A 576,716-nucleotide genomic window follows, 5' to 3' on the forward strand; every position below is an offset into this window, starting at 1 on the left:
GCATGATTCCGTTTTATGAAGTTCATTGGTTCTTAAATTAATATCACATCTTTTTGACATCTCATTGGTGGCTTCTTCCTTCCCCGTATGCTTTGTTATTGTCTGACTTCTGAATTTCAATTCTTCAAATATTAAAGAGATACAAAAGAACTTGGCTCTAATTACTGTCATGATTATGTTATAATGAGAATCAAATCTAACTTTCTGAACATCTATTCTTATAGATGAAGTTTGGTCTGTTATTTCTTTTAATACTGGGGTTCAAATCTGAAGCCCTGTATGTTTTTGTTGTTGTTTTTAATATATCTTGATTTCAGAGAGAGGAAGGGAGAGGGAGAGAGAGAGTTGAAACACCAATGATGAGAGAGTCGTCATTGATGGGCTGCCTCCTGCACGCCCCCGACTGGGGATCAAGCCCTCAGTCCGGGCATGTGCCCTGATCAGGAATCCAGCCGCAATCTCCTGGATCCTAGGTCAATGCTCAAGCACTGAGCCACACCTGGCGGGCCCTGTATGTTTTAAATTCACATCACTAGATGAACAACAGTCATATTTCTGAGGAAGCCAATTATAAACACTGAATGAATAAGTGTGTTCTAGCCGCTGGAACATCTAATCAAATTTGCTTTGCTCCTGGCAAATGCCAACTTTCTTTTCCTGCACATGTGTGATTCTACAAGATCATGAATCATAAATACAAAACAGCTTTTCTCAAAGAACAATTAGGGTGGATTCATTTTTATAACAAAATTTCCCTTGCCAGTTTGCTGATAACAAACATTGTAGATTGCTCAGATCTTCTGTAACTAACATAGGGATTAAGCAAGAGTAGTGTCTGAATTTTTTTTTTTTACATTGAAGGTACACCTTCAGTGTTTGGGTTTCAAAATAAATCTAATATTGCAAAAATCATTGGTATTTGGTTTAAATAAAAATTGCATTCTCATTTGTGTAGTGGAGATAGAATGGTTCTGCATTTAGAAATTAAAATTTTCAGATGCTCATATTCATAAAGTAAGTGCTCACTGTAAATCATGCATTTGTCAATGGCTTTGTCTCATATTCATGTCTTAGTTCCTCAAGAACTTCCCCTTCTAAAATAGGCCCTCCCTCTCAGTCCCCGGCTACCACATCCTCGGGCTGCCTTCCTAGCACTTAGCACTATCTGAAACTACCTTGTTCATTTATTTGTTTACTTGTTGGTGGTCTATCTCCCTCAACAACAACAACAACAACACACACACATTATAATGTAAGCTCCATGAGAGAAGGAACATTGTGTTTTGTGTTTACAGCAAAACCACAGTGCCCAACACATCATGGATACTTAATAAATAGATATTGAGCAAATGAGTGAAAGTATAAAAAAGTTCATAGTATACATAGCATTTTGTTTAGACCTGGAAGTGCCAAAGCTTTAGCATAATGGGTTTTTTTAAAACAGAGAAAACCGGTAATAATGAGGGAGATTAAAGAACACAAATTACATAAAATCTAAAAAATAAATACTATTTTTCTTAGGGTAATGTGTCAGGAAGACTGACTATTTTAATACCTACTCATTTTTCAGAATTACAAAAGAGCTTAGAGGTCCCTCAGTGACCCAGAGAGGACTAACTCACATCTCTGGGAGAGGTTTAAATGCTGGGGGAAACTCATCATTTAGTGTAGGCTGAAATCCTCCCTCAAGAACATCCCTGTTCTAGGAATTTGCAGCTGGGTAAACATTTATTTTGCCTTGTTTATCAAGCATCTGTTCGCTTTTTCACATATATATATACAAACTTTTCAATCATCTTACTATTTATTTTTACTGTACACTTTAAATTAACCTCATTTTTTCACATGAGGAAAGTGAGACCCAGAGAAGAGAAAAGACACACGAAGTCTAACTTTGACAATATGAGACTTAAGAGTGGAGCGCTGAGGATTTAGAAGCACGAATACCTAAGCAACCTGCAGCCGAGGCTGCTCATTGCCACCTGCTGTCCATTCTCCCTTCTCCTTAGTAAGAGAGCCTGATTTCACCCTGGGCAGCACGATGCTCACCGAAAAGATTACGTTCTCAAGGACTCCTTTACAGCTAGGGATGGCCCACGTAACTAAATTCTGGCCAATAAAATAAATTACAGTTGCCCGGCCGGGGGTGGCTCAGCGGTTGAGCGTCGACCTAGGATCCAGGCGATCGGGGTTCGCTTCCCGGTCAGGGCACATGCCTGGGGTGCGGGCTCGATCAATGACTCTCTCATCACTGATGTTTCTATCTCTCTCTCCCTCTCCCTTCCTCTCTCTGAAATCAATAAAGATTTTTTTTTTTTAAATAAATAAATTACAGTTGACTTTCAAGAAGTCTATTTAAAGGGAAGTGACCCCACACGTGCCCTTTTGCCTTCCGCCTCTCCTTCCCACAGCCTGAATCAGACGTGGTGGTCGGAACTCCTGCCACCCTAATGAAGTAATACCTTGAGGTTGGAACCCACAAAGTAGAATCTTGGCATAAAAAAGACAGAAGGAGTCTGGATTCCTGATAACGTGGGGCTACCCGACGTGTACTTGACTACCAACCTCAGATTTTCTATTGCACGAATGATAAATCAATAACTGTCTTTGTTCAGGTCACCATTATATTGAGATTTCAGTTATACGCTAACAAACATAAATCTAAATGTCTACATAAGTAATTCAGTGTTCTTAGATGTTCTGGCTTCCAAATACCTTCCCACTCGCTCCAGCCAAAGCATTCAGGACTTCTGGTCAGTGCTGAATTGGCATAGCTGATGTGGAGCGGTTTTGCAACCCTCGTACACAACCTTTGCACACCTTCCCTCCTGAGGGCACTTCCCCCCAGCCCTCTTTCTCCGGGTTCCTTTGTACCTTCTTTCCTGGCATGTTTCCTCTCAAATGGCCTTGTCCTGTAAGTCCAAATAGTCTCCCCCTTCTGAAGAATACTAGCATCTTTTTTAAAATGACATTCTCATTGTATTTCATGAATACTTTTTTTTTTAAGTCCTCACAAGAGGATATGTTTATTGACTTTTAACAATTTTTTTTTAAAATATATCTTTATTGATTTCAGAGAGAGGAAAGGAGACGGAGAGAAGGAGATAGAAACATCAATGATGAGAGTCATTGATCGGCTGCAGCCCGCAACCCGGGCATGTGCCCTGACCGGGAATCGAACCCAGATCGCGTGGATCCTAGGTCGACGCTCAACCGCTGAGCCACGCCCGGCCGGGCTGTCTATTGACTTTTAGAGAGAGGAAATGAGAGAGTGAGAGAGAGAAATACACATCAATGGGTTGCCTCTTGCACACTCCCCAAACAGGGACCAAACCCGCAACCTAGGCATGTGCCCTGACCAGGAATTGAACCCTCCACCTTTCCACGTCCGAAACTATGCTTCAACCAACTGAACCACACCAACCAGGGTGTGAATACTTTTAGGAAACCGATAATTATCTTTGGCCACCTTCAGCAATTCTAGTCTCATAGCCTCTTTTTGGCCTAGTATTTCCACTTCTGATTGGGCACTCTGGGTGTATATCAGGCAGTTCCTACACTCACCTAAAGAAGGAGATACAAACCTGTCCCTAAAACCTACACATATAGTACCATCTACATTGTAAAATCACTTTGACTTGGCTACAATGATTAGCTCTAAGTGTCTCTAAAGCAATGGTTCTCAGACTTGAGCATGCATCAAAATCACCTACAGAGGTTGCAAAAACAGATTGTTGGCCCTGACCCTCAGAGTTTCTGATTAGATAGGTCTGGGATGGGGCCTGCTTGTGCCATTGTTACTGCTGCTAATTCAAGAACCATGCCTTGAGAACCTCTGCTCTAAATCGTGGTAAGCAACTTGAGTCCCTGGGACACAAGCAGCCTACCTGCCAGATTTAGCCCAGCTAAGAGTTCAGGAGGAAAAACTAGAAAAGTGCTCTTGGGTTGCGATTTAGCACACAACATCTAGCATTGACATTCCATCCGAATGAAAATCTGTGACCGTTGGCTCCCTGACATTCTTCCGACAACAATCTAAGAGGTAAGAACATATCTTTATTTTCCATGTGACTCAATAAAATAATTTCATTTTCAATCATTTTTATTTTTGCCTTGTGGACCAATGTAAAAATAAAAAAAGGTGCTTCCTCACTGCTCCAAGGGAGCCTGACTCTGGCACAGACACTGGACTACCCGTAACAAAGCCTCATCTCCTAGCTCCTAGAGACCTGGAATTGTGGCCTCGAACAATTCACTTCAATGCTTTCAGCTTCTTTTGTGTTAGTGCATGTCAAATATAGAATGGGGGTTGGATTTAAGTATATAACTCTCCATATCTATAAGGCTGCAATACTGGGATCCTAATAGTTGAACTAAACAAAGCTCTCCTTGACTTGTAGTTATGACTAAGAGTGGGTGTGGTGACTGGAAGTAGCCAAGTAGATGATTTTACATGTCCCAAAATTACCAGGTATCTCAAGTGATTTCCCCAAAAATGTATATTAGCTAATGTGTTGGGCAGGAGGACTTTTAAAGTGAAATAATTTATGCTATTCTATCTACTTTATACTATCTATATACTGTCACCTCTTTCTGATGTTTCCAGCTGACTTGGAATTCCCCATTAGTTTCCCAACAGAAAGCTTTATCTGGAAACATTTAAATATTGAAAAAATAGGCAGCAAGGCGATGGCCCTTAGGAGCAGTCTGGGAACCTCTGATCCTGCCCAGTAGTCATGCCCACGTCCAAGACAGCACAGTATGATTTCTGTATGTCTGAGCCATTTCGTTGTCTCCTAAGTACTTTCACAATAACCCTGTGAGCTAGGCAGGGTTTATTTCTTACAGATGAGGAAACCAAGCTTCAGAGATGTTAAATGACTTGCCCAAATTCATTAATCAGTGGGAATAAATCACACATTAAGGCCCTTTCCTGAAAGGTATTTTTATAAACGATATAACTAGACAATGTTTTTTAGAGAGATTAAGAAAGGCTTAAATACCCTAAATCTGCCTCAGTACAAAAAACATACCCCCGAAACCTGTGAGTTCCCCTACCACTCACTCCCTACCCCACTGGATGTTTGTTATGTTATCATCAGGCAATTCCAAGGCCTTTAGAGACATGGTCCCTTGGTGAAAAGGGTCTCACTGTTCATGCACAAGGGATCTATAAAAATCATAGATATCAAACTGTGAAGAACGTGAAATAAGTCCAGAGAAGACCCAACTGCAGATAAAAACTTTCAACCAAAAAAACCAAGGAGCAAACAAAAAACGCTACCCAAAGGCACTGAGGAGAGACCCATTGAAGGTAGACTGGGAAGGCGTTTGGGGTCTGGTGCCTGAGAGAAGTCCTCTGAGACTTTCTTTTCTCAGTGCCATCAGCCTGAGGATAGCCTGTGCCGTTTCATTGATTGGAAGAACCCGAGGCCAGAGTTAAGGGCAACCACAGCAGCTGGAGATTGAGAAGAGATACCCAGGCCAGGGGAGGGGGAGGGGGAGGAGGGCTTCACTGCCGTCTATGGGTATTAGCTCTCCCCACATCTCTGACTGACCCTGACACATGCACATGTGAGGCTGATTCAGATCAGTCCAGTGAACACTGACGGAGCAGAACTGAAACTTCAGCAGCCACTCAGCACAAGAGAAAAGGTGTTTGCTGTTGGTGTTCAGCCGAGTTAACTGATTAAATAATAATAATAATTCAATACTCTTCAGAAAACCTAAAAGAATCTAACTCAAACTCTGGCATATCTGATTCCAAAAATGATTTTCCTAGCCACTGCACTTTACTTCTTCACACTCTTTTTAAGTAATTTCTTTTCAAGCATTGTAGGTGGGAATGAGAAAATTAGCACATCTTTCTTGAAAAGTTTGGCAACAAGGATCAGGAGTTTTACTTTTTTATTGAATTTATTGGGGTGACATCGGTTAATAAAACCAGGCGGGTTTCAAGTGTACAATTCAACAAAACATCATAACTTTTGATCCAATAATTCTAGGATCCCCTCTAGCATCTCATCTTTAGAGATAAGCAAATAATGTGCAAAAATATATGTAAAAACTTTTTAGTTATAGCACTGTTTTTAATTTTTTAAATTGCATATTAACTATCTAATAGGCAAAGATCCAAAAGTTTCGTAAAATGCTATGTTGGAAATAATTTTTACCAAAATAGTAACACTCATGTTTTTCTGAGTGGTGGAATTTAGAGTATTTTTTTACTTTCTTCTTCATGCATTCCTCTGTCGTTTACATTATTTTGCAACGAACTTGTATCGCTTTTAAAACTAGAAAAAATAATAATACAGTTTATTCTTATTAGTTATGTCCTATAAAGTTGCCACAAACACTGAATTAGCAAATAGGGGAAATAAAGGGTTAGTTTCCTGTGAGCTTCTGGTCACATTTTATAAAAATACATTTTTATTTAAATTTTTTTAGAGAGAGAGAAAGGGAGAGGGGAAGAGGGGGAAAAAAAACATAGATCAGCTGCCTCCTGCACACCCTGCTACAGAGGATTGAGCCCACAAGCCCAGCATGTGCCCTGATCAGGAATCAAACCAGTGACCTCTCTCATTTTTACCTGGCTGGTTTGCAGACTGGATGGGTCATAAGAAGGTACGTAGTTCTTCAGAGTATCCTGAGGATTCAGGTGGGGAGGATATCTGATTGTTGGATGTAAAAAGTAGCTCGATGGGGCTGGAGGAAGAATAGTTTGTGTTGGAAATGGCAACGGTGAGGGTGGAGGTGGAGTTCGAGTTGAGATGACTGCAGAAGATACAAGAGGAGAGAGAGACTCGTTAGCTGTTTTCTTTAATGCTCCATTCTGATCCTAAAGTATGCTGTGAAACTATAAAAACAATAGCTACTCATTTTCCCCCATGATTTAACCAAACTCTCCTAAAACAGCAGTTGGTCTTTTACTCTTACTCTCAATGCCAGTACTGCTAAGCACACACAGACACAAACACACAACCCTCACTATAGGGAGTTAACAGTCTTGCTTTCTAGATCTAAGAATGATTAAGAAAGAAGTTTCTCTTTCATAGGATTAAAGTTCCTCTTTCAATGACTAACAGAGAAGTTTCGATTTTACCACACCAGCCAGGGCCTGGTCACATTTTTTTGTCAACTGATCAATACATAGCCTTGTCTTCTGTGTGTTTCTATTTAAAGACATATTTTTAATGAACATGTACTGTCAGCTCATTAACACTGAATTCATAACAGCACTGTAACTCATGCCCAAACAAAGTTTATCTATACGCGTACTTTTTTCTGTAAGGCCCATCAGAGCCTTCCTGCACTCAGAAACGAGACAGCACTTCCACACTGCGCTTGAGGGCCATTTCAGGCAGTAAATTCACCAACAAAAAGCACAGAAATGTGAAAAGCATGGCACTCAATAGACTAAGAAAGGACACTGGTTACAGCGTAACAGTGGAACAAGAAGGCAGAGCATTGCCTGGTTTGACCTCAGCTGGGAACGTAAGTGACGGATGACTCAAATTTTCCACTACATCATACACTATGATTTAGATCATACAACATTAAAATTCTAAAATTGTAATTTTAGAATGTCAGAAAGTTAAAAACATGACTCTAATGCGAATATATCATGAACACATGCTAAAAATCTATTTAATTCTCTAATAAGGGAACCAGCAGAATAGTGATGCTGGCTCCAAGGAGCACAGGAGAAACCTTGAAAGCCACAAGTATTGATTTGGGGGTGACAATAAATTTTAGCAAGTAGGTGAAGTCAAAAGACTAAATCCATAAATAATGAGGATTGACTGTATAGCTATTTTCACCATTTGAAACTGTGAAACTGTAATACAAAAACTTTTGAAATCACCTATGTAAATTTTGCCTCAGGTATTGGCCTCTGAGCTCTAGAAGACGGATGATTTCTCCTTCACCACTAGACAGACACCCAATAGCTAGCTACGTGCCTGCAGTAAGTGCTCAATAAATGTCTTTTTCTCACTGTCACCCATTTCTCTGAATGACAAACTTCAAGGCATACAAAGATTTATCTTCAATCCCGTAATGAAGCTCTGCAATTTGGAGATCACCAGGTGAAGGCATGAGTCACTAGAGGGGATGTCTGTCATTGTTTTTAGCTACCCAGCATCTAAAACTCTGACTGTATTCAGAGAACTCCCATCTATAAGGCAAAATTTACCTCCCGCTTGAAAAGCTGAACATGCCAGGCTTGCTTCCTCCGACTCCCTTGTAGCTGGAATGCAAACTATGACCTAGGCCCCACCAATGAATTCAAAGCTTGTACACGAACCAGCAGGCTGCAGGCCATTTCCAGAAGCAGCTGTAGCAACAGTCCTCGTGATGGTGGTCGGTGTCCATCCAGCGGCACGGGCATTGGCCACCCCGGCTGCAGTGCCTGTCGCAATGGGACAGCCTGTGTCATGACAACGGGCATTGTTTCTGGTGGTGAAGTCTCTGAGTTGGTTCTCTGAGCCCTCTGGAAAACCTAGTGATTTGCCCTAATGCATGTAAGATTTCCTGAAATAGACGGACCAGCAGACACCAAAAGTTCTACTTATATGGGGACAAAGGAATTTCTATTTGGCTTAAGCAAAATAGGTTGGTTTAAGCAAAATAGGAAATTTATTAACCTCCATAAATTAAAACTCCAAGGGTGGAGCAAGCACTATGCATGCTAGATACAGAGGCTTAAGCTAAGTATCAAGAACTCAGCCTTTAAAAACAGAAGAAAAAAGGAACTCAGGCTTGCTCTTTCCATGGCTCAGCTCTTTTTCGTGTTTCTGTTTTTTAAGTGTGTGTGTGTATGTGTGTATAATAACAATGTTTTCGGGCAAAGCCTGCTCTTTTATTGGAAAAATGGCTGCCAGCAGTTCCAGGACCACACTGTTTTCTCTCAGCAACCTCAGCATAAAGAGTGATTCTCTACCAATGGTTCTGGCGAAAGTCCTGGCTTTCACTCTAATTGGACCAAATGGAGTCACATACCTACCACAGAACCGGCACGGTGACCAGGGGAATACAATATTCTAATTGGCTGCTCTGGGTCATGTGCTGAGCCCTGATTTTGGGGGTGGGGGTGGGGGAGGGCGGCTCATGGAGTTTCCCTGGGAAAATCAGGTACTGCTACCAGAAGAAGACTTAATGGGCACAGGATAGGTAAATAATACATGTTATACACATGAATAGAATCCATATGGATTTGCAATTGTCACCAAATATGTAGCCAATTAAGGAATCTTGTCAAAAGTCCCAATGATAAGATAAAAAATCTACTAGGCTTGCCTTACCATGAAAGGACCATCTTCCTTCTGAGTGCCTGGTAAGGTTCAAAACAGTAAGCTTTTAGCTATACACTACTCCCATGACCCTTCATGCCCGTGTGTAGTAGGCTTCTAAAACTAGCCAAAGCTTTGTGACTCTGCATTACTTTTACATTATTAGCAAAATGTTACCGAATGTGAAATCTAAAAGGAAACAAGTTCAACAATATATGTGGTTTTCTTGCCTTTCCTGTTGCTGGGCTGTGCATGTGCGTGTGCACACAAATGTGCATGTTTATATTTTCTTTTAGTCTTTTGCTCCATGCGTCAAAGCCTTGGAGACTCGCTATCTTCAAGAGGGTGCGAGGCCCCCCATCAGCTGTTCTACCTTCTCCTCTCCCAGGGAGCTGCTCCTCTGGGGGTTCTGGCTTCAGCGACTAGAGTGAAGCAGGAAAAGGCACAAAGGAATGTGTGAAGAGTCAACGCCTGCAGATTGAGTCTGTTTCTTGCTGCGACAGGCCCTCAGGAGAAATTGAAATAGGACACAGTTTTGCAGAATAAAGGGATTTATTGAAAAGCCGTCTCCTACACCAGGTTCTGAGGGCTTCTGGGGCTTAGGCTGCATGACACTGATGTCTGTCTCCACAGCACCCAGCAGTGTGAGGGGCTAACGGATGGCGGACCCTGACCCCAAGGTGTTCAAATCGAATGGAAACATAAAGCTGGTATATGAATAACCTAAATGTAACAGAGAGATGGAAACAAAAGGGCTCAGAGGGGGTTTCCAAGAAGGAAGCAATTTCGTCCAGCTGAAAGGACAAGAAATCTTTACCAAGGAAGTAGCTTTAGGAGAAGAAGAGGGAGGGGCAGAGAGGGGGTCAGGAAGTGCCAGGCAGGGAAACTATGAGAAAAGAAGACCCCCAAAAAGGGTGACTTTTTTTTTCATTTTAATTACTGACACTAGAATTGGAGAGAACATTCTTTGTTTGGGAAAATACTTTGGTAAGCTACTAGAATTAAGGGTGAGAACTTCAAGTTCATGGGTAACTACATGGCCCAAACACACACCGTGGTCCCCTACACTGTACTCGGTGACACAAGTGAAAGAATCTGACACACAGCCAAGGTGGGGGACCAGTGCCCTGAGCCATACACCCTCCCAATTACACTGGAATACACTAAGCATTTTGGAAAATGGCAAGGAGTTCAAAGGGACTGCAGTGCTGGGATTGCCTAGGTATGTCATGGAAGTCTGCCTAAAAATATAAGTCAGGTCCATTCATAGAGTGCAAAATGCTGTAATATAAAATTTGGAGTTTTTTTCTGATACTAATAGCCTCAGACCATGGCTCTTTCCAGTAATGTTCTCACTATCCACTCCTTTTTATTTAAAATGGAGATCTTATGTACACTTTACCCAGCTTCCCTCAATGGTAACATTTTACAAAACTATAGTATTAAATCACATCCAGGTATTGGCATTTGTACAATTCATTTCTCTTATTCTGATTTTTTGTTTTATTTGTGTGTGTGTGTTTTGTTCTATGCAAGGTTATCACATGTGTAGGTTTGTGGATCTATCACCACAGTCGAGGTATTGAACAGTTCTGGCACTACAAGGATACCTCATGTTGCCATTTTATAACTACACCCACCTTCCCCCCATGCCACATTGCCCCAGCCCTCCCTCATCCCTAACCCCTGACAACCGTGCATCTGTCTTCCATTTCTAAAATCTTCTCATTTCAAAAATGTTATATAAGTGAGATTATACAGTATGTAATTTTAGAGGATTGATTTTTTTCATTCAACATAAGGATGGATTTTTTCCCCTCATGATTCAACCAAGTTATGGTATGTGTCAATCCATTGTTCTGTTGTTGTTAAATAGTATTCCAGGGAATATGTGCAACACAGTTTGTTTAGCCACTCATCTGTTGAAGGATATCTGGGTTGTGTCCAGTTCTGGTTGTGACAGATAAAGCTACTCTGAACATTTGTGTACAGGTTTTGTATAAACATAGTTTATCATTTATCTGGGTCAAATGCCCAAGGGTGCAATGGCTGAGTCCTGTGGTAATTGGATGTTTAGTTTTATAAGAAATTATATCTGTGTCACTTTATATTTCCACTTTATAGGTCCTCCACACCCTCGCCAGCATTGGAATGACATTTTTTATTTTAGCCATTCTGACAGATATACAGTCATAACTCATTGCAATTTTTATTTGCATTCTGCTGATGGCTAATGATGTTGAACATCTTTTCATGGGCTTATTTGCCCCATATATTTCCTATTTGGTGAAATATCCAATCATGCCTTTCCCCATTTTCTAATTGAGTTGTTTGTATCTTTACTTTTGGGCTCTGAGGACGTTCTAGATACGTGTCCTTTGTTGGATATGAGGTTTGCATACAATATTTCCTATTCTACGGCTTGTCTCTTTATTCTCTTCTCATGAGCTTACACAGAACATTAATTTTTTAAAATATGTCTTTATTGATTTCAGAAAGAGAAAAGGGGAGGGAAAGAGACAGAAACATCAATGATGAGAGAGTCATTGATCGGCTGCCTCCTGCACACCCTCTACTGGTGATCGAGTCTGCAACCCGGCATGTGCCCTGACCAGGAATCAAACTGCGATTTCCTGGATCCTAGGTGGATGCTCAACCGCTGTGCCATGCTGGCCGGGCAGAACATGAATTTTGATGAGTTCAAATTGATCAATGTTCCTATCATGGATCATCTGGGAAAACTTTTCCTAGCCCTGGATCCTGAAGACTTTTTCCCCCCAAAGAGTTTTGTAGTTTTAAAGTCTTACTGAACATCACATTTACCTAATCAGAGAACAATAATTCATTTAAGAGAATGGGGGTAGAGAGAGCAAATGCTTATTAAGTACATATTGCATACAACCAAAAAATAATTTTTATGTGCTGTGTCATGTAATTTTATCTTCCTTCGGAGAGTTTGCTCAATCACCACAGTCAAGGATGTCTGCTGTTAACTTAATTGATAAAAGATTTATTAAATAGCAAGGTCAATTCATCTGTGGGTGGTAGGATTTAAAATAATTTTCCTTTTCTTCTTTATTTTCAGTTAGCTATTAGGAAGAATGTCACTGCTCCACCTGGGAGCCCACTGTGACTTGTGACAAACTTCCACGTTGCCCTGGTTGCCTTATCTTTACACTGAAATCCTTTATGCTACCATTTCTATGGCTCCAACTCAAACTACATTAAAATGATTCATAGGCCGTATCCATACCCCAAGCACACGTTTAGGGGAGAGTCCACTGGGCCTTCCCCCTTCCTCTCCTGCCTCTTAGATTTTACAAGGGCCTTTAGGTGAAGGACTGAGCTTCACTCCTTCACCTGCCACCATACCTGCCACATTAGCTACTACACCTGGCCAGACGTGTGTGTAAAAATGATAGCTGCTTCTACTGGGATTCTGGCAGGGGGCTTAGGTTTTCTCCATGCAGACAAAATGTACTGCCTTGCCATTTATAATGAGCACTGAGCCCTTTGTTCAGGCAGGGTGACTGAATCTGAATCAGCAGCCAAACTCCTACTCCTTTAGGGTGGTGATTGTACGTATTTTTTCTTTTTTTCAAGAGATTGCTCAGAGCAATGCTTCTTCTGCAATCACTACAAACTCTACCCACAAGGCTATGTGGAAATCAGAACAGCAAAATGAAGGAGGAATGTGTAAATGTATGTAGTGCGTGTATGGCATTCATGTTTCCTGGCTACGATTTTGCAAATATGTTGGTATTTTGTGAGTGTGTTGGTCAGAGGGATGATCAAAATTCTTAATTGGAGCTAATCTTCTGGTCATACCTTATTCATTTCAAACCTTACTTAGGAATATAAATTGGAGTGGCAGTAAACATTACAAATAATGTTCAGGGATTATTTTTTCTAAAACCAGGTTGGTTTTTTCCTGATATATTAAGGGATGATTCCTCTAGATGTACGAATACACAATATGTTCCTTTCTAAGCTACCCTTGGATAGTTTTTGTCATTTCTGGCCCAGGGAGTCTCTACTTCTGTTCCTAACATGTTCTTAGAAATGTGTTTCTAAGTTGAGTGCTTGAAAGTCAAGTACCAGGCTCACATGTTATAAAGAGCATGACATTCCCAGAGACCTAAAAAATATGAAGTTGATGTAGGGGCTTCTTTCCTTGGAAACAGGCAACTGGGCATGAGGTAGAGGCTTCAGGGGCACCTATGAGGGTGGGAAAGGCAGGACGCTGAAGTGGAGACATTGGCTCAGCCAAATGATGCTGGATGGACTTCCCAGAGCATGGCAAGGTTGGGGAGAGGAAGCTCAGGGCTCCAGATATCAAGCACTGTAGGGCCTGTGGTTCTTCAGGCAAAAGGTAGGGATGGGAATGTGATCATGACAAAACCTGGAGGGGGGGTTTTCTATGTTGACATCATAAGTGAAGGCAAGAAAGTTTCTCCAACACCTGCCTAAGACTGACACTCCACAGTGACAGTAACTTCTAGATGATTTTACGTAATAGTTTGAAATCATTGGCCAGCTGAAGTAGGAAGACTAAATCCAGGCAGATGCTTTAGCAGTGTGAAAGAATTAAAGTCAAAGATACCCAAAGGCTGCTGTCTTACTAGTCTGTTCAGGCTGCTATAACAAAATACTGTGGACAGGTGGCTTATAAACAACAGAAGTTTATTTCCCGCAGTTATAGAGGCTGGAAGTCTGAGATCAGGGTGCCAGCACAGTTAGGTGAGGGCCTTCTTTAGGGTTGCAAATTTCTCTTCACTAAGAGCACTAATCCCATTGTGAGGGCTCCACCTTTATGACTTAAGCACCTCCCAAAGGGCACCTCCAAATACCATCACATTGGGCAATAGGATTTCAACATACGAATGTGGAGGTGACACTAACATTCAGACCATAGCAGCTGCCTAGAGTTCTTCACATAATAACTGTTTTAATGTCCTTGCTTATTAAAATCATATATGTAATTTCTGGCTCTGTTTTTATTAATTGATTTTTTTTCTTCTCATTTTTTCCCAGTTCTTTGCATGCCTGATAATTTTCGTTTGAATGCCAGATGCTGTGTATTTAATCTTGAGCGCTATATACTTTAGTACTCCTATAAATATCGTTGAACTTTGTCCAGGGACAGAATTATGTTATTTGGAAACGTTGGTATGCTATGGTCTTTCTTTTAAATTTTGTTCAGCAGGACCAGAGCAGCATTTAGTGAAGGGCAAATTTTGCCCCACTTCCGAGGCAATTCCCTCCTGAGTACCCTGCTTGATGTCCTATGAGTTATGAGATCTTCTGCTCTGCCTGGTGTAACATGAACTATTACCACCACCGTGTGATCGCCCAGAATGTTCCTTCTAATTACTAATGTGCTAATGATTAATTAGCTGAGGACTGGAGGTTCTTCTGCAGATGTCCAGATTTCTCTCTTTCTGTAAGTCTCTCCTCGCCAGTAGTCTGTCCCATAAGCTCTAGTTACCTTGGCCTCCCTATGCTTTAGCCTGTCTCCTCAATTCAGGGAGACCATTGGGCTTCATCTCATTTCCCTCACCCTGTTGCAGCCTGGAAGTTCTTTCCTGGTAGTAAGCTTGGGCAGTGACAGGGCTTGGTTTGTTTCCTGGCTCTTAGGGACCACTATCTTGCACTGCTTGCTGGACAATGTCTGAAGACCATTGGTTTCACACACAGTTGTTACACACACTACTTTTTAGTCATTTCAGGTAGATGGATAAATCTGAGACCTGTTACTCTGTCTTGTAGAGAAGCAAAAGTCACTTATATTTTTGAAGTTGGCATATATAATGAAACTTCCATCTGAGCTGCCACGTTTGTGTGTTTTTGTGTTTGTTGATGAATATGTGTGACAAGGGAAAGGGGTGAGGAAGGTCACTAACTGTGGGTTAGGGGTTTGGGGTGGTGGTGGGAGCTGACTGGTTGGAGGTGATGTAAGGGTCATAAATCATTTCTTCAGGTCTGAGGACAGTTCTGAAATCTGTTCCAGTGTCCCTCTGTCTGATTTCATGGGAAAGCAGCCAGAGGGTGGTTCCACCTTAGGGCTCAGGAGCTGAAATATACTTCTGTAGATGTTATCTTTAGCCTACCAGAGGTCCCGACTGCGTGACCATTAGTCAGGTCCAGGCTACTGACTTTGTTGCCTCAAGGAGTTGCTGATAATCCAGGGGAAAGGCCAGATCTCTAAGGGAAGGAGAGAGAGAGAGATGATTGCTAGAGCTAGGATTTAAAACTCAATTTAATCTGCCCTAGCTGGTTTGTCTCAGTAGTTAGAGCATTGGCCCCCAGACTGAAGGGTCCCAGGTTCGATAGCAGCCAAGGGCATGTACCTCGGTTGCAGGCTAATCCCCAGCACATGCAGGAGGCAACCAGTGTGTATGTGTGTGTGTGTGTGTCTCCCTTCTACTCTCTCTGAAAAAGCAATGGAAAAAATATCCTCAGGTGAGGATTAAAAAATAATAAAGCTCAATTTAATTAAGTCATAAGGATCCTTGGTTTTAAACAAAGGTTCCAAGGGAGACAGGGCAAGGAAGGAGGGGATCAGACATTTACAACAGCAGGCCTTCTCTCTTTCTCTTTTTGACAGGAGGTGGGAGAGAACTGCTGGAAAAGCTTGATCAAACACTATCTAGAGGCCTTGCTGTGTGAGAGCCTAGCACTCCAGTTATTTTACAGCACAGACCTCAGCCATGGCTAAACCTTGAGGACAGGTGATGGCAGTCAGCCTCTTCTCCTTCAGTTTCTCAGTCATGTCTGTCATCACTAAGATCAAGTTTACTTCCCACTAGGATGATAGGAGCGTTGGGACAATGGTGTTGCACTTCAGGTACCACTTTGCATGCACATTTTCAAAAGATTCAGGACTTGCAAAAGAAAAGCAAACTAAGAACATATCTGTTTGCAGATAGGATGGGGGTGTAATCTGTCACCATCTTTGAAGGGGTTTAGAACACACCTCCCCAAGATGTGCCACTTCGGCATGTGAATTATTTTGACCTAAAGGCAATTCAGATCCTGGGGGCTCACAAGAAACTTTTACCTCTCCCTTAAAGAATTTAAATTTTAGGCCTTGCCCAAAATAAGAGTGATTACCAGAGAAAACTTTTCTTTTTATTTTGTTTTTAAATAAAATATGTTTTTATTTATTTCAGAGAGAGGAAAGGAGAGGGAGAGATAGAAACATCCATTGGCTGCCTCCTACATGCCCCCCACTGAGGATCCAGCCCACAATCCAGGTACGTGCCCTGACCGGGAATCAAACCGTGAGCTGCTGGTGCACTGGACAACACCCAGCCAACCGAGCCACACCAGCTTTTTATCGCCTTAAATAGGGCAGCTCAAGCACCTAATTACTGAACATCTGCTCCTCTTTTCTCTTACAGTGACCCTCCTTCCCTCGGAAGCCTCAGGCACCTTACCTCATCCTTAGCTCAGAACGCCTTAAATACATCATTTGAACTTTCTGTTTCTAATCTTTCATGTATGTAGGGCCTCTGACTCTCCTGTGTGGGTAAAAAAGGGCCTCAAGCTTGTAATAAATCTAACTTAAAGTAACCTCACAGGGTGATCTGATAATAAATTCCTAACTGGGCCTGTCACGGTGAATAGTCTTGCCCCAGGCCCATAAAAAGATTTATCTTTTCCTTAAGCAAGTCCTAACTACTGTTCTTGAGCATCTAGGTTAACACACCTTTGAAATGCCAGAATAATTCTCTTTTTTGAGATCCCCTCGGAGGCATAACCACCCTCAAGGGAACACATAATCTTGCTAATTCTCCTGTACCTTGTTTTCTCCCACCTTCACCTCTTCTTCTTCACATTCCCTCCTTACTTCCAAATGTATAAAAGAAGCTGCTAAGCTGTCATTCTCTGGAGCGGTTGAGATCTTGCTTCCCAGAATATCATCAGTTTGGCTCAAATAAACTCTTAAAAAAATTCTCTACAGGTTTGAAGTTTTCACAGACAGATGTGGGGGGGGGGTTCCCATACATACATAATAATTAAATTTGCTTTTTTCTCTTGTTAATCTGTCTCATTGAGACAGGCCAGTAAGAAAAGACAAGCAGAATAGGAAAACTGTGACAAATAGTTAAAGAGCAATTTTCAGCCACCTAGTAAATCCTATCTTCCCTAAACCAGGGACACTTAAGAGTAAATGGTTTGCACTTCTCCCCAGCCACAGAGTAAATATCTTAAATCACCTACTCAGGGAGACAGGTAGCAGAAATCCATTTAGTGCCATTTGCCAACCACACCAAGGATAGATGAAAGTAAGAGAATAAATCTCATTTTGGTTACTCAACATAAAGCTGATGAATATTTTATTGAGAGCCTCCCCTAAAACCTCCCCTAAACATCCAGCCTTTAAAAATCCTCAAAAAGAAGGTCCAGTCTGGCCGGCATGCCTTAGTGGTTGAGCGTCGACCCATGAACCAGGAGGTCATAGATCCATTCCCAGTCAAGGCCCAAGCAGGGGTTTTGAGCTCCATCTTCCAGTAGGGGACATGCAGGAAGCAGCCGATCAATGATTCTCTCTCATCATTGATGTATCTTTCTCTCTCTTTCCCTCTCCCTTCCTCTCTCTGAAATCAAGAGAAACGTATTTTAAAATTTTAAAAATAAGGCAAGGCCCACCAAAAAAAGGAAGGTCCAGAGTGTACTCACCTTCGCCCTCCTCCTTCTGCCCCCACAGGGCTGCATCTCCTAAACTCTAAGGGACCTCACAAGTCTTGCAACCAGGGCAGCAATGGGCAGCAGCAGTTCATCCTGGGCAAACCCCCTGAACCTGTCTACAAGGCCCCCTTTTCTTTGACTTCTGAGAGAGCCAAAGCAGAGCAGCCTAGGTTCATTTTCCCAGCCCTTCCTTTGTTTCACTGTCCCCAGATTTAATAAGCTTCCTCTAAAAGTCACCTGGACTTGTGTTGTGAAACTTTTCCTGCACAAAGTCAAGAACCCACACACTGCCGGCTGGCCCTAGGCAGACCCACTCAGGGGCAGGTCTCCTTTCCGGTAACATCATATTTGATTATTAGACTAGCTGAAAGGAACTAGAAGGGAAAAAGAAAGTCTTCCCCCCGACATCTTCTTGTCCAGCTGTATCCATAAGCCCAGATTCACTGGTTTTCGTTCTGCCATAACATTGGAAGAATAGTTGTCAAAGAAAGTGGGGATTTCTTCTTCAGAAAATGCATTGGTTTGTGTCACTAAGAAGGCAAGTTTTACCTACAGCTCCGTCTCCCACCCCCACATACTTAATGGCCTGAATCTGGGTCTCCGAGGGGGGGGGGTGCTGGGTTCTAGGAAGCCCTGCAGGACCTCATCCTCCACAGACCAGAAGCCAAAGCCCAGCAGTGGCCACCACCCAAACCTCCAGGTTTTTAATTTCTACATTCTGTGCCCCACACTCAATGGCTTCTTTCCCTGAGTATGAATGTGCAGATCTCATGCTCTTTCCTCTGCCTCCCTTTGATACGTCATATGTGTTACATCTCTCTACTGCAACTCCACATGGCAGTTTCATGGTGTTATTCTTAAATCCCCACGTGGGCTGCAAGGCAGAGAGGAAAGTGCATGGGTTCTGGAATCAGATGGCCTTGGGTTCTAATCCTATCTCTCTTGCCACTTGCTAGTGTTGAGACATTAAGCAATAACAATAATTGTTAACATTTATTGAGTTCTTAGTATGTTCCAGTGACGCTAAAAGCTTAATATGTATTAACTCATTTAATCTTCAAGAAAGGAGATAAAAATAATTGATGTTCTGGTTTTGTGGAATAAGGAATTAAGAGAATCTGTTTTCTTAGGTGTACAGTGATAATAGTCACATCTAATTTACCAGGTAATCATGAAATGACAGAGAAAATACCTAGCATTATGCCTAGGGCATAGGAATACCTTTGCTAGCATTCATCTGCTCCCCTTTGCCTTTCCTCCCTGAGCACAAAGACCACATCTCTACTGCTTCTTTTCCCTCAGAGTCGCAGGCAGTGGTGAGCATGTAGCAGGAACATGAAAATATTATCAGTGGTCAATTCGATAGATTGAAACTCTCCTCTAATTTCAGCTTAACTTCTTTTATTTTTTCACTTAACTTTATTGCTGAAAGTATTACAGATGTCCCCTTTTCCCCCCACTGATCCCTTCCACCATGCACCTCACCCCCCCAAGCCTACCGCACTATTGTCTGTGTCCATGGGTTGTGCATATATGCATATAAATTCTTTGGTTAATCTCTCAGCTTAACTTCTTTTTCACGGAAGATACCAAACATACAGATGCTGACCTTCGTCATTTTCTCTTATTGCTATGAGGCAATCACAGCTGGTGAAGCAGCTAAATTTCATTGGTAACAAGAGCTCCTTGATGTGCTCCACTGTTGAAAGGTTAAGGTCCATTGTGCATGGGCAGGCTAAATAGACATCTCAGATGGTGAATAAAGAAAAATTGAATTTACTTAATGAAAAGGGAATGGGGGTGGGGATATCCAAAGGGAAGGGCTACACAGCACTGAGTTAAAGGGTATTGGGTCCATGAAGGCAGCAAAAATATACTTGGGACAGTGAAACAAGGAAGGTGCATGGAGGAAGTAACAGGAGAGCCTAGGCTGGGTTGTTTTGACTCACTGAAAAGTCAGAGAGAGAGAAGAGGGCCTTGAAGACAGGTTCAGAGGGTAATCCTGGGATGAGCTGCTGCTGCCCATTGCTCCTGTGGCTGCAAGTCTCATGGGATCCCCTTGGAGGGAAGAAGGGGGAAGGAGATGGTGCTGGTGTGCTCCCCTAGCGGGGAGCATGTGCTAGGTCCTTCGTCCTGAGCATATTTATCTCTTTCTTGCAGGTGGAAGTCTTAGGGGAGGTCGCAGGGAAGGGTCTCAATAGAATACTCATCAGCTTTCCAGATGTGCTCTCTCAGGGTCATGGTGTCCACTGATTGGCTGGGGCCAGGGCAGGGCGTCATTAGTCAATGTAGCTGATCCTTGTCTGGTTTTGCCACTTTTCTGGGTCTGCAGCTGAAATACAAGTGAGGTCTAGATGTTATCTTTAGGGAGGAAAGGCTCAGGGTGTTGAAACTGCATGACCAGTGATAGGCTACAGGACGATAGGTTATCCTGAGGGCAAGGTTCTTGTTTTCCCAGTTTTGCCCCTTGCTAGGCATCTGGGGCTTTTTGCCCTGGAAGTCTCTATCCCCGGCCCATCATCCTTGCTCTGCTCATGTCTAACAACTATCATGTCTTGGATGCAACTGACTAAGAAAAACTACTTCTGCACTGGATAATGACAAGATGCAAACAGGATGTAACTCAGTGCTTTGCTTCCCTGGCCACAAAAAGAATCGCCTGGGAAGTGCTTTTAAAATACAGTGGTACCTCAGTTTTCAAATTTAATCCACTCCAGAAGACCATTCGAGTTCTGAAACATTCGAAAACCGAGGGATCAACAGCCAACAGCTAGGCCTTGGGATCTTGCACTCAGCAGAAGCCCTGTGGCATGTTCGACTTCCCAGGCATGTTCAAAAACCAAAGCATTTAGTTTCAGGTTTATGGCGTTAGTAAACCGAAATTTTCGTCAACGGAGATGTTCAAAAACTGAGATACCACTGTACAGATGTCTGGCTCCACTCCAGAGATTCTGGTCTGAAGTGAGGTCCAGACAATTAGAAATGCTTAAGTTCTACAGATGACTCTAATGTGCAGCCAGAGCTTCAAATAACTGATTTACATATATATATGGAAAATCCCTATTAGCCAGTCAAATTATTTAGGATGGAAAATCTGTGTCCCTGCATGTGATATCATTTAGATTAGAACCAAATATTATAACATTATGCAGTAACTTCAAAGGGAAACTGAAAAATATATATATGATACAGACTAGGATCAGCAAATACATGGCTGCCCCTCCCTGTGCCCACAATCACAGCACTCATCCCCACTCTGTCATGCTCTTTTTTTTTTTTTTAATTTTTATTTTTGTTTAAAGTATTACAGATGTCCCTTTTTCTCCCCAATGACCCATTCCCCCCAGTTCCTTCCCCCTCCCCAGTCACTCTCCCCACCATTGTCCGTGTCCTTGGGTTGCTCTTGCATTCCTTCCCAAGAAAGCGGCTTGGTTATCACATGAGATGGAGCATAATATAAACCCACTTTTAAAGAGCTACTATAAAGACAGTATTGGATAATGATGAAGGACACTTTTTCCTCACAAGAAAGAAAGGAAAGGTAAGTTATAGAGAAGTTGTCCCCAAATAGCCAACATTGTTTTACACCCTTCGACAAACCAAGTTAAGGATTCATGAGTCACTTTTATTAGGGAAAGTCCCAAATTGACTAAGCATACATTTGTGAAGCCATCAGTCAAATTCCTTTTGACCTGTTTTAAATTATAAGCAAGATGAGTGCAATGCTTACTCCATTATTAGCACTCAGCAAATATTTAATCTTGCATTTGGGAAACCTCCAGTTAATAATTGCTGAATGAATGAAGAAAAACCTTTTAGGTTGACGTAGGGATGTGGACACTAATGGCAGGAAGTCAACAAACATTTTCAAGTTTAATAGATTTACTTCAACCAATTCCCCATGTTTACTGTTCTCATGATAACCCCTAAAAGCTGAGCTGGCACCAGAGGTTTATTAACTTACTAAAAGTTTGAGCAGCCATTTAAATTTTAACAGGATTAATCCTTAGGTATTAGTAGATTATTTTTAATTTACATAAACGAATCAAGAACAAGATGCAATAGAAACACCCCCAATAACATTCTGTTACTCTTTTCACTTGGACAAAGGGATTTTTAAACAAAATTTATTCTGCTTTTCTTTGATTATGTTTTCTTTGGATACTCACTCCGGTTTGGTTCCAGTTCTTCTGCCCTTGGTCTCAAGCAGCCAACTGGGGCAAGAACTTAATCTACAAGATAATAAGAGTGCATATTCAACAGAAAAGTCAACCCACCTGTTCTCCGCTGCTGCAGGTGCTACTATGGAGACAAGTAAACCCACAGATACAAACAAAGGATTGTGTTCTGCTCAGTAACAAGAACTCCCTTCACAACACCTCTCATTGGGCACTTTGCTGTTTTAATGTCTTTAAATGTCACTGTCGAGTGAATTAAACATTGCTCTTCTCTCATCAGGTTTTTAAAAACTAAAATGACTATTTTTTCTTATAACAAAAGCCATGTTTTGCATTGTAGAAAAATCTGAAAATGCAGATGAGTAAAAAAGAAAATTACTCTTGAGGTAATTGGACTTCCTGCTAATAGGTCTGTTGGGAATTGGGTGATTAAATAAAAAATTGAGAAAAACATTTAGCAATAACACTTTTTTTGTTGTTGTTAATCTTCACCCAAGAATATTTTTTCCAGATTTTTTTAGAGAGAATGGAAGGGAGGGGAAGAGACAGAGGCACCAACCAGGGCCGGGATTGAGCCTGCAACTGACGTACGTGCCCTTAACTGGGAATCTAACCTGAATCCTTTAGTCCCCAGGCAGCTCTCCAACCACTGAGCAAACTGTCTAGAGCTAGCAATAACTACTTCCAATCTCACAGTATATATCAGTGATTAGCAAATTATTGAAATTTGCAAAACCTTTTTTTCAAATGAATCTTATATAGGGTATTAGAATGTAAAACAGATTAAAAAAAAATTTTTTTTTTAAAGATGGTGGCCTGAAGCCCAAGGCTTTGGCCCTCAACCCCCAAACTGAATCCTGAAGTACCTCTTGGCACCTTAGAGTTCTTCAGAGAGAAGTTAAAAATTCGTTGGAATTTACCATTCCAGACCTTTATCCTATGAAAATAAAAAATAAAGTAATAAAAATTAATATTTATATATATCAACCTATAAAAAGAGGGTCCTACAAAGAATGCATTTTTATAATCTGTTTTTGTTGCCAATGGATGTGGTGTTCTTGATGTGTCTTAAGGAAAAGCGTTTCCAGAGACCTGCAAGGGAGGATGAGGTCTGTTGGTAATCTTTATTTGTGATGCTGTGAGGACCCACCAAGACAGAGGCAGGCCCCTAGGCCCCGGGGCAGGACAAAAGGCATACATGAGTGACTCAGTAAACTGCAGAGGGTGGAGGCAGTTCCAGGAATTAACTTAAACCGGTGGGTTTGACAAATACCAGGTGCACTCAAGCCTCAGGCGCCTGTAGTTGAGAAACATCCTGAACCCACCCTTCCTGGAGAATTTACAACCCTTGCAAGGACAATGATCGTTTGCTTACTGCAACCCTATATAAGCTTGTTGTAAATTTAGATCAGGGTTCGAGTCAGAATTCCACTGTGTTGGATGCGACCGAACCCTAGCTAGCTGGAATAAAAGTCCCTTTTGCTGTTACATTATCAGCTCTGGAGTGATTGTCTTTCCGCCGCATAGGGGATCTGATTCTCGGACATAACAATGCAAAATCAAAAAAATGCCCCTCTAATGTCCCCAGTGTTCCATCTCTGTCTGTCTCGCCATGGAAAATCAGGGTCAGAAACAGAGCAAATGTCCAGAGATTCTGTACCATATTAAAGCTTAATTCAGTCCAGCATTTGGTAAGCTTAGCTTGTGTTCCCGGCTGCAACTCGTTGCCTTGCTGCTGTACCAGGCTCCCCGCCTGGAGCCTGCGTTTGGAGTTCGTGTGGCAGTTGGCTGCCACATGGCTTTGTAGAAAGAACAGGCAAGGACACGTGGTGAGGCGAGTCAGAGAGAGGAGAGAAAGAGGAAGATTCTTTGTTCACCCAGAATTATGTATTCTCAGGCTTGGGAGGAACCAGAAGCTTTTTCAAAGCAACGAATCAACTTCCCAAACTTTTGTAGGCTTGCACTGGGGTCCAATGATCTGTTTCCCAGGTTAGACTAACAGGCTTCTGTGGTCCAGCACCTCCCCCTGTGCCACTGTGACTTTACTGTGCGTGTGCTTATCTTTTTTTTTTTTTTTAAATATATCTTTATTGATTTCAGAGAGAGGAAAGGAGAGGGAGAGAGAGACAGAAACATCTATAAGAGAGAAACATCGATTGGCTGCCTCCTGCATGCCCCATACTGGGGATGGAGCCAGCAACCCAGGCATGTGCCCAGACTAAGAATTGAACAGGCAACCTCTCAGTACATGGAATGATACTCAGCCAACTGAGCCACACCGGCCAGGGCAAGGTTCACATTTTAACATGCTTTTTAAAGTACATAAGCCTTTTTGAATCATGCACATTGGCAAACATTGTTTTGATGAACCTGTAAGTGTGACCTGGATTACTGTTCCTGCCCACAGAGAGCACAGATTGATGAGATAGAGATGGAGAAGTATTGCTGACTGGCAGAAACAAGACATGTTTGCCTAGAAACACTGGAGATAAAGATCCAGGAGTGAGTGTGCGCCTGAAACATCCTGGCTCACCCATCAAGGCACATACTAGTGGTTAAGATATATCCAAATGAGTGTTCATCTCTTCTAGAACTTTGCAATTTGTGAACACTCAATAAATATTCAAAGAATATTAGTCAATGTGTTTGTTTGAGGAGACAATACACTATTTCTCATAATGGTATCACTGCTCCACATACACTACAAATAATAATTCTTCCTCAAGCCCGGCCGGGCGTGGCTCAGGGGTTGAGCATCTACCTAGGATCCAGGAGATTGCCGTTCAAATCCCGGTGAGGGAATATGCGGGGCTGCAGGCTTCATCCCTAGTGGGGGGGGTGTAGGACGCCCCCCATCAATGATTCTCTCATCATTGATGTTTCTATCTCTCCCTCTCCCTTCCTCTCTCTCTGAAATCAATAAATATATATATTTTTAAATAATAATAATAATTCTTCCTCAAAATAACTACCCTCAGATTTTGTCTTTTATTTTATTTCATAGCTTCAATTCATTTGAAAAAAGCCAAGAGTCACAGGTGATTTTAGAAAATCCTGGAAGGGTGCAAAATAGTCTCAGAGAAGCCACACTGTGAGTCCAGAAAGTTACAGTTACTTTTTTGGGTTGTTTGTTGGTTTGTTTTCTTGGGTGTTTGTTTTTTATATTACTGGCTTCAACTCAAAAAATCATTGAGTTGATCAGATAAGATGGCCTGACTGATCACTTGTGCTCACACAATGAATTCCTGTTTGTCAAAGAAGCTCTTCAACATGAACTCTGCCTGTGATTTTGACAACTTGGGGGTTTAGGGCAGTGTTCTGCCACAGACTTCAATGTAGTTTTTTTACAGAACATGGCAGAAAACCCAAGCTTACTTCCAACTGTTGAAAAAAAACAAAAACTTTTTTACAATTTCTTTAAAATAAGTAAAGAATAGTCTTGACTTCTTTGTTCATCACTTAGCTGCGTGGTCAAATTTTCACAGAAATATTTTCCCATTCAACTTTTCTTTTTAGAAAATAAAGTTTCTTTAGATAAATTTAGCCCTTTCGGTTCATTTAAAAATATAATTATTCAGTGCTTACTCTTGTAGGAAAAAAGCCTTTTCCCCTTATCCTTTTAGGTCAACCGGGCCCTGCAAACTAGACTGAAAAAAAAGATTAACAGGAGGAAAAGGTTCATTACATATGCATATGGAGGGACTTACAGAAATGAAATGAAAACCCAAAGAGGTGGTCAGTCCTGGACATGCATTTTAACAAAGGGCAATAAATTTGTGGAAAAGTGACAAGACCAAGGAAAAGGGTTGTTAGCTTCTAGGGGCAGTAAATTGTGAAAAAATAAATATATGGGGAAACTAATAGAAGATAAGGGTTATTTTAGTGAGGACTGTTTGTGCAGATTCATCTTGGTGCCTACTTTCCATCATGTTATGGCCATAAAACTCCCCTGGGTAAGGGGATTTATGACAGTCTTCATTTCTCAGTTTTTTCATTTAGTCAGAAAAGAGAAGCTCTAAGAAGGTTTCTTTGATTCTCAGCTATCTTCAGCTCAAAATAAAAATGCCAGAGTGACATATTTTGAGGTCGCATACTCTGACCCTCTTCACTCTCATAACTAAAAATCTATTTAAGGACACTAAATCTCTAGAGAACGGCTTACTACACTATCATAGACATCTTTCCCATGATCCTTTCACCAAGAAGTTCCCTATATTCTTTCAATCACTTATGTTGGTTACAAATCTTTGCTTTTTATTTATTTTTCTTTATTTTTTTATTGATTTCAGGGAGAGAAAGAGAGAGGGAGAAAGAGGAAGGGAGAGGGAGAGAGAGAGAGGAAGATCAATCGGCTGCCTCCTGCAAGCCCCCTACTGGGGATGGAGCTGGCAGTGCCCCACCTCCTGATGAATGGGACAACAGTCAACCAACTGAGCCACACCAGCCGGGCTGCTTTGTACCTTAATTTTCTTCTTTTAATGTCAAATGTCCCACTTGAGGTTAATTTTACACAGAATTATTTACTGTTTAATTCAAGTATCAATTACTCATATCAATTATGCATGTCCGCTCACCACAGGAGCTAGAACAACTCCAAGCAACCCACATGACAACCCCCTTGATTTCCACAAACCAGGTAGGAAGCTTGTTTGTTTAGAAATATACCTTGAGTTAGGAAACTCCAAGCTTTGTCAACACTACTTAATAGCCTTTATTTACTTTCAAAATATCTTTATTCAACTTCATTCCTACTACATAACATTATGGGACAAAAATAATTATGAAAGATAAAATAACAAGTCTAGCCTTGGGTGAATTTGCATAAAGCAATTCAGTTTGAAAGCAAAGTTTAGTAGAAGCAACAGCTCCTGATTACAATTATCATGTGTCCAGGAACTTTACTGAGCATAGGGAAGTAACTATACAGCTGCTCTTTAGTTGTAATTAATTAGTAGTTAATAGCTGTGTTTGGAAGGTGGTGAGAAACAGAACAAGATTTGTAAGTCAGACTTCTGTCAAAAGGCCTACAAAAATCTTTTTTTTTAAATCTGGAAAAAAAAATTCAGGATAGTTGTTGCCTCTGTAGGGAAGGAGGGTCGCATAATGAGCTTCAGATGCCTTATTCTCAAGCTTCATGAGGCGAAAGAGGAAGAAGAGAGAGGAGTTTGTTATGAGGGTTTACAACAAAAGCCTAAATAGACCCCCAAAAAGATTCTGACTCAGCCTACTTTGGAGCTGGAGCCTCTAAAAAACAAAAGCAGCCCTGGCTGGTGTGCTCAGTTGGCTGAACACTGTTCCATGCACCGAAAGGTTGCTGGTTCAATTCCCTCAGGGCACAGGCCGAGGTTGTGGGTTTGATCCCCGTTTGGGGTGTATATAGGAGGCAACCAATCAGTGTTTCTCTCTCTCTCCCCCCCCTCCCTTCCTCTCTCCCAAAATCAATAAAAAAATATTTTTTTAAAGTAATACTTTTAAAAAGTTAAAACTAAAAATAGAAAACAAGGGCAGCCCGAGTTGAAATAGCTCACTCACAGAAAAGCTGTTCACTTACAACAGAAAAAAATCAGTTAATTGTGCCACTATTTAAGTCATTTTAACCAACTGTCATTTTTGCAAAACCAAAAGCAATCCATATTATTTTCCCCAGTACTATTTTAAATTAAGTGGCATGTCAGCACATAGACAACTCCCTAATTACTTTTCCATTTCATTTTATGTTTGTGTGTTGTGTGTGTGTGTATATAAGTATGTATTTAGCATATCTGCCATTAAAATACCTTTGTTTTTTACCCTTTACATTCACCAATGATGCAACAATGAATCTTGTACAGATATCTTTTTTTTTTAAGAACATCTGTAGCATAAACTTCTAGAAGTTGACATGCTGGGTCAGAGTCTGCATGTGGCTGTACATGTTAGTTATTCCGTCAGGTGTTACCAAATCCCGCCCACACGCATTGCACCACCTTACACTCCCACCAGCAGTGTAGGAGAACGCCGCGTCCGCACAGCCGCACCCACAGAATACATGATCAAACTGGGCCTTTTGCTAATCTTTCAGGTGTTCACATTCTTTGCTCATTTTTCGGTTGGATTACTAGCCTTTGTCTTCTTCACCTCTAGGAGCTCTTTATATATTAGGAAGACCAGCCCATTGTGGACGAAATGGGGCCACATGCTAAACCTGACAAGTTCAGGGAAGGCCTGCATGGTGGCCTTGCAAACTCAGAGACCTAAAATAACCACAAAGGATGGTCTGAAATTAAAACTTTTTAACTAAAAGCAGTCTATGGTGGGTAGTCACGCCCGAAGGCAGTATTTTTCCTTCACAGAGGTTAATTTTCACCTTAACTAAGCCTGTTGCTTGTCTTTTGCACCTGAGATAACATGCTTGATTAACACATGCTTTGGAAAACAAAGTAATTTTCTCCTTTTTCCGGCCTTCAATGCAGCAGCGCAGAGACCAGGAATCCTCTCATTGTTATTGATATTTTGTTAACGTTTGACTGTTAACTGTCCTGTACCCACCGATGTAAAAGAAGTATGTGTCTATCATTTTACTGTTTATCCAATCCCAGAGGTTTCCCCCACTTTGCTTTTTCCCACCTTCCTAATCTATCACCAATGGATTTCATGTAACCCACTTACATCTCCCCCTTTGATTATAATCTATAAAGCAAGGTGCAAAACTGCCATTCTCCAGAGCATTATCTCAATCCGTTGAGGTTTTGGCTTCCTGGCAATTGTCGACAATTTGGCTCAAATAAACTCACAAAAAATCTTCACTGGTTTGAATGATTTCTTACATTAACACCACTGTCTATAACACGAGTTGCAAATGTTATTCCCCAGTTGTCTTTTTATTTTATGTATTTTCTTTTCTTTGTTTTTTTGCTTTTGGCTTTATTTCCATGCAAACTTTGTTTTTATGTAATCTATTTATCAAACTTTTATTTTATGGCCTCTTATTTCAAGTCATAGTTGAAAAGGCCTGGCTCACTCCAAGGTTTTAAAGGAATCCCTTCTGTTTATTTCTAGAACTGTCAGGGTTTTTATTTTTCACATTTAAGTCTTTGATTCATTTGGAATTATTCTGGGATAAGATGTGATGTATAGAGGTAACTTGATATTTTCCAGACACCAGTATTAAGATGCTTTGTAATATGTTTGTTGTTTTTTGTGAATCCTTACCCAAAGATATTTTTTCCATTGATCTTTCAGAGAGAATGGAAGGGAGGGAGAGACACAGAGAGACACTGATGTAGAAGACTCACTGATTGGTTGCCTCCCACATGTGCCTCAACTGGGGCGGCCCGGGGCAAGCCTGCAACTGGGGTAGGTGCCCTTGACTGGCGTTGGATCCTGGACCCTTCAGTCCACTGAACCCAACTGGCTAGGCCATAACATGCTTTCATATCCAGTTCTGTGCCCTGGTCAGTGCTGCTCAATTGGCTGGAGAGTCAACCCATGCACTGAAGGGTCGTAGGTTACCGATCAGGGGACATACCCAGGTTATGAGTTCGATCCCTGGTTGCTCAATCCCTAATTGGAGCGTGTACAGGAAGCAACCTATCCATGTTTCTCTCTCACATTGATGTTTTTCTCTCTCTCTCTCTCCCTCTCTGTTCCTCTTTCTCTAAAATAAATAAAACCATATTCTCACATGAGGATTAAAAAACACATTTAATATCCGGTTTTGCTATCTTCCTCTATCATTGTTCTTATTTTCAGGTTTTCCTAGCTATTTTTTAATATACAATTTAGGATCAAGTTTTCAAAACTAAAACATTTGCAATAAATTAAAATAATGGAAATTGTGGGGGAAGCCGACTTAAATTTGTAAACTACCTTAGGGAGAATTAAGATATTTAGAATGCTGAGTTTTCCCATCCAAGAACATTATCTGTCCTGCTATTCATTCAAATCTTGTTTTTGTCATGGGTCTTGCACATTTTTTGTTTAGTTTATTCCTAGGTATCTTAATTTTATTGTTGTTGTTGTCATTTCTATTGTAAATGGGGGTTTTCTTCCTTTTGTCTGACTGTGATTTGTAAATGTATGTAAAGCTGTTAAGTCTACAATCATAACATCTGCAAATAGCAATAATTTTACTTTCTCCTTCCTAATTTTTACACATTTAAGTTCTTTCTCTTGTCTAGTTGCATTGGCTAAAATCTCCAGCACCCTGTTAAATAATAGTAGCAACAATGACATCTCTTATCTTGTTTCTGACTTTATTGGAAATGCTTTTAAGTTCTGCCATTAAGTATGATGTTGGGTTTTGAGATGAGATTGGCCTATTTTAAGGAAATATCTATATCTATGTTAGGCAGTATTTTTATCAAGCATAGTTGTTGAATTTGATCAAATATATTTTCAGTATTTTGGAGATAATTATACGATTTTTCTCCTTGAATCTATTATGATGAAATATATTAATATATTTCCAGTAATGAAATTTCTATACTACATCCCAGCCCACATCTTATTTCCTTCTGCTCTCTGGTCATGTCTTTCCTTTTCTCGCCATCACCTCCATCAGTTCTTGAAGTTCTGCTTTTGGGTCTCCTTTTAAAGTGGCAAATTTTGAAATTCATAGCAAAATGTTTGGTTACTGTTTTCATTACTATTTTCTGTTGCCTCTTCTCTGATGAGTTTTGCTGCTCTTTTCACCTTTTATATTTCAGCATCTTGGTATTGGTGTCACACCAGCTCCCTTTTTATTACTCATTATAGAATGACTTGAGTTTTCCTGCCTGGGTTACTTGCAGTACTTACTTTTAAAGAGTACAGTTTTGCTAGCATTTTCTGAAATTGGCTGTCATTAGGCCATTGTGCTACTTCCCACATGTCTTTGTTGTATGCCATGAAAATTTGCACCCCTCTCCAACTTTTTCCTTTAGTGTTGTATATTTCATATTTATAAAGACTAAAATATGAATTATCTATGTTTACATAAATTAAGCTATTTTTTCATTGACAGAATACCCATATAATTATTTTCATTTTTTAATGATTTGATGATGGGTGGAGGAATAATACACAAAGATTGTTTTCTTTTATAAAGCAGAAATCAGTTGTTTTTGGTTGTTCTAGGTTTCTAAGTTTTTTCTAAATATGCTCACAAATATAGGGACATATACAGGCATTTTTAAAAAATGAAATTATAGCGTATATTCTGTTTTTCAGTCTGTTTTTTACTTAACACATCATGGCCCTCTTCTTGTGTTAATAAATATAGACCTATAGCTTTTTGATGGATATAACATCACTTATATCACCAATCTTTTATTGATGGTAAATAGATTATTTCCCATTTTTCTCTTCTATAAACAATACTTCCAGGAATGTCCTATGCTCTTATCTAATTGCTTTCTTACAGTACACTAAGTAAAAAATCATTAGGTGAAAGGATATAGCTATTTCAAAAGAAAACTATCATTTATTAAATTTAACTTCAATTAAGCTTAAATATAATCTAACATTTATGTGTTGATTTTTCCACTACATTAAATATTTACAATACATTCCTATTCTAAAATAACGTGTAAATAAATCTCAAGTAAATTAGATTTGTAGTTCACAGAAAACTTCTGTCACCCCAGAAAAAAATTTTTTGTTTTATGTTATAGTTCATCAAGTACTTCTGTCTCCCTGAAAGAAACAATGACTTATTAGAATTAATTTCTTTACACATGTTTTCCAACAGGATAAAAGATTACAAGAATGACCATAAAATGACTATTCTTTTAAAGATCAGGTTCATTGAGGTTTAATTTGTCTACAATAAAACTACCCTATTTAGTGTACAGAGTCATGAGTTTTGACAAATGCGTATAGTCATGTAAGCACAGTCAAGGTGTAGGAAAGCGCCATCACTCTAACAAATTTCCTCATGCTTCTTGGTTGGCAATCCCATTTCTAACTCCAGGTCCTGGCACTAGTAATGTCTTTTCTACCCATACATTTTTCCTTTCCCGGAGTTTTATTTTAAAATTCTCATATAGACTTTTGATACTGGCTTCTTTCACTCAGCATGATGCTTCTGAGATTGTGCATACTAATAGTCTTTTCCTTTTTATTGCTGACTAATATTCCATTGCATGGATGAACCACAGTTTGTATCTTCATTCAACAAATGAAAAGCATTTGATTTCCATTCTTGGCAATTATGAACAAAGCTGATAGAAACACTCACATACAGGTCTTAATGTGGCCATAATTTTTTATTTCTCATGGGTAAAAACCTAGGGTTCGGATTGATGAATTACATAGACATTATTCAGTGTTCTCCAGAAAACAGAACCAATAGGAAATTATATCTATCCATCCTTCTATCTAGAGGGGCAGGGTTAAAAGTTGACATTGCAGTCTTGAGTCCAAAATTGGAAGGCAGGCGGGCAGGCAAGAGCTTCAGGGAGGGGTTCTATGTTGCAGTCTTGAGGCATAATTACATCTTTGGGAAACCTCAGCTTTTGCTCTTGGAGCCTTCAACTGATCAGATAAGACCCACCCAAACTAAAGAGAGTAATCAGCTTTACTCAAAGGCTGCTGATTATAAATATTAATCATATAAAAAAAATCTTCACAGCTATATCTAGACTAGTATTTGACTAAACAACTGAGCAGCATAACCTAGCCAAATTGACACAGAAAATTACCCATCACATATGATAAATATATGTTTAACTGCCAAACTATTTTCCAATACCCTACCCTCAGGAATGTGTCAACAAACATCTAAAGGAATGTTCTCTACTTTCTCTTCTTCCAAGTATCCACCTTAAAAGGAATCACATGTATTCTAACACAGGTTTAGATGGGTAAGTTAGTATATCGCACTCTTCAAAATTTGGCTGGCATTTTAAAATTCAACCACTTTATATATTCCCTCGGCAGAGATCAATATCTTAATTAAAAGCATAAAACCAGAAAGCCTAAATGGTGTCGGTGAATCACCAGCCTCGTCCCACCTTAACCATTGTTCTTACTTTTCTCCCTAGTAGGAGTTACCGGCTTTGAAAGAAGAATGGTTATGTAAATCAGCGATGACTCACCAGGGAAGAGAGTAAGAAACCACTTCTTTCTGTTCTACAGAGGTGCTTAGCTCAATGCTCAGCCAGTCATCTCATCACCATGGTAACACTGTCCCTCCTTTCTTGTCTAGGGATCCCTGCCTGCCTCAGATGATGGAAGGGCATTGCTGTATTTGCATCAGAAATCAAATAATGCTTTCCACCTAAAACCTCAGAGACTAACTCATGCACAGTGACTGGGGGCACAGGGATCACAGGCAGTGGCCTTGATGGAAATGAGAATTAGCCCAATGTTTATAGGATTTATCTTTAGCATCATTTCATGCTTTAGCAGCCTGGGAAATCAATGACTCAGAACACAGCCAGCTCAGAGATGAGCAGGGGTTAGTACAAAGTGGAAGAATTTCCTTTTCTTTGAAGAGCTGGAGTTTTCCACAGCAAGCCCGCCAGGCTTTAGGGACTGATCCCAGCTGGTGCTCCTCAGCTCCTCAGGGCCTGGCCCCACACTGCCCCAGTGCTTGTTCAGGATCTCCCTCCCTCTCTCTCTCCTTTCTCCCCTCTCTCTCTTCTTAATTCTCTCCTGTTTGTTGCAGTTTCCTTTCAGGCTCAATTTGGAGTGACTGCTTGCCTGGATGATCCGTCCACCCCCTCACTGCCCTTCCTCGCCCACCAATCACTGGCAGTGGGCACTGAGTGTCTGGAAAGGGGCCTGCTTATCCCTCATCCCAGCACTGGTCCGCCCGGCCTGTCCTTGCCTCTGCCCTTACTCTATTACCTACTCCCACGCTTCCTTTCTTATTTTTCTCTCTTGCTTTTCCTTTGCTGCTCTTCTCCCCAGCCTAAACCTTAGCACCCTCATAAAGGCGGCCACACACGTTTCACCCCACTGGAGACACTCAGGGCTGTGGCGGATGGCCAGCCACCACCCTCCATGCTTACAGCAAAGGCCCCAGTATCAACCCTGGGAAACAGATATCCACAGTCAAATGATGTACATTCTTCACAGACATGAGCCATGGCTTACAGAGCCATGCTAGGATGTGGCCATGAATGAGGTCGCATCAACTTCAATACCTTGTCTGGCTAGATCGTTCATATGCCCATTCCCCCCTTCTTTACCAGCCAAAACTCAAGTTTAGTACGTACAGCAATGTGTTGAGCTGTAAAAAACTACATTTCCCACTTCTTTACAAAAGATGAGTAGTGAGATGCACATGGTTGTGGGTTGGGGCTTCAGGGAAAGCCCATTAAAAAGAGGGCTGAGCAGCAGAGACATACCCTTTGCTTTTCCTCTTTGCTCTGGGCTGAATTGCTTCTCCCTCCAAAACCCATATGTTGAAGTCCTAAGCCCTAGAATATGATTCTATTTGGACATAAGCCATTTAAAACAGTAATGGTTGCCTGGACAGGTGTGGCTCAGTGGTTGAGCATTGACTTAGGATCCAAGAGATGGCGGGTGCATTCCTGGTCAGGGCACATGCAGGCTCCATCCCCAGTCAGGGGCATGCAGGAGGCAGCCGATCAATGATGACTCCCTCATCATTGACGTTTCTATCTCTCTCTCCCTCTCCCTACCTCTTTCTGAAATCAATAAAGATATATTTTTTTAAAAAACAACATTAATGGTTATTAGGTTGGAGCCTAATCCAATGTGACTGGTATCCTTTTGTTTGTTTGTTTGTTTTTACTGATTGATTTTAGAGAAAGAGAGAGAAACATCGATTTGTTGTTCCATTTATACATTCATTGGTTCATTCTTGTATGTACCCTGACCAGGGATCGAACCTGCAACCGTTATCCTTGACACTCTAAACAACTGGGCTACCAGGCCAGGATGACTGCTATTTTTTATAAGAAGAGAAGATTAGGACACAGACAAAGAGGGTCAAAGAGAAAGACCATGTGAGAACACAGGGAGAAGGTGGCCATCTACAAGCCACAGAAAGAGGCCTCAGAAGAATCTAACCCTGCCACCACCATGATCTCCGACTTCCAGCCTCCAGAGCTGTGACAAAATAAACTTCTCTTGTTTAAGCCACCCAGTCCATGATACTTTGTCATGGCAGCCCTAGTAAACTAATACATCCTGCTTCGTCTTCCCACCTCAAAGTGGGTGTGATAGTAGAAGCTGCCATAGCCGCCAGGAAACTGTGAGAACCATGGTGCTCCTGGTGAAGGGTGTGGAACGGGAAGTTTGACTGGACCCAGGACATGGACAACGCTATGAAGCCACGCTAGCCTACACTGTTTAAGCCTCTGTCGTTTCAGATCTCTGTACTAGAAACCCAACGCAGTTCCTAAGGAATATGCCTGCTTACTGATTTTGCACTTTGTACTCAGACAGGATCTCTAACTTTCCTGGCAAAATCCTCCCTCTACCTCCTTTCTGATGTTTCTGGGACTCTTCGAAAGGAAGGCACATGTGGAGCAATTTGCTGGCTCCAGGTTCTTCACCTCTGTCTTCCACTTGTAGACAGCCCCTGCCTACTGTGTCACTCAGAGGCTCTTTCCCATTGCCACTGCTGAGGGCATCTTTGGGAGATCTCCAAAGACAACCCTGTGTGCTGTCTCCCAAATCTAACCCCGGTGCCAGAGCAAACCGGCCTGTGCCTCTCCTCCAGGCCAGCACCTGCCCTAGGGCCTCACAACCCTGAAGTCTCTTGACAAATCAGCTCCCGCAGCTTGACCCAGCGCTTGGAGCTGGGCAGGAGGACACCACACCATCTTCCACTCTTGTGTTCCTCTCTTCAATTACTTCAAAACTCCCCTCTTCAATTACAAAGCAAAATCATCTTTTATTCACTTTTTACTTCCCATAATGTTTGTAACCAGTAAAAACATTCATGGAAATCAGTTGCACTTAAGTCAAAATTATCCCCCAAACCCCCTTAAATTCCAAATTCTACTTTAATATTCAGGAGAATGCCCACTTGTTAAAAGATCAGATGAAGTTGACCTTGGGCTAGTACTGCTAATTAATGTAGGAACTCTAGTGAAAAGGTTGTGTCTAGGAGAGCCTGTAAGCGGTGTGGGGCAATCTTACAGTTCACACTGTCCTCTGTTACTCAGAAATGAATATATCAGAGCAAGGGTCGAAAGCTTTAAAAGATTTCCCAGCCAGTTTGTCTTTCTCCCTTTAATTCTGAACAATCATGTCACTGACCTAGTTATTTTGAAGCAGGATTCTTTACATGTGAGAAGGAAAAAAAACCTCTTTTCCAGACTGGAGGTAAACATAGACTATCAGGTTTACAGTGTCTCTCTCATGGAGGAGGGAGTTTAAATTGTTATTTCTTCTTCATACTTTCCGTAATTTCCAAAGTTTCCATCATGGGACAGCATGGATGCTATAAATAGAAAAGGATGCTGTCTTTCAAAGGAAGAAAAAAATCTGTTTTCCTTTCAGATTTATCTTTATAAACACCCATTTTAAACTATTAGACTTTTCTATTATTTCCTTCCTGAATGGAAAAAAAAATGGATGTGCCAGCAGCTTGCATTTTTTTAGCACCACTAATGTGATTATTAGATTCTAACCTTAGTGCAGAAAAGTTTTCCCCCCATTATGGGCCCCCGTTAAATTGGATTTTTAAAAAAATATATCTTTATTGATTTCAGAGAGAGGAAGGGAGAGGGAGAGAGAGAGAGATAGAAACATCAGTGATGAGAGAGTCACTGATCGGCTGCCTCCTGCATGCCCCCCACTGGGGATCGAGCCCGCAACCCAGGCATGTGCCCTGACCGAGAATCGAACCCCGATCGCCCGGATCCCAGGTTGACGCTCAACTGCTGAGCCACGCCCAGCCGGGCTTTTTTGTTTTGTCTTTTTTTAGAGAGAGTGGGAACATAACCTCAATCCTCTAAATTATACAATTAAAAATTCTAAGGGCAGAAGAAGCAGTTGGCAGCTACAATAGGAAAGTTGATCTGAAAAGTACTTGTGGCACGGTATTTGGAGAAGACGAGCATGTAACAACATGAGGCAGAGAATGTTTTGGTAGCACTGCCCAGGAAGTCATTTTTTATTACAAGAGACTTTTGGAAATCAACAGAAGAAATGTGGTGAAAGCCAGCTGCACAGCATTTTCTACAACTGGTGGGAAATATCATTTGACTTCATTTGGGATCATTTTAGAAAAATCGTCTAATCTCCCTTCAGTTCCTCCTCTGCAAAGTAGAAATGGTAATAAACAAAGATGTCATGAGAATTAAATGAGATGTTCATCCATCTATTCAGCCAGTAGTAATTTAATTCTGATGTGACTGATGGAGGAGCTGATTAAAAGTTTAAATATTTCCCCACCCTTTTCTCATCTTTTCCTGCTACTGTCTGGTTTTGTTAAGTTCACTCCTCCCCTATCCATGTGTGCGGACAGGGGTAGAATAGGAGAAAAGTTGGTCCATTTTGCTTCTACATCAGCACCTTCGTATTAGGCAGGGCTATTGAAGGAACAGGACTTTTATCTACTAGCTCCTGGTTTTATTTACGCCTGCTCTCTTAGTCTTTCCACTCTAGGATTCCTTTACTCAGTGCATTGAGCCAGGATATTTGCTGGGGAAAGCCGCAGGATTGCTAGAGAGGGCTCCTCCAACTGGAGCCCAGAGCTGGAGCTGGCCTCGCTGCCCACTGCCTGCCCCCAGGCAGAATTAAATGCTTTAGGGCAGCCTTTGGGCAGCGAGGTGACTCCAGCCCAAGCCCAAGTCTGGTGATGAAGATGACAGCCAGCAGTTACTGATCACCTACAATGTACCCACATCCCATTTACCTCTCACTTAACATCTAACCTGTTTGGCTGAATCATATGAAATTGCCATTTCCACAAACCCAAAATGGTTGAATGTTAGTCATTTCATATGACTCAACCTAATATTTTTCATTATTACTATGGCCATTTTATGGATGAGGAAACTTGTTCCTGATAAAGCCCTGGATCTTTTCATCTCTTGCCTCCTAAGCCGCTCGAAGGAAAGAGCCCAGCCTGGGAAATAGCATCTTATAAGGAGAGACTTGGTCCGGGCAGTGCCTTGTCTAATCTCTAACCACTAGACCTCAGTCCCACTGCTCCCTGTATTCTGCTGGCTTCACAACTGCATCCAAACCTGGAGATGACACTCTTGAATTAACCATTTCAATCTGTGCAAAGAACTACTTCAAAGCATTCTTGTTTGCTTCTTAAAGTGTTTTTGTTGGTGCCATAGCAATTAATGGTAAAATAAAGAAATATTTTTTAAAGTATGTACTTTTAAAAATTTTTATACTCACCCAATGCATGTTTATTGATTTTTAGAGAGAGAGAGAAATAGATAAATAAGAACTGAGGGAGGCAGAGCTTGGGTTGAGTTAGAGGCCTGGAGAAGAATGGTGAGAATTTCTAACTCTAATATTAGGAGGGCAGCTGACCATCATCAGGTAGAGAAATTATTTTAAAATGAGCACAGTTAAAATTGAAGATTATAAATTTCATATGGTTTCAATCTGTTTAATGATTGTTTTTCCCTCAGCAAAACTCAGCTACCCAAGTGTGGAAACAGAAGTCGATGCTGGTCTGGCTTTGTGAAGGGCGGGCCAGAGGACAATAGGACGGGAGCCTTGCCCTGCCTGGTAAGGAGCCCCTCACGTGATAGGAATGGAATAGGCTATGGAATAGGAAGGAAATGTGGCCAGGAGGGGGCAGATAGAAGGATTAAGGTATTTCAAAGTTCCTCTGAGGTTGAGGGTTAGGAGCTGTGGAAGTGGAGAATTGAGAGCTGGAAGGGTGGGAGTTTGTGGTCAGAGTACAGGCTTTCAGAGTTTTAGATTAGAGGTGGAGCTGGTCAGGTCCAACCTGTGACCACTAAAAAGTAATAACCTTTGATATGAGGTCCAGAGGATAGAAACAATTTAGAGAAACATCAATGGAAAGATAACTATCTGTCCCTCTGTTTGGAAGCCTGAAACTAAGAGGAAGTGTTGTGCCCAACAAGAACCAGTCCTAGACAGCATGGATGGACCTAGAGGGCATGATGCTAAGTGACATCGCAAATTCCATATGATTTCAGGTATATGTGGAATCTAAAAAACAAAACAGAAGCAGACTCATAGATACAGAGAACAAACAGACTGATAGTTGCCAGGTGGGAGTGGGGTGGGGAGCTGGGGGAAGTATAAGTTGGTAGTTACAAATAGTCATGGGGATGTAAAGTACAGCACAGGGAATATAGTCAATAATGTTGTAATAACTATGTATGGGGCCAGGTGGGGACTAGACTTATGGGGGCATCACCTTGTAAGTTATGTAAATGTCTAACAACTATGTTGTACACCTGAAATTAATATAATATTGAATGTCAACTATAATTGAAAATTAAAAGAAAAAATTTTAATTCTATACCAAAAAAAAAAAAAGTAGTCCTAGAGATCATGGATTCCCATCTGGTAGCCATAGGTGGCAGACATGACCCAAAATGAGTATTCCCTAAAAAGTCGGAGATAAAGGAAAAAAATCTGCCCTCTGGCCTAGCCAGGCATGGCTCAGCAGTTGAGCATCCATCCATCTAGGATCCAGGAGATTATGGTTCAATTCCCGGTCAGGGTACATGCCCAGGTTGCGGGCTCGATCCCCAGTAGGGGATCAATGACTCTCTCATCATTGATGTTTCTCTCTCTCTGTCCCTCTTCCTTCCTCTCTCTGAAATCAATAAAGATATATTTAAAGAAAAAAAAAAAATCTGCCCTCTGGTAGCTGGATTATATAAACAAAGAAATAATTCTATCAGAGGTAGTCAAAGTGACGGTAAAGAGACAGATGGCAAGATTCCCAGGCCAGTAAAAGATAACTGCAACCTGAAGTATTTTAGTTACATATCTAAAAGAGATTATGTCTTTCAAGTTGTGGTTGGGTTGTTAAGTGAAGCATGAATGAGAGTCAGAGACAAAGACACTGACTCTGCCTCTAGCACAGGGCCAGGCAGTGAGCACCCTGGCTCATGGGCCAGGATAGCCTGATAAAGCCAGATTTCTCATACCTAGATGAAGAACCATTAAGGTCCAAACACCTCTGGATGCCCTAACAAATTTCAGAGCCTAAAAAGCTAAACATCACCCCCTGAAAAGTGGCACAAAGTAGCGCCACTATATGGAGTTGAGTTAGGGTGACAGCAGTCCTTCCCTGGGTAGTGCTTCTCTGACCCACTGCCCTCTTACAAATCCACCACTGATTTCTGTGAGCAATCAAAGCAGGAACAGCACTCATCTTCTCTTTCTACTAACCAGAGAGGACAGATCAGATCAATAGTTAAACTCATGAAACTGGGGTGGTTTGTTATGTGGTGTCATATAAGAGTGTAACCATACTGCGAGTCGGTGCAACAGTTGTAAAAATTATACTAAGGCCAAGAAATAGGAGGTAAACTATTCCGGTGGCCAAACAACAAGGAAATGAACAGGTTCGTTGCCACCCCAGCATGACTAGGTTGATGATTTGCTAACAAGGCTAGAGTGGCGAAGGCATGCGGCCAAATCCCAGCTGGGCCTGCCTGAGTGACCTACACTGTACGAGTGAGTCTTCCTAGAGCTGTCGCTACTACTCAGACCACTGAAGCTATGTGAGCACTATATTGAACAGCAGGACTCGATATGTAAGAATAAAGAAAATTTACCTCCCACTCTCCCTTTAAATATATTTATTGGGACTGGTTTTTCCTGCTCCCCTGGATAAAAACGGAAACCGTCCCTATGACTTTTCTAATTATTCTCAGGTCAATATTTAATATATTAGACTCCTGTAATAGTTCCAGCTTTGAAATTCATGTTAACCTGGGGCCTCTCCTTCCGTTGCCCCAGCTCTGACCTGTTGTCAGCTTGTTTCAGCCTCTCTCTCCTACTTAGGGCTTTTATTATTCCACCTCTATCTTACTACCTTATGAAAGTTACTACTTGCACTGTTATGATTAACTAGTTGGCTCTCTTTGGAGCTGCCAGATTAAAGTTTTATCTTTCTCTGATCAGTATGCTTGTGAGATCCTTAGAGACCCCTGATCAGACAAGGTCCTAGCAAAAAAATATCATTTGCCCTAGATGGTTCAAAGACTCTGATGAAGGGCCTGTTTAGAGAGGTGTGAACAGGTTTAATGGGGCACAGAAGGAATGATGTCACCTACAGATTTGTGACAGTGGAAAGCCATTGTCATCCAGGTGTGAGAGGACAAGGGAAGGGAAGAATAGCACCAAAGTCCAGTGAGGGCTGAGCTTGTGCAAGAGGAGCGGCCTGACCATAGTGTAGTTCTGGAAGGATGAAAACGCTGCCAAAGACACAATGCCAATGCAGGGAGGGAGCAGAAGAAACATACCTGGAACACCCTTCACTTACTCAGTGATTTCCTGCCAGTGCCTCGCATTGTCCAAACCCAGCCTGTGGCTAGCCAGCAAGGGAGCTCAAATAATAGCGTTCTCGGGAGATAGCCTCCTGGGGAGAATAATGGGTCTAGGGTGACAAACAGACTAACCACGACACCCCCATCGCTGGGATCTCTCACCTCCATGTCCCCTGATGAAGGCAAGTGCATCTCTGCTGTGACTAGCTGCTTATGCTTTCCTAACCCTCTGGCAATTGACCTGCAATGTTATCACTTCCCTATGTAAAGGGCCACAGAAAATACTCACACGTCCTTTACATATAATATTTGCTATTTCATATTCAATATATGATATTTAACATTCTGTTACATATAGTATTTACTACATCACTGAGCTGCTAAGAGCTAGGCATTGTGCTAAGATCCCCTGCATGTGTTTTCTTTAAACCTCACAATAGCTCATCCAGCCAGATAATATTATCTTTTTTAAAAAATTTATCCTTATTGCCTGGCCAGGTGTAGGTCAGCGGTTGAGTATCAACCTAGGATCCAGGGAATCGCCGTTTGATCCCCGGTCAGGGCACATGCCTGGATTGCAGGCTCGATTCCCAGTGAGGAGCATGCAGGAGGCAACTGATCAACGATGACTCTCCCATCATTGATGTTTTTGTCTCTCTCCCTCTCCCTTCCTCTGTCTGAAATCAATAAAGACATATTTAAGAAGGGGGGGAGGCAATCCTTCCTTCAGAGGGCTATTTTGAAGATGTTTAAAAATGTATTAATGCACATGAGATCTCTGTCACTATGTCTAGAATGTACGTAGCAGGTACAAAATCAAAGATAGCATCAGCCCTTCTCCCAGTCACATTAGCACGCAAGTTAGATTCAAAGCCAAATAACATCAACTAGAAAAATTAATGAGTACCAATAGTTGAGAGTGGATGAGCTATGTGAGCATTTTTGTTGGTACACTTCATTGGGATTAAGGCAGCTCAGCATGTTCCTCATTGTGTCAGTTGGCCAATGAGTGAGGAGAAATCTGTTCCAAGTTCTGCTTCAAAGAATGGTGCACGCCAGGTCCGGCCTGGTTTCCAGCCTGCACACCCTTTCTGCTGGCTCCCCACTCCTTCCCAAGGGCAGGCTCAGTCATCTTCCAGTTCCCAGAGCCAATCTTGACCTGGGGCCAGATGTGCTCAGATGACTCCCACTCCACATTTGGCCGCCAATGTAATCCTGACCTATTGCCCAAGTCTTGATGGCTGGGCTTCTGCTTGCTCTCCTACCTGATTCCCTGCCCCACTGACCTGCTTTCTACTCTTCACTGGCTTCCTTGTCATTCTGCCACGCACATCTGACAGGAAGCCCACTACCTTGTCACGCTGGTCTTTCTTGTAGTCAAAAATTACTATGGCTTCCTGGCGCATAATGTTTTCTCAAAAGGCATACCTATGTTACCTATCCTGTTCTTAGCTATGCTGACCTATCAGGTTCTTTCCTGGAACTTTGAGAACTTAACCAGGTAGTGGTAAGAGCTAAGTCACCTCTGACAATGTTCAGATGACAATGTTCAAATGAGAAGTCCACCAGCTCTTCCTGTTTCTGAAGGACAGACCCTGTTACCACCCTTCCTGAGACTTGGCTGTTCAGCTCTGCTTCTATGTGAGCTACCACAATAAATCTAATTTTTGCTGAGCAATAGATCTGTTTCTGGTTCCTGCACCCATATGAACCTTATCCAGTAAAGATCTCAATTGTGGACTACTTATCTGAACTCAATATGTCTCGCTTCCAGTCCAAGACCTCTCTTTCAGTCAACCGACGTCGCCAGGCCAAACCTTAAAGCATAACAATGTATACTGGTATGTAACATCTGATATTTGTCCCAGGTTCTCCAAAGGATCATAATTTTGGAACTTACTCCAGTAACAGTAAGTTCTTTGGTCATATTTATTTATTCATCCAGCCATCCAGACATCCATATTGAACATCCACCGCACACTTAGCACTGTCCACGGTGCTCAGGCTACAGAAGTAGAGCAGACAGCATCCCTGTTTTTCAACCTCATAGACGAGTGAAGTTAACTGCCATACTAATAAACAACCAGTACATAGAGGCACAAATACAGGTCAATGAGAGCACAGAGCTGGGAACAAATGACTGTCTTCAGAAGGGGATCAGGAAGGCTTCACAGAGTGGCTAATGTTTAAAATGATTATTGGAGAATGAGGATCAGTTCACCATGAGAATAAGGGTAGCCCTGACTGACTGGTGTGGCTCAGTGGTTGAGGGTCGTCCCATGCACCAAAAAGATCACGGGTTCAAGTTCCAGTCAGGGCATGTGTCCGGGTTTCGGGCTTGATTCCCAGTAGAAGGTGTGTGGGAGGCAGTCAATCTATATTTCTCTCTCACATGGATGTTTCTCTCTCTATATCCCTTCCTCTCTCTCTCTAAAATCAATAAAAACATTTTTTTAAAAAGAGAATAAGGGTAGTACTGCTTTAAGAAAACACTGCAGGAATAGCAAATTTGTTAACTATTCAACCTTGCAATCCCATGTTATGTGGGCATGTAACAAATGACTTATGTGTAAGGTTAATCATCGCAGCATTGTTTGCTAGGGTAAGAGATGGAAAACAATCCATGTGTAAATTAACGAGCACTGGTAAATAAATATGGCATATCCACCTGATGGAAGACTTTACAACTGTAAAAAGAAGAGGAATCTCTATTTACCAATATTAAAGATCTTTAAGACACAATGCTAAGTTTAAAGAAGCAGCATTTAGAACAATACCGCCTTTTGTTTTAAATGGGGTAAAATGAGGATATATATTCATATCTGTTCACATTTATATTAAAAAGCTAAAGTTATAAACATCTGATAAAAGTGGTTACTGTTGGGTATGGAGTGGTGAGAACTGAAAAGACAGTGAAAGGGGTGAGAGTTGGACTTTTCACCAAAAACGTGTATTTTATATTTTTAATTAAAATGTTATCTATTGTTTAATGTAAATAAGTTTTCAAAGAATACATTGCAAGGAAGTGGCAAAGGTAGATACAGGGCTCAAAAGACAGCACTTTCTGTAACTGTTCTGTGAGTCAGAAACTTGCTGGCCGCAGAAAGTAAGGAGGGCGTGTTTGGCCTCACCCCCTCTCCTGCGGGGAGCAAAGCCGGGGCAGAGAACTGCCCGCTACAATTTCAAAATGTGAGAACAGGCACCTTGAAAAACGCGGATACCAGGGGAGATTTACGGCTGGTGCAAAAGCAAAACATCCTCTGCAGGGAAACCTACCTCACAGACTTGGAAGCAGAATTTTTATTCCTCCTTATGTGGGTGTATTTCATTCAGCTTAAACAACATTCCTTCAGCCTTATTTGTGAAAGGGTGTGAAGTCTTCTCACATAAAACACTACGAAAGAAAACAAATAAAACAGCATACCCTTAAGTCATCTTATAATAAAAAAAAATCCACTGTAACTTTGAACTTCAGAAGCCTCCCCTGTGGAAAACATACGATACAAGGCTGGAAAGTCTTGACTTCCCCAGGCAATGGGCCAATGACAGGATTTTTGCATTGTGGGGTTTTTTCATCCTTCCAAGCTTCAGTGTACTCCTCTTTAAAAGTAGGAGAGCCTTGGCCGGTTTGGCTCAGTGGTTAGAGTGTCAGCCCACAGACTGAAGGGTCCCAGGTTCGATTCCGGCCAAAGGTCATGTACCTCGGTTGCAGGCTTGATCCCCGGCCCTGGTCAGGGCTCATGCAGGAGGCAATCAATCGATGTATCTCTCTCACATCGGTGTTTCTCTCCCTCTCTCTTCTCTCTCCCTTCCACTCTCTCTGAAAAGCAATGGAAAAAAATCCTTGGGGGAAGGATTAAAAAAATAAAATTAAAATTAAAATAGGAGAAATTTGTCCCCCCTTAGACGTTCCATGCCATCTGATTATTATAAAATCCCTTCAGACACTCAAATGAAAGAAGAGAATTTATAATTAAGTAAAATCAGTATCATTCAAACGTGTCCTCTAATATTTATCATTACCTCAGAGTTCAGTCCTCAGTGTAATGGTTTCAAAACTTTTTGTTTTCAATTCACCAAAGGATGACCAGCTTTGGGGGGATTGGGTTATTCTACCCAAACTCAGAAGAATCTTGGTTTTTGTGGACAGCTGTTATTTGTCCATTACTGCCTCCCTTCCTTTGGAGGACTGTTCTCCCATCCACTTGGCAGCTTTGATTTTGATCCTGATGGAGTTGTCCATCACAGTATCTGATCACGTGGCCACAGGGTGATCTAGATCTGGCCAAATATAGCAGCTTATTCCTCTAGCTACAGTCATTGGTTCAAAGGAACGGAACATTATGTGACGGGCATGTGTTCCAAGCTGGATTAAACATTCTCTTGGGTTGTTGCTATTTGGAGCTAGATGAGAAGGGGCCTTGCCTCTCAGATCACAAAAGCTGGGAAGGCATGAATATGAGACAGCCAGTAGTCATATAAAGCGTATGTGCATATTATAAAATTTGGAAGGCTGCTCAAAACTTTTAAAAACTTATTTTATTGTGTTGGCATTTTGAGTGATCTTCTAAAATCACTATAATTTAATGCTATCATTTTCATTTTCAACTTAAAAAAAAACAACCACAAAGAAACAGGTCGATTAAACTTTTGAGGTAATAAAATACGCAGGACAACTTATAAGGTTTGCACAGAATGGTACAGATTGAAGTGGGAAAATTTTCACAGCACGGAGGGAAGTTGAACCTTAAATGATTTGGATGAACAGAGAAATACAGCGACCACATTTTGTGCAGAAAAGGAGGCAGGTAAGAAGGTCAACTTGACAGGAGCAAGAGATAAGCGTCAGCAGACAATTAAGTGGGCCCAAAACAGAAGATTCATATCTGTCTTGAGACTAAGGGAGGAGCTCGACCAGGATTGAGTTGAGGTAAAGGGTGCTAGAAAAGGAGCCCCCCTGACGTAGAGAAGGGGGAGCAGGAGGACTGGAGTGAAGGAGCCTTGCAGCAGACATATGTGCACTAGATGTATTTATATGTCGCACTGGCTTCTGTCTACGTAAACAAACTCTGTATGTGCCCCTACACCCCAGCACCTGGTTAGGCCTGAGATGGGGATAGGACAGGGCCATTTGAATGCTGACCAATGGCTTGCATGGCCTGGTATGTAGGGCCTTTCCCAAACAAGGAATACTGGGCCGATCCTTGCCTCTCTTTTTCTGCCTCTCAGGAGATCCAGAGGGAAGTTGCTTGTAGCTCCATGAGCTGATCTAAACGTTACCAATAAAAGTTACCAAGTAGGCTGTAGGTCAAGGTTGCCAAATAAAATACAAGACAGTCAAATTTTGAATTTCAGGTAAATGACCATTTTTTAGTATAAGTATATCCCGGGTAGTGAATGGGATATACTTACACTGAAAAGTTATTTGTTCATTATTACCTCTGGGATTCACATTTAACTGGATGTCCTGTGTTTTTCATTTGCCAAATCTGGAAACCCTGTCAAGAGCCCTTTGGCAGCATGTGGAAATGAAGTATGCGGGGCAAAGCAGTGCAGACGTCTCCTTCTCCGCCCTGAAGAGAAGACAGGCCAAACCATTTCTGGTGCTGGGAGACTGTGCTGCAGGTGTGTCTCCTGTCCTCTCTTCGCTGGAGCCCTACTAAGCTACTGGACAGCACTTATGGTTCCTTTGGGGGAATCTTGGCTGTTCAGCCTTCCCGACCAGACATACATTATAAATGAGTAAGTACAGAGGTTCATCTTCAGAGTTCAGACTGTGACTATGTTAGACTTTAATACACACCAGGGAAGCCTTGCAGACTAGATCTTCAGAAGGAGGGAGCCTAACGTCAGTGCTCCCTCTCTCCCTCCTCCTTCGACCCTTCTCCAGCTAATGTAGCCTCTTTTTGAAGCCCAGGGTGAGATGCCCCCATGCCACCCACTCCCTCAGGAGCCCCTTGCCCTCCCTGAAGGACAAGAACATTCTCCCCCTTTGTCTTTGGCAGGGACTTGAAAGCTAGAGCACCCAAGAGGCTGTACTTTGCTTAGTCACAGCTGACTCTGGGAGAGTGACATAATCCCTAGTGTTAGATGCACTTGATATCCTCAGATATGTACCCCAAAAGCAAGGCACACCTCCAAGGCGAGTAGTTCTTTCTCAACCACAATGTCTGATCACATACAAGGAAAGAATATTCTTCCTGAAAATGGCATTAACTCGACAAGTTGCAAAAGAGTAATTGTGTTGAGAAGGAATTTCTTTTCTTTTTTCTGGACCTAGCTTACACGACCAGAGGTGTGCTTGTGTCTCTTTACCATCCTTTACCATTATTTGAGTGAGGAGCATCTTGCAGTGCCAGGAAGTAAGGGAGTGCTCAAAAACAAGAGGACAGGGAGCATGCAGAGGGGACAGAGAAGCCAACCTGAGAGAGCTCCCAAAAGGCAAAGCTGGAACAATTTGAGCAACAAAATAAGTAGTAATTGTTTTAAAGAGTAGGCTGTTCAAGTATGGTGAAGGCTAACAGATCAGGAGTCAACTGCCACTGAAAATATAGTGTTACAGTTCCTAAGAGGAGGGGTAGCCCATGCCACAGGGGGCCACATGAGGAATCACTGGGGTTGATCAGGAGGCAAAAAGCAGCAATGGGAAAATGTGGGCAAGAGCCTTTATTGTGGTTTCTGTAGGAAGGAACAGTCAAAGCATAGGCAGGTTTAGGATTGGCTGGTATGATTCATTTCAGCAGTTCTGGGTCACAGGTGCTGTCCCTAGTTGTCTGGTACCTGGACCTGGCTAATTAGGGCAAGGGATTAGTAGTCCTGAGTGTGAGCACCCCATAGAGGAGGAGTGGGGATGCAGGCCTTGGATTGGTTGGTTGACATTTGAAAGGCACACTCAGAGGACAGTCCTTTACTGTCTCCAGGAATTGGCTAGCCCTGGGAGGGGCCGTCTCTCCAGAGTCAGCAGGACCCAGATGCCAAAGAATCAGAAACACATGGCTGATACGGTAGTATTGGGTGATATAACCCAAAACATAAAATAAATATCCACAAGTCCATACTGTATAAATAAAAGATTGAGTATTTAAATAAATGGAGGGGACCCGGCCGGGCATGGCTCAGTGGTTGAGCATCGACCTAGGATCCAGAAGATCGAGGTTCGCTTCCCAGTCAGGGCACATGCCCGGGTTGTGGGCTCGATCTCCAGTAGGGGGCGTGCAGGAGGCAGCCGCTCGATGACTCTCTCATCATTGGTGCTTCTCTCTCTATCTCTCCCTCTCTCTTCCTCTCTCTGAAATCAATAAAGATATACTTAAATAAATAAATAAGTAAGTAACAAATAAATGGAGGGGAAGAGACAAACCTCCCTTATAGAATTCCAAATAATTATGTAACTACTCCCCATTCTGTGGTAGGCAGTTAGACAGATATGAGCAGAGCAAGGACGATAGGCCAGGTACAGAAGGTCACCAGGGTGGAAAGCTCCAGGTGCCTAGTGACGGGCTAAACTGGAAAAACAAGGCCCTCATCCCCAGGGTGACCTTTCCTCCCCTAGCATTATCGCTGGTCATGCAGTTCAGACCCTCCCCTGACCTTTCCTCCCCTGGCATGTTGCTGGTCATGCAAGTTAGACTCTCTTAAAGAAGAAAAGAACAAGGGGGCCTGAGAATAGCCCTTAAGCATTAAGCCCTCAGGATAATGAAGTTCTGACCAGTTGTAGGCAGTTAGACAGACATGAACAGAGCAAGGACGATGGGCCAGGCACAGAAGGTCACCGGGGCAGAAAACCCTGGGTGCCTAGCGAAGGACAATTGTAGGGTGACCTTTCTTCCCTAGAGATAACATCTAGGCCTCAGTTGTATTTCAGCACCAGGCCCAGAAAAAAAACAAAACCCGACAAGTGACACCACAACTGACCACCTTTCTCTGAGTTCACAGTCCCTGTAACAAAAAAGGGCCAAAACATTTTCTGATATTTCCCCCCCTGATTCTGTATTTCCTGCCAGTAAACGTTCTCACTCTCTTTGCTAACCCAAGATTTAAAACGCCTTACAATAAATTTGGCATAGTCCTTGGAAAAAACTAATTACCTAATTTTTACATATCAGTGGAACTGAGATGACGGTGATGGGAGAAAAGGGGCAGTAGAGGTTTCCTAAAGCAAATGGTTGGGGGCAATTTAGAGAATTAAAAGAAAGTCATTATGCAAATATAGACCTATTAACAGTTACTCAGCCTTGAAAAGGATCATTGCTTAGGATGGAAGCGGACACTAGATTCAAGTCTTCCACTACAGTTGTTAAAATTCTTTTTAATTAATGTAAGCCCTTGGAGTGGTTATAAATCTCACTCCTCACTAAATGCTTATTACTCTGCCAACCGCCGTTGTGACTTAGAGCACCCCAGCTGTCTTTCCTGTCCACACTATTCCCTCTCTGCCCCTCTCTACTCCTTTCTTTGGCAGAGAGAAAGCCCATGTAGTCAGTCGCCTGGCTTCTGGAAAGCAACTCTCCACCTGAACAAGCAATCAGTGGAAACAGAGAATCCAGGAACAATACTAAGCAAAAAAAATGTCTCCTTGAATCTTCAAAGAGGAGTCCCCAACCATTTTGCTGAGAAGAGCTGGCTAGTACTTATTTTCCTAAAGCCTCGCAGTGCGTAAGGCGAGAGTGAGGATTAGGCATTTGCCCAACTCCCTTCTGGCTAGAAGGGCCAGAGTTGGCTGTGGCAGCAGCTGTTTTTCTGTTGGCTTCCGTAGGGCCTTTCTTTGAACCTGGCGGAAATGCCTGTCCCTCAGAGCTTAAAGAGAGCTGGGAAACCAATAGCCAGATAACAATTCATAATCTTGGTTTGGGTCACTACTCAGAATCCCTACTGTAAATTTATGCCACCACCTCAATCCCCGTGTCACCAGAAAGGGACCTGGCCCAAGTGGGTCTGTGTTGGGCTGGCCTGGAGTGTGTGCGCTTTTGACTTTGTGCAGGAAAGATTTCACAGTGTGAGTCCAGGTGATTTTGAAAGTACGTTTACTAAAGCTTGCTTCTGCTATCCTAAGCCCTTCTTTGTTTCACTGTCCCCAGCTTTAATGAATGTACTCCCGAAATCATTCCTTCACAAAGTAAAAAACCCACACAGATACCATTGCCTTGAATTCTGGCCTCCTCTGAGCGACCTGGTGGATTTCTGTTATCTATCTCCCTGAGCCGGGGTGGGGTGGGGGGGGGTGGGTGGGATTTAAACTGTTTACCTCTGGTTGGAGAGAAGTGTAAACCATTTACTCTTAAGTGTACTTGGTTAGGGAAGATAGGATTTTGTGATTTCCTAGACGGCTGTAAACTGCTTTGTCATTTAACTGTCTCAGCTTTCCTATTCCACTTGTCCTGGTTTACTAACCTGTCTCACACAATTGGGAAACATTAGGATTTTTTTCTTCCTCAAAAATCGTACAAAGTTCACCTAGAATCACAGGGACTATACCTACGCTGGGACTTTGGAATCTTTCTACCTCCTTTCTGCTGCTGTTTGGTTCTACTGCCAGGTCTAGCAATACTTTGATCTGCCAAATTTGCCACAGAGCCAGAAGCTGCCTTTGCCATGGTCTTGATGGGGAGGAAAAACTTTCCCTCCACCCTCTTAGGTTCAGTCACTGGGGGCCTATGAATTAAACTAACAAAAGATAGTTTAACAACAGAAAAGACAGATTTTTACTCATATATGTATGATATACGGAAGAGTTCACAGAAAAATGTGACTCCAGAAGGCCCTTAGAATTTGAGCTTATTTACCATCTTAATAGGAGGTGGGGAGGGGAAAAGGGCAGTTACAGGAAAACAAATGACTTCTTAATAGGGAAGAGGCAAGAAAGGACCCTTAGGAGAAAACAAATTACTTCTGGGAAAGATAAACGGGCCCTTAAGAGAATAAATGTGAGTTTTGCAACAAAGTCTGTTTGAGTGTGGTGCCCACTTCTACTCAATCTTCCCTGGTTTCAGAGAGGGACTTTACCATCAAGACCAGTTCTTTTGGGAGGTTCACCATTTAGGTAGGTAAGGAAGTTTGGGGCGTGGACGGGGAACCTATTCTCAAATGCCTTCAGCTCAAAATAACTTGTACGCCGCAGTGGCTATTCTGGACCCCTACAGGCTTATTCCAAGGATTAGCTGTTGATGATAAGACCCTACTGAGTGCTGCGTGTGATTGCTGCTGGCACTCACTACAAATCCTTCTTACCTACTAATGCCTCAACCTGCTGTTACCCAGCGCCACACCTTCCCCTGCGGAGCTCATTCTGGTCCTGCCCCTACCCTCTGCTGTTCAGGAACCATCTGGTCACCACTCCTGAAACCAATATTATTAAATCTCCAGATATATGTTGAGTTCTTGCCATCTGAAGTGTGGCTTCATTCTCTGGAGTGAGAGCTCCCTCTGTGGAGAGATTTGGACCAAGTCTTACAGGCCCAGAGGAAGACCATTAGTCTTAAGGTTGAGATTCCAACTCAAACTAGCTTAACATTATACTGGCGTACAAAATGTCAAGTCTAGAGAGGAAGATGACCTCAGCCACAGTCATTCCAAGCGACATGAATTCTCTCTTTACCCATCTTCTGCATTTGCTTATTTAAATTCTTGGCTTTCTTCCTTCTAACTCTTCCACTGGTCAACATTGGCTGCTTCTAGGGCACTTCCTTAGGTCCTCAGAAGGGAGGGAGAGTTTCTAGTTATAAATAAAACCCAAGGAGGAGTCACTTGCTCATCCTTGAGCCAATTACTGTGGCCAGAGTAGGAAGGGTTCTAGGGCAGCCCCAGAAGGGTATAAAGGAGTAAGGAAGGCAAGTTCTAAGAATCAGAATGTTAGGCAGAAAAGAACAACAAATGTCTAGCTACCAGGGCTCTTATAAAAATATACATAACCTTATTTTGAAATGGGCGATGGACTTGAATAGACATTTCTCCAAAGAAGATATACAAATGATCAATAAGCAAAAGATGCTCAAGTCATTAATCATCATGGAAATGCAAGTCAAACCCACAAGATACCATTTCAAAACCACTAGGATGACTATAATGAAAATGTCAGACAAGTGTTGGCAAGGATGTGGAGAAATCAGAATCCTTATATAATGTTGGTAGGACTGTAAAATGAGGCACAGCTACTGTAGAAAACAGTCTGGTAGTTGTTATTCAAATTATTTAACATAGAGTTACCATGTAACCCAGAAATTTCACTCCTAGATATATAGATACAGATACAGATATAGACATATCAAAGAGAAGTGAAAATATAGCTCTGCACAAAAATTGTACACAAACATTCACAGCAGTATTATTCATAATAGCTAAAAGGTGGAAACAACTTTTTGATGAATGGAAAGACAAAATACAGTACCTATATCACACAATTTTATTCAGGCATAAAAAAATGAAGTACTAATACATGCCGCAATATGGATAAACACTGAAAATATTATGCTAAGTGAAAGAAGTTAGTCACAAAATTCACACATAGGATTCCATTTATATATAATACCCAGAATACATAAATCTAAAGAGACAGAAAGATTAGTGGTTGGCTAGGGCAGGAGGAGTTGGGAGGATTGACAGTGATAGCTAAAAGGTACAGGGTTTCTTTTGGGAGTGGTGCACCTATTCCCAAATCGATTGTGATTGTTGCACAATTCTGTAAATATACTAAAAACCATGGAACGAACAGTTTAAATGAGTGACGTACATAATATGTAATTATACCCCAATAACTAAACAATCGGGGCTTGCTCTGTGTGTCTTGCTCCTTCCTTTGAGGTCTCTGAGAGGTGGCATAAACTCATTGTGAAGCGAGACAGATTAAGTTCCAGTCCTGCCTCTATATCCTAGGAGGTATCTCCGTGATCAAGAGCAGCATAGGGGTCCCGGGAACATTGCGTAGTGCACGATACACAGACGCTCAATAAACTCTATTGTTTGTGTGTGCAACACTGCATGCCCATATACACACGCGACCACGGGGCCTTTGCAGAGGTTCTGGAGGAACCTGATCTGGAGGGCCGACCTCTGCCCCCAGCCCTGAGGCAGCAGCGCCCGCAGCCCCACTCTGGAGAGAAGGAAAAGTCTCGCAGGGGGGTGGAAGAAAAAGGTAAAGAGCCAGGCCCTGCCCAGCCTGCCCGGGGCGCAGCAGTTGCGCATGGACCCAAGATGCAGGAGATCCCTGCTCCATCCCGGTCAGGGCACGTGCGGGGGTTGCGGGCTCGATCCCCAGCAGGGGGCGTGCAGGAGGCAGCCGACCAATGACTCTCATCATTGATGTTTCTGTCTCTCTCTCCCTCTCCCTTCTTCTCCCTGAAATCAATAATTAAAAAAAATTTTTTTTAAAGAGCCTTACCCAAGGGCTTGTGGAGGCCGCCCCACCCAGCAGGGAGTGATGCTACGTCCCTGTGAGGGCCGGGAACCAAAGCTGACAGGCTGCGGGGGACGGAGAGCCACAATAGCTCCCGCCCCGGCGGAGAACAATGCGCTCTGCCCCGCACGCGGGGGCTCGCGGCGCCGCTGCCCCGGGGCCTGCGGGGAAATGTAGTGTCTGAAGCCCGGGCGGCGCGGCCCCGCTGCTCGCAGGCCGGGGCCACGTGCAACTACAAGTCCCATCGCGCTCTGCGAGGCCTTGGGCCTCCGGCTTTCGCTGGGAAGGGAGCGGGGCGAACATGGCTGAAAGCGAGCTGGGTTCCCCAACGTGCAGCGGGCTCGGCGGCGGGCAGGACCCGGCCCCCGGCAGGGGCGGCTGCAACTTTCCAGAGTACGAGCTTCCGGAGCTAAACACGCGTGCTTTCCACGTGGGCGCCTTCGGGGAGCTGTGGCGTGGCCGGCTGCGCGGGCAAGGGGATTTGTCGCTGAAGGAGTCGGCGGCGTCCGCGCCGCCTGGGCAAGGAGGGGTCGCCGCCTCGGGCTGGGAGGATGCCGCCGTGGCCCGCGATCTGGGCTGCAGCCTGGAGGCGGCGACCGAGCTGAGAGCCGTTTGCGGGTGAGTGCGGGGCCGGTCCGGGGGCAGCCTCGCTCCCGCGCTCCCCGGGACCCTCCCTTGGGAGGAACTGGGTTCCCTCCCGGGGGCCGAAGGGCCGCCCTTGCAAAGCGTTCAGCCTGCTGGAGCTTCCCCGCAACACCCGGCCAGCCCCCGGGACCCGAGGGCGTACGTTGTGCGAGCTGGAGTGGAGGGACGAGGGAGCTGCATAAAAGATTAATTTTTCTATTCGCTGCTCGTTCAAGTGCTTGTTAATGCAGAAAAGCAATCGGAGGAACAGCGACGGTGTACCTGCCGTTGACAGATGCTCTGACAGTGGGAGAACCTTGGTACCGTAAGGCTGGAAGACTTGGCCAGAGTGTTAAAACCTTGACCAGCTGGGGTCCCTTTGGGGGCCACCCGGGTTATGCTATCACTGACATTTTCTCCCCAAGTGCCTTATTTGGGGTGAAAATACAAAAATAACTTAAAAAAAATATTTTCGTTCCTCCATTTAACACAGTATGGGCCTCCTTCAATCGGCAGTGTGTGCTTTTATTTATGGAATATTTACACAGATATCATTGCCTAGAATTCTGGCCTCCTCTGAGCCGCCTGCTGGATTTTTATCTCACTTCTTAATTATTTGGTGATGTATTTAGGACACCACCCCGACTCACCAGGGACGAGATGCATGATTGCTTTTCCTTTGTTTTGTTTTAGCCTTGATAAACTGAAGTGCCGGGAGGAAGATGAGGACCCAGAAGTCATCCCAGAGGACACCGACCTAGTGACTTTGGGGTATGGAGGACCTTGCCTTTATTATGTGCTATTAATTTAAATATTTTTCAACATCATGTTATTCGAAAGGTGATTGTTGTCATCCCACCCCCTAGCTTCAACCATCGTTAACATTTAGTCATATTTGCTTCAAATGTATGTTTTTGAGATACCTGCTGTGTGTCTTTTTCCATTTCTGAACCCTTTCAGTAAGTTGCAGACAGCGTACATAGAGCTCCTAAAAGTATCGTTCTCCTACATAATCTTATAACAACTAAGAAAATTAACAGTAAATACATATCTTCTAATACTTAGTCCATATTCAGATTTGTGTTTATTTTTAAATGTGTGTTTACAAAGGTACAGTAATCTACTTAGATTTCAGGTGCAAGCTACATACTCTGGTAGTGCCTCTCAAACTGTCCGGTAAAGGACCAGTTTTGTTTTGTTTTTAATTTTTGACAGATTAATACTTTTTAAAAATAGGTTAAAAATGAATTACTAGAAAAATGGTATTAAAAGATAAACATAATAAAAGTCCAAAAACTCAGGCGTACATTTTTAACTCTGCCTTGTTTTTTTTTTTTATTGTCATAGCTGCCAAATCAGTTTCCCTTCCCTACTGCTAATATTTACATTAGCAACATTTGGAGCACTATGCAGGGCTCCTGTCTTTCTGGGTCCCATGTTTTCTCCTGATGTATTCATCATGCTATCATCTGAACATGCTCATTTGCTAAGGCATTGTCAGTGGCTCTATCCTCTTTGGATTTATTTCAGACCCCTTATTTTGACATTTGAAGTCTTCCACATATAGCTCAAATTTGCTTTTCTAGATTCATTTTCAACCACTTTCTCTTTCAAATGGCTCAGGATGCTCATGGCCCCTCTCCCATCTGAAAATTACTCCATCTTTGAGGCTCTAAGATTTCTTTCCACATTACTAAAACCCATCTCTCTCCCTTCAGGAATGTCTAGAACTCTTCTAACATTTCTGATGTCAGACTCTTTCATCTGTGTTTTGCCATTAAGCCTGTTATACTGCTTTGCTCCAATTGGTGCTCTTTATTGTTGATTGATGTGTTGAATTTTTCTAAACTGCACATCTGATTGTGTCACTTTCCCCAGAAACCTTTCAGTGGCTCTTAGGCAGAAGTCCTGAGTTCTTAAGTGGCTTACAAGGGCCTCTATAGAATGGATCTTGCTGATCTCTTCAGCCACCTTGGCAGTGTTCCAGCCACACTGCAGTTCTTTCTCAGTTCCTGGAATGTGCTCTCACTCCAGGCCTTTGCCTACAGCACTTACTATTCCTTGTCCCCCTGGTCTTGCTGGCTTCTACTTATCCTTCAAGTCTTAGTTGAGGGGGTAAGGACTTCATTTATAACCCCTTTTATGCTTATGTGACCCTCATACTTCTCTAATCAAGATTCTCATCACATTTACAATATACATGTTTAATTTTCTGTGTTTCTAGTTAGACTTAAAAGTTCCTTAAGTTATATCTGCCACATACACTGCTATATCCCCAGTTCCTAGAACTTTGGTGCATAATTGGAGATTCAGTAGATATTTGTGGAATGAGTGGAATAAATGAAATTTTCATAAACCTGGGAAAGTGGATTTTAGAGATTGGCTGATGATAATGATAAAGCATACTATTCTTTGTTATAGTTAATAACATACTGATTGGCTTATAATGATTTTATTAAGCCATGTTAAATAGTAATTTTCAGACCACTTTACGAATTGCTTCCCTGGCTGTTTTTTCTTACTAGATTAACTGGATCTTCTTGGTTATTTTCCATAGGAAATGTGGGTAGAATTATATATATAATCTAATGTAAAAGGAGTGAGTACAGCATTCCTCAGCTGAGATTATTTTGATGTAGTACTTTGAAACTATTATATTTAAAATATAACTAATATTAATTTTAACAGAGCTGCAAATAAATTACACTTGAGCCAAAAGCCAAAATTTATATCTCTACGCTTTCTTTTTCTCTAAACCTTCCTTCTCCCCACTAATAACTTAAAAACGTAAACATAAAAAAACCCCTAAGTACACGACCCATTTAATATGGTATAAAATAAATAAATTTCTGGCACTTACTTTTTTCCTTGTCTAACAAAGGAGCTACTGGAATAATTTTATGCATGTAAAGGAGAAAAATATCAGTAAAGATATATTTGACAAAAGAAAAAAAAAGACGAAATACTGCAAATAACACTCTCTGATTGCAGATGTAATAAAATTAGAATTTACTAACAAAAACAAAAAAATCAGGCCGTTCCATCCGGAAACTTTAAGACTTATTAAATAACATGTGGTCAGAAAGGGAAGAACACATTGAAATGACAGAATTTTTAAGAAATAATGACATTGAAAACACCACATATCACGATATAAGGAATACATTTAAAGCAGGGATTAAAGGAAAATTTACCACCCTAAACAATCTATTAAAAGGGAAAGAATAAAATAAATGAATTAAATTTCTAGCTCAGAAAACTAAAAAAAGAACAGCAAAGTAAACCAAAAGAAACTATAAGGAAGGAAGGAATAGTGGTAAAAGCAGGAATTAATGAGAAAAATAGAAAAAGGATGAGTCTAATCGAAATCTTTGCTTTTAAAAATAATTAACAATAGATAAACCATTAGATAACTTGATTAAGAAAAAAATGGAAGAAAGCACAAACATATTGAAACAAATTTTTTAAATTATAAGAGACTTCTTTGCAGAGGTTGGCAACCCACTGACTGCCCACCTGTTTTTTGGCTGCTTTTGTGCTACAGTGGCAAGTTGGGTAGCTGTGAAACAGACCAGATGGCTCACAACCTAAAATATTTACTTTTTGGCCTTTTAAGGAAAGGTTTACTGGTCCCTGCTCTACGGAAATAAATTCGAAAACCTAGATGAAATAGATCATTTCTTAGGGAAATACAGATTATTGAAATTAACCATATTAGAGTTAGAAACATAAGTAGACCAATTTTCATAGAAAAACAGAGAACATTATTTAAGGAAATATTCCACAAAAATTCCAGGTCCAGATAGTTTCACAGGAGAATTCAACCAAACATTCAAAGACCAGATAGTCCCAATGCTCCAGGACCTTGAAACGGAGGAAAAAAGTCTTAATTCTTTTTATGAAGCAAACGTAACACTGATACTTAAACTAGATAAAGATATTACAGAGAAAGAAAACTTGAGACCAGTATCATTCAACACTCAGAAAATATTAGCAAAGAATCCAGCACCATATTAAGAAAACAGTACACCAGGACCAAGTGGGATTTATTACAGGAATGCAAGGTTAGTTCAGTCTTAGGACATCTACTAATACCATACTGTATCAATGAATCTAAAGGTAAAAGTCATTTGATTATTCCCAGAGATGCTAAAAAAGCCTTTAACAAAATTCAGTTACCCATTCAAGATAAAAACTCAAGGAAATGGAAATTATAGGGTTACTGCTCTGACATGGTAAAATATATATCCTTTAGTTGTAAAGTTAGTGTCTTGTTTAGTAGAGAAGTGGACAGGCATTTCTACTCAGATCTGGAACAGGGCAGGCATGCCTGTTATCTCCACTACTTTGCAACATTTTGCTATAGGTATTAACTCTGCAGTTTGGCAAGAGAACTCAATTAGAGGCATAAGAATAGATGAAAAAAATTAGCTCTCTTTGCAAATGATAAAATAGTATATCTGGAAAATCCTGAAGGAATCAATGCTAAAACAGATGTGAAACATGAAAAACCAGTTTAGTGTTGCCCTGGCCGGGTAGCTTAGTTGGTTAGACCGCCCTCTTAATACGCCAAGGTTGAGGGTTCCGTCTCCAGTTAGGGCACATATAAGAAGCAACCTGTGAATGCATAAATAATTGGAACAACAAATCAATGTTTTTGTTTGTTTTTCTTTCTCCCCTCCCCCCATCCCTCTAAAATCAATAAATTTTTTTAAAAAATTAAATTAAAAAAAAAAATTTAGTGTAATAGCAGGATACAAAATTGATACATGAAAAACAATAGCCTTCATATATACAAACAGCAATTAGGACATAATGGTAGGGAAAATCCCATTTACAGTAGTCAAAAGGAAGGTTAAATACTTAGGAATAAATTTAACAAGAAATGTGTAAAATTTGGTAATGTCTAACAAAATTACACGGGCACATACCTTTTGACCCAATAGTGTCACTTGTAGCAATCTCTACTGAAGATATACCTCCGACATTATGAAAATACATTACATATGAGGTTATTAATTCCAGTGTCGTTTATAATAGCAAAATTATTACTTGAAATGTTGTAAATATACATACATAGGAGAGTGTTGAACAGACTGTGGGACATCCACACAGTGGGGGATTACTGGGCAGCTACACTAAAGGATGAGAATGGGTGATCCTGTGGAGTGATTTCTAGGAAATACTGTTAGATGAAAAAAGCAGAGGCCAAAAGCATATGCTACCCTTCCACGTACAAAAGAGTATTTGCCAGGTGTCAATTTAATGGCTCTCATCTACAAATTTACCTTTTTGTCTGCTCTCTAAAAATGGGTCTTGGCCCTTTAAAGTTTTTTCTTTGCCAACTGGCACAGTGTTAAGCTTTGTCATTAAAGGGCACAGGAGAGACTTTGCAGGAAGAGTTGTGCTGGCTCAGCAGGATCCAGCAGTGCACACAGCTTCCCCAGCGCCCAGCTCTTGAAGTGCCTACCAGTCATAGCACTCACCACCAGCAGCTTTCCCTGCCATTCCCCTTAACACCTCCCCTCAACAGCCTTCTCTGGCACTCTTGAAGGTAGATTTCCAGCAGAGCCCAGTGATGGTGCACCTTAGCAACTTTTCTGCCATTCAGTGAGTACAGCTGTGCCCTTTCCAACAAGGTCTGGATCTCAGTCTTGGAGGCGAAAGGGGAGACTTTTTGAGCACTCTTTCTCAGAAAGACTAAGGGAGAGGGTACTCCATATATCTGCTGTTTCTATGTTCTCTAGAGTCCTTTACTTCTTACTTGCCAGACCCCCATTACTCCAATCCTCCATTAAAGTTAACAATTCTTTAGATTAAACTTTGTTCAAATTACTGTTTAGTTTTTTTTCTCCTAATTGAACTCAGACTGATGCAGAAAGGAATATAAGAAAATACGTAGGTATCAGCTTATTTGAACAGAAGAAATGGAAAGGATACCCCTGGCCGGTGTGGCTCAGTTGGAGTGTCGTCCCCTGTGCTGTAAGGTCGCAGGTTTAATCCCTGATCAGGGCACATGCGGGAAGCAGCCGATGGATGTTTCATTCACATTGATGTTTCTTTCTCTCCATCCCCCTCTCCCTCCCCCTCCCTCTTTCTCTCTTCCTCCCTCCCCCCTCCCCCTCCCCCTTTCCCTTCCTCTCTCTCAGATCAGTTAAAAAAGAAAGAAATGGAAAAGATAAACCAAACTATAGAGATTGGTTGCCTACAGGAGTAGAAAGTAAGGAGGGAATGGGAACAGGTTAGTAGGGACAGAGAGGGAATGACGCTTCTCTTACTATATTTTTTATAACTCTGACTCTTAGAACCACAGTGATGTTTCACATGCCTTTCACATACCCCAAAAGTAATCGCACAAAACCAACCAGGATGTGGGTTGGACAACCGAAAATAGAATATAAAACCAACAAGTGAGCCTGTGTCACAAATGAGTTACATAATTACACTGAGGAGAATGGGGGAAAAAGAACTAACCTGAGCTCTGTACGCATCTTGATTGAATTTTGTAAGGCTAAAGCCAAAAAGAACTGTTCATGAGTTAGTGTTTCTCACAGGGGTGTAGGTTAGCAATTTTGAAAGTATGTATTTTCTAGAATTAAGTTAATGGATTAAATTATGGGAGTTGCGTTTCTCACTTGTGGAGAAAAGCCATAAACAAGGAAAGGATGAAGGCTTAAGTGAATCCTGTGATTTTAGTTTGGGATTGAAAGTGTCAGTATTAACTCATGGTTTTGAATATGTAACAGAAAAATACAGAAATACAAATAAATTTTACGTGCATGGGTTAGTATACATATATATTTCCCACCTCTCTGCTGGGAAGCCTAGAAGCAGTGACTTCAGTAACAATGAGAATGCCTAGCGCCCAGATACTGCTCTCTAAACATCTCTCTCCAATAAAGGAATTAGGGCTCCTAGGAGAAGCAGTTGATTCCAGCGCTGAGACAAGGAAATAGAGAATGAGCCTTGAGCCTCTTATGGTACCAGAAAGTAGGGACATACTACAAAAAAGAAGAAAAAAAAAAGATGGCTTGTTGAAAGAACAGGAGTCAACTTGAAGAAGCTCCTAATGGTCAAAGCTAGAACAGTTTGAGCAACAAAATAATGATAGTGTTAGATTTTAACCTATAGAATAAAATAAATATCTGTGAGTTTATAGTAATATAAATGATCAAGTAAATAAATGGGAGGAGAGAGACAGGTCTTCATAATATCAATGAATAAATGTAGAATGCGGGAAATAGAGAATCACCATTAGACATAAACTACAGTAAAAAATGTTGCAGGCAAAATCTACTGTGAATGCTAAAATTTCTACGTGAAAGTTTGAGGAGAAACAAGATGCATAAAGTATCTCCCCCAAGTACTTATCAAGTACAAAGGAAAAGTATCTTTCAAGTGTAGCAACCTGGCAGACAAGGTAAACATCTCCAGTAATTAGACATACAGGGTGGGACAAAAGTAAGTTTACAGTTGTGAGTACGTAAAACAGAGTAATTATATTCTTCTATTATTATTTATTAATTATTGTATTTTCCATATGAAGAACTGTAAACCTACTTTTGCCCCACCCTGTACTACTGTTGTTAACATCATGAACCTCGTGGTCATACAGTGAAGGACATCGTCATTCTTGTGGTATTCTTGCCAGAAATGTATATAGGCTTCCTCCAGTCATGAGGGAACAGTACTCAAATCTGAATTGTAGGACACTCTACAAAAGAACTGATTAAAGCTCCTCAGAAGCGTCAAGATGGTAAAAGACAAAGGAGGACTGCAGAATTGTAAAAGACCAGAGGAAAAAGCAGAAGCAAGAAATGCAGTGTGGTGTCCTGTTCAGGGACACTGGGGCAGAAAAAGGCATTGAATTTAAATATTTGTGAAGTTCCAGAAAGGTCTGTAGTTAACAATACCGTATTAATGTTAATTTCCTGGTGTTGATAATTATTCTGTGATCCTGTAAGATGTTAACATAGGGGAAGCCCAGTGAAAGATATAAGGGAATTTTTTGTACTATTTTTACAGCTTTTCTTGAATCTAAAATTAGTTTAAAAAAAAAAAGATGTGTCTGAAGCCTCAATGAAGACTGCTGAAGTTGGATTGTTCTTGTATCTATAACAGGGTTAGAAAGAGGCTTTTGGAACATCGGGAAGAAACAATAACGATAGATCGGGTGTGCAGACAAGAAACATTTGCTTACGAGATGGTAAGAGTCTCATCTTTTTCACTTTTTCCCATGAAACGATAAGCTGTCACTGGGTGAGTGTGTGTGATGACGGTATGGTGGCTTTATACTGGATATACTCAGTTGAAAGCAAACTAGTGAAACTTTATTGGGACTGGGAAATAGAAGAAAAAGACCCTCAGAATTCAAGTGATGACATTTTACTCTCAAATGTCTGTATTTTTTCTTTTTGTTTGGTCTTGCTCTCTGTGTTAGGCTAAATTCATGCCTATTCACCACCCTATTCCTGGTATTTTTATTCTGTTCCTGATCTTGGTTTACCCACTTTTTCCCCTAATCCATCATCTCTTATATAAAACCTTCAGAAAAATTTAGGATGGTGGGTAATAAGAAATCAAGTGTTAATAGAGATCATGGGTTTATTCATTACATATTCTTGAAAACCTACTATGTGCCACATATGGTGTTGGGCACTAAGTGGTGTATAGGGGCATTTATTGTCTCTCCCACTTATTTTTTTATTGTTAAAATTTATATGACAAAGTTTACTGTTTTAACTACTTTTAAATGTTCATTTAAGTGGCATATATATTCATAGTGCTTTGTAACCATCACCAGAACCTTTCATCATCCCAAACAGAAATTCTATATCTGTTAAACAGTAATTCCCCATTTTCCCTTCTCCTAGCCCCTGTTCCCTAGCCCCTGGTAACCTCTGTTCTAATTTCTTTCTCTATGAATTTGCTTATTATAACAACCTAGTTTTGATAATACCAACTTTGTTTTAGTAATGTCCAGAAGCATCAATACACTGCTTCTCTACATCTCCATTCCTCTCCCTTTATATTATTATTGTCACAGATTACATCTTTACATATTGTATGTCTGTTAACATAAATTTATAAATATTGTTTTGTGCATTCGCTTTTGGAAAAAAAGTTATAAATCAAAAGTACAGTAATACTGGCTTTCATATTTGCCTGTATAGTTTTATCTGAAAAATGTCTTAATTTCTCCCTCATTACTGAAGGATAGTTTTTCCAGGTATAGAATTCTTGGCTGACAGGGTTTTCTTCGTGACTTTTAATATGTAGTCCCACTGCCTTCTTATCTACATGGTTTCTGGTGAGAAATTGACTGTTAATCTTATTAAGGAACCTCATTTCCTTTAGCTCTCTGTATGTAGTTTTCTTTAGGTCACTGAGTACATTTAAGAGAGTTGATTTAAGTCCTAGCCAGTTTGGCTCAGTGGTTAGAGTGTCAGCCTGTGGACTGAAGGGTCCTGGTTTCATTTCTGGCCAAGTGCACATACCTCAGTTGCAGGTTTGATCTCCAGCTCTGGTCGGGGTGTGTGAGGGAGGCAACCATTCGATGTGTCGCTCTCACATCGATGTTTCTCTCTCTTTTGCTTTTTCTCTCCCTTCCACTCTCTCTGAAAAGCAATGGAAAAAAATATATCCTCAGGTAAGGATTTAAAAAAAAAGTTGATTTAAGATCACTGACTAGTAATTTCAACATCTGGGCGCCCTTAAGGGTGGTTTCTGTCAAATTCTTTTTTTCTCGTAAATGGGCTATATTTTCATGTTTTTTGTGTGTGTTTTATAAGTTTTTTTGTTGATAACTGAACATTTTGAGTATATTTATTACTTGTTGAGGGCTGTAGCTGTCTATTTGTGACTTTTCCAAACTATTTTTCCAATGTGTGTTTTCTGTGTTGTGTATTATCACTGATGTTTCTCTTTCATCATCTCTGTAGTCAGCCAGGGTCATAAGATTTCTTTTAATGTCTTCCTCCACAAATGAGAACAGGCCCTGTCCCTTTAACGTTTCCAGTAGCTGCTGTTGGGGGAAGCCACAGCTGGCAAGAGGGCCAAAACCAAGGCAGGTGTCTGCACCAGGCCTTCAGGGCATCACTAGACCAACCAAAAGACACAACCCCCAATTTTCGGAGAACAGGGTCCCCCCTGCCTGTCCTGGCATCGGCCATCATTTCTGGGACGGTGGGCTGCTGTTCCCATGTCTGCAGCAGGACTGAAGAATGGAGGAGTGGTGGGTGGTTTGTACCCTCTGCTCATCCATGAAAAATCAGCAGTGCGTCCCTTCATTAAGCAGCCCCCTGGTTGATGTGAATTCTGATCAGGTCCAAAGTTCAAAAATAGTTTATTCCAATCTCCCTTCCCATCTTATTGGTTGATTTGGTGGAGGGACTGATTCTCCGAGCTTCCTACTTCACCATCTTGTGTTTGACATCACTCCCACTTATTTTTATTCTAACTTTTTTTTTTTTTAAATATATCTTTATTGATTTCAGAGAGAGGAAAGGAGAGGGAGAGAGAGAGACAGAAACATCAATGATGAGAGAGTCATTGATCGAGCCCACAACCTGTGCATGTGCCCTGACCGGGAATCGAACCCCGATCGCCTGGGTCCCAGGTCAACGCTCACCCGCTGAGCCATGCCCGGCCGGGCCCACTTATTTTTAAAATGTCTTTTACTTAACCAGTCCACACTGGTGGCCCCCATTTTATAGTTATTAAGCAGATATAAAAGAGTGTGGTGTATTAAAGATGTGACAGTGTTGTAAAAAAATGAGTTCTAAAGCCAAACAGGTGTGTATTTGCATCTTGTCTTGCTGGTTTACCTTGGGTAAATCCAAACCTTTGAACTTCATCTGTCAAATGGCTCTCATAATAATATGAGAGCAGGTATGTAAAAGATTAGTAACTGTAAATGCCAATATGATATCAACGTTAATTTATATTCCTATTATTCCTGTTTTATTATCAATTGGCTAAGCATTTAGTGTCAGACATCTTACTAGGTGCTTTATGTACACATTCCCAGCAACAGTTCTGTAAAATAAATATTTTCTGTTTTTTTTACAGAAGATGAAACTAAAGCTTAAAGAGGTTTTAATATTTTCTTGAAGTAGAATTAGGAGTCAAAATTAGGAGTCAGGGCTGTTTGACTGAGTTCTTGCTCATAGGCATTGTTGCACACCGCCCCTTCTCTGAGTCAGTGTCAGGTTTTCATGTCTCTTATTCATTTGTTTTCCTCCTTCAGGAGTCACATGCCATAGGGAAAAAGCCTGGAAATCCAGCGGACATGATTGAGGAAGGGGAGCTTATCCTGTCTGTGAATATCCTGTACCCTGTTATATTTCATAAGGTCAGTAGTAAATCCTTTTGCATTCCACAGATGAGTGACTTTTGTCACATGGTTTAGTTATTTGAAGAGTTATATTCCTGAGGGTTCAGAGTAAATGCAAGCAAATGCTATTTTATCTGGCACCCTGCTTATGTTCTTGGGTTCTTTGTTTTAATAAGGAATATTGTAGCCCAGCCAGGCATGGCTCAGCAGTTGAGCGTCGACCTAGGATCCAAGCGATCGGGGTTCAGTTCCCGGTGAGGGCACATGCCCCGGTTGTGGGCTCCATCCCCAGTGGGGCATGTGCAGGAGGTGGCTGATCAATGACTCTCTCATCATTGATGTTTTTATCTCTCTCTCTCTCCCCCTCTCCTTTCCTCTCTCAGAAATCAATAAAGATATATTTTTTAAAAAATTTAAAAATACAGAATATTGTAAATAAGATCAAGTTTCAAATAATCTCTTGATTAATAGGATGACAGTTTTAGTGTTGGAATGCATACTGTAGTTCCTGCACTGGAAGCAACTGCAAGTATATAGAAAGCCACAATGATTCTAATGATATGATGTCTTAAGGGTTGTTTTTTCCCCCCCCAGAAGGAGTGAAGTGACGTTTGTTCACCAGTTTTGAATACTTGGGAAGATGTTTAACTAAAGACAGGTCTACTTTAATGAAAATGCAGAAAGGTAACAGGTCAGGGGTATCTAGGAATTCCTTAGGAGCCTCTAATAAAAAGAACTGTCCCATACCAGACCTCATGTATTCTTGATTCCTCAAATAGATGTCATAAACTTTGAAAAGGCTTAATTGAAATGTTACTATACATAAACTTGTGAATAAATAAGCTTTGATGAAGCATCTGGAATATAGTTAGTACTTATTATTTTGTTTGATGAAGATTTCAAATTACCAGTCAAATAAAACAAAACCAATAAAACAGCCTCTGGGCTTATAACATTAGAGTAGTGAATAGATGGCTTGACTTCAGGTGGTAACTTCCAGGAAATTTTATTTATTTATTTTTAATATATCTTTATTGATTTCAGAGAGAGGGAAGGAGAGGGAGAGAGAGAGATAGAAACATCAATGATGAGAGAGTCATTGATCAGCTGCAGCCCGAAACCCGGGCATGTGATTCCCTCGACCGGGAATCGAACCCCTATCGCCTGGATCCTAGGTCGATGCTTAACCACTGAGCCACGCCCGGCCGGGCCTTCCAGGAAATTTTAAAAGACAGTGATGCTAGATGAAATTATAGTCCACAGGCTTTTCATGCTAATGTCATTTAGTCACATCTTGATTGTAAACTTTAGTTTAAACTAAAAAGTTCTCTTATCAAGTATCTTAGTCCATACTCACTTCTATAACAAAATGTCACCGACTGGGTGGCTTATAAACAACAGAAATTTATTTTTGACAGTTCTGGAGGCTGGAAATCCAAGATCAGAGTGCTGCCATGGTCAGGTTGGGGCTCTTCTGGGCTGAAGGCTTCTCACATGGCAGAAGGGGCTAGGGAGCTCTATGGGATCTCATTTATTTGTTTATTTATTTATTTATTTAAAAGAATTTTACTGATTTTTAGAGAGAGGAAGGGAGAGGGGGAGAGAGAAACATCAATGTGTGAGAGCAAAACATCTTTTGGCTGCCTCCTGTACTCCCTCAACCAGTGATTGAGCCCACAACCCGGGCATGTGCACTGACTTGGAATCGGACCAGTATCCTATTGGTATACAGAATGATGCCCAACCAACTGAGCCACACCAGCCAGGGAGGGCTCTCTTTTCTTTCTTTTTAATTTTTTTAAATTTTTTTAATTTTTAAATTTTTTTTAAATATATCTTTATTGATTTCAGAGAGAGGAAGGGAGAGGGAGAGAGCGATAGAAACATCAATGATGAGAGAGTCATTGATCAGCTGCAGCCCGCAACCCGGGCATGTGCCCTGACCAGGAATCGAACCCTGATCGCCTGGATCCTAGGTCAACGCTCAACCGCTGAGCCACGCCCGGCCAGGCTCTTTTCTTTCTTTTTTAATAAGAGAAAGTCTATTTAGAAAGTTACAAAGGTGGTAGAAGCTCCCTTGGAGCTTAGGAGAGAGAGAGGCAGAGGTAACGCGCCTGGGGACAAGGAGGGGGGGGAGAGGGAGGCATGGGCATGCTCCCTCGGAGCGTGGAGCGTGCGCCTTGAGTAAGAACACTAATCCCATTCATGAGAACACCCTCATAACCGAGTTACCTCCCAGAGGCCCCACTTCCTAACACCATGACTTTGGGTGTTAGGATTCCAACATGCAAATTTGGGGCAGACATAAACATTCAGACCATTACACCAAGTGTCTCAGTTATACTCATGGATTTTAATTTATGAAGGTGAACAAGTGACATCACTAGAGGCTAATGCCATTGACAGAAGACTTTATTACTTACACTTCCTGAGAGGCGGGGGTATGCCATGCTATGTAGGGCCACAGGGGGAAGCACCAGTGTGAATGAGGCTGCAGAAAAGAGGGAGAGGAAAGCATAGGCCACAGCCTTTGTTAGGGTTTCTGTGAGAAAGGCGAGGCAGGGCAGAGTAAACAGTTTAGAGTTGGCTGGTTTGAATAATTCTAGTAGGCTCTGAGGCACATGGTTGTCCCTAGTTGTCTGTACCTGGAAGTTGATTTAGGACAGGCAAGATGTAGGCGAGATGTTGGATAGGAGAGATAAAGGAGGTGGTTTCAGAGTATAGGCTTTGTATCACAGGGGAGATGTAAACAGCTTTGGCCATTAGTTTGGACCTGTAAATAATGAATGCCAAATAGACAATTAGAGAATTTAAGAAAACAACGCCAAGTTAGGGGAAAACTTAAATCAAGAAAACCAGTAACTTAATTCAGATCTGATTATGACAGGATTTATAGTTTAGTTGATTATCTCTGAGTGGACACTTATTTATGTACTTTTTGACTTTTAGCACAAAGAACACAAACCATACCAGACGATGCTGGTACTGGGCAGTCAAAAGCTCACGGAGCTAAGGGATTCAATTTGCTGTGTCAGTGACCTCCAGATTGGTGGGGAATTCAGCAATACTCCTGACCAAGCTCCCGAGCACATCAGCAAAGTAAGGTGATTTTTTCCCCCCCATAAAGCAATAGGAAATAATAGTAATAAGCTAAAGAAATAATGTTTACTCTTGCAAGATCGTAAATATTCCAGTAAATGCCTTTTTGTTCTAAGCCGTCCTGTTCTACTTGTCCTGTTCATTTTCATCCATTCTTTGTATGCTCTTCCTTCAGAGGTCACAGTAACTACCTGTTTAACCAATTGATCTCTTTTCCTTGTTGATACAACTTATTTCACTGTAGCATTTGAATTTGCTGTTCACTCTCTCTCTATAAGTTTGTCATAACTGCCCCAGCAAAGGGTTCGAGTCTACACAAGAACCTCACTGCCCGTAGAAGGACCCATCAGTTCAAGGACCAATACCAAACAAAGACATAGCATGTGATGCTTGTCATTGCTGGTGGTACCCAGGGCGATGCTCTCAGGACAGAAACGCTGCATACTCACTGGATAATTATGGAAAGGAGCAGAATGGTAGCCTGGCTACCCGAGAAGTTTTCAGAAGGGATCCCTTGCTCAGTAGGGAGTAGGGCCTTGATGCTCATGAATTTTATGGTGGGCAAGCTTGAACTAACTCTGTTGCCTGGTACAACTAGCAGAGGACCTCAGATTTACTGGCCCACTTAAGAGAGGCAGCACCTCCTGCAGAATAGTAAAAAGATATCTGGATCAACTAGAATGGAGATAGAGTATGGACAAGAGCCATCACAATCTCTATTTTTGCTGGTTCCTATGCCACCAGCCACCTAAATGTTATAACTTAGATTTTATCTTAGTTTTTCATATTCTAATTCTTCTCCTGATCTTTCCCCCAGTTTTCATGGTTTTAGTGTGCTCCAATCTTTGTTAATCTCCGTCTATAGCCACATTCTCTCCTGATTGTCAAACCATTGTTTTTAGTTCCTGCTGGACATTTCTGCTTAGCCACAGTGCTGCCTGGCATTTTTACTGCATTTCTGTAATCGATTAACTCTGCCCCTTTTCAAAGCAGCTGGTGTCTTCTTTCTGAAACTGAACATTTTCCCCTCATGGCTTACCTTCAGCTGAAAACCTTGCTGTTTATTTCACTGAGAAAATAAAGTTATCAAAAAAGAATTTTCCAGCCCTGGCAGGGTAGCTCAATTGGTTAGAATGTCATCCCTGAAACATCAAGGTTGCAGGTTCGATCCCCAGTCAAGGCACTTATAAGAAGCAACCAGTAAATGCGTAAATAAGTGGAACAACAAATTGATGTTTCTCCCCCTGCCCCCATCCATCCCTTCTTCCCCTGCCTGCCCTCTCTCTAAAGTAAGTAAATAAATAGAAAAGAATTTTCCATCATCTTGCCCACATTTACCCATCTGCCTATGCACCCTGCCTTCCTACCTTTTGGCAGTGGATGGATTAAGCCAGCTTCTATCTAAGGCCAGTCTATGTCCCCTGGATTCCACCCCTGATTGCATAATCGAGGACTTGGTTCTTTAATTATCCCCTCATCCCTGCATCATCAGGGTTTTTTTTTACATTCTGTCAGCTCTCCCACTGTTGTAAGGATGTGCTGTAATATATCTCCCACCCCAACCCCTCTTCTTGACAGTGTGTCTTCCCCTGGCTGTGGTGTTCCCCACCGTTCCACCGCAATCACTTCATTGATGCCACCGCCAGGGACTCAGTTCTCCTCTTACTTGACTTCTCATCAGCATGCGACACAGTTGAACATTCCTTTATCCTTGAAACACTTTCTTTACTTGGCTTTTAGGACATTACACCCATTGATTTTCTTCCTCCCTGACTGACTTAATTCCTTTGCTGGGTGCGTCTCACCGTTCTGACTTATAAATGCTGGTAAGCCCTGTGAAGCAGTTTTCACACTTCTTTGTGTGTGCCCACCTCTCCTCTGTGTGTACTCCCGAGGCACTCGTCCAGATTCATAGCTCTAAATACCAGGATTCCCAGGTGAGCGTATCGAATCCCAACATCTCTGAATTTACATATCCAGCAGCCTCCTTGACAGTTTCTATCAGATGTCTGTCATCTCAAACTTAATTTGTTCAAAAGCAAACTCTAGCTGTCTCTTCCTCCTCAAATCTGTACCTTCCTCAGTGTTCCCATCTCAGTGAATCTGCCCATTCTGCACCTGGTTACTTGCTGCTAAAAACCTTGGAGTGAGTCATGCTGGCCTCCTTCCCACACTGCAGGCATCAGGAAGTCCTTAGGGCTGAGCCTTCGTGGGCACCATCATCTCCTGCCTGTACTGCTCCAGTGCCCTCCTGAGTCTCACTGCACCCCTCCACACTTCTGTTTGTCCTCTATGCCAGCTAGTGTGTTTTTGTTTTTTTGTTTTTTAATATATCTTTATTGATTTCAGAGAGAGGAAAGGAGAGGGAGAGAGAGATAGAAACATCAATGATGAGTCAGTCATTGATCGGCTTCCTCCTGCACGCCCCTGACTGGGGATCGAGCCCGCAACCCAGGCATGTGCTCTGATCGGGAATCGAACCCCAATCACCTGGATCCCAGGTCGACCCTCAACTGCTGAGCCACGCCCGGCCGGGCCAGAATGATATTTTTATTTTTTTAAAAAATATATCTTTTTTGATTTCAGAGAGAGGGAAGGCGAGGGAAAAAGACAGATAGAAACATCAATGATGAGAGAGTCATTGATCGAGCCCGCAACCTGGGCGTGTGCCCTGACCGGGAATTGAACCCTGATCGCCTAGATCCCAGGTCGACGCTCAACCGCTGAGCCATGCCCGGCCGGGCCAGAATGATCTTTTTAAAGTGTCAGATCTGCAGAGGATTCCTCTTACATCTAGAATAAAATACAAAGTTCTTATTGTGGTCTACAAGTGATCCATTATCTGACCCTTTCTGCCTTCCCACTTCATATCCTAACACTCTTTCCATCAATTGTTGCCTTCAAACCACACTGCCATTCTTGCTGTTTCTCACTGTACTAAGTAAGCTCTTCCTCTTCAGAGCCTTTCTGTCTTCTGTTTCCTCACCCTAGAATGCTCGTCACCCAGGCATTCAGATGGCTCACTCCTTTATTTCTTCCTGGTCTCAGATGTCACCTTGACAGAGAGGTCTTTCCCTTACAGCATCCAGAGTAGTGTTCTCTTCCCCTGTCATGCTGTATTTTTCTTTCTTTTTTATTTTATTTATTTTTTTAAATTCATTATCATGTATTACATTTGTCATACCTCTTTATTTTTTATTCCGGAAGTCCTCTTTCCCATTGACCCCTTCTTCCCCGCACACCCTGCACCCTGCCCTATTTTATTTTTTTATTGCATTTTGCATTCAACACTATTTTGTATTAGTTTCAGATGTATAGCATAGCAGATAGACATTCATATAGGTTGCAAAGTGTGCCCTCTGGTAATTCAAGTGCCCACCTGGCCCCATACATAGTTATTACAGTATTATTGACTATATTCCCTATGCTGTACTTTACATGCCTATGACTATTTTGTAACTACCAATTTGTACTTAATTCCATCACCTTATTTCACCCTGCCTCTGGCATCTGTCAGTTTGTTCCCTGTCTCTATGAATCTGTTTCAATTTTTAATTCTTAGAGCAATTTTATAATTCCTTTTTCTTAATGCCATTTGTTTTCTTATAGGACCTATACAAATCAGCCTTCTTTTATTTTGAAGGAACATTTTACAATGATAAAAGATACCCTGAGTGCAGAGATTTGAGCAGGTACCGTTTCCAAAAATCTTCTCGAAGTCGTTCCCATTTCTGGTTCTCAGAATGGTATTGTCTCCACAAATCCTCTAGTCTGTTAAGGATATTTGCCAAGGAATTATTTTTTTAGGTTGTTTTAGTTTGATTTGGGGTAAGAAATTCTCAATTTTTAAAACATTTTCAAGGTTGGTCTAGATACTAGTAAGTTAATAAACATTTTTATTCCAAGAAGAAAATTTTCCTACCAAAAGGGCATGTCAGCCATTCCAGGATCTTTGCCTGCTGTCCAGAATTGTTTTTTAAATGTACTATCTACTATTTTAGAAATTATACTAAATCTCGTTTGAGCCTTTGATACATCTAAAAAATATAGTAAATCCACCTTAAACACTTTATTAATGTCTGTTCCTCATATTAGATGATAGCCATAAATCTTTCACGATTTTCCTCCTTATTTAGTGTGTATAGTTGTTGGCCTTACAGGCTATGTATGGTTGCTTAAGTACAAAACATGAAAAATCTATATCTAATTATTGTGTGAATTAGACCATACTTTTATCATCAGTGTCTTGGCAAGTAGAGTATATATGTATATTTTTTCTGACTGTTTATATAAATTCTTTCATTATAACCACTTGTATTTATATTCTAACAGTTCGCAATCTTGTTGGCCTCAGCACTTCTTTATACTGTAAATAATTGAGGACTCCAAAGAGCTTTTATGTGGGTTATAGCTATCAATATTTACTACATTAGCAATGCAGACTGAGATATTTTAAATATTGACTGATTTAAATAATCCTGTTAAACATTAACATTAATAACATTTTTGTGAAAAATAACCTCTTCAGAACAAAATAAAATACGAGTGACATTGTCACACCTTTTCCATTCAGTCTGAAGTGATAACCCATGTCATGCAGCCTCCAGGGAAATACATTTATGAGAGAATAAGAGTTGGAAAGGCAGCAAGTAACATTTTAGGATTATTGTAAAGATAATTTTGACTTCACAAACCCCTGTGCAGTCTCAGGAACCACACTTTGAGAACTGCTGCTATTATGAAGAAAAATTCAGAATTCCTAATTCCAGCATCCATCATTTCAGGATGGTAACTGTCCGGTTCATTGGGTCAGCCAGGTTTTGTGAAGTGCTGCAAACTGTTGTCTTGTCTGTCATTTTTAGTTTTTGTGGAGCAATGATATATATCCTTGCCTTCCCCCACCTCAGAACTATCATTGAGTGGTCAGAGTCCCATGATAGAGGCTATGGAAAGTTCCAGACTGCTAAAATGGAAGATTTCACCTTCAATGACTTATATATTAAACTGGGTTTTCCGTACTTATACTGTCACCAGGGAGACTGTGAACATGTTGTTGTCATTACTGACATAAGGTAAGTGGCAGTACTCGGAACATTTTATTTGTTCCCCTTTCCTTTTATTTCGTAGTATAAAAGCAGTTGTGTTTTTTTTTTTAGTAAGAGTTATCTGTGCAGCTTGGCTTGGAAACAGCAGAAATAAGTGCTTTCCATTCATGGACCAACTTTGCATCCTCTATTATTTTGGGGGGGAACTATATAAGAAATCCTTTACTGTTTATTAAAGGTTTAAAATTTTATAAATACTTTTAAAAGTATCTCCATTTGTATACTAGAAAGCTATTATTCAGGTAGTAGTCATCCACTTTGTATACCATATAGGCACTTTGCAAACTTGCAGGTATATTTCTCCGTTTCTTGTCTTTTTGCCAAAATTTGTAGGAGATAAAAGGGAACTGGGGGAAGAGAAGAAGAATTCTAATATTTGACCAATATGAAATCTTAATGCTTTCATAAAGATTTTAAGTGGGAAGGACTAGTTTAAAAATGAGGTTTTAAGATGAGTTATAAATTTTATATAGCTGGTGGCTTTTCTTTTCCTTACTTAGGACATCGCAATATATGAAAAACAATGTATAGGAATAAGCCCTGCTCTATCCCGTTGGATTCCTTCAGAGAGACTAAGTTTTCTTGTGGAGCAATAACATGCCCATGTATTAACACCGGTCATAGGAACCGATGCATCAGAAAGTCCCTGCTTCCTTTTCTCTGGATCTCAGTTAACAGTCTCCAAAACTTTTACCTCCCATTCACTGATGCTCAGGAAGCTACCTGAGGTAGTTCTTCACACAGACTTAACCTTAGAAAAGGAAAACATGGAATGCAAAGCAGAATAAGACAGAAAAGGAGCTCTCGGTGTGATGGGAAAGGGAAACCCTGGAATGACAGCTGGCAGGCAGAGCGGAGACTGGAGCAGGATGGAGGACTTGGGAAGGGTGTCTGGAGCTGCTAGGCCTCCTGTTGGTGCACCAGATGGAGAATATGTTTACTCTTCTATCAGAAAAGAGGGAACTGAATTAGTGACAGGAACACTGAAAGCTCAGCACATGCAAATATGGGAGAATTAGTAGCTAGAAAACAAAGTGTTACATGGTGAAAGGAACCTGTAGTCTGTTACGTAGCTTAGGTGGTGGTAGTATTAATTAGTCATAATTTAAACATTAAGCATCTATTTAACCAAAGTTAACAGTGGTTCTGTACAGACATGTTGAGCTAAAAGAAAAAGAAACAGTTAATATATAACACTTGCCCCTTGGGAAGAATTTTTGAAGCAAGAGCCAGGAAAGCTCATAAACCTCATAGATTTATGAGACTTTCAAAATTATGTATGTTTATTTCTTGAATATGTGTACTTTGAATTTTAAGTAATCTGTTCTGGCTGCTCTTACTTTCATTTCTTACAGCGTAGGCATATTGCTGCACATGGTGTCATTCCTTAAACTCGGCAACTGGAACATAATTTACACTAAAAGTCATTTTCATCTTACAGGTGGATTTAAACATTCCATGCCATTCCATAGTTAAACAGTTAAAAGTTTATTCGTCAGTTTATGATGGTGAAGTTGATATATTGCTACCCTTTTTTACTTAAAAAAATCAATTTTAGAATTGTCAGAGACCAGGAACCAGTAGAATACTTCTTGAGCAGCCCCTTCATTTTTCAGATGAAGAATCTGGGGTCCAGCATGGTTAAGGGATTTACCCAAACCCATTCAGCTGATGAGTAGAATAGTGGAGATTAATTTTCACTCACAATTTCTTAATTCTCACACCTAAAACTAAAGTCCTACCAGTTCACATTATACCAGAAGTCGGATTTGGATTTTAATAAAGGGGCCAGTAATCAAAAGCCCTATTATAACATAATCAGTTATTCTAGGTAGAATAACTAGCTAAAATACTTAGAGAGTCACAGTGCATGTTACCGTGAAGGGATTTGGGAAGTTTCATAGAAAGCATTGTTTGATCCAAAATGCCTTTGGAGAAGGTGTTTTGTGGAACACAATTTGGTGAAACCTGGTGTACAAGTGAGCAAAAAATTGAAAAATATACTTACGTTAATATTGAGGTACAGGTATGTTTGATTATACATCACAAACATTTGTAATTTAATAGCTTCATTTATTTTCTCCTGTACAAAAGGCTTGTGCATCGCGATGACTGTTTGGATAGGACCCTTTATCCCCTTCTTATCAAGAAGCATTGGCTGTGGACCAGGAAATGTTTTGTTTGTAAAATGTACACAGCCAGGTAAGTGGTATCTTTTTTTTGAAGTGTTTACTTTCAACAGTCGAGTATTTTTTACTTTTGGTATTTCAGTTTTTTTCTATGTTGAGTCTGAAGGCTTATACTTTGGGGTATAAATAATATAAAGGGTTTTTTGTGTAGTAGAGAAGTGCTGCAGAACAGTTCAGTAGATTACTACATTTTTAAACTGTAAGGAGATGCAGTATCATGTACAGCGGAAGTGCAGGGACAGGTCAGACTTTAGTCTGGTTGATACGGCACTCGGCGTTATCAGGGAACCGTGTTCTGTCTCCTCTCTGCACTCTACAAAATCAGTCTCATCTACAGTTTCTCTTCAGTGAAAATGTAACACAGCATCTCATGTATAATGAGGTCAAAATATGGTTTTATAAAATTTCTGCTTTATGTGATTCTGCATGTGTAGATTGTTTCTTTAACTATGGATCAGTCAACAAACCATTCAGAGGAAAAGGGAAGGATTTAGTATCAACTTGTTTTGGGTTCTCCACAATGTGCTTTTCCAAGTGATAAATAGGAAGACAGTTACTAGATCAAAGTGGAAATCAGGGAATGTTAAAACATTCCATGAGATGCAGAATTTAGATCAACTGAAAAATAGCATTTTCATCTGAGACTAGTAACATCTCCTGTCAAAAGACAAAGTTTCAGTTGAATAATGGTGTCCATATTTCCCATTTGTATACACTGTGTAACATTCTATCCTGAATTCTAAGTAAAACAGCTGGAATTTCCAAATTAACCAGTACTAATTTACCAGTTAGAAAGATAAATTAAGCAAAAGTTTATCAGCTCTGTAGCATCTGATTTGCTTTTCAAGATGGCCTATTAGAAGGAAAGGATTATGTTCATATCGGCAGTTTCTCGGATAGGTATGCCGTGGGCAAGTGCCCAGTGCTTTCAGTTACGGGTGTTTCTCCTGACCGTAAGCAGCCTTTCAGGGAAGCAGCGTTCTGCGGTTTCTGTGACTGCCCTTTTGCCTTGTAGAGTACTGATAGTGATATGCCTGTATACATGTCCAGGAAATCCTATGGAGGATTATAATTATGAATAAGATAGGATGAGAAGTCAATAGTGGGAATGTTACTTACATATTATTACAAGTCATACCTACAGCATGAGAAAGTTGGTTGTAATTATGTACTTTTGTGTGTGTGTTTTTTAACTACAGATGGGTGACGAACAATGACAGTTTCGCACCAGATGACCCATGTTTCTTTTGTGATGTTTGCTTCCGAATGCTTCACTATGATTCAGAAGGCAACAAACTAGGGGAATTCCTCGCTTACCCTTATGTTGATCCTGGAACCTTTAATTAATAACCAACAAAAAGTGTGCACTTGTAGGAACATGATCAACCTGAAACATCAGCTCTAGTTACCTCCCCCCCCCGTGAAAAAAACAAATTACATTTTTATAAACTTGATTGTATTTAAATGCTCAAAAATATAGTATTTATTACAAAGTATAGTTCTTATTCAGTGTTTCTTGCCCATTTTAAGTGTGTTTATCTTACTGAGCTGTAGGAGTGCTTTATATATCCTGTCATATACATGTATTCTGATTTTCTCCCAGTCTGTCGCTTGCCTATTCATTGTGTCTTAAATGCTTTTTGCTAATCATTAGCAAAATTCAATTAATGATACATCAAGTGGTGGAATTATTTTGAAAATTCTTTGAAGAATGAACTGCACTGTATACCATGATATACCATGAGGCTTCCAAGGTAAAGATTTTTCAAGTATCTAATAAAAATGAGGGAGAATAAAAGTAGATTATTTAATAAATACACTATTAATAGCTATTGTGTAATCTCACAGTGGGCTTTTGTAATGTTTTGGTAGAAACTAGGTAAACATTTTAATAGATTCCCTACATGAATAATGAATATAAAAAGATCTTGAGTATATACGCAGAGCTCTACAGAAGTAGCATTTGAATTGAAGCTTCATTTCCTGACAACTTTTTGTGAATCACAATGCTGAGTTTAAAATGTATGTCAATTTAATATTTTTATGATTAAAGGATTTCATGTAATATGACTGCTGGGACATGGGCAATCAAGAGCGTATGGATTGCTAGCTCTCTCTTCTTGGGCAGTATACCCAGTATTCTGTATGCAGAAAGAAAACACAAGTTTTTCTGGCTCAGCTCTTCATTCTCTTGGTCCCCTTACTGTGGTAATTCTAGTTATTCTCTTGTCTCATTCTGAACCAAAGAGCACCTGTGATAAATTCCAAGCTCTAAATCATCAGGGAGAATTGTAGGTATCTCTTTGAAACGTTTTCTGGAAACCTTTTTTTCTGATGGGAAATTAAATTCTGTCGTTTAAAACTTCACTTTCTTTTAGGTTATATTTATAAATTCAACTGAATTCCATACTTCCTGGATGGGTAAGAATAAACATTTACCATATACATCAAAAACTGATGAAGCCTCTAAGCCTATGTGTTTAAAAGGTTTATAGTAAAATGTTTTATGGCCTTAAATGCAGCATGTCCAGTTAAGTCTATTGGTGTGAAGACCACAAGCACCTGTTTCTGGTATGTCTAGTGGTGTTAATACACCAAAGAATCAATATAAATAACACAGTTGGCGTATGCTATTGCCTAAGTTTTTACTTTCATGTTTCTGATGATGCTAAATTGTACTGATTTGAATTCTGCTGGAAAACTAGATTTACCCAATTTCTCAGAGTTCCAAAGGTAAAAATGAATTTATTTTTAAAGTGCATTCCTTATAGGTTTTACATTAGTATGCAAGGGTCTTTTTTTTTATTTTTTTATTCATTTTTTATTTTTTATTCATTTACATTACTTTATATTCTTAAAAATTCCAGAAATTATCATAACAGAAGCATTAATCCATGTGTGGTGCCAGTTTATTTTAATGGGTAAAGAAGGCTGTCAGTTAAAACAATACTACTGCTGAAATTCTTGTTTTATCATTTATTTAGAATATTATCCTGCTGGTTCTTAAGGTTTTTTCACCAACGTTACAAAGGCTTAGGTATCTATTACCATTTCCTGGTAAAATCTAAAACGCTAACCTAACCAGGTTACTCCCAGAGTTTGCCAATGTATTACACAGGTCTCCCACCTTTCAAACAGGGATAAAACATACCTGTGTCAGGGATTTTGCAGGTGGAAATTTCAATATTAAACACAACATAACTGAAGTTAAATATTTTATCTAATGAAAACATGAAAGTGTCATGAACTTGAATTAACCAACATTCTCTGTATTTAGAAATGAGTTAGATTTATATATAATAGTGGATAGAATCATACACAAAATCACTGTCTAGAAAAGCAATGCCCATTTCCTTAAACATCTTTTTCAGGCTTCAGGATAATTCGACTGTTCTCCCCATCACCTCACAATGTCTTTATCGCCTCTAAGGCTGGAGAATTATGCAACACAAATTTGAACACATTTCTGCCTATGTAGTAGGTCTTTTTAAGGTGTAATTCTGGATTTGCTATTTCCAATAGATCATCCTTTCTCTGACCAGTGGGACAAAATTGTTAGTGAAGAAGCCTTGGAAGCCCTGTAAAAGCCTTTGCTCTTGTGTAGGCCACCTCATCTTGACCTGGCATCTTCAACCAGGTAAGTGTGTGGGTACACTGCGATCAATTTTAGTATCCTACTATTTGAAACCATGTGACATAATAGTATAAGGCTGAAGGGATTCCAGTCAAGCTGTTTACACACATAACATCTGATTCAGATGGCACTTCTGAAATTTTTCCAAAGCAACCGAAAAAACCAACAATTGATTCTGCTGAGTCATGCAGAACTTACTCTGTTAAAACATTATCCAAAAACATACCAAAAAGTGGATGTGGGGTGGGGAGGTCTAGCGTTCTCATTTAAATTATCTTCTAAGTGACTTGTCCAATTGTGGAGTTTTGACCAAGTACAGAATTTAAATTGAGCCAATGCTCCTGAAAGTTATTACTTGTATGACTTTTTCTTAAGAGTTCTGAGAATTTGTGAATCGTTGACAGAAAAATTTCTGAAATGAGGATTGAGAGAGAGAAGGCACCTGTGTTTTAACACCATATAAATCAGAACTGGTTAGATAGAGCAAGGGAAATGGAAGATTCTGTCATTCTTGGTAAGCTACGTCGATCTGTTAGGTCACAGAAAAAAAGGGGTGAACCAAAAATAACATTTGCTTTATTTTTGTCATTTTGAGCTTATTGGTTTCCCTGTCTCACCAAACACAATCTCTATGATAAGTTAACTAAGATATTATTCCCTTGGAAACAAACCCAGAATTCCAACACATTTTTGTAAATAGTAAAGAAGTAATTTACTAGTACAGTTTGATAAAAAATTTTTTTAATCAAAACAAGTTTACATGTTGACACTTATGGCTTAACTAGAATAATCTGTCCAAATTTTAATTGTACTAAGGATCAAACAGATATAATAGCAAGAGTTCCCTCAAAACACTGGGATCTAGGTTCCATTGTAAGACCTCTTGAAATTAAAATTCCAACTACTGAAATAATTTAACTTTTCATCAATTGATGAAAACAAAATTATCCGAGCGGTCAAAACATGTAATGTGTGCCACATGCAAACACTTAAGTATTAAAAGCCTTCTTCTCCCCGTTTTCATAGTTTCAAAACAGTGTCTTTTAGCTACTGAAAAACACCAACTGACCTCATCAAATGATCTTAGAAATACTATTTGTTAAAAGTTAGCCTTAAATCTTTTGGGTTATTGGTTCACCCTGATTTAGTCCATATAAGTGAATGTATAGACTATCAAAAAACCACTCCTTTATTTTGTCTACTGCCTCAGAGCAACTAATGTTTCCACTTTTTTGCAGTCCTGTCACATGTAATTCCCTTCTGTTATAGCCATGTTTTCAAATAGGTTAGTTTCCTTATATATTACCTACTTTTATTTACTGCATAAGCATCATGGATTGTTTTCCAATTAAAAAAATACTCCTTAGTGACTTTCTTAATGAGTGTGACTTTTTAAAAAATTCAGAAATGTCTCAAAAATAAACTTTTATCATTTAGTTTTCAGTTTCAGCTACCAGTACCTGTAAAGGCTCTTAGATGGCTGAACCCTACAGTCAGATTCATTCCTATATACACCCACTCTGCTCCCTGTAGGAAGGTCATGTGACTTTGCTGAATTCTGAACCACAAAATTAAATTACCTTCTAAAGTTAACATGACTTTTGTACCTTGTGGAATTGTCAGTTGGATATCTAGTTGTCATACAAAAAGGCATACAGACCACACATTGTTACAAAGCAGCAGGATAATGTAGCACAATGTAGACAGATTAATTTTAGGTAGAAGGGAGTAATTATATAGTACTAACATTTTATCTACCATAAAAATGTATAACTTCTACAAAAACCACAAACAGTGAAAAGACAGTCTGGTAAATCCAAGATTTGTAAAAACTATGCACAAAACCCACAGTATCTGGGAAAAGAGGAAAGGTTTTATACAAGTAGCAGTTTCAAAAATTTAACTTTTTTCTACTATCCATTACACATTAACATACACACACAAATTGAAAATATGCTAAAACCAATGTCTTGAAAAGCAGTTCAATATTTCGTAAGTGAATTTTCCCTCACATTTACTGTATAATGTGGCTGTTAATACTGCACAAGTACAATTAAGCAATGTTTAATTACTTTTAAACAAAGATAAAGGGATTTTTCTCCCTAAAACAAGTTTTACACATCAAAACCTATGCTTATAAAAATTTAAAACTTTCAGCAGTCTAAATATTTCTAATGAAAACCATTACAAACTTCTCAAATGTTCTTTATATTCCAGGTATGTCAACCTAGTTATCTAGCGTAGAATCCTTCAGAGATATTTCAGTCTCTCTCTCTTCACTGGATGGCCTAAAGAAAGTGGGGAAAAAAGGTGCGACAACTAGGATTAGGGGATTTTAAAAAAAATTACCAAAGATTTAGAGTTACTATTTTTGGTTAAAACTATTATTTTACCATGTTCTATCTTCCCAAAAATATTCAGATCAAGCATAATATCTCAGGGAAGGATCATGGCCCAGGCCCTTTCCAGCTTTAAAATGAATTCTCGAAAGAACGTGAAAATGTTCTGCTTATGATACTAGCATATTACCATCCTTAATGAAAAGAGGGGATGATACACACACACGGACAGGTTTCCCTGAATTTCAGAATTAGAAGGGATGCTTGACTCCTAGTCCTGATACACAGTGGAACAAAGCAAGACTTGAGTCACTGGTTCCTTATCTAGAGTGGGTATCATAATACAAAATAGTGAGATTCTAGATCTAATTTATTACCCTGTCACAAATCAAGTATGAACATAATAAGTCATTATTAAAGGTATAGTTAGTGAAATTAGTCCAAGAAAGAATATTTTTTAAAAACTGGATTCTTGCCTAGCTATTTATTCCCTTGTATACAGTGGCAAATTCACTGTAAATAGTTTTTTATGATTTTGCCTTTTTGATTTACATCTTGTTTCCTCAATCCAGGAACTGAATGATCAAAATATAATCTCCTATACAAATAACCTTGGAACAACGTGATTTAAAAATTAAACACACACATTACGACCCATTAAAACATGTCCTCACTTTTTCTTACTGCTGGCCTCATCTTTGCTTTCTTCATTGCTATCTCCATTATGTTGTGGTTGATTACTGTCTTGAGTGTCAGATCCTCCATTTAGAGTCTTTGAACCTTTAGAAGGATTCCAATGGAAAAAACCGTTACGTTCCTAATACTTTAAGATGTCCTCTAAAGATCAAAATAAAAATTAAAACATGGCCTGAAAATTCTAATACTTAATGTATTTTATCTGTAATCCTTAGGGTAGCTGAGTCACACAGTAAGAAGCAGGGTTGCTACACATATTTATGGGAACAGGAAGTAGATCATTTATCTGATTATTCTATTTGTCACTGTTATCAGGAACAGAGTGGTACAGCTCTTTGGAGGGTTATGCTTCATTCTATTTCTCAGGAAAAAAATGTGAAGCACAGTAAAATCTCATACATCATATTGGTGTTTTAGAACAAAAAAATGTCAAAAATAGTACTTCCTAATTATTTTGTGTCCTATTACTAAGTAAACAGTAAGGGCTTCCATGTAAATCTTATTAACAAATCTCTGAGGACACCTATATAACATTCCCTAATAAATTGTGTAAAAAAAATCCAACTCCGTTTGAATGCTGGTTTCTACATTAAGCAGCTGCTGCTAAGATGTTTAATAACACGGAATTGCAGGAACTGGTAAATGGTACTGATTCTGTTTTAAGAAGTCCATCACAGTTAACATCCTAAAATATTTATGGTTCAAATTGCATTATCTGGAATTTGCTTTAAAATAATCTTCAGGAGTGTCACAGAAAAACTTGATGGGGGTATACGACAGCAATGGTCACTTATTGATAGCTGCTGAAGTTCGGTGATGGGAAGTTCATTTCTCTACTTTTGTGTAGGAAAGAAATTTTTCCTAATTTCAGTGAAGGGAATAACTACTAGTGCTGATCTTTGAACAACATGGGTTTGAACTGCAGTGTTTCAATAAATAGCTGTAAATATATTTTCTGTTTTAACAACATTTTCTTTCCTTCAGCTTACTTTATTATAAGATGGTATATACTACATATACACATTTTATGTTAGTTGACTGTTATCGTTAAGGCTTCCAGTCAGCAGTCAAAAGTTCTATGTAGATCTGAGAGCAAAGGGGGTCAGCCCCCCTAATGCCCACATTGTTCAAGAGTCATCTCTAATAGTCAACACTAGTATTTACTACTAATTTAAACTTGAAAAACAGAATCTAAAGTTGAGTATGTCACTATATTTTGCTAGGGGCAGAAGAGACCTTTTTGTAATTTAATGTAGATAAGGTATTAATGATACTTATCAAAGCCATTTTATTAAAACCAGTCCCAACAAAGAATTTATTATTGCCACATACATACCTGTTTGTTCCTTTTCTAACTTTTTGTTTGGCCCTTTCTTCCCTTGATCTTTGGTTTTATTTGCTTCCTCATGCTGTCTTTGTTCGGCAAGGGATTTATTCAGCACTTGTGTGATTACAGAATCTCCTTCACCAACCAAAAACATATTCTTAAACTTGTTATACAACATTGTAGACTTTTCCATGATAATCTGACTCACTTTGAATCGCCGTATCTGGGAAAACAAAATACACATTCAAATTATTTTCCTACTTGACTTTTAAATGTTACTTTTTAATGAAGTGGTTTTGAGGAAATTTAAAAAATCTGCATGACTTAAGATCACTTACTTTTTTTAGTGTTGTAATCATCTCTGTGTGTTTCTGAGCTTGCTGCATTGTGACCTGAAGTGAAGCGAGTTCATCCAAAGCCTCAATACATCTGTCCACATCCTTCACAAAACAGTAATTTTATAACTGTTAATTACCACAACCATTATAGTCTATTTTTAAAGATTACTTTTACAATTTCAAATAGCAAGGCAGTACAAAATAACCAGTGATAGTCCCTTTTATCTTAAGTTTATATACTTATAAAATCATGAGAAAATACGAAGCTACAAAAGCAGCACTGTATTTTTAAATGAGGTAAACACTTACAAGATTATCAATTTTGAGTGAATTTTTTATTTCAGCATGTATCCTTTGAAGTCGAGAATCCATTGATGTTTCTATAAATTAAAATGTGAAACAGTAAATAGTTTTCCCAAAACCAGTATTTCTGTATAACAAAGTATAATGGAAAGATTTAAATTTTTTTAAAATGTTCTTAGTAATCTGCCTACATCACTAAGAAGTTGTCCTGCCATTTTTAGTATTTGGTTTGGGAAAGGAACATTCATTATATAAGGGAAAAATCACCATAACTTCGTATTTCTAAAATAAGCAGTCTGCACCCAATAGACTCCTAATAAACACCTGCTTCACCTTTTCATATTTAATGGAAAAATATCTAGCTTTTGGCAATGTTACAAAAATTTGACTTAATCAGACAATGTGCTTTAAAATAATAAACGGGACTCCTAAGCAAGTTCACCGGATTATACTTACAGTACAGTGCAATGTATACAGAATCCATCAGGGATTTGAAAAAATTTATTTGTAGGACTTAAGAACATGAAATGACATTTCAAAACCTACATATAAAAAATTGTGTAACTTCCTATTGTAACTTGATACATCATAGAAAGTGAAATAACTAACCTCGCTTCTTCTCCACTTTCTTAACTTCTGGCTTCTTTCCTTCATCTTTATTCTGCCTATCAAATGTTAACACAGATATTTGAAAACATTGGAACTTTGTGACTGCATACCAAATGCTCACAATCCCTTATGTAAAAGTTAAATTTTTTTCCCTTTAAGATAGTAAATCAATAGCCTAGATCACAAGTAACTAATTCTTAGAACTCCACAATGCCACAGCATTAATTACTATAAATATAAGCAAAACTCAAAACTTGTAAAAACAATCTAATGTTTAATTTGGCATCACAAATAAAATTTCAATAGTCGCCATGGTGAAATTTTTTTCCGACAATAAATTGTGTATTGTTACAAGACCAGTATCAGGGCCAATGGACAAACAGGCCGTAATGAGAAGAGAATGTCTATAATTGTTTCATAAATTCCACATCACACTTACTTTAAAAAGTAACAAGTCATAAGACTGATTTAGTTGTTCCCACATCTCCATAGGGTAATTTCAGGGGTTTGAAGTTCATTTCCACATTAATAGGCTGTTTTAAAGATAGTACTATTTTATAAAGATGTTTTTGCCAATATATCAAGTTTAGATGATATTCACTAACATTTACATATTTCACAAATGAAAAGGTACCATGTTACTGTAAATAACCATTTAAAAATCAATAATTATTAATTTCTAGTACCTTGGCTTGGAGTTTGAGCCTTATTATAAACCAATTAAAATAGACAAGAACAAAAAATGTCTAAAAATCAGGGTTATTTTTTTTAAAAAAAACTTTATTTTAAAATTTTGGTTACAGTTTCATTTTTATGTTCTTAACAAGGCTATGTTTAATCTCTCAGGATTAAAAAACAATTAAGATTCTAAAGAATTAAACAACAAAGGAATGTCAAGGGAAGGGCACAACTGCCCCATTATCTGGGGTATAATAGCTAATCCAGTTTAACACCTAACTTCAAAACAAAATTAATTTTTATATTTTCTAAATGAAATAATGTACAACCACCATCTTTTCAGCTTATTCTAATTTTCATACACAAAGCTTCATTTTAAGCTTGGAAAAAAACTTTTGCCAACCTTAGTATGTAGTGTGTACCTTACAGGAAATTTAACAATCATAACACAGTATTAATGCCATTAATGAAGTCCTCAATTTAGAATCTGGAACATTCTTCCATCAAAGGGGGGGAGGGGGAAATTCAGTCCAATGAGTCTGTCTCAAGATCTTCATCTCTTGTTTGCTCCACTTGTATTTTCTTTTCAGTAACTGGATTAATGCTTTGAGCCCAAAATGAGATATATTTTTTATTACTGTAGATTACATGTTGTTTGGCTGGGAATACAATACAATAAACTTTATTTTGCATAATGCATTTCACACAAGCTGCATCTGAAATGCTTTACAGAGCAAAACTGTCCAAGTACAAAGTTTTGTAATAACAGGAGAAGGAAAGAAAACACAAATATTAGAATTTGAGAAAGTTACATTCGGAGGACATTCAAAAAGAAACTGAAACACAAAGATAACTTTGGATTATTAAGGAAGGATTGGGCTAGATTTTTTACTAAGGAATGGCTAATTCTGTACCTTAATTTGGAGAGCACAATAAAGTTAAAAACAAACAATGCAACAACTTCTCAGTGAAAAGATTGAAAAAGACAGGAAGAAAAAAATAACTAATATTAACAGAAATGGTCAAAGTCTAGTCTAACAGGTAAGAGGGAGTAACACTTCTGAGCTTTACATCAGTTTTTATTACTCCCTCAAGCAGCTGAAACTGCTTATGTAGCCTCAAAACTAAGAAAGCAAATAGTCAAATGCTATACTTGTAAAGAAAAACTTGGCTTACAAATGTATAAAGAAAAGGTACAAAATTGTTTAAGAGTACTTTAAAGAAGTTCACTGCTTATCACTGTCTGTCTTAGTGACCTAGAGCATGTTTTTAAAATCACCTCGTTAAAAAAAAGTTGTCAGAATAATGCCAAAGAAATGTTTTTCAGAGAAAGAACTCAGAAGTGACAGTCTAACGATAACTAGGAAAACAAATGTAACACATGAAGCCTAATTATCATTGCCATTGCTATTTTCCTTCCAATAAAATTATTTCATAGAATAAAATTAAAGGGGGGGAATTCCCTGTGTTAAGGATATAGTTTATCTTCAAGGATGGAAACTTCAAGAGAAATCAGCTTTGAACTTGATTTATATTACGTCTAATGCAAACCCGGTCAGCCTTTAGATTTACTTTTACTGGCTTTTGGGTTTCAAATTGTGCTTCTGTTATTTTTGCTGGTCTTTTGAGGGAGGCTTGCTGGTGGTATGACAAGGATATTTTTTCATTCCACTCTTTCTGTATTTAACATTATAAAATAGAGGATGAAGGCATTTTCTACAAAGCCACTAACAGTTCTTATTTGCACTTTGAGTTTAAATTAAAAATAATTCACAGGGTGATTACCCTCAGTGAACTTCATCCTCTTACTCAGAGAAGAGGGAGCCTGAAACATGATTGTCATCATATACTGAAGATGTTTTCCTATGACATGGGAAAAGGTATTTCTTTAAAAGGCTTCTTACGGTCTGGAAAATGAGACTCTATTGTTTAAAAATGTCATGCTAGCTTTAGAAAGAAATAAAAATTTAGAATAAAAAAGATACTTACTGCTCCGTTTCCATTTGTTCCTCTTGCTTGCGTTTTCTATCTGCTGCTTCTTTCTCATGCTGGCCTTTCAGCATATTCCTTCTATGAGCAGTCTGAAAGTTTCTTCCACCTTTTCTCTTCTGTTTTGATAAGTAGGATGGATTTAATCTCAGAATTACATATGTTGTTGCTAAATTTAACTTTTCCTTGATGATTTTGGGAATTAAAATCTATTTTCTGCACTGCTATAAGAGTGATGTCCTTTGCTCAAAATCAAGTGTGTATGTCAAGCTATTTGCCTCTACATTGATTTTGACTTCAGTACCTGCTGACAACTACACTGTTCAACCTATCCAATTTGAAATTCTTGGCTTCTAAAGTATTAATCATATGAAAATAGAAGATCTATACAACCTGGGTCTACAGACCTCCAAAACTATACACAGAAAAGGATGCATAGCTTAATGAAATTCCTAAGCAACTATGACACCCAAATAAAAGTACTACTGATAAATCTATATATAAATGTACACCTTTACATCTGCCTTCACTGATTACAGCCCATTTGGCTTAAACTCTACTTTCCTAGCTCTTCTACATACGTGGGGTTATTAGACAGATCATGTATCTTAGAAATGTATACCTGAAATCTACACGATCCTATTAACCAATGTCAGCCTGCTAAATTTAATTTTAAAAGAAGTTTATAACACAATATCCATATCATAATGTTGAAAAGGTAAGATAAATTTAGAATGTACAATAAATTATTAAGTTTAAAATACGCTTGCAGCTAATTCAAGTTTATTCAGAAAGGTAAAGAAATTCAGTTTAACTTTTAATCACATTTATAGGCCTTCTCAAAGATACTGAGTTTAATAAGAGCTGTATATTAAACTAAAAACCAGCATTTGACAGTTAAAATATTCTACCTTTTCACCTTCTTGATCATCTCCTTCATCTTCAGAATCAGAGGTTGATGTAACCCCTGTTTTAGCCAAATTTTTCCTTTTAGATTCAACTTCTTTCTTCCCCTCTTTTTTGTCTGGCTCTTTTCTTGGCTTATCTTCTTCCTTCTGGCCCTCTTCATCCTTTTTAAGCTGCTTTTTAGGTTGTTTTTCCTCTTGCCCCTTTTTCTTACTTTTGTCTTCTTCAGTTACCCTATTTTAGAGAATTCAACAGTGGAAAATGAACTTTTATGTATCATTAATACTCATCATTCAACCAAATTCTCCCAGTCCAATCAGTATTTTAGAAAACAATAACCTATACTTTTCATTTAAAAACATTTAAAATATTTGTAAGCAAAATTTACTGGAAAGTCTCTCATCCAATCCCAAAAGGAAAAAGATACAAAAATTATAGTGGCATTGGGGTAACAGAAAAGTGAGCCCTGCCCCCCCCCCTTTTTTTTAATATAAATTTTTTATAATGTGACTCATTCACTGAAAAAAAAAATAAAAATCAAGTATTATCTTACTTGCCGAGTTACCATTTTCTTGACTCTGGGGATATAGCAGTGTGTAAGATGGGTGAGATACCTAGATCTTTTGAACTTAATATATGTTTAAAAAGTAGACACACTGGGGAAAATACAGTTGCAGAACTGAGTTGCATATGATCAAATACGGTCGTTTTAGAATTAAAAGTAGTCTCTGCAAGGTAAAAGGCTCCCCACTTAAACATAAAAACTATATGGCCAGTTAAGTGTAATATCAAACAGTGCTGAACTCCCTATCCCTAGCAATATCAGCATTCCCATCAGCACTGGATTTCACAGACATCACTAAAACAAGTCAAACTACTGAAATTGCTCAATAATCCTAACATACCATTGGATGGTATTTATGCTAATTAGAACAACAGAAAAAGATGAGTATGGTCTAACAGGTTCTAGAAGAATCAAATGATACCAACGCTAACCACAAAATTTATGGTGTGTATGTATATATAGATATTCAACTAAAGTACAAAGAAATACAACTTGAAGTGTGGGTGAGCTGTTTAAAGACAAACCTTTTTACTGTTTAAGGAATTTTATTGAAATTTTCACATTACACAATTACATCAATGAATCTAAAAGCTGGAAGGGACCTCAGATCATCTAGTGCAACCCATCCCATTTGACAGATGAAAAAAATGATGATGCAAAAGGTCAATAATTAGCCCAATAACCTACCAGACAGCTGCTTCCTTGAACCCTTGAGATTAGTAAATTGGAAAAGAAAAAAATTACTCTCTCTTTAGAAATTTTTGTCACAGAACTATCATTAGGTATGCTTATTTTCAAATGTCAAATGGATTTCTTCCTTTTAATCATTGGAAGAAAAAGCATGAAATAAAGTTATTTAACTTCAGTATTTCCACGAATGTGAATATTTTGATAATAATCAATTTCATTGAGATGGAAAGAGTAAAATATAAAAAGCATTTTCATGTCTCTTCCACTCTCTCTTAAAAATCACTGCGAAAAACATCCTCAGATGAGGATTAACCAGAAAAGGGAGTATCTGTAAATGGGATGGATCCTAGGAATCTTAACATGCAGTGGAATACCTACAGCTGTTTTTAAAGAAAAAAGGATTAGAAGTGTATCATAAAACCGTAAGAAATAGATTATTTCAAGGTTTTATGAACAGTATCAGAGCAGAGAATTCCCATAAATGTAATGATCACTGCTTTATGTTACCAAAACGTAAAATATGTGACCTGGCTTTGAGGCTGGGAAACTGAACTCTAATATATTATTATACAATGGGTAAAACTGGTAAGAAAATATATTCAGTGCACTTCTGGCTTTGGGTAAAGAGGTTTCAAGATAGAATGCTGGGATCTTGTGTTGTTACCAAGATAAAATCAATAGGGTACTTCAGGAAATAAATGAATTCAAAAAAATAGGAAGACGAAGGAGAACTTAAAAATTCCATGCATTTCAGTGTTGAAAGTCACCTCCATCCTGTAAAAGATTTTCAAATTCAAAGACTCGGTCAAAGATGCAATCAAAGATAAGCTGCCAGCCTTTCCTTAAGAATTCAAATTTGAAGCCCGGCCAGACGTGGCTCAGTGGTTGAGCGTCGACCTAGGATCCAGGCGATCGGGGTTTGATTCCCAATCAGGGCACATGCCCGGGTTGTGGGCTCGATCCCTAGTCGGGGGCGTGGAGGCAGCCGATCATGACTCTCATCATTGATGTTTCTATCTCTCTCTCCCTCTCCTTTCCTCTCTGAAATCAATAAAGACATTAAAAAAAAAAAAAAAAAGCAAATTTGGCTACCTTAATCCTTCAGGTGGACAAATGGTTTTAGGAAAAAGAAAGCAAGGTATGGGTTCTCAGGAAAACCTTTAAACTCAAAGTGCCTGTAATTAAAGTATAAAGAGATAAGCATGTCTGGGAAGTCTTGAGGGAGACCGCACTGCACATAAAACTGACTAGAATGCAACAAAGACATACACACTAACAAAGTATAACTATTAAAAATGACACCAGCCTACATCAAAATAAAGTAATTGAGATCTAAAAAGGAACCCTGGGCCCCTAATTTCTCATAGTCTGAAAGCAGACAGAAGTTCTCAACTGGAAAGGAGGGTAACATTCTCCAATGACCATTTCAGATGCAACTCAGAATAATGAGGAAAAAAAAACAAAAACAAAAAAAAAACACAGAACTCTCAGGGGAATCAGTCAAAAAGCCATGGAGAGAAATTGACTAGGAAGATACTCTCAGGGGAAAAGGGGGCCTAATCAAGGGAACATTTCTTATATCTAAAATAGGGGGATCTCACAGTATGTTCCCAGCATAATTTCAGATTTCCTACGAACAATGCTGTGTACCTCTTAAAACCTTTCCTTTCCAAATGGGAGTATTTATTGTGGTTCCCTATCACAGATCTACATGGGTGTCTAAAGGAGAGAGGGGAGCAGATAACTTGTGTTTTCAGTTCCTAAGTCTCCAGAGCAAGGCCTTATGTTGATCATGAAAAGCTAGATTTTGTACACAGATCTAAGGGTGGGGATGAATGAGTTTTGGTATGTTTTAAAACAAAAACTCACCTGCATATGTACCTAACTTAATTTCACTACAGTAGTTAAAACTATGTTGTAATTTTGTGCCACTATTTTTGAGAATAACAGCTTAGCATTAAAATGAAACACCTTAAATATATTTTGGTTGAAAAGTCCCAACTCTCCAGTCTTCTATAACTAAAATTCATTCAAAACATTGAAAATCTATTCTTAAGTGATATATTACTCACTTGAGCATTCTCTATAAAATCCTAGCTTTGCGCAGTGGCAGTATCGTAGCCAATGAGGTTTATCCGAGGCATGATTATTGCTAAAATCTTTAAACACAATAGGTACAAAAAGTCTTGTCCTCTTTGTCTTCATATACATTGCAAATTCCTTCAAAAACACTTTGTCTAAAATTTCCTTAAACATACCATTTTGCCCAAATCCCCTATTACAGACTTTATCCTGCATTATCTATCTTTGTATCAGTTTTTAATTTTTATGTAATGAAAAACTACAACAGTTTTCCTCATAATTTTTAGAAAAATAGAACAAATATCCTATAAAACTGGTAAAAATGCAGAGAGTTTTGCTTAAAGTCAAATATCTAATTTATTATATAACTATTTATACATTAAAAATGAACTCACATGTCACTTTCTGAAGGACAGGTCTGTTTTACCATTTTGGGTCTGCCTCTTGGTTTTGGAATCTTGACTTCTGTAGCTAACATTCACAGGAAAAAAAAAAACTGTGACTACCAGCTTTCCCTTCAAATGTAAATCTCACATATCAAGATTACAAATGATATACAGGGGTGGGCAAAAGTAGGTTTATTGATGGCAATAAAGAACTCTGTGCCTGCCCAGCTGGTGTGGCTCAGAGGTTGAACATCAACCTATGAACCCGGAGGTCACGGTTTGATTCCCAGTCAGGGCACATGCCAGGGTTTCGGCTCAATCCACAGTGGGGGCGTGCAGGAGGCAGCCGATCAATGACTTTCTCATCATTGATGTTTCTAGTTCTCCTTCCCTCTCTCTGAAATGAATAAAAACATTAAAAAAAGAATTCTGTGCCAGAGTGCTTGAATATAGCAAGTAGACTACAAGAATATGTAAATAATGATGGCTGGCAATTGGAGCATTTATGAAACTACACCTAAGTGCACTGTGACATACTTTTCAGTTAATAAAGCTATTATAATAATCATAACCATACAAACAACTATAAACCTACTTTTGCCCACCCCTGTTAGAGTATTAGTGGTTTATTAGAGATACAAATATTTTAAGTTTTAAAGATAATATACCCCAGTGGTAAAAAGGAGCAATGGCTGAAAATTTGGAGAGATTAAAGTAATTTTCAATTTGTCCTTAGTATGGCTGAGAGGGCTTAAAAGAACATCCTTCACTGTTGTTTTAACAGAGTATCGCAAAATTATGATAGTTGTATTTCTATCCAATATTCATATACATACTACAATATCATATATATGATGCACACCTTTAAAAATTGTATTGGAATTTAGTGCTGATGACAGCTGCATAATGTAAAGGTTCTAAACAAAGAATGCAATAATTTAAAATATTAATAACGACTCAAATGCTTTTTCTCTTGCTTCCATTATGACTCCATTTGAAGCTTATGCTCTAAATATGCTCTAAAGTAAGAGATAAAATAAACCCATCACCATGTAATTTAAACCCCACCACCGCCTCATTTGCCACTATTAGGGAAAATATAATAGGGATAAAACAGAAAATGAAAAGTCCCAAGCAATCATTTCAAATTTAAATACTTCATTAACAGAGCAGAAACTAAGCTGATCTCCTAATACTTGTATATTATACATAACCAGTTACCTGTCCAACTATTCCAAAGTATCTGAGGCACAACACTTAAATGATCTGTAACATTAATCATAAGCCAAAGTTTTAAACATTAATAATCCTACCTGCAGGTCGTCCTCTTTTAGGACTCACTTTTAGATTAGCAGATGCTGTTGCTGTTGTCACTACTCCTGCCTCCTCGGGTTCTACTTGCTTTTCTGCCTGAATCACAAAGATTTAATTAACTTATTTAGCAAATAGTAGGCATTCCAAGTTCTAGTCAATGGCCAAAATATACCACTGTAAGATAACAAATTCAAGTATAAGCATAATTTCCATATGCTATTTTTCAACAGCTGACTCATCAAACGAGATCCTCAAACTTAGCTTATAATTCTACTGAAAAATTCTGAGAAACAAAAACTTCACTTTTTAGATATTCTCAACCTAAAAGTCATTTGGAAAAATACAGGTAATACTCTCAGCACAACAGTGACCACAGTATAATGTAATTACACTGTAACAGCCCATGCGTTGTTTATAAATGTACTTTAAATATCTAAAAATGCTAACACTTGCCCTAGCTGGTTTGGCTCAGTAGTTAAGTGTTAGCTAGCGGACAAAAGGGTCCCGGGTTCAATTTCAGTCATTTTCGACCTCGGTTGCAGGCTCAATCCCTGACAACCAATCCACGTGTCTCTCACATCGATGTCTCTCTCTCTCTCTCTCTCTGTAAAGCAATGGAAAAAATATCCTCAGGTGAGAATTAAAAAAAAAAAAAAATGCTAACACCTTACACTATGTACTTATAACAAAGAACCCCAGTTAATAGTCTAACATTAGAAAAGGCAAGAAATTAAACACTGATATTTATTTTTAACTTTCTTAATATGTGCATTTTATTTTTGAGCTGAGATCTGTTATTCTTTTTTTTTTTTTAAATCCTAACTTGAGGACATGCTTAGAGAAAGAGGGAGAGAGAAACATCCACCAATTGCCCTCCTTATGAGCCCTGACCAGGAATGGAACCCACAACCCCTTGGTGTACATGATGACGCTCAACAAACTGAGCCACTCAGCCGGGCTGAGATCTGTTATTCTTATTTTCCATAAAGGGGGATTTACTACCATATAGAAAATAAGAAATCCCAATGACTCTTTGCAAACTATAGTGCCCCCAGGAAACAACAGCCCCAAATGAGAATCAATTTAATTGATTCAAGTATTTGAGTAGAACAAAGGTTAGGAACCATTAATTAGAAAGGAAGTACAATCTTGATCATAACAGAAAAGGGAAGAAACAGTGAAGAGAACAGAGAAGGATGGGAGAAACAAACACTATGAGCTGCTTCCCCACCTCCGATTACTTAGAATTCAACATTAACTAGATCAACAAAAATAAAGGCAATAAAGCAAAAACAAGCACAATCCAATCTTATTGATGAAAAAATTAAAAAAAAAAATCTTTTAATCAACAATCTGATTTGCAAACATTTATGATATAATGCTCAATACTGGTAAGGTTGTGGAGAATCATTCATATATTGATCACTGATGATCAATAAACTGGTAACACCTTTCTGAAAGAATATCTTTATGAATGAACACTGGCAATAAAAAATATGCAAATCTGACTCAGCAATACCACTTCTAAGAGTTTATCCATTTCTTGTTAGTTTTTTAAACATTAATTTTGCTTTTATAATTGGAATATAATGCAAATAATAAGCATTATTAAAAGTCAATAAACTCATCTAACATAACCCTTGAATTGTTTTCAAGGAAACAGTTCCTAATAAACATTAGCTCAGATTGCATTTCTAGAATTTTAAGCATTTACAAACCACATACCCCTATACCCCAATCCTGATTCAGTAACTCTGGGGTAGGGAGTCAGGCTGCTGTGTTTTCACCAAGCTCCTCAGATATCAAAGACTGAGATCTCAAGACTATGAGAGCTCTTTTCGTTTTTACTGAGGCATTAAGAGGGCAAAAGTTCTCAAAAATTCATTTCAAACTGATAAGTCTTCTGTTCAAAATAAAACCTCTTCACTTACACTTTCTTCATTTGCAAATACATCAAGACATAAGAATTTACAGGTAGAATGGTTCTTTTGAGGAGATACTAATAAGAGGTAACAAGTTCATCAATAACTAATACCATAAATAAAAATAACACTAATCCTAAGCAAAAAAACAGCTCTACCATGGACATGTTTTTTAAGTTATGGCAAAACTGTTCAAGTAAAATCCATTCCTCATGACAATAAAATCAAAGAATAAGAAATATTTCACCCAGAGAAAAGACTATTATTCCACATACACATATATTTTTATTTTAAATGCTAATATCCTAATTTCTCCTGTATTTTACTTGATCTCACTGAAACCTATAACCCTTTGACACATTTTCTCTCCATTTATTACCGCACTTTCTAGCTTTACTCTATCATCTACTACTCCTCCCACCCCCCATGGGACCAATATTTCTAGGTATTCTCCAGTCTGTTTTGCTGCACCTGTCCCACAAATCTCCAACAGAGGATTACTATAAAACTCTACTTTCCCTGCTCTATTATTCTTTGCTGCTGAGCCCTCCTGAAAAAAATTACACAAACATGCATTCACTTTATACAATCTCAGTTGGGATCTCAAAGCCACCTATTAATCCTTTACCCTGTCTTTTTGTGTCCCTTTCCCTCTAGCTTTATGGTCTGGTAATCTGAAATGCAGTATTTAAAATGCTTGAAATGAAATCTCTATGCCTCTGTATATATTATTCTAATTGCCTCACATGCCCTTCCTGTTCATCTGCCCGACAAAACTGTATCTTTGGCATATAACAGCCTGGGACAAAAATAGGTCAGAAAAGGTGTGAAGAAAAACTTCATATAGGGAAGAAACTCACATTAGTTAAAAGCATACAATGTACCTATTCCTAAACTGTCAGTCTCATTTCATGCAACAATTTTCTGAGAACGACATAATGGACAACTTTTATTAGCACTTGCTATGTACCATGATTTATTACGAATATTACATGTGTTAATTCACTGAATTCTCTCAACAACCTCAGGAGTGTATATATTATCCATTTTACATATAAACTTGAAACAGCATTATTAAAAGGAATAAAAATTGGTTCACTTTATTTTCTTTACCGTTCAACTTATTTTAAGGATGCTGTATCTATGAAAAGAAAAGAGTTTTGCCCTGGCCAATGTACCTCAGTTGTTTGGAGCATGCGTCCAATGCACCAAAGGGTTGCAAGTTCAATTCCTAGTCAGGGCACATACCTAGGTTTCAGGTTTGATCGCAGGTTGAGGCATATATGGGAGGCAACCAATCAATGTTTCTCTCTCTCACATTGACCTTTCCCTCTAAAATCAATGAAAACATATCCTCAGGTGAAGATTAAAATTCAAAAAGAAAAAGGAAACAGTTGTTAAGTAAATAAAGCCTACCCTTTAAAAAATTAAAGGATTTAGCGTAAAAGGGAAAATTTAAAGGTAAGGTTTCATTATATATATCTACTTTTCCTTAAACCAACTAAAAAATTGTTTTCATATCCCTGTGGTTAAGCAGTAAAATTACCTTTCTCTTTCTTCCTCTTCTGGCAGCTTTTGGAGTGGTTATGTCAATTGCTTTAGTCACATCCTAGAAAAAAATACAAATGAAAGAAAATAAATTTTGCCAAGATTGAAAGAAGAAGATTTTTTAAAAATTTATTGTTCAAAGTATTACAGATGCCCCCCTTTTTCCCACTGAACCTGCCACCCTGCCCTGCCTGTGCCTCCCCCCTGGCCTTCATTACACTGAAAGGAAATTTCTTAAACTAAAAGTCACAAGCACATTTCACTAAAACTACTAGGGAAATTTGTTTTGCTTCTCCAACCTTTGAAATTACAAACATTAAAAGTCTTAACATTATCGTTGTAATGTCAAAGTAACAGCCAGTATGCTTGTCAAAAAGAAAAAATTCTTTCCTTAGATCAAATCTAAAAGGCACACCTGTTAGTACATCAGTAAGTTTATATATTTAAATTTATAAAACTACTTTTTCTATAGTAGAGTTCTGAATTTTAAGAGGTGACTGGGACTTTGGAGATCATCTAATAACCATATTTCATGAGGCCTAGAAGAGCTAAATGAATCTCCTCACTCAAAGATTATCAAATACAGTTAGAAATAAACCTAGGTTTTTAAAAATGAGCCTTGACCTATGATCAAGGAGACTGCAGCTGATACCCAGTCATGGCATATGCCCAAGTTTTGTGCTTCATCCCCGGAGGGGGCCTGCAGGAGGCAGCCAAGCAATGACCCTCATCATTGATACCCCCCCCACCACCGCTCCCTTCTTCTCTCTGAAATCTCTCTCTGAAATCAATAAAGATATATTTTAAAAAATTAAAATAAAATAAAAATCCAGTTCAATGCCCTTTCCAGCACATCCATCACACAATACCTTACTTTAAAAATATTTCTAACAAATAGTAACCCACTCTCCGATAGTTGGACCTCATATTTTGCACAGCAAAATAACTTCAAATAAAAACATCTAGCCCAGCCGGGCGTGGCTCAGCGGTTCACCATCGACCTAGGATCCAGGAGATCGGGGTTCGATTCCCAGTCAGGGCACATGCCCGGGTTGCGGGCTCGATCAATGACTCTCTCATCATTGATGTTTCTATCTCTCTCTCTCCCTCTACCTTCATCTCTCTGAAATCAATAAAGATAAAAAAAAACACACCAAAACAACAACAAAAAAATCTACATATCTTCAAGATGCAAAAATTATTTTACAATACAGTATTTAATAATTACACACAGAAATAAGTCTTAAATATTCATTCATTATCCAACTACTTTAAAGATTACTTTCTACTTTGCGATCAAGTAATCGTCTCATTTTACAATTTCTTCCTTGCAACAAAATGGGTTTAGAATACAAGAGAAATTAAACATACCTCATTGCTGGCTTTTTCTTCATGGTCAGTATCTTCCTTTGAAACACTAGTTTCTTTTTCTTCAACTTCAACATCAGATGATGCATTTGATTGTTTAGCTGATGCCTATGAACAATTACTCAATTGTATTAATTTCACAAAATAAGATGTTTACCAACCTTAAATTTACCAATGAGAAATCAAAAGCCTCTCTGTAAGAAAGTTAGAAAAGTACCCTCAATTTCTGTTCCACAGAGCACTTTTAATATATACAATTTTAAAACAGTTTTAGTGCTATAATTTCTTTAGAAATGTCCTACAAGGTATTACATTCCTGCAACTGAATATATACAAGTGCAGAGAATAAAATATTGAGGCTGAAATACCATTCTGATATTCTAACTAACAAATACCCAACAAGACAAAATATATTTTGATTTAGAATAGCACAGACCTACACTGTATTCAATTACTGTAATATTCTGGAGAGAAGCTTAACTATGTACTCTAAGACATACCATCTTACCTTTATTTAAACTCTGATTGATCTATAACTCAAAATTAGTTTACATAAAATGCAGACTCCCAATATTCAAACTTAAGTGATTCTGATTTAACAGGTACTGAGTGAGAGTCCAGTAATCACCATTAAATTGTAAAAGTAACCTCAGGTGATAGATACTTAAGCAGGTGATCTAGAGGCCTAGACTTTAATACCAACTAAAAAGATGAATAACAGAGGCAACACAGTCCACACTGGGAGATGAGGGTAAGCACAGATCTACAGGATGATGGATAGCATTATAAACCAAACTGTGCCCCTTTCCAGCTCTGTTCCCTTTGGCAAGTCTTTTAAGTTGTAAACCCATTTCCTCTTCTGTAAGAAAAGGCAATGCTCATAAACCTCAAAATTATTATAAAGTTATAACAACAACAAAAAGTGAAAATGCCCCCAAATTACTTACAGCACTAGAGAAATTTTTATAAATGATGATGGCCAATTTTTTTGCTTGTTTGTTATTTAAATTTGGGTATCACTGCCTTCCCTACACTCTAGAAATGTGCCACTGGGGATGTATTTGGGCCAGGAACACAGTACATCACACCAGCACAATCATTCATACTTTTGGGTTTTGTGCATACAACCAACCAGAACTTTCACTGTGAAACGGGAAATTCCAAGTATATATGGTGGAAACTATTTGAAGATTAAGTAGGTAGATAGGAACAGAGGGTAGGGTGACCATGCTGGGCAATTTTGAGGATGAGAAAGACCATGAAGGTACAGTCACGGACACAGGGTTCAAGTGAAGTTATAAAATGTTAGTTTTAGGAAACAATTCAATCTCTTTGGATTCCCTTTACACAGCCAAGGCAATAATGATGGGAAGCCACTCATCTATTCTTACATTTATGCAACAAATATTTAGTGAATACCTATTCTGCCCATGACATGTAACAATGGACATATAACTTCTTTGTTCATGGAGTTGACAGTCTATGGCAATAAAGTACAGAAGCAATTATGATATGATATAATGAGTTTTTAACAAATAAGTTTTGGATGGTAAATTAAAGCACTAAGGACTATCTAATAGAACCCTGGAGCATCAATGAAATATTTAAATGTTCCAGATGGAACAGCACCTGAAAAAGCTTTCAAAGTGAAGAACAAGCATGGCACATGCAAAGAACCAAAAAGAATACAGATTTAAAAGTAGAAAGTTGCAAATTTTTCAGTTTGTTGCTATCTTCTTCTTTAGGTTTACTTATACTCTTCCTAGTGTTTACTACCCTCAAGTCCAATATAAATGAACAAAAACTGGTCACATGAAAAACAGAAAAAAAAAGGTTTAAGGCTAAAGAATAACCTGCATAGTGCTATAAGTACTTTTGTCACGTATTTAACCCATCTGAGAATCATATTCTAATATAATTTTATGGATAAAGAAATTAAAATGAATTAAGAAAACATACACCCTTCAAATTATAAACCTAAATTTAAGAGAACAGTACATATGGCTTTAAATTCAATAATATATTAAACTCTCAATTAGACAGAGTTAAATAAAAATATACCCAAGCTTCCTGAGATCTATTTAACCATATAGGCAATACTTTCATCAGTTCATCTAGATATAAAAGGTCAACATTCAACCTCACAAATAAGAACAATTTAATCTGAAACTAACATGGTTCTTAAATTAATATTTTCCTACCACTAGAATAATGATTATTCCCCAACACCGTATACAAAATACTAAACTAAATATCATGTAATATGACGCACCTGTTGACTTGAAAATTTCACTTTCGGATTGTTATCTATCTCCCATAAACCTTCATTAAAGCCTTTTCGTTTATTTGGTTTTCCATACTTTTCCTTATTTTCTGAGTAAGGAAATATATCCTTTGGGCCTAAAAAAGCACTAAAAAAGGAGAGGGGGGGAAAATTGTGAGTGCAAAGCAATCTCAAAATGTAAGTTATTAAATAGCACTACCATATGATGCAATTATAAAAATTCTTAATCTAATATGCATTAAAAACCTTACATAAAAGGGTTGACACTAATAATTATATTTAATTCTGAATACTTTCATTAAATTCAGTCACAAGCTTCTACATCCATAATCCTATTTATAAAAATAAGGAAGTTGGGGGGCTGAGGGGTGAATGGAGGTGGAAGAGGGCATAGAGGGGATAAATGGTGATGGGAAAAATAAAATAGACAAGCAAGTTGCACAACAATGAGAATGTACGTAAGGGCACAGAGCTGTACACTTAAAAACTGTTAAAAATGGGAAATTGTTATATATATTGTACAATATAAAAATGCACAAAAACTAAAACTGTGACATGCCTGCATTAATAAATACATTTAAATGCACTCCAAATAAGTTTTATTTCGAAGTAATTTGGTATATTGCGCAACTCATAAAACACTGCCAATAAAGTATATTACTATATGTATTTATGTTTTATATTTATACAAGTAAATTTTTATTAAAAAATACGTTAAGGATTTTACTTTTTCAATAAGGGAATGAAATATTCTAACTGGTTCGTTGGTTCATTCATACACACAGCAAGTCAAAAAATTTTTTAATGTATATTTTTATGGATTTCAGAAAGAGGGAGGGGGAGAGAGAGAGAGAGAGAGAGAGAGAGAGAAACATCAATGATGAGACAGTCATTGATCAGCTGCCTCTTGCACACCCCCTACTGAGGATCAAGCCCACAAACCCAGGCATGTGCCCTGACTGGGAATCAAACCGAGATCTCCTGGATCATAGGTCGATGCTCAACCGCTGAGCCACGCAGGCTGGGCTCAACTCTTGTATTTGTGGTAACTATGTCCTATAAAGTCGTCACGAATACTGAATTAGTAAATACAGCACCACTCCTCCAGAAAAACTACAAGGTAGGTTCCTGTGAGCCTCTGGTCACCTTTTCATCCACAAATCAAAATATATAACCTGTTTTATATGTGTTTCTGTTTAAAGACAACTTATTTAATAAGTATTGGTAATTCATTAACACTGAACTCACAGCCAACAGATTATATAACACATACTTTCTACAAAAGGCACAGCACAGCCTTCTTGCACTCAGGAACACTAAACAGCACTTCAACACTACGTTTGGGGGCCATTATAAAAGGCAAAACTACTAAAAAAGGCACAAATATGCAAAAAACATGGCACTATGTAAAATACAAGGACACTTGTTTACAGTATGAGCGCTTAAACAAAAAGGCAAAAGCACTGCCCTGTTTAGCCTCATCTAGGAATGTGTGTGCCACATTACTCTACTTTTTGCCATTTTGTACACTGAAATGACCATGAAGGCACCACAAGTATTGATTTGGAATTACAAATAAATTTTAATGAGAATTCACAAATATGGACTTCGCCAATGAAGAGATTGTGTTGTTTTTGTGTGTGTATACATACAGATGTACTTACCCCTTATATATCACAAATTCCTTATCTGCTGAAATTCTTTATGAATTGAGGACCTGCCCTGGCCAGGTGGCTCAGTTAGTTGGAGGACACCAAAAGGCTGCAGATTCAATTCCCGGCCAGGGCACATGCCTAGGTTGCTGGTTTGATCCCCGCAGGGTAAACACAGGAAGGCAACCAATTAACATTTCTCTCACACTGATCTCTCTCATTCTCTCTCCCTCCCTTCCCTCTCTTTAGTTTCAATAAGCATGTCTTTGGGTGAGGATTAAAAAAAACACACAAAAAAACCTGAGGAACTAATGACTAGTTAACATTCCAGTTAGAATATTTTAAAAGCCTTTAAGATAAAAATTTCAATTATAATGAGACTTAGAGCTCTATTTTAATATAATCAGTGCATATAAAAGTGAGCTTTATTACTTAAATTCTGTAATTGAGGAATATTCATTGTATCCATGTATTTTAACTGCACATCAATTAAGACACACTTAAGTCATCTTATTTGATCTAGAAACTCAGACTTTTAATAAGCATCATTCATTCCTATCTAGTCTCAAATTAGAAAAATTAACACATTTAGTTAAAACAGTAAAACAATCCCTCCTAGATAATCAGTTTCAAATTCCAAGTAAATGACTTGAGTTAAACCTCCATCAAAAATAAAATATACTTTCAGTTAGAACAAAGCAAGTCAACACAAATTCTCTCTTAAAACCCTTTAAGAAGAAACTCATAAGGCCAAAGACAAGAGAGACATATATCAACAGAGATTTGGAAGCTGGAAAGAAGACTGAGAAAGTTGGATACCAAGCAGCAATGCAGAAAGCCAGACACCACCCTCATTTATAGTGCAAAATCCTCAAAAGGCTCAAAACTGGTGGCATCAGTAAGTTCAAGAAGTAGAAGGTACCTGAAATACTTAATAAAATTACAGAAAAATGTTTTAAATCCTCATACATGAGGCATTTTTAGATATGACTCTAAACCTAAAAGCTATTCAAAGAGAAGACTAATTCTTACTACCATGTTATTTAGTAGTTTATAGGTCTGACAAGTTAAATTTATACGGATTTTTCTTTTCTCAAAACAGGCAGGCCTCACTTTGCATGATGAGATCATAAAAATGACTGTACAAGGTAGTATTAACAATGGAAAAAATGATGATTGCTCCGTAACCTTTAAATATTGTCAAAAGCCCAGCTGGCATGGCTCAGCCACTGAGCATTGACCTATGATACAGAAGATCTCGATTCGATTCCTGGTCAGGGCACATGCCTGGGTGTGGGCACAATCCCCAGTAGAGGAGTGCAGGAGGCAGCTGATCAATGACTGATTGATTCATCACTGATGTTTCTATCTCTCCCTCTCCCCCTCCCCCCCGTTCTTCCCTCTGAAATCAATAGACATTTTATATATATATATATATATATATATATTCAAAACTTTGAACTCTATTACTGACAGTGTGCAAGGAAATGAAAAAATAGCAAAACTAATAGTACACTGTAACTTAAAATATTAGAAACATTGAGATTTAAAGTGTTTCTTTTCTTTGTAAAACTTATCAGGAGTGGTTTGAACATTGCTTGCCCCCTTCTCATAACCTATGATATGGAGTGAGCATATTTTCTATGCTTTGGCAAACTGTCACACTCCTTTCTAAATATGATCAGCTTCCAACATTTCATCCTTTGCACTACACCTTCAGTGTTGTAATATATCTTTAATGTTTTTGTTGGCATCACTTGCTCTGAGACATCTTCATGTTATATACAGAAGGTTAAAAAAATATTCACACATAAAAAGGTGCACAATATCATTAGCTATCAGTGAAATGTAAATCAAAACCACAATGAGACACTATCTTTACACCCACTTGGATAGCTTTAAGCTTGATCCCCAGAAGGGGTTGTGCAGGAGGAGGCCAATCAATGACTCATCATCGATGTTTCTGTCTCACTCTCCCGCTCCCTTCTTCTCTCTAATCAATAAAAATATATTTAAAAAAACAGAAACAAAAAAAACCTAAGTCTTGGGGAAGATATGGAAAAACTGGAACCTTCATACCCTGCTGATAGGAATGTAAAATGGTGTCAGCTGATTTTTTAAAAGTCTGGCAATTCCTCAAAAGATTCAAGTTACCCTTTCACCCAGGAATTTCACTCCTACAGGAAAGCAAACATGTTCACACAAAAACTTGTATACAAATGTTCATAGCAGCATTATTTATAATAGCAGAAAGTAAAAACAATCCAGACATCTAGCAACTGATGAATGGACAAATATGGTACATCAACACAATGGAATATTTGGCAATAAAAAGAAATTAAATACTATCACATGCCACTATGTAAATGATCCTTGAAACATGCTAAGTAAAAAACAGCCAGTCATTAAAGATCACATGTTGTACAGTTCCATTTACTTAGAATGTCCAAAGAAGCCCGGCCGGTGTGGCTCAGCAGTTGAGCATCGTCCAGGAGATGATGGTTCAGTTATGGTCAGGGCACATGACCGGGGTTGTGGGCTCCATCCCCAGTGAGGGGTGTGTAGGAGGCAGTTGATCAATGTCTCTTTCATCATTGATGTTTCTATCTCTCTCTCTCCCTTCCTCTCTCTGAAATCAATAAAGACATACTTAAAAAAACAACAAAAAAAACAAAAAACCACAAAAAATGTCCAAAGACAAAAAGACTAGTGGTTGCCTAGGGCAAGACAGGAGGGAAAATTAGGGAGCAATGGGGAGCATCTGCTAATGGGTACAGGGTTTCCTTTTGGGTGCTAAAAATGTTCCAGGAGTGTGCAAATGGCTGCACTACTATCTGGATATACAAAGATTTATTGACCTGTACACTTTAAATGGATGAATTTTTGGGACATTAATTATATCTCAATAAAGCTGTCAAAATATTTTTCAGTGAATACCACATCCTAGCAAAGAAAATAAAAATGATCCATAATTTTATCAACTACAGATAGCCACTGTTTTCAGCCACTTTAGTTGTCTATATACACATAAATATGGAATTTTAATTTATATGATACTCATTCAGTATTTCTCAAATTAAAACAAATGTTCTCATATCAGCAATTACTTAAGAGCTACACACTATTTCACTGAATGGCTACCCAAAATTAATTTGTCTATTGTTGGACCACTTTCTTTATCAAATTTTCTATTAAACAATAACTCAGCTATATTAAACAAACATATTGCTCAATCTTTGTACATATTTTGATAATAAGTTCTAAGTAGAACTGTTGGGTGAAAGGATATGCTTAAAACAAAACAAAAAAACCCATGGTGGATGAAAAAAGAATCCTCCCATGTGCTCGCCATGAAAAAGAAATAATAATTATGGGACATGATGGAAATACTAGCTAACACTATGATGGTAATCATATTGCAATATATAAATGTATCAAATCACTTACACCTCAAACTTACAAATTATATGTCAATTACATTTCAGTAAAAAATACTAACAACACATAGAATCCTCCCGGGGGGTGAAATCACAAAGATCTCATGAATAGTACCCAAATTAGTTTTTAGATAGCCACTGCTGGTCCCCAAGGGCACAACCTTATGTGGCTGTGGCTGATTCATCCCTCAAAGCACTCGGTTTTAAAATGACATACAAATCTCAAAGAAAACATTAAAACATTAACAGGTTTAGGGGTTGTCTCTAAAAATATGAGTAAAAATGTTTCCTTTGTAGAGAACTCTTAAATCCTCATTTTAAAGATCAGGAAACTGATGGCTAGAAAGATGAACTAACTCAGGCAACGGTCATCTACTGAGTTTTTAAACAGCAGAGACTCCTCTCTTTACAATGTTTCTTAAAAAGGCTTCAGGGTTTCCTTTATCCACTGTAGTCATTGAAACATCTACTAATACTGTCGCCATATCCTTACATGTAAATAAGAACTCAGACTTCAAATATCAATGTCAAAGCCCACAAGAACCAAGGCTAATATAAAATATCCTAAGAAAATAACAAATCATTAATATGGTACTAATTTTATAATCCTGAAGGAACTTAAATCCTGCAAGCGTGTTGTTACCTGGCATACTCCTAAAAGCCATAAAAGTGTTTTCCTGTGTATTCTAATTTTCAAAAATTTAAGTACACAGGAAAACAGAAATTTCTCTAAATTCACTTCTTTGTAAACAATGTGTATACCCATAAGTACACATATATCCCTCACAAAAGCCGTTATCACACCTAGAACTTTTCCTTTAAGGCAAACCCTAAGTCACATAAAAAAATGGGAAAGCTTGTCAGAGCTAAAGATACCGAACTCAAAACTGCTAAATATTCCTAAATAGCAAGTTCAATTTTTGAAACACTGATTCTAACTTGCTGTTTCTTTTCTCATTAAATCACAAAATATGACACATGCTGTTTTATAACTAGGCTTTGTATTTACAACAGCATGCATTCTTTTATAATAGAATATGCTTCAACTGAAAACTGAATAGACATCCACTATGTGCCATGAACCTGCAGGTACAGAGATGAATAAACAGTTCCTCTCCTCATTATTTGGTATTAGGTTTATTTGAAACTACACAAAAACCCAACACCAACACATGCAGCTTTGGCTAGAGTATAGAAGGTGTACGGAAGAACGAGTGCAGAAGAAAATAAAATCCTATTCTCTAATTCACTCCTTTATGCCTTTCTTGTGGACAGGTTATACAAAAAATTTGGACACCACCAGTACCTCCCATTCACCTTCCCTCCTAAAACTGTATATTAGGCAAGTTTTAAAACAGCCGGTGGGGGGAAAAATATTAAATAAATAAATAAATAAATAAATAATAAATAAATAAATAAATCAGCCTATGATGGAAAATTTTAAAGCACCTAGAACTGAGCATCCAACCTCTTCATATTTAAAAAAAATCAACACAGCCCGGCCGGGCCTGGCTCAGCGGTTGAGCGTCGACCTAGGATCCAGGCGATCGGGGTTCGATTCCCGGTCCGGGCACATGCCCGGGTTGCGGGCTCGATCAATGACTCTCTCATCATTGATGCTTCTATCTCTCTCTCCCTCTCTCCCTTCCTCTCTATGAAATCAATAAAGATGTATTTAAAAAAAATAAAAATAAAAAAATAAAATAAAATAAATCAACACAGAGTAGTAGGGAAATAAAAGCAGCAATCTTCATTTAAATTTTCTAGACTTTAGAGAAATAGAACTAGGTGAGAGTATTCCCTCAACTAACAATGACAGTAATTAGTCAGCAAAACACACTGCATGTCAAACAATTTAATAACACTTAGCAAATAATATGTAACATTATCTTTTATTAACAGCTGACATTTATTAATACATGTGATCACTGTTCCAAGAATTTATTTAGTCTTTATTTTTTTAATACTCACCCAAGGATATTAATCCACTGATTTTTAGAGAGAATGGAAGGGAGGGGAGAGAGGGAAAGAGAGAGACACATCGACTGGTGGCCTCTTGCCCCTGACCGGGCTGGGAATCAAACCCGAAACCCTTCAGTCCCCAGGCCAACACTAACCACTGAGCCAAACCTGCCAGGGCTGTTACAAGCATTTTTCATGTAATATCCTACCCCCAAATTGTTCCCATTTTACAAATAATAAAAGGACACAAGGTTAAGTAACCTGCCCAAGGTCATATAGCAGGTTAAATGGCAGTCAGGATTTAAAGGCAGCCTTCTGATCTAATTGGCTTAAACACCATATAAACGTTGGTTAATGGACAGCAAATTCATAACCAACAAATGATTTTATCTAGGGCATAGAGTTTTCAATCTAAAACCAAGTATTTAACAGCTACTATGCTCTAGGAACTTAAATCAATGATGACAAACAAAAAAACCACAAAGTCCCTGCTCTCCACAACTGTTCACTTGTGGGTGAAAGGCAGAAGAAAAAAAATTCAATCTTCATTGCAATAGAGAAAATAAGCATAAAAAGGAGGATTTGAACTAAGATCCAGACTTTAAAAATCTGAAGGCATTTTCCAACAAAGGAAAAACAAGCAAGAAGAACCTGAGATAAAGTATACTTATGAAAAAAATGAAAATGAAAAAAATGTGATGAGGTTGGAGAGGTAATAAGCATAGGCTAGTTCACATAGGGTCTCATAAACTGCATTTGTAGACAAAATTTGGAGGTTTTGTTTGTTAACATTCATAAAGGAGCCACTGAAGGTTTATAGACAGGGAAATGACATGATCTGACTGAAATATAAAGATCACTTTGACTACATATGCAGAGTAGAAACTGAGACCAAGATAGGGTTAGGACACTATCTGCAAGAGTAACTATGGCATGGACTTGAGCTATAGCAGAGGATATGAAGAGTGGACAAAGCAGAATGCACTTTAAGGAAAAGAGTAAGACTTGCTCACTACATATGGGGAGGAAGGGGGAAGATGGTAATATGTAACCACTGGGTCCATGTCAGTCTCACTAAGAATCTGTTTTGTTTCTTGGGTTTTGTTGTTGTTATTTTTTGTTTGTAATCCTCACCCAAGGATACTTTTCCATTGCTTTTCAGAGTGGAAGGGAGAGACAGAGAGAGAAACATCGATGTGAAAGAGACACATCAATTGGTTGTCTCCTGCACGCACCCTGACCAGGGCTGGGGATGGAGTCTGCAACTGAGGTATGTACCCTTGGCCAGAATTGAACCGGGACCCTTCAGACTGTAGTCAGATGCTCTAACCACTGAGCCAAACCAGCTAGGGCTAAGAATCTGTTTTGAAGATGTTAGTTTTAAGATACCTAGTATATGGTCAGAGTTGTATACACTTATTGTTGTCTAATATTCAAAACTTGTTGGATGAAATTTACTGTAAATGTCATAAAACACTAATTCAGACATTTTCATTAAAAAGTTACAAAAGGATTCTGCTCTAAACTCACAATAAAAATACCTTAATTTATACAATGTAAAAACACTCACTGTTAAATACTGGGAAAGGTATGATCATTTGTCATCTAAATTTAACATATGAATTATGTGTTCTATTAAAACTATAAGGATATATATAAAAGTTATAAATAAGCAGTTTCCAAATTGCCGTTTTATCTTCTATGTTCCTCCTTTCTCATCTCCCTAACTACACACCATTAGAATAAACTCCCGTTTATGCAAAATCCAAAATGAAAGGTGCAAATAACCACCCTCTCGACTTTGAGTGGGGAGGAGGGGAAAGCAAATCACCAGACATCTAGTTTCTAAACACTAACCTGAAGTACAAAAAAAGTTAGGTCGCCAAACCAACAGACACAGCAGCATGGCCTTTCCAAAGATAAACGGTATACTTACAAGAACACTAAGGCACAAAACACTCTGAGTGCATTTTGAAATGAAAATATATTATCATTAGCTTAATTTTAAAATTACATTCTAATTACTTGAATATATTCTAATTTCTTAAATATTAGTAATTCATTGTCTACATTAACCAAACTATGCTTATGGAAGTTTAGCTATTTGGTGTAGTTCGATTTAAAACTTACAGATACAATGTAAAAATCTTCAATTTTAAGTGTTGGTGAAGGTACGATCACTTTTCATCTAAATTTAACATAAGAATGAACTATGTGTTCTATGAAACTGTAAGGATATATGTAAGAGCATAAAACTTACTTCATTTCAGAAAAAGTAGATTTAAAGAATTCTAAACTTGTAAAACTGAAAAATTCTAAAAAATGTCTATTCGCATTATTCTAGTACTGTTTCCAAATTTCACATGCATCAAAATCATCTAGAAGGCTTATTAAACAGATTGCGGGCCCCCACACCTCAGTTTCTGACTCAGTAGGTCAAAGGTGGGGGCCCAAGAATTGGCATGTCTAACTATAAGTTCCCACTTGATGCTGGCATAGCTTGACCTGGTACCACACTTTGAAAACTCCTGCTCCAATAAACAGTACACAAATATTTCATTAAAAGATACCTTTCCCTAATACATTTATGGAAGAGTTTTTAAATGGTGTATTATCCCATGGAATCAGAAATTCATCATTTCTTTTTTTTTAAAAATATATCTTTATTGATTTTAGAGAGAGGAAAGGAGAGGGAGAGAGATAGAAACATCAATGATGAGAGAGTCATTGATGGAGCCCGCAACTGAGCATGTGCCCTGACCAGGAATCAAATCCCGATCGCCTGGATCCTAGGTCCACGCTCAACCGCTGAGCCACGCCCGGCTGGGCAGAAATTCATCATTTCTTACAAAATTAAATATTTATTTAGAGGATATACCTGAACCCAACTCAAAGTAATTATGGTGAAGGCCAATACAATTCTAGACTCAAAACTATAAAGAAAAAAATTATGTGGCATTGTATGATACCATTAATATGGAATGTCCAGAATTGTCAAATCTAAAAAGACAGTGAAACAGTGGTTGTCTAGGGTTGGGGAGGGAATGAAGAATGACCACTAATAAGTATGGAAGTAAATATACTAAAACCCACTGAATTATATACTTTAAGCAAGTAAAATTTATGACACAAATTATATCTTAATAAAGCTGTAAAAAGAAATTACAGGAAAGTTCATATAGTAGCTAAGCAACATTAAACCAAATGTTGCCATTGTAGACTCCTAGGAATACATAATTCTAATTAGATTATCAGTACCTTTGTTTTTCCTAGTCCCAGATAAACAAGCATACTTTACCAAAATTACGGCAAATTCTAAACTTCAGGTCCAAAACAAGTGAGATTATATATATTTGTAAGTCCATTAAATTAAAGGTATACAGGATATTATTTTCTGAAATTAATGAGATAGCCCCTAGAGTAATCCTATGCACCTGGAAGTAACAGTTCACTATTCAGTTGTAATTTTTAAAATTAATTTGTTTCACCAAATTGGGTTCTCTGTCCACTTATCCACCAGGGGCAGCAGAGCAGTCACAGTGTCTCTCAGGACCACGTAAATACACACAGAGGGAACTATCCATCCAGATTTCTTCTCACCTTTCCCACAGTATACCATTTGGATGGCTAATATACCAAGCCTAAAACAAAGTGCCAGGTTGTCCTTATAAAAAGCACTTACACTAAATATGAATGCTAAATGCCTCAAAACTTAACACTTTCATCCATCGAGTCTTCTAGTTGCTTAGAGGATTCATATATAGCTTTCTTTTTTGATTAAGGAAACATCTCCAATAAAAGTTAAAACCTGTAATTTCTAATTTTTCTACCCTAAAAATAAATTTTAAAAGGGAGACTTGAAGCCTGGCTGGGCGTGGCTCAGTGGTTGAGCATTGACCTAGGATCCAGGAGATCATGGTTTGACTCCTGGCCAAGGCACATGCCCGGGTTGTGGGCTTGATTCCCAGTTGGGGGCATGCAAGAGGCAGCCGATCAATGACTCTCATTAATGATGTTTCTATCTCTCTCTCTGAAATCAATAAAGATATTTTTTTTTTTTAAAAAGGGGAGACTTGAAGACTTCTTCCAAAGTTTAAAGATGATTTTAAGTTTTCTATTCCTTTACTATTTTCCCTTTAAACTAATCTCTACTTGTTTTTCATTTTATGTCCAATGATCCTGGCTAAATTCCAATTTGCCTGTAGAGCTAAAAGGACTTACGTCTCATGAGTTCCAAAAAAGAAAATGGGTAGTTTGTTTGTTGGTGGTTTTACAGCTCCATCAGGAACTTCATCTACCTAAAAGAAAAATCAGAAAAATTAAAATATTTTAAATCATACACACCTCAGTACAACAGAATAAACCAGGAACAAAACATCCAAATGGGAACTGACATAATGTGAACTAGTTCTACGGGTCCATAATCCCTTATCCCTAGTTTTGAAACCCAAGCAGCTCTAATAACCAAGATATTTCTAAAAATTAATTTGGTGGCAAAACCTTATCTGACAGTGAAGCTATTCCATCATTTCTTTTATCTATCTTGTGTTTCTACAGATGCTTCTCTGCAGAAATATTACGTTAGATTATTATGTGCCATCACAGACCCTATCAGGAGCAAAATATGTGGTATTTATGTACCATCATTATCTTTCCAAAATCCCCAAATTCTGAATTTTTAAACATATCTGACCCTAAGCCTTTTATAATAGTGGAGTATAAACCTGTTCAAAAATCCTAAATGATATTTCTGCAGGTGTTGTTATGTCTAAAATATCTGTAATACTTGTTACTTTCCCTTATTAATAAAGGGAAAGCAGATCTCATAGTTAAACCCATCAGGCAGTAGTATCTAGTCAGAATTTAACAACATTTATATTGTATTTCATTATTTATTTAAACTTTGTAATAACATTTTCCCCCTAATTTCAAAGATGCTTTAATTTAAAAATCAGCTGACTTTGTTAAGAAGCAAACATCAGAGGGCCTACTACGCTCAGCATGTATTAGTAACATGTTGAAGAGAAGACCATGGGGATGATTTGACTGACAGTCTGAAGGTTTCAGGCATCAATAGGATCATTACCACCCAACACTCTTAGGGATTTTCCTCATGTATACAACAAATAATTATTTCACCTGTCATTTCAACTTTATGAGAAGATCTCAAGAATTGTGAAAATCTTTATATTCTCTTAAGATTAGGGATATTTATGCCCGGCCGGGCGTGGCTCAGCAGTTGAGCATCGACCTAGGATCCAGGAGACTGGGGTTCGATTCCCGGTCAGGGCACATGCCCGGGTTGCAGGCTCAATCAATGACTCTCTCATCATTGATGTTTCTGTCTCTCTCCCCCTCTCCTTTCCTCTCTCTGAAATCAATAAAGATATATGAAAAAAAAAAAAAAAAAAAAAGATTAGGGCTATTTTGTCAAACCAGTTCATAAGCCTGTTTCAGCTAGCAAACAGCTTTAAAAGTGTGCAAGTGTCTAATACCCACAGAGTTTAATAAATGTTAGGTAATTTTTTTAAGTTGACTTTAAAGATGATTAGGATTGGTACAGGATTACAAGAATGTGCAAGACATAAAAATTAAGTTTGGGATATGTAAACAGAAAATGTTAAAATCAAAATAGGAACAGATGATTGTCACTGTCACTGCTGAGACCTTAAGTACATATTCTAAAGTCTCTAAAGCAAAGACTTCAAATTTGTAAGATTGGAAAGACAACAGAAAAAGGAATGTAATTCTTGGACATAGATATTACATCAAAACGAAATTCATTTGCTTCTAACAAAAAGAGGAGAACAGGAAAGACAAATGTCCCATTCGATACAAATGAACTTATTAAATATTGAACTTATTAAATAAGGAAGAAAAATAGTCTGGCCCTCCTCAGGCTACTTTATTTTGCTTTTATCAGTACTAACTCTTACTTATCTAATATATTGAAGCATGTGGGGAAGATGATTTGGAAGAGATTATTTTTAAAACATTTTCATTTGGCTTTTAACTGTATTGTGGCATAGAAATAGAAAATAGATGTACCCCATCATCTCAGATTTTTTAACACCTCAAAATAAATAAGGGTGCTAAAACTATGAGAAAAGTATCTTGGAGGGGCCTTAAACCTGCCAAGTTTCCCTCTGCTCTTTTAAAACATGAAATAACGTATTTTGTAAGTGTATGACTATGGACTAAGAACCGTGGGGGTATAAAGAAATTCAGTTTATGTCTATTGCCCTCAAGACGCTTGCAATCTATTTGGAAGTTAAGAGGTTATCAGAAAGGAAATAAGAGTGTGAAATATATAGACAAGAAATATGATTGAGGATTGTTCAAGTAAGACTCCACTGAAAAGGTAGCCTTGATAGATGGGGGGGGGGGGGGATTTTTTCAGATTGGGGAAAGAAATTGTAAACCTGGGTCTTTAAAGAGCTAGATAGGAAAAATCAAGAAACAGTAACATTTTATATTTGGAATAGCACTCAGCAACTTCATGATCCTCTGTAACCAATGGGTATGTTTCCTCCGGCTGCCACAATTTTAATTATCTTTAAGATACAACACCACTCCTCAAAGAAGAGTAAATTAGTGGAAATTACAACTTTAGCGTATCAAATTTATAAGTTTTTGAGCTTACTAATCTAATGGATCCTCCACATTTTTTTAGGTTCCATCATTACCTTATAACCCAAGTCCTAACATAAACTAACAAAAATATCTCTTTTTCTGAAAATGGCGCTTATTTAGACAATCTCAATTCCTAAATCTCACAAAAAACACCCTGGGTCCTTAATCACCTGTACCACTAGATGTGCACCCAGGAGTCTCTGTCTACTCCTCCGTTTGCCCCTACGAAACAATCATAGACGTAAAACAACTTTTTCAAGGTCATAAGGCAAACTTCATGGAAAAAAACAAACATGAAAATAAATTTTCTACACTCTCCTTCGTGCTAACTTACTGTACAATATTCATGAATATCTAGTCCTAACCTCTTTATCAAACAAGCAAATCATCAATTACAAAACATGAAAAAGACCTGTATATCCAATTTAAACAAGCAAATCATCAATTACAAAACATGAAAAAGACCTGTATATCACATATCTTTTTTGACATCCAAGAGTTTGTATAGTTTCCTTTGACATTATACATTTTACTCAAAAATTTAAAAATGTCAATGTTTCATTGATTTTTAAACATAAAATCCGTACTTATTTTCACCTACAATGAAACATTAACTGGCACCATATTTAAATATTTCCTACTAAGAAAACCTGCCCAAGTGTGTCCAAAAACAAGCCATAGGGAAATACATTAAGTATGTAGAAACACCTGGATTTTTATAACTACATGGGAGATTACAGGGCAAAAAATAAAATGAAAGGTCGGCTTCCAAATGCGACTACGGGAAAGCCAGAGGGAGAAAGGACACGAGAAAAAAAAAAAATTAAGAGAAAGGGTAGGATGTAGGCCTCTAAGGAAGGCAGCACAGCTAAACGCGAAGGCTAAAAATCACTTACTCGAGCTGGCCAATGAGGATAACCTTTCATCTTCGCGAAGATGAGGTCTCCAGGTTTGAAATCGCGAGTCATGTTTCGTGAGGCGCGACGCGGGGGATCCGGCGCCGAAGACCAGCGAAGAGGCGCGGCGGCGTGGACGGCGGAGGGATGCGGGGTGGTCGGCGGGAACGGAGGTTCCGGGGCCGCGGGAGCCGCAGGATGCCTCGGGGTGTTCCAACGCGCCTGCAAGGGGAAGCGCGGAGGGCGGTTAAAGCTAAGAAACCCGAAGGGAGGGGCCTCCGGCGGGGCCGGGGGAGGGGGAGCACCGGGGAGGGGGGCCGAGGAGTGGGGGTGGGAGAGTGAGGGGAGGGCCGCCTCCCGCTCCTCCCTCGCGAGTGCGCGGCCTCCGCAGCCCCCGAGCCACCCCTCCAGCTTCCGCAGGTCCGCCGTTCCAGGGCCGAAAGACGCCACCACCTGAGGCAGAGATGCTTCTCAGCCCCAATTTCCCCTTCCTCCCACCCCATCTTCCCTCTAGCTTTTCCCCCGGTGTATAAGCCCCAAGAGGGAGGGGTCTGAGGGGAAAAAATGGCAAAAGAAAGGAGAACCTTCCCTTTCCATCCACACACGACTCCCCCCCCCCCACGACCTGCCTCCAGACGGTCGCAGCCCAGGGCCACCTCGGCTCCGCGGCGGGCCGCGGCCGCTTCCCCGCTACAGCCAGCAGCGAGGCCACCGAGGGGGGGCGGGGCGAGTCTCCGCCGCCCGCTCACCTGCCGGGGCTGCGGGCGCTGAGGCTACGGTGGCGGGCCGGCCGCCACTGCCCGCGTCCACGCAAGCCACCTGCGCCACCAGCTGCCGCAGAGGCGTCTCAACCGCTCAGAATCGCAACCGCCGCCGCCGCCGCTGCCGCCACCGTCGTTGCGCTGCTCCCGCGCGGCTCCCGCTCGGCGCCCGCTAGCACTGGGGCGGGACCAACTGCTCGCCGAGGGAGGGGGGACATCACAGCACCCGCCTAAGGTGTGTGGCTCGGAAGCGGAACTACAGAAGGCCTTAAATCCCCAAGTTCTATTTTTTCGTAATAGTTACGGCCAAGTGGAGGGAGAGACAGGTTCGAAGGGAAAAGATACGGGAGAAAATCGATCGGCCGCCGTGGCCCCCCCCCGGGCTTTGTAGAGTGGTAGGGCCCGGCCCTCCCCTGCTGGCTGCTCTGCGTGTGTGTATTTGTATGTGTACTGTATGTAAAAGGCCGGGAGGGAGGGGACGATTGTTGTGGACGAGGTTTTGGAGCTGGTATCCGGGCCTCTAGCTCTTGGCTGTGTTAGGGGGAACCTGGCAACCTAAGCTGCATGTTCTTGCATCGTTTCCCAGGGTGTGGAGCCTTTAATGCTGCACTTGCGCGGTTTGCACCATCCAAAAAAGAACTGTGCAAAAACCCGTAGATGAAATCCGAGCATGAGGCGGCGGCAGGGCGTGCGGCTTGTAGGCCGCTTACACCTCGCTGAATGGGCCTTGCAGTCTCCTTTTTCTTGAAATTGTAATGTGAGAAAGCCCATTTCTTTTAAGTTTAAAGCACCAAGAACTGTCAAGAAAATGCAGTCCTAACGAATGCAGAATGTGATGAGTAGAAAACAATGACAGGAAAGCATAAGCCTTATTAGATAGGATGTGGATTTGGGCTCTAAGTACATTTTAGTTGCGTCTCAATTTTAATCCCCTAACAGAATGACAGTTTGTAAGTGGTAGTGCAGAAGTGTTACTAAACCTAAAATGTCTTATTTCTTAAAATACTCTTCAGGGGATTTCTAAAATTATTTTATTTTTTGATCCTTTAGCCAATTACTTACTTACAAATACAGTAAATTAATTTTGAAAATTAATAAAAATTAATCTTAAGTTTTTGTTTCATCTTCCATTGACTCCCCTAAAAACCGTGAACAAGCAGCACAAATACTTCCCATCTAAAACAATGAAAATGAAAAAAGCGTAAGAATACTAAATATATAATGGTATGTAGCTCATACTCTTTTAAATGAAGGACTCATAACTAGGAATAAATCAGGAAAAGCTTTAAGTTGAGTAAACATTCATTGAGAAGAATTTTTTGAAAGTGATACACATGCCCTTAAAAGGAATGAAAGAAGACATTCCCAATGCAAAATGTTCTGCAAGTAGTTTCAAGAAACCAAGTCATACCTCAGCAACATGCAGAGGATTCCAAGTGGTGCAAAAAGAACTGACTGGCAAGGGAGTGGTTAGGATTGGAGAAATGTCCTGAAGCTTCTTATCCTGATTTTGATATAATGTATACTAGCTACTATACATTGCTGAGCAAGAAAGGGTAAAGATGATTCTTTAAAAAGTGACTCTTGCTTGCTACAAAGTACATGACAGTAGAAAAAACCTGGAGGTTACTGTTGTGCACCCTAAGTGACCCATTTCTGGGTGAGACTGGTAACTATGAAAAAGGCAAGAAAGAGCACAGCTAAGTACACAAAGGAATAATTGTCAGGTGTTAGTCATAAGTCGTGCATGGGGAAAAAGTGAAGAAAGATGTATTGAAGAAAACTCTAAGACTGTGTAGGAGAGACGAAGGCATCATCCAGCAACCATTTCTTGTGCACCTCCTTTGTTCTAACCCCTATAAGGCTTAACTCCAAGCATGGTCTAGGGCCCAGCAGCATTGCTTCACCAGGGAGCTTGTTAGAAGAAACTCAGCCCCTCCCCAGACCTGCTCAATCAGAATCTGCATTTTAACAAGATCCCCAGGTGATTCCTACGCATATTCAATTTTGAGAAACAACCTACAGATATTGAGGATACTACAAAGTTGGGAAGACAGACATATTATATATAAATTATAATTATATTAAAAGATAACTGTTTATTACTGTTAAATGATAGTACAACAAGAAAGAATGGTTACTGCAATGGGAGGTCCTCAGAAGAGAAATGAAAGGTAGAGGGAAAATGGAAAAGCATTGATGTTTTAGTGTTTGTGTTTAAAAAAAAGAAAAAGAAACTTAGCTCTTGCTTTCTTTAAATTTTGGCAATTTCAATTTGATTGTCTGTACACTATGGTTGATACCCTTTAAACAATAAGTCAGGGAAAAACAGGTGGTGTTTTAAGCCTCCAGAGAACAAAAGCCCAGGATCCCCTCGAGCAGCAATTCCGAATGGAAGGAGAAGGAGGGGGAGGAAAAGAGGAGGGAGGATTGGGCTCATCAGGGTCACTAGGAGAGCTTTTCTGAACTGAGAGCCAGTGCTCCACCCCTCTAGCTCTGTTTGATGCACCCCTCCCCCCATAGCAAGCCTTTTTAGGGGGGATCCCAGCAAAAGTATAGCAAGATAGAGATTAAAGGAGCAATGGATAAATTGTAAGGAGAAAGAATACAATTTCCAAAACTGAAACAGGAGGGAGGGAGAAAGGAGATCTAAATGAATTGAGGCAGGAGCTTGACTTACATTTTTTCACTTAATCCAGGTGCTACTATCCCCATTTTAAAGATGAGAAAACAGGCTTAAAGAAGTTTAGCAGCTTGCCCAGAATCACAGATCTAGTCAAGCAGCCAAGGCAACTTTCCAGCCTGTCTGCTCTCAGCCCCCGCCTTTGTGTGATCCCACACTACCTCTAGGTGGAGCAGGGAGCCAGCAGCTCTGCAAGCATTAGAGCTCATAATGAGAAAAAGATGCTGGAAGTAAAAACAACCCAGCACTCTTCCACCTTCAGTCTTCGGACTTGAAAGTATTCCCAGCTTCAAATTTCTTAACAACCCCCCTCTACCCCACCCCATTCCCCAGCTTGTCCCCACCACCAACCCATTCTATTTAACTCCTTCTAGCCTTAAAGGACTCAACCCAAAAATTACCTCTGGAAAAATTTCTGTTCTCCTGTTACTGTAGCATAATTATTTACAATCTTTCCAACCAGTCTTTTAAACTACTTAGAAGTAGACTCTATTTTGTTTGTTTGTTTGGTTTGTGTGTGTTTTTTTAAACATATCTTTATTGATTTCAGAGAGAGGAAAGGAGGGGGGGAGAGAGAGAGAGAGGGAGATAGAAACATCAATGATGAGAGAGTCATTGATCGGCTGCCTCACCCGCAACCCGGGCATGTGCCCTGACCTGAAATCGAACCCAGATCTCCTGGATCCTAGGTCGATGCTCAACCACTGAGCCACACCTGGCCGGGCGAGACTCTATTTTTGTGATCAGTGCCTGGCATTTAGCAGACACTTAATGAAATTTTTCTCAATAAATATTTGTTGAATGAATGAGAGGAAGGGGCAGATGAGAAACCCTGATAGGGACTAGAGTTGAAGACACTTTGTTTTTGTTTTATTTTGTTTTATTTTTATTGATTTCAGAGAGAGGAAGAGAGAGGGAGAGAGAGAAACATCGATGAGAGAGTCATTGATCAGCTGCCTCCTACACAGACCCCTACTAGGGATTGAGCCCGAAACCCAGGCATGTGTCCTAAACCGAAATTGAACCGTGACCTCCTGGTTCATAGGTCAATGCTCAACCAGAGCTACTCCAGCCGGTTATATTTGTTTTGACTTCATGAATTGTTCATGTATTTACCCTTTAAAATCACTGACATTTTTCATTGACTACAAATACATTCATTGTAACCATTTAAATGGGAATCATTTTAAATGAAATTTATCCCTTCCTCCACATCTTTTGCATATATGTCATTCCCCACCCTAATACACAGCATTAATAATACACCTTCAACTTATTGGTATGATCAGCAATTATTGAACTGTCATCTCATGTGTGATATTTTAAGCCTTGTGTGATGGGGAAGTTAGCAAGAATACAGGGAAGACAAAATGCATTAATCAAAGAGCTAGTTCAGTGAGAAACATTATAAATCTGGTCTAAGCCCAGCTTCTCCTGGAAACCAATAAGCATTTGGAACTTTGCCCCTTAGGAGGGAAAAAAATCAAGATGTACTAGTTTGTGAGGCAGTGATTAGATAGGCTGCTGAGATGATTTACCAATGAGGAGAGAAGCATTAATGAGGCTGGGTGGTCATTAGAACAGCTGGAAAGAAGTTAGGCCAGGTAGGGATTGATACTGACTTGGGTGTGCCGTTGGTGCCTATTCTGAAGACTGCCTTGACTGTCTTGAGTGGAATTTTTTTACATCACTGCACAACCTCGCTGTAATGACTTCTCATCTCAGACACTTGCTTTGCTTCTTTCATATATCTCCATATCCAGTCTCAGTTAAAGCTTCTCTTATCCCACATGGTTGTGAACCACACTCCTCTTAATTCTTTTTATTTATTTGTATATATATTTATTTAAATTTATCTTTATTGTTGAAAGTATTACAGATACCCCTCCTTTATCCCCCCATTGATCCTCTCCACCCGCTATCCATGTCCCCCCCACACAGGCCTTCACCCCACTATTGTCTGTGTCCATGGGTTATGCATATAAGCATGTAAGTTCTTTGATTAGTCTCTCCCCACCCACTCCCCACCCCACCTTCCCACTGAGATCCCTCAGTCTGTTCCATGCTTCTGTGTCTCTGGATCTATTTTGTTCATCAGCCTATTCTGTTTATTAGATTCCACATATGAGTAATATCATGGAAAACTGAATCAGGAGGAATCAGAAAACCTGAATAGGCCAATAACAGCTGATAAAATCGAAGTAGCAATAAAAAAAACTCCAAGCAAACAAGAGCCCTGGTCCAGATGGCTTCATAGGGGAGCTTTCTAATTCTTTAAGTTGTAGGGTTAGATAGTTTACTAAAAATGTGTCTTGCTTTTTGAGGTAGGCCTGTAGTGCTATGAACTTCCCTCTCAGGACTGCTTTTACTGTGTCTCATAGATTTTGGGTTGCTGTGTGTTCATTTTCATTTGTTTCCAGGAAGTTTTTGACTTCTTTCTTGATCTTATTGGTAACCCATTTATTGTTTAATAACATGCTATTTAGCCTCCATGTGTTTGAATGTTTTTGAGTGTTTTAACTGTAGGTGATTTCTAATTTCATGCCATTGTGATCTGAGATGCTTGATATGGTTTCAATCTTGAACTTGAAGAGAATGGTTTTGTGTCCTAATATGTAGTATATCTTTGAGAATGACCCATGTGCTCTTGAGAGGAATGTATATTCTGCAGCTTTGGGGTGAAATATTTTGTAAACATGAATTAAATCCATCTGATCTAATGTGTCATTTAGGGTCACTGTTTCTGTGTTGACTTTTTGTCTGGAAGATCTGTCCAGTGAAGTCAGTGGGGTGTTAAAGTCCACAACTAAGACTGTATTGCTGTTGATATCTCACTTAAAGTCCTTAAGGTTATTATTGATAGGTGCTTATTTATTGCCATTTTAATTCTTTATGCTTATGTTCCTCTCTCTGTTTCTTCTTATTATTACAGCAGACCCTTTAACACTTACTGCAATGCTGGTTTGGTGGTGATAAATTCCTTTAGCCTTTTTTTGTTGGGGAAGCTCTTTATTTCACCATCTATTTTTTTAAAATATATCTTTATTGATTTCAGAGAGGAAAGGAGAGGGAGAGGGAGAGATAGAAACATCAATGATGAGGGAGTTGTTGATCTGCTGCCTCCTGCACACCCCTGACTGGGGATCGAGCCCACAACACAGGCACATGCCCTGATTGGGAATCAAACCCTGGTCGCCTGAATCCTAGGACAACCGCTGACCCATGCCTGGTCAGATTCACCCATCTATTTTGAATGATAGCTTTGCTGGATAGAGTAGTCTTGGTTTCAGATCCTTGTTTTGCATAACATTGAATACTTCATGCCATTCCCCTCTGGCCTGTAGAGTTTCTGATGAGAAATCAGCTGACAACCTTAGGGAAGCTCCTTTGTAGGTAACAGATTGCTTTTCTCTTGTTGCCTTTAAGATTCTTTCTTTGTCTTGAATTCTTGGCATTTTAATTATGATGTGTCCGGGTGAGGGCCTCTTTGGACTTGGGACTCTTTGTGCCTCCTTGTTCTTTCATTTGGGGCTTGTTTTTTTGTCTCCCCATTTTGGCTGGCTATTTGAGTTTGTTTCTGTGTATTAGGTAGGCCTGCTAGGACTTTCAGTCTTTTTGGATGGTCTCTGGTGCAGACCAATGTCAGACACTGTTTGTGACTTGCCTAGAGTATCCTGTTTGGAGCTATCAACAATCCACAGCTTGAGGTCCCCTCTGTTGGGGTTGGGTGCATTTGGACAGGACCAAGATGCACACCAGAGTCTGCTTTTTCAAGGCCCGGGTCCAGAAACAGATCAGGCAAAGTCTCAAAGCACTCTGAAGTCTGCCTCTGCCTGCAGGCTGATTAATCTGATTCTCTTAATGAGCCTCAGGCTGTAGAAACTCCAATGGGGGAGGGGGGGTGGCTGATTGTTATCAGTCTTTTAGTGAGACTCAGGCTGTTGAAACTCCACAGGGTAGAGTGAGAGGTTTCCAGCAGGGTGGAGCAATTGCTTCTCCCTCAGGCAAAAGCTGGTTGGAAGGTAAATGTCTGCCTCTGCAGTATGGGGAATGACTCGGCACCAGAATTCAGAGGGGTGCACTCTGAGTCCTATCTCCAGAGCCCACAACCCTAGATTCTCCTCACACTGCTCCAGTCCACTCTGCCCTCCCTCTGCTGGAGCCCAAGGTGAGTGGCTGCACAGGAAACTTTGTGTGTTGGCTCTTTAAGAGGGGCAGAAGCAGCCAGGAGTCATTTGGGGCCAGTTTCCCTGCCTGCACAGGTTTCTTCTCCCCACAGCTTGGTCCAAAGCCTGCTGGAAAGTTGCTACATGGATGTGCCCTGGCAGGGCCCCCCACCCTACATGCATCTGGATCTGGCCTTCACAGACTATCTGTCTTTAATCTTTTGCATTTAAATTATGATGTGTCTTGGTGTGGGCCTCTTTGGGTTCATCTTGTTTGGGACTTTTTGTATTTCCTAGACCTGTATGTCTCTATCCTTCATCAGGTTAGGGAAATTTTCTGTCATTATTTTTACAACAAAGTTTTCAATTTCTTGCTCTCTCTTTTCTCCTGGAATCTCCATGATGCGAATGTTGGTATGTTTGAAGTTGTCCCACAGGTTCCTTACACTATATATTTTTTTGTTATTCTAATTTCTTTTTATTGTTATGATTAGGTGTTTTTTGCCTCCTTATATCCAAATCACTGATTTGATTCTCAGCTTCATCTACTGTACTATTGATTCCCTGTAAATTATTCTTCATTTCAGTTAGTGTGTCCTTCATTACTGACAGGATCTTTATTATGGTTTCCATGTCCTTTTTTATGGTGGTGTTGAAGTTTTCTCTAAGTTCATATACTCTTCACCTATTTTCATTGATCATCCTTATAATCAGTGTTTTGAACTCTGCATCTAGTAGATTGCTTGTGTTCATTTTGTTTAGTTGTCTTGTTCTGGACTTTCATTTGGGACATGTTTATCTCCTCATTCTGGTAGCTTCCCTGTGTTTGTTTCTATGTGTTAGGTAGAGCTGCTATATCTCCCGGGCTTGGTAAAGTGGCCTAATGTAGTAGATGCCCTGTAGGGTCCAGTGGCACAGCCTTCCTGATCACCCAAGCTGGTCACTCCAGTTGTGCACCCCCCCATGTAAGCTGTGTACACCCTCCTATTGTAGTTGAGCCTTGACTGCTGTTGACACGTCCATAGGAAGGATTTACCCCCAGGCTGATCCACTGCAAAGACTGGCTGTGACCACAAACAACTATGGAGCTCAGCTGTGCAGGAGCCCACCCCACAGAGCAGGATATACTTCAGTGGGTCTCTCATGCATGCTGAGTCGGCCCTCCGATTGAGTGGTGTTTTGATGTGGTCTGAAGCTGTCCACCAGGCATACTGGCTCTGGGGCCTCCCAGAAGGTGCAGGCCAAGGTCAGCCATGGCCTGTGTTCTGCTCAGGGCCACCTGGCTTGAGCTACAAAGTGATCTGCAGCTGCCTGCTACTTGTACTGGGCTTGGAGGTGCTCAGAAGAAACTAATCTGCAAAACACAGCTGGCTACTACTAGTGCTGGGCCTGGGGCTACTTAGTGAGAGTACTGAGCAGATGCTGCTTGTTTGAGAGGTTTTAGGAAAATCTGAAGTGTGAGTCAATACAGGCCATTCATATGGAAAAGTCACTGTAAACAGCTTGGGTAGGCCTGCAAGTTTAGTGGGGTGGGGTCTCAGGGAATCACCAGGGTGGGCAAACAGTGATAGCCACGTGGATGGAGACTCAGATATGGTGCCTGCTTGCTGTCTCTGTGGGTGAGGGCTCATCAAAGGACCAGTGGCCTCGCCCTGGCTAGTGTGGCTCAGTTGAGCATCTTTCTGTGTACTGAAAGGTCGCTGGTTTGAATCCTGGTCATGCCTAAGATGCAGGTTTGGTCCTCATTCAGGGTGTGTACCAGAGGCAGGCGATTGATGTTTCTCTCTCTCTCTCCCTCCCTCTTTCTCTCTCTCTAAAATCAATAAAATCATCTTAAAAATCAACAAAAATAATAATGTTTCCAGTCAGGGATGCAGAAACATGCAAGTTATGAGAGAAAAACTTTTTTTCCTCCTTTCTATTTCTCTTTTATAGGAAGCAGAACTTACACAATTGTAGTAGGAACTGTAGAATTAAGAGGTATATTGGAAACTTAGAGAGATAGTAACTAATGAGTTAATCTGAGAAACCAAGCATGTCCAGCTGCCGAAATAGGTCTGTATGGAGAAGGCTTATGGGAAGGTCTAGGGGAAATTGTGCTGGATCTGCTACCACCTCTGTGAGTCATCTGCCAAGCATCTAGTGTGGGGCCTGGGGCCACTGTTGGTCAACAGGGTTGGGAGGTGGGAAGACAAGACAGATGTTTATTGGAGGAAAATGAAGAAAAGGTGGACCCTTCTGATCCTCTACCTTTGACTCTTCCTGCGTCTAACCACAGTAATCTCCAGAGTAATGGCTGCTGCTTTTTTCCACCTTCCAAATCTGTCTCAAATTCTCTTTTGCCAACTCTAATTTGGAACCCTCTAGGGAATGGGATTTGGGGAAATATAATCCAGTTTAATAAAACTGACACAGAATAAACCACCACACTAAGTAAACAATACAAATAAAAGTTGAATCTCTAATTACTAGAGTATTAAAATGATTGTACTGCCTGGAGGGACTTTGCTTTATTCCAATTCTTCTGTCCTTTTTGTCCTAGCCAATAATTTGATTCTTAAGTCACAATGTCCTCATTGATCTCCCTGTGTAAACTAGTTTTCATCTGCCCTGATACCTATCTTCTAGAGGGAAAAAGGAATCCCTTCTTTGGATTTAGGCTATAACTCTCTGCCCAGGCAGACTTGTCTTTTAACTTTTAATGGTTTGGGTTTTTTCCCCCCCTCTTGAGTCTTATATTTCTGTTGGAATTCTTCTCCAGTTTCTCTATTCTGGGTATAGTTCTTGTACATTCTCTATATATCCAGCTTTTCTCTTGCCTAAGCATGTTTATGAACCATTACTTCTAGCTACTAATTTATCTTTGGGTGATGTAGTTCTCCCATTTTTGTTTTAAATAATCAATATATATTTAACTGCTGATATTTATCAAACATCCAAGATATCATCCTACCCTCCATAGGAGCTCAAGGTACAAAAACATTTATAAAACAAGAGAAGAAGTAGGCTCTGGCTGGGTAGCTCAGCTTGTTAGAGCATCATCCACATATGCCAATGTTGCTGGTTCAACCCCTGGACACATAACCAATGAATGCATAAATAAGTGGAAAAACAAATCAATGTCTCTTTGTCTCTGTCTCTCTCCCCCGCCCCTCTCTCTGCAAAATCAATTTAAAATTTTTTTTTAAAAAGAGAAGAAGTAAAAAACACACCAATATGGAGCAACAAATAAACAGCTCTTAAAAGTCAGAGAAGGGAATTGAATTCTGCCTCTTTATGGGAGCTTTATTTACCTTTTTAAGTCAAGGAACTTTCCAATCAAGATTTCCAATTATACATAATATTGCCCTAGTGTTTATGATAGAAGTTAGCTATGAAAAGTAAAATTAGTTGTTTTAGTACATAAGATTTAAGCAATATTAAATAAGCAGTATTGGAAAAAGCTATATGAATATATTTGTAAAGGACAATATAATTAATAATTTTAAACAATTTAAAAATAGAAGAAACTCTTATTGTGAAAATGTAAATATGGAACTAAGAAAACCAGGCTATAATTTTATTTCCACTGATTATTCAGAATGTTCCTGAAACTGAAATAAAACCTTTTGGGCTGGAATGTGGACAGGGGTATGGGATGATGTTAGATGATGTTGAAAGACTCTAGATCATACAGTGTCTGTAGACCACAATAAAAGGTTTACACTTTACACTCTCTTTTTTATGTAGACCAATATATTAACTGTCTTTAGCTCTTGGTAGTGGTGTTACAATTGGTTTTTATCTTTTTCTTTTTTAACCTGTATTTCTAAAATTTCTAGAACAAACATATATCACTTATAAATAAAAACAAATATAAATATTTTTCTTCTAAAAATGAATGTGATATTATTATATGATCCCATTTATATAAAATGTCAATAAACAGCAAATCTACAGAAGATTATCAGGAGACAGAGTGACTACTCAGAAGCATTTAAGGTTCTGGAGTTTTACATTGAGCACTGCAACAAACAAATGCTAATCTAATTTGGGTAAAAGTGTCTAAATTAAACTAAGAGAATAGATTCCATTTCAACTGTGAAGATCCCACAGAACCAGGTATTTGGGTATTAGCCAAATTATTTAGTTTCATGATATCTTCATTTGTTGTCAAGCTCTTTTTAGCAATATGAAAGATCCCAGAGAAATCTGTGGAGATGTAAGTACAACATTATTTCCCGTAGACAGTACCTGGTCCCCTTCAGAAGCTAGTATTACATCTAATGACAATATTCTGAACCATCGTCTGTGCAATATCATGACATTCTTTGGTGAAGAATTCCATGGCCTTACACACAGTATCTAGTTTACTATTTTCTGAATCATAGCGTGCTCCTGGGAAACATAAAATGTAGTCTTGGGTACACAGGAAGGCAGTGCAAAAACTCCCATTCCATTTTTAAAGGTTTGAACTCAAATAAGAGCCCAATTTTCCTCCTTGTTGAATTAAATTATTTAAAAACTTTCTTTCTGGAAAGGGAAATTTGTGGGCTGCTATGAACCCTAGGTAATATCAGGGCCTATCTTGAAAGCAGACGTCAATGAACCAAGATTACAGATCTCTGTCCAGTCTTTCCAATAGCAGTCAGTTTTTGTGCTACAGATTTAATACCAGTTGCAATGGCCGGCCAATGATATTTTTTTTGGTGATAATATCCCTATGGAGCTGTCAAATGGTATGGTGGCAATATTTTCCAACATTATATAAGTGTCATTGGTATCAAGCAATGATGTAATATTTGTAGTAAAGAAATTACTAAGTGGCTTTAAAGCAAAAGAGCTTGAGGTTAAGTCCACTAGTGTAGCTTTCTTGTACGATCTATAAAAGTGAAATATTCTGAATATAATCCATCTGTTTTAAAATATTTTCCAAGGTCTATTTCCATTGGTTGTGAAGGCTGGCTCCTACAAATTTCTTATAATGAGTTTGTCAAACTGAATTATTCTTAGAGCACAGTCCCCATAAGACTGCCCTCACTTCAGATACCATCACAAGTTTGGGGGGCTTTGAGGGTGACACTCATTTCTAATCAGTTGGCGACAAATTCAGGGGTTCCCATGATTACCCTCAGGTTTGATAATTTACTGAGTTCTGTGAGTCTTTTTAGAAAAAGTGCTATACGTATGATTATAATTTTATTATACTAAAAGGCTACAAATTTGAGCCAGCCAAAAGAAGAGATGCATGGGGTGAAGGCTGGTAGAGTTTTAAATGCAATGCTCCCATAATCCTCAGGGATGTGTTACCCTCCAAGTATAAAGATGTGAAAATACTCAGAGTACTACCAACCAGGGAAGCTCATCTGAGATTCAGTGTCTAGAGTTTTTATTGAAGTTTTATTGCATGGACGTGATTGATTGAATTATTGCCCATGTGGCTGAACTCAATCTGAAGGCTCTTTTTCTTCCCTAGGGGTCAAGCTGATACCACATGGCTCAAAGCCCCAATCCTCTAATCACATGGTTGGTCTTTCTGGCAAGGCCAGCCCCCATCTGAGTCACTTCATTGGCATAAACTATCAGGTGTAGTCTGAGGGGTCTATCATGAATAACTAAGATGCTCTTATCACTCAGAAAATTATAAAGGTTTAGAGATTATCTCCTAGGAACTGGGAACAAAGGACAGCCAAATTATTGATTATACAGTCCCCAAATATTGTTTCTTTGGAAGGAAACATGTTAGGAGATTTCTGACTGTTGTTACTCTCAGAAAAGTCACTTAGTGATTGAATCCAATTACCCAGGAAATCAAATGATTTCTTACAAGGAACTAATAGAAAAGGAAAATGAATGACACCCAAAGGAAATATAAACCCTAGGGCTGGTAACCAAGCACTGGACTTTTCAAGGAGTGACTAGGGATGCAAAAGCATTATTAAGAATAGGGACCTTATAGTATCATAGTAAGCAATCTAAAACCTTAAAGCAAAGAAGAAGAAAGAAAATAGCTTGGAAAAAAAAGAACAAAAGCATGCTGATTAAAGCATGGCAGTCTGACCCAGCCATTTAGATCTTGTTTCATGAGCTTTGGATATAAGCTATCTACTTCCTGCAGTCACCTCCTTGATCTGAAAGTCTTAGGTGGATGCTACCTCCCCCTGATCTTGTAGTTCCTGGTCATTACAGTACAGTTTTCCAGTAATTTAAGGATGACATAAATCTTTTTCCTTGAGAGAAGTGGTTCTAAGGATAAACATAGTGTTTACTGTTTACAGTAACTGGTAAGGTCCTTTTCATCAAGATGCAAGGGCTATTTTTCACTGAGGTTCCTTTTTCAAAATAAAATCTCTTAGAACATTGTCAGAATAAAAGAGAGTAGAATGCTTTCTCGAGGAGTAACATAAAATTAATATATAAGGATGTAGTCAATGATCATCCTAGGAATAGAAACATATTATGAACAGGAAGGAGACTGCAAGTATTTTTTATTTGTACCACAAATTGTGTTATTATGGTCCCTGATTGACAAAGGTATTGGAACTTAATAGCCTGGAAATAAGATCTTTTTGGAGATAGTTATTGTCCCAGCCTTTGGACATGAACAAAAGTATATTTCTAAGATATGTCTGTCAGGAACAGAAACCACATCAGTTTTTTGCAAAGGGAAAATTTAATATAAAGAATGATTAACTAATAGGAAGTAAAGATAAAGAGAACTCTAAAGGATCCAGAACAGCAGGTGCAGAAAAGCAACTACTACCTCAAGGCCAAGGAGGAACAAGCAATAAAGCAACTAAGGACTAGGAGAGGAGACTTCTCTCACCTACCACTTCTCCAAGGCTGAGACTCAGATCTCTTCACAGTGGGCATGCCTACCACATACATAGGCACACTGGCTACCAGGGGTGAAGAAACTTGCTAGAGGGGTCTTTGGAAGTGATCCTCTATTGCTGAAGGTTATGGGCAGGCTGGTAAAAGTGGCCAGCTATTGCCAGAGGATGTAGGTAAGCTGGTCTAAAGTAGCCTCAAGAAAGAGCATAGCCTAAGAGTACAGCTGGAGCCCTTCTGTTGGGTTCCTTGTTGAACAGTGAATAATAAAAGGCTAGGATCCAAAAGAAAAGTGTCTTCCTGTAGCTGTGGCCGTGCAGTGTCACTTCATTGCTTTCTGCCAAGCAACCATAATTTCTCATCTGCTGGCAAAGGAGAAATGATTATGGGGTCCAGCATTAGTATCGTGAATCATGGCAAAAACATGTAGGTTTGGAGTGGAGTGATAATATTAAATTGATAACCGGTACACAAGAAGTTCAGTCATTAAAAAATGTTGATAATTTTATTTTTATTCTAAATCTCATAAAGAGTTCTCACAACAGTTTTAAGTAAAATTCAAAGAATGTCAAATAAGCCTGATAATTTCTATTATCTTTCTTTTATGAGTTGAGGTACCAAGTCTATGGCTGAACTGGTGGTTAGTCTAGTAAACTTGAAGAAAGTTTTGATTTATAAGAAGTCTGCCCTGGCTGGGTAGCTCAGTTGGTTAGAGCGTCGTTCCCATACACCAAGGTTTCTGGTTTGATCTCTGGTTGGGGCACATACAAGAGGCAACCAATGAATGCATAAATAAGTTGAACAACAAATAGATGTTTCTCTCTCTCTCTCTCTCTCAAGAATCAATAAATAGCTTTGGCCTCGGTTGGGCATCATCCTGTGCACTGAAAGGCTGCCCGTTGGATTCCCAGTCAGGGCACATGCCTGGGTTGTGGGTCGGTCCCTCAGTTGGGGTGCGTGCAAGAGGCAGCCGATTGTTGTTTCTCCCTCACATCAATGTTTCTTTCTCTCCCTTCCTCTTTAAAAGCAATAAACATATCCTCAGGTGGGGATTAAAAAAATTACAAAATAAGATAAGAGACAAATTTGAGTGCTTATGTATTCTTTACTGTAAATTATAATATGGATGGAAAACAAAAGGTAAAATAGGATCTGCATTTTCTTTCTGTAAAACAACCTTGTTATTCTAGGTTCCCCAAATATTCCCCAAATATTCTGTTTACTCTCTAGACTTTTGGCATTCTTCTGAATCATTTTGACAAGAAGTTAAAAAAAACTTGTTTCCAATAAACATTATTACTTATTGGTGTGTGTTTTCTAGTTATTACTTTAGTTACTCCTTCCCTTTGAATAAAATCACATGCGTGTCCCACCTATCAGCTCTTGATTTTAAATGTCTCACATTCTGGCCCCAAATTCAGAATAACTAGGTTGTCAAGCTTTCTTTTTTTTTTAAATTTAATTTTGTTATTGATTTTTAAAAAAGATTTTTAAATTAATTTTTAGAGAGCAGAGTATTATAAGAATCCATAAGATTAAATCCTTTAAAAATATCCTTTAATGTAATTTCATTTAGATAAACACAATTTTATGCTTGTAATCTTAAACCACCTATGGAAGTAATAACTTACAGTTGACATACAATATTACATTAGTTTCAGGTGTAAACTCCAGTGATTAGACATTATATAACTTACTAAGTGATCATCCCAGTAAATCTCCTATCCATCTGACTCCATATATTGACTATATTCCCTATGCAGTACTTTATACCCCCGTGATTATTCTGTAACACCAATTTGTACTGCTTAATCTCTTCACCTTTTTCACCCATCCCCCCCAACTCTCCGCCCATCTGGCCACCGTCAAAATGTTCTCTGTATCTATGAGTCTGTTTTTATATCTAGGATGGGAAGGTAGGATTTGGGGGAGACTTTTGCTTTTCTACAGTTGCCCAATTTCTTAAGTGACCATATATTATTGGAGTAAATAATAAAGATATTTGCATTTTTGGAAAAAAAGAGAATGTGAAACTACTTATCATAGTGCTTGGCACATATATATTCAATAAATAATGTTATCTGGATTTAAATCTTTTATATGAACTTAGATACCTTAAAACTTTTAATATAAGCCCATGCCTACCTCTTACTCCATTTATTCCCATATGTTTTATGTTTTTCGTTCTAATGTGAATGAGAGGGGAGATTTATTATGAGAGTGAAGGAAAGGCTGGAAAGACAAGTAGGGACAAGACTAGGGGCCTTTAATTGATGAGGGAAAAGTTTGGGTTTTATCCAGTAAGGACTGAGGAGTCATTAAAAGAATTGATCAAGAGGGTAATATAAGTATACAGAATGGGGATTGAAGGAACAAAGGACCAGGGCTGCTGAGAGCAACAATTATAGTAAGGCCTTGCTGTTCTAAGAATTGATACCAAAACAGCTTAATTAGCAAGCACCTGGTGTTTGAACCTTCTGGGGGAGGTTACTGAGGGGTCAAAAGGACGAGGATCATCTGGTGCTTAAAACACCATAAGGTTCACATGCATACAATGAACAGAACACTCCCCTAGTGTCAGAAAGGTACACATATGCCCTTAGGCCTGCTTTTGATTTTTTTTTTTCCCTACTTTTTTTGTAGTCCCATTTGTTTGTATGTTTGTTTATTTGTTTCCGCTGCCTGAGGAGATATATCAGAAAAAACATTGTTATTAGAATTTCTACTTTTTGATATTTTCCTCTCATATTTGCTGGTTTAAAAATGCCGTAGATTTTCGTTGTCAATTTGTAAAAATGTTGAGAATTTGCACAGAAGGGGCAGGTTGAGTGACCTGCATTAGACCACAGTGAAGGTCCTGATCACAAGTGTCTAGATCTAAAGTGATAAGGAAACAAATGAAGATGTTTAGGAGTAGGCACAGAAAGAAGGCAGGAGACTTAGAGAAAAAGTAGCGAGGACTTAATTGGTTCTTAGATTTAGAAATTGAGGGCTTGAGAGAAGGTTTCTCTGAGTTGTTTTCTTTCAATTTGGATGTCTAACAGATTAGAAGTTTTATAATTAGGTAGAGGAGTAGTTTGGAGGGCTCCAGTGAGAAGTTGGAAAAGATAATTTTTAGATGTACCGAATTCAATATCGCCAGACATTAAAATGGCACTGTTCCAACTGGAGTTAAAAAATTCACTACCGGAGCTCAGTTTATGGTATTAGGATGTCAGGTAGACAAAAAGAATTGAAAATCGAAGACCTAGGGAATGGGTGACATCACCGAGGAGGAGGCCTGTATGAGAAAATTCAAAGGTTGAGGGCAGAAAGTCAGAAAATATCACTTTGAGGGGCAAGAAAGGGATAAAGGTTCCCTGAGCAGCAGCAAAAAGGTCAGAGTTGGAGAAACCAAGAGTCTCACCTATGCTGGAGAGAAATCCAAGGAGGATCACTGTCAGTGATTTCAAGAGGCCTGGGATGGCAATGAGGTCACTATTGGCTTGGGAAGCTGTTTGGTGGAGTGCTAGTAAAGACATTAAATAATCTCTCAGAAGGATTGGCAGGAAAAGGAAGAATGAGGCCAGTATTGTAACTCTTGAGGCTAAAAAGGACATGGGTTAGAGAGCATCTTAACATGCAACGTTTCATTAGTAGCAGCATGTTAGGCAAATAAGAGATAACAGAGAATTGACCTTGTAACTACTGGAAAAACATGGGAAAGCTCCAAGTATTTTATTTTTTAATTGATTTATTTTTTTTGGGGGGGGGAGAGAAAGTGAGAGGGAGGGGGGAGGGGAAGAGAGAGAAACATCCATGCGAGAAATATCCACTGGCTGCCTCCTGCATGCCCCCTACTGGCGATCAAGCCTGAAACCACCGGCATGTGCCCTGATCTGGAATCAAATCAGCCACCTTTTGGTGCACCATACGGCCCTCAACCAACTGAGCCATGCCGCAGGTCAGGGCACTCAGGTTTATCGTGTAATGATTATAACTTTTCAGCTTAGTACCCTTCATTACCTTTGCTGTTGGATAAACTAAGCACGAAGTAGAAGGTCCTCTGTGATCTGGTTCTGCTTATTTCTCCAGCCTCATATCTTATTACCCACTCCACTCTACCGTTAAGACTGCAGGCAGAGCTTCTTCCAGTTTTCCAAATGCTTTATGCAATTTTCTGTGCTGGTGTTTGTAGCTTACACATCTTCCAATCTCTTCTCAGCTTGGTGAAGCTACTTTCCCAGACTAGGCTCAAAGTTCTGTATGTATATTATATATCCTGTATTCCTATTACCTAGCACCAGGCTGGGTAAATAGTTTGTATTCCATAAATGTTAAGTGAACAAGTAAGTGAAGATCGCAAGTGTTCATGTTGCACCTATTTATTACTAAAAAAGTGTGCAGTATAGTATATTTGGCATTTATTCTTGCCACAAAATATTCAATTTTGTGATTTTTGTTTAAACATAAATAAGTCATGCCCCGGTGGCCCAGCTGGTTAGAGCGTCATCCCGATATGCCAAGGTCGTGGGGCACATACAAGAATCAACCAATGAATACATAAATAAGTGGAACAAGTCGATTTTTCTCTCTCCCTTCCCCTCTCTCAAATCAATAAATCAATAAAAAACATAAACAAGAAATTTTATAAATATTATTTAAAACTTGTAAAGTAAAAAAAGTCTTAATCTCTAGTCTGTTGTAATCTTCCATTTCATTTCTGAATCTCAGAGTGGGCCATCTGGTCCTTTCCAGAAGCTCTTTCCTTTGAAGCAATTATCCTCTTTCTGGTAAAAATTATGAGGAAGTGGGATGGGTCTCCTTTTTAAATCTAAATGACTAAACTCAGACAAATTAAAGTTTCAGTAGGTCTACAGGAATCAGAGATTTTTAATCCCAATTTATATTCTCACTGATGGCCGTTGGTTCTCCCCAGGGAGACGGGAAAGACGGTCCCCTACCTGGTTGCGGGCTGATCACAATCCACGGGGAAGGATTTTGGCATCAAGGGCTCATTTTGCATCGGACACCTGCCTGCGCAGAGGAGGCGACGGCGGCGAAGATGAAACGCTTCATCAAAATCCCGCCCGTTTGCAATGTTCTTTGGGGAATAGGGTTTCAAAAGCCAAGGAACAAAAGAGGATTCGGTTTTCCAGTCTCCCGGCGGCGGCAGCAGATTGTGAAACCGCTACCGGGAGCGACCGAAGTGTGAATGGTCAACAAGAGGCAGGCGTGCGCGGGGTGCGGGGGTGTGTGCGGGGGCTGTGCTTGGGGCTGGGGAGGAGGAAGCGGGTTAGGAGACTCGGAGCACACGCTAAGGCTCCAAGGACGTTTCTGCGAGGCACCTCGTTATGCAATATTTATAATGAAAGGCGCTGCAACAGCATCAGCGCACCGACCCGCCTTTTTCTGGCTCCATTTATAACCACAATGGGGGTGGGAGGAAGGGACAAGAAGCGCGGTGGCGGCGGAGAGCAGAATAAACTGCGGGAAACAAGCCGCTCGTGCAGAAGCCGAGCGGACCGCTCGCTGGCTCGGGAACCAGATCGCGGACCCCGCGGGGCTGCTTGGGCTCTAAGAATCTGCTTAGCAGGGACGCTCGTTTTAAAAGGCAGGGTCCGGACCCGATCTTCGAGGTTTACCAGGGGGCGGGGTACAGGGGCTCAGAAACCCGCATTTTTCAGTCGGCTCCCCGGGGGTTCAGGCCTGGGCTCCCCACGCCGGGAACCGCACCGCGGAGCGGGAACTGCAGCCCTCGCCCGCGGGGAGGAGGCGCGCCCGGCGCGAGGCGGCGCGGGGCCGCGAGCGCACCGTTCCCCGGCAACGGCGCATGCGCGGGCTCGCCGCCCAGCCTCGCGGGCCCGGCTCTTCCAATCGGAGCGCGGCGTTCTCCGAGCGCGTATCCGGCAGCTGGAGCGGCGGGAGGCGGCAGGCGGGAGGCGGCCGGGCGGGGCGGGGCCGGAGGCGGGCGAAAGTGTGCGGAGGTCTGCGAGGGAAGCCGAGGCTCCGGAAGTGGCCGTTGTAAACACTAGTCTCCTTGGGGTTTGTCCCGCGCCAGTCCCCCTTTGCTGTTTGCGCACCAGCCCCGGGTCCTAGAGTCCGTCCAGTTCAGTGTTTTGCTCCGACCCCCGCGATCAGCCTGGGCCTCTTTCTACCTTTCAGATTTGAAGCTGCCCCAGGGGTCTTGGGTGTGCGGTCTGGACCACCGGAGCCCCCAGAGGTAACCACGGGGCGGGGGGTCTCCGAGGTGAACGACTTGGGCGGGGAGGTGTAGCGAGGAACAGGGGTGGGGGAGGCTTCAGTGAGTGTTACGGGCGACCCGAGTTAGTTTGGGACTGTTTTGGGGGTGTTCGTGTCGTCAGTGGGGGACACGCCCTCAGCTTCCTGGGCTGGGCTTCTCCGCCCTCCTGGAGGAAGTTCTCTCTGGAGCATCCTGAGCCCGCGCCGGCCGCGGCTTCACCCTGAAGACCCGGCTGGACCAGAGGGCAGGACCCGGGGGGCTGAACTTGGAGCTTCTTAGGTTTACAACTCGGAACTGCGGAGCTTGTAACCTCCTGAGAGTCAATGAAAGCCCTTCAAGGACAGGGACCACGTCTTATTCATTCTTTTAAAAAAATGCCAGCCACACACTAGACGCTATAAATGTTTGATAACTGAAAGAACGAGTTGTGCCAGGCTGCCTTCTGTAGCGTCTGCTGCTTACCCTCAAGGATTCTAAGAGACTTAGAAAAGTCCGCTGTGAATTTTAACGAGGTTGTAAATATTCTGCAGGAATCGAGCCTCCTTTTTAATGTTCTTTATTCCATGATGAAAAGTTCCCTAGGAATTCATACTTATTCATTTTAAACAGATCTCAAACGATACTGCATAAGTTTACATGAGAAGCGATTTCAGTTGGTTTCCAATTCTTCTGAATACATTATATATCGATATTTTATAGTTTCATAATCTTGGATGAAAGAACCCACCATTTTGTCACTTGTTTTATTGAACAGTTAGTGCTTAGTAACAACAAAACAATGGTAGGTCAGGAAATGAGCATGTTTTCCCATGAAATGAAGAGGAAACAAAGGCAATGCAACCTAAGGGGAAAGATGAAGGGAATAGTTTTAGTCTGGAGTTTTCTATATTAGTCCTGGCATAGACGTTTATTAGCTGTGAGACCTCAGGCAAATCACCTATACTCCCTAGGCAATAGATTCCTTTTTTCCCCTTTTTTATTTAATTTATTGGGGTGACATTTGTTAATAAAATTATATAGGTTTCAGTTGTACAATTCTATAATACATCATCTGTATATTGTGTGTTTACCACCCCAAGTCAAGTCTCCTTCCATCACTCTTTACCCCCCTCCAACAACCCCCCCATACCCTTCTCTACCTCCCCTCACCCCCTTTCTCTGTAGTAATCACTATATTGTTGTTTGTGTCCATGAGTTGGTTTTGTTTTGTTTTGTTTTGCTTAATCCCTTCACTTTTTCACCCAGCCCCACAACCCCGCTCCCACAATAGATTCCTTATTTGTCAGATAAGGAGGATGGATTTTGTATTTAAAGTCTCAGTTCTAAAATTCTTTTGTCTTGGTGAAAACAAAACATGCCGTTAAAACAGCACCCATTTCTTATCTCTCAGTTTCTGTTGCTCGGGAGTCTGGGCACAGCTTAGGTGGGCCCTCTGTCCAGTTTACTGACTGTGTTGTAGTCAGGGCACCAGCTGGGCTGTGTTCTCATTTGGAGGCTTGATGGAAGAGAATCTGCTTCACAGCTCATTCAGGTTGTTAGCAAAATTTATTTCCTGTTGGCATCTGAATGACTGAGGGATCTGACTTTTCACTGGCTGTAGGGTAGAGGCTGCCTGAAGTTTCCTGGTATGTGGCCCTCTCTGTAGGCAGTTCACAGCATGGCTGGTTGCTTCTTCAAGGCCAGAAGGAGATGGTCTGTCACTTCATTCTGCTAAAACAGAATCTTAGATAATATAGTATGACCATGGGAATGGCATTCCACCGTCTTTGCCGTATTCTGTTGGTTAGAAGCAAGTTATGGGCTCTGCCCACAAAGGGGAGGGTTTTATACAAGAGAGAAACACCAAGGGGCAGTGATGGTGGGGACCGTCTGCCTATTACATTATCTGTATCAATGGTCTGGAAATTGATGAAACTTGCTCCTGAGCTATAGAAGACACTTTCTAGAGTAGCACTCAGATTTGCAGATGTTAGATGCCAAAATAATGCAATGAAAAATGATGATTCTCTTCAATTTAGCTTTATTGAAACAACTTCATTAAAGTTTGGTAAACTACCTCTCCCCACACTTCTCTTCCCAAGATAAAAACAAAACAAAAAACAACAGACACTATTAAGGTCCTAACTATGTAAGTTCATTTGCCCATGAGATAGAAGTACTATTTGGGCCTGTTGTGATGTGTATACACATGTGTGTTTTTATCTTCTCATGAAAACAAACATTTTATATACCTACTTTTTGAGCCTTAGACATTACTCTTATGTATAGAAGAGTCCATTCCTTGTAAGTTCTAACCCTTTTACTTCTATTCTGAAGACAGTTTCTCTGGAGTGTGACCACTGGAGGCATGTGGTAAGCTAAAAAGATTTTGGGCCCTGCCAGTGTGGCTCAGTGGTTGAGTGTCCACCCATGAGCCAGGAGGTCACTGTTGGATTTCCAGTCAGGGCACATGCTGGGGTTGTGGCTCCATCCCCAGTAGGGGGCGTGCAGGAGGCAGCCGATTAATGATGCTCTCTCATCACTGAAGTTTCTATCTCTCCCTTTCCTTTCCTCTCTCTGAAATCAATTAAAAACAACAACAACACATAGTAAAAAAAAAAGATTTTGGGGCTCAGTATCAGAAGAGCTTGATTAAGACCTTAGTGTCCCCCACTTAGTAACTGACTGCCCTTAGGCAAGTCATTTGGTCTCTCTGCATTAAAAGAGTTTCCTTAGCTGAAGTAAGGATAATAAACCTTAGGTAAAATAACTTATGACTCAATTGTACATATCAACTGTGGCCCTGTACAGAAAGCTTGGGCTTTTGAGTTAGATAGTTATGAGTTGGAATCTTGGTCCTATAACTGTGTGACTTTTGGCAAGTTACTTCTAATCTCTGAGTCTTAGTTTTCTCTGTTGAAAAATGGGATAATCTTTACATTGCAATGTTGTAAGATCAGAATTCTGTATAAAAGTACCAAGTACAGCGCTCGGCACTGTTGTAGGTGCTCAATAAATGAATGATGGGTATTTGTTTATCTGCCACTATTCCCCAACTTAGTCTTTTAGGGGCCTGGAGAAATGTGATCCCTCCCCATCCCCCCATCCCTGTCCCCCATCTTGCTAAAAATTATGTCCTCTTTGTCCTAGGTCAAACTAGTCTACTGTTAGTGACATGAACCACTTACTGTCTTAAAGATCCCTTGGTCCCTGTCTATAGGAGCCATTAGTCAGTTTTCAGGACCATGGTTGAATTTACATCCCAGTTGGCTTATGTGAGTTTCTCTTCCATTGATATCTGAGGGTTGTGAGAGCAGGGACAGAACAATTTAGTCTTCTTTTTTTTTTTGGTCTAGATATCCCTATACACCCACAGTTTCACTAAACAATTCTTTATTTACATCTTTCAGCAGACTAACTCACTTCCTGTATTGCCTATACCCTTTCTTTGTCAGGGATCGTTATATTTTCTTAGAGGGTTCTGTGTTCAGTAATAGACATTGATAGAGACTGAGTACTATATATGTGCTATATGTATTATTTAAATTTCAAATTTATGAGCGAGGTTGATATAGTTATCCGCTGCTTATGGTTGAGGAAACAGGCTCAGGGAGCTTAAGTGACTCGCCCACTGCCACATACTTGTAAGATACTTATTTCTGAGTCCGAAGTTCATTTCTATCTTAAGATATTGGACTTCTGCTGGGAAGACACTTGTGGGATCTTGATATTTGTGTCTATGTGGACTTAATTAATTATGGTTATCTCTCTGTTTAAAATGTTTACCCAGAGACTCCTTCATTTAAAGTAACTTACTTTAAATGGTTGACTCTGTGCAATTTGGAGTATATCCCATAGAAGAGGGTCCCAGTGAGAAAGCCAGTGTAAGTGACCGATGCTCTCCTCTCTTTCTTCCTCTTTGATCTCTTAACAGAAGGCCTTTGAGAATTACCGTGAGATCTTTTATTTGGGAGTACTTTGGCCTTTGATTGTAACATTGCATTAAAAATATTTATTCAAAAGTCTTTAGGAACCCCAAAATGACCCTGGACTTCATTTTCTTTCAAACTGAGTTCTATGCCTTACAGATAAGCACTGCCTATTCCTTTTCCAGTTCAAGAAGATTCGTCACTATCTTTTTACAATAATTTTTTCTTTGTATTTGAAGATGAAAATAATCTAATAGCATTACCGTGCTCTTACAAGAAGAAACATCTTTCTAACATTTTGTCATTTTTGCTTCTAATCTTTTAAAAAGAAATAAAATACTATGGCTTCTAAAAATATAAGGATATGTTCACTAGACAATAATTTAAAAATATAAATAAGTCAAAGAACAAAAGAAAAACCTCCCATGGTCTCAGATTCACATATATAACCACTGTTGTATTGTTTACTATTTTAACAGACTTCAGTCCATCTAACCTGTAAATCACAGACACCGTGGATAATTTTAATCATCGATAACGAAGTATATGTTAAGAAACAGTGGGGTATTTGGCAAGAGTTGGAAGACTTATCATGAATTTAAACACTTCAAGTAATGTCACCAGTGATCCCCAAAGGTAAGCCTTTAGTCTTTTCCTTTAGTTGAGGATTGATTTTGGTTGCAAGGAGCAGGGAGAAGTCAGTGGTTGGAGGGGCTGGCTGTAAGAATTCTCAGTATGGTAAGGGAGGTAGGGATTTCATGGGACTGGGGGAGCAGGAATGATGCCTCTGGAGACTTTGTTTGCTCTTTGCGCTTCTTTATTAATCGGCCCATGAAAGTCAAAGTGTCTGTAGTTTCTTTTGTCCCTTACTCTTTTCTACTTTTCTAAATCGTTTCTTCTTATATTTCTGCTTCTTCACATTTCTGTGTGGTGATGCCTTTGGCCAGCTGTAATATCTGTGTCTCTAATTCTTTCTTCCTCATTGCTGCAACCCTAGTGCACGACTCTGTAACACCCTTTTAGTTTTAGCTCCAGCTGCTAACTGCTTCTTTACTTGGAGTTTACATTGCAAGAATTGCTACTGCTCATCTGTTTCGTGCCATTGATACCCGCTTTTGGGTGAGGCGCCTACCTTTGGTTTATTCTCCTCTGATATGAGTAGTGTAAAGACCCGAGTCTATAATATGACTGAGCCATCTCGCAGAGTGCAACCCAAAGCGTGGTTACAAAGAGCTAAGTGCAGAAATTGAAAGTAAGTGTTTAGAAACTTTTATAATCGTGTAACAGAGTCATTTTCTGTTTGTTGAATCTAATAAGACACTTGGGGTTATATTTTATGGTTTTAAAATTTCTTTTTTCGTTATCCATTTAAAATATATTTTACAAACTCATCATGGGATGGATGGTGGGAATAGTCCGAATAGTCCTTGCTCTTATTAGTTTGAGAAGAACTGATCTAGACCACTTTTCAGCAAGGATGTGTGGGTGGGGCAAGAACCATGACTAATATGTACTTCACCTATAAATAGGGTTTGCTACATAAACATTTTCTACCTATCTTTAGAAGATACCTTAAGTCCTTTCTGGAGCAGGGTGGGGAATAAATGAATAATATAAACTTTTTACTTTGGTAAAATTTCATCTCAAAGAGGACTTTTTCTTTTATCAAATGTGGCAAGGGTCAAGAGTGAGGTCTCAGCTTGTTCACCACCACGGGTGATAAATACTGTTCAAAAACTGCTGAATAGAGGATCTTCAAGGTTCCTTCCTGCTCTGATATTTTATTTTATATATGTACATACATATATGTATATTTAAATGCAAGTAATACATGTATTTTTAGAAAAATTAAAAAATACAAATAAAACAGCAACAAAACTACTTATAATCCTATTACTTAGAGTTAACTACTACTATTTTTATATATACTTGTCCATACCTTTTTTTATGAACATATATATATATCTGTAAATATATGTCTTAAAAATTAGAGTAATGTTTCATATTATTTTAGTATTCTGCCTTTCAGTTTTGGGGGGAACATCTTCCTATATCAATATATACATCTGCCACAATTTTTAAAACTATACCTGTTGATTTCAGAGAGAGGAAGGGGGAGAGAGAGAGATAGAAACATCAATGATGAAAGAGTCGTCATTGATCGGCTGCCTCCTGCATGCCCCTGACTGGGGATCAAGCCCACAATCTGGGCATGTGCCCTGATGGGGAATCGAACCAGTGACCTCTTGGTTTATGGGTTGACCCTCAACCACTGAGCCATACTGACTGGGCTGCCATAATTTTTTAATGGCTAAATTACTCTTCAGAATTCTAGAATAGGATAAATGTATTTAAACTCAGCTATTTACTACTGATCTACTTTCTATTTCTATAGATTTGCCTTTTATGAACAATTCACATAAATGGAATCATACAATATGAGGCCTTTTGTATCTATCTTCTTTTGTTAGGCATGTTTTTCAGGTTTATCATGTTGTAGTAGTTATCAGTACATTTAATGCTGTTTCTGTTCAATGCTGAATAGCATTCCATTGAATGGATTAAGGATATACAGCCTTTTGGCTACCCATTTGCCAGTTGATAGACATTTGGGTTGTTTCCACTTTTTGGCTATTACGAATAATGCTGTTATGAACATTTGTGTACAAGTCTTTGGGTGGATATTATGATTTCATTTCTCTTGAGTAAATTCTTAGGAATAGCATTACTTCATTGTATAATAAATTTATGTTAATTTTTTAAAGAAACTGCCAAATTATATTCTACAGTGGCTGAGCCATTTTACATTTCCACCAGCAGTGTATGAAGGTTTTAGTTTATTCACATCCTTGCCAACACTTAAATTTTCTGAGTTTTTAATTCTATCCATTCTAGTGAGTGTGAAGTGATGTGTCATCATGATTTTAATTTGTATTTTCCTAATGAGTGATGTTGTTGACTATCTTTGCATGTGCTTTTATGGCCATTTGTATATCTTTATCGGTGAAAAGCCTGTTCAGGTCTTTTGCCCATTTTAAAATTGTTTTTTTTTTGTTTTGTTACTGAGCTTTAAGAGTTCTTTATATATTCTGGATACAAGTCTTTTATTAGATATATAATTTACAAGTATTTTCTCCTATTCGCTTGGCTTTTCATTTTCTTAATATCTTTTGCAGTGCAAAAGTTTTTAATTTTTATGAAGTCCAAATGTTTTCCTTTATGGATTGTGCTTTTGGTTTCATATCTAAGAAATCTTTGCCTAATTTAAGGCCATGAAGATTTTTCTCCTGTTTGCTACTAGAGGTTTTACAATTTTATTTCTTACATTTAGATCCGTGCTTCATTGTAAGTTACTTTTAATGTATATTATAAGGTAAGGGTTCATCTTTTTTTTATGTGATATCCAGTTGTTTCAGCATCATTTGTTGATAAGACTATCCTTTCTCCATCGAATTGCCTTGACACCTTTATATCGTGTGTCTGAGTTTATTTCTAGAGTCTTAATTCTGGTATGTGGTTCTGTCTGTTTTGTTTTTTTTTTAAATGTCTTTATTGATTTCAGAGAGAGGAAGGGAGAGGAAGAGAGAGAGAGAGAAACATCAATGATGAGAATCATTGGTTGGCTGCCTCCTGCACACCCCCTCTGGGGATAGAGCCTGCAACCGAGGCATGTGCGCTGACCAGGAGTCGAACTGATGAACCGAAATTTCCTGGATCATAGGTCGATGCTCAACCTCTGAGGCATACTAGCTGGGCTGTATATCTATTCTTAATTCAGTTTCACACAGTTTTGATTATTGTAGCTTTATAGTAAGTTTTGATAAAAATTAGAATACTAATTTCATTGAGACAAATCACTTTTTTGGTATCTAAGATAGTCATTTTCAGCTTCCTGAGATGATTTTTTAAAATGTTTTTACTGATTACAGAGAGATGAAGGGAGAGGGAGAGAGAGAGAGAAACATCGGTGATGAGCGAGATTCATTGATTGGCTGCTTCCTGCACGCCCCCTACTGGGAATCAAGCCTGAAACCTGGGCATGTGCCCTGACGGGGAAGCAAACCATGACCTCCAGGTTCATGGTTTGATTCTCAACCACTGAGCCACACTGGTTGGGTACTGAGATGATTTTTTTAAGTCTATATGTCTTAAAATATTTTTATAATGCTATTTGAGTTTTCAGTTTTGCCCAATCTCTTCCCCACTCGCAGAATACTACAGATGATCATAATTTTTCTTTTTCATTTATGCTTGCCTCCCTTTTGTACCCTCTCTGTATATAGTGATATTATAATCTTGGTTAGATTAGTTATTCAGTGTATCTTCCCAGGAGAACCATGTAGTATTATTTAGTAGTATTTTTTCTGTTTTGTACACTTTGTTTTTCTTGGATTTAATAATTGTCTCATTTATTATTTAGTTTGCTTAATTTCTATAAATTTATCATAAATTGAACTTCATGCTCCAACCAAGGTGCATAAATCTCTCAATATGTTCAGATGGTTGAAGTATTCTGTTGTTTTCTGTTAAAGAAATCACTCCTGGAGGCTTTGGCCAGTACAGTTGGGACAGATTGCTCTTTAAGTGCTTTCTTCATTGCACAATTGTCATTTGGTGTTTCTTTTCCTGATTGTCCTGGAAATCCCTTTGCTGTTTTCTTGTTGTGAATACTCTACTTTTGGGTTTCCATGTCTTTCTCTTTCTCAGTTTAGGTCCTTATTTGGTGAATCAGATCTTCCATTAGCCTCTTGAAAAAGTTCACAAGACATAAATGTTTTAATACCTTGCATATCTGAAATAGTTGTTTTCTTTTTCTTTTTTTTAATATATCTTTATTGATTTCAGAGAGAGGAAGGGAGAGGGAGAGACAGAGATAGAAACATCAATGATGAGAGAGTCATTGATCGAGCCCACAACCCGGGCATGTGCCCTGATCGGGAATCGAACCCCGATCGCCTGGATCCCAGGTCGATGCTCAACTGCTGAGCTATGCCTGGCTGGGCTGAAATAGTTTTTTTTCATACCCTTGCCTTGAATTGTGTCTTTTTGGGCATAAAATTCTAAGTTGGAAATTATTTTCCCTTGGAATTGTTTCAGGCATCTGGGAGATTTTTTTACATTTATATATTTAGGGTTTTTTTTTTTTTTTTTGTCTTAGTTTGTGCTTTTGATTTCCAAGAGCTCTTTTTTTAAATTCTCCAAATATTTATTTTTAAAAATCACATTCAGTTCTTATTTTATTGATGTTATTTTCTATTTTTCTGAGGATATTAATGTTAGGTCTTCCTCATTCTCTCTCTTTTGTTTTTTAAAAATTATCTTTTCCCTGCATAATCTTTGAGGGCTTCCTCACGTCCTCCCCCACCTCCCATTGGTCTCTATCTTTCATATTAGGTGCTTCCTAACTTTTGGTGATCCTTGGCTGTCCATATTTAAAAGTAGCGCCTAAAAAGGTGATTGGAAGCTCACTGTGTGAGGCTTTGTGTTCGTGGCATTCTATTTTGCTGGAAAACTACTAGCATCAGCATCTTTAAGTCTTTTTCACCATGCTGGTTAGATTCTCCAGACAAGACCCCTCCAATTTCCTCTTGGCTGCCATTGTTCTGGCAGACAAGAAGTATTAGAAGACCAGGGCTCTCATTTATTAAATAAATTTTTACTTGAGTCTCTTGTTTTCAGTATGGATCCCTTACCCCATTTGTATCTGATGTCTTCAATCCAGAGACCTTCTGTTTTATCCTGTCCAGGGAGTAAACCCCTAGTATTCTGCTGGAGTGGGGAAGAGAGGTAGGCTTTCAACCAATTTTCCTGTTTTCTGCTCTACTTTTACCTCCATTTTCAAAGGTGTTGCCAATGAACTGACGTTGTTGGGACTCTGGTGTAAATCAGGTTGCTTTCCCCACTGTTGACTTTTAATTGAACTCTCTGACATGAGTTGGTTACCACTTGTCTACCTGCTTTCCAGCTTCCAATATTTTGGCTCATCTTCTGTGCTCTTTTTTCTTATTTTAATTAAAATTTTAATTTTAATTTTTGGGAGAGAGTGCTTTACCATGCCGTTTTAAAGCAGGAATTTGTATTCTCCTATTTATACTTTTCCTTTGTGTAATAATATATTACATTTGCAATAAGTAAAGTATTTTAAAAAGGTAAAAAGGAAAGAACTTAGTCTCTTGCAAAACTGCCCAGCTGTGATAGGATCAGATAACCTTTAAGTACCAATCTTGAACAATGTGGTGATTTCCCAAAGGACAGTAGTTTGTTTCTAGTCATATACTGTTTTGCATTTCTACCTAGCTTTTGTAATCAACATATTTTACTAGATTGTAAGTTTTTTGAAGGGCAAATACTATAACATGTTCTCTGTATTTTTTGAAAAATAAGTCATCAAAAATACCAGAAGTGCTGGAAATATACTTATGGAGAATTATATTTTATTATGATCTGATTTTATAGGTTGAAGAATGCCTCATCTGATGTAAAACAAATGCTTAAAAATGAAGCAGAATTGGATATTACTGCCGATCTCAGAAAGAAACTCCATCGGGCTAAGAAAGAAAATTTAGAAATAACAACTAAGCACAATGAAGAGGTAGAATTTATTTTCTTCTCCAAAAATATTAAAAGTAGAGTTTGATTAATTTAGATTCATTTTGGCCTGGCCCGGTGGCTCAGTTGGTTGGTGTGTCATCCGTTACACCAAAAAGGTTGCCGGTTTGATTGTCAGTCAGGGCACACATCTAGGTTGTGGGTTCCATCTTCCATTGGGATGTATATGGAAAGCAACTGATTGATGTTTCTCTCACATTGATGTTTCTCTCTCTTTCTCCCTTCCTCTCTCTAAAATCAGTCAATAAAAAAAATCCTCGAGTGAGGATTAAAAAAAATTATATTCATTTCGTATTACAAACTCCATGTTTGTTTTTCTTCCTCTTTTTTTTTTTTAAATTTATCTTTATTGTTGAAAGTATTACAGGTGTCCCATTTCCCCCCCCGTTGATCCCCTCTACCTTGCTCCCACGCACTCCCCGAGCCTTCACCCCATTATTGTCTGTGTCCATGGGTTATGCATATATGCATATAACTTCTTTGGTTAATCTCTTCTCATCCCCCACCCCTCTTCCCTCTTCCCTCAGATACACAGTCTGTTGCATGCTTCAATGTCTCTGGGTCTATTTTGTTTGTCAGTTTCTTTTGTTCATTAGCTTCTTCTTAAAGAAGACCCTTCAACATTTCATGTAGTACTGGTTGGGTGGTGATGAACTCCTTTAGCTTTTTCTTATTTGTGAAGCTCTTTTTTTTTTTTTTTAATGTGTCTTTATTGATTTCAGAGAGAGGAAGAGAGAGGGAGAGAGATAGAAACATCAATGATGAGAGTCATTGATTGGCTGCCTCCTGCACATCCCCCACCGTGGGGTCCAGCACGCAACTCGGGCATGTGCCCTGACTGGGAATCAAACTGCAGTCTCCTGGATCATAGGTTGATGCTTAACCACTGAGCGATGCTCGCCAGGCTGTGAAGCTCTTTATCTGACCTTCAATTCGAAATAATAGCTTTGCTGGGTAGAGTAATCTTTGTTTTAAGTTCTTGCTTTTCATCACTTTGAATATTTCTTGCCAATCCCTTCTGGCCTGCAAAGTTTCTGTTGAGAAATCAGCTGATAGTTGTATGGGTGCGCCATTGTAGGTAGCTAACTGCTTTTCTCTTGTTGCTTTTAAGATCCTCTCTTTGTCTTTAACCTTTGGCATTTTAATTATGATGTGTCTTGGTGTGGGCGTTTTTAGGTTCCTCTTGTTTGGGACTCTCTGTGCTTCCTGGACTTGTAAGTCTGTTTCTTTCACCAGGTAGGGGAAGTTTTCTGTCATTATTTTTCCAAACAGGTTTTCAATTTCTTGCTTTCTTTCATCTCCTTCTGGTATGCCCATAATGCAAATGTTGGGCTGCTTGAAGTTATCCCAGAGACTTCTTACACTATTTTCATATTTCTAGATTCTTTTTTCTTTTTGCTCTTTTGATTGGGTGTTTTTTGCTTCCTGATATTCCAAATTGCTGATTTGATTCTCGGTGTGCTCTACTCTACCGTTGGTTCCCTGTAAGTTATTCTGCCTTTCAGTTAGTGTAGCCTTCATTTCGGACTGGTTCTTTATTATGTCATGGATGATCTCAGTAGTTTCCTTAATAGTCTTACTAAAATCCTTGAGCATCCTTATAACCATTGTTTTGAACTCTATATCTAGTAACTTGCTTGGCTCCATTTCATTTAGTTCTTTTTCTGGAGATTTCTTCTGTTCTTTCCTTTGTAACATGTTTCTTTGCCTCCACATTTTGGCTGCTTCCTGGAGTTTGTTTCTATGTATTAGGTAGAGCTGCTTTGTCTCCTGGGATTGGTAGAGTGGCTTTGTGTAGTGGGTGTCCTGAAGGGCCAGTGGCTTAGTCTCCCCAGTCACCTGAGCTGGGCCTTCTAGGTGCTCCTGGGTATGTGTGCTTTGTGCACTGTCCTGTTATAGTTGAGCCTTGATTGCTATTGGTGTCACTGGGAGGAATTGACCCCCCAGGCCAATTGGCTGTGAGGACCAGCTGCAACTACAGCCAAAGAGTTATTGTGCTGGAGACACCTCTATGGGGCCGGATTTACTTAAGTGGAGCTTTGATGTTCACCGAGTCCTCCCCTTGAGTGTGTTACTTTTGGATGTGGTAGGGTTGTAATCCAGTGTGGTTGAAGCTGACCACTGCGTGCACTTTCTCTGGGGTCTCCCAGGAGGTGCAAAGTCAGCCTCTGCCTGTGCCCTGCCCAGGGCCACCCAGCATGAGCTACACAGCAATCCGTAGATGGCTGCTACTTGTGCTGGGTTTGGAGGTGTCCAGGAGAGGCCAAGATATGAACCAATGCAGGCTGCCACTAGTGCCAGGCCTGGGGCACTTATGGAGAGGTATGGGGCATGCTGAGGCCAGCTGCTGCTTGTTTGAGAGATTTTAGGAAAGTCCTAAGCATAGGGCTGGAGAGGCCACTTGAAAAGAGAAGCCACTGGAAATGGCTTGGATAAGCTTGCAAGTAGGAAGGGGCAGGGTCTCTGGGAATCACCAGGGCGGGGCCAAAGGTGTGAGTCAGGTTGATGGCGATTCAGAGAAGGCGTTTGCCTGCCTGCTGGCTCTGAGGGGAGGGCTCGTGAAAGAAGCAATGGCCGCTACCAGCTCCTCTCTCTGGGAGAAAGCTGCCCCTCCAGTTCTCCTTCTGATTCTGGGCAAGTTAATTCCTCCCCGAATGTCCTGGGGTCCTTTCAAGCTGCTGCCCAGTGCTGGAGCTCAGAAGGAGCACATCTGAGTGAGTCTGTGTGCTGGCCCTTTAAGGGGAAAGCCTGGGACTCCCGCAGCCTCAATCCCTGCTGGTTTTTACAGCCCAAAGTTGTGGGGACTTCTCTTCCCAGCACTGGAACCCTGGGCTGGGGCCTGATGTGGGCTGGGACCCCTCACTCCTCTGGGAAACCCCCACTGCCAAGATATCCCTCCTGGTTTTAAACCGTGGCACCGGGTGTGGGACTGTGGCGGAGTGTCTGTGATTCAGCCCAGATTCTACCCGCGTCTCCGCCCCTCCTGCCGATCTCGATGCTTTTTCAGTTCCTTGGTTGTAGGACTTCTGTTCAGCCAGATTTCAGGAGGTTCTGAGTGATGTTTATTCTGTATTTGAGTTGTAATTTTGATGTGGTTGCGGGAGGCGGCAAGTACCACAGTTACCTACGCCGCCATCTTGCTGTCTCTTCTCACAAACTCCATGTTTAACATTTAGCACCATAACATTCTTGTGCTTAAAAAGGGAATTATAAAGAAGACGGATGTTTTTAATATGGTGAAATTGCATAGGAGTGTTAAAGTAGAAATTTAATGAGTTATGTTTATTTGTATGTTGACTTAAATTTATTTTAATTAATAGTAAACTTGATAAAAATATTGATAATGCATTTGGTGACTAAAAGATTTGTAAATTTGACATTTTTGAAATCTTAATGTAGGTTCCTTTTGGTCTCTCTTAAATAGGGAGATTTGAATATGAAATTTTAATATCTGTAATTCACAAATTATTTACTTTTTTGTATTGCTACATCTTTTATTTTATTAGTATGTATGTATATATGTGTTTTATATGTATATATTTCAAGGACAGTAGTTATCTTTTCCTGTAAGTTAAGTCGTGAATTATATGTTTATGTCTCTTCTGTTGTGTTTCTTCTGTTGTGTTTTTTTCTGTTTTTACTTTTTCTCATTTTAAATCTTACTCATTCTAAAAGCTCAGCTTAGGCAGCCTGGTGTAATGGAAAGAAAATTATTGCATTTCACAGATTTGGACTCATTCTTGGCCCTTCCATTGATAAGCTATGTGACCTTGGGCGAGTTATTTATCCTGTACATCATTGGTTTCTTATTGTGAAATGCCGGTCCCAAAAGGTTGTTATAATAATTAAGTGAATTTTATAAAGTCCCTGTGCATTGTAATAGTAGCTATAATTTATTGACACTTAAGTATAAACAGTGTGTTTTTCTTCCCTTTTTACTAAATTCTGATGCTATTCTGTCAGGAAACCTTTTAAAGCCTCCCTAGGTGACACTGATTACTTCTTTCTTTGCTCTTCCACAGTGTTGTTGTTACAGATATTTTAGCGTTAAAACATTTATCTCATGCTTACCTGCTCTTCCTTATTCTGTAAGCTTCCTGAGAGCTGAGAGCAATAACCACGCTTTGTTTTAAAAAATAACTTTTTTTGGCATGTAAGGAACAGTGAGTGGTTTCTGATTAAAATAACAAGCAATGAATAAATGACTATTTTATTTGTATTTTTAGTGGCAAATGAGGTAAATTTAAAATGAGGTAATTGAAGTAATTCCTTTTATTTACTTATAATATTACATAGTGAATATAAAGTGGCATTTGTTAAATTTATGCTAATTGTTCATAATCTCCAAAACTTATTTTTTAAAACCAAATGTACTTTAGCATCATAATAATATATTATTTACATTAAATACATTCTTTCATGTATATTTGTAGTTGTCATCAGATTTCTCTTGGCAGAACACATTATTTATTGTCTTTATTTAATCAAAATGTTTTGAAGTATGTATTCACATTAAAGAGATGGGAAGTTATTTCAGGGAAGAAAGAATTTTCTCAACATAGGCAATTAGAATTGGTTCAACTCCAGTTTCATATTACTATTTATTCTTATTGTTTCAATTATTTGTTTAGATGATTTTACTCATATTATGTAGCAGTGTTTTTAGCTGTATAATCTCTGAGTATGCCCTTTATAAAGCAAGGCAGAGATGAATACAACTATCTCACTGCCCAAAGTAAGGCCATGTTTACCTTGTCAGAGACTGCTAGTGCTAACACACATCATGCTAGGTGAATGGCACAAAATATCTTTATTTTAATTTTTATTGAATTTATTGGGGTGACATTGGTTAATCAAACCATACAGGTTTCAAGTGTACAACTCAATAGCACATCATCTGTATACTGCATTGTACGCTCACCACCCAAAGTAAAGTATCTTTCCGTCCCCATTTATCCTTGCTTTGCCCTCTTCTACCTCCCCTACCTCCTTTTCCTCTGGCAGTCACCACACTGTTGTCTGTGTCTATGTGTTATTTATTTATTTGCTTAATCCCTTTACCTATTTAACCCAGCCCCCCAACGCTCCTCTCCTCTGACAGCTGTCAGTCTGATCTATGTAACTATGCTTCTGTTTCTATTATTTTGTTAGCACAAAATATCTTTAAAATCTAATTGTTCATTGGTGGATGTATGGATAAAGAAAAATATGGTATATAAATACAATGGAATATTATTCAGCCATTAAAAAAAGAATGAAATTTTGCCATTGCAAGAACATGGATGGACCTTGAGGGCATTATGCTAAGTGAAATATGTCAGACAGTGCTAGACAAATATCCTGTGATCTCACTAATGTGTGGAATCTAAAAGCAAACAAACCAAACAATCCAAGGTCAGAAATATAGAGGCGGGTGTGGAGCTTGGGTGAAATGGGTGAAGGGCGTCAAAAGATACAAACTTCTAGATATAAACTAAATAAGTCATGGGGATGCAGTGTGCAGCATGGCGACCATAGGTAATAATACTACATTGCGTATTTGGAAGTTGCTAAGGGAGTAGATCTTAAAGTTCTTAGCACAAGCAAAAGCACAAGAAAAGCAGATTCAGAGCTTCGTACTGTGGCAGATGGGAGAGGGTAAAGACAAACAGTGTAACTCCTTAGTTGAAAGGTACCGCAAGCCCAAGACTGAGCAGTGGGATTTTTACGGCTCCAGGACCTGACGATACTGTTTGACTGACTCAGCCAGTCTTAAGAGCTGAGGTTCTTAAGCTAAGGCCCGCGGAAACAGAGAAATCAAGGGATCCATATACTTGAATGGGAAAAAATTGCATTTTAATTTTTACTAACCTCTAACTCATATTGAGCACTTCGTTCAGTTCTGAAGGGTTTCTTGCAGCCAGTCCTCCTTTTAACAACAAGCCATAGTAGTAGTTTTGAATTTATCATCATTACAAATTATAGATACTACAATTCAGTTATTGCAAGTATTTTGAAATATTGTTTATACTTGTCAGTACTTTGAAATTACAGTGGTTATTAGACCTAAGAGTAGAGTTGTTATTGAATGTTATTAAAGAAATACATAGATTACAGTATCACAAATTTGTTTTTATATTATATATTTATTCTTATACTTTGATTCTTTTTGTTGCTCTCACATATTTTTTTATGCATTTATATACTTATTCTGAGAAGGCTTTGCCAGATTGCCAGAAATGGTCATGGGACAAAAATGGTGAAAATCTTTCTTTTAGAGTTTGAGGCATACTGTAGAGGGTATGAGGGAAGAAATGGAGGGTGCCAGAGAGAAGGTTCTAAGATAGTGGTTGAACATAAAGACTTAAAGGGATGCAAAGATGTATCTGATAAGGGGCTAATTTCCAAAGCGTACAAAGAACTCATACTACTCAGCAAGAGGAAGACAAACAACCCAATTAAGAAATGGGCAAAGGACCTGAATAGACACTTCTCCAAAGAGGACATACAGATGGCCAAGAGACACATGAGAAAATGCTCAACATCTCTAACCATTAGAGAGATGCAAATTAAACCCACAGTGAGGTATCACTTCACACTTGTAAGAATGGCTGCCATCAACAAATGACTCGTGCTGGCGAGGGTGTGGAGAAAGGGGACCCTAGTGCACTGCTGGTGGGAATGCAGACTGGTGCAGCCACTATGGAAAACAGTATGGAGGTTCCTCAAAAAGTTAATAATGGAGCTGCCTTTTGACTCAGTGATTCCACTCTTAGGAATGTGTCCTAAGAATCCTGAAACATGCATCAGAAAGAATATATGCACCCTGATGTTCATAGCAGCAGTTTACAATAGCTGAGATCTGGAAACAGCCCAAGTGCCCATCAGTAGATGAGTGGATAAAAAAGCTGTGGGACATTCACACCATGGAATACTACGCAACTGTAAAGAAGAAGAATCTCCTACCCTTTGGGACAGTATGGATGGACCTGGAGAATATTATGCTAAGTGAAATAAGCCAGGCAGAGAAAGACAAACATCACATGATCTCGCTTATATGTGGAATCTAAAGAACTTAATAAACTGATGAACAGAATAGATTCAATGACATGGAAGCATAGATGAGACTGATGAATGTCAGAGGGATGGAGGAGGGCGGGTGGGTGGAGGGGGAGAGAGTAACCAAAGAATTTATATGCATATATGCACAACCCAAGGACATGGACAATGGTGGGGGGAGGGACTGGGGAGAGGGATGGGACGGGGTGGAATGCGTTATTGGGGAGAAAAAGGGACATCTGTAGTATTTTCAACAAAAAAAAAATTAAAAAATTAAAAAAAAAGGAATGCAGATATACTTTTAAAAAGGAGGGAGGTATTATTTTGCTGCTGTTGTATGTTTTAGTGCATGTGTTGAACCTTAAGTGAGAAAACAACCCTAAGGACAAAGGATATATTTATCAGCTATGTGGATAGTTCTGGAAATCAAACAAGATCCAATCAGGCAAAAGAAGAGCATTAATAGAGGGAATTGGTTGTACTGGTGTTGGAAGACCTAGGAATCCAAACAGGGAATGAGGAGGCCATCCAGAGATTACTAACAGCAGGGAAGCTGCCACCATCTCTAGGGCATAGGGCCAGTGGGAGGAGATGATGTACCCGAGTCCAGAAGTTGGGCTGCCTTGTGGGAGGTAGAGCCATAGTAGGGACTGTTCAGCCAGTGTTGGAATGTTGGAGGGAAGGGAGTGGGGAGCTGGAACCTCAAAAGAGTTGCAGCTACTGACTGAGGCACTGCCAGAAATAGAGCCATTTGGCACAGGAGCATGGGAATTACAGTTCCTATGATAAAACAGAGTAGAGCAAAAGAAGGGGTTAGGTAATGGATCTGAGATCAAATGGGCAAATGATTGGCAATCTATGCCTTATGCTCTTCGGCATTCATTATCTAGTGGTTAATTGCTACGACTTGGCCTTTGCCACTCTGGAAGTCCATCATTCCGATTGAAATTGGGGTGTTCATCTCAATGATGGCATATCCCACATTATCTCCACCATCCATTATTATCTTTGGCACATAAAGGTTAGTCACCAGAGCTTTCTAAGGATGCTGTGCTGCTCACTCCAATGTAGTTTATAGCGTTTTAATTAGGAAAAAAATGTCTTTGGGTCCTTCAGGAGGATGTAGTAGAGGAAATTTTGGTTTGTTCATAAAACTACTCCCATTTCCTTAAGTCTCCTTCTTATGTCAGGAAGGTACTGGCATTTTGACCTTATTAAATGATTGTAGGCTGTTGTTAAAAGCAATTTACAGTCATCCATCCAAGCAAACTGTTAGAGCTAGCTAGTTAAATCCAAATCAATCTTATATATGTTCTGCAGGTTCCTGCTAATACAAGATTAGCAAGATCTTGCAATTCTTTTGCTATATAAGCTCTTTTCTTCTGGACCTGACTTTGCATTTCTCCTCCTGTGGCAAAGTGAGTTCTTAGCCTGTCTATGGTAACAAAAAGTGGTGGAGGTGGGTCTTGCAAATCCTCTTGCAAGAGAGCTGCTTCAGGTGTGGCCATTGCTAAACCTTTAAGCAAGGGAAGACTAGTTACCTCAGGGAGGAGAGGCTGCTTTTGTTGGCAAGGGATGTTCAGGGGGGCATTTGGGAGTTCACAGTTTTCAGGTGTATCTAATTCCAAAAGCCCTCACCCATCTCCTTCCTTCTTACCTAATGCCCAATTGATGCCTTACCATCTTAATATTAGAAACTTGGTATATTGTAATTTTGCATTCCCCATGATTAGATGTTCTATGTAGTCCTTAGCCTTGTCTGCCCTGGGGCTATGAGAAGTAAGAGATTCTCTTAACGCTGACATAGAAACTCTGGTTTTCTGACCATTTTGAGCTGAGATCCTAAAACCTGAGATTATCATTGTGTTTTTATAAGTCCTCTAATATAGCCTTTCCACCCCACAGGTATTGTAGTAAATGGTACTGCCATAGTGGCCAAATGCAGTTGCTACTTCACTTCCCACAGGCTTGTCTTCACCTTTATTCTAAACAACTGTACATGATAATTTAAAAAATTGTGATCCCACTATATGTCATGGATCCCTAGAATCCCATTTGTAGGTAGAGCTCTTCATTGTATTTAGGCTCATACAGGTTCACTACTCAATATCAGAAACCCATTTTGAGACCATTTCTGATACCAAGAACAATATTATTTGGTGTTCAGTCAAGAAAATAGACATTACTTTAGGTCTTTCAATAAAAGGACATTAGTAGAGCCAGTTGATTACGCAGGTACTAGAAGAGCAGAAAGACAAATAGGGATATTATCAACTCAGAGGGTAGCAACATTGGGAAGCTTCTTCCACTCCCAAGAGTAATCTTGAATTTGTAATTAAGGATGTCCTGTCATTTTTTTCTTTATTAAAAGATATTTATAAATTCTCATTTTGTAAGTACAGTGTTTTGAAGGCATTTGCTTTTCTAAAATTTAAATTGGAAATTATTTTATTCTTTATATGTGGAAAAGAGTTAACTGTTGCTACACTCTACGTTTTAATAGCTGCTTAGGTAATTTCTGAGGTTGTCCTGCAGAGATTCTTGTGTCTCTTATTTGATAGTAACTCAGTGCTTTCCTAAATGATACTTTCCTAGCATTCTGTCATCCACCATTTTTTTCTTTCCCATCAGCAGTAAATCATTTTGCTTTTCTTTGAACTATCATCACATTTTTACCTCTTTTATAAAACTTGTACAATGTGCCTTTCTATAGCATTGAATTCCTTGAAATTAGGGGCTCAATAATATATATTTTAAAATATGTCTTTATTGATTTCAGAGAGTGAAAGGGAGAGGGAGAGAGAGATAGAAACATCAATGATGAGAGAGTCATTGATCAGCTGCCTCCTGCACACCCCATACTGGGGATCGAGTCCATAAGCCGGGCATGTGCCCTGACTGGGAATTGAACTGATCTCCTGGATCCTAGGTTGATGCTCAACTGCTGTGCCATGCTGGCTGGACTAATATTTGCTTTTTAATCTTTCACTGTACTTAGCACAAAGCAAGTGTTTAATATTATTTAATGAATCATTGATTCGATCATAGAATGTTAAGAGTGGCAAAGGACTTTATAAATCATCTAGTTTTAATTTTCAGACCTATGTTCTATCACATTATTTCATGGAAGGATATTATAGTCATTAGATATCTAGTTATCTAGATATTAAATTGGATATTAGTTCATTAAAACCCCTGCAAAGATAGCATTTTTATTTATGCTCTATCAGTAAAGGCATAATCAAGAGAAATAATATAGACAGTATTTACCAAACTATATTTTGATGCAGTTTGCTCCTTCATTTTATTTAGGGAATAGGAGGAGAGAATAAATTTTTAATTGCTTATTATGTGTCATGCATTTTTTCCATTTCATAGGTATGACTATTTTCTGACAAAAACTTGTGATTTTCCTTTATTTTTATAAGAAGTTCACATAAGATTTAAAAACATTTTTTTTCTCTGGTGGATTCTCTAAAATAAGAAAATTACTAGTGTCATTTGTTGAGAAAGGCTAATGCTTCTTTTCCAGTCTTTTAGAAAGTATATCAATGTATACATTCTTGTATAAATATTATCAAAACAGGTTTTCCTAAGAAATGTAAATGTTTGGGTTAATTATCTCATAATCTTGGAGACATATTTTAATATTGGTTCATGATATCAGAAATCTGTTTTTAGCTGGCAAGCTATGAGAGCCAGATTGCCAAACTACGCTCTGAGGTTGAAAAAGGAGAAGCATTGCGACAAAGTTTGGAATATGACCTGGCTGTTGCTAGAAAGGAAGCTGGTGTTGGAAGACGCGCTGCTGAAGAAAGGTTAGCCGAGGCACATAGGGTCCAAGAAAAGCTCTGTGGTAAGGCAGTTTCCTTTTTTCCCATGTTAAGAATTGCGACCTCATTGTATATCATTGCTCAGTGTTGTGTGTGCATTCTACATAGGGTCAGAGGTTAGGTTTTGATTCATTGACTGGTCTTTTATGGACAGAATATGCTGGGTGTGTATAAAGTTCTCAGGCAATTATGTGAACATTCATCAACTTTATATTAATTTTTTTATGTTGTGTATGTGTGGAAAAAGGGGTTTAAAATTTTGTTAATCACTTTTTAGAGCGCCTTTTCCATGAATAATCAGCAGAATCACACAGAGATTTTTATTTTTTAATCCTCACCCAAGGATATGTCCATTGATTTTTAGAGAGAGGAAGGGAGAGAGAGAGAAAGACACTGATGTCAGAGAGAAACATTAATTGGTTGCCTCCCATACACGCCCCGACTGGGGATCGAACCCACAACCTTTTCAGTGTTTGGGACAATGCTCCAACCAACTGGCCAGGGCCACATAGACATTAAAAAAAATGTGTTGTAGTCTTCTATTACATATAGCCTGGAATCAGGATCTCTAGTTTGAGAGAATTTGTTTATGCAAGAAGCACTACAGGTGATTTTGTTGATTATTGAGGGTTAGGAACAACTGGGTTAAAGTGTGGAGCCTAGAAAGGAGAAAGGCAGTTGATTTAACTCTCAGAAGTTATCTATTAATATAGCATATGACCATCTTTAAAAATCTTTTTACTTAAGTATATATTAAAGAAATGTGCCTAGATAAGTGTAAAGTGATCACAAGAACCCAGATCATGGAATATAAAATTACCAGAAGTCCTTCCACATGGATAACTACTATCCTGATTTTTAAATATGTTTTTATTGATTTCAGAGAGAGGAAGGGAGAGGAAGAAAGATAGAATAATCAATGATGAGAGAGTCATTGATCGGCTGCCTCCTGCAGGCCCCCTACTGGGGATCAAGCCACAGCCAGGCATGTGCCCTAACTGGGAGTTGAACCCTGATCTCCTGGTTCATGGGTCGATGCTCAACCACTAAGCACACCAGCCAGGCAATATCCTGATTTTTAATAGCAAGGGTGAATTTTGCCCTTTTTTTACTTTAGTATGTACTCTTGTATCTGGCTTCTTTCCTTCAACATTGTCAAGTTTGTAAGTTCACCCATACGTTTTATGAACTTCATGTTGATGGTTAGTATTATATTGTGTGCATATGCCACAGTTATTATGCATTCACTATTTGGGTTGTGTCTGGGTTTTGGTTATGAAGAATAATGTTGCTTCCCTGGCTGGTGTTGTTTAGTGGTTAGAACATTGGCCCACACACCAAATGGTTGCAGGCTCGATGCCTGGCCTGTTCAGGGCGTGTGTGGGAGGCAACCAATTGCTGTGTCTCTCTCACAGTGATGTTTCTCTCTCCCCCTCTTCCTTCTTCTCTCTCTAAAAATCAATAAAAGTATTTAAAAACAGAATGTTGCTATGAATAGTTTTGTATACAGCAGGTTTTAATTAAGAGAACACTGAACATGAATTCAGAAGATTTAGGTTTGAATCTGGTTCTACAACTTATTTACTGATATTTGAACCTAGGTTTTTTTGTGTTTTTTTTTAATATGTTTTTATTGATTTCAGAGAGAGAAGATGGGAGGAGAGAGATGGAAACATTGATGAGACAGAAACATCCATTACTTGGCTGCCTCCTGCATGCCCCCTACTGGGGATGGAGCCTGCAACCCAGGCATGTGCCCTGACCGAGAATTGAACCGGTGACCTCTTGGTGCATGGGTTGGCACTCAACCACTGAGCTTTATGGGCCAGGCTGAACCTAGGTTGTTTTAAGGATGAAATTAGAAAATGAAAGTGCTTTGTTAATTGCATAGAACTAAACAAATGTTAAGTTATAAATATTGCAAAGTTATGTACCCTAGTCTTGGCCAGCTGTTTTGGGTTATTGCCATTGGTCAGAAGTGTTTTTGATCACTTCTGGCATTTAATAACTATACCACTTAGGAATAAAAGGATTGCAAGGCACTAGATATACAAGTTAATGGATTTAATTTAATTATGAGGATATGGAAGTCCAGGGAAGACGGGAAGTTACTTGCCCAAAGTCAAATAATTTCAACAGACATGTTACAGAGGAAATGGAGGAAAGGCCATTAATCACATGAAAAATGCTTAACCTTACTTGTCATTAGGGAAATGCAAATTAAAAACCACTGTGACGGTAACTGCATGCCCATCAATACTGAATGCTAGTGAGGATGTAGAACAACTGGAACTTTTATAGTTCATGGGAGAGTAAAGTGGTATGACTACTTTGGACAAAACCCGGCAGTTTCTTTTAATATAATCATCTTTATCCTGTGACCCAGTAGTTACACTCTTTGGTATTTCTCCCTGGGAAACATTTGACTTGTACACCAATGTTTATAGCAGCTCCTTTATGACAGCCAAAAATTGGAAAAAACAAACAAATCCTAAATGTCCATTGATAAGAGAATGAAGAAATAATTTGTGTTATATTCATACAATGAAATACTACTAAGCAATAAAAATGAACCAACTACTGATATATGCAATAACATGAGTGAATTTCAAAACTGTTATGCTGAGTGAAGTTTATACACAAGAGAACGTCCTATATGACTCCGTTTATATGAAGTTTTGGGACAGAGATAACTAATGGTTGGTGAAAAAGAAATCAGAACAGTCTTTGCCTCTGGGGTGGTTTCAGAGTAGGGATTGACTGGGAAAAGGTATGAGGAAACTTTTTGAGTTAAAGAAAATGTTCTATATTTTTCTATATTTTGGTAGGGGTCTAGGTTCTAGGAGTGTAGGCATTTATCAAATCTCTTTGAATGGTATACTTCAGCGTTGTGCATTTCACTCTATGTAAATTTTACCTTCAAAAGAGTGAAACTATATTGAATTCTAGTTAATGATGTGAATGCTGAATTATTTAGGAGTTAAATATGCTTATATATGCGACTTGCTTTGCAATGCATAAAAAAGTATTGTGGTCTGATGGATGGATAAACAAATGGATGAATGTGCGATAAAACAAATATAGCAAAATGTTAACAATCATGGAGTCTAGGCAGTTTTATGGGTATTTACTGTACAAGGAATGAAAAGAAAAGGAAAGAAAAAGTGGCCACATACGGAGGGACAGAAATCAAAATGACCTCAAACGTCTTACCTGCAATGCAGGCTGCTAGACCATGGGATAATGTCTTGTAGTGAGAGGAACTACAAGGGACGGAGACTTTTTGTACCACTTACACCTTTGAATTTTGAACCTTTGGAATATATGATCCATTCAAAATACAAATAGAATTTAAAAACAATACTACTAACTGTGGTGCTATTTTTTGTTTTACAAGTGTGTTTTACATATTTCCTCGTTTGATCGTCACAAAATTTTAACTAGGAGGTATTTAATTCCGAGAGTCAAAGAGGTTTAATCAGGTGATAGGTGATGGAGCCAGACCTGGAAGCCTTTCATTATTTCTTTTCTACATGCTGAAACATAGCAGCAACCCTAGTGGAGAGATGTTGGCTATTGTCAATGTAATATAGGATGAGAGGGGATTGAGCCTAATTTTGGGAGAGTACGTACCATAGTTCTAAGGGTTGTAACAGTGGTTTCCAACTTCAATTTTGTGTAAGATGTGTTACAACTAATTAGTTGCCAATAATCAAGTGTCACAATTTGTAACTATAAAGTCTTTTAAAAAGAGTGGCCCTGTATATCACAGTCTTTTTTAAAAAAACATTTATTTTCTTGAATAGGAGAAAGAGTGACATTTGGTGCTAGAGGTGCACCTAAACATGGGCATGTCTCTGGGAATATGTCATATAATTTCATGGCAAAACCACCTTTATCTGGAGGGGAAAAGAGATAAAAATATGGTAGAATCCTGGTTCTGGGACAGTGAGCTTTTCAAGAGTTTACCGGTGTGAAATGGTTAACAGGTTTTGTCCTAAGATCATGCTGCGAATGAAATCAGCTCCAAGACCTAGGTTTTTGAACTCTAGGGATTTAATTTATGGTTGTAAATATACCTGTTATTCTCTTATATTTTTAATAGCTCAGAATACAGAACTTCAAGGAAGGACAAATGAGATTGAGAAAGCATTTCAGATTTCCCAGCAGAAGTGGAAAGAAGAATGCAGAAGATTTGAATGTGATCTGGAGGAAAGAGACAATATAATTCAAAATTGCAATCAAGAATATGATTTACTTATGAAAGAAAAAAGCAAACTAGAGAAAACTCTACAGGTAAAATATTTTTGCAAAGAAATTTTGCTATCTATAATATTCATTAAGATGTGTTATACATTATTTGAAGTTGTCCTTGGAAAGAAAAAAACTACCAGAAAGCAAAAAAATCTGATTTCCTTCTGCCCTCCCTCCCTCCTTTCGTTGTTAGAGTAATTTTTGCAGGTCTTTCTTGTAATATGCTTTAGAATACATGAATATGTATTCTACATACTGTTTCTTTTGTGAAAAACAGTTTGAAATCTCTGATCAAAATTAAAAAAATAAACACATGGACATTTTGTAAGAATATAAGAACCTATAGCCCTTTTGGTTCTATAGCATGAAAATTTTGAATTTTAGAAATGTAGGCCCTAGATTTGGTCTGAATATACAATAAATATAGAAAAACCATTTATGTATCTGATATATGCTTATTATCTATATAGAGCTCATGCTATATAGATATGCTATTTAAACAATTTGATGACCTTTTACTAAAATTATTGTGAGGTATTTATTCTCCCTCCCCCCCAACTTTTTTTTCCTTTTTACTCTCTGAAGTAAAATTATGGTTTAAGGTTGAGATTGCCAGCCTCTTAGAAGATAGATTTTGAATTGTCTATACTGTATTTGTCATATTTTTGAAGTAGCAGTTTAAGTTAAAAAAAACATTATAAAAATGCTTTACATTTACCACTGGTGTAAATGGCTTTTCTGGAAATAAATCTTCACTAAAATAATTTTACAAAAGCATTTACTAAATATAAAAGTTTCAACTCAAACATTCCCAGACATTGTCAGCAGATCTATTTTTGTTTTCTTTTACAGCAGCACTCATAATTTGTTTCCTGTTTATTACTAGAATGGTGCCTGGCTTCTATAAGGGCTCCATTCATATTTGTATAGGGGAAGTTTAGGTGTCAGCTAGAACCACAAGTCCCTGGGTGGCCCTAAAAAACCTGCTCCATGTAAAATGTCTTGGAGCTATGGGGAAAGAAGGGTAACGGTGGCAGCATTCCTTACAATCAGCCTGCACCTCAGGTTGCAAGATCTTGATGTGATCTTGATCAGCTGCTTAATAGGAGAACTCTGCTTTGATTTTACCTCATTGGCTTTGAACTGATCTTCACAGAGACCCTTGGGGAATTTGGGATTGAGTAGGAGTCACTGTTTAGCCCTGAGGGAAGAGGACTCCAGACTCCTTTGATGGCTTTCTATTAGGGAAAGTTATAAGGGCAATCTTTATTGTGCAGCTCCATTCTATTGTTAGATGGACACAGGAGGCTCTCCTTCTGTCTCATAAACCACAGAATCTTTCTTCTTGTGTTGATGGGGACTGAATTTTGAACCCTATAGGTGAAAAAAGTTTGGCTTCTCTAGAAACCTGCATTTTATATTTTTAAGTTTTTTGAACCATCTTAGATGTAGCAAATGTAGTACAACTATAGGAAAACCCAAAAAGAAAAGCCTCTTGCCAACATTGTTTATCTGTAGAACTAGAAAGTAGTGACAGTCCAGACTTAAAACACACACACACACACACACACACACACACACACACACACACATACATATATATATATATTTAAATATGTTTTTATTGATTTTACAGAGGGGAAGAGAGAGGGAGGGAGAGAGAAACATCAATGACTGCCTCTTGCATGCCTCCTACTGGGGATCAAGCCCACAACCTGGGCATGTGTCCTCACTGGGAATTGAACCAGTGACCTCTTGGTTCTTGGGACACTCAACCAACTGAGACATGGGCCAGGGCTAAAAACATATTTTTTGATTTTTAAAATTCTTGGTACTCTAGAATTTCCTTATCCTGGTTTGTTGCACAAAACTCCTTCCTTCTCCCCTTTTGGAAATACGATGTTTTCTGTTAGGTTTATATATACATTATTAGGTAATCCAAATAGTTTGTTCATAGGTAATTAGAGATTTTCATATTATCTACTTTACACATAGATTTACATATAAATTACATAAAATCTATATATTTTCTTTTTGTCTCTTTATCATAATGCATTTTGTTAAAACCTCTGAAGTTAAAATTTTTAGAAAAATTGGTTTAAGTATATATATACATATAAAATGTTGCTTAAATTAAATAGGTAAGCATAGCTTCTTATTCAGATCTATATTCTGATCAAAATATAATAGTTCTAGTAATGATATTAGCATAAATTATAATGAGTTTTAACAAGATAGGTAAGGAGAGTCCTTTGTATATTTAAATTAGGGATGAAGGAAGAAAGCTAACTTTTATTGATCTAATAGTAAAGCAAGATTTTATTCGTATAAAGGAAGCATTGGAGAAACATCAGCAGGAGAAGAATGAAATGGATTCTCAGATCAGGGAGACAGCATTGGAGGAGTTTAGATTACAAGCAGAACAATGGGAAGCAGAAAGAAGAGAGTTACAATTTATAGTACAGGTATTTAAAAAATAATAATACAGTTCCTTAAATATGTCTTGTTAATGCTTATGATATTGAATTTACATTAGTGCATTAATTGGCTTGCTCAAAGGGAAAATAATTCCTAGTCTTTGACCTCTGAAAGGTCATCTTTCATTTGTAGTTACATGACAATATATGCAGCTGTTACCAACAGATATCATTAGAGTTGGATGACTTCCATTGCATTATGTGATTTTGAGAGGGACATCTATATACATTTGTTTTTGTTTTGTTAATCTTCACCCAAGGCTATTTTTTCCATTGATTTTTAGAGAGAATGGAAAGGAGGGAGGGAGGAAAAGAGGGAGAGAGAGAGAAAAAAAACCACTGATGCGAGAGAGACACATTGATTGGTTGCCTCCCACATGTGCCCCTACTGTGGCCGGGAGTCAAACCTGCAACCTAGGTATGTGCCCTGACCAGGGTTTGAACCTGCAATGGGTGGCTCCAATGACTGAGCCACCCATCCAGGGCTACATTTGGCATTTTATTTTTCCAATTTAACATGTGAGACTGTTAGGAGTCTTTAATAGCATAAAGAGATAGAATGGTATCTAACCACTATGCAGTATACCTGAGACTAATACAAAATAATATTGACTGTAAACTGTAACTGAAAAATAAAATTAAAATGTTGCAGTTTTGGGGTAAAAAGAAATAGAATGGATTTTGGATATTAATGGATGTGTACAAATATTATAGTATTGTGGTTTTTGAACTATTTTAAGTAATGTAGTGCAGATTATTAATCATCTTCTATTAACCTCTCCCCCTGCAACACACAGAATCCCCAAGGCTTCTTGTTTGAAAATCACTGATTACATCTAACCCCCTTTATAGATGAGCAGAAGGAGATTTATGACCGAGTGATTAATGTGAGATCACAAACTGAATGATTAATGTGAGAAAAGACTACAAGTCTCCAGATTCTCACTCCAGTGTACTTTGCATTTTTTCTGGAGATTATATGTAAGTTATTTTGAAGGAGAGATAGGACAAATTCAAACTGTGAATTCAATAACCAACTAACTTAAAATTTCAAATAAATTTCCATCATTCCTCTATTACATATTTTGTGATGACAAACACTTTTTCTACACAAAATGGCAAATTGAGTTAGTCTTTATATAGATGTCAGAGATATACATTCTTAAATTTTGGAGTAACTTTGTGTTTGAAACAACTTTTCAAGACAAAGGCAGCCAGAGAATAGGAGGCACCTTATTTCTTTAAGAGTGAAAGCTGGAAGTAAACAGTAGAAATACTCAATTTGTTGTATATATAAGTATTCAAAATACTAACAAAACCACAGTTTTTCCAACCCTTTGGTCATTGGGCAATGCTTTTCTTCCCAGTCACATCTTCTGTAGAATATGGAAAGACATAGCAATTACTCTTTAGACCTCTTGGTTTTCTTAGTGTCTGTGTGGGTACTGAGGATATCAATTTGTTTATGATATGATATGATTATGATGTGATTTTATTTTTCAACATGGAGAGACATGTAAAGAGAGAAAATATATTGTAATATCATAAAATTTTGAATAAAATATTATGGGACCATAAAAGAAGAATTGATTAACTGCCTGGGAGATAGGGGAACTCATCACAGAGCCGAAGGCATTTGAGCTGCTGTTGATAATTATATTAAAGGCTACCTGGAACAAACAAGCAAACATAAGTAAATGAAAATAACCTCTTCATTTCTAAACACTCAGAAATCTTCAGTGCTACCAATCAGAAGCCTGAAACTTGTAAAATATGATTCAGAGAATTGTATTTAATTGTGTGGATGATGTCTGAAGCATGATCCAAAAGAGGCCATTTGTATGGAAAAGCCACTGAAAATGGCTTGGGTAGGCCTGAAAGTTGGCTAGGGCAGGGTCTCAGGGAATCATCAGGGCTGGATAAACAGTGTTAGCCAGATTGGTGGAGACTCAGATATGGTACAGCCATTCTACTTCTGGGGGAAGGGCTCAGCAAAGGAACAATAGCCTCAGCCAGCACTTCTGTTCAGCTAGATTTCAGGCGGTTCTGAATGATGGTGGTTCTATAATTTAGTTGTAATTTTTATGTGGTTGTGGGAGGTCTCCATCTGGATCATACAAGGGAGCTCCCATAAAACTCAGTTGAGAGGAGATCCAAGATGGCAGTGGATTGAGTGGAAGCTACACTGACACTCTCCCAGGATGAAACTGGAAGTACAACTAAAATGCAGAAAAACCACCCTGAATAATCGACTGCAACTGAAGACTAGCTGGGGGGCACCCTCATAACCAAGGACAAAAGTGGAGATCTTCATAGAGACTGGTAGGAAGTGCAGAGGTGAGAGGGCTGGCTGGGCTCCCACAGGCAGCAGCTGAAGGTCTGGAGTATATCAGCTGTTGGAAGTTCCCACTGAGAATTCTGGGGTCTCAACCCCAAGCTGGGCTCCCCAGCTCAGAACACCAGAACTGAGGAAGGTACCCACATAACATCTGGCTGTGAAAAGCAGTGGGGTTTCTGTCTGCCAGAGAGAGAGGGCTGGCACTGCAGGCACCCTCTTAAAGGGCCAATGCACAAAGTTCTGTGTGCAGCCACTCACCTTGGGCTCTGGCAGAAGCGGAGTGGACTCGAGCACAGTGAGGAGAATCCAGGGGGCTGGCTGGGGGGATAGATCTTAGAGGGCACCCATCTGCTGAGTCATTCCCCCATACGGCAGAAGACATCTTTCTCAGGCAGACATTTACCTTCCAACCAGCTTTTGCCTTTGGGGGAAGCAATTGGCCCACCCTGCTGGAAAACCTCTGACCCCACCCTGTGGAGTTTCTACAGCCTGAGAGGCTCCTTAAGAGACTGATAACAATCAGCTGCCCCACCCTGTGGAGTTTCTTCAGCCTGAGGCTCATTAAGAGACTGGAGTCTTTGCCTGATTTCCTTCTGGACCCAGGGCTTGGAAAATCAGACCTTGGTCCACATCTTGGTCCTGTCCAAACACACTCAGACCCAGCAGAGGAAAACAGAAGCTGTGGAAAACTTCAAACAGAGTACTCAAGGCCGGTCACAAACAGTGTCTGACTTTGGCCTGCACCAGAGGCCATCCAAAAAACTGGGAGTCTTAGCAGATCTACATAATACATAGAAACAAATCCAAACAGGCAGCTAGAATGGGGAGACAAAAAAACAAGCCCCAAATGAATGAACAAAAGAATTCTCCAGAAGAAGAGATAAATGAAAGGGAGGTAAGCAATCTATCAGATATAGAGTTCAGAATACTGATCATAAGAATGCTCAACAGCATGAGAAAAGAAATGGAAACTATGAAGGAAATTAAGAATGATATAGTAAAAATTAAACATTGGAAGGAATAAACAGCAGATTCGGGAAAGCTGAGGATCAGATCAGTGAATTAGAAGACAGGGTAGAAAAAAATCAGAGATCCAAAAAGAAAAAACAAAAAACGAGGACAGTTGAAGGGAGCTGTGGGACAACATGAAATGTAACAATATTTGTATCATAGGAGTGTCAGAGGAGGTCAAAAGCAAGCAAGGGTTAGAGAACCTGTTTGAAGAAATAATGGCAGAAAACTTCCCTAACCTGGTGAAGGAAAAAGTCACACAAGTTCAGGAGGCACAGAGTGTCCCAAGCAAGAAGAACCCAAAGAGGCCCATGCCCAGACACATCATAATTGAAATGCCAAAAATTCAAAACAAAGAGAATCTTTTTTTTTTTTTTTTTTAAATATATCTTTATTGATTTTAGAGAGAGGAAGGGAGAGGGAGAGACAGAGATAGAAACATCAATGATGAGAGAGTCATTGATCGAGCCCGCAACCTGGGCATGTGCCCCGACCAGGAATCGAACCCTGATCGCCTGGACCCCAGGTTGATGCTCAGCCGCTGAGCCACACCCGGCTGGACCAAAGAGAGAATCTTAAAGGCAGCAAGAGAAAAGCAAGCTGTTACCTACAAAGGAGCTCCCAGAAGACTGTCAGTTGATTTTTCATCAGAAACTCTACAGGCCAGACAGGAATGGCATGAAGTAGTCAAGGTTATGCAAAACAAGGATATGAAACCAAGAGTACTCTATCCAGCAAAGCTATCATTCAAAATAGATGGTGAAATAAAGAGCTTTCTAGACAAAAAAAAAAGGCTAAAGGAATTTATCCTTTATGTTAAAGGGACTGCTGTAGTAAGAAGTTGAAATAGAGAGAATGAGAAATGTAGGCATAAAGACATAAAATGTCAATAGATAAGTACCTATCACTAATAACCTTAAACATAAATGGATTAAATGTCTCAATTAAAAGACATAGGGTAGCTGAATGGATAATAAAAAAAGACCTAAATACATGCTGTCTACAAGAGACCCACCTCAGAACAAAAGACTCACAGGCTGGGGGAAAACAACAACAAAACAAACTTCTGGAGGACTTTACAGGAGATCAACAGCAATACAGTCATAGTAGGGGACTTTAACACCCCACTGACTTTACTGGATAGATCTTCCAGATAAAAAATCAACAAGGAAACAGTGACTCTAATTGACACACTAGATCAGATGGATTTAATTGACATATACAGAACATTTCACTCCAAAACTGCAGAATAGGCATTCTCAAGTGCACATAGGACATTCTCAAAGATAGACCACATTTTAGGACACAAAACAAGTCTCTACAAGTTCAAGAAGATTGAAATCATATCAAGCATCTTCTCGGACATCTACACCATGGAATACTATGCAACTATAAAAACAAAGGCTCCCTTACCCTTTGAGACAGCGTGGTGGGACCTGGAGAGTATTATGCTAAGCGAAATAAGCCAGTTAGGGAAAGACAAGTGTCACATGATCTTACTCATATGTGGAATCTAATGAACAAAATAAAACAATAAACAAAATAGATCCACAGACATAGAAGCATGGAACAGACTGACAAATCTCAGAGGGAAGGTGGGAGTGGGTGGGGAGAGATTAACATAAGAATTTACATGCATATATGCATAACCTATGGACACAGACAATAGTCAGGTGAAGGCCTGTGGGGAGGGAATCAGTGGGGGGAAAAAGGAGGATATTTGTAATACTTTCAACAATAAAAGTAAATTTAAAAAAAGGAAAAAGACTGTCAGCTGATTTCTCAACAGAAATTTTGCAGGCCAGAAGGGATTAGCATGAAATAGTCAAAGTAATGAAAAGAAAGGACCTACAACCAAGATTGCTCTACCCAGCAAAGCTATCATTTAGAGTCGAAGCACAGATAAAGAGCTTCCCGGACAAGAAGAAGCTAAAGGGAGTCATCACCACCAAACTAGTATTCTATGGAATGTTAATGGGTTTTCTTTAAGAAGAAGAGGGCCAACGCTCTAGCCACGGAGCTGCACCAGCCAAGGCTATGTCTTATCCTTTCTATAGTAACAAGAAAACTGCTTTCCTTTTATATGGCAAGTGTAAGAAACTATACATAAAAGTTTTGTTTTAAAAAAGGAAAAGATTGCACCAGGCGGGGCGTGGCTCAGCGGTTGAGCGTTGACCTAGGATCCAGATGATCTGGATTCGATTCCTGGTCAGGGCACATGCCCGGTTTCGGGCTTGATCAATGACTCTCTCCTCATTGATGTTTCTCTCTCTCTCTCTCCCGCTCCTTTCCTCTTTCTGAAATCAATAAAGATATATTTAAAAAAAAAAAAAGGAAAAGATTGAAATTCTCTTCTCTCTTGGTTGCTGCTGGGTAGAGGTCTCCATCTGTTAATTAGGTGTTAGCATTATATAGTGTTCTCTTTATGTAGCTCTCTAAGGGAATTCAGTTTTTAAAATAAGTTTTAAACAACCTTCTAATTGAAATCCCATCTTTAACAGGAAACTGGTGTAATATTTCTCTCATTTGAGCTTTATTATTTAGACCCACAAAGGAAAATCTTCATTTTATGCTATGTTCCCTTCTTTTCCAATATTGAAGCACTCAGTAGAGATGTACATCTCTGGAATATTAATGGGAGTTCTTAGTGGAGTTACCTCAAAACTTATCCCATTTAAGATAGTATTTCTCATTTGTTTAAACATATTACCTTTTTTGATAAACAAAAATTCCCTGTCTTTCTTTAAGCATTTCAAAAAAAATCAAAGCCGTGGTAATTTTAGAACAAAGTATTTATGTTGATCTTGAAAAAATATGTGTATATATTGTTTTTATTTTTCTCTATTTACATTTTTATTGAAAATGAACATTTGTTTTTTTAAATTTATTTTTGTTTCTGCAATAGCAATAGCAATAGCAATGTGAACTTAAAAAAATTAAAAAAAAAAATTTAGATATAGTCAATATACGTCATATTCATTTCAGGTGTACAGCATAGTGATTCAATAGTTGTATATATTGTGAAATTGTTACCACAATAAGTCTAGTTAACGCCTGTCACCATACATAATTACAGAATTTTTTCTTGTGATGAGAACTTAGAGTCTATTCTCTTAGCATCTTTCAAACATGTAGCACATTATTTTCAACTATAGTCGCCATGCTGTACCTTACATCCTCATGACTTATTAAAAATTTTTTTAAACTTATGTTTCAATCACAGTTTGCATTCAACACTATTCTGTGTTAGTTTCAGATGTGCAGTATAGTGGCCAATCGCAATGTGAACTTTGAGGATGCCTATTTGCCATGAGCTTTTCTGTTGTAGACAGTGTGGGACATGCAGTGGTAAAACTTTGTTTTTAAACTACCATGGTCCCTCCTTTATCATTTTTTCCAGCTTATTTCAATGTATAATTGATCAGCAGGATTGCAAACATTTACAAGATTAATGTATACTGTTTTTTGTTATTTATTTCATTTCCAGAATTCTATAACTCAACCAGGGAATAAAATGATCATTTCCGCACTCATTTGTTTATGTATCAGTGATTAAGGAGTGGGAGAGTTTGTGATGGCAAACAGTGTGGGAGATGTAGATTGAAAATCATACCATAAACTAATGAAAGAGGAGGAAGAGTGGGAAGGCATCCGATCAGGCTGAGGCATCAGTAGGCTGTATGATAAGACAGCTTATTGGGGTGCAACATGTCAAAGATTGACCCGGTAAGCACAGCTGTGACCTAGGGATAGCTTGGAGGAAGTTAGATGAAAAGGAAATGTTTAAGGAGTTTACCTTAAATGCTCTAGGGCAACAAAGAATATTTCTTTGCAGTTTCCTGAGAAACTGCCCACTGGTGCCCTGTATAAGCAAATGGCATAGAAAAATGGCACCGGTATTGCCTGTTTTTTCCAGACAGGAAATAGCTTAATATTCAGTTTATAAAGTTACTATATATTGTGCTCATGGTAAAAAATGCCCCTAGTTTAGGGAAATTTAAAAGTAGAAAGTGAAGGTCTTGCTCCCTCCCCCTTCAATCCCACTCCTCATCTAAGGATATATAAACATATATTATTGTATTTACATAAATGAAATTACATGTCTCAATAATACTTGGTGTCCGTCTTTTGATGTTCTTACATTATTCTTGTGTTTGCACGATATTCTGTCATGTGGAATTTCCTAATATATTTAAGGAATTTCTTATTGATGGAATTTTATTTTCTTTCAAATTTTTTGCTCTAATTACAAATGATTCACTAATGTTCTTGTTTATATCTTTGAGCTGTAGTAGAAGTGGTTCAGCTGTGTTCATGCCTAGAAGTACTGCTGGGTCTGCAAGCTTATGGATTAATGATAGTGACAGGTACACAAAGTTAGTTCCAGTTTCTACTTTACAGCAGCAGACACTTTTTGATTGTAGAACTGCGTTGGCTGTGGGGATTGAGAGCAGAAGCTTGTTCCGGCTCTTTCATGGTATAACCATGTGCTGGGTTATAACTAGGTGTGTTGATACATTTCATAAGCTAGGAAGAAGTACTTTTGCTCTGATACGTTTCTAACCCTGCTTCTGTAATTCTTCAGAGCTGAAACCATATTTTGGAGTCTGAGAGATGTTTATATGAGTACATATGAAGAATCATACTTTGGGGCTATGTTTCTGGAGGATGTGGAAAGAAAAATTTATTTTCCAGCAGCACAATGTGGTTTCCTGTAATGTTAAATGTCCGTTCAAACACAAGCTTCATTTTAAAATATTTTAAGTTCAACACCTCCCTCTAGTGGAAAAAAGAAAAACTCCCTCAATTTCCAATGTCCTTAATATGATTTTGTTACACACACACACACACACACACACACACACACACACACACACAGAGTTTTTCACTGTAAGGATCCAGGTAGCTTTTGTTTGGGTTAGATGATAAATTCTTTGACAAAATTGGAAAAATTTTCTTGGAAGGAGGCAAATTAATTTTGTAAAACCGCATGAGGTATTTTATGGTTGTATGATTCTTTTTGAATTTTCTTGTATGTTATAATGCACCCATTGTACTGGATTGTACTGATGAAAGCAGACACTTAAAACAAATACTTGAACATATAAAAAATTACAGGGATTAACGTAACCAATATCCAGTATGTCCAACTAATTCCATTAATATAGCCAATATGTACCGTCTAGATAATGTATTTGCCATATTTGCTTCAGAAATAAAAACAAACAGTGAAGTGTTAGATCACTGAAGACTGACGATTCTGTCACTTCACCCTCTCACCACCACCTCACCCCTAAAAGATGAGCATCATTTCGAAATTGGTGTTCAATTTTCTGTCTTTGTATATTGATAGTATATCATATTATTTTATCATTTCGTTTGTTTAAAAAATATACATAGAATATCATACAATATGCATTTTTGTCCAGCTTGTTTTTTTTACTTGTTTTGTTGAGATTCATCCAAGTTAACAAAGTATCTCTGGTTCATTCAATTTCTGTATAGTATTTTATCCTATGCTTATATCATAATTAATTTATCCATTACTTAATTGATTGAGATTTAAGTTCTTTCCAAGTTTTAATTGTTACAAAATGTGCTTCTGTGAGCATCATATACTTTTATTCATGTGGGTATGTATTTAGTACATATGCAATTATTAGAAGGTAAAATATATGCCAAATTGTTCCCCAAAATGGTTGTACCAACATGAGAGAAGAGTTTATTTTCTCTCACAGTCTCTTGAACACTTGGTATTTTTCAGATTTAATTTTTTTGCAGTAGGATGTGTATGAAATGATATCTCATTCTTGTTTAAATTTCTATTTCCCTGACATTGAGCATGTTATGTTTTTTGGCCTTTATGTTTCTTCTTTTGTGAACTGCCAGTTTATGTTTTTTCTTTTTTTCATTAATATAATTTATATATATATTTAATAATTTATAGGAGCTTTTTATACATTTGGTTACTAATCCTTAGTTATTAATATCCCTATCGCAAACATCTTTTTTCTCTTTGTGGAGACAATTTACATTGTGTTTGATGTACAATTTGAAATTTTTAATGTAGTTGAACTTATCAGTCTTCCTTGATAGTGTTTTTTATGGTTTATGTAACCTAAAGTCATAAAGACAATATGTATTTTTTCAATATGTAGTATGAATTTTTTTTCCAAATGGATAATCAAATGTTTCTGTACCAATCATTCAATTGTCTATTCTGTTAGTACTTAATGATTGATAATGTTGTCTGTTTCACATACCAATTTCCTTTATATCTAAGCCTTGGTTCCTGGGAGCTCTGTTCTGTTCCACTTATATATCTATTTATGAATCAATAATACATTTATTTATCATGGATTTACAGTCAGTCTTGATCTCTAGTAGGTCAAGTTCCCCTCTCCTTACTCTTAATATTTTTTGGGAGAAGGAGAGCTATTCTGAGCCTTTTTCTGTTTATGTGAGTTTGAGGATTGGCATCTTGTGTTCCACCAAAAAACCTTGTTGTAACTTTGGTTGGAAATGGATTAGATTGATAGATCTTTTTGGCAATGAGTTGATATTCTTGTAGTGCTTATTCTATTATTCTATTCTTTTATATTTTTGCTCTTATTTTCTGGAGGTATTTCCTCAATTTTATATTGTAATGTTTGTATTGAATTTTCATTTCTGCTTTTGGGTTTTTAAATTCCTAGAGTTCATTGTTTTTTGACTACTTTTTTATAGTAAACTCTTCTTGTCTCATGTTTGTCATACCTTATTTTAATTTTCTGTGGATGTAAGTCATACTTGTATTGAGGGTGTTTTCTTTCTTCCTCCCTTGATTGTCTTTATTTATTTTGGATCATAATTTTTATTTTTGGTGTTAAGAAGTTCAGGCATATAGTGAAGATAATTAAAACAACAGAAGTCGAAATTTCCCTGATAATGTAAATTTTATCTTCAGATGTATGTTTTTTACATAAAAAAAACTTGACAGGCTTGAGATCTTTAAGTAAAATAGAAAAATAACACCAAGTCACTTTTTTTGAAATTGCTTTTAGAAAACATTGCTTTGTTTTATTAATTTTTAAAAAAATATATCTTTATTGATTTCAGAGAGAGGAAAGGAGAAGGAGAGAGAGAGATAGACACATCAATGATGAGAGAGTCATTGATCGAGCCCACAACCTGGGCATGTGCCCTGATCTGGAATCGAACCCTGATCGCCTGGATCCTAGGTCTACACTCAACTGCTGAGCCACGCCTGGCCGGGCTGTTTTATTAATTTAATTAACACAACAAATTAATTTAATTACTCATTAAATACCAAAGTTTTAGAAATATTACATTATCTAACATTCCAAAAAAAATGGTTTTTCTAATTTTATCCTTGTAAATTATGAGAGGTATCAAAATGGTATAATAATACTGGGAAACAGAAGAGATTAATTTTCACTTTTTTAAGGTAATTGATTCTTTAGACTCTCCTTATTAACCCTTTGCGATGCAGTTTAAATAATTCTACACTCAGACAATTGTCTTTGAAATTCTGATAACTTGAAATAAGTCATATCTAGCAAACTTTGTTTGTATGGCTTTGAAAATATATTTGATGTTTGATTAGATGTTTGTAAAGAATCAGATGTTCGATTATCTTTATTTTCTCTCAGTGTTTGGTTCCAGTGTTTGTAGTAGTCTTAGAGTTTCATATGAGACTCTTTCCTCAAGTGTCTGATGATCCTTGGCTGTGTACTCATTTTTAAGAATGAGGCACTAGCCCGGCTGGGCGTGGCTCAGCGGTTGAGTGTCTACCTGGGATCCAGGTGATCGGGGTTCGATTCCTGGTCAAGGCACATGCCCGGGTTGTGGGCTCGATCAATGACTCTCTCATCATTGATGTTTCGGTCTCTCTCCCTCCCTCTCCTCTCCTCTCTCTGAAATCAATAAAGATATATTAAAACAAAAGAAAAAAAAGAATGAGGCACTAAAAAGCTGAGAGGAAGCTCTCTATATATGGAACACTTCCATTTAATTGGGGCATTTTAGATGATGTGTCATAGAATTGTACACCTGAAACCTATATAATTTTATTAACCAATCTCACTGCAATACATTCAATAAAAAAATCAATAAAAATATAATTGGGGCATTTAAAAAAATGCTAGTATCTATACCTCTTTTCTCTTGGACTGGTAGCTTCTCCACAAAGGAATATTCTAGTCATCTCCTTATGGTGTCTTAACTGTAGGAATCAATATTCTGGGAGCTGAAGAGAGAAGGGGAGCTGTAAGGTTTCACTACCCACTATGCAGATTCCACCTAATGTCTTTAATTTTTAATAAGGTGTCTCACCCTGACCCCCAGCTGTGTCTTATTTTCATGACCTCAGAACCTTTTTGGATCAACCTTTCTAATTAGTAAACTCTTTGTCTTTTTCCAGGAGGGAGGGACATTTGTTAGGGAGGGAGCTGGCAGAGGTGATCTGAGGATATAACTAACTGCTGCTTTTTGAGGTTTCCAACAGTGTTCATGTTCATTTCTACCCCATGGCTTAAGAAGAGGTAGAAAGTAGAAAACTTGATTCACTTATTGTCAAAATTCCAAGCCTTTATATTGCTTTACCGGTGAATAAAAAGAAACATTAAGGAGCAAATAATTTTAGTCTTACATAAAACTGCCATCAGAGAATGGAAAAATGTTGATAACATACTAACCCTACAAGTCTTGGTACTAAACTGACAAGGATATGAGAAAAGATAGTTACAACCAGTCTCACTCATGAATTTTGTATGGATACAAAAATATTACACAAAATATTAGCCAACTGAATGCAGCCAAAATGTAAAAAGATAAAATAGAAAAAGACTTTATATAATAAATGTCAAGTGTGTTTAATATTGGGGAATCAGTGTAATTTGACTTAATATAATTAGTTAGCTTGATTGCTTAATATGTTTCTTGTATATAGGAGTAGAATTCCTAAAATCTCCACTATCTGAGCAAAATAGTTTTCTATAAAAACTCTGTACATGTGTGTATGCATTTGTAGCCATGTTCAAGAATATATAGTAGTCGCATAATATTAATGACTGCTTGACTTCTGTATTGAAACTCATCACGACCGGCTGGGCGTGGTTCAGCGGTTGAGCATCGACCTAGGATCCAGGAGATCACCATTCGATTCCCGGTCAGGGCACATGCCCGGGTTGCGGGCTCGATCCCTGTGAGGGGAGTGCAGGAGGCAGCCAATCAATGACTCTCTCATCACTGATGTTTCTCTCTCTCTCCCTCTCCTTCCTCTCTCTGAAGTCAATAAAGATATATATTTTAAAAAAAAAAAAAGAAACTGATCATTAGGTCAGAATTTCATCTACATCTTGAAAGACCTTTGTTTAAAAGCTGTTAGTAAGTAGTATTTAATATAGGTCTTAAAGTGAAAACCTCACCAAAATAAGCCTAGTAAGTCATAACTGATCACCATTGATTTTTCAGTTGTTCTTTTTTATAGGATTAAACTCAGACATGCAGGGAATGATGGGCATGCTCTTCATCTGGAATGATTGTTTGTCGTCTTCCCATACAATCAATAGAGTAGGAGGGAGCAAAGGGGGGGAAATGAGGGACATCTGTAATACTGTCAGCAGTAAAAACGAATAGGAATCACTGGCACGTTTTCTAATAAGTAGATCTCATGGTACTCCCTGAATACTTTAATTTCTTTTGTGTTGTTTAATAAATATTGTTTGAAATAAGTGCCATCACCCAGGATATAAAAGCATCTTTTGGATATAGACTTTATTTTGTTTTTATTTCAAATTGTTGGGTTTCCTTTATGATTGTGTAAATTGCTGTTTATTCATTTATAGTATACATAGTACTCTAAGTAGGTGATTAAAAGTTGGAGATTATGGCCCTGGCCAGTTTGCTCAGTGGTTAGAGCATTGGCCCACATACTGAAGGGGGTCCCAGGTTCTATTCCTGCCAAAGGCACGTACCTTGGTTGCAGACTTGATCCCCTGCCCCCATTGTGGTGTGTGTGGGAGGCAACCAATCAGTGTGTCTCTCTCACATCAATGTTTTTTTTCTCTCTCTCTCTCTGAAAAGCAATGGGAAAAAAAGTTGAAGATTATGTATTTGTAAATCAAGAAGACATATGTGACTTTGAATTAATGCTTGTACTATTTACTGCTTGAAGTAGGGGATCTATCCTGTAGAATCACAATAGTATCTTATATTTTTGGTCTTAAAAGTGCTTTCATAAGTGAAGGCACTCTTACGATGAAATTAGATTACATAAGGCTGATTACATTATCATCTGTCACTAAATCCAGAATGTCATTATAAAAACCGAGAGTGCTGTCTGCTGGTTGTAGGCAGTGTTGGCATACTTTTGCTCTGGTACCCAGCTTTCTTTCTATCTATTGTTTACAGATAGGAAATGTGCAAGTAAGTGAGCTTCTGTATTTTAAGTATTTTCTCTTTTAAAGATTTTTAATTTATTTTTAGAGAGAGAGGAGGGAGTGGGAGAGAGAGAAAAAAAAAATCAATGTGAGAGCAAGACATAGATTGGCTGCCTCCTGCATGCCCCTTACCGGGGATTGAGCCTGAAACCTGTGCCTGTGCCCTGACCAGAATCGAACCAAATAACCGTATGATCTCACTAATACGTGCAGTCTGCTGAACAAAACAAACTGCTGAGCAAAATGGAACCAGAAGCAGGGACACATGGAACAGACTGGCTGGTGCCCGAGGGGAGGGGCCGGTGGTGACTGGATGAAGGAGGCGAAGGGATTAGCTAAAGAACATATTTGCACACCTATGGACAACCACAGTAGTTTGGTGAAGGTCAAGGGGGGGGGAGGGCAAAGGGGGAGGAGAAGGGGGCACCTGCCATAATGTCAACATTAAAAATTTTTAAATAAAAAAAGTTTTCTACCTGAAGAAAGTAATTCTTACAAGTTCATGTGCTGTTTGCTATGGAATAGTAATGCTTTAAGTGAGAGGTGCGGGGAGAGAAGTTAAACTGTGTCCTTCATCCATTGACTGGCTCTTCTGCCGGGGCTTCCTAGACAAGATCTTCCAGAGAACTACATTTGCTGTTTGCAGTGTTCTCACTCAGATTGCAGTGGTACCTTTTCAGTGGCTAGGGATACTTGAGAGCACGCATAAATAGACATGTTTAAAAAATGCTAATGTCCCAGGATAACGTTATGCTGGTGAGAATGAAGAATCTAGATTAGTTACTGTGGAAAAGACCTTTGATGTGTGTGTTAACTTTATGTTTGAACTTCCATAAAATTCAGCTCTGATTTCTGAGTGTAGTCGGGAATTAGAGATTGAGAGATTTACGTAGAAGAGTGCCTGTTACTATTTTTCTTTCAGTTTTACAACAAAGATTTGAAAAGTTAAAAAACTGGAGAGAAATGAAACACAGCCATCTAGTGGATGCAGCTTTAAGAGCTATAAGCATAAAGTTCATGAGCTCATGTAAAATTCTCTCATGGGTCATTGTTAGGTATTCAGGCCAATCATTCCTTACCACCCAAAGGAGCAATATCCACTTGTATTACTAAATACTTTAAAATTTTAACGAGATGGGAAAACTATATATGGCAGCTGAACTACAGCATTATGTAAATACCCTCAGAGGTCATTTGAACTAGCATAACATTTCAGTAAGCTATACACATTTCAGTTTTAGTATGTATTAATCAGATTTTTAACAATTGTAAACCTCCAGTAGCGCTTTTATAGTACATGTACATTCTGAAACATTGCTGGAAAATATCTCCTATGTAGATTAACCTATTCTGGTTGAAGCACAGATTTAGTTGCTCATTGTTTATCATAGGATACATTTTAGTCATTGTTGGCTTATGAATTCTGTTGATGCAAAAATGAATTATTTTCCAGGAGCAAGATAATGCTGTACAAAGTATGCACAGGAAAGTGGAAAAATTAGAAGCTGAACACATGGACTGCTCTGACCTTTTGCGGCGACAAACAAGTGAACTTGAACTTAGCACTCAGCGAGAGGAACGTCTTCGAAAAGAATTTGAGGTATATTTTCTCATTCTTTTGTAATGTACATACGTTATCCAGGCAGTATTTTCAGGTCAGAGGAAGATTTACTGTGCAATAAAATAGGAAACTACTTTTTTTTTTTTTTTTTTTAGCATTTATTTATATTGAGTATTTGGCTCTTTTGAAGACTTTTGTATCTGGGTAAATATTATATTTTGTCCCTAATTTTAAAAACCTGTCCATTTTTAACATTAATTCTTATGAAATATTGGAAAGTTTTAGTGTAATTGTTTACATTATAAGGTTAAGGAAGTGATACAGGGAAAGTTTTGTATACTTAATATTAAATTATACTTTCGTAGTTTGAATCATGAATACTAGTCGCATGATATTTTGGAATAGTTCTCAGGTAAGTCTAGATGATAAAGGAACATCAGTTTACAAATGAAAAATAAAAATATTTTTATGAGTGATTAATACTGATAATCATTTTAATTTTGAGAGAAATAGAATTTATTGTTAATTCTACTTTTTAAAATTACCTTTTGCTTTGTGGGAAATTAAATATTTTACTAGATATAGACGTTTTTCCTAAACATAATTTATAATTGTTATTAGGTAAATAAACCTTTATAGAGAGTATTTACTGATAAAATGCTAAGGTACTCTCCTTAAACTCACTGCTGTCATTTAACATTGTTTTGGGAATTGTAGCCAAAGAAATATATAAAGGCAAGAAGAGCAATAAGAATTATAATATTTGAAAAGGAGGAGATGTGATTCTTATTATTATAGATATGTTTATAGCCCTGAATAGACAAGAAAATAAACTTTAAAATTATTAACACTAGTAAGAACATTCAGCTAGGAGGCCAGAAAGAAAATAATATATAACAATTATGTTTACATTCTTACATACTAGCGATAATCAGAGAATAAAATACTAAAAACATGTTTGTTTGCTTTTTTACCACAGTGACAAAAATAGGAATATAGTTAACAACAAATACATTAAAAATTATAAAATTTAACTGAGAGTATTAAAAAAGAAAATGGCAAGACGTTTGTGAACATTTAACATTGTAAAGACAAGAATCCTCCCTGGGCTATATTATGGATTAAAGAAGTTCTAATGAAAACTTCAGTGGAATTATTTGGGGAAGACAGATTCTAAAATTCATGTGGAAGGCTAAAGAGTCAGATGAGAATATTAAAACATTTTGATGAGAGTTATTAGTGGGGACTTATATTACCATAAGTGAATACAGACTGTAAAGCTTCAGTAATGTATCAGTTGTTGTTTTGGGTTGTATGCAACAGAAACCAGCTTTGGTTAATTTAAAAGGTAATTCAGTGGAAGAATGTGGGAATCTTATTCACAGAATCAGAAGGGACGCTGAGGAATCAGGCTAAGAAAGCATATGAATCCCAGACCTTCTCTAGAGGTCTCTGGAGCAGAAATGGTGGAAGAAGTTGGAGTGAACTGGTATCAATAATTTTCACTTTTTGTAACTTTATTCAGGATTTAAACCCCAGGAAGAGAACATTTGATCAAAAGAAGCCATTTTCCCCAAATTAATCCCTCTCAATTCTACTAAAATTAAAGCCCAAATAAATTCTTGCAGAGAAAATCAGGGTGCTGGTACCATGAAAAGGGGAAAAGGTTGTTTAGTGGCTAAAAAGTATAACTCTAAGACGAGACTTTCTTTTTTTTTTTCATTACTACTTTAAAAAATTTTATTTTTCAATTACAGTTTACATTCAGACTTATTTTATATGAGTTTCAGGTGTACAGCATAGTGGTTAGACAATCATATGCTTTACCAAGTGATGCTCCCAGTATTGCAAGTCCCCATGTGGCACCATACATAGTTATTACAATATTACTGACTACATTCCCTCTGTTGTACTTTACATCCCTGTGACTATTTTGTAACTACCAATTTGTACTTCTAAATTCCTTCACCTTTTTTATGCATGTCCAGCCCCCCTCCCCTCTGGCAATCGTCAGTCTGTTCTCTGTATCTATGAGTCTGTTTCAATTTTGTTTGTTCCTTTCCTTTAATTTGTTTTTCAGATGTTGAGTAGGCAGTTGAATGTGTGAGTATTGGTCTTAGGAAGTATTACTGTGGGGATGATAAGGAGATGTTTGCCAAATATTTCATTGGGAAATTTTGAAATGTTATAACTTATATAGGTCTTTTCTTTGTGTTTCTTTAGTGTCTGCAAAGGGTGATCTGCTAACTTCCTTTTTGATGGTTATAAAATGGAAGAAGGAAATAGAGGAAGAATCTGGGTATCATACTATTCAGTATGCAGACTTTGCTCTGGTTTCAGTCTTGTGTACCCCCTCCCTACCCTTCCCTGTGTATCCCTATATCCGCAGAGCCTCTGGTTCAGATTCACTTTCTCCAGATCATAAACCTCCAGTTTGTGTAGTGGTTAGGGAGAGGTATTTTTTTGGCTATTTGGGTGCAGGTGGATGCCTAGCGGTTAAACTTGTCATATTGGTAATATTAAAACACACACACCAACTTAGAGTTATAATTTACATGCTACAAATTTACTTACCCATAGTGTACAATTCAGTGGTTTTTAGTATATTCACTGAATTGTGCAACCATCACTACAGTCAGTTTTAGAATGTTTCCGTCACCTGATAAGAAACCCCATACCCATTAGCCTTGACTCTCCTATTTCCCCATCTCTCTCAGCCCTAATCAACCATTAATCTACTTTCTTCCCTTATAGATCATTAATCTACTTTCTGCTTTTATAGATTTACCGATTCTGGATATTTTGTATTAATGAAATCATGCAATATGTGGCCATTTGTGATGGACATTTTTCACTTAGCGTGATGTTTTTGGGATTCATCCATGTTGTATCGTGTATTAGTACTTCATACCTTTGTATTCCTGAATGATATTCCATTGTATTGTAAATCACATTTGTTTGCCCATTCATCAGTTAATGTACATTTGTGATGTTTCTACCTTTTGGCTATTATGAATAATACCTCTATGAACATTTGTGTACAAGTTTTTGTGTGGACATGTTTTCAGTTCTCATGGGTATATACCTAGGAGTGGAATTACAGGGTCACATGGCAACTCTATACTTAACTTTTTGAGGAGCTGTCAGACTATTTTACACAGTTGTGGCACCATTTTACACTTCAACCAGCAGTGTATGAAGGTTCCAATTTCTCCAGATCCTCACCAGTAATTGTTATTATCAGTTTTTTTTTATTTTATTATGGGCACTCTAGTGGGTATATAATGACATCTCATTGTGGTTTTGATTTGTATCTCTAATGACTAATGATGTTGAATATCATTTCATGTGCTTATTGGTCATTTGTATATTGTTGAAGAAATATCTCTTTAGATCCACTGTCCATTTTTTTTTTAAATTCTTACCAGAGGATATTTTTTCCATTGCTTTTTCAGAGAGAGACAGAGAGAGAAATATTGATATGAGAGAAACACACCAATTGGTTGCCTTCTGCATGTGGCCAGGGCCGGGGACTGAGTCTCCAACCAAGGTATGTGCCCTTGGCCGGAATTGAACCCGGGACCCTTCAATTTGAGGGCTGATGCTCTAACCACTGAGCAAAACTGGCCAGGGCCACTGTCCATTTTTTAATGGCTTATTTGTATCATATGACTGTAGGATGTCAAAAATAGAGCAAAGTGGGTGTGCGGTATATAGGAACTTTCAATAATAAAGCCAGTTATGAGCTTTGCAAAGAAAATTATTCACACTCTTAACACACATGGTCTAATTTTATGTAAGGTTAGAGAACCAATAAAAATGAGATTGTATTTTAAATAATATTTTTAGCTTATTTGTCCCTTGTGCTGAACATTTTTCAGGCCAATAAATTCAGTAATATATTATCATTTTTTACGTCATCATTTTAAATACATAGTTTGTGGGTGGCCTATTAAAAAACAAGGAATAGAGGAAGTCTCTGGCCTCAGTCTGGCGGAGTTGGGCTGCGGCTACTTTATAGCAGGTTGGGGGTGAGAGCTGGTCCCAAACTGACCTTGGGCCTGGAGAATTTGTCTTCAACACCAGCAGGAGTGCAGGGGCCTGAGTTTTAAGCTCAGGTTGAAAACTATAGGTACAAGCCATTGAAGCTGGAATGCTGTGTTGCTGGTATTTTAACTGACTTAGATCACTCTACTATTAATAATACACAAGTGCCTCTAGAGAAGTCAAATATTCTTCTATAACTTGTAGAAACCAAGTGTCCGTGCACCGTCACAGAACTTAGAGCAGTAGCACAGTGTTGGTGGGGAAAGGGCAGTGTAGCAGTTGCTTTATTTTTATCTTCTAATTCTCACAACTATATAAAGTTGATACTATTTTCTAATTTTATAGGTAAAACAACAGGTTAGGTAGTTACTCAAGATCCCATCACATATGTGCAGCCCTGAACAAGAAGCCTCATATGTAACTTTTTGGCTGTGTGACGTCTGGAAAGTCACTTACCTTTCTTGAGATTTAGTGTCCTGGTGTAACAGTAGAAATATTTAAACAGATTAAATATTTTTTCCATCTTTCGGGGAAAACACCACAGTAGAGCTCTTGAGACATAAGCTCCTCACAATGTTTAATTACATAGAACCTACAGACATTCTCCAAAATTTGGTACAAAGGGAGCATATGTCAGCATATTGGGTATTTTTTATGAATGTGGCATAATGAGCTATAGGAAGGGATATAAAGGACACGGTGGTGCTAGGTTATTAGAATAGAAAACATTGGAGGTGATGGGGAAAGTTTTCACGGGGGAAGAGCGACTGCAGCACAATGAACAGAGCCCAGTATGTGCTGCTGTTGCCCAGCTCAGTGTCTACAAATACATCATTTTCCAGAAGTTTTAAGTAAAGGTATTAAATGTTTTTTTAAAAAAAGGAGCAGAGTTATGTTTCGAATATACTTACAATTTAAGAAAATCATTTAGAAGTCACATTAGGATGCTAGAAAACCCTACGATCATAACTAAACACATTTTAATTGTCTTACAGATGTGAAAAAATACTAGGTAACAGTGACTTCTTTTTGTTGATAAAGTTTTTGGTCAGCTACTTTTGACTCAGCTGAGGAAATGTGTAATGCCTAAACTTAGGATTTGTTTTGGGTAGCTCAGTACTGATTTTTTCCTTATAAAATATTTACTTGCCCCAATTAACTTTTTTATTGATTGATGTTGCAAATATAAAATTGTTTTAGAGTAGTTTTATTTTGTGGTTTTTCTTAGCTACTTTGTAAATACTTTTGCTAATACCAGGTCTCTGCTTTAGGAGAATTTGAAGCTTTGAGAGTAGTCCAGATAGTCTCTTTTTATTCATTTTATAAGAATTTCATAAGTGGAGAAGTATAGTCCTTTGACTTATCTATGAGTTTTCATTTTTAGACACCTTTAAAAGTTTTGCTTTACATTTTAGCAAATGTATTTTGTATTGGCCATTTGCCCAGATGATGACATATAACAGAGAAGGTAAATTTCTACAGAGCATTTTATGCTAGTTTTTACATTCAAGTGTGGAGACATTAACTACCAGTAATTCTAGGTACTTAAGTAATTGTCAGTGGTATTTTTGAAAAAGAATTAATATAATATGGCATAATAATAAAGAGGAAAATTGTTAAAATTTTAAATTACTAGAATACATTATTTAATGTTGGTCATATCAGACTAAAGCAATGAATATAGTAGACAGCCTAATAAATGTTTTAAACTTCAGTGAAGCTTTTAAATCATTGTATTTCATGAAAAAGTGATTTCTTTATGTGCCTGGGCCAAAGAAGTTTATATATATATTTTAAATCTGATAAGGTATATACCATGGTGTGGCTTAATCATCCTAACATGGATCAATGGTTTCTTAGATTAAAAAAGCAAACAGACTCCCAATCCAATTTTATAAATGTGGTGCTGGGTACCCAGAACCAAGGGAAAAGAGAACTGGAAAAAGAAATATCCATGGCTTTTATAAGCCTCCTTACAACTAGGGGAGGGCCCCCCCCCCCCCCCCCCGTTATCATGGGAAATAAGCTTAACTCAATAAGAAAAGAGAAAAGAGAAGATGCAAACCTAATTCTGAGAGAACTGAAGAATCTTGTGGAGATTACAGCAGAGCGAGCGGTGTTTGCAAATAAATGCTGAATTGCTTCTGTCAGTCATATTTATATTGTGGTAACAGGAAGGGTAGGATGTAGCTCTTTTCTCTACATGTATATGACACTCAAGTGAAGAAGGAAAAGGAAAGTGAATCTTACTTTCCATATTGTCCATGAAGACACGACCTGATTCATCTTTTTAAAGCCATTGTGTGTTTGTAGGAATTATTTTTAAACACCTATTTGTGTTGATTACTAGCAATAAAGTAGGTAAATGATGAAATCACCTGGGTTACATAATTGTGCTTATCAGTATTAAACATTTTGTGTATTAATGTTTATAATGGGTTATCAGATTGTAAGTTCATTAAAAAATTTGTTAAATGCTTAAGTTTTTGTTGCCAGGAAGGTAAAGGTGATTTTTAAAGATGCCCAATTAATTTATTACCATCTAATCAGAATTCTGTTCCTGAAATTTCCTATTTTCATGATCTGTTTTTAAAAATCATACCTGAAATGAATAGAAACTTTTCCCCCCATTTTTACAATTTGAGGGGTATACTTTATTACTCATTTCTTATGAATAAAAAAATTGCTGTGTTCTCCTATTTATTGCTGTAGCCATCCTGCTGCCTGCATATGTCCATTCTGAAACTCTTAAGGCTCTGATTGTTGCCATCCTCAGTGACCAGCTGAGGTCTCTCCTCAAACTGCACAGTGAACCATGGTTAAGATAATGGGCGCATAGAGCTCTCACTATTTGTGCATTCAGCTGTTTCTCGAAACTTGTGTAATTTCAGAGTGAGGTCTGCTTTAAGTGCGCCTGTTTATGAAAAATAACCTACAGGATTCTGGAAAACAAGTATGATTTGGCCGTTAATAAAACAATTACAATTAATTACAATTCATAGCAGAGAAGTAAAAGGAGTGTCCCTTAGAGGCAAATCAGTTTTCATCCGTGATACAGGCCTTTTTTTCTTATTTGTAATGGAAATGTGTATAGGTGTGTCAGTAATCCCTTTGACCTTATAATAAGGGCTGCGGACCTAGCATGGTATCTGGCATATTGTAGGTACTATTTAAATGTTCCATTTTCCTCTTTTGGTTGACCTATAGAGAAAATATCAATGAGATGATCATGAAAAGTTGCAAACCTGTTCTTTTTTTAAAAAAATATAATCTTGTAAACACCTTTATAAAGTAGCATTTGCTTAATGGGATTGAAAATAAGTATAAAATGTTTGTATTTCCCTGAGGGTACAATTCTTTGGATTGGATTTCCCTGGCCTGGAGGTCAGCTGTTCACTTTTACACAGCGGTTCCAAGTCACAAAAGAAGCATTTAATTTTGCTTCTGCCTGGAATTGTTTTTCTCATATAGTGTGCTGGCTACATGCAAAGTAAGAGAGCTACTTAAAAACCTTCATTATCTTCAAATAAGAGTACCTTATAAAGATTTAAAATATTATGTGCTATATTTTATTGACCTGCTTTGTAAAACAGAGCATACTGTCATGTCAGATGACAAAATACATATGACACTTCTTTGAAAACTGTGGAATGTTAATATTCAATTGTAGGATTGATATCATCAGTGACATTAATGTAAGTACCTTCTCTTGTGTACATGTGACAATTAGCAATGTAGGTCCATAGTAAAGGTCAGACTAATTGAATAATAATATTTCTTTTCAAGTGCTTTGATTAAAACAAGAATGATTAATAGTAAAGGACTCGTAGGTTGTTCTTACTATGACCCCTCCCCCCCCTGCACATGACCCAGGTAAATGGTGTGGTATTGTGGTGCTTCTGTTTTTCTAATACCTGTCAAATACTTAGAGACTTAGACCCTTAACATGTCTTTTTTGGTAATAATAATGCTTTGAAATCTTCAGTTTAAGGGCTCAAAGTACAGTAACTACTCTTTTTCCCATACACAGGTAGAGAATAAGTACTATAATTAATTGTTAATGCACATAAAATAAATTAGTTATCGTCACTAAAATATAACAAAATATACTTACCACTAAAGTAACCATTTTAGACTTAGTCTGTGATGACTCAGTCTTTTATATTCATTTTTTTGAATATGGATTATTACTATATTGGTTATTTGTATCCACTAATGGAAACATCAGGTGATAAAATTGGAAAAATAGTTAAATAAACAGCCACTTCTATTTAAGAGAGCTGTGGATATTCTGGGGTAAGCTTTGTGCAACTGTTTGTACTTGTCTGATATTTCCTCCCCTATTTTTCTTAATTTTTAAATGCATTTTTAATTGATCTAAACTACTCAGCAAGGTCAGTGACCATTGCAGCCCCTAATCTGTTAGAGCTGAATCCTGGACAGTGTTGAGAAAGAGGGTTAATTTCATTATTATACTTCATCCACCGTGTTAGAAAAGCAAGGCCTCATACCAGTTTAGATGAACTGTGTGGCTGGCAGCCAAATCCAGTCCCTATATTCTGTATTTTTACTTTAGGTCTTCTAGTCTGTTGATGTAACCTTTCATGGCATCTTCCTTGGAAGTCCCTTTTAGCTCATTTCAAGCATCCCACTTGGCCTTGCCTTTGAGGTCCAGCATCCCAGGCCGTTTTGTCTTTCTGTCACCCTCAGTTGCTTGTTTGTAGTGGCTGTAGATGAACAAGCATCTTATTGTCTGCTGGCTTGGTCTTGAGGTGCTTTAACATCCTCAGCAGCTTTGTCTAACTCAGCCTGAGACATGCCGGTGGGGTTGGTTGCCAGGATTCTAGGGAGCTCACGGAGGTGGCGATGAGCAGGAAGCAGTGTCCCGTTTTACTTGATGTTATTTTAGTGGCTAAAGTGTATATTGTTTGTGTATCAAAGTTTTACTGCTTGACTAATTCCTTTCAGTTCAGATATATCTTCTGAGCTGGGTATATTCTATTTGAGGAGAAAATAGTGTAGTGGAGCTTTCTTGGGTAGCTTTCACAAATGTATTGTACACGTTTTCATAACTTTTGGAAACTTTTGGAACAGGCCCACGGAAGACGTGGGAGCAAATGTGGTGTGGAGAACAAATGTCTCAATATGTTTGGTCAGTTCTGCTGCCTAATTGGAGCCTGCAGCTCGTGCCCTGTGTTATGATAAAACATGTATGGAAAGGTTGGACAGGAGACGCCAATCCCTGCATTTCCTTCCCCAGATAATGAATATTCACCTTTCTTAAGTGGAGTTGATTATCTAGTTGGGCTTTTTGTGATTTAATGAGACATGTTTTAAAATTTTAAAAAGTTAGATATGATGAGCACTTAGTATTTATTGAAATAAAAATCTCTTGGCAGTATATTGCAGTAGGAAAGAATATGAGAACCAGCAAATAAAGGGTAAAATACATGACAGTGTCGTGTTACATAAAGAACTCTGCTGTGCATGCTGTTAGGGAACAGACGTGTATAGTGTAATACTTGTATTACAGGCAAACCTGTGTGTAGTTAAATTGACTTGTATATATGAGTTTGTGTTGGATTTTGTACTTACTTCTGCCCGTCCTTTGTCGATTACTTTAGGATTGGCTACTAATGAGACAGTCTATGATTGTTGTGCTAGTTACCTTAGGCAGTATTACTGGAAAAAAGTTGTAGCACGTTGATGTTCCTCTAGCACCCTCTGCTGGATATAATAAATAATTCACCAGACTAGAAGATTAAAAAATATATTTAATTAGCAGGGCTGCTTTAATTTAATAATATCTATCAACAGATCCCATTCTTGGAGTGGCTTTGTTTAAAGATTTGAAGATTTTTTTGCTTTCCTTACTGATGAATTGATGGTTTTACTATTAATAAACAATTTTTAAACTTGTTTTCTTCTGGTTATTTCATTCAGAGTAGGAAAGTATGAAAATAAAGATGTGATCTTTGATTTATTATTTCAACCCGTTTCATTTTGGTGTAGACAGGAAAAACAGCCTCTTCTTGACTTGGAGTGAAAATAAGGTAACTACTTAATTAATATGACATAACATATACATAAAGAATGAAAAGAAGACTAATTGTTGATTCTTTTATCGTGGAATCACTGAATATTCCATATTTTAATAAAAAATAAGACTACTATTTTGATAGAGAAACTTATGCATATGCTTTTTGAAATCTAAGAAGTATATATATGCATTGTTAGACTGGTTTTTTCCCTCTGCCTTCCCTTTAATTATTAGTCTTTTCTTGTTCTCTTCCTTTATTCTCAACATCTATGGGCTGTTTTCTTGTGACTGGTTAGACTTCTTCTAACTTACAGAACCTAAAACGAGCATACTGAATAGTGAGAAAGTCAACTGTAACTCTTTAAGGACAAGAACTTCGTCTTGTGGTGGTTATGTATCTCTGTATATACTGGTATAAACCAGTACTCATTTCTTACTTATTCACTGACTGCTTGCTAAGTTTGTGGATTACCCCATTTTTATTTATGCCCTTTCTTGTTGTAATCCATCACCATCTCTGTAAATAAAAATAAATGGTGGGAGAAAAGCAAAAAAATCAGATTAATCAGGTTGAGCATTTAAAAAGAACTTCAGCCTAGGCTAAATAATAGAGTGTTTATAATGAATAGAACATTATTTCTTGCCCAAATTTTTTCTAGGAAAGGCAATCACATTAGTAATGCCTTTTCCATCACTATTGAACTATCTGTATTTGACAGGAGGTAGGACTGGCTTTTCTTTGCTACTGTCATCCTGAGACAGGTGCAGCTGGGCATTCCCATAGGCTGGCCCCTTACAGGCTTTTGGTCATGACCAGTTCCGTTTTTGGGACTAGGAATCCAGAGCTTCCTTCCCAGGGTTACATTTTCTCAACAGAATGCCAATAAAAAATAAAGCTCTTTACTTCTGCTTCTGGCTAGATGCTTGCTCATGCCTGAAAAATTGATGAATTAGACTTCATCGTAATGAAAACTTTTGCTTTGTGAAAGACAATGTTAAGAGAACGTAAAGATAAGCTATAGACTGGGAGTAAATGTTTACAAATCATACATCCAATGAATGACTTGTCTCCGGATTAGAAAATGAACTCTCAAAACTCAATAATAAGAAATCAGATTACCCAATTAAAAGATGGGGAAGAGAGTTGAGCAGAGACTTTACCAAAGAAGATATACAGGTGGCAGATTCACACATAACACGCTCAATGTCATTAATCATTGGGAAATGCAAATTAAATTGAGATACCATTACATGCCTATTTGAATGTCTAACCCTGCCCCTCCCCCCCCCAAACACACACACACACACCCAAAAGACACAAAAAATGACCATGTCAATGTTGGTGAGGATGTTTAAAATTGGAAACAATTTGAAAAACAGTTTGGCCATTTCTATGCAACCACATGGATGAATCTCAAAATAATTATGCTGGGAGAAGGAAGTGTAATAAAAAGTACACACTGTATGATTCAATTAATGTAAAATTCCAGAAAGTATAAACTGACCTATAGTGACAGAAAGGCGGATCAGCAGTTACTTCAGGATAGGAATGGGATGGTGAGGGCTGGATGAAGGAATTACCGAGGGGCACAAGTAATCTTCAAGGGGTAATGGAAATATCTCCTGTCTTGATTATGGCAATGATTTATACACTTTTAATGTGTAGTTTATTATATGTAAATTATACCTTAATAAAAAGGAAAAAAACACAAAGCTTTGGAGCATTCTCCCTGAGCATGATTTTTACATGATTTTTTAACACGACTTCTACTCTCCTGCCAAGTAAAGAAAAGAGGCCATGGTAATCTAAAGTGTTAATTACAGTCTAGACTGTACTCATCCATATCCACTTTAAATACCGATGTTTATTTAAAACAAACTTTTAATTTGTTTCCAGGTGACTACTCTAAGAGTGAGGAAATTAGAAGAAAATATTGAAGCAGAAAGAGCAGCACATTTGGAATCAAAATTTAATTCTGAAATTATTCAGGTAAAATGTAAACAAATTTTTTGTATGGATTTCACTAAGCTGGGAAAAACAACATTATGTTCAGAGAACCAAGCTGTGTATTCAGAATGGGTAGCATATTGTTAAGATACTCATTATAGTTACTGTAAGGATATAGTTGAGGATAGTCTTGACTGCATTAGAGAAGGAGTTTGCACAGTTCATCCCACAGGCCAGATTTCACTGCCTGTTCTTGTGAATTTTTATCTTGTCCACTTTTATGCTCCAGTGGCAAAGTGGAGTAGTTGCAACAGACATGGCCTGCAAAATCCAAAATATTTATTATCTGACCCAGAAAGATTTGGTGATCAGAGTGTTCTTTTTATCAACAGCCATGGGATGAATTTATTTTTGAAAACATTAAGAAAATACGCACCTTTATTTTTTGAATGTATATCTGTGGAAATAGCCTATCAGTGTATTAAAAACTGAAGGCATAAAAAGCAAAGGAGCTTCTTTTGGGAATTACATTCCATCACCAGAAATACTATGTAGATATAGATATATAGGTAGGTGAATAGATGGAAATATGAAATACTAAAATACTATGGGAACATAATAAAGAGAAGGTTAAACCTGAGAGGGGAATTAAATGAAGGCGTCCTAAGAAAGGTGCCCTTTTCCCTTTCTCAGAGAATGAGAAGGAATTTCTAAGTGAAGCAATGCATTTTAACTGGGCATTAGCAAATTGCTGCCCATGGGCCAAGTCTGACCCACAAATGCAGCTATGCTGTAAAGTTTTATGTAAAGTTCCATGAGTCTAAAGTTTCTTAATTTAATTTGGATTTTTTAAAGACTTAGACTTTTTCCCTACGTTAAATTTTTATTACTAGAATTTGTAGTTTCATCTTATTGTTTGAATAAGTCTTCACATGAGATGCAACTAAATTTGTAAGGATTTTTTTTAAACTTTTATCATTAATGAAATGACCCTTTAACCTGCAAAATTCAAAGATGCAAGTATTTGAGTGTGTCTGTATATTAAGCAAACTTGTGTAAGGTAAGCTTTTTCTTTTTTAAAAATTATTGGGTCACCCAGAATGCTAACAATAAACAATAAAGCTGAAACTTTAATTTCATGAAAGGAGTATAATACAAAATTAAATTTTTCATTTTATCTGAAATATAGCAGACTATATACTATGATCTAGACTTTGCTCTTTTCAGTATATATTAATACTACATAGAGAACTTCCTTTTTAGAAGTTGTTTTGCTCCCTTCTTACAGCTATGTATTCTTTTATGGGAATGCACTTTATTCTATTGTTGGTGTAGATAGGGAATATAGTTTTTAAAATGTTATAATTATGTAAAATTTCAAGTATATGCAAAAAGAGAGAGTAGAGTGAGCAGAACCCCCCATGCACCCGTCACTTAGCTTTAGGATGTACCTTAGGCCAGTCGTGTTTTTACTCTCCCTACTCCTCCACCTTTAGATTATTTGAAGCAAGTCCCAGATACCATGTTACCATACCCATAAATATTTCAGTCAAATAGTACTACTTGATAATAAAAATTTTACTTTCCACAGTAAGAAATCTCCAGGAATAAGATGTGTTAACTTCCCTAGGTTTATAAAGACGTTGTTTCTCACAAGAGGGGAAAAATACTTCCCTTTAGTTTTAAAAACCCAATAATTTATTATGTTTTATAAAAGAAGTGTCCAAATGAATTAGGAGCGCACAATTAGGCACGTGGGTGGGACAGGTTATATCCTTTCAGCCTGTCCTTTTCCTTGGCACAGTTAACATTCTTCCACTCTTCCTTCCGTTAAACATGTTGAGAAAGGGAATAAACTGTCTTGTTTATTTCCCTTTTTAAACCAAAGCAGAAAGAAAGAAGTGTTTGGATGAATGATAACCTGCTGTTGATAAAGTATTCCACTCAACTTGAGATTGATGCTACTAGCATTTCCTTGCTTGCTTTAATTACTTCTCTGTCACCTGGTAGTTGCGGATTCGAGACCTTGAAGGAGCTTTGCAGGTAGAAAAGGCCAGCCAGGCAGAAGCTGTTGCTGATTTGGAAATGATCAAGAATGAATTCAAAGAAGTTGAAAGTGCATATGAGCGAGAAAAGCATAATGCACAAGAGAGCTTTGCAAAACTGAGTTTGTAAGTGTCTTACTGTAAAATTCTCTAAATATCAAGTTTTTGAAACCTGTATAAGTGTGAATGTGTAGTATTTTAGGTATAGCTGCCATTAATATCAGTGGTAGACTGGGGATAAAGGACTTCTTAAGCTATAACTATACTTCCCTGTACAGGTAAATATGGAAATGCTCTTTTGGATTTTTAAGTATCATGGCTGTTCCAAGTAGTCTCAGAAATGCGGTTCTTGTGCTAGAAAGTAAGTGTATTAGTGTATTTTATATTATATCTGCTGATGTAATACAGGATCTTTAAAGACCTTGATTTCTAGGCCACCTAAATTGTTCTGTGGAGATGATAATGCTTGAGATCTTCTCAAACTGCAGAAATAATAGTAGGAGTAATACTGCTACTAGTGGCTAAAATGCGTGTGGCTCACTTCATGCCTAGCATTGCGTGGTTTCCTTTAATTTATATAACACCTTATGAGGTAGCTACTCTTTTTACCTCCATCTTACAGATGTGGAAATTGAGGCTTAATGAGCTAAGACACTAGTAAGTGGCCGACCATGACCTTTCTGACTCCTACTAATTTTAACGTTTTTCAATCCAAAAGCCTTTTATCTGGAATGTTCTGTGGGATACTTTAAGAAGTTTATAGTTTTAAATATGTTCCCCCCAAAAGTCAATAGTAAACATTTAAAATCATTTTTCTCTATTTCCGCACCATTGGTATGGGCATGATAATAGGTTGGCAAGTAGAGTTATGTATTTATTTTTAATGTTTGTTTCTATTTATGACAAATAGTTCATAGTTTTCCATTTACGGTAGTAATATAAAGATTGCTTTTATAATACTTTGTTTAACTTAAGTGAGTTAAAGAAAAGTATTATTTAAATAGTAATTGTTATGAGTGTGGCAAAAATCATAAAGATGGCACTTGAAAGACAGTTTGAAAAAATTTGAAACTCACTCGGCTGGCGTGGGTCAGAGGTTGAGCATCGACCTATGATCCGGGCAGTAGGGGTTCGATTTCCAGTCAGGGCACATGCCCCGGTTGCGGGCTCGATCCCCAGCAGGGGGCGTGCAGGAGGCAGCCGATCAATGACTCTCATCATTGATGTTTCTCTCTCTCTCTCTCTTCCTTCCTCTCTCTGAAGGCAATAAAGACATATTTAAAAAAGGAAAAAGAACAAAAACATGTAAAACTCTTTCACTGTGATTACCTTTATTAATAATGCTTGTAATATTTTCAACCAGCAGTTCTTAATTGAATTGTTTTGCTTCCTCTAGGATGACTGAAGTGACTTTCTGTGACTGTTATTCTAAGGACTTCTCTTCCTTTATTTCCTTTGAACCATTGCTTGAATCTGCACATTTATATATGTGTGTGTTTGAAGGGTCTTTGTGCAGAATGTAGAGCAGGCTGCTTTACTGTTGCTTTGATTAGGACCTGCAAGTGAAACTGTTAGAAGTCAGGTTGGACTCCTCGCAATAAAAGCTTTCCAACAATGAAAGGCTCCTTTGGGGTACTAGTGAGCCTTGGAAAGTTCAGAACAGAGGGTGGATGATTTTCTGTGATGGATACTGAGGAAGAACCAAGTCCTGCAAAGGCTGGACTGGAGAAATTTTAAGATACCCACTAACAACCTAAGTACTTTTCTATTGAACCCCAAAGCAGTTTTTTTCCAAGGCAATTTTTTTCCTTAAGTTTGTTTTGCTATTATTTGTGTCTTGGTGCTTGAACAATTTTACTCAAATTATGTATTCTAATAAGCACCAACTAACAATTCTAAATATTAGTTACATAGTTTAACTAAGCACCAGCTAACAATCCTAAATGTTTCAACAAAATGTTCTTTGTTCTTCATCCACATAACTGCAATAGTAATAAAAGTTGATAATTATAAACAATAAAAATTAAATAATAATTAAACCCCACTGCTTATCAGTAGTGACTTCTCTTCCCCGACCCATCTTCCTTTTCCTTGTTTGAGATACGACAGCCGCTTCCATTCCAGTTATCTGTGGTATCAGAAAGAATGATATGACCTGAGAGACCATTGGACAAGTTATTTCACTTTCTAGTTGTACTTCTGACTCTTCTTTAGACAATTTTTAAAAAAATATTTGAAAACCTTTTAGAGACACAAATCCTCAAGTATTAAGTTTTCTAAGTAGTTGTAAGATTTGGATAATGTACTCCAAAAGAAGACTTGGTAGATTTTAGGTCTTTAGGGTAAGTCATACCTTTAAAATTTACAATTTTGAGAGTGGGAAGTTTTGGGATAGGACATTGTTTTACCTGGTTGATAGAACCGATTTAGCAGTTGAGGATGATGAGGCTATAGAGAAAATGTGGTTAAGATTCTTAAGCTTCTGTTTCCTTCCAGGTAGATCTAGGCAGAATCTCATTAAAAATCAGGAGAAAAGCCTGGCCAGCGTGGCTCAGTGGTCGAACGTTGACCTGTGAACCAGGAGGTCACAATTCAATTCCCGGTCAAGGCACATGCCCAGGTTGTGGGCTCAGTCCCCAGTAGGGGGCGTGCAGGAGGCAGCTGATCAATGACTCTTATCATTGATGTTTCTGTTTCTCTCTCCCTCTCCCTTCTTCTCTTTGAAATCAATAAAATATTTTTTAAAAATCAGGAGAAAAAAGCAATTGTGTGTATTTTAGAGCTATAATTTTGGTCAACATTTTTGTAACAGTGAATATCCCTGCATGAAATTGTTTTAGATGGAATGTATACCTATATATTAGTTGGAATATATATATATTTAAAGAACTTAGCTAAGAAATTGATAATAACAGGCTGTTTTAACAATTACATATTATATACATGATTTTAGATAGAATATATATATTCTTTTAAAAATGTTTTTATTGATCTTAGAGAGAGGAATGGAGAGGGGGGAGAGAGAGAGAAACATCGATGTGAGAGAGAAACATTGATTGGTTGCCTCCCAAATGCATCCTGAACGGGATTACAACTGGCAACCTTTGGATGATGCTCAACCAACTGAGCCACACTAGCCAGGACTATATTCTATATTTCTGTAATAAAATTTTCTTAGTTATAATTTTTTCCATCTAGGACCCACAGTATGAAACTAAACCTTTTCAAGAAGTTTATTTTAGAATTTTTAATATGTCAAATCTTCATTAACTGTGGTAACTTATTACTGGACAATGGTAAGAAGAAGATCATTGTAATCCTTAAATCTAGTTTAAATTTAAATTCAATTTAAAACAACACTAGTGAAAGATATGATACTGAGTGGACTAAATCTAAATTTGCTTATTTCATTACACTCAAGTTAGGATCTTTAAATTTTTTTCTAAATATATCACTCAAAAATATAAAAATAACAAAGGTATTATAATTCAGTAGCATTATTACCATTTACTTTCTTGGCAAAAGATAGCCCAAAGAGGGCTGTTTGCTAAAACTGGCTGTTACTGCTGTTACATTCTTAGCTGAGCTTTCTTAAAAAAAAAAAAAAAAGAATGGGAATTCGGTAGGGAAGAAGGTATCTTTCCTACTTCCATCTTCTATTTTTCTGTCATTTCTTGCCTAAATTCTCCCTCTTTCAAGTCCTGGCTCTTCTCTGCTGGAGTTCCAAGAGACAGCGCTCCCATTAGTCTTCATTACACTCCTGCCCTGCTCATTCCCCGTGGTGGGGCTGTTGGCAGAAGCATAGGAACCAACTTCTTTGGGTTGTGCATGAGATTTGTGAGAGCAAGTAGATGGTTCCCATTTCAGTGGACTTGGTTTGGATTTTATTTATAAAGTAGCACCAAATAACAGTTGCATTTAGTTTTATATTTGCTAAGTAACAATTTTTAATTAAAATTTTGATTTTTAACAAATTAACACTTGTACATAGTCTAAAAAGCAAAATAGTATAATACTATTAAGTTCACAAAAAATACCAGTTTTCGGCACATGGCTCTCTACTACCAGTTTCCACTTGCTTGAGGCAATCACTTTTTTTTAACTTTATTTTTATTGTTGACACTATTACGGATGTCCCCATCCCCCCAACCCTCTTGGCCCACCTCCACCCAGCCCTGCCCCCCCTTCCCTCAGGCCATCACCTCACTGTTGTCTCTGTCTATGGGTTATGCATATATATATATATTCTTTGGCTAATCTCTTCTTTCATCTAGCCTTCCCCACCCCCTCCCTTATGACAGCTGTCAATCTGTTCCATGTATCCATACCTCTGGTTCTATTTTATTTGTCAGTTTATTTTGTTCATTAGATTTCACATATAAGTGAAATCATGTGGTATTTGTTTTTCTCTGACTGACTTATTTCATTTAGCTTAATACTCTCCAAGTCCATCCATGCTGTCCCAAAAGGTAAGAGTTCCTTCTTTTTTATGACCATGTAGTATTCCATTGTGTAAATGTACCACAACTTTTTTATCTACTCATCTGCTGATGGGCACTTGGGTTATTTCCAGATCTTGGCTATTGTAAATAACGCTACAGTGAACATAGGGGTGCATATATTCTTTCTGATTAGTGTTTCAGGATTCTTAGGATATATTCCCAGAAGTGGAATTGCTGGGTCAAAAGGCAGTTCCATTTTTAAATTTTTGAGGAAGCTCCATACTGCTTTCTACAGTGGCTGCACCAGTCTGCATTCCCACCAACAATGCACTAGGGTTCCCCTTTTCTCCACATCCTTGCCAACACTGTTGGTTGTTAATTTTTTGATGGCAGCCATTCTGGTAGGTGTGAGGTGATACTTCATTGTGGTTTTAACTTGCATCTCTTTGATGATTAGTGACATTGAACATCTTTTCATATGTCTATTGGTCATCTGTATGTCCTCTTTGGAGAAGTGTCTATTCAGGTCTTTTGCCCACTTCTTAATTGGAGTGTTTGTCTTCCTGGTGTTGAGTTGTATAAGTTCTTTTAATATTTTGGAAATTAACCCTTTATCATATGTGTCATTGTTAAACATGTTCTCCTATTCAGTGGGTTTTCTTTTCATTTTGTTGATAGTTTCTTTTGCTGTGCAGAAGCTTTTTAGTTTTATATAGTCTCATTTAAAAATTTTTTTCTGTGTTTCTTTTGCCCTAGGAGATATATTGGCAAAAAAACCAATCCCTTTTAATTCTTATTGATGTTTCTTCTAATATTTAACTTTTTATTTCTAAATAACATTCATAGTCTGCCATTTTTCTATTTCCACCGTTAGATTTTATTTATGGCCTTTACTTATTTATCTCCATTGTACCCTTCTTCCACATAGCACACGCTTATTTATTCCCTCCTGCCATCCTTTAATATTATTATATTTTTTCTACACATTTTTTGGTAACTCATCTTTATTTTTAATTATTATTATAATAAAATATGTTTTTATTGATTTCAGAGAGAGGAGGGGAGAGGGAGAGAGAGAGAAACATCAATGATGATGGGAGAGTCGTCACTGATCGGCTGCCTCCTGCACACCCCCTGCTGGGGATCAAGCCCACAGCCCAGGCATATGTCCTGACTGGGTATCAAATCTCTATCTCCTGGATCATAGGTTGGTGCTCAACCACTGAACAATGCTGGCTGGGCATAATTACTATTATTTTTTAATCCTCACCCTAGGATATGTTTTTATTGATTTTAGAGAGAGAGGAAGGGAGAAGGAAAGAGAAAGAGAAACATTGATGTGAGAGAGGAACATCCATTAATTGCCTCCTGTGTGCTCCCCAGCTGGCGATTGAACCTGTAACCTGGGTGTGTGCCCTGACCAGTAATTGAATCTTCGACCCTTGGGTGCACAGGATGACATTCTCACCAAGTTCGTCACACTGGCCAGGACATATTTATTTATTTATTTTAATCTTTATTGTTGAAAATATTACAGATATACCCCTTTTTACCCCCATTGACCCCCCTCCCCCCTGCTCTCCCCTCCACCCCATCAGGCCTTCACTGCACTATTGTCTGTGCCCATGGGTTATGCATATTTGCATATAAGTTAATCTTTATTTTTTTATAGCAGATTTTATTATATTATATTTGGTATATTGTCTGTTTGTTTATGTTGAGGGCAACTTTGTTTTGTTCATTGCTGTCTCCCAATGCCTAGATTAGTGCCCGGCACATAATTGCTATTAAAGATTTGCTGAATCATCAAATGAATAAATAATTAATAATTGCCTACTTTTAAATTGGATTAGTTTATGTGTACCAATCACTAAGTTATTGTTAAACTCTCTAACAGAACTGAAAATCTCATTATGTTCCCACACCTCAGAAATTCTATCATATTTAAGTTTTCTCTAAGAGACATCCCTCCTGGATGAATTGCTTTTTGGCTCCCTTTTCATAGTCATCTTGTGACTTCCCTTCACCATCACCTTTGGGATTCCCTGTCCTTTTCTTCTATATTGGATCAATTGTTTGCTGATTTTATGCCTTCTTCCTTGTTTGATTTACTTCCTTGTAAAGTAGCTTCTTGAGAAATTACACATTAGAGGAAAAATTAAAAACTTACATTCTGAAAATATATTTTTTGATCTTTACCTTCTCTCATAGTCCAGATGACTGTTCATTCAGTTTTAGTGTCAAGAAGTCTGAGGTCATTTGGTAGATTACCTACAACAAATTTTAAACCAAAATAATTCGAACCTACTTTTTATCATACGTCCATACAAGGGTATAAATACAGTTTAATGTCAACCCAAGGAAAATTTCAATAAGAAGACAAGTCCTTCGGAAAGAAATTCATGTGTTCTCACAGAGAATATGAATGCTTTTTGATTATTCTGGCTTTGGATTTTCCATGCTGTCACACCAGTTCCACTTGCGTGGACACTCAGAAGTAAAGCATTGGCTCCATTTCTAATGTTATACTTTAGTTTGAACATTATTTGATAGGACTGTTGTGTCTTGAGGCAGTTTCTGAGCTAATTGAACTGTGGTGTGTGGGCTTTGTTCATCCTGGGGTGGGTGGGTGCAGGGTGGAGGGGGTCAATGGGGGACAAAAAGGAGGACCTCTGTAATACTTTCAACAATAAAAAAAATAAAATATAAACAACCATTGAAGGAATGAATAAAAAAATAGTAATGAGATCAAATCAACACCAAACATGTCTTGCTTATAAAATTGGGCATTGTACAAATATCTGCTAACAAAAGGGGGAAGGTATTATTCATTTAGAGTCTTTCATTTAAGAATGGGCAAGCCTTTTTATTTGAAAAAATGAGAGGTGACCTATTAAAGCCTTTTGTCTTGAAAACATGATATATATATAGTACATCTGCCACTTGTCTTAAAAGTGTATAATAGGACTTGATAAAAGCGTATTTGAAAAACTTACTCTGACACTTTAACTTTTCAGATTAGAAAGAGAGTATTTCTCCAAAAACAAGAAACTAAATGAAGAGATTGAGGAACAGAAGAGAGTAATTACAGACCTTTCAAAGAGACTCCAGTATAATGAAAAAAGTTGCAGTGAATTACAGGAAGAACTTGTAATGGTAAGGATAAAAAAACCCTATGGCAGTTATTTTATTGGGTCAATTTTGATGTTTAACAGGTTTTTTTCCCCACAACATGCCATGAGATAATAGTATGAAAATAATTTTAGTGACATTGATATAAAATTTCAAAATTAGAGATGCTGATGTATATAACATGTACATAATAAAACCTCTCTTCTTTGGAATTGTTGGGTAAACTAATCGAATTTGTGAAAACTCTGAATTATGGAATGCTTTAAAATTTATTCAGTGGTTTTTACTTATCTTTTCATGTATTTTTAGGTGCATAAAGTAATGTTACCTGGGTAGATGGGGGATGAGGGTTTACAATTAAGAGAATTAATGATTTAAAAGATTCCCTTTTGTAATAACTTTGTACCTGATCATTTTGTTTCCATTTCGCGATAAACTAGCTTTCACACCATCACCAAATTTATCTTTCTAAATTATTGATCTTTTCTTGTCACCCTTTATTCAGAACCCATCAATGCCTCCCTGTTGCTTCCAGAATAAAGTCCAGGTTTTTTAATAAGGCCCATTTCTTTGGGCTCTATGTTAACTTTTCCATCTTCTTTTGCCATTGCCTTACTTCAGCCACAGTAGAGTACTTTTGGCTTCCTAAGCACATTATTTATTATCATATCTTCTTGCTTTTGTTCAGGCTGTCTTTTTTTTTGACCCACATTGACTAAAATGCTCCTTTTTTTTTCTATTTACAATTCCTGTATAGCCTTTAACACCTCGCTCTGTCCACCTTGCAACCTGTGAAGCTTTCCATGATTCCCTCTTTCCCTACTTCATAATCCATCTAAAGTCAGAATTCTGCACCTTACCCACTTTTTAAAAATTTTTCTATGAAGAGATATCTATCAAATTAAAAAGTTTAAACCATAGGAAATGGAGATTTTATACTTCTGCATCCTTAAAGTCTTGCTGTTATTTTTGCTTTGAATTCATAATTGTTTTTGACCAAAGAGAAAATGACTTAGGAAGCTTTACCTTTTGTTTTGGAAATGAAACTTTGTTTTAATGACATTTCATGGCCCTATGTACCCGTGTGCCTTTCCCACAGTTATATTTCTTTTGAACATAATAGTTTCAGTATTTTATTGAATATAGATGGGAAACAGCAATTACCCACAGGTAATTTTTCTCTCCCTTTGAGGTAACAGCTTGTTTTTTAGTTTAGGTCATGTTCATGGCCATTATTCAAGTCTTGGTTTTTACTTCCTCGGTTGCATTGCAAGAGAAAATTAAAGCCTCTGTTCTCTATAGGTTTACTAGTGAGATAGAGGTATTATTAATAATATGCAAAGACTTAAGGAAGTTTTGAGACTTAAAAATAACAATTGTATAATGTAGTACATTATAGCTTTTTAGAGCTGGAAGAGGCCTTAGAGATCATCTTGGTCAGGATATACAAGGTATTAATAAGCCAGTTGGAAGTGATAGCTCTCCTGTGTCACGAGATATACTACAAATATAGAACATAATTGTGGAAAAGCCCAAAATATAAACCCAACCGACTTTAATTGTGCTTTTATATTAATGAAATTAATAATTAAAGTTATGACTAGTAAATGAATAGTATATTATTATCTTTAATGTCACAGAATTAATAGAATTTCAACATTGGGCATCTAAGGATTAGTTTCAAAATTAGTTTCATCAAAATTAGTTTCATATTCTGTGTTATACAGTATTGAATTTGACTTTAAAAAGTTTTGATTAAAATTGAACTATTAATTTCAAAACCTGTGAATTTAATAATGATTTAATCAAGTACTAAATAAAACTGAATTTGTAGTTTAAGTTGCTCAGTGATCGTGCTTATTAGAGCTCAGAGGCTCAGCAGATCCAGCTGGGTCTTTTAGTCATTACTGTGAGTTTTTATATCTGCTCCTCTTGAAGCTGGGGAGCTATCATTTTCAAATTGGTATTATTAGAACTTGCTTTGTGCTTTCTACAATGAAATTTTTTTAAGTCCATCATTTCTTGAGATTTGTTTTTCTGCCACTCAGTAATATTTAGTTACAGCTCTAGGAGAGACCATATATTGGAAAGGGAATTCTAGTTCTCATGAGGTTTTGCTCAAAGAATATTTTATTCTCTAAAGAACTTGTGATTGAAAATGGTCAAGTATATATATTTTTCCTATACTTTGGGGGCTTGGCTGATTATATAATAATAATGATGGCTAGCATTAGATAGGATTTGGGAAAGTGCTTTGATTACTATGCTTTGTGGTAAAGTTAATGTTTCTTGATAATATTTTGCTTCAAATAATCTGTTAGGTTTGCTTTAGAAGGACATGTTTCAGATTTTACAGGAGGCATTTGAAACTATTGGGCTAAAAACATTCTATTCTGAATTTTACTAAAAAATTGTTGATTCCTTTTTTCACTCAGAATAGTGGTATTTATATATGAGCATTGTTTTTGATAATATAAACATCACTTTCTGTCTCTCCTAATGGTCCTTAAAAATTTAATATTATTAAGTAATATTCATAAAATGTGTGTTGTATGTTTGTATTTGTGCATTTAAATGTTTATTATATGGCTGGCTCTCAAAATTTATAATATGAGCATAAAGCTTTTTGAAATTTATTCTTAACATAAATTATTAAGTTTTGAAAATACAAATCTCATTTTTGACCTTTGAAAAAGTAAAATGCTATTGTGTGTGTTTGAGTATGAGAGAGAGAGAAGGGGGTATGTCAAGACCCCCATTCACATTGGAAGGTAGCATCTACTGGAAAACTAGTTTTAAATCTTCATAAGGGAGGGTGACGTTTCATCATATGAGATATTAGCTATCATTAATATGATCAAGGAAAAACTGCAGGTGGTGATGATTATGAAAACTAACCAGATCAAATTCAGTTCAGCCCAGAAAGTGCTTCTTGCGTTCTAAAAAATGCGCTGGGTATGCAATGGTAGGTACTAAGTGGAAAGTGGGATTAGAAGGTAAGAGCTGTGGAGCAAATGTATGTGATGTTGATTACAGGTTCCAGTGCTGCCCTGTTTTCACTCAGAATTCCTTTGTAATGGCTTAAAATATATTCAAATTAAAAGTTCAAAAACTGCCCAGTGGCGTGGCTCAGCGGTTGAGCATTGACCCATGAACCGGGGCACATGTCCAGGTTGCAGGCTTGATTCCCAGTAGGGGGCATGCAGGAGGCACCCGATCAGTGACTCTCTCATCATTGATGTTTCTGTCTCTCTCCTTTCCCTTCCTCTCTCTGAAATCAATAAAAACATTAAAAAAAAAAGTTCAAAAACTTACTAGTGTTAAAAAATGTCCAAAACTGTTTCGAAAGGTCAGCCTGTGTTTAAAATACTGATTTCAAACTGCACAATAAATTCTCACCTACTATTAGCAATTAAAAAATAATAATAATAAAATACTGATTTCATTAAAAAACCCCCCAACCCCTTAGTTACTTCTGTGGATGTATATATGGGATTTGTTGAATCAACAATTTAACATTTAACCTAAACTTATTCTTTTCTTAAAATCCTCACCCAAGGATATGTTTATTAATTGTAGACAGAGGAAGGGAGAGAGAGAGAGAAACATCTATGTGAGAAACATTGATTAGCTGCCTCCGACATGTGCCCCAGCCAGGATGGAAACTGTAGCCTAGGTATGGGCCCTACCTGGGAATCAAAGGTATGCAGGATGATGTATACCTTTGGTGTACAGGACGATTATCCAACCAATCAAGTCACCCAGCCAGGCACTAAACTTATTCTTTGTCACATGGTAAAACATGTTAATCAAATATTAGAAAGTTAGTATTTTATCTTTGCTTGGCAGTTTGTTTTTAACCCAAGGGTTTTATTTATTTAGGTGAGAGAGTCTGTTTTCATTCTAGAATTTCTTGCTCACCAAAAAGCTATTAAGAGCTTGGCCAGTGTAGCCCCCTGTGTGAGCATCGACCCATGCACCCCGGGGGTCACTGGTTCTATTCCCGGTCAGGACACGTTCCTGGTGTTTTGGGCTCGATCCCCAACACAGGGAGTGCAGGAGGCGGCAGATGGATGTTGATATTTTTCTCTAGTGGATGTTTCTATCTCTCATCTCCCTTTCTCTCTCTCAAAAAAAAAATCAATAAAAACATATTTTTAAAAAAGCCATTAAGAGTCTAGCCGGGTGGCTCAGTTGGATGGAGTGTCATCCTGTACATCAAAAAGAAGGAAAAAAGAAAAGGTTGTGGTTTGACTCTTGGTCAGGGCACACCTAGGTTGCAGGTTTGATCCCCGGTTGGGGCGCATACAGGAGGCAACCAATTGATGTTCTCTCTCTCTCAAATCAATAAACATCGTCAGATGAGGATTAAAAAATATTAAGGGAACTAACAGCTTTGGAACAAAATATAAGTACAATTCACATTAAAAAAACTTACACACTTTTTCTATATGAAAGAAGAAAGGAAGTTCCCTTTATAAAACTAAAACAATTTATTAGGAAAAACATTTGTCAACTTGTAAAACAACAGTTTTTCTGGTTACTAGTTGTTTCATAAACCTAACTATTAAATATAAGTAAAATTTCTGGTGTCTGTAAAACTCTTAGTCAGATATCTCTGTACAAAATTATAATACTGCTAATTGTAACAGCAGCTTTCAGACATAGTTCATTCTTCTTAGGCCTTGTCACTGATCAAAGTTCCTCTTCAGTCTTTGAAAAATTTTACACTAGTCAGTGTTTCCTGGCTAATTTGACATTAAATTTTATTTTTATTTATTTATTTTACAGCACAAACACATTTACTTACTAACCAAAGGGTTGATCCTCATTAAACCAACGCTCAACTAGTTGCATGTCCAATGTTGGTGATAAAGATCACTCAACACAGTAGTGGGGGGAAAAAAAAAGCGTGGAGAGGTTTGCGCCTTGAGCTGAGCTCGTTTGTCCTGGCGGCTGATTCCCGGCCGCAGGATGGTGGCAGTTTTACTCCGCTCTCCACAGCCCCGAGCGCAGCCGACGGGTCGCGGCGCACCCGCCGCCGGCTGCCCGCTCCCGTCTTCTGGCCGCGGTGCCGCCTCCCGGCCCGCGCCCGGTGCTCCGCTCGGGCGGCGTTTGCACAGCGGCAGACGGGCCGAGCTGTTCTGCCGTCGGCTGTGGCCTCTGCAAACTCCTCTCCCAGGCTGCATGAGAACCGTGTGGTCTTCAACGTGCTTTGGGTTTTTGTGGCGAGGCTTTTGCCGTCAGAAGGGCTGACGGCCCGCGCTCCGCACAGCCGCCCCGCACGGACCCTGCCTGGCCGGCGAAGCGCGTGCTCCCGCCCAGCCCCGTCTCCCGCCGCCCCTGGAGGAGGCCCGAGCCGCGGGGCGGGACCCGCGTTCCATTTGATTTTTAAAAACTGTAATTATGTTGAAGTTTTAGCTCATCGTTTAGGCAGGGGTGAGCCATGACCTTGAAAGTGAAGAATTATTGTTGAACTAGGAACTTATTTGAAACTTTATATTGAGCTGACTCCAAGTATGCAGTTTGTCTGGCTTTCTACATTATTTTCTGTAAATTTTTATCCCTTAATATTGATGAGGGTCTTAGCCTCAGTTGGCATGGCATAATAGGAAGTATATATATTTTGGAGACAAGTTGACCTGGGTTTTAATCCCAGTTCTATCATAATTGTTATGTGACCCCCTGGTGATATTATCCCTCCAAATCTGTTTACTCATTTGTAAATGGTGCTGATAATCTTTACTGTGCAATAATTTTGATGAGCATTAAAGATAAGATACAGTCTTACTGAAATTTAGATTTTCTACAATAGTTAGAGATAAAATTTACATACCATACAATTTAGCTATTTAAACTATACAGTTTAATGGTTTTTAATACATCCATAGAGTTGCACAGCCATCACCACAGTCAGTTTGAGAACACTTTCATGGCTCCCGAAAGAAACCCCCATATCTATTAATAGTCGCTTCTCATTTTCTCCTAACCACTCCAGCCCTGGGCAACCCTAATCTACTTTCTATCTCTACAGATTTACCTATTCTGGACATGTCATATAAATGGAATCATACACTGTGTCGCCCTTTGTGTCTGGTTTCTTACACTTAGTTTAATGTTTTTGAAATTCATCCATATTGTATCATTGATCAACACTTCATTTCTTTTATGCCTGAATAATATTCCATTGCATGGATATTCCAACTTTTATTCACCTATCAGTTGATAGACATTGGATTACTTCAACTTTTTTGCTTTTTAAAAATTTTAAATATATTTCTTTATTGATTTCAGAAGGGAAGGGAGAGGGAGAGAGAGATAGAAATATCATTGGTGAGTTATTGATTGGCTGCCTCCTGCACGACCCCTACTGGGACTTGAACTACGATCTCCTGGATCATAGGTCAGTGCTCAACTGCTGAGCCACACCTGGCCAGGCAACATTTTTGTTTTTATGATCATTTATGTACAAGTTTTTGTGTGGATACATATTTTCATTTCTATTGGGTATATACCTAGGTGTACAATTGCTAGGTCATATAGTACCTCCAATTTTCATATTTTGAGGAACTTCCAAACTGTTTTCCAAAGTGGCATTTACATTTCCAACAGAATTATATGAGAATTCCAGTTTCTCCAGTTATCTCTGCTGACTATTGTCACCTGTTTTTATTTTTATTTTTATTGTATTCATCCCAGTGTGTGTGTGTCACACAATATGTCATTATGGTTTTGATTAGCATTTTCCTGATTACTAATGATACTGAGCATCTTTCAATGTGCTTACTGGTCATTTGTATGTTTTCTTTAGAGAAGTCTCTGTTCAGGTCTTTTGTCCAATTTTCAATTGGGGTTTTGTCTTTTTATTGTTGAATTATAAGAGTTCTTTATATATTCTAGACAAAAATCTTTTATTAGATATATGATGGGCAAAATTTTCTTACATTTTATGAGCTGTCTTTTTATTTTTCTGATGGTGTTGTTTGAAGTACTAAGATTTTTAATTTTGATGATTAGTAAATTTTCTTGAGTGAAAGTTTCTCCTTTACCTTTAGGACAATTTCCATAGCTTTACATGATTAAAATTTTTTTTTTCACCAGTTAAATTGTTGTTTTTCTAGGTAGAGGGTTCACCAAGCTCCTCACTCCATTATTCTGAAAGTTCTTTCCTACAAAATGTTTTAATATCCTAAGGGTTCAGTCTTTTCTAGGTCGTCTTATTCAATATTTGCCTTGTATTATCATGTATCATATAATTATCTTTCCAGAGAAACTCTAGCATTATATTCACAAGTTACATGCACACACACACACACACACACACATACAATACGCTTTCAGGGGTAGGGACCATCTGGCCAGCGGGCCGTGAAATCATTTGGTCTGGCCCTGTCAAGGCAACCTCAGGCAAGACTTGAAATTTAATAAAAATATGAGCTTTTTTCATAGCTAATTTTTAAGTTGATACTTTTGTATGGCCCACGAATAATGTTACAAATATCCAAATGGCCCTTGGCAGAAAAATGGTTCCCCACCCCTGCTTTACGTGAATGGTAGCATATTAAACATACTCTTCTCCCTCTCTCTGTTCTCCCTCCTGATAATAACTTGTTTGACACTACAACTTTAAAAAGCAGGTTATTAGTGGTATACTAAAGCAGAAAACTTCAAGTCTGGTTTTGTTTTGTTTTTGCCTTTTCTTCCATTTTGCATCTCAACTCAAAAGGGCTTTCAGTTAGACCCTGGATCATTTATTTTATAGTAGAATGCACCTTTTCCAGCCCCTCTTTTGTTTTAACTCAACAATATTGCGTAGAGATCTTTCCACATTAGTACATGAAGAAAAGCTTCCTCCTCTTTTAAGTTAGTGTGGATGAATCCTAATTGATTTAACAGTCTTTTGTTGATAGTATTTACTATAGTTTGTTTAACTATTTGACTCTTATTTTAGATGCTTGGTATTGTCTAAATGCTGGGGATACACTGGTGAGGACCAAAAAAAAAAGAGATTATATGTACTCCCCTCATGGAGCTTAAATTTTATGAGATAGACATTAATAAAAGACCAACTCAAGTAAATGCAGAATCACATTTGTGAGAAGTGCTAACAAGAATCTAATAAAGGAAATTGACATAGGGTGGTGAAGGAGAGCTTTTCTGAAGCGATAATTGAACTGACATCTATAGAAAGAATTATTAGTTTTACATATTTTAATGATGTAATTTTGTCTTGTAATATTTATTCTCCCGTTTCTTCTGTAGCTTTAAGCACTTTTTCACCAGTGCCTCTATTTCAGCTTTTAAACATGCTTAACTTTCTCATGTATTAAAAAACACACACACACACACCAGAAAACCTCTTCTCCAACCCGCTCTCCTTGCCAACTGTGACTGCCCTTTTTCTCTGCTTCCCTTCTTACCAAGAGAGTGTTGTCTAAACTTCCTATTTGCATTACTTATCTCTTACTCACTTGAGATAGAAGAACTTCAGTTTTACTCCCCTTCAGCCTGTCCCAGTCTGGTTGTAACAGATTCCTCAGTCACCCTTGACTTGCATGCACAGTGAACACTTTTTAGCGTCCCTTTTGCTTGAATATTCTGTAGCATTGCATCTAATTGAAAAAAAATTTTTTTTTTAAAAAATATATCTTTATTGATTTCAGGGAGAGGGCAGCAGAGGGAGAGATAGAAACACCAATGATGAGAGAGTCATTGGGGATCGAGCCCGCAACCCGGGCATGTGCCCTGACCGGGAATCAAACCTCGATCTCCTGGATCCTAGGTCAACGCTCAACTGCTGAGCCACGCCCAGCCGGGCGCATTACATCTAATTGAGAGCTCTGTCCTTGAACTGTTCTCTTAGCTTGGATTTCATGGCACTACGCTCTTTCCCGCCCCTTTTTAAAAATCTTTGCTGGCTTTTTCTTTCCTAACTCTTCTGCTGCTTAAGGTTTTGTCTTAGGCTCTTTCCTCTTCCCATCAAGCACTCTCTAGGCAGGGTTCAGGCGGTGTGTGTAGGTGATTCCCAGACCTATACCTGATCTTTCTGCTGAGCTTTGCACCATTGTTCCCAGATGCCTCCCATATTTTCCTGCTTTATTTGTCGTCATTAGTTCAAAAATATTTATTTAGATCCATTTATTTAGGCATTGTGCTGGTGCTGGGAGCCTGTTAAAGGTACCTCCAATGTAATATGATCAAAACAGAATTCATGGCTTGTACTTCCTGCCCAAAAGAAGCAAGCAAGTAAATAAACAAAAACAGCCCAAATAGTCCCTGGCTGTTGTGGCTCAGTGGTTAGAGTATCAGCCCGCGCACTGAAGAGTCGGGGGCCCGATTCCCAGTCAAGGGCACATGCTAGAGTAGCAGGTTTGTCCCCAGCAAAGTTGGGGCAAATGCAGGAGGCAACCAATCGATGTGTGTCTCTCTCACATCAATGTTTCTCTCTCTCCCCTTCTCCTCTTTTCCCTCCCACTCTCTGAAAATCAATGGAAAAAATATCCTTGGATAAGAATGAAAACAAAACAAAACAAGCAAAACCAAAAAACAACAGCCAAATAAGACCTTTTCCACCTTCACTGTTCTCACTCATCTACTGAAATTCGCCCAGTTCTCTTAGTCTAAATCCTTGGCATCAGCCTTGACTCCTCCTTTTCTCTGAGTACTTTTCCAGCCTTATCCAGCCTTATCTAGCCTTATCCAGTCCAATCCAGTCCAATCCAGTCCAATCCAGTCCAGTCCAGTCCAATCCAATCCAATCCAATCCAATCCAATCCAATCCAATCCAATCCAATCCAATCCAATCCAATCCAATCCAATCCAGTCCAGTCCAGTCCAGTCCAGTCCAGTCCACAACATCTAACCCAATATAATGTTATCAAGGTCTGACCATACTTTCTAAGTATCTCTAGTGTATAAACCCCCTTTTCGCAGCTAAGATCCTAGCCTAAGCTACCATCACCTCTTAAGTAGACTGCAATTAGAAGTTCCTTCTAATTGGTCTTACTACATTTACTCTTGACCACCATCTGGCAATTTGCCACATGACTGCCAGCATGATCTTTTAAAGTGTTTAATTCCTCTGTGTCTCAATTTTCTTACCTGTAAAATTGGTATACTAATAGCCTTCCCTTCATAGGGTTGTTGTAAGAGTAAAAAGAATTACTGTGTATAAAATACTCAGAATAGTCCCAGACACTAAGACCTCAGTAAATTGTCGTTGAGATCTTATACAGTATTACATTAAGCCAAGTAAAAGGTACGATTAAGACAGAAAGAGGTTTATTAATAATATACTTGAATGGGATAATTATTAGCTTGTTTATCCTTAATTGTGCTATGTATGTTCACACAAAAAATCTGCATCTCTTATGTGTGACCTTATTATGTGTAATTTTTTTCTTAATTAAAAGGCTAAGAAGCACCAGGCCTTTCTAGTAGAGACATGTGAAAATAACGTGAACGAATTGGAATCGATCTTGGACAGCTTTACTGTGTCGGGCCAGTGGACATCAGGTTAGTTGAAGGTATAAAATGACAGATGCATCTGTCAGTGTTCCAAAGTCACTACATTTTGGGAATTCTGCAGATGCCTCTTACAGTCCCTCATCTCAACATGTTTTGATTTGATGACATGATAAGAACAGTCCTCACAGCAGTCAGTTGGCCTAGCTGGCTGAGAAAGGGTGACGGAGTGTGGACCTGCTGTTGTCCTCCCAGAACTTGATTTACAAGTGTCGGGGTCTGTATGACTGGACAGACAAGGGCTCACTTGCTGTGTTCTGAATCCAACTGAGAGAAAAGTCCTTACAGTATACCTGCAAGGGAAGCAGATGTTTCCATCAAACTGAGCCAAATTCTGAGGCAACCTTCAGCAACTTAAAGGTCATGCATTCAAAAGGTTTTGTAGGACACAGGCTGTAACACAGTGCGTATCCTACACATTGCCTTCCAAGCTGGTTTTCTCCTTCCTTTTCTATTGCCATATATATTCTCTCCAGAAAAAAATGCTTAGGTAAAATGTTTTGGTTTTAGTATTAGCATACTTAATATGATAAAGAACTATAGAAATTGTATACTACATAGTTACATTTTGGGCACTAGCAAAAGCATGTCGGCTAATGAATGCTGTCCATGATTTCTGCTTCCTTAATTTTTGTGCTTATGCCATCATATGTGCTGTAATAGCTTTGACTTAAATACTTTTACTTTTCTACTTCAATTTTCTTTTGCCATACTGGCAGCTTTGAACTATTTAGTTGTTTTCTGGCTCAATTATATTCTTGAAACAGCACATACAATTAAATTCCTTACACTTTAAAATTGAGCTCCAGGACTCTGTTTATTTAAAGGAACCAAACATATTTGGCAAGTGAGTTCTTTAGGAAATTGTCAAGTTCAGTCAAGTTTGTTGTCCTAGAAAGAGCAGAAGGATATGATACAGGCTCATTTTTACCTGATGGGTTGCAGATTTCTCCTGGTGAGCTATTGGAAATGTAGTGTGCCTTGCTGTTACCTATTTTTGGGGTCTGCTTTTGTCCTTCATATATTTTAGGAATAATTTTACAACATTAATGTATAACTTTCTTTGTTTTTATTTAAACTTTTTCCAAAAAAGCATTAGTGTTTCATGGCTTATTACTGTGGAAAAAATCAAGGTATATAAAAGTGGCATAAAAATTAAGGATGCCCAGTTTTCAAAGATATTCAATAAAACTTTGGGGGGTACAATTTGCGTTTGCAGTGGCACTGTTTTATTATTGACATGTCTCACTGTTTAATGGTGTTAGGGTCTTTAAAAACTTATTACATTATTATAGCATATCCTATGCCTCAACATTATTTTAACTATTTCTTCAGAGTTGAATTAGAAAAGCTAAGAAGAATGAAGTCATGTCTCCTTTGAGTTCTAAAATGAAATCATTGATAACAAAGTCTATAGAAAAAGAATTGTCTTCTAGTCAAGTTTTTCGTTTTATTCTTTTAGTGACCATCCCTTTTTAATTTCCTACTTTCCCATGTATGTCCATCTTCCTTAAATCTATGCTCAAATCTCACCTTCTCCAGAAAGCTTACTCACTACTCATTCCCATGCCACTTGCCTCACTACCTCTGTCCCTTTTCTGCTCTACTCCCCCCCCCCCCCCCCAGCACTTACTGTGGTCTAACATATTATTCGGTGCATTTATTATTATATCTGTATTGTCAGGGTTCTTCAGAGAAACAAACAAAATAGGATATATGTGTGTGTGTGTGTGTATCCATATCTTATATATCTTATATGTATATATCTTATATAATATACATTACATCTATCTATCTCTATCTGTCTATCATCTATCTATCTATCTATCTATCTATCTATCTATCTATCTATCTATCTATCTATCTATCTATGTACATATATAGGAAGACATTTATTATAGGAAGAGCTCAGTTATGGAGGCTCAGAAATCCCATGATCTGCCCTCTGCAAGCTGAAGAGCCAGGAAAGCTGGTTGTATAATTCAATCTGAGTCCAAAGGCCTGAATACCTGGGGCCGCTGGTATAAGTTCTGGAGTCCGAACGCCCAAGAACCTGGAGCTCTGATGTCTGAGGGTAGAAGAAGATGGAACTTCCACCTCAAGAAAGAGAATGTGCTCTTCTTCCATGTTTCTGTTCTGTTGGGGGGGGGGGTTGGGGAGCAATGGATAGATAACGCCCGCCCACATTGGTGAGGGCAGATCTTCTTTACTCAGGCTACTTATTCAAATGCTAACCTCTTCCAAAAATACCCTCACAGACAAACCTAGAAATAATGTTTTATCAGCCTTTATTGTATTCCTTAGCCCAGTGAAGTTGACATAAAAAATTAACCATCACAGGTTAATTTTTATAGGTGAGGGCAAAGATCTCTGTCTCTTTTATTTACTTACGTATTTTAAGCAGCTAAAACAATGCTTGACACAAAGCAGGCACTCAATAAATACTTGTTTAATATGAATGAATAAAAGCATGAATGAATTAATATCAGGTTGAAGGTCTACATTACATTTGCATTTAAATTTTTGAGGTTATATGGTCATAGAATCTTTAAATTATAGCAGTTTTTTTGGTAGCAACCTACAAGGAGTCACCAGGAAGATTAACCTTCAGTGGAAAAGATGTGCAGTCTTACATGGGTCATAGAAATGCCACCTTGATTGCCTGCTTTCATTAGACAAGATAACCTCAATTTATTTGATCAGGGACATTTTTGCCTCGTTTCTACTTTCCACTGAAGTTGAAGTACTCTAGTTGCTCATATCTCATTTCTTTTCTGGTGGAAATTCTTATAGTGAATGTGTATGGGGAGAAATCTTTTCCCACTTTGAACCCATGCAGTTTTTCTGCCTCAAGTGTTTCTTCTAATACAGTTTCACCTCTGCCTGAGGATGCTAGCAAACATATAGAATGTGACTTTTTCTTCATTTGGTTCATACAAGAAAGTTTTTCTTATGTCTCAGTCTTGGATCCTCCTCAGGGTGGTTGACTTTTATGTTGACTGAGACAGAGCCCTCCAACCTGCTTCAACCTTTCTTTCCTTGCGGAAGTCATTTGTACTATTCCAGAGGTATTCTTTTTCTGTCTACTGGAGTGGGTGAAGGACCCTAGGAAATAATAGTAACTGTGTTTGATGCCTTAAGGCAAGTACATATCACCCAGAAATTGAGCAGTTTCAGGGACTGCTGGGAAAATGAGGACAAGAAATTGGACTGTTAGCTTCCTTCTCTCTTCCTTTAGTAAAGGATTATTCCCTAGAACTAGTGTTTTCTTGAGAATTTAAATTGTTTTGGTGAACCTCATGGCTGGTACATTTTAACCAGAGATTAAGGAGTTACTGAGAAGCTGAGAATGCCTGTAGGGGCAGCACACAGGGCTCTTCTGGTATCATTTGCTGACTTCTCTCTTACTTCCCTTCTCCCAGTTCACTGAGATTCACAAACCAAACTTGGCCTACTTCATCGTGGTCATAGATTCAGTTTGTGAAATTCAAGGAGTGATTTCACTAAGACTACTCAACATTATTTAATGGGATCATTAATTAATCACATGGCTATGGTGGCTGAGAAACCCAAGATCTGCATTTGCAAACTGGAGACCCAGGAGAGCTGATGGTATGGTCCCAGTCTGACTCTGAATTCCTAAGAACCAGATGAGCCGATGGTGTGAGTTCCAATTCGAGTCTGAGTCCAAAGGCAGGAGAAGTCTGATGCTCAGCTTAGCCTTTTATTTTATTCAGACCTACAAAGAATTGGATGAGGCCCCCCATGTTGGGGAGGGCATTCTGCTTTACCAAATCTACTGATTCAAATGTCAATCTCATCCAGAAATATCCTTGTAGACACACCCAGAAATAATATTTAACTAAAAATCTAGAGTCATGGCCCAAATTTACACACAAAATTAACCATCACATTTCCTTTTCTCTCTCCCTCAGCCCCCAATAACCACCATTATACTTTCTGTTTTTATGAATTTGACTACTTTGTCAAATTCAACTACCTCACGTAGTGGAATCATACAGTATTTGTGTTTTTGTGATTGGCTTGTTTCACTTAGCATAATGTCCTGAAGGTTCATCCATGTTACAACATGTGACAGGAGTTTCTTCTTTATTAAGTCTGAAAATATTCCATTGTATGTGTATTTATCACATTTTGTTTATCCATTCTTCCATTGATGGAACTTTGGGTGCTTCCATCTCTTGGCTATTATGAATAGCTCTGGTATGAACATGAATGTACAAATATCTTTTCAAGACCCTGCTTTCAGTTCTTTTAGATGTATATTCAGAAGTGGGATTGCTGGTCTGTTAACTTTTATCACAGAACATGAGTGTACTAATAGATGCCTTGTGGGATGTCTTGCATTCTAGACATACTCTTTCTTAGGCCCAATTTCCCCTTGGTAATCAAGACCAATTGTCCTGGTACAGAAGAACCTTCTTTGTTTTTTGGTTTCCTGGCATAAGGAGCCCAGAAATAACCAGGTGACATTCTCAGCTTCCATTTTAATGGAATCACTGCTGTGTCCCATGGTGAAAGCATTTCTCCCTTGGGAATTAAGATTTAGACCAACAGAGCCTATAGTTTCTGGGATGAAAAGCTGCCATCTCACTAGTGGACCATTAGGTGCGATAGAGAGATGAGCTATTGCCTTTTCCAACATTTGATTCCAGGATCTGTGAATCCTGGCTATGGGAGAAACACAGCATGTATGGATTGCTGACTTGGAGCACATACTCTATCTGGAGGATATTATCCCTGTCCTACAGAGTGTTGCCATCATCCAGCACCATGAATCTTCAAGAGGCCATTCTGCTCTTCTGTATGCCAGCTCCTTCTGAGGGATGAGAAACACAGGAAACCATAGGAGTTCTATGAAAATTAGCCCATTTCCACACTTTATTTGCTATAAAATTAGTTCCCTGGTCAGAAGAAATGCTATTTGGAATATGTAATGGTGGAAAAGGTATTTTATAAATTCATGGATGATGATTTCAGTAAAAATATGATCAGGGAAGGAAAATCTATATCCAGAGTAATATGTGACTTAGTAAGAGTAAAGCATTGCTTATTCCATGATGGAAGTGACATAGTATAATCTACTTGGCATTAAGTGGCTGGCTGGTCCACCTAGAGAATAGTGCCATACCATGGGTTTAGTGTTTGTCTTTGTTATTGATAGATTTGACATCCAGCAGGGGTTGTAATCCAATCAGTCTTGGTGAATGGAAGTCCATGTTGCTAAGCTCATGTATTGTTCATCCGTGCTGCCGTGACTCCATTTTTATCCTTGGTTCTGCCATTACACTTGCTGTATGACAACAGTGGTTGGGAAAAGATGCTGGCTAACATCCACAGAATGCTTCATCTTGGTCTCCTAATTATTAAGATACTGAAGTTGATCTGGGCAAGTGACCATTCGAAGAGGTCTATCCACACACATACTCTTGCCCAAACCACCTTGTTACCAATTTTCCAATTGTGTTCTGAGTCCCTGACTATTTAGCCAAACTGTTAGCTACCACCTACAAATTGGTGTATATTTGTACTTTTGGTTATGTGTCGTTTCTGGAAAAATGACAGGTTCATTACTTGAAATTCTGCCTCCTGGGAAGATTTTACTTCACTGTCCTTCAGGGTCACCTTTGAGTGGGACTGTAGTGCTGCAACTGCCTACTTTCAAGTAGTGTCAGCATATCATACAGAACCATATTTTCCTCCATTAGCCAACTGGTCATAGAGAACTTTCCATGGGTCCAGGGTGTGGGTTAAGAGAGAGCAAGCAATTTAACAAGAATAGGGCCCATGAGAGCCTGGACTACTTGCTCCTGCAAATTATTTGTGCCTTCAGGACTTGCTTGAACCCAGTTTTGTATATACGCTTTCACTTGATGATAGAGTGCTATTGTGTATGTTCAAATTTATGGGTTGGTGGATCAGACAATAACCATTTTAGGATGGGCAACTCATGGTAAATTGGTGGCTATGCATGCAGTATCTTCTGAGGATTAGTAGCAAGTCAAGTATAAAGATGATTTTCAAGAAAAGAAGAGTTATTTGTAGAGGATGGCCAAACTTGACTTGCTTGAATTGGAGCAGTCAGAATGGTATCTTGGTAGAGAACTAGGTGGAACATGTCACGTCATTTGGAATGGAGAGTTGATCAAGATTTCTACAGACTGGATTATGACAGAGAGCTAGAGTTGATACAGCTCTGAGGTAGGGCAGGGAAGGTACATTGCTGGCATTGCCAGTTGAAAGAAACTGTTTTGGTAGTTTTTACTAAAAGGATAAAAGAAATAGCTTCATTCTAGTTGCCAAGAAATATACTGATTTGCTCCAACAACGAAACTACGTCTTTACCTGCAGTTAAACTGGAGTCACATGTGATTATGCTTGCAGTAATTTACTGTCATTCTCTAACATCCATCTGTATTCTGCACAAGCCAGATAGGTGAGTTGAATGCTGATGCGGTTGGAATAACCACCCCTTTACCTTGTCAGTCCTTAGCAGAGGCACTAATCTCTGCAGTCTCTCAAGAACTATGGCATTACTTTTGATTTACTGTTTCCCTAGGTAAGAGTTCTAGTGATTTCCACATACTTTTTATCCACTGTAAGTCCCTCTCTCATGGGTGAGGTAACCAATTTGGACGTTGTGCCAGATTCTGCATTTGTCTTTTCTAACTATGCGTTGCAAACTACGGAAATAACTATGAGGTGGGTTCAGGTATCTCCTAGGCCCACTGGAAGTAGATCTTAGCCACAACTCAGTTAATCACCTGACCTGTATAAACTCCTACCTAAACTGGTGAACCACAATAGTATTGTAGGTCTCCAGGGATAGAGTCCATGCAGATCCAGTGTCCAGTTACCCCAGATCAGTACGGTCAGTGTCCCTTCCCCAATGCATGAGTACTCTGGTAGCAGGTCCCATGTTTCTTTGAGGCCCCCTCCTCGTTACTCAAGGTTAGACAAAAGGACTTTCCCCCCTATTCTGAGGATGAACATGACTACTCATATTCTATAACATACCTTTTTTAAAAAAGCTCAGTCCTTTGTCTCATATTCTCTCCATTATTTCCTAGTAATTCTCCCCTTTGGAGGTCTTTCAGAAAACTGAAGTAGGTAAGACAGTGCTTGAGAAGGTGGGGGAGATAGAGTCACCTCATTCATTGCAACTTATTGTCTCTATAGTAGAACTGTAGGTTAGTGGTGTAATATAATAACACCAACTTGAAAAATAGTGGCTTATCTGAGTCATGTAAAAATACTTAGTTTTTGAGGTTGTCTAAAGGGAAACATTTAAATAGAGGGCTTGGAATCTTTTCTTATACCCTGCTCCCTCCTGTGGACTAGATTTCCAGGGGGTACCCAGAGTTGAAATGTACTTAAAAGTGAGAGAGATTGAAACAGGCAAGATGATGCAGAATTACAGGCTGGTGTCCATGTCAGACACACACACATACAGGGAGAGGGACAAACTCAGAAGATTTTCTGGTGTTATTGAAATACTAAGTCTTCTGAAGCATTCTTTTGTTCATTTGGACTCTTACTTGAAAAGCCATTTATGACCACTATTCAAAATTTTTTTAGACTTTATTCTTATAGGGTAGCTTTAATAGTCTATTGTTTTTTGGGGCCATAGTGCAGTGATTAGAATGTTATTAGGTTAAATTAAGTAAGTCGATAAGGTCCTGGGTCCTGAGTGACCCTTTCTTTTTATTTATAATCATTTTGTCATTTTAAGGGACCAGTAAGTATATCTTTTTATAATGGATCTAGTTGGGACATAAAACATACTTTGCATTTCAACTGAACTTTATTGTATAAACATTTTCAGACAGAGAAACGAAACTTTATTTTACGTAGACTGTAAGAATGTGTATGGGTCAGTAAGGAGAGGGCATTTTGTTCCTTACCCCTCAACACTCATGTTAAGATGATTTTATTCTTCTGAATTTCTCAGAGGAAATTTTCTTCCTTATTATAAAAGCTAGCAGATTTCCTTAGTGTCCTTGAATGATTTATTCATGGCCTACTTGTGTAGTAGCAAAAGAAAAGAATTATACATTACATTTTTTATCTTATGCAAGAGAGCAATTTTAAATATATATATTTGGTAAGACCTTTAATAAAATTTTTAATGAGTTGTCTTTCCAACTCATAGTCTTCTCCATTATTATGGCTTAGAGCAGTGCTTTTTTCCCCCCTTGCCTGGAATATGTGTTGTTCCCATATTACTTTTGTTTTTTAAGTTAAATATTCTTCTGTTTAGGAAAATCTGAGGTGTACCCATACTAAAGATAGTATTTAAATTATACTTTGATGAATATACTAAATTTATTGATACAATCTTGTCTAAGATTAAAACACTAAATATCAGTACTCTGAGATGAATAAAGCTGGTCTGTCATTAACCAAACATCCCCCTTTTTCTTTCTTTCCTTTATTATTGTCTTCTTCCCTATTCCCCCTAAGTTCTAGCAACTGAAAACTTGAAGGATGGATGAATGATTTTATATAATTACTCATTTACTCTCTCTCCGCCTCTTTTTAGACTGTAAACTCTGTGAGCACGGAGACTACACCAATCTTGTTCACTTCCATATACCTAGTTCCTAGGATTAGTATGTAGTAGGAGTTCAGTAAATTAGTTGATTGAATGAATCAATGAACAATAAAACATATACTATGAATGGTTCTTTTAAAAATTTTCTTTGTTGAAAATGTGTTTACTGTCCATTGAAATAGTTAGATTGTAAATAATGGGGAGGAATTATAATAGGGGAAGAAAAATATTTTTAATAAGAGTGTTTTTAAATTTGCTACTTGTTTTTTAACAAAGAGTAGTACAATAAACAATCAATTTAAAGTGGCTTTTGAAACTAAACTATTGATTATTTTGGATTAATATTTTGAACTGCATTTTACCATGTGACCTTGATTAGCTCAACTAACTTACGGCCTAACAAAATTAAAATAGTTTGAGGGTATAATGCGGAAATACTCATATTTTTACAAGGAGTATCAGTTTTAAGGGTTTTAATTGAAACATGATGTGGACCTATGTAGATAATAACATATTCATTATTTATTTCAAATTGTAACTTGAGAATTTTAAGGATTGAAGAATATTTCCAAGCATAACAGAAAATTATGTGCCCTTGGGTTCAGAAATTATTACTTAAGCAAAATAGGCCTGACTGATCAGAAACACAAGGACAAAGTAAGGATACATAACTCCTCCAGACAATGTTAGTATAGACTGTTCATTTAATTGTTGGATGACAGGTGTGTACAAACACTTCAGTTACTTAGGGTATAGGGAAAAAAAACAGTTCACTACTGACTACAATGTGCGCCTTGTAAGGTACAAAGTAGCCATAAATTAGAGCTTGACATATTATGAAACTTAATTTGACCACTTGTTTAGAAAGACTATTAATATTTGACTATACAGCAGTATGTTTTGGAGAATGATTCTATGCATGTCTCATAATGTCCTTTTGCTCTAATTGTAATATCTCTGTTACTGTTTGCTTAGCTTTTGCCTCCTTGTGACGTTAAGGGTATACTTTCATCCTGTATTTTTCTCTAGGCAGCCACAAGGACAAAGCTAAACCTCCCAGCTTCTCTGTTGTCCTTGAGAATTTGAGGCGTACCTTGACAGATTACCAGAACAAGCTGGAAGATGCATCTAATGAGGTAACACTTGCACTGTGTGGCTGCACACATATAGCCTTCGGCCTGCATCAGTACGTATCCCTTGCTTGTTACAAAGGTCAAAGAAATTGGGAATATTGAGTTGGCAGCTTCACGGATACAAAAAATAATAAATTGTCTGTCATTGTTCTTTAAGTGTGGCCTGAAGTCGTGTCTCACTTATGTTTTTGTAACTTAGGCCACAAAATTATTTTCAAAGTTATAAAGACTCCCGTCACTCTTGTACTTCAAAATCCAGTTATTTTAATTTAATACAAAAGCTATGCAAGTCATTTCAGTTAATGTGTTATATTTAAATTTTAATGTGTTTTTATGAAATTTGCAGTAGGTGGTGGAAATTTAGGTGTTGTCAGTATTTTAGGCTAAGATTTCTACAAATTGTGGAGTCTGAATAAAAAGAGGTAAGTTAGTTTTCATCCTTTGAAGTGAACAAAGTGTTGACAGAAGTTTTTAAAAACAATTGTCTGACATAGCCTGGAATTTTTAGTTTGCTGATTGAAAAAGTGCATGGTTCTATTTTTCATCTCATTTGTATTATTTAATGTATGGGTTGATAATTTTCTTGGGTATTAAAATATTTAATGAATTTGTGTTTTAAAAATTGAAGAGTTTGCTTAGTTACATTTTGTCAGATTAGAGAATATAATGTAATTATATTAAATACAGTTAGCTAGCAAAACAACAAACATTTTTCGAACCAAAAACAAACTACACAGCATGGAATTTAGTGTTTATCCTTCTGTTTATCTGGTTCATTCATGTAATACGAAAGCTATGAAACCATTACAGTTCCCATTTCAGAAGGGGCTTATTTTACTTTAGTTTAATAAGGTGAATAAAGAAGGAAAGTGAGCCTTCTTAAAACTCTCCGTAATTGTTCAAAAGGCATCAAAGACAGTGACCATCGAAATAATTACATTTCTATAAAGAAAAAATATTGCTAAGTCTTTCCCAGTGAGACAAGACAACCTGTATCGTTAGTAGTTTATGAAACTCTTCTGAGGCCTCAGACTGGAAGCCGCAGGGTAACTCGGAACATGTTACCCACAGCGAATTGTTATTTGGGAGGATGGCTGTCACATGATCCTCAGCACAGTTGAAAAGTCGACTCAGCAGGCTTTGGCTTCGCAATGCTCTTTGTTGTGAACCAGTGCCAGAGACAGCAGTGGGGAGACCGAGGGGGTGGCTGCAAAGAAAGCAAAAAGAGCAGTCTGACAGAAAGAAGAATGAACTGTCAAAGAAAATAAATCACAAGCGGAGCAGGACCAACTGATGACCTGCCACAGCCTTCCCAGTAGGACTGCATGTGACCGACCCTGAAGTCGTCACACGGAGGGAGACCAGTGAACACTCGTGATGGATGGAAAGAAGCGTCTTCTACTCTGTCCTTTTTCTTTCCTTTTAGATGCCACTGCTTCTGGCAGTTTGGTCCAGCAGGGTTTTAAGAATAAAGTTATATTTGTTTTAGTAAGAATGAAATCCTTTGTCCAGACAGCTAGTGAAAACACAGGAACATCACTGACATTTTAAGCTTGAACGCTTTCTTTTCGTTTTAGCCACGTGAGCTTGTGACAGAAATTACATAGTTAACCACAAGAAATAATTTTTAAGGCTCTTAATTACTATTCAAAAATTTATATTAAGTGATTGCATGAAAACATTTAAAGATTAGCTTTTGAGTTACTCATCCTTGAAAAATATAAAAAAGTTACTTACATTTTCTTTTATCAGCTAAGCAGCGTGAATAATGCTAAGGAAAAGGCATCTACTGAACTTGATTCTACCAAACAGAAGATAGAATCTCACACTAAAAATATAAAGGTATTATGATTTTAAATAACATTTTCCTTTTGTATTAGAAACAAATATAATTATTTAGGGAACCTTTTAAAGTAGAGATATCTGAAAATATAGCTATCTATTTCTTATTAAGTACATTTGGGTACAATTTTAATTTTTTATTTTTGATCAAAGTAACAGGAATGTTTTTTTCATTAAAAAAATAAAACTTGATTAGACATTGTTCTGGTTAATGGAAAAATTTATTTCCCAGACTTAATTATAATACAATAAATTAAAGAATTGATTTGAGATGTAATGTCTACCTTTAGATACATCGTAAACATTTTACATAAGCACATCGGTATTTGGAGTCAGTTTCCATCATTTTAGGGTGGAGCCATCAGTTTTAGTACTTCATGCCTACTGGCCGAGACCACACCTGGCTCAGGTCTAGGACAAGTTTATTTTCTTTTCTATGCCGCTTTTATGTACTACATTTTTGCAAAACTATACCGAAGCAACTCTCAGAGTTGCTCAGTATTGTTGGATATCTTTGTGTTGGTTCATACTGCATTTGTCCTTGATGCACTTCATAGAATTTAAGGTTAAGGAATAAATAGTTCAGCAGAATTTTATGCCACATATTTTAGATTTGTATTAGTATTTGGAATTTCACAGAGAAGGAAATTTTCTTATATTAAATGTAAGAAATTTATTCTTAAAATTGTTGTTTACATGTTATTTAAAATTTTTTTGAGTTACTAAGTTATTTTTTTATAATGGGTTGAAAGAAAAGAACTTTTTGGAATAAGCTGTCTCATTAGTACTTTATGTTTAAATGCTAAAACAAAAAACTTTCTAATTTTGCAGCTAAAATAATTGTATTTAGATAATACATTCAATAAATACCTTATTGTTCAGCATTATAATTAAATGCTTGCCTTCGTGATTGTTTTATGTTAAAGCTTTGGAAGCCTTCATTATGTATTTTATTTTTGTGTCCCCCACCCCTGGATTGCCAGCCATCATACGACCTCTGTTTTTGGTGTCTCCTGCAGGACCTTCAGGATAAATTGGTTGATGCCAGTAAAGAATTAAGTCACTTACGCACCAAGTGTGCAGATAGAGAGGCTCTCATCGGCACTTTAAAAGTGGAACTGCAAAATGTGCTGCACTGTTGGGAGAAAGAAAAGGCACAAGGAGCCCAGTGCGAATGTGAGCTGCAGAAGCTTTCCCAGGCTTTCCACAAAGACACCGAGGTATTACCTGAGACCACATGACTTGGCAGGAAAGGCCTTTCACTAATCGCAGTTTTATAAATTTACTAACATCTGCTGGCTGTTTTTACTCTTACTTGGTTTAATTCAAAAAATTCTTCTGAGCCGACCGCTTTGGAATATGCCTGCCAGCTGCAAAACCAGTCACTCCATTACTCCTGTGTCATCTTGTTTTGCGGGAGAAGTAATACAGACTAACCGTCTCTCACTGTACAGCTGATTTTCTCTATCCAGAACATCAGACCTCAAGCAGCTATTCTCCTAATAGCCTTGTTAGGTTGGCCTGATTGCTAATGACACAGTTATTATTATTTTTATTTCAGTAGTTCAGTAGCTAGGCATGGTGGAAAGAATATGTTTTTTTGTAGTCAGAAATACCTAGACTTGGGTCCTGGTACTTCTGTTTACAAACTGTGAATATGGACAAGTCACACAGTGTAGCCTCTCCACATCTGAGTTTCTTTATTTGCAAAGCAGGAATACTATTAGCTTTAATAGATAGTCTCCTTACCCTTTATATAAAAATTTAGAAAAATATAAATTCCCCAAAATTAAAACTTTTATTCGGGTGCCATAGAGAGTGGCCTATTTATTTTCATTTATTAATCACTTGAAGCGTGATGATAAAACTTTTATATTCCATATGAGCCGTGTGAATGGAATTATATTTTCTTTTACCCATGGGATGTAGAGCTAGTCTGGCTAGTGTGAAACCGGTTTATCTGAGTCGTCCTGCATATTGAGTTCATTACTCCAACAAATATGAACATGCATGCCAAGAGAGTAAAAAGGAAACATTCTTTCCCTCTTTTTGCAGTCTGGGATTTAAATTGTGTCCACATGAAGGGGCTGGAATTGTTCTACACATCAGATAATGATTAAAGTAAAGGAAACTAGAAGCCTGACTATATTGTAAAGTCAGCATGTCTACAACAATGTGGTTGGGTTCAACATGTGTGAATTGATTTTGGATCTTAAGAGTCTCTTTTCACGCCAAATGGGTGATTATCATGCGTGGTTTATCACAGCCCAAGCAAAAAGGACATAATGGCGACACAATGAATTATCCTCGAGGACGAACTCAATGGCAAAATGTGCGGGGGGGTGGAGTGTGGGGAGGGTCCAAGTGCCTGAATATTACAGTTGCTTAGTTATATTTAATAAGGTTTTTAAACATCTCAACCCAGTTGAAAATGCAAAAGACATCTTGAATTGCTTAAAAAAGAAAAAGGCATAGCATATATATGAAGACTCTTCTGATATCCTAACTCAAGTTTATGATTCTGATTACATATTTAGATTTTTTGGTTTTTAAATTGTTATATTTGGAATAAAATAAGGTGGCATATAGGGAGAATTAAAATACACATTTTGATACATATAAAACTTTCCCCAAAAATTCTAATTACAAACCTTTACATATGCTATATTCAGTTTTTCTTATCTAAAATTAGAATTTCTATTTTTCCCCCATTAAAATCTCTCTTTTAAAAGTTTTTCTTTTTCTGCTAATATATTAAAAAATCTTGAGGGAGCTTATTTTATCTATACGAAATATTCATTTTGCAGCTTCACAGTTTCCTGGTCTTGAGGTCCATTCTTTGGGACTGTATAGATGGAAACCTTATAAAGACAGTATTTGGCATTTTAGTAAGTAAACTCTCCTTGTGTGCTCAAGATGGGATCAGCTTTTTACTGAGTTCTATAGCAGAGTATTTCTAAGTCATTAAACAATGGATAGTTTAGTTATTGCAATCACAATATAATTTCAAAGAACTTTTTTTTACATATTTTTAATTGGATGGTTTTGAAAGTATGTCTTGGGCAGCTGTGCCCCACCCCCTTTTTTGACTGTTACTTTGTAATGTTTAAACACCTACAAATGCCCCTTGTGCCAAACACTATATGAACTTATAGTGGAGAAAACAAATGAGCCTGTCTTCCATATCTTTCATATCACTGTCTGCTTCGCCTAAGGGGCTTGGGATAGATTTCCTGTAAGTGGTAAGTTAACTGGAATCTCTGGAGGGCGAAAGCTGAGTAATTGTGTACCTGTAAAGTACAGATATTGGTGTAGCTTTTTCTTTCACAGAGTTGAGTAACATTCTTCTCTCTATAATGGTGTTTTGACTTAAAATAACATGTTTTAGCAAATGTACATATGAAATTATAGAATTATCACACAGACTTTCAGTTAGAATTGCTTAGAAACAACTTGTTCAGATTCCTCATGTTACAGCTGAGGAAGCTGAGGCCGGAATATGCACTTTCTAAGAACACATCTCAGTAGTAGCCAGGCTGGGGTCAGATTTCAGATTTGGGCTTTGAATATTAAGTGTAAGCCATTCCCAGTTTCTATCTGATGCTTAGTTTTGAATGTAAAAGAAAAAGTCACCAAAGTGACAATATTCTGAGACTTGAGTATTTTAATTCCTCTCCAGGTTTTTGAAATAAATTCTTTACCATGTGCATTATGTGTTTTACTTCTTACAATGTTTACATACTGGAATTAATTTCCTTTTTTACCTCACAGGAGAAGCTAACCTTCCTTCATACCTTGTACCAGCACTTGATAGCAGGCTGTGTGCTCATAAAACAACCAGAAGGCATGCTGGATAAATTCTCTTGGTCTGAGCTTTGCGCAGTCTTGCAGGAGAATGTTGATGCCCTGATCGCAGACCTCAACAGGGCTAATGAGAAGGTAACTGTCCTCAGGCACCAGATACCTCTATTAAATTCAGTGACATTTGTCCACATCACAGTATCATTAAGAGGGGCTGACATTCATCTTATTTCAAAAAGAATTTGGATGTTAATAATTCAATACCATTAATTATGGCTTGTCTACAACTCAGTTTGATGCCATTGCTGTGGGCATGTAAATGTGACTGAAGTCTGTATGAAGTCTCTAAGCTCCACTTTCTGTGCAGGACATGCTAATACTACTAGCCAGTATTAGCCACAGGGACCTAATTAAAAGAAAATAAATTAATCTTACTGATGAAGCAATTCAAAGAACTTAGCCATTTACATTAATAAACCAACTCTTTATGTTAGCATAAAATAGAAACAAGATACAGTTATTCAAAAAAATGATCTTAAAATTCTTTGCTTAGGAAATAATGAGGTGTTACTTTAAAAGCAGTTAAAAATTTTAAATTATGTTTATGACATTTCTTGAAATATAACAAACTGTGTATTACCAAACCCATTCAGTGCTTTCGCTTGTAAGAAATATATATTGTAGGAGAAAATGGTACACTTTTATAGTCACTTTATCATGAACAAGCTTAGGAATTTGTCTTTCAAAAATAATTTAAAAACTTTCTTTTGGTTATAGAAAATCAAAATGGCTTAGCATACCGACATATGTCACCATTAAAGATAGTGATTCTTATCCTGGGTCTTCTGAACTGATCAGAACTATGATTATGTGGTCTAGTTCCCAGATCTTAGTTGCAATGACATTTGCTCTTAAGAGACATGAAAAGAAAAACTGTTCCCCAAAGTTTAGTTTTAATCTTTAATTTTAGGGTGAGAGAGAGAATTTTGCCTTGGTCTGATTGTCAAACACTACCATTGGCGCTGAGAAGTGGGATTGAGGAAATGAGAGAATAAATTGTGAGGCACAGATGCTGTTCATGATTGTGAATGTGTTTATCATGGGTTTGAAAATTACTGATAATTAAAATGAGTTCATGTGTTAACCCTCTGAGATGGTGTTATATTCTAATAGATTTTCATAGTTTCAAAACATCATTAATTGTCATACATGTTAGATGATGAAGATTTTCTTTTCAATGTTTTGAATGTGAAATAACAAATGGTTGGAAAATTCTGCTTTATTGTATGTAAAATATTTATATTTTGGTAAATCTCATTTAAATACTTCCTTTCCCATTGAGATATCTGAATAGCCTGAGCTTTGGATCTAGAAGTAAGAATATTCTTCTTAATTTTTCTTTTTAGTAAAATGGGTCTCAGAATGAGTAACTTTCTTAGAAGAATAAAAGATTTGTCATCTAAGCATACAACTGACACCATTTTCTGCTAATATATGATACTAATTCCCCGTTCATCATTTATTTTCATTTTAACTTAGAATGTTTATATGATATCAAGGAATAAAATATATTAGAAAATTTTGGATATTTTTTGGAGGAGATGATGCATGGAAATGGTTTGTCAGCATAGCTTATTCTCTGTTGCATTTCCCCATTTAGATAAGTCATCTAGAGTATATCTGTAAAAACAAATCTGACACGATGAGAGAGCTTCAGCAGACCCAGGAGGACACTTTCAACAAAGTGGCAGAGCAGATCAAAGCCCAGGAGAGCTGCTGGCAGAAACAGAAGAAGGAGCTGGAGCTGCAGTACTCGGAGCTCCTCCTGGAGGTGCAGAAGAGGGCCCAGGTACGCTGCGTCTACAAAGAGCTTTAACAATGGATGCTCCGTGTATTCCAAAGTGCCATTGTCAAGTCCGTTGAAACTTCTCAATTACCACATAGAACTTGTTAGGCACAGGTGATTCATATGATTACGTGCACGCACGCACACACACGTACACATAAATGGGTATGTGTTGTGTGTGCAGGAGTATTAAGGATTGTCTTTCACTTAAGTTTGGAAGTAGATGGCTTTCTGGCTAAAATATCTCAGAATGCATTGATCAATTGAATGCTAGATTTATATTTCCTTTTAAAATAAAAGGTTAAGAGGTTTGGTAAAATATTGTCACTTTTAGTATGGGCATTTTTTATCCAGTTTACTCCCCTTATTAGGGTTCCTATGTGAGCCATTGTTTTAATTCTTTTGGGGTTGAAATTTGTTATACCTCTTGACATTGTATAAGAATTAGAGTTATAGTTGTAGACCCTGTAGCAAAATAATTGACTGTGAGATGTATTATTTCTTCTATGTTGGATTCCATTGAGAACAAGAGTTATGGGTAGTTAACCTAACCATATTTTTTCCTGCACAAATTTTTGTCAACATAATTTATTATTGTTAATTGTCATTCCTGCCCAATCAGGAATAACATATTGTAGCGTATATGTTTTTTTCATGTTGAATTTAATAATAGGTCCCTTGTTTTTAAGATACGAGACTTAGGTTGTATATTCTTTCCATGCTTGATTCAGTATTTAACCTCTTATTTGGTCCACTCATATGTATATTGGCTAGTATAATTAGTTTGCCAGTAAACAGTTTTGGATTCCTTAAAATAAGACCATTCTGTTTTGCAAACCTAAGGGCCTTATGTGAACTACGCCTTTTTCTATGAATTTAAATGAATTAATACACACTCTCTCTCTCTTTTTTAAAAAAGTATATCTTCATTGATTTCAGAGAGAGGAAGGGAGAGAAAGAGAGAGAAAATCAATGATGAGAGAGAGTCATTGAGCGGCTGCCTCCTGCACGCCCCCCACTGGGGATTGGGCCCACAACCCGGGCATGTGCCCTGACCTGGAATCGAACTGCCATCTGCCAGGTCCCAGGTTGATGCTCAACAGCTGAACCACACCCAACCGGGCAATACATTCTTTTAAAGTAGCCATTTGTTCACTGTATGAAGGGTGCCTTGTGATATGTCCTGCATTTTCTGCTACTGAAATAAAAGACCTCAACAATTAAATTTTTTAGAAGTAGCATTGACATACAGTGAACAAATTTTACATGTGCAATTGGATGTTTTGATCAGTGCAAACACCCATGTAACCATCTCCCCACTAAAGACTGAAAACATTTTCATTACCCTAGAAAGTTTCATGCCCACTTCCACTCCCCACAGGCAACCATTGTTCTGATGGTTCATAGATTCATTGTTCATAGATTACTTTCACTTGTTCTTGAAGTTCCTCTCAAAGGAGTCATTCAGTAGATAGTCTTTGTTGTTGGCTTATTTCACTCAACATAATGTTTTTGATATTCATTTATGTTGTTGGGTGTATCGGTAGTTCATTCTTTTTTATAGTCGAGTAGTACTCCATTTTATAATGAAACTACAATTTAAAAAAAAGATATATATATTTTTAAATATATCTTTATTGATTTCAGAGAGAGGAAAGGAGATGGAGAGAGAGAGATGGAAACATCAATGATGAGAGTCATTGATTGGTTGCAGCCCACAACCTGGGCATGTGCCCTGACTGGGGAGTTGAACCCCGGTCGCCTGGATCCTAGGTTGATGCTCAACCGCTGAGCCACTCCCAGCCGGGCAATGACACTACAATTTGACAGATCGTGAGTTGATGGACATTTGGATTGTTTCCAGTTTTTGGCTATTGTAAATAAAATTGCTATAAACGTTATTGTACAAGTGTTTTGTTGACATATGTTCTGATTTCTCTTGGTTAAAAGTGTAATTTCTAGGTCATAAGAAAGGTATACATTTATAAAAATCCGTCAAAGTTTTTTCCATAATGATTGTATCATTTTATATTTCTACTACCAATAAATAAGAATTTCATTGTTTTACATCCTCTGCAACATTTGATATTGTCAGTCTTTTAAATTTTAGCCATTCTAGTTGTTTTAAAGTGGTATTTTGTTGTGGTTTTAATTCACATTTTCTTGGTAATTAATGATATTTTGAATTTTCATTCACTTAAATGGCCATGCATATATCTTACTTTATGAAATGTCTCTTCAAGTATCTGCCTTTAAAAATGTGTGTTGTTTGTGTTTTATTATTGATTTGTAAGGGTTCTTTATATATTCTAGATACAAATCCTTTTTCATATGTATGTATCACAGATATTTTCTTTCAATTTCTTACTTTTCATTTTTTAATGATTCTTTAGATGATCATAAGTTTTACAATATTGATGAAGTCTAACTTATAAATCTTTTTCTCTTTTGGGTATTTATTTTTATGTACTGCATAATTTTTCTATATCCCAGTGTTGTGAAGATAATGTATTGTTTCTTCCAGAGTTTTGTGGTTTTAGCTTTTGTGTTCAGGTCTCTGATCCATCTCAAATTAATTTTCATGTGTGATGTTAGGTAGAGGCCTAGGCTTCATTTCCCCCTGCATTTACTGTTCTCACACCATTTGTTCAAGATCTTACTTTCCTCATTGAATAGCCTCCTTCCGTTTGTGAAAAAGCAATTGACCGTATATGGGAACCATAGGTTTGTTGTCTATTTCTACAGTTTTACCTTTTCCAGAATGTCATATAAATGGAATCATATAGCATATAGCCATTTGGGCCTGATTTTTTTCACTTAGAAAAATATATTTGGGATCTATTAATGTTTCTGTGTTTACCAGTAGTTTTTTTTTTTTTTTTACTGCTGAGTGATATTCCATTGTGTGGATGTACCACTGTTTGTTTATCCAGATACTTGCTGATGGGCGTTTAGGTTGTTTTTATTTTTTGGCAATTATGATGTTTTAAACATTCAGGGATACATTTTTGTGTGATCATACATTTTCATTTCTCTTGGATAAACACTTGGGAGTCTGATTTCTGGGTTATATGGTAAGTGTCTACTTAACTTTATAAGAAAAAATTATTAAATTGTTTTCCAAAGTGGCTGTACCATTTTGCATTCTCAGAAACAATGTAAAAGAGTTCTAGCTCTCTGCATCTGTGCCAGCATGTGGTTTCATAATTTTTCTTTTTCTTTTTAGCCAAATAGGTGTGTAGTAGTATATCATTATGGTTTTAATTTACATTTTCACCAATCTATAATAATGTTGAACAGTTTTTCATGTGCTTTCCATCTGTATATCTTCTTTGGTGAATTATCTATTCATATAGTTTGCTCAGTTTTAATTGGGTTGCTTGTTTCCTAATTGCTATATTTTGAGAGTTGTTTATATATTCTTGATATAAGTCATTTGCCAGATATATGATCTGCAAATATTTTCTCACATTCTCTTAACAGTATGTTTGCACAGAAAATGTTTAAAATTTTTATAAAGTCCAATTTATCATTTTTTTTGTGGATGTGCCTTTGGTGTCATATCTAAGAATTCTGCTTAGTATGCAGTCACTAGGATTTCCTCCTATTTTTCCTTCTAGATGTTTTATAATTTTAGGTTTTACTTATTGGTCTATGATCTGTTTTGAGTTAATTTTTATAAAGGTGTGAGGTATGGGTTGATGTGCTTTTTTTTTTTTTGCATATGGATGTCCAGTTATTCTAGTACTATTTGTTGAAAAGACTATTTTTCCCTATTTGCTCCTTTGCCAAAAATCAATTTACTGTATTTGTGTAAGTGTATTTCTGGACTTTCTCATCTCTTCCATTTATTTATTTGTCTATTCTTTTTTCAATACTATGCTGATTTGATAGCTTTTTAGTAAATCTTGAAATCAGGTCATGTGAGTCTTCCAACCTACTTCATTTTCTATCAGTGTTTTTAACTCACTTTTTTTTTTTGAATCTTTATTGTTGAAAGTATTACAGATGTCCTCTTTTTCCCCCTATTGATCCCCTCCACCCTGCATCCACACCATCCCCAGGCCTTCCCCATACCAATGTCTGTGTCCATAGGTTATGCATATAAGCATGTAAGTTCTTTGATTAATTTTGATTAATCTCTTGCCACCCACTCCCCCACCCCCACCTTCCCTCTGAGATCCCTCAGTCTGTTCCTTGCTTCTGTGTCTCTGGATCTATTTTGTTCATCAGTTTATTTTGTTTATTAGATTCCCTTCATTCTAAATCTGCAGGAAGGCATAGGAACTCACTTTCTGAAGTAAGGGAGTCAGTCATCACAAATGCTAATGATTTAAAAGAAGCCCTCACTGAAGGCTTTTCTCTGAAGATGTGTAATATCGCAGGCTTTGATCTATGGGTATGCAAATTAAAAGTATCATTTTCATTATTCCTAAAAGTACATTAACATTATAAATTGGCATATAGCCTATATTATTTATGTATGTATTTGAATTTTCATAAGACATAATTGAATACACAACAGCAATTTAATTGAATTTTATATTTGGTAAACTGCTATTATAATATGTATTTTGGGACCTATAAATTTTATTTTAGTAAATTTTGTTATGATGAATTCTATATTTCTACTCCCCCCCCCCCAAAGCTATAATGCAAATAACAATATTTTAATTTTATTGTAGTTAATGCATTTTCAAAAATTATGTTGATAAAGTCATGAGGGGGGAAAATATCCACAGTTTTTGTGTAGGATTGTGGGATGTTCGGTGTCAGATGAACATAGCCATTAACGTAGACCATCTGCTGGAAAACAAATGACTTATCTACGGAGCCCTGTGCTTAATGTTTGGTGGTGTGAAGAAGTGGGTAGTAAAGGACAGGCTAGTTAAATATAAAACAGTTTTTCGATTTGAATTGCTTTTATCTGAAGAAATGTGATAGAGTTATTTGCAAGGTGTTTGAATGTGTAAGCTTTAAAGCAATTAATGGAAATGCTGTTAGATAAATGAAACTTGTAGGACAGGAAGTTTGGCTTTAGCATCACAGCATGTTTGCAGCATTAGGTAAAATGTGCTAGACACATGGTTGGGTAATTCTTGAGCTTAAATACTTTTGGAGCCATCATGTAAATATATCTGAAGCATCTAGGCCTGTGGAAGCACCTGGGCTCAGGGCCACATTACATCCCACGCACTGTTTGCTTTTGCAATCTTAGTGTATATGTTCTTATTTCTACCTGAAAAAGGTGAAGTTATGGGAACAAGAACTTCCTTTCTAGAAATAAAGATTTTTCACTATCAGTTAAGTATAATTAAGCCTTGATGTAATGTTTATTGTAAACATTTTAGCAAAATCAAGTGAGTTTAGAATAGAGAACAAAAATCAAAGAAGCTCAGATTTATTTTGCTGTATTGCATTTTATTCCTTTTATATCATGGCCCTAAGAATACTTTTGGCAAGAAGTCTGGGTTAGTCATAAAACTGTTATTAGCTAGTTGAAGTTTTTAATTGAATTCCAAAGCTATTTGGAGATAAACTGCAGCTTGTTTATGTTGCTGGAGGTGGTAGGTGTATGTGCCTGCCTGAAATCATTCACAGGACTTAGACACAATCCTGTGAGTCCATGTTTGGATGGACTGTGAGTTGGTGTCAGTGGGCACCTCTAATGAAATATTGGAAAGTTCTCTACTTTTCAAATAATTGCTTTAGAAATTGTGTGTTTTTTAAATAGTAATGTTATTTGTTCAAATGGCATAATGTTTGATAGATTTTTTTCAATGCTTTTGCATACCTTGAATGCCTCATCTTAGTGGAGCCATGCAGCAACCATGTGAAATAGGCCATTTAAGCATCATTTCTATTTTACAAATGGGGAAGCTAAGGTTCAGAGAACTGATACCACTTACTTGAATAGTGAGGAAGTTCTAGGGACAGGATTAGAATGGAGACAGCAGATGTGAACTGCTTAGCGCCTTGGTTGGCATTTAGAACTTGCAGAGTGAATGTAATGTGCTCCTTAATACTTTATCTTCATCCTTACCTTTCAGTCTCCTTTGCATTATATGACAACACTTTTTTAAAGAAATACTAATTTTCTGTATAAAGTAATATCTGAAAATAGGTCTAGTGACAACTCAGTTTCATATTTCTTGAACTTACATTTCTGAATGATTCTTGATTAATTAATAATTAAACGTGATAATGTATGAAAAAGCTAAACAGTGCCACATTGTCAGCCATTCATGAGTGGTAGTTCCTTTATCTCTTACTTCTCTCAGACTTCTTTTTTTCTGATATTCTGAATTTTTAGTATACTCTGTTGCAGAATTACTACTATAGGTAAGAATATCAAAATGACTTTTACATAATATAGTTAATATTAATAAATACCTTACGTGTTATATACCAGATATATAGGACACTGTGTTTCATGCTGTGGCACTAAGAGGTATAATACTTGGTTTTTCCCTCAACAAGTGTCCAGTTTAGTTGGGGGAGGTATTAAATAAACATGAAACATTAAATAATGAAAGCTTTATCATAAGGCGGTATGTAGTTCATTGCTAAAAGAATGCTGTAAACTTAGAGCAGGACGTGGTTGAAGTCTGAAGGCTTCATAGAGGAGACTGGAACCCACCTGGAATCTGAACCGGAAGAAAGGGAGACCTGAGGACAGAGCAGAACTTAGAGGGCATGTGTACTTTCCAGCAGCCTGAGGTAGTATCTGTTAACAGTCAGCAAATCTAGCATCTTGCCTGTATTGACACACTTATTCCCAGTCTAATGATGAGGAGAACTTTGTTCTCCTGAGGGCTTGGCTTTACAAAGAGCATTTTATAATTTGTGGTGCCTTAGAAACAAAAGAGTAAACACAGGTACATAACATTTTGGGGCATATGTTATTTTTGACATGCTAAATTTAACAAATGAAGATAGTGTTTTTAAGTTAAGTAAATAATCATTATGGGGTTAAAGTATATCTATATATCTATATCTGTATCATTTATATATCTATACCTCTATACATGTCAGCTAATGGAATTGGTAGGCCCTATGGTAAGTCTATCATGAACTGTTGGAGGATCTGCCAAATTGTTTTCAAAAGCAGCTGACATCATTTTACATTCCCACCAGCAATGTACGAGGGTTCCAATTTCTCCACAAAATGCACTTTAACAGGAAAACATTTACATCATAGGAAAAGCAGAATTTATGTTTATTATATTTTAAAATATTACCATTGTATAAAAAGACAAGATATATAACTTATAAAAATAAGACATTTTAAATGAGATCCTTTCATGTCTATGTGCCATTGAACGACCAGTTTGCAATTTGTCTTTTTGCCAATATAAAGAATAAAAACTCAGCAAGCAGAAGTGATGAAAAAGAATTTTACTCCCTAGGGAAGTGTCTAATTTCTGGCTCAAAGTCTCAAAGTTCATGGAGTGCTGTAAGCCAAGAAGGCGTCCCTCAAAGCTCGTATATTGCAGGAAGTAAGCGTGTGATTCATTAGGGAAAGAAGCTGTCCTCTCCCCCCGTTTTGGGTGCACTTTGAATTTGTCAGAGAGTAAAGGAAATTGTAAAGTATTTTTGATATGACAAAGAAACCTGTGTAAAGGATATCCATCCTATATTTTGTTTTTAAACAAGATTTGCAAGATAAGACTGTTTTTTTGGGGGAATTTTGGAATATTATTTTTGAAAATAAACCCACTAAGGAGGATTTCAGTACTAGGAATGCTTTTGTCCTATTTGAAGGCGATGTTCCTTACATTTGTTTTAAAAATATTGGCCTTTAATCTCCGTGGGTAAAGAATTTAGGATTTTTTTAAAGGAGAATTTTCTCTTATAGCTGTTTCCAGCCTTACCATCAAACAAGCTTTGTTCTTAAAAATAATCCACAGTAAATAATGCAGTACCTCTGATGGTCCCTGTGGACTCTCAGAATTGATTTAAAACAGAATTCTGACATGCTGATAAGTTCCAAATTATATTCGGAAACTATATCTTTTTAAATTATATTTTTCTTTTTACATTCGTTTAGCTTTTCATTCATTGGGTATTCATTTAGTGACTTTTATGGGCAGAATACGGTGCTTAGCACCAAGGGAACATTTTATAAAGGATTATTTAATTTGTTCAATATTTATTAAGCGCCTATAGGGTATATATAAAGCCCTGCAGTAAATACTTCCTGGCCTCTAGGAACTAGCATTCTGTTGTGTCTGAGGGAGAGTGGATATACACACATGACAGAGGAAAGTAGCAGTGTAGGAATTAAATGCCTGAGTAGTTTAAGTTCAGAGATGGTCAAGGTCAGTGTGTGAGTGAGAATGATAGTAAAAGGTGTCAGGGAATAGGCAGACCCTGAAATGGGCTCTGAAGATTGTAGAATTTGAATAGCGTTAGGGGGGTGGAAAGGGAAAGGACCTGGGGGTGCTAGAGAATGTGGCTAAATTGTGAGAAGTGGTGGTGAGGTTCATGGCTGGAAAATCAAGGAGCAGCTGGTTCTCTCCTTTTTCAAGTTGAGGATGGTGGGAGGGGGTGATGCCTTTTACAGAAGGAAGGCGTGTGTGTGTGTGTGTGTGTGTGTGTGTGTGTGTGTGTGTGTGTGTGTGTGTGGTGAACTGAGTGAGAGCCTTGGTTCAGTAAAGACAAAGAGAGTAATCAATAGGATTGGATGGACAGGTTCTGAGAGAGCACCGAAATGGGCATGAGAGGCTGGTGGTGAAGACAGCTGGACCGAGGGTGGTAGCAGGGGAGGTGGGTCAGGGTGTGGGTGTGGGTGCTGATGGTCAGGGTGTGGGTGTGCGTGCTGATGGCCCTGACGGAGGAATGCAGAGCACAGGGTGAAAGGAGGAGGAACAGTCTTTTCCACAGTGGGCTTCCTGTCCTTCAACAATCCATTTGATTTTGACCAATCATATTGAGTGTTATTTTGAAATACTTAAGTTATTATGAGCAAATATATCTTTTCACTGTTTTTTATTCAACAAAGTAATTTTTGTTGCAAAAACTCTTCTGCCTGAGACTTTGAGATCTGTGAATATGTAAATAGGCAGCCACCTGGAACCCGACAAGGTTCAGTTTTATTTTTACTCTGTAGCTATGTCTAGTGTGCCTCTTTTACCTTAGATTTTCTGTAATTTTCCTTTTTTTCATCTAATTGAACTGATGGAATTGATTTTTGGAGAGAATATGGCATTAACCTTTGTAATTTCCATTTGCTCCCCTCATTCCATCCCCACTCCCTGCAACTCTGGCAGTTACCCTTGGCAGTCTTTTTTCTTTTTTAATGTTTTTATTGATTTGAGAGAGAGAAGAAGGAAGAGGGGGAGGGGAAGAGAGAGAGAGAGAGAGAAACATCGATCAATTGCCTCCCAAATGTGCCTGACAGGGGATCGAACCCGTAACCTAGGTATGTGCCCTGACTGGGAATCGAAAGGTACTCGGCACGGTGCTCCCGCCAACCCTTGGCAGTCTTCATGTTTCTGATTTTCCTGTCCATTTACCAAAGCATAGAGTCTGTTCCAGGATTTTATAGCTTCTCATAGCTTTTCCGGTAAAGTTTAATTTCCTTAGCTTAATCATTTATTATCAACCTGCTTCTTAAATTTTCACCCTTCTCTTTTCTTTATACGTGCTGAATTATTTGCACCTCCTTAGAACACATTACCCTGCTTTCTGGCTCTTACTTTTTTACATGTTAGTCTTCCTGCTTTCTCTAGTTAAAATTCAAGTGTTGGTCTTCCCTTTTCTTAAGAGTCACCTCTCTAAAAAGGGTTTCTCCCATCAGCTTCCAAGCAGTTCACCTGGCCAGTACTTCTCAGTTGCTTGCTTTTTTCAGCTGCTCCCTGTGGCACACCGCTTCCTTTACAAGTGTTTTTTGTTTTTTTAAAAATTTTTATTAAAATTATTGGCGTGACACTGGTTAATATGATCATACAGGTTTCAGGTGTGGGTTTCTATATTACAAGATCTGTATGTTGCACTTGGTGCCCACCACCCAAAGTCGTGTGGAGCTCTGGGGCACAATCCCAGTGACAGAACACTGCTACCACAGCTTGGCTGTCAGAGAAGATGTGGATAGGGCAAGCCACAATTCCTGTCTTTCTTGCAGGTATGGCTGGATCACACTTTAGAGAAGAGTTAGAGTGAATCAAGGGAATTTAGTTTAGAAACATTTAAAACAATGTCTAAAATACCTTTTTTACCCCTGCCCAAGAGAAAGAATCGAAGTTGTGTCCTTCAGAGAATGGCCTCTTGTGTGCGTCCTTCACTCCTTTGTACTCAGGACTGTCCCTCTGAGTGTCTTGCACTCACTGTACACCTTTTGGAACCTCTCCTGCAGCCTCAGGAGTTACTTCCTTAGCAGTATATTTCTACAAGTTTGAATTCTTTTTTCTACTGCCTATCAGCCTTGTCCATGGTAGGCTTTGGCACCGTATCTTGCAGGGTAGTCAAGAGTTTGTATGATTTTCTCCAAGTGTTATCACTTTGAGGTCTTCCTGACAGTGTAATTTTAGAAATGCCTTTGATTCTTTTAGTTGTTCAAGGGTAACAATTGAATCAGACACTCTCTCTCTATAAGCCTCTCCCAAAGATCAACATTAAATTCTCGGCAGAGTGCAGTCTGAACCAATAATACAAAGAGAAATGTTTTCCTAATGCCCACCTGTAATGAAGATAGCATTGCACTTTACCATACATGCACAGGGCATGATTTTTCTCTGTCTCTGATTGACCCCCCCTATTCAAATTGAACCCCCTTGGCCTGCTTTTAAAAAGAGAGAGGTCCATGGCCAAATCATGGCAGCTCACCTGGCTAAGTGAAGATCCAAATGGAATCATGGGCTGCCTCTGCCCTGGCCATTGATATGCAGGGAGAGAATCGCTGAAAGGCGGTTTCCCCATGTTTAAAGTGTCCAGCTGACCCTTCCAACCCTGGAGCATTCACACACTAGCAAAAAAGAAAAAAAAAAAAAGAAAAAATCCAAATGAAGCTATTAAAGCACCATTAATTATAAGGATTAAATTAAATTATTATAGGGTAGCTATGGCTGGCATCCTTATTGGTGGAGTAGGGTTTTTTGTTTTTAAAAAAATCTTCGTTCCTACTTGTCCTTGACCATAACCTTCCAAAAGCCTGTTAACATCATTTTGTGTAAACTGCCTTTTGTGTACCTCTGGCAGTCTGGCATAGCTCTATCATAGCATTATCCTGCAATAATTGATTTACTTGTCTGTTTTCCTAACACATGGAATTTAGTGAGTAATCAATAAATGTTTATTGAATGATAAATGAATCTGTAAAGAAAATTGGGATCTGCTTTGTTCCAAAATTTATTCTATTTCAGCAATTCCTTAATGATTAGGTATAAGATTTCATAGAGAGCTAGTTTATTCTCTAGTGATTAAAATATGGTGTCTGCAGTTAAAATTTCTTTGTGTTTCAAATTAAGTTTTAGGATGTAAGTACCTTAATTAGGAAAAAAGAATGAGATTGCTGCTGAGGCCCAGCTTACAACTAGTATTTCCTCCCACCACTGGAGCTGTACTTTGTATAGACTTCTGTCTTGGGAAGGTGAGGAAGAGAGTCAGTCCCTTCTCATCTAGTAAATGGCAGACAGTCAAGTGCTATTTGTTGTATCATTGATTTAACCCTTTGCTTATTTTGGCAAAAGCAAAGTCATCTTATATCTAGGAAAGCCTCTATTGATGGTGTCATTTCTATTTAAAAGCAGGAAATAAAAGTTAGTGAGGAATGGAAGAGGGAAATTATGAGAAATGGGAGAGGAGAAGTTTTCTTTTTCTAAATATGTGTATATATTTATAAGTGTACAGGAAATTTATGAAGCACTTTTAAATTTATGTGTTCTATTTTATATAAAGCTTCTATGTAAGAGGATTTAAAAATCAATGTGCACATTCAGATGTAAGCTGTTTGGCCCACTGTTGCTCTATCATAATATGTATTTGTTGGATATTTTAGAACATGGATCTTCTGAAGAAGTAGCTGTCAGCAAAAGTTTTTCTTTCTATAAAGAGGAATTGATAAAACACCTGTTTGTTTCATGTTATGACTCTTCTTCTTATAGAAATAATAACATGTTTGTTTCATGTTATGACTTCTTCTTATAGAAATTTCAAGAAATTGCTGAAAAAAATACAGAAAAATTGAACCGTCTTGAGAAGTCACACGAGCAGCTGCTTCTTGAAAATTCACACATCAAAAATGTGTTATCGCAGACTCAGAAGGAACAAGCGTCCTTGCTGGCTGCCTGCGCCTTGCTGGCCGGCGCCTTGTATCCTCTCTACAGCCGGTCATGCGCCTTGTCTACTCAGAGGGATTTCCTCCAGGAGCAGGTCAGCACCTTTGAGCTGTTCAAGCTGGAGGTCAGAGCTCTAGCCCAGGCTTTGTCAACTGTAGAGGAAAAGAAACAAGAAGAAGCCAAGATGAAGAAAAAAACATTCAGAGGACTGGTCCGTGTATTCCGGAAAGGCGTTATTGCGGTCTTGGCAGCGAACAGACTCAAGGTTTTGGGCCAGTCGTGTGCCTCTCTTTTCACCTGGATGGAAAGTTTCAGAGAAGGCGTAGGCATGCTGGTGTGCACAGGAGAGCCCAAAGACAGGCATAAATTTCCAAGTAAGGTCACTGGTGCTTTTTAAAATCTGAGTTGAATGTAAGTGACATACAATGTGAATGTTTTGCCATTAAGCAAAAACTGAAAGTCATTTAATATGTTGTCACACACCATAGTCCCATACGTGTGTAGAAATATGTATATTTATGTATAAACTAGGTTTTGATATTTTGTTATAAACATTAAATTATAAGGAAAGTAGCAAGTGTGCATAATTTCAACTTTGTCTGGTTTTATTAGATTTGAATGCTCTTTTCACAGTAAAGTGAAGAGTTTGTGCAACGGTTTTTCAGTTAAGTCCAGTCAATCCAGAGACTCTGCCCTATTTAAAATTAATTAGCAGTATAATTTATTTTCACTTTCTATGAATCAGTATAAAATGATCAGAGTTAAAATCTCCTGAAGAACTCAGTGAAAATTATACAAATATAAATTTTCCAGCTAACATTTTTTGAATGTTTGACTATTCTGAGGAAACAGTGATTTCAGTTTTAACTTTTGAAAAGCAAGCTATTAAGTAATAGAAGTAGAATTAAAGAAAATTTCCTTCTCTTTTTTTTTTTTTGATGTCAGTTAACAGTCATATATAAATAAAGTCAATCAAATCTAACATTTCTTGTAGACTTTTCTCCCCTAGGCAAAGTTCTGTCTACAAGTTTTGATCTATTTCTTAAATAGCTAAACATTGCTATGAATTTTTAACATGATTTAATAAATTTTTGTAGCATTGCATAATGGATTTTTTCTATTTTTGCAGAACATCAAAAGGAGCAGTTACGCTGTTTGCAGGCTCTCAGCTGGCTCACCAGTTCTGACCTTCTTGCTGCAATAATCGCTTCCATGGCTGAGTTACAGGAAGTCATTAGTAAAACAGGTATGATTCCCTCTTTTATGTCCTCTCAAAATACATTTAAAAGCATATGTCCAGAAATGCTTTATGGTACAAATTCTATTAAACAATCTAGGAAGAAAATATATTTGTTCTCATCTTTCTTTTACTCAGGTAAGGGAGATTGTTAAATCTATATTTAATGATATAGGAAATTAGTGTATATTTTGATGTTTTTTTTGGTCTTTATTTATGGGAAAATTAAATGACATTTCTTGGTGAATGTAGCCACCGTATTTTTCCCCCCTGTGTGATCTGATTTTCCTCTAGAAATCTCATCATTAGCTTTTTAAATTAAATAATGCTGGTAATGTTGTTACAAATGTTTTAGTCTTTGTTCATTTCTCTTTCTGGCTGTAAATTTTAGAAGTTTGAGTAATAACTGAACCAGTAGAAAATTTTTCTCTCTCATTTGGTAATATGTTTTAATTTCTGCTAATTAATTTTAAATGGAGTTAATTTGAATAGTTTGTGTCCACCATGTATGGAACCACCTATAATCTGTAATTTCCAAAGGTCTAAAATTTAAATTCATTTTTTTATGACTAAGATTACATGATAGTGTTTGTGTGAAAAGTTCAATGAAAACATTTCTCTGTGCTGGAAGAATCACATACAGTCACCTACTGGTTAAGCTATGTCATTGGACTAATTATCGTCGCTTCAGACACGTTAATAGTGCAGATAGTATAATGAAGTTGTTAATACTTGTCTGCTTAATGAAATATTATAAGCATTAATGAAATAATAATTTGGGATGTAACTTAATTTTTTAGACAACTCTTTTATGTATGTATAGATCATTTATTGTGATTTAAAAGATCTAAACCTAGGCTTTTGTAGAAGGAAGCTTATGATTCAGAGACTGTTTTTAGATTGTGGTCATTGATGTTGGTAAGCAATATGCATATTTAATGTATTGGCAAAACCTCAACAAATTGGGTTTGGAGTCTTAAATAAAAGTCTAAGTAAATGTATTTTAAGAATGTTGGTATTATAACTTCAAAGCAAAACTGTACCATTCTTGAAATAACTTAATAAAAGTTTTTGGATTTATTTAATAAACAGATGACTTGTGTTAGTCATATTCTCTGTAGGTATGTGGAAACTTAAAAGCAGACTGTTTTTTAAGCTCTAATCTTGTTTTTATATTATTTTATATTATTACTTTAATACATTTTTTCCTTATTACTTTGCTGTATATACTTTAGGAGATAAAAGAAAAATATGTGGCTTTATCTGGCCTTCTAGGAAATATGCATAGTGGTTACAGAACAAGAATGACAATTCAGGAACAGTGTTAGGCAAAATGTAATGCAGGATCGCATGGGGCAGTATAGGCTTAAACATAAAAATTCATAGAAAGTGCAGTGCAGTGTGAGCGTGTGAGTATCGGCAAGGCTTCAGGGAGGAACTAGTAATTTAACTGAGCCTAAGATGATAGAAAGTTAGAGAGGAGAGATGGCCTTCAGAAGAAGGTCATAGCTCAAGCAGGGACACAGAAGTGGGAATACGCATAGAATGGGAAGAAGGGACATTAAAGAGATGAAATGGAAATCCATGGCTAGCAGACCTAGTTTATCGATGGTGGTTACTAAAGTGTATTTTCTAATAACCATCCTCGGGAATTGTGGGAGAAAAGTTAAATCATTGGCATGGGATCAGATTGTAGAGGTTTTATAAAAAGTAGGCAGTGATCCCCACCCTGAGCACATGTTCCAAAAGTGTCCCCTTGCAGCATTTTTAAGTTAAAATATTGACATGATGGTTTTTGACACCCTGATAAAAATATGTGTAAGTAAGACCCATCCAACTGTAAGACAGACCAAGAGTGGTGTCTTTAAGTGCCTGCCGATCTCCAGGAACCGAGCCGCTTTTGATGTTAGAACCTGGTTGTGCCTCTAATAGCTTGAGGAAATAGCAAGTTCAGGGAAACTTATTATTTTAGGAAAGGCTTCAAATGTTGTTGGCTAATGAACACTATTTAGGGAAGAGAAAGTAATTGCTGCTTAGAAGGGGAGAATAATTGATGCATCAAAGTCCTGAAGAGTATTGGAAGAGGTATGGCTGGACAGGTAGCTGTTGGACTAGTATGAAATGATCAGTGTCGACGTTTGCAGAGATTAGTTAGCTAGCTGGGCTTATTCTTTCAGAGCATGAGGGGTTACTGTGTTATCTTTTCCAGGTGATGTTTTCATTTCTAAGTCAGATATTTTAGCAGAAAGGATGGGAAAATATTTTCCGACAGTTAAAGTATATGAGAGGTTATCAACAGATAATAATGAGGGTAATAAAGGTAAAGCCATAACAGCGTATTTAGTCATGATGAGTTTATAATTTAGGCATATGAATATCCTAAATAGGTAAGCAATGTTGTATAGCAGAAAGAGCATTAGCTTTGAACAAGGCAGAAGTGATTTTATATCCCGCTGTGCTAGTTACCAGTGGTGTGAAATTGGGCAAGTTACTTAACTTTACTGGGCTTCACATTCTTTTCTTTTTTTTTTTTTTTAATATGTCTTTATTGATTTCAGAGAGAGGAAGGGAGAAGGAGAGGGAGAGGGAGAGGGAGATAGAAACATCAATGATGAGAGAGTCATTGATCGGCTGCCTCCTGCACGCCCCCGACTGGGAATGGAGCCCGCAACCCGGGCATGTGCCCTGACCCGGAATCGAACCCCGATCTCCTGGATCCTAGGTCGATGCTCAACCGCTGAGCCACGCGGCCAGGCTGGGCTTCACATTTTTTACCTATAAATGCAGATAGTATCATCTTCCTGGTTGTTACGAGGGTTTAATGAGGTAATACTTGTTAAAACTTTGTAGATAGAGTGGGTGCTAAAAAAATGGTTTCCTACCACCCACGTCACCATGAAGACGTGTGTGACATTAATGGTAGACTCACATCTATCTGTACACATTTTTAGACTACTGATTATTAATTTTCTATTCTGAAATTGCTAAAGTGCTCTGCAATGTAGGGTTAACAGGAATTCTGCCTGCTTTTGAATACTGGTTCTGACACTAGCTATGTGACATGGCAAGTTATTTAATTCTCTGTGCTTCAGCTTCTTTATTAAATGGGAGTAGTAATATTACGTATCTTATAGAGTTACTCAGAGAATTAAATTACTTAATTTGTAAAGTGCTTAAAGTAGTTTTTGTTTACTAGTTTGCTTACTTTTGTAGTTTAAATACTGATTATTATTAATATTTATTGCATTAACTGAATAATAAAGAGCATTCATAAAAATTTGGAGTAGATCAAATGAAAATACATTAGTTTATCTTAAAATTTCAAGACAATTTATGTATCTAACTTTTTAAAACATGGTTTTATTATAAATTAGTACATAAAGATGGAGAAGTTCCTTGCTCTGAATATAGTGAAGTTGTTATGTTTGGGGGCATCACAGGTTTGCTTCCTTTGTAACTATTAGAAGACCCCACTTAAGCAGCGTAATCATATAGAGTTTTTTCCTCCCAAGTAACAGAGTTTGGAGGTAGGTAGAAATCCAGACTGTCTCTCTGCTCTGCCATCCTTAGCATCTTTATGTTTATGCCTCCTAGTTTTAAGCTGGCTACTCAGCTTTCAGGCATCAGGGTTATGTTTTGGCAGGAAGGAAAAGGGAAGGACATAGTGTGAAGGCTTCATACATTGCTGGTGGCAATGAAAAATGATACAGCTGCTTTGCAAAAGAGTCTGGCAGTTCCTCAGAATGTTAAACAGAGTTATCATATGAGCCAGCAATTCTAGTCCTGGCTATATATATGCAAGAGAAATGGAAACATATATCCATACAAAAACTTGTGTGTGAAATGTTCATTGCAGTATTATGCATAGTAGCCAAAGAGTGGAAATAAACCCAAATGCCCATCAATTAATGAATGGATAAGTATCCAAATGATGAAATATGATGGGGCCATAAACAGGAATGAAGTTCTGATACATGCTACACATGGATGAACCTTGAAAACATTATGCTAAGTGAAAGACGCCAGTCCCAAAAGATCACATATTGTATGGTTCCACTTACAGGCATACCGCACTTTATTACGCTTCACTTTATTGTGCTTTGCATTTATTGCGTTTTTTACAAATTGGATGTTTGTGGCAACCCTGCATCGAGCAAGTCTCCTGGCACAGTTTCCAACAGCACTTGCTCACTTTGTGTCTTTGTGTCATATTTTGGTAATTCTTGCAATATTTCAAACATTTTCATTGTTATGTTTGTTACGGTGATTTGTGATTAGTGATTTTTGATGTTACCATTGTAATTGTTTTGAGCCTCCACAAACTGCACCCATGTAAGATGGTGGACTTAATGGATAAATGTGTGAGTGTTCTGACTGCTCCTCTGACCAGCCGTTCCCCACCTCTCTCCTTCTCAAGCCTCCTTTCTCCACAAGCCTCCCTGTTCCTTGAGACACAATAATATTGAAATTTGGCCGGCTAATAATGCTACAATAGCCTCTAAGTGTTCAAGTGAGAGGAAGAGTTACATATCTCTCACTTCAAATCAAAAGCTGGAAATGATTAAGCTTAGTGAGGAAGGCATGATAAAAGCCCAGAGAGGCTGAAAGCTAGGCCTCTTGCATCAAACAGCCAAGTTGTGAATGCAAAGGGAAAGCTCCTGAAGGAACTGAAAAGTGCTACTTCAGTGACCACATCAATGATAAAAAAGCAAAACCAGCCTTATTGAAGATATGGAGAAAGTTTTAGTAGTCTGGATAGAAGATCAAACTAACTGCAACTATCCCTTAAGCCAAAGCCTAATCCAGAGCAAGGCCCTAATTCTCTTCAATTCTCTGAAGGCTGAGAGAGGTGAGGAAGCTGCGGAAGAAAAGTTTGAAGCCAGCAGAGGTTGGTTCAAGAGGTATAAGGCAAGAAGGTGTCTTCATGACATCAAAGTGCCGGTGAAGCAGCAGGTGCTGATGGAGAAGCTGCAGCAAGCTACCCCGAAGGTCCAGCTAAGATAACTAATGAAGGTGGCTGCACTCAACAACAGATTTTCAGTGTGGACGAATCTGCCTTATATTGCAAGAAGATGCCATGTAGGACTCTCATAGCTAGAGAGGAGAAGTCAGTGCCTGTCTACAGCGCTTCAAAGGGCTGGCTGACTCTCTCGTTAGGGGCTGATGTAGCTGGTGACTTTAAGTTAAAGCAGTGCTCCTTGACCACCCGAAAATGCTAGGGCCCTTAAGAATTATGCTAAATCTACTCTGCCTGTGCTCTGTAAATGGAACAACAAAGCTTGGAGGGCAGCACATCTGTTTACAACATGGTTTATTGAATATTTTAAGTCCACTGTTGAGACTTACAGCTCAGAAAAAAAGATTCCTTTCAAAATATTACTGCTCACTGACAATGCAGCTGGTCACCCAGGAGCTCTGATGGGGATGTACAATGAGATGAATGTTTTCACACCTGCTGCAGTATCTATTCTGCAGCCCCTGGTTCAAGTAGTAATTTCAACTTTAAAATCTTATTATTCAAGAAATATATTTTGTAAGGCTATAGATGCCGTAGTTAGTGATTCCTCTGATGGGTCAGGGCAAAGTAAGTCGAAAACCTTCTGGAAAGGATTCGCCATTCTAGATGCCATTAAGAACACTTGTGATTCACGGGAAGAGGTCAAATATCAGCATCAACAAGAGTTTGGAAGAAGTTAATTCCAACCTTATGGATGACTTTGAGGGTTTCAAGATGTTAGTGGAGGAAGTGACTGTGGATGTGACAGAAACAGCAAGAGAAGTTGAATTAGAAGTGGAGCCTGACGATGTGACTGAATTGCTGCAGTGTCATGATCAAACTCACAGATGAGAGTTACTTCTCATGGATGAGTAAAGAAAGTGGCTTTGTAAGATGGAATCTAATCCTGATGAAGATGCCATGAAGACTGTTGAAATGACAACCAAGGACTTAGAATATTACATAAACTTAGCTGATAAAGCACAAGCAGGGTTTAAGAGGATTGACTCCAATTTTGAAAGGTCTACTGTGGGTAAAATGCTATCAAACAGTATCACATGCTACAGAGAAATTGTTTGTGAAAGGATGAGTCAGTCTATGTGGCCCACTTCATTGTTGTCGTTATTTTAAAAAATTGCCAGAGCTACCTGAACCTTCAGCAACCACCAATCTGATAAGTCAGCAGCCATGAACACTGAGGCAGGACCCTCCACCAACAAAAAGATTAGGACCCGCTGAAGGCTCAGAGGAAAGTTAGCATTTTTAGCAATAAGGTATTTTAAAACTAAAGTGTGTTAATTGTTTTTCAGGACGTAATTCTATATATAGCACACTTGATAGACTATAGTATAGTGTAAACATAACTTTTATATGCACTAGAATACCAAAAAATTTGTGTGACTCACTTTATTGTGCTTTTCATTTTATGGTGGTGGTCTGGAACTTAATCTACAATATCTCCAAGGTATACTGTATTTGAAATGCTCAGATTAGACAAACATAGAGACAGAAGTTAGATTAGTGGTTGCTTAAGGCTGGGAAGGTTGTTGGGGGTTATGAGAAATGACTGCTAATGGATATGGTGTTTCTTTTAGGGATGACTAAAATGTTATAAAATTATTTGTGATGATGATTACACAATTCCGTGAATGTATTAAAAGCCATTCATTTGTACAGTTTAAATGGGTGAATTGTATTGTGTGTGAATTATATCTCAAGAAAGCTGTTAAGCCTTGGCCTGTGTGACTCAGTTGGTTAAGGGTCATCTGTGCACTGAAAGGTCACCATTTCGGTTCCTAGTTAGGACACAAGCCCAAGTTTCGTGTTTGATCCCTGGTGGGGGTGCAGGATGAGTGTGGGAGGCAACTGATTGATGTTTCTCTTTCACATTGCTGTTTCTCTCTCTCCCTCTCCCTTCCCCTCTCTTTAAAAAAAAAAATCAATTAAAATATTTAAAAAAGAAAGCTGTTACAAATGTGAAATCATGGCTGCTGAATATATCGCTTTATATCAGGAAGGCAAAGGCTTTCCCAAAAGCTCCCCCTTACCCCCCAGCAGGTTTCTTCAGTTGTTTCACTGGCCTGAACTGGATCACATGGTTATTGCTAGAAGGAGGTGGCAAAAGAGCAGGGAGAGTCTGTGGATGGATTGGATCGGCTAGTCAACAATGTGCAATAGAGAGGATTCACATTTTAAAAACAAATTACCTCTACGTCTACTGCCTCAGTTATAAAAGAAAACGGGTCAATTCAGAAAGCTTGAAAAAAATAAATCAAAGAATGACAATAATAAAAACAAATATAGTTTCCCGTCATATAGGAATAGTTACTGTTAACGTTTGTGTATGTTCTTCCAATCTATTTTTTTAAAAAATATATCTTTATTGATTTCAGAGAGAGGAAAGGAGAGGGAGAGACAGAGATAGAAACATCAATGATGAGAGAGTCATTGATCGAGCCCGCAACCCGGGCGTATGCCCTGATTGGGAATCGAACCCTGATCGTCTGGATCCCAGGTCGATGCTCAACCGCTGAGCCACGCCCGGCCGGGCCTTCCAATCTATTTTCTCTCTCCCCACCCTGCCTCCCTCTCTCCCGTCCATCCTGCCACCTACTCGTCCATCCACTAACAGAGCAGGGAATGTTATAAATGATACCATAGACTACATACTGCTTTATATTTTCATTCAAAAATTATTTTGAGAGAACCTTAAAGTTATAGAAAAGTTGCAATTACACTGCAGAGAACTTTTTTTTTCCTGAATGATTTGAAAGCAAGTTGCTGACATGATGCCCCATTACTTCCTCATATTTTAGTGTGCATTTCACAGACATTCTTGACCGTAACCAGAGTGCAGCGGTCAACACCAGGAAACCAGTGCTGGTGCATCACTACCGTTCACACTCCATTCTGTTCTCCCTGCTTGTCCCAAGTGTGTCTTTGCAAAAGCATCTGGTTTAGAATTGTGTTGCATTTAGTCATGTTTCCTTAACCTTCCTCTGCATAGAAGAGTTCCTTGCTTTTTCCTTGACCATCAAGACCTTGAAGATTATAGGTAGAATTACTTGTAGAATATCCCTCAGTTTTGATTTGTTTGATGTTTCCTCATGATGAGGTTCAGCTTATGCATTTTTGGCATAAATATCACAAAAATGATGCTATACTCTGCTTATGATATACTTATTTTAAAAAAGTCATATTTTTAGAGGATTTCCCCCCTGTCCATTTCTATTAATATTCTTCTAGAGAATGATTTTTTAATATCTGGGCAGTATTTATTAGTTGCTCATTCCATCATTTATTTGACCAGTTCACAATAGAGTGTTTTCATCATACAGCGGGTATCAGGAATATCAGTTCGGCCTGGATTTGTAATCGATTCATGTCTCTCGAATCATCTAATGCTATGAGCAGCATCTTAATTCTTTCAGAGAAGTGGGAAATTGAAATGGCAAAATCTTGGGAAAGTCTTTTTAGGAAATACTCTGAAAATTCTGAAATGAAAGGAGATATTTCTTAGAGCTGTTTTTTCTTTCTGTCTTTTTCTTTTTTGAAGGACTTGCTGGAAATTTAAACAATTTTACATGTCAAAACTACATATTGCTGGCATCGTTGGCACTTTTTTCTTTTTAGCCCCAGGAAAACTAGTACATGCATGCCAATACCAAGTAGTTGTTTTTAATATATTAAATAGCAACTGTATTGCTTCTTGTATTTTCTTTGTTCTAAGGTGAGAAAAGTCAGTAAATTCTTCTTTTAAAAAATTAGGTCTTTACATTTTTAGAGTTCTGAATTATACATATACTATTAACTATATAGGAGGGAAATCTTAAAATTATCTAGCAGAGAAAATTAAACATGTTGGATATGAACTAGAGTGTGAATTAAGTATTTTGACCCTAGATTTGAATCTGGGTTACATTGCTTACTATGTGTGTGACATTAGGAAAGTTGCTTAATCCCTTTCAGCTTCAATATCTCCATATATAAAAGTTGGCTAAGAGAAGTTCCCACCTCATAGGGTTATTAGGAGTAAATGTAACCTGCTTGGCCAAGTCTGTTTTATATGTAATTAATAACTGTTGTTTTATCTCTTTTTGTGTGTGTGTACTGATGTTTCACACTTTGAAGTAATACTAGTATATTACTTTAAATCTTTCCATGAAAGTAGAAGTTCAATATGGTAGCTAAGTTCACTGCTCAGAAAGTGCTAAAGGTGATTGCCCCTGCTACCTTCTTAAACTTTAGCGATGTATTTATAGACAGTGGGCAAAGACCCCAGTATCCACGTTGCCTCTGTAAATACTGGACAGGTGGCAACCTTCTTTGCTTTCATTAAAGTGTTTGCCCACTTGAGATAAATTACCTTTCCCAGGTATCCAAATGGTATGCCTGCAAGAGATCATTTACCTCAAACAGGGGAGAATGTTACTTCCACTGAAGGGCTAGGATATCAATCATCATGGGACTGGACCAAAGTACCCATTTGATATCTGAATATTTTCAAATGAGTGGTCCAGACTGAATTTCTCAGGATAGAAACAAACATGCCAATTTACTTTGAAACATCTCTGAACAAGTACAGAAGCATACAGATATGAGTAGAATGTTCATGCATTTTGTTACACATTTAAGTTATAATAAGATCTTAATTATCTAGAAGATAGGTGACCCAAATATACATACCCCTGCTATTACTACTCAGACCTTTGTATACTTTGAGCCAACTTTCTAGAGGTCGTAGCAGCAATTTCAGACACAACTCAGAAATCTAGGTTGTATTCAGCATAACATTGAGGTTTCACACTTAGGAAGTTCAAAGTAGTAAGTAAAGATATTTGTATTCATAAGTAGTTATTGGTATATATTTATAAGCTTTAAGGTTTTATTGAATCCTAACAAATAATAAAAAGAGCTTTGCTATTCCAAATGTGGTCTGTGGAGCTGCAGCATCAGCATTAACTGAGAATGTGTCAGAAATGCATAATCTCAGACTCCATTCCAGAGCTAATTAATCAGCATCTGCATTTTAACAAGGCCTTTAGATGATTTATATGCACAGTAAAGTTTGGGAAGTAACTTAGAGGATTTTGTTATTTACATAACTTCACTCGTAGCTGAAATTGAAAGACTACACACTGACCATGTATCACTACTGGAACTTAAGGTACTAGTGTCTATTTTGGGGAGCTACATTAATGTATTGAATTCTCTTTTATGATTTTCTTTTTATTACTACTTTTGCATTTTTTCCATATTTTTCACATATTTTATTATGAGAATTTCCAAGCATATAGAAAAGCTGAAAAAATTTTTACAGTGAACAGTATTTTGGTTTTTAAATTAAAATTATTTGTGTGTATCATAACTTTTAAGAATGATTTTTGAATGGAGAATTTATCCTTGAAAGTGTTCATGACTATGTAAAATTCTTGTGTCATAGCATAACTTCAAATTTGAACCACAGGTTCAAAATCCTTTTTCTTTCTGATATTAATTGTATTGCATATGTTGACCTAAGCCAAAGATGAACTCGCTGACTTATGACAAAAGACTTACCACAGTAGGCTTCGAAGTTAAAAGCCTTGGAGAGCTCTGGTATTTTAGAGAAGCCTAACTCTACCTTATAAAGTGAACCATAGAAGCTTTAATTACATTTGCAGCAGTATGTATTTGTGAATCAGGATTTTCATTGCTTTTGAACATAACAAAATAAAAAACAATTTGATGTCCAACATGACATATACGATGCCTTCTTGACGATCCCTTCATAGTTCAATGTTCTTTGTTTGGCTAAGCAACAACTTTCACTGGGCTATATCTTTTTTCTTTAACATATCTTTTTTGATTTCAGAGAGAGGAAGGGAGAGGGGAGAGAGAAAGAGAAACATCAACGATGAGAGAGTCATTGATCGGCTGCCTCCTGCCCGCCCCCAACTGGGATCGGGCCCGCAACCCAGGCATGTGCCCTGACCGGGAATCGAACCTCAATCTCCTGGATCCGATGTCGATGCCCAGCTGCTGAGCCATGCCTGGCTGGGCTGTGCTATGTCTTTTAAAAAATTAAGTTTAATTAGCCTATACTGTAAATGTATTGTCTTACATTTACTACATTAATAAACTTAAAACGTTTGGGAACTGCATTTCAATTAAATTTGCTTCCTTTGTAATCCTGCATATTTTGATTTATGCATTTAAAAGTATTATTCTGAGAAGCGAATCCATAAGTTTTACCAGACTACCAAAGGAATCCACAGTACAAAAATGACCAAGAACCCCTGCTTTAGATAATCATTCCTCCAAATATCATTTATCTGAGTCAAAATATGTTTTTGGGTAAGTTCTATCATTGGGCACTTATATCTATAGTATTATTTATAAATAATACTGATAGGAACAAGAGCTATTAATTCTTTTTTTAAAAAAAATATATCCTTATTGATTTCAGTGAGAGGAAGGGAGAGGGGGAGAGAATCATTGATCGGCTGCCTCCTGCACGCCCCCGACTGGGGGTAGAGCCCGCAACCCAGGCATGTGCCCTGACCGGGAATCGAACCTCGATCGCCTGGATCCGAGGTCGATGATCAACCGCAGAACCACGCCCGCCGGGCAAGAGCTATTGATTCTTAATCAGTATTTTAGGTCCCCTATCCCCATTGCCTAACACAATGCCTTTGTACAGATGAGATACTCTGTAGCATATATTATTCATGCTGTGTATATTTTTAGGGCTAAATAAAGATCAAGATGGCAATAGCTGCTGCAAATAAAAGTAGTGAAAATAACTTTTCAGCCTCCGTCTCTGCTACCCTGAGATCTGTAGCCCACAGGTTTAGATCTACTGGTTGAAACAATTCTTTATGAATTTGTTTTGAAGTTTTAAGCTTAGATGTACGGTATTGCCCCTTGTATTGGAAAAAGTAATGGCAGAACATAGGGTTCTTCTCTTTCTTGAAAGACACATGCTATTAAATAGGGGAAAGTGATTGAAAAATATATTTAACACTTAAACAAGACTATTTAAGTGTAACAAGTCCAATATTTAAATAGTCTAGATAAGTTTAGAAACGAAAAACTTTAGTGACTTTTTTCTCTTATTTCTGTATCATTATACAAATATTTCTATAACTTTGTCACTAGAGGATTTATTTATTTAATATTAAACTAATTGTACTGAATACTGTATAATGTGAAGTATATTGTGAAAACACTTGTTATTCGTCAAAGCATAAATTATTTAGCGCTCTTTCTGTAATTCATGGAGAGTCAGCCGTCAGGAACTTGGAGTAATTGCCTCTTTCCCACTTCTCCAAAATTCAGAGGAATACCTTATAGAACTATATTGTCGCAAAATTTCACTTTTCATAGTGGTTGGTGTCTATACAAACACATTTCTGTGATTGTAAAAAAGACCTCATTAAAATATAATTGTTAATTTTTGCATTTATGGGCTCTTTGTGAAAATTTAATTACTTTTATATTCCTGACAATTTCCTAAAACAATAAGCTTTTATCTTGTTTACTTAGGAAGAATAACTTTTGACACACCATAAAAAGTTAATATTAATTAATTAATTTCTCTTGGTATTATTGAATGGATTCTTGTATCCAGCATTGTAGCTGCTGTGGAAGTAAAAAAGAAATATAATTAATCCAACAAACATATAAAAACATGCTAGGGTGACACAGTAAAGATAAAAAGAGTTTACTAAGATGAAAAAAGACGCAGTTAAGGAGTTGCGAGCGAGCTGGAGAAACAAGAAATACATATTTAGGCATTGGAATGATGTGTCATGCTGAATGTTATAGGTAAAATAAATTTCACTGTTTGTTCACTTATTCAGCAGTGACCTATTAAATGTGTCCTGTAGTTTAGTAATTATTTTAGCTCAGTGTTCTGCATTATATGTTGGTTGGCATATAAAGCTACTAAACTCTTTTTTATTCATGATTTATTTAAGGAATCTGTTAACAAAGAAACTGTGTTTTAATTATACCTCATCTGTCTTCTGTCCGTGGGATTCTCAGAGAGTATGTTTATGAGAGCTATATAGAATTAAACATTTTACCCTATGTTCTTAGAAGTCAATGCATCAGTAATTGATAGAAATAAATTCTACATGGAAGATGTTATGCTTTTATCCAATTAATAATTTCTATTTTATGAATAACTTCTAAGCAGTATGGTTTTTCAATTCTGACTGCTGCATAAATTAAAATACTTTTCTTTTATACATCAAGGAATAAAAGAAATAAAACAAGGCTCAAAATTTTGAACATAGGGCTTCAGTGAAAGGTTGCTTATGATGGAAGATAACTGACTGATCATCTTCTCAGTATTGCACTTTAGTGATGAACATACATATTCTTAGAATTATAAAACATTTTTATTGGATAAAACAGGCCAAATATACTTTTTTGTGCTTTTGATGTAAACACAAGATTTCATTTACGTGCAAAATCAGAAGCTCTTGAAATACAGAATGGGATGCTACTGAATTTTTAAATGATTTCTCTATGCTTGTCATTCCACACGTATCGTATCAAAAGACAAGTAATGACAGATTAGGACCTGCCTAGCAGAGGGAAAACTAAATTACATGACTTTTATTAAGGCATAAATAAACCTATTAAGCATTATCTGGAATACTAATTAGTAGAAAGAGCACTGACAATTTTATTTATCAACATTAAACACAATTATGAATCTCAGACCTGATGAATCTGGCGGTAAACAGGCCATGCTGGATGTGCCGGGACCTTAAGCCCATTATGTGAGAGGGATGATTACCGAAATCCTGCGGGGAAAGAAGTAATTGTAGTTGTAACATTTTAATTGCCTTTGAATAAGGCAAATTATATTTTCTTGTCTGAGAGTATAAATAGTGTGACATTAAGGTAACAAGCTTCAGTAGCTGGAAATAGAAAATGGATTTATATAATATTTTAAAACAAAGAAAAGAGTAATGATAAATTTTTAGAATCGTAGTGGTCAGTGTGAATGACATACTGTAAATACATGCAGATTTTCTTTAGATGTCTTGTTTCATAGGCAAGCTATTTTCTGCATTTCTTTTTTAAAAGTGAAAATTAATGTGGGAGGGGACTTTCTGAATGAATCTCTACAGGTGAATGGAAATTACAAAATTGAGAAAATTGTGTTGTGATTGGAAACATTGTTAAATGAACAACAGACAACTTACGTTTTTCTGTCTTTTTTTTTCCCATTGAAGATCCAAATTCCAGAATTTGTGGACATTTACTTATAGGTGCAGCCAAGAGTTCTTTTGCAAAACTCATGGATAAAATTAGTCTGGCAATGGAGAGTTTACCTTTGCACAGTAGCAGCAGGAGTATTACATATGTAGAAAAAGACTCCCTGGTTCAGAGGTTGGCCCGTGGCCTTCATAAAGTAAACACACTGGCCTTGAAATATGGACTGCGGGGCCATGTGCCCATTTTGGTATGTATGAAATTTTATTAAATAGGGACTTTAGGATTTGTGAATTTAATTCTGAATCACACTTATTTGTAGTTTAGTTGTACACGAATGTATTTGGATTTCCTGTGATCTTTTAATACAATAAAGAAAAGCACCTCCAAATATCAAAATACAAAAGTTCTGGCATGAGTTCTGAACTGACTGTTCTCTGTAAGTGACCTGCAACAGAACTGTATGAGGCACAAATGACTGTCAATTCTATTTTCTAGCCATCTAGATTATTTCTTCAGTTGTTCATTTCATATAAGCCAAATTATTGCTCACATAAAAAATAAAGTTCTCAACTCGAAGTTTCAGTAATAGCTGGTATTGTGCTCTGTATAACCTAAGTTAACATTTAATTTGGTAAAATGGTATTGCTATTGATTTATTAGTAAATCTGTGGTTACTTCTTGTAAAACTGCTCTTAACAGAAAAGTACAGCATCGCTACAGAAGCAAATCATTGGATTTACTCAAAGGCTGCACGCAGCCGAAGTGGAGCGGCGCTCGCTGCGCTTGGAGGTCGCGGAATTCAAACGGAATGTGAACGAAATGAAAAAGGAGCTTGACAAAGCCCAGGGTCTCCAAATGCAATTAAATGAATTTAAGCACTCTGTAAGTATATACGTTTTAAAGAACTATGGCTTTGGTGAACTCTTCTCTGATTACATATGTGTATATATATATGTTTTCTTTAACTTTTTACTGTTTTTGTTTTTTCAAATAATTTAAAGTGCCATTAAGACGATTTCTTTTTCTTCAAAACACTTTCTTTCTAAAATGCCCCAACATGTAGTTGGAAGGAGACTACATCTTAATGAACTTATATGTGTATACGCGTAACCCATGGTCAGACAATAGTGTGGGGAAGGTTTGGGAGGGGGTGGGAGCAGGGTGGAGGGGGTCAATAGGAGGGTAAAAGGGGGACATCTGTAATACTTTCAACAATAAAGATAAATTTAAAAAATTCTCACCATAATAAAAACAATGGTAATTATGTGACATGATAGAGGTGTTAGCTAATGCTACAGTGGTAATCACATTGCAATACATAAATTTATCAAATTAACACATTGTACACCTTAAACTGCACAATGTTGTATGTCAGTTGTATCCTAATTTAAAAAAAGCGTTGTACCAGATGCTTAAAAGAATACTGATTCTGAGCCAGCAGAACTCATAATCCTGTTAAAATTTATACTCTGATTGAAAGTATAGAAAAAGATTGTTAGGATAGCTTAACTGCTATAGCAAATAAGCCCCCAAATGTATAATAAATAAAGTGCCCCCAGTGGAGGAGCCTGATGTTTGGAGTTGGGGGTGGAATTTTTTCTCTTTTCATCTTGTATTGAATATTTTGAGTAAATTAGATTATTTAGTATGAAATCAAGTTGCTTTTCTAAGGAAATGTTCATTTTGTCTAACTTCTATTAAGAGTTTATATGTATTATTTAAAAAAGCAGAAGACAGCTGAGAAAAGAAAGCTATGTGCCAAATAACATTAGATCAAGATTGAAATGGGTAAATATGTGACGCATAACAAAATGCAGATGTCTACATATTCTCTTTGCAGTTGGGTTACTCATTAACATTGATGTTCTCTATGTAACTCTGTAGGAATATAGAGTTAAAATATTACTCTGAAACTTTAAAACTGTATACAATTGATGATGGCTAATATAAATATGAATTAAAAATTTGTTTCATAAACCTAGCAACAAGCTACTTCGTGTACCCCCTTCTTTGGGAAACCTAAATTTTGCAAGTTTAACTTCAGTTTAAATATGGGGGTGACTGGATGAAGAAGGTGAAGGGATTAGCTAAAGAACATATATGCATACCCCATGGACATGGACAATAGTTTGGTGAAGGCCAAGGGAGGGGGAGAGAGGGAGGGTAAAGGTGGGCAAAGGGGGGGGAGGGGGAAACTTGCAATAACTTCAACATTAAAATTTTTTAATTAAAGAGTATCTTAAATGTATCTTTTGGTTAATGTGTAATTTGCAATTTTCACATTTGTAACAGAGAGAGCAGCAGATAGTAGTTCAGTTAATTCTATGACAATGTAAATTGCTCATGTTAAATATTATTTCAAATAGCTATACCTGAAAAGGGTGAAGAGGTCTTATAAATTTGTATAAATTCAGCATTTCAGGTAATCATGAATTACCCTTCTGATTTAGTTTTCTTTTTGACAAATATCTAAAGACAACACAGTTTCATCTCTCATTTTCTTAGTTTTTTGCTCAGAGAAGGAAAATGTATGAGCTGCTTCATTTCTTTTCTGATTATAAAGGTAATACATAATAGTCATAAATAAAAATACAAAAAAGTGTAAAGAAGAAAGTTCAAATCTCTCGAATCTTACTACCCAGGATCAATCACTTTTGAAGTGTGGATGTGCTTCATTCCCCACATTTTTCTCTGTGTATATGTATATGTACATATAGGAATACAGAGTTAGAAGATTACTTTTTTATATATTTTTAAGCACTGTAAACATTTTCCTGTGTCACTTATTAATTTTATTTTAGATAGATTAATATTCTCTCATGGGTGTGTCAAAATTTCACTGTTCTCCCATTCATCTTTCACTGATTTTAGGCAAACTGTGTAGGAGGAAAATATAATAGCTTGTTTAGATTGGTCTAAAATTTCAACGTAAAAGGAAACATTCAGCCTGTGGGAAGCTACCCAGTGCTCTTACTGTTTTTGGAATACCATGTTCATCTACTGACAGTTGTTCATCTTAGACAGCCAGCTGCCTGGGTCTTATCTTAGTTTATTAGCTCCTTACAATTGCTTTCATACTCCCTCCTTTTCTTACTCCACATTGCTATCCTTGTTTGATCCTGTGTACTTGGAGAAGAGTGAATGGAATTGAGGCAGTCTCCGGGAGAGAGAGATAGACGAGAGAGACGCTAAAATTAGCTAAGTGTTTGGTAAAGGAGAAATTCTGAATGGGTGGGAAGAAGTCCTGCAAAATGGCAGGGATCTTGATTTATAGATGGCAAGTAGATTGCAAAGGACAGAATGGTCTTATGGCAAGGAATGACAGTTTGAAACAACATAACAAGTAAAAGGTAGACAAAGTACAAAAATATTTGTTCACAAGTCCCAGAAGAGTGCTATGGTGTTAGGGAGTAAAGGGATAGTAAGAAGCTGAAATGAGTCTGGAGTGCAGAGAGGAAGTTTTCAAAGTTAACGGTTTGTTTGTAATGGTACAATGTGGAGAGTGAGCAGCTGTTAAGAGGGAGTATAAAAATGTGTTCCCTAAAATCTAAACACTGTATAAGTATCAGTAATGAATTAGATATACCTTGACTAGTTGACTTTTAGTAAATGAGGCATCTTTCCTATGTGCCTTTTGATCGGTCGCACTACTTTATATTAACTTAGGTTAGTAATTAGGAATCTGTTTTTATGCTATACTGTTGCCTTTTGAAACTTAGTATATGCACCTTTGAAAAGGCAAATGATAGTAAAAGACAGTTGCTTCTGGGAGGTAGCAGGCTGGGTACCTGGTGCCAAAGTAAAAGTGAGCACTTATATATTATAATATAGAAAGACCCATGTAATAAAATTTATCCTCAGACTTAGTTCCAGCAGGTTTTTCCCTCTTCCTGAACCACATGCTTGCTATTGTTGGCCCAAGAGGAAACTATAACTAAGCACATTTCTATTTTAGTCTCATTTGTCAGAAAACTCAGAGGTAAAGTCCATATTCAACTAATAATTTACATATTTTGGATGCCTAGATCAATAGCATTCTTTTCCTGCTCCCTCCACTAGATTTTTAAAAAATCCTCACTCAAGGATATGTTTTTATTGATTTGAGAGAGAGAGAGAGAGAGAAACATCGATGTGAGAGATAAACATTGATAGGTTGCCTCCTGTGTGCTCCCCAACCGGAGATCAAACCTGCAGCCTCGGTATGTCCCGGACCTGGAACTGAACCTGCAACCTTTTGGTGCACAGGATGATGCTCCAACCAACTGAGTCGCCTGGCCGGCCACCCCCACCCCCCACTAGATTTTTTAAAAATTCAAATCAATTTTCCTTTTGTTTGTGGCTAATTATATTAATCCACTTCAAATTCTTTTCAACAATGGGAAAGTTATCAATCATATATATATGATTAAGTGACCTTCATGGTTTCCTTTAGTCTTCCACATGTATTTCCCAGGTTACCTTTTGTGAAACCTTCCTGTTCCTTGTATTTCAGGATCAAGATGTCTGTTTGTTGTAACTAATTTTCATTTGTTGAAATGTTTTGAAGAAGAGAATACAAGTGGTTCTACCCTGGGTTCCACATCCCTGAAGGGAAGGCCCTAGTCTAAAACTGTCATTAGTTATTCCAGAGCAGAGTGCTCTGTTCTCCAAAGCAGCCATGATATTGTGTATTATGGTTCAGATGATGATATATGAATATTCTTTCATTCAGCAAATATCTATTGAGCACCTACTGAGTGCCAGGCACTCTTCTGTGTGTTCGGTGAGGAAGCTGAGTGAGGCCCCTGCCCAGTGTGGTTGGTGGTAAGGTGTGGACAGGTGATAAAAAAGTGAACAAGTATATGAGAATAATTTCGATAATGATAGTGATTGTGAAGGAGACAGAAGATGGTATGACAGTGTGAGTTGTAGGGAGTCAAGAGGGGATATTTGACCAGGGAAACCTAGAGGGTAACTTTTAGGTAATCATTTGAAAGCATAGAAACTTGTTAAAGGCTTTAATTCCTACAATCATAATCTTTATAAAACATGCTCATGTATCAAGGTTTAAACTGAGCATTGTGCACTTACTTGAAATAAGTTTCCCAAGATTTTATTTAACTAATTAAATATGATAACTTTGGAAGTATGGCTGTTGTGCTTTAAAAACCAGAGTGATTTTTTTGGTTTTTTTTGTTTTTATCTAAATGTATGAAATTAATTGTGTTTTTGTCATGTATCAGACATTTACAAACGTTTGTATTATACTCTTTATGTTAGCAAATACAGTTCTGAAGATGAAATGATACAAAATGCAGTTAGCTGATCATTGGGTTTCCCCCCCTTATTTCAGAAACTGATCACCCACGAGAAGTTTGAAAGTGCGTGTGAAGAACTGAATAGCGCATTACTTCGGGAACAGCAGGCGCAAATGCTGTTGAATGAACAGGCACAACAACTGCAGGAGCTGAACTACAGGCTTGAACTGCATTCCAGTGAGGAAGCTGACAAAAACCAAACTCTCGGAGAAGCTGTTAAGGTAGGAAAACATTCCTCGCATGGTTTGTTTCCTCTAGGTGTGGTCCTTGAGGGAGTCACGTCTGTCTCCTGAGTAGGGAACTGATCCCAAGATAGGAAAATTTTATTCTCTAAGAGCTTATAAAGGATGGAATGAAACATGGTTCTGGGACCTCAATTCCAAGTAGGGTTCACATGTATTGAAAATGTAAAATTAGGCTTTACTTGCTAGTTGAAAACATAGTGGGGATTTTTTCAGTAATAATGTTCTTTGTTTCATTTATCTTTCTTGTTCCTTCCTCTCTAGTTTTTTTTCCTTTTCTTGTTTTGTGCCCTCTGGACCTTGGTACCCCGCATCATATCTGTTGGATTTTGGAAGGTTCTGGGTTTAGGTCTCTCTGATTCTTATATAAAAGCGTGTTTGGGAATGAAGGAGGTTTTCTTAGGAAGAGTTGTTCTCCCTGTCATCTATTTGTGGGACAGGTCTCTAGAAGGGAAAAGAGAAGTTTCAATAAAATAGTTAACATTTAGGAAATTTCATTAATGGATTTAGGACTATGGTGTCTTTTCGAAATGTTGGCCATAAAGTATAATAGGATTCTAGTTTATGATTATAATACTTGTGGAGTTTTCACTACGGAGGTTATATACACTGGAATAGAATAATTAATTCCAGGAAAACCAAAATGATATAACATAGCCTCTATATTGGGTATCATATATAATACAGTCAGTGACTCGGAGTTAGTATATAATTTTATTATACAAATAATATATATTTATTCTAATAGCTAAATACTAATACTACTAATAAAGTAGTCAGAATTTATTGAGAGCTTCCTGTTTGTCAGGAACTGTGCTAAGTATTTCATAAACAGTTATCTCATATAATCCTCACACAGACTCTCTGAGATTATTCTCATTTTGTAGATGAGAAAACTGAGATAAAAAGAGGTTGCATAACTTGCACAACCATTAGTGATAGACTGAGGGAGTCAGACTTTACGTCTGCTCCCTACCTACCACCTGTGTGTATTACTGATTGACAGCGTGCATGGGGCAGGCTCTGTGCTGCACTCTCTACGTGAATTATTTTATATCTTTGTTGAATTACCCTTGGAAATAGGTACTATTATTATTCCCATTGTTTTTTGATAAATTGAGAGATCTCAGTGGAGTTGCTCAGGGTCTTAGTTTTTAGAAAAATTTATTTAAAATTATTAACCTGACTTTTAATTGTATATTTGGATTCATTGCAGTTTCTTTTTTCCCCTTGCTATTAGAAGTAATCCTAAAATGAGCAACCCTGTAGCTAAATCTTTATTTACGTATCTGTGATTATTTCCTCAGGATAATTTCCTAGATGAGAATTACTGAGTCAAAAGTCACATATGTTTTAATGTAAATATTATCAATTGGCCTACAGCAAATTTTTACCAGTTATATTCTCTCCTAAAATGTATGAGATTTCACTTGGCTATTATTATTTAAATTCCCCCCCCCCCAATTTGATCAATATGTCATTGTTACTCTTTGTATTTCTTTGATTACTAGTCAAGTTGAACATTTTTACAAGTAAATTGGCCATTGAACAGCAGTTTTATGCTTCGTGTTCCATTAATAGATAATGTAATTAACCATGCTTTGAATAAGCATATAACTGTCGTACTGGAGTCTTTTCTCTTTGCAATAGCTTGTAGTTTGTATTTAGTTATAGTGTCCTCCAGCAGATAAAAAGCTGTTTGTATTAATTTCTTTAAAATGCCAGTAGCTTAAATATTGTTGTCAGGAGTGGAGAATTGTTTAATTACTATCTCTTAATTAGAACTAGCAGGTGGTAATGTGAAAATGCTCTCTTGTGGGAGGCAGTATGATTCAGTAGGAAAAGCACTGGCCTTGGAACGAGTATTTCTGAAATCAAATCCCAGTTCTGTCACTTGGGCAAATAATTTAACCTTTCTGAGCCTCAGTTTCCTCTTTGCAAAATTAGTGATAATGATGCTTACGTTACAGAATTTTTATGAGAATTAATTAAGGTACTGCTTGAAAAGCAAGTATATGCGTGATAAATTTTCTTTTGTTTTTCAATAATACTTGAACAGATAGTTTTTTAATGTGTCTTGTGCATAACTTCTTTTTTTTGTTTTTTTAAATATATCTTTATTGATTTCAGAGAGAGGAAAGGAGAGGGAGAGAGAGAGCTAGAAACATCAATGATGAGAGAGTCATTGATCGGCTGCAGCCCGCAACCCGGGCATGTCCCTGACCGGAAATCGAACCCTGATCGCTTGGATCCTAGGTCGACTCTTAACCGCTGAGCCACACCCGGCTGGGCGCATAACTTCTTTAAAAAAAAACAAAGCATATTACTTGTTCTTCTTTATAAAGACAAAAATAAGATCATGAATAGAAGATGTGGGAAAGTACAGAAGGAAAAACAAGTTACTTATAACTTATCATTTGAAAACAACACTTAACATTTGGGGTATTGTTTTTAATCATTTGTTCTATATGTAATAATTTTTATAAATCATACTTTGACTTGATGCTTAAAATGGCCTTTCTTTACGATACAGCTAGATTTTGGATAAGATTCTTCTTGTATTAAAAGTACAGGAAATCTCCAAGGATAAAATACAACAAACAACAACACCAACAAACCCCAGTGAGTGGATATCAAAGTTAACACTGTGAACAGATGCTGGGTTTACACTGCCGGCAAATACCAAATCCAGTGCTGGAGCCGGAGACTAAGCTTTGGGCTCCACCAGCTGATGGGGCACTGAACCCAAGACTCCCATATTAAGGAATTGCCTAATAACCTGAATGGGATAATCTAGTGTCTAGACAGAAGCTAATGTAAAATTTTTTTCTGGGAGAAAGCTTGCCTAATTTACTTCCTTCAGGAGTCCCCACAGACTAAGATCAGCCAAATAACTGGCACGTGAATAAACAGGTATATTAATCTTATATTCATCCATATTGCTAAACTCTCATATCAATTTGCACAATACTCTCTCTGTACTTTACAGGGTTTTCTAATTAGACCATAATATTATTTGTTCTATAGTGACAGTTTTGTCTCTTTTCAAACCTTAACCCTTTAATTTTTTCCCTTCCCTACGGAACTGGCTAGGATACAGCGTTGAGTGTAAGTGGAAACAGTAGGCATCCGTATCCTGTTCCTAGTTGTAAAGAAAATCTTTCTAACATTTCTCCATCAAAAAGGAAATTTGCTACAGGTTTTTAGTTGATAGTAAGGGAGTTATCTTCTTATATTATGCATTATTTTAAAAAATGATGAAATCATGAATGAATGTTGGATGTTATCAAATACTTTTTATGCATCTATTGTGATAATTATATAATTTTTTTCTCTTATTATATTAGCATGTTGAATTATATCAGGGACTGGCAACTGTGTCCCACAGCCAGTATTTGTATGGATGGCCTGTGAGCTAAGAATGGTTTTTACATGTTTAAAGGGCCATAAAAAACAAACAAATAAACCAAAGAAGACGATGTGACAGAGACTATATGTGGCACACAAAGTATTTCCTATCTAAAGTATGCTGACTCATGTAGTACATTATTTAGTATTGTAATGTTAAGCCAGCCTTGCATTCCTGAAATAAACCCCTTAGTTGTGATGATTTTTAAAAATACATTGCTGCACTGAGTTTATTAATTTTTCACTTAAGATTTTAAAATCTATGTTCCTAGTCATGATTGTCTTGTAATTTATCTCTCTCATACTGTCCTTGTCAGTTTTTGGTTATCAAAGTTTTGCCAATGTGGAATGACTTCCCTTCTCATGGCGAACACAGAGTGGAAATTAGACAAATGTAACAAAGGCATTGTGGGGTATTTAGCCCAGCTTAAAACAAAGTGAGAAAAATGCTCAGATACTAGCAATAAAGAGGATATTCAAAACCAAAGAATAGCTCACTGTGGTGTACCGACCTAACTGGAGACCAGAGTTGACCATAATTAGGGAAATGTAGGCTCTTCCCCTCTTTTCTGTGGACTAGAAAAGAGCTACCTCTGTGAAGCTGGGAGTCAGGAAGGTCTGCCCTGCTGTGAAATGGGCCTAGAACATCCTGCCTGCTAGCTACAGGGGAATTTGATGTCTATCTGGACATTGGATAGGAAAAAGTCACAAAGAATTTGGAACCCCAGGCCTGTGCCACACATGAAAGTAGTTCATGTTACTTATATGTTCAAGGACTGTTCAGCAGAGAATTATCTTCAAAATGGTCCAACCTTTGTAGAGCCAGTGTGACCTCGCAGAAGGAAATTTGAAAATATTCAGTAGGGATGCTTCATAGAACACACAGAAGACTTTAATGGAAAAGTCAAAATTACAAAACATGTAAAGAAATGACTTGTACATCAGATGAGAAAATTTGTACCTCAGGTGGTAGGAATACTACTTAAAATGTTGAAAGGTAATTTAAAAGATACTTTAAAATAGTGTTTTTAAATGTTCTGAGAAATAAGGTATAAATAGAAATTATAAGACAAAAAATGAAAATATCATCATTGAAATGAAAAACTCAGTGAATGGTTTGAACATTGGGTAGATCTAGATGGAAAGACATTAGTGAACTGGAGGATAGCTGAGGAAATCACTCAGTGCTCTGGAGAGGGACCAAGTGATGGTAACAGGAAGTTAATCGAAAAGAAAAAGAGAATGAGATTTATTTAGTAAAAGAATGAAAGTAGAATAAAGTAGAATGGAAAATGTGTAATAAACTTTCAGAAACAGAATCAGAGCAAGGCAATATTTTGAGCAAGAATGACTAAAATTTTTATAGATTTAAGGAAAAAGTAACTTCTCAGATAAAAGGAACCCATTGTACTGTGAGTAGGGTAAATGAAAACATTGAAACACAGTAATGAGACTATAGCATGACAAAGACAAAGATAAAATCTTAAAGTCTATGGGTTTGGAAGATAAGGCCTTTCTATTGCTGATCCTGAATTAATGGAGCTAGTTTAATAGTTGTAAAATTCCCTACGAACTCTAAGTCAGTGAAGGGAACATACTTTGAAGGCAGGAACTATAGTTAGATATAGGACACCTCTCTATTTTTAGTAGCTATAGACAAATGAATATGGAAAATGTGGTATGGATAAAAGTAGAACAAGCCAAAGATTTCTTTGTTTTTCTTCCCCCCCCTACTCTACCTACTGTTCTTGAGATATTTTATATTATTGATCCAGTCTATAACATCTTTAGTACTACTGGACCTCTGAGGCAGTTTTGTTAGGCAACATTATTTTATATGGTGTATAGTTGTTCAGAAGAAAACAAAAGCTACATATTCAGTGTATTTTTTTTCTTAATTTCAAGTAAGCTTGGACTTAAATTTAGTAACTAAAAAAACTAACCATTTTATCTTGGATCCTGCCTTATGTATTTTTATGGTTAATAAACCTCTGATTCTGTTTGGTGGTAGATACTCCATGTCAATGAGGGAATCGACCTGTAGGTAAAATACTTGTAGGAGCTAATGTATAAATTTGTACCTCAAAATGGGTTGCTGCTATAACCAATACCTGAAGCAGTGGTTTAGATATCGGGCAGTTTGTGGTGAGGAAACATATCAAAGGTGGAAAGATGGAAATTCATGTTAAGCTGTGGCAAAATATTTGATAAAACTGTACTTGTGATAATTTAGGACTACTGATCCTATAGGTCTAGGGGAAGTGGTTGGAAAGAATTGATTATAATATCTGTTGGCTTTGACACTTTGCTTTGAACAAGGTATTACAAGAAAGATGAGCTCAGGAAAGAACTTGTTGGCTTGTGGACATAAATAAAAGGAAAGAGAGAGAGAATCTAGAAATCTGGGGCCAAAAGGAGCCCATTATGTCTCAGTACCATAGCAAAGAATAAATTAGGGATATAGCTCTCTTATTCTAACCAGTTATCTTAGATGTCCTCAAGGTAGCCACCATGAGTATATGGAAACAGGGAAACCAGTATTGAGTATAATCTCCAAGAGAGAATCTTGGTGTATTTATTGGCACACGGCACTGACTGGATGCAAACAGATTAAAGCCTACCAACTTTTTGAGACAGTTGTGCTGCCCAAGAAACCACAAGTCTGGAATCAAGTAGCCATATATTCTTTGAGCCTTAAACAATCCTTAAATGATCTATTTGTCATGTTAATTGATGCACAGGACTCCATACCATAAATGACATCATTTATTTAGTTGTCTGAATGACTTGTCTGAAATGATATTGCTTATATTAAAACAGATTTTTAAAAATTTTGTGCTCTCTCTAGTAAGTTTGACATTAAGAATGACAATCATTTAGGTTTAGAATAAAGCTATAGTTATAGTTGTTTTGTATTTTTCTTGAGAAAAGTTAGGTACCTATTAAATTCTGACAATTTTCAATCACACCTGAAACATACTTGGTATGTTGATTATAGAAAATTTTAAAATATTTTATATTTATAGGATCATTTGATACAGCAAATAATCTTTCTATAAAGTTAAAAAATCACCTACTGATTTATCTTTCTTAAGAAAGAAATTCTGCCCAGCTGGCATGGCGCAGTGGTTGAGCATCAGCCTATGAACCAGGAGGTCACGGTTCGATTCCCAGTCAGGGCACATGCCCGGGTTGCGGGTTTGATCCCCAGTCGGGGGTGTGCAGGCGGCAGCCGATCAGTGACTCTCGCTCATCATTAATGGTTCTCTCTCTCTCCCTCTCCCTTCCTCTCTCTGAAATCAATTAAAAAATATTTAAAAAAATTCTGGTCTAATTAATACATATATTTTTGTTTTGTGGGAATATATTGAATTTAATGAAAAAGACTACCAACATCTTAGTGGTTAGTGAGATTTTTGATATGATAAACGAGAAGAACTTCTGAAACTAGTACAACACCTTAAATTCTCCGAATTGTCATAATTTTCTAATTCTGTCCTTGAAAAATCCTAGACGTTAAACAAGAGAGAATAGCGTATGGAAAAAATAAAGGATTCATTCACAGGAAGTCTTCCAAATGGTTCTTTTGTCTAACTCTGATCCAGCTTTTATTCAGAGGCCCTTTTTCATCGTCATTTTCTGTCACCCGTTTGCTCCTGTCCCATCAGGCACAGCAGCCTCAAAGGGTCTCAGAGTTGTACGCCTCCTCTTAGCACCCTGTATCATTCCTCCCCTTTTGCAGCTGCTTTGGCTTTTGATTGCTTATGTGTCAGTTTTAATAGAAAAAGAACTCTGTGCTTTGTTTTTCACTCTCAAAACTTAATTACACGTAGACTATGAGTGGGAAAGGAGAGGCAAGAAGAAAAAGGAGTATGGCTTTCTAATTTCAAATGGGATGGCTTGCTAAGATTTCTTGGAGTCATAGTAATTGTGGCAAAGGGTCACATTTTATGAATATTTGCCTTCTTTTTATTTAAATATTGTCCTAACCTTTATATTATTAAAATTATTTGCCATACTCTGAGGGTATAGAATGTGAATATGAATGTTGCAATGAAGTCATTTAATAATTTTGAATGTATAGCCATATTTTCTCTAGTAAACTTTGAAACAAGAGCCCCAAAATGCATTTACTTTAAAAAATTTAAACATTTTTTAGTTGATAAACCCTGATTATAATAATAATTAAAATCTATCACATAACCCGTTTTCATAAAGTAGGATTATTAACGTCATTACTTAATTTAAGTCTTATCACTTTTTACTTTAATCACATATATTTTTATCTTCCTAATGACTTATCCCACTGAGACCTTTGAAGTAGTCAATTAGATTTCAAGGTCAGAGAAAAAAGAAGAAAACAACAGCTCTCACACCATTTAAAAATAATAATAATTTAACAGAGACGATTCAAGCTAGAAGCTAAAGGACTCATAAAGTTATTTCGATTTTTGTTAGATTGAACAACATAAAAATACATAATAAAAATACCTTTTCATTTAAAATTTATTATGACAGAATTTTCTTTTTTTTTGAAAGTGTATGTTTTCATATATAATTTTAAAATATATTTGTTTATGTTTAAATTTTTCCTCAGTAAGTAGTAATTTGAGATTAGAGTTATGTTTCTTAATTGAGTACTAGCTTTGAGTTAGATCTTATTTATTTATTTATTTATAAATATGTTTTTATTGATGTTTTAGAGAGAGAGGAAGGGAAAGAGAGAGAGAGAAGCATCGATCGGCTGCCTCCTGCATGCAACCCAGGCCTGTGCCCTGACTGGGAATCGAATCAGTGACCTCTTGGTGCGTGAGATGATCTCAACCAACTGAGCCACACTGGCCAGGGCAGGTTAGATCATATTTTAAATACTGCTTAAAATATTTTGAGGCATACAGTTCAGCTTTGCATAAATTTTTAAATAAACATTACTTTAAATTTTTAAAATTTAAACATGCTCACAATAAGGAAAACCAAAAACGTGGAAAAAAACACACAGAAAAAAACCAAAAAAGTGTATGTAATCCCATTATCACCCATATATAAACATTATTAAGATTTTGGCAAATAAACCTGGAAGTATGCTATATATAGCATACTGTTTTTTGTGTAGAGCGGCACTATTTACATTTATAACATTCTAGCATCTATTAGCATGTATACACAAGTTGAAACAGAGAGAGACCTGTCAGGCTAACAGTATAATCTAGACCAGGGACGGTGGCTTAGTACAGGGCGGTAGGAGTAAAGAACGTTGGGATTCTGGATATATTTGCTTTGTGAAGGTAAAACTAAAGGACTTTCTAATGGATTAGATGTGAAATGTGAAAGAGATGAATCAAGGATGATCCTCAGCAACTGGGAGAATGGGGTTGACATTTATTAAGAATATTTTAAAACCTTATCTTAATGAGCCATGCAATATTCCATCTTATGAATGTGCTGAAATATATTTAACTATTTTCCTGTTGTAGGGATTCAAATTGTGTTTTTATTTATTTTAATTTATCTTTATTGTTCAAAGTATTCCAGATGTCCCCCTTTTCCCCCCTTTTACTCCCCTGCACCCCACATCTGCCCCTGCCCCCTCCCAGGCCTTCCCCACACTATTGTCTGTGTCCATAGGTCGTGCATATATGCATATGAGATCTTTGATTTATTTTTTACTATTAAAATTAAAATGAGGCATCTTTTTTTAAGTCTGACTACATAGCTGCTTATATTCTCAGGGTAGAGCTCAAGAAACAGATTTATTGCTTCAAAAATATAGATTAAAGTGGTGTGTGTGTTTGTGTGTTTTAAGGCTACAAATATTTATTTAGGTTGGTGTTTACATCTGAAAGGGTGTATAAGAGCACCTGCTTGGCCCCATTCTCATCAGCATCCCATATCATTAGGCATTATCATTAAGGTATCAATAACAGCAAATCAAAACCAAGAACGTTTGCCAGTGTGACAGATAAGGAAAGGTATGCTGTTTTGTTTTGCACTGAGCATAAAAAGGAACAAGGAAGTCCGCCCACACAGGTGTTTTTTGTTCAAATAATTTTATGTAAAGTTAATGTGCTATTTGTAGTGTAGTTTTAGAAAGGAGGGAGAACTAACATTTCTGAGCATACCCTTTGGTTAGACCCATTGTAAGGAATTTCATATTATTTTATTTAACAGTTTCAACATTTTAAGAAATAAGTATTATTGCTTACATAGTGTAGATTAAAAATAATTGCAGAGAACTTGACAATATACATGATCAAGTTGCCTTATATAAAAGCCAAACACATTCATTAATATCACTTAAAAAGCTTTTCTTTGGGTTCTTAATAGTTTTAAAGAGTGTTATTGTTGAAAATTGCAATATTAATAAAGGGTGTCCCCCCAAAATGTATTCACACTTTGAATAATTATAAAGGCAGTGTTTGTATTTCTACTGCATTTTCAAACTTCCAGTAGCATTTTAGGGTGAATTTTCTTTGTTCAAAGCTTAGTCTGGCTGAAAAGAAAGAAACATCAAGTGAGCAATCAGCTGTTAAAGTGTGTATACATGTTTTTGGGACACCCTGTATATCACAGCAGGAAATTTTTATTTTATATTTAAAAATAAAATGCTTCACACCTATTTAAAGGGAAAGTTGATAAGTGCTATATGTTTTCTTTGTGTATTATAACAATATTTTCATGACAGTAAAAAATTATTTGCCTTTTAACAAAATTATTCTTAGGTTTTAGAACAGATATTATTATTTCTAGACTTGAAAATATGCTTGTTCCTATTACCTGTCATATGTTGCCCACTTTAAGAAAACTCAATAACAAAGAATCTGAATTTCCCCTATCATGCCACTTCTGAATTATTCAGGCTGCACAGTAGAGAAAATTATTTTCTCTACAGAAAGCTTTACAAAAAGAAAGTGTACAATTTATTATCAAAGTGTTCATTTTATTATATAGAAAATCACATTGATTTTCCAGTTTTTCAATCATATTCATATATATACAGCAGGTCCTCAAATAATACTATTTCATTCAACATTTCATTATAATGTTGATGAGGTGCCACAGGAATTTAACTCTTGTCTATATCAACTAGTCTTTGGTAAAATTTATTTTATTATATGTCCCTTAAAATTGCAGAATCTATGAATGACATTAAGTGAGGACTTACTGTATACACGGCTATACATACATGGACACACTCAGTTATATGTATACACACACACTATACAATTATATACTTTATATAAATAAATTACATATATATATTTAATCTTCACCTGAGGATATTTTTCCATTTTCTTTTTTAAATTTATCTTTATTGTTGAAAGAATTACAGATGTCCTCTTTTTTCCCCCATTGGCCATTGTTTTTTAAGAGAGAGTGGGGGGGGGAGGGAGAGAGAGAGAGAGACATCAATATGAGAGAGACACATTGATTGGTTGCCTCCCTCACGAGCCCCAGCCAGGGCCAGGGATTGAGCCTGCAACCAAGGCACGTGCCCTTGACCAGAATCGAACCCAGGACCCTTCAGTCTGTGGGCCAATGCTCTAACCAGTGAGCCAAACCAGCTAGGGCAATAAATTACATATATTTTATTTATATGTTTACATATAATATAATTTTACATATAATTAATTACATTTCTGCTTATATATATTAATTTTATAGGTAAATGTATAAACTATACATGTATCTATATATCTTAACATATATATGCATGTTGTATGTATATTGTAATGAATACCTTTAGAAACCTTTTATGACTTGCTATGGGTGTGGTCTTTGTCATTTGCATGTTCAGCCTTCTGTGGGTGCTTTGCCCTTAGGTCACTTCCAGCAGTTAGTGGTATGCTGCCCCCAGGTGATGGCAGGTCCTTTGATTCACATAATCTTTTGGACTGAAATGGCAAAGCCTGTGTTTTAGTTAGGGAAGGTCTAGATTGGAATTGAGAAATTCACAGGATTTTCTTCTTTCTTTTTTGTAATTAATAAAAATCTTGTATTAAAATACCTGAGCCCTGGCTGGATGGCTCAGTTTGTTGGAACACTGTCATGTACACCAAAAGGTTGTGGGTTCAATTCCTGGTGAGGGCACATACCTAGGTTTGCAGTTTGATCCCTCGTTGGGGCATGTACACAGGCAACCAATCGATGTTTCTTTCTCACATCAATGTTTCTCTCTCTCTCTCTCTTTCCCTTCCTCTCGATAAAATCAATAAAAAACTTATCCTCTGGTGAAGATTAAAAAAAAAGTTGAGTGATTCATTATATTATAAATTAGTTCCTTTCAGCCATTTAGCAATTTTGGCTCTTTCCCCATCTTTTCATTAGGCCATATCTTAATTTTTATGATCATAAAACTGCTCTGCAAGTACTTTTAAAAAATGTTTGTAACTTCAAACAAACAAAATAGAAACAGACTCATAGATACAGAGAACAGACTGATGGTTGCCAGAGGGGAGAGTGGTTGGGGGCAGGGTGAAAAAAATGAAGGGATTAATAAGTACTAATTGGTGGCTACAAAATAGTCATGGGAATATGAAGTACAGCATAAGGAATATAGTCAATCATATTGTGATAGCTCTGTATGGTGCCAGGTGGGTACTTGAAATATCAAGGGGAATCACTGTGTAAAGTATATGATTGTCTGACTAATATGCTGTACACCTGAAACTAATACAGTATAGTGTTGAATGTAAACTCTAGTTCAAAAATAAAATAAAAAATAAAAGAAAGCAATAAAAAATGTTAGTAACTTCAAAGATCAAATTAAAGTGAAACCAGAAGTTAGATCATGTAAAAGAAGAGAGCTACCCTAGGATTTTTTTTTTTTTTTTTAGTGCCTAAGAATTAAAACCATACTTGACACTTTCTTAATCTTCTATTTCTATTAATTTATGAAACCTGGAACTGGAGGCTTAATGGCATTATTTCCACATTGTAATTATACTAATAAACATCTTTGTCCATGACCTTGGAATTTATAGTGCAGCAGGAAAGATTTATTGACTTACGCTTTGGAAGAAAAATGGGATTATTGCATAAGTAGATTGTATGCTAAGCACATGTACTTGCATACTATTTATTTCAGTTAGTCTGAGCTGTAACTGGTTTTAGATTTTCTTTCAAAAATAGAGAGGGTTCTTGTTAGATCCAGATTCCTGCGAGATCTTTGTTATATTATTGAGTTCACTACAAAGTAACTACTTTACCTTGAAATGTGCAAAAGGAATCAATAGGCCTACAAAACTGCTTTTTAAAAAAATGTTTGAAATCATATTTTTCCTGGTAGCCTGAATATCAATGTATATGACTTTTCTGGGTTTCTTTCTTTCTTTGGTTTTGTTGCAATATTAAAGTCCCTTCTAGTGAGAGACTGTTTGGGTGTTTGGTTTTGATTTCTTTTTTGTCCCCTGCCCTAGCCTCCTATTTGTTTGTCTTGCTTTTTGTGAAGACATATTACTTACATGCAATTTTCTTTAGGCTGCCTTTACCTTTCATCTGCATCAACTTTCCCCATGATCTCCGTTTCCTTTTCACTAAAGTTTAAGTCTATACAGCTTTTTATTTTTTTGAACTTTTGGTTGTGAAACATCATAGGCCAAGTAAGTCTACAGTGGACTTCTCAGTGATATACAAGTCATACCTCTTTCTCTTCTAATTTAACCTCATTCAGCCATGGTTGGCATTTGATCTCTTGGTACTCCATCCTTAAATGAAACTCTGGTTTCAGTCTTAAAACCAGAGTTTTCAAGTATATGCAAACTATTTGGAATTTTGTAAATGATATACATTTACATTATGCCACATAAAATGTAGGATGATTGAAGTTGGTTTTTGCCATTGTTAAATGAGAATCTTGTTGCTGGGATTAATTGAACTGATAATATACTAAAAATACTTTATGTAATGTAAACATGCAATTTTAGAATCTTATGACTTGTATTTTACAGAAGAGGTTCTTTGAAATCTTGTAAACCTCCATTGTGGACTGTGGGTTCAGGGACTGTATAATTTTTGTTAGCATTTGTTCTTGTGTTAGATATATGCTCAGCACTCTGCTAAGTAATTTGCAGATAGTATCTCATCTAATCTTTAATTAAAAAAAAAAATCTTTATTGATTTCAGAGAGAGGAAAGGAGGGGGAGAGAGAGAGAGAGAAACATCAAAAGTCATTGATCAAGCCTGCAACCCAGGCATGTGCCCTGACTGGGAATCCAACCCCGATGGCCTGGATCCCAGGTCGACGCTCAACTGCTGAGCCATGCCTGGCCGGGCTAATCTTTAATTTTTGAGATAAATATTGTTACCCATAATTTGCAGATGAGGAAACAAAAGCATAGAGAATTTAACCTGCCCCAGCTCTCAGAGCTAGTAATTGGTGGAACAAGGAACTGAACCCAGAGATGTTTATAAATGATGATAATAGTAAAATTTTTCTGATTAGAAAAATCATTTTCCCCCCAGATATTTTCATTTGCTTATTGTTGTTTTTTAAAAAAAAATGTATCTTTATTGATTTCACAGAAAGGAGAGGGAGAGAAAGAGATAGAAACATCAATGATGAGAGAGTCATTGATCGGCTGTAGACCGCAACCCAGGCGTGTGCCCCGACTGGGAACTGAAGCCCGATCGCCTGGATCCTAGGTTGATGCTCAACCGCTGAGCCACACCCAGCTGGGCGAAAAATCATTTCTTTTGAATGCACTATAAATATGACCCAAATTGTATACTTTAATTATAAGCACTCCATGGTTAACTCTGAGAATACTTATTCCTTGTTTCAATGGGCCCATTTTTAAATTAGTAAATAGTACATTATAACTTAAAAGGCTAATCAAAATTTATTTATTCTCTGAATGTGTTTGTTTTAGTTTTCATTAATCTGAGACTTGGTGGTGGTTTCATTTCATAAATATGTAATTTAACTGTAATCAATTATAGTAACCAACTTTAGAATATTACATTTGTAATGAAGTGAGCATAAATATAAATGTCTTAGACTTTGGAGGTAATTATCTAATTATATGCTTATATTTCTTACATGATTACATGGCAATGTTTAAATTGTTTTAAGGGTAACTTTACTCCTATGTGGGGCTATTTATTCTAAATCATTAAACCACTCTGCTCATATAACACATTTAATTAACATGCTCAAGTTTGATTTGGAAGATTAGTATAGTTCACTGTTCCATCACTAACTTAACATGCTATTTCAGAAAACACCAGTGTTTACTAATCTTGAAAAATTGCATTTTATTTTAGTATTTTCACAATTAAAAGGTACCTAATGAATGATTTTGTAGTGCTTTGATCTTATAGACTGCTGGCAAGTATTATTTACTATGTTTTAATCAAAACAATGAGGTAGTATTAACCTCTATAAAATTAGGATGCCTGGAACTGTAAAGGGTAAAACATATTTGCCTGTTTTGTCTTCTGATAGCAAAAACTGGCTAAATTCCAAAATGTAGTTAGGGAGGTATCTGTACTCTACAAGGATTATTGTTAAGAGTACCAACAAGAAAAATCACTATGATGGATGAAACAGGAAACACCTTTATAGTGCTTTTATCTTATTTCAGGAGTAAAGTCAGAGTATCAAAGCAGACCAAAATCATCAAGAGCGCATCTGTGATGGAAATAGAATTCATCTGTTTTTCTGATCTGAGTCCTGTGACACAGAACAGACATAGAGTCTTTGTGGAATTTAGAATCATTAATCTATAAAGAATGTGGATTTAGGGCTTCTATGCCATGTCATGGCTAAAAAGTCTTAAAAAGAGGCACCTTTAATTATGGAGGGGGTTTGGCAAAATCCCTCGAGTCAGATGGATATGTATTTAGATGTAACTATTAGGGTAAGAAATACTAAGGCCCTTACTGCTTACTTTCTGGAAAGAAAACAAATAACTGAAACCTTCTTTCCCAAGGAGTTGGATAAATTATAGTGATTAAATGCATTATACACACGCACACATATATATATACACATATATATATTCACTGTTTGATAAAACATTATATAACATTAATTTCTCACCCTTTTTAGTAGAGCATATTCAACAAATCAATTTCAGTTATTCTAGTTATCATATCCTATATATAAATTTAAACGAAGATTTTGTGATGAAAATTGATCTTATGAAAATTGTATCAATGCATTTTTTGGCTACGTAAAATTTATACAAATTCAGTTGAAAATCATGGGAAATTATTAATAAGAAAAAAGTATTTCTGTTGCCATTTTGGTGTATACTTAAAAAAATTTTAAATGTATACATTTATATATTTACATGCATATTAGTAATGTATCAATCATATATATATTTAAAAATATATTTTACAGGAGTGTTATAGTAGTCACTTTTATTTTTATTTTTTAAACATTTTAATTGAATTTATTGGGGTGACATTGGTTAATTAAATTATATAGGTTTCAGGTGTACAGTTATATAATACACCATCCGTATATTGTATTGTGTGTTCACCACCCCAAGTCAAGGCTCCTTCCATCACCATTTATTCCCCCCTTACCCTTTTCTACCTCCCCCCACCCCCTTTCCTCTCGTAATCACCATACTGCTTGCTGTCTGTGTCTATAAGTTCTTTTTTGCTTAATCCCTTCAACTTTTTCACCCAGCCTTCCAAACCCCATCCCCTCTGATAGCTGTCAGTCTGTTCTCTGCCTCTATGAATCTGTTTCTATTTTGTTTGTTAGTTTATTTTGCTCATTAGATTCCACATATAAGTGAGATCATATGGTACTTGTCTGTCTCTGACTGGTTTATTTCACTTAGCATAATAATTTCCAGGTCTATCCATGCAGTCACAAAGGGTGAGATTTCCTTATTATTATTTTTTACAGCCCAGTAGTATTCCATGGTGTAAATGTCCCACAGCTTTTTGATCCACTCATCTACTGATCGACACTTGAGCTGCTTCCAAATCTTGGCTATTTTAAGTAACGCTGCAGTGAACATAGGGGTGCATATATTCTTTTGAATCGTGTTTTAGGTTTCTTCAGATATCCACTTCTGGGATATGGATCTTATGCTAGATCATAAGGCAGTTCTGTTTTTAATTTTTTGTGGTAACTCCATACTGCTTTCCATAGTGGCTGCACCAATCTGCATTCCCACCAACAGTGCACTAGGGTTCCCTTTTCTCCACATCCTCACCAGCACTTGTTGTTTGTTGATTTATTGATGATAGCCTCTCTGATAGGTGTGAGGTGATATCTTACTGTGATTTTAATTTGCATTTCTCTGTCGATTAGTGATATTGAGCATCTTTTCATATTCTTTTGGTCATCTCTATGTCCTCTTTGGACAAGTGTCCAGGTCCTATGTCCATTTTTTAATTGGATTGTTTGGTTTTTTGGTGTTGAGTTGCATAAGTTCTTTATAAATTTTGGAAATTAACCCCTTATCAGATGTGTCATTGGTGAATATGTTTTCCAATTCAGTGGGTTACCTTTTCATTTTGTCGATGGTTTCCTTTGCTGTGCAAAAACTTTTTAGTTTAATGTAGTCTCATTTGTTTATTTTTTTCTTTGGTTTCCCTTACAGAAGATACAGGGTGGGGCAAAACTAAGTTTACAGTAGTGAGTATGCAAAACACAGGGTCTATTCTTGTATTGTTATTATTAACTATTGTATTATTTTTCCATATGAACAACTATAAACCTACTTTTGTCCCACCATGTATGTTTGAGACTCTCTGTGCTTCTTGGACTTGTGTGTCTTTATCCTTCACCAGGTTACGGAAGTTTTTAGTCATTATTTATTCAAATAGGTTCCTGATCCTTTGCTCTCACTATTTTCCTTCTGTTACCCCTATGATGAGGATGTTGTTATGCTTCATGTTGTCCAAAACATCCCTTAAACTATCTTCATTTTTCAAAATTTGATTTTCCTTTTGCTGCTCTGATTGTTTTTTTGTGTGCTACCTTGTCTTCCAAATCACTGAATTTATTTTCTGCTTTTTCCAACCTACTAGTTATTCCTTCTAGTGTATTCTTTATTTCAGATATTGTATTCTTTACCTCTTGACTGCTTTCTATGTCCTTTTTATAGTTTCTATGTTCTTTTCTCATACTCTTGTTGTTCTCACTAAGTTTCTTGAGCATCCTTAGAACCATTTTTTTTAACTCTATATCTGATAAATTGCTGCCCTCCATTTCATTTAGCTCTTTTTCTGAAGATTTCTCCTGTTATTTCATTTGTAGCATATTTCTTTGTCTCCCTATTTTGGCTGCCTCTTTGTGTTTGTTTCTATATATTAGGAATATCTGCTATGACTCCCAGTCTTGGTATGGTGGTCTTATGTAGTAGATGTCCTTTGGGACCCAGTGGCACAGTCTCCTTGATCACCTGAGCTGCGTGCTCTAAAAATGTTCCTTGTGTGGGGTATGTGGGCCCTTACTCGTGTAATTGAGTCTTGGTTGCTATTGGCCCAATCGTGCATGGGGTCAACCATCAGGCTGGCTTACTGTGAGGATTAGTGCCAATCACAGTTGATGAGCTGCTGTTGAGGTGCTGACCACAGGAAGCAGAATTTGCCTCTGCAGGGTCTGGTGTCTGTTGAGATCTGCCTTTGGATATATGAAACTATTTGGATCCTGCTCTGATGTTGTCTGAAGCTGGCCACTGGGTGTGTTGGTTCTGGGGCCTCTTGAGAGAGACTCTGGTGCTGGCCAGTGTCAGATGCTGCCTTTGATGGCCCTGGGCTACCTGTTAGAGCTACAAAGTGGTCCACAGTTTGTAGCTCTGCTGGTTCTGGTTGTGCATGGGAAGGATGAAGCTGTGCAACGAGGCTGGCTTTTACCAGAACTAGGCCCAGGGGCAGGTCAGCTAAAGTCCCAAGACACCCCAAGATCCGCCTCCACTTGTTTTCACCTGCTGGCTGCCTGTTAGGCTCATTCACTGAAAGAGCCTCTGGTGGTATCAAATTGCATGATGTAGGTTCTCAGTGAGTCATCAGATAGGGGCAAATGGTGTCCACCAGATCATAACAGGTTCAAATTCAGTGCCAGTGCTGGGTTTGGGCCCACTCAGCAAATATCCCAAATGCCAAGTTTAGCTCCCACTTGCTGGGTGCTCGCACAACTTTGTGGTGGGGCGGGGTCTCAGGGAGTCATCAGGTTGAAGCCACCATAGTTTTTCAGGCCCAAACAAACCAAGGTTTGGCTGTTTGAAGGGGGGCCTCTGCACCATTCAGGCATGCAATGGAAAAATGCCCCCCCCATCGTAGAACCATAGAATTCAGTCTGTCTTTGATTCTGCCACAAGCCCAATCTCAGCAGGGCAGAACCTCTGGGAGTTGAGAGGATGCGACTAGTGGTTCTTCCATGAGGGAGAGCTGCTCAGGCTTGCAGGAGGTAGGGTGAATGCCCCTGCCTAAGAACCACACAACTTAGTCTGTCCTGGGTTTTGCCCAGACATTAGGAAGGTGGAGCCACCAGAGTTGAGATGGTGGGCTACGGGGAACCCAGAGAATGGGGCTAGTGGATCTCTTATGAGGGGGAGCACCAGTCAGGTTTTTGGAAGAGTGGGAGGAATGGGTCTGCCCCAAAGTCACACCACTCAGTTACTGATACCCTCTGAGTCTGCCCGGACCTCTGCACCCTGGCCCAGACAGCTGACTCCTTGGCAGGATGCAAGCTCTCGCGGGGTGGTGTGACAGGGAGTTCAGAAGGTAGGGCTATTACATTCTCCCAGTTTTATACTGTAAGGAGGGGAGTGCTCCACCCATGAAAGATGGTGTCTGTGGTGTGGGAGAGGGACTCAGCACAGGGCTCCTGGCAGCTGTCCCTTCAGCTTTCTCTCCAGAGCCACTAACGCCAGTCTCTCCTCACACAACTCTAGTGTGCTCTTCCCTCTCCCTGCTGGAGCTCAGGGTGAGTGGCTGCAAATGAAATTTTGTGTTTTGGCCCTTTAAGAGGGTGCCTGTGTATCCAGCTGACCTCCGTCTCTCTCTGGTGGACAGAATCCCCGCCAACTTTCACAGCCTGATGTTATGTGGGCACCTCTTCCCAGATCTGGTGCTCAGGGATGGAGAACCTGGCTTGGGGTTGAGATACCATGCTTCTCAGAGGGAACCCCAGCAACTGAGATATCCCTTTAGAATCTTAGCCGCTGCCCATGGGAGTGGGGCCAGCCCTTTTCACATCTATGCTCTTCCTACCAGTCTCGATGTAGCTTCTTCTGTAAATACTTGGTTATAAGACTTCTCTTCAGTTGGTTATTTAGGTTGATTGCTCTATATTTTAGTAGTAACTCCAGTTCGGTCCTAGGAGGAGGTGAGTGTAGCTTCTACCTGCTCTGCTTCCATCTTGGGTCCCAGACTATAACAGTCCTTTTTAAAATTTAGAAACATAGCATGTCTATTTTAAAATGTCAGTAAATATAATTTATTTTTAAGAAGGAATAAAGAACAAAGGATTGCTTAGACATATTTTTTTCCCTATTAGATCTTTTAAAGCAGAATATATTAAATTAAAATATGCATATACTAAATATAAGTTAGGGGAGGTTTTGGAAGAAACTTTTTTATGAATTATAATTGTACAGATAAATTCATTTTAATTTATAGTGTTCAAATTCAAGATTTTTATGTAAGATAGTGATACACTTTTATCATATCTTTATACTTACTAAAAACCAAATGACTTACTGTGGTTTTTAATATTTAATTAAAGTTCATTTTTTTACTGGTGATGCAATATTAAATCGGACTGATTTGCTAGTTTCCATTGGTGTTTTTATGGCAGTGTAAATTCTAGAGTATATTCTTAGATGTAGGATTAGGATTGTATTAGTCAGGATACCCTGTGTAATGTTGCAGTAAGAAATAACTCCAAAAATTTCAGTGGCCTTACAATTAGTGACTTCTCACACTTTATACATTTCCATCTGTTTTCTAGCCATATTGACTGTATTTGGTATAACTTTACATTTTAACATCTGTAGCTTTTATCCTGTTTGTTAGGAGGGTTGAAATCAGGGAGCCATATGTCTAGTTGGCACTTTTCTCTATTGCTCTAGAGTTCTTCTTACTATATAAAAAAAAAAGATTATTTAGTATGTTACACTGTTTTTCTTTAAATAAACTTGAATGTTGCCTGGCCAGTGTGGCTGAGTGCTGAGTGTCAACCCATGAACCAAGAGGTCACAGGTTCCATTCCTGGTCAGGGTACATGCCCAGGTTGCAGGCTTGATCCCCAATAGGGGGCGTGTAGGAGGTAGTTGATTTATGTTTCTCTCTCATCGATGTTTCTATCTCTGTATGCCTCTCCCTTCCTCTCTCTATAAAAATCAATAAAAACATAAAAAAATAAACTTGAATGTTCTAGAATATGTAGACCCTGTTAGCCACATTCCATAAAGCATTTTCTAGGCTCCAGAAGCCATATGCTTGACATTTCAAGGAGTCACCACTAGATGGTGATCTCGCTCATTTAGAAGGATAGAACAGCTGTGTGTTTTTCTTCAGGTGAATGGGTTGGTTACAGAGGTACTGGAAATGTAAATCACTAACTTTATGGGAAGCTTTTTATAATCAAAACGGTACTATTTATTGAGCATGTATATATACATGTGTACGCATGCACACACACACACACACACACACTCACTTCCTTACACAGTAAAATTCCATTTGAAACAAAACTATAAAATAATGTGTTTTGCTATATTGTTACTTACCCAGAATTTACAGGGTGTTCCCAAAAATGTATACACAAAACAAATAAACAATGTCTGTAGATTTTATTACATTTTGAAAATGAAATGTATTTTAATAAACACTGCCTTTATAATTATTCAAAGTGTGTATACATTTTTTGGGGACACCCTTTGTATATATAGTGTGCATATATATATGTATACACACACACACACACATACACACACACACGTATTACATACAATACACATATGTGTGTGCGTCTATCTATCTATCTATCTATCTATCTATCTATCTATTTTTTTCAATTGTTACTACCCAAACACATACAAAAGTTTTCTAAGCACATTTTCTCAAGAAATTACACTGAGGCCTGGGTTCATCTTTCTGCTCTTTTTAATACTTTGTTTGAATTTGCTAACTGCTGCTGAAACTGGTTTTTTAGATGGGAGCCTTCATCTTTATTTTGAAACCCTCTCTATTGCTCAGCTTCATTCTATTTTTATATAATTATTAGAAGTAGAGAGGGATGAAAAGCTATATATTTTACTCAGATATGTTAAAAAAATAACTTTCATGGTTCAGTTATCATGTAATGGAAAAGCTGATGCTAACCCTTCCGGTTATTTAGAAGCTTCACTTAATGGTTTCTGCTAGTGGTAACTTTTTTATCATCTTTTTTCCCCCCCAAAACAACCCAACCCAACAACCAATTTATTAATGGTAAAGTGTAAAAGAAAGTTTTTAAACTATAGACCAAACAATATAGTTCTTAGAAAACCATCGCTAACTTCAATTGTAACCAGCATTTTGGTGCTTCTAAAATATTCTTTTCATCATATATTTCTGCTGTGACTCAGACTTTATGGCTGTCATATGACTCAAATAACTTGTAGGACTTCAGCTGGTTATTAGTAGAAATAACTATAGGGCTGGGATGCTGTATTTATGTTAAGTAAATATAGTATATAATCTCTGAGCAATGTAGAAGCAAATTTGATTTAATACTTTTAACATACTAAGGAAACTATTTGTTACAAGCCAGTTCTTTTAAAAAATCCTTTTAATCTAGTATATCACTGCATCTTTATACTCAAAAGTGAGATGTTGTTAAACCTCCGTTAAGAGTCCAACTGAAGATGTAAATGAGCTGTTGCAGCATGGCCAGAGTAATCTCTTGTATTTATTCTAATTTGGCAGCTATAGTTTGTATATATGATCCCGGAGACAGAGATCAGAAAATGCTGCTCTGTGGCCGGGAATCCTTTGGCAGCTTCCCATGGCTTTCTATGACAATAGTTGACAAGTAGTTAGCCATACAGCCCTTCTCTGAACAAAATCTTATACAAAATCTCATAGAAAACATTAAAGAAGATTCTGGTTGTGAAAGAATGAAGGGGGTTGGGAGTCCACTAACTCAAGTGTTCTCTGCAAGATATCTTGATGGAGCTGTCTGTGGAGCTCTGTATAAACATCATTTGCAAGATTAAAAGTCTAGTTTTCTCACCATATCTGGTCTATATTTACCTTTCTAGTGTTTTCTCCTGCCACTCTCAGTGGCTTCTGTCTTTCAGCCATACCCAGCCTTTACTTCTCTGCACATGCCATTTTATTCTGAAAATGCCTTCACAGCACTGACCACGCAGCTTTAATATAAGCCACTTTTTAAACCTCTCCTCATCTTTCTAGATCGGAAGTCACTTCAGAGAGCAATATGTTCTTTGTATTTATTTATTTACATGTCAGATTGTCTGGTTTGAACTGGCTGTATGTAATCTTGGGCAAGTTGTCAGGACTCGGTGCCTCAGTTTCCTCATTTGTAAAATGGTAATAATGGTATTACCTACCTCATAGAGTTGTTATGAGGATTAATGTCTGACCTAAAACAAGTATTACGGAAGTTCTAGTGTTGTTATTATTATTTATGGCTTTGGCATGGATAGGCATACAGTAAATGTATGTTGAATGAACAAATACAGTAGAATCACATGCTATATTGAGGTTAGGTTTTAGGATCAGTGTATAAGGCCAAAATCTTGTATAGTCAAAAGTATCTTTAGGAATCCCTTAGGAAATCTAACAAGGGATAGTTGAACTCATTAGTAGAAAAATGACTAAGCCATTGCATTTTCTTTTACCCCTTTCTCTCTACCCAATTCAATAAACTGTTTATATTTTTTAGTCCTTTAAAGAGTCCCTTGGGCTGGGCTGAATTAGAGGTGACATATTCTAAACAAATCCAAAACAGCCAGATGTTTTTCCATGTTGGAGTATATCTCCATTTGCTTGGTTGGGCACTGAGGAAGAGGTTGGTTTCTTTGAGGGGACAAGTTGAATGAAAATACATTTTTATACGGAGATTACTCTCACTTTTGCCCCCTTGTTAGAGGATTTGCAGTCTCAGAGACATGTGAGAAGCGAGGGCAACCAGGTGGAACGGCTGGCTTTGCTGTTGCTGTTTGCTTTGTTCCTGTCACCTAGTACAGGCTTGCTGCAGATGAATGTTTAGGACTTGGAGGGGCACCTGCATCTCTTCTCCCTTATCCCTTTCACAATAAGTATAATGGAATCCTTTTAGGTCAAATGAAACTCTACTTTCATATCTTTGATCAAAAAATGTTGGTACTAATTAATAACTCTGTTACTGTAACATTATAATATAGTCTGTATGGTGTCAGCTCTTTAGGGGTGGCATTTTGGATTAAATTAGGCACATCGATGGCTTTTTACATGGTAGCGAAGATATTCTTAACAGGCATTTAGCTACAAGTGCTGATATTATAGAACGTGATATACTATTATGATAGTGTGGAAGTCTTCTAATAAATATTTTAAAAGTTGAGGTTATAAGAGGCAGCTGAAATTCAGGATCTGCAGGGAAAGTTCAATGCTATTGTTGCTAACGTATAAAGAAATGAGACAGAGAACTCCATTGCTCTTTGAAAGGTTTTTGAAAAAAGCATCAGTACAATATGGTCTTGAATTACATAAAATTATGTACTGCAATGGCTTGCTATATAATTCATTCTTACTTTGCAAATATTTATTTTTTATTTCATTAGTACATGATGACAGTGATCCTGTGTTCACACAGGGAATCTTGAATTGTGCATGCTTTGATTTTTGATGTTGAAATGCCATTATTGTATTACAGTGAAGTCCTTATTGGAGTTTACTTCAATATAAGTAGGTAGAAAGCATGAAATACCTTACTGATTTTACTGAGAATTTGATAAATAGGTAAAATGTTGTTTTCACATTTCAATGAGGATTTCCCAGCTAGTGGATTTTATGGAAAATCTGGAGAGATGGTTACTAATATCACTGTGTGCAGGGTAAAAAGTAAGGGTTTAGATTTGGAAGACTTGGGCTCACATTTTGGCATAAACCCATTTAGTAGTTACTTTTCCTTGGAAACATTACTTCTTTGATTTTTAGTTTCCTTACAGGTAAAACAGGAATGAGAATGTGATTTACCTCACTGGACTATGAAGACCCAAATGAGTTAACATAACTATAAAATGCTTGTATGATGACAATGATGTGGTTGAGTTGTCACTCAAGCTATTTTCCCCTAGGATTTGGGGGAAATAAGTTATACTAGCAGACATTTATTGAACACTTACAAAATGGCAGACATTGTTCAAGAACAGGCCTGGTGCCTTCATATAAAGAAGGAATGCTCCAGATACTGGAAGTGAGTAAATGTTTGGTATTCAGATAGAAATCAGTGGTAAAATACTTCATACACAAAAATTCATCCAAGGAATAAACTTTTAAGAAAAAATTCAGCTCTGGCTGGTGTGGCTCAGTTGGTTGGAGTATCATCCTGTGCCCCGAAGGATCTCGGGTTGGATTTCTGGTCAGGGAACATACCAGGTTGTGGGTTCGATCCCCTGTCGGGGCACATGCGTGAGGCAGCCAATTGATGTTTCTCTCTCACATGGATGTTTCTTTCTCTTCCTCTCCCTTCCTCTCTCTGAAATCAATAGGAACATATCTTCGGGTGAGGATTTAAAAAAAAGAAAAAACTCAGATTTTGTTTTATTTACAGTTAAGCATTTAAGTCTAAAGGAACCTAAATTTTTCTAATTTAAATTTGACCTTCAGATTCTCTTTAGTAATTGTTTTTTCCAGCTGATGTTTGATTTCCTGTTAATATTATTTAATATATAGCATATTCAAGATAGTCATTTAAATTCTGTAGTATAATGTAATTATAAATATGCGGGTGTTTTAATTATTATATAGGGTCACCTACTCTATTGTTCAGTTACATCATAAAAAGAATTCTTGAAATTGAAAAATTCTTCCAACAAGATTTTTTAAATTAAATATCAAGAACCCAGTTATATAGAGCCCTTCATAAATTATTCACATTTTTTCAAATTTTTCTTAGACAACTGTTCTAGGAAATTCTCAAATAATTTTAAAATAGCACTTAATTCTTAATCTATTTCAACAACCTAAATCATAGGTTGACTCATTTAAATCATTGCCAGGGAATTCAGCATCATGATGGTTGTCACCTGCAGCTAGTTTCTGTCTCAAAAAGTCTGTAGGACAGTCAGATACAGTTTTTTTAAAAAATAATCTGAGAACACATCACCGCCACATTGCCTGCCGCGCATCACAGTCAGTCTAGTTGCCACCTGTCTTTCTCTGCTTTCCGGGTATTTTCTAGCTGAGAGGGCTCCTGTGATTCCCTTTGTTACCCTCCTTTTTCTGTCATTTAAAATGTGTTTTAACTATTTACCTCCCATTTACCTCACTATTATCTACCACTTAGTCTGCCAGAGTTTTGTAGTATATATGTGAGGCTTAGGAAGAATAGCATTCAGTATATTTTGAGCACTTTTATGAGTTTCCTTTTCTTTCCATTATATTTTACTGTCGATCACTTTCACTTATTTCCTGGGGAGGAGTAACACTTTCCGTTTATATTGATGGAATTTAGGAGAACATTTTCAAAGGAGTTTATGAGGATATGATACCAACAATCATAAAGCATATACAACAGAATCTTACAGCACACTCTGAAATTTTAATGGTGAATTTTCATTACTCATTTGCTTCATTTTTTTTTGGATAATCACTTACCATAAGGCCTATGAATAGAAATAACTTATTTTACCCTTGTTTTTGTTAAATTCCTTTTACTTTTTTAAAGAGTGATAGAAATAGTTATGTTTTAAAAATTACGTGTTTCTATATGTACATGTATAAATGATGTTGTAGAAATAATACGGAAACATAAGTGGCCACATATTGGTGAGATTTAAAGGACACTATGCAGTGACACTATGAGGAAGTGTAAGTATTGAATTAATTATATACAGTAAATTTATTTAGCCTTTTATAGTTTATAGGACACTTCCACATCTGACCAGACACGTGAATTCTAACTAGGATTGTCACTCATTTATTCAACACCAAACGTGGATAACTTATTTAAAGATCTTCAGCTTCAGTTTGTAAATGCCACCTACCTTGTGCATAGGATTATTATTAGAAAATAATAAAAGACAGTGTTCTTAAGGAAAACAACTTAAAATTGCAGAACTTTTAATTCAAGTTATCCATATAAAATATAGACTACCAAGACTGAAATCTATGCCTATATTAATTTTAGTATCTTTACTATTGTGTATTTATTATAAATTCTCTAGTTGCTTATCTCACAAACTTTCAAGCTTTGTTGTAAACTATGTTATTCTTTAGTTTCACTCCTAACTTATGTACCCAATTATCATTTTAACTTTATACTTTCTGTAGTATAGTTTGATCTACCCAGCAGCTACTCAGTTCTTGATTAGTATAATTTCTCATCACATTATAATAGTGGGGTTGAGGACAGTGTTATTTCCTTTTCCAACATTAGTTTTAGTGCTCTGAGATGTTTTACCCAATTTATCACAATCTAGGACTGTTAATTCAAAACTTATAGTCAGCAGTAAATTTAAAAAATATTATAGATGTGTGTCTCCCCCCTCCCCTCCCCCCCCCCCCCCCCCGGACCTAGGAAATGTGGCTTAGTTCTTTATAACATGTATATTGTCTTGCCTTTCATTTTGTATGACTAACTTTTATACTGAATTGAATAAGCCATTAGCTTTTAGTCTGTAGGAATGTAGATCCATATATATTTCCCATTAGACAAAAGAAGATCTATACAAGCGATATCCCCTGGGGCTCGGTCTTCGTAGCTGGCCTAATGGTCTAAAGCACTGCTCTACTGTACCCTTGTGAGAAAGAACTATGCTGGATGATTCCCTTAACATCCAGAAATATTAGTTGGAGAACTGTGCACAGTGTTCAGATAACTTTAACTTTTTTTCTCTATTACATGTATTAATCAAACATTCTGATTCAGGGAATTCATATTATAAATTTTATATTTTTGAAACTATTGCAAAACCAAATTATTAACTTTGTGTATACTTATATATCTTGAGTAGTTTAAAATTAGAGTTTGCTGAAATGAGACATACTATATTTACTATGTTGTTTTGATAAATTTTGCGTCTTTTAAAAAAAGAACTATTTAAAAATGATCTCCACTGGTGAGGGTTGCACAGTTCTGTGAATATACTAAAACCCACTGAATTGTAGAGTTTAAATGGGTGAGTTATGTGGCGTGTGAATTACATCTCAAAAAAGCTGTTATTTAAAAAAAAATTCCACTGTACAAAATGTTCTTATAGGTGCAACCTAATAGAATTTCAAGTTATAGTTAACATTTATTTAAAAATTTTTTAGCCTTAATAAACATTTAAAACTTTGGCATTTTAAATTATATTTGACTTAAAAATAGTTTGTGTTTTTGTTCAATAGTAATACATGTTATTATAGATAGTTAAGAAACTATAGATAAGAGAAAAAGACACTTAAAAATGTCTGGGTCTTTTAAAAAACTTTTAATTTATTTATAGATTTTTAGAGAGAGAGGGGGAGAGAGAGAGAGAGAGAGAAATATCGATTTCTTGTTCCACTTATTTATGCAGTCATTGGTTGATTCTTGTATGTGCCCTGTTTGGCGATTGAACCTGCAACCTTGGAGTCTGAGGATGACACTCTAACCAACTGAGCTACCCAGTCAGGCAGTGTGTGGATCTGTAGACACTCACCTCTACCATGTATTGTCTCTAAGCTTTCCCTATACTCAACTACAGTCATGTGCCACATAGTGACATTTCAGTCCACGATGGACTGCATGTGCGACAGTGTTCCCATAAGATCATAACGGAGCTGAAAAATTTCTAGTGATGTAGCCATCATGATGTTGTAGGTCAACACATTACCCATGTGTTTGTGTTTGTGGTGATGCTGGTGTAAACAAACTTGCACTGCCAGTTGTATAAAAGTATAACATATACGGTTATACACAGTACATAATACTTGATGATAATAAATGACTGTTGCTGGTTTGTGTATTTACGATACATACTATGCCGTACTTTTTATTGTTATTTTATTTTATTTTTTTAAAAAATATATCTTTATTGATTTCAGAGAGGAAAGGAGAGGGAGAGAGATAGAAACATCAATGATGAGAGTCATTGATCGAGCCTGCAACCCGGGCATGTGCCCTGACCGGGAATCGAACCCCGATCGCCTGGATCCCAGGTCGCCGCTCAGCCGCTGAGCCATGCCCGGCCGGGCTTTAATGTTATTTTAGAGTGTACTCTTTCTATTTATAAAAAAAGTTTGCTGTTAAACATTATGTCAAGCAGCCACACGTCTGGTGTTTACTGTGTCTCTTGATTGTGTTATTTTCTCTCGTGCTTGACTTAATCTCAGTGTTTTAGAAATTCAGTGTAGCCTAAGTGTGCAGCGTTTATAAGGTCCATAGTGGTGCACAATCATGTCCTGGGTGGTCACATTCACTCCCTACTCACTCGCCGATTGACCCAGAGCAGCTTCCTGTCCTACAAGTTCCATTCATGTTAAGTGCCCTGTACAGGTGTACAGTTTTTTATTTTGACTGTACTTTCCCCATGTTCAGATGTGCTTAGATACACAGAAACTTACCGTAGTGTTACGTTGTAGTGGTACAGTAACATGCTGCCCGGGCTTGCAGCCTGGGGCAGTAGGCTCTGCGTGTTGCCTGCGTGTGTAGTGTGCTGTACCTAAGTTTGTCAGTGCACCCTAGGATGTTCACACAACAAGATCACCTAATACGCATTTCTCAGAAGGCACCCCTGTCGTTAAGCAGCACATGACTGTACTCCCTTGGTATGTATACTTTTCCTGCCAGCTTTCATTTAGTAGTAATAGCTTTTCATGGCCACCTCAGGAAAACAACCAGATGTAAAAATATCTTCTTATAAGAAGAGTTTAGTGAGAGCTTTGGCTTTTTCTCCCTGGACTATGAGGGGTATACATGAAGGTGAGCAATAGCATTATCCAAAAAGAAATACAATAAATATCTTGCAGAATGGTTTTTGAAATGCAGTCAGTTTGGGATTTTGTTGTAGAAATTTTGGACTTAAAGTGAAAACTCGTAAGCCTTTGATAAATAATATTGTGGCATTGGTTTTTGTGTAGCTGGACTGTTTCTGCCTTTTAAAAAAAACTCTTGTTATCATATTTCACATTAACTTTCTAACAGCTAAAATTGTTCACAACACAGTTTAAAGATAAATGCAGTATCAGGCTTTTAATTCTTTTTTTTTGGTAAATATTAAGACCCGAGTACAAAATGAGGGCTGTATTGTGGATTAAGTGAAATATCTCAAGGCTGTGCTGTTCTGATAACTGAACCTGAAGTGACCTTTCTCAGACACAATTACAGAGCTGTATGTTTTTCCTTTAATTTCATCAGGGGTTTAATTAGTATACAAATAAAACTTCCCTTATCTTCCTTCCTACCTAATTGGCTTGTCTTCGCTTATATATGAAGTATGTGAAAGTGGGCTGTAATTAGGGTGACCGTGTTAACCTTTTTTCCTCAAATGTACTGTTGCCCAAAGGCCTCAAGGCCTGAAAACAGTGCTTTGGATTATTGCTTTGCAATCACTATGGCTGTCCCATAGGTTTTCTCATGAGCAGAAGGGCTTTGGGTGCTGCAGGTTCCCACTGCTTAACAGGATCTTCATTCTTCTCCCACTAAATGTTTATTGATTATCTCGCTGTTCCAGGCTCAGCCTCCAACAACTTAATATCAGGTGACAGTCAGGAGAGTTCTCCGAGTAATTAGAGTTGAGCATTGGGGGAACAATTAGGGGCAGAGTTATTAAACTTGATTTATCCTATTCTCTCCTGAACAGCTTCTTGGATATCAGAACATCACACTTTCACAGTCTACCCTGGTTGAGAAATTAGTGGCTAACCTGCTGCTTATCATTGTTGCCTTGTTGCCCAGAGGCACACCCTCTTGGTTTCAGTCATTCAGCTGGAAATATTAGAGTCCATAAAGTTTATCATGGGTTTTAATTAGGTAAATCTGAACAGGAGGAAAGAAAAGCTGAATTAAAAATTGTGTGTGTATATATATACATATACATATATATACAAAACATATGTTATATATGATATAGGCATATATGTGTGATACATACATACACACATATATGTAAATATACTTTTCTTTCTTGAATGCTCAGTGTTAGGATTTTAAAAGATAACTACTTTATCATCAAAAACAAGAAAGGGGAGTATTAGAGAAAAGACATATTATTGAATCACGTTTTATGTCTTGGTGTTTTGCGTACATCTCCATGGACCCACTGATGTATATAGCTTCCATTGTGATGTCCCTCAGCTCTTTAAAATAAGATTTCTGTGTGTATAAGTTATAGAAATATAATGATTTTCTAAAAAAACTTTTATCTCTGTTTTCACTAAGGTAGCATGATCTGTATAACTTCTTGTTCATTTTCAGTCTTAGAACAGGCTCATCAGCTATAACTCTGAAATAGTACAGACTTTAGGAGAGATGGTGGCTCCCTGCTATTGTCCCTGAAAGACAAAAATGAAAGAAGATTGGACATACAGTAGAAATGTTAATTTTATGAGTTGTATCTTCTTTGAAAGGGTATCATAGGACTGTTGAAAAGTCAGGTGTGATTTTATAATGATTCCAGAGTCATGGGTTCACTCAGGTTGGACCAGCGAGCTTCAGCCTGTACAATGCCAGAGACAATATCCTGAATACCCCTCACAAATATACACCTCTAGTCATAAGAGTTAGTGAGCAAGAGAATTTGAATGGGTTGGCACAAATCTATTATTTCTGTTGGAAAAAGAATTCAAGCTTTATGTGTAACTAACTGGTGGTGGATCATTAGTTTTATCTTCATACCTGAAAAATGGCATTTTTTTATTACCTGAAATATGTCAGAAATACTGGCTTTAAAAGGAATCAAATATGGGTTTTATTATTACTTTTTTAAATGAAGAAATCTCATGATGCTTCAATGCCTTTAAATATCTTAACATTGGCACAAAATAAGTAGGTTTACCATGGCTTTAAAATTCTGTTCCTTGTCTTTTTGAAGTTGGTTTGAATCTGACTATTTCTATGGTGAGATGTTCTTAAAGATCTGTTAATACCAAAGAGTTAAAGTAAAATATGATATCTAATAAGTAATCACAGTTTGCTTATTTTTAATTTTTTGACTTCTACTTGTCTGATGGTAGCTTGACTATTTGAAATGTGAAATACTGTATTTAAAAATTCAATATTTTAAAATACCTGATTTGAGTGATGATTGCTTTCATTCACTAACATTTAGAGCAAATTAATTGTATTAGCTGCATGCAGGCAGCTTGAGTTTTTATACTACCTATTGTGAATGCATTAAAAGAATACTATTAGAAGAGTTTGAAATATGAAATTATTGCATTTTGGATATTCTTTACTGGATATTTGAAGCATAGTTGTGAATGTTAATATGTGTGGCTAAACTGAGCAAGAAGAAAAAAATATTATATATATGCAGTCAGTCATTCAGCTCACTGTCGAACAGTTTTTAAATGAAAAACTGTTTGATAAGCTTATATTTTAGAAATTTCATAGGCAAAGGAGTGAGCAGATTTTTAGTGCTAAGAAATACTCTGATTCCTATACTGTTTTTCATCCTAGAATTTTAAATGAGGTCTAGAAAATTCTCTTTTAAATGTGAGAGTTTCTGATCCTAAAACTTTTAGCCCTAAAGTCAAGAAAAAGTTGTATAACCTTCATCTTGAAATTTTTATGCTAAGAGAATATTTCAGATTAAAGCAAATAGCAACTAGCAATAAACAGATTTAATACTTCTGTGACTAGTAAAATACTTATGGAATATAGATAATTCCAACTACAAGTATTATTTATACTTTTCTCTGTTGAAACATGTTGATCACATTGTGTTGCTATTCTGAACATGAGAGTTACTTATAGGAAGTAAGAGAATTTTATTTTGGAGTCCAGTTTGTCCACGGACATGTCTCTAGCAACGGTTGTAGATAGGTTTGTAAAGACAGTAGTGGTATTTTTAAATCTTGGGTTCCCTTTTCTCTTACAGGTATCATAATCCACCTTCCTCTCAGTCATATACATACTTTGGGCATATGATGGTTCTGGTTTTAAATAGACCCTATAAATTTGACGTGCTCCCCCTTCCCCAAAATCTTCATTTTTCATCATTAAAAGAAAATGCAATGGGGGTTTTTTATAAGTAGATATTTTTAGTAAGAATAAAATGGCCTTGCCTTGCAGTATTTAAAAAAATAAAACAGAGGTGTGTTTTGTAGCTAAACATTTTTCAAAATCTTATCGGTTCTATCATTTCTCATTAGTAAGTATGTAAAATTTTTGCAGAAAATTTGTTAAACCTTGATGTGTAATGACCCAAGTCTACTGCTCAGTCAGTCTGTATCCTTCTTTGTTTAATAGCCTATGGCATAAATTGAAGTTAATTATCAGGGCTGACAAGTAACTCTGTTTTCTGTCTGCTTGCAGAGTCTCTCCGAGGCAAAGATGGAGCTGAGAAGAAAAGATCAATCTCTGCGTCAGCTCAATAGACATCTTACCCAGCTGGAGCAGGACAAGCGTCGACTGGAGGAGAGCATCCACGATGCGGAGAGTGCCCTCCGCATGGCAGCCAAGTGAGCATTTGCACCTTGGGGAGATCACTTAAAATAGACAAAAGATCAATTCTTACTTTCATGCTCCGGGTTTTAGCCCTGGATAATACAGTGTTAGAAAACAAAAGTACAGCTGTCTCTCTTTGAAATTCTCTGATATATCCTCAGAAAAGAAAACTCTTAACTCAACATTCGAAATGTATATTTTATTGAGGAACTTCAGAAAAGTATAAGTGTCTATATAGTGTCTAATTAGGTGTGTTTGGGGCTCTGTTGTAGTATTACATGTTTGAAACCATATTTTCATTAATATGGAATGTAAGCCTCTTTATTTAAAAGTTTTGCATAGTTTCTCCTATCGTATATTTCTTATCCCCTTCTGCCCCACTTCTTCCAAATTTTGCTCTGCATATATTATAATACACTAATATTGCAAGTAATATTTCTATAAAAACGTTAGTGTGCAATCAACATGTGTATCATAGCATATTTTTAAGTGCAATAAAAATATACTGATCATAGAAAAGTCATTTAATTTTATAGCTGTATATTCTAATATGTTAAATAGAAAAAATATACAGTTTTCAGAGCGAACAACTATGTAAATGTGATGAGAGTGTTTTCCTTTTACCAGGTAATCAAGTTGACATGTACTGTGAAGTTCCAATTGAACAGTTCTCTTGGGCATTTTTATTTGTTCCCCACATTAAATTACATGGAGTACTTTAAGACAGTCCTTTGTACAACAGCATGGCTTAAAGAAAATCTATTTATGGATTAAAAAAACATCTAAGTTTAATAAACTCACTGTTTTCTAAATTTGGAATTCTGGATTCCTGTACTCACAAAAAATATATATATTAATTTAAAAATTTTTGAGAAAAACTCTCTTGTTAGATGCTTATCATGAAATATGAATATAGTCTGTAAACTAAATCATAGGACGGGGAATCTGCAATCTCAGGATATCCTCAGCTTTGCCAGTGAGCTTGGGAACTTGCTCATACATAATGAAAAATCAGTTTACACAAGGCTAAAATATGGCATGTTTGAATACCCACCAATAGTTCTTTTGAAAATTGTAAAGCTGTATAACATTGCATCACCATGTTAGGTATATGTAATTGTCGTTTAAAAAAATAGAAATATGACTAAATCAGCTTTTTGTTTTCATTGTTCAGTCTTAAGTTTCCTCAGGTCAAATGAGTAGGTGATTACTAGTGTGTCTTATAGCTTTGAAAATTCTGAGATTAAGAAAAACAAGGTTATAAAACCTCCAGAATTCATATTGTATCAAAACATTGTTGCTAATTCAGGAATTTGGCTTGTCTGTGAAATTTGGAGAGCTAATTCATTGCTTCCAGTTTTTAGTTTATAATTTAACATCAAATTTTTGTCCTTAGCAGTTTCATCCAAACTTTTTATTTAATTATTAAGGCCAAATTCAATATACAAAGCCAATGGTAGAAACGAGTAACTTTACCTAGTTCTAGTCTAGGTCATATACAATTTTTGTGCAGTTATTATAGCACAAAAGATTATACAGAAGGAAAATATTATTTTGCATAGTATGGCCATTTATAATATATCCTCACCACTAATATTTTAAAATGTTTTATTAGAAATCAAAAGAATGAAAGTTTAGCCTTTTCAACACTTTTTAAATCAATAATATAACCATGATTTTGTTTTTCTTTATTTTTTACTCTTTTAACTTTGAAGATATCCTTAAGATTTTTCCCCCTCTAATCTATGACAGGCAATATAACTGAAGATAAGAGTTAAATGTGGAGATATTCCAGTGAATATAGTTAGGTTTTACACTTTTAGAAGGAGTATGATAACTAACCATTATTTTTCAATAATAGCAACTTATACCAAAATGTTTAACAGTTGTAGTAAGGCTTGCGTTTTACTAATACCTAATCTTTATTTCTTTTTAGAGACAAAGAATGTGTTGCTAATCATATGAGAACAGTAGAAAATATGCTCCATAAGGTACTGTAATTTTTCTTAAATATTGTTCAACTTGTATTATGACACATTTCTCCCAGTCATTATTTTTAGTAAGTGCAAAGCACTTTAATTCATTTTTTACTCTCTTTAAAAATAAACGAACAAAAGGTCATTTCAAATGACTAAAATTTGTATTATATAGTGCTGTATTGCATAACTTTTCAGAATTCACTTTGTGTACATGATAAACCTATGAAAATAGTGGTTTCTCCAAACTAGTATAATTGCACTTGAATTATTTGTGGTCTTTGCTGAACGAACCAGAGGTCATTAAGATTCTTACATGTCTCATAATCATAAAATGTTTGACCACACTGTCTAACCTCTCACCACTCTTAAACCTACTATCCTATATATGTATATAAGGACAGAGACATAATGTATTGTATTTGGCAGTACTTGTATATCTTAACTAGGGAGTCATATTTTTCAGGTTGTAATTTATGTTCTTATAGGAATGTACTTTTAAAGTAGAAATTCAATGTCTTTAATACTCTATTCTTTTTATTACTTCTGTATGGTAAATTGGCTTTTCATTTGTAATGATGAGCAGCATGATAAAGATACTATATTACCAAAAACTTAATATATTAATTGGCTGTATATTTTGTTAGCACTTCAGATTCAAAGATGTGTTCACTATTTCACTATTTAAAAATAGAGAAATTTACGAGTGTTTCTGTTATTGTCTAATTGACAATTTGTTGAAAACATAAATACCTAGTACTTTTAAGATATACATAGTTTATGAATGAATCATATTTAGAATAATTTTGTCAATCAAATTTATTACAGAGTATAGTTTAAGGAAACATTTAATAAACATTAGCAAACTAATATTTAATACATTTTAACATTTTGGAAACACTGGGCTTCCATATTCTTTTATATATTGAAAGTGACTAGCATTATTTCATATCACTAAAGCTTTGGGAAAAATATGTAATATTCTGAGAGCTATTTAAAAAAATAATGTTTGTGTAAAACTCATTTCTCTCTCTCTCTCATATCTCATTTGGAAAAGTTTACACAGTCAGTATAATTTAAATATAGTCACATCAAATCCATATATGCTAGAAATCTGAAATTTAGATTTGTAGGAAAAGAGACATTTTTGGTTAGATTTATTTATGTGTACCTTGGATAGGAAACTCAGTGATGCCACATATATATGCCATACCTTTTTATGCAGTTAATGTTGCTTTTGATATCCGATTGTTCTTCTTTCCAGCTGGAGGAAGCTGCATTAGATAGCAGCTGGCTTAGGCAGTGGATACTGACACCAGAGAAAAACTATCATCCATATAAAATATATGTTATCCTTTCCTTATGAGAATGGCAGAATATATATATTAAATATAATAAAGACTGACTGCACCAGGACAATTATAACCATACAGTTCTCCCATTACAGTTCATTTTTTGTTTTTTGTGTCATATGGAAAGAAAGAAAGATGTCTGCATATTTGGACTATAGCCACTGTAGATTTACTTTTGCTTTACGGTTTTTCCCCCTTAAAATTTAATAATTATTTTGATTTATGTCTTTGGAAATTTCTATTTATATAGCAGTTTTTAAATTATTAATTACTTTTAAAACTTCAGGTAAAAATTTAGGAAAAGCTAATTGATTACTGGGCTAATTCTGTTTTCTACAGTTTGGGTGAGAATGAATGGATTACAAAGAAGTGGTCCAGAGGGTTTCTCTGAAGATCTCGGGTTTCCCTGCAGAATGTTGCTATGTAGACATGCCAAAGTTCACAGTTTATTTTTCTGGCCATTTTGGACTGTCTAATAGTAGTATTTCACTGTCTTGGAGAAACTGAGAGTAGTACAGAAGGAGAAATGTCCAGGCTGTTTCATGGGCAGTGAAAATGGTTGTGGTTAGATCCAAACTCTTTAGCACAGTTGACCTATTTAAATTTTCTGTTTCTTTTTGAGTCAGTTTTGGTAGTTAGCATTTTTTCAGTAATATGTCTATTTCTAGGTGAGGTGAACATGCAGTTGTTCACTTTCTTAGAATTGTCTTTATTTCTGTAAGGTCAGTGGTATGTCACCACTTTTAGTCCTGATTTTAGTAATTTATTAATCTTTTTTTCTTGGTAAATCTAGTTGAGGCTTGTCAATTTTGTTGATCTTTTCAAGGAACCACATTTGGTTTTCTTGATTTGCTCTATTGGTTTTCATTTCTCTATTTCATTTGTCTCTGCTCCAATATTTTATGTCCTTTTTTGTTTGCTTTGGGTTTACTTTGTTTTCCTTTTTTTACTTTTCTAAGATGGATGGTTAGGTTATTGGTTTGGGAATCTCTCTTTTTTCTTTTCTTTTTCTTTTTTAACAGTGAACAATTTTTGTATTTAGAATTAGCCAGTAGCCAGCTAGACTCAGTTTAGATGATCCCAGTTTTGTTGGCAACATTCAAAGCATCATAGTTGAACATATGCCTTCTCTCTGTCAGGCCTGATCAGGGTGTTGACCTTGGCCACATCAATGTCGTAGAGCTTCTTCACAGTGTGTTTGATCTGGTGCTTGTTGGCCTTAACATCCATAGTGAACACAAGTGTATTGTTGTTTTCTACCTTCTCCATGGTTGATTTGGTAGTCAGGGGGAACTTGATGATGGCATAGTGGTCAAACTTGTTTATTTTGGGGGTGCTCTTCCAAGGATATTGGGGCTGCCTTTGGGGCTGCATTGTCTTGGTCTGTTGGAAGGTGAGTGACATGTAGATCTTCTCTTTTAAATAAATTTAAATAAATTTGTTTAAATGGCTGTGGACTCCTAACAGCACTGCTTTCTTTGCCTTTGAAGCCTTTGCTTTGGCTTTGGCTTTGGGAGGGGCAGGGGGCTTCCTTCTTTGCTTTCTGCACCATCTTCATGAAAAGCTTCTTTTTTTTTAATATGTAGGCATTTATCACTATAAATTTACATATGAGCTCTATTTTCATTGTGTCCCATAAGTTTTGCTATGTTGTATTTTTGTTTTTCTCTATCTCAAAGTATTTTCTAACTTCCCTGTGATTTCTTCTTTGACTTATTCATTGTGTTGTTCCATTTCCAAAATATTTGGGCATTTTTTTACATATCTTTTTACTGTTCAGTTCTGATGTAATTCTGTATGGTTTGAATAGATAATTTTGTTTGATTTAAATTCTCTTAAATTTATTAAAGTTTGTCATATGGTCTGGGATATGGTCTGTATTGGTGAATGTTACGGAGCATTTAAAATGAGAATGTGTACTCTGCTTTTGCTGGGTAGAGTATTCTATATATATATGTCTGTTATATCTGTTTGACTTACAGTATTGTTCAAGTCTTCAAGTTCCTTGGATATCTTTTGTGTAGTTATCCATTAATGAAGTGAGATTTTGAAGTCTTTGACTATTACTGTTCAACTATTTCTCCCTTCAGTTTTGTCAGTTTTTGCTTCATGTATTTTGGGATTCTGTTGTTAGGTGCATGTATATCTAGAAATTGTTGTATCTTCTTGGTGGATTGACCCTTTTATAATTATATATCTTTCTTGGTCTTGTTAAAATTCTGTCTTAAAGTCTATTTTGTATGATACTAATATAGCCACTGCAGCTCCCTTTTGGTTATTATTTGCATGGAATATCTTTTTCTGTTCCCTTACTTTCAGCCTATCTGTGTCTAAGATAAGTCCCTTGTAGAGAGCATGTAGAGAGCATTTTAAATCCGTTCTGCCAATCTCCAACTTTTAATTGGAGAGTTTAATCAGTTTACATTTAATGAAATTAGTGGTAAGGAAGGACTTTTGCCCTTTTTTATATATGTATTTTATCTATATTGTTTCACAATTACTGCATTAGTCTCCTCCATTTTTTGTTGTTAGATAGTACTTTTCTAGTATAACATTTGATGTCCTCCTTTGTTTTACTATATATTTTGAGTTTTATTCTTAGTGGTTGCCTTGGGGAATACCATTAACATCTTAATTCACAACAATCTAGTTTGAATTAATACCAACTTAGTTTCAATAGTATACAAAACCTTTGCTCCTATATAGGTTTATCCCCCATTTATATTGTTGTTATCACAAATTACATCTTTATACATCGAGTGTCCATCAACATAATTTATAATTGTTTTATGTAATTTTCTTTTAAATCATATAGAGGAAAAAGAAGAGTTACACACTAAAAGTACATTAATACTGACTTTTATATTTACCTATGCAGTTACCTTTATTTCTTTATTTTACTGATCTTTGTTCATGTGGCTTTGAGTTACTGTGTAGTGTCCTTAATTTCAGGCTAAGGTTTTCCCTTTAGCATTTCTTCTAAGGCAGGTCTGGTAATAATGAGCACCCTCAGCTATTATTTATTTTTCTCCTTCATTTTTGAAGCATGTTTTTGTTGACTATAGAATTCCTGGGTGACAGGTTTTTTCTCCTCTTTTCCGCACTTGAATGTATCAACTCCAAAATTTCTGTTTGTTTCCTTTCTATACTTTATACTTCTTTACTTATATTTTCTTTTTTTGGAAAACATCATTCTCATGGTTTCCTTGGGTTCTTTGTACATGGTTTTCTTTAACTTTTTAAGAATATTTAAAATAATTAAAGTAATTCTGTGGTAAATCTCATGTCTAGACTTCCTCAGAGACAGTTCTTATTAATTTCCACTTTTCTTGTGTGTGGGCCTTACTTTATTTCTTAGCATACTTCATAAATTTTTGTTGAAAATGGATATTTCGAATGTTACAATGTGGTGACTCTGGAAATCAGATTCTTCACCATCTCCAGTGTTTGCTGTTGCTGCATACTTTAGTAATAGTTGTTTGTTTAGTGAATTTCCTGAAGTAATTTTGTAAAGTTTGTATTCTTCGTCATGTGTGGCCACTGAAATCTCTGTTCTGTTAACTTATTTAGTGGTCAGCTAGTATTTTTTTTTTTTTATAGAATATTTTTATTGATTTTTAGAGAGAGAGCAAAGGAGAGGAAGAGAGAGAAATACCGATATGAGAGCGAAACAGCAGTGGGCTGCCTCCTGCATGCCACCTCCCAGGGATTGAGCCCGAAACCCGGGAACGTACCGTAACTGGGAATCGAACCGCCAACCTTTTTGGTACATGGGACAACACCCAACCAACTGAGTCACACCCACCAGGGCAGGTCAGCTAGTGTTTTGACAGAGATTTCCTTAAATACCAAGATTCAGGTTTTTTTCTTGTTTAAGCTTTGGCTGCTTGCTGTAAAATTTTAGTTAGTTTCTAGAGTTCTGAAAAAGTTGATTTTAAATAGATATTGCCAGTTTATTTGCTGCTTTTGGAGTACTTTACTCCATATTGTTGTTAATATCACTCACTATTATTATATCCTTTTGTGTTCCTAATAACTTTACCAGTAGGCTTCTATATTATTGATAATGTAGACTTCTCAGGAATTGAAAATTTTTAAAATTAAGAGCTTCTTCAAACATGTCATAAGTGTTTTTATTGTGTGGAAATGAGTGAAAGTATAATCATTATATTGAAATAATTTTCAGGATAGGGTAAGTTAATGTTTGTTTTACTTAGGGTTAGGTATGAGAATATTACCTTAACTAAGTATTTATTGGGTACTAACCAAATTCTTAGCAGAGAGATATCTTTGTTTACTACATAGCTGGGGGTGAAAGTAAGTAGATTTGGTAATATTTGAATGTAGAGAAGAATCTGAACATTTTTCGTTGCAGTTTATTTCGTTATTGTTGAATTAACAGAATGGCTGAAATCTTGAGGATTTTAGAGATTTCTTGTTCTACAAGTATGGAGGAATTAACTAAAGTGTTTTCTATGTATGATCATAGTGTACTTTGTTACCACTGAACTTTTACTGAGAGGTGTTAAATACCTTTTCAGTCAAGTGTTTAAAAGATAAAACAGGAAGTCACAATTCAGAAACCTGAAAAGGCTATCTAGACCACCAAGTTTATCAGGCCGAAATGACCCTGGAACAATAACCGGGGAGTCACAGGAGTTTTTGCTGAAGCTGTTTTGGATTTTCTTCTACAGTAAAGCTACTTAAAACTTCTAATTTATAATAAAATACAATATTTATTATGAGTAGTTGAGCCCACAGATACCTTTTGAGTGTATATTATGTCCCAGGAACTGTGCCCTCCTCTGGGAAAAAAAATATATGTATCTCCTAGTCCCTTCCCTCAAAGTGGAGACATAGATAATTCCAGTATAACACAGTGAATATGCACCCACAGATGCAGCTCTATATCTATTTAGATAGAGTTATTCATCTGTGAGGCATACTTAGAAAACCCAGGGGTGGGCTGTGGAGGTTGCTTAGGAGACAATTCGTGCCTGGCTGGGGGGAAATGCCTTGAGGTGTGAGGAAAGACGGGAAGGACATTCTAGCAGAGAGAGTAGCCTGTGCAAGTGCGTGGAAGCATGACAGCCAGACATCCTTAACTCAGCGTTAAATGCAAGGAGAGTGCGAGAGATGAGGCTGAATGGGGCGGGTGGAAGCCAGGTCAGGGAAGAACTTTTTTTGCCCTTTGAAGAACCCTGGATCTGTACCATGGGGCAGGGAGGTCAACTAGAGGCTAAGCTGGGGAGTGGCGCGGCCGCATTTGCTCGCTGGCTTTGGGCTCAGAGCGGGTGCGCGGATGCCCTGAGTCATGAAGGGGACACCAGGGCCAGGAAGCTGTGGCTGCATGAGCTTTGAAGCAAGATCATGTGGTAGGGGGCTGAGGAGGGGACGTGAAACGTATTTAATAACATGGTATGTGGGCGAGAGGGCCGGGAGGGGTCCCAGGATGGCGGTGTGATGAGCCGATGCTAGGAGGACACGGAGGAGCGAGTTCGTTCGCTTTTCCAGGAGGGAGAAGGGAGATATGATGGGTTTGTTTCGGAACTACTGAGTTTAAGGGAATGTGGAGTGAACAGCAGGACATGTGAGTCTGGACCCCTGGGGGGAAAGTCAGGGCTAAAGATAAAGGTTTGAGATTGATTAACATAATACTTTCTGGCAAAGAAGGAGGTGATAACAATTGACAGGAGAAACAAGACATTATAGATAAATGGGAGGCCAGGCAATGCATTTTGAGAGATTAATTATGCCACTAGAGTTTGAAGTCCTTGAGGGATGGAATTCTGTCTCCTTAATTTTTATATCCTCAGCATCTATCACAGTGCCTGGGACCCAGTAGGCACTTAATTAATGAATGTTTGTCGAATGAGCCAAACTTTTACCATCACCCAGTCTCTAAACATTAACTAAAGGCATCTCTAGATTCCAGGGCAGGTCTTGCTGATATTATAACTTGATTTCTTTATTTGATTGCTAAAAATAGCATGTGTATGTACTTCGCCTAATTAAGAGCTAGAGGAGAAAGCCTAAATTTAATTTTAGGAATGTCTCTAGGAAAGCGAGGTATGCTAACAGTGAATTTACAGGTAATAGTTTGATGCCTATGAAAAATGTAAAGATGATCACTTCTGTTGTTCGAGTGGATTGTGGAGTAGAATGGAGTCAAACAGGATCTGACAGGTGAAGTCACTGCATAGCCGGATCTTCAAATGTGATTTATAAACTTAAAAATGCTGTTAACCAGAATATTTGATAATACATAGTTATCTTTGATTTTTAGTTTTTCCTGCATTTAAAAGGAATACAAAGACTATAGAATAATTTTAATTTATGAAACTGACAGTGTTTTAAAAGCTGAAACATGATCTCCTGCCTCTAAAACCCAATTTTTAGTGACTCATTAACGACCCTCTAAATGTTACTGATGATCTTCAAACTCCTTTCCATTCTTAATTTCTGGGTCCTGGTTCTGAACATCAGCTGCGCAGGACATGCAGGTGTTAGCACAGCTGGCTTGCTGATGACAACTCTGTCCATATAGCTGTCTGGTGTGTCATCATTCATATTGTTCAGTGTCATTCTGACCTAGCCAAGCTAAAAATGGTACTCCAGCTCAAGAGGGATTTAAAAACCTTGACAAACTAAAGATAAGACACACAGAATGTCATGTACATGTGCTTAACAGTTTTTAGCTTAAACTCATCTAAATAACTAATTTCGGTGATCATCTGTCATTCTCCTTTGGAATAATTCACCCTAGAAAAGAAAATATCTCTGTGTGGAGGACTGTAACAATTCAATTCATAAATATATTCCTCCATTCTCAAGTGTGGGTTTTGTGTTTTTTAAATAGCTCAAGGTCACTGTAATCAGTTTGTGGGGGTACATTCTATGGTATAAAACTTGGGTTGCAGATTTATCATGCTGTCTAGTGCCCTTATAAGATGCCCGTGATTAAATCACCCTGTTTTCCAGCTTGCTAATTTGATTTGAGGGTTCAGTTTTTCAGATCCTAAATTGGGATGTAGCCAGCTTGATAATTTGATTCAAGAGATCAGTTTCTTAGGTCCATAATTGGGATGTAACTATATGTGTGGGGTGGTTGTGGTGGGGGCTTTTGCCCTCTTTCCTGGTGACAGCAGCTGGCAGTCACTGGAGAGTTCTGGCTCCGGTCCAGAGTCATAGGTGAAGTTAAATAGGCTCCCAGTAAAAGCAGGCGACTTCCTCACTCCCTTCTGTTCGGCTCGCGTGTCTGCCTGCTGAGCACCAGTGGAGCGCCTGCTGCTGCTGACAGGGCGCCAAGGTGTGGAGCACAGCACGAACTGTCGTGTATATCTTGGGACATCATAGTTTGGGGACCTTCCATGTGAGATTGTGACCATTGTGTAAGGATGACTGCTGCACAGGTAACCTGTCTCAGTGTCATCACTGTGCGCGTGCGGGTGGGGATAACAGGGGGAGAGGAAACATGAACAAGTGAGAATGCCCCAGGCCCAGTGAGACTGCTGAGGAAAGCAAGGGCGTCTAAAGACTAGTCCCTGTTGCTTGTCACAAAACTCCTCTTCTGAAATGTGCCCACTTTTGCTAAGACTGCCAGACAAGGGAAAAAGAAAAGGGGAAAAAGGTGTTTTGTTTTCAGGCAGGGAAATGGAAGAAGTACCAAAATCGGAAACAATTTCCTCAACTCTTATAACTTCATTATAGAGATTAAGAGGCATTATTGTTTCATGTTAAGAGCCCTGGAGTCAGTATCCTTATTTTAGGGGTGGCAATAGCTGTGTCACAAGGTGGGTGGCAGAACCCAGTGAGCTAGTATGAAGAGAACTTGGAAAAGTATGAAGAACTTTTGGAAGCACTAATGATAGTATTACGAATAGAAATAGTGCTGTACTCTGTCCATTTCATTAAGTCAGTAGTCAAGGAAAAGGTAAAAGAAAGAGGAAGTATCCCTTTAGATATTACTATCCAATTTTAATGTCATTTCCATTGTCTCGACATGCGTTAGCCCCTGCTCCTCTCACTAGGCACATACAGAGTCCGGGAACTATCTAAATATCTTTTTTGTTATTCTGTCTTTCTGCTGCCTTGTGGAATTTGTGAGTTTGGAATGACATTCTTATTTGATGACACGCTTACTTATGAGTGTCTGTGTGGGTAACATTTTTCTTGCTACTATTGTTAGTACAGAGTATATGTAACTCTGGCTGATTCTCTTCTCTTTCTATTTACAAAAGGCTCTCCAATATGCCTGTTCTGTTTGGTTACTAAATTTTCTATTAATTGGATACTAGAATGGGTGATCGTAGTTGTGCCAGGAAAGTTGGACCCAGTTGAATTGTACACCAGGCTACTTAAACTTTAAAATACATCGGGAGATACTGCACTTATTTCATGGAACACTAGAAAAAAGGAGCCAGGAAGTTTCTGAGATGGCACTCTGTGTTAGTGGTATAAGGTTGGCTCACTAGAAATTGTTCATACATTCTCTGGTAAGATGTGGTAATTTTAAGGAACTTTACACATGTCTTTCCTTCCATACTTCTACGGCAGGGATGGCTAATATTTTCTTTAAAGGGCCAGACAGTAAATATTTTAGGCTTTGTGGACCATATGGTCTCTGCCTCAACTACCCAACTCTGTTGTAGCAGGAAAGCAGCCAGAGACAACACATAAACGAATGGACATGGCTGTGTTCCAATAAAACTTTATTTACAATAACAGGTGGTGGGCTGGATGTAGCTCCCAGGCTGTAGTGTGTCAACTATACCTTCTCTAGCGCGTAGGTTGAAAAATAGGTGTAGGCTGCACTGGTGGGTAGGATTAAAAATTAGAATAAAGAGGGGAGGCAAAGCAACAAGGTGTCCATGGGTGTGGAAGGAAGTACAGAGGCAGGATGGGAAGGAGGAAGACAGGGGATGTAAGCAAAGTAAAACCCGAACACAGGGCCGTAAGAATGGAGGCTGCAGGAAACATTGTGGGGTCTGTATTTGATGGGAATACCTCTGATAAAAACGCTTGTTTTGAAGCATTCGTGGCAATAAGAGACTGGAGAAAATACAATTTTAGGCAGATTAAGAGTGTGATGTAAAGTCCTAATATCAGTTACTTTTCCCAGGAATTCAGGATTCAGGCATCATATACATTTTCTTACTCATGTTCTTAAGTGTATCTCAGTTTTGATATACTACAACTTACTACTTCTTCCTTAGTATCCTGTTGGTGAAAACAGAGCCAGCACTACATTTCATAAGTTGTTTTTTTTTTTTTTAAATTGGAACACTGGGTCCAGAGGGATTCATAGCTGTGCAGGATAAAAGCTGCAGCTTCACATTTTGAGAGTTGAGTAGCTTTTCTAAAAATGACTAATTTAATTTCGTAGTTGATGTATCTAACATAAACCGCTTTTTTGGTGTTATGGTTTGAATACAGATTGGTGTCTTGTGAGTAAAGGCTACTCAGAGGAATAGAAATAGTACTATTTGGAGCTTATGAATCACTTAATTCTGAAACTAGATTGTTATAATAAAATATATATTTCATATCAATTTTTGACTACTTAGAAAGTTTCATTTATTTTTCTCTGTTCATCTCTTAGAGCATATCTATTAGAAATATTTGCTTTCTGAAAGTATGTAATAAGAAAAGGGAAAAGTAAACTACTCTTTCTAAAAACCAAAATATTAGAATGGAGTAATGTAGGTTTTTCTTTATTCTTTGCCCAAATACGAAATTGTACAACCTTTATAGAATGTTAAAAATATATATACAATTTAACAATTGAGATTTATATTATGAAATACTGTGAAAGAAATAATTGTATGTTAAAATGAAGTTAGCCATTTTGAAATAAAAAACCATTGTGTATATATTTTTTATTGCTCACATCTATAAAATCATAGTGAAAAGGGTACAGAATCTTAATTATAGGATGAATAATGGTGTACTGCAGACAGAATCAACGACTGTCTTTTGAAATTATAATTTAAAATCAATTTGTTTGAAATTGTAATTCGCGGACAGGCTACTGGTTGTTTTAATCCTAATTCACATTAAAATGTGTATTTTAAAAGGGAAACCTACTTTTCCTTTTAGGGAAAAATAATTTTTCTGTTCTAATATTGTTACTTCAGAACTTTTGACAGCAAAGGAACTTACTTTAAACTCTCATTTTTGAAAGGGATCATTTTGTATCCAGTGGTAATATTCCTAAAGAAATCCCACTTCTCTCTCTCTGATTGTAGGTACTGTGTTCTCAGCCTGCCTGTTCTGTTGTTTGCTTGCTTGCTTTGTTTTGTTTTGTTTTCCATGGACAAATTTAATGCATTTTTAAGGGGAGTTCTTTTTCTGAAGTTCTGTGTTGAATTTCTTCTGTTCATTCTTGTTCACACCCTGAAATTCAGATTCGCCTTCTGCGTACTTTCTGAACAGTCCCTCCTTTTCGCTCTTTATCTCTCCCTGTTTGTCACCTTTCCTTCTTGCTTCTTTGCTGCAGTTACATTTTTACTTGCCCTAGTGTCACTGTTTTGTATTCTTTCAACACGATGCTTTGACTTCCTTTACCCATTAAAAAATAAAGCAGTTCCTAGCCAATCCTTTCTCAAGATTTGAAAAAACCTTTTTTCTAGAAATATTTGGAGAACACTTTAGATGGCTGCTCTCAAAGTGTTGCTTTAATTTAAAAGTGGAAAAATTCTTAAATTTTAGTAGAAATATTTGTGATATTGCGTCTATTATATATCATGGGTCACTGCCTTTCGATGGCGCTGTCAAACATTCAACAGATAATTTATAATTCAATGAAAGTATTAACACATGCATATTATTCAAATAAAGTAATTACGATGCCCATCATTAGATTGAGCATAACAGCTGCATTTTGAGTTTTTTTCTAAAAAAAGAATTATGTAATTTGCCAAATTAAATAATGTTTAGTGAAAATGTTAATTCAACAATAAATCACAGTTTTAAATGCCAAATGCCCTAGCTTAATTTTGTTTAGAAAGTTTATTTAGAGAATAGAAAATGTGGCTATTGTTCCTCTATGTCTAGCTTCACAGATGAAGCGCGGTGCGTGACGTTCTCGGGGTTAAAGGACCCCCAGAGCTGGGACTGTGTTGTGGCTTATATCTACATTGCCCATAGTCCCCCACCCCCCTTTGCCCGCATTAGCAATCTGCTTTTGTACTTTGACACCCAGGATTTCCCTAGTGAATTTTGTCACAGAAAAAAGAGAATCATCAATATCGCAGTTAAACTTGACTTTCAAAGCTAATAGTATCTCATTTGGGGGCTCAAATTTAATAAATTTTCTTTGATTCTGGGTGAGTTTTTAAACATCAAACAATGAATTGGCCAGGGTGCAGTAAAATATTTAGATCTATTGACTATGTTTCAGAAGGGTAGAAGGCACAACACCAGTGGTTTGATGTTGATAAATTCTCAGTACCTTAATCCACATTAATGTTTTCTTTTATCTGAATGCACATTGGTGACAAAAAAAAAGCACAAGAAGGTATCCATACATATAAAATATAAAATTAAAGCAAACTTTTTTTGTAAAATATGATCTATTCTGTTATGTTCAGTACATTTAATATCCTTCTCATTCTGACTGAAGACTAGAAAATGTTACATTCTTCTAGGTAAAAATATAGGGTATCCCCCAAAAATGTATACACACACTTTGAATGATTATAAAGGCAGTATTTATTTAAAAAATTTTACTTTCAAAATTGAACTATCAGCTGTTAAAGTGTGTATACATTTTTTGGGGACACCCTGTGTATTCTGAATTGGGACTCCAGTGTGCATGTAGCCCTCACACTGTTATTAAAATCGCATTACAGTGTATGGTTTACAGAGTACACTTTGACATTCACTTACTGACAGAATTTCTTCAGCTCAACATGGGAGTATAAGGATTTTTATACCCATAGATTAGCATGAACAATTAAAGATGTCATCATATGTTTGTGTGTATTTGCTGGTTTAAGGAAACTCTACATAGTATGAGAGTTGATTTATAAAATAAGTGATTCAGTTTTACAAATTGTCCACGTAGAATAGAAAAATGAAGGACAGGTTTTCTATCATATACAGGGTGGGGCAAAAGTAGGTTTACAGTTGTTCAGATGGAAAATAATACAATAATTAATAAACAATAATACGAGAATAAACTGTTTCATATGCTCACAACTGTTAACCTACTTTTGCCCCACCCTGTATTATTACCAACTTACATTTGAAGTTGCTCAGGTAAAAGTAGAGATTAAATACATTTATTTGAGCAATTAATGTTATTTTCATAGTTCTCCCCATTTTTACTTTTGCTAAAAAGGTCATAAGAGCTCTTTATATCTTGTGACTCTAGCTAGTTGTGTAATATTTATCAAGTATATCGTAGCAAAGAGATAAAATTTTAAAACTAATTCAGGCATAAGGAAAGTTAGAAAATTTGCCTACATATGAAAACTTCTATCTCTAAACTATATGATTAAAAATGAGAGCTTACTGATCTTAAAAGGAAACTAAACTGTGGAATTCTTAAGGCTTTTACTAAGTTTGGAATTTAAAAATGAAAATCTGTTTCTGGACACTTTCCTGTATCTAGTGTTTGCATTATATAGGGAGTATTTTCTCATTTGTCCAGAAGGTGGCAGTGCAATATCAACTGCGCATGATTCCAATACTGGCCAGAGAATTTGGTATTTCTCCTGTATCCGTGAAATGTTTGTATTGTTACCTTTCTGAACACTTAAAATACAGTACAAATTGTACTGATTCTATCCATTACCTTACTTAGAAGATGAATGACCAAGTTGGTTTATATGTATTTAATCGATAGGACTCAAGTTTAATGAGAGTAAAAAGGGCAAACAAACCTCTTACTGGTACATTTTTAAGTACCCTTGTTTGTTGAGTATATTTGTTTTTATTCCAAGGTACATATTATTGAAGTTTTTTTTCCTAAAGACTAGTACCTGATAATTATCTTGTCCAGTATATGTCAGTTAATACCAGTTAAATTAAACATGTTACTAAGAAAGTGATAATAATTAGGCAATCACTGTTTGTTTTTTATTTTGTGAATTTTTCTTCCCCTTCTTTCCCTTTTCTTTTCAGGGTGGAGCAGCGAAAAATAATTCAGCACCTCTTGATCAGAAGAGCTCCAGCGACTCTTCTTCCTCCCTCATTTCAAGCAGGAGGATGCTTTTTCTTCTTAACATTCTCCCCCAGCACTCTGAATTAGAGATTTATTTGCAACGAAAAATCAATTAGTCCTAAATTTATTCATGGATTTCAGGTCCAGCGATCAATGCAAGTCCACTCAGTGGGCTCAGGGGGACCCAGTTCATCCCAGTTAATGTGTCTGAAGGGGAATTACCATTGATGCTGTTTTTTTCCCTTTAGGTCAGAGATCAGATCTCGCTGTCACGGACTGCGGCAAGTAGGAATGACTTCACCCTGCAGCTACCCAAACTGCACCTGGAGACCTTTGCAGTGGAGGGGCTCAAGGGCGGGCCAGAGGTGGTGGCGTGCCAGGTTAGAGTCTAAATAACACTGTTTGTTACTGTTTGAGACATAGAGAAGAAGAAATTGTACTAACTGGAGAGAAGGAAGGCCTCAAAGTGTTGTGAATAACATAATGGAGATGCAAATAATTTTTCTTCTTTTATGTAACACTGTATTTCACATATAATTGTTTTTTGTTTTTTTTCTTTAAAGCCTTGATCCAGCCTATTAAATAATCTCGAAAAGTATTTTTTTTTTTTACCAAGAAAATATATCTTTTATAGCTAAGTACAGTTTCAAAGAATACTTTTTAATCAGCAGAGGACAATAAGACACTAGGATGTTATCTTTTTAAGCTAGTCTCAATTTGTAGCTCCTGCTGTTTTAAAATAAATCACCTTAGATAAAATTATCAGGAGAGATATTTGAAAATTTTCCATGTTAATTTCAAAGTCTATCCAACATTTCTTACATGGTGATTTATTTAATTTCAGCAAATCTAGAACTGTGCTCGACATTATAGAGTATTTTGCCCTTTAAGGTTTAGTTTTAATGACCATTGTAATATGTGCAAACTGGGTTATTTCATTTATGAAACTCAAAGCACCAAATCACAAAATCTCAAATAATTTTAAGAAAAAACTTAATAAAGAAAATCATTTTCAAAAACATAGTCATTTTCAGATGCTGCATGTATCTTTCTATTCTAGGTTACTATTGTGTGATTTTATTCCTTAGGGTTAAAAATTTTCTTAAATTAGACAAAACAAAATTCAATATTTGCTTTGTTCTCCTTAAAATATCCAGTGCCTTTACTAGGAGAATGTATGAACATGATCTAAACTGCAGGGGGCCTGACATTTCAGAAGAGTTTGTCTGTGTTCACAGGCACTCTCGATTTTTATTGTATTTAAAAGACCAATATCTCTTAAAACAGTCTGTGTTTCACATTTTGAGGTTTGAAATAAACTTTTTCATTCTTCAGTTTATGCCCCTGTGAAATTCTAATTTTTTACAAAATTATTGTCAGTCTAGGTGGGGCTAATGTTAATTTTTCTACATGTTCCATAGCCTAATTTAATTTGTTGTTCATACTCAAATTAATGCTCTACAGAGAAAAAGTAAACACTAGTTGTTTCTTTCACTAGATTGTCCATTAATATTCTAAGATATATGTAATTGTAAAACTAAGCATAAAATATTTTTATTTCCAGTTATAGGCTACCATACTGTACCATTGTTTAGTACAAGATTAAGGTGTACATTTTAAATTTTATTATCATTATTTATGAATTCATTGTAGCCATTAGTACAGTATGATTTGAAACTTTTCTAGTGGTTGTAAAAGAATCCTTTACTTGATTCAGAAACTCAAAGGGCTTAATACTTTTCATAATTCACAAATAAAGACTTCCACCAAACTGTAGATTTGGGTGATTTGGAAAGAGACTGATTCCTTGGGATGCCATTTTTGGGGCAAACCATGAACTCTCTATGGTTTTGACATTTGTGAATAGCAAGAAGGAAATGTATAGACCTATGTTTTAAACTGCTTTTTTCTCCAAGTTCTAATAAAAATAGTTATGCATGTTACCGTATACCTAAACCCTTGGGTGAGTTTTGCCTTGACATGCTGTAATATACATTGTAGTTTAGTAATAATATATTTTGGTTTAGTGTTCTATGCAGAGAAGAACACATGATATGGACCATAATAGAGTTTTACACATACACACAGACACCCACACCCACACCCACCCTCACACACACAGTTGGTGATATGCTTTGAGTACTTTGAGAAGAAAGGCACTGTATTAACTTACGGCCTTAATTATAATAATAGTATTTCAGTGAGCACTTACTATGCACCAGGTATCATGCTTAGCTCTTTAATACATGATTTCTTTAATTCTCACAATGAACCTGTCAAGTGGGTGGCATTATCTCCATTTTACAGTTTACTATAAGAGAGTTTAGATAACTCTCCTAAAATCAACACCAGGTAAACAGCAGGGCCCTGAGCCTGGATGTAAATTTAGGTGTGTTTGACTGCAAAGCTTTACTGATAAAATCTGACACTAAAAAATCCAGACACCTGTGTTAAATGATAAGAGTAAAATCTTTTAAATCTATAGTGGAGTTTTTCTTACATTTACAAAAATGTTCACTCTGCATCTATGTATGATTTAGGTCATAGTTTATGCTGTACTGTAGACAGATTCACAGATAAAAGATTTTGTTTCCATTTGACAGGCTAATATGGAACTCTACTTTTTACCTTTTTACCGTATATAAATACATATATTGACACTAAGTGTGGCTGCACATTCGGGAATTTCGTGTTTGTTTAGCTTTGTACTCAGTGCTGGTGGAGTGAGGCATTCAGTGCGCACACGTCCTTTGGTTATGATGAGGAGAGGGTCACTGTGCTGGTTGTGACGACCTGTGGACCCTTTGGCCAACCTACACAGGCATCATTAGAGCGGTGGTTGCTGAAGTTTTCCTAGACAGCCCTGCCTGTCTTTTCCAACAGGGCAAGCGTTATGATAGGAATGATTCTGTACAGAAGGAAGACCAGGGAGCACCAGTAAGAGGTGAAGACGATGAGGGGATTGCCTTTTCCTCTCTGGGCCCAGAAGAGCACGTGATTGACGCTCTCCTACAGGAGAAAATTCCGTTTAGTAGTCTCTGAGATCTGCTCACTGTTAGCCTCCATTTCCTTATCTGCAAAAAAGTGTTATCTACCCATTTCTCAGGCTTGTAGCAGGACTGAGTGAGGCGGTGCTGTGAAGTGCAGAGCCCGGGGCCCAGCCCAGGGAGAGCAGGCCGTGGTGGTGGCCGCCCTTTTTGCAGCCGCTATGGGACCCCTGTAAAGAACAGCAAGCAACAGTAGCTTGTTCTCCTTACTTTTAAGGGTGTGTGGCGTGTTTTATTTTGAAAAATGCTTATTTAGGATCTTTTTCTCTGTATCTTTCCATTTGGTTCCTACAATCTCCCTTGTTTCTTCAAAAGCTTGAAATAATTTTGGTCAAGATTAAGTGTTATTTCCCTACTTCCTTTCCCACGTTACTTGATGTTGCAGTGAGGCCCCATTGCCACTAAAACTCCTTGTCTGAGCTCCTATGGCAAGTTTGGAATTGTACCTGAGCTCTCTCTCCCGCATGATAGCCTATCAGTCCCCGCGAGCCCGGGAAGGACAAAACCGCCGCGATTGGACCGGCTGGCGCTGGTGGCCGAGCGCAGAGGGCTGCGCGCAGAATAACCTGCGCTCATCACCTTAGTCTCTGAATTTTGTGTTTTTAATAATCATGTTATGCAGTGATTTAATATTTTGCAAATATTAGCAGGCATGTAATAAACGTTTGTGTCTCCATCCCCCTCAGCTATTAGCCAAGAACGGCCCCAATAGCTCCCACTCGCTGGGCGTCTCGTGCCCCAGCTGCGGTGAGCGCCTCCGTACAGCCCACCTGGTCCCGCAGGTCCCGGGGGTGGGGGCTCTGCGCCCACCCGCCCGCGGAGAACGCCGCGCGGGTCGTCCAGACGGAGTGGATCGCGAAGGCTGCGTATCCCGGGCGCGGGGCAACCGGCCCATTCGTGTTTTTAATCGTGCCTTTCTGCCTTTGCAAACCAAGGCTCACTGTTTTTTCTTAGCGGGGGGGGGGGGGGGGGGGAGGGACAGAAAACGCCTGGAGAGAATGAAGGGAGGGCGTGGCGCAGGGCACACTCCATCTGTGCAACTAGTGGGGGCAGGGGTCCCACAGAGGTCAGCTGGAAGGCGACTTACACTGCGCGGGCTCTGCTGCAGCTGCAAGGTGAAAGAATAAAGGTTCTCAGTTTTGGGGGGACAGTGTTAGGGACAGGCGAGGAGTGGGTAGTGCCTCTGCAGTGCTCAGAATGGTGAGGGCACGTTGTGAACACGCTGCTTATTAGTTCGCCGGCCGCGAGCGTGCAGGCGCCTCGAGGACTGGGCGAGCTGCCCCCCCCCCAGCCCGGGGCCGGCCTCGCACCCGGGCGGCGGGAGCAGGACTTGAATCGGACCCCGGGAGGCTGGGCGGGGGGAGCAGGACTTGGATCGGACCCGGGAGGCCGGGCGGCGGGAGCAGGACTTGGATCCGACCCCGGGAGGCTGGGCGGCGGGAGCAGGACTTGAATCGGACCCCGGGGGGCCGGGCGGCGGGAGCAGGACTTGAATCGGACCCCGGGGGGCCGGGCGGCGGGAGCAGGACTTGAATCGGACCCCGGGAGGCTGGGCTGGGGGAGCAGGACTTGGATCGGACCCGGGAGGCCGGGCGGCGGGAGCAGGACTTGGATCGGACCCGGGAGGCCGGGCGGCGGGAGCAGGACTTGAATCCGACACCGGGAGGCCGGGCGGCGGGAGCAGGACTTGAATCCGACCCCGGGAGGCCGGGCGGCGGGAGCAGGACTTGAATCGGACCCGGGAGGCTGGGCGGCGGGAGCAGGACTTGAATCCGACACCGGGAGGCCGGGTGGCGGGAGCAGGACTTGAATCCGACCCCGGGAGGCCGGGCGGCGGGAGCAGGACTTGAATCCGACCCCGGGAGGCTGGGCTGGGGGAGCAGGACTTGGATCGGACCCCGGGAGGCTGGGCTGGGGGAGCAGGACTTGGATCGGACCCCGGGAGGCTGGGCTGGGGGAGCAGGACTTGAATCGGACCCCGGGAGGCCGGGCGGCGGGAGCAGGACTTGGATCGGACCCGGGAGGCCGGGCGGCGGGAGCAGGACTTGAATCCGACACCGGGAGGCCGGGCGGCGGGAGCAGGACTTGGATCGGACCCGGGAGGCCGGGCGGCGGGAGCAGGACTTGAATCCGACCCCGGGAGGCCGGGCGGCGGGAGCAGGACTTGAATCTGACACCGGGAGGCTGGCGCAGGAGGCCGCGCGCCTCAGCGGACGTGCCTTTGAGCGACTTGGGATCAATTTTTAACTTCTAGTCCCATTGCATTTAAAAGGAAAAAAGTCCCCCAAACCATCTCATAAAAGGTGTTAAAGGATTAGTGCGTAATAACTATACCTCTGGAAATAGTATATTTTACAAATACGTGTTTATAAACACTTCATTAGAAAGGCTTCATTGTGAAACCGCTTATTTATGAAGATTTTAAACAACAGAGTCTTCACCATAATAAATACAGTAATCCCTTAATCACCCCTGCCCGCCGTGTCATGACATCGTCCGTATTTGGTATGGTGTGTTTTTGTTAGTGTTATGCCCGCGACTTTCGGGATACCATAGTTTTTTTACATTCATGCTTATTTTCCAGGCATAGAAGTTACTTCCAGCCATGTTGTTGTATTTCTAAAGTTAAACCATAAAGAGCATCTTGAAGGGAATTTTGTTCTTATTTTTTCTGTTCCTAAACTGTGAGGGAACAAAAATACCAAGACGCACTCCTGGTGTGTTTTACATGGATCTCTGCTCTCGGTGCAGGAGCCTCCTAATCGCTGTACCAGAAGCTTCTCCTTCTGGCATAGTTAGACGTCGAAGAGATGCTGGGCAACTTTACTCGAGAGATTGCATCACTTAGGTATTTTCTTCTTCATGATATCCCAGCCACATAAGTGAATTTTCAGACATCTGATTTTTTAAAACCTGAAAAGGAGCCATTTTGAATGGAAATCTTGCTAAATATGTCAAATGCTGTTTTTTAAAGAAAAAATATACTTAAAAATATAATATAATATACTTAAAAATTTTATGATGCTTGTTCACCATTATAGATATGAACTGTAATGCTATAACAACAGTATAAAGTATTCGGGTGTATAATGGCGTTTTGCCTTTAAACACTACAACTTCAGCCCCGGCTGGGTGGCTCAGCTGGCCGGAGCATTGTCCCATACACCAGAATGTTGTGGGTTCAGTTCCCGGGCAGGGCACGTGCCTAGGTTTTGGTTTCGATCCCCAGTTGGGGTGTGTACAGTGGGGGGGGGGGACACAACCAATTGATGTTTCTCACATTGATGTTTCTCTTTCTTTCTCTCTCTCTTCCCCCCTTTCCTCTCTAAACATATCCTCAGGTGAGAATTAAAAACAAACACTACAACTTCATAGAAATTTTGCTAATATTGAAAATTAGCTTTTAAAAAAGGTTGTACATGATTATGACAATAAGAAATCAGACTCTTAAAAGCATAGAAGAAAATTAAGATCATTTGAAACTCTGCCATTCAGAGATAACCAGTGTTAACATTTTGGTACATGTTCTTATACTCATTCTAGTTATTTTTTAGTCATAAATACAAACACTCGTGCATCTCATTTGTATATAACATGTCTGTATATATTTAAACAATAATGGGGCCACACTGTTTTATAAACATTTTAAAAAAAATATATCTGTTGATTTCAGAGAGAGGAAAGGAGAGGGAGAGAGAGAGATAGAAACATCAATGATGAGAGAGTCATGATCGGCTGCCTCCTGCACGCCCCCGACTGGGGATGGAGCCTGCAACCCGGGCATGTGCCCTGACCGGGAATCGAACCCCGATCGCCTGGATCCTAGGTTGACGCTCAACCACTGAGCCACGCCCGGCCGGGCTATAAACATTTTTAAATGTAATAACATGTCACAGGTGTTCTTCTTGTCAGTCAATATAGATTTCCCTCATTATTGTTGAGGATTGAGTTATATTCCACTCTATGCATCTAGGACAGTATGTTTAATCACTTTTCTATCTATGGATATTTGAGTTATTAATTTTTCTGGTTATTATGAGTAAGGTGGCAATGGATATCCTTTTATAAAAATTTTTGTACAATCTCTTATGTTTTTCATTAGAGTAAATTAGTGGATCTTCTGTGCTAAGAGTAAGTACATGCTAAGGTGTTTGATACATACTCCCTGGTTGCCCCTAAAAAAGCCTGTTCTAGTGTGCTCCTAAATGACTTTTATTCGTTCTTTAGTTTTCTATTAAAAGTGTGGTTCTTTATTTCTGATCCTAAAAGAAAGTTTTATCTTTTATAATTTAGGTCTTCTCTGATTTTCAGGTGTTCATTTTCATTGGGTCCTTAATTTACAGAGTTGACAGGTTTCAGTTTAAGAGTCTCCATGGTAAAGTAAAGAGAGTATATTTTGTGACAGCTGCTTGTCTCAAAATATATTCTTTTAAATTTATTTTTGGGCCCATGACTGTGCTTTGAATGTTTGAGATTATGGGATATCTGACCTTTTTGATGAGTGGGGTCGTTTTAGTTATAAGGTATTAAAAAGATTCTGGGGTTATCTATGGTTGTTATCTAGAAGAGTTTGTACACTTCTCTTTAAATTCTAAAATGAAAATATCTTTTAAAAGTAAAATGATTAGAATTGGGCTATAGAGTCAAACAGAATGTTGAAATGCTACCTTCTTCAAAGGTTGGAAAATACTTCCCAGAGAACAGCTGTTTGTTAGGGGAACACAATTAGCTGAAAAAGTCATCTGGGAATAAATTTATCTGGGAATAAATGTATTTTGATGGGAAGGTACCATCCTCTGTCTCATCGAGCTGCTTGACAGCTGTAGTCTACAGTTCCACAAAATATAAATTGTACCAATGAGGAATCTAAATGTCCTAGGCTCGAGGTCTACCTTGAGGATGAATAAAAGAAATAGTGTTCTACCCTGGCTGGTGTTGCTCAGTGACTAGAGAGCATTGGCTCCAGAACCAAAGGGTTGGGGGTTCAATTCTTGGTCAAGGGCACATACCTGGGCTGCAGGTTCAATCCCTGGCCCCAGTTGGGGCATGTGTTGGAGTCAACCAATCGATGTGTCTCTCTCACATTGATGTTTCTCTCTCTCCCCCTCCCTCCCTCCCTTCCACGCTCTCTAAAAAAAAAAGAAACAATGGAAAAAATATCCTTGTGTGAGAATTAACAAAATAATTAAAATAATTAGTGTGTTATTTTTTTTCTGTTGATACCAGGAATAGCAAATGACATCTTCTGATGTAATATTGTCAGAAAGACATTTTTATTTGCTAGTTAAAATTTTAGACTTCTTCTCTGAAGACTTGATAATGCACAAGCATATATGATTTCGTCGAAATTTCTTGGCAACAGAACTGTAAACAAGGCTAAATGAAATGAAATAACGTGTGAGTTAGGTGTTAATGTGTACAGAAGGACTGGTTTTAAGGATGTGTTGCAAATTGGGATAATAATTACTAAATAAACAGTAGCATTTGAACATCGGTTATAGTCATTGCGAGTTATGCCTTGTTGTCCTTAATCTGTATCTCCTCCTGATGTTGTAGTTTTTGATGAACAGGAGGACTTTGCTGGGGACGTGGCCTAGCATGCCCCTCACTAGAGCAGTTTTGGTATCAACCCCGCCTTCCTCCCATCCATCCACCCCTCTTGCCTTCCTCTTCCTCTTTGATCTGCACTTCTTTTTGTGGTGGTGAGGGTGGTGGGGGGTGGGGGAGGAGGGGGATGCATTGATCAGAATTTTAGGACAGACTCTTGAGACTCAAAATGTAAAATTATGGTGTGTGTTTTTGTTTCAGATATTTTACCAGGTGACATATGTTTCCATTCTTTTATTAGTCCTCATATTTTATTTTAAAAGATATATTGTAAAAAGGGCATTTTTCTTCCCATCTGTTGTTAAAACATAATCTTGGGCACCTAACTGATAAGGAAGACTTCTAAGCAATATATGTTAAAGCGAGGAGTTCTAAAACGTTTTTTGTTTTTTTAAAATATTTAGCAGATGAGACATTGTACATCATGCGTCATGGGTTTTATTTCAGAACAGTGGTAGTCTGAAACAACAGGTTTAAAAATTTGTTGTTGTTGAGGTGTAATCTCTTTTTGCCTCTGAAAACGACAGGCTGACATTTGTGGGCAGGGCAGGGTAGGGCAGGGCAGGGCATCTGCCTACAGCTTCCCGCTGCCCAGGCCTCACACTGAGGAATCTCACGACTCCTTACTCCTTAGCTCAGCTGAAAATACTCCTGAGTTATTTCCCTGTGGAGCTGATCTGCTGCCGGTGACCTGAGCTGACACTAAGTAAAACCTGATAGGAATTCTTAAACAACTAGGCCTGAGTCATAAAGTTCTCCCCACCCTCCTCCTTTTATCATTTCTTCCTGTTCTTATTACAAGGAAGAATATTAGGAAGAAAATAAAACCATAGCAGAGTCAGTGTCACCAGAGGTTGAGAGGTTATGCAACTTTCCTAGAAAGTGATAGGACTGGCCACAGAGCAGATGGGACCCTTCCCCCGCACACAGATCACGCAGGTGGCAGGAATTCTCCTCACTTTATCTAACTGCTGTCTTTCTCACGGAGCACAGCATTGTCTTTTCGTGTGAAGGCTGAATATGAGTCATCCTCAGCCACCCTTGTGGAGTTGCAAGTGCTCCTGGAGCGCTGTCCTAGAACCACTATTTTCTGTGAGCTCTCAGCCCTCATTTCTCCTGCATCAGCTTCTCACCTGAGACATGGAGATGATGATACCTGCCCTGTTGCATCTTGGGGCAGTTGTGAAGATCACACGACATGCATGAAAGAGCTTTGAAAGTTAAACGGCACTACTAGATAGTTTTGGAATTGTTTTCCTTTAAATATTTGGCATATAAATTCTCCTTGGTCAGGTGTAAGCTTGCTTAGTTTTCAAGTTCAAGTTGAGATTTTTGCCCTTCTACAAGACAAGCAGGTAAGTCAGATCATAAGCAAGTTGGCAACCAAGAATCTGTGCAGTTTTCTGTCTGTCATTGGGTTTTGCTGGAAACGTCATGTTGATCAGAATGAGAATTCCTTTCTTGAGAACATAGTGCTTGGAAGCTATAAAATAATTCTGTTTGCTGGGGAAAGAGACAAGCAACGTAGTATTGGAGAAAGCCTAGTGCGAGTCAGAGTGGCTGGATTGAAGGCCTGGCAGGTCGCCCCAAGGCAGAGCCTCCACTTCCTCATCTCTAAATGGGGACGGTGAGGCCTGTCTTCCATTCTGTCCTTCGCAGGCTTGTGGGGAGAGCAGAGGAGATGAGCGTGCTTTTTGCGTTAGAAAGTGCTAGATTAATGTAAGCTGTGTTAGACCGAACTGCAAGCAAGCCTGGGAACAGGGAAAGCGACCTAAGTATATCGGGAATATTCTAGTGTTTGGACTCTCAGAGGTTTTAGACTGCTAACCTGTTTGATACAAGTTTCACTTTAGTAGCAACATGCACAGTATAAAGAATGAAATGTTCCAGGACTTCAGTGCTTCCCTATAGGTCAGTATAAAACCATTGCAAACACCGAATGCCCACCCTGTGCTGCTATTGAATAATTATTATACAAAGAAATTGAAGCATTGCTACTCTTTTTATATTTTCTTTTTTGGACTTCAAATTCCAACTCTGAGATGGTGATATTTGCCTGTATGTGAAATGTTTGAGACACACTTAGTAAAAACCAAAAACAAAATCACGAAACATGAAAGTGCAGAGCTTTTTTGTTTTTGTTTTTGTTACAACTTTTAGTTCTAGTCAGCTTAAAGTAGATAAGCTGTTGACTGATAGGCACATAATTTCTTTGGCATTAAAGTTAAGAGGCAAAAACTAAATCCCAAATTTGACCCCTTTTCTATCTTTTTTTTTTTCTTTTTTGAAGCCTATTTAAGTATAAGTGTAACCCTACTAGATAATACCTTTTAATGCTTATTATTGAGGGACTGAAGCCTGCGAGCACTTGAACTTTCAAGTGCTGCAGCAGAATTGCTATTCATTTTAGCTTCTTGGACAAAACACAGTGTTTGATGGACTGCCTAGGTGAAGACCTGGAAAAGGAAGGGTTATCTACAAATTGAGTGAGTTTATTATGGCTTAGTGATTTGCTGATTGATTTCATTTGCTGTCAGTTAAGGCTCTCTTAATGTCAGTTTTCTTTGCATAATGCCTTGAAATAAAGACTAATGAAGTTCTTCAGATTGATGCCGCTTATATAAACTGACCCTGATTTGCCCTATTCTGCATGACAATTTAAGTGACAGCAGTTAGAGGAAAATACAGCAGTGAATATGCAATTTAAGGATTAAGGGAGATGCAGTAAATCATTCAGTCTAAAACCAGGTACAAGAGCAATTTCTTGTAATTCCACAGATGCCTTAAATTTTAATAACCGGACTATTACTACTCTCATGTGTGTGTATGTATGGTGCCCCAAAAATGTATAAACACACTAAAAATACTTATAAAGGCAATGTTTATTAAAATACATTTTATTTTCAAAATTGAGCAATCAGCTGTTAAAGTGTCTATACATATATTTGGGACACCCTGTATATATATATGTGTGTATGTGTATATACATATATATATATATATACAGAGAGAGAGAGAGAGAGGGATTGAAAAAGAGAGCTAAAAGTGATCCTAAACCTTTTCAAATGATAGGAAATCTTCCTCTCCCCACTCATTTAAACTTGGAGTTACCAGAATTACATTTAAAAAAATATTTTATTTGAGGTTGGGTAAGTGCTTCATGTGAAGTAACCAGTGCAATGTGGAGTAATTTTGAAGCTTTAAATGCGTTTCAGCTTCAGAGCCTATATTAATAGTAGTAGTAGCCCCCTACCCCCCCTTTTTTTCAGTGGCCAAAAGTCTCATAGTTCTGGCTAGAAAGAGGTATAACTTTGGGGGGAATACTAACTTAAGAAGCATCTCACTGAAGAAAACCTGAGATACTGATATTTTAACTTTTCTAAGTGAGGGCCATTTAACTCACATGGAGCAGATAGGTTTGCTTCAGCGTTGCAGGACAGCACTCTGCTGCGAGTCTGTTTTGTAATGCATATGAATCCAAAGGAGCCTGGCTTGGTAAAACTTCATCAGCTGAACAGAACAGAGAAAACAGCCCTAAAGTGAAGACAGCACCTGGGTCTGTTCATGTGTTTGGGGGTTTAGCAGGTTGACATTGAAGAAGGCTGAGTGATATCTATGACCTTCTGAAAAGCGGCACAATTTCTATATTTACAAATAAAGCTTAAAAAGTCCTCAGACCTTAGATCTACAGTTGAATGATTACCTGGTAGAAGGACTTTGCCACACAATTTAAAATCTAAAAGAAGAAACTCCATGTTCTAAAATCCAGGAGGAAATCATGATTAAGTTAAAACTTGCAGTTGAACCCTGTACATTTATTAAATTATGTCTTAGGACAAAATAGAAAGAAAAGTCTTTGGGGGACATTAGTGCAGGGCCTTTCACAAAACCCTCACCAGATAGCAGCTGTGATATTACCGAGAGAGTGTGTGTGAGTTGAGGAATGTTAGGGTTCTTCATCAAGTGAAAGTTTTTTAAATTAATTTTTATTTATTTATTTTATTTTATTTTTTTATTATTTGAAAGTTTTGGGTCTCTCATATTATCACCAAGTTTTTAATTAATGCAGATTAAGAGGTTAAATTTCTTGTTAGCATTGAGCGATAGGTAGGAACAAAATGTTCAGAAAACTGATGACTTGGTGGGAAAACCTGAGAAGAACCTACGTGAGGCTCTTCGTAGTCTCAGTTTATCCCCCTTACTGCAATTATTTAATGTTTTGTGGTAGAACATATTTGGTTAGAACGTGCTGCCCCAGACCCCAAGTGTTACTTATTTTATAGTATAAGCCCCTTATTCCCTAAATCCTAAAAGTCTTGAGCTCCAAAACTCATTTGGTTCCAAGGTTCAAATAAGGTTTTGTATCAGCTTTCTAAAACATTTCACACAAATAACATGTTATTGCTTTAGTGCGAGTCTTTGCTTTTCTTGTAGTGAGGCAATTTTAGCCTGTGGGATGCTGTTTTTGAGTGAAATTTAAATATAATATCTAGTATCTTTTGCTTTTTTTGTTTTGGGTCATGAGGGAATTGTGTAGCAGTTTTGTGCCATCTGAAAACTCAGAGACTTCGTGTTATATGCGAATCATTTATGACTCTAATAGCTTTATTTTCCTCAAGTCTAATACCTGCTTGCAAACTCAAGGCACAATTTTGTTCTATGTGAGTAGAAATCCCCTGAGACATTGTTTTGGGGGGGTCCCCCCTACTTTATGTATTGAAAGCAGAATGGATGAAATTCTTTGTCATTTAACCTGCTAATCTTTTTTCACCTGTCTTTCTAATTTGTTCCCATTAGAGAAGGTAATGCAGACTCTCAAAGGCTCTGGAGAAGCCGGCTGTCCTGGTATCCAGACAGGTGACTGGGTTAGGAGAGCAAGCAACGGCCGGCTTGTTGAGATCCCTGACCCCTGGTGATCCATAGGAGGCCTAGGGACCACAGTGCCCTTTGTTTCAGTTTCTTACTCATTCTAGAGGGTGAATAAAAATGTCACGTGGGAGCATTAAAGACTAAATGTGAGTCAGGAAATTGTGTTTTTAAAAATAATTAATTAAGTTCTTAGAGAGAGGAAGAGAGACATCAATGTGAGAGAGACACGTTGATCAGTTGCTTTCCGTATGTGCCCGGACTGGGGATCGAACCCACAACCCAGGAATTGAACCAGCAACCTTTCTGTGCACCAACGACACTCCAACCAACTGAGCCACATGAACATTTCTATATATCAGTGCCAGATGTTATGATTTTGACATTTGGACAAAGCTAGATTGCCTGAATTCCAGCTCACACCATCACAATTGAATAAAAAAACTCAACTGTACCCTCATATCATATTAAATCTTATCTCTATGTCAATAGAATCCAAAGCAGTCTAATAATTTCCATCATAAAATTGCCAGTCATGTCAAGACATAATAGGTGCTCAAGAAATGGTAACTATTCTCATTAATCTCTTCCTTTATCAGGATATATTTTGGAACATATTAATAAATCCAGTGCCAGTTGTATAATTCACCATATGATGAACATTTTGTATATTGCTTAAACTTTCAATTTCCTAAAGCAAGGTAGTTTTACCTCCTCTCCCTTTTTCTCATTACTATTATTATTATTGATTTATTTTAAAAAATTAAAAAAAAATCTTTATTGATTTCAGAGAGAGGAAAGGAGAGGGAGAGAGAGAGAGAGAGAAACATCAGTGATGAGAGAGTCATTGATCAGCTGCCTCCTGCACGCCCCCGACTGGGGATCGAGCCCGCAACCCGGGCATGTGCCCTGACCGGGAATTGAACCCCGATCGCCTGGATCCTAGGTCAACGCTCAACCGCTGAGCCACACCTGGCCGGGCTATTATTATTGATTTAATAATATCTTCTGAAAAACTCATTCCTCTTAGAATTTTCTAAGATCACTGTTCCTTTATATGGCTTCATGTCCTTATGCAGTAGTTTCCAAGAGGAACTCTTTTTTTCAGTCTCTGTTTATTTTGATGATCCCTTTTTCATACTCTTGTAGGAAACCAACATGTCATTTTTTTATCCCTTTGGTCTTTCTTTATAGTAACTTTTGCATAATAAGAGCAGTAATCACCATCAATCTAGAAGCTGCATTTAGCCTCAGGATTGGCCTTGATTCAATTCTGATTGGAAATAACATATTAGAAAAAGAATTGGTCTTGTTTTTGGCACATTTAAGTTGTATATGCCATGGTTGAATGGAGGCCAGAAGAAAGTTTAGAGTCTAAACATGATATAAAGAAAACATCATTTTCAAAAACCTGCTGCAGAAGTATTCTGCAACTCTGCCGAGTATGGTTCCCCATGAGGTTCCTCATACCTGAGAAGCTACTATATTTACATCCTTCAAAGTGGTGCCAGTAAAAATTTTGAGTGATGGGATAAGTCAAGTCCAGGGCCATCTCAAATGGCAAAAAGCAAAAATGAACTTTGATTCTTGTTTTTCTTACATAAAATAACACCAACGAGAAACATACCTGAACTATGTACAACACTGCTTCTATTTTGTCTTCAGTTGTGCTTGACCAAGGAGGTTGTTCATTTGCAACTAAATTTTTTCTCCTAATAACCTGACAATTTACTATCCTTATCATTGTCACCATCAACACTATAAAGCAGTCCAGTATGTGTGTGCACATTGCATTAAATATCTAGTTACACATGTTTTTAACCATGCCCTTTACCAAGTAAGTAGGAGTGCATAGTTTTAAGTGGACCGCAGTGGGCTGGGCCAGTCTCTAAAGAAAACAGCAACCCTGGTACTGCACACAAACCCTTAGGATACCCAGGGGCAAAAATGGGCTGTCTAGGAATGCGAAAACATCTCATGTGAGAGATGGTTCACCAAGATCCTGGTTTTTTCATAAAGGAAAGGTCATTTTTCTGCCAGAAAATTTTCCAGATGTGGCAAGAGAAAAGTCTTCCCCAATCTTAAAATGGAAATGAAATGTAACTTCTTAGAATCTCATTCCCTCTATAAATATATACAGTGTACACGGGCCTCATTCAGAATTTACGTGTCAGGTGAGCTAGGCCTGTGTGGCAGGATTTGGGATGCCGCTGTTGTGGTGCCTTGCTTCTTCAGCCTTCACTGATGATATCAGATCCTTAAGCCAGGCTGCTGGGAGATGCACAACACGTTGTCATTTCACACGTATAAGTCAATTAAATACACTAGAAATTGTTTTCCAAGTTTTCTCCTTTTTCAAAATCTATTGCATGGATAGTAGATTTGCTATAATTGTAAGCTTAATTTAATTTTTTCTCATTAAAATAATCTTACAGCCTTCTTTCAAATTATATTTTTCTAGAATCAAAATATATTTTGAGGTAAATGTAGAAATACGTGACATATTTGGATAGAGTTTCATTAATTTGTTACAAATGTTTATTTAACCCATTCTACAGAATGAATGAAATCCCTAAGAAAATATGTGAAGTTCTTTTACTTGAAATAAATATTCATTTATATTACATAAGTGAAAATTGGTAGCTCAGAGTCAGTGTTGTTTAATTGAGTTTGAGATCTTTGAAAACCTGATTTCACAACAAAACTACCTTTTTTAGTCAACAAAGGAGAGAGCATGGATGAAATGGACACAGATGAATATTGTGTTAGACTTGCTGTGCAATTTATGAAACTTGGGAAGTCTAGGTTAATTCTGTTTACTTCATTGAGAAACTTTGTATGAGAGCTAAAAACAAACAAATAAACTTGCCATACATAGAATGAGAATGAGCTTTGGAACTGGACAGACATGGACTTGAATCCCAGTTCCATTCTTTATTAGCTCGGTGACCTTGGGTAGGTAAGGTACTTAGTAGCATCACTGAGCCTCAGTTTCGTGTTCTGTAAAGTAGAAATAATATGAGTCTTACAGGATTATTGCCAGAAGAATATGCAAAGCTCATAATGTGGTGCCTGGCACATAGTAACCGTTGTTAGACCTGGGGTCCAGGCAAGCCTCAGAGGATGGGAACTAGAGAGGAAGTGAGAAAACCTTTGGGCAAAGGTGATCAAGCCTAGGTTTTATTTACTCTCACACTTTCCAACTCATTTGATGATTCCTGGTCATAGAGTGCGGGGTTCACCTTCCTTTGTGTCCTTTCAGGCAGATGTGGGATTGACTTTGAGTGGAAAGCTGAGCAGAGTGCACATGCCCATCAGATTTCAGTGACTCCTTTGAGGCTCCAGGCTGTACTATAGCCCCAGATTACCCGGTGTTGCTGTGACAGTCAGTGAGCAAATATAGGCAGGCGTCTATATTGTAAATACTTTCCCCTGTCAGGTGTCTATATTGCAGATATTTCCCCCTCTCTGTAGCCTGTCTTTTAATCTTCGTAACAAGATGTTTTGTAGAGTAGAAGTTCTAAATTTTGATGAAGTTCTTTTAATTGTCTTTTCTTCTTTTATGGATTATGCTTTTGGTATCATGTCTTAGAACTCTTCATCAAGCCCTAGAGGTCAGAGATTTTCTCCACATTTTCTTCTAAAACTTTTCTGGTTTTATGTTTTACATTTAAATCTGTGGTCAATTTTGAGTTAATTTTTGTCAAGGCATGTGGTTTGGGTTGCGGTAATCAGAATTCTAACGTGGCCCACAAGACCCTTTCTCTGGTGTGCTGTGCAATTGCACTGTGCAATTAATTTCCTCCTCTTGAGGGTGGGCAAGACCAGTAAATATGAGATTATCCTGGATGGGCCTGACCCGCTCAGACGAGCCTTTTAAAGGGCGGTGAAGTGTTGGTGAGATGCTCTTCTGCTGGCCTGAATAAAAGCAAGCAGCCGTGTTGAGAAGGGAGGGGTCCACTTGGCAAGGACCTGGGGGCAGGGCAGTCTTTAGGAGCCGAGAGTGACCCTGGCTCACAGCCATCAAGAAAATGGAGACCTTCCTTCTGGAACCTAAGAAACTAAATTCAGTCAACAACTTGGAAGATGACTCGGCGTCTCCGATGAGATCACAGCTCCGGTTGACACCTTGATTTCAGCCAGGTGAGACCCTGAGCCGAGGACCCAGCTGACCCATGCCAGGCCCATAGAAACTATGAAATACTAAATTTGTGTTGTACCCTAGAGTTCGGCAATGCTTCTGTGCTTATGTAGATGAGGTTTCTGATTATTGGGGTTTACATCTGGGTGTGAGGTAACGTGGGACACACTCCTACCAGGTGTGGTGGGCTATAGATAGTCTTCTGGATGCGGCTGCTCCTGAGGCCCTGCCCTGCTTTTCTGATCCTAGGTTCGTTCTTACTGTTTTTGTCTCTGGGGACAAGTCCAGCTGCGCCTTCCTTCCTCAGCACCAGTAGGGGAAGAGCCAGCCAGCTCCGTTGGATCCTCCAGTTACTCACCAAGTGATACAGAGGAGTCCTCTCCAAACTTGCTGATTGGCCACTCTTATTTCTGGGCTAAATATATGTACATTTATTCCTTTAAAACATATACATGTGTTATTGTTCAACAAGCTCTGTAACATAAAACATAGAAAAAAAAGAAAGTTTTAAAAGATTTTGGAGAGAAAGATTAAAAGTTAATATAAAAACTATGGAGACAGTAATAAGATCAGTGATTGCAAGGGGTTGGTGGGGCGGAGGAGGGATGAATAGGAGGAGGGATGAATAGAGGATTTTTAGGGCAGTGAAACTATTCTGTGTGATACTGTAATGGTGAGTGCAAGTAATTATATATTTGTCAAAACCCATAGAATGTACAACACGAAGAGTCAACCCTAATCTGTGCGTTTTGGGTACTGTGTCGACACAGGTTCATCACTTGTAACAAATTGGTGCAGGATGTTGATAGTGGAAGAGACTTTGGGTGTTTAGGGGGCAAGGGATATGTGGAACTTTCTGCTCAATTTTTCTGTGTACCTAAAACTGCTCTAAAGGTAAAGACTTAAAAGAATGAAATATAATGTAAAATAAAATCTATATGAAAATTCTCTTGTTTTTCTCCATTTTTAACTCACTCTGGAGACTGAATATATCCCAGTGAGTATGCAAGACAATAAATGCTCCTTTTTTAAATAAGTAAGAAATAAAAGTTTTATTCTGTGGTATGGGTTGGCACTGGGTCTTCACCTGGTCCATTTTTTAGACAATGTTTTCTGCAGGTATGTTAAGGGAAAGGTGGACGGACTTCACGATGCAGAGGGACTGAGAGTGGCATCTTTACTCATTTATTTACTTCCTTTGTATTTCAGCATGAACTGTTATGTGTCATGTATGATTAAATGAATTTATGGATTAAATTACTTTATATAGTGTAATCTTTACAATTATTTACAATGAGGTAAGTAGTTTTTAAAATCCTCTATATAAGGTTGTCTGCTTTTCTTGTGGAAAAGTGCTGCAAAGCACTCCTGAACTTGAATGCCAACTCTGGGATTACCTTGAGCAAAAAGAGAAAGGTTCCGTATCTGTAGAACTTTTTTTGATGGCAAGTGGCTACCAAAAGCATTAGATCTAGAAAATATTTAAAAAACCCTCCCCAAGTAAAACACACTCTGCTACATCAAATAAAATGACATCTGTAGAAAAAAGCCTCATTGCTTTATTGAAGGAGTTTTATGGAGAAAGCATTATGAAATAGTTGTTTGGAAATATTTCCAAAATTATAAACTTTTTTCTAAAAATGATCTATTGCTATAACAGTTTATATATGTACACACAGAAAGTTTAAAAGTAAATTTCCTAACTTAATAGTGTCCTTGAATCTTTGCTAAAAGTATAAAATATATGTAGTATGAAATGTATTTGTTAAAATATTTTAAAAACCCACAGCAAATACTAGTTTATTATTTTTTAATGTATTTTTTTAATCCTTACCTGAGGATATCTTTTCCATTGCTTTTTCAGAGAGAGTGGAAGGGAGAGAGCGAGAGAGAGAGAAAGAAACATAGATGTGAGAGAGACACATTGATTGGTTACCTCCCTCACCAGGGCCGGAGCCTGCAACCTAGGTACCTGCCCTTGGTTGGAATCGAACCCAGGACCCTTCAGTCCACTAGCCAATGCTCTAACCACTGAGCAAAACCGGCTAGGGCAGCAAATATTAGTTTCAAGAGAAATTGATTGATTAAATCAATTGGATATTTTGTAGCCAAAATTTCAATTAAAGTTTTTGTATAATTGATAGATAGGATTAAAACATGAGTGTCATGATTTAATAAACACAGCCAGTGGTACACTTCTGCCATTTGTATCTTACATATTCAGCCATGTGTTGTGTGAGTGGTGAAGGTGGCTGTTCAGAATTAGATGTGCAGATTGCTACATCACAAATATCAAACAATAATAATACTCTACTCCAATGAAATTCAGTAGGTTCCATTTTTAGAGGGCTTTCTCATATTAGAGTTAAGAGAATGGCTTTGCATTTGATTTTTAATGATCTGAGCCTTACAATAGTTCTGGAAACAGGCAAGAAAATGACTCTTCTTCCCATTTCATGTAGGGAGGAGATGGAGGCTCAGAGAGATGGCGTTGGCATTGCCCAACAACATCACGCCAAGTAGGTGGCAGAGTGAGGGCAAAAAAATACAGGACTGCTGATTCCTGGTCCATTGTCTCAGTGGAGAATATGAGTGAATTTGTAGAAAGGAGAGAGACTTGGCATAGGAAGAAACAGATGTGATTTTATATTTTCTGATTTTTACTTATTTTGAAACCCTGGGAAATAGTTTTGTGTTAGTATTAGTTATAAGCTTACTTGAAATTACTCCAGGTAAGGTAGGTGAGGACATGTGAGATACCTCCAGACATGAGGTCATACATACCACGTTTAGCTCGTGTTGAGTGATGGAATTCACTTTTGTGTACTCTATCCTTTTATGCGTACAGCTACGCTTCTGTTTCTTTTTTTTACTTGAAAAAAGTGTGATTAATACTTTATTCATTAGAGTCTTAAGATTATATTTTCCCAAATATCTTAATTTTTTCCTATCAGGTATTTTATGCCAACCTATGGCTTCAACTTGTGGTTTTACATCTCATTCATTCATTCATTCATTCATTCAAACAAGTGCTCACCATGGGCCACGGAGATGATTAAGCACAATATCTGGCTCCAGGAGCTTCTTAATCTAGTAAGATACACATGTAAACTAATACATTTCTGCTAAAGCAATACATGTACTAGTAGCCTCAGGCACAAAGGGCTCACAGAGAACCAGAGTAGAAGTTAATACCGCCTTTGGGTTCAGAAGAGGCTTCTTCAAAGAGGTGGTGTCTGAGCTGGATTTTTGAGGGGAAAATAGGAATTTATTTGGCAAAAAGATGTGAAGTTTTTTACTCTTACCTACAAATCCTAACCTACTTCTGTTTCTCAGACATTGTGTTTCTTGATACTTGCCTTGTTCACCAAATTATTCCTTCACATGCATTCAGAACTGCTCAAATATCTACTTTCTTAGTGCTCATGTGAATTAGACTCTTCAGATTAAATATAATTTGGAAATTCTCAGACTGTTTAGCATTGAACTAAGTTGTGACTGTGGCTGGGATATTTGTTTCTTGTAAATAATGTAACATTATATTTGAATGCATCAGAAATGTTTGATTTTATTTTGCTGTGTTTGAAGTATTTTGAAAGACTTTTTTAAAAGGTGTAATAGTATTCTTGGACTTAAAACTCACTACAGGTTGCTTTAGAAGAAAAGGTCTATAAAATATGTTTAATCTGTGATACAGAGGTCCAACAATCCCCCAAATATTATACTATTTAGGGGAGAGAGAAAGTTACCAGCGCTTGCTTGTATTATTTATTTTTTATATATAGTATAATGCAAGGATACTTCTTTATTATATGAATGAATATAATTATGCTTTTCTTACAATATAGGAATGACATTATTTATTCTTAGGAAAAAATCACAGGATTATTTCAGTTCCTTGTGTTTAAAAACATTTGTTTTTAAGGTGGATTGAAAATTTTACTAATTCAGCTCATTTAGAAATATTTTGCTTATATATCCATCTGTTGTGTGCCTTAAGATTGAAATGTGGGTCAAATTATGACTTGATTTTAGCTTTACAAAGAAAATAAGTGTGCCATCTTTAAAAACTGCATTCTAAATTTTAAGCACAATAGATCAAAGTATATCTTATTAAATAAATAGTAGTCTCAATTATTTTCTTCCAAACTCTCTTAAAATAGTCACTGTTCTCAATATGAAATGTGGTTTAGCTTTATTATTTTAAAGAAAGATGAAAAGTAGTTTGTGTAAAAATTTTAATGATTTTTGCTTTCAAAATTACACTATTTTTATTTCTTTAGGCTATGATTAAAAGTTTCATAGATGTCTACCAGCTTGCGAGCACCAGAATTGCTACCTTAGAGAAGGAAATGACGTCTCATCGAAGTCACATCGCAACCTTGAAATCAGAACTTCACACCGCTTGTTTACGTGAAAATGAAAGTTTACAATCGGTAAGTCCTACAAATTTTTTTTCTTCTTTGAATCTTGGGTCACATTTACATTCATGTACTTATTGCTCATAAGATAACTTGCCAATACATATAATTTAGGGTAGATGATCGATCAAGCAATATAAAATTATTAGTGTGGAGACAATTTTGAAGGAAGAAAAGCAATTAATTTTCCATTGTATCATGTGTAAAGATATGCGTATTGTTATCAATGCTAACACACTACATCAAGATTCCTTTGTGTTTGGCAGTGCAGCTGACAGTTGGATTTGGCAGTGTGCATAGTTAAAGCTTACAACTGTCTGAAGATTCAGTGTGTCCCATTAAGACAGAATATTATTAATTATGCGTATAACCAAAATGGTAATTAGAACATGTGATTATTCTCTGTAGAAAACTAGACTTATCCATAATACATGCCTAGCTAAAATTCATGTTGTGATTCATCTATATGATTAAAATTCAGTTTCAGCAGTCATTTTATGTCTTAAAATTTTAGCCCATGATGAAATTTGGGCTCATTTAAGACTAAACAAAATTTTCTACATTTAAATATTAAGATATGTGTTTGGGGAGTATAAAAAAAGTGAATGCATTTATGACATAAGGGAATAAAATAAACATTAAATTTTTTTTCTCAAAAGGCAGATATGTCAACAGTGATAGAGGGTTATCAATAACTGGAATGTCTTTTTGCCTTTTTTGGTTTGATTACAATAGATAAGGGTAACTTGTAAGTAAAAACAGTATCATTCTGCCAATCAGCTATTGACCCATTTCAAACGACATATTGGCAGAAAAAGAGCTGGCATTAAAACATATGGGTGCACAGCGATGCTTGGGTTCTTCAGCTCCTTGGGGGTCTTAGCTTAAGTGTCAGCATCCCAGTAAAGCCTTAAAGATCGTGGTATTTATAGTTGTAACCCCAACCCTCCCTCCCCCGGCTCCCCCTCCCCCTTGCCCGAGCCTGCCTGTCTACCTCTCATCTTCCTCAACTTACATTTTGCTCTGTAGCACTTATTACAGCTGACATGCAGTGTATTTTATTTATTTATTTATTTATTTATTTATTTATTTATTTATTTATTTATTTATTTATTTATTATCTGTCTTCTTCCTACCCTCGGTAGAACAAAAGTTCCATAAAGATAAGCAATTGGGGTGTTTTCCTCACTGCTGTGAAGGCACTCTAGTGCCAAGAACAGTCTGGCCCACAGTAGGTGATCAACAAATGTTTTTTTGAATGAAAAATACTGGTGATGTATTCAATAAATAAACAAATCTGCTCTTTAGGACCTGAGATATGAGTTCAGCTGAATTCAACTTTTAAAATGACTTCAGTAATTTCTTAATGAGACAGTAGTAAATTTGACACCCACTAAGATAAATTAAAATGAAGAGGAAACTTAAAAAATTTTTTTGAGTAAATAGTTGGAATTTATTCTAGCCTTTCTCTGAAACATACATTTTTTTTTTCTGGCTAAGTCTCTGACCCCATTGGTTAATATTATATTATACTGTTAGGTTATGTCAGCTTTGTTGGTATCAGTAAAGCCTTTTGAAGGTCAGTGATGTTTGAGCTAATATTTGGAGACTGATAGGAGTTATCGCGGGGTGGAAGAGGTACCGTTCCAGATCAGGAGGAGGGGAGTGGGAGCATCTACAAGGACCCTGTGATGGGAAGAAGACACTGAGAAAGACCAGTGTGGCTGGAATACAGAGAACAAAGGCAAGAGTGTCTGAGACAAGGATGGTCTGGAGAACGGAAAGGTCAGACTTTGTTGTCTTTGTTTTCAGAGCAAGGGAAAAGTCATTGTAAAACTTTGAAGAAGGGGTGACATGCTCAGATTTGCTTTTTTAAAAAGATCACTTTGGCCGTGGCGTGAAGAAACAATTGGATGGGAAGAAGAAGAGCAGGGTGTGTGTCAGACAATTTTAGAATTTTTGCTTTTGGAAATAGATCAATGATCTCATTTACTAAGAGAAAAGCAATACAACAGGAGGGAATATTGTGAATTTAGTTTTGAGTATGTTGAGTTTGAGGAACTTTTGAGACATCAAACTGGAGATGTCAAGAAGGCTGCTTGATATGGAATTTAAGCAAGATGCCACATGGATGTGTAAATTTTAAGTCAGTATCATCTGTATGGATGGGACTTGCCGCTGTTAGCAAGAATGAGACTATAAAGGGATAGTTTATAAAGTAAGGGGAAAGGGCTTAGAAATGAAACTTGAAAAACATATAATGCTTGAGTAGAAGAGGTAAGGCTGCAAGGAGGCTGGGAAGGAACAGGCAAAGAGGTACGAGGAAAACCCAGAAAGTATGATGCCATGAGATTGGAGTATTTTAAGAAGAGTAAGTTGTCAATAGTATAATATGCTGCTGAAGATCAAGTGAAATGAGGATTGAAATGGCCTTTGAATTTAATACATGGAAGCCCTTAGTAACCTTAGCAAAGACTCTTTCAGTAAGAGGTGGATAAATAAGTAGAAGTTGACCAAAAAACCCCCACTCAATTTAATCAACTGTTTCAAGGATTTAGCTGTTAACTGTGAGGCATAGGAGTGGAGTGTTTGGAGGACTCAGGGAGCTCTGTTTGAAGATGGTAGTGACTTTACATGTTTCAGTGACTTAAAATTAGGCCTCCAGAAATATGGTTTTGGCCCTCATCACCATATTGTCCATTTTAATAATTTTAGTTATTACCTTTTTACACTCCAGCTTTCTTTTCACTAGTGTTTGTATATTTTATCTTTTTCCATTATTTTCTTTAACCTATGTTTGATATTTACAGTGAATCTCTTATAGAAAGGTATAGTTTTGTTTTGTCTTATTTATCTATTTGACAGTCAATTTTAATTGGGTTATTAGACCATTTACACTTAATATAATTATTGACATTTTATAATTTTGTTTACATTTTACTTGTTCTATGGGTTTGAAGGTGTTAAGACAATCTCTGCCCTTATGGATTCCTCTTGTAGCAAGGGAAACAGTCACATAAGCAGTCATAAAAATAGGCATGCATGAAGCCTTTGGGAGCATAGATGAGGGAGGAGTTCATTCTGCGTAACACTGTCAGAAAAAAATACTGAGAATATGAAATGTTTGTGGGAGTTTTTGAAAAATGTATAGCAGTTTGGCATTTTTTTGAAGGGAGAAGAATAATCAAAACATGTTTTATTTTGAGAAATAAGCCTTATGAATAGTACATATGTTTAATTAATTAAATTATGTAATGAGTTTTTTGTATAGTAGAAAAACGTATTGCTACTTTAGTTCCATTCCCCCTCTCAGTTAAAGGCGTCCAACCCACTGAAGCAGCCTGTACCCACTGGAGCCCCAGACCCTTCCCTGCGCGCTTTCCTGCTCTGTTCTCCCACCATCCAGTCCTGCTTCCTGCTCTACAATCTGATTTGATTCTGCCTCTGGCCGTTTTGCTCTTGGTGTTTTTGTTTGGTCTCTCTAGTATTGTTATTTTTGGTCATTCTCAAACTCTTTTGCTGGGTCCTCAGATGAACCAGCTCCATCCAGTACCCACCCCACCGATCATTGCCATCTGCTCTCAGCAAGGCTTGGGACTCGGGCAGGCCTGGGTGTGCTTTCTGGCAGTTATTTATCATCCGTACAACACTCTAAGCATCAGTGTCTGTATTGGTAACACGTGGTTGAAGTTGCCTGCACTGTGGGTTGTTCTGAGGACTAAACAAAGACACAGTGTCTATATTAGTAGTAGGAGGAGCTCAATAAATATTTCTCTTCCCTACACATAAAAATTTTCTGATAGTTACATGTATTTACTACAGCTAATCTATAGTAAGAAATATATGTAACTATGAGGAAATCTTTTTGTGAGTAGGCGAAAGCTAAAACAACCCTTAACTCAGTGCTTTTAGCACATACTAAATACAGCATTAATGTTATTTGTTGTTATCACTGATTTAACAAACTGAGAACAGTCAGTATATGCTCATTACTATCTTTTCCAGCCATTTCACTGGATAAAAATAAAAAATATTCGTTGTTAATCAAAAACTTAATATATCATGGTGTTGCAATGAAAGAGAGATTGATAATATTGTAGACATAACTAGTCATCTTTAAAGACTGTATCCCTCTTTAGGTGACATTTTCACTTTTTTGTTCAACAACATATAATAATAATGCTGGAGTTCATCTAAGAGTTCCTGTCAGTTGTACACTTGCCAGTACTTTAACATTTTCAGTATGTTGGTCTTTGACCCATTAACTGAGGGCTGCTCTAGAGCTTTTATCTTGAGTAATAGTAACCAGAAAGGGCTTTTGAGTCCTCTACAGCCCAGTAGAGAACAGTACAGCAGTCAGAACCAATTACTTGTGGGTGTTTGGATGCTGGCAAACCCACAGCTGTGGAGAAACATATGATATTGCAATCTGTGAAACTCAGAATGCCAAACCCAAATGCTTTGCAGTGAGTTACGATGCTGCACGCTGCAGTATTGCTTTGCCTCATTACCGCTGTATGTTTAAGCAGTATGTTTTAAGTTCTATAGTACTTTCTTTATGAGAAAGTAATAAATTACAAATCAGGGGAGCATTTTGGCTAGTATCTTGGCAAGGGAGATGTCTTTGTATCATTATGCAGGTTTGATAGTTGTCAGTGGTATTAGATTGTTAATTAAGGTGAAAAGGTTAGATATTTTGGTTCAATTTAGATAAAAACAAAAAAGTAAGATTCCCTGCCCTAGCCAGGTAGCTTAGTTGGTTAGAGCATTGCACCTCTACACCAGGGTTGTGGGTTTGGTTTGATCCCCGGTAAGGGCACATATAAGAATCAACCAGGGTTGCAGGCTCAGTCCCCAGTAGGGGGTGTGCAGGAGGCAGCCAATCTTATCATTGATGTTCCTATCTCTGTCTCCCTCTCCTTTCCTCTCTCTGAAATCAATAAAGATATATTAAAAAAAATCAACTAATGAATGCATAAATAAGTGGAACAACAAATTGATGTCTCTCTCTCTTTACACAAATCAATAAATAAAAATGAAAGAAAAGTAAGGTTCCCCTTTCTCTTAAGTTCTCAAATAATATTTTATCATATTTATTTTTATTACATTTTCTCAAGAGAGGAAGGATTGTCTGTCAGTATTAGTTTTGTATGGATAAATAAATTTATAGAATTTAAGGTAAATTGCTTTCATAAACTTCCAAATGCCGAGTCAACATGCACAGTTTTCCTTGATCCCCAACATACATATCCGAACTTTTAAAAGTTTCTCATTGTCCAGAAACTCAAGCTTTTTTGCATAATAAACAGAGGCTTGGAGATGATAATGTATATTCTATTGGCCTCACACCTCCCTTGTAGCCTTTTAATTTTTGTGTGATGCCATTTAAGAGGATGAATGAGTGATGTCTGGATAGTGACTATAGGGGCATGATATTATAAATTTTATATTTATAGAAATATAAATGTAATATAATTATATTATTTATATAATACATAAACATTTTATATTAGATATGTACATTTTAAATATAAATATAAATATAAATATAAATAATATAAATATAATATACAAGGGTAGGTTTACAGTTGTGAGTACATGAAACAGTTTATTCTTATATTCTTATTTATTAATTATTGTATTATTTTCCATATGAACAACTGGAAACCTACTTTTGCCTCACCCTGTATTTATATAATTCAATTCTTCAGTGATAAAATATTGCAAAGCAAGGAGAGGTAAGTATGAAAATTTCAAACTCTGATCATTGTAGTAAGTTATTAAGTTGTAGAAAATATAGATGGTAACTCAGCAGTCAAATGCTTTAATTATTTTTATCAGTTGTTCCAGGAGTGGCAGCAACTACTTATGCTTCTGAGTATCTCTCCCGTTGTTTTGAGTGCTTTAGTTGCCTGCTGGATTTTCAGAAGTCTCTACTTCAGTCTTTTACAGACACCTGAAACTCACCGAGGTCCCAGACTGAAACGTTATCCAATGTTGCCACTCCTCATTTTTCCAAATTCTCCTTTCTCTACATTCCCTCTCTCTGACATAACTATCCCTCTTGCAGCCCAGGAATACCCCTTAACATTTGTTCCACTTTCCCTCTACCATCAATATTTAATCAACTGCTAAATCTTATTGTTTCTACCACCACAGATCTCTCAGATTCATTCTCTCCTTTCTATCCTTGTGGTCACATTAAGCTTTCCTTGGGCTATAAGTGTTTCCTTGGTTTTTCAATGAGTTTCCCATACCTACATTGTCCCCTTTCACCCTGTTTGCCACTTTAACGCCAGAGTTATCTTTCCAACATACAGATATGGTCAGGCCACAGCTTGACTCAAAACATTTTGGCTCTACACTTTTTTCCTGGAAAAGCACAAATTCTCTATCATTGACACTCAGGCATGTCCTGGCTCCATCTGATTTTTTAAGTTCATCTCCCAGTTGCCAGAAGTAAGGGTTCCCTTTGTTATGTTCACTTATCACTGTACTTACCTGTCTAAGCACTATGTAGTAGACTGACTTATATAATCAATTAGTTGTGTATGTATTACCATGTTATGATTCATTAAAAAAATCCATTATAGTGATCTGACTTCAATAAATGCTGGTTGATTAGAATTAAAATTAATTGGAAGAACATTCCTTTAATAATATTTGTTCAAACATACTTATTATGGAACATATATGTTGCACAAATCATAGTTCCTCCCCCAACTTTTTCCCACACAGAATTTTCTTAAATTAATTCTGATCAAATGATATTTCATATATTTCTCTAGCAAACACTTAATGAGAATGAACATAATAACTTATATATTATTATACCAATATAAAATTTTAAGTAAAACTTTAAAATAATATAAATTAGATATTTTTCTTCACTACTCTTCCTAAAACAAAACAAAAACAAAAAACCCCAGATGAAAAATTATTTATGATAAGAATATTCTTTTCAGCATTCCATTTAAATAATTTTAAACTTTGTCAGATTTTTGGGGGCCCCTGCCTCTGTGTGTTTACTCACATAGACATAAAATGACCAGCGTAATAACTTTTACTCACATGGTGGGCACCTAGTAAATGCTTGTTGATAACAATGGTGTGTACCAAATTAAAATTAGCTATGCCTAGGCCTTGCAAAATATAAGAGTTATGTGAGGTTTATTTCAGAAATCGAATTCTAATTTACATAAATCAGTAGAAAGCTTATTTTCAAAAATGTTTTTCCTTGAACCCTAACCTCACACCATATACAAAAATTAACTCAAAATGGATCAAAGACCTAAAATTCTTAATAAAAAACTTAGAAATAAATCTTCATGAGTTTGGCTTTGGCAAAGTGGACTCTTAGACATGACACCAAAAGCACAAGTGACAAAAGGAAAAATAGATAGATTGGACTTTATCAAAATTAAAAACTTTTGTGCATTTAAAAACACCCTACAAAAAATGAGAGGAAATATTTATAATCATATATCTGACTAGGATCTAATATGTAAAAGACACATATCTCAACAACAAAAAGACAACCTAATTTTTAAAATGAGCAAAGAACTTGAATAGATACCTTTCAAAATAAGATATACAAATGACCTACAAACACATGCAAAGGTGCTCAGCATCACTGGTCAGTATGGAAATGCAAGTCAAAACCCCAATAAGATATCACTTCACACCTACTAGGAATGCCATACAAAAAAGAGAGAGGAAATAGCGAATGCTTATAACGCCACTATTCACAACAGCCAAAAGAGCGAAACAACCCAAATGTCCGTCTGCTGGTGGGTAAACAAATGTGGTGTATCCAGAGGATGCAGTATTACTCAGCCACGGAAGGAAGGAGGCGCTGATACATGTTACCACATGGAGGTACTTGGAGAACATTATACTAAATGAAAGAAGCCAGACTCAAAAGGCCACATATTGCATGATTCTATTTATGTGAAATATGCAGAATAGGCATATTCTTTCTCCATAGAGTCAGAAAGCAGATTTGTTATTGGTGGGGTGGGAGGGAGGAGGGAATGGAGAATGACTGTTTAATGGGTATGGGATTTCCTTTTGGGGTGGTGGAAAAGTTCTAGAGCTAAGATAGTTGTGATGGTTGCAGAACATCGTGAATATAGCTGATGCCACTGAATTGTACACTTTAAAGTTAAAATGGTAAATTTTATGTTGTGTGTTTTTCACCACCTTAAAAAAGCATCTCTTAGTTCTTGGGTGGTAGGGATTGGCAGCTATATTGTTGCTTACACAGAATGGCAGTATGTTATACTGGAAAGTAGCATGACAGAGAATCAGAGAAAACTTGGATTCTAGAACAACCTTTGTTATCAACTCACCACAAAGCTTTAGGAAATAAATCACACAGTCTCCTTGGACTTGTTTTTTTCTGGCTGTAAAATGAAGGGTTTAAACTAGATGGAATCGAAATTCCCTCTCAGCTCTGAACTTCTTTGATTGAACTTACAAATACTGATACTGAATGCTTAATTTCTAACTGTGCTTTGTTTTGTTCTCGCTTCACTTTGCAACAATAAAATTGAGTATGTGTTTCTAAGTTTATAATAACATAATTATATTTTGAATTTGGTAATATTCAACACCAATAATCCATTTACAAATGTATAGAAGTTAAATAAATTTCACAATAACTTGTAACTAGTCAGTCAAAAGTCCCCAAAGTAATCTGAAAATGTATTAGCGTATTTGTAAGGAGTATTTCCTTTTTTATGCAAAGTTTTTTTGATATTTAATATGTTAGGAATGTGAACTTTTAACTCGTGAAACTATTGTAACATATTTGAAAATTATAGTAATTTGATTAAAATGCTGCCTATAAGGCAAAAGGTTTAGTTAATAGAATCCATATGTAATTAAAATGCAGAACTAAATGTAATCAGACTCCAGTGACTAGTGCCTTCATATTGATAGTTTTACAATGGCCTCTGGGGTTGAAAGTTTAAATGTTACAAAATGCAACAACACTGCAGAAAACAGCTTCACCTGGCAGTTTAGCTGTTTTCAAGACATCAACACAGTTGCTTGATAAAATGTGACTATCACAGCCTAGATTTTCATCATTTTAGGATGATCTCCTCTTGGCAGGTGGTTGAAGCACATGACTGGCGGGCTGGTGGAGAACCACAGTGTCCCGCAGTGTTACATAAACAACCAGAGATGAAGGTCCCTGCTAGCAGCCAAGCCGTGGCCTTCTTTTTTCCTTTTTTAATAACAGAGTTGCTTAATTTGGGTGAATTCATTTGAATCGTATGAAAGTTATAGACACAACACTATGCACCAAGCCACAAAAAAAGTTAAAAAATTTTTTCCTGAACTTAAAAAAAAATTATTTTCTCTGGACAGTTTTAAGAGTCGACATCCTGTGTTAGAGTTCTCTAATCATCACCAGCACAATTTACAATCAGAACACACAGAGAGCCAGTTTCGACCAGCTCATCTGTTGATCTTGGCAGAGACCCTTCATCTCACTGTGTGCAGCTGCCACTTGAGAGTTGGGGGACTCAGCAGAGAGCCAGAGGAGGGTGGGATGGAAGGCTGGTCAAGTCATGAACACATAGGCCTGCTTCATTTCAACAGTTGCATGTTGCTTAAAAAAGTCGTCTTTTTATTTTACTGGCCCCCCGCCCCCCCTTTTAACCTGAAATTAAACGAGGACCTCTCATGAGCCACTGCGCTCCAGGCATAAGGAATTGTAATGTCTGGCTTCCAGAAACTGTCCCGTCAAAATGTGCTTCTGATTAGGTGGCTTAATTACAGCTGTGAAAACAATGTTGATTTAGGCCTCAAGATTCCAGGGCATGTCAGCCGTTATTAGCTAACCTTGGACCGAATCCACCATTTTAAAACTCTGTACCACTAAAGTCACCCAGCTTGACAACTTTTTATATAGGCAGAAAATTTGCCAGAAGCAACACATTTTTATGCAAAATATTGTTCGATGCACAGTTTCAGCTACAGCAGCATTAATGGCCATTAAAGAGATAGTTAACTTTACACTTTATCAAGAACAAGGAAGTTCTGTTTGTAAAAATAGTAAGTTTTGAATAGTATTTTTAAAGAGTTGACTGACATACGAATTAATTTTAATTCCTTTAATTCAGTTTTATTTCAAGTCTAGCATGTTGGTTTAACCACCCAATTTTATTACACCTAAATTTTCCTGACAGTTTCATTTGCTGTTAGGAAATAAAATTGCAATTTTTTTTTCAACATGGGAAATAATGGCTAGTTTTAAAAACATTATGTTTGAAACTTCCCTTGCCTCAAGCTGGTTCAGACACAACCTCAGTTTACTTTTGGAAGGAAACGAACCTCATTAAATAGTTTGAAATATTTTAATATAATATAAGTGTGTTTTTTTCATAGTGAGAAAGTTTATTAGACTCATGTATTTATACCTGCAGGGGAAGTAAAAGTCTTAATAATTATATGGTTTCAATACTTTGGAATTTTCAATACAATTGTCACCGATATCATAAATATTATAATTACATATTTAAAGTAGTTCCAATTCTATTGTATTTTAGATGTCTGAAACTCCTCTTATATGCTGTGAATGGCTTTTTATTTGTCAATATTTTAAAAAGTGGATTTTAAATAGAAAGCAATACTGAAAGAGGTGGGCAGCTGAGCAATAAACATAGAGTCATAATTCTCATAATAATTTTGGAAGAAACTTTTGCTTGAAAATTCGTGATTTATGCCAAACCGAATACCCAAGAGAGAGCTAAATGATTTCTTTAAAATGAAATCTCCCACACCCAAGACATTAAATCCAACAAAGTGGGTGGTCACGGCACATCGTTTTCTACCAGTCAGACTCATTGAACAATTAACGGACTCAGTCCGAACCATGCGAGGACAAGGAGACTTTTGTTCCAGTTGAATTAAGAGTTAATGCATAGGTAATTAATGGTGAGCAAGGGATGTGTGAATAGTCATGTTGATGATATGGGATGTGTGTATTGAGGAGAAAGCTGGGCGACTGATTCAGCATAGTTTAAATTAGTAATCCCATAATCTAAATAATATCAGTAACAGCCACTGTAGAGACACATTACATCTGTATTTATTCCATCTGTTATTTAATTTAATCTACGTATCAAGACTGAGAGAAATACTATTTGCCCATATTGCACATGAGGTAACTCAGTCCCAAGGTCATGCTGTTTGGGAACTAGGTTGGAACCCTTGTCTGTGAGTCCAAAGCCCATGCTTTAAGGCAAAGGTGGCAATAGATACTTTTCTTGGGAAAACAGATTCCAGGTTATGAAATAGAAGGGAAACATTAGGAATGATAAAGTTTATGTTGACTTACCTTTAGGCTGTTAAGAGAAGAGAGCATTTAAACTTGAATAAAAGTTTTACAGTTTTCTGTGCAAAAAAAGCCCCCCCCTTTTTTTTTCTTTCAGTAAAAAATGACTGTGTATGAAGACTGACAAATTCACTAGGTCTCTGGTTAAGGCCTTTTACCTAGAACAAAAGGACCTTCCTTTTTCCTTCTGAAGTTGCTTTATGCACAGAGAATTGAAAGTGTACATCCTTCCATGTTATACGGGTTTGAAGTCGAGGTATATTGCGTTTGTTCTTAAGATTCTATGTTAGCTTAGAATTGGGAAGAAATAGCTGTCTTGGCTCCCCAGAACTTTGGCTTAGGGCATACTTTGATAGCATCTGAATTCAGCTTATTCTTTTGGATATCCTTTTGTTCTCAATGTTTGCCTGACACCAATTGGAAAGATACCCTTCCAGAATGTGAGGGGTCAACTAAGGTTATAGCTTCATGTTTCTAGTCTCCTCCATCTTATTTCTGACGACTTCTAACTGAAAATATGCATTTTGTTGAAAAAATGTGCCATGTGGATTGTACACAGTGTAGATTATATCTGATTTTATCATGATAGAGTGATTGTTTTGATACATCATTTTCTTAATCCCTTCTGGTAGTTTATGACTTAATTAAAAATTTAAAAATTAAGTAACATAGTGTATATTATAGATTCTTAGGGTTATAATTAACTATACCCTAACTGTTTTTCCCTTTTCTTGATAACATAACATTTTTTGGAGAGAAGAAAAGGTTTAGGAAGGAGTTATGAACTTAGATATATGTGTATATCTATATAGATCTCCTGTATCTCTCTTATCCTATATAGGTATAGGCATTCATTATTGTGGGGCATTACTATGTTTTGCCTATAGAGTAATATTTTTTAAATACCTTGTTTTATGTACTTATATTTCCTGATCCACATTTATTTGAATATGAATTTCTCCAATTCTTTAAAATGTGCTTAGCTTTTCCTAAAGCAGGTAAAAAATAATAAGAAATGCTAAGTATGGTTATTAAAATAACTCAGCTTTTATAATCACATTATTCCTCCTTTTAATGGCACAGATAACAAAAGGCAATATTTAAGAGTTTAAATTGGTTACTATTTCAATTCTAAGCAAGCAGGAAAGTATGGGGGGTTATCATTTACTAGAAACAGCTGTTTAGTAAATGTCATAGCCTTATTTATCCCTGTCTCTCATGAATACCTCACAGTGGGAGTGGGGGAAGCCTAAAGAACATCTTTTTTTTTACTCCTCTCCCTCACTCTAAGCAGGGTAACTTTACTTTTACCTTATGTAAAAATTAAATTTCTGAGTAAGATTTCATTTAATAAAAGAATTCTGGCGTTAAACAGTTCGAAAGTCCGTTATTTCAAGAAGACACCTGTTAGATAAGTAGCCATTTAACCTTGTACTCAAGGACAAACATAGAGTGAAGGAATGGACAGTGCCATGACAACTTCTGCACTTAGTAAATCAGTTTTATTTGCTTCATGGCTGCTTTAAAGCCTAAAACTAAAACTTGTTTTTGTGTTTTCCAAAAAATATTTTTGCTTTACTCTATGCATAAACTTTTTCCCATTGAAATATAACTGAAATACAACATTATATTAGTTTCAGATGTACAACATAGTGATTTGACATTTGTATACACTGCAAGGGGATCACCACAAGTCCAGCCACCATCTGGCACTATACAAATTTAGAAAAAGAGATGAGAACTTTTAAGACTTACCGTCTTAGCAACTTTCAAATTTACAACCTAGTATTATTAAATATAATCAGCATGCTGTACATTACATCCCCAAGAATTATTTACTTTATATCTGGAATTTTTTGCCTCTTGGTCCCCTTCACTCATTTGATGCATACCCCCAACACCCCTCCCCACTGGCAACCACCAATCTGTTCTCTGTATCTATAAGTCTTGTTTATTTGTTCGTTTATTTATTTACTTAAATATTCCACATATAAGTGAAATCACACAGTATTTGTCTTTCCCTGACTTATTTCACTTAGCGTAATACCTTCAAGGTCCAGCTGTGTTGTCGCATATGGCAAGATTTCGTTCCTCTTCATGGCTGAATAGTATTTCATTGTATACATATACCACATCTTTTTAATCTATTCATCCATTGATGGACATTTAGGTTGTTTTCACATCTTGGCTTTTGAAAACAATCCTATAATGAACAAATAGGGTGCATAATGTAGTCTGCAATCAGGGAGAGCAATACCTCCAGCTTTGTTCAGCTCTCCCCTCGCAAAGGACATTCACAGAAATTCCTATCGACGGTACAGGGTAGGGCCCTTTGCATGAAGCCAAACTTTCAAACTGCATTTGGGAATCAACAAGGATATAAAAATGGACCAGTCCATTGAACATTCACTAATACTCCCTTTCTGTCTTCGTGATCCCAACTCACACGTACTCACTGCTACTATAGCTTTATCTCAGACATTTCTACCTATTACTTTTCAGGTACAGAGGAGTAGAGAGGATATTCCCCTAATTCAGTGTAAGAGAAAGCGAACTGGGCTGGGGAGCCCAGAGCTCAGCGCGCGTTCCTGGCCCTGCCGCTCCAGGGCATGCGGCCGGGTCACTGACCAACCTGGGAGTTTCCACAGCTTTGAAAGGAGGACATCGGACCAGATGATCTCCAGGGTGTCTTTTAGGGCTAAACGAAGGTCTTCTCTTCCACTTTTTTTCTGTCACAGTCTTCTCCTCAGCAACCTTTGGAAGTGTGTAGGTACAAATTAGAGGCTGTCCTCCCCAGGGTTTGTGTGGCTTCGGTGTTACCTCACCATCTGGCAGCTTGTTTCAGAGGAGTCAGGTCATTAATGATATTAATGGCATCTGTTTCAGTTTCTGTGTTCAGATTATTAGATAAAATGAGTATTTAAGTATTTGCACCTTTGATTTTGTGGTCCTCCAACGCGAGGAAGTTAGTACGTTGGCTAGCGGAGTGCGCAGGCAGTGCTCCTGATCCTGCGCTGGGCCCGTGCACTGTGACTGTCACAGCTCGCTCGGTTTACCTGCTTTTAGCCGTATCCATGCTGAGTCTGCACCCGCCGTGTCCTCGGACAGACAGGAAGCAGTGTGAACGCTGATGCTGAAATACTATGTCAGCGAAGGCCCCCCAGAAGAGAATAACTATGAAACTTTATTTTAGATGATCACCAGCAGATAAATTCCCTTCGTCTGATCAGAATCCTATACCAGCACTCTGACGGCATAAGAATGGACAGTGCCATGACAACTTCTGCACTTAGTAAGTCAGTTTTATTTGCTTCATGGCTGCTTGAAAGCCTAAAACTAAAACTTGTTTTTGTTTTCAACACTTTGATAGCTTTAGTGTTTCAAATCTAGTATTAAAAGATAAAATTGTAAAATTTTATTCAAAGTGACTGTTCATTTATTGAAAACAAGACCTACAATGTGTAGTTTGCAAGACGTCCTAGATAAGAAATAGCCTGAAACCCTCTCTTTTACTAGTTATTCAGAAAAAAAATACACAAATGTTATACAAAATAAGCCAATTGGTTTTTAAGCACAAAATGCAAAGACCTTATAAGGCTACCGGTTATAATATTTCTAAGGTTACCAATCTGTTAGTTTGATCATTTTTTAAAAATTTAAATTGGTAAAAATTAGTACCAGGCTCTTTCTCTGACGAGCCTTTATATATGCTGATTCCTTTGCTTGGAATACTGTTTTTTACCCTTTGCATAATTGATTTTCCTTCCAAGTTTTAAATCCCAGATCTCTCTCAAACACCCTTATATATTATTATACACTTATTATACCTTATTGCACTTGATTGTTAATTGACTAGCCCTGTTAGAAGCGCCACGTGATAGGAGACCATTCTCCTCCTAGGTGTTAGTATGATACCCAAGACCTAAGGAATAGTTTGCTGAAAGTCCTACTCCAAATTCCAAATTATGTAGCCCAGCCTAAAGTTCATCAGCCTGTTTGGAAGTTCAGTTATCAGAAAGCCAAGCTTGTGGCTGTACTTGTTTCTCTGTCTCTCTGTGGGTTCAGAATTTCTTTATTATTAAGATCATCTGTTACATCAGATTATTATTGAAGACGTCCTTTCTATGGTCTCCCTCGTGGAAAGAAGGGAAGGGAAGGGAAGGGAGGGGAGGGGAGGGGAGGGGAGGGGAGGGGAGGGGAGGGGAGGGGAGGGGAGGGGAGGGGAAGGGAAGGGAAGGGAAGGGAAGGGAAGGGAAGGGAAGGGAAGGGAAGGGAAGGGAAGGGAAGGGAAGGGAAGGGAAGGGAAGGGAAGGGAAGGGAAGGGAAGGGAAGGGCCTTCTGATGTGTGGTCGTGTTAGAATCGTTCACCTGAGATCAGGGACTGTGTCCTTGTTTACAGCTTATTCAGAACCTAGCATGCTCTCAGAGCACAACCAATAAGTAATAATGGTGATACTGAGGAACATACTGTTAGACCATCTGTAGTCTTTAAAAATAATACAAAAAATAAAAGCACTGTCCTTTCAAGTTCTAAGTTAAGAGAATGCTATAGGATACATTTTTGAGATTCATAGAAATCGTAATTTCTGCAACAAATAATCCTTACGTGTTGACATTTTGTATCCTTAAGAAAAAAATACTGATTTGTTTTTCTTTACCATAGGAAATATAAAGAAAGATATAGGGCATTGTATAAATTTTAAACTATGGTCAAGAGCTCGTACAACACTAATAGCAATGTACAACAGCAAATAATAGTAACAAAAAAGAAACAGAGCAATTTAGGAATCTGGTGGTAGGAATGTCAGCCCCCTGAGAATAGCCCCAACCCTGAACTTTAGCTGCTGAACCCAAACCGAACTGAGTAAGCAGACGGACCCCGAGTTAAACTGCAGGCTGTCTTGTCAGCTCTATTTGATGTTAGTTTTCCCTTTGAAGATTCCTGTTTCCTATCAAGTTCGTGGCAGCATAGTAATGATTCTATGCTACATGCGTGTTTCTCAGCATTGTTAACAGCTTTGTCACTATTGTCATTGATGCATTTAATTCAGTGACCCAAGAAGTGATTGGCATGATGGCAGTTTCATCAGTTTGAGGACAGACAAGAAGAGTAGAAATCTTTAAGAGGACTAAAAGACCTTTTTAGATCAGTGCCAGAAACAAACAATTATTTATGCATTCAGGATTTCTGAGATACATATGAAGTACAGCACATAGAGCAGCGGTTTTCAACCGGTGTGCTGCAAGAATTTTTAAAACATGCAATACCTAACTAGTCAGGGATACTGACCTCTTTTCCCTTAGATTGTCAAATAAAAAAATGACAACAGCCAACACAGCAATAGCTATTTGGTGTGAATGTCCTGTCTTGAACCGTAAATATAGAGGTCATATAATAGAGTTGCATCTTATTGGTCATGTTGCATAGTAAGTTTGCCTCTGATGGGTTAATTCTTGGTACAGGAATCCTCACATACAGATATAGGCACCTGATTATTTTAAAAGTCACTTAGGAGCAAAAAGGGTAGGTACTTATTATTATTGTGTGTGTTTTTAATAAATCAATCAAAATTATACATTTTTTTTGGGTCAGATCTGCAAAAATTTCTTGGCGTGCCACAGAATTTTAGTAATTATTTTATGTGTTCCATGAGACAAACAAGTTTGAAAATCACTAGTATAGAGGCTGATAAGAAATTGTGCTTGTTTTTATTTCTGTAAATGCTGAGAGCACTATATATTTTAAAAAAAACAGGCTCATTGATATGAAATGATACAGTAATTTAAGCATGTGTTAACAAGGAGTTAATATTTAATAAATGAATAAAACCTAGCTTAAAAAGTCATATATTTATTTGGGGATCATACAGTAGAATTGAAATACATTCCCAAACTATTTATGATGGAATTTATTATGCATTTGAGGTTATAAATTTATTTTCGAGTTACCATACCATTCCATTCCCACTCTAACTCCTTCCAAGGTGCCAGTTTGGTCCAGGGATGTCCTTGGTTTTGTAGAGATCTTGGGAGCATTGGTAAACTCTGTCCCTTGTGATTGATTCTTAACAGTTTAGGAAAAGAGATAAAAAGGGTCAGGTCCCAAGAATCAACTAATATCTCAGGGAGTGTGCCAGATGGCTGCTCCTCATTCAGACCTGCCTGTATGTCTAGGACTAGATCAACAACAAGGCCTGCTTCTGACTTTGCTAAGCTTGGGGTCTGGAAGTCAGGGATTGTGTTTACTCACCCTTATGGCCCTACTACCCACATTATGCCCGATCCATTACTACGTGCCCAACAAAAGTTGGTTGAGTCAATGAATTTTGTTCCCTTTTCAAGAGTTTTAAAATCTTCTCGAGCTCTTTCACGTCCCATATTTTGCGTGAGAAAGATAGTTGTATCTGCACATGGATTGAATACAAAAAAGCATGGAATTTATAATCTAGTTGGTGAATTAGGACAGATTCACATAAAGCGATAGGATGACAAATGCTCACGGAGTTTGAAAAGATAGATTTGTTTGCACTTGGCGTGGTTGGGGAGTATTCTGAGGATTTGTATTTGAGCTTGATTTTGAAGGAATGATAGGATTTGAGTAAGCAATTCTGGACAGGGAGAACTATGAGAGAGAAAGTCAAGCTGGGAGGTTTGTTTTTTCTTTAATGATAATTTTCTTTGTTAATGTAATTCTTTACAGTTTTTAAAATTCACCCATGTACACAACCTTATAACTTGTATGTGTGCAAAAGGTATTATTTATGAGATTCCTAAAGGCTGGGCCATTTGTGCAGCACCACCCAGCTAGTGACCCAAAGAGCTGAGACTGCTGCCGACTCTTCGTAAACCTCCGTGGCCACCACTTTCCTTTTGGGCCTAAGTCGTCTATATTTTCTTATTGAAGCCCCTTTGTGACCAAGTGAAAGTATCTTCCAGGTGGAGTCACAGTCTGTGAACATGAGACGGAACGGGGCTTATTTATACATCTGGTTTTTGAGCTGAGGGTCAGTACAGAGCAGGAAGGGCGGGGGGAGAGTAACTACCCCTTACCCAGTATTTAGCATGTACAAGACGGCACGCTCAGAACCCAATATGTGCTAACTTATTTAATACTTACAGCACCCCTATGGGTATATATTATTTTTTCACACTATTATTATATCTCCATATTGTGTGGCTTACTAGGGGCCGAAGCAGAGATTTAGACACAGGCAGTCCGACTCAAGAGCCCTTTACAGCGGCAGGTGGGTGGGCTCTGGAGTGGGATCATTCAAATCCTGGCCTCGCCTCCTGAGAACAGTGCGATCCGGGTTCAGTCAGCAGCCTCTTCAGGAACGCTCCAGCTTCCTCACGTGTGACCGTGAAGATAATAACAGCTCCTCTCTCTAGGCTTGTATGAAGATTAAAGCCAAGGATACCTGTAAAGTCCCTGTTCTTATGACTAATACCATTTCTATTATGTTCTAATCAGTTGAGCATAGATTATAATTTTTACTTGTTCTCAAAATAGGAAGGAACTACTAAGGCCTCATAATAACTCCCCTATCCTAGGTAGAGCGTCATGTTAGCCTTAGAATGCCTTCTGATTGGCATTTTGGTGTTTTTGCTGAAAAACATTATATTAGTTAGGTTTTGAGATTTGTTGTTAAATGCCTGGCTTATTGTGGCAGGGGAGATAGTACTTTTATAGTTTAATACTTTCCCCCTCTGAATACAGGGGTTTTATTTCTTAGGTTGTACAGTTAACATTTTAATCTGCCTAATTTTTACATAAGTAATATCCTATTATAATAAAATTATGTTGAATTAGAAAGTGAAAAACATGATACTAACAAATCAAGCTACTTTGGGATGTGGGAGAGACAACACATTGCTATAGCGTGAATTCGAATGATGGAACAACAAGTGATGTGTATCACCATTGTTACAACATTTCTGCATGCGTTTGTTAGAAAATTATAGTTGCACATATATTATAGAAATTCTGAGACCTTAACACAGACATCAAAATTTTTATCATAGGGTGTTTGTGAAATTTTTGGATAAAAGCTTATGCTTATCATGGCGTCATTTAATACACTTTAAAAACACCCTACTGCTTTCTGAAAATACTTGGTTTATAATGAAAGTAAAATATTCAGCAATTAGAAATGAGAGAAGAAAGGTCAGTTCACTTTAAGATATAACCTGGCCTCATAAAATATGTGCTCCATTTGCTTAGTAACATTTGAAAACTAAACATATAGCTTCACCAGAAATCATGTTTGTGAACAATGATCTTTAAAAGTTGATTGGGCCTAGGAAGTCCAAAGGGTTTTGCTGAATTAATATTTAAGCTATTATTTAAAACAGTCGGAAGTAGAACTATGTAGGTGCCCTGAGCAAATTATGAGAATAATAACCCTAACTCATTTCTTTTTAAGTTGCTCATAGTTGCTGTAGTAGGTTGAATAGAATCCTTTGGAAAATTGATGTTTACCGAGAACCTCAGAATGTGACCTTATTTGGAAATAGTCTTTGGAGATATAATCAGTTAAGTTAAGATGATTTCATACTGGATTAGGGTGGGCGCTAAGTCCAGTGACCCATAGCCTTACTAGGAGAGACACACAGGTAGCCGAGCAGGAGGCGGCCGTGGGAAGACAGAGGTGGTGCAGCTGCAACCCGAGAAAGGCCTGCGGCCGCCAGGAGCTGGAAGAGGCAGGACGGGTTCTTCCCGAGTCTCTGGAGGACGCGTGGCCCTGCTGACACCTTGATTTCAGACTTCTAACCGCTAGACCTGCTAGAAAGGAAACTGATTTCAGCCACCAGCCTGTGGTAGTTTGTTACAACAGCCCTAGGAAACTAACACAGTTGGTGAGTTTTATGTGGGGTTTAGTTTTACAAAAGGCATTATGCAGGGTAGCTATAAACTGAAATTAAATTTGAAAGTTTGTCAAATTTTTGTTTATATACCAAATACTAGTAATTATTTTTAATTGCAAAGAATAAATATTTTCGGATCTGTCTTTACTTAAAGGACATACAACATATTAACAAAACCTGGCCTGTCCTTTTGGGTGTATTTCAGCCCAAGAAGTGCTGTTTATCAATCCAAATTCCTAGTCTGGTGAAGATCTTCAGTTGCTTTGGGATAGAAAAGTGTAAAGATATTTTCAGAGGGAAAAAAAGGAATTAAAAACATTTAACAGTGGTATCCAAGTAGAACCTTCATTTCAAATAAAACACTTATTCACATTCCTTAAATATTCTGTAAATTCTTGCTCAAATTAGATTAAGCAAGCCATTGAATCCTTAAAATAGGAGGGTAAATAAAAAATATCTATGGAACAATAAAGACCTTTTTTTGTCTTTATGCTGGTTCATAAAGACAAATACATACCTAAGAAACTTCCCAAATTCTTACTGATTTTAAAAAATTTAGGTATTTTCAATTTTTATTTAGGTCTATAACAGTTATACCATCAGATCTCAAAGCTTTAAATCCACCACTGATACTATTCATGGACAATTTTTATTCTTTATATTATCTGAAATGAAGCAGTCATCAAAGGAGTACCTAATTATTCCTCTACTATGTGTTGTGTTCTTTACCAAGGACTAAGGATATGATAGTAAGAATAAAAACAGTAATCAATATTTATTGAGTGCTTACTATGTGCTCAGCCATACTGTGCTGAGCACTTTGTGTATATTAACTAATTTAATCCACATTATCCTACCCAAAGTAGATTATTATCTCCTTTCAGATGAAGACGCTGTCAAGTGGAGAGTCCAAGGTTTGAACCCAGGCAGTGTGAACCCGAAGTCCTCACTTAGGCGTTACATTTTGTTACATCCTTAATAGGATCAAGCTAAGGGGCTTCTCCCAGGGAAGTGGCAGTTTTTAGTGAGAGGACAAGCATATATGTAAATACTTGTAATGAACTGTGGTAAATCGTGTTAAAGAAGTCCAAATGCGAAGTGAGAATTGTCCGTGTGAGGGTCGTAAGAGTGGAGATGGAGAAGGGTTAGATTCTAGACAGATATAGATGGAAAAACTGGCAGGACTTAAAGATAATGGATGCAGGATGGTTTCCTAACTGCTTAGGAATTCAATCAAGATTTACCCCTGCGTTGAGTTTCTGGTAAGAAGTGAGTGGTGGTCAAAACAACAAAGTAGCTTTTTTTTAGAGAAAGATTTCCTTCAGTTTGAAGGCACGTTACAAAAGCACTGCTGCTTGAAGACCTGACTCCAGAGGCCTAGAGAGTGAGTCCTCTCAACCTCAGGCAGAATGGCAGGGTCCCTTGTCTGGTGGAAAGAGCGCTAAATCCCTGCTAGGATTTGTTCATGATGGCCGAGGCTAGAATGTCCCATTTCTGAGATTAGATTTTCAGCTTTGATTACTGATAGGATTCTTGAGGTTGAAATACCTCTGTATTAACAGTAGCTATAAGGATCTGCAGTTAGATGCCAATAACAAAGAGTCCTGCATAAAGGAACATTTTTGGTGGCCTCTTTACAAATGCCGGTTTCCAAAGGTAGTGCAGATTATATTACTTTTTGTTTATGTAACGTGTATTTTTTTTCATGATTTTCAGAGTGTAAATCAATGAAAACTCATTATATGCTTAGGTTTGAACATAGTGAGAGATGAGAGAAAATGTGTAAATTACTCAGGTCATTTTCAAAGTAAGCATAAAAATTTTTATTTCTTAGCCACACATATTTTCAAGTACAGTGTATTTCATCTGAAAGCTGAGTAGCATGACAAAAGTTTAAAGTAAAATTGTTGGCGAGTTTGTAAAAAAAAGTCCATTTTTATGAGCAAAGGCTGAGTTCCATAGTCTTGAATTGTGCCTAGACCTTTCTACCCTTATTGTCAAATGCTCTTTTTCTATACCCAGTCATCTTTATACAGTGCTGCTATGAAAGATATAGTGGAAGAGCTAACTGAATTGTTTGCTAGTTGGTATTAAATGTTGGTAGTCTAAAAATCAACTCTACCACTCAAAAGGGCTTAAAGATCTTACTTGAAAATTTAACTAGAGGTCTGTTTTCTGAGCAGCTTAATGCATCACTATATTTCCTAGAGTCCTGTCCAATTCTATATACGGAATGACTAAATTGTAGTAATACTAGCTGTGAGCACACAGGCAAGAAGAAAGTAGTTAAGCATCTTGCTGTGTGCGCGCAGTTCGAGGGCAGGCGGACACCGTGCACCTTGACCACCTATTATGAAGCTTTTTGCTGCCTTGTCAAGTGAAAGCGAGTTAATTGGGTGAAGCTGTGGAGCATGTTAGGGGCCTGGTAAAGGGTTGCTGTCTGACAGCCGAATGTCAGCAAAAGCCAGTCAAGTGTAGCTGAGAGACAGAGACCTGTCACAAAGTTCCCGCAGACCGGAGCACGGATAGGAAGCTGAAGTGTGGCTCCGTCTCACTTTCTCCCTCGTTGCATCCAAGCACCTTAAAAGATTTTACACTGGATGTGTCAACTCTTGTTCTCTAACCTGTTTCCCCCTAACTGTCCTGCATTCAAATGATTGAACAAAAGATGCTAATGTTGAGCAAAGTGAATGTAAATTCCCTCTTTCCCCCTTTTCTCCCCAAGCAGATAGACATTGAGCTCCAAGGCAGCTTCGAAGGTTTACATCAAACAATTAGATCATCTCCAGATTTAGCTTATAACAGAATCTTTTTGTCAAGAGATTATAAAAATTGAAAATTAAAGTAGTAGAATAAGCAATGTATTTTCCTCTGATAAAGAAAACCCAGCTTAAGGGAGCTAGGATTCCTTGAGAAGGGACACTTGCCAAGATAACTTTCCTCCTCTTGTGTCACAGTTTCTTTCCTCCTTCAGAGTGGTCTAAGGTAAAATGCCATAATGCCACTCACCAGAGGTCAAGAAAGAGAAGCATAGAAAGGGACAGTGAGGTTCTTTCTGAAACTTGAGGCACTTTAGAAAGGAAGGATTGGAGAAAGTTGAAACAAAAACTGAGAGCCAGCTCTGTCTAATAGAACTTGCTGTAGTGATGCCAGTGTGGCTGGTGAGTGCTTGGAGTGTGGCTGGTGCAACCGAGGACCTGAATTTTAAGTTTCAATTCAATTTAACATTAGGTTAAATTTTAACTAATTTATAATTAAATGATGACATGGGGCTGGTTGCTATGATAATGATCAGCACGGGTTTAAGCAAACAGCAGATTGTGATATTGTGCTATTATAAACATATGTGTGGGGTGTTACGATAACACAGAGAAGGGGCCTGTAACCCAAAGGTGAGGTGACAGATGGCAGGGCAAGTTTGGGGAAAAGTTGATGCCTGAGGTGAGTCTTGAAAAACTGTAAAAACCTGACGAAGAAGCCTCCTTTTAAATAGAAAGAGCAGCATGAAAAAGAGACTCTGAGACAGGAGAAAGCGGGGTGGGCTTCAGGGTCAGCCTTTTCATTAGTACAGGGAGCAGAGGCGTTTAGGGGAAATTACCTGATGCAATGGCAGCCTCCAGGTACACCATGAGGCAAGTTATCCCAGAGGTCTCACAGACCAAATTAAGATAGTACCCTAATTATATGGTTTATCAAATCTATTTAAAACACACAGCAGGAAGCAGAGGGATGTGGTAGAGAGCCAGCAGGGGGGCCCATACGACAAGGCTCCTTGGCTATACAGTGTTCGTGTGGCCTGTCTGTTGGCTGCGTCAGCCTTCTACACTCTGTGACGTTATGAGGACCAGGGTGGGGATTTGATAAAGAGGCTTGGGAGACAGAAGGTTCCTGGGGCCACTGGCCCACATTTGCCTCCCAGGAGAGATGGACAAATAGTCATGGCCAATAGCTATAGCTCGCCACTTAGGCTGCTGAACAGCTTTGGGTTTTATCCACAGTTCTGCAGCCAATTTAAGGACGACATTAGCCTAGAGGAGGCTTTTCTCTATGTTATGATATGCTCTTTCTATCTCTATCTGTAAGTAACCTGTCTCACAGGGCACGAATGTACTATCTATTCTTAACATGTGGATTCTGCCCATGCCTCGTAGACTACTGGCTCATTCATTTTCTATGTTTAGCACATATCATGTGTTTCATCTGTTCTATGTTTTTTCCGTCTTATATTGCAAATTTGAACATTCTCAAATAATAAGCAAATACGCAATAAAGAAGAGATGGTGTAAGAAATAGAGATGTAAGTCTGAAGGGATGGTTGTTTACACAGGTTAAAAGTGTATTTAGGCCAGCACAGGTGAAGAGACACTTACATAACTGATGAAAAACTAAGTAAAGAGCTTTACTTAGTCATGACCTGTGGATACCCTACCCCAAGTCTGAAACGCATTTTAAACAAGCCTAGGCCTTTTTGAAAAGCTGGTGTGCAGCTTTTGAGTTAATTTGAATGAGGGTTTTGGCAATTGTTCAAGGATTGGTGGAGGTTTTGTGGGCAGGTGCCCAGTGGAGAGATGGGAAACGGAGAGAACGGCCTGGTGCTTGTCCTCCAAGCAGGCCTAGGGACTGGCACCTGGACTCTTAGAAAAGAGAAACCTACAGGTGTAAATGGAAAGAAACATTTTATTACAGACACCGTGAGACCCTGGGTTTCAGTCAGTTTTCAGGTGACGGGGAGGGAAGGGTGGGCGTATGGCCAGTTCTGTGTAGAGCATTTTCTCCTATGGCACAGTGAGCCCTCTATTATACCAGAGGCCGGACCTGGTGGAGGGATCGCAGCCACCCGGCAGCTCTTGTCGGGGACTGTACAAGGGCATTTGAGGTCTTGTGTGCACAGGTCAGGGAAGGATCAGGGAAATGGGACTCATTACTGGGACCTTATCTGTACCCACAGAACAATGAAGGTGGCGAACTCAGTGCCATTGAGTTCAGCCCTGGGAAAACAGCCCTGTGAAAACAGCCCTTCTGTAGTTACATAATATTTCAGCAAATTATAGTTTAAGGAGAACTGACTCGGTGCAGATGGTTGAGGACAGTGTGAGCTCCCCAGGGGCAGAGGATTGTGTGTGTGCGATTCACTGCTGTAGCCCAGGAACAGTACCTGGCACATCGTAGGCACTTGATAGATATCTATTGAAAGCATTAATGAACGGGGCTAATTTAGGATACTAATGGTGGATGTGGGTTTAGATATGCTTTATGCATATGCAACCGCAGGAAAAATCTATCATATGGAATTGATCATGTAAGGCGGTGATTTCCAACCCTTTTCATCTCATGGCACACATAAAGTAATGACTAAAATCCTGCGGCACACCAAAAATACATATTTTGCCGATCTAACAAAAAAATAGGTATAATTTTGATTGATGCACAAAAAGATAATAGCAGTTACCTTCCCTTTTTGCTCCAAAGTGGCAAAAGGATTTCTGGTACCAAGAATTAACCAATTAGCGGCAGCCTTATTATGCGATATGACCAATAAGAGGCAACTCTACTATATGACCTTTATATTTATGGTTCAGGACGGCATTCACACCGAATAGCTATTGTTGTGTTGGCTGTTGTCATTTTTTTATTTGACAATCTAAGGGAAAAGAGGTCAGTGCCCCTGACTAAATAGTCAGGTATTGCTTGTTTTAACAATTGTTGTGACACGCTGCTTGAAAATCGCTGATTTAAGGAATAGATCCCTGAAATGTAATCTGTGGGTGTATGTTATTTTGGAGTTTTGTGGTTGCTACGTTATCCTCACAGTTCTATAGGATGTTCTCCCTAGAGATGGGCTTGGTTTGAGACTGCTGGAAATGGCCCGGTTCTATCAGAAGTAGCATCCCTGTTGGGTAAAGGAAGTGTCATTGCCCGCTGAGCGATTTGTTTTGGAGCCTGCTCCCAAGGGCTGGCTGTGATTTGAAGGCATTCCACTGGTGTGAACCCCGATCACGTGAGCTGACTCGCACCTGAAGTGCCCCTCGCTCACTAAGAGGTAGAGAGACCTCATTCTTTTAGCTGAAGACAACCCTTCCCTCCAGATAGGCCCAGCTGTGGCTGGTCAGGGGGTCAGCAGCCTGGGGCAATATGGGACTTTCGTCTTGGACCGTCAGTGGGGAATGGAGACTGTTGGCGGCACCTTCTGAAGAATGGCTAGAGATTCTCGGTGTTAGGCTGGGAACAGCGAGGCAGCGTGGTGTAAAACCAAAGTGGAAAGGAAGGGCAGGGAAGCAACGGTTTCACATTTTAAGATGTGATTCTTTTTGTTGCTAATTTTGTTGAGATATGTGACTGACAGGTGCTTACAATGTTAGTAAGATTGAGGAAAGTGGTCTCTTTTAAATAACTTCAAATTTTAGATGGTTCTTTCCTCCTTCTGCTCTGTTCACCTGAGTGTAGGTCAGTTATTCCACTCAGGGAAAAACACAACTGCTTCAAGGTCTAAGTTTATAGCCTCCAGATTATTCCTAAATTTTTGACATTGAATTAAAAAGTTTATAACTTTAAGAAGAAATTCTTCAGTAATGAAAAAGTGGTCAGAAAACTTTTACCTAATAGTTCCCAGAGAGAGTGTGGCATGTGTACGTCTTGACCACGGAAGCTGTAATTTGGCAGCTGGAAGTGCTGTTTGGAGTGAATTGGAGGCGCGCACACTGCAAGCAGCCGCTCTGCGTACGGAGTTGCATCTGTGCAGAGCAGAGGTACGAGTCACTCCATACAATTACTTGTGTATGTGCTTACTTGCTGTCAGGTTGTAGATATGAGATGGATAACTGAAAACGTTGAAAAAGGAGCATGTTGTTAGCTAAATCAAAATCTTTTCAAAACCTGAAAAACACTTGGTTAAAGACTACCCTCCAAAACCTTTAACAAGCCAATTACATTTTCATTTTGACCACACAGTTCAGTCATAACTACACTAAAATACAGGTTTCAGTATATATAAAATTAGGTTTTTTAATAAAGGGTTTTTAGTTTTAAAAGCAAGGCATGTTATTATAGATAATTGGAAAATAAAGAAGTTTAGGGGAAAAAACCACCAATTCCAATATCTCAAAGTGTCGTATGTAATTTTGCGTATTGCCTTCTCACTCACACGGTCTGTCTAGCTCTGGGGTGGGCAAAGTACAGCGTGTGGGTCACATCTACTTGCCACCTGTTTGTGTATAGCCTGAGAGCTAAGCATGGTTTTTATATTTTTAAATGTTTGAAAAAAGAATATTTCATGATGTGACAACTATGTGAAATTAAAATTTCAGTGTTCATAAATACCGTTTTATTAGAACACGCCATCCTAATTCATTTACATATTGTCTGTGGCTGCTCGGGACTACAACAGCAGACTTTAATAGTTGCAACAGAGAGCGTATAGCCCTTAAAGCATAAAATATTCATTATCTGACCCTTTGCAGAAAAAGGTTGTTGATCCCTGGTCAAGCCTAAGCATTTGTCCATGTTATTCAAATGTTTATAATCATAAATTTTACAGCCACGTAATATTCCACCGAGTGGCTGTAGCTTACTTAACCATACTTCTGTTGTTGAATATGGGATTATTTCCAATTTTTATCTGTTATTATTAATATAAGGAACCTAATCATAAATGTAATTGTTGGATCAGTGCTATTAACCATTTAAGACAACTGCCAAATTATAGACCAAGTGGTTCTATCAATTTGTGCAGTCACTAGCCATTTGTGAATGAATGTTTTAGAATGCCTTCAGTAACATTTATATCATAATTTTTTAAATTCAATTTTAATTGGCAATAAACACTTCATTTTACTTTCCATCTTTTGTTATTATTTGGGGCTATCATTTTTCCTATTTATTTAGATTTTTTATTTATTGATTTTTGAGAGCGAGAGAAAGGGAGCAAGAGAGAAACAGCAATCTGTTGACCCACTTATTTGTGCACTCATTGGGTGCTTCTTGTACGTGCCCTGACCGGGGATTGAACCCACAACCTTGGCATATTGTGATGATGCTCTAGCCAACTGAGCTAGCTGGCTAGGGCTCCATTTATTTTTTAATCCGCTATATTTTTAATTTTGTGAACTGCCCTTTCATAGCCTTTGTTATATTCAAATAGTTTTAAAGATAAAAAACCATGGGGAGAAAAATTTGAACTTTCAAGGCTTCTTCCTCCTAACCCTCACTTCAGTTTATTCCCTTTTCCTAAGGATAATGCAGTTTCTTGTGATTTCTTTTTCAGTAAGAAAAATGGGCATATGCATGAATGTATGTGTGTTTATGCTTATTTTTAAGTACAAATGAGTTTTCTCTCTTTATGCGCACTGTTTTCTCTTTAGATACCCTGTTTTTTTCACTTGGACATATTTCTGTACCAGTACGAACATACTTATCTCAATTTTAAGAATTTGTTGTATTTTGTGGTTGTGTCATACTTCACTTCAGTAGCACTCTGTTGATGGACCCTTTAATTTCATTTAAAAAATACTTTCTATAAAATAATGCTTCAGTAAACACATCCGTATGATCATCTGGTGAACGTTTGTGAATTTAGCCATGGAAGAAATGCCTAGCAGTGGAACTGCTAGATCAAAGGTCAGGTCCAGTGTAAAGTCTGTCGCCCAGAAAGGTGGTGCCAGCTCACATCCCTGCCTGCATGGGCTGAGCTGGCCTGTTTCCCTGCCTTCTCAGCAATGGGTTTCATCAGACATCTAAGTTTTTGCCTGTCGTTTAGGTGAAAAGTACTCTTTCATGCTCATGTTTAGGTCTGAATGAGGTTTATCACTTTTTCATGTATTTATTGGTTATTCTGTTACTCCCTCCCCTGCAAAACAGCCAATTTGTAGCTGAGGGAGAGGATGCCAGTGGTTTCCTGATGTCTGTTTTTTCTTTCTTAGTAATAGAAACTGAGTATTACCTGGGCCACTCAGAATAAATAAAATAAAATAATAAAATAAAATAATAAAATAATAAAATAATAAAATAAAATAAAATAGCTACATTTTTCAGACTCCTCTGAAGCTAAGTCAGCCATGTGAATAAGTTCTGGCCGGTGGGATGTAAGCACACACATTGCGATTGTAGAATGTGCCTTTAAGTGTAAGTGGTGCTTCCTCCTTTGCTCCATGAATGAGGCTCAGCACTTTTTCATGTGTTTATTGGTCATTATATTCTTCTGGTCAGAGTGCAGATGTAATGGAACTTGAGAAACCATTTTGGACCCTGAGATGGAAGCCACATACTTAGGCTGTGAAGCCCTAGATAGAAGCAGCCCAGATTCCTGATAGCTTCCTATGGCCATGTCAGGGAGGAATAAATATTTATTCCTGGCATTTTGAGTTTTCTGTTATAGCTGAACCCAGTCTAAGTAAACACACTATCCTTAGCCTGTTTTCTAGTTAGGTTCTTCATTTTCTTGATTTGCCTGAGCCTTTTGTAAACTAAGAAAGTCATCCTATGGCTATCGTGTGTTGCACATGGTTTTTTGTTTTTTTGTCTCCAGTTTTTCAATGGCATTGTTACAGGGTGGGGCAGAAGTAGGTTTACAATTATGAGTATGCGAAGCACAGATTTATTCTTGTATTATTATTTATTAATTATTGTATTATTTTTCATAGGAACAACTGTAAACCTGCTTTTGCCCCAGCGTGTATATAAAGTATACATATCCTAAAAATATAGTTTTTATTCAGTTTTTGTACCTTTTTGTATAGTTGAGTGTATGGATATATTTACATTTCAAATTCCCTGAGTTGTTTGGGAATAGATATTTCTAAGACAGGTGAAAAATGGCCTCCTTTGTGTTTTCTGGCATTCCTGGCTCTCTGTACCATTAAGTGCGTCAAAGTTGCCAAGACAGGAGCAGCTGGGAGCACAAACTTATGAGGGAAAGCAGGAAAAGAAAGAATAAAACCATCTGGGAAAAGTCTTTGACTCTTTTCCCAACCTCAGGCATGTCAGGAAATCTAAACATCCAAAAGAAGAAAATGGGAATTGTTATCTTGTCAGGCATGAGACATCTTTAAAAGTAATTTAAAATTAAAGTTTAAATGTTGTATTGTAATTTAAAACTTCAGTGCTGGATTTTACCTCTGACTATCACAACATATAAGCTCCTTTGGTGAAAGGGCTAGAACTTGTATTTTATGTAAATGCTGTAAAAGCTATTTATTCCAGTACCATGGATATTCAGATGTTGGACAGCAGTAAAATATGTTATCGAAAATATGAATTGATTTTTAGCCTCTAGTCCACTATGCTTATACTTTTATTTTTCAGTTTCACAGACATTTGTTGAGCCCTAGCTGTGTTTATGGAACAGCTCTGGATGTAAAATAAGCTGAGGCTGTGTCTTCTCCGGGCACCATGATACAGTAGCGGTCCAGCATTTGGGGGGGAACATCAGAGGGCTCAAGACTCACATTCTTTTCTACCGTTTACCAAGCTGCGCAGAATGGAGCAGGTTATCCCCCCTTCTGAGCCCCAGTTTCTTCAACTGTAAAGTGAGGGCAGCAGGAGTATGTTCTCACCGGTTGTTAGAATTGAGATATTGCCGTATAAAGCTAAACCTAGCCCAGTGTCTGACATGTGCTCAATGCATGTTAGCTGTGATTATAAGTTTGGAATTTATTATCACTTGAGAAGAGTATAAAGAGAGGCTAAGAAGGGGAGCTGCTGCGTGCTATGCATTTTTTGTGTATCTAATTCCATTTAATCCTTTAACCACCCTGTGAGGGGTTAGTCTTCCTGCTTTACAGATAAGGGTGCAGGCTCATGCGGGTTAAGTAGCTTGTCAAAGATCACATACTTAATACTCAATTTTGGAACCCGAGGTCTCTTCAACTTCAAAGTCCATATTCTTTCCATTATACTGTGCTACTGTTAATTGAGACATAACTGTATATATGTAAAATAACCAAATAGTAATATAATATAAGACCAAAACCATGAAGTGGTAACGTGAGCGGTTTGTCATTCAGTCGTTCATCAGTTAGAATCTCATTCAGGCCCAGGTACTCTGATAAGTGCTAAGAACACGAAGTGAAGCGCCAACCATGCTAGGTGCTCTTGGTTTTATAGGGAAGGTGTAGGTGCACATGGATAAGTAAAAATAGAAAAGCAAATGCTCGTGAAGAAATACAAAAGTGTGTTTGGATGTTGCAGCTAATTGTAGTTGGGGAATGATGGGGCAAAGATCAGGAAAGGCCTTACACAGGGTGTACCTTGAGCAGAGTGTGAAAGGTGGAAAAGACATTCACTCCCAAAAGGACAGAGGGTGTTTCAGACAGCGGACAGACAGGAGGCAGATGTGAACCATGGAACATCACATTTACGGACTCACAAGTTCCATGTACCTGGATTGCAGGGTGCGAGTGAGGAAATGGTAGATGAGGCTGGACCTGGAAGCAAAGAGCTTGTGAGCCAGGCTACAGAGGCTGGAACGTCGCGTGGCAAAGGGCATGCCTGTCAGGAAGCATGAGGAATTGAGGCTGTAATCCAGTTAATCTGTCACGTTAACCACGTAGTCCAGGCTGAAGGTGAACCCGGTAGATTGGCTTTAGAACTCTGGCATTTATTTATTTATTTATTTATTTATTTATTTATAATATATCTTTATTGATTTTAGAGTGAGGAAAGGAAAGGGGGAGAGAGAGATAGAAACATCAGTGATGAGAGGGTCATTGATTGGCTGCCTCCTGCATGCCCCCTACTGGGGATCAAGGCCGTAACCCAGGCATGTGCCCTGACCGGGAATCGAACCCCGATAGCCTGGATCCTAGGTCACTCAACCGCTGAGCCACGTGCGGCCGGGCAGAACTCTGGCTTTTAAACCCATGCTGAATGTTGCCTTAAGACAAAACTATTGTGATGTGAATCAAGTTTGTTATTATCATCTTCTACCTCTCTTTTCCAATTTTCTTCTACCTTTATGATTGCCCTTCTTAATCTCTAGGTTACTTGTCCTCTTAGGTTGTTTTCTGTTTATCTAGAAACTCCTTTATAATGCTCCATTGGCTTGCATACCTTGATATCAGTGAGCTAAAGAGCCTAACTTGTCTGTAATGACCCCTGGGAAGAGGAATGCAGAAAATGTTCCTGTAGGTTTGGAATTGGTAACCAAAAGAAAGAACTGGTAACTACAAGGAGTATTTCATGATATTTGTGATAGCAAATGTATATATATATGAATATATATGTTTATATACACACATATATAATGTCTATATGTGAATGCGTGATAGCAAGTATGTGTGTGTGTGTGTGTGTGTGTGTGTGTGTGTGTGTATCAGGTACATGTATATATATATAGTATATAACTGAGCATTCCACAAGGGAAATCTATATATGTGACTATTGCCAACTCTGATTATTCGTGTTAACTGCAGTGTCCTATGATGCCAGCATGGCAGAACTAGAAAATAGGCAGCTATAATTTGGTTAACTAACTTGAAGTGTATGGATGGAAAGAAGAAAACTGTGATTCTGAGTACTGAGACAAGTGGCGAGAACACGTTAGGAGCTAGAGTAGAAATGGCGAGGGAGCCTCATTGTAAGGCCCTCTTGTGAGCACTTTGATTTCTTTATCAGTCTATGTGGAGCTGAGCACTCTACTTAAAACTAGTCAATAACTTACAAAGCTTAAAAACATCATCATGAAGGTGGAAGTAATAAAAAATGCACTACAGAACTCAGTTGAATGAAGCCACATCATGTAAACTGTGGCTAATCTTATTTGGCTTTTTTTAGAACTCTGTGCAATATGTATCCCTTCCCTTTGAGAATGGCCTGTCTATAGTGCATCAAAATCTTAAATATTATATTTGAGAAACTCTGACTTCTGAGTTAATGTCAGCCTCAAAAATTGGGTATTAACATTACATTATATGCCATCACATGGAATGGTGATGGACCTGTAGAACTTCAGAGTTGGAAATAGTCTAGCTCCTTATTTTATAAGTAAGGGAAGCAAGACCTAGAAGGATTGATTGGCCTGCCCAAAATGACCCAGTTAGATTGTGCAAAATGGGGAGGGAAAACTCTGGTCTTCTGACCTCCAGTCTAGCACTCTGCACCACACTGTGTGCCTTGCGTAATCTCCACACAATACTCTTCCATCTTACTAACTCGTATCGCCCTCACTTTTTATAATGCCAGATTCCAGAAGACTAACTTGGTCATAAACTACGTAGGAGACAAATAGCTTAGTGTCATTGTTTCAGAGGCTTTGGTTTGCAAATTGCTTTGATTTATAGATAATTTATTGAGTGATTATCTTATTATTAGACTAATGCTTTATTTACTTTTTTATTGGGAAAACAGCCTTAGAAAACTAAGATATTAAAGCCCTAAAAAAAGGCTATGGGACATGTTCAATTACTATATTTCATAAAATTCTTAAAATGCAGAAATATAGTAGACACATTTTGTATTGTGAATATATATTTAGCTGATGGACTGTAACACTTCAAATAGAATCATTTACAGCTTATTGAGCAAATAAAAGCACTTCCATAAAGATTCATATGACACCCAGCTTTTTTTCAGGTAACTAATTTCTTTTTGAAAAATTGCTTAAATTTGGATTTACAGGAGAGACTACCAGAACACCTCAGCAGTTTAAAAAGTAGTTTAAACGACCATAGGCTTTACAGATTTAAAATATAAAATCAGGTGGTGAATATTAACTTTTAATGGTCTTTGATAAAAAGTTATTTAACTGTCTTTTATTCTCTGTGTTATATTAAACATATTATGATGTATTTCTGGGTATTATTTGTAACAAGAAAAATAGCTCATATTTACTTGTTTCTTTAACATCTCATTTTGAAATGAAAATTTCGCCAGAATTTTTGCTGGCTTGTTTTTAAGCTATCAAGGGACTTAAAATCAGACTGGAGTATAGCAAATGACCCTAGTAACAAAACAATTGTTTTCATTTACCCAAAAGTGAATCTGTTTACTTGGCGGAAGACATACTTTTGGGGGGTATATATCTTTAAGGAAACCTCTTTTTTATTTTATTTTTTATGTTTAGGACATAGGCAGAAGATAATAAGCAAAAAGTGAGTCTCTGATTTGAAGGACTGGAGAAATACTCAACACCCCATTTCAAGGTTATTTAGTAAAAAAAATGTTACATTAGATGAAAAGATTTCAGATAACATAGTGGAAAATAGACATATTAAAAAGTAAGATGAAAAAAGACAAAAGAGGGACCCTTTGTAAAGTGCCAAGATCTGCAGAATATTAAGGAGAAAGGAGCAGCAAGAGACCTTCCCTGAAGAACCGCCTTCCTAATGTGTAATGTGTCAGGTTGATGGAGTCACGAGAACAAAAAAGGAAGCTTCAAGCACAGAATATAGATTTGAGTAAATTTTATATATGTCACATGTCTTTAACATTGCAGAGCAGGAGCGATTGGTCAGTTTGGCACAGTTCTTGTTCTCGGGTGTGAGGCATCAAGAAAACACCCTCAGAGAATACCTGACCTTCCTTCATCCGATTCTCTCTTTTCATAGGTCGTTTTCTTAGACCCCTATTTGAAGTATAAAGATGTAACAACAAACTTTTGAAGCCTTGCCTGACAATATTCTTTCCTCGTAATAAAGAGTACTGCTGCTGTAGCTAAGCTGTATTAAGCGGGGAGCCGGGCCCGCCGGCTCCTCTGCCAGCAGCCCTTCCCCCAGGCCCGGCGGAATAAGTCAGTGAAGGGCCTTGTCGTCTGTACAGCAGCGACATCAGGCAACAAGGCTGCGTATGCAGACGCACAGCTAAAAAAACCCCCAAATCAGAAAAGGTGGTTCTTGTGGCAGCATGGCAGCAAAGGTGCAAAGAAGGACCTCCAGCCTCCGGTGTAATGAGATGTCTGCTCCGGCCCGAAGCTGCTGCGCTCAGCGCGGTATGGAGGCTGCCCCGGTGAAACCTCATGGGCGCGGCCCGGCAGGGTTGACATGATCCCGGGAGTTCTGTCCTTTCGTGGGGCACACGCTAACCCCTCTCCTTCATAAAGCCATCCAAGTGGCCATTTCAACCGGTTTTTAACTTCAAGCATAAAGAGAGATGATCTCCGCCAGCTGTGGGCTTGCAGTGGAGCATCAAGAAATCAAAAGAACAGAGATCAAAGAAAATTGCTGAACTAGGTGTTAGATGCAGCCATTGATTTTTCTCCGGTTGTAGTTTTTAAAAAAAATCCACAAAAACGGTAACACATACAACAGTTGAATTTCTAATCCTTTCCTAAGGTCAGCGATAGCTTCCTTCTTGTTTTCACATGTAGAAACGGTTCTGTATAACATCACAATAAAGCAGGTCCATAGAGTTCACACTATTTTGTTACCAAAACTGTAAGAGAATGTACCGAAAGAGATGTTTTTTATTTGAAAAGTTCCGCAGTGTAGAATGGGTTTGGAGGCTAGACTTACCGAGGCAACATTTATTTGCTGAGAATCTGGAGAATTCTGACATAGAGTTGACCACGATTTTCCCCTCTATCTGTAAGTGTTGTAAAACAATACCTCTTCGTTTTACTGGTAAGACTTCGTTCAAGTTAAATATTAACTACTGAGTACTGATATTACTTAAGGCTTAAATGTATAGTTTCTCAAAATATTAATTCTGTTTTCAAGTACTTCACAAGCATGTGGATTTCCTAAGTTTGATTTCCAATAGTTTCTGGATACCAGTGATGTTTTAAAATCTGAGACAAATTGTTTTCATGTCGCAATCCCATATTTTGATACATGATTTCCAAATGCTTATAATAAAACAGTATTTATTAAAACAGGATGGTGGCATTATTATTAGTAAAAGTTAAAGGCAAAAAGTTTATCTCGCTAGCATTTTATGTCCTAGTGCACTATTTTTCAGAAGTCACCAGGATTGATGTTTTTTTCCTTTGTGCTCTGTTTGTCAGTTAAATAAGTGAGGCTGATGGACTGGAAAAAGGTAAATAGCCATGGTTCATTTTCTAAGCAGTGCAATCCTCCATGTTATAGAGCATGTATTACATGGCATAAGGAAATAAACACTATTAACAGTGTTTCTGTGCACTGCCTGCGCGTGGAAGCAGAGGTGAAAGGGCCTGATTATGCTCATTCTTTGATCCAATAACTTTATAAATGTTTTATACAAAGTTTTAGTGTTTATGACATAGAATGAATAAGAGATGCAATCACAGTTAGAAAATAATTTAATATATGTATATTATGTAGGTTATATCAGAGATCTTCAACCGGTGTACTGTGAGAATTTTTAAAACATGCAATACCTGACTATTTAGTCAGAGACAACAGACCTCTTTTCCCTTAGATTGTCAAATGAAAAAATGACAACAGCCAACACAACAATAGCTGTCTGGTGTGAATGAATCCAAGTCTCTCTCTCTCTCTCACACACACACACACACACACACGTTATTTTTGTCAAATTGACAAAAAGTATAATATATTTTTTGGTGTGTCACAGAATTTTAGTAATTAGTTTATGTGTGCCATGAGATGAAAAGAGTTGAAAATCACTGGACTATATAAATGGCATTTCATATTACAGTGATTATTAGTACACTTCGTTTATGGTTTTAGACTCTTAAGAGTTTTCAATTCTATGTTTATTATTTTTTTCTTTTTTCATATCACAGACAGGATCACGAGACCATTCAAATCTCTCAATTCCTTCAAGAGCTGCTCTTCCCGCTGACACAATTGGTGTTGCAGAGTTTTTGCCGTTGAAAGCTGAACTTGATACAACTTACACTTTCCTAAAGGAGACATTCATAAATTCTGCGCCCCTGACATCATCTCACTCCTCTCCAGTGACTGTGTCTGCTAATGCCAAAAGACCAACTCAGATTGGATTATGACTTTATGAAATAAAAAAAAAAAATGCAGGAAGAGTTAACAGTACAATTAAAATTGTTTTGGAGGGAGATTTTCTTATCAGTTGAATTTTGTTTCAACACAAGTGGCAGTGGGTTTTTAAAAATTGTGTCGTATCTCGATGTGTGCAGGTATCTATGTCTCCCTGAATAATGAAGTAACCAACTTTTTCCCCCTCTAAGTTTTATTTATTATCACAGTTGCTCATTTTTATGTAACATATTTTTAAATGTTAAGGAATGACACATTTTGGGTAATTTCCTTCAGACTTAAAAAAATCAATAAGCCATTTTAGTCTCTATCTATCAAAGTTGTTTCATACTTGTCTGTTTTAAAGCAGGGCTGCAATACTTTAATAGGATTGAGAGAGCTATTTGAAATGTATGCCAATGATTCCTGTCATTTCATGGCAGCCCTGCCATGGTTCACTGAACCCCCTCTTCTCTCTTGTCAGCTCAACTGAAGACAAGCATTTAGTTGCAAACTTTAAGCAGGTTGTGCAAAACAGAAATGATGTGACTGCTTTTCCTCCTGCACAGTAATGTCACTCCTGGTCAATGTGAGAAGGTCAGGTTGCTCCTTGTAAAGCTACATGATACCAGTTGCCCATCTGAACGAGTTCAGTTAACTGCTGAATCTGGTCCCTGCAGGCAGTGAAAACTCACCCTTTTATCAGCTCTGCATTTGATAAGAAAGTGGAACAATTGTGCTGGAAGATTTCTGTGTATGTTTAGGCACTTTTTAAGGACAGTTCCCACACCAGTATAGCAGGTAATATATTTAGTATACGCGGAAAAACTTCAAGGTAATGGCTGTTTTGACCTTCACAATAGACTCCTTTTTTGTTTTTGTTGTTGGTAGGACCCAAGAGTGACGCCCATCTTGGATGCGGACAGAATTTAAAGCAAGGCCACTGCCCTGCATTTTCTGCCTTGTAGCACACAAAAGTAAAATTGTATGTCAGGCCGAGATGTCGGGGAGCTGACAAGATGCCCCAGTGACATTTCAGCTAGAAAGAGCAAGTGTCTTGCAACCAAGTGGTCAAATATCAAATAATAGGTCAAGCAGGAAGGAGCTGAGTTCTAACCACAAAGAGGTTTCTGGTAACTTACTTGACAAGCTTTTGGGCGCTTTGTGGCTTGACAAAGTGATGTTTTGTGGGGCATCACTAGACAGACTGTTCTTTATCGCCTTCAGAAGATCAGACATTGACATTGATTAAACTCTTTAACCCTTAAAGGTTAAATCCTAGCAGTTTGCATCATGGTAAGTGAAGAACAAAAGAATATTTGTAATATGTATTTGTTTTTGTATTAATCATTTAACTCCCAGGGATATTAACTTCTGACGTGAACTGTAGTTTTTGATGAAGAGTTTTGGTACAAAATCCATATTTTATATTATTTTTATTATGGAGTTTGTTATTACAGATACATTAGAAAATAACTATGTATTATGAAATCTATATTGTCTTGAGTTTACAGTGACATTTGATTCAATATACCCAACTTCTGAGAATTTAAAAAATTTGCCTTGGTAAATAAAATGTGTACACTTACCTTTTCTGTTGTCAGCCAGATTAGCCAAGTGATTTACGCCCTCTGAGGTAACACAGCACTATTGCTGTCACACTGTGGCACAGTACTGTTTCTTATAGTGCTGAGCCAGTATGATTAGTGTTATATAAATCCTTAGAAAGCTGTTTATGTGGAGTGAAATTACATCTTTTACCAAATTTCTCTGAATTCTTTCCTTGGAATTCTTTTTATTACTCATTCTGGATTTTGAGTATCACAGAATACGCCCTGTGTAATGTAACATGCATGAAATTCAACTTGCAAGTTTATTGTAACAGAAAATGCTGTTGATTGTTTTTATATAGATTATAGGATACTTTCTGCACATTTAAAGACACTTTTTTTTCCTGTCAGTTCATACAATGATTAAGATACTGTCTATATAGAAATTGATATGCAGCTTTTTAGTTCATGTAACATCATTTAGCTTTCAATTCTCACAGGATAAAGTGTTACCCCATATCACTTATATGTCTCTGTTTGTGTGTGTGCATATGTTTGTGTTGTATCTATTTCCAGATCCTACAAGTATAAGAGCAATGAGAACTTTTGTAAACTTGACCTTGGACAGACTTTGGTCTTCTTGCCTTAATTTTATAATCTGTTAATGGGATAACACCAAAAATAAATGTATATGTCTCTTCATATGTGTGAGTATCCGATTTTCCAGTTACATTTTATGCAGTAAATTCTGAACTGTAAATTCAAAAAGATTATTAAATCAAATCAAATCAAAGCCTGTCACATTTATAACCAACTACATGCTAAAGGCCATAGAGACAGAAGGATGAGCCTTCTGAGTGATCATTAGTATTCATTACCAAATATGTAATTTTTATACCATATGCTCCTCCCCCGCCCCCCAAGAAGTCAGACCCAGCAGGAGGAGAAGATTTAATAACATATCCTATGGAGATCTGAGAAACTCTAGACTGCTCCTGAGCACCTTAGTGACCCATTGCTGCATATTTGAGATGTGTTGCATCGGCAAGGACAGTTGCTCTATGAGCGTCTTTGCCTCCTTAAGAATGATGTAAAAACTAGACATTTCTCAGGAGAATGACTTCAAATACTTCTTTAGGGGGAGGGAAGTTTTACTTTACACTTTAGTATCTGGATTTTCCTACTAACATTCTGTGATCTAGAAAAATTCCTGCATCATCCATCACTGTCAGAGGGATTCTTTTTTTTTTTTTAAATTTAAAGATTTTATTTTTGTTTAAAATATTACAGATGTCCCTTTTCCTCCCCAATGACCCGTTCCACCCCATTCCATCCCCCTCCCCAGTCTGTCAGAGGGATTCTTAAAGTTTCTATTTTGATACCTAAGTCACACTTATTGATTGAGGTTTTGCCTGCATTTTTAAAAAAATATGTCTTTATTGATTTCAGAGAGAGGAAGGGAGAGGAAGAGAGAGAGAAACATCAATGATGAGTCATTGATCGGCTGCCTCCTGCACGCCCCCTGCTGGGGATCGAGCCCGAAACCTGGGCCTGTGCCTGGACCGGGAATGGAACAGCCCTCTCCTGGACCCTAGGTCAACACTCAACCGCTGCGCCACGCCTGGCCGGGCTTGCCAGTATTTTTAATATAAACATTTTGCAGTGACATAATAAATACAAAGAGGTGTAGGAAATTGCAAGTATTGCCAATTCAGTAATTTAATGACACAAATAGCCCTTTAAATAGTAGGAGAATGAAACTTGAACTTGCCAGATGTCTGACTCTTACTATGCTTAGCAACTGTGTTTTTGACGTTTATAATAAGTGCTGTTGCTGAGTGCTTAAGGAGACCACTACTGTTTTCATGTTACTGTGTTTCCAGTTATACCTGAATTCATTCTATAGACCATACTCAACAATAGGTCAGCTCTATAGACCTGTTTTACTTTGCACTTTTTTCTAGACAAGCTTTCTAATATAAAAGGTGGAAAGTAAGCCGTATTTATTGAGCGTCTATTCTCTGCCAGCCACTGTAACAAAACTCGAATATTCTCACAGTCCACCGCTGGAGTAGGATTTGCATCACCATTTTATAGATAAATAACTGAGCCCCTGAAATGTTAAGCACTTGGCTACCTAAGATCACACAGAACCTAGTAATAAGCAAGCCCAGAGCTTTAACTTCAAAGCCCACACACTTTCCACTTTGCCAGGCCCATTTTCCAGTAACAATTAGCACACATTAAAGAGGAGAAAAACCTTTAACATTGTCCTGACCGGTTAGCAGTTATTTTGAGAAGTATGTTTTGGTTTGAAATTTAGATCACTTATCCATTAATTAGACAAAATAAAACAAAACATTCATTCATCCGTATGGCTAGTAATGGGAAGGATAGTGAAGTATGTGCCTATCTCTCAAAGGGGCCAACACCCTTCATTAGGTTGCCCGGGGTCTCTAGCGTGGGCTGCGGGACTGTATATACTCTCAGACCCTCAGTTGAAAGATACTGATGGTAAGCCAGCCCGAACAAGCTATACCTTCCCGATAGAAAATAAGGGCATATGCTGAGTAGAGCCGATCAAGGAAGCATTACCTTGCATAACTCCTAGTGATACCATTGCAATGAACCCAGTTAGTAATTCCTTAAAAAGGCAAGGCCAGACAACAGAGGCATGCCATTTGTACAGCTTTGCCAGAAGGTTGCAGTTTAACGCTCTCCTGATCTGTTCCCCGCAGATCCTGGGGGAAGGGACTGGACAAAGAAAGAATAGACGCATTCCCAGGAAAGTCTAGGTGACAAAAGTGATTGCCTGTCAGTCACACCTGGGAGCAGGTCATTGGCCACTGCAAGGGTGCAAAATACGATACATAAGTCCTGAAAAACGGGAGTTTTCTCTCTGGGCCCTCTTGCCCCTCTCTCTTGCTGCTGGCCCCTGACTCCTGGCTTGCGGGGCTCTCACGCTCTGCACTCACCCACGTGTCCCCAGCCATGTGGACCCCACACAATGGACTGACAGACTGGACCTAGCCCGATGCTGTGCGGGATGCAACTCCACCATGGAATGGGAGCTCTGGACACTGGCCCTGCTTCCAGCTCTGCTGAAGCCCCAGCTGCCCCTCTTCCAGGACTGGTTTAAGGGAAATGGGAGTTTTAAAACTGAGGGTTATAACTTCACACAGATAAAAATCATTCTCATCCTTCTGTGCAAGTCTTAGAAAATTCCTTTTCTCAAGATACCGTAAGAACCCCACTTCCACGAGCAATGGAGAAATTCTACCCGCGCAATTCTCCGATAACACTAGGTTGGAAAGGGGGATTTTTAAATAAAATATATTTTTTGGACTATGTGGTAGGCTGGAGTAATGACCCGAAAGACTTCCATGTCCTAATCCCTGGAACCTGTCAATGTTACCTTATATGGCAGAAGGGACGTTACAGATGTGATTACGTTAAGGATCTTTAGATGGGGAACTTAATCATCTGAGTGGGCCCCAAATGCAATCGCAAGTGTCCTTACAAGAGGGAGGCAGAGGGTGATTTGACTACGGCGCAGAAAGCGATGTGATGATGGCAGCAGAGGTGGAGCCATGGCGCTGGGCGGTGAGCTGAGGAATGCAGGCCCTGCTGGAAGCCAAAGGCCAGGAGGCAGCCTCCCCTTGGAAGGCCCCAGAACGGTAAGAGGATACATTTGTCTTCAGCCACAGGATTGCAGTAATTTGTTACAGCAGCCATAGGAAACTAATACAACCAGTAAACTTTTAGTGGCGTTATTCTTTTTAAGATTAATATGTTCATCTTTCAATATTTTCAAATGGAATAATCATTCCTTCTTTTAAATTATCCTGATCAGTTGCCTTCATCACTTAAATTTCCAAACATTTTTTAGGTTTTCATTTTATATTCCTGGCTTCTGAATATAGGAAACAGTAGAATGGCTATATTGGGACATTTAGTCTCTCTCGCCATCATTTTTGATAATTTTAAAATTAACCTGTGATTTCAATATGTATTTTTATTTCTATCATTTTTCAAAAGGTATCATGCTTTAAATGTATTAAATTTATCTTTAAGGTCAACTTTAAAGGATTGTTTTCATTTGATTCCGCTTTTGTTGGCATAGTTTTATAGCTTTCTTTACAAAAGAAATTTAATCTGGAAAGAATTTATATTAATCATAGCTTAAAATAATGATTTGGGATTTATAAGTCTTATCTTAAATGTACCGAAGCATTTTCCTTAACTATTTGCCCATGAGTTCAACATATGTCTCTGGTCATTTATCCATGCCATTTATTACAATTGAAGTGAAAGAATTTTGATAATTTCTCAAACAATGAAATCTTTGAAAAATTTTATTGTATAATATTTGAATCTGTTTTATCTTTCCTTCAGCAAAAGCATATAGTTTTTTTTCCTAATGGCTTAGTTCAGTGAGAGCAATGTTTAACTGAAATGATTGTGCTCAATACAATGAAACCTAAAATACTGAAGATTTAAACCTATAGTGTTAAATATTTCAAATGCAGCAAAAACAAAACAAACAAAAGCCCCTGGTTCTGTAAGGAAAATATTCAGCCTTCTTGGTTAAGTGAATCATAAATGTGTACATTTTCGTATTGTTAGAGGAGCTCTGTCTTCTCTTTTGGACCTTGGCAATGAAGATTCTCCCCTGGCTGTCAGATGGGTCAATGGCATACCCAGATATCAGATGTCCTGGGAGTTCACACTGAGGGTGCTTACAAATTTTCCCTGAACCACTCCTTCCATAGTCTTTTCTTGTTTCTTAGCTCTCAACGGGTCTGACTCTAAAGGTCTCCCAAATTGTATCTTCTGTGCAAATTAAGTTTCCATTGATATCTCAGAGGGAAAGTTTGTTCTTAATCGTTGCAGTAGCGAGACCTCGGTGATGCTGTGTACTGGAAGCTGTGAAATATCTGGACACAGTATGAGAAGGAGAGAAATCGAAACTGAGTTTTGCTCTTTCCTCCAAATCTCATGGGGTGCGTGTGAGGTGCTTGGACGTGTGTTTTCAAAGCAGTGGCCTTAATGCTGGCCGTGCAGCAGAAGCCCCACACAGGTCTGGAAACCACTCGGTTGATGTTATCTGAAGACAGTTTTTGTGGTTTAATTGAGTCATGCTTCATTGTCTTTCATTGCATGTTAATGCCAGTGAGATGCTGATTGTTGACAGACTCCTCCCAGCGAAGCGGCTCCAGAAATGTTGTGCTGCTGGAGGAAACTACATAAAATAAAGTCCTACTTAGATCTGAAGAAGACGCAGCTGACAGTTTAAGAGCCATCAGTTATTCATAAATATACACTGAGGACCAGAATAAAAGGGGACTCATCTACACTCAATAGATCCCTTCTATGTTGTAAGGGATCTGTGTAAGGGGAAGATCCTAAACACAGTCCGGATGAATGGAGTTGTATTGGATGCCTAGTAAAAAGCACCACACAAGCAATAAGCATAGCGTGTACACTAGGGCATCTAATGTTTGCCCTTTTTCTTCCAACAATAGCAAAATTTATTTCTCTATACTTTTTCTAAGCTCACTTCTGGTCTGAAAGCAAGAGGCTTCTGCAGTAAAACTGCATGGAAAACCCTGGAGCTTGGACACTCCCTGCAATTCATTTGAGGACCTGAGGTTTAAAGGCAACGGTTTATTTTAGTGACCTTGATGGATAACTGACTGTTGAACTCACTGTAAGTGCTTTTATAGTTATACACTTAAGTTCTCCTCTGGGCTGCGGAAAAGTTTTCTAATCATGTGCTGTGAAGACTATAGAAAGATTCCTGTGAAGGGAGTTCACCTTCACAGTCACAATTAAAACTGTGCTTTCAGATAACAGTGGTGATACTGAAGTGTGCTGGGTCCAGGACTCCACGAAGGACGGGGCAGGGCTGCCAGCCACCCCAGCTTCAGAGGACACCATCTACTCCGCAGGCTGCCACTCTGCACAGCCTGCAGGGCTGCACAGAAATCCCGGCGCATGGACGCCATTGTCAGCTTCAGGGCCACTCAATCCGTAGGGCTTCTTAGTCTCTTTCCTCTGTAGGGAGGCCGAATCCCTTTCTCCGTAAGAGAAACTCCTGAGGAAGCCCCACACGGGGTTCCCTGAATACCACGTTAATCAGAGTAGAAACCCTGTGTCGCTTTATAGCTAAATAACTTTTACAGTTGACAGTTACTCATTGACTAGATTTATCTACTTTCTAACAATTCAAGTGTGCTCAAACAGATGGGAGCATGTGCATATCTTTTTTCTAAATTATAAATTTATTGAGATATAATTCACGTATCATCCAATTTCATTCATAGTTTTTAGTATATTCCAAGGGTGTGCAACCATCACCACTTTCTAAATCCAAAACATTTTCATTACTGCATGGAAACTCCATTCCCACTGGCAGTCACTCTCCCTTCCCCAATCCCCCAGCCTGGCAACCAGAATCTACTTCCTGTCTCTGTGGACTTACCTGTTCCGGATTATTTCATGCAAATAGGACCATGCATTTTTACTCTTTTTTTAAAACCTGACTTCTTTCATTTAGCATGATCTTTTCAAGTTTTATTCACATTGTAGCATGTATCAGTACTTTATTCCTTTATATCTGAAATGAGGTTCCATTGTATGAATATGTCACATTTTCCTCACCATTCATCAGCTGGCTGACATTTGGTTTGTTTCTACTTTGAGTTTATTATGAAGAATACTGCTACGAACATTCTTCGTCAAGTTTTTGTGTGAGCATATTATGTTTTCATTTCTAGTGTAAATACCTAGAAGTGCAGCTGCTGCTTGGTCATATGGTAGCTCCAAGTTTAAGTTACTGAGGAATTTTCAAACTGTTTTCCAAAGTGGCTGTTCTATTCCATTTTACATTTCCACCAGCGATGCAGGAACTTGCAATTTCTCCACCTCCTTGTTGGCACTTGTTGTTGCTCGTCTTTTTGATAATAGCCTTTCTAGCCAGTGTGAAGTGGTATCTCATTGTGGTTTCGATTTTCATTTTATTTATGACTAATGGTGTTGGGTATCTTTGCATATCTTTTTTGGAAATGTGTATATCTTTTTTGGAGAAATGTCTATTCAATTGCCTGTTTTTAAATTGGTCTATTTGTATTTTTATTCTTGAGTTTTGAGAGTTCTTTATATGTTCTGGATATAAATCATGTGTATATATATATGTGTTTCTCCCATTCTGTGAATTGTCTTTTCACTTATTTAATAGTGTCCTTTGAAGCACAAAAATCTATCATTTTGGTTAAGTCCAATTTATGTATTTTCTTCTTTTGTCACTTACACTTTTGGTGTTATATCTAAGAAACTTGCTTACCCAAGTTCGCAAAAATTTACTCTATGTTTTCTTCTAAGAGTTTTATAGTTTTAGCTCTTACATTTAGGCCAATGATCCATTTTGAGTTAATTTCTGTATGTAGTGTGAGTAGAGAGGTTCAACGTATTCTTTTTCATATTGACATCTAGGTTTTCCAGGACCATTTGTTAATAGACTGCATTCTTTCTCAGTTGAGTTGTCTTGGCACTCTTTAAAAAAATTATCGGACTATATAAGGGCTTTATTTCTGGACTCTCATTTCTATTCCGTTGATCTATATATTCCTATTCTTAGCCAGTACCACACTATCTTGATTACTATAGCTCTGAAGTTAAGTTGTGAAATTGAGAGCTGTGAGTCTTCCAACTTTATTTTCTCTTTTCAAGATTGTTTTGGCAATTCTGTACCTCATGCATTTCCATCTGAATTTTAGGATCAGGTTTTTTTTGCCAAATGATTTTTATGCATCTATCAAGATGATCATGTGGTACTTTATTAATATGATATGTTCCATTGATTGATTTTCACATGTTAAACCAATGTTGCATTCCTGGGATAAATCCTACTTTGTCACGGAGGGGTATATGACTCCTTCCTCCTCCACCCCCCATGCTGCTAGATTCCACTTGCCAAGATCTGTTGAATATTTTTCGTCTCTATTCATATAAGATACTGGTCTGAAGTTTTCTTATGGTGTGTGTGTCTGCTATCAGGGTAACACTGGTCTTATAGAATGAATTGGGAAATTCTCCTTCCTCTTCTGTTTTTTGGAACAGTTTGGGAAGGATTGATCTTAATTTTAAAAACATACATTTGATAGAATTCACCAGTGAAGCAATCTGGGCCTGGGCTTTTTTGTGGGAAGGTTTTTTAAACTATTAAAGAGTTTTTAAAAAGAAATTGTAGTAAAATATACATAATATAAAATTTATTATTACTATGATTTCTTGATTATTAATTCAATATCTTTGCTAAGACAAGGCTGTAATATTTAGCACAACTTTAATAAAGACTTGAGAATAACTGAAGGGAATCTTGTCATAGAAAAGAAAAATCATAATGCTGGAAATAGATTGAAAGACTCCCATGCCCTTAGGAGAAGCCCTTCCACACAGTGACTCTCCTTGGTCTGCTGCCATGTTTTACAGGCCAACTTACTTTCCCACAGTGGGTGTGGTCTGGAGTGTGTCTCCTTTCCCCATACAGTGAGTGCTAGTAAGTGGGGAAAGTAATCTCAGCTTTCCTTCCAACCTACTTCCTAGCCACAGTCTACTGACAACTGCACCAATAAGAGTTTTAGATACAATTATGCAAAGCAGTTAATGTTTTCTGTACATTTTGCATTTCAAACTAGAATCTTGGCTTTAGCTTTGAAGAACCAAAAGGTCTATTGAAGTGGTTTTCCAAAAACAAGAATAATCAGCCCTCAAAAGTTGACTCAAGCAACTTTTTCTGAAACTACATGTGATTTTCAAACTTTCAAAGGCTCCAGAACCAATTCTTAAGCTAAACTCAAGTCAAAGTTGTTGAGCTTCCCCTACTCCCAGTGGTGTCCTTGGCACGTGGCTCAGATGGGGGATGCAGCAGCTGACCTTCCCTCTCCCTCAGCTTCATCATCTGATTCTGTCCCTGAGACAGTAGCCTACATCAAAGGCCCCTGTCCCCCCCATGCCCATGTTTTCCAATCTGGATTCTCTCAGAAGAGACCTACTAAAACTATTATCTTAAAGGCCATTTCTCATGGCCTAAAATCTTCTTTGAAGATCTTTACTCCAACCATCCCAAATTACAGAAGATCCTTGGCATCTGTCCAAGCTTTACTCTCCTCCTCGGGCAGACATTTGTATTCTGTTATCATATCATGGCTGGTACTCTGCAGTGTTGCTCACATAGGGTTTTGAAAGTTGTCATAATTGATTCAAAGCATCTGATACAGGTTGACTTGTGAACCTTCAAAATCCATACGTTAAAGCTCTAGCCCGCAGTGTGATGATGTTTGGACATTGGGCTTTTGGGAGGAATTAGGATTAGACGCTGTCACGTTGGCGAAGCCCTCTTGATGGGATGAGTGGCTTTAGGAGGGGAAGAAGAAGTGTTCTCTCTCCACCTTGTAAGGACAGAGCGAGAAGGTGGTTTTTTACAAGCCAGGAGGAAGGGCCTCCGTGAGAAATGAGTTGACTGGCACCTTGATCTTGGTCTTCCCAGCCTCCAGAACTGCAAGAAACATACTGCTGTGAGCCACGCAGTCTGCAGTATTTCGTTATAGCATCCTGAGCTGACTAAGACAGCGTCCTAACTTCCAGTGGGCGTGTCTAATTAATGAAAGCAGTCCTGATTATGTGTGATGTAGGTGACAAATAGGTGGAAAGATCCGTCTGGAGTAGACAGGTAGAAAGTGTTAACGATGTAGCTACCCTAAGCGATGCTAGGTGCTCTTTGTGGATAGAAATACCCAGCTCGTTTTAAAGTAGGCCAGGAGAGCCGGGAGATTCTTACCACTTCAGAAACCATGTCTTACCTTTTCTCCTCCCCTCTCCCCCCTTGCCGACCCCCGTTTTCTGGCTCTGTCTCTTTCCCATATACTCTCAGCATGACTTCCGAAAGGTACAGATTAAATGGTTGGGGTTATTTGAAAAAGTGTCTGAAGTCGTCCTTCCAGCCAAAGGAATTGTACTATAAAGCAGAATAATTTGAAAGGGAGGAGTTTTGTCTTTTTCATGCACAATAAAAAGCTTTCAATTCTTTTAATAACTGAAAAATCTTATGCTTCTGTTAGAGTCTCTAAGAACTTCTGATAAAGTTCATATCGTAGTTGTAGTTTATTTCACGAGCTGGGAGAATGCAAACTTCTTTTGCAGAGCTCCGGCCCTCGGACACACTTCCTCTCTTTGGAGCGGACCAGATGCTGATGCGTGAGTGCGAGTTCAGGTGTTACGACCGTCGTTTACTCTAGAGGAAGAGATTACAGCACAGGCCTAGCTCGAGTCGTGCACTTCTGAGGACTCCTTGTCGATCAGCAGCCAGGGAGCTGGAATCATGCTGATGGCCCAGAGCAGCGGCGTGAGAATTCAGAACCCAGCTCACTCCGCAGCTGTGTGGCCTTCGGCGCCGTGTTGAACCTCATGAGCTTCAGGCTCCCCTCGGGGAAAAGGGAGAGGATGGCACCCTTTTCTTGCTGAGCTCTTGTGAGTATATGTGAGAGAATTTTAGCACACGGCTACATGGCACAGAATCGTCACTGTCTCCCACCAAATCCCACTCAGAATTATTGGGAAGAGGGCGAGAGCACTCATGGAGCCCCCGGGGGAGTAGTGCAGCCCCGGCTCTGGCCACAGCAAAGGCCCCTTTCTCCTGCCCTGAGATTCCTGTTTCTCGTCGTTGCTGCCTCGGTGCCTTCTCTCCTCACCCTCTGCTCACCGGGGCTCTCGGCTCCATTTCTGTGTGGCCCGGGCAAGGCCACCGGAGCCCTGGTTCACGTAACTTTTCAGTGAAACTCTTGTGATCCGCCTGCCTGCAGCCATCCGGGTCCAGGGAGGCTGGCCCAGTGGGCTGTTACAGGCTCCGCAGAGGCCAGGGGAGAGACCCAGGGCGACAGGGCAGGCTCTGTAGGACAGAGGTGTGGGGTGAGGAGGAAATGGCGGCATCTCCAGAAAGTCACTCAAGAAACGCTAACTTCCATTCTCTCTTGAAGGCCACCTCCTACCCATGAATCCCATCTAATCATGTCAGTTTTTCCTTGACTTCTTGTGCAGCGCTGAACTGTGAACTCATTCCTGCTTCTTGAAGCTCCTATTCCAGCTTCCACATAAATACACGATCCCGGCTATCCTCATGCTGCGTCTTTTTTTTTTTTTTTTTTTTAATATGTGTTTATTGATTTCAGAGAGAGGCAGGGAGAGGGACAGAGAGAATCATTGATCGGCTGCCTCCTGCACGCCCCCGACTGGGGATCAAACCCACAACCCAGGCATGTGCCCTGACCTGGAATTGAACTGTGATCTCCTGGATCCTAGGTAAATGCTCAACTGCTGAGCCACACTGGCCAGGCAAATCCTCATGCTTCTTTGATAGATTCCTCTTTTTTAACTCCTTTTTCTTTCCCCTTAAATAATGAACACTATTGTTGTGTCTGTCTCTTTTCCCCAGCTCTCTGTCTCTTGGTCAACACAACCATGGAGAACTTGGAACACACACTTGCCAAGGAAATGGGAATCCTTTCCATTTCTCTTTCTTCTTATATCTTTAAATTCCAAAAAATAGCTGGCTTTGCTTTCTTAAAAATGCAATCATTATTATTTATAGTTAATTTCCCAGACTCTTAATGTTTTGCGACCTGGCAATACTCAGTATTTTCTATATTTTATGTAGTTTGTGTTACAGATTTTGTGATAAGTTTGCATGTGTGAGTGGTGTGTGTGTGTGTGTGTTCATATGTGTGTGTGTGAGACAGAGAGAGAAAGAAAGAGGGAAGGAGAGAGAGAAAGAATTTCTGAAGTATACAGAATCCCTAGGAAAACAGCTAGTAGGTACTTAGCACCTTTTTAAGAGAGCCTCAGTTCTGCTCCCAAAGTCCCACAGGCAATTGTTCCTGGATAAACAGTTGTGTTGAATACTGTTTGGGAAATCTCTTTGACTGATGCAGATAATTGTGTAAGGAAGGACTTATAATAATCTGCTCATTGAGATGGATGTGATTGCCTGAGATGAGAACAGTCTATAACAATCACTTCATTTATGTTCATTCACCCCAAGGTAAGGAGACAAGAATTAAAATGTGTGTGCGCGTGTGTGTGTGTGTGTGTGTGTGTGTGTGTTGGCCTTTGGAAACTAAGCACCACTGTGTCAACTTTACCTCCAACTGCAAGATAAGGAGAACATTTGAAGTAGGGAGATGGACACTGTGCTCAGGAACCATCTTCCCATCCTGAACCACTGAGGCAGCATAATTGCCCCTTCCAGTTTGCTGCAGAGCAGAGACCAGGGGAGTCTGTAGTCCCCGGTGCCGGAAGAGACCACAGTATAATCTCACATCAAGCAAAACGAGTCACTATGACTTTGAGATAGTAGAGCCCAGGTGGGCAATAAGACAAGAAAGAAGGCAATGCCAGTGAAGCCATGGGCCCTGGGACAAATATGAGGTAGTATGGATAGTTTGGAGGCCTGAGGCCTATTATGGTCACAGAATATACAGACACGCAGGGTTTAGAAAGCACAGCACAATGGGCAGGGTTGAATCTGGCTTCATACCGATCTCACTGGACAGGATTTTTGAAATAATGATAGCACTATGTCAGTATTAGTGCCACCGTGGGTAGTGTGTAAATAAGTGCCATGCAGAATAACTGGTGTCCAAAGTTGATAGTTCAGGACTTAAAAGAGAGACAAAGAATATGAGCCCTCTACTCTTTGGCAGACCTGCCTGGGCCTTGGAAGTTCTTGATAGCATCCATCAGGAAGGGGCCAGACTACTTCTTGAATTCTGTGTGCAGCTGCTAATGAAGTCAGGTAGCTGGTTAATCAATGGAGAATTTCAGGGCATTCTTTTTCTTCCCAGTATTGGCTACTTGTAAACTCTGGGCTTGGTTGAAAGACACTACAGAACCAAGTGATAAACAAGAAGGGATAACTTAGTAGAGGAATGAAAGCAGAATTTTAAGAAACTGCTGATGTTTGGGAAATGAAAGGGGCTGATAATAGCAATTAATGATTGTGAAATCTGGGCCTCTGCTGTGAGTCTTAAAACCAGTTCTAAAACAGAAGAAGATTAAAATACATATTGATCCGCTGATGGGCCAAAGGTAAAGTTTAAAAGCAAAGAATTGACCAATATGTATTAAATTAATTAAACCCTTCTCTGAGATGTGAATGAACACAAGCTGATAACTAGTATCTGTGAGTTCCTGCATCGATTCTGCATTGAGTGTACTTCAAAGGTGCAGGGCCATGTCCGTCTGCAGTCACCTTCAGAAGGCTGTCTTGCTGCAGAGGGATGCCAAAGACACTCCAAGTTCTCACGTGCAGCTGATCCCCTTACTTACTTTGTTAATGCAGCCGCAGTACTAGCAACAGGCTTTGAAGTTTAAAGCTTTCCTGGAGTTATGCACTCATTAAAAACTACCAAATGCTTTCGTAAAATTCAAGAACTCTAATGGGAAGGATTTCACATGAAGAGGGCGACAAGAACCCAGATTGACCAGTCCATGCCCTCTTGCTTGCTTGCCTGTCGCCCCTGAAGATGCGACCATGTTTTTCAACTTTAGACACAACATTTTGTAAAAGTGATGAGGATCTTGGAGAGCTTTCCTGTTGATTTACATTGGGGTGAATGCTTCCATTCTGCTGTTTATCTCATTTGTTTTTTCACACATTGCCGATTAACACAGGCTCTGCAAGGATTCTAGGGACTGAGGAGCATAGTAATTAAGAAATACTGTGGGAATTTAGAGTGTGGTAAAGGTGGTGTTTCAAATCAGTGGGGGGAGATGGATCATTTAATGCATGGCATTAGAATTACTGGCAGCCATTTGGAAAAAAATAAAACTAGATTGCTTGTGCTGAAATAAACTACAAGAAGTAAAAAATTAAATGCTAAAAGTGAAAACTATGAGAAACTATGAGTATACTAGAAGTATATATAGGTGACTTGTTTTTCATAACATTGGTGTAGAGAAGGTCTTTCTAGGCACAGCTTGAAACCTAAAGTCCATAACAGAAAACATTTAATCTTTGACTATGTGCAAATTTAAAATTCTATAGAGAAAAACATACCACAAACAATGTCAAAAGATAGACAACTCACTAGAGGAAAATATTTGAAACATATCAGAAGATGAGCTAATTCCTTTAACATTTAAAGAACTCTTAAAAATTAGTCTTAAAAAGATAAACACTCCAATAAAAAATGGACAAAGACATGGAACCTCAGTTTCTGGGAAAATAAATACAAGGAGATCCACTGCAGCCTTATTTAAAATAATTAAATATTTTAAATGATATGGCTTATTGACTAAATTATGACAACAGCTGTTAAAAAGAATAAAGTAGAGTTACACATATTGATATGGAAAGATGTTCAGATATCTAAAATAATCCTTTTAAGTTAAAAATACCCAGCAGGTGGCAGATCAATGTTTACTATAATCCGATTTGTATATAGAAATATATGTCAATCTGGAAGGATATACAAATTAATGGTTAACTGAGGACTGGGATGAATATAAAAGGATAATTTTAGTTCTGTATTATTCAATTCTACATTGTATTATCTTGATAATAATTTAAAACATGGCTTAAGTAAATAAATATGAAGGCACATTGTAGTAAAGGCTCAAACCAGGTAATGGAAATGGAACATGAACAGATACATCAAGTGTGAAAAACAATTATCACCAAGGTTTAGCCATGAATTGGTATAGGGCGAGGGGATTGTTCACCTGTGTCCCAGATCACCTACTCTTTAACCACCTGTGCCCATTTGGGTCATTTGGGAAGCAGACACTGAGACAGGAGTGCAAGATGTCTATTGAATAATGCCTATGAGAGAGAGAGGGTGAGAAGCAGGACTGGAAGGAAAAGCCTTCAGACTGTGGTGCTGATCTCAATCCTGTAAGAGACAAAGAACGGAAGAAATATCAGACAGGGAGAGGCTCAAACCCTGATGCAGATCAGACTAAGCCAATCCCCCGTGGAGCTCCAGAGCCAAGATGCCTGTTAGAGGACTTGTTTTAGGAAGAAGTGGCCAGATCCATGCTCAACAGTTGGCTGGGGACTACCCAGAGGAACATGGCCTCGGCCCCTGCACTATTGTGGATCCCCAAGGTGGGGTGACTGGAGATTTTCCTTGCAGTAGAGTAGCAAGTTTTTTCTTAAAGAGAGATTGGAATGGGCCACCTCCTTGGCTGCTGGAGTCCAGATCCATTTTACCATATAGGTTCAGGGTGTAGGTCTTCCAGGGTGCTGTGGGTATCACTTTCAGAGAGGGAATTTGGAAGAGGGAGGTTAGTGGGACAAAGTACAGCCCCTGTTTCTGCATTTGGTCTGAGGGCTGCTGATAATACTCATTCTCTCCCCCCACTACTATCTGTTCGCAGTTCCCCTGGCCCTCAGCTGTTACTTTTGCTGGTCTCAGTTATCAGCTCTCACCTCAGTGGTCTTGATGGATTTGAGTCTCTGATAACCATACCTTTCTCAGGTCCCTGCCTACTCACTATCCAAACTGGGGAGGTTAATTCTGCATTGTGTGGGAGTCACATTGCACACTGTTCTGCCTTTTCTCTCCTCACAGCCCCCATCATCGTGAAATCCAAAACATGCACACACATTTCCATATGTCTTCTGGCTAAGATCAATAAAGCTAAAAAAGTTTGTAAACTTACCAACCCAAATAATTTTCTCTCCAGATTCCTGCCTACAAAATAAGTTTCAAAAACAAAGAATTGACTTTTCTGTTTGCAGCCATCCTCCTCAGGCAATGTGCTTCTCCTGAATTGCCTAAATGAGATGAGTCTCTGACAAGGAGTTCTGGGTGAAAAACAAACGGTTTAATACTTCAAAAGGTTTGCTGTGGAAACATTTTTTTTAAAAAAAATCTTTAATGTTTTCCTTCCTCTAATCAAGTTGAGGCTGGGTCATCAGCAGACTGAGAGTGGGGAAGAAATTGTGGCGATTAGGGGAGAGGAAACGAGATCTGAAATACTCATCTCAGGGAGTGGGGAAGACGCTTTTTTAGGTGGGGCCTGTCAGCTCAGCTGTGATTTTCTCCAGCAGTGGCTCAGGTGAAGGCATGGATATTGTTGGGCTTACCCTGGAATGGTGTTTGTCCCAGACACAAGGGGAGGCAGGAAAGGGAGCTGAAGGTACTCGTGAGGAGGTATTTATAATGAGGGCCATAGCACCTGGTGTGCACAAGGATCGACCCCTCCCCACCTTTATAATTTAGCATTTCTCTGTCATCTGTTTCTTCTTAAGACTGGCTCACGTCACTCCAGTCTTAGAAATACCTTTCTTGGCCCCACTCACTCCCCTTCCAACTTCCACTCTATCGCTTGTCTCTCTTCAAATTTCTCCAAAGGTTTGTCTATACCTGTGATCTCCATCCTTCCACCACTTATCACTCAGCCCACTGCAAATGGATTCGGCCTCAGCCACAAACCCGTAAGTCCTCATAAAATCACCCATGACTTATAGACCACTAAGTCCGGTGTACATGTAGGGACGCCTTTTAATGTTGCCCTACTTGATCTCTCAGAAGGAATCAGCAATTTTGATCTGTCCCTCAGTGATTAATGGAATACTTTTTTCCCCTTTTTTCTGTGTCATTCTCATAGCCTCCCTTTCTACCTCAACAAGCCCTCCTTCCTTTCCTTCATTCCTGACTCATCCTTTTCTGCCCTTTTCAGTTGGGATTGAGTTTGGATGCACTTAACAGAAAACAAAAAGCAACAGTAGCTTTAAAAAGATATGAGAGCAGTTCTCTCATGAACGAAGGAAACTCGGAGGTCGGCCATGTAGGGATCCAGTATCTTCCTTTCCGTTTCAGCATCCTAGCATCCTCAAGGTCACCTCATGCTCCAAGGTGGCGGCCACCACACCCACAGGCAGAAGGCATCAAAAAAAAACAAGAAAAGGAGAAAAGGCGAAATGTTGCACCTTCTAGATGAGTCATCAAAGAGGCTTCTTGTAAGCCCCGCAGAACCCTCTGGTTTACACCGTATGGACCTCTCAGCTCTAACAGATGCAGGGAAAGAGTGTCTCTTAACTGCGAGTTATTCAAGCTACTGAAGAAGAAGAGAGGATGGGTACTGGGGAGCTTGTTAGCGTTCAGGTTCAGGAAATATTGTTTTTGTTTGTTTTCAAAATATATCTTTATTGATTTCAGAGAGAGGAAAGGGGAGAGAGAGAGAGATAGAAACATCAATGATGAGTCATTGATCGGCTGCCTCCTGCACGCCCCCTACTGGGGATCGAGCCCGCAACCCGGGCATGTGCCCTGACCGGGAATCGAACCCCGATCGCCTGGATCCTAGGTCGATGCTCAACCGCTGAGCCACGCCGGGCGGGGCAGGAAATATCGTTTTCATGAATATAATGCCAGGAGTGGGGAAACTGAAGAATCCTGGAGAGGGAAGGGTCTCAGGGTGTCATTTCTTTATGATGCAGCTTCTGTGCTGCTGGTCTCTGGGAGCAGCGAGAGGGAGGGAGGAGAGGGCTGAGCTCCCACTTCCATCCGCTTCACTGGCGCCAGGGAGAGACTCAGCGCTGCCTCCGCAGGCCTTCTGCCTGCCCGCTCACTCCCCGGTGACACGTCTGCGTGTGCATTCCTGCAAAATCGGGCCAGCCTGGAGTATCTTGCAAGCAATCTGGGTGTTAAAAATATTCAGTCCAATAAAATAAAATATTTTATTTTATCGATTATTATAGAATCATATTATAAAGTTTGGGTGATGAGAACCAGTCACGTGAAATCAATAGGAAGTAGGTAGAAGAGCTGGGCTGGACACCCCTCATCTCACAAAGCCCACACACTCCAACCCGAGAACATCTGCATTTCCACTGTGTGCAATTCAGCGATTTCTTGTTTAGGTTTCTACCCTATGCTGGGCACTCTGTTAAGGCACTTGGGATGCAAGGATATAAATTACTCAGAACAGGAAATAGTTCTATTTTTCTCTGAATTTTAATAATGAAGAATTGAGGAGGACCAATTCCTGTTTTGGAACAAAAAGAACATTATTTACTTTTAACAGAGTTACCAGCATTCAATTTGCCTGTAATACATTTTTTGGATCTAGGAGATTATTACTATTAACTGTCTCCTTTCAGGATTTATTTTTTTCCTCAAATTTATTTTTATCGTCGCCCAAGTAAAATATGTTTTGTTAAAAATTAGTTTTCATTTCCCTTTCAAATAATATTGGGCTTAATAACTCAGAATTTATCTGCGGTTTAAAAAAACAAACCACAAATGCACGTCACTTATATTCACATCATTCTTGTTAAAGGCATTTGGGTGTTCTCAGTTTTCTATGAGTTTGACTGTTGATAAACATGGTGGCCTTTCTGCTTTGTTAGGACAATATTAGACTACTAAGTGATTCTCATTTACTTACCAGAAAGAACCATAAGGGGAAATGATGAGAAAGCTTAAAGATAGCATGTTCAAGATAAGAATATATTTTCTTGAAGCCCAAGTTGGAAATAAGACACAACGTTTTTTAAAAATTAAGAGTACTGGATAATTAGTGACAGAGATGAGGAAAGGTAATTGTGGTACACCACAGTTACCCCAATATCTGATGTCCTGTTTGATGGCCGTACTAGGGTTAGGAGGGTGAGTATTTGCAATTTCAAAGTGGCCAGATGTGTCCTTTTTAGCTAGACGTAGACACTGACTTCCCAGGCAGACAGCCTTTTGATTTAAGAATGGCATTTTTGTGAGCTTTTTTCTTCTGTAAAGTTAAAGCCAGATCTTTTTCTGGGACAGAGGGTTTAAGATAAAGAGGACCTAAACTGCTCTCCATAATAATATTTAAAAAATTCTTGCTATGAGCAGAGTTACATCATTGCAAGATTATAATGATGGTGACTTGGAGGAAGAAAAGGTTATCTTCTCCTTCAGGCAAAGGGAAAGGAGGGAGACTGGGGAAGGACATACTGATCTGGGGGATGTCTATTGATACTGACACTAGGGTGATGACCAGAGGACTAGGGTTGGCAATATCCAAGGGATGCTGTGGGAATGGACAGGGTGAGTGGGACCTAGGGCAGCAATACCCATATCCAACTGTATGCTATTGTCTCCTGGGCTGCAATTTCCTTCTGCTTACCCCGCGCAGTAAAATTGGGTTAGATGTTACTGCATAGTCTTAGCTGTGCTCTGGAAATTAGGAGTGAGGCCTGTGGTCATGCTTGGGGCCCAGAAATCTAAGAACTGGGGGTCAGAGAGAGAGAGAGGTGGCTGCATTTCAAGACAAGCGACCACTGGAACAGACCCATGGGACACCTAAGCATTTCCTGGGGGCTCTCAGGAAGAGTTGGGGGGAAACTTGATTAAAAAGTGACATTTCTGCATTCGTGAAAGGTAGGAACTCTGGCTATATCGGGTGAGAATAAAGGGAGGGATGACCTCTGAAAGTTAAGAATGTGGGGAGACATCTATTTCATAGACTTAGAAAAGATCTTAAGAAGAAACCTAGAAGGGCAACTAGACCATTTAATGGAGAGAGACCAACTTTTCAACAGTTGGTCCTGGAAAAACTGGATTGCCACATGCAAAAGAGCGATGTTGGTTCCTTATCTCACATCATACCTAAAAATTAACTCAGTAGATCAAAGACCTAAGTTACAGAGCTATAAACTATAGAGCTCTTAGAAAACATAGGGGTAAATCTTTGTGACCTCAGATTTGGCAATGGAATATTAAACATGACACCAAGACATGGGCAACAAAAGAAAAATAGATAAGCTCTTAAAATTAAAAATTCTTATGTGTCAAAGGAAACCATCAGAGATGTGAAAAGATAATCCATAGAATAGAAAAACATGCTACTTGCAAATTATGTATCCAATAAGGATGTCTATATCTATTCTCTCTATAGAACTATATAAGAATTCTTACAACTCAATAAGAAAGCACGTAACCCAATTAAAAATGGACAAAGGATATGCATAGACATTTTTCTAAAAAAGATATGCAAAGAGCCAATAAACATGAAAATATGCTCAACTTCTTGCAAATCAAAACCACAAGGAGATACCACTTCATAGTCACTGTGACGGGTATAATAAAAAAGTCAGATAATGACAAGTGTTGGTGAGGGTGTGAGGACATCAGAACCCTCACACATTGCTAGAGGGAATGCAAAATCCTACAGCCACTTTTGAAAACAGTCTGGCAATTTCTCATACGGTTGAACACAGAGTCACCGTGTGACCCAGTATATACATACGAAAAGGAATGACAATGTATGTCCATCCAAAACTTATACATCAATGTTTACAGCAACATTATTCATAATTGCAAAAATTAGGAACAACCCAAATGTTCATTATTTGATGAATGGGTAAATCAAATTTAGTATATCTATAAAATGGAATATTATTTGGCCATAAAAAGGAATGAAATACGGACCTATGCTACAACATAGAAGAACCTTGAAAACCTTATGATAAGTGAAAGAAGCCAGCCACAGAAGACCACATATTATTAGTACATTTATAGTAAATGTCCAGAAATATCAAATGTCCAGAATAGGCAAGTCTACAGAGGCAAGGTATACATTAATTGTTGCCTAGGGTGGGCAGAGGGAGAATGACTACTAAAGATACCGGGTTTTTTTGGGGGGAGGAGGAGAGACGTTTGAGTTGATAAGAAAGTTCTAGAATTGACTGTGGCGATAGTTGCACATACCTGTGTATATACTAAAACCACTGATTATATACTCTAGATGGGTAAATTGTGTATGTGAATGATATCTTAATAAAGATACATATATGAATACACCTAGTTTGCTTCCCATTTTAGATGCAATTTGACAAATCATACTTCCAAGGCCAGATTTTCCCGAAAGATCTACCATCTCCCATAACTCCTGGCTTCAAATGACACACAAGGGCATAGACCCTTGTCTAGCTTTACTAAGAAATCTTGATGTTCTATATCTTGGAGTCAAATTAGACATCTGTAAGAACAAGCCAGGTAGCAGAAATGTGTGGCTGTGAGCCATGTGGCATTTGGTGACCGGGGGAGTAGCTGGGAAATACTACATTGGGAACATGCACCTAGAGTTGCACAATGTGCAGCCCTGATAACTCACCTAAGACTTTCAAAATTAAAACAGAAGGAAACACAACACTAAGCCAATACTACATCAAGCAAGGAAAGCGTACCGCTGGGCAAAATTTCTCCCATGGGTGATCAGTTCTTGATCTTTAGTCTATAAGGGATGAGCGATAGCTGTATGTATGTTACTTTTCCTTTCCCTGGATGAATTTTTCAACATTTTCAAGGGCATGTAATCTTAAAAAAATCTTCTTCTTTTGCTTGTTTGTTGTCTCTGGTGCTGGTTGTGCCTTGGGCTGACGAATTAGTTAAAACCTTTATTGTAGCCAGGAAAGCCTCCTGTATCTAAACCTCTGCTTTGGGCCTTTACCACTGGCGCCCATCACCCAGCTCTGAGTTGCAGTGTTCAAAGGTGAGGCGGACAGGCGTGGAAGTTGCCGTGTCTTGTGTATCTTCAGAGAGCCCGGCTACATCATCTGCGAACTCCCACTCGCTCCTCTCTGTTCCAGCTGCAGCCCTTATTGGTGTTGAATTGATTTCTGGGGCTGCGGCACCAGGTCAGTGGCAGACCCCCTCCCTGCCTCTCTCCTGGGAGCGGTCAAAGGCTGCAGTCCCAGTGGGGAGCTTGTGCTTACTGTAAACCTACCCAGACTCCCCACCACTTGTTTGCACACAGCCCTCACCTCTCGGCCCCCTTCACTAGGACCCTGCTCTACAGTAAACATTTTAGGAAAGTGCATATGGGGGTGTGCGTGAAAAATGAGCTCTAAAGGGAGACTTTGTGGTTAAGGAAAAATAGGATACCCCAATTCTCATACATATACCATTTATTAATGGTCAGGGGTGAATACTTGGATTTTATCCGAGTGTGGAATTCTATTCTAAATTCCCCTATTATCTAGAGATCAGCAGGATTAGTTTCACTGGCAAATAATAAAACAGAAAAGGCCCAATTAAGTTATTTAGTCCTTATGTAGTACATTTCATCCCAAGTGTTTCAAAGCCTTTTTGATAGTAATAAGTTTTACCCCTCTACCCTCCACCCCCAACAGCTTACCAGGTTGGTAAATATGATCAGCTTGGAACCTAAGTGAGACATGCAGCTGAACCCAGGAACTTGTCTTCCCAAATGGTTCTTGACACGTATGCACTTTCTGATTTTTAAAAAAAATTTCCAATCAATTTTAGTGCAAATTTCCATATGCTGTGTGCCTAGGAAATATGAGGGAGCCTTTGTGTTATATGACCATTTGATTTATCTATCATCATCATCATCTATTTATCTATGACAGGAATGGGGAACCTTTTTTCTGTCAAGGGCCATTTGGATATTTATAACATCATTCGAGGGCCATACAAAATTATCAACTTAAAAATTAGCTTTGAAAAAAGCTTCTGGATTTATTGAATTTCGAGTCTTGCCTGCCATTGCCTTGGCAGGGCCAGACCAAATGACTTTGCAGGCCATATACAGCCCTCAGGCTGGATGTTTCCCAGCCCCAATCTATGAGAAAAAAAGCCCTCTAAGGATTCATTTGCTAAGTTAATCAGGATGGTGGCGATATGGACAGAGTACAGGGAAAACTGAGCTGGGCAGCTTGAGTTTGAGGATGCTATCTAGTTTTCTTCAAGGGAGGAAGGCTCTGTATTTAATGGACTCACATAATCTGGCCACTGATAAGATAAACTTTCTCAGAAGCCAGGGATAATCCATCAGGCCTTTCGGAAATTGAGTGAAGTTTCCCATAAGATTGTTTAACTACTTTCACTCTGATTACATTCTCTCCTGTCAACTATCTGAACCTTACCTTGGTCCTCTAAGCAATTGGGTCCTGGAAAGGTGGATCCCTCAAGAGTAGACATGACTTTGAGTCACTAGGAGGTTCTATCTACCATTGTAAATTAATGCACTGGCTTTCTAGTTTATACATACATCTCTTACAAGTTTGGTTACTCTGAACCAGCCACTCCGTTTTGGACAAGCCAGTCATTATCTTCAGACTATGCAAAACTAAGGACCAGAGATAGGACCATGACCCTCTTCCTCTCCTTTCTCCCTCACCAAATGCTGTAACTCTGTAAGGCCCAGCTGGACGGCCTCCTTATCTCATATACTGTATAATCAGGCATAAGAATAAGTGGGTTTTAGCAGGGAAGAAAAACAGAAGATAATATTTAGTGTGACCATGAGCTAGTTACGGCAGGTTCTTGCACATAGTACATGAAGCAAGGGCTCGCCTCTCTTTGATACTGAGGAAGTGACATTTCCAGAGTGGTTTGGTAAGTTACAGTAAAATAGAGAGTCAAAAGATACCTATAAAAAAGACATACATAGATGGGCAAGACATGGGAGGCTCAAACTCAAATTTTGCCTAGACCTTCAGCCGTCCCTCCCTTTAAGGTCCCTGAAGGGAATACAAGCAAAGAGCCTAAATCAATACAAATAAGAGTTACTATTGACTGTGACTTTGGTGTCAAAGCCTGATCTATATCTAGGGAGTCACAGTGAACCACATGGAGGATTCCCTTTGCCCAAGCTAATGACAAGAGGAAGAGCGAAAGAGGGGGATTTCTCCCCTGAGAGTGGAACTGGCTTCATTTATTTGCACCATCTAATTACTGCAGGGTCTAGGGCCCAAAAGGAAACTCCCTACAGGTGGGAGTTCAAAGGAAGAGTCCACACGGTCCTTAATATCTCAGACCAAATAATATCACTGACCTTGAGCAACACTCCAGGGAGCATGGGGGTTGCGGGTACAAATGAGGAACAGCAACTGTGGTCTGAATTGCCTCAGTCTGGACCCGTGTGTAGAAAAGAGAACAGGACTGGAAACTAAGCTCTTGCCAGAGGCCAGTAACTTGAATCATGTGAAATAAATATTTGCCTGTGGGCTGAAGGGCACTGGCCTTTCATGTATATGATGCTCTTTGGGGGAAGGTTCTCACAGACAGCATTTGGGCTTTAAATCAGTATGAGGAGTAGCACTGTAGGACCCCTGGGGGACAATGGGAGAAGTGAGTTAGTCAGAGGTGGCCCCACAGGGCCGTCAAAGCAGGGATATAGATCCTGCCTCTGAGCGGAAGCCCTAACGGTGAAAGTCAATGTATTTTTAAAGCCACAGGCGAAGAAGTCAGTTTCAGCAAAGACATCGAGGAGCAGCCACCGGGGGGACAGTCCTGGGAGCAGGAATGAAAGATGCAATCTGAGGAATAGTCGCGGGGTGAAAATGATGTTTTAAGGTTTTTTTGCAGTGTAATTCTCTTAGAGGTGACGTTTTAATAATCCATATGAGCTTGTTATTCATAATCTTTCTGAAGAATGACAGGCAAAATGGCCTTCTCTGTTGTTAGGAGTGACAACGGAGCCCAATTATGCAGTTTCTTTTAATAATGGAGCAGAATGTGCTTGCTTTTCAGAGGCAGCCACTGTCACCTTCACTGTGTAACAGAAGGAGAAATTCACCCATCCCTCCATCTGTCCTTACAGTCCTTTAGCGTCTGTGGAACTGTGCGCCAGAACTGGGCAAGTGCAGGGAAAAAATGCTAAGTAGGACCCAGGCCTCGCTCTCCCAAAGCTTACAGTTAATTGAAGGGACCGATAAACGGGAAATCATGAGTGGGGGAGGCTCAGCCGAAACTCAAGTGTGTCCCTTCTCAAAGGGGATTCTTGCCTCCCACCCATCAAGTAGAAGGTTTTCTCAGTCCCTTATCTTCTCAGGGGTTGCTGGACTTAAGGCAGACACCGAGACACCCTGGTGACGCGGATTATTGTCCCCAATGGAGCCTGAGGAAATGACGAGAAGGGAGGACACTTTCCTTTCTTTCACTCCCTGATCACTCTGACCTGCTGATAGTATCAGACGCACGTGGAGAATGTCTCACATGTGGCGCATACCGTTCACGTTGCCTCCAGGCCCACAGCATCCACGAAGGTGGCCTTTTAGCTCGGGGAGACTTCAGGATCTGCTTATTCTTGGTGTGGAGGTCTCACAGGCATGTACCTGGGTGTGGCTCTTTTACTCCTCATGCTGGGAACTCAGTGGATCCCTTTGACAGGTGGGTTTGAGCCTTCATTTTTGTGTTATTTATTTGATTGGTCAGAGGTGCGCCCTCCTGGATTGGTCATCGGGTCTCTTTCTCTTGTTGTGTCTCAGGTGTTGTGAACTACTTGATCTGCTTTCTAAGATATGCCCTTGACTTTACCTCCAAAACTTCTCTTGAAATTTTGTCACTATGACACTGATAGTTTTTCCCCCCAAAACTTCTTTATAGATTGCTGGATGGCTGTTCTTTTATTATAGCAGCATTTCTCATTTTGTGGACACAATTTTGTCTCAAATTTCTTGCAGAATACAAATGAGAACAATTTTGTTTCACTGAATTACCTACAGCTCCTCGGCGGTCGTATGTTTGAGATCTCCTCAAGGCCTGATGTTCCATTGTATCTGTTCGTGGGTGATGAATAGTGTGGGTGTGCGTGGACCGAGGGTGTAGACCGGCTGGGTGAGTGGACATCTTGGGAGCTCCTAAGTGCTTGAATATGTAGTTAGCCCCCGGGCCCCAGCGCTCACACCGGCTGCCATGGTTTTCCTGCCTGAGTGCTTGAAGTCCCAGCCTCTGAGGAACATCGTCACAGTCAGATCTGCTAACATTTTCAACTCCAAATGCCCCCAATTTACTCTTTTCCTTCACAGTCCTGTTTCCCTCCCTGGGCTTCCTCTTTCTGATAGCTACAGTATCTTCCCCGTGTTAAAAACCACAAAACAATATTGGAATGACCCTATTCTCCATATTTAGTGTGTTCCTGAGCCCTTGAAGATACCTCCTGGCTCTGTCCCTCTTCCCTCTTCCCGTGGCAGCCTCTGCAGTCAGGTCATCAGTATTTATTCCTTGGACAAATTCCAAGCTTCCCTCCAGCCTCCCCTCTCTCCCCGCCAGATTAACATCCCCCAGACGTAGTTCTCTTTACACCATTCTGCTGCTCAGAATTTGTTCCCCATCCTTTCTGTTTACTCATTGAGGCCCAGATCCTTACTCTGGCCTCAAAGGTCCAACCCATTTCTCCTCCCACACTCCCTATGGGAGGCAGAAGCAGGCAGCTCGGGCTCTCGGGACAGACAGACTCAGTCAGGTCCCGGCTCTGACTCTTACAGGGCAAATTATTTGCCCTTTCTGAGCCATAGATTTCTCATCTCTAAATTTGGGATAATAAAAGTACCGACTTTACGGGTTCATGAGAAGACTTAATGAGCTAATACTAGCAAAAGCAGTAGCACGGAACCTGGAACATAACAATCATTCTTCAAAGGGTAGATTTATGGTCACCACTCCTGTGATCTTGTGATTGTTCATTGTTTGCACCCAAGATCTTCCAGCCAAATCGGTCTCCTTCCTGCTCCTACTGGAGCCCGACCTTCCCCCTCCAGGCTTTGACTCATGCTGTTTTTCTGCCTCAGGTGTCCTTCCACCTCTCTGCACTGTGAAATTTCTTTAATACTTTTTCCTAATGTGGTAAAATATACACAACATAAAATGAACCATTTTTACCATTTAAAAATGTACAGTTCAGGGGCATTAAGTGCATTCTCATGGCTGTGCAAACGTCACCACCGTCCATCTCCAGAACTTCCCCAACTGAAACGGCAATTCCCCATCTCCCCCTCTCCCAGCTCCTGCCATCACCATTCTACTTTCGGTCTCTGAATTTTACTATTCTACGTCCCTCAAATACGTGGAACCATACAACATTTATCCTCTTGTATCTGGTTTATTTCAGTTACTATGACGTCTTCAAGGTTCATCCATGATGTCGCATGCATCGGAATTTCACTTCTTTTTAAGGCTGAATAATACTCCATCATATGGCTCTACCACATTCTTTTTTTTCATTATTGGGGTGACACTGGTTGACAACATTCTACAGGTTTCAGGTGAACAGTTCTACAACACATCATCTGTACACTGTATTGTGTGTTCATCACCCAAGTCAAGCCTCTTGCCATCACCATCTCATTCACCCATCGCTGGACACGGTTGCTTCTACCTTTTGGCTATTGCGAGTAACGCTGCTCTAAACGGTGTGTGTGTGTGTGTCTGTGTCTGTGTGCAAATATCTGTATGTGCTCTTGCTTTCACTTCTTTTGGGTATATACCTAGCAGTGGAACTGATGGATACTATGGTAACTCGGTGTTTAACATTTTGATGAACTGCTATGCTCGTTTCCACAACAGCTACATACACTGTCAACTGTCAAGTTTTAAATGTCCATTGAGGTCCAGTTCCGTTGCCACTTTCTCCATGAAGCTTTCCAGATGCCCTTCTAGATGGATACACATTTTGTGAAAGAGAAGAAAGGAAGGAGCTGAGGGAGGGAGGGGAGGGAGAAGGAAGGGGTGAGGACCAGAGCGGCTCTGAATTACCCGGAGATGCTGGCACCTTGTGGGACGGTGCAGGGGACTGGTGAACGCCCCCACCCAGAAGGGGCGCCCCCAGTGCCTTGGCAGCCAGGTGAGGGTGGACGCCGCCGGGCAGCTCCCCACAGGCCGGCATGCTCGCAGCGCGGCGTCCGGCTCGGCCTCGCCTCCCTCGCGCTGGGAAGCAGCGTGCGTTGCAGTGGCTGTCGGATCTCCCTAATAAGGAGGTCGGGCTGCCGCTTGGGTCTGCGGAGACAGTTTGGATGCATTGTATTTAAATTTTGTTTTCATTGAAAATTTATAGCCACCACCTTCTACTCTAATGTAATGAATAATTAGAAGCAATTACAAGGAAATTTAGCAAATTACTAAACCATCTAGGGGTAAAAATGAGTGTTTATGGTGTTTTTCCTTTGCTGCCTGGCAGTCCAAAGTGATGTATGGTGGTGCACGCAGACACCAAGCGCAGATACCTTTCTACGCACCTAGCAGTTTTCCAGGAAGATCATAAAAATCAAAATCAATGCATGGCAGTGGAGTCCTGTGACATTAAAGGGCCTGCTTAATAAATATTGGATGAAGGGGGCAGGGGGAGTGATGAATTGGAGCAGTAGAAACGTAACCACAAAAGGTTTTATGCTGGTGCATTAGAGATAACTTTTTTAAAGTTTATTTTTCTGCTTTAAAACTGTACATTTAAATTTAACAAATTAAGAGAAAAAAACCCATAAAAATGAAAAAGACTTAAAAAAAAATGCTGCCTAGACTCTTCACCCAGAGAATACTGCTTTTTCAGTTTGGAATATTGACTTTATGTTTTCTGTGCATGTTTGCATGTTTTATTTGTTATAGTTTATCGCATTGCACAAAAATGTATTATTTTGATTAAGAAGTTTAATAGAATCATGTAAACATACCCTCATGTTACTATGGACAACATGTGATTATTTTTTATTCCCTACGATCATAGTTTTAGCTGGTTTCTACTTTTAAATTATTGCAAATGACACCTCAGTGGACCTCATAGTACATACAGCTTTTTTCCATATTTTAAAATTAGGATTCTAAGAAAAAGAATTCCTGGGTCAAAGGAAATAGACTTTTTAAGATTCTCGATTCTTATTACCTAATTGCTTTCTTAAGAGCTATACTTAGTTGTTTTTCAGCCTGCAGTGTTGAGAATACCTGTTCCATTGCACCAACACCAGTGTTGTATAGTCCCCCTTAGCTGGGCCGGTGTGGCTCAGTGGCTGAGCATCCACCTATGAACCGAGAGGTCACTGGTTAGATGCCTGGTCAGGGCACACGCCCCGGTTGAGGGCTGTCCCCAGTCGGGGGCGTGCAGGAGGCAGCCAATCGATGATTCTCTCTCATCATTGATGTTTCTATCTCTCTCTCTCCCTCTTCCTTCCCCTCTCTCTAAAACCAATAAAAATGTATTTAAAAAAATTAAAAAGAAAAATAGTACCCTTAAAGCACTTGGCTACTTTAAGAGGCAATTTTCATCTGTTTGATTGTAACTGCGTTTGGGTGAAGGTGGAATCGGTCAGCTTCAGCAGCGGGGGCTGGACTTCGCTGATCTGGTTTACGGAGGTTTATTGCATTCTATGCTCACAGACGAGGCCTGGGTGGAGCGCCGAGCTAGGGCCCTGGGAGCTGCACCACAGAACTGGGGCGCAGAAAGAACTGCTCCTGCCGCGTGACACCACCAGAGTTGGGGAGTCTCTGCAGGAAAGCCAGAGAGCCCACTGCCGTGGTTGCCGGTGGAAGCGGCAGGAGCACAGCACAGGCCCTACCTCACTTGCTCTTTCCAGTGTGAACAGCATTCGGAGCCCTGGGAGAGGGAGTCCTCTAGGTGCAGTTTTGAGATGTCCCGCTTTTGCAGTTGAGGAAGAGCCATGAGAAGGAGGGCGGGATGGATGTTAGGCACTAATCTCCCACATCCACCAAGACGTTGTTCAGTGTGTCTGGGATGTTTGCTAACCTCTCGTGTTGCCTCTTCAATGAATTGTCATTTTCTAACCCCTTTTAGGCTATCTTGTAAAAGAAGCTGCTAGTGATGAGAACAACAAGTCATTATTTCTGAGAATCTTGTAGCCTTACCCTTAGCATGATCAGTAATAAATCAGACTCCTTCATAGCCCCCTCACTCACCTCCTGGGGCTGCATGACCCCGGGCACCTGTTCATTCGGAATGCCACATGAATGGCACCACATGGAGTTGGACTCCAATGCAGTGGCCTTTCTACTCCCTCAGTTCATTGGAGAACTGGCTCTACGTTTGCTCCTTACAGTGCCATTCAGAAAGATGTTCACGCCCAGGGAGTCTCAGAGGGTTATGGAGAACGGGGCTTTTAGAAAGGCTGCAACAGACAACCCTGTTTCAGAGATGGTGTGCACTCAGAGGCTGTCACCCCGCCTCACTAATATTCCTCTCCAGAGAAACCCTGTTCTAGCCATGCCTTTCTGTCATTTGAGTTAGCAGCGAAAATTGATGATTTGGCCTACGGATAATAGGCTCTTACTTTGAGGGCTGTTTGGAAGAGAGTAAATCTAAAGAAGCAGTGGGTTAATTTAAGAAAGTGGGCACAAAGTTGTTGCACAGGCAAAACATTAACAGTTTCCTCTCAATGCCCCTCTCCAAAGCCTTTGATTTGGGACTTGACTCCCAACCCATGACTTTTGTGGAATTGCGCTGTGGTGTCCCTGCATATGTAGAGGAAGGATTCGGAGCGCTGGCCTCTTCTCTCCAGCTGCTCTTGTCTAAGGACCGGAGGCGTCTCTGGAGTGGACCTCCTCCCGGTGCATGAGCGGTGGAGCCAGTCCAGCTGAGTTGGTGGAACGAACGAGGGGCCACTTCAGATAGAGCCAATTCCTTATGCAAGGGACTTCACACTCTGTTAGGAAGATAGAAGGTACCCATTTTTTTTAATAGGCAAGGGCAGGAGTTGAGCAGCAATGACAATCTGCTTTTAGGTAAATGGTGGTAGGAGAGACAGAGAGGGAGAGAGAGAGAGAGGGAGAGATTAGAGAAATTTCATTTATGGGAAGCGGAATAAACCTCTTTTCTACCCAGGGCAATGCTAAGTCAGTTGATTAGTTGATTTATACCAAGAAAATATAAATACCAGGAGGAGGGAGTTCCTCCTTTTTTTTTAAAGCTCTACTGGTGGTTTTAAGAACAACTACAATTTACAGTTACCATATATCCTTAATTTTCCAGAGCAGTCTGGATTTTAAACATTCCCTTTCCTTAACCCTATAAAACATCAAAATACTCTGGACATGCAACTATTTCGACAAGTGGTTAACTGAATGAATGAAGTCATTAAGCATTACACATGTGTGAATTTACTCAGTCGAGTATGAATTCAGGGACCTCAAATGGAAAGCTGATGTCACTGATGGTGGCTCCTGGGCAGCAGAGAAGTCATCAATGGGCTCTGGCACTGCAAAGCCCCTTAAAAATGTAAATTAATTTTCAGAGACTTGTCAAGAAATGTTTGGTGGGAAAACAGGAAAATAAACAATTACTGAATAAATGAAGTTCTTTCCTCAAGTGTGAGTAGGAAACTATGCAGCAATTTCACAGCCGATGAATAACAAAGATGAATGTGAGCATTGCTAATTGTTATGTGCTTTTTGCTACTTTTACATTTTTTATTCAAATTTTCCCCTTTCAATGAGACAATTTTTAAAATATATAGCTGATTTAATTTTTATATTTTTGTAAGCTTTTCACATGAATAAGCTCAGAAATCTGAAAGTTCTCTAGTGAGGAAGCCAAATTAGTTCACAGCAGGGATTTGGGAACTGGCTGGACTAGAAATCAAAGCCAGTTTCTGCCACTTGCTAGATTCGCAGTTAGTTCATCAATCTCACTAAGACTCAGGTGCCTCATTTGAAAAATGGGCGAAATAACTATCTCATAAGTTTGTTGTGGTGGGGGTTAAGTGACTGTAAAATGTTTGAGCCAGCGTAGGTAGTCAATAAATGATAACTGCTGTGAAAAATGCTACAAAAGTCTTTGAGAGTTAGTACAAAATCTGCCCTTTTCCTCCCTTTCTCCAAGTCAGTGATTTTCAACCAGTGTGCCGCAGAATTTTAGTAATTAGTTTATGTGCACCACGAGACGAAAAAGGTTGAAAATCGCTGCCCTATGTGACTAGCTGTGCTCTCAATGGTGCAGGAACTGTTAGCCTGAGCCCCTGAGCGAGGCCATGTGGCACAGAGCCCCCCTGCTGAGAGATGAGCATGTGGCATGAGCAAGAGATACACTTTTGCTTTATTTTATTTTAATTTTTATTTTTTAAATTTTTGTTTAAAATATTACAAATGTCCCTTTTTCTCCCCAATGACCCATTCCACCCCTTCCCACCCCCCTCCCCAGTCCCCTTCCCCACCATTGTCCATGTCCTTGGGTTGTGCATATATGCATATACATACTTTGGTTACTCTCTCCCCCTCCACCCACCCGCCCTCCTCCATCCCTCTGACATTTGTCAGTCTGATCTATGCTTCCATGTCATTGAATCTGTTCTGTTCATCCATTTATTAAGTTCTTTAGATTCCACATATAAGCGAGATCATGCGATGTTTATCTTTCTCTGCCTGGCTTATTTCACTTAGCATAATATTCTCCAGGTCCATCCATACTGTCCCAAATGGTACAAGAACCTTTTTCTTTACAGCTGTGTAGCATTCCACACTTTTGCTTTTTTGAAGCCACTGAAATGTGGGGTTTGTTACTGCAGCCTAAGAAGCCTCCCCTGACTGATGCAGGAGGGAAGCCAGGGGCTTCCAGTGCCAGCATGTGTAGGACCCTGGGGGAGAGAGATCATTAGGACAGTGCACTGGACCAGGGGCAGACACATGGGCCAGGGACAGAACGGTCATGACTGGAGGGCACTCCTGCAGTGAGCAATAGAGGGTGCATGGAAACTCATATCCTAACAGATGTTAAAACAAGGGAAATATTATTCATCTGGAATGGTATGGAATTTATTGGATCAGTTCCAGGAAAGTCTCAAGGGAAGTTTAAGGGGTCTGGAGACCTATCACGTGTTCTTATAGCTGCCACCTCTTTCACCTGTCCAAATGAGAGGGTGGAAATGTCACGACGATGTCTGCAGGAGGGGGACCACAGCTTGGGTGACTGTTCCTGCTGTGAGATGCCCAGCAGTGGGATGCACTCCCTTGCCTGCGAGGTCTATGGAGAGGCACGTGACTGGGGGTAATGGCCTCCTACCTTTACCATACTGTTCTCCAGAATCAGCTAGGGATCCCCCAAAGGGGGGCTACAGTCCTGTGTCTGAGTCGCTGGAAAAGTATGCTGTCGACCAGGAGGTTTTTCAGACGCAAACAAGGTATTTGCTCCGTATTGCCGCCAGGTGTGTGTACCTCAGCGCTGAACCTGAAATTGAGATCTTCTGCAAATTAAAACTTATGGTAAAGCTGCTTGGGGCCCTTGATCTCTGTTTCTGGTCGCCTTTGGTCTCTGTAAAGAATAAAGAGGGGGTGCTCTGCTTCTGATAGAGTGTGGTGTCTTCCTCAACCCCAGCGGCGGAGTCAGTTGCCTACCCTGCAGCGTAGGCCTTTGTAGAATGAAGCTTTGGGGTGCTGGCATTTCACCCACATCCAAGAGGTTGGTGAGTAGAAAACAACTTTTCATATGTTGAATTGTGAGTACCCTGATCCAACTCTGGAAAGAGCATCATCACCTAAATGGTTAATATCCTGAGTGTTTCCCAAGCTCTGTTCCATAGAACCCACATTCTAGAAGATGTAAATGGGAGCTCTGCTACTAAGGGGTTCGGAGGTCAAAGCATTTGGGGGTATGCTGTACTCTACATTCCTATTTGAACTGCTTGTTCAACTCTAACAACACTGACAAACTGCTTGAGGCTCTGACAGGTCCTCAAATTAAAAAATCTCTTTGACTCAAGTACATTTAATTAGGTGGGACTTTAACTGTGTTTTTCTCAAATTAGTTTAAATTTGACGATGAGCCATTTTTAGTACAGCAAAATGATTAACATCTTGAGAAACAATGAACCTTGACATACTGACTTAAGAGTTGCTACCCTAATTTATTTCTCATGACTCGGGCAGGACAACCCCTGGCCTTGTCCAAAGGAATAAATTTGTAAGGCTGGAAATGAAATTCATGGGCCATGTTCAGTCCAGCCAAGATGTTAGCATGAAGCCCCACAAGGAGTCAGCCCTTTTCCAGAGTTTCTTGGATTCATTGGCCTTTACCAACTGCTTATTCAACATATATTTGTTTTTTACTCTGCATGTTCCAGTAGCTGTTCATTTCAGGAAGGAATTCACCTGGTCAGTCACAATGGAGGCCTTCTGGTGTTCAGACAACATCTGTGCTGGACAGAATAATGCCCTCCCTGCCCCCCTGATGTTCACATTCTAATCCTTAGGACCTGTGAATATGTTATCTTACACGGCAAAGGGACATACTGACATAGCTAAGGACCTTGAGATGGGGAGATTGTTTGTATTACTTGTGTGGGGGCAATATAATCACAAGGGTCCTCATAAGAGGGAGACAAGAGGGTCAAAGATAGAAAAAGAAGATGAAAAGGAGAGATTGGAGTGATACACTTTGAAGGTGGAGGAAGGGCCACAAGCCAAGGAATGCAGGCTGCCTCTAGAAACTTTAAAAGGCAAGGAAATGCCCTCACCCTCAGAGCCTCTGGAAAGAACGCACCCTGCCTGTACCTTGATTTTAGTCTGGTAAGACTTAGTTTGTACTTTTGACCTCCAGAACGGAAGTAATAAATATGTGCTATTTTAAGCTACTAAGATTGTGGTAATTTGTTACAGCAATAGGAAAGTAATTCAAGGCCTTAATCCTGTCCTCTCTCAAACTGGCCGCGACCCACATAATCAAACCTAGAGCATCCTCTCTAAAAGGAGATTATTCTGAACTGGGAGGAGCCAGCTCCTAACATCTCGTACTTTGTGTCTTCCTCCAGGAAGCTGGGTTCCCTATGAGGCCATAACCCCATATGAGGGTAAGTGTTATCATTGCTGCCGTGAGGCATCGAGGGACAGCCTCACAGGGTATGCTCAGACCGCCAGAAGCAAGAGCAGTTGAGACAGACATAGGCGCACCGATAGGAACAGGCACTGTGGGCCCATTTCTTGGTGGGTTTGATTCTATCTTCTGCTGCATACCAGGCAGTCAGTACTCTGAGCGACTCCCCTGTCCTGGAACCTAGAGCGCATATCAAGAGGTGGCCCCATTCCAGGAAGTCATGTGACCGAAGGAAGTTGTGGCCATGCATTTTGGACACAACAAACAGAAGCAATGTGGCAGGAGCATAAATGGAGAAGGTATATGTACACATATGGCACCTGAGACTTAGGACCACTCAGAGGCAGCCCTGGCAGGCCCAGCATGTTGGCACGTCTTGCCCTTTAGCATCTGGTACTCTATAAACTGCATGAAAACGATTGTTTCTAACCCCCTCACAGACTCTCCAGCTGCATCAGCTATAGTCTTTTAAAAAGATCTCTGTCTCCACGGATCCCCAAGTATTGTTTTCTTTCTTTTTGTTGGTTTGTTTGTTTGGGGTGGGAGGGGTGAGGGGCATTACTTGCTTTTTTATCGCATCCCTTGGTGGGCATCCTGGTTTTCGGAGATGGTTTCAAAGCCTTTCATCATGCTTGCTGCCACCCTTTTGTTACCACAGATTATGGCCAGATGGAGATTACATCTTTGCTGCTCTGGGGTCACATCTTTGCTGCCTTGCCTCCCAAGAAAGTGTGATAAATTCACCCATTTCACTATAGAGGACCAAGGTCAGAGGGCTGGGTGTGGTAACCCATCTCTCCCTTCACAAGGAAACCGAATGGTTGTAGAGTCTTCTGCTTGGTAGATTAGAGGACACCCAAACCCTGGTCCACCAGAGCCGGAGTCTCAACAGATTCATGAGGTTTTGGATGGACACGAATCAACCGGTCATCAGCAGTTCCCAAAACACTTATGCTCATTTAATCACGTCGGATAAATGTTCTATGGCTGTGAATACAAACTCCCCCTTCCTGGGGTCTTGGATGCGACAGGAGAGTCACAGGAAATTGCTCCAGGCACCTGGATTGCAGCTCTTACTCCTTCACTGCCCTGGGTCTCCTCCTATTTGACCTCCCAAGCCTCAGTTTCCCATTTTGTTTAACTGACTCTTGAATCTTGGTCTTCTTCAAATTCACAAATGTGGCGTTTGCTCTTCAACTGACAAGGGGAAAAGACTCCACTTCTGCCAGTTCCTGGGCTCCCACAAAACTGGGCAAGGATATTCCCCAGTCCCAACTGCTGAGGGAGGAAGATAAGACGGGGATGACCGTTAGGGGGTTACTGGTATTAGGAAAACTATTGAAACAGAAGACCTAACTGGGTGCTATGGTCTGAACGTTTGTGGGTCCCCTCTAACTCATGTGTTGAAATCCTAACCCCTGAGATGATGGTATTAGAAGATGGTACCTTTGGGAGGTACTTAGGTCCTGAAGGCAGAACCCTAATGACTGGGACTAGTACCCTTCTGAAAGAGGCTCCAGAGAGAGCCCTTGCCCCTTCTGTTGTGTGAGGACCCGGCAAGAAGTCAGCAGCCTGCCACCCAGAAGATGGCCCTCGCCCGACCATGCTGGCAGCCTGATCCCAGACTTATAGTCTCAAAAACTGAGAAATAAATTTCTGTTGTTGAAAAGCTACCCGGTATTTTGTTACAGCAACCCGCGCGGTCTGAAACACAGGGTGAAAAGGAAAGAACTGGAAATGTGGTTTCACTGGGTAAAAGGCAATGCTCATGAAGCAGTCATGAAAATATTTATCAATTCCATCTAACTGCTCTGTAGCATAAAACAACTATGGATATTGGTATATATGTATTATGTTAATGTGTTGTCACTTTGGATTCCCCCAATTAGCCCTCTGTGAGTTGACTCGGCCTCATTTTTTATTGCTCTTGGAGCGTGGCGTTCTTTCCACCCTCGGAAGTTACTGGGCACGTGCCTGGGGCCGATGCCTCGACTCTGAGCCTGGAGATGCAGGGCAGAGGTAGTTCGGTGGTTTCTCAGCCCAAGGTTGAGTAACCAGACGTCCCGGAGTTGGTTTTCCCCAGAATAATTGCATACAATGAGCACAAATGTTTAATTAATCAGGAATCCTGTGCTTATTATCTTTTCGCTGGGTTTCCACTGATAATGACCCAGAGGAAAAGCCTTGTCCTTTGTGTGAATGATATTTTATTTAAAGGTTTTCATTTCATCATCTGATTTCCTCCCTTTTCCAGTGAGGGGGAGAGACTGCCTGCCTGAGTGAATACCTGTCCCACCGACAGAGGAAGGCAGGGCCACGCCCGTGCCCGGAGAGGCAGCTCTGAGGCTGGGGGAGGGCGTGCTCACACTCAAGTCAGCCTCACAACCACGCTGAGGTCAGAATAATTCAATATTTTATATTCACTTTCTGCAAACTTCCTTCCCCCAAATCAAAGTTGGGAGGAAGGAAAGGGAGCTAAGGAAAGCTCTGACACACAAGAAAATGGAAAGACAGTTGTGTGTGAAATTAGGTTGGGTCTTCAGGACTGAATGTTGCCGTTCAGGCCGGCTTGCTAATGAAGTACCTGCTCCTCTAACCTGGTGCGTGGCACAAAACATTCATCAGGACATTGTTTGCATTAAAGGGCTGAGTTTTCCGGTGGGTAATCATCAGGGAAACCCAGTCAAGGGCGAACAAGGACGGCGGTCCTGATTAATTAAACATCGGCACCGGGGCTAAAAGCAAGACTTACCCTCTTGGATGCACAAGAGCTATGATATTAATGCCGCACGTGGAATTGGGAACGGTTGTTTACTGAAATCTACTCTGTATGGAAATCTCGGCACTCAGGGCGTATCAGGTTATGTCTTTCTATATTATTTCGGCTTCTTCTTGTGTCACTAGGTGCCAGGGATTGTGGTCCAGCTAATGGTGTGCATTGAAGAGCTTCCAGGAGAAAGCAGCATTCGAGCTATCTTTGAAGCACAAGTCAAATTTGGATATGTGGAGATCTGGGGGAGGCTTTTCCTGAAAGGCGATCCAGGGAGGGGGACTAGCATGAGCAAAGGCAGGCTGTCTAGAACTATTGGGTGGCTCTTGATAACCACAAGGTCTGATCTGATTGGAGTTCAGTGGGAGTCAGTGCGGCAAAGTAGGCTGAAAGCCAGCCTGAGGAGTTTGAAGTTCATTCTGGGAGCTATTGGAAGTTTCTTGGGTGGAGGAGGGGGGTGACATGACCAGAATAGTGTTTCCAGAAGACAATCTAGACTAGTGGGGAGGATGGATGACTGCATAGGAAAGAGCCCGATGGGAAGGACCTGTTAAGACTGTGCTGACTTAGAGGTCAAGTTCAAAAGATAAAGGATCATCACAGATAAAACTTAACCCAGAAGAGCTACCGTTAGGGTTGTTCCATAAAAAACAGGACATTCATATTTGGGATATATTTCAACTAAAATTTATTTGTTGTTTATCTGAAATCCATATTTAACTTGGAATTTGGTATTTTTACTTGTTAATCTGGCAGCTCTAGCTGCAGTCAGTCACCTGGTGTGGCAGCTCTGATAATGTCCCTCTCAGATCTCCAACCGCAGGGAGAGTCAACCATTGGCTGAGGCCTCAGCTGCTGCAACCTGAAGTTGCTGCACTTGACCTGAGTTCAAGCCTCCCAGGGCTTGCTCTCAGTCACTGAATGAGCGCAGGAGGGGTGCTAACACACCAGGCTCCTCGGATGGGGGACTTTGGCTCTAGGATTTCCCAGACGCCTGGCTGAACTTGCCTTAGTACTGCACTGTTATCCAAGATGCTTGCACCCGACCTTCCTTCCTACTCTTTCTCTTTTTCATGGGGTTAGACCGGCACTTCTGTCTGGCAGCTCTCCCAGCCTCTCTAGGCTCCTTCCACATATTCTCTCACAGGCCTTTGTCCCGGTCAAGTTTTGCATATCTAATCCCATCTTGACATCCGCTTCTTGGAGGATACACCTATCTTGGTACCAGTCTTGGACTAGTGTACTGGTGTGCAAATGGAAGTTTTTGGGAGCTGGCTAGGGAAAGTTCAAGACAGACCAGGGACCAGTGAGGGTTATAAGGCAGCAGGTGGCAAAGAGAGGAGAGAGAGGATTTGAAGGGGACAAATTTTTGTGGTTTGGGTTAGTTTTACTTAGTCCCCAATGAGGAGTTCACATCAAAAATCATTCTTGGTCCATTAAACAATGTCCATGTTTCATGCTTGATTTACATCTGAGGTGTTGTTCAGGCATCTGTGATGCTGATGCTCAGTCCTGGTGGAAGAACGTTTTAAAGGATCATTGGGATAGTAAATAGATTCCGCTTCTAGAACTCTGAGAAATTGGTTGTGACTTTGGAAGGTTGTGCTGTGAAGGGTTGTGTGGACAGGTGGGAGGGCACTGGGATTGATCGACATGGTCTGTATGGTTGAGAGAAGGGGTGGTGGCCGGACGAGTGCTGTGCCTGTCAGCGCTGCCCACAGTGGTGGAATTATAAAGGCAACATTCTGTGCCTGGGAGGAAGCTATTGCTGTAGTCTGGGAAGGAAGTGAGAGGGCCTCCAGTAGCCAGTGTTGGAGAGGGAAAGATAGTGAGGTAAATATGAGGATTACAGAACGAGCAAGATTTGGGAACCAAATTGGTCCAAAAGTAAAGGAGAGGGAAGAATCCGATAAAATTCTGAGGTTTCAGTGACTGGTGTTTGTGTGTGTGTGTGTGTGTGTGTGTGTGCGCACGCGTGTTATATGAATGGAAAGTTTGGATGAATAGATTCATTTAATTGCAATCACTTTTAAAAAATATGTTTTTATTGATTTTAGAGAGAGGAAGGGAGAGGGAGAGAGAGATAGAAACATCGATGAGAGAGAAACATTAACACCGCTTGGCTGCCTCCTGCATGGCCCCTGGTGGGAATTGAGCCCACAACCTGGGCTTGTACCCTGACTGGGAATCGAACCGGGGACCTCCTGGTGCATGGGGCCATGCTCAACCACTGAGCCACACTGCCCGGGCCAATTGCAATCATTTAAATGCACAGATTCATATTTAGTTATTTTCAGGTTTGTTCTTTATATGTACATATGTACACCGTGATTTCATCTGTTCTTAAATCACTTCAAAAAAACCTGAGCAGATAGTCCACTGTGGACACGTATTCTTCAATCCCTCTTTACTGGCGATAGAATGTATTAATTTAAAGTGGGTTTAGATTAAGAATATGAATAACACTTGATATTCAAGGCAGCAGTTTGCATAGTTGTATTAAGGACAAAAGAACATCTGTCTGGCCCTGCCTCACACCAGGAGGCCCCATGCTTGGTTAGGCAGGCACCCACAGGGAGGGAAGAGGGTGACAGAGGCTCTGGGGTTCGTCACCACAGAATTCAGAGGACTGACTCACTTCCCTTCCCGGGATGCCGACCATGGTTTGTGGTGGTGGCTGACCACACTGGCGAGGCTCTTGCCATTCCTGTTCCATGTGATCTTGTCTCAAGGTGCCAGCTCCTGGCTTTCCATCTTAGGGACACATACATTTTTTTCAAGAGGGTGGAGGGAAAATCAACAAGAAGATTAATGGACTCAAAGCAGGGAAGGAACGAAAATACTGGAAACTTCTGCCCATGATTCAATTTTCAGGGGCACAGAGTATATTGGAGACAAGGAGAACCAAATCTAGATTAGGGGCCAAAGCCTGAGTTTGAGAGACCATTTAGAGAACTCAATGCAACACAGCCGTGAAAGTAATCGTTGAATTCTGCCCACATTCATTCATTCATTCTCTCTCTCCCTCTCTCTCTCTCTCTGGTAGTGAGGGCTTAGCTTTAAAATGAATTTAAAATTTTAAGAGAATTCATTTGAAAATAAGTTCTTCAGCTCGCATTCATAAAAGTAATTTCTCCCGACTGGAACACAAACACGTGTTCCACATATGTGGTCATTCTGTTGTGCAACATGCCACTTCTGCATACCACACAAAAGTAAACGACTAATCTCACTTTAAGTAGAATGGGAAATTGCTAGCAAATAGCAAATTCAATATTCCATACCAGGAAAACATTTTAAAACGTTCAGTACAGATCTAATAATAAGCGTTAGGCTATACATATCTGACCAGCATGCCCACCCTTTCCCGTATATGCCGGCCGTAATCCAACCAGCGTCAGTCATCGTGTTTACTGTGATATGCTAAATTACCTGAGTCCGTTATATCTTGATTTCTTTCTCAAAAACTCAAGTTGTTCATTACCAGAGAGCTGCTTTCTCAACTGGATCTATAGAGGGATTTAGGGAAATCACAGGTGTGAATTCCTTATAGGCCCCCAGAGGACGGCCATAGAATGTGTTTCCCAGCTGCAAGAGGTACCCTGAATTCTAATATGTAACCACTTCCTGAGGGGCGGGTATGATCCCTGGCTGCCAAACAGGGCCATTTTTGTAGGGGCTCAATTAGGTGAAACATGTTTAGGTGGAAGAGATGCCATGTGCCATGATCAAGCCCTCCACCCCCGGGGCAGGTGAGGATGCGGCAACCCACAGTGCTGGGCTGCATGGGCAGCCATGGACCTGGGCAGGGACCGACCTTTCCCTTGTCAGTTACTGCTGCTCACTCTTCAGCAGGGAAACTTGGCCAAAATGGCATCAAATGGGCCCCCGGAGAAACATTATCAAAGGCCTTTTTGTCTCAGAATGCATCGGTGCCGAGGAAGGCAATGTTATGCATGGCATATGCATGGATGGGTTTGCAACCCACCCAAGTCCAAACCTCATTTTCTCTCTGGGAGAGGGGAAGGTGGCAGGAGAGGAGGCCAAGAGGCCAGGACGTTGCCAACATTCAAGTGGGAAGGGCCCCCCTCTGGAATGAGCACGCTGGCAGAGGCCTGGAGCAGAGGAATGAGTCTTAGAAATGTTGCGGTGAACGAGACACTGGGATTTATTTTAAAATGAAAGATTCATGAAAATAACCTGGTATAAGGAGAAAAAGATACTTGAGGTGAAGTAGATGGTAGTTTGGGAGCTGGGATGATGTGGAGCGCGGGAGAGTGAGTGGCAGGGAGGCCAGGAGAGCCCCTGGGAGGGCGCCGTGGGAGGGCACAGGGTGCCAACAGGAGGCCGGCTTCTCGTTCCGCTTCCACACTAGTTCCCGTGACCTGGGAATTGATCTCTTCTTTGCAGGAAAGGGGTGCCGAGACCCACTGTGGCAAGGCACAGAAGTCCATTCCAGCTCCAAGAAGCAGACGGGCGATTGATAGGGCGTAGTGCCCAGGACCTGGGCAAGGGGTGCAGCTCAGGGCCGCTGCAGGGGTGAGGCACAGAAGGACAGGCTCTTTAGGGCCTGGGTCCCGGCTTTAACTAGCCCCAGAAGTTTTCTTTCCTGATGCCAGTACTGCCCCAGACCCACACTGCTAGAAGGGCAACTCCAGTGGGTCTGCCCAGGGTCACGTTCTTAGCCCTTGGTCAGAGGAGAGCACCAAACCATGAGCAATGCACAGAGGTTCTTCAGGAGAAAATCGAGGGGTTTTTTATCAGGGAAAGAGGAATTCAGGGCTGGGCAAGCAAGAACACAAGTGCCCACTGCACAGGGTTAGGACAAAGACACCACTGGATGTCTTGGGTATTGTGGGATCATGGAATGGAGGGGGTCAATGTTCCTGTGACATTGTTACCTCATTTATTTCTCACGAGTGCCCTGAGAGAGGAAACCAAGTAAGGACTCAGGAAATGTCCCACACTCACATTTCCCTTGTGGCTGACATCCAGTTGCGGGGCCCCAGAGCCAGGGTGTCTTCTAGTCTCTGTGGTGCCCACACAGGGAACTCCAAAGGGGAGGGGAGTGGAGTGGTATTTCCCAGCCCGAAGCTGCTCCAGGGCTCTGAGCGCTCGCTATACGCACAATAGAGTCTTTTCACCTACGCTTCTTAATATAAAATTGAAGTCTGAGTGCTTAGCCCATATCTTAAATATTTTCAGGAATGCTGGGAGAGGGGGGACTGCCTCCTGCTAGCATTTCTGGGAAGAATTACCTGGGAAAGGAAGGTGAAATGTGCGAGGCTCAGTCACCCCCTTGGCCACTGAAGAGGGCCTCCCTGTTTCTGCAGCGAGATGCTTGGTTCCAGTTGTTAGGGGCTGGCTTCCCATCAAGAGCCTGTCTATGAGCCCCCACCCCCCTTCTATGAGAGGCAAAGATTTAGCGGTTTCAAGAGGGAGGCTACCTAATTTGACACACATTGGACACACGGATTTGGCACGTTCCACACATTCTTGTGCTTGAATAACACCACCTGTAAGCTGGTGAGATGGTGTTTTCAACGGGTGGTAACCCAGGAGGCTGCCCTTTTCACCCCATTGTGGGAAGGGTGGCCTCACACATTTTTTCCACAGTAATTTAATTTCATCAGAGAACAACTGCAGGAGCTACTGTTGGGAACGCAACTCAAGGTTCGCTGTTGAGGTCTTTATGGGCATTAGATGCTCCAGGTCCGGACAGAGCCGAGTTCTGCTGCATTCATCAAGGAAGCCTCCCGGGGTGAGTTCCGATGGAGATTACCCCCGTCCTGGGAAACAGGTGGTTTGAGTGTTTTGAAAAGCCCGAACAGCCTCAAGTTTACCTCACAAAGCTTCCCTGGACTCCGGGTTGGCATGACAATCATCTTTCTCATGCCATATGTTTTATTCCCCAGAGTTTTTACATGTGGAATCCCTCATTCTGTGGGACCAAAGGTGAGCTTAGGGGATGGAGTGTAATCTCCCTCGTCCCCAAACCAACCTTAAAATATTCACAACTTGAGTAGAAGCATAGCATATTTGATATGCAAACAGTCTCAGATGCAGTCTGCTAGCCTCCATCTTTCAACCAGATGGCTACTCCTAAGACCTTTTTCTAAAGAAATTTTGGAGACTCTATTGGTAGACTGAATCTAATATGTGGTATACTTATTAAAAATAAATACTGGATAAGGCAGCATTCTGTAAGGGGAACTGCTTTATTAGCTCCAAAACTTTGCAGCTCTCAGCTAATCCAAATATCTGTTCATAATAGCATTTGGAGAAATCCTTTAACTTCAGTGTTAAAAACAAAACCAGAAAGAACATAGTAAGAAGGACAATTGGAACTATTTATTTTTAATATATAATTAACAGGGATATTGTTATATACAAAAACTAATACAGTGAGTCCCTTTAAATTTTTTTCCAGTTCCCTTAAATCTCTCATGCTGGTGTGCCTGAGAACGGTCTTTGTTTTTGAGGGGTGTGCTTTATCTTAATGTACTACCCAAGTTCACAGATGATCCCCTGCTGCGAGGGTTTGTGTGGGATGTCACCACGTGACAGAACTCTTATTTACGAACTGCAGAACACTCTCCATCTCGTATACGTGCTAACTCAAAGTCCACTCGAAGTTCTGAGCCTCTAAAGAGGTTACTTTCCTCCCCCATTCTTTGCTAACTGCCTGCCTCAAGTTAACTTGTTTCTCTGGGAACGATTTATCTTTCTCTTGGCATGGCCTTGCAGCTTTCTGTCTCTCTTTGAATACTTTCTGCCTGCTGCCTTGTGCACTGTATTATCTCCTTACTGGAGGGTGGAGGAAGTGATTGATATTTTGTTCCAACAAATATTTATTGAATAACTGCTATGTCAGGCACTGGGCTAGGTGCTGTGTGGAAGAGTAACTTCCAGATTTAACCTAACTTGGAAACAAATTCCACTGTCCTGCAGACACATGCTCACCTTGATCTTTCCTGGGAGACACTGTCAATACCCTCCCTGGTTACATCAGCTCAGACTCTTACCCTGAACAATTTTATGCCCCTGTGGAGGCTACACAGTCACTGAGGGCAGAGCTTACACAAGAGAAGTGTTGGGGAAAACCTATTGGTTACAAAATGATAACTATTTCTTCCCATGACCATTTCTTCTTGCTAGAGAAGGTTTCTCTCCAATAGCATCCCAAAAGGGAGTTTCTTAAATGGTAGGAGACCATGATCCTGTCTACAGTTGATGGCATTGGATATCGGTTCCTGACCCAAGATAAACCAGCACGTGTAGTTTAAAGACAGAGACTACATTAGTTGTCCTGGGAAATAGAATTGGAAAGGGAAGTAATTGTGGATGCCCAGAGACCTCAGTTTTGTGGCCTCTCTGAGCCAAATGCAGGCATTGCCAAGAAAGCCATTGACGCAACAAAGAAATCTGTCTGTCCTAACCAGAAAGCTGAGTACAAAGAAATGTCTCTCAATAGTGAATTAAGAACTCTAAACCAAGAGCCTAATGCCTTACTTGTGTTTGAAGTTTGATTTTATGCTATATATGTGGTCTAAGACTATTTGAGATAAGATATTAACATAAAAATGTGATTCTAAGCCATGCTGCCACACAATCGGGAACCAAACACAAAACTCTCTGTTGAGTCACACCTTCAGCCCAGGTCACACACGATCCCTATAAAAAAAGCCATATGGAGATAAATTTACCCTCCAAAATCACAAAACTTATTAGGAAACAACTACCAATGAGAGTGAATCAACAGATAGAACATGCATCAGGATTAGATTACCAATAACTTCAGGTAATGGATCTATTGTACGGGGACTATAAGTAGGTTTAAAATGTGTAGAGATGTGAAACAAGTAATTGAAAACATAATAAACGGACAAAGTACCATGAAAAAAGAAAATACGGATTTGAAAAAGAAACAAGTAAACTTTGAGAATTAATAACTGTAGTTATTAATTTTTATGGATTACATACAGCTAAAGAAACAGTGCACTGGAAGAGAGATCTGATTCTAATTCAGAGTGTGTCACAAAGACATCAACATATGAGATAGTAATAAAAGACATGGAAAATAGAATGAGAAAGAATAAGTTTCAGAAAAAGAAAATACATAATAGAGAACTATTCAAAGAGAAAAAGGCTTAGGATTTTTTACAATAGTTAAAAGATAATAAGATTAAGGATGCCCACGCCATGAGCTGAATGAGTAAGTGCAGATTCAGACCTCAAGTCCACTATAATGGAACTGCAGGACAACAAAGCCAGAGAGTCCTTACAGCACCCACAGAGAAGAAACACATTTCCTACAAAGGTAATAGGATTAGTCAGGCGGCAGACTTCTCAACAGGAACAACACAGACCCAAAGCCAAAGAGATGATATACCCAAAGCACTAAGGAAGGAGTGAGATCCAAGAAGGGAAATTAAATTTAAATACACATTGTCTATGATAATACCTACAAGTGTTAAGGGAATAAAACAATGTGGACCTGAAATAGTGGACAACAATAATATGTAGGAAGAGCGGAAGGTAACTGGAGCTATGAAGACTGATAGGTGGGTAGAGATCCTGACTTAATGTTATACTTTCTAAAATCAAGTATGTGTGATAAAAATGGAAGGGTGACATCTAAAAAGGTTGTATGTATATACAAACATACAAATGAGATGTAGAATTACTAAATCAGTAGAGGAGGAAAAGGGAATAAAGAAAACTTGATCAATCCATTAAAAAGCAGGAAAAAGAAGGCTAAGATAATCTATAACAAAGTAAATACAAAGGCAAAAATAAGATGGCAGAAATAAGTCCTAAATAAATATAAAGGGGCTAAATGTGCCAGTTAAAACACAGAGATTCTTAACTGGAATGAAAAAGATCTTTGTGCTTTATAAGAGACTCATCTAAAATATAAGGGCATAGAAAAGAACAAAGGCATAAAAAAAGGGGGGGGGATTTAATAGAGTTACATTTATACTGGATTTTAGGGCAAAATTTATTATTAGGGATAAAGATTGTTATACAAATATAGCAATTTTAATAAGTAATACGTACCTAATAACATAGCCTCAAATAAAAAGCAAAAATAGAATTCCTAGGAGAAATTGTCAAATATTGTCTTCATAGTAGGAGATGTTTAAACACCTCTCCTCAAATAGGTACAGCAGGTTCTAAATATATCTTTATTGATTTCAGAGAGAGGAAAGGAGAGGGAGAGAGAAACATCAATGATGAGAGAGTCATTGATCGGCTGCAGCCTGCAACCCGGGCATGTGCCCTGACCGGGAATCAAACCCTGATCGCCTGGATCCTAGGTTGACGCTCAATCGCTGAGCCAGGCCCGGCCGGGTGGTACAGCAGATTTTAAAAACGAGTAAGGAAAAAGATTTGAGTAAGTCATTCTTAGAATGATAACGACAGTTGTGCAAATAGCCCTTCTGGTTCCAGCTCAAAGAGGTGCAGGGTCCTTCTCTCTGAAATTGATTTGGGAAGGCAAACTTTCTGTAGGACATTCTTTTTTAAAATTTTTTAATCTTTATTATTGAAAGTATGACAGGTGTCCCCCTTTTCCCCTCATTGACCTCCTTTCACCCCACTCCCGCTCCCTCCCCAGGCCTTCACCACGCTGTGTCTGTGTCCATTGTTTATGCACATATGCATATAGGCTTTTTGGTTAAGCTCTTCCCCGCTTTCCTCTGAAATAGGTCAGTCTGTTGCATGCTTCAATGTCTCTGGGTCTATTTTGTTCATTAGTTTATTTTGTTCATTATATTCCACATATGAGTAAGATCATGTGATGTTTGTCTTTCTCTAACTGGCTTATTTCGCTTAGCATAATACTCTCCAGGTCCCTCCATGCTGTGCCAAAGGGTAAGAGATCCTTCTTTTTTACAGCCGCATAGTATTCCACGGTGTAAATGTTTCACAGTTTTTTATCCACTCATCTACTGATGGGCACTTGGGCTGTTTCCAGGTCTTAGGTATTGTAAATTGTGCTGCTGTGAACATAGGGCTGCATAAGTTCTTTCTGATTAGTGTTTCAGGATTCCTAGGATATATTCCTAGAAGTGGGATCACTGGGTCAAATGGCAGCTCCATTTTTAATTTTTTGAGGAAACTCCACACTGTTTTCCATAGTGGCTGCCCCAGTCTGCATTCCCACCAGCAGTGCACTAGGATGCCCTTTCCTCCACACCCTCGCCAGCACTCGTTTGTTATTTATTGATGGCAGCCGTTCTGGTAGGTGTGAGTTGGTACCTGATTATCATTTTAATTTGCATCTCTCTGATGGTTAGTGACTTTGAGCATTTTTTTTCATGTGTCTCTTGGCCATTTGTATGTCTTCTTTGGAGAAGTGTCTATTCAAGTCTTCTACCCATTTTTTAATTGGATGGTTTGTTTTCCTTTTGTTGAGTTGTATGAGTTCTTTATATATTTTGGAAATTAACTCCTTATCAGGTGTATCGTTGGCAAATATGTTCTCGTATACGGGGGTTCCCTTTTCATTTTGATTCTGGCTTTCTTTGCTGTGCAGAAGCTTTTTAGTTTGATGTAGTCCCATTTTTTCTTTTTTAAATTTTCATCTTTATTATTGAAAGTATTGTTTCTCTTGCCCTAGGCAATGTATCTGAAAATTTTGCTCCGTGAGATGGCTGATACTTTGTTGCCTATGTTTTCTTCTAGGATTTTTATGGTTTCATGACTTACATTTAAGTCTTTTATCCATTTTGAGTTTATTCTTGTGTATGGTGTAAGTTGGTAGCCTAGTTTATTTTTTTTGCTTGTACCTGCACAGGACGCTCTTTTATGGAAAGCTGGAGCCAGGTTCCATGACCTTTGCTCTGACCTGTGCGGGGCGGGACTCCCTCGTGTGGATGAGGCTTGTTCCAGCTTCACCTCAGGGAGCAGGTGATTTTGGCACAAAAACTTGGCTATGATATTTTTCCTTCTTTCTAAATTAGTGCAAGGTAGTACGGCTTCAGGGTTCTTTGCACACAGCTGAGACAGCAGCAAGTCCCATGCTTAGTCAAGGTGCTGTCACAGGCTGAACTGCTGTCACAAAGACGCGAAAAATACAGCGGCTCCGACGAGATCGTGCCTCTGGCAAGGACCGGTCCCCACGTAGGCGGCAGTGCCGGGCAGGTAGGTGGCGCTGCTTCATAAAGTCATCCAGCTGCCTTCTGCTCGGCCGTCACCTTCATCCCACATCTGCGTTTCAGCCCAGGGGAAGGGCAAGCAGCAGCCTTTCAAAGCTCGGACTCGGAATTTGCACACGGCATTTCCACTGATTCCCCCTCTCTCTGGAACTGAGTCACGTGGCCGCCCCGAGCTGCCTGGGAGCCTGGGAAGTATTGTCTCCAGCTGGGCAGCGGGCTCCCTTGCTCCTTAGCTTGTGTGTGTGTGTGTGTGTGTCTGTCTGTCTGTCTGTCTGTTTGGGGGCCATTCTATTGCCACAAAGAAGGAGATTACACTGGACAACAGAAGAAAAGCAGTGTCGGCCACAGCATAAAACTTTATTTCTAACCATAGCCCCACCCATTACACCCAAAGGAAGCTGAAACTCTCAGAACCTCAGCTTTGCCACCTGGAAAACCTTATCTCACCGAGCTGTCATTAACAGCTATCAGGAGGAGAGTAAAGCAAGGCCTCAGGCTCTGTCTGGGCCCCGCCCCGTAGCCTCTCCCCGCGCAGAGCAGAGGCCTGGCAGACACCCTGCAGGGGGTGTGGGGGCAACAGCTGACCCGCTCCTACCTCGGCTGCCATGACCGGAGCCCCTTTCCTCCTCCTGACTCCCCTTCTCCCACCCACCTCCCTAAAGAAAGGATTCTGCGGATTGATGGACTGTCACCTGGAAGGTGGAGGCAGGCCCCAGACCCCCGTGTGCTTGAAGGAAGGAAGGGTTAATGAGCCCCTCAGAGCTGGCTCTGGGTTGGAGCTCATCTCGGTGCCTGCTCCGGCCGGCGATGGCCCACCGCGAGGAGACAGGCGGGCGGCTGCAAAGCTTTGGTCATGCTGCCCTGTGTGTGACCTGGCCGGTTTTGTTTGTGATCCGTTTGTGCCCAATGGTGCAGGTCACACGCTGAGCTCCTCCCAGGAATCTGATTGTTTGCAGTCGCAAAGTACAGGAGTTTGGATCTGTCCGAGCAGAGGGTTAAATCATGGAGTGTTTTACAAGGGCAGCTATAGGGAATGTCTTGTTTTCTCCTTATATGGCTATTTTTCTCAGTCCAGAATCCCAGGGTGTATTTTACGTGGTTGAAATACACAAATGGAGTCATAGTCTTAGCCAAACATGCTATGTGGCTTTAAAATTAACAAGCCTCTCTCTACTTCTGTACCCCAAACACACATCCGCCTGCAAGGTTTCCGTTGAGACTGTGGAAAGATACTCCTTCCTTTTTAGCCAAAAATATTTGATGGGGTGGATTTCTCCGATTTCCTTGCTTTATGCATGAGAAATATTTCTTTTGATAGAGTAGTTTGCAAACATGTGGGTCAAATTCAGGTAACATGTTTTTTAACGAGTGGCTACTGTATGTGAAGTGTTGCATTAGCTAGTCCTGGGGTACACAGGCAGAATGGGGCACCAAATGTTAAAATATGAAAAGGAAAGATGTTTAATGATAGTTCCAGATGATTCTAGTAGAAGCATGAGCAGACAGCACATGGTAACAGTGTGAGCTTGCCGCAGGTTCTCAGGGGAAGAAGAGATCTGCTCAGACTGGTGTGGTTAGGGCAGGTTTCATGGAGGAAGTCCGGGTTGGAGCTAGGGGGATCTAGCTAGGTTGAGGGGAGCGGGGGAGGCATTCTGGGTAGGGGAGGCCTGAGGGAAAGTGCAGAGGAAAGAAAATGAAGGGGCTTTTAAAAGAAGAGAACAAATAATCTACAATGGCTAGAGCAAATGGTTCATGTAGGAGAAAAGGAACTTCAGGTGGGAAAGGTAGATGGAGGCTGGGAGTGGAAGGGAGTTTGGGATTCCTGTTGCATGGTACTGGGGAGCCATGGAAGGCTCTGGGTACTTATTTGGATCTGGACCAGTCCAAGCACCGGTATTCTCAATAATTTATGTTTCCAAAACTTTTTACTTTTGGCTGCCTCAGTGAATATGACTTAACCTAGAAAGTTAGGATTGGACTAACTAAACACAATATTCAGGTATTAAAAATAAGACTCCTATGGAGATTTCCTTATTGGTGTTTTCACAGATGAGAAAGGCAGCGTTTCTTATTGAGCATAGTTCTTGGCCACACCTTCTGGAACACAAACTCTGAATTCAGGCTTCCCAGGGAAAAGATGATCGACCAACTTTCATTCTTTGTGGACAGAGGGGGAAATTACGGAGGAAAAAATCAGCATTGGATTCAGGCTGAGAGACATAATATTTTGAGCAAATTTGGATGAAAAATTGCATTTCAGGGCCATTTTGGAGATAAAACCTGGCATGGGAATTATGTCCCCTGAAGCCCACTTTCTGAGTCTCATTAGATCTTCACTTCAGTTTTCTTGCAGAGATAGAACTGGAATTATGATGTCTATTGTAAATGTGAAGAAACTGTCAAAGAGCTTTAATGACTTTCCCAGACTCACACAGCTGGTTCATGGTGGAACAAGGTTCTCAGGAGCCTGGAGAAGTTCAGGCAGTGTCCTTGGAAGAGCAACTGGGCAGTGCGTGCGCTCAGTGGATCGGAGGCGCGGATGTACAGTGGAGGAGGGGTCCAGATTGGACAGAGAGGCTGCCCAGCCAGGCGGGTGGGAGGTGATGGCAGGGTGACTGGGATGAGGCAAGAAAGAGACAGCCCTTGTGAAGAGGGTCATGAACATTCTGGCCTGAGGGAAGTGTGGCACCAACAACCCAAAGGACAGGTCCCCCCCCTCCCCCGGCCAGTGCTCTCAGGTAAGGCCAGTCCTAGCAAGATGCTGAAGGGTTGACGGCACTTGACTCCCCAGTGACCCTGGGCAAGTCACTTGATTTTTCTGAGCCTCAGCTTCCTCCTGTGCAAAATGAAATGAATTGGAACCTCTGAGGGTGAGGTGTTATGAGAATTAGATGATTCAATGGAGCAAAGCGTCTGGCTCAGTTCCTCAGACATGGCCATGTTCAGTACAGGTGTTTTGAATGACTATCAAGAACTATCAAGCAGGTGAGTTAGAAATGATATGGAGACCTGCAGTTTGTCTGGGGAAGAGAAGGGTTTTGGGGTTTACATCTCAGAACAAAAGAGAGGCTCGAAGGGACAGGAGCTTCCCTTGTGTTATAATTTCTAATAGATCACAAAGAAAGATCAGGTTGAAGAAACACACCCACATACACCCAAACTGGGTGAAAATGAGTGGCTGCCTCCTGCTGAGGTCACATTGTAAGTGAGCAAAGTGGACCATGGAAAAAGCCCCACTGGAGATGCCCATCTGTGGGCCTATCAAGGATCATTTGATGATGATGCTGTATTCCGGCTTTAAAACCTCCTAAAATATTTAGTGCATGCCAGGGGGAATGACAGACTTCCTGTTTACTTGCATAGGTACTGGGTGGATGTTCAACCAGGAAGGTGGGATGAGCCCAAGTCATCTCGGACACAAGAAATATACGAGGTCACCCGAGGTTGGAGAGAAATATCAGGATGTATATGGGTTCTATATAACTGTTCACCATCAAAATACATATTATCTGCAAATGTTTATTGTAAAATTCATCGTGTAATACAACTAATTATAATGCCTAATAATAACCATGCTGTTATTAATGCTATCAACGTTCTCTTATATTTTTATATTTTGGATGATTCTGTTGTTTATTTATTATGACTGTATGATCATATGGGTGGGCTACATTAGCAGTGTTGAAGAGCAATGAACACATTGGTTTAGCGAGGCCTCAGAGTCATGGCGATGAGTACTGATGAGTGTAGAAAGAACCCAGCCAGACATGAGGATGGCAGCCAATTTAATAATATTGTTCTTGAATGCCCCCTTCACTTGTGATTCCTCCAGAATCACATTCTTGATGATTTTCTTTCCATAAATTTTTGGACCATGTTTCTAATGAGCAGGACCTGGTTTCAGAAAGCCCCACCACATTATGCTTTTCATTGTTATTTTCAACGTGTATGTAGTGGCCTCTTCAAAAATGGAACCCTTTTGAGGAGTGACTGGCAGGCACAGTGGAAGAGGCGTCCTGGGATAGCTGATGTAGCTCTGTTCCTTACATCTCCTTTCTCGGACCTTTCTCTACAATATTACTTGCAGAACCTAAGCTACCTCTCCATTTCTTGTAGGGAATTTGAGGGAGATTTCAACAAAGCAGAACTCTGCACCTTAGTATGCATCCTACAAGTTCTCCATCAAGCAGAGTGGAGGCCTTGCTTGAGTTTCAAAGAACAATTAGGCGATCTGGCATCGCTGGCATGTGTTCATTTTAGTTGCACTTACCCTTCTTCCTGGATCTGGGATGCATGGCTAGCCGAGGTAAGCCCAGCTAGGGGGAGAGCCCTCCCTGCTCACCAGGGAAAACTGTGCCATTTATCCTGAGAATGTGCAGAAACAGCATTTGATTGGGAAGAGGCCTTAGGTCATTTATCTCCCACTTTTAAAATGATGAGATCGATGTGTCTCCCTAGTGGGCTGTCCCCCTTCTATTCAGCAACAATGCACTACTTCTTTTCAAAGAGAAATATGCTTCCAATAAGGGGGAAGGGAGGCAGGGGATGGTAGCAAAGGGGATCAAGCAACTTTCATTGAAGGATTCATTTTTGATTTAAATATTTTGTTCTAATCTCCAACTTCCTTTTTAACTTGGCAGAACGACCAAGAGAAAAGCAATGTCCCTCCCTAGCCCAGTTTACAGCCTGCGGAGCGCGGGATCCGGTTACCTCTTCCAAGTTGTACATGTTGGGTTGTTCAATATATTAGTGTTTTGTTTTTTTTCTTTCTTTTTAAATCTATTGCTCACATACATCGGGTTTTCTTTTAATGGCATGTCAAACTGGACTTTTGTGAAAAACCACAGGAAAAAAAAAGCAGAATGAAAAATATAGATCAAATTTAGCCAGTTATTTAATACTTTTTTTTCCTTCTGGTTCTTTGAGTATGTTGTGGAAGGAATTCTCTGCAAGTGATACATCCTGTAACTGCAGGCAGATGTAATCCCCTGGCCATGACGCCAGCGAAGAGTTCCCCTCGCAATGGAGACACTCGCAGCCATTTTGTTCCCTTCCGCAAAGGTGGTGGGCCCTGTGCACAATCTGTTGTGTCACACATTGTGTGAGCAATTCCCAGGGTGCCCCGAGAGCCTGGCCTGGGAAGGGGAAGGACCCTAGGAAGCTGGGAGCTGGGGTTGGAATCTGGGGAGCACCCACAGGAGGGCCTGCTCTTCCTAGAAAGCCCTTCCTCCTTGAGGCTCCCCTGCCCCACTCATTCAAGCTCATGTCCTCAAGGACATCTGCCTGGTGGACTCTGCCCAAATGCAGTCTCTGCTGTCTAGTCTGTCCTAAGAGGTCACTGTTTGTGGTCCAGGGGCCCCCAGAAACACACACTGAGACTCTGATTTGAGGGCAAATGGCTCATTGGAAAATGATCCCAGAAGGTCCCAGGAGAGCAGTCCCCACCCCACCAGGTGTGATAATAAAAAATGTCCCCAGACAGTGTCAAGTACCCCTTGACACTAGGTACTTTGGAGGGGCAAAATGCCATGGTTTAGAACTGTAGGAACCACAGGGAATCCTGGGTTTGGTACAGACTCTGGCCGAGGGAAGTCTGGCTGCTGGGCACTGCGATGGTAAGGCCGAGGTGACTTGCCACGTGGGCACTGAAGTGCCAGCCGCACCTTCTTCTAGAGGCGGAGGAGTGAGCGGAACTGCTGTGACTCGGTGTCGTTGGCTAACTGCAGGCAGCTGCAGGGAGGAGGCAGGCCTGAGATAAAGCTGGCGGAAACGCTTGTTTTCAATGGCTTCTTCCTAACTCTGTAAGCTCCCATCAACCTGATGTCCTCTCATCCGTCACTCTCATAATATCTGCTCTGAGGAAAGATCAGATAAACCCTTCCCCAGGCTGCAGGTGCTCTCATGGCCTGAAGAGACCTGAGCTAAAGGAAGACCATTTCCTGAGCCTGTTGGGCATTAAGGCTATCTTATTGCTTCCTCAGATCAGCCCTGCAACAAAGGTCTTATTAACCTGTGTCACACACGGGTTAGGTCACCACCCGCAGACACACAGGTATTGAGGAGCAAAAGCCAGGTTTGACCTCAGCTTTCCCCACATGTAAAGCGTATGGATTTTCCTATTTTCCTGATGGGTTGGGGGTGGGAACAGAATATTTTAGGAAGAGGAACATTTTTAGGAGGCTCCAACACATGGATGAATGCTGAAAAAACCCAGCTGAGGAATGAAATGAGGTCCGAGCGTGGGGAACTGAGAGTTTTAAAGGAGTGTGGTGTGTTAGAATAGTGGCTGCTTTCTCTTCTACCAAGACACAGCCAAGTAGAATTGTCCCCAAAGCCCCAATTACTTTAGACTCCAGGCGCTGTCTGGAGGAGGACCCTTCTCCTTCACTGTTCCACTGATGCTATTCTGGCAAAGATCTGGCAAAGATCCTCAAAATGGCCAACTCCGAGGTCTTCCTCCACTTGGCTTTGACATTTGACACAGTAAACCACCCCTTCTGGAAATCATCTCCTTCAATTGTTTCCTGAGCATCTTACCCGCTTCTCCATTGCTCTCATCATTCCTTCTCAGTCTCCTTGGCTTGCTCTCCTACAGTTACTCATAAGCACGGGCTCTAAAGACCACATCCTTGGCTTTATCACTATTATTTATTATTAAGTTTCCCTGGATGAGCTTGTCAACTTCAATATATCTAGTTCCTGATTTTAAGATTGGCGACCAGCAAGTTTATGATCTCCAGCTCAGACCATGCTTGGGGAGGGGCAGGGTATCTTAGCTTGAGCTGCTATAACAAAAATACCACAAACTAGGTGGTTCAAACATCAGAAATTTATTTCTCACTGTTCTGGATGATGGAAGTCTAAGATCAGGGTGCCAGTGTGGTAAGGGTTGGTGAGGGTTTTATTCCAGGCTGAAGATTGCCAACTTCTTGTTTCACCCTTACTTGGCAAAAAGCAGAGAGAGGGAGCAAGCTCTCTCACGTCTCTTTTAGGGTACTAATTCTATTCATGAGGGCCCTACCCTCATAACCTCATTGATCATGATTACCTACCAAAGGCCTCACCTCCTAATACCATCGCATTGGGGGGTAGGATTTCATCATACGAATTTTGGGTGGGATACAACATTCAGTTCATAACAGGGGACATTTCCATATGAATATCCAGGGAGAAATTTGAACCTATCCTGTCCCAAATAGAACCTACTAATCTCCCTCCAATTGCTCTTACATTTGCCCCTTCCTGTGATCTCTTTCTAGTTGGTGACTCACTTTTATATGAAGGTTTTCAAGATAATGTTTTAATGCAGGTGGACTTTGTTATTTATCTCTCCAACATCATGACAGCCTCCACACTGACCTCCCAGTCTTCAAGTCCCCAATGGTCATTCTTTCTAAAAGTCATATATGATCATCACTATATTCTATTTGAAATTTAAAAAGTAATTCTCACCACTTTCCAAATGAACTCCAAGTAGTTTGTCTAAGCATATCAAGTCCTTTGTTCCCCAAGGAGGGAGAATACAGTGTAATTTAGAGTCAATACTCCCTGGATTCAAATCCTGGCACCCCAGTCCTCTCTCAGCCTTAGTTTCCTCAAATGTAAAATAGGGATCAATGGTAACCTGTGTCAGTAACCTATAGAAAGCACTTTTAATAGAACCTGGCCCATATTACAAGATCAATAAACATTCTCTATCACTGTGATTGCCTGCCTTCCAAGGTTGTCATGAGTGTGAAGCCAGGTGACACTTGTGGAAGAGCTGTGCCTGCCACACATCTTCTATTACTGCATCCTGTTCCTTACCTGTGACGCAGAACATTTGACTTTGGCTGGGTCATGCATGGGGATAAAGGGAGGATTAGCACATTGCCAGCACTCGCGTGCCAACCTAGAGGCAAGGCTCCCAGTGGAAAAAGACACCTGGAGGGTGCCTGGGTGGCTAACAGAGTTTTGAGTCTGTGCTGTGTCCAGTGATAAGCTCTTAGGAGTCAGGCAAAACACCAATTGACTCATAAAATTTTGACATTTGTTGCCAAGCTCGAGATGCCTCCTGTCCAAGAATTCACCATGCTGTCCTGGGAGCCTACTTGGGAGCAAAGTTAAAGTGTCTAGAGTGTCTGCCTGCCTGACTGAACTGGTGAAGAACGTGAAGACCCCTTGTCCCGTACAGATGGCAGCTGGACTGGTCAGAAAAGGTGCGGCCTGCTGGCAGGCTGGTGTGGTTCCCCCATGAGCCCTGATGTGCTGCCCCAGGCCCCCTACAAGACCTTTCTAGGAGACAGTTGGCTGGGAGGGAGGACAGGAGGTCCCCTTGGAGAGCCTATCTTGGAGAGTGAGCTGGAGGCGCTGGGGAAGGTGTGGGAAGCCAATGTCACATTTCAAGAAATGAATAGTCACCTTGAGTCCACCTACCTCAGTAACAGTGAAAACTACCTCACTTTCTTCAGGAGTCCCCCTCTGACAGTTATCCATTTAGAGGTTCAGACCACGGATTTGGGTTGAAATTCTCCAGGTTCAAACTTCAGTTCTGTCACTTACTAGCCAGTATGCCCTTAGGCAAATGGCTCAGTTTCCTCATCTGTGAAGTGGGGATAATAACAGTACTCACCTAACAGAGCTGTGAGGATTTAAAGGAATTATTACATGCAAGGTACTTAGAACTGTGCCTGACACGTGGTAAGTGCTGTGGACGGGAGGATTAGCAATGATTTCAAGGAGGCATTTAGGCCACAACCCTAGACTGAGGGACAGAAGTGTTGGATTCTGGTCTCACCTGTGTCTCTGATCATCCATGTCACCTGTCACCTAGCCCTTCTGACCTCAGTTTCCCTATCTACAAATAGTTTAGGGCTCATGCATGTTCATGGCTCATGGTCCTCAGGCCTGGGTTTGTACCCTGTCCCAGAAGGGTTCCAGGCTATCCTCTCTCTTCCTGCCACCCACATTCATCCTCTGTTCCCAAAGGCCTGGGTGGGCTTGCTCTGGCTTCCCCTTCTCTAGGGTGCTGTCTCTTGGGGTTCTATTTGCCAGCCTCTCTTTGACCCTTCAGGCCCTGTGGTGGTAACAGCTCTCTGTTGTGACCAACTCTCAAGCACCCCCCCTCCTTTGTTGTTTTTCCTTAAACCCAGTCTACACTATGGTTCAAAAAAATCTCTTTATTTAACTCTCCTTGTTACCCAGTTTAAGTCTTCCATGAAGGATCTGAAATACAACCCCAGCAATTCGAATCTAGGGTTCTCAACCATTACATTATACAACAAGTGTTCCATCTCTCATTTTCTACTTGAGCCCCTTCCGTCTTGGGATGAAGCCGGTCTTCTGTTGAAGCCTCCCCACCCCTTTGAATTTCCCAAAGGGGCCAGTAGGGGCAGGGGGAGGAAGAGAGTCTCTGAGGAGACATCCCCAGTCCTGGTCCCCAGCTCCTGCTGCAGTTCCTCTAGCCTATCACCATGGGCTGTCACTGGAGAAAGCTGGCCTTGTGTGGTCTGGCCACCCTTGCCTCCTGCTGCTCCTTGGGGCTGTTTCCCGCCTCAGAATGTGTGGCAGCACTTTCGGGGGAAAAGGCACTGCCAGGTGCGCTGGTGCTGTCCCACACTATTCTCACAAAATCCTCATGAGGCACAAACTTCTCTTCGCACCAGAATGAAGGAACTGAGGCCTGGTTCACTAACTGACCTGCTTTAAACATATTAGAGCTTCCCAATTTCTAAAACGAAATGTTTGCTTTTCAGGCCTAATTTCTGGGGTTAACATGCTCTTGAGAGTCCCCTGGGGGCTCTCCCTACCCAGGGGCCAGGGCCGGTTTTGGTCCCGTCCGCTAGCTGCTGTGCACAATGACCCCTGGTGCTGAATTCCTCCTGTTCTGATCACTCTCTCGTTCTTCTTCTCTGTTCACCCCACAAATCCTCTTCCTTACTCTCCTTCTCCCCGAGTGTCATTTTGAGAGGTTGTTAAAATCCAGATTGAGTGAGCACGTCCCATTAAGACCCTTTTTCTTTTCAAACAGACCGTGAGCCTGTCCAGATTCCCTCCTCCCACCACCCTGCTCTCGCCATTCAGCCGCATTTAAGCCGCTGCTGACAGATGGACTTCTGCCCTTCCAGAATATCACCCTCCCCGGCCAAGAGTAGTCTATGCGCACATTGTTGCTGGAATGGTAACATTTGCAAAGTCTTAACAGTCTGAGTTTCATATCCTCAGGAATAATTCTTCTCAGAGTTGTAGCTGGACAAATGCTCACTGATGGGTGTAAGTTCTGAAGATCACAGAATGTTAGAGCTGGGAGGCCTCGTGGACATCTGCAGGCAGCTCCACTCTAGACAGAGGAGGAGCCTGAATTCGTAGAGCTCAGGGAAGCTGCCGAAAGTCACCACCAGCCAAGCCTGGACCAGAGCCCAGGCCAGCTGAGCCAGCCTTGGGGGCGCCCAGCACCTTCCCCACCACCTTCAATCTTGTTCCACCTCCCACCTCATGATAGTGCTGTCTGAGAGCCTGTAGGGTGGGAAAGTGTAATAAACAGACATGGGTTTGGGGAACTGGGACAGAAGGGCTCCCACCTCAGCTTTGCCACTTACTCTTTGCTATTGGGCCAGTTCCTGTACCCATCGGAGCCTCAGTTTCCTGTCCTTGTTGTAGGCTCCTTGTGAGGGTGTGAGGGTGTAAATAACAGCAGGGTGCCTGCACAGATACAGGCAATCACACAGTGATTGCCTCTCTTCTCCCTCACACTCCTCTGCGTCTCCAGAAAGCAACCTGCTGGTCAGCCTGCCTCCGGAGTGTGGTCCCTCACCTTCAACGGCAACAGCAGCTGCTATTTGTCATGAAGGCGGAATCCACAATTGCTGTGGTGTTGGGCCAGAGAGAGCTCCTGATCTGGCACCGGCTGAGCCCTCGAGATGCTGGCTGCCTCACCGTGGCTGCATTTCTTCATTTCAGGAGCTTTTTAGAGCGATGAATTTTAAGGCACGGTTTCAAAATTATTCCACCAGAAGATTTTTGGGTTCACAGATGAGTGTAAATCTGGCCATCCCTTCCCGGGGGCATACTGCCTCGCATGGAATTGATGCATTCAATTTTTTGCCCCTGTTAGCACTCTCATTCAGTTCCAGGGCCGAGCCAGCCTCTGTCAAGGGGGAAAGGCTTCGCGTTGGTTCCAGCACCTGTAGCCGGCCTGCTGGTGCCCTCTCCTGCCTTTGCAACATGCTCTCCTTTTCCTTCAGGGCTCAGTACTGTTTTTTAAAGTGTGCTTATGAGGCCTTTTTGTCTTCCCTGGGCCCACACCCGAAGCCCAAGGTTGAGCTTGGATAGCTGAGCCTGGTGCTGTGTGGCCAGAAGGGGGAAGGGAGATGCCTGTTCAGGGATCCTTGAACCCCACCCTGGTAACACTTTGTCCTGCCCTCCTGAGACTGTCCCTGTCCTCAAGGAACTCTCTGGCGAGTAAGGAAAGATGGGTAATAAGTAATTGCCACACTGTGATGGATGCTGTCCTGCAGGTGTGCATGAAGCCAGTGCTGGCACAGAGGAGGAAGGAGCCTCAGCCTGTGTGCAGAGGGCAAAAGGGCTCCCAGAGGAGCTGACGTTTAGAGGGAATTCTCACGGATTAGGAGTGCCCCAGCTAGATGGGGAGGGACAGCCCAGCACAGTGAATTCCTAGAAACACCTTTTATGTTCTCCAGAAAGCGTCTCCTCTCCTTCCCGCTCACCCAGCCTGGTGATTCCTTGATTAGTGGTGGTGGACTGACAGGCCGCTTAGGGTCCCAGAGAGCACTGGTGGGGGTGGGAATGAATGGGGGAGGCTAAATATGGAAACAGCTGGCTTCAAGGTTCCAAAAAAACCCCATTCAATCTAGCTATTTAAGGTTGTTGCCTAATGGTGGAGAGTCCTTCTGAGCTGGGTGTGGGGATGAGACTCATTCATAGCAGCAAAAGGACAAGAAATGAAGAATGATCAGTTCAATACTGTGCTGGCCCTATAGCCTGGTGGTTAGGAAGGCAGGCAGTGCCACCTACTAGTTCTGTGACATTAAACAGTGATGTAGCCCTCTCTGCCTCAGTTTTCTCATCTGAAAAATAGGGACAGTATACCTTCTTATCTCATAAAGTTGCTGGGAGGTGTAGCGTGATATGTTTTGTCTTTGTCCGGGTTCCTGACACAGAGCTCCTAAGTCCCTTGGAATTTCCTGAATGATAGGAGCAACTTTTGTTCTAATGAGGTGACTCTTGGTGGGTCTCTAGACAGCTTCAGGATGGGGGCTGGTCACCAGAAAGCCAAAGCCTAGATCAGAAGGCTGGAACTTTCAGCCCTACTCTCTGACCTCCAGGAAGGGAGAGGGGATGGAGGTTGAGTGAATCACCAAAGGCCAATGATTCAATCAATTAAATCCACATAATGAAATGGCCACAAAAGCCCCTAAATTATGGGATTTGGAGAGCTTCCGCATTGGTGAAGACATCAAGTTGTTGGAAGGGTGGCACACCTACAGAGGGCACAGAAGCTCTGTGCCCATTCCCCCATACCCTGCCCGATGCTCCTCTGTTTGGCTGGTCCTGAGTTGTATCTTTTAGAAAAAAACTGGTAATAGTAAGTAAAGTGCTTTCCTGAGTTCTTTGGGTTGTTCTAGTGACTTATCAAGACTGAGGAGAGGATTGTGGGAACCCCTGAATATATAGTTGGTTAGTCAGAAGGACCACTGACACCCTGAAACTTGCAACTGACAACTGAAATGGTGGCAGTCTCGTAGGACTCAGCCCTTAACCTGAGGGATTTGATACTATCACAGATATTGTCAGGACTGATTGAATTGTAGGACACACAGTTGGTGTCCAGAGAATTAGAGAACTGGTTGTTGGTGTGGAACAAACCTAGAAGTGTGTGAGTACAAACAGTCCAGAGTAGGTTAATGTGATGGACAGAATAATGGCCCCACATGATGCCCTCAGCCTAATCTCTGGAACCCTACGTGGCTAAAGACTGTCGGTGTGGTTAAGTTAAAGACGTTGGGCTGGGGAGGCTGTCCTGACTTATCCCAGTGGGCCCAATGTAATCACAAGGGTCCTTCTATGTAAGAGGGAGGCAGGAGAGCCAGTGGATGGAGAAAGGGGACATAGTCCAGGATGTAGGCAGCTTCTAGAAGCTGGAGAAGACAAGAAGATTTGCTCATAGAGCCTCCAGCAGGAACGCAGCCCTGCTGACACCTGGATTTTAGTTCAGTGAGGCCCATTCTGAACTTCTGACCATCAAAACTGTATGACAATAAATTTGTGTTATTTTAGCCACTGAGTTTGTAGTAATGTGTTACAGCAGGAATAGGAAGCTAGTATGGTTAATGCATGCAGAGCGCTCAGGACAGAGCCTGGAAGGTGGGAAGTAGTCCCTAAGGTTGCTTATTATCGTCATGATTTCTCTCCACCAGGTTCTCGGTTAGACTGTGAGGAGGTGGCAGTGAAAACACACACACACCCGTACAAAGTTCCTGACATCATGGTGTTTCCACTCATACGGAGGGGACAGATTACAAATAAAGAGGTTAATAAATGTTAATGAAGAGGCAGAAAACAGAGGGGACCAACAGCAACGGGCTGCTGGAGCTGAGGTCTTCTGTAGGTGGTGGTGGCAGGAAAGCCTGAGTGCAAGAGGGATGGACCAGGTGAAGGTCCCAGGTAGATGGGCAGCCAGTGCGGAGGCCCAGATCAGGGACAGCAGGGGCCCATGTGCGTGAGTGGGGCTGGGAGGTGAGGGCAGATCAGGGGGCCTCCTGGGTCATGGTAAGAAATTGGGATTTTATTCTGAGTGAGAGGGGGAGCCACAGAGGGTTCTGAACAGGGTAAAAAATATATCTGGTTTTAGTTCTAAAAGGATCACTCCAGTTCAGAGCTTGTTGGTGGGGCTATTGGCATTTTGAGTGGGATAATACTTAGCTGTGAGGGACTGTCTTGGTTTAGGGTACTGGTTCCCAGGTACGAAAGGCTATGAGCAGTGTTATGATAACTCCCAAGTCCCCCACGTATTTCCAAACACCCCAGGGAGGGTGGGGCAGGTGGAACCACCTTGGTGGCAAGGCCCTGAGGGGTATGTGTGGAAGCGGAAGAGTCAGTTACAATGATGGTGGCTCGGCCGGGGTGGCGGAGGTGGGGAAGGTAGAATTTATGGGATTTAATGATCAACTAAGTGTTAAAGGGAGATGAGGGCAAAGGGGACCCCCAGATTTTTGACCTGAGCATTTAAAAAAATGGAGGTGTGGAGATGGGGAAAACAGTAGGAAGGGCAGAGATTTTTATTGTTTTCATTTGTATGTTTGATGGGGAGAAAGTGGGAAAATTACATTTTAATTTTGAGATGCCTAAAGGAGTACTCAGGTGGGCATATGAGACTGGCATCAGGGGGCAGAAGGAACTTTGGGGGTCCTCGTGGTTATCTAAGACCAAGACTGGCTGAGATCACCTGGGAAAACGATGTAAGTCGAGTGATGTCCAAAGGCAGAGCCTGGGGCCCTGGCCACTCAGAGTTTGGAACCTGGAGAGGATCCAGCAGAGGGGACAGAGAGGGAGCAGCCAGCGTGGAAGGAGGGAGCCAGGAGAGTGAAGCCCTAGAAGCGGGAGAGAGTGTGCCAGGTGCTGTGTGGGGCCTTTCAGGTAAATCACCTCCTCAGCTCCTCCGGCAGCCCTGCCGGCGCGGTAGATTGCAGAGAGCGCTGTGTTAGAGCATAATCCTTCTGCTTTAGCTTTTGGCAAATGAAACATGTAATTTCATGATGATTACCCTCATTCTGCAGCATGTTGCCCTTACTTAGCATCTGCTGAGAACAGCCCTAACGTAGTGGGAGCTGGGTGTTCCGATGCGTAATGACACTCGTGTGGCCTCCACCACTCTTAGGAGCTCGAGAAGGGAGAGGAAGCTGCCGCTGGTTCAGGTGGACTATTCCTGGGTATCAGTCACCTATTCCTGGATTTTGTCCATGTTCCTAGAAAAATGCAATCAATTGGAAACTATCATAGAATGAAGCAATTTCTCTGGCCCCTTTTAAAACTATCAAATGCTGTCAAGTTTTAAATTTAACCTTTAGTTTATTAAAAAACTCAAACATGTGCCCTTTCTATGCCTAACAACAGGGTAATGGCATCTCTATTTGGGGAAATAGTTCACAGCCATTGAAAATGTTTCTGAGAAGTAGATAATAACATGGGAGAATGCTTTTATTTTAAAGTTAAAAAGGCAGACTATCACATTGCATACTGAATAGATCACAACCATGCTATGTAAACAAAACCAAACAAAACAGATGTGCACAGAAAAAAACCCTGTAAAGAATCTTAATATTAATAGTGATATACACTGGTGGTAGGAAAATAAGAAATATATTTATCTTCTTCCTGATTTTATGTATTTTCCAAATTTTGTAATGAGCACATGTTGTTTCAGAACAGTGTTGCCTAATAGAACTTTATACAATGATGGAATTGTCTATATTTGTACTGTCTAATCCATAGCCACCAGCCACATGTGGCTACTGAGCACTTGAAGTGTGACTGAGTACAATTTTTAATTGTACTAAGTTATTAACTAAGTTGAGGTTAAATTTTAGCCGCCATATGAGGCTAGTGACTACTGTATTTGACAGTGCAGTTTTAAAGTACAAAAATTAATATAAGGAAACATATTATACCTCAACAAAACTGTTAAAAAGAAAATAAACATTTAAAATGTGTTCACTATATCAAGGTTTGAAATTTTATTGCAGTGTGGAAGTGAGTTTAGACATCATAGTAGAGAATGTGGACACAGCACAGGAACATATTGAGGGTTTTATTTAAATAGCTTATTTTTTAGCTCAATAAAAAGTGACCCAGCATTAAGCTTGTTCATGCCCAAGTTCAGTTTTAGACCACAATGAAATAAACAAAACCCTAATGTTATTAGTTGTTATTCTGCAACAATTTTTGCTGTGGTGAATAGTATTCTTTTGTATACATGTCTAGACCTTTGTGCAAGTTCAAACCATCTGAGTAACATCCTTTGAGGCAGGAACAAAGCTTGTTATCCCATTTTATAGATGAGGACATTGTGACTCATGAAGGTTCAGTTCTCTGGGTCATGAAACAGAAAGCAGAAGCAAAGTCTCTCAGTTTTTGAAGCTCAGAGGATTTTATTATCATTTGCAGTATGGACAGACCATTTTCTGCTAAACTCTCTTGGGAAGGGGACTTCCCCAAGGAATTGGAAAGAGTTGCTGTTTTTAAGTCCTTTAAATGAAGCTTGTTTTTGTTCTTTGGCTTCTAGAACTGTCCTAAGATTAGTTCTCAGAGGCAGGTTGCCCTTTATTTGGTTAGATCTGTGTCTCGATGATTTCCATAGAAATGCCAAGCAACAAATCCTTGTCTTTTCCCGTGTGCTTACTCCAGCCCCGCAGCCCACAGCCCCGTCCCTGCTCCCTCCCCCACCACACACAGCTCCTCTTGCCCCCTGGGGAGTTAGCCATCCTAATTCCACATCTGGCAATTTAGGAAGACTCAGAAAGACACTGAGCTCTCCTGGGATCGTGTTCCCTGGACACGGGGCGCAGTGGACACGGTGTTAGCGAGATGACCTCAGTTGAACAGGCCTCCCCTCCCTGTGCTCTCTTCATCTGGGTGGCCCGAGTGTTTGCTAAGAGCAGCAGGCAGCATTGCGATTTAACACAAATGAATCCACTGAATGTTTTCAGACCTAAAGTCTCAATCCTTTTTGGTTCAAGTTCTAGGGAAAAGTTGGAGCCAGTTGTGATTTAAAAAAAAATAAAATAAAAAATTGGTTCGCCCGTCTGTCAGTACCGCCAAGAAATATTCACACGAGGAGAACTATCCAAAAAAATGAAGAGCAGCTCTTTTCCAAGACAGCTCCCTGGAACTCTCTCCCTCCCTTGCTCAGAACCACTTCCTCTCCTCAAATCTCACTTTAAAACCTTCCTGTTTGCTTTAGCCTATGACTGACTCAGGCCCCATTCATCTTTCTTTCCTCTCTCCCCATGACCACATCCTTCCACTCTCCCCTCACCATCCACCGTGAGAACACTCGCCTGCCTCTTTCCTCCTTCCATTTTTCAGCCCCTTGCCTGTTACCCCGCAGTGACAGCCGGGCATGTCGGGGCTCCTTGCTGGCCTGCCTGAGTCACCCTCACCTGTGAGCGTGAGGCCTTCTCCACACGGGTGCCTGCCCGGCCCCCTGGTTCTCAAAGGAGGAATGTCTGTGGTCCTTCTGCCTAAGGGGCGCTCTGCATGTTGTATTTCACAAGCTGCAGACTCAGAAACTTGAGGCACAGGACACAGAGGGACCTTGTAATAGACCCGCCAAGACACCAAACTCGGGCCCTGTTCCCCTGGGAGACTCCTGGGAAAGCCTGAAGGAAGGTGGGCCTGAGACACGGGCCAGAGCCGAGCTGTCCTTTCCCCTTCAGCTCTCCCTGCGCTCCTAGCTCCCCAAGTACCGAGAAAATGAATTCCCCAGCCAAGCTCCAAGGCAGGGCTGGCCCTGGGAGGACAGTCCCAGGGTAGGCCCAGGTGTCCGGGTTCTTTTTGTTCGGGGTGAACATCCGCGCTTTCTGAAGAGCGTGGTTTCCAGTGGGCCTTCTGAAGGGCGGGCGAGCACCACCCTCCTCCAGCCCGCCCTGGAGCCTTGTCCACGGACGTGGAAGCGGGTCTGCCTGCTCCTGTCTCCACAGTGGCCTCACCACTAGCTCCAGGACAAACGCTTCCAGAACCAGGTCCCCAGATGTTATCTGATGAAACACACGCCTGTCTCGCTTTTGATCTTATCACAAGAACAACAGCTGCCATTTTTCAACCACATTATTGTTTGCAAAGCATATTTCTATTTGCTATGTGATGTATGTAAGGCAGGTATTAATGTTCTCGTTTTGCATTTAAAGGACTAAGGCCGATGGTACTTGCCTAAGGTCACAGAGGTGGTGAGTGGTGGAGTCGGAATCCACGTGAGTCTAAGGGAACCGTGGCCCAGCTGCAGACATCCCCAGATGCGCAGCACCGTCTGTGGAGGAACAGTCCAGAGAGGGCTTCCAAGCTGCGGGCGAGGCGAGTAGCCCTCAGAGTTGGCTCTTCAGCCGATTGTGGGGCTTTTGCTTGATATAGCAGAATTTTGTGTGTGTACCGTGCTTGCCGCATTTAAAAACTTAAGAGTGAATCCGTGCTCCTCAAGCTCACCCAAACAGGTGGCAAGTAATGGGGCCTGGAACTGTTTGTGGTTAAGCGGTCCTGGGATTAAGTCTGGAGCAGTTAATTCTGCGGTGTGAAAAACAAATAATAAAAAACTTTTTTTTAAAAACTGGAAAAAGAAATGATAAAAAAACAACAAGTGTCCAATCTAACTTTTGAGGGAGATATACAGATAGATATAGGTATAGACATGTATGTATAGATATAGATAAAATATAATGGATAAAATAGAATTTGTAGTTAATTGTGTGTTGGCTTTTCTCCATTTAGGGCCTTATTTAATAAACAGATGTTTCTCTGAAGGTTAGTGGCTCACTCTGTACTTGGGTGGCATTGCAGGTCCAATTCATGAGTTTTAGACAGATGGGACAGATGATTTGGGGAAGGAGATCGAGGGGAGGGTGTTTAGCATGGACACTGGGGCTTGGGGAGCCATTTCTGAGTGGAGGTGAGGGAAAGGGGAGTGATGGCCTGGAGGGTCCTTGCATGGTACCTTCCTGCCACACCTGGAACAATGACTTGGGAAGTGACTGACGTGTTTATTTGGTGTGAGGTCAGCTATAGCTCCGAGGGCAATAACACCATCCCCATAAAATAGACCCCCCAGGCTGGGCCACTGGCCTGCTTGCTGCCAAACAGGGGTGGTGGTCTAATAAATGAGACATTGCTGTCAGCTCTCCATAAATGCTGGATTCATTCACTTCGTGGATCATTCAGCTCTTTCCTACCCTCTCGTTGTCCCCTCGATTGCTTTTTAACCCCTCTCTTTCTTTGTGCTGCTTATTTTCAGATGAAGAAAGAAGGGAAAAGAGATGTGATTTCTGTGCCTGTTGACACTCCAACAGAAGGTTTTGTGAAGAATGAAGTTGAAGCTATTGGTAGAAGATAGAAAAAAAAAAATCCAGTTATAAGAACAGCAGAAAAAGATCTGAACTTCAGAGTGGACCACAAATGAATGTAAATTAAGAACACAGCTCTCTTTTCAAAAGCCAACACAAAATGAGGATGTTTTATGCAAGAGCAGCTGTTCTTGCCATTGGGCTTATGCTGTTATTCTTTCATGTGTCACAGTCTGACCTAGGAAATTCCCTAGAAGTCCCCTCTGTCACGGGGTTTCTCCATTTGAGTATGATTCTGTTGGATCTTGAAAGATTTTTTGATCCTTAGGAAGCTGTTATCATAAAATGGATCTTCCTGGAGTGAGGAGACAGTGTGGTTCCCTGAGCGAGGAAAGGAGTAGAATGGAAATGGGAAGCTGGGTCCTAATTTCAGTTCTACTACTTGTACCCCAATGGCTTTAGGAAAGGCCTGTCATCTCCCTTGCCTCAGTGACTTCATCTGTAAAATGAAATGATACGGGGATGATGCACGTGGAGGCATCTCCAGTCATGCTTGTAAGTACTCGAGAAATGATTCCTGCCTCAGTTCCCATCTGCAAAGTGAGAGACTGAACCAGAAGATCTCCAAGGCCCCTTCTGCTCTAACACTTTGTGACTCTGTTGGCAACACCTTAATACATTTCCAACTAACACTCCAGCGAGGTTTAGTCTATAGATTCTATTCAATCACGATAGTGTTGTCATTCTGACTTTGTATTATGATTTTTATTTTCCCTTATCCTGATTTTTTATTTACATTTTCTACTTTTATGGCTTTGGTTTTTTAAGTTGCCCCAAACCCTTTGGGGAATAAAGAAAGTATAACTAACTGGGTAAAAGAATGCATTACCTGAAAGCCAGGGAATAATACTAATGCTAATATATTGCTTTTATTGGACACTTACTACATGTGAGGAACTGTGCTAAGCGCTTTATAAACATTAGGTCATTTAATTCTCACAGTAACCCTGCAAAGCCACAAGCATCATCCCCTCTTTATGGGTGAGAAAACTGAGTCTTAGAGATATCAAGCAACTTGTCCAACATCACACAATTAGTGAGTGGTAGAGCTAAGCCACAAACCCAGGTCTGGCTAAATTAGAGCTGTGATGTACGGAAAAACAGGTTCTCAGGAGACAAAATCAAGAACAAAACTCTAAATTCCTGATTTGTAGCTTTAACTGATGTCCATGGTGCAAATACTCCCACCATGGCTGATTTACTAACAGTTTAAAACCAGCTCAAAACATTTCTGAATATTTAACAATCTGCTCTTGTAAGCTGTTAGGAGCCAAACCCAAAACAGTCCAGAGAGAGCCTATGTTGGTTACCACCGACCTTCACTGCCTCTCTGGATCACAGGCTGGGGCTGGAAAAAATAGAAAAGAAATGAGAAAGGGGAGATGGTCATGGACAGAGAAAGTAAAGAGATGACACATTCATTTATTCATTCAGTCCTTCCACAAAGGCTCACTGAGTACCAGCTAAGTAGCAAGCCTTGGGATACGTGCTTGGGACATAGACATGAGTGAGATGGGCAGGGTGCCTGAGCTTAAGGGGCCCAGACTGTGTTGGGGTGAGAGAGACGTGCAAATAAATAGCTGAACACTTTATGTAATAGAGATATGCACGAGCCTACGGGAGTCCAGGTGAGAAAGAAGTGAATTCTGCCCAGTGGGCCTGAAGAATGGCGTTACTACATATACATGGAGGCTTCCAGGTTACACAAGTTTTGTTTCCTCTTCAATTTCTGGAGGGGCTTCCCTCACAAAAAAGGTGTGATTAGCCTAGCTCCCTGCATTTCAGAACAAAGAGAAAAACCAAAGATGGGGTCCAGGAAGGGACAATGGTAACAAAAGGAAGCTCCTTGAAGTTGGGGGTGTTGTCTGATTTACCCCTACCTAGCACCATGCTGGGCACATAGCTTCAAAGGAGGTTGTTTGAAAAAAGGGGAGCAGTGATTGATAAGAAAATAAGCAGTGTAAGTAGTGATGCTTAAGCATATAAGGAATCATGTAGCAGTAAAGAGTGAGCAGAGGGCAGAACACGGGCAGGGACCCTAGATGCCCAGAGTGGGGGTAAAGCACGTAGACCAGTGTGCCCTCTGGAATCCCGGCCCCTGGCGTGCTGGCGGATGGTCTCCCTGGGGATGATCTGACGGTGGGCGAGTCTCTGGCTCCCACTCTGTGAAGCAAGAGGTCCCTCACAAGCCTGCAGATGTGTTTTTGGTGAATTTGGAAATACCAGGGATTATATACCATTCATTGTTTTGGCTTCAAAGTTCCGTATGGGAGAAGCTAAAAAGTAATTGGTACGGTGAAATTTGGTGATTTCTGTGAATTTTACTCACATTTGTTAGCCCCTCTGTCTCTCTGATTACCCGAAAGGAGGCTGCTGTTATAAAAAGCAGGGTAGTCTGAATACTCTTTCTTGAGACCTACAACTCTTTTAATAAGAAGTAGGTCTGCACGTGTATTTTGTAGATTATTTTCCTTATAACAAAGCCTTCTATTTGTAGATGGTTCCTAGTTTCCAAAGATCTTTCCCATAATTACTTTCGCTGAGTCCTCAAAACAATCCTATGAGGCCACATGGCTGAATTCTAGCAGAGCAAGGCCCACACTCGTTCGTTTGAGGCACAGAGACCTTCCCTTCTGGTTTCCCCTATGATATTACCCACCTTCCGATCCAGCGAGTGCTGGCTGAGACTCAAGAGCGGCTCGAAACGGTCCTTCTTTCTGTCTGAGAACTTCTTTCTCTGTCGTGAAAAACTGAACCTGCCTGCCCCAGTTTCCCAGCCACCTTAGGACTGGGCGAGCAATCGCTTTACCTCTGACAAAACCAGGCCACCTCCAACCTAAATGGAGCTCGTTTGCAGAGTCAGAGCCTGCTGGAGACAGCTCTTTCCTGAAAGGATACCAAAGGCATGCTTTTGTGTGTATTTCACTTGATGGAAAGGAATCCCCAGTGGGGCCATTTCTTCCCCCTGAATTCTCCCCAGCCCAGAATGTATCCAAGTTTCCCAGATAATCTCGGAGGAGCCATTCATCTATGAAGATGATGCACTTGTCTTCCAGCTCAGTAGACAGGGTGTGTTTGGGACAGAAGGTGAGGGGGTGAGAACAGGGGTGTGGGAAGAGGGCGAGGGAGACTCAGCGCAAAGGATGAAGATGAACGAGGGAAAATGTGTGCCGGCAAACACCGAAGGACCAGCCCTGACTCCGGGGTCCCATCTGCCAGGGACATTTCAGCTGATTCTTTTTAGGACCTGTCACGGTCTGCCTGGCGAGCTGTCACTTCTCATCACTTGGCTCTCACCGAGGATCTTTGTGTCATCACCGACATGAAGAGACCTGGCAACTGGCAGAGAATTTCCTGGGGCGCTACCTGATACAGCATTATTTGCCTCTTATCTTAGCAGAGTAGTTACGCTGCTGTCAGAGGTAATGGAGACCATGCCACTAAGAAAATTGGCTGTAATTTATTTATCCATTGTTTCTGCATACCACAAAAGCGACCTTCTACTTTACGGCTGGGTTTAAGGTATTTGAGAGCCCCTGAAGTTCATGGTTTTCCGGTATTCTAAGTTCTACTTATGGCCTTTCCTGTATATGACACACAACACCACCCTTGTGGCTTGCAGGCCGTTTTCTTCTTTGCTTTCTTTAGTCACAAATCATCCTGAGGCATCCCTTAAGTGCATTTGTATTGTTAAGTGCACCGGCTTGATTTGGTGTTAATTCAATTTGAGTGCCCTTAATATCTTGTGGGGGTGATGCAATTCAGGCCGCCGGTACCTTGTAAAATCGGGTCCCAGGTCTGCCTGGGAGCAAAGCACCTTTCCCATAGCCATTTACCAAAGTTGCTGATAAAATTTTCATAAGGGAACCTTTTTAGTCTGACCCTATTGTGTTATTCTACCATTAAGTCTCAGAGAACTGAACTGGCTTCTAGTGACAGCTTATCACGTTCTCCATTATTGCTGGCTGCCCTGAAGAGCTAACCGACCGGGTGTAGTGCAAACTCCCTCCCTCACTCCCACTTCTGGTCCATTCTGGGAAAAGCTTATGGCCCAGCACCTAGGGGCTAATGTGCGATTGTCTCCCTGTGGGTGCCAGAGGACTGAGCTCTCTTCTTGATGAACTGGCTCCCCTTCACTCGGAAAGCTTAAGAGGCTCTAAAGGACTTTGTGGAGCCTGAGTGAAGTGAGGGGCGGGCTGAAGTAGAGCAAGAGTTACAAAGCACTTTACTTAAACTCAATCCCCAAAGCAGTGCTGATAATGTCAACACCATTCTGACACATAGCTTGAGCTGGAGGACTAGGCCAGCTAGCTGTCTTTGAAATATTAGCATTAGAAATCTGGTAACATCACTACCTCAAAGACAACTCGGAAATCTAGGGTTGGATGTACCTGAGTTTTCGTGCAAACACAGTGACTCACCTGCTTTGCGATCTTGATCGAGTTCTTTGGTCTTGGAGGTTCGGTGTTCCCATCTGTGAAATGGGAATAGCAACATCTACTTCAGGGGCTTCTTTGCGGTGATTGAGTGAGACAACACATGGAAAGAACATGGAAAGTGACCGATACATAGCATCTTTTATGGTTACCTTAGCGCCCAGGTCCCTCAGAGGTCACAAGGGGAGAAAGCTTGTTCAGAGAGTTAAGAAATTATCTGGATACCACAAGATGAGAAAGAGAAGGAGGTCTGTCTAGAAATCTGGTCTCCTCCCCCCCACCTAGACCTCTTTCCATCTTTCCTACTATCTCCCCAATTATGTCCATAGACATAGGGAGCTTGGCTGGATTTGGGGTGCACAAGGCCACTTTCTGCCTCCTAGTTAATGACATTTCTTAACAGAAGACTAACCTCTCCTCGGTCCCCCTGCCTTGTCTAGGTGGCTGTATCTAAAGAATGGCTCGAGCCTGCCCACCAGTGTGAGCACTGGCCCTGCTTGCTTCTGCTGAAAGCATGGTGTCTGAGAAACAGAAATGGAGATGCTTTCTTAAAAGAACACTTAAAATTATTCTCATAAAAGCAATATAGGTTTCCTGTAGAAATGAAAAAAATCTAGATAAAATGCAGATATTATAGTGAATGAAAAAAATCACCTGTAATCCCAGCACCCGTAACTTTAAGCTACTGTGCTGTTTTCTCCGAGGCTCTTTTCTGGGCACACACATGCTTGCTTATTTGCGCCCTTGCTTGCTGCAGGATGTTGGAGTGGCTAAAATCACAGTCTGATTCTACCGCTTAGGCAAGTTATTTAGCTTTTTTACTGTTGCTTCCTCATCTATAAGCTAGGGCTTCAGATAATGCCTTCCTCAGAGGGTGGTTAAGAGAAGCAAGTGAGCTGATCCAAGTAAAACATAGAGCCTGGCGCCCAGTAAATACTGTAAGGGGTTTCCCTTCAGGATTGTTATTATGCACAAGAGAAACCTGGGCGCATGTGGTATATTCTGCTGGAAGGGCAGTTTTTATGGGGCCCATTTCGTCTTTGCTCCCACCCGGCTGCTAAACTCTAATGCTTTTTTAAGCTGCTCGCCCAGACAGGGTCTCAAGGTCAGGGGGAGCCCTGCCCTCCTCCTGGATCAGCGTACCAGGGCTGATGGTGATAACCATGTGTTCATCTTCAAAGGACCTGGCAGTATTAATACGGGAATTCCCACAGCCTGACTCCTGTTGGGGTTTAGTAGGCCTATTTTACAGGAGGGAGAATCAAGACTCAGCAGGTATTGAGTGGGGGTATGAGGTCTCCAAGCGGATGAGGTGGATGTCTAGGCTGCTGAGAAATGAACAGTGAATGCACAGCCATAGAGGTGACTGGGCTGCTCCTGAGCTTGGGATCGGCTTTATCACACTGGGGAGTCAGGTCTCCACAGACAAGGAGCGAGGCTTAACTCAGGAGAAAACAAGCCCTCAGAGGCAAGCATCTCTGGGAAAGCTCTGAGAGTTTCCTTGATGTGTGTTTCTGTGTGTGCACGTGTGTGTGTGTTTATTACCATTTTGGTGTTAAGCATCCTTTTGTGGGATTCAAACATTCTGAGAGTGAAAATAATACTTTTAAGCCAGACTGGGCAAGATAAGGTCATAAATCAGAAAGGAAGGCCAGGGTCTGGCTTTGTGTGTATGTACATGTGTGCATGCATGTGCAAGTTTGTACGTGTATATGCACATGTGTGTACATGTGTGTGTGTAGCACATGCATGGAGAAGGCACCAGAGTGGGAGCCTCTTGGTGTGAGCGGACGGAGCAGATACGAGCCTGTGGAAGGGAGCTGGTTTTGATGAAATATTGGCTAACGCTCGGGGCACTGAGGAGATGAAGCTCTGGTCAGGGAACTGTGCTGCATTAGAATTTATAATAGATATCTTATCTGCCCCTTGATCTTCAAGAGTATTTGAGGAGCTGAGGATGAGGCATTTCTGCCTTGATTTTCACAGTGAAAGGAAACCTCTGGAACAGTATTTCCAGCCTTCCCGTCTGCACAGCCCAAGGCGGTGAGAGCTTGCTATTCACACCCCTGCTCAGGTCATTTGGCGGAGGCTGACAGTGCCCAGGAATGCTGACACACTTCAAAACATCACACGAGTAAGAACTCACTTGGATTCCTAAGGGGAGTTGTTGCCGGTCCATCCCGAGCGGGAGTGCAACATTGGATGTGATTGCTGTGGCTCCCCTCCCACCAAGTAGCTCGCAATCCGTATTCATCTGTTTGCCAGACACCCCCCTCCCTGTCCATCTGTCTGTCTGTCTGTCTGACTCTCTCTTCCTTGCTCTCTGGGGTAAAGGGTGCTCACTCTCATGAAAAAGGGAGCGCGCCAGGATGTTCCAGATGAGCTGCTACCAGCCATGTTGCTTTAAACGCCAATGAGCTGAAGCGGCTGGGAAAGAGCTAGGGGTGAAGTGTGGTTCGAAGCCTGGGCACACTGGGGAGATGATTCACGTAGCATGAGCCCCTTGGGGTCCTCGGTTAAATCTCAGCCTAGCTCCTCCAGCTGAACTGGAACTCTGAAGTCCAGCCAAGGAACGTTCCTAGTCCTGCCTCCGCAAACAATGGGTGGGTCAGAGGTAAAGGACAGGGGAGGGGTGATTTGTTCACTGGAAAAATTACCTCCTGGGAAAGAAGGAATCCCATGATGTGTGTGGCAGAGAGGTCCAGCCAGGAAGGACCTGGCTCTCATATTACAAGGCCACTTGCCGAAGCAAGAGGGACTTTTTATTGCCTGAGAGGTCTGCGGGCCCCAGCCAGGGTGGCTGTGGCATGGCTCTGGCAGGGTGCAGTGATGGGAGCTGTGCACCAGGGCACTGGAGGAAGGAAAGCTGGAGATTGGGTGTCACTGTCCTCAGGCTCACACTCCTAAGGCAGGAGAGAGATGTAGAGGAGAGAAGAGCTGCTCCATTTTCTGTCTAGCCAAGGGCAGTGGGGTCCCTATTGCCCCCGAGTTGGCCTTCGTATGACATTTCCCATGCTTAGTCATCCTGTCTCCACCCTCCAGCTTCTTAAAACCTTCCTCTGTCTCAATGAACCCTCTCTGCTTCTCTGAGAGCATTCATACTCTTCTTAAGGAAGTCACATAAGCACCTTCCCCAATGCTTGTCCATGTAGGTTTGGGTGTAGAGATTTTGGGGCATGTGACCCACGTCTGGCCATTGCATTTGGTTTAAGGATGGGCCTCTGAGCCAAGAGGGTGCAATCAGAGCCAAACCTGGAACTTCTGTTGGAAACTTTGGCTGGAACTTTTGGGACAGAGAAGCTCTCTGTCATGTGGGTTGATGAGATGAGAGAATAGAAGCCTGGAGCTTTCAGGGGCCACCATGATGAGAAAGTCTGAAAGTGAAGCCCCTGGGAAGGGAAGAAGAGGGAAGAGGTAGATAGAGAAGGATTTTGATGGCAAAATTTGAGCAGTGGGATCTCATTATACCTGAGGTCAGGATCCATTCCTGGACTCTTCAGTTATACTAACCACGAAATTTCTCACTCCTCCTTTTTTTTAATCTGGTGTGATTCCCCCCCCCCCCCCCCCCCCCCGCTATTTGTAACTGAAAGTGTCACGTCTATATGTTAGGTCAATATACCACTTTGTCTCTACTGCACGGAGGTCCCTCTCTGTTTCCACTACCCATCTATGCATATCTCCCAAAGTTAAGTACTCAACTCTCTGTGGTTTCTTCTTTCCCTTACTCGCTCTACTCTTGTGGAGTCAACCTCTGTGAGAACGAACCCACATTTGTGGTTCTAAATCAGATCTCGTTCCCCATGCCTGGCCATCTATAACACATTTCCACATGTGCATCATGCACATGGACATGCACAGCTGGCTGAAGTCAATATGTTACTCCACTTCCTCCTTTTCAGCCCTGGCATCTGGTCCCCCTAGTTCAAAGTCAGAATTATCTTTGATTCCTTCTTCTCCTTCCTGCCCCATATTGAACCATCCATCAGGTCTTCAAAAATTTCTCCTGTGTATGTCATTTTTCCTTCAACCACCACCATCCTCTGGTTTAAGATCTATCACAATTATCTCAAAATCCTCTTACCTGGCTTTCTAACACCCATTTCAAACGGTCCCACTCATCCGGCACCCCTTCTGTTTATTTAACTTCCCCTGTGCCTCTTTCACCTCACAGCTCATCTGAAAAAAAAAACAAAAAACAGATTTCTTACTGTTGCTCATTACCATGCCCCTCACATGTTGGCCTTCATGACCAGAGAAACCACAGGAGCATGTTTCTGAAATACTAATTAAGACAGATTGATTCTATGTAAAGAAGAGTGCAAAATTCATATGAATTTTAAAGATGAAACATAAATTTCAAAGAAGTTCTGAGATTGTAGAAGTCCACTTCCAGCCACCACCTGAGTTCTGGGCTTCCTTTTTCCTCTGCCATTGGGAGGAAAGTCTGGAGAAGTACCAACATGTAGAGCCATGTCTAACCTCCTCAATTTGGTGTCTACCTCAACTGGCTCTTTTTCCCTACTGTTCTCCTGGTCTCTCATAATTTCCTGGAGGTAGAGGGCTCTTCTGGCTGTTTGAACTCAACACTCTCATTCTCAGACTTGTCTTAGGTCACAGTCTCCTTTTCCAAATGATCACTCTCTCTATTTCATTAGCATGAATCATCTGCCTCTTTTAGGCATAATCACCAGCTCACAATGGTCTCTTCTTTCTCTTATCTGTGTAGCCTTTGGAACCTATATCACTGAACTGATTATATACTGGACAAGTCACTCACCTGCTCAAAACCCTTGAAAGCCTCCCTCTTGTCTGGCTGTGGAATGAAGTCCAGGCTCCTTAGTGTGGCGCACCGGCTTTTGGCTGATCTGGTTCCGGCCTGATGCTTTGGTCTCAACTCTCCTTGTGACCTTTTTTATCTTTGCTGTCCAGGCTTCAAGAACCACTGTAGTGTCCCCAAAGCATAGTGGTCACTCTCACCTCTGTCTTGGTCCTCTCCATTTCTTTCTCCTTCTCTTGTCTTTATCCGTTACGACTCAGCTCAGGTGTAATACCCTTTGTGACCATTCCTCCTGGGCTATCAGAGCCCCCTGAGCAGAGCTCTATTTTAGCATCAAGTCTGGCTTCCCTCCGCCTCTGCTCTCCAGATCATGAGTTCCTTAAGTGCAGGAACTAACCCTCTTTTTATCCCTGCTATCATGTTCCTTAAGTGGATGAATTAATGAACAAATTAGAGGTGTCAGGAAACTCAGAATTTAGTGTCTCTGTCCCTTTATCTATGTGATCTTGGGCAAATCACTTTACCTTTCTAAGCCTGTGTTTTATTTTTTGATAAAGAGTTATTTTATTTTTCAGTTACAGCTGACATACAATATTGTACTTGTTTCAGGTATACAACATAGTGATTTGATATTTATATAACTAATGAAGTGATCACCCTGATAAATCTAGTACCCATCTGACTCCATATATAGTTATTACAATATTATTGACTATATTCCCTATTCTGCACTTTACATCCTCGTGACTATTTTTATAACTGCCAATATGTACATCTTAATCCCTTTTACCTTTTTCACCCATCTCCCCACCCCTCTTACATCTGGAAACCATGTATTTGTTCTCTGTACCTATGAGTTTGTTTCTGTTTTGTTTGTTCATTGATTTTGCTTTTTAGATTCCACATATACGTGAAATTATATGATATTTGTCTTGATCTGTCTGACTTATTTCACTCAGCTTAATACCCACTAGGTCCATTCATGTTGATCTCTATTTGCCTGAGGGTTCCTGGGAGTATCAATAGTATCAACAGATTGGAGCTGAACACTGGGCCTGGGACTAAGACCACACAGGAGGAACTGGGGTTGGTGGGGGAGCAGGACCAGGCTGCCTCCTCTTCACGATGGCACCCCTCACACACAGAACATCCACATACTCAGGTCTGGTTTAGGAGCTCTGGGCAAAGATTAGCAGAGAGACAATTTTGGAGGGGTTCTGTATTTTCCATAAGGACTTTCAATCTCCCTACGTTCAGCCTTACATTCCACCAAATGCTATAAGTACAAATGTGACTACATCATTTTTGGTTTTTGGGGTGGGGGTGGGTGTTGCCTTGTTTCTTATTTCTCTCAGTTTTATCATTGTTTATATATGTATTGTGAGGTTCATATAGTCCATTGATGGTTATATGGTGCTTACTTTATTGTCCTTGGTATTTTTCTGTCAAATTTTATTGTCAGATATTGAAATTGATACTCTGACCTTCTTTGATTCATATTTGTCCTGAATAAAATATTCATACTTTCATCTTTTTATTTCTTTGAATTTCTCTCAGAGACTACATAGTGTTGATACAGATGCAAAAACAATTTTTAGCTAATCTGAGGGTCCCTGTCTTTCTTGTACTTATATTTATTTATCCCTGTAGCTATCTCAGATCTATTGCTATTCCATCCACCTATCATTGCTCTGTTATGTATCATCTATCATCCGTCTATAATCTTACCCTGAACAAGTTGGACATGTTAACATATTCCATATCTCTTTGATAGTCATTCCTGTTCCTCATACCCTTCTTGAAATTCTTTAACACATTTGTTCTGGGTTATTATGGATAAACTTACTTGTTTGTTTTTTATTTTTTTAGACAACAGTAAATTCTACTAAATTATTTGAATTCCTTTATTTCCCATATTTCTTCTAGAAACCTCCTGGATTTACTTCTTACCTGAGTTTTCTAAGTGGTTCTTTGTGCGGCAAACCTGCCAAAGCCGTCTCTGCTTGAGAACATATCTGCTGAGCTGCCAGATTTAAGTCATAATCTGGGTGACTACAGAATTTTATATTAAAATTGTTTTTTCCTTTCAGGGTAAGAGTTACCATGTCTCATTATCTCTATTGATGGAGGGGCTCAAACTCAGCTCCTAGAAGAGGGGCAGGGGTGAGCTCCAAGGCAGAGTGCTCCAGGAGCCCACAGAGCTGTAGCCCACCACCCCAATATTCTACCTCCTCATTAGGCCACAACATCGGTTAGGATCCTCCCTTAAATGCTCTGAAAAGGCAATCTAGGAAGGAAATAATCTTTATGACTAAGTTTTCCAAACTCTTGGTGGCAGCCCCTTAAGGGGTCATGAAATCAATGTAGTGAGTCAACCAGTGTGGGGGTGGGAGAGGAGAGAGAGGGGCAGGGGGAGGAGGGAGGAGGAGAGGAGGAGGGGGGAGGAGGGGAGGAGAAATAACATGGAATGGAATGGAGTAGAAAGAATAGAATAGAATAGAATAGAATAGAATAGAATAGAATAGAATAGAATAGAATAGAATAGAATAGAATAGAATAGAATAATAGGTTGAAAAATATAAGGGCATTCCAACAGTGGGCACAATGTATTGTGAACATCTTTCATTTGTACAGGGTTGTATAGGTACATGTAAAACACATGTAAATGTGTTTTCTCATTGTGAGTGGCAGTCAAAATCAACGTGCAGAACACAGCTTTTGATTGTGATCCACCAATCCTGAGGTGAGGGGCCATGGAGGAGACAGGAGTGAATGCTGGTCTGTCTAATTTTTCATCAATTCCTCACCCCATAGGGTGTCGCCACGGCCCTGGTTTACCCACCTCCCACCCGCCACCTGGCTGACGCTGCTGGCTTCTCTTCCATAGCGAGGCAGGCGACTACCTTCCAGAGGCAATGTGGATAAGAGCAGAACTTGAGAGCTTTCTCTCAACCTATTCTCCATCACTTCACTGATACCTCCTGTCCCAGGTTGGTCCTCACCACTAGGCTACCTAGGGGTTCCCCACAGTTTTTATGGTAGTTCCCCAAATCCAGTCTTGCTTCTTATTTCGGTGGTTCTTCCAAATTGGCGATGTGGGAGGGATCCAGCAGCTCAGTCTTGTTTTCATCCTGTTGGGAATCAGAAACCTTACCTGAAGTCTAACCCAGAGCCTCCATGGTCCTGTGCCCTGCTCCGCAGCATCCTAAGCCTCTGGCAGCCTTCACCCTCTCTCTGTGCCACCCCAGGCCCTCCCTCCTCAGTAAATCTTCATGCTGTGTTTTCTTTCTTCTCCCATGAACTATCTCTTTTGACTTTGGCTTTGCCTGTGATTATTGGAAACCTCAGGCCCCAGCCAGCAGGGAAATTTATAGCTAGACAATTACATTTTTGAAACCCTGACAAGTCCACTCTGGTTAGTGGCTCTGAAAATATGGGAGAGGTGTGAACAAGGAAATCTATGAAGCTCCATATTATGAGCCTGCAAAGATAGCCTTGTAGGACCTATTTACTTTGATGGGAATTTTTCATTTTCTTTCCCTCTTACGTTACTGTTCCAAATGCTAGTCTCACTCAATATGGATTCATTACCTGGAGAATGGCTTGGATATTTGGATAATGGCCTTCTAAATAGTTTCTTCTTTCCCTTTTCTATTATGATTTTTGGAACTTGGCCAACAACAATGCAACAGGCAAGCAATAGACTGACAAAAAAAGCAAATTGTGCTGGGTTACTAGTAAATTATTGTAGATTAGATGCAGGTGGGATTCCTCAACTTCCCAGCCTGGCAGAAAGCTTTTAATAAAGCAGCAGGAGGAGGGAGGATCAGCTTTTGAAAAGGTGGTGCCATGGAATCTGGGGAGGAAAGGAAAAGGTAGAATAGCTCAATGGTCAAAGACAAAGCTGTGCAGCTGGAAGGGCAGGTACCTAGTGGATGAGCCATCTTGGGCCACCTGAAGAATTGGGCCTTTGTTTTACCACAGTAGATAAAATAATGGGTCTATTCATCACTCCCTTGCAGGAGTGTCATTACCGCACACCTTGCCATGGCCTTTTGGTGGGTGTACAGGTATAAACTACTTGACTTTAGGCTTGGCACATGGGAAGCAGTGGATGTGATGTGAGCATAGGCTTGAAACAGACTTGTGAAACTGGGCTTTCCCTCTTGTGCTCCTACTTTTTGCCATGGAAAGAACATGCCTCAGGTAAGTGCTGGTCTAGGAAAAATGAGAGATGTCTGGAGGAGCTCTAAACCCAACCTAAGTTCAGTCAAGCTCAGCCTACATCAGTAGCTAAACCCCTGCCAACTCACAGATGTTTGAGAAAAAAAGAAAGCTTTTTGTCGATTTACCCTGAGTTTTTCTGGGGTTGGTTATGCAGCAAACCTGACCATTGAACTCACTTAACAGGGTTGCCCTTGGACAAATCAGGGAGGCATATCCCCTCTTTTTTAAGTTGATTTCTGAGTTACATAAGGAAAGGTGATTTCAGAGCCCAGGAAAACTCTAAAACATTGCTCTCTGTGTCAAGATGACCAATCCAAGTGGCAGTGCCATCATCTCAAAGGTATGGAGGAGAGAGAAGAGACAGTCTCCAGCACTTGCTGAAGTACAGCAAGGAGAATTGAGAATCAGTTCTAGCAAATAGCATGGATACAACATTTCAAAATGTTGTTTTCTATGGGAGGTTGCAGTGAAGGCATTTGGGTGATCTGCATGTAATTGTGCCACGGTAAAGATAAATGTCTTGAGAACTTTTATGGTCATGGCTTAGTTAAGAGTGAACAGGATGTCCGGGGGGGGGGGAGGGGCAGGGGAATAGATTAACCAAAGAATTTATATGCATATATGCATAAACCATGGACACAGACAATAGTGTGGTGAAGGCCTTGGGAGCAGGGTGGAGGGGGTCAACGTGGGGAAAAAAGGGGACATCTGTAATTCTTTCAACAGTAAACATAAATTTAAAAAAAGAGTGAACCGGAATCCACTTGTCTTGACTGATGTGGCTTCTAATTCAAAACCAGAAGTTTCAGCAATTGGATTTGACTGACACCGGGTCTCAATCTTCAGTACTTAGCTCAAAGCTAAACAAATAGGAGATGCTCAATACATCGACTTGTAATTGATAGATTATCAGGAAACTTAAATCTAATCACAGCAATGCCATTAATTAATGACATGGCCCTAAACTAAAAGCTGAACCTTGCAGTTCCCTCATGTGGAAATGAGCACGAAACTATGGTGAGATAAAGATGGAAACAATTCTTCAGTGCTCCAGAGGTCACAGAGTATTATTCCCCCATAGACACTGCTTTCTTGGTACTTGTGAAACAAAAAAAATGCTGAAGAAAGAAGGCAGCCTGGAGGGGTCCTTGTGCGATATTTTCCCCTGTGGTCTCTACAGGAAAATGGACCAAGGAGGTAACAAATTTTGTTCTGTCCTTTTACCACTGTAATTTGTTAGGCCAAGTCAGGTCTCTGGGTTAAGAAATCAAGCTTTTTATTGTACCTTACACTGCATGCTTGAAGTCCTGATTTGACCTGAAATTGTTTTGTAAAAGCATGTCCTCAATTGGCTGTGTTGCAGAATTAAACCAGCAATGTTTCTGATAATAGGCCACCTGTCCTCTTTTTAAAGCTCCCCAGTGACATGCTGTTATGGCTTGAAACATGTCCCACCCAATCATGTGTTGAATCTTAACCCCAGGACTTCACAATGTGACCTTATTTGGAAATGGGGTCTTTAGAGAGATAAACAAGTTAACATGAGGTTATTAGTGTGACCTCTAATCCAACATGACTGGTGTCCTTATAAAAAGGGAAAATACAGTAGTCCCCCCTTATCCAGGGGGGTATGATCCAAGAACCCCGGTGGGTGCCTTCAAGGAAGCATTTTATGGCTTCTCTTTGGCAATCCTAATTGCCAGCATCACTAACTATTTGGGACTATTATGAAATAACATAAGGGTTACTTGAACACAAGCACCATGATACCTCGACAGTTGATCTGATAACTAAAGAAGCAGCTACTAAGTGACTGATGGATGGAAGCCTATACAGGTGGAGATGTTGGGCAAAGGGATGATTTCTATCCCTGGTGGGGCAGAGTGGGCCTTGCAAGATTTCATCATGCTTGTGAGAAATTAAACATCAACATGTGTAGATGGGCCAAACTGAGAGAGTTTCCAAGCAACAGAACCTGGGTCATGATGTGCCCAGCCTTCCTGATACGTGAGGTAATGCCATGTCTTCATTGTCTCCACCTATTAGCATCAAACTTTCTTCAGGAGCCTTAAGAAAACAGGAATCTTGTGTTCTTGATGGGTATGCTAGAGCTCCTCAGGTGGGTTTGCATGGGGAAAACCCTGGTTTTAAATGCCGAACTGTATGCTATATTTGTTTAATGCAAAAATATTTGAAATATTTGTTCTTATTGATTAGCTTTTTAAAACTCAAGACAAGAGATGCTCACTGAGCCCTCAAATGACTTCTCCACTGAGCCAATAGTTTGTCCCAGTTACCCCGCCTATCTTAACTACAGAGTAGGCTTGATCACATAGTGAACGGGCACAACTTATAAGTGACACATAAATATAAGAACCTTAAAAATCCCTCAAAAATCTGATATTGATTTTGTAAAGCTGTCTACATTATGTTTAAAAGGGGAGGCATTTAGTTCATGTATGATTTTTAAAAAGAAAAATATATTATGGCCTTTCACCTCTAGATGGTAAAAGTACTTGGCCTCTTCCTCACAAAAATGTAAATATATTTTATAAAATCATATCCTGGTGGCTTGAAGAACTTGAAGAATGAAGAGATTTATTCTGTGAAATGATTATTTCCATTATTTCTGATCAAATAACTTATAAGGAGGTGAGTTAGATATGGTTCAAACTTACTTGAGGCAGAACAAATTCATTCACACATGCATGCTAGTTATGATGGGTTTTTAAGTTTTAGACATTTCGGTCTCTCTTCTTTTGTGACAGCCCCACTCTGATGCCCATGGACTGATAACCTTGGTTCCCTGAATCCCAAATTCTCTCTGGCCAAAGTAAACTTTCATCAGTGTTTCTGAATGAGCTGTGAACTGGATGTGGGCTAATTTGCTTTTTTTTTTTTTTTTTTTTTAGGAACAAAGAAGTGTCAATTCTTGAAAAGAATAAATTTTCCTAGTTTTATTTCAAGTAATCAACACGCAGCCTCGTTTTCCTCTTAGGTGAACTAATGAATCTGTGTGTGTGTGTATGCGTGTGCTCTTGCTTGCACGGGAGCTCATGTACACACATACGTGAGCTTTTTATAAACCAGGAGCAAACAACTTAAGAGATGTGGTCACATAGAATTCACTGTGCATCCTCCTCTTGAGTGAGAGATAATAAATCATTCTTCTCAGGTGGAATCTTTTATTTATGCTTTGGGATTCCATTTTATCGAGAAAGCTTTGGTTTTCCTTTTTGGCTTTGTCTAAGCTGTACTTTAGCGAGTAATTCAAATCAAGCTGACATTTATTAGTGAGAACACGGTCCACTCCAGTCTCATACTGACAGCCCAGCTGTTGCCATACCAACTTTGCTGCGAACTTTTCTATTTGTAAGTGTGTGTGTAACAACAATGTTGTGTGGTTACAGATTTTCTGTTTACAGGTCAGTAGAGTAAAATCACTATCCACTCCCATGCCATAGAAATTGGTTAACCAGGGTTTTGGTTTTGAAAAGAGCGATAACTTTAAATCTGAGTAATTAGATAAAGTCACCATAATCAGGAATACAAAATTTATTAATGGGTTATGTGCTGAGAACATTTCTATTTTCTAAGACAACTCACCCTCGTCACTTTGCCCTCACAATAATCCAAGGGGTTAGGTGGCCACTTGCCACTATCCTTGCTTTATGGCTGAAGAAACTTATCTCAAGGAAGCAAAGTGATTTTTTCCCCCAAGGCCATGCAGTGAAAAAGTGGCCAGTCCTGGGGATTAAACTCCATGCTTCTGAATCTTACCGTCTTTTCACCACAGGAAGAAAAGAAGTTTGAAACAGTACTCTGAGATCAGGCCCCAGATATTGCCTGCCTTGTTCTTGACATTGATTTTTTAAAATGATATTCCATGGAGATTTTCAATAACTCCCTTTGCTGGAAAATGAACTCTTTATGTGTTCCCTGGCTGGCATGCCTGTGAAATCATTTCTGTGTTGTTAAACACTTCTTAGGGCAAGGGCGGGGGTGGTTCTAGAGGGACATAACTTCACGGTCCTTTCTTTCTTAGAGACCCAGAGATTCAGACTTTATGGAGCTGGAGACTCTTTGGGTTCAGGTGGTGAGAGGATCTTTTGATGCTGTTAGCTTCCCCATGGAAGAGTTAAAAGGTTTCAATGCTCTTTCTGCATGTAAAAGACAGATTATTTTTTCCTCTTAGCCGTATCTCCTGGAATCCTCTCTGTGATTTCAAAAACTCAGTTAACAATCTTGAGTGTCTCTATATGCTGGCAGTGCTCAGCCCCTCCTTTTAGTGATCTTATTATGTTTTCTTGTTTACAGAAGCTGTATTCAGGAGCACAGTCGATTTTGCCGAGATTAGTGATAGACTAAAGAGACCCAAACACTGTTTTTCTACTTGAGATACTCTGCTCTTACAGAATATTTCATTGAGCGAATGCTGGACACAGGTGGTTCCTTTTAAACCTGAATCAATATGTTCCAGAAGTTGTGCTATTAACGTTTGAAATCTGTAAAGCAGGATGCTTAAAGTAGAGGATGTTTCTTTAAACTGAGGAAAGAGTATCTTTGGGGCTTGGGCTCTATTTTTGTTGAACTCTGAGGAGCATCAGAGGCAGGTTACCAGACCCCTGGCTTGGATATGGGCCATGGCCCCACCGAACTGGAGGGCAGCATAGCAGACCGTGCCAGGCCTCTCCAAGGGAGGGAAGGACGTAGCTTCCATGCTTCCTGTCCTCTTCTCTGTCTATACTCCCATTCCAATGGCTTGCTGCATCTTTCAGAGCTTAGTCAGGGAAACAAGCCACGCTAGGTATTATAAAGCAGTAATGTCTTTATTATTTTATTTTTTAAAATTCTCACCTGATGATATATTCTTATTGATTTTTAGAGAGAGAGGAAGAGAGAAAGAGAGAGAGAGAAACATCGATCGGTTGCCTCCTTGACATGCCCCAAATGGGGATCTAACCCCAAACCTAGGTATGTGCCCTGAAGGGGATCGAACTCAGGGCCTTTTGGTATACTGGACAATGCTCCAATCAACTGAGCACCTGGCCAGGGCAAGCAGTACTGTCTTTAATTCAGAAAATTAGAAGCTTCCAAAACTGTTGGAAGGACTGGGGATCTAAGGTCAGGGAAACTCCCACTGCTCATCTCAGTGTCCAGAAGCGCTGGAGTGAGTAATTTTCTAAAGCTTCCCTGGAAGTCACTGTTAGTTGCCAGTCTCTAGGAAGCCCACGCCACTGGCCTACAGCTCCAGAGCAAGTGATTCTCCAGGGCTTGCCTGGAAACCCCCACATCTGCTGACTGACCACATGTCTGCTTGGAACTGGTGCAGGAGAACTCTGGCTTCTGAACTTCATGCAAGGGCCTCTGAGAGGCGGACTCTAACCCACAACCATACAAGGGAAGATTTCTGAGAGATGTTCTTTCGGGCTCCTCACCTGTGATGCAGAGGAGAATGTAGCAGGAGTGGGTGGCAATGCTGAGTTCTCAGCTGACTGCCAAGGACATTGCCTATATCCATTTTAAAGACATTTTTTTAGTTTTCACTACATGCAAAACACTGCTACTGTGCAAGAATGCATGAGATCAACGCTGCGTGATGGTCACAAATAAGACGATGATTACAAATATGAATGCGGATGCTCATTGGAATTTGGTAGTCTTTCCCAAGAACTTACATGCATATATGCATAACCCATGGACACAGACAATAGTGTAGAGAAGGCCTTGGGGGGTAGGGGCGGGAGCAGGGTGGAGGGAGTCAATGGGGGGAAAAGGGGAGGATATCTGTAATACTTTCAACAATAAAGATAAATTTAAAAACATTAAAAAAAGCTTATCTTTTAGCAAAAAAGTAGAAAAATACAAATGGAGAGGGAAACCAACGATGGCCTTACTTTAACCTACTTTTCTATCCCCAAAGCAAACAACTTCATTCATCAGTGAAGATAATTTTTAAAAAATTCTTAAGAGTCATTTTGGTTACTCCATGAGTCTTTACCAAGTCTAGATGAGTTTCAAATCATGGCTAAGTGTTGTATATTCCAACATAAAGGGAGAGACCCCTAAATCAACAGTTCCCCAAATGTCTGACGCAGTGAAGTACTTCTAGGGTATTAATACAATAAAGAAAAATACATTTCCTTTTAATAGTAAAAGTGGGATGGTCAGAGAAATAGAAAATATAATTCTAGTAGAGAATTGTCTCCTGGTTCTTCCCTCTGGCGTCCCTTTTTAATCCCCATTTCATCGTTTACTTGTCTGCTTTCTCTCCTCACACCGCCGGTGCCATTTGCTCTCCCTTTTCTTTGTTTTTTCCAAGGAGGCTTGGCCGGAGCCAGCAATGGTCATCCCTCACCCCAGGAATCCTGTTGGTATTCATGTAAATAATTTGTGGATAATGTGTGATGGATAATGCACCCTCTTCCCAGAGTTCCTCTTTCGTCCCACAGATGTCTTCATCGCTGGGTTTCGAAGACAGACAATGCACTGGAAGAAGGGCCTTTTTTGTTCAACATCTCCTCTCACCAAAACTCACCGTTGTACCCAATGGGAAAGTAATGAGATAATTAGGATTTTTTTTTTCTCCTTAGAAAATTTGCAAGATGAAGCCCAAGAGGCGGAGCCTGCCAGATGTTGTGGAGAGCATGACCGCTCAGTCCCTTTGGCCACACATGCTGAAGTCATGAAGTCAGGAAATCTGACTCAGGAGTCGCCATTCAGTGCGGGAGCTGACGAAGCACCAAATGGTCTGGGATAACTGGTAACCCAGGTGATCCCTGGAGCACAGGCCTGGTCCGAGGACGCTCTTGGGCAGGGGTCAGCTGGAGAGAGACTGAAAGGTTGGGGCCACTTCAGCACGTTCTAGGAAATCCTAAGTGGTCAGATCAGTTCTAGGGTCAGGATACACTGCGGGCTGTGCATCCCTGCAGTTGCGAGGGGAATCCCATTCAAGTTCTTCACTCATCCGGACTCCTGGAGTCCACCCTGGGTGAACAGGGCCTTGGCTGTGCATGCCTAAGACAATAAGACAGGATGTCCAATAAGCTTAAATGAGAGACAGTGAGAAAGCACCTACTTCTGTGCTTTTTCCGTTATAACTTTATTAAAATTACAATGTGAGTCAGTTATTACTTTCTATAAAAATGAACATGGACATAAGAATGAAACAAGGTTTTTCATGTAGACTCTAGGCTCAACTTGTTCCTCACTGAGCCCAGTTACAATTAGTTCCCGCTCTGTCCTATGCTGCTGTTCCTGGTCCAGGTGGCATATTTACACCAGCCTTTTATGGATTCAGAAGGCTTGAGCTCTGTGCTCATTTCCCCTGGTCTTGATACAACTTGGCAAAGCAATCAGGATTCTCCTCTTTGGGCCCGCTAATCAGCCCTAGAGACCAGAGCACTATTCCGGGCTCACATGGAGAGACATTCCCGAGACGTGGAGTCCTGTAATCAACACTGCCTTTGTGCCCTGGCTCTCAAATGAGTTCACATTAACAATCACCCCAGAAACTTGTTATAAATGCAGATTCCAGGCTGCTGGCCCCAAAGGTCTGGGTGGGCCAGTGCAGACTGCTGCATCTTCAGCGAGTTTCCAGGTGAGCCTGACAGAGTTGCTGAGAAATGCCAGCCTGCCTGGGAGAGCTGCATCGGGAAGTTCTTTTTGCAGCGATGCCTCCGCATGCCTCCTTTGGTTCCCCCACCCAGCAGGTGTAGACATTTGCTAACAGAAGTTCTTTGCTGTATGTCAGAGCGTTTTACAACTAGCTTTCTGCAGAACAGTAAAAAACGAGAGTTCAACTTATACAAAGCCAGACAACTTTTCACAGAGCGGTCAGGTGATGTCCTCACCAGGCTCTGCTCTGATGGGATCTGAGAAGCTCTGTTCACTCTGGACATTTTTGCAAGTTTACCCTGGGTCCACCTCAGATTCACCCTGCAAGAGACCTTGATCACCAGGTAGAATTTGCCCTCCCAGAACCATCACACTGCTTTATTTCAGACCTGCATCCCCAGGGGTAGGCGGGAGCTGGCTGAGGCCTCAGGCCAGCTGGGTAGCAGAGCCTCGTGCCCAGCGCTGCCTGGTGGCCTTCTGAGCTCCGCAACGTGGGTGGTCTCCGTGCTGGCAGAGCTCGAGGCTGCGGGAGTTCACAGCCCCCTCTGGGGGACATGACGAATGGCCTCGCTGACAAAACGTGGTCTGCTTTCCATCTCGGAGCCATGAACGGTTTCGTTTTCAAAGCAGGAAAACAAACCACGGGAACCAGACACAACACACGCAGGCCACAAATGATATAGCCATTTTCTCTCTCAAATAAGGGACCTGCAAAGGTAAAAGAAAAACAGCTTTGTTAGAATTCTTTGATGAAAAGCTAATACAGAAAACTCAACCAGAGCTTGTAATGAAACCTCCTGGGCCCTGGTTGAGATTTAGTCCTCTCCGGTGGGCAGACCTACCTGATATTGGTCTTTTCCAGGACCTTTCCAGTTACACTCCAGCCCTGGTGCCTCCCCAGCCACTGGGAAGGAGAGATTTGGGTAGGCCATGCAATGCTCTCAGTTCCCCTGAACCCAATAACTCCATTCCTATCTGATTCATTAATATTGTGCCACTAAGTCTCTTTTGAAGAAAGGGTCCTGCAGATAAAGGACACTAGAAATATTCTAGGGTACTCTGACCTCACATGCAGCCCAACCAGTGGTTGCAGCAAGAAAGGAAGAAAAAGAATTACAAGTAGTGCATTGATTTCTGTGCCCTCCTCTCTCTGATGTTGCCCACTAGTTCCCTCTTCAATCCTCTGCTCCCTTTACTGGATGTATGTTAACTTAAGGCTGAATTACCAAGAGCCAGAAGGAACTAGCAAAGAATTTTGTCTCCATTTACAGGGTGAAGCAAAAGTAGGTTTACAACTGTTCGTATGGAAAATAATACAATAATTAATAAATAATAATACAAGAATACACTCTTGGCTTCACTTACTCACAACTGTAAACCTACTTTTGCCCCACCCTGTATTGTGAATGACAAGAAAAGCATGTTAGCGAACCAATGTAATACGCGAGCCCCCCGCATGAGCCTCTCCCAGTTGGCAGATAGATCCCTGGGATGCTTGGGTCCTATGTAACACATTAGCTCATGGATATAGAGCCTGTTCTCTCTATGTTCCTACAGCAACACAAGAAATACAACAGATAACTTGGGGTGGCTGCCTGGTTACTAATGGTTCACCCTTCCATGCCCACCTACCACAAATGAGTGCTCCCCACTGGCCACGTCTAATAAGCATACACATGTGCACAGTAAGTGTGTATGGGAAGTGGGTTTGTTGTCCTAACTGAGCCAATCTGGGCCAGTGGATTCTTTCTCTTCTAGTGTGGTGGTTAAGAGCATGGATTGGTGGTAATGCAGGAGGTGTGATAAGAGGTAAGTGATGGGCATTGTGGGTAGAGAGGACACTATGAGCACAGGTAGGGAGGCACCAATGAAAAAAGAGTGCATGTGAGGCTGGAGGGAGCACCTAGCAAGGAGGGTGGGGCCTCTATGAGGTTAGAGTATCTGGAATATTCTCTTAGGTGATTGGAAGACACTAGGAGGTGCCTTAAATAAGGAAGTAAAATGATCCAATCTAAATACTACAAAGTTAACTCTAGTGGCTCAGTGGAACATGGATAGGGAGTGGAGGAGTGATTAGGAGACTATCAAAATGGTTCATTTTTTTAGTCGTTGAGAAACCTCTATGCAGTGCTCAGTGTGTGTCAGAGGAGAGAGTGGTTGTGAGAAAGACGGAGGAAGAGATTCGTAGCAGGAATTGCTGACTGATTTGATGTGGATATGAGGGAGGGGCCAGGTTCTGGGTAACTGAGACCACAAAGGGAATGAGAGGGCTGTTATTCTAAAGGGGACAAGTAAGAAGAGGAGCTTTTCGGGGTAGGGTGGGGGAGTGGTGGGAATGCACATGGAAATGAGCTTCCTCTCTAAGGGATGGGACTGGCCTAACATTCAGAGGACTTTCAGGAGACTTAACATCAATCCACACCTTCTACGAGACTAATGTCGGTGAAGTTAATGATGAAACAATCAGTACGTGCTAACAGGGAGGCCATCAGAGGAACAAACTGTGAGAAAGGAGTGTGACCCCAGTGCTGATGTGAAAGCCCTTCCAGGAGTGGTTGTGCCTCCTAACGATTCCTGGAAGAGCCTGGACATGACTTCACTCTGTGAGGGTGGCTTCTTTGGAAAACTTAGATAAACATTTGGGCCCATGGAAAAATGCTGGCTGACCTTCTTTTGGGGAAGGATGCTCAGGGGAACGAGGTAAGAGAAGATCCTATTTTCTGCCAGTTTTCTCCCCTCCTTCATTCCCATTCTTTTAGAACATTCCTCAGAGGTGGTCTCCCAAGCTTCTGAAATTCACAGTTGGTTCTCACGTTTTCCCCATCATATGCATGCATTGAAATATGGACAGTTCTGTGAGTTACTGGGATACTTTTCTGCATCGTCTACTTCCCCATAGAAATGTTAGAGAGATGGAGTGGTGGGGATTGTAGAAAAAGCAGGGCTTTGGCACCAGGCAAAACCAGCGCCGAATTCTGCCTGATGTGATCCTTGGTAAGACACTGAACTTCTCTGAGCTCAGTTTTTAAAACTTCCTAGGGCTAATTCAATATGGGAGGTGATGTTTCTAAAGTATCTAGTGCTTTGTAGGCATTTGATAAATACCAGAATGAAATTAGTACTGTGCGACTATATACCCTAAAGGTTTCCTTGTTTCACTGCTCATCCCAGTGAATAACAGCTCCAGCATACCTTCCAACAGGTAAAATCTCTAGAAACAAAACTTTAGCAAATATCAGTGTGGAATCTATTCATGTTTTATTTAATTACTTGGGGCATTTAATGAAAGAATGAATTATTAAGTGAGAACATTGATTGTTCCCTGTGTATGGCAAGAAGATCTCCTGTGTATGCTTAAAATAGCTCCATAAAATGTAGAGCAGGCGATAGTAAATTAAAGAAAGGAAGGAAAACGAAACGAAGATTGAAAACACAGTTTAGCCTGTTAAGTCTGCATAAAATGACAGCCACACCCTAATTATCCCCCAGCCCCCAAGCACAGGACTTCTGGCAGTCTAGCAAGGTGGGGAATCCAGGCCGAAAAGAGAATTAAACGCTGCTGCAAAAGGTTGAAGGTGTGTGACTGCTGGGTTCATGATCAGAAGAAAGCAATCTCTCTTGTTGCCTGTGCCCCTCCAGAACCTCTACCCTATTTCACCTACTCCCATCCCTGGAAGTCTTGATCTTTGGCTTCTCGTTGGGTTTGTCCAATGGGGAACCCTTGCAGGATATCAAAGAGAGGGAGGAGAGAAAGTTTGAGGTATTTATCCGCCTTTCCAATGGGGTCTCTCTCTGTGACACTCCTTCCAGGTTCTAGAAGTTAAGTGCCAGGTTCCCTTTCCTCACCCCTTTGGGCCTGGAAGTGGTAACAGCGCCCTTGTTTTTAGACTGAGGGTATTGCACCATCCCTTGTGTGGTACATTCTGCCCACACTTTGTAAATAGTTTTTGAATCATACTTTTCTAAAGTTCTTTGAATTTGAGTGTGCCATCTATTTTTTGCTGGGCTTTTGACTGGAATGGTTGGCAGTGATACAAGCCAAGTTTCACTGGTACTAAAGGCTGACAAATCTGGAGGAAAGGAGGCAAAAGGAGAAATCAGAAAGAAGAAGAGGGGTATGAGGGCACTGGAGAGTATTGGTGGAGGACAGAAGAACAGAGATGGCAAGCTACAAATGGGGGTAACACCGACAGAGCAGATATGTGATGCATGGAGCAAGGATATGAAAACTAATCTAGGAGTCTGGGGCCATCCAAAACGTTTAGACTCCCCAGCCCTTGAGAACATCCTGAGTGTCAAAGTAAAGCCACACAAGCTGGTCCATACAAGTGGGTCGGAGTGCTTAGTGCAAGGGTAAACTGAGGCCACTTAAGTCAATAAACCTCAGGGCTTCACTACGCTAAGACACAGTCTACAAGTTGATGGTTACAGTTTATATAAACTAGCTTTAGAGAATAAAGCTAAATTATATTGCATATATTCCAAAAGGGAAAGCAATATTTGTTGAGGGCCTACTCTTTGCCAGAACAGGTGTATTTTAATCCTCATAGCAGCTGAAAGTAGAATAGCATTATTCCCATTTTATAGGTGAGGAAGTATATTCAGGGAAATTAAGAAACTTGTCTGAAGTTACATAAAGAAAGTTACTTAAAAGCTAGTGTGTTTCAGAGGTAAGAGCTGAACACAGCTTTTCTGACTTCCGTGAGCAACCACACTATCTCAAAAAAGGGTGAATCATTATCCCGAATGTTCCATGAACATGTCCAGTAGTTGAGGCATGACTACACATTTCTACAATCTGCTAGTGTTTCTAGGGCAAGCCTTGCTAAGACTGCATTGTATATAATGTGCATTTTTTACAATGAGATTCATTGAAGTACACAAGTGCATCTGTCTGAGTGGCTCTGACCTATGTTATTGGTGAGAAACCAGAAGTAGGACAATACTGAGCCTCAAATGTAGCTATTGAGAGGGAAAACCTTACGTTTTGCCCTCCTTTGCACCCCATGCATTGTGCTCCAGATGGTCAGCCCTGTGTTGGTATCAGTCAGTTGCACACTATGAAATGTTAAGTGGGGTTAGCAGTTGGAAATGCCTTCTGTGAGGAATGAGGAGCGAGTCTGAGCTTTAAAGGGAAAGAGACACAAAAACAGTCAGCCTAAAGCCTTTCTAACCAGGTGTTTGGTTCAGTGCAATCCAACAGTTACTGAGAGCATACGCAGCACAGTCCACGTCAGAGCTTGTCTATCTTTTAGCTGTGTGACTTTGGACTAGTCAATCAACATCTCTGCGCCTTTTTCCCCTAATGAATAAAATGGGGCTAATATTATTATCTGAACTGACAGGATCATTTTGAAGGTTAAATTAAACACAAGCATAATACACTGCTTGAGAGGTAGTGGGTCAAGCTAAATGGTCACCATTGTCATTGTCACCATCATCATTGCCTTTGTCATTGTCATCAAGGACTTCACAGCCTGGTTGGAAGGCTATGTTAATAAGAGCTGCTATATAGAAAAATGTGTTCATTCAGAACAGCATTTCTCAAAAGGGGAACAAACAAGCTGGCTTTAGTCCACACCCTTGCGTGTTAGGGCCAAACACCTAATTTCCCAGAGCCTCAATTTTGGCATATGTGAAATGGGCCTAATAGTGTGTCAGCTTCCAAGAACACTGTGTTAATGACGTAGCTGAAATGAAGCCTAGTGACTTAGAAGGCAGAACTGCAAGGTAGTAAGAGTGCTCCTACCTTGTAACATCACTAGCCAAGTTTTTGTCACCTCTGATTGCGGTCTCAACGGTGTGCATTCCAGAACCAACATTTTAAAGATCCCTTTCAGTTTCCAAAAGCAATTTCTTGATTCATTTTCCTTTGTAATGTCCCCCCTTGGAAGAAATAGACTTGCCTGTGTTAGCCAGAGAAGGTGTGTGAATTGGGATTGGGGGAGCAATAAGGCACAATGTGCTGTGTGCACATGTAGGCATGTTATGTTTCCAGTAAAATTGAGGCTGCTCTGAGAATTCCCAGCTCCAAGTACTGGGGCGGGAAGGGCTGATTATGTAGCTCTGACATGGGATTGCCACTAAGGATATAGCAATAAACCCTTATTTTGGGAAAGCTTTCATTTGGGAAAGGTTTTTATTTTAGTAATTTCTCTTAAAACAGAAAAACCCATCTATATCAAATCCAGTTGATTCAACAACTGTTTAGTGAGTGACTGTTATAAGACCCTGGGTTTGGGAGCCCCATCTCTTTCAGGTTTATTCAAACGTTAATTTCTTGCTAGATTCTTGGTAGATTTAATAAAACAAAGCGCCACCAGGTGTTCGGCCACCCTTAGAGGGGTTAACATTCGAATTCCTCTTAGGAGCAGGTGCAGGTACCAGTGGGAATGTACCCTGTTCATCTAAGTTTTATTCTCCTGGGTTTCATTTTCAGAACATAGAGGAGAACGGGCGGAGGAATCCTCAGGCAAGAAGTATAGACAGCCAGAGGCATTGCACAGAACTGAGTGGGGGGCAGCAAATGCAAGAGTGAAGATGGGGTGGGTGAAAGGGGTGAAGGGCAAACGAGCCTGGCTGGGCTTGAAGGCAGATCAGCCTTTTCTGATTGCCTACAGCAGACTGATGTCTAAGCATGTCTGATGTTTTCCTGTTCATGACAAAAAACCTCACGCTTCCCCAGTGATGTCTTCTGCAACAAGTTTTTGGGAAGCAGGTAGTGGAGGTAAGCTTTACGTGAGGCCCACACAGAGGCCAATGGAAGAAGGCATCCAAACCCCCATGACACACCTCAGATGCCCATATTCATGGGCTTCTTATGGGAAGGTAGAGCCTGCGCTGGTGTTGCAATGGGATAGCGTCAACAATAAAGACAGAGCGCACTAGTGGCATATTTAATAAGCCTGATGGTGAAGGAAAGGACTCAAATAGATTCTCTTCTGCAAATAGGAAACTCAGAGCAGATATGAGACATGTTAGTGTGTGTTGGCCCGAGATGAAGATGGAAAGAAAGAATGATTATGAAAACACCTACCCACCCTTTCACTGGCCATTACTTGGCTGTGGAAAAGACAACTCACAACCAACTAGAGAGTCTCAGAAACCAATGCTGTGTGGAGATAGATTTCAGGTCAAAACAATCTCCCTAATCCCTGCTTTGCACAACATCAACGAGTACATGTAACATTTGCAAAACCTGAGCTTTCAATAAATCAGAAACAATGGAGGCATTGTCTGAACTTGCCAAGTGGTCCTTTGCTCCCACAATGCAGAACACTCTAGTCTGTGTGCAGCCAAAACTCAGCCCAATCTTATCGAACTAAATTGATTTATGAGAGGAAAACCTAAAAAGGGAAGCAGCAAAATAATGATATTAATTCTAATAAGGCACTGGCTAGTGCTCATGTAAATCACTCTCCCCACTCAGATTGATTTCATAAGGGTAAGAACTCCATGCATAAGCCCATCTACAGCTGCCCAGGACCTCCTCTTGCAAATAGAGCTCAGGAAAAAGGGTGGGGGTCTGCTGGAAGTTCTTAGGAATTTTGCCTGAGAAAGGCTTGTGGGATCAGCCCCAGAGGTACCGATGTAATTGGCCACACACACAAATGTTGCCGCATCCGAACATTTTTGGCAACTGATGAAAGCCTCATTCCTAGAGGCCACTTGAGTGTCCAAATAAAAGGGGATTTTTGTTAGTGAAAACTGGAAAGAATAACCCTATCCTCGGATCAGGCTAATAGGGCCTGGCCTGTTAAAATGTAACACTGGGCTGGCCAGAGTTTGAAGTGTTGCTGGCAAGGATTTGGAGCAGTCGTGAGGAGAGCCAAGCATCGCTCACAAGGAAAACTCTTCTGCCGAAGAGAGGAGCTTTCCACGGCCCAGAGAGCCTGTATGACTCACCTCGAGGGCAAGAGAACCTCTGGGGCAGGAATCTTCCACACAGGGTAGAGCAGAGAGAGCCTGAGGTTGTTTCTGCCTCTCCCTTTCCCCCCTCCCAATTCTCTACCCCACCCACCAGGCTGTGAATCTAGGCCAGTGAGGCTGTGGCTGACCTTGGGGGCCCACTTCTGCACACAGCCTGGGAACAGCAGTTGCTCTCCCTGTGCCTGCAGGGTGCTGACAGCCATGGGCTGAGGGAGCTGGGGGAGAGAAGTGGAGCAAACAATGCTGCAGAAATAAGGCCACAGAGGCCTTCTCTTATCACAAAAGGGCCCCCAGCTGAAGAAAGTTCTACTGCCTCTTGTTTCACAAAGGAAATGCCTTCTCCTGCTGCAGGCCGATCCTGGACTTTTGTGGAGCAGAGACTCTGAGGCTCTGCATCTCAGGTTTGTCAGATAAAATACAGAATGCCCAGTTAAATAAGAATTTCAGATAAACAATGAATGATATTTAAGTATAGGTATGCTCCATGTATTGTATGGGACATAATCGTATGAAAGGAATTGTTCCTTGTTTATCTGAAATTCAAATTTAACTGGGCCTCTGTTTTTTTGTTTCTTGCTTTAGGCAGAATTCTTAGACACTTGCCAATAACCCTCATTTTTTGTATAACCTCCGCTCTTGGAGTGTGGGTGAAACCTGTGACTATGATAGGACATCAGTCCTGTTACATTTCATGGCAAAAGGCTTTTCATAAATGTAATTAAGGTTACTAATCAGTATACTCTGAGTTAATCAAAATGGAGATTATCTAGGTGGGTTGAACTAACCACATGAGCCCTTTTAAGTTTGGGTCTAGAGGCCAGAAACACAAGTCAGATTTGAAGCCACAGAGAATTCTTCTGTTGGCTTTGAAAGTGAAAACTGCTGTGTTGCAGAGAAAGCCATGTGGCAGGGAACAACAGTTGGTGTCTAGGGACAGAGAACAGCCCCAGTTAATAGCCAGCAAGAAAATAGGGACGTTGGTCCTACACTGCAATAAAGTAGATTCTTTCAATACCCTGAAAAGGCTTGGAGAAGGACCCTGAGCCTCAGGAGACACGGCAGCATGGCTGGCACCCTGACTTTAGCTGCGTGAGACCCTGAGAAGAGAACTCATCCAATCCATGCCAGACTCCTGACCCCTGCAAACAGGGAGAGAAAATTTATGTGCTTTAAGTGGCTAAGTTTGTGTATATATTAGGCAACAATAGTGAACTAATACATTTACTAAATCAGGCAGCCCTGTCTGTATCCTGTGGTGTCCAAGACACACTTGTAGGGGTCTCTGGTGTAGACAACAAAGACAGAAGAGGAAATGAAGGGCAAGGGAGACCCGGATACACTGGACGTCTTGTTAGCAAGCACACAGAAAAAGAGCAAGGGCAGGAAGGCAAACCATACATTGTCTGCTCCGGTGCTTGTGTCCTGGAAGGCAAGGGAGACCTAACTCCTAGATCCTAGGTCCCACCATTTCAGTTTTCACCTGTACACACACAGACACACAGACACACAGACACACACACACACGCACACGCACACACACACATTCTCCACAACTTCTTCCCCAGAGAGGAGCATAGGAGACAAGCTTTTCACTTGTCTCAGAGACAGGCAGTTGGTAGTTCTGCAAGTAAGCATGCGGTGTCAGCCAGAGCCCGGCACTGATTCACAGCTGAAGAAACACACGCGTTCCATGTGAAGAAAAATGTGGTGTGTGTGTGTTTTGGTGGGTATGAATATAACAGAGAAGATGAGGCTGTGCCAGTCTAGAACTTCCTTGGGTGTCAGTTCAGCTTGCATTTAGATCATGTGATAAAGCCCTCAGAGTCTACAAGAAACTTGATACTTTTTAGAAGGGTCAGAAGACCTGGTTTTGCATTTCAATTCTTCAAATGTTCTTTTGCTTATGGATTCCCTTAAATTCTCTTTCCAACAGCTTCTTCTGTCCCTCTGGCCTCATGCTGCCCTTGAAAGTGGCCGGAGGAAACTCTTAGGTGTCAGCCAGTCAGCTTGGAGAGATTCTCTTTCATCCCCTGAGTGTCTGGAGATGCGAGTTTAATGAGAGGCATCGACCTTTGAATTATACAAATGGACCTCTTTAGCAATCACTTCCCTCCCCAGTCCATACCCACCCTCAGCTTTTAATCTTCTCAATTATATTTCCTTTTCATTGATTACTACTTTGCTAACTTTCAGATTGAGCAGGCAGTAAAACCTCAGCCACACAGGTAATGTAATTGCTTTTTGAGCCTGACGCCTGCATCTCACCTCCTGAGGGGGCCCTCAGGGCTCCCTCCCACCCTACTGGGTCTTGGCAAGTCCATCGGCCTTCAATTGATTTTATGAGATGGCCCCTTCCATCCAAAGATCTGTGCAATACTGGTTAGGAAGATGAGGTTTGAGTTCTGAACTTTAAGTAGCAGAGATGAGGGGGGCTGTCACGCTGCTGGAGTGTGGGGAGGGCACTCACAGAGGCTGACTTGTTTCCAGCTGGGCCTGGGAGGGGGCAGGTGATAGGCCTGGGAGCAGGGAGCTCTGAGTTCTGTTCCCACCTCTGCTCTGACTTTTTGAGCGACCTTCGGTGAACCGCCTAACTTTCTGTGCTTCCCTCTTGGTGCCATCTGTAAAGGGAGACAATGACACTTGTCTGTGAAAATGCTTTGAGGAAGGCAGGCATAAAAGATGCAATGTAAAAGCAAGTGATGGACAATGTTCCCCATAAAGAGTCCCTTGTTTGCATCTGCAAGAGGCCCTATTTGAGGGCTAAGAAGGAAAATTGAGAAATTTCCTTGATATCGAGGCCAGGCGGAGAACGTGGCTTGGGACCAGTTAGAAATCCCTGCTGTGGCTGGGGGCGCCCGAGCTGCTGTGGGGATGGGAGCTCAGCGAGGGGCATGCTGGGAGCTGGCTGGCAGAACAAACAGGCCCGAGGTCTCTGCACCAAGCAGGACCCAATGCCACATCAGGATTAGCCAAGGGACCTGAGGGGCAGTGGGGGAGGGGGGTCTGCCTCCCCGTGATTTACGGGCATTGACACAGGAACCTGGAGGGGGAGGGGAGAGTCAGAGAACTTTGGGGACATTTTCAAAACTGGAGGTCGTTCAGAGGAAAATTACTCAATAAAAACCAGGTTTCTCTAACTGAATAGATCAGTTTACAGCTCATAAGGTGGAAAAAGTCTGAGACTTCAAGATTCTGGCTGGGAGGGTCTCCTAAGGTTTCCTCCCTTGGCAGGGCGGCTGTGGCTTTGGCTCTCTCACACCGGGCACCCCTTCTGTAGCTTTCAGGGCCAGCATTTTTCTCTCATCTTGTTTCTCTCTTTCTCTGCTATTTAATGTTTTTCTGGTTAAGATTCTTCACCTCCTCTCCCTTCCTCTTACAAGCCTCCCACTTTCAACCGTCACCTCCCCTCAGTCCTAGTAGAGAAGCTCTTATCATTTTTGTTTTCCTGATGATGCAAATTCTTTTTTCGTGACTCCTGCTCTCAGCTGCCGCCCCGTCCTCGCTGCTCGTCTCAGCACCCTTCTTCCCTCTGTTTTTCCTTTCGGTCTCCAAAGCTTCTGCTCTTCTCCTCCAGCTGCCCCTGGTCTGTTTTCCTACACACCTCTCAACCTATTTCTCCCTCTCTGCCTTTTATTTTCCTAGCCTTCTCTTTGATTGCTCTCTTGGCCTTTCTCAGTTGCTACTGCAGTAATTCATCATGAACATCCAGTGACACCATCACCTATTGACTGGGCTTCTTTAAGTTTGGCACTAAAACAGCGGAGTTCTCAGGAAGGCAGGACCATAGGAGGATGGACAGGGCCCACATGGACTTGATTGGAATTCCATCATCCATCCATCCATCCATCCATCCATCCATCCATCCATCCATCCATCCATCCAGGCCTTCATTTAACCATTTATTGATTTATCCATTCAACGAACAGTCATTGAAATGTGCTATATGCCAGGCACTGGAATAGGCACTTGAGAGAGAATAGTGGTCAAGTATAGACATGGGTCTTGACTTCCGTAAGGACTATGGAGAGGTATATGGTACCAAGATACCATCTCATTGGGATTTGACCTATTTAGGAATAGAGAATTCGGCTGAGATCTGAAGGCTGAGAGGGAAGAGCATGCAGGCAGTGAGCACAGCCTTTGAGAAAGCCGGCTGCTCCTGATCCCTGTCAAATCTTCTCCCATTTGCTGGCCAAGGACTCTAGTTCTTCTAGCAGATGTCAAGGCTGTTAGGTCAGAGTTCAAGTGCAACACATGCTATGACCTGGTAACAGTGACTTAAATATACTCAGACTCAAAAATAATGGACATCAATTCTTTATTAGGGGGTAGAAGGGGAGGGAGATTTTGGGAAGGTCATTCCTACTATGAGGATGTGTCCCTAGGATGATGTGCTCACTTCACATGGTGCAGGGGTGGACTCTGAGGGCCTGGGGAACAGCACATCCTTCCTCCTCAGCCTGCTCTTCCAGGTGTTGGTTGGCTGGCCAGATAAGCTGCTGCTTCCTCTTTTGGGGCCTAGGTGCTACCATAAACTTTGGAGACCAGGCATTTCTAGAAGCCCAGCACCTCCCTCCTCCCTTTCATGGCGCTGGTCACAAATTCAAAGCGGTCATTGGGTTTCATGGCTTGATGGCCTTGTAATTGTTATTGCACCCCACCTTGGATGGATTTATGGTAATGAACTCACCTAATAGCAGACCTGTCACTGGGCTCTTTGCAGACAGGATCTTTCCTGAGTGAAGATATTAGAAAACCATTCTGCAGAGGAAAAGCAACACTGACTGGTGACTTCAAGTTTAGGAAAAACACCACTGTTTGGGTTTTTCTGTTGGCCTCTAACTTTAAACACTTCACTGGCCGGTTGCTAACCGACACGGTTTTTGGCCAGGGCCCTGTTTATGTTGGCACCAAATGTATGTATCACAAGCAATTTGTGTGTTTCTGGGCATGTGTGCATGTGAGTATGAGTCTGTGTATGTTATAAACTCCAAAACTTTTGAACACAAGGTTTTGTCCTTTCTCTGCCGACTCTTCTGGCCTAGAAAAGAGGCCCCTGGCAGGCAGGGCACCTATGTGCATTAATGACCTGCTTTCAGCACCCCCTGCCCCCCATCACAGCCGCCCTCTGGCTAAGCCCAGCCTGGCACTCCCTGGACTTCTGTCCCACTGAGTTATGAATGAGTGAGGTGGTCCTGCCCGGTAAAGGGGGTTCCGGGGACAGTGGGTGCTTTCTGTGTCAGCTTGATCTGCAGGACCAGAAGGTGAATCATCAGGAATGTTTGGGACAAGGAATTTTCTCCTAGCTGGGGCTAGGAAGGCTCCATGTTTTTGTGGTTTGGCATTAAACAAACAATTGCTTTTTGTTCCCTCCTCAAATTATTTGTCCAAACAAAAGGCAACTGTCATGGGGAGAAAAGTACAAATTTTCCAGGGTTTGCCCCTTTCTGCACCCCTTCTCACAGCATGCTTCCTGACTGCGTTTCCATAGCTCGGGGTCAGGTTTCCAGGGACAGAAAGCCAGAGTTTGCTGATCAGGAAGGTGAAGGCCACCTCTGCCTCTCTCAGACCTCCTGACCCGGGGCAGCACCGGAGCTAAAGGCAGATGTCACAGGATGGCACTGTCCCTCTCCAAATCCCAAAGGGTTTCCCAAGGCCATAAATCGTGACTCTGGAAACATTCCCTCAGGGACAAAAAGTTTGGATGCACAGTGAATCCTAGAGCAAAGACAGTTGTTTTTCTTCAAACTGCTATTTCTTTAGAAAGTTTAGAAGTTGGGTCTTCTGTCTAACAAAGGATTATTATTTAATTTCAAGGCATCCTCTAGAAAATATGTGGCTTATCAATTTGTATCTCATTAGAATATGGTAAAATATGCTGAACAATACAACTAAATGATATAAAATTTAATCTTCCTCTGAGGCTTTTTGGGATTAGGCTGTACCCTTATCTACCCAACACACTCATGATTCTCCAAGACGTGGGCCAAATGTCACCCTGCTGGTGGGGACTTCCCATGCCACTTGACCCAGCAGTGCCCCAGCTGCCCTGTAGAAGTAGGGGCCCCCATCCGTGCTCCCATAACTCTTCCATCGCTGGCACGTCCTCAGTTTTACACTTTTTGTTCAGACTTACAGAAAAGTTGCAAAAAGAGGCTAAAGAATTCCTGTATATCAGTATTTCTCAAACTTTTCCTCATTATTACCCCCCAAAAGCCCTTTTTAGACATTGTTTTTCCCTACTTGCCTTCTGCTGTGAAATTATACTATCACAGATACACTGTATATCTGCTTATGGACTCTGTGTATATCTGAGCTTTAAGGTTGTTGTGTTTTTTTTGCCCAAAAGAACAATTTCCATGCCTTTGAGTGAAATATTGCCTCATGGAGAGCACATGCTATATATCCTTTACCCAGCTTCCCCAAATGGCAATATTTTTTCATATTTGCTTTACTATTTTCTCCCTAAATGTGCATATATGTATATGTGATATATATGTATATGTGATATATACAGGTCAGGGCAAAAGCAGGCTTACAGTTTTTCATATGGAAAACAATATAATAATTAATAAATAATAATACAAAAATAAACTCTGTGTTTCACTTACAACCATAAACCTACTTTTTAGGTTTATAATAGGTTTATGGTTGTAAGTAAAACACAGAGTTTATTTTCATATTATTATTTATTAATACACACATAAACACATATTTAGTCATACATATACACATATTTGTGTATGTGCTCATACATGTCTATAATATGTATGCACTATATATTTTTTGAACTGTTTGAGAATATGTTGCAGATATAACCCCTCTTTATCCCTAAATATTTTAGAAACCATTTTTTAAAAATAAACAAAGACTTTTTCTTTGCATTTTAACAAATGAAAAAATTTTAAAGACTTCCCTGTTTTCAACATGGCCGTAACTTTCTCAAGTGAGGAACCTGTGTCTTACCATCTTTGGGTACTGACGTATAGCGTAGGGTCTGCCGTGTAGAAGGAGCTATTATAAAAAAGTATTTTATTAAAATATAGCATATGCCATGGATTTCTATATAATTTCTATATAATACATATTATAAGAATTTATTTTAATATAAAATATGTTAACATAACAATGCAAAAATACATTTTCATTTATAAACAAGTGGAAAGCTCAGAGTTTGCAGTATAAACTTCAACCACAAAGTATTCTACAGTTCAGAAGCTGGGAGAAACTGGGCAGAGTTTACAGACTTTGGAAGTTGCTTCAAAACTGGTAAATAACAACAAGAAACTACTTACCTGATGTCACTTTCATAGAACAAGAGCAACGTTAGTTGAATTTTGTTTCTGCTGTTCCAGTCTCAGTATTTATGCTGCTCTTTGCGATGCAGTATATCCAGTAATGCAACCTTTTCTTGTCTTCTTGCATCCATTCACAAATATTTATTGAAAACTTTCCAGTTGACAAGTAAATATTGGGGGCTCCCAAATTTTACTTTCTATTTTCTATGTGCTTAAAAAAATAAGCTACTTAACCCATATTTGCTTTGATTTTCTTGACTGTAAAATGAGTATCCACACATGTGTCCTGTGCTGCTTCCTAAGTCACAGGTTAAGATGGCACAGGGTATGTTGGGAAAAGATTTTTCATGGATTCTAGAATGAGCAGATGTACTATCAGAGTCCAGGACTTCTGGAAATTTGGCATCATGAATCTCTATCAGTACCCATCCCACAAAACATGCAAATGATGCATAAAGCATGTACAATATGTACATGTCAGGTTAATTTACTTTATATAAGGAAGCTAAACATGTCTTCCTTACTCTGAGACCAGAAACCCAGGGACAAATCACTGTGAGAGCTAAAAGAAGTTATGGCAAAAGGCCCCACATCCCTGAACCCTGAGCCCGAGGGGCACAGGGGGAGTGATATCTCATCCTGTAATTCTGTAGACAAAACAAAGTCCCTGGGAATGGAATGACAGGACAAGTTACTGGCAGAGCTAAGACTAAAACTCAGGTTTGGCTCCTACTCTAGGCAGTAAGATATTTTTTAAGTGCCTTCACTGCAAAATTTAAAAAGAATGGGTGAGAATATGTTTTGTTTCCAATTCTTCAAAAGAAAGATCCTGCATAAATTTAAATACTTTATACATCATTATTTGGGATGATCAAAGGGCTCAATTGAGTATATTAAACTGTGAGACTAAGAAACAGAACAGGTGCCCTCATTCGCTTTTAATTTCCCCACTTTGCAGAAGAGTAAAACAGGTACTAGCTGAAGGTAGTGGGGCACTGTGAGCCCTCCTTGAAGCTCCAGCTGAGGTTGGACAAGGCCTTTCTTTTCTAACTCAGGTATCGGTGGTGTTACTATTAGATTACACTGCTCCTTAATGGTGGGGCCAGGTATTTGAGCAGGTGAAGTCTGATTTTACCTCCTCATGCCTCCTTTTGAGAATCTCCTCTCCAAGCCCCTACATGCCCATGCTATGGCATATCCTGGCTCTTTTTTCTTTCCCACAACCAGGCTTTTCACCCTGTAGATACAGTGGTGCCCCATGCCCTAGACTTTTCCAAACCTCTCTGTCTACTGAAATCTATCTATCTCTATCTATCTATCTATCTATCTATCTATCTATCTATCTATCTATCTATCTATCATCTATCTATCTATCATCTATCCTGTGTCTTTCTCCCTCATAGCCCTGCTCATCTGCTAGGGCAACATGCGTCCTAATACATTCATCATTAATATAGTCTACACCACTGAATAAAATAGGCAATGTGTTAGACTACTCATATAACATAATGCTATAACTAGTTAAATATGCAGATGGCTCTAAAAAATTCCCTCCCTTATGGTAAACTCAACTTTCTTGGAAATTTTAAGTGTTTTATTGAATCACATTTATTGCAAAAAGGATAAGGTACAAAGCACCTCACTGGTTAAAAACTCCTAGGATCAAAAATCTCTCTGATCTAAATTATGGTATAAAGCAAAAAAATTAATGTAGCTCCAAAACAGGATGCTGAATATGTACTGTTATTCCTGTCAGCTAAAAGCAAACTTCTTCTAATAGAGAAATCGTATTCACCAGATCAGTAGTGTTATAGCAGACCTACATGATGAGGAAAGAACACTTAGAACAGCATCTTCAATTTCAGTCATCACCTAATAACACTTAAAATAATGCACTATCATTTCTATCTGTCTTTTAAAGAGGCCCAACAAGGAAGTTAAAATGAGATATGGCAGGGACCACCATGCTTACAACTTTAAAAGTAGTAGACCAACGTGCTAGTCCCTCACGGAGGTGATTTTTCTCTATTATTTTGGTACAGTGGGGAGTGCTGCAGGTGCTTCTGCTTTGCCTGTCCTACCGTAAAAGCCCTCACTCTACAAGTCAAGGAGTCAATGAGGTGATTCTACCAGTTTTCGGAAATAAATAAATATGTTCACAGATGTACTGGGCTCACTGAGAGACTGGAAGAGCCCCCAGTTCTCTTTATCAATGGACTCTCATAAACACCCACTTGTAGCTATGGATCATGGTGGTTTTCTGGAACCCTAATGATTAGATCAGAATCAATGTCCACTGATTCCTAGAAGATCCATATTCTTCTCTCTTCCAAGTGTGAAATTATCTGTAACTTGCTCTCCAGTCTGCCACAATGCTTCCACTTCTAATTGTTTCTTAGATCTGTTATTCTCCCTTTAGCCATCACCTGCTGGCTCTTGAGTTCATGATCTTCTGCTTTAACTCCTTGCTCAACCCTTGTCAGGGCCAAGGCCCAGGAGGAAATGGGACTGACTCATAGCAGGAGAATAAATCTCTTCCGAAGAAGATTTCACCTCCATCCCTCAAACCAGTCAAACCTTGCAGGAGTGACTCTACAAGCTCCCATGGCAGCAGGGAGAGTACACCATTCAACAAGAGAGAGCAAGACTAATTGCTCTGGGATGGAAACCTTTGATCAGCCTTGAGGCAAGACTAGGGCAACTACTCTTCCATGGAATGTCCAACAGTCATGAATGTCTCCCCCTAAACCACTTTATTACCTGGTAGCCAGAGTCCCACATCTCTGTGTCTGACCTGTGAACTTTCCTGGTCTTGAATCTTGTCCCCATCTCAACACCTCCTTCAGCTTGATCCAGCTAAACACTAACAGGAGAGGCCTCCAGGATAATAGGTGAATTTCATGGTGACTGTGATTTTGTGATATATCCAAATATTCTTTGATAATTCTCAGAAGATGGGGCCTAATTCTTCTCCCCTTGCACATGGGTCAGAATGATCACCTCTTTTCTAAAAAATAGAATGTGATGGAAGTGATGGTGTAGGACCTCCAAGCCCCTTAGGTCATAAAAAGCATTGTGGCTCTCTCCTTTCTCTTTCTTTTGGACTGCTCACTGTGGAGGAAGCCAGGAACCATACTGTGAGGACATTCAAGTCTCCCATGGAGGAGTTCATACGAGAAGGAAGAACTGAGGCCTCCTACCAACAACCAGCACCATGGGAGTGAACTATCTTAAAAGTGAATCCTTTGGTGCCAATATAGCCTTCAAATGACTGCAGCCCCAGCCAAAATCTCAACTTTACACATCACAAGAAACCTTGAGCAAATCTCTGACCCTCACAAACTATGTAAGATGATACATGTTGATTGCTGTTTTAAGCCACCTAAGTTTTGGCTTATTTGTTACTCAGCCATGGATGCAATGACTTGGTAACAACCTCTTTTGCTGTGCAAGCTATAATCTCAGGAATTATGAGACAGCAAGAGGGACCAATCTATGATCAATAAATGGGGGGATATTTTGGGAAATGTGACCTTTCCTCAAATCATTACTTTTCATAAACTGTGACAGCCCCACTATGTAATCTGACTGTTGATATCGTTAGGTTTGTAAGGAATTTTAGAATTTACAAAGAAGTGTCTTACAAATATTTCTTCATATTTCTTTTCCAACAGCTCTATGAAGAATATTATTTCCATATAATAATATATTCCTATAATATCAGGGCAAATATCATTTCCCCCAATTTAAAGATGAGAAAATGCAGGCCCAGAGTTTCAAATCAAATGACTAATATGTGACAAAGCCAGAATTTGAACTGAGGCCTCTCTGATTCCACATCTGGGTTACCACCATGCTCTCTTAAAGTGATGTCATTCCTACTCTGTGGATCAGTTAAAATCAGGTCAGGCAAAGGATAAAATATGGCAAGGGATAATATTTATGAAGCACTTGGTGCATGGTAAGGTACTCACCAAGTGGTAGCTACTATTATTACGTTTCCTGTAATGCCAAGTGCTGGGAATTGTTCAGAGGTGAACAAACCAGGCCCTTTCCCTTAAGGAGCTCAGGCTGGGAGGCTAATGCAGACTTGCTGAAGGAAATGCTTCAAAGATTTCCTTGAAAAGCCAGCAACCCTGATTAAAAAAAGAAAGAAAAAAGAAAGATTCCTGTTTGAAGTATGTGTAGGCCAGACAAATTAAGGCCGGGGTGGAAAGCCCAGAGTCCTTTATGGATTAATGTTCTGTCCCTTCTCAAATGTAGGGGTGGAGCCCTCTCACCCTGGTCACCATGCCCCAAAGCAGGCACCCACAAAGCAGGTTGCTCGAGGGGAAAGAAAACAATGGTCATTAGGAACACCCCACTCTTCAATCTAGGCAATAATTATTACCATGCTTTCTTGGATCTAACGTGACTTACTGAGGCATACGACTCAGCCAAGACATCTTCGGAGAAAACACCCTGGAATGGGAGTCCTACCTCTGTGGTGGTTACCCCCCAGGAATTGACTATATTATAACCAATTCCCAGAGTTGCAGGATAGAGGAATGGGATCCTTTAGGGTGTAGCAGAAGGAGGCCTGTGGTAGACATGGAGGGAACTTGCTCATGTGATCCCTGGAGAGAAGATGAGGACCTGGCATTAGAGAATGGTTCTGTGACACTAAATGCATCCAGAGGGTCCCTGGAGCCACCAAAGGCTTTTCCTGGAGGAGAGAGAGCACTGCTCTAGTGGCCTCTCAGGGTCCTGTACAAGCAGGACAGTTTTTGTTTAATTTTTCTTGTTTTTTTATTTTTTAAAAAATGATCACCAAATTCCCATCATTCTTTCTATGCAACACCCATTAAACCTAAGCAATTCTCCAAGACAAAGAAAACACCACATCTGGGGACACAAGCCAACGGAGAGGACATGACCTTCTCTTGCTGGGGCACTGGTATTTTTAAAGCAACAAATGCTGGTATTGAATATCCCAGCACGGCTCCCTTCTGAGCAGATCCAACAAGTGTCCCAGAGAAGAAGCAAACTGGGAAATGCCCCCAAACCGTTATGGGGAGCCCACAAAAACAGATCATCGAATTCCTCTCAGTAATCAGGGAGGCAGGGGGTAGGGTGTGCGTGTGTGCGCGAGAGTGTGTGTGTGAGAGAGCTGCTTGTCCTGCCGTTGGAGACCCACTGTTATCCCCTTATCAGCATAGGTGAAGACTTGGATCTTTGGCCCCTCCCCCCCAACTTCTCTTCAAGAAAATTTTCCACCCAGAGATCTTTGCCTCAAGGCAAAAACATGGACTTTTTGCCCCTACACCGGCCTTCTGGAAGCTGAAAGCCCTCACTTGGCCGAGTGAGTCACGACGTGCCGGGCTTTCCTGGCAGAGTGAGCTGCGCTGCGTCAGGTAGTGAGGTGGAGGCCTGAGCGGGTGGAGCTGGGCCTGGCCGAGTCCCATCACTGCTCATCGGCTTTTCCGTGGGCCAGAGCCCCAGCAGTAGCCTTTTTGATCCTTTGTTTCTCAGCAGCAAGTGGAGGCAAAGGTTGAGGAAAGGGAAATGAGGCCTCCAGTGAACTGCAATATTTTGCTTTCTCTAATCCCATTCAGGTGGTGACTAGCAAAGAGGAAAAATCAGGCCAACATGCAGGATGGATAAAACCCCTCATTATTACCCCCACGAATGTGCATCGGCTGAACTGAATTCAAGTCCAAGTGATTCATTATTAATGGGCCTCACGTTCTGACCTGGGGTTGGAGATGGGGCTTATGCGAAGGCAGAGAGGGGCGGCTCTGGGAGGGAGCTGCCCTGGAGGGGAGCTGGGCCCAGGAGCACGCAGCCTCTGAGCTGGCCCGGCCCTCCTCCAGGACCGCCTGCAGCACACCTGCGAAGGGGCTGCCCTCCTCTCAGGGCTGGGCTGCCGGGATTTACTCCCCCCTGGAGCCTCCCTGGGGCCAGGCCCGGGAAGAGAGTGTGCAGAGAGGGTGTGAGGGGACCACGTTCCGTCTTCTCAATTCCCCGTGAGGGATTCCCCAGCGAGGAGAGTTGCAAACACTGCCTTGCATGAGTAATATGCCTCCTTGGTCTTTTGAAGTGCTCAGAGCACCTAGCAGACAGGATGTTCTTCACCCTCAACAACTCCCTGAGGCTAAATCAGGTTTTGATCCCTCAGCCCCACTCCACGCCCCCTTTTTTTTTAATAGACAAGGAAATGACAGCCCAAAGCAATTGGTCTCTGGGAGTGAGCTGCGTTGAGGTAGCAGAGAGCAGGCAGGAAGGAGCTGATTTGGTAAGACAGTTTTTTATGGAGACGGAAACCCTCTCAGCTAGCCCCAGGCTCAGTCACTAAGGCACACAAAAGAGATTGCTACCATTTAGAAGATGCTGGTGTGTATGCATGACACCTTGCTCCAGAAGCCGGTCAACTAACAGGTTATTGCGTTTTAACTAGCAAGGGGGTTCTCTTCTAAGATGGTGCTATTAGATCACAAAGAAATAGCACTGACTACCCCTAAGCAGTTGCAAAGGCCAAAGAAGGGGAGCGGCTTCTTTTTGCGGTCTACAGCAAAAATGGTCTTTTATAAAAACTACATTTGACCATGCCATTCCTGTACTTAAAACATTCGATAGCTTCTTATAGTCTTCAAAATAGGATTCAAACTCCTTAGCACAGCATGAAAGACCCCTATTAATCCCTCCACATGTACGAAACTGTCTATTTTTTGTACCCATGTTCATTAATTCACTCATGTATTCAGACATCAAACTGGCATTTATTGAGGGGTTAATATTTTCCAACATGTTTGCCAGGTTCTGGGAATGTATCACTCCTGGAAGCACCCAGAATATGCTTTGATCGACTCATGAAGTCTGCTTCTAGCCTCAGAACTTCTCTCTCTGCCTATAACTCCTTTGTTCCACCAGAGAGCTTCATTGCTCCATCCTTCCTGTCCCTCCCAAATGCCACTCTTGAGTGCTCTGATAGCACATGGTGCTGTCATTGGGTGCTACTTTATCGGTGTCCTCACTTCGTCTATGAGATTATTGAGGACAGGGACTTTGTCTTATTCATAGCACCTAGGATAAGGCCCAGCTCACGACAGGTGACCACAGTGGTCATGGTTCCATGCCTGCATTAGCGTTGGCCAGTGATTGTGAGGAACAGTCTGCTGGAGGTCTTCTGGGAGAGAAATCCCTAAATGCAACTATCCCTTGTTTTCTCTTTGGTGTCATATCTGAAAGTTATGGTTGGAACTGCTGCAGCCAATTTGCTGTCCAAATGGAACAAGTGTTAGGAAGAAGCCGATAATGGGAGCAGGGCAGAGAGTTGGAAGTAACCTCAGCCTGGGATCATCCTTCCACTGGACTTGAAGTTCTGTGAACAGCAAATTTCTTATGATTTAAGCTCTTCTGACTCAAGGCCTTGCCTTCTCTCCCCTTCCCTTCTTTTCTCTCCTTCCCCCCCCCTTCCTGTCTTCCTCTTCTTTTCTTTCTGCCCAAATCTTCATTGATTTGGAACTTATTATCTGTATTCGGTTGGGCCGACCATGTAGGGCTCAGCAACTGAATCCAATTGACAGCATCTGGTATTAATGTATTTATTTATACGTCTTGTCTTTACTCCTAAGCTATAGGTTCTTTAGGGAAGGAAATCCATTTTGTTCCAAATTGTTCCATTTTCCCCCTCACCCAAGTGTCTACCTAACATCTGTTACATAGTAAAGAGTTCCGTAAATGTTTGTTGAATTGAAGTCTTCAACTATTTTTTCTAACCCGCAATTTATCATTTATCTTCCTACCACATAATTTGGTGTTTTTTTCTATACTGCTGTTTTCACATTATTTCCCATTGAAAATCTAACACCTCCCAAGAAAATGCAAAGGCCCTGGAGGACAGCATCTGAGCCTCACCTTCTATTTCTTTGGTATCCCATGTGGTCCCCGCCATTGTCAGGCTACTGAGAGGGCTCATAGATTCCTGATGAATGAATCCTCTGCAACCTTGCAAGGCATTGAACCCTACCAAAGTTTATAATGACGCACCCTCGCAGGCCTGTCTCAGCTCCTTGATGGCAGCCGTCCTCTAGGCTATACCCTAATGGGCACAGAGCTGGTATCAATAAAGACTTTGTGGTTAATGGGTGAGAATATGAAAGTCTTTTCTTACCACAGAGTACAATCCCACAGAGTGATTTTGGTGATCCTAACCTTCTCAAGGACTGGTGTGGTGGAGGTGGAACCAGCATTTTAAGGCTGTTTTTGGAAGTGACAACACACATTTTTGTCCTGATATTGAGACCACTTTGCTGCTATCTGTGGGTAGTTATGGAGCACGGTTTTCTTTCTCTACCTACCAGTCAATTCTCCTTTTGAAAATTTACTTCTTAGCTATGTCCTTCTGGGTCTCCAAGGAATACTGCAGTCACAACTACTGTTTGAGGAAGGGCACTTGGCTCCCTTTTCTTTGTCCCTAAGAAGGTGTCTGACAAGATGCTCTGACTGTGTGTGTTTCATATCTTGCCATATAACTGATATTCGAGAACACAACTCAGCAATTTAAATTATTTACTCTGACTCCCAACAAATAGCCAACCAGGGAGAGGTAAATATAGGGGCCTGTACAGCCCCATTCCTTCACTGCCTCTTTAAACAAAGTTCCTCCTATCTTGGTGATGGATTCTGACCCTGGCTATAATATACTATCTCCCAGAGACAACATTTTAAAACTTTAAAATCAAGAGAAAACAGGGATTGGGGAAGAGTCAACAGATTCATCCTCATTTTTTCTTCTTTATTTGATATATCTGAGTGGTCTAGCTTCTCTCTCAAAATCTGATAAATAGGTTTTCCCTGTGAAGATGGTTATGCATTCTTTGCCTTGTCTAGTTTCCACCCATGTATGCGAAGGTGGTGGTGGTGAATTATGTGTGTGTTTATGTGTCAGGAGCATCCTCAATATATACGAGGGAATGCTAGGAAGCAGGGCTTTTAAATTTAAGCTCCTATGTCTGTGTTCTACAGCCAATGAAAATATCCCAGTTTAAGGCAACTTCTGACATGTGAGACAGTGTGCTTCATGGCCTAGGGGATAAAAGATGTGTGAGACATATTCAGATGCTCCAGGTATACTATGGGATATTAAGCAATTCCAAAGAGGAAGAAAAACTTCTTTTTTTTCCCCCAGAATGGAAAAAAATAGTTCACTACCTGTGGCTCAGCTTCCCCAGTGCTTCCTGGAAAGCCTGGTTACCTCCTTCCCAGTTGTTCCCATCCACCCAGTACCCTCCATTTTTAGGTATCATGGCATCACTGCAAACTCAAAACATCGAGGTCACCAAAGGGGGTTAATTGTGTTTTCTCAGTGATTCAGTAGAAACTTAAGAGTTATCTCCAAAGATGTGAATCTGGTCTAAATACTTCAGGACACTTTCACATCTGTGGTTACTGAGTTAGGCTTTCCCTTTTATGTAATTCACCCTCTCTCGCCCCCCTCAACAAAAAATTATAAAATAGTTCACTACCATAAAAATTAATATAAATTAGAACTGTATTTAGTAGAGCAAAATTTCTACTTTTCCATATCTAATCATAGAGGCAGTCACTATTGTAGCATTTCAGAATTTTTATGCATAGAGAAACATGTATTTTTATGTAATAGGATTATACTATCCATATTGCTCTCTAACCTGTATCAGTACATATAGATATATCTTACCCTCATTTTACTTTCCACTGGCTGCATAATATTCCCTTGGATGTGGGCACATAATGTCCCTTACCAACAGTTGGACTCGGTTCTCTCAGGTTTTTTACCCCATTAGAAACAGTGCTGAAATAAATACCCTTGCTTATTTATTTTTCTGCACTTGTTAAACCAACTTCTTCTTGAGAAGATCAAGGAAGATAAAAAAAGACTAGTAGAGCCTGGGGAGGGAAGTATAAGTTAGTGGTCTCTCAAGCTTGGCCAGTTGACTCACAATAAAAAAAGTTAAGATGAAGGGGAAGTCTGCAAGAAAACACAAGTTCCAGGGGGTTCGATGTTTTGAGTTTGCAGTGATGCCATGATACCTAAAAATGGAGGGTACTGGGTGGACGGGAACAACTGGGAAGGAGGGCACCAGGCTTTCCAGGAAGCACTGGGGAAGCTGAGCCACAGGAGAGAGACCTCGTGAAGGAAGTCACTGGGGGGTACAGGGACAGTTTCCTCACCTAGGAAACAGGGGCAACAGTTCCCGGACTTCAGGGTTCTTGTGAGCACCGAGTCAAAGAATGGGTAAGCTTTTAATTAATAACAGTTAGTACTATAATACATTTTATTTGTTTATGAATTTTCTCTGTAGTCTCCAAAATAACGGTCATCCCAACAGGGCCTTTGGAGTGCTATGTTATGTAATGAAGAGGGTGGATCACAATGACCTTTTCAGACAGCAACTGTGAGGTCAACAAAGGGGGTTAATTGTGTTTTCTCAGTGATTCAGTAGAAACTTAAGAGTTATCTCCAAAGATGTGAATCTGGTCTAAATACTTCAGGACACTTTCACATCTGTGGTTACTGAGTTAGGCTTTCCCTTTTATGTAATTCACCCTCTCTCGCCCCCCTCAGCAAATGACAGAAACGTGTTTTTGCTTTTGGAACAGAAAGGAAGGATGGGAAGGCACACTCCAAATATTTAGTTAGTTTCAAAAGTATGTGTTATTCAAAGCACCTTCAAGTACTAGGTTTCTTGAAATAAGAAACTCTATCATCTTGCTCTGCTGTAGTCCCTTTGGCAGAAACAATAACCATCCACTTCAAGTGCATAACACTCAGCTACGCGTGGGGAAAGAATAACAGCCTGAGAGTTGGGAGAGCGAGGCCCAGGCTCAGCGCTCTCCATCTCGCTGGGACAACTCTGGGCCTCACGTTCCTTGCCAGTAAAACGAGAGGGTTGAACATGACGTCTTTATAATTCTTATTTGTAGAATATCACAGCCTCAGTTCACACACCCCTTGTGAGGCTGATGATACAATATCATGAGGCCTGATTTGGAAATGGAAACCCAAAGAGGTGAGTGATTTGGCTGCACTGAACGTGATTTCCGTCCTCAGAGATGAGACCAGAACCAACGTCTGCTAGCTGAATCTGAGCAGGTAGTGCTGTCTTCTGAAAACCTCTGAGTTCCACTGGGAGAGAGGCTTCTAGAAGGTTGGGTGTCTGACTGCCTCCATGTGGACAACCGTGTTCCACCCCATGGAAGTCACAGCTCTCAGGCAGACCACCACTGTTTCTTCCCTTCCCACCCCCTCTTCCCACTCTTGTTCCAGCCACACTAAGCTAACTACTCTGAGCTCTTCTTGTGACCCCACTCCCTCTCACCTCCTAGTCTGAAAAACTGGGTTTATTTTTTTTGGCTTGGAAAGCTCTTTTCCCCATTAATTCCTTTCCCTCCTTCCCTCCTCCCCCTCCTTCAGGTTTTCATTTCATCACTGCTTTCTTCAGCCCTCCCTCCGAGCTGGGTTAGAGGCAGTTTCTCTGAACCTCACAACATTCTATACTCCCCTAAGTATTGTGATAATAGTATGTACCACCCCACAGGGTAAGTGCTTGTTAACTCATGTCGCAGATGAAAAATATACTTGATGATTGTCCCAAAATTGCAGTGGGTTAAACAAAATAAATTTTAATTTTCTTTCATTGTAAAAAGAAATTTGGAGATAGGCTGCCCAGAGCTGATATGGTAGCTTTAGGGTCAACAGGAACCTAGGCCTTTGAAGTTTTTGCTCCCCCATCCTTCCTGTCGCCTCATGGTTGTAAAATGGCCTTTAGGATGCCATCATCACATTCATGAGGGGGTCAGGAACTAAAGGGAAGGTCTCCCAGATGAATCAGCCCTCTTAATGGAACTTTCCTGTAAGCTCTACCTAAAGACATCTGCTTGCCTGTCCTTAGCTGATAACTGCAGCCTTTTAGCACCCTGAAGAACACTGGATACCTGTGGGAAGGTAGAAGAAGGAGGGATTTTTTGGTAGGCAATCAGCGTCTCTGTCACCCAAGCTACTCAAGATGGGCAGTCAATCCATGTCAGTCTTTGAGCACATAGTGCAGAAGTGTAAGCGTTTAGAAGCTTCTATAGCAACCTGATAGTGACGTGACAGGGTATCAGTCCACATGGATACACAATAATATAACTGTTCCTTCACCGCATGGTTTGAGAAGCCCTGCCTGCCACAGGTCCTCTGTTGTCCCCATGAGACTGCAGCATCATGAGGGCAGGTAAGCTCTGCTTGCCGCACTCACAGGTCCTGCCACAATGCCTAATGAAAAGGTGCCTAATGAGCCTGGCCGGGTGTGGCTCAGCGGTTGAGCATTGACCTAGGATCCAGGAGATTGCTGTTCAGTACCTGGTCAGGGCACATGCCCAGGTTGCGGGTTCGATCCCTATTCTGGGATGTGCAGGAGGCAGCCGATCAATGACTCTCTCATCAATGATATTTCTGTCTCTCTCTCTCCCTCTCCCTTCCTTTCTCCAAAGTCAATAAAGATATATATATATTTAAAAAGCTGCCTAATGAAACTTTGGGGTAGGATAAGCGCTGAATCCATGTGTCACCACCTTGGTCTTGCTCAGCTTACCTGCTCTGATGTGTCTGAATTTCTTCCTCTCCTGTTTCCCTTCATGATCGCCTTTTCCTGCTTTCCCCTTGCCCTCCTGTCAGCATCTCCTACAGCAGAAGGTGCCCTCAAGTCCTGGCCTCAGGCTGGACTCTCTCCTGGTCCCTAGTATTTTCCAGGCACTGGAGTGCATCCAAAAACTGAATTTCTCTCTTCCTTTAAGTCAGGTTGACTTCCTGACTCCTTCCCAGACACTAGTGGGATTCACATACACCCAAGAGGGGCCCAGTCTTGACTGTGGGCAAATCTGAACAGTTGGGAAAATGTGCTTCCCCAGGCTGCTGCTGTGAGCAACACCTCCCCCGCCCCCACTGCCACCTTAGACCAGACTGAAAGGGACCTCTACTATAGAGCTCTGGGGTGGTGGACATGGCCCTGTTTTCCAAACAATATTTTTTGTATTGAGAAGGAAGAACCGTTAAAGATGTCCTCTCTCAAGGATGCACCTTTGGTCCTTGTGGGATATTGCTTTTCCCTAATTAAGTGTAAGTCCCACCCACTGTGAGCTCACTCCCCAGGTCTGTTCAGGACAGACCTGGCTTTCTCAGCTTGCTTCATGATCAATAGTTCCAGAAAAGGCAGTTTTATTCACTGAAGTCACAGATCAATGAGGCAAGATTTGCATATGAGCTTAGTACATAAATCCTGGGGTGAGGTAATAATTTCCCCCCTGCCATCTCCTGATTTTCCCTTCCTTTCTTTCCTTTGTTCATTCTCCTTCTGTTCTTTTGTCTTTCTCTTCACCGCTGATGTCCTTTCTTTAGAAACTTCTCCTTTCTCCAAGCCCCCACAGCCCCAGCGAGGGGATGCACCCCTCCTCTCTGCTCCCCCTTGCCCTGCATGGTGATTATCTGTCAATTTGCCTCCCTCCATCCAAACCCAGAATTCTGTGAGCAACTGGAGTGCAGAGATGGTGCTTCCCTTTGGGCCCCCAGCTTGTGCCTGGGGGCTGCCTCATGGCAGATGCTCAGCACAGTTTATTGAACCCGTGAATCTTTGACAACCTTGGCTGCTCCTCTTTTTCTCCCAATTTTTCCCTCTTTCTCCTGTCCTCCTCTAATTTCATTCACCGTCCTTAAGTGGAAGTCACCTAAAGGTGCCCTGGAAAGAAGGAGCTAGCGTATCTCGCCACACTAGAGACTTCCATGTACTAGAGGCCAAGGGGCCACCATGGGTAATTAGGAATGTGTTTCTCGAATGGCAGTATGACCTACTATAGTGTCCCCAACATGCTCCCTCACCCCCAGGGGACTTGAAGAATGTGAAAGTATTGGTGCCCTGCTCTTGTTTGAAGACTTTGAGAACTTCTCTTGGAGGCAGAGGCACCATTGGACCAAAATGGTGTTGGGGGAAACCCAAAGACTGGTCATGGTAGGTCTCTCCAGGAGGTAGTGCCCACAGGCTTCTTATGTTTCTATCTTCTATGTGGACAAAAAATTGTAATGCGTGCTCTCTTTCAAAGCAGATGCAACTTGTGTGTTTATTTTTGGCAGCTCTCATGTTTTCAACTGTTACAACTTTCTTTTGCTTACTCTGGTATATTGAAAAGTAGCATTGGCTCATATGGGCGTCTTCTCCTCAATGCCACACTTATATCTGGAGATAGATAATCTTTTGAAATAAAGACTGGCATAGGTAACTCCCAAGACCATTTCCTACATCATGAGACATCATGAGAGATCCGAAAGGAACCTCAGGTCTCAGCTCCCACACTGGCTGGTTGAGATCAGAGGACCCTGGGCTTTGTCTTCTTACTTACAACAGTGGTAGCTGGTGACATCCTGGAGCATGTTACAATGTGCCTCCACACAGAATATAATCTGAGTCTTGCATCAGTGCTCTGAAGCCAGTTGTAATGACAACATTGTAGGTGACCAAAATGGGGTCTGCATGTATGTAACTTGCCCACAGCTCCATACCCAGGAAGCACCTCCTAAAGGTCAAACCCACCTTCTGTTGCTAAATTCCTTGCTCCTCCCATTCTGCCACAGGGTCAGGTATGAGTGATTCTCCAGAGTGATTAGCATCATGGAAAGATGCTTGTCCTGAGTCACTGGTAACCCTCCTGCTGGGTGCCACTGACCAGCTGACAATGAGCATATGGTCCCCTGCTGAAGCCCATTGTTCCTGTGGCTGAAAATTTGCCCTTCGGTGGAAAATTTGCAAATAGCTGAGCTTCCAGGCTGGGAGGTCCCATTGATAGGACCACCTTAAAATTTTTCTAGTCTCTCCTCTTCCTGGGGACATGTTCTCTCCAGAGCCTCTCGGCACCCGCCTTCCTTCTCCCTCCTGCTCTCTGACTGCATGAAAGCCCATTAATATCTGTTGTCCTGGTAAAAAATATTGTGCAGTTACTTTCCTGTCCCAACCTTTGCTGAAAAAGAATCTGGTTAATTAACATTGATTACAATCTACCAACTGCAAGTAAAAATCGATCGCTGGGGTCCCTAATTTGAATGCACTTCTCTTTATCTCTTGTGAGAAAGAGACAGAGAGTGTGAGAAAGAGAGGAGGTGAGAGGACAGAGGGTTTTTTTTTAAGCAGTCCAATTTCCAGGGTCCCTGGTGAGGGACATTAGCGATGTGCTGGTCCTTGGCTCTTGCCCACTCTCCTTCAGAGTGACCATTTTTCAGAGTGACGTCTAATTGCTGCAAATAGTCATTGTGCGCATTTGGGCCTTGTTCATAGCTCCCTACTTTATTGAGAGAGGAGCGCTGGTATTGATTCTGGATGGCCAGGGAGAATGCCAGAGAATATTAGTAAGGAGCGGAGAGAACACAGTACATAAACTTTTATGACACAATGTCAAGCTGGATTGTGAAGACATAAATGAAAAGGACAACACGGTCTGTAATTACCACAAGCGCACATCTTCCATCTGCTGGGGATGGTGCAGGAGCTGACCAGGGCCAAGTGCGGAGGGGATGGATTATGCAGCTCACAGGAGCGGTGGCCCAGAGTTGTTGCTCCTCGTTGTTGAGAAAGAATATATGGGACGTAAAAAAGCACTTTTTGTTGCGTGGTCCCGAGGAAAGCGTGTGGATTGTAACGGCAGGTCTGTCACTAACTGGTAGCCACGTGCCATCGGGCCAATGCCATAACCTCTCCGAGCCACACTTCCCTGGTGGGTAAAACAGAGACGATAATAACCACTTTGCAGGGATGGGGTTATGATTAAATGAGATAATGCCTGCAAACATTTCACACATTGTCTGGAAAGCAATTGGCTTTCAGCAGATAGTAGATACTATCATCAGTATTCATTTTTTTATTCAATAAATATTTATGGAGTATTTGCTCTGTGCAGCACTGGCTAGGTGCTGGGGATGGAGTGGTTGCCCGGATTCATGGATCTCACAGCTCTGTGGGTGAGACAGACATTAATCAATTGTTGACTCAAATAAATGTGAAAATGCTCAAATAAATGTGAGAAATTGACTCATAAATGTGAAGGTGCTAGGAGCTGGGAAAGAAGACATGATGCTATATGAGGGGATTTGTTGTTGTTTCTGCTTTTTCAACAATCACATTTATTGGTTTATTACCTGTCTCCCCCTAAAACAAAAGTTCCCTGAGGACAGGGACTTGGTCTGTTTGACTCACTGCTCTGTCTCAGGTGCCTGGAATAGTGAATGACACATGGTAGGCACTCAGTAAATATTTACCGAGGTATATAGAGGAAGGATTGGCACCTGATATTTAAGAGCTTATAGTTGGATGGGGTGCAGAAAAAAAATGCATAACAGCAGGTTTAACTAAAAAGCCACAGTTAATCTCAAACCTTGAAAATTCTCTTTACCTGGACACTGGCCTTGCATATCGGCATGGAGCCTGATGTATGGTTGGCGCATTGTGGTGAGTAATGAAAGGAAATGGAAAGATGAGGGAACTAAATGTCCTTCCCTGAGTTTAACGGCTGCAGAGCGCATAATGTCAGTGTCTTAGTCAGGGCAGGCTGACTCCTTTCACAAACAGTGCCCAGTCTCAGTAGTGAAGTTGGCAGAGGAGCTCAGTTCCACTTAGCATTCGGGCACAGGCCCTGCCCGTCGGTCTTGGGTCCTCCCCTGGAGCCTCTACATCCAGCTGGCAGGTGAGAAAAGAGACATCTAGAATATCAAGATGCACTCTCACTCCTCTCACTCCTGCCGAGACAACCTGGAGGTGGCCATGTCACCGTGGCCTGTGCCATATTGGCGAGACAAGTCACATGGCCTCAGCGAGATGCCCAGGAACTGGGGATTCCAGATCAGTGGTGTGTCCAAGAGGAGGTGTTGGTGGATGCCATATGTTTCTACCTCAATGAGTTCAGCAAACACTTAGGGAACCTCCACTGTGGGCCAAACCAGGATCCAAGATGGTCAGAACCCTCCAAGAGGACCCCATCTAGGGGGCCAGGCAGAAATAACTATGAAAGGCAGATCTTCAGTGCTGTACTAGATGGACAGCAAGTACAATAAAAGCAGAGAGGAAGTGAGGGGTTGATTCCATACAGATGTGGAACATTTTCAATGGGCACAGTCAGATGGAAAGGAGGGTGAGGCTTTACCCCCTGGTGTGGTGGAGATGGCTCACTATACACCAAAGACTGTGATCTCCTTCCCTTGGAGTAGACCTGTGGCTGGTAAGCAGTGGTCCAGTTGCGGTCTCCACTTCACAGCCTCCACAGCCTTCACAGCCTTCCTTGCATCGAGATAAGGCTTGGGACTAGTTTTCAGTGGTGAAATGTTAGCCACAGGGATGACGGTCACTTCTGTGCCAAGTCACTAAAGAAAAAGGTGCTCTTTCTCCCTTCTCTCCTTCTCCATCCATTGGCTAAATGTTGATGCCCTGGGTTGCCTTTTAAGAGTCCAGGGCTGCCAGTAGCCTGGTCCCTAAACCACTGTGTGCAACTCACCCGCCCACTGCCAACACCCTGCTGACATAGAGCTACCTGGGACACTATGTGAGTGAGAAAGAAGCTTCATTGGATATCAGGTGTTATACATTTGGGGTCTTTTTGTTATAGTCATTAGGTGGCTTGATAGAGGTAGAGACAGCTAACGGGGGAAGGGTCAGGCAGTGGCCACAGGGCTTTCCACATATAGGAAACGGTGAAAGCAAAGACTCCGAGGCAAGGAAACAAAGAGCATGCTTAATCTCATGCATTGTTGGTAGGAGTGTAAAATGGGACAGCCACTCCGGAAAACCATCTGTCAGTTTTCTACAAACTTAAAAGTGCACATATCCTATGTTCCAGCAATTCCACTCCTTGGTATTTACCTAAGTGAAATGAAAGCTTATATCCACAGAAAGACTTGGGCTGGAGTCTTCAGCGCAGCTTTATTCATAATAGCCCCAAACTGCCAATAGTCCAAGAATCTGCCAGCAGGTGGATGGATAAAAACTCTGGGGCATAGTCATACTATGGAATACTGTTTAGCAATCATGAATAAATAATGAATTACCAATACATGTGACAACCTGTATAAATATAAAAAACTTCATGTTGTGCACAAGAAGCCAGACACAAGAGTATGTACTGTGTGATTCCTTTAATAAAGTTCAAAGCAGGCAAACTCATCTATGGTGACAGAAATCAGGACAGTGGTTGTCCATGGACTGACTGGAAGGGGACATGAGGAAACTTTCTGAGATATGGAAAAATGGAGGGGCTGCCATCAGATGGTACATTGAAGTTCTGTGCATTTCACAGTATAGAAATTTTACTTTAAAGGAAACAATACAAAAGAATGTGTTCGAGGAAAATGAATGGATAATTTTGACTAGAACATGGGCTCTGGATGGGGGAAGAGGGGGAGAGTACAGTAGCATATAAGACTGATATAGAGTTTGGGGCATTTAATACCAAAGGAGTTTGGATTTTATTACCTGAATGATGGGGAGGCATCCAAAGCTTTTGAGCGGGGGTGGGGGGTGCGGTGTACAAGCTCATGTTCAAGTTTTTGGAATGTAAATGGTGGCAGTGAGGAGGAGAGAAGAGGGCAAGTTGACAGTTTTGTTCAAGGCAGGGGCCCCTGTAAGTAGCACACAGACTGGAATTTCCCTGTGCACTTGCGCAAAGGCCAGCCCAGAGGGACGGCTGGGGATCTAGTAGCTGTGTTTGCCAAAGGTCGAATCGTGAAACAAACAGTTTCTTTCATACTGAGAATATTTTAATCCCTATGACTCTATAGTAAGATCAGGCCACGTGTTATGATTGGAAATGATTTCTATTATTAGTTACTATTACTACTCTTGGACTGTTAAATGCCAAGGCTTGGGAGGTGCTGGGCAGAGCCCAGAAAAAGAAATGGTCTGTGAAGTTTGCATTTTCCAGAGCTCAGCAGACAGGCACTCAGCCTCGCAGCTAGTCGTTTTATGTTCATCCACTCACACCTCGGGCTGTGTTCTTCAGTTTGCGTCAGAAGCACCAAGAATTTGGGAGGGTGATGGTGGAACCACAGAGCACAGGCTCAGAGGGTGAACGGTGGCTTAGACCCACTGCTGAGCGGCCAGTGTGTTTCCCAAATGCCCTGGGGAAGACTGTGGCAGGGATGCCTTCGCACCGTCTTGAGTGAGTATGTAGGTGAACCTCATGGACTTGTTGGAGGGCCCAGAAAAGCAGCTCAGAAAACTTGTTTTTTTAAGCCAAATATTCCATAGATATTTTCCGAGTTTATGCTGGTGCTGGGACATCAAAGTGGATAAGGCGGACACACCTTCATCTCTTCTGTTTCATTTGTATCACCCAACAGTATTTCTATGTTGGATATTTTACAAGATAGCCCTGCACTTATGTTTTGTTTCCTTTTCAGCAAAGATGATTCTTAAATGTCAAACCAGATGGTACTAAAGCTCACTTTAGTACCATTGTTATATTTTTATTTCAAACGTATTCAGAAATTAGAACAACAAATCTTTTGTCAGTCTCTGAAACAGGATCTCATAAGTAGTAGTAATTGTAGTTGTAATGTACACAGCAGGTGCTCAATAAGTGCTTAAAATGGGTCTGAGCTAAGTCACATGGGACTCTGTGGAAGTTAAAGCCAGGCAGCTGCTTCCCAAGGTCCAGGTCACCCTGGCTGTGACACCCTGGGAGCTCCTATCCAACTGCAGACTGTGGGAGTTCAGCAATTTCATGGTATGAGTTCCTACTGAATTGTTGCAATGTTTGCAATCCCATGGTGACAGGAGTCTCTCAGTGGTCGTGGGGGGCCCTCATTTAGTCCGCCAGCTGTCCTGAATGTGCGATACTCATCAGGTTAAGAGTTCTTCAGGGGATCCTTGCCCTGCCCCGAACAGCAGTGGCGTGGACACAATGAATCAATCTTCCTGGAAGCTGCAGATGGTCAGACTTCCTTCCAGACTTCCCTAGAGTCAGGGCTGATTACCAAAGATAACTGGCTTTCTCTGGCCCAGAGACCCGTTTCCCACTCTGGGCAAATCTTGGACCTCAGAACTCTTGCCACACATGGGCCTTTGTCATGAAGAGTCAGCAAAGCAGAGCAAAAAGCTTTGGAGGTAGACAGACCTAGGTTTAAATCCTGGCTCTGCTACTTACTAGTAATGATACCAATCCATTTACCTCCAAGCCTCAGTTTCCCCATGAATAAGTGGAGATAATAATGGTGACTACTTACTTTTGGCAGGGTAAGTAACCAAAAATCTTAAATATAAATATCTTAAGTGGGAAAAGTTTATTTCTCACTCATGTAGAGTTTAATGTGAATGTTGTTAAATTAGTGGCTCTCCTGGGTGGCTCCTCTACGAGAATAGTTTCAGAGATCTGAATTGTTTTTATCATGCATATCTCCCATCTTCTAAGGAGATGGAGTCTTATGGTTCCAGCATTGGAAGAAAAGAGAGAAAGAATGCAAACATCCTTAAAGACACAGTCCAGAACAAAAGCTGTCAATACCTCTGCTCACAAGATGTGCAGAAATGCAAGAGACCAATGAATTGACTCCCAACAGTTGACTTGAAATTGGCCAAGATGGAAGTATTTATACCACAGAAATTGGCAAATGCTACAAGTCAGGGCTGTTTCCCCATAGAGAACAGGTTGTTAAATATTTCCAAGAACATCGCTGGTCCCTCCAGATCTGAGTTATATGGGCATCTCTGGGGTTGAGCACTCTCCCAAAACCCTTTGTGTCAAATGAGGTTTGAGAGAGAAATGGTCCTACCCCCAAGCCTGTGCAGAGGAGCAGGCCATGGCTGCTACAGAAAAAAGAATTGCCTCTGCTAGGATCCAAATTCAATTCCACAGCCTCTAGAGGCTAGACACTTGCCACTAAGCCACACTTTGTCTCAGTGACAAAGTCCAGAGCCCACAGTGGGGAAACATGGTGGGAAATAGGACATCGCTTGTTCTCAACACGGAAGGGAACATTTGGGTAGGTCAGAGGCATCGCCTGTGCTCTCTAATCCTGCTTCTAAGTAGTCCCCATTCTTGACGGCTATCCCACTGCACTCTGTGCTACTAGAACTGAGAGGTTTTGAGGAGTAGGGAAGCTTGGCTAAAGAAGCTCTCCTTTACAACACCCCCCATAGAGAAGAACTGTTTTCTAAAAATAGTTATTAATGCCGCACAGCACGCACCTACGCACATGCCCTGTTTCCTAATATTAACATTTCCTACTTTTGCCATTTTCTTTTCTGAGACCTCTGGGAACGATTAACAGGGCTTTCCTACTACCCCGGATTTGCAGGAGAATGCAAATGGGCCCAGAGCGGCTGCCGTGACGTCTGGAAGGATGTGAGAGAATTTGCTACTGAACCCCTGCTTTTCTTACCTGTGTTGAACATTCGTCATCATTCCCCAAAATAGTGCAGACAGAACAAAGGCTTCTCTGGGTCTCCAGGCTAGCCTTGGCCTGGGTCTGTTTGCACTGGGGGAGTGGGCTAGGCAGAGGGGGTGGGGGTTAACTTCACTCATCGTTCCAGTCTAGGGAAGGCAAGGTTCAGTGCATTTCTGTTTGTTTTTACAAACTCAGTGGGACCACCTTCATCCCCACCACCACCCAATTTGCAATCAGACCTTCCCCAGACTCTGGAACACAGCCTCACACAGCCACAAGCTCCAAACAGCAGTGGATGAATGGCAAAGCCTGAAATGATGTCAACGGCTTGTGCTGAGGCCAAGGAAAATATGCAGGGGCCCTCTATGGCTTCATCCCCGCGCTTGTTGCAATGCAGCTGCGAGTCATAAGTTTTCCTTGTGGGCCGACAGTGTACAGTGCATCTGAATTAGCTCGGAGCCTAGCACGCTGCTTCCAGACCCCTCTCCCCCTTCCCCTTCTCCCCACCTTCCTCGAAAAGCTAAAGTTCCTCAAGGAAGTCAGAGAGGGCTAAGGGATGGAATGTGGGGTGGCTAGGACGGGTGGTATTTTGGAAGTATGTTTTGGGGGAGTTGAAGTCCACAGTCATGGCGATGGGGATGCGATGAGGAAGAATGAACAGGCGGGGCAAGGGGGCAGAGGGTGTACGAGATGGAATTTTGTAGCCAAAGCAATGCTGAGAGTTGAGACAGCTGTTTTGATAACCCAAATCCTTCTGCCTACTTCTTCCTGATTTATACAAGGTTTTGCGTTTTGCTTTGTACTGTGAAGGGGCAGGGGCCTGAGTTGCCTAAAATCATTGTTCCAGTCTTCCCCTTGATTCCACCCATGGGGACACAGCCAGGGAGTCTCCGAGAGCCCAGTTCACCCTCCAGGCTACTGGACGGTGGAGCCATCTCCAGGGTCAGTAATTCTGCTTTTGAATCTGAATCACACAGATGCAGCCCCAGGGGTATATCTTAAGTACCCAAGCAGTGCATTTTATGGATCAAATGACAAGTCGATGGAAGCTGGATGATTTTTCTGAGTCCAGCAAGGCCTCAGAGCCTGGGAGCAGTTTAGCATAACTCCCTGGCTGCCTCCCCCTCCTTCCCCCAGCTGCCTCCTCCCCCCCTGACCCTCTCTAAATTGTTCCAGCCAAGTGAAGTTTGAAGAAAGTAGGGTCTGTGCGGCCTGACAGCGTGATGGGATGCAGGGCCTCTCCTCCTCCACACTGACCGCCGGGCTGGGCTGGGCGCGGCTGGCCATCGCCAGGAACTCTGCCTCTCCCCCTCCTGCTCCAACCCCGCCATCTCCGACACTTGGCTTTCATTTTACGATTGTGTTTATACAGCAAACATACTTTGGAAAAAGAAGAACTCTCCCATGGCTGCCGGCCATACCACCTTGTGGCTGCAGAAGCAAAGCAGGGCTGGGCTGGTCCCTGGGTGCTGCAGAGTCCTCCCAAGGGGACCGAGGTGCTCCAGACAGTGGGGCCCGTGACTCACCTCCTGGCATCTCCCCTTCTGGCAATGCCTCTGTAAGAAGATGACTGGACTTCGAGTCTCCTGGGGAAGGTATAAATCTGAGCCACAGAGTCAGAGACCCAGTCCGTGTTTACTTCTGGAACATCCATTCTCTTCTACCAAGAGTAAAAATAAAACAACCTAATAGCTACTGGCTCCTGAGAACACAGTAAGTGCTCCCCAGGCTTTAGCTGTCAACACCATTATTAAGGTACCACAAGGCACTGTCTTGGTACTTTGCATATCTTTTCTCTGAGCCTTACACCAGCAAGAAAAGTACCATGATCTCCATTGAGATTCAGCTCAGAGACCATAAGTAACTTGTGCAAGGTCACAGCTAGGCAGTGTCAGAGTTCTTCCAAATCCAAAGTCTAATCTCTTTCTAGGAAAACCCAAAGCCTGCTCATACTTTTTCTCTGTTCTCTTTTTCTGTCTGGATGTACTGTACAGGGACTGACCACTAACATCACTAGGTCCTCAGGGTCCCCAGGGCCCTTGCTCGGCCTCTCTTTGAGGAGGAACTTGGCCTCTTTGCTTCTCCTCTCCCTCCTCCTGTGCACTGGCCTCTGGGACTCTTTAAAGAACTCCTGACATGTTTCTGAACAGCAGAGCTGAGAAGAGCAGTGGTCTTTTGGCCAAATGCCCTTTCCAATGCTCCTCACAGATTTGTTGAAAATATCACTCTGGGGTGGGGTTGGCTTGGACTTCAGAGTGTTGCCTCCTGGGAGCTGCCTTCCCACTGAGCTGACTGCATCTCCATGTCCTTTCCACCTACACTGGGTGGTGAGATCCATACGACTCTGGGAGACTTGGCAGGCTGAGCGCTAAAAGTTGTGGGGGCGAGGGGAGATGGCCAGGAAGAGGGAAGAGGTCACAACACCAGGCCCTGAGGATTGGATCTGAGAAAGGAGGAATCTCGAAGGGCCAGTGCCCACCCACAGAGTCCAGCCAGGACCCCTGAAACCCCAGCCACTGCAGCCAATAGTGGTTTAGCAGTCCCTTGAGAAGCAGAGAGAGAGCAATCTGTGACTCCAAGATCTGTGAGCAGTAGGAGGGCCACCCTCCTCACCTGTAGTAGACCTTAAACCATGGCATTCCCTTCTTCATGGTGTCAGCTTCAGTGTGGTCAGAGCCCTCCCCTCTCCCTTTCTGTGTGTGTGTGTGTGTGTGTGTGTGTGTGTGTGTGTGTAAAGGCCATCATTATGCCCAGAGCGCAAACCTCCCATGCCTAGAATGTGGCCAGTAATTCTCTAACTCTCAGAAAAGTCAGAAGAAACCATCAAGATAAAAACCTATGACATTGTTTGGTGGGAGCCGGACAGGGCATACCCATAGATCCACAGTGGAGTAAAAGAATGACTGCCTGAATGAATCAATCAGCAGATGAGATGGGAGAGCTATATTGGGCTATGCTGGTTTTTCCCTTTCCTTTCTCTTTCTATACAAATTCCACAAGCTACCTAGAAGCCTTATCTCTCTCTCTCTCTCTTTTTTTTTTTTTAAACATATCTTTATTGATTTCAGACAGAGGAGAGAAGGAGGAGAGAGAGAGATAGAAACATCAATGATGAGAAAGTCATTGATCGGCTGCCTAGCCCGCAACCTGGGCATGTGCCCTGATGGGGAATCGAACCCCAATCGCCTGGATCCTAGTTCGATGCTCAACCGCTGAGCCACGCCCAGCCAGGCTATCTCCTTTTTGAATGAACAAAACTTGGATCAACCTATCAACAACCCTCAGTTACAATTTCCAGGGTCATTGCCAAGGTGAATACTATCTCCATGGCCTACTCCAGGCAGTCTGTAGAAAGCACTGGGCCTGAACTCAGGAGATCCACATTTGAGCTCCATTTTGGCTCCCAGTTAACTAAAGTACTGTAATTACAACTCTTCCCTTCTCTGGGCATTAGTTGCTGCTTCTGTCAAAGGAGGGTGTCACCTAGGTGGTCAGTTGGAGACCATCAAAATATGGTTCTCTGTAAGTGGCCTTTGAAGGGCCATAGCCATCACACTCTTGGCCTTCAATGTGGAGCCATAGTTACCGAAAGCTACAGACTTTTTAAAGGCTATAGCTGAATGATCAAGTCTCTGAACTTGGACCTAATGTCTTCCTTCTCATGGAAATGAGGCAATGAGGGAGCCAGCAGAGTGGCTTCCACTCTTGTAGACAGGTCTGTCCTTGGAGCGAGGGAAGAGAGATGGAGGTTCAAGGTGAAGAACACCTAGGGCTGGAGATGAGTTACAGATCAGGGCTCCTCACAGAAAGGCAAGGAGAGCTCAAAACAGGCAGGGCCATCCCTGCCAGTGTGGCTCAGTTGGTTGGGTGTTGTCTGGTTCCCTGAAAGACTGCGCGTTCGATTCCCAGTCAGGGCACATGCCTGGGTTTCAGGTTCTATCCCTTTTAGGAGACGTGCAGGAAATAGCAGATCTGTTTTGCTCTCACATTGATGTTTCTCTCTCTTCCTTTCTCTTCCTCTCTCTCCAAAAATCAATTAAAAATATATTTAAAAACAAACAACAAACAAACAAACAAACAAAACTACAGAGGGCCAAAGAAGGGCAGATAGGAAAGAAAATACAGCTTTCCTGGGGACAGAGAACAAGAGGCTTTTTAGTGCTGCAGGGTCTCCCTATCTCCTACTCTCTGCCTGTAATGGCCACCCTGGGAGGAAGAGGGAGAAGGGGGAGCTGGGGGGTCTCTGTCCTGTGTCAGTGGCTCCAGACTGAGATGATGATTCAGATGATTTAGTGATGAAAACAGAGTCAGAGACTCCAGAGGAAAAGCATAGCTTACCAGAAGCCTCTCTGGGAGTTTGGGTCAGAGGAGGAAACAGGGTCTGAGAGAAGAAAGGCCAGGAGAAAACATCTGCAGACGGGCTGTGGGGATGGGGAGGGAGAAGCTAGCATCCACAGGCACAGCTGCCAAGGAGCCTAAATCGCAAATCATCTCCCTGGTGAAGGCCAAGGAGCTGTGAGGACAGTAGGGGAGGGAGGCCTAGATGAGTTGGGGGCTGAGGGGCCCAGCCTTTGACCCCTAAAGCAGCAGGTGTCAGGCTGACAGCACTTCCAGAGCTGGTGCTACCTAAATTGTATACTGCGGGGCCAATGAGTAGGTCTTCTGTTCTCCCTTATCCCCGGCTCCCTGATAACCTTGCTATAGGCACCTGGAATTCTGTTCAGGTATGGACAACCTTATCACTGAGAGAATTAGTGCTAATAAGAGAAAACTTTCCTTGAGCACATACTGTGCCATGAACTGTGCTCAGTACTTTGTACATACTTTATTAGTGTCAGGGGACTCCAGAGAAACAGAACCAATAAGAGATATATCTATCCATTCTACATCTGTTGAGAGAAAGAGAGAGAGAAAGAAAGAGAGGAAAATTGATTTCAAGGAATTGGCTCATGCAATTGTGAGGTCTGGCAAGTCAGAAATCTGTAGGGCAGGTTGTCAGTCTGGAGACCCAAGGAAGAGTTGACGTTGCAACTCAAGTCCAAAGAAAGTCAGGAGGCAGAATTCCTTCCTCTTTGGAGAAACCCAGACTTTTCTCTTAAGGCCGTCAACTGATTAGATGACACCCACCCACATTTTGGAACATAATCTGCTTTATTTAAAGTCTACTGATTTAAATGTTAATCACATCTAAAAAATACTTTTACAGCAGTAAACTGGTCTTTGACCAAGCACCTGGGCATTATAGTCTAGCCAAGTTGATACATAAAAGAAATCCTCACCTTTACTTCTTTTAATCCTTACAACAGCCCTGTGAAGTAGAAACTGGTGTAATCCCCATGGACAGGCCAGGAAACTGAGACTTAAGGTTAACAAGTTGCCCCAAATAATATCAGTAGCAGATGACAGAGCCAGGACTCAGATTCAAGATTGATTCTGGAGACCTCTGAGCCATTGCACTGCTTCCCTGGTTTTAGTCCAGAAACCCTATTTAAAAACATGCATGCTTGGGAGGGGTAGCATGTTAATTAATAATCTGTGAATCTTATGTACTTTCCATTATTTAAATCTTAGGGAGTATCTGTGATAAGCCAGACATCGAATGAATCAGTTTGGTCAGTTTTCAACCTGACCCATAGGGAGCACCAACATCTGACGAGCATTAATGGGCACACCCAGCACTGGGGGCAATGCCCAGCACATGTGTGGTTTCTCTCCTCTTTTATATTGCCCTCCAAAAGCACTTTCATTCTCAGATTGTTGCCTCTCTGGTACCCTTCCCGAAAGTTCACTTATGAAATCCTAAAGGACATCAAATTTGATTTGGGGCTTCTACTTTCCCAAAGCAATCGTGGTGGTGGCCTGGGTGGCGAGGTGTCCAAGGACGGAAAGCTGGGGTGCCCATCATCCTCCGGAGCACTAGGCCGTCAGGCTCTTGCCTTCGCTGCCAGGGGTAAGACCCCCTTACTTTCCTGCCTGTGCTTGGAAACATGGGCATCCGACTAACTCCCAGTCAAAGGCAAGGACAGGAAAGGAAGAGACGTCACATCCCCATGAGGAGCCTTGAGAAATGATGAGTTTGAATTGGAAAGTCAAACTTTTTCCAGCTCCAAGCCCCCTAGGGAAGGGTGAAGAATCCAAGAAAATGAGGCAAGAAGGATGTCATTGGCCCTGTGCCCTGTTTGCCAGCAACCTCCTCACCAGGCTCTTTCTCCGGTTGGTCTCGGGGTCTCTTCCCCCTCTGCCTCCACCTTCTCTTGTGCTGAGCTGAATAAAAAAGGTCAGCAAAATGACCACCCTAATTCCTCTTAGCCGATGTCCCTCAGACCCTAGGTAAACACAAGACAAATTGTTCTGTTACGAATCACGATCCTGACCAGTTGCAGACCGAAATCAAGTAGACACCAATTGTTGAGACTCCCACACTATTTATGCCGTGGAAGAAATTGCTTAATAAATTTTCTTTGCATTGTGTGCGGGGGAAAGGGTAGGGAGACGCCAGCCAGCTTGGACAGAGAGCCCACCTGCCGAGGGCGTGGTGTCTGCTGCTCTGCCGCGTCTCCCCTGTTCAGCATCAGCCACCAGGCCTTATTCAGCACTTACTCCCTGGTAGTGCCACAGGCTGGCTGCTGGGAGAGAAGAAGGCAGACAGATGTTGCTTCTCAGGTTTCAGAGTTTTAGGAGCCACTAGCTCCACGAGATTCAAATACCACAGGTGTTTCTCAATTTGAGCCAAGATGGTCAAATTACAACAGGAGACAGAACCTCATTATGGGCAGAGACGTGAAATCAGAGATGGTGTGGCGTGGGCCTCTTGAAGTTGCTTCTTAGGCCTGAATAAGTCGATTGATTGGTCTCGTCCTCTGCATAGAAACCCGGGTTTCCTTTCTGTTTTCTTTATCAGGGAACTGATTAAATGGCATTTTATCCCAATAGTGATGTCTCCTAGAGGGTGCCTCTGATTTCTGAATCCACTCTCCAGGGAGAGTTAGTTAAGTGCAAGACAAACATAGGACAGTTAGAGGGTTCCCTGTGGTGGCCAGCTGTCACAGCCACAAGTTGGTTACAACACAAGAGACCCACTGCAGAAGTTAGTCACCTGTTCACGTCGAAGGAGAATGCAAAGGAAGAAGAAAGCGCCCTTTAAAACATTTTTGAAAGTAAGTGGTGTGAATAGGAAAGTTGACATGTAAGCCAGGGCTTCCAAGCATTTTAGCCCCACACATGTGGGTGATCTAGGGGACAGCAGAAAACTCATATTTCCACTGGTATTTGGAAAAAAAAGCTATTCTCTATCTAGTGATATCAATTGCATATTTTTTAGGTCTCTCCTCCCCTCCCTCCCTCCCTCCCTCCCTCCCTCCCTCCCTCCCTCCCTCCCTCCCTCCCTCCCTCCTTCCCTCCCTCCCCCTGTTCTTTCTTTCCTCCTCCTTTCCTTCCTCCCTCCCTCCCTCCCTCCCTCCCCCTTCCTTCCTTCCTTCCTTCCTTCCTTCCTTCCTTCCTTCCTTCCTTCCTTCCTTCCTTCCTTCCTTCCTTCCTTCCTTCCTTCCACCTTCATTTCCTTGGTGGAAATAGAACAATAGCTATAATGAAATATGTAAGAGTAAGCAAAATTATTTAGAGAAGGTCTTGGAGTTCATGCTTGAATCTCTATGTTATGGAACTAGGTCTGGGAATACATTGTTTGGATTCTCTTTGTATGTGATTCTGAGAATCAGAAGTTTACAGCTAAATTCATCACATATAAATCATATAGTCCAACTCCTGTATCTTGTAACAAAGGAGGAAACTAAGGCCAGAGAAGTTAAGATTTTTGAAAATTATCACACAGACAAGCCCTAAAGTCTGAGTTTGGAGACCTGGTGCACATTGTGACTTCAGACTGAGGAGAAGGCCTTTGTTCTCTGGGTGGGTGTGAAAATCTTCTAGAGGCCACTACCAGCCCTGCGAGCTCACCTCCCTTCATGGCCTACTATCTTTCTGTCTCTGAACCAGCCTCATGTTCTAAAGCAAAGGATATAAAGGTCTTTTGTACCTTGTAAAAGGCTACAAGGAGGGCATGCTTAGGTTAGGCAGACTATCTTGTGAGGATCTTAATGGCAGAAAGAAACTTTAGCTAGGAGAGCCAGATGAAATATATTCTCCTTCCTTTGAAGATGCCTTGACACCAACTCTAATGGGTTAGGAGCCAAAATATCAGAGAGGGCTCAGTCTTGGTTAATGCTCAAAGCTGGAGATGCTATAAATGGGTATTATTCTGTGTCATTGTTTTTCAGAGCTGGAAATTATTAGATATAGCATTGCGGGTGGGTAGGCTAGAAAGGTGGTACAAATTCTACTTTTACTCTACCTTCTGCTCCTGAGACACCAGGAATTCCCCTTTGTGTTCTAAAATTCACATGGAACAACCTTTGGTTTCCTGGTTCTTTGAATTTATTGCAGTGGTGTTTTCATAGAGAGATTCTGAGAGAAATGAGTAGTCACACAGAGGCAGGAATCCATCTGAAAAATGAGACATGCAGGCTCTGGTAAGCATCCCGCCTTGCAATGGAGCCCAATTATAATCCTAATCCTGAAGAATGGAACTCAGTATAACAGGTGTAACTGGCTCTTCTAACCCATAGTTTGTAGGTTCTACACTGCAGCAGTGGAAAATTTTTTCAAAATGCAAAATAGATAATGTCATCCTCTTGCTCAAAATCTTCCAGTGATTTCCCTTCACTCTCAGAACAAAATTCAAAGTCTTCACCATGACATAAAAGGCCCTGCATGGTCTGGCCCTTGCCTACCTTCATGGCTTCACCTCCTACCATTCCCTGTACTGTACTTCACTCTGTTCTAGCCATGCTAGCATATTTGTGTCTGTAATACACAAAACAGGTCCTGCCTCAGGGCCTTTGCACTTGCTGTTTTATCTTTCTGGAATGTATTCTGCATCAATAGCCATATCTAACTCTTGATTTATTTATACTGATGTTCAAAGAGGCTTCCTTCACCACCCTGTGACACCCCATTCATCATTTGCCATTCCTTCATCTTAATTTTATTTATAACACTAAGATTTTTGTTATTTATTTTTTATCTCTCTTCAAATATAGATACCATGAGGCCAGTAACTTTGTCTGTATTCCTAGACTAGTGCCTAGAACATGGTAGGAATTCAGTAAATATGTGTAAAAGAAATGAATGTTTTATATTTAGTGTTTAGATATCTTTATATCTCTGTCTATTTTTTTCCAAGTACACACGCCTACCCTCCCCCCCCCACATGCACATGCACATGCACATGCACACATCATATATCATGCATATACCAAGCACAAAACATTTAGACATGAAGTCATCTCAAATTCATTAAGCATCGGTTGAATGCTGGAGGGCTCTTAATTGAGGGCTCTTAGCGCAGAGCCCTCTCCCAGGTGCAGGGGCAAGAGGAAAGTTCTAGAAAAAGGAATAAAAATAGTCTCCTCTCTCTAGAGAAACCCCTTTCCATTGATTCTCAATGGAATCTTTTTTACTTATTGTAAGTGTAATAAAAATTTTATCTAGGAAATTACATGTTTACACTCATATGTTCTGAAATTTCACTTTGTTTTCAAGCATGTCACTCCTTTAGATTTCCCCTTTTTATGTCATCGTGTCTTTGGGGTTATAATTGCCCTTTTGTACTGTCTCAGTTTGGAGTTCTTGATGAGGAGTAATTCTAGTACTGAGGTTGCACAATTAATTCTTCAAAATAAGGTTAAGAAATGCTGCATTCTGCATGGAAGACTCTGTCTGGTGATTAGCTAACTGGAAGAGCTTGTTACAAGCCAAATAGAAGGAGCTGTCATCCTGTTGATGGTTTCCAGGGACTAAGGCTCCTGGACCTGCAGTAATTTCATTTGTCATCATTGCAAAACAAGATAGTCACGTGAAAGCCTGCAGCAGGGGAGGTTCACTTGCCAACTGTCCTTAGGGATCGGAACACAAGGTAGACAGGCAACTGCTGGAAATGAATTACTTCTAGCAGTTACAGTATCGTCCTCATGAAAAAGAGAGGCAAGGTGAGGCTGGATCTACTTGTAATAATTTCCAAACTGCAGGCAAAAACTTTTAGTGATGAAGCTATTTCTATTATGAAGATAACAATCTCCCTTGTCATTCTGAGAACAGGCTCTGAGAAAGCTTTGATCAGCCAGGGCAGCAACACTGGACAAAAGGAAGGGAAAGAAGTATGACCTGGTGGAGCCACCCACCAACATGTTCTGTGAGAGGGAGGAAATTCGCCTGGTTGGAGAATTAGCAATATCCCAAGGGTGTAAAAGTACAGGTGATACTGAGTCAAGCAACAGTGCCAGTAAAATGTGGGGAGAACTATCACCCTTTGCTTATCTATTGATTCACGGAAGTATCCCAACTGGTAGCAGGGGACAAGAGGAAAGGGCTCCAGCCCCTGAAGAAGGGGATTAGCAAGAACAGCACCAAGACCTTCCATAGCCAGGACAAGCTAAGTTAGGTTGTGTAAACAAATAATCCCTAAGCTCGGTTACTTAAAACCATGATTTGATTTAAGTGTGTTTCTTGCTCACACTAATCATGCATTGTAGATCAGCAAGAGGCTCAGCTCATCATGGTCTCTCAGGGACTCAGGGTCTCAGGCTGAAAGAGTAGTCACCATCTCAAGTGTTACTGCCTGAGAGAAAAGAGAGCTTGGAGTGGGTGTGTGTGTGTGTGTGTGTGTGTGTGTGTGTGTGTGTGTGTGTGTGTGTGTCTTGCACCAGTTATTAAAGACTCTGTTCCAGAAGTGGCCCATATAAATTCTGCCTACAACACATTGGCCAGAACTAGTTTCATGGCCCCTACACAGGGAAAGTACAGTCCTGCTAAGTAGGTAGGTGGATGGCAGACTACTGGGAACTCTTAGTGAATAGTATTAATGACTGTTGCAACCTCCCCTGGCTCTGTGGTTGCTCAGGAAATAATGAGGAGAGTGTTGTCTAAGTCAGGCTCAAGATCCAGCGAATTTTGGGAGTATGAGGGAGACAATATGGAATGTGAGAGAGGGGAGGGCAAGGCAGAGCCCAAGATTTGAGATGGAGCCTACAGTGTGGAAGTGGAAAGCCTGAGGTGGCAGAGAGGTCTATGCCTACCCCAGGGCTGTCCCTGGGGACTGAGTCTGGCTGATGGATAACTCAATTCCAGATCCATCTTCTCCCAGTGGGAGAACTGTGGCTACAAACATATTCCTTCATGCAGTCCTGATTGGCTGCAGGTCCTCTGGGACTTGCAGGAGGAGCTCATCAGAAGATATCCCTGTGAGGAAATGAGGATGGGAAGGGTTGAGGAAGGAAGGCGGGGCCTGACAGCTGGCTCTTCTTCTGACTTAAAGAAAAGCATCTATTTTATTTTCAAGAACTGTCACTGAAAGTCCCCAAACCCATGGGAATAGATATAAGAAAAACTTTTGTGAAGGTTCTGAAATTCCGAGGGAGATAGAGGACTTTTGTTTCCTTAAGACTCTGTAGTGGTGTTTCATGGGGTATCGTTCAAGACCACCTGCATTTGAGTCACAGGGGAGCTTGTCAAACAAGCAGTTCCCTGGGCTTCTCCCAAGACTTGCTAAATCAAAACTTCTGGGGATGGAGCCCAGAAATTTGCATTTTTGACAAGTACTCCTGATGCAAATTCAAGTTGGAGAACCATTGCCTTAAAAAGGAGTAAGATCGCCATTGGGCAGCTCAGATTGGTCTTCCCTAGAAACTGAAAAGGAGACCCTTCTTCCAGTTCTATGGTCCTGGACTCCAGGGTAGCAGTTTAAAGTCTCTAGAGGATTTCACTCATTAGTTCTGTTTTTATTTTGATTCATAACCATATTCTGGCTCCAACCTCGAAAACTGTTTCAACTCTCTCCAGCGTTTGCCACAGCTACCAGTTGCTGCGATGGGAAAGACAGGTGGCTGGGCCTATGGGGTAGGGAGTCTGCTCTCCGCAGGAGACAATTACATGCTCTGAAAAGGACAGCCATGGCTTGTCCTAGGCAACAGAGGGGAACTCTTGTCAGCATTTTGAAAAGCTGGCGCCATGCTTGAAAGGGGCTGACGGGAGCCACTGATGGGCCTGGCTGGAAAACAATTGCTTATGAGGAAGATCAGTGTCAACTTTGAAGTGGGCTATGCTCGAGTTAGCAGCATCGTGGTAACAAGCAGAATGAGCAGGGCTGAAATGACATATTTAGTTAGGCAGAGGCCTGTGCTTGAGGGCAGGGCTCTTTCAAAGGAAACAGCGCAAGAGACGGATGAGAAACTTCTGGCTCCTTGTTTCTATGGCTAAAAAAATCCTCGGGGAAGTTCACGTTTTGTTGAGTGGCTCATTCCCTGAATCCAGTCATACGGATGGCTTCTGTATTTCCACGGTGGATGGGTCCTGTCCCTTGTGGGTTGTTGTATGGGTCCGGCCACTCATGCATTGTGTGTCCTTAAGAGTCAGAGAGCCTCTGCTTGCTCTCGGCTTTCAAAGGTGGAATTCCATGCTTTTCCTTGTCACCAAGGGGTGTCTACACAGCTCTACGGGTAAAATGAACCACAGCTGCTGCACTTGGGGACCTCGGGTCCATTTTCCCCTCCTGCTTAAGGGTGTTCTCCCTTGAATGTGTTTGCAGAGGGTGATGGTGTTATTTTTGGTGGTGGTGACGATGGGGGAGGAGTCAAGTGAGCGGTGCTGTTATCTTCTTTCCAACCTCTACTCTCCTTGCCTTCGCCATTGCTTTGTGCCCCTCCATGAGCCCCCACTCACTAACCTCCCCCCTCCCCTAAGCTCCTGGATCCCTTCACGTGTGGTTGCTCCTACTCTTCACAGAGCCTCCTATGCAAGGCTTGTTCTGACCAAACCAGGTTCTTGGGTGGGAGGTAGGAAATGGGGCAGGAAATCAGGTAGCCTTCCAATTCCACCTTCATAAGCTTCTTCTTTCTAGACTTCCCTTTGTACACAATGTGGAAATGATACCTCCCTTTAAGGATCAACTACAGTCTCTAATAAGCCAAGCTCAATGTCCAGCAAAATATCAGCATGTGGTATGTATTTCTTGAATTTAATTAGGCTATTTTGATTAATATTACAAATGATATTATTATGGTAATGACTTCCTATTTGGGAGCAGCATTGATTCAGGCTCCTACATCAGTCACATTACAGATGTCACAAAAGGCAGGATTTTTATTCTGTCTGTGGCATATAAAACAAATAGCTCCACTTGTCTTAACTTAGGGGGAAAGTGTTTTTGCTTCACTTGTCTTAAAAGCATTCTTTAACAGAGCCCAAAAGTGCACAGTTGGAAACCATCGTCCAGTTTGTAATTGAAATCAGGAATCCACAATTAGTTTTCTGGACACAGACCAACTAGTTAGTAACACTTCTTCACCGGTCATCCTCATCTTAAGATGGGGACAATGTTTGTCTTATTTGATGGTTATTTGTCAGCTGTGTTGTAAAGATAAATAACAGAAGATCCTTCAAATTTTTCAATTTCTCAAAAGAAAAAGTTGCTATAGTAACCCAAAGCCTTAGTCAAGGTTTTAGTTCACTGTTGGAAAATCTTTCAAAATATAGGTTTTTTGCGTGGGGCAAAAAAGACAGCATGTTAAAATCACCCATTCAGGTAACACTGGGCAAGTTATTACAGATGGAGAATCACTTCCGGAGGTTATGGAGTGCGTGCGTTAAGAGTAACTTGCAGCAAAGAAAAAGCTTAGCGCAGCTCCTGGAGCTTGGCCATCTGGCGAGCCCAGGCCCCCACCACCCTTCTGTCGCTCACCTGGTAGAGGGCCTGCCCAGGACGGCGGGGGGCGGGTTTGTGGGTCCGAGGCCAGGCTGGTGCTGCAGCAGCAAGCGCAGCAATCCAGCCACGAGACAGGCGAGCCCATTAATTGGCTAATTTTGCTTATAATGTTTGGTCACTGCTTGGCAGACCCCGCTGTCTCTTGGGTGGTATTTACTAGGGCTCTTTTGGAGAACTGGACTGGCCTGGAATTATTTTTTGAATGGCCTGATGTCATCTCCTAATGGCTCCAATCTAAAATGAGCTCCTTCTTACCCTTTGCACCACTCTCTAGTCTAGATCAGTTCTTCTGGCCCTAGTACATCTGGCCCAACTTGCTCGGAGCTGAATCTCAAAAATCTCTCAAAATCTGTGCTCGCCCTGAACCTCAGACTCTTGTCGTTTCAGGGGAAGGGGAATGGCTGGGAACTCCAAGCCAGCCACACTGCCTTGGGAATCTTCTTTAAACTAGGCCCTTTCATCCAGCATGTCTATCCAAGGGAAGTCTCAGGTTTCTAAAGTCCTCCTAGGTCTCCAGCAGCAAAGGCAAATAAAGTCTCCAGGTGTGGTGTTTACTACACTCTGGACTTCAGCACTTTTTCTTCCGAGTTGTGTGTGTGTGCATGTGTGTATGTGTGTGTGTTCCCAAGACCTTTCGGTTCTTTGTGAAAATTTACCAGAAATTGCCAAAGATAAGCCTGTAGCTCCACCTTTTATTTTATTTTTTAGTTCAATACCAGTTACCCCTAGATGTTTTTCTATTTCTTTAGGGTTTTGTCTTTCAAACTTGTTATAGCCTTGGAAACATGTTGTTTCTTCAACACAGCTTCATCCCAATGCCCACCCTCAAATTTTTCCTCTACACCTAGAGAGGGACCCAGTTTTCTACTATCAATGTCGAAGTATTTAAGAACTTCAAAATCAGGTACTCTCTTTCTCCCCCAAGAGAAATGGCTTTACCGCCTTCTCTATCTCATTGTATTCCTAGGGGGGAGATGCCTTTTTATTTCACACAGTTTGTCCAGCTCACTCTTTTATTTGTCAAGGATTTTCTGAAATCCCACTTCCTTCCTAACTCTTCCTTCCATTCTGCCCATTGGAGGGATGTTGGTGACTTATCTCAAGACCCAATGCATCCTTCCAACTCCATCAGCTTCGCATAATGAAGGTTCCTTAATCTCCCTATTTGTCCAACACCTATGCCTTGGGGTATGCCAAGTCTCCAGTGTCAGAGGTTGTTTTTACCTACCCTTGCCCACTCACTCCTATGGCTCCAGGTACTTGGGGTAATTTAATTTTCTTGTACAATGAAGAGGAGCTCTGTTACAAATGGCGAAATGAGGTGCAGATAGATTCCTCAGAGCAAATTAGTGGCCTGATTAGACATGGAGTTAATCTTCCAGCGCATGAGTTATTTGGCCACATTCCCTAGAGCTCCTCATTTCTCTTAGATCCCACTGTATGTGCAGAAAAGAGAGGGGCCATTTTTTTAGCCTGTGTTCTGCTCCATTTCCCCTCCCAGTTGGTGGACAGTTTATAAATGTTATTTGATGAAAATGAAAACCTCACATTACAAAGAACAACAACATTTGAGCTTTTTTCTAATTTTTAAACTTTGAATAAGCTCTCAGAATGGGACTTGTTTTTCTAAGGGAAATAATTTAGTTAACAGTCAGTTACAGTTCTGCTTAAGGATAAGATAGAGTCATTGAAACCCAATTCCTTTTGAAGATATCTATTTTAGTGAGATTGTAACTCGGGCCTGTGTGTGTGTGTGTGTGTGTGTGTGTGTGTGTGTGTGATGTGTGTATGCATGATGTGTTTGTGTTTTGTGTGTGTGAAATACGTGTTTGTGTGACATGTTTGTGTTGTGTGTGCGTGTGTGTGTGTGAGTGAGCTGTGTGTGTGTGTGTTGTGGTTTGATCTGAGTGTGTGTGTGTGTGTGTGTGTGTGTGTCTTGGGGTCCCAGTGAGAAGAGCAAGAATGTCAGCATAGCGGAGGAAATGTTCGTAGCTAAATTTGAAGTTAAGGGCTCTTCCCTGAGCTCAAGTTTCACCGAAAACCCAAAGCCTGGGCCAAATTCAGCAAAGGCTGATTTGCGGTTGTGACCCTTGAGGACCAGGCAAATTTGATAGTTCATCAGGCCTGGTTTCTGGAGAACCCCGGGTCAGTTTGTGGGCGAGAGTCTGTGTCCAATTAGGACTTGATGTGTGAGGAGGGTTGACTTCTGATCTAAAGAACAATTTAGGTTTCCTCTAAAGGGAAGCCACACACGCCTGAACACACATGGACACAGACAGACAGACCTCTTAGCTGGTTGTATAAAGTTTGCATGTGAGGGGCTTTTCGAACTGTATTTCATAGATTCAGAGAACTATACTTTAAAAATGGAAATTTTCTGTGGTACAAAATTCAGAAGCCTGAGACAAAGGAGGGAGGACGCTCCACCTTCCATGGGAGACATCAGCCCCAGCTTCGCTCCTCTGACTAGGCCCCTCCGGGGAGAAGGGTGGTAATCACCAGTGCTCACTTTGGAGCTCCAACTTTTAAGAGGCATTTCTGACACATAAATAATTTGCAAACACTGTATCTGGAGAAGGCCGGTGTGGCTCCCCAGTTATGAAGCACAGGCCGGCACGCATGCACGCTTTACTCCCCGAGATTCCTTTTACATAAAACAATGATATCTGCCCGTGTATCTTGTCACCAATCAAATCACTGCTTTGCATTAAGGCGGATAAATCCATGCCTGCATTCCTTGCATGGAGGAAAACATAAGTGAATTATTCTGAAAATTTGATTATGAGATATGCCTGTACCATGGGGGGGGGGGGTGGAGAGGGAGAGAGAGAGAGGGAAAGGGCAGAGTTGAATGAACACTCTTGTCCATAAAACTCCTGCTGAAGTGCAATAAGAATCTCATGTTGACTGATTAATGACGGTAGAAAAGAATTAGGCAATTGGTACTTTTTAAAAAATACTGTGAAAGGGAACACAAAACCAAACCAAACCAAAAAGCCGGTGGGAGAAGGGAACGGAAAATCGTTTCCAGGTAGCAGGTGGGCGAGGCATACAAAGAGCCGCGTCTTCCTCCCTCGCGCCTCTGTTTCGTAGATTCTCTTTGTTTTGACTCGACTCGGTTCTCCGCATCCAGTACGGCAGGGAGCAAGCAGGCTGGCTTCTACGGCCTGCCTGGCATCTTAAAGGAAGTTGATGTTACCCAGTAGAAGTTTAGAAAAGCTCTTTCTATACTAAAGGGAAGACAAGAAAAAACCGTGTTATGTGCATGTGTGCCTGCTCATGCAGCATTTATATTTAAAAACAAAAACCCCATGTGTCTGGAAATAGTTGAGACCTCACATGATATATACATCAATGAAGGAAACGCATAAACAATCTGGATAGCAACCGAGAAACAGATTAATGTGAAATAATACAATTCTGTGACACGCTGGCTTCTGCCTTCTTTTTAGGTAATGAAAACACATGTTTGTGTAGTCTGGTTTCCAGGACATTCCCTTTAAAGTAGCTTCAAAACATTATCTTATCTCTGGCTCACTCCCCCCTTAACCTTGGTGCGATGTCTGGGGTAATGACGGTGGATGCTCACGAGGCCCAGAAAGCAGTATGTTAAGCACACAGTGTTCAGGGCTGCTCGTCGGGCGGAGACACTGGCGTGTGCATATTCCGCGGTGCGCCAGCAGAAAGGACGGACGGAGGGCCTTTATGCTGCCTGATAATGCAGCTCTTTGAAAACATTGCCGGCAGACTCTCTTCACATCATGTCACACAGGACAGGAAACGGGACAGGCCCTCTCTGCTTCTCGATTCATCGACCTGCCATACAATACAGCAAACTAGCTTTTTCAAGGTCCCTGAATGAAGGCCTGTGCCTGCAAGGGAAATTTAATTGGATTTCTTTATGGGTTGCAACAATCCAATGAAAAATTATGTAAGAATGGCATGATTCAGTTTCAGCATGCACTTGAATAATAATTTTTTTATTTATAACAAGAATTCTTTAAAAAAAATAAGAAGAATTTTTAAATGAAAACACCCTGCAACAGCACTTTTCAGCTCAGCTAGACCAGGCGGCTCAACTTCATCACGGCAGCTTGTGTTGTGTGGATGTTTGTGTCATTGTGCCAGCTCAGAAAATGATTTTAAATACATAGATTGCAAAGCATTCGGAATAGAGTCAGGGGCTTTCAAAAGCACTTGGTTTGGCTTCCTGGAAGAATAATGTTATCTGTAACAATGTCCCCTTCTTTGAACCAAAGTGCATTTGTGCATCCTGGAGAGCAGGAAAATGCCCCTTGCTCCATTCATTCCTTGGGACCTCTTTGTGACATTTGAAGATTGAGTCCTCGGTAGCGTTTTGACATCTCCAGATTGTTGCAACAGCATTGAGTGTTATTTCTTATCTTCTTCCTGGAAGGGGGCAAGTGGCCAGTATCTGCCCACAGCTCCTTCCTTGATATTCCTTTATTGAGACCTTTCCTCCTATTTCCATGGTCCCAGGTGTCCTTTTCGGCTACTTGGGGAGCACATGGAGTTCAAAGGAGCTCACTGCACCCCCCACCATCAACAAATATCCACACGATGAAAATACAAGGTGGCAGATCACTTAGGCTCACTTCCTTCATGACCTCAGCTACCCTTCACTTATGCATCTTCCATTACTCATCAAATCTCATGCTTTTCCTGTTGCCCAAAATACATCTTTTTCACCCAGTTCACCTGCAAAACCCCATGCTCATCCTTCAAGGCTGGGTTCGAATGTCAGCTCGGAGAGGCTTCTTACAGCCCTTCACCCACCTCCAAAAACGTGCTTTCCTCTCTGGGCTCCCGTCACCCCTTGCACGTGCAGACCTCCCCCTTACAGTTCACCTCACATTGCTGAAACTGCATGTGGAGGTTAGGCTTCCCCAGCAAGCACTGAGCTGGCTACAAGGGCCATGGACCGTATTTATCTCTGTGTCCTCAGGACTGCGTACAGTGCCTGGCACAATATAGGAATTTAATAAATAGTCCTTAATTATATAAATGAGTTGATGAATGGACAAAGATAAAACATAGGTAGCTCTCACATAGACATGCAGAGCCAAAAACAAAAATCTACTTTTTCAAAGAAGCATTATTAAAATGCAGGAAAAAATCCTGAATGATATTCCCGAATCAGGGCCCCATGCTGAATTTCTATAGAAACGACTAAAAACATGATACTCATTTATGCAGAAATGATATGCCTAAAAGCTAGACAGTGGAGAGCTTTTAAATACATATATAAATTGGTTGAACAGGGCAACCCAGCAACTGATCACTTGGTATTTGCATGATGCCTTATAATAATAATAGTATCTGACATAAGTATGTGCTTTGCAGTTTTCAAAGTACTTTTACGTTCTCATTCCTGTATGTATTTAGCAAATATTTACTGAAGGCCTGCTATGTCCTAATCACTCCGCTCCAGTGTGTGCTACATTGAGTTACAACTGTGAGCACCAAAGTCCTCAGGCAGCTTACAGTCTCATGAAGGAGGCAGACTTGAGACAAATCATTGCACAATCGATTTTAACCATAGTAGTGCTGGCCATAAAAGGAACAGAATATTAGGAGGGTATCTATGACTTTGTATTTTATTTGCGTTTTATACCTTTGTGAGGATTGTAGACAAGTACGCATCATCGGGTGCCACAGTTCAGCCAGAATGGACAAAGGTTACAGGGGCTAAGCAAGAGTGAACACAATATTAGGATCTAGTTCTACATCCAAGCGGGACTGGGCACTGAGTGACTGGAGGCTGAACTTCCTAACTGCTGGCCTAGGCTCTCCAGAAACTGGTGGAGGTCAGAGGTCCTCGTTTTGTGAATGGAAAGGACTTGGGGGCCAGAAAGCAGCATTTCCCACAGTGAAGAAGCCTTGGGTGGCTTGGTAGTTGGAGTGAGAATATGTGTTTGTGTGAGTATGTGAGTGTGTGTGTGGGGGGGGGGCGGGCAATGCTAGTGATGTTCTCTAGCTTCTTGTTATTGAAATGATAGTGACCACCGTTCAAGCCCTTCTTCCATGCCTGGCATTTATAATATATTAATCTCCACCTTACAGACAACCAGAAGGCAGGTGGCCACGAGAGCTAGTGCTTAGAGAAATTAAGGAACCTGCTCAAGAGCACAGAGGTAGGAGGTGATGGGACTGGGATTTGAAGGCAGGTCTGTGGCCTCCCAGCCTGAGTATGTTGCTGTGGCCTGCTGTGCCCTCTGCCTCCTGACCTGCGGATTGCATGGTTTTGTACATGGGGCAGTTGTTGCCAGCAGGACTTTGCCATCCTCTTTGTTCTTACGTTGGAGCGCAGGCATTAGAGGATTTCCCAGGACCATTGGGTTGGCTGCTTTTAAACTATGGAGGCTCACAAATGGGTTTTACTCTTTGGTAAGAATGTTCCACCCATGTGCGCGCGCGCACACACACACACACACACACACACACTCCTGCTCTAGAACTTGTCTTTATAGCTCCACTTTCTTGACACCAAAAAGAGACCTCAAATATGTTTGGAGCCTCTCTGACTTCAATGGGATCCACATGTGTGCATCTAGAGACAGCATTTGTCTGGTGGGGAAAAAATGAATTGTCATTTTCAGTGGCCACAGAGAAAAAACTTGATCAAAGAACTTCCTTTACCATGGGAAGTAGCTTTGTTGGTAACAGTCGTAATCCTCTTTTTCACCAGGTGAACAGGGTAATGGTGTTTTTGGCAGAGGGTCAGGGGGAAGGGTGGCACATGGGGGAGGAGTTGAACATTGGTGGGAGGAAATGCAACTACAGGAGTTGTAAAACCACTGCCATTCAACCCCGCTCCAACAGCACAAGCCCCTCACATTTCAGCCACTCATAGCTTTACAACAGATTCTCCATTTGGGATGAAACTTTTCGAGTTCAGTCTCTGATCCTTGGAGGTCAGCTTTTTATGGGAAATTTGTGCTAAGTCAACATAGCTTTGTTCAAATTGGAGAAGTTCAAGACACAAGATACTTTCCCCCCCACCAACTTGAAAGAGATGGTCAGCAGAGAGCATCCCCTGAGGTTGCCGTCTTGGGGACTTCTCTTGTCTCTAAAAGGTCCAGGCTTGGATGTGGTCATAGTGATGATGATAAATAGCATTGCCAGTTCCAGAGATGTCTGGGTCAGTCACAAAGCCAATAAACTGACATAGCCAGGGAGCAGAGACAACTGTGGACGAGATTGGGAGGAAGTAATGAATGAACAGAGAGATTTTATAATGCAGAAGATAGTCATTGAAAGGGACTTCTCTAAGAAAACCAAACAAATCCCTCCAGGTTGAAATAAGAAAACGTCCTGCTAGAACACACCCACCTGTGCCTGGGCAGGAAGTCACAAGAACTAGTCTCTCAAATTGGGAGGTTAATGTCTCTTGAGCACCCACCAAGTGTCAGAAAGCACATGAAGCCATTGGCATTATGTCCCCTCATTCTCAACAGAAGCCTAAATGGCAGAAATTACTGTCCTCATTTTGCAGGTGAAGAAACAGAAGCTTGTTCGTTCATTCTGCCAATAAATATTTGGCAGAGTTTATCCAAGGTTTACAGCAGGGAACAAAACCACAAAGTCCCTTTTTTGGGAAGGTCACATTCTTGTGGGTCAGGGCAGAGACAGACAACCAACAGTTCCATGTCAGATAGCAGTAAGAATGATGAAGAAAATAAAGCAGAGTGTAAGCCGCCATCGGGTGGCCCGGGCAAAGCTCCCCGATGAGGTGACCTATAAGCAGAGTCCCGAGGAGGAGTCTCCTTGTTGACTGGAGCAGAGAGAAGAAGGGAGAGGGAGGAAAAGAAACAAAGTTAGAGGGCTCACCAAGGGCAGGATTACACAGGGCTTTGTGGGGAGGTCTTAGATCTTATTCTAATTGCAAAAGCAAAGCGTTAGAGGGTGTATAGCAAGGGCAAACACTCAGCTGCCATAGTAAGGTGAATAGATGAAAGTTTAGTTCTCTCTCCTGTAATATACAAAAGAGGCAGTCCAGAGTTGTTAGGGTGGCTCTGCTCCACCTTCCCTCGGGTGTGATCATGGGCAACAGCTCACCTGCAATAGGGGGAAAGGGAGTGGAGGGGCCTCCCCTTCTTTACGTCCGTGGCCTGTACATTGTTCGTGTTGCCAATGCTCGGGGCCCATCAGCCCCAAACTGGTCATGTGGCTCCAACCTAGACACGTGGGCACACCAACTACAATGGAGGTGGAAATAAAGTCTTCAGTCATTACCCAGATAAAATTTGGAAGGTGTGTTATTAAAGGGAGAATGGATGGTGGAGTCAGCTAGGAGTTTGTCACAGAAGGTTTGGGGTAGAGGTTAAAGCTTTATAAGGAGGATGAGCTGAGACAGGAATCTCCTTCTCCAAACTGCTGTTTCCTCCTGCTCTCAGTTCTCACATGCCTTCCTGTGATAGCATGTTTCCAGGGAAAGGGGATTATTATGTATAATGATGCCTATTTTTCACAACTTTAGGTTTAAATTACTTTACTTTCTAAGATAACTCTATCACTGATCCCTCCATAGGAGGTGACACCACGTAAAGGCAGGTGCGGGCACTTCCACTGGGCACCACGGAATCTGGTGGTGACCCTCAAGCAGGTGTCATGCTCTATGACCTGGATTGGTTCAGGCACAACAGGCTAATTAGAAGATGCCACTCAGAGAGTGTTTGTGAAATGATTTCTTCTCTCATTCAAGTCAAATGTGACAGTGAACGAGTAGGCCCAATGTGAAAGAGCAGAAAGCTCATCTAAGCCAGTCCCTTCTTAAGCACCAGAGAGTTTTATACAAAGCAATCCTATGTGGAGCCCAATATAGGCCACATAAAATGGAGCCTCCTGTAGGCTGGAGTCACATAGATTAGAGCAGGTATCTGGAGGCAGGTGACATAGATGAGAGCAGCTCTGGTTGATCGGAGACAACAGCCCCCACCTAAAGAGGCAGCCACCAGATGGCTTCAGCCCTGCAGAAATGGGTTCCAGTGTTACAAGATCTACTTCCACTGGAAGCCAGAAAGCCAGCTTGTTATGTGAAAACTCCTGATTTTTAAAACTTCTGCTCTGTGACAAACACGGCTAAAAGAATGAAAAGACAAGCCAGAGACTGGGAGAAAATATTTGTAAAACATGTACTAATAGAGGACTTGTATTCAAAATATGTAGAGTGCGCAACAATAAAAAAACAAATGACCCAATTAAAATGGGAAAAAGATCTGAACAAACACCTCACTAAAGAAGATAGATGACAAAAAGCGTATGAAAAATAATCAACATTATATACCATGACCCACGGGAATTACAGATTAAAACAATAAGATATCACCAACACCTATTAGAATGGCTAAATTCCAAACACTGACAACACCAAGTGTTGGTGAGGATGTGGAGTAACAAGAGTTTCATTCATTGCTGGTGGGAATGCAAAATGAAACGGTGCAGCCACTTTGCAAGACAGTCTGGTAGTTCTTAAAAAGCTAAACATAGTCTTACCATATGCTCGCTCCAACAGTCTTGTTCCTTGGTATTTACCCCAGTGAGTTAAAAACTTAGGTCCATACAGAAATTCTGCACATGAATGTTTATAGCAGTTTCATTCATAATTGCCCGAACTTGTAAGCAACCAAGATGCCCTTCAGAAGGTGAAAGAATAGATAAACTGTGGCACATCCAGACAATGGGGTATCACTTAGTGCTGAAAAGAAATGAGCTATCAAGCCATCCATGAAAAGACATGCAAGAATCTTAAATGAATATCACTAAGTCCAGTAATTTAAAAACTCCTGATTTTGAAAGTTTAGCTATTAATTCAATATTTAAGGAAAACAAAACCATTGTACAGGCTAAGAAAAACTCATCTATAAGCTGCTTTATTTTGACTTCTGCCCCAGGCCCCTCTGGATACCCTAAAGGCATTGCCATGGGACACCAGGCCTTTGGGACATAGTGTGAAGGCCACGGAGCTGATCCAATCTCAGGTCTTTAGATAGTAGGGAACTGAGGCCTAGAGAGGTGAGGTGACTGGCTCAGGGTAACCTGGCTCATTAATGACAAGAGGTCCCAGCCTTCTGCTTTCAGTTTCTTCCCTAAGACTCCTTTCCCAAGACCTTGCGCACTCAGCTTCATTTTCTTCATTGCTTAATCTAAGAGAAAGGGCCACTGAGCTCATTTTTATGGAGACAAATGCTGAGTCAAGGCATGGACTTGGAAAAGGGAAGGAAAAATGAAGTGGAGAGATTAGCCAAACAGACAAGGAAAGCTATGGACAAATACATCAAGACTGTCTTCAAAAAGACGGAATTGCCAATTCCTGGCTGGAATCCCATCTGGGCAGCCCCTCCCAGCACTGCACATAAGGCTCATCTACTAGATTTCCCAGGCTGGTAAGTGGTCGGTTCTATCCTCAACTTTGGCCTGGTTAGATTAGCTCCTTTCTTTAAAAGATTCTAAGATTCTAAAACTGCCCTAAAATATCACCCTCAAAGACTTGGTGAGATGTTCAAACTCACCATAATGAGAGTCCCTCAGATTACCCCTTGCCTCTTACAGGTTCCAGTTGGAAAGACACTCGGACTTGGAGAAGTTACAGATCCGTCCCTCATCACCCATTCCCCAGATTAATTTAGTGAAGGGTTGTAGGAAAAAGGGAGCTGGCATCCGTTGGGAACTTAGTTTCAATGCGCTCGGTTCAATTTTTACAGCCACACTGTGAGCTGAGATCAAATTAATTCTAGGTTACAGAGAATAAAACTAAAACTCAGCATAGTGATGTGAATACTGAAATCACACAGCTAACGTGTGTGCAGCCAGATCTCAAGCCACATTGTTCTCACTCCAGCTCTTTCCTTTTATAATCGGGTTAGGTCACCACCCTGCACCAAGCAGGGCCCTCCTCTTTACTCAATTTTGCACACACTAATAATGGATCCATTGGGATGGTAAGAAAAATATAAGGAGACACCAGCCAAGTCCCTCCTTCCTGGCTCCTCAGTGCTGTCCCTTGCTGGGTAAAGAGAGACGATTCTAGCAGAGAGCTTCCTGCAAGACCATGACGGCATTTAATTTTGATCCATGTGTCGTAGGTTGAGATTGAGTGTTTGTTGAAGACACTCGAGTGACACTAAGAATTTGTGGTGAAGGGAGCATAGCATTTATGGAGTGCCTGTGAATAATTATAGATGCCATTATTTAGCACTAACTCCGTGCCAGGCACTGGGTATACCACAGGCTGTTTTATCCTTACCTCTGCCATGCGAGGCAGGTGCCACTCCTATCACCAGCATTTTATGAGACAACTGAAGCACATAGAGTTAATCAGTTGCTCAAGGTCATATAGGAAATAAATGATAAAGCTGGGATTCGAACTTGGGTGGTGTGACTCCCAAACCCCTGCCATAATGCCTCCTTAGCACCTACCAAGTGCCCAAATTGGTGTTTTGGTGTTTCAGCTGTGTTACTGAATTCCCCACACAGCCCCACGATGCAGGTGTAATTGGTTAAAAACATTTGTGGCCATATATTCTGGATTCACCACATACCAGCTATGTTGTTTTGGAGCAAGTTACTTAGCTTTTCTGTGCCACAGTTTCCCATCTGTAAAATGGGGCTAATAACAGTAGCCCCATTTTTCTCGTGGGGTAGCTGTGAGGGTTAAGAGAAGTGATATGCATAGGGACCCTAGCACCAGCTTTCTCCCATTAAAGAAATGAGAAGAATGGGCTTCCAAGGGATTAAGTGACTTGCCAAAGATCACACAGCTGGTGAGTATATTGCTTTCCTGGACAGGAGGGAGAAAGGAGTTGGGGGCTGCTTCTGAAATGAATGTAATTCACTCTAAAATGAATGTAATTTGGACACCAAGCGCAGTGGAGAGCATCAGCCTCTAATAGAGAAAATATGATTTAGTGGTTGGTTTTTAAACTAAACAAATTTACTGTGGTCTCTAAATGAGTCTCATGACAAGACCAAAACATTTCTTTTGCCCCAGACTACCAATATCATATGTTAAGGAGAGAAAACCAGATGGCTCTTAAGCTGGTGTCGGTAGAAATATATATAGGTGGGTTGTTTTTTATAGCTGTTGGCATATAAAATAAGTCATTATTCTAAATAGAAAAATATTGATGATGTCATCGAGGCCATTGAAAGGCACATCAACCGGGATCTGATGAACTGGGAAATCGATAGATACTTTCCAAACAAGATGACATGCCTTTTTAATTGGTTGTGTGAGTGTGATATATTGTGTATTGCAGACTTCAAAGTTAATTCTCACTGGTTTGGGGTTCTGATTGTTGTTTCTGTATGCAGGCACTTTTGCATCCACTTAGTGTATTATTAATAGCAATAATAGAACCTGCTGTGTGTGCTTTCATTTCAACAGGGGCAAATTTATTGGTTATGTTTGCCAGCATCATATTAAGACAACTGGCATTTTTACCTACTTCACAGGAGGTCAAGGGGATGGCTGGTGTGGATCTGATCTACATATAATGCAGAGGACATCAGCCAAGGAATAGTTCATTTCCCATGGGATGTTCATTCGGAGGCAGGCGACTTATTAGATAAACCCAATCAATTATAATTGTGAGATCTCTGAGCAATTGCCCTGGCCTCAAATGAAGCCCAAGCGTACTGTGGAAACACACCCTTGTCTTTGAAATACCAAGTGGAAAAGGGCTTGAGGTCAGAGGAAGAGAGATGAAGCGTGAGGGAGGTGGTGGCTTCTGTGTAAGGCTGTGCAACATGGTTCTGACCTGCTACTGCCTAAGAAGTGCACTGTGTTAAACATTAACGCAGTTTGTCCCCAAAGGACTTGACATCCCTTTGTGTATTTCTTGGTGCTTTTCCTTGATTTCACGTTGTTTGGGGTAAATTTTCTTTGGGAAAGTGACTCAAGTCCACATGAGGGAAGAGGAATGAGTGGATCCTGAAAATTTCCTGGGAAGTCAGCACTGGAAGGAACTTGAGGCACCCTTTGGTCAGTTCCCTTCATTGTGAACGAGAAGAGGTTTCAGCTTACAGCACAGTCTACAGACATGGGCTGAATATCAAGATAATTAAAAAAAATAATGTTTTCTTGTGGTCAGATATTCTGGCTTCATCACATACCAGCTGTGCTGTTTTCGTGTTATTTGGGTGAAAGTAGAAAAGAAAAGAAATTAAAATAACTTGACCTTCTGTGAAACTTCTTTCTGGAATACCTGCATTTTGGAGAAAATGAGACATGAAAGAGAGAAGGAAAAGTCAGAGGCAGTATTGGAAGAGAAGGAGAAGAGGACTGGGGATGAGATAGAGGAGAAAGTGACCAAATAACAAGAAAACTCCCACACCAGCATCTCAGTCCTCACACCACCTGCCTCCCAAATATTACAGCGTTGTCCTGGCCACCGGGAACGGTTCCCACTGAGCGGGAACGAACTGTGTGAAAGCCATCAGCCCACAGGCAAAGAAACAGCTGATGTCCCAGGCCCCTCTACGTATCGTTTGGCGTCTTGGAGTGATGTCTGATTATGTTGCCTCAGGAAGCAAAAGTGATAGGCACCCAAGTATTGTTATGGAAGGAGAGGGAGTGGGAGTCTGACTGTAAGCGTGTGGGGACAGTGGTGCATGGAGCTCGGAAAGGTGAGAGGTCGAAGACCATGGCCAAGTGGGTGGGCTGGGAGGTAGGCTTGGATACTCCCAAGCTCTCTTAAGATAGCCCTTCAGCCTCCGCAGAGGTCCCTGCACATGGAGTTCTCACGTTAGAAGATAAAGTACCTGTCATGCTCCAGACCAGACCCATATTTATAATGACCGGCACTGACTGAGATTTACAAGCCTGGCTCTTAGGAGGGAAGCTCCTAAGAACACACACCAACCTTGAAATGGAGTTGGTTCACCACTCCACACCTTATCACCTCTTCATCAATCAGAATGACACTTTTTACGGCCCTCTTCCCAGCCCAGGGTCAGCGATCGGGCAGTTGGGCCTCTCTTGTTTTCCTCCTCCTGGGGACCTCAGGTGCCCTCCCGCATTCTTTCCCACCCCGCCTCCTGAAGGGCTTCTTTCCGCCTGCTCTCGGCTGCGCTGGGCCGCTGATTACCAACCACCAGGCCACGCGCGAGGGCGGGGCTTTCACGCCGGGTCTCCTTTTAGTTTAACCAGACACACTTTCCAATCAGAAGTGCGTCCTCTCCTTTGTCTTTTAAATTTTATTTTTCAATTACAGCTTACATTCAATATTATTTTGTATTAGTTTCAGGCGTACAGCATAGTGGTTAGACAATCATGTGCTCTACAAAGCGTTTCCCCCAATATTTCCAGTAGCCACCTGGTACCATACATACTTATTACAATATTATTGACTGTATTCCCTATGCTGTACTTTACATCCGTGACTACCTTGAGACTACCAGTTTGTAAGAAGTGACTTCTCCTCTGAGGGCACCGTCAGTGCCACTCTGGGCAGCACCCTGACAGAATCTGCCAGGAAACAGCACCACATCATGGCACAGAGAGTAATGTTTACGCAGCACTGTCACCTGCCATCACACCTCCATGGAGTTGTGACTTTAATAAGACTCTGAAGTTTTCTGGGACTGAATTTCCTCATCTTGGATAATAATAATAATAATAAAGAGGAGGAGCTCACATTTATTGTGTTCTTATGCATCAGGCAGAATATGTGAATTAACTCATCTAAATCTCTCAAGAAACCTTCCCTGCAAGTACTGTTATTATCCCCATTTCACAGTTGAGGAAACTGAGGCCCAGAGTGTTTAAATGACTCTCCTAAAGTTATTGAGCAGATACAGCTGGATTTTGGACCCAGGCAGTGTGGCTTTTGTTTAGAGACTTAGACAGTTTGCACAGCCTTTCACAAAAGCTATTTCAATGTAGCTCTGGGAAAGAAGACAGATACAAATGATTATTCCCATTTTACCAACAAGAAAACCAGACTCTGAGAATTTAAGAGAGGTCCAGGACTAGCTGGCTAGGGCAGAGTGAAGGCTTGAACCCAGCTCCCTTTGGTAACTCTGGACCCCTTAGCTCTGAGCCTCCGCAGCGCTCAGCCCGGTGAGTCCCAAGGATCTTCGGCAGGCTCATCTGATCCAGTGAATTGGAGAGCCACTCCTCCTGGCCATCAGCACGAGTACTCCTTGTGCTGTTCTTTAACAGAGGTTAGAATATGAAAAGGAATTTCTTCTCATTGAGGCTACACAAGCTATTTTATATATAAAAAACACAACCTTGCTAATAGTTTCTTAACAATAATAACAACAACAAAAACACCAAAAACATTTGGTTTTGTATTTTGTTTTTGTAGCAGAACTCTTTAACAGAGACCTAATATTTACTCAGGATTGCCCTATCCAAAAATATTAATTAGGAAATGATTAAAGGATATTGGATCGCCTTCCATTCATTGCCTCAAGTATTTACGAGGAATATATATTTACGGAAACGTTCATTTTGTAAGCTTTGAATCTATTAGCTTTTATACTGGGTTTCATTGTGTCAGGTTTTCCCCAAATCCAGTGCTAAATAGGGTCTAAATCTATTAAATATTGACTCCAGCTTTGCCAGGCAGAAATGTTATTCTGTTAATAATGCAAGTCTATTAAACATCATTGATACTGTAAGTGAGAAAACTCAGTTCGAGTGGCTGTGTTTTCCGTTAGGCAAGAGAGCTGAGAGGGGCTTTCCAATTTAATGCCATCCAGTTTCCACCATGGGATGCTCGTGAAAGAAAAAATTGACCAAATTAAAATTGGCCTGTGGGCTTTATTTTTTATTTCCTGTAGCTAAAAGTGTATAAGTTGAACTGCACTAAATAAAGCACAATAATTTGTTCTTGAAATTAGCAAGCACATGTTTCCCCCATAAAACCATTGCTCTGTGATGTGAGACTGGATTTCATTTCAGTGGTCTTGATTTATTTATTTACTTGTGTGTGTAAATGAGAGTTTATTGAGGAAGACACAAGGTCAAGCTGCCCCCCACCCCCATCCTCCCCAAGAACAGATACCAACAACAAAAGAATAGCAAGCATTCTTAGGGCAACGTTTACCCCTTTCCCCTCCCCTTTTCTCTCCACGGTCCCAGGCATCACAACACGGACACACGGAACAGGCTCGGGCAGGACAGACACTCAGGGAATCTCTGACCAGCGAAAGAAAGCTGGGTGTATGTTTGCTTCCCTTGTCCTTTTAATGACACCAGCTGAGGTGACTCAGAGCAGAGGGGAACACAGAGCCATCTCCATTCCGTTTCCCTGATTCGGCCAAGCTTGAAATAGGCCAAAAGGGAAGCTGCGGTGGAGGTAACAGGTTCTGTCTCTCCAGGAGAGAGGTCCTCTTCTGTAGAGCAGAATCCCCCCCCCCCCCCAAATGCCAGGAGCATGGGGGGCAGCCTCCCCAGGAGCAAAGAGCTCTGGATTGGCTCAGTCAGGTCAGTTGAGCACAGCAGTTGTTACAGTCGCTGTTGGGGAGGCTGAGGGCAGCCAAGCTCCAGGAGTAGCCTCTATCAAGAAGGACAAATCCTTATACAAAATGGTTTTCTGCCTGCTCACGCTGACACACCCCTCCTCACCCTGACACACCCCTCCTCACCCTGACACACCCCTCCTCCTGGAACTACAGTTTGCTTTGAGATGAGAGCGCCGTATTTGTAATGTGAACCTTCACTGCTTGTGCCCAGCTGACTCTATGAGTGATTTCCCAGCCAGGGAACCCTATCAACCTGCTTTTCCACCCCTCCCACCACCAACGGACCCACGTGTTACTTTGAGGGGGTGGGGATAAGAGCGCTGCAGGACAAATCTATTAACACGGTTGACAGGAACAGATTTGTGAAGGTTTATTAATCTTTAAAACGTCTGAGTCAGTGAGTTGAAAACGTTTAAATGTTAGGAAGAATTTTTAAAGGCCTTAAAGGTGTGTATGTGCAGCTTAAACAAAAATATTTGACGGTAGCTTGGAGAGAACTTCCCTACCTATTGCATTCTCCTCTTTAAGTCATTTTCTAGGCCCTTGCTTTTTGTGCTTAAGGGACAGATTTCTTGTCACCAGATTGGGAATGTGGCGAATTAGGGCACTTTTGCTAGCTTCAGGAGCCCGGATGCTGCTCTTGCAAACAGCCCCCCGCCCCCTCCCAGCTCCCAGCTCCCAGCTCCCCTGTTCCCCACGTCTGTGTGCATTCTCTGATATGAGCTGGTGTAATGGGAAAGGTGGGAGGCATTTTGGTTGGAAGTAGGAGCCAGGGGGCAATATGCAGAGAGGGAATGGAATCGCAGCCACCTCCTTGGGCTACGTGTTATAAATTTCTCTGGAAAGACAGGAAAAAGGTAAAAGCCATCAGAGCAGCTCAAAAGAGACTTGGCGAATGGTTGAATACAAGCATAGGTGCTCTGCCAAACAAGTAACTCAGTTATGATTCTTGGCTCCAGTGACAACTCAATTCAGCTGGCTTAAGGAATAGAAAAAAAGAATGCAACGGTTTATGGGACCGAAAAATTCAGGAACAGGCTGGTTTCAGCTATAAGTTTGTCCCAGGGGCCTAAATGATGGCTCAGTCCCCCTTCTCTTGGCTCTGTTCTTTCCAGGCGGTTTCAAAATGAGGCTCCATGTAGTGGCACAGTGGCCGAGAGCAGTTCATGCCCAGTGGAAAGAATGCTAGCCTCTCCCCCAGCATGGCCAGCCAAATGCCACTGTATCTCCTTGCCTCTGCCATCACCATCACTAAGTCTAGGAGTATGAGTGCTCGTCTAGGCCAGGCCCCAGGCATAGACTCACCCTTGGAAGAAGGGAAACAAAAGCCACTCAAGTACATGGATTGGGAGAGGAAGCTCAGGTGGTTTCCAGAGGAACAGAAGGTGGTTGAAGGCTGGATGGCAGGAATAGCAGGAAGCCTGGTGCACTCTAACAGCAGGATAACAGACAGGGAAGGGTCAACTCCAGGTGGCAGCTGCTGCCACAGGCTGGGACATGCAAGGCATCTCTTTAGGGACTCCAAGAAATGACTGAGAAACACTTTGAGAGGGCTCTGTTTCTGGCAATTAACTAGATGGGAGACTGAAGCAATCATGATTTGAGTACAAAAATGATGTGTTGATTTTCCTTCCAAAGCAAGGCCTAGGGCATTTGATTACACTTGGAACTCTAGAGAAGACAGATGTCGCTTAAAACAGAGTTGTATGAACATATGTAATAAAATCCCTGCAACACTCTATTTAAACTCTTGTTATGGTTTGTTTTAGTGCAGTTTTAAAATGTTTTGTTCTGGTTGAAATACAAATCCATTTATAGACCATTTCTGAGGAACTGGAGACAAAGAAGTCTTTATCTAAGGCAGTTATTAAGTTGAAATTTTCCAAGGCAACCTCAGCAGCTAAGAGATGTGATTGCATTTGTCTCTTAAAATGAATTTAGAGTCCTTTTGGTATCTGTGACTGTGCCTTTTCTTTCTCATATTGTATGTTTTTGTTTTCTCTCTTAGTTGGGCTTGCCAGGGGTTGATCAATTTTGTCTTTTCAAAAATCTACTTTGATTTTACTAGTCATTTATACTTTGTTATTTTAGTTTTTTAAATTAATCAGTTGCAGCTTTTATTTTTATATAATTCCTTTCCCAACTTTCTTTTAGTTTATTTTTGCTGTTTTTTTAATCTCCTTAAGTTGCATGTTTAGTTTATTTTCTTGACTGATAAAGCTATACATTTTCTTTTGCATACAGCTTTAGCCACTGCTCATAAACTTTTTAAAACATAAAGTGGCGTTTTCCTGCTAATGTCTAGATAATTTATCATGCAATTTGATTTCCTCTTTGAATTAAGAATTGTTTTAAGTTATCCTTTTAATTACCAAATGAATGAGTTTTGTTTGGTTGTTGTTAATACTGATTTCTAGCTTTCTTTCATCATGATAAGAAAATATGAACTATATAAGCTCAACATTTTGGATTTTTACAGCTTTATTTGTGGTCAAGCACACTATCAACTTTTTGTAAATATGTAATGGAAATGAGAGGAAAAAGTGATTCTTTGTAACGTGCAGTTTATTTGTGCATATATATGTACGTGTGTGCATATATACACATATATCACACATTCATGTAAACATTCATATACACATATAGTAAATATAATTTTTTATTAATCCAATTCTTTACATCCTATTCCCTCTCAAACTGAACCATTAGAATCTGTGAGGCCAATGTCTCCCACTATGATTATGGTTTTATCAAATTATTTTTATATAGTCATAAGTTTTTATATTATATATTTTACTGATTTCAACAATTCAAAATATTTCTCTTTACCTATGTTTTAGCCTTAAGTTCCACTTTATCTGACATTAATACTGCCATTTTTTTGTTTGTTTGGTTTGAATTTGAATAATAGATATACCTGTACCTATTCTTTGTTTTTAAACTTTGGATATTTATTTTGTTTCAGGAATATCTCTTATAAAGCTACCTAAATATTATTTTTTTTGCTCATTGCTTTGTTTTTCTAACCTAATCTGTGACTTTTTGTCTATTAATGAGGAAAGTAAAGCCATTTGCATTATTTGTGATATCTGACCTTTCTACTCTGCTGCGTCCCGTCTTATTTTAGGTTTTCTTTTAAAAAGGTTCTTATTGTACTATGTTTTCTAGCTTGAATATTTTTATAGCTTTTTCTGTTCTTTAATATGAAGTTCTGTTACATATCTTATTTCATTGATAGATACCTTCATATTTTTAGCAGTCACATTTAAACTTCCATCTCTCTACCAAAACTAAGTGCTAATTCTACCCCTATCCCCTTCCCTACTCTTAATTTGCTTCCCTACTTTTAATTCCTATATCTACCCCCATCTTACTTCTGGATATTATTTAATTAATATGAAATTCTATTTCCAACTAATTATTAAATTTTTATTGTGGTATATCTCTTTCCAAATATTGTTTCTTAACACTTGCATTATAACTCATTCTTGCATTATTATGAGGCTATTTATGGAGGTCTTATAGTGTGGAGAATAACTGTTTGGGCTCTGGAATCAATCTGCCTGAGATCAAATCCTGGCTGTATGACCTTGGATAAGTTAGCAAAGTAAAAGTAATAGTAAAATGTGATTTTTTCCCCCTATAATGTGAGGGAAGTAGTAATAAGTAATATGTAATACACTTAGAAAAATGCCTGACACATGATAAGCCATCTAAAACTATAAGATAGTACTGCTATTATCCAGTTAGATTTAGTTGTAAACTTCATCGCATCTGGTCTCCCCTAATTCTTGTACTCTATTATTTGTTATCTTGAGATCTGTATCCTAATTTTATTTTTATTTGACTTGCACATTTTATTAAGTAATTCCTTTAGAAAAAAGTACGAAAGTCTTTGTATGTGTGGAAATGTCTTTTTCTGGCTTCCCAATGTCTGGGTCAAATGGGTAATTTAGAAATTATTACCCTTTCCTTACAAATGATGGTCTCATTCTGTTCTCTGTGTAAGTAAATGGTTTTCTCTGTGTGAGTAAAAAGTTCTGATTTCAGAACCTTTACTCAAATATCTCTAGATTTTTTTCTCTTATTAAATCTGCCTTTTTTGATATAAAAACACAAGTCATTTTTTTTAAGTCAGGTTGATTTTCTTCTAAAATATATTTGATTGTTCTTTCCAAACTGTTCCTTTGTCTCCTTCTGATCTCCTGGATCTGTCTTCCATCTCTCTTATCTTTTCACTCATTATTACCATTTCTTTGTATTTTTGCTCTGTATTGTGAGACAGTTTGTCTGTTTAATCTTCTAAATCATTAGCTGAAGATTCATCATGGTCCAGTCTATTGTTCAATTTCCTTGCTCTATTTTAACATTTAGAAGTTTGGTGTGTTTTTTGTTTTTTCAGAAACCTTTATGTTCTTGGGTTGTTCTGTTGCAACATTATCTGTGTCACTTTGAGCTTTTATATTAGTTTTCTATTTTGTTTTATGTCATATCATCTATTTCTATTATGCAATCAGTCTCAACAGGTGCCACTTACTATTTTTCAGCTTGGTCTCATCTTTTGGAAGCTACTGATTTCATCTGCAATCTTCCTTTGCTTACTTGTACTAGTGTATGTGAGTTGTTCTGGCACCTGTGTAGGTAAGGCTACCAGGTGACTCCTAGGCACACATTCATGGCAGAAGATTGGCATGTGACAAACGGATAGAAATATTTTCCCCACAAGTTTATCAACAGAATAGCACACTGAGTCCTGTTTCCTGGGGCATGGATCTAGGATCTTATGATTCTCCACTAGTGTTCCCAAGCCCCTGGAAGAAAAGCTATCCTTTGAAGGCAGCCAGGACCAGTGGGCTGGGAGGCCCTCCCAGGGCTGCACACAGCCAGCAGATGGAGCAGTTCCTTTGCCTGTGCTAAGGGCATCCATGAGCTCAGCTGTCTGGCCCACCCAAGCAGCCCTGGAAAAGGTGACTTTTGCTCCAGAGCCCTTCCAAGCCCTTCGATCACACCTCAGTCCCCTCCCACCAAGTCCCAGCACTGAAAACAGGGCTAAGGAAAGCTACCCTTCATTGACCCTCATTTGCACCACTTCTCCAGAATCCCAAGTCTCTGCTGCATGTTGATTCCCCCCAGCTTCAGCAACAGGCCTCCTTAATCTGCAGATTTTTAGGGAAAGCAGGAGTCTTCTCATGGAATTGTATTTGAATCTTAAGGAACTCCTAAGACACCATTTAGTGCTAGAAAATCCTGTTAGGAAGGGAACTATTTTCTTTCTTTTTAAAGAAAAACTAGAATGTTATTCCTTTCTGACTTGGAGAGAGTGGAGGGGGGGAAAGGAGAGATTGAAATTAAATAGATTTCATAAGACAAAACTATGCTATTTTTTTCTTCTTTGATGCTTGAAGAGGGAGAACTCAGAGAAGGCAGAAAAAGCAAAACTTTGCAAATCTGTTTTTCAAAATGAATGTGGCACACACTATTACTTGCCTATTCAGTGGGCATTCCTACTTCCTAATTCCCAGTTAGCCATACTCCAGGAGAGGAATTATGATTAGTCTTAGCCAGGCATGGAAACTTTATTTGCCTTTTCCAGAACTTGCTTTTCAGCCTCCCTTGTAGCTAGGGAGGGTCATAACAAGTTCTGGCCAAAGACACCTAAAGATATGTGCTTTGGAGGGCTTCTTTTCCTTTCTTTCATTCTTCTTGGGATGATGGTGTGAGAAGTGATTCCTGGAGCTGTGGCAGTCATTTTGTGATCATGAAAAAACAGGACAAGCATGGAAAGCCAACACTTTTAAGATGGTAGATTAATGTAGGATGGGAAGAATCCAGTCCCTGATGATAAAGATGAATCATTACACGTGTTAAGTGATCATGTAGATACTTATGGCTCAATTCACTCTATTTGAGTGTTCTGCTATTTGCAGCTGAAAGCATTTTTAACGGGTGCACTGATGTTTGGATTGGTGTGTTGGGATTATGCAAAGGCAGAGAAAAAACATTTTTTATTTTTAAAATAATTACCAATATATCATAAGGTAGAATTCAAAACTCATGAAAATTTTAAAAATTAAACAGGAAACATCACAGTAAATTTCTACTTGCAGTGGGGATTTTTGGCTCATGCTTATAAATGGTCACTTTCCTGTGCCTTTAGGAATTTGGGGGGAAAGAGTTTCAGAAAGAGAGTAGCTGGTTCAATCAGTGTTCTCCCTCCAGTAAAGATCAGTAGGTTATTGCTGTCGCTATTTCTGCCACTGCTGCTGTTGCTGGTGTGATTATTTTCCCAATGTTTGTCTCACATTTTGATACCAAATCTGCCAGCCTTGGAAAGCTGATTTTACCATAAAGACTACGGCAGGATCAGGAACGTATCTTTCAGTTGAATCGAATTTAAACGAGGCTGTGATTACTGAAAGTTAGGGGCTTGTGTTACTCATTATTGCTTGAGTTTTACTTCTGGGTTTAGCTGCTCTGTAAGAAATTTTTCCTTCCAAAGCGAAAGCTTGGGAAAATAATGTGCCAGACACTGTGCTAAGCATTTCCTAGGCATCATATCATGAAGTCCTTACAAGAATTCAGGAATAAACTGTCATAATCGTGGCTTCATATGCAAGGAAAGCAAAACTTAGAAGTTATGTAATTGGCAGAAGAGCCTTTCATCTGCTAAACCCATATTCTTAATGCAACATTTTGCTCTTTTCCAAAAAGCAGTTTAATGCCACTTCTGGTCCATCAGACTTACATTTTAACATGGTGGTCTGGATCTTTTAACCAACAGGCCTGTTTGATGGTGACATAATTGAACTTCAGATTCACTTTTTAAGAAGTTACTTCCTACATCTTTGAGACTGAATTGGTGAAAATTAAACCAACTGATTATCAACAGAATCTGGCATGACTTGTCTCTTCGTTATCAACCAGTGTGGTGTTTATGAAATAGTAACATGCAGGCTTCCATTGTATTAGATTCTTAAAATATCACATTAAACACAACACTAATGGTTCTTGAGCCACAGGGTAAGTGAGAAGAAAACGAGGGGTGCTGTGGGGTGGGCCACTGATAATTTGAACATAGTGCAGCAGTTTCTTCCTACAAACTGCACATAGTCTCTGGCTTTTTTTTCTCTATTGACAAAAAATAATTCCAATTTTCACACTGTCACAGTACAAATGGAAGTGTGACTTACGTATCACAATTTGCATAGCTGATTTCATGTCCTTCTGACCATTCCATCATGTGTCTGACAGTTACAAAATTGTTTTTCTTTGGGACATCACTGGTATATGCTTATGCTTCAAAGAGTTTCCAAATTAAACCATGGGTTTATTATATGACACACAAGGAGCCCGATCCCAACTATATGATAATCAGGTTCAGCAGATCAGTAAATCAGGCCTCACAGATACTCAGAGCTGCAGCTGTGTTCCCAGGGAGCTCTTGGATTTTCTCTGAGGGCCAAGGTACTCAGGCTCCCAGTTGGGGATAGACTGAGCATTGCTGAGGCCTGGGGTTAACCAGCCCAGAATCTTGTTCTCCTGTGTTCAGTCCTGATACACATTTAATTGGAACAAACCTACAAGTAGTGCCCTAGGAACAGCCAACTTTGGGATAGATTAAGGGTCTTTACTTTTTAACTTGGAATGATGAGGGAAACTTGAGTGACTCTGGCTGGAGGCCAGTCCCCCTGCCTTATCACCTGCCTCACCGTGGTTATCTTGATACAGCACTGAGACCACCTGACATGCCTCCTCTTCCTGGAGATGCTTCTCTTTCTACAGCTCCTGATAAAACACAAGTTTAGGTAGGCACATCACATGGCTTGTCCCAGGCACAGCCGATTGGACCATGTGTGGGCACTGACCCAAGGAAGTCAAGCCAAAGCTGGTCAAAGACACAAGACACAGCCTGGCCCCCAAAAGATGAGCTGAGTCAAGCAATAGCTCCCCCTGAGGTGAGAGGAGAGAATGAAGTGTCATCAACAGGGCTCTAGTAGAAAGGACATTATGCAGTAGTTTAGGGCTAGACAAGATCTTGGGGAAACAATGTCTGAGGAAGCAGGAGCTCTGAGGTTGAGAAGAGGTATGAACATAGTCACTTGACAGAAGAGAGGGGTGCACAGGGAGGAACAGAGAATGAGGGAAGGAGGCAGGCAGGTTCTTAGTCCCTAAACTGTCTAATACCAACAGTTTTCTAATTTCTGTACATGACTCTACATCTTCACAATAAACCCTATTTTGAAAGAGTGATTCTCCTTCCTGCAATCCAAAGGGTCTGAATCAACAGACAAGTGAGGAGGGGAGTTAGGCAGGTCTAGCTGCATCTTGATGTTGAGTCTGGACTCACCAGGTAAGCACAGACACTGGGAGATGTTTTTGTGTCCTTTCCTCTGTGGTACAAGGCTCCATGTTCCTCGCTTGCCCTAGATGCTGACCTATCCTTCAGTCTCAGTCCTTGTAAGGTCTGGGGCACTAAGCATTTCACCCTTTGAGGGCATTTTCAGCAGCAGAGACCTTGAAAGGCTCCCTCTGCCATCTGTCTCAGAAGTTTGGGAACTGAAGTTGGCCCCACTTGGCATGACCTTAACTGTGGTCTGAAAACTATTAGTACTAAGAACTAATCATCCCAAGAAGGGGCACCTCTAGTAACCTTCAACAAAGAGTCTAATTCATAAAAGCAGAGTCATTGGGTTTTCAGGTCTTTAAGGAGAAAGTCAGAGTTTGCTTGGTTGGGAATCTTCTGAATTGCCTGTGACCTAATTCTATGAGCAAACCCTCTGAGACCAGCCACTGTTCAGGGCTGAAGGAGGTATCCATTCACTCGAACAGGGCCCACCATGCTGTAGCTAAATGCTCTGACAAGTGGGAAAGGACAAGTGAAATTACCTAAATGGCTCGAGCTATTTATCTAGATATTGTAAGTGCTGTATTTCCTGGAAAGAAGCTGTGAGTTAAGAAAATAGTTTTAACTTGTTCTCTCAACTTCCTGGCCGCCGTGATACTCAAACCACATTTCAATATTTCTGGGTTTTGTCTGACAAAGAAGTGCGTGGAGATGGAAGTGGGGAGGGGAGGCAGGGAGAGGGTGCAGAGAAGACAAAATCCTGAAACTGGAGGGATCTCAAGGGGTCAGACACTGCAACCCCCGTGTGCAGGCAGGGCCTGCAACTGGGAGGATGTGCCTCCTGTTTCAATTTGCATTGAGGCATTATGTGTATTTAGACAACCCCCTGCACCCTCTCCATCACGTCACCAACAGCCACTTCAGCCAAGAAGAATTGACTACATGGGGTCTATTTGAAGGGGTACCAAGTAATGGCTCCTCTTCTGAATCTCTCTTCCTTTGCTGTCTACAATTTTGCAAGTTGGAAGTCATTTCTTTGGACTACATAAATCTCTAGGTAGTTTCCTTCGATCTTTATATAAACTTATCAAAGTACTTTTTCTCTAGGGCAGTGGGGGGCTTACTAGGAAATTTGATATTTCTGGGCATCTATGTGAGCTGTAGGGAAAAACCAAAACTCTAACATTTCTGTAACACCATAAATCTGTGGTCTGAGAAATGCTTGGTATATTATATTTCATCCCCCCAACAACACATCTCTCAGATGAGAACATCGAAGCTTTGAGAGACTCTCTGACTTTTCCTAGGTCTATATGTAAGAAGCAGAGTCCAGATATGACTCAGGCCTTTGGGTGGAGTACTTTTTGTCGACTCTAGGTGCACTTTCCTGGGAAGTGAAGATACTACTGTTCTAGGTCAGCGTTTTAGCCAGTGACCAGGAAGGTTCAGGGTAATAGCAGGCAGTGGTCCTTCTATCCCCATGAGCAGGCCCATCCTCAATGTGAGGGTAGCCTCTCGGAGGCCATACCCCCACCCCCCACCCCAGGTGAGTGGCAGCCTGGCCAGCCTTAGTGAGAGGTGATGTGAGCTGTTTCTGTTCCCAAGACAGAAAGTTTGACAAGAAATTACAACCCCTCATCTCTGCCTTCTCATTTTCTACTCCAAGTCATGCCACTTCGATTCACCCAAAGTGTGTTGTTGATTTGGTCGCCATCTGTATTATTTATCTATTGGTGAATGACAAATCAACCCCAAATTTAGAAGTTTAAAACAATAAACATTCATTGTCTTTGTTTCTCTGGGTTAGACATTAGAGTAGCTTAGCTTGGTAGTTCTGGCTCAGGGTCTTTCAGAGGCTGCAGCCAACTGAAGGTTGGACTGCGCTAGAGGACTGGAGTCTGAAACGGCTCACTCACAGGGCTGTGGGTGGGAGACCTCACTTCCTCACCACATGGACCTCTCTATAAGGCTGCTTGAGTGTCCTCAAGACATGGCAGCTGGCTTGCTCCAGAGTGAGTGATCCAAGAGACAGAGCAAGGAAGAAGCTCAGATGCCTTTTCTTTTTTTAAAAAATCCTCACCCGAGGATATTTTTTCCATTGCTTTTCAGAGAGAGTGGAAGGAGAGAGAGAGATACATTAAGATAGTGCCCTTGATCGGAATCCAAGACCCTTCAGTGTGCAGGCCAATGCTCTAACCACTGAGCAAAATCTGCTAGGGCTCAAATGCCTTTTATGTTCTAATCTTGAAGTCACACACTGTCCCTCTGCCTCGCCCCATTCATGAGAAGGGAGTTGTTAAGTACAGCTCACATTTAAGAGAGGAAAATTAGAGTCTAACTCTGGAATGAAGGAGTATCAAAGTATTTGTGGTCAGATTTTACAATTCCTGCATAGGCCCACTGGAGCACTCAAGAAGCGATGACTCTAACAACTTTCAGGTAACGGAACTGGAGGGGTGAAGGTTTCTCTTAGCCTAAGCCATGAGCCTAAGTCAGAGGTGGATGATGGGATTGTTCTGATGCAGCTTTGGAAAAGATGTGGCCATGCTTCTAAGAAGCACACAGCCACAAATACAGCAGGCAGATAATGACAATGTATTGCACCCAGTGCTGTAACAACCATGACCAAGATATATTGAGCACTTACTGTATACCCACCATTGGCAGAAAGGTTCTACTTTTATCAGGTTACTTAACTCTCACAACAATCCTATGAGGTAGGCACTGACTTTATCCCCACCTGCCTATGATTATGGTTAGTAATCGGTGGAGATGGGATGAAAGGAGCCTGAATAGAGTGTTGAGGGAGCCCAGAGAGAAGGTGCTTCCTTCTGCCTGGGTGGTGGTGAGGGTTGTAAAAGTTATCCTGAATGAGGAGATATTTGAGTTGGGTTGTGAAGCGTGAGTAGGAGTTCATTAAGCAGATAAGGTAAAAGAGATATGAGAACACAATCTGGGCAAGAAATTGTGAACACTGAGACCACGGTGTGGAGAGCGGCTGGAAGTTTCCCACAACCCTTTCATAAGTTCTGGAGGATGTGAGCATGCTGCTTATAGTATTTATATCTGAGTTTTACACAAGTCATGCCCAGAGTCTGATTTTGGTCTATCCCTCAATGGAAATTCATGAACCAAATAGACCTTTAAGGGAGAGTGGTGGGTGTCTTTTTAGCTGTGTTGTTCAGAGAAGGAAGGGAGTGAGATGACCTTCTTAATTTCATTTCTCACAAGGTCTGGTTTGCTTTTCTTTGATCCCCTACACAGACAGTGACCAGGGCCAGCCCTGACCCAGCCAGCTGTCCCATTGGTGTGTCCAGCTGGTCATACTCAAGCCAGATAAACTCCATCAACTTTACTTGGATGAATAGAAAGCTTTAAAGCAAGGTATACATGACAGGAATCATTGTTTTAGATGAAGGACATTATATGGTACAGCTCATCGTTGCCACAGCAAACTCCTGTTTAGCTTAACTAAGTGAGGTTGTGGTGGTTAGTGAAATATTTTGATTAACTAAGGGTTATTACAGAGGTCAGCCATACATTACTGCTTCTCAAGAAATTAGAATCCAATAAGGTACCACTTTGTTCTAAAATACCTCTGTGCATAATTTAATATTTCTCTGAAGATTCAAAGGCACTGCAGATGTTATGGGTTCTTAAAGTCCCCATTATTATGATAAGGTTAGGCACATGAAGTTGAAAAGAAAAAAGCCAAAGAATGTTTCCCTGTGAGAACCAAGCTTGCTCTGGGGTTTGAGTGTGGAGGCCAACTTAGGAAGGCATACTGTTCCTGGAATGAGCAGACCTTCAAAGGGGAACACAGGGCTGTGCCAGAGGGCAGGTGCCACCACAGACGGAGCTCCCTTAGCCTGTTGACAAAAAGGCATCTGTTGAAACCTTCCTTGATAGTCAAAATCAGCTCAAGAGGAGGGTCAGAGTGCAGTTTCTAGGGGCATTGCTTCTTAAGGTGCCAAGGCATCACTGGGGTGCCAGACCTGACTGGAAAATAGAACAAGATGGAAGAAGTTGTTTGATCAGAAGTTTGTGTGTTAGAATATTTAAAAGAAATGTTGTTTGCAATGAGTTGAGGTTTCGCAATAGTTGCACGTCATTTTGTCTCCAGAGAAGGGCGGATTTAGGTGGCCATCTGAGTAGGATATACCAATTTGGGACAGAGCAGAATTGTCCAGAGAGCAGAGGAGAGACCCGGCACTTTCGCCAGCTGTCCTCGGGCACTATTCCCTACTCCTCTACATAAATGTTGAACAAATGTTTAGAGAAAATCACTTAGGAGGGATGCAAAATTATTTGGCTTCCCACTAAGGTCATCATATCTCTGTCTGGTTTTGTTCCTAATACTCACTGGTCAGCTTATCTTGAGGCCCATCACCCTACTTCCTGTCACTTCAGGATTCCACTTCTATGACAAAGGGAACCTAAAGCAGTCAAGCGTTCTACTTTTGGACAACTCTAATCTTTAAAAGAGGGGGTTAAAACTGGTATTTAAAATGAGGTTTAAAAATGGCCTATATCTGTTTTTTTTAAAAACATATCTTTATTAATTTCAGAGAGAGAGGAAGGGAGAGGGAGAGAGAGATAGAAACATCAATGAGAGAGTCATTGATCGGCTGCCTCCTGCATGCCCCCTGCTGGAGATCGAGCCACAGCCCAGGCATGTGCCCTGACTGGGGATCGAACCCCGATGGCCTGGATCATGTCGATGCTCAACCACTGAGCCACACCGGCTGAGCCTATATCTGGTTTTAAAATAATCTGTACTAGAGAGGGTCTTAGAGATGATCCAAGTGGCTTTGCAGATGAGGAGACTGCTGGCCAAAATGACTTGCCACAGGTTCCTATGTGATTACAACATAGACTTAAGAGACAACCGATACAGAGAAGAGTTGCAGGAAAGGCAGAGTAGGAAGAATGTGTCCATCTCATCATTTCCTTGTGCTCTTGCCTTCTTTTTCCCTAATGAGAGATTGGGGAAGAGGAATGACAACTGATTACTTGTGATTACCCTGGATTACTAGTGAAAATAACACAACCAGCCTCTCTGCACCGTCATTTGATAAACATTTCCGCAGTGATTATTATGTGTCAGGAATTGTTTCAGAGAGATTCTGAATATGAATCCATTTCATGGCCATAAAATCCTCACGAGACAGGTACTATTATCTCCATTTTACAGATGAGGAAACTGAGACATGTAGCTGGCACATGGCTGAGTTGGGGCACACCCAGGAAGTCTGGCTCAGAATCTGTGCTGTTAACCACTAAGCCTGCCAGACCTCAGGGCTCTGCCCCTTGATGTTTTCCAGAAGTTTTATTGTCATCCCCTGTGATCCGCCTAAGCTAATGAACAGGCAGAGATCTGGGGCTGGTGAGAGCACAGAGACTGTGCTGGATGGGAAGGGGTCCTTGGAGGGCTCCTCAGAATGGAACAATAGAGCAACGCAAGATGCCCAGAGGAGATTTTCCACACAAAAGTCAGCTTTGTTGGGAACAGAGAGAGGAAGGTGAGTGAGGGCGAGGCTGGATGTAAGATGCAGTCCATATGGGATTACATTAAGACACATGTACGTGTGTGTTTGTACGTCTGCGCACATGTGGTTCTGGTTGTGTGTGAATGTGTTTATACATTCATGTTTTTATGCCCACTGTGTGTGCCTGCATGTGTGTGTGTGTGTGTGTGTGTGCACCCGGGGGCTTGCTAATGCACTGGGAAGGTGCTAGAATAAATTCCTTCTATAGTGACTTGGTTTCTGCCTGCAAAGTGAGTTTATATCCACATCTGGGTTCATTCTGCCTCTGGAGCACCCGGTGCTCCCTGTCTCCTGAATGATTCAGAGCACCCTTCTCCTGGAGCCAAAGGAAATGAAGCTGAGAGAAAAGGTAAAGGGCGACTTCTGAACCCAACATGTGTGTTTGAAAATTTTGTTTTGTTTTTCCCTACAAGGACCATTATTTGCTCAGAGATCCACAGGATAAACAATACCCTGGGCGATTTTGCCTTCTCTTTAATGAAGCTGAGGTACGATTGGAGAGGACCATAGAGTCCCCTGGGACAATGGTCCCATCCCTATGGGAGCCATGGCCTACTCATGGGCATTACCCGTCTGGCCATGAAGTGGGGATCTGGTAGGGCTCTCCACTTTCCATTTCCTCAGACTCTTAAAAATTAAAGACCCCCATTCAGGGCAATACCTGCTGTCCCTAGAAACACTGTTTATACTGGGCTTTTCAAGAAGTTTCTGACTACAAGAAGACAGGGAACAGGAAACGGGGAAAGTAATTGCTGCTGCAGTTTTAGCACAAACTCTGAGCACAGCTGTGGGCATCTGTCTGTGTGCAGAGTGTCAGTCCAGGCTTCTCACACCGGCAGGTGGTGGCTAGGGTGATACTCCTAAGAAAGCAAAGAGGGTGGAGAGAGGGCGACCCGAGTTGCTCGGCAGCCAGTGTGATAAGCAGCACCAGCAGAGGGCGCCACCATGCTGACTCTCATCTGCAAGGTAGAGACAAGGGGGGATGCTCAGGAAGGCCAAAGATGGATTGATTCAATACTGTACCCCCTGCTCCGTCTCCCTCCCGCTCTTATCTTTCCTCTCCTCCCTGCCCCCTCCTCTGTCCCTACCTTCCCTCTCCTCTCTCGGTCTTTCTTTCTTCCCATCTCTAGCCCCCATTCCCCCCCAACATGAGCAGATCACCCCAGGGAACCTCAAGTCTAGTAACTGAGTGTTAATTATGTCTGAGTGGATTCTGGAGAAAAGGAAAACCATATACTGTATCAGCAGAGAAATGGTTTCACTATGAGGAAACTAATGATGCTTTTATCAGGAACAATATAAAGATTGCTTTTTTACTAGTGTGTGTCCCCCAGGGTTCAGGGCTATGAGATATTTCTGTATCTGGCTTTAGGTTCCTCTGAGCTTTTACATAATCAAATCAATACAGCCATGATTCACCCTCTGGCAACAACTGCTCCCTGCAAGTCCGCTGTTGCTTCTTGAGTGGCTGGAGAGAAAATAAATAAATATATGGAGAGGGACTTATTATGAATCTGCAACATTGATTTTTTTGGTCCTTGGCCTTCCTTTTTAATTGTTCTGTACACACATGCCACACACGTGCACGAAGTGAGGGTAGAAGTTCATGGTCAGAAAACTGGGTGGCTGTGTATTGTCTGAGTACTTATGCTCTGTAAGGAGTAGGTTCGTTCCTGCTTTTCAGAGACAGAGACCTGGGGCTCGCCTGTCCTCCAGTCCATCTTCTTTCCCATACCCATGAATTCTCTACATTCCAGGGGTGATTTTGGTTCTTGCCTTTCTCTTCCAGTCATATTGTTTCTATCAGAAATTTCCCTCCAGTAGGTCTGGCAGAAATGCTCTCCCTTGGACCTGTATCTCATCCCAGGGCCATCCGTGAGCTCAGGCTTCCCTCTCCCCTGTCCTGAGGGCAGCTGGCCTGGACCCCAAAAAAGACAAAATATGGGAGTGGGAAAGAGGAACGAGAGCACATTGCACCATTTCTTCGGAAAACACACCTTCCCTTTTCACTCCCGCTGAGTGTCAGCCCAACCTTGACAGTTCACAGAAGGTTAGCACTGGGAACAGCTCTTGAAATCTTTCAAAACACATGTGGTTTGCCACTCCTTTTTTCCAGTCCCTTCTTGCTCTAAGTAAATAAAGAAAGACATCTTTCTTTCAGACTAAAACACGGTGTCATAGCATTCTGTCATCTACTTTTCATAAACAAATTCAAATGACAGGGGCCTCTAAATATGGTTTTTTAAATGTCATTTGCTGCTTTGAATCAACCTACGGTCAACTGAGAAAAGAGGTGTATTTAGCTGGGTTTGAAGAATATGTTGGAGCCTCACAGGCGTCTGACTGGTCATGGGCACAGGCAAAGATTGTTTAGTCACTTCTACTCTAGTCCTGATCGTTAGTGGCCTTGTTCATATATGCTTCCCCTTTCCTGTCCCTCAGGAAAAGAAAGACACTGGAAGTAAGAACAGACAAGGCAGGAGAGAAGAACGATTTATATAACCAGGTGTGTTGAGCCCTGGGGATGACAGTTATCACAGAAATGAAATGGCCCCATAATTATGAAGAAGTCTAATGCTGAAGCCAAGTTTCGGTGACAGGGTGCCACACTCCTCCGAGAGGACGGCGAGAACAGAATTCCTTAAAGTCGTCCCTTCTGTCGGTCCGTATTTGCCCCTGAGGAGTACCGTCTTGCAGTACTCTCGGTCCTGCTGTACTCCAGCACTTCCAGGCACCTGGGCAAGCGTGATCCAACTTGTATTTCAGGAAAGGGAGGGGATACTCAAATAGTACTGGGTACTGGGATGCCAGCAACAGTGTGGTAGCCTATGGAGAGTCACAGTGGCTGCCATTTATTGAACATCTACTGTGCCCCAGTCTGTGCCAGGAGCTCTGTGTGCATTATTGCATGTGAGTAATTCCAATCCTCTGAACAGTGTAACAAAGGAAGTCTTATCATTCCCATTTTATGGAAAAGGAAATGGAGACTCAAAATGTTAAATGACTTTCCCAAGGTCTCAGAGCTCATGCATAATTGAATCTCTTTAACCCCAAAGCCTGTGAACTTTCCACTTTGCCAGTGTCACAGGAGACATGTGGAAACCATGCCAAGGTGACTTCGAGTGGCTCCTGGACAAACTAATACAAAACTATATAATTACACGGTTCTTTTAAGCAAATATTAAAAATCACGTTGCAACCACATTAAACCCTCTATTTCATGGAGGTTATTCTTAGGAAAAAAAGACTATTTTGGAGTTAAAAAGAAAGAGAAGAAATGTAAACCAATTAAGTAAACTATATTGAGAGAATGGAGAGTACTGATATGGCAAAATTCATGAAGGAGACTAACAAATGACTGGAGGTTGGGGAGCACCCCAGTCAGCCACACTGCCTCAAAGGGCAGAGAAGCAGGGATTTTGTTAGGAGCTGCCTCGAATTTTGTGTTGAGAAGGATCCTGAGGCCCCATGTGTAATCTATTAGTGATGTCTGCCTTGGGGCACCGTGCAGGCTTGGGGGGAAGTAACAGTGACTGTGAGGCCTCTTTGATCAAGCCAACCTGCTCCTTTCCCAGAGGAAGAAGAAGCCCAGAGAAATTAATGGAACCATTCAAATGTTTTGAGTCAATAATTCTACCACGAACAGCCTTTCTCTAACAGTTCCAGACATTTGCTCATGGTTCTCTATCAATACATTCTGTCTTTGGGGGAGGGGTGGGGGTCATAATATATACACAACTTCACCCAGTTTAAGCTATTTTCAGTAGACAGGCAACACTGGGTTAGAATCCTGTCTTAGTCCACGTGTGATCAGAGGAAGTGACTTGTGAAGTTTCTTCCTGGGCACAGGGGATCATCGCCATTACAGTGCTGCTCTGAGGTTTGGATGAAGTAAACAACACAAAGCACTGATTGTGGTAAACAGAGTAAACATTCAATAAATGGTACCCAATACTCCATCATTCCCTTCTCTGTACAGCGAATACTGTTCAATGCCTACTACGTGCATTGAGTACAACCAATAGGGCTTGCAGGGCAATGAAAACAACAGGCAATTCATTTGTCAGCACACACTCTGGAGGCTCAGCTGACACTTTCCAAGGCCTCTCTGGACATCGGCTTTGGCCCACAGCCTTCCATCCTCACCAACACGCCAACGCCCAGATCCTGACCACATGCTCTCACAATAAAAAAAAAATCAGAAAATACACTAAGAAAAATCCAATAATACTTACTTGAGGTTTCTAAACTCCTTGGGGGTAGATAGATACAAGGCAGTAAACCAGCATAGGGAAAGAAAAACAGTTTTTAAAAAAATCTAATAAAAAAATCCCATAGGAAGGAAATGGAAACCCCCGCCCCCCAAATAGAGCTCAGCTGTGTGGTTGCCGTAGCTGCTTTCCTGGAAAGGGGGCCAACAGCTAAGCGCATGGAGCACTTAGACTGAAATTGTTTTCTAAACAGATTTTTTTAGCGTGTATTTTTCACATATTTTAACCTTTCTCAAAACACCCTGGCCAAAAGCAATAAAAATGCAGTACTATTAAACTGAAATTAGGGGCCTGTGTCGACTGAGGGACCCAGATGGGTTTCTCCTGGCAACCAGGGAAAGGCTGAGGGGGGACAGCGTCACAGCACATCGCCCTCGAGTACTCGCGGGGTGCCGAGGGAAAGCTCAGCTCACCTTTGCCCCCGGCTAATCACGGTGAGGGCAGGGCTGGGGAAGCAGTGAGAGGAATTTTAAAAAGTAATGGAGGCACATATGTATGTTGAGAAGTTAAAAAAATTAAATCTGCATGTTTTCAGAACCAGCAAGAGAAGCTATGACTGGACTGTCACTTTGCATTCCTAGTTGCAAAAAGGGAGGCCTCCTAGGACTTGGCAGAGGCACCTTGAGGTAGGGTATTAAGGGGGTAGGGAGTGACCCAAGTTCTATTCAAAACAGTAGGTTTTAGCTAAAGCCAAGTTGGGCAAAAGAGATATGTTCACAAGTCATCACCAGTTGTGGCTAAAGAAAAGTCACTTTCCATCTTGTGATTTTCTGCAGTCCTTGGGGACCAAATGGAAAGCTTTAGGGCTTTTTTCCTCAGGAAAGCAAACTCTGGGTGAAGAATAAGTCTTGGGTGACATCTTGGGTGACCTTTACCATTATGAGAGCCCAGCACGGCTTGACTAGGTCAGAGGGTACCTGGAGAAAGTTCTGCATTCAGGGATGAGTGGGTTTATTGATCTTATTGGAAAATGAACATTTCAGCTGCTCTCCGAGGAGTCAGCCTGGATGTGTCAGCAAAGTCCCTTTGGAGACACATCGACCCAAGCTGAAAAATGTACTTACAACATTTCATGTCTACTGATTCTGGTGCCACTAGCTGTGTTGTCTGATGGCCCATTCCAGAAAAGGGGGGTGGGGGGGACGAGGCTCACTGCTCTCTCAGACTTCTGTGGCCCATGTCTGCACCCAGGCACCTCACAAACAGGCCCCAGGGCAGTTCTGGAAGCTGTCAGGGACCCGTGGAGTCTTGGCACAAAGATTGTTGCCATTGGGAAGAGCCTCCAGCTGCAGATGTTTTGCAGCAAGGGCGGAACATGTGAAGCCTCTGCTGGTGCCACCAGGCCTTGCAGTTGGAATCTGAGCTTGGGCTGCTAGGACATGACTGAAGGAAACAAATGTTTGACCAGATATCTGAGAACATTTGTCTTGTTTTGCTTGTGTGGATGCAGCCTGCAGGCCCGAGGTGCCTGCTGTTGGCTGAAATGCAAAGTGGAGCCCCATTTGCAAACGTGGGCTATGCCAATGAGAGCAAAGCCAACGTAGGTGATGGCATGTTCTCTATTTAAATCTCTCAATAACATGCCTTGCTGCCTGTTGTCCTCCAAATCTAAACTTTCAGCATTTGAAGGGAGGGAACAAAAACAAACCTGGGGTGTCTTGGGTACCAGTTGTCCTCTGGGCTTTGAGCACTTTTCTCTCTCCCCTTTTCCCAAGGTGGGATACTAATGGGCCTCAAATCACTGCTGCTTAGATCCCCCCACATGACAACCCCTACCCCATCCCACTCACCTTTTCTGCTGACCAGGACAAGCAAGGTGATGCTGAGAGAAAGGGTGTGTAGAGGAGCTCTCCTGAGGGGAAGCACTAAAAATACGAAGAAAGAAAAGAGAAGGCAAGGTTACGTCCTGGTCACATTTCTGTGGGCTTTTTAAGAGTGCCCAGGCTCCTGGCCAGTGGTGGCTGCCACTGGGGCAGAGTGACATCTGGTTTATTCTTAGTAAAGTGCTTGGGGAGCAACCACCATCAAACCAAACAGAGCGAGGCCTGCTCCGCCTGTCTCCCGGAGCTGTTCAAAGCCGGGGAAGGAACATCGATGGAGGCCAAGACCCAGACATCGCTGCATTAGGAGTGCCCCCCGCCTCCCGCCCCCACCTCCTGCCCCCCAAATCATGATTGTTTTATGCGCTTCTTTTTCCCCTTGGTGAGGAAAATGGGATGTGGTGTCAATTACTGGGAAAAATATACAAAGTCCTAATGGCTAATCTATTCTTCTAAGTATGAGGATGGCTACTACACCTAAGAGACTTGGTCTAATTGTATAATAAAACTCGAATCATTTCGAGCAGGATCAGACCTGCTGGGTCTGTGGGAGAAGGCTCGGCTGCAGGGCCGCTGCCCTGGGCCGGGGAGCGCTGGGCTGACCCTGGAAATTGCTGGCGGGGAGAAGCGGAGGGGGACGGAAGGGAGGCGGGAATACGGCTGCAGGGAGCGAGGAGGGACCGTAAAGATGTTGGACTGTAAACAGCATCTTCTTGTTTTATGTGTCTCCGTGGCGGCAGTTGTTTTCTCAGCTCGAACGTCTATGTCAAGAGCCTAACCTTGGAAAGAAATCCACGGTGCTCCTGCCCCGTGACGTCTCTCCCCGCCCGGCTCTCATCCTTTGTAAACCGTTGTTTGAAAAACTCACGGTGCCAAGCCTTTCACATAATTTATCTTGTTTCATTTAGTCCTACCAACAAGTCTCAGTGGAAAATCCAATTATCATTTTACAGATGAAAAATCCAAGAAAGGCGAAATTGTCCAAAGTTATGTGGCTAAAGAAATGATGGCTCTAGGGCTCAAACCCGGGCTCTCTAACTCGTTTCTGTCATTGGCCGCTTCTCCTGCTGTCCCCTGCGAAGTGATTTGGATGTAGGGACATGGTGGAGAGCCGAGGCTTGGAGCGGGGCCTGTGAGGTAGGAAGCTGGTGGCAACTCGGATCCTAAAATTAGCTTTTCTCCTTTCAACTCTTTCTGATCTGATCTAAAAACATGAGAAGGCTTCCAACCCCCTTGCATGTGAGTCCAATGACAGCTTCTAACGCCACCGCAAAAGGCAAAGCCTCTGTTTATTTAAGCATTTGGGATCCTTTTTTTTTTTTTTTTTTTAAGAAAAATACATCTGGGAGTAGAAGTCACTGGGTTATAAATGAGCTCTCACCCCACCAAAGAAAAAAATAATAATTATAATAAAAATAATGGCACCGTATTCTCTGATAAACCAGTGCCAGAAAAGCTCTTGGGACCGAGTTTTTGTCAGTCCCCAGCTTTTACCAATTTAAATTCTTGGCAGAGTATTAAAAAAAAAAGTATAAGGTATTTGAACCTCCAGTCCCTCAGGTACTAAATCTCGTGTTTCCTGGCAATAGATGAATGTTGCTGGAGTGAAAACCTAGCACGGCAGGACCCTATCTCCGTGGCTGTTCATATTTATACTTAACAGAAAAATATGTCATTCTTTCGGGATCCCTTTACAGGGCCAATTTTTTTTCTTCACATCTTACCCACCCTTTCCTGATAAAAATGAAGGCAGACCAAGGCCAGGACACAGACTTAGTGTGTGTGTAAATGTGAGGCTCTCTTGGTGTCAGGAAACCATGTCTCCCCAAAGCTGCCTGGTTCCCTAAGCCACAGAGACAACGCAGACGTAGGAGCGGGGCTGCACCCACAGCACTCTCTGGAGATGGGGAGCGGGAGCCCGGGCATTCACTCCTTAGTCATTCCACATTTCCTTGTCCTTTATAGTGCCTCCGTGAGCCATGGGGAGAGCTGGAACTCCGTGGTCCCTCAGATGTCTTTGCCAGAAACTTGGCCTGGCAAAGGATGTTCAATTCTTTCTGCACAGTTAGCAAAAAAGATCCCTTTTTAGCATCAGCGCTACACTGCGTTCATGAGCTACGGCTCCTCTTCTCTGTCCTGGGCTATTGAAATTTCCCCGATCACACAGTCCTCTAGTTACCTTGTAGGATCTTTTTCCTACTCTACTGCTTTACATGGACTCTCTTCTCTCTCTGCTCCCCTCATCTCTGCCCCTGGAAGCTCAGTCTCAGATGACTCGCCTCCCCAAGCCTACAGACCCCACTTCAACCTTCGTCCTATAAGTAGGAGAGAGGACACACGTTTATTGAACACCCACTATGTTTTGGTCACCATGCTTTGTCCTTACCTGATTTTAAACTTGGACAATGAATCGTGAACCTCACGAAGAAAAGGAATAATATTAATATTTTAAGTACGTTGAAGCCCTGAGAAGCACTGCATCAAATACTGCAAGGTGACACTTTAATTTCTTTGTCCTATCTAGAGTTTCATATTTTTGCAAGTGGAAAATTCATCCCTTAACTTTCATCAAAATGAGTTTTCAGTCAAAGTGTTAAGATATCTCAACCCTCTGTACTTTGTAAAATATTTATATCATAACCTGAGGGACACAAGGATGTGTTGGCAGGAATGGAAAATAACCGGGGTGAGGATTTTCAATAAGAAGTTGCCACGGGAACTTTCTGTATCGCCTGTGAGTACCACTTAAGCTTGAGCCCACATGGCAGCCTTCCCTTGGCACAGGCTGGTCCAACGCTACTCAATCGTCTAAAGCAACGGAGAGCCACGTCGCCAAAGGGTAACAGCAATGAGACTGATTTTTTCTTCGCATTCTCCTGCTCTCAAAGTAAGGCAGCTGTCCATGCCAGCCCGTGCTCTCTGCCCTTCCTTTCTATTCTTCTAAGAGTTGTCCATCTGCCCTCACAATTTCATTCAAGACTCTACGCTAATTTCTATGCCCCATGCTGACCTCTTCTTAAGGCTTTGGTCCTGTGCGCCCAGCTGCCTGTAGGGCATTTAAACATGGTGGCCTCACCTGAAACTCAGCATACCCCCCAAACCCTTTCCCTCCCAGAGTTCCCTATTTTAGTCAATTTCCCACTTTCCCAATTACCCACATCTGAAATACTAGAACCATTCGGACTCTGTTTTTCTTAATATTAACAATAGTTGCTATTTATTAATAACAATGGCTAACTTTAATTGGATTCTAGAATCCTTTGGGCTTTGCCTCATTTGGCTTCACAGTCTCACTGAACTCATCATGATTCTATGAAGTAGATATTATTATTATTACTATTATTATTATTATTCCATTTTCTAGATGAGGAACTGATTCGGAGATGGGAAGTGATTGGCCCAAAGTCACACTACAGAATATGGAACTACATGTAGTGGGTTTCAGTTCTGATTGGTCTTTCCTTCCCCAGAGCCCACATGTAACTCTCTATACTCTACGGCAATCGGAGGGAATCTGACCAGTTCCTCCTAAGAAATGTCTCCCAAAGTCATCAGTCCTGGTCTAGTCCCAGTCCACTGAGGCCCTCACCATCTTTCTCCTGAACTGATTTCCCAGCACCATGACTTCCCTGGATTCAGCCTTTTCCCATCAGAAACATTAAGAGCTCATCTTTTAAGATACTGTGTTTGCTGTATTGAACAAGAATCAACCTCCAGTGGTTCTCCATGAGAGCGGCCTTACACAAAATGTATTCTGGAATACTCCATACACATCCCTTCATTGGGAGGGCAGGAGTCTGCTCTGTGCCAGGAAGGGGACAAGATAGACTCACAGAGCTTTCAATCTAACAAAGAAGGCATTGAATAAAAGTTACAAAGATGATGAATATTTTGAGGAAAAGCACAGAATACTTATGAGAGCCTCTTGAAAGGTGATCTAATCTCATGCAGATTAGATCTAGCTGGTCAGGAAAGACCCTTTTAGGAAGATTCATAGGGTGTTACAGGTGAACACAGAGTTGAAGGAAACAAAATACATTACATTATTTCAGGTCTTCTCAAAGCCTGACAATGTGCTAAAATGTAGTGAGCCTTCAAGGTAGTGACTTGGTAATACATCATTTTCCAGATTTTTTTGATCATGGTGCCCTGTATTTTGTGAAGCATCATACAGGGTAGATGTTCCATAGCATGCTACTGTGGAAAAGTCTGCTCTAGAAGATACAGTTCAAAGTTCTCATCCTGACCTTGGTGTTTTAAACACAATTTTAACTTGACTTCAAAAACGTTGCCCTCTCCTACCTATCTACCTCCCCCAACCATCAGCACAGCTAGTTGCTATTAACATGGCTCTACTGTGCTGGTTACACATGCAGGTTCAGCCCCTTCAGAAAATGCTGCAGCTGACTCTTCTTGACCCTATACTAAAAACACATCCTGGGATTATGTTCACCATTTCCTCTTCCTCTACACCCCCCAACTACCATGCTCAACCAGATTTTTTTTTTAATGAAATGTATTTTTAAAAAAATATATCTTTATTGACTTCAGAGAGAGGAAGGGAGAGGGAGAGAAAGAGATAGAAACATCAGTGATGAGAGAGTCATTGATCTGCTGCCTCCCGCATGCCCCCTGCTGGGGATCGAGCCCACAACCTGGGCTTGTGCCGTGACTGGGAATCGAACAGCAATCTCCTGGATCCTAGGTCAATACTCATCTGCTCAGTCACGCCCAACTGGGCATACACAGCCCCAGATTTTAACTGGATCCCCTGATCACCTTCTCATCTCAGCTGGCTGCCAGGGCAGGTGGCAGAACATACCTTCCAGCCTGGTTGTGAAAATCAGTGAGCCTCTGGAAATACACCTGAGATGTCATCATTGCCTTTGTTTTCTTCATCCTGTGTTCCTGGTTATCTCCTTTGGGCCTAGAAATCCATTTAACTCTATCTTTCTGAGGCTGGTACAGAGAAGGAACTCAATAAGCATTGCTGAATCAAAGTGACAATGCAAAGAGGACTTTGGGCACGAAGAACAGCCTTGATACATGCCTTCTTTGAGGAGCCTTCTCTGACCCCACCTCAAACTAGATTAGGTGCCCCAGTCAGGCCTCATGGTTCCTAATCTTTTCCTTTGGGGTGCTCCTGACTACCACATGCCAAGGTTTAGGGACTGCCTGCCCAGCTGGTAGTCAACTTCAAGATGAAGAAGTCTGCCTTGTCTACAAGTGTCCCAGGCCTGGGGCAGTACCTGGCGCAGAACAGACCCTCAATAAATGTTTGTTCAAATAACTAATTAATGAATAATGGAATAGTCTTGGCTGGAACTAATATAGAGGTTGTTTCATCTACAATATTTATTAAAATTTCACTATGCCTACGCTTTTGCATCTCCTCAAAGGTGAAATCCATTAAGACCTTGTTTCCTTTAGGTGCTCAGACTTTTACTCCAGGTGAGAGTTTAAGTGGATCAAGGAATCTGTAAAATGGAAATTATAATCCTATCCTCTCAGGAAGATTGGAAGGAATAAATACAATAATGCATGTAAAGTCTCTGGTATAAAGCCTGGCATATAGTAATCCAGTAAATGGTAGATATTGTTGCTGCTGCAGTGGTTTGTGATTATGTCTCCAGCCTCAAGGAGCTTGCAGTCTGGTGGAGGATACACAGAGCACCCTAGCACTCAGGTCATCATATGGGCCCTCATGCACCTATGCTCAATTGAAACAAGCCCAACAACCTGAACTGTATTTAGATCCTTCTAGGGTCATGTTCAATGTTCACCATAGAAAAAAAAACTGACCATACCATTTGGTGGGCACCTTTTAGACCCCTGTTGGAATTCTAACTCCCCAACTGGCAAGCCATGTGATCCTAGAAAAGCCACTTTACCTGTTCACCTTTCTGGTTTCTATGATTATGAAATGGTGCTACAGTGAAGGTTAAATTAAATTAAATAGCATGTGTGAAAGGCCTTTTGTAGAGTAGGTGTACGATAACTTAGTTGCCTCCACTTCTTAACACACCTTCCTCTCCCCACACCCTGCCTGTACCTCTTCCCCAGCTTCCCCTACTTGTAGGAAGCAGTTCTTATTAGAGAGGCCTTACCATCCTGGGGCTCAGATTTCACTCTTGCCCCTGGACAAGAATGCCACGCACTGTCTAAGTATCCTTATGAGTTTCTGAATCATACAAGATATGAAAAGATTCTTCTTGTGAGGATTCTCTCAGCCTTCTGACCGTCAGCGTAGGAGACATATGCAGTCTCCTCTTCCCAAGTCATCCAGACTTCCTTTCTTCCTTTGTTAAGCCTGCACGGTGGTCCTGGCTTCTCAGAGCATGCAGTCAGAAGGAACCAGATGGCCTGTTCTCTCTGCACCCCACCAGACCCCTTTCTGTCTCTGAGAGCCAACAGTACCCCTCTCCAAATATCCCCAAACCCCCATTCCACTGGAAATACCTCCATTGGTGCCCCTTTTCCGGCCTTCTGAATCTAGAATCTAATTTCTCTGCCTCCCAGTGAGCCCGCTGGCAGTTCTCCTCACCTGCTGAGAAGAGAAAGGATGGAAGTGTTGTCTTCCTCCTCCCACTCTTTTTATTCCTGCTTTCTGCAGTGGCTCAGCAGCATTTATTACTGTATGTCTTTGAGACTCTCAAGGTCTGGGGAAGAGATGGAGGAAGGCACTGACAACTAACTGATATAACAGCATCCCATTCTTTCATAAGTTAGTACGGCAATGCCCCTTGAAGAAGGGGGTGATGCTGTGGAATAAGCAGCGTGATAACTTGCAGACAGGGGCAAGGAGCTGCAGAATGTGCTCCAGTGGGTGGAGGCTGCATGGGGGAGCAGTGACTGGGAAGCCAGTGGTGTCTCTGAGGAGTGACAACAAAGACCAGAAATATCGATGGAGATTTAAGTTGTCTACTGTGGAGTCTGTGCACATTTTCAGTAAAATCTGCGCTGCTCACCAAAACACTCAAGCTAATGGTTTCACTTTTGTGAACTCCCATAGCGGCTGAGTTCTGCTACTGGGCTGGTGCAGGACAATGAAGAGTGCTTGGGCAGAAGCTGGAGGACCTACACCTGGCTTCCAATGAGACAACATCTCTAATAATGAGAAAAAGGAGTCAGGGACATGGCAGTTTCTTTAAAGGCTGTTCCATAATAAATTCAGCATGCTTGGAGAACTACCTACCTTCCTGGCAGTCATGAAAAACATTATGGTGCCTGTTCTCATGGAGCAGATGATCTAATGGAAAAAACAAATAAGCAAACACCCAAGTTGAATCCAAACACAATGACCTCAAACCAATAATGGTGGGCTGTTAACTTCTGACTTGGGAAATCAGAGAAGGCTTCAAGAGCTTTAAGAGATGACATATGTGGAGAAGGGTAAGGCCATACGTGAAGGTGTAAAAGAGCATGTCAGTGTTTAAGGAAGTGAGGTTGAGTTATATCACGAGACTCATATCAAGAATGGGGCCCACACCAGGGGGAGTCTTAAAAACACTCGATGGGGTGGGGATTTATTACCGAGGCACGCACTGAAGGTTTCTGAGGACACATGTGACAGCCAGTGAAGGGCAGATTGGAGGAGTAATACATGAGATGCTCAGAGATCGCCTAAGAAGTTACCGCAGTCGCCTAGGTGAGAGAGGACCAAAGCCTGAATGAGGGGTGCTGGCAGGAACCCCTTCTCAGCTAGGCAGGCTGTGTTTAATTGTCCTCTTGGATATGCCTATGGAAGACTCTTGAGCCCAAGTAGTCAATCCTAAGAGTCTGGCTTGCTGATCCAACAACAGAATCTGGTTTTGGTTGTTCTAAACCCTGCTTTCTCCGTTCCCATAAAAAAAAAAAAAAAAAAAAAGAATAAAAAAGCTCCAGTAAAGCAAGTGATTGGCAGGTTGGAAAGGATGCTGGGAGAGGGTGTGGTTGGCCTGTCAGTGGGGGAGCTGGGTGCTGGGGGAGAAGGCCTGATGTGAATCCACATGTGAGATTCAGCTGTGTATTGATCAAGCCCATTTGCACGTGAACCTCATCATCAGCTCCTGCTTAAGCCTTTGCTTCCCCGGTAATTGACTCTCGCATATTGATTAAGATGTTGATATGTCCCAGGATTTCTCGGTGGTGATGCAGGCTCGCCTCCCGGCAGGCAGGGCTGGCAAAGCTCTCACTGTAGGGCTGTCACCGAGCGCTCCTTAATGGATAAAGCTGTCATCTGAGAGCTGGAATGTCTTGCAGGCACAAAGACGAAATTAACTGTTCAATAATGTATGGGACAGGGAAAAAACTTTACCCAACAACTCGAATTGATTGCTGTAAGTGTTTTGACTGCACTTGCCTGCTTTGCATAAAGTCAGCGACTTCGGCTAGCCTGATTTTCAGGCACAGCCATTTCTCGGTCTCTTTCAGAATAAAAGTTGAGAGACTTCGGGCAGCTGCCAGGAATGGGCTGTCTGGAGGGAAGGGTGAGGGTGGGGTGGGGAGCAGGTGGGCACCACTGACACCTCTCCCTTGGGATCCTTGAGTGATTCCTGGTCTTTAAAGCAATGCTTTACTGGCAGTTCCGTGGAATCTTGCTGGAATTGATCATCTCGGGCGAATGGGATGACGCACTGGGTGTGGAATTCCTGGAGTTCTGTGGCCTTGCTTTGCCCAGGGCTCTCCTCCTCTCCCCCAGCATTAGGCTGAGGCCTCTTGCAGAGACTGGCTGTCAGTTAGACCTTTGGGGAAGAGGGCGGTTGGGTCACACATTTAACACCAGTTTGATAAACAATTTCCATATCATTTAAATTGGACCTTGCTTATTATTTGGGATTCGGATAAACACGTGCTCTCTCACTACCCCGCAGGTCCTAGAGACCACTGTGCATTCCTCTCCCAGTCTGCTCCCTTTTTAACCTAGGAAAGGGGAAAAAATATCAAGGTAGCAAACCTATACTCCGTGTCTTTTCTGCCAAGCTCAGGCTTTTAAAAACATAACACGATCCTTTGAACATAGCTCTGTTTTATCACAGGATCTTTATTGAAGTTTTAATCAACACAAGCAGCTGACAAAATAGGAGATTGCAGATTCGGCTGTACGTTATGTATCCTCCTTGTGAGTCTGAGAAATAAAATCATAACATTAAAAGAAGAGAAAATAAACAGCCTCGTTTAAAAAACAAATGAATCCCACCAAACCAAGGAAATCCTCTTGCACCCAGAGGAAGGCCTGCCGCGTGGCGTGCCGACTGCGCCCAGGAGTTGGGAGGCTCATGGAGAGCATTACCATAAAACAAATAACCAGCTCGTTTTTTGTCGCCCACTATGAACGAACTCAAAACCTCGGGCCCACATCCAAAGATTCCTTCTCCACAGGCTCAGCCAGCTATGGATCAGACTGACACCTCTATAGAAGGAAAGGAGGGCATGGCCCCTGTGTCTGAATGCAGATCCTTTTCTCCGCTCAGCCACTGTGCCTTGGCCCGTGGCCCCCTCTCATCACCACTTCTCCATCTCCTTATTTGTTTCCTTTGTTCGCTTACCCAGCAGTGGGACAGATGGGACAAACACACAGCCATCTGAGTTTCTCCACTAAGTGCGTGAGAGAGTGCTGATGAGGAGGGAGGAGCACTTTCCTCTTTCTGTCCTTGTCTAGGTTCCTTTTTGAAGCCGGGCTGCTGTCTTGCCCTCCAAGAAGGGCATCCCCTGGGCCTACTAGCCGTTTCATTTCAAAAGTCGTACATGGAAACTATTAAAGAGAGGGACCCTGGAGGCTGCAGCCCAAATGGGAAGGACTCTGCTTTTATGGCCAATGCCACCTCTCCCTTCACCGAGACAAGCAGTGACTTCAAGAGCAAAGACAATGCTGCTCTCAGGGTCAGGTGGGGCAATGTGGGATGATGGAGAACTGGACTCTGAGTTTAAACCTGGATTTGAACCTGCTCTGCCACTGAAAATGGGTGGTATTTGCATTAACAGAAGGGATCAATGAGGAAGAGGAGAATGGTGAGGATGTGGTGCAGATGGGGTACCCAAGCAAAGAGGGGACACAAAGTACCTGAAAGATCAGCTTGACTGTGGCTCCTTAAGAAGTGTTCTTGAAGTAATACTTTAACTGAGTGATGAAATGACAGATGAATATTGATTAACAGAGAAGCACTGAAAGACTCAAGGTATGACTAATGAAGATGTGACAAGAGGGTTGGCCTCAGGGTCTTCAGGGAGCGTGGAGAGCTGGATGGGGCCACTGGCAATGTCAGAGAGCCTAGAAAGCCAGGTGGAGCTGGGAGGGGGCATCAGATTCTTGAATAGGAGAGTGACAGGATCTGTCCTTTGGAATGATGACTTGGCCATAATGCAATGATGATGACTGAGCCACAGGGAGTCAGGACACATAATCTGTCTAGGGTGGCCACCCTGGTGTGGAGTAACAAGGCCCAAGGCCAAGGCTCTGGGTATGAAGATAAAGAAAAGACACAGTACTGGCAGGTCTCGGCGAAGGCTGCCCAGCCATCCTAATCCTACCAATATTATCTTGGCAGTCACATCAGAGTTTCCATCTTGAAATAAAAACTTTCCAGGAAGCTTCCCTGGAAGTTCTATTTCTGTGCAAGTTATCAGTTTGCAACCAGATCCAGAGACCTAGAGTGAGGAGTAGGCCAAGGCTATTCATCCCCTGTATGCCCTGGCAGGTCGTGGGGACACACAGGTGCACAGCCCCATATCCCTGTTCCAGGTGTTCTCAGCCCACAGCAGACAGACAAACTGATACATAGACACAGCCAAAGCGCTGAGGAGGCCAAGAGGACAATGTGACGAGCTCAAAGGAGAGGCACAGTTCACAGGTCATGCTACCTCTGGACTGAGCAGGAGCACGCAGGAACTCAGCCTCTCCATGAAAAAATGTAGAAAGAGGTTCCAGGCCTTATTCATTACAATGGGATGAGAGGGAGATTGGGAGAAAGTGGGGGAAATACACAGAAGAGCATGGTTGGGTCTGTCCAGGCTCTGGACTTGGTAGAAAAACCAGGCTGGCCCAGCAGCAGCCCCACATGTGAGCCCCCAGGCTGGCTTTCGAGAGTCAGCTCTGCTGGATGGGCAGAGGGGGATCCTGGGAAGCCTTCATAATTATTCTGGTCACCTTTAGCTCCTAGACTTCCCGAGGTACAGGGAGTACTTGCCCCTTGGCCGCAGGGAAGAGCAATAAATTAGGTCAGAACTGCAATTTATCCTCATAGGTAACTAGGGGGAATTGTCCCAGAGCCTGGGTGACCAACAGCCAGCTCCCCAAATCTGTCTCAAGGCAATCACAGTAAGTGATTTGCAGTGGCGGGAATGGAAATGATTTATTCCAAGAACCCTGTCAGTACTGCTGTTAAATCATGTGTATTTTTTTATGGGACATGAGTGGGCTAGCGGTTCCCCAAACTACATTCCTTTGCTTGGGGCCCCCATGCCATTTCCACAACTGGTTATTTCAGGTGACAATTAAGGGAAAATGATTGTAATGGCCCCAGGGTGGTCACTTTTCCAAGGGACTCTGAGTATTAAGTTTCAATTACTTATAGTCTCTGATCTGGGTCTCTAAAAGGAAATGAGCTTCTTCTGTAGTTGTCATGGAAAATCAGGGTTTTTACTCTCCTTTCCATTCTCTGTTTTGTCAATTTTCAAGAAGTTAAACTAAGAGTTAAACCAAAGGCTCTCTGAGGTCTCATCTGTAAGAAACACATTTATTTCTCCCACAATCCAAATTCTAAAAGGCGAGATAGGAAACTGAGAAAATAAGAAGCAAATAATAAAGCCAAACAAAATAACGTTTATTTGCCTGCTTCCCTCCAAGACGTGAATCCTACGTTATTGAAAATGCTCCAGGCAGCAACCCCAGGTGGGAACACAACGTCCCCAGCATTTCCTTCCCTGATGGACGACATGCTCATTTATTCTCTGAGGAATGTTGCTTCTGGGCCACGGAATAGGATGTGTTGGTCTCAGGGTGAGGCGGCACACGGGGCGCAGCCCCGACGGGCCCAACGGGCCACGCTTCCCTGGACCGCGGCCGCCGCTGTAGCTGGTGTGTTGCTTTTCCCCGCCTCTGCTAAGACATCGAGCAGTGTTTGAAGTCTGGTCTTTGGGAAGGAGACCCAAGAGAACATGAGCTGGGTTTGTCTGGATATCAAAGTCCAAATTAAAAATTTATTCCAGTGTTTGAAAAATTCCTGGCCGAAACCTTCATATAGATTAAAAAAATACAAACTCCCTTGTTTCTTCAGTGTCTCCAGTCGAGGACTCGAGGATTTATTCTGAAAGAGAAAAAATAAAAGTGAAGCCAAATAGTTCCATAAATGGACTCAGGTCAGATGGCTTCTTAGCTAAATCTGTAAGGAGAGTAATCTGTTAAACCACTTTGGGAAGCTGGGAAGCACTTGCATTGGTCATCATTGGTGAATCCCACCCCCCTTTCCTATTGCATATCAGGTGACCTGGTTCTTTACTGCTGGTGCTGGAGGGTAAAGAATGAAAAAGAGTTTCTCCTATTCCACCCCACCCCCACCCCGCCCCACTGGACAGAAAAGTGGAGATGAAGGCTTTATTTTTCTTAAGTTGTGGGTTTGAGGAGGAAAATGGTGGCTGGGCAAATAATCTAATAGTGACTCTGAAGTTACAGATAACAAGAACATAAAAACCATTAGGCAAAAACAGGGAAAATTTGAATAAAGGAGTAAAAATTTAAACAGTAAGTTGAAACCAAGGCCATTAACAAAATTTAGAGAAGAAATAGAACTAATCTGATATGGGACCTTGTCAGTGAAACATTGACACAGAAGTTGAGAATGAGAAGTCAGCGCCAAGGGCAAAACACCTCAGTGAAGGATCTGGGTCAATATATCAAGTTCAGATGGAAAGCAAAGGGCAGAATAGAGGGAAGTGATAGAACCACATCAACAGACAGCAGCAATGAAAACTGTGAATGGGGACTGCATCAGCGCTACAAAGACATAGAGCAAAAGATGAATGCTGGAGCTCAAATGAACTTACACAGGCCCTGCGGTCCAGGGTTTTGCAACTGTTGTTTTGGTAAGTGCTGTAATTTGAAGTATCACATATACACCTATCATTAGTGTGAAGTTTGATGGTTTTCTCGGAGGGAACACATCCATGTGACCACTATTCAGATCTGGACACGGAACATTACCAGTACCCCAAAGCTAGTGTCACTACTCCTGTCTCCCAGCGTGACCTCCCTCCAGACATCCATCAGCATAGACTAGTTATGCCTGTGTTTGAGTGTCACATAGCGCCATCCAATACTTTTATTTATTTTTTATTTATTTATTTAAAATATGTCTTTATTGATTTCAGAGAGAGGAAAGGTGAGGAAGAGAGAGATAGAAACATCAATGATGAGAGAGTCATTGATTGCCTGCCTCCTGCATGCCCCCGACTGGGGATCGGGCCCGCAACCCAGGTGTGTGCCCTGATGGGGAATTGAACCGCAATGCCCTGGATCCTAGGTTGATGGTCAACCACTGAGCCACACCCGGCAGGGCCATTTAATACTTTAAAATTTTTTTTTTTTACTTCTTCTTTCATTCAACGTTGTATTTATGATTTTTATCCATGTTGCATGTAGTGGTAGTTTGTTCATTCTCATTGATATATAATAACTATTGCACAGATATATCATAATTTATACCATTTTACTGTTGATAGACATTCTGTTGTTTCCAGTGTTTGGCTGTTAACATTCCTGTACATGTCTTTTGAGGCATTAAGCATACATTTCTGTGGGTTAGATCTAGGAGAACAATTGCATCATAGGTATGCAGATGTGTAGTTTTAGTAGACACTACAAAACAGTTTTCCAAAGCAGTTGTACCTGGTTACAGCCCTGCTAACAGTATATGAGAGTTCCTGTTGCTTCACACCCACACCAGTATTCAGAATTGTCAACTTATCTTAAATTTTGCCTGCTTAATTTTGCATCTTTTCATAAACTTGTTACCAATTTACATACTTTTTTATGTGAAGTGACTGCTTATTTTTTCCATTTTTAATATGTTGTATGTCTTATTGCTGTAGTATAAGAAATTTTTAAATATTTTGGATACAAGTCCTTTGTCTGATATGTTTTTGGAAATATCTTCTCCCACTCTATGACTTGCCTTTTAATTCTCTTAATTGCATGGTTGTATTTCTTCTTTTTTTCATTAGAACTTCTTAATTTTAATAAAACCAATTTATCAATCTTTTGTTGTATGGCCGTTGAATTTTATATCTTGTTTATATTTACCTATAGCAAGGTGATGAAGATATTTTCATGTGTTACATTCCAGAAGTTTTATTGTTTAACTTTTTTACACTTAAGTCTATAATCATCTGTAAATGATTTTTGTATATAATATAAGATAGGGGTCAAAGTATTTTTTTTCTTTTGGAAATCCAGTTAACCATTTATTTAAAAGCTCATTTTTTATACACTGTATTGCAAGGATGCCTTTGCAGTAAATCAGGTGACTTATATATGTGCAGCTTTGTTTCTGGATTCTCAACTCTGTTCTTTGAGTCTGTTTGTCTCTATTTATACCAGTTTCACATACCATACCAATATCTTATTATAATTGTTTATAATAAATTTTAATACCTGACAGTGTAAGCCAGGTATTAAAATTTCATCTTGATTATTTTTAGCCTTTGAATTTCCATGTAAATTTTAGAATTAACTTATCAATTTTCACAAGAAATAAAAAGAAAGAAGAAAGGAGGAAGGAAGGAAGAAGGAGGAAGGAGGAAGGAGGAAAGAGGAAGGAAAGAAGGAAGGAAGGAAGGAAGGAAGGAAGGAAGGAAGGAAGGAAGGAAGGAAGGAAGGAAGGAAGGAAAAAGAAAGAAAGAAAGAAAGAAAGAAAGAAAGAAAGAAAGAAAGAAAGAAAGAAAGAAAGAAAGAAGAAAAGAAACCTGCTGTGATTTTGACTGATATTGCCCTGAGGCAACAGGCCAATTTGAAGAGCATTAAGGATTTTACAAGACTGAGTCTCCCAATCTAATTTACATGGTACATTTCTTCACTGATTCAAATATTTTAAAACTATTCTCGATAATGTTTTGCATTTTTTATGCAAAAGCCAAATGCGTATTTTGTTAAATTTATTTTTATGAAGGCACATGATTTTTAAAGTGCTATTATAAATGGTATCAAATTTAAAATATTATTTTCTAATATTTATTGTAAATATACAAAAATGTAATTGATTTTTCTCTGTCAACCTTATATTCATTAGTCTAACTAAATTTACTTACTTATTCTAATAATTCACATGTAGATTTTATGTATACAATTATGCTCACAAAAATGATAGGTTCATGTATTTTCTAATCCTTAAGTTTTTAAATTTCTTTTTCTTATCTAATTACTCTGGCTAGAAGCTTCAGTACAGTGTTGGATAGAAGTGGTAAGAGTAAACATCCTTATCTTGTTTCTGACCTTAGGTACAGGTTTATTAGATATATCTTTTACAAATAAAGAAGTTTGATTCTAGTTCTAGTTTGATGAGTTATCTTTTTAATCATTAACAAGTGCTAAGTTGTATCAATGCTTTTTATTCCCCTATTGAGGTGGTCATATGTTTTTTCTTCCTTATATTGTAATTATTGAACTATATTGATTGATTTTTAAGTATTAAACCAATCTTGTATTTTTGGAATAAACTTTGCTTTGTCATGATATTTGATTCTTTTAATATGTTCTAGATTTGATTTGTTAATATTTTTCTTAGGAGTTTTATATCTATGTTCCTCTCCTGTAATGTTCTTGACAAGTTTCTGTATCAGAGTTATGCTGGTCTCATAAAACCAGCAGTAAAGCGATTTTTCTTTCTTCTATTCCCTGGAAGAGTTTGTGTAACAATCATATTCTATTTTCCTCAGATGTTTGAAAGAATTTTTCACTCAAACCATCTGGGCCTCAAGATTTCCTTGTGGGGAATTTTAAATTATAGATTCAGTTTCTTTAATAAATATATAAATATTTAAATTATCTCTTTTCATATCAGTCTTTTTGTATTTTTCTAGAAATTTGTCCATTTCACCTACATTTTAAAATTCATTAAAATAAAATATTCATAATGTCTCTTTAATATTTTTTAAAGTCTGTAGGTGTGTGTTGGTAATTTATGCCAATTCTCTAGTTCATTATCTAGTTCATTCTTTTCAGGGATTTATTTATTAGTCTTTCTCTAAAAGATATAAACAAATACACAGAAACTCATTAAACAATTAAGAATTGAGAGAACCCACTGAAATGTATATAGTGACTTGGTGGTTTAAAGCAAAAAAATTATACTTGGTTAGAAAGCTAAAGAGAGACTTATAAAAGTAGGAAGTCTTAAAGAAAAGGTAGCATTGGGCAATGTAAATAGAAGAAAAGACATTGTTGAAAAAAGGAAAACTTCCAAAATAATCATTTGGATCAAGCATAGCAAAGAATTGGAGAGAGTGAGAAGTCTGACAGATGGGAAGGCCTAGACCATCAAAAGACTTAAGTCATACACAATGAATGAGAAGACAGTGAATGAGAAGACTATTTTCAATATTTTGTTGTCTTGAATATTTGGTGAACATTCCAACTTTTCCAGCATGGTGATGGGAGGATGGTGGCATTTCCTGAAAAAAAAAAAGAAGACAGGAGAAAGAGCATTTCAGGGTTTAGAAGTGTAGGCGTCATAGGTAGGTAGCAGCGTCAAGCTGAAGGCTGAGTGAGCTTTCAAGGGACAAAGCAGCACAGACCATCAGGCTGAGTCCAGAGTGTTTGACCAGCTCCCTTTAAGGATTAAGAGGAGAAAGGAGTCAATGAGCACAGGAGCGACAGGGGAGTATGGGGCCATGGAAGCCAAGAAAGCAAGGTGTCCAGCTGGGGAGAAGTAATTGTATCAGCCTCCAGTGCAGGACTAATGAGGACCAAGAAAGCCACTGAACTTGGCATGTGAGAAATCACTGTTGACCTCTGTGGTATTTAAGGAGATCCTGAATGTTTGGTGTCAGTGGGAAGAGAAGAGAGAGCTTCATTTTTATGGACATGCTTTTCCTAGCTATGCAACTCACTCTTGATCTTATTCAATAGTATTTACTGGCAATTTCTATATGCCAGGTGCCATGCTAGGTACTCATCACATGGTGGTGAACAAAAGAAACCATATCCCTCCCCTATTAAGCTTAGTAAACATCAAGTAAATATAAAGAAATAACTAAAAACCATGATTAGGGTTTGGGACAAAAGAACAGGGAATTATGAGACAGAATAAATGTCTGAACAGATTCAGATAGCAGGGAGGGGTCAGGAATGCCTAAACACGGATTGCATGCAGGGGTGTAAATGGATTGAAGTAACCAAGGCTGTTGCTTGGGGGACTCATTCAGGGGCCATGGAGATTACCAAGTTCTAGAATTTACAGAGTGTCACAAAGCCTCATCTTCATGTAATACCCGAATCTCACTCCCCATCATATGCTTTTCTCCAGGAGACAGAGATCAAAGTGGGAAGGAAATTTGTAGTTTGAGACAAACTCTTCAAAAGCACACGAGAAGATGAATCTACCAACGTTAAGTCAGAATGTTGGGAGACTATGAAGGTTAACATGATTGATTGTAATTATAATTTGTAATGTATACTCATAATCATATTGCTTCTAGAACACCTTCATTATCTTTCACTTTTGAAATGCTTTGGTGTCCCAACAGATTTGGGGTGGGGATTTTACTAAGCTCAGATCATCAATCCAAACCTTCTAAGGTAAGGGTGTTGCTCCCTCAGAAGCCAAAGAGATGTTTGCTAGCCTGGAAAGAAAACACTAAATAGTCATTAGCTTCTTCAATCTGTTTACCAGCCGCCTGTCATTGAGGTTACACTGCCCTCAAAATTAACACCCTGCTCTGTTTGTCCATCAGCATTGCTGTCTCGCAGAAGAAGTTCTCAAGTGGCCACAGGCGAGCCTTGTTTCATGCCAGAGCTGAGTTCCTGGGGGAAAAAATGTCTAAATTAAATTCAGTTTATTCAGTTCCATTTGAAGTGAAGCCTGTGTTTAAAATAAAGCCACACTCAATCCTTTTTAAGGCGAGCACCCACAAGCTGATCTAACTGGCCTCAGAAATCCTTATGCAGGAAGTGTTAGCTCCCTTCTTCATCACTGTAGCAATTTCATGACCAGGATGATTTCTTCTCACCTCCTGCATTCTCTTCACAGGAACATGGATGCTCCAAGAAACACTGCTCTCCCAGCCCTCCCTGCACCAAGCCCTGTCTCTCCATGATCTCTGGCCATCCTCTCTCTGTCTCAGCCCTCTCTCACTCCCTGTTTGTGCTCCTCAGGTCTCCTGGGTCTTGTCTCATGTGGTCACCTACTCTGTGGGAGCCCTTGTCCCTGACTGTCAGGGCTGGCCCCATGCACCTTGACCTGTCAGTGTTCAGACCCTTTGGAATCCACAGGGACGGCTCACCAGTGACCAGGGGCAGAGCAGCTGTATCAACTCAGCTTGGGGAAGCTCAAGTATCCAGTGATCCTGGCTGTGTGGAGTTTGAAATGAAGCCCAACATATTACTCACGGCGAAACCAGGGGCCAGCCAAGTAAAATACGGTGCTCCCCGAAACGTTCATGGACTGATTAGAGAAGGAAGCTCGGATTTGAAGAGAGGCTATTTAGTGCCTGCTTCTATTTTTTTTTTAAACAACACACTCTCCACAAGTGACGTGGGAAATGTAAAAACCTGGAAGAATGATATTTATTAATTTCGATAGCTTAGGCCTGTGACCATACACCACGTCCCCTTAACTTCGTAAGAAAACCCACAATTTCAGTGGGCTCTTCTTTTGTCCAGAAACTGTGCTCAGGTGTGCTATAAGCATGTTCTCATGTAATCTTCCTGATAACTCTATGGTGTGGGTACCGTTGCTATTCCCCTCTGCAGTTTACTCTCAAATTACCCAACTTGAGCCCTGGCAGTCAGCCTCCATATTCCTACCTGTCCTCTAAACAAATGCAAGGATGCAGGAGCTTTCATGAAGAAAGGATCTTCAGAAAAAGTGATGTTCCCCATGGGTCCGGGGTAGAGGCCAGTTCGTGCCTGAGAGAAATCTGAAGGTTGGGAGTTCAGTAAAGCTGAAACCGCCAGGGCTTGAGTTTGCAGATTATTTTCCAACCAGAGGGAGTTCATTGACTTGCAGGAAGAAAGGGGATCATTTCATGGACATACGGAAAATATTTTCATTTTCCCCTTTTTTTCCCCTAACAGAATGGTCAAATCTTCCCAGGCCAGGCTTTCCTACCTGGGAGTGCTTGGAGAGGCCTGAAGCTGAGCCCTGGGCCCCACTGGCCAGGCCGCCCCTTCATTTGAGCAGGGTACCTGCAACGCCCTTGCAGCTGCACCTCCGTTCACATACACATGTTTATTCGAGCACTGAGAATCTCACTTCTCAAACAGCCCCGGGAATTAGATTGTTTTCCACCCTGAAAGTTTTCATTTGAAAAATAACCCTCTTTGTTTAACTAATGAAAAGGAGGGGCTGCTGCTCGCTTCTCAGGCTGGGTAGGAATTCCACGGGCAGTAATTCTGTTTCTCAGTGGAAAATGTTTCAGTTTTTTAATGTTGTTTTGCAGACTGGCCCCTGCCCGGCCCTCGCTCCAAGGACCACACATACACACATGTGCGCACTGGCCCAGGCACAGGGCAGCACTTCTCACCCCTCCCCACTGGGGGCTGGGGGTGGCTTGGTTCTTTTTCCAACACCTGCAGAACAAAAGTGAGGTGGGTCAGTGGCTGACACCCAGCCAGAGGCATCCCTGCCTGTCCGGGAACAGAACGCCTTCCCCTGCGGCCTTCTTAACCCCAGAGGCTGGGTGGGCCACAGAGGAAGGAAACTGGACTCCAGGCTTCTCTTGTTTCTGTGCATCTCCGTGTCAGGCAATTCTCTCACACTATGCAGGGGGCGGTCTGTAACATTCCCTCCTCATTAGGTTAGTATGGAATGGGATACACACAGGCTGTCATTGCTGACGTACAGCGTGGCCAGCAGGGTGCTGAGAGGTCTGGACTGCACAGAGCCTATCACACATGGCACCAGAGGCAACTCTGTGGAGGGAGGACAAGCATGGATGCTCAGATCAGCCAGACCTGCTCTGCCATTTAACGGCTGAGCCCAGGAGCAAGTGGCTGCTGAGCCACTCCAAGCCTGTGTCTGTGACTGTGCATGAGGAAAGTCTCCATCTCACAGGGATGTGCGATAGCATGGACGGTGTTTGTCACACAGGTGATGTCCAAGGAACATCTGTTCTGTCTTCCCTTCATTTGTTCTCTGAAGACTGCCCCCCTCTTGTCGAGCTGGGGAAACAAAACTCATTGCTGTGAAACATGCTGCAGACACTGAGTGCCATCCCAACAGAGCTGAGCAGGACCGGGCCCCCTCACCGTGGTGCACTACGGGTCCCATGAGCTGTGAAGGCCATGCTGCGTGTTCCAGGGATGTGAGGACCTGTCACCGGTGGGAGCTGTTAAGTCTGTTATCTGGGGAATTTGAAGAATTCCCTCTGTCTAGAGACTTTGTATGGGAAAGATATATCTGCCTGACTGCATGGTTTAAACACAGTCTGCTTAAAACCAGCAATGGGATGGGTGAGGTGACCGCTCTGTGAAAGTAGACTTTTAGAGAGTCAGCTGTTAGCACAGAGTAAATGAATGGCTTTGAGATGGTACAAAACAAGTGTATTAGCCAGACCGCTTTAGATTTTAAGTGACGGAAGCCCTCTTCTAATAGTAATTACCTTAAGCAAATAAATAGGGAATTTACTGGTTCATATAACTAAGACATTCTGTGTTATAGATCTTCAACAGCGGCTGAATATATAATCATATTATGTCCTGAGAAGTAGCTTGTGTCTCTCTTTCTCTTCCCCCTTCCTTGCATCTCTTCATTTTGTATTACAGCCTAATTCTCTCCTCTTTGTGATTAGCTTCCCACTCTCAGCTTAGCAGCCCCCGCAGAGAGAGAAATTCTCTCAACATCTGAATGTCCAAGCCAGGGAAGATTCTAACTGACTCAGCCCTGAACTTGCCCCTAGCTGGAGGAAAAGGTACTGTACTTTCTTTGTGGTGGTCAACTGCAATGTTTGTGAGTGCTTACTCTGTGCCAGGCACTCTTCTAGCCACTGGGGACCCAGCAGTGAGCAAGACAGATAATGCCCAGCCCCCAGAGAGCTTGCAGTCTTGTGAGAGGCCAGCATTTTAGTTGAATCCTGCTACCTCCTTCTACTACTGTTCATCAGGAGCCAAGTAGAAGGATAGAGTCCTTTCAATTCACAAAGAAGCTGATTCCTTCACAAGATGAGTAGGAAGTGACCACATACAATGATGTATGCTGAAGGTTCCCACAGGTAGGACGTACATACATGCTGTCTCTCCATGTTCCACACAGCAGGGCAGCCTCAGTGTGAATGGTGCCCCCTGGAGGTGTGCAGCAGAAGTACTGCCAACCAGAGATGGCTTGGGCTCTAAGGAGACATCATACCTTTGGGATCTCCTACAGAAAATTCACAGGAATGCAAATGGTTTCCACCACAAGTAGGGGCAAGCAGGATAGCCCTGCAGCTCTTGGCATCTGCCCTTCTTATCCCGGCTGCAGGAAGTTCTGGAGATAAGAATTATGCAGCTGCTCCTGAGTTGTTGATTACACCTGAGGAGCCCATGGCTATCTTAATAACCCAAGAATCCTTTTAAGGGGTAAATATATATGTTTGTTCATATATAAATATTTGTTCTCTGATCAAAAGAAGGTGGGATGCTGTATAATTAACGGTATGAAGTTAAATCAATTCTGTGCCCTGTTTGCACTGTAATGGTTTTTGGTTAGAGGAGAAAAAATGCCTTCTCAAAATTTCCATATTTGAAAGAGTAGTAAGTTTGTCTTTCTTTCTTTCTTTCTTTCTTTCTTTCTTTCTTTCTTTCTTTCTTTCTTTCTTTCTTTCTTTCTTTCTTCCTTCCTTCCTTCCTTCCTTCCTTCCTTCCTTCCTTCCTTCTTTCTTTCTTTCTTTCTTTCTTTCTTTCTTTCTTTCTTTCTTTCTTTCTTTCTTTCTTTCTTTCTTTCTTTCTTTCTTTCTTTCTTTCTTTCTTTCTTTCTTTCTTTCTTTCTTTCATGTATCTTTATTGATTTCAGAGAGAGGAAGGGAGAGGGAGAGAGAGAGCTAGAAACATCAATGATGAGAGTCATCATTGATCGGCAAGTGTCGTCATCACACTTGGATGGGTGATGGGGTGGAAGGAAGGTCTCACCAAATATGATTTCTTCAGTATTTATTGAGTACCTTCTATGTGCTGATGATCCCTGGATGTATTACAACTACTAGTGCAGCATCTCTGCTTTGTGAGGGTCTAGGGCAGGGACCTACACACAAGCCGAGCATAGGGCACATGGGTAAGTGTTCTAAGGGAGACGTGTAAGCTCATGATGCCAACATGTGTCCAAGACACACGTGGTGGGCTGTTTGTGCCTGTGGTGGGGATGAGTGGTTTTGCCTCATCTCAGAATGGCTGCCCAGAACCCCAGCAAGGGGTCTGGGCTGGAAGCTGGAAGACTTGGGGAAGGTGAGGGCAGCCTTTTATGTCAGGCCTCGCAGCCGTGTGAGGCCACTGCCAGCTAAGCACGCTTAACCGCTGCAGGCCCAAGACAGTGTGTCACTTACCCCCCTGGGGCCTGCTGGGCAATCATCACGTTTATTTTGCTTCTTACTGAAAGGTGTTCTGAAATCCACATGGACTGCTCTTATGATTTCAGGTTGTCCCACAAGAGAAACTCAAAAGTTAGTGATGAGCACAGCGGGAGAGAGAGCCTGCTGCCTGTCTCCAAAGGGCACATCACCATGATCACAGGTACGCGGGAGCATATGCACAAAGAACATGAAGGGGGAGTGTGTGTCAGGAGCAGCCAAGAGGGTGCAAAGCCGGGTGCCCCCTCCCTGCGTCCCTGTCCCCCACCAAACAGCACCTTTAAAACATGTCATGGGTACCCCGATCTTCCCCCTGCCCCTGCAGAGCCTCCCTCCCTCAATAGCCACCTCTGCTGCTATTCCACTAAATTCACCCTGGGTCTCCCCTGGGCTGGCTGTTGCCTGCATATTTCATGCGGAATGTGCAGCTTCCCAGGAGCCCGAGGCATGCCCTGCATCCTGATGACACGGCCAGCTCAGAGCATGCCCACTGAGGAGCTGACACCGAGGCGGGCCAGCTGGCCAGGCTGCGAGGGCCAGGCTGCTGCGAACCTGGGGCGGAGTGACAGGAAGGCAGTGCGGGTGGGCCAGCGAGGGAGATGGTGGTGCCTTCTTAAGCCACTATTCTATCACCAGATACTACAAAAGTGGGCCAATTTCAGTGACACCAGGACGGCATTGGAGGCTCAACTAAGGAACATTTCAGATCAAGGAACAGACTTGGGAAAAGCATAAATTTCAAAGAAGAAAAGGGAAGGTGCACAGACTAAGAGAGTTGAGGGTCTGGGCCACTCGTGCCTCGGGGGCAGGGCTGCTGCCCATTTTAGTGTTCCTTCCAGGGAAGGGCTCCTTCCAGCTCCCTCAGAGACTACTTCATTATCTAAAAGATCCTGCTGAACGGAAGTTTTTCCTTTCCTTAAAGGCTCATCTACCTTAATTTCACACGTTCCTCCTCATTTTGATGGGCTCTATCAGGATGCCTACATAGACCCTTGCTTCCCCTGGTATTGGGGGCATTTACATTAGGCGGCAGAGTAAGCACCTGCGGTCACCATCCCAGAGCTATGAGGATGCAATGCTGACATGATCAGCATCTACACTGCCCTCTACCTGACGCTTTAAGTAAACTGGGTCCCATCTGGGCATCCCGCCCACCTGCTGAGGTAGGTGAGGCTAGTTCCATTTTACAGATGAGAAAGCCAAGAGTGAGAGGAGTTTCTCCAAGGCCACACGTCAGACCTAGGTGTCAGTCATGGGCCAGCCTTCCATGCTTTCAAATGAGCTGGGTACACAGTCACGCTCGTCCACCATTCCATTTGATTGTATGTGGAATGAGGTAGCGAACCATAATTCCCAGTAATTTAATTAAACTTAGGTAGAATATCAGTAGGTGCAACTTCTACATTTAATAGGAAGGATAATTAAGTCATGGAACCTAAAAAAAATTTCCTTTAAAGCTTTGATTTCTGTCATCCCTATCTCTCTCTTTCTCCCCCCCACCCCCACCCCATTCTCTCTCTGTGTGTAATCAGCCTTCTATTTGGGCTCTGGGGACAATAATTTTATAATAAGAATAGTAACCCCTTCTTGAATTCTTACTATGTGCCCACACTTTTCATTAATTATCTCATGTCATCCTGCCGACACTGGGAGCCAGGTGATACTGTCCCACTCGGCAAATGAGGAAACTCTTGCTCAGAGAAGTTAAGTAGATGGGCTGAGGTCACAAAGCCCTTGAGTGGCCTGACTCGGATTTCATGCTTTTTAACCCCTACAGATAATGCTCATATTAAACCACACTGGTGCGTAGCCAGATCACATAGATGCATCTTTGATATAATTAATGCCCCTTTGTTTTAAGATCACTCTTCTTCATGGACTTCCTGCCTACTGGGTTCTTGAAACATTTCCCTTATTAATACCTGAACTTTTTCTTGTGTGGAATTATATTTTACTGGTTTTCTTTTTGTGCTTCTTTAGATTTTTGTCCTTTCTAAAAACAGAATTCCCAATTTTAACTTTTAAGTTTTTCTTGTCTTTGAATACTTTTAGAGTTAGAACCAAAAATCTTTAAAATTGGAAGAAACCTTGGAGGTGATTCATCCCCAACTTGCTCCCAAAGCAGGAATTTCTCCTATAGTATCCCAAGAAGGTGGCCATCCAATTTCCACTTAAACATCCTCAATGTAAGAAAGCACACTACGCGAAAGTCAGCTCAACCCGCTCTTGGGATCTTGGACAGTCTGAATTGTCAGAAAGGTCTTCCTTCCACTGGTTGTGTGGATTCTGCCCACCTGACACACCCAGTAAGAATCACATCCATCACCGAACAACTTTAGCCCCTGTGTTAGTTTCCTGGGTCTGCTAGAACGAAGTACCACACACTGGGTGGTGTAAGCAACAGAAATTTATTGTCTTATGGTTCTAGAGGCTGGAGGTCCAAAATCAAAGTGTTGGCAGGGTTGACTCCTCCTGAGGGCTGTGGGAGAACATCTGTTTCATGCCTCTCTCTTAGCTTCTGGTGGCTCATTGGCAGTCGTTGGCATTCCTTGGCTGGTAGATCTTTGCTTTCATCTTCACCTGGCATTCCACCTGTGTACATGTCTGTTTCCAAAATTCCTTCTTTTATAAAGACACCAGTCATATTGGGTTAGGGACCAACCCTACTCCATGTGATGTCATCTTAATTAATTACATCTGCGACAACCCCATTTCCAAATAAGGTCATATTCTGAGGTGATGGGGAATTAAGACTTCAACATATAAATTCAAGGGAGATACAACTCAATCCCCGACAGTCCCCCCTCCACAAATCAGCCCTACAGACATATGAAGAAGGCACTTGTGTTATCTCTGAGGCTTCTTTTTTTCTGGTTTAACAACCTCCAGCTTTTTACCAACCTCTTCTGCCCTGGGAGTCTCTTCTGAACACACTCTGTCAGTGCCTGTAAGGGTGGCGACCTGCCAGCTGGGCTCTGCAGAGTCGTTCCCTCAGCCCCGTGACTCTGCTTCTCCACGTCAGCTCTGGTCCTGTTCACGCTTAGAGCTGCCTATGTGTGCAGAACCTGGCTCATGTAGATCACAGACTCTGCCAATCCTCCCTGGTCACTATCACAAGGGTGGCTCTAAAACCTGACTCTTCCATCCAGTAAAATGCTATTTGATTCCCTTTCCAGAACATCAATGAAACAGCCCTGGCCAGAGAAAAATCCTTTCAGCACTTTGCTGGAAAGTTCCTGTCTGGGTCTGAGGCAGTGCCACCAATTTGTGGGTCTTTTAGTCACTTTCCAGTTCCCATTGCTGCAAACCCTCTTCCAGTCTTTCAAAACCATCACAAAAATGAAGATATATAAAGTGCTTCGAAGCCACCTCACTTGCTAATCCTGAAGCTGAAATGTTAGAAGATATCTACTTAATTCGGCAAGCTCAGTTTTATATAAACACTCTATATTAACTTTTCACCGTCCTGTTATTGTGCTCACTGAGCCTTTCTCTCTTAAGGCTAGTTCCATTTTCTTGCAAAATATTGAAATTTCCAGTTCTATGTTTTCCCTGGATTATTTCCAGGGAAACAATGCTTGCCTATTTTGGAAATAGGTCCCACATATCTTCTTTTAATTCTTCTGATAAATCTCCTGACCGTGACTCATATTTTTCAGCCCTTTAACAAGAGGATATCTTGAGCAAGTTTTGATCAGTTTTTAAATTTGGGGGGTGGGGAAGGTGGTGCCTTCAAATCTACTGACCTTGTACTCTTTCCAAGGTCATCCTTTCTTGGGTAGGCTTGCTTTGTAGATATCAAAGTGGAAATAGGGCAAAACAAATAGCCGTCTTAAAAGAAAAAAAATTAACTATTTTCACAAATTCTTTTTGCGAAATATGAGATAGGGAACTAGAAAGTGCTCAGAGTGGAAAACGTTGGGGAACAGAGAGGAGAAAGTAGAGAAGACGTTGGATTATGAAGAGACCTGATTCGCCTTGGTGTATAAAAATGAGATAACTCCAACTTAAGCAACATTCAGGTCGTGAGTTCTAATCCTTCCAGGTCAAGTTCTAGAATCTCTGACATCCCTGGTGTATTTGACACTCAGAGTGGGGCATTATTTAACACCCTCTCCTCTATGCCACAGCATTAATTTTTAGAAATCAGCATGTAGGATTTAATCATTATTATTTCTAATGGTTATTTAATTTTAAAATGAAAAACTGGTAATTTAAAAAAAGGAAATCTCTATTTTGAAGATGTTATTCAAAGTCAGTGTGTGCACTAAAAATTTATGTGTGTGCTAAATTATTCATGTGTGCACTAAAATGTACGTGTATTAAACAAAAATATTTCACCTCATGTTTGCACTCTGTTTCACTGTCTTGAATTTTTAAAACAAAATCTCTAAGAGGTCACATAAAATAACAGAATTGATGTAACCCAAGTTTTGTTGTTTCATCGGGTACTATCACTGGTTTTTCATCTATTGTTTAAATGCAGGAATGTTTTATCACAGGAGTTGAAGACATAAGCTGCACCCAAAGTGAACTCAAAGGTTCCCTAACTGCAAGAATTTACTCCCCAAAGGAACATGAATATGTGTCTGCCTAGATCAGAGGCTGTATAGCTGAGAATTTCTGAATTAGCTTCCATGTAGAACACAATATTTATGAAATGATAAGCAATACAATTAAAACTCAACAGTAACTGTAACAACTGTTTAACTCAAACCAACAAAGATTTTTTGGGGGGTGGGAGGAGGAGACTTTTTATCATTGGTATTTTTTGGTATCAGTGGTTCACTGCAAAAATAAAAAGCTGACCAATAACACACCTGTACCTGAGGTGTTCTGCTCTCAGTGTTTGGCGGCCACTGCTGGACGGTCATGAGGCTGGTAAGCAGGACAGCACACTCAGATATGTCTGGAGGACTGCTGCAGGCAAGGAAGAATTAGGGCCCAAAATAGGGTCTGTGTTGTTTGTGGGGTTAAATTATGCATGGTTATTGCATCTCACATATTTATGCTTTGTCTTAGCTCTACAAATATCTTCAGGGCACTGACATCGAGAGCCACTCCAGGGCCCAAGCCCCGTTTTGTGCCTCTCCGTATTGACCCTCTCCCCTGCTTGGTGTCTTGGATGTATAGCACAGGGCTTAGTACGCTTTTAAGTCCTCTATGAATGTCTGCTGATAGAGAGATTTCTCCAATCAGCATCTTCAACAGTTTAAAAGCCACTCAGCCTCTCCGTGGTATTTGCACTCATGAGTCCCACCCTCCTCCTCTTTCCTTTATTACCTGCACTAGTGGGCTTGTTTTTCCCTCACACAGTTATATAAGACTCTTGACTCTCTGCAACCCTATTAGCTCAGCTTCACTGCTTTGGCTTCTGCTGCCTCTGA

The 576,716-nt window shown here is 40.1% G+C and overlaps 3 protein-coding genes, 1 long non-coding RNA gene and 2 pseudogenes across 12 annotated transcripts; 2 read left to right on the forward strand and 4 right to left on the reverse strand.

Annotated features, from left to right (window-relative positions):
- Positions 1–15,859: 15,859 nt before the first annotated feature.
- Positions 15,860–18,756, reverse strand: LOC308563550 (ras-related C3 botulinum toxin substrate 1 pseudogene; annotated as a pseudogene). The gene is made up of 3 exons: positions 18,679–18,756; positions 18,391–18,576; positions 15,860–16,233 (listed from the first exon to the last, which is right to left on the reverse strand). The product of its transcript is annotated as a ras-related C3 botulinum toxin substrate 1 pseudogene (transcript).
- A 658-nt stretch (positions 18,757–19,414) lies between these two features.
- On the reverse strand, positions 19,415–54,043 carry LOC308563789. The gene is made up of 3 exons (XR_013999844.1): positions 53,924–54,043; positions 44,827–44,944; positions 19,415–20,316 (listed from the first exon to the last, which is right to left on the reverse strand). It is a non-coding gene; the product is annotated as an uncharacterized lncRNA (long non-coding RNA).
- Positions 54,044–54,201: 158 nt separating this feature from the next.
- Positions 54,202–79,248, forward strand: SNAPC3 (small nuclear RNA activating complex polypeptide 3). The gene is made up of 9 exons (XM_081151624.1): positions 54,202–54,556; positions 55,256–55,333; positions 62,684–62,768; positions 65,811–65,915; positions 68,847–68,996; positions 72,606–72,688; positions 73,904–74,068; positions 76,196–76,303; positions 77,490–79,248. The coding sequence occupies exons 1-9, from the start codon at positions 54,240–54,242 to the stop codon at positions 77,635–77,637; spliced, it is 1,239 nt and encodes a 412-aa protein (XP_081007750.1). The 5' UTR covers positions 54,202–54,239; the 3' UTR covers positions 77,638–79,248.
- A 244-nt stretch (positions 79,249–79,492) lies between these two features.
- Positions 79,493–135,531, reverse strand: PSIP1 (PC4 and SRSF1 interacting protein 1). Of its 6 annotated transcripts, none has more exons than XM_081151619.1 (16): positions 135,212–135,464; positions 115,849–116,070; positions 112,541–112,617; positions 101,257–101,395; positions 98,988–99,092; positions 97,615–97,677; positions 94,146–94,242; positions 92,842–92,917; positions 89,115–89,343; positions 88,204–88,322; positions 85,537–85,592; positions 84,934–85,004; positions 84,625–84,726; positions 84,296–84,509; positions 82,938–83,043; positions 79,493–82,212 (listed from the first exon to the last, which is right to left on the reverse strand). In XM_081151619.1, exons 2-16 carry the CDS (start codon positions 115,918–115,920, stop codon positions 82,152–82,154), a joined length of 1,587 nt encoding a protein of 528 aa, XP_081007745.1. In that variant the 5' UTR covers positions 115,921–116,070; positions 135,212–135,464; the 3' UTR covers positions 79,493–82,151. The 6 variants fall into 6 exon arrangements, with proteins under 6 accessions (XP_081007745.1, XP_081007744.1, XP_081007749.1 ...); XM_081151618.1 differs by lacking the exon at positions 135,212–135,464 and adding an exon at positions 116,598–116,797; XM_081151623.1 differs by lacking the exons at positions 79,493–82,212; positions 82,938–83,043; positions 84,296–84,509; ... (1 more) ...; positions 84,934–85,004; positions 85,537–85,592 and adding an exon at positions 86,296–86,953 and having other exon boundaries at positions 135,212–135,531.
- A 656-nt stretch (positions 135,532–136,187) lies between these two features.
- Positions 136,188–373,675, forward strand: CCDC171 (coiled-coil domain containing 171). 2 transcript variants are annotated; one of them, XM_081151147.1, is made up of 27 exons: positions 136,205–136,470; positions 140,879–141,035; positions 146,079–146,186; positions 146,856–146,991; positions 157,728–157,902; positions 161,985–162,175; positions 164,467–164,598; positions 179,855–180,001; positions 191,947–192,039; positions 194,008–194,168; positions 201,502–201,640; positions 212,029–212,131; positions 221,745–221,851; positions 223,601–223,690; positions 224,710–224,910; positions 227,462–227,629; positions 229,152–229,340; positions 241,485–241,989; positions 242,745–242,861; positions 257,082–257,311; positions 257,764–257,946; positions 262,397–262,582; positions 295,641–295,786; positions 297,709–297,763; positions 312,517–312,648; positions 334,213–334,365; positions 371,217–373,675. In XM_081151147.1, the coding sequence occupies exons 2-27, from the start codon at positions 140,992–140,994 to the stop codon at positions 371,436–371,438; spliced, it is 4,113 nt and encodes a 1,370-aa protein (XP_081007273.1). In that variant the 5' UTR covers positions 136,205–136,470; positions 140,879–140,991; the 3' UTR covers positions 371,439–373,675. The 2 variants fall into 2 exon arrangements, with proteins under 2 accessions (XP_081007274.1, XP_081007273.1); XM_081151148.1 differs by lacking the exons at positions 146,079–146,186; positions 164,467–164,598; positions 191,947–192,039; ... (16 more) ...; positions 334,213–334,365; positions 371,217–373,675 and adding an exon at positions 182,186–183,866 and having other exon boundaries at positions 136,188–136,470.
- LOC308563849 (large ribosomal subunit protein uL23 pseudogene) lies at positions 300,171–300,658 on the reverse strand (annotated as a pseudogene). Its single transcript has one exon. The product of its transcript is annotated as a large ribosomal subunit protein uL23 pseudogene (transcript).
- Positions 373,676–576,716: the final 203,041 nt, after the last annotated feature.

Source organism: Miniopterus schreibersii (assembly GCF_964146895.1).
Source record: "Miniopterus schreibersii genome assembly, chromosome: 11".
Classification (NCBI taxonomy): Eukaryota; Metazoa; Chordata; class Mammalia; order Chiroptera; family Miniopteridae; genus Miniopterus; species Miniopterus schreibersii.

Excerpts from the sequence above, each read along its gene's own strand:
- SNAPC3 (XM_081151624.1), top strand. The coding sequence starts at position 54,240 with ATGGCTGAAAGCGAGCTGGGTTCCCCAACGTGCAGCGGGCTCGGCGGC. Across the intron at positions 68,997-72,605 it reads CTCCCGAGCACATCAGCAAA|GACCTATACAAATCAGCCTT; the intron begins GTAAGGTGATTT and ends GTTTTCTTATAG. Across the intron at positions 72,689-73,903 it reads GAGTGCAGAGATTTGAGCAG|AACTATCATTGAGTGGTCAG; the intron begins GTACCGTTTCCA and ends CCCCCACCTCAG.
- PSIP1 (XM_081151619.1), bottom strand. The coding sequence starts at position 115,920 with ATGACTCGCGATTTCAAACCTGGAGACCTCATCTTCGCGAAGATGAAA. Across the intron at positions 97,678-98,987 it reads AAGAAAAAGCCAGCAATGAG|GATGTGACTAAAGCAATTGA; the intron begins GTATGTTTAATT and ends ATTTTTTTCTAG. Across the intron at positions 85,593-88,203 it reads GAACAAATGGAAACGGAGCA|GCAGAATAAAGATGAAGGAA; the intron begins GTAAGTATCTTT and ends AACATTTGATAG.
- CCDC171 (XM_081151147.1), top strand. The coding sequence starts at position 140,992 with ATGAATTTAAACACTTCAAGTAATGTCACCAGTGATCCCCAAAG. Across the intron at positions 223,691-224,709 it reads CTCACACTAAAAATATAAAG|GACCTTCAGGATAAATTGGT; the intron begins GTATTATGATTT and ends TGTCTCCTGCAG. Across the intron at positions 229,341-241,484 it reads AGGTGCAGAAGAGGGCCCAG|AAATTTCAAGAAATTGCTGA; the intron begins GTACGCTGCGTC and ends TTCTTCTTATAG.